Source organism: Tympanuchus pallidicinctus, unplaced genomic scaffold, assembly GCF_026119805.1.
Source record: "Tympanuchus pallidicinctus isolate F22 unplaced genomic scaffold, pur_lepc_1.0 scaffold3, whole genome shotgun sequence".
NCBI lineage: Eukaryota > Metazoa > Chordata > Aves > Galliformes > Phasianidae > Tympanuchus > Tympanuchus pallidicinctus.
The window spans coordinates 55764294-56341009 of record NW_026294747.1 but is presented as its reverse complement, the minus strand read 5'-3'; the positions used below and the strand labels follow the sequence as shown (position 1 = coordinate 56341009).

General features: G+C 45.2%; 3 protein-coding genes, 5 long non-coding RNA genes and 1 other non-coding gene across 9 annotated transcripts; 7 read left to right on the top strand and 2 right to left on the bottom strand.

Moving 5' to 3' along the window:
- Nucleotides 1-26949: 26949 nt before the first annotated feature.
- LOC128087290 (uncharacterized) lies at nt 26950-35310 on the top strand. Its single transcript, XR_008209768.1, has 3 exons — nt 26950-27529; nt 33196-33663; nt 34387-35310. It is a non-coding gene; the product is annotated as an uncharacterized LOC128087290 (long non-coding RNA).
- A 292-nt stretch (nt 35311-35602) lies between these two features.
- Nucleotides 35603-35674, bottom strand: TRNAH-GUG (transfer RNA histidin (anticodon GUG)). Its single transcript has one exon. It is a non-coding gene; the product is annotated as a tRNA-His (tRNA).
- A 108106-nt stretch (nt 35675-143780) lies between these two features.
- Nucleotides 143781-446879, top strand: MDGA2 (MAM domain containing glycosylphosphatidylinositol anchor 2). Its single transcript, XM_052692294.1, has 18 exons — nt 143781-143884; nt 143941-144227; nt 239439-239578; nt 264607-264781; nt 293575-293771; nt 297221-297353; nt 320372-320641; nt 339060-339389; nt 349644-349937; nt 388359-388628; nt 410214-410362; nt 423518-423695; nt 430191-430211; nt 435479-435634; nt 436700-436858; nt 443402-443532; nt 445467-445572; nt 445957-446879. The coding sequence occupies exons 1-18, from the start codon at nt 143781-143783 to the stop codon at nt 446043-446045; spliced, it is 3189 nt and encodes a 1062-aa protein (XP_052548254.1). The 3' UTR covers nt 446046-446879.
- On the top strand, nt 152278-162295 carry LOC128087292 (uncharacterized). Its single transcript, XR_008209771.1, has 3 exons — nt 152278-152336; nt 160170-160367; nt 161708-162295. It is a non-coding gene; the product is annotated as an uncharacterized LOC128087292 (long non-coding RNA).
- Nucleotides 314127-316271, top strand: LOC128087257 (inositol 1,4,5-trisphosphate receptor-interacting protein-like 1). The gene is made up of 2 exons (XM_052696705.1): nt 314127-314713; nt 315056-316271. The coding sequence occupies exons 1-2, from the start codon at nt 314258-314260 to the stop codon at nt 316253-316255; spliced, it is 1656 nt and encodes a 551-aa protein (XP_052552665.1). The 5' UTR covers nt 314127-314257; the 3' UTR covers nt 316256-316271.
- On the top strand, nt 367453-371163 carry LOC128087289 (uncharacterized). The gene is made up of 4 exons (XR_008209767.1): nt 367453-367553; nt 367669-368479; nt 369175-369251; nt 369925-371163. It is a non-coding gene; the product is annotated as an uncharacterized LOC128087289 (long non-coding RNA).
- A 12167-nt stretch (nt 446880-459046) lies between the features above and the next one.
- LOC128087283 (uncharacterized) lies at nt 459047-474772 on the top strand. The gene is made up of 5 exons (XR_008209762.1): nt 459047-459798; nt 468041-468289; nt 468693-468850; nt 472888-473074; nt 474143-474772. It is a non-coding gene; the product is annotated as an uncharacterized LOC128087283 (long non-coding RNA).
- A 16683-nt stretch (nt 474773-491455) lies between these two features.
- On the top strand, nt 491456-497539 carry LOC128087288 (uncharacterized). The gene is made up of 3 exons (XR_008209766.1): nt 491456-491619; nt 492320-492464; nt 496429-497539. It is a non-coding gene; the product is annotated as an uncharacterized LOC128087288 (long non-coding RNA).
- A 42908-nt stretch (nt 497540-540447) lies between these two features.
- LOC128087206 (inositol 1,4,5-trisphosphate receptor-interacting protein-like 1) lies at nt 540448-542617 on the bottom strand. The gene is made up of 2 exons (XM_052696616.1): nt 542116-542617; nt 540448-541773 (listed from the first exon to the last, which is right to left on the bottom strand). Exons 1-2 carry the CDS (start codon nt 542569-542571, stop codon nt 540574-540576), a joined length of 1656 nt encoding a protein of 551 aa, XP_052552576.1. The 5' UTR covers nt 542572-542617; the 3' UTR covers nt 540448-540573.
- Nucleotides 542618-576716: the final 34099 nt, after the last annotated feature.

The window sequence follows — 576716 nt, the reverse complement described above, 5'->3', positions numbered from 1 at the left end:
ATGCCAAAAATGCTCTGTGCATCTTCCTTCATCTGAGGTTCCTGTGTACTTTTGAAAAACTCTCCAGCTAAAGCAAACCTGCCTTGGTACATTGCCCAAATGGCTCCAGCCTGAGCAACTTGGTTCAAGGTTTCACGAAGAAGAAATGAAGGAGAATGGCCCAAATCTAAAGTGCTGAAGAAATGCCACAGTGTGAAAAGAAAGAAAAATTCATGGGTGAAAAAGGAGATGGAGAAGCAGTAGTAAGCACAATGCTGGAATTTTAGGTGTGGGAACTGAAACACCTAGATACTGAATCCTTCTTCCTTCAGCATTTCTGCAATGTCTACAGAGACAGAAATCAGTGGTCTTCCACTCAAGTTCATCTGAAACTCTGAGACTGCTTCCTGAGTGTGAGGAAAGGATTGAAAATCTGACTTCTCATGGCTCACAAAGACCTTATACCAGATCATTTATTGCTTCAGTGAGAGTTTCAACAGTTAGATTGCTTCCAGTAAGACAGCAAGGACATCAGCCACTCTGTTTTCCAGTGAATGAACTAACGACCCTGGGCTTTACCTCTGTCATATTGACAGAAGGCCTATTTGCTGGCTCCAGAGATTTACAGTTTGTTGTTTCTTTGGTGGAGAGGGAAAATAAGGGCTTAAATTAACATTTCGAAGAACCAGCCTCCCAGAAACTTTCTCGTATAGAATCTTTAGTGATCCAAAACATGCAAATAGCCTGGGCAAGCACAAAGCACTGAATATCCCTGAAGTGCATGGCTACCAGAAGCAATTCCAGTTCTGACCTATATTGACTGTGGCTGACTGTAGTGGCTTGAGGTTCCCATTCAGGCTCTTTTCCTATCTTGCATACCTAAGTACTGTTTTAGGATACTAACAGATATACTAATCGACATCTCCATTACATTTTTCATTTGGCTGCAGATAGCTCTTGATAGCGATCTTCTTGCTTTACATTACTCTTCTAAGTGTATTTGTGAGATATGTAAGCCATTGGCAATTCCAATCGATACATATGTCCAAGCATTTCTTATTTGGGGATAAGTGTTTGCCTACAAACCTTTTCTCCATTTCACCTATCCATTTTCTGCAGTTAGCTTGACATTCTGACCGGAATCCAACTCTAAATGGATTGCTTGTTGTATTCTTAATGGATTTCCTTTGGGTCATCAGTTATAGTGGATTGGGATTGCACTAGATGTGGATATGATTTGTATTGAATCTGAATTCTACACAAACAGTACAGTAAAATCGTATCACCAAAATAGATTTTAATTTAATTTACAGATGAAATTAGCTTCATTCAGTTTGTTGGGTTCTCCATCCTGCCTTGACCTTTTTGAACAAGTTAGAAGAAGAATGGGAAAAATGAAAGGTCAATATCACTTGAAAAGAGCTTACAAGATACAGGGGGCCTGGCAAAATTGTCAGCCTTTGCTACACATCTTTCTTCTTTCTAGGGGTTAGTGTTAGACTCTGGGCGTTGTACAGAAGTTAATTTGTGTTTATGGATAAAGATGAAGGCAAGAGCACATTCAGAAAATTTTGTGCCTTGGTGATTATATCTAACTATGCCAAGTACGGTGGAAAAGGAGGACATGGCTGTTGCAGTTGGAAACCAACCTCATGGGAAGCGACCTCCATGTAGGACTGTCCTGTCAGAGGCACTTGTCCACCACTGCCAGTCCTTGCTGACCAGTAACCAATCATCTTGGGCATGGTACAAAATAATAACAAAGCAAGTCTTTACCCTAAATAGCACAAGAATGACTACTACCTACTAGTATAACAGCCTCTTCATTATTAAGACTCACAAATCCTTTCCTACACACAAACTAACCGTGTTGGTGATAGCAACTAACCCTGTACTTTTGCATTTTGTAATATATCTCATAGGTTTTGAGCATGTTAACAGAGTCAAAATCGTGTTTCATGGCAGTTTTTGTTTTCCAAACAACACTTGGGAAAGATAAGATACTGTGATCGCTGTAGATTATGTATTTAGGCATTTGCTGCGGAGTGTGAAATCTCCAATTCTCTATTATTCTCGTGTGAGATAAGGCACAGATTTTGTACCTCTGTTAATTTCTTTTCTCTTACCGTAACTGCGCAAGAAGAGATAACCTTTATTCTGTTATCAGGTATCAGCTGCTATATCACTTAATTGCAATACTTTCAATTAACATATACTACAGTAAAAACAAAAGAAGGATCATACACACCTAGAAAAGTAAGTAGAATATTTCTAATAGCATGCAGCAAGGAGAAGAAGGATATAAATGGCAAGAATGCAATCCTTCCGTTAAGAAAAGGTCAACCTGACTATGATCTGTCAACCAATTTGTGGTTCACATCTACTGTCATAGAATCATTATGGTTGGAAAAGATCATTAAGATCATCTAGTCCAACTGCCAACCCATCACTGTCACACGCAGTAAACGACATCCCGTGTTTTAGAATGAAAATAATTCCAGAAAACATTATTTTGATCCTAGCTTAGCTACTTCTGTGACTGATTGCATGTAGCTATAGGTTAGGGCCAATAGAGGAGTCTGACATTGATTGTGGACATTATCTAAAGGAATGTTATGAAGCTTTGGAAAGCCTAATTCCAGGTCTATCAGGACTATCATGCTTACTAAAAAAACCCAAAAGTAATTGAGTATTCATCTTTGTAAAGAGAACATCTTATCAGATCTTCTACAGCACAAGGGTTAATGAGGCCTCATCCTGAGGGCAGGTGGAGTGAACCATGGTAGATGGGATGGGACAATAAGATGAATCATTTAAAGGGATTTGAAAACATGTGCTGGCCACGGCAAGAGTAAGCTGATTCCTCAGCAGTGAGCCTTGTCAGCAGGCTGGCCCAAGGCCAGTGGTTGGGGAAGATGTCACCAGAAGGAAGCTGACAGTACAGAAGGAAGCATTATTAGAACAGCAATGCTAAAACAGGAGCCTGTTGCATTTTCTTGTAGGGAGAAATCAAGTATATAGAATGGGACGTTATATAAAGAGGACTGAGGACTCAATGATCCCTGCTGGCCCCTTCCAACTCAGGATACTCAATGAATAATCCCAGCAGAGACCAGGGTTTGTATCATCAGATTGATACATAAATTTGTACCTGGGAACAGAAGAAATGCCGAGATGAAGCATGGAGCTCATCTATTAAACAAATACCCACACATCTGTGGATAAGAACAAGACAAGAGTGAAAAGAACAATTATATCTAGGTGCTGTGTTCCAAGAAAAGCCACGGTACCCATGCTTTTCTGAAACACAGGGACATGGTTGGTGGGCATGATGGGGGATGGGTTGGTAGTTGGACTAGACAACCCTAGCAGTTTTCTCCAACTTGCAAGATTGTATAGATTTTGTTAAAAAAGTCCATCATGCAGGATAAATGGCAGCTTTGGGGGCATACGGCATTTGTGCCAAGAGCACATCTTCCATGTTGGATTACAGATTACAGCATAAAAGAGAAAAATGCCTCCTTTGCAGACACAGTCAGCTGTAAAACACTGTGGTCCAAGAAGCTGAAGGATGGAAACTGGATGCCCTGTGACTGTATAAATGCATGGGAGGAGTGATGTTGTGAATGATGGGGTTACTAACTCAGATTGATTCATTGATGTCCACTGCAGAGATACCTTTGACTGCAATGGAAACCTGCACTGGGAGCCTTCTGAGATGCAAACATTTGGTAAAACCTTGTTTCCCAGGAGCGAATGTCAGCCTTTTTCCTACTTTGTCAGTTTCTGGTGCAGGCACATGTCCATGCTTGCACAGATTGTGTGGTAACATTCACACTGCCTCCCCTAACCAAAGCTCTCTGAAGCAGATATTGAGGTTCAGCAATATATTACCAACTACTGCCCCAGAAAGGTAAGAAAAGCTGGCACAAAAGACGCAACAACAGTTGCTCAATGACAAGATGGAGCAGCCCACACAGAGCATGGAGGGAGAAGCACAGATGGCAGAGGAAGGGCATGCAGGAGGCTGCAAGAATGCAGTTAGAAAGCAAATCTCGTTGAAGCATCTCAGTAAATAATTTGCTAAATAAAAGGATTATAAAAAAAAAACCACACACACACAACAAAACTGTTTAGTTATAGAATTCTGGATATCTTTTCCTGTTACTACCCTGAACACAGAACACAAAAACTGGGAGAGATTACAGCTGTGTCCTGCAGGCTAAGAATAAACAGGATTTAAAAATAAATCCTTATTATAATCTGAGAGATAGAGCCAACACTTCTGGAGGAAGAGCCAGGTGGAATAAAGAGTTTCTACATAAATCACATAAATCAGGGTCATTCACTGTTTGTGAAGGGAACAGACACTGCTTGGCTTCTGCCACAAGGTTTTACTGCTTGAGAGAAAGAAAACAATGGATGGACAGACAGACTGGCCAAGGTGCTCATGGCTATAAGAGCTGCATTCCCTGTGCTCTGCCTTCTTAGGTTGTTCTGCCTTTTGGGATTCAGCTTGCAGCATGTTATAAATGAAAAGAAGATGAAGAACAAACTCAAGAAAACATGATCAGGCTGATGAACTTTTCAGAAAGTCCTTGGACAGGATAATGCAAGACCAGATGCAGCCATATCTGCTCACTGGAAGAGGAACTGCCATAGAATATACTGAGTTGGAAGTGATCTGTAAGGATCATCAAGCCAACTCCTGAGCTGCCTAGAAGATCTCCAGCAAAATGTTTGGGGGTCAGAAAGTCTCTCTTCATCAAAATCCATTGCATGGAAATGTGTCGCATATCTAAAAGAAAAATAAATGTGGTTTGAAACAGAAATTGGAGAGGAAACAAAAAGTGTTTCTAAGAGTTGAGAAAAAAAATCAGCAAACTGTTAAACTGTTTTTGCAAAGGGAGCTCTTTGAACAGCCCTTCCAACACTGCCAGCAATTCTTCTACATTTGGAAGAAATTACAAAGGAAAACTGGAACGGAACAAGCAATACAAAAGATGCCAATTGACCTGAAGCACAACAGGAGAACGTGATGTTTTGATATACAACAAATAAGAAAGATTTTTTTTTTTCCCCCTCTGCTGATATTTGAATTATCTGGGAAATCTGGGCTCAACAGACATGCTTTCAACTAGTTTCTAGTTAAAAACAAGGACTCCAGTAATGGTACCAATTAAGCACCTATTGGTTTTAATGAGGTTAGACTTCTCTCTGTGTTTTCAAACACAATAATGGATGAGGTGGGTCTGTTCATTCAGATTTCTCCTCAGAAACATGTAGAAGACTGCAGAAAAGGATCAATATAAAACATTATTTTCTCATTAGCTGATTTATCCTATAGTGCAATAACAGCTATTGCACAAACCTTTTTTGTTATGAGAGTTTCTTCTTTCCTAGAAAAACATTTAACTAATCATAGAGATTTTAAAGTTATTATTTGTTGAAACTGAATGCACTTTGTCCATTTGAACATATAGTTCACAGCTGATAAATGAAACAGCAATAAAAACATACTTCTTAGAAGGAACATTTGGAAAACTGAAATATTTGACAAAAATCATGATGTTTTCATAAAGGAAGAAATTTCAGCTTTTAAAAAAAAAAAGTAATTTCCTCATTAGAAATCTTATTCTGAAGACCCAGAATTGCCTTCAGAATTGCTTTCCCTGGTTTAGAAGTAACTACCAAGCAGAAATGAAATATAATTTCATACAGTAAAAAAAAAAAAAAAAACACCAAAATCTCATTTCTCCTCCATTTTAAGCAAGCCATTAGTTATAATGCTGAATTCTTTCTTTGCTCACCTTCTGCTCCATCTCTTAAAGAGGGCTGAAAAAGTCTTGCCTCCCTGATTCCCTATAGCCCCAGAACAAGGCACACCAAAGTCAACATTGATCAGAGATGAAGTTGCTTGCTATGAACACCACAACTGCTGCACTGTGACCTTCAGAGAGAGGAGCTAAGATTTAGCAGCACCCCCTCTGTTTCCATTTAAAGATAGCAGTGGCCTAACATTAGTCTTGCTGGTGAAGGTTTAGTCCTGGTGAGGTTTTCAGGCAGTGAGTCTAACTTAGCTATGATGGGACACCTGGGTGACTCTTTCACCTGATTTACTCAGGTGGCAAAATTGAAGTAAGCAAATCCCATAGCCATCAGTCCATACATTGGTTTCCTCCCATAACTTCCAAAGTTTGTTGACTATTTCAGCTGAATCCATCAGAGAGAGAAACAGTTGAATACGCAGTGTTCCAACTGGCTGTAAATTGTAGTTGTAGCAAAGGAAAAGTATGCTGCCTTGAAAGGCAGGCTGCTGTGAGAGCATGAAAACAGGAGGGATGAGGGGAGGGGACAGGAGAAGAGGAGAGGGGAGGGGAGGCGAGGCCCACAACGATCATAAAATCCAAGTTCCTGACCGCTTCAGGGCTAACCAAAATTTGAAGGACATCATTGATGGGAATCGTCCAAATGCCTCCTGAATTCTGACAGCCATGGGACACCAACCACCTCTATTGGTTCCAGTGTCTGAACACTCTTACAGAGAAGAAATTTTTCCTAATGCCCATTCTGTGCCTCATGTGGTGCAGATTTGTGCTCAATCCTAACAGGCTTCTTAGACATAAGCATATCCAACTATGTTTTGGCAATGAGTGTTAAGTGCTGGCAAAAATTAAGGTCAAAAATCATCTATCTTGGAAAGACAACAAAACCTTCAATGGCCTTATTTGCAAGAGACCTACTACCACACCGCTAGTTTGCGTGCAAGGTCAGAATTTGTAAACCAGCTTGCTTAATTTATTGAAGTGGCAATGAAATGCCTAAAATGTATAGCCTAGCAGACAAGGTGAGGACAAAGGCACTTGTTAGGAAAACAAGATGAAAATTATCACCAAGGCTCTCTCTATGTCGTGATAGCACTCTATGTACATCTGCACTCCCCAAAATGTTTCAAATGCTCATTAGGGATTAAGGCAGGTGCAGCAACAAAACTTCTTGCACACCCAGATCTGTCCATACTCACCCAGATCTGTCCATATTCAGAGAAGATTCTTCTGCAGGAAGAAAGCCCTCATGTGAGAGCTTACTCTGCCAATAGGTTTGTCTATAAATACATGCCAGGTCAGCTGTATTGCACGCTAGACACTCGTATCTCCACCACATGGTGTGACGTTTTGTAATGCCTTTTCCTCCAGAAAGGCAGATAAAATCATAGAATCATAGATTCTTTAAGGTTGGAAAAAACCTCCAGGATGTCCAGCCCCAACCTCATCTGACCCCTACCATGCTCACTGACCATATCCCTCAGCATCACAGTTCTGGAACACCATCACCATCAGGACTCCATCACTTCCCTGGGCAGCCTTTGACAGTGCATTATCATTCATCCAGAGAAGCAATTTTTCCTAATTATGAAACTGAAGAGGGGTTAAGGACTCACAGATCTGATGTAATGATAGAGAAGGAGGTGATTCCCAGCCTTGACAAAAGCAGTGACAGTAAATGTCACAACTTGAGGCAGCCTACTATAGTTTGGCACGCTCTGCTCTGCTCACATCCAGAGAGCTGTGCCAGTGCACAGTAGTGGGTAACATGACCTGAGGGTCTTGCTACTAATGGAACAAGCTGCCCAGAGAAGCTGTGGCCCATCCTTGGAAGTGTTCAAGGCCAGGTTTGATGGAGCCCTGTGCAGCCTGATCATTTGGGAGGCAACCCTGCCCATGGTACAAGGGTTGGAGCTCGATAATCTTTAAAATCTCTTCCAACCTAAGCCATTCCATAATTGTATGATTCTCATATGCTGTAGATAGGTATTCTAGAGGCCATCCAACAATGGTGTTACCACCTTTTTTATACCTAGGATGGCAACTCCCTTAGGAGCTCTTAAAATCATGTTGGCTGCAGAGTCCTCCTGCTGGAAATCATAAACATAAGTCACTCTTGAAAGATTCACTGCTGAGTTTAAAACATAAATTGCTTAGAAGAACTCAAGTGAAAATGTACCTCGAGTGTGTTAACAAGACCTATGCAAAGGACTCCAGCTACTGCTCTGAACTGTTTAATAACAACCCTGCACAAGCCAAGACTTCCCTCTTGCCTGATGACATAAACAGAGAATTTTCTTCACAGATTGAATGCTAAGTATTTACCTTCCTAGGATAGTGAGTGCATAAATGAAAGGCACAGGGCAAAGTAGGTAGCACGGCGCTCAGCGGGGTTTGGTGTAAGCAGCTCGCTGTGATCAGCTGAGAGGGATAACAACCCACGCTTAACGTGCACACAGGAGTCCTGCTGAGCATAATGGGCAGATCCTGGTTGTCGCATTTGAAATGGGGTGGAAGAGGAAATGCAATGGTTATTATGGATCACATTTCAGACTCTTATGGGCAGAGACAGCTTTGTCTGTCACTCAGCTACTAACAGTAACTGCACCCAGATAGTGACTAGAAAACTAATTGATAAATCTGTGGGCTGAATTCATTCATTCTTGTGCTGGACTTCTATATTCTTGTTCTGAGATGATGAACAGCAAAATGCAGCAAATTTGACAGTCAGTGAGCATTCATGCTTATAACTCATTTAGAGCAGAGAGGAAAGGTGGGAAGGAACTTACTTTTAACCCCCCCACACATGGTTTTGTCTATCTGCTGCATTTGATAGAGTGGCTCTTCCCACCTGCTCAGTTACTCAGGCTGCCTCTGCAATTAAAAAGAGGTGGAGTATGGCAGGAAAAAGCTGCATCCTCCCATCCCGTGGTTGTGCTGTTGGCTGCAATCTACTCACCTCCCTGCAGAACACAGCTGTGGCAATGGAACTTGGGCCTTGTTACCCCTGCTCCTCTTTCCTAGAATCACAGAATGGAAGGGTCCTTAAAGACCATCCAGCCCTAACCCCTGCTGTGGGTTTGTTGCCCTCTTACCAGGTCAGGCCACCCAATGCAGCTTTAGAAATGGCTGGGGACTGGGTTTTGAGGTTGGGAGGAACTTCTTCCTTCAGGATCTAAAGACTTTGCACTGCTCTTGCATCAGCAGGAGGTCATTATTAAAACCAGTATTTACTACTTTGGAAGAACAATTGAGATTTTACTACATAGGTCCACTGGGTTCAGGACTGCACTGTGTACGTGGAAGAAGGTATGAGACCCATGAGGTTAACAAACAGGTGCTCTCAACGCTTGGCAGAGGGGGAGGTTGAGGTTCATGGGCTGAGCAAACTCTTGCACATAGGCTGCAGTCTGGATGGATGTTTAGGTGGTAAGAGCCCTTTTACCACTGATTAATCATTTCAGCTAAGTGGCATCCTATCATCAGCTAGAAGTGGAATGAGAGCTTGGGAGTTGTGCCAAAGCATCTTGGATATGCTTCAATTTTATTTTGCTTCTTCTTCTTCTTTTTTTTTAATTTTTTTTATTTTTTCTGAAGGATGTTTCTGAATTAATAATCTAGCAGGTTTTTTTTCTTCCTTCATCAGATGTCTAGAAAGTAAGAAGACATGTAGAATAGAAGGGAGTGCATGCATATAAAAGAACAGAAAGGAACAGGCTGATGGATTTTATTTGATAATTTCTCAAACAATTCTCTTTGCAAAGACCTTGTGCCATAATGCATATATTGATTAGTACTACCCCTGGCAAGGCCCAGGCTGGGGAGAATTATGAATAAATGAGGCATTGGGCTTGCCAAATTATTGTGTAAAATGTAAAATGAATTGCCACTGTTGTTTGCCTGTGTGTGGTGATTGGATGGCACTGTGGTTTTTGTATTAATCAGTGGCATCTCTCTGCATCCCTGCATTTTACTGCACTCCTTTGATGATGCAATTCCTTTTGTGGGGCAGCTATAGATGCAGACTCCCAAAGGGGAAATGTGTGCTAACATTTATCTCAGTGACCCATTTTCAGCAGCAAGGGGGTTGTCCCAATATTAAGCACCATTGGGACAACCAATAGCTCTCCCACAGTCTCTCAAAATCCCTGAAAATGTGCCCTGAAAAGTCCCCAAGAAACCAAAAAGGAACTGCATTTCACAAAGATCCCTCTTCAGGCTACCAACAAAAATATTTCAATAAAAACCACTTTGCTGTGAGTTGTTTCCTACAGAGAAGCAGGATCGTCTCCCAGAAGGATTTTTCTCTTGCAAAGCTTTTACCTAAGCACTCCCTTCACACAAGAACTTCATCTCAGAATTGAGACATGCCAGAAATATCCTTATATCATTTGTGAGATTTAAGAGAGTATTTGTTTAGTTCTTGCACCATCCCGTTATTCTGCATATAATAACCTACCAAATTATACAATAACATCTACGTTTAGGATATATGTGAGACATATTTTTCTTCTCTTTATCTGCTTTGCTTTTAGAAGCTATGTTATTTGTAAGAGTGAACATGAGCGTCTGCCCAGTCTACAGCTGAAAGCATCAGGGAGTGGCACAGGGCTTGGTGCTCAGGGTGCCTTTGGGTGCATGTTTCTGGCCAGTGCCTCTCAGCCCAGATTTCTCTTCCAAAGCCAGTAATGTGTTACAAGCCTTCCCCATCCCCCTCCTTCCTGCTCAAGGGAGACAAACCCCATCTACAAAAGTGGCAAGGCCATGATCATGGGATAAAAACAGGCTATCCGTGGCCTTGATATTGACCTTTATTGAAAGCACCTGACAAAACATCTCAAGAAGACTGCAGTAAGCAAAAGGAGGCCCAGCAATAAGACTTAATACTAAAACATCACTCTGGTCTACACCAGATCTCTGATTTCTATTGGTGAGGCACTGGCACAGGTTGCCCAAGGAGGCTGTGGATGCCCCATCCCTGCAGGCATTCAAGGCCAGGCTGGATGTGGCTCTGGGCAGCCTGGGCTGCTGGTTGGCGACCTGCACACAGCAGGGGTTGGAGCTGGATGAGCGCTGTGCTCCTTTGCAACCCAGGCCATTCTAGGATTCTATGAATTCAGATCCAAATTGCACTTTTTAAGGACTAGGTCATGTTGTACACACAGGATGTGCATTGAACATATGTCACAATTATCCTTTGCTGCAAAGAAATATAAGAAGAGAACTAACCTCAAAAGCATCCTTCTTTTTACTCCCAAAGTACAGTTATGTGACTGCTGTTGGGTAAATGTTAGCACCAGGCAGAGCTGTGATTACACAGTACACTCTGTGCTTCCTTATTCCGGGCTTTTGTGCTCAGAAACACTTCAAGGTCACCACGTTTACTGATAACTCAATCCTAATTAACTTCGCTGTAGAGGTAGCAATCTCAGGAATTTGCCGAGTAAAGAATACCCAAGATCAATGGCTTTGTGACACACAGAGTTGTCTACAAAAGAGTCAACTGAAAATGTGTTCAACAAACAGGGGCTTGTGCGTTACTGAGGTTTGAACAGGAGTCTTTAAAAAGGCAGAACATGAACTGCTTAAACCTGGGCTGACCTTGTCTCCCAAACCACTGCCTCTCCAGTGTTTTTCCTGTACTTTCACCTCTGCGTATTGCAGGAGTCAGCAAAATACGAAATACTTTCAGCTCCAAATAGCAGAATGGAAAGTTTGTGTCTTTTATTACTTTTTAATAATAACATTATTTGCAAGAAGGCCAAACTGGGGATAAAGGCATATTACGAATTAGGCTAGCACCATATAGATTCAGATTCCACAAGCCTTACCTATACAAAGAGAGACACAATCTCTAAATAGAATGTTTTATATTCTTCATTCACTGTGCTGGTAGTGGTATTTCAAAAACATTTTCAGCTGTCCTTGAAGCAAGTAGTTATGCTGTAGCCCAGGGATGTCCTGTCCTTTCCCATTCCATCTCAAGGGAATATTATCTTACCTAATAAATATTGTACATTATATGCATCAGATAAGAGATTAGGGTCATAGAAAAGGGTATGAAAGTATTCCCAAACACACAACTAAATGAACTGTATTCAGCTTGATCCTTGAGGTCATGTTCCAGAGGGAGCCTAGCAAGTTTTTCTTGTTGAAAATCTATAGAAATGGCAAATAGAGAAGTTCAGTGTGACGTAAATAGGCTTTGCAGCCACTGAGTCTTTTCAATATTACCTACTTCTGCACTGCCCATGCAAACTCTCCCAGTATGAACTGGATTCAAAGCACTACAGATATTTGGTCGCACCACATGGCGGAGGTGACAAATCATAAATTGTCAACTCACCTTACGTATCGATTTTGAAAAGCAAACAGTTATGTTGAAGGGTAGATAATGGCAGGACAAGGGGAAATGGTTTGAAGTTGGAGGAGGGAAGATTAAGGTTGGATGTCAGGGGAAGTTCTTTGCTATGAGAGTGGTGAGGTGCTGGAACAGCTGCCCAGAGAGGCTGTGATGCCCCGTCCATCCCTGGAGGTGTTGAAGGCCAGGTTGGATGGGGCCCTGGGCAGCCTGGGCTGCTGTGAAATGTGGAGGTTGGTGGCCCTGCATGGCACAGGGGGGTTGGAGTTTCATGATTCTTGGGGTTTGTTCCAACCCGGGCCGTTCTGTGATTCTGTGGTGAATATCTTATAAAGTGGCAAATGGCAAGGACTAGTCATAAAAAGACCTGGTGAAGGCATTTGCAGTATTACTGAAGTGGAAAATGAAATAAAAGTACCGTGAAGGCTGACATTTTAGGGAGGATTTGGATGCGCAGGCATGGTGAGAAAATTCTGTCTGCACTTTAGGGCTGAAGCTTGGACTTCACTTATTCAGAGGTATCTTGAGTAAGAGCCATGGCTTGGACAAAGGAGACTTTGGCTTTTTTTTTCTTCTTTTTTTTTTTTTTCTGTTTTTAATTTCTGCTGGTTCTTGCTGGCTTTTGGGTGATCTGTGGTATTTCTCCACTATCTACAGAAAGAGCCTCACAGATCTGTCAGATGGTGAAAATCTTAGGAGTTGAACTCCTCCCTAGGCTAACAGTGTAATTAATGAAAGAAGAAATTTTCAAGAGTGAGATAGATATCAGATTAGATTTTAGAGACATGCTAAGTGAGAGGAAGCCTTTGATTAATAGCAATGAGAAGTGACACATCCCTTTTGGCACAATTCATTCGATCCAGAGAGTTTCAACATTTGAGACAGACATTAAAGTCCTTGCAGCTCTGCATTACAGCAGCAGCAACAAGGGCTGGGAATGATCTTGCTAAGATCTTTGCATTTTCAAAGGTCTAAGGGCTTGATTTTGATCTTTGCATTAGGGCTGCATCATGAGCGAACTGCCAGTTTGTGATCTTTCACCAAGAGGAAACAGAATGAGACTTTCCACTCATCACTATGCTTATATTGCTGAGCATGACTCTTATGGTACGGGAGCACAACAGCAAACATGCAGACAGATCAGCACCAGGTGTGACTTGTCCAGGACCCTGACCTTCTTTGGAGGTGCTCAAGAGCCATTTAGATGTGGTACTGAGAGATATGGTTTAGTGGGGAAATATTGGTGGTAGGAGGATGGTTGGACTGGATGATCTTGGAGATCTTTTCCAACCTTGATAATTCTATGATTCTATGAGTCTATGATTCTACCTCTGTTTGCAGCACATTCTCCTGGTTCCAGCCCCTTTGGCAATGCTGACTTTTCTCTTTCCCTCCCTGCTTGCTGCTGATAACAGCCTTTGGCCGGAGCGTTTGCCCAGGCCGGGCCAGGACACGTGGAAGGACAGGAGATTTATCAGCCTGCATTAGGCAGGTGCATCCATCAGCAGATTTGCTGCTCTGCTTGCGAGCCCCGAGGAGCGACGCGATGTCCTGGTGCTGCTGACCGACTCCGTGGAGAAATTAATGGGAGCAACTCAGAGTTGTGTGCCCTCTCCCTAGGTCCAAGGGAAAAATGTAATTGCGAAAGGAAAGGCAAGATGAAGGAGAGGTATTGTCACCTCTAAGCCCAAACTGCAGTTTCTCTTAGAGCTGCAGGAGTTTCAGAGTGGAGAAAATCATGGGCGTTTCCAGACCCTCTAATGAAAATGCCACTCATCTAGAGGAAGATACCCAAAAAACCTAGCAATATCCCTGTTGAGATATACTACAGGACTGGAGTGTCTGTGCTGCAGATATTTTTAATCTGTCTCCCATCTGAAATACTTTATTGCATTTTTAGAGGCTCTTTTAAAAGCTGGGAAGGTAGTGCTGCTAGAGAGGCCTTTTATGTCTCAGGTTGTCTTATGCTAAGCAGTAATATATGTTTAGGTTGTTATTTTACCACGCGTTTTTACTGGGGGTGATGACAATTTCTGTGTTCTGCTAAATTGTCAACCAGCCTCCCGTAATGCTGAAGTGTTTGTAGTAAGAGGCTTAGCTAAACACTGCATAGCAGTGGAATTGCAAAGTATATTTTAAACGTTCTAGTGGAATGTTATTTCTTTTGTGCCAGACAGAGGTGCTTAGTTTGTCCTTGTACATTTTTTTTCCACTTTGCAAGCTGCCAAGTGGCAATATTCATGCAGGGACCTTTACTGTTCTTTTCTATTTGCTTTAAAATAAGGAGACCAAAGGCAGCTGCAGAGCCATTGGTGTTAAAAAACAAAACGTGGGGCAGAAGCACAACTCTGTGGGTAATGTTCACTTGCTCCATTTTGCTTCCTTCAGCACCAGAAGAATTAGTAAATTGCTTTTGAGAGTCATAGTTATGACCTTTGTGTCCTTATCAATTAAATAATTAATTGCTGCTGGATTGGTCTCTCAGTGCCAAAACTCCACTGCTCTCAAATACTCCAGAGTTGGTGACCCCATCACTGTTCCCTGGACATCAGTGGGGCACCCAGCTGAACATCAAGACCACAACAGGGAGTAGATGCCTGGAAGTAAACCCTGGGAAAGCATCAAGTGTTCATTGATTCTTGAAGGCTGTTTGGAAGCCCTCCTGAGAGCAGCCTGGGTTCTGGACTCGGGGCTTACAGAGAGAATTTCAGCTCTTTGAAATAGAGTCTTTTCCAGGTTTGGATTAAACCTGTTTAGCTTTACTGGGTTATGTTCATGTACACTGGCTAGCGATCAAATTAAAAACTTCTAATCACCAAATATCCCTAAAAAGACCTAATCTGGAGGAAAAAGCACATGCAAAGAATGTGAAGTTTCTCAGAATTTCACTCTGAAGAAATTGGTCTCTGCTGCACAGGATACTGAATTCTTTACCAGAAAGGGGAATGTTTGCTTAACAGCATTTGAAAAATCTCAGATTCTTTAGTGTTGTATTTGAGTTTGGAGATGGAAGATCCTAGAATGAAATTGCATATTTAGAGGCTCACAGAAATGCAGTTTCCATCAGGATTTTGCCATGTAAGGAGCTGAGCAATTATCCGAAGGCTTTTGATAACCAGGTTCAAGTCAGTCTTTAACATGTAAAGGAGATGTTTAAATTGCAGCAACAAGTGAAGCCCTGGCTCCATCTACCAAGGACTTTTTCCTGGATCTCAGTTTTGCAACTTGGATCCATCAACTACAGCTGAAATTACAGACATAATTATTGCTGTAATGCAATGTAATATAGCACTCTAATACAGTCAGTATCCAAGTTCTCTATTAGATGTGAATGAATAAGCAATGATAAATATGCTGTTGCATGATTATTAGGAACACTGAATATGAAGACACACTATCAAGATTTCACTTTACAGTGGGAGAATGGATATGATTCTCAAAGGAACAATTGTAACGAGGGAAATAAAGGTTTTAGAACTGTATAGAACTGATTTGTTGTGGCTATTTTGTTCCTTCTACTAAACTCTGCTCTTTTTTTTTTTGCAATTTCTTGTGGTTTTGTATACACAGACTGAAGTACGTTATTAACCGCTGGGCTGCCCAAGTAATTATGCTTATTTTTGGCACTATATTTCACTTTAATTAAGAACTGTTTGCATTTTCAGTGCATGCAGATGCCAAAAGTTTGCCTTTTTAATTAAAAGTAAAAAGCAAACTAAGCTGTTCTGTGAGGAATGTGAATGAAGCTCTAATGAACAGGGAAGTACGAAGAAGAAGTTCAGACCCAATGAACTTTAATGCCAATGGTGCAAAATGAAACTAATTATACAACAATTGATTGTTTGCCGTGTACAAGCAGCTACAACCCTATTTGCCAAAGAGACTGACAAGATAAACAAATCTCTCCTCTTGTTCATTGCAGCCACTGAAATTCTGTGTTTCAGTAAGGCACGTGGAAAGGATGCACCTTGGATAGTGATGGGAGAAGGGGGAATGGTTTTAAAGTGAGACAGGGGAGGTTTAGGGTGGATATAAGGAGGAAGTTTTTCATCCAGAGGGTGGTGAGGCACTGGCACAGGTTGCCCAAGGAGGCTGTGGATGCCCCATCCCTGCAGGCATTCAAGGCCAGGCTGGATGTGGCTCTGGGCAGCCTGGGCTGCTGGTTGGTGACCTGCACACAGCAGGGGTTGGAGCTGGATGAGCACTGTGCTCCTGTACAACCCAGGCCATTCTAGGATTCTCTAACTTTGGGCTGTAAATCAGTGGTGGAGAATTCACATGATCTTTTTTCAGAAGGGACAAATGGAATTACATGGGATATTCCCTAGGAGCAAACACTGGTCATGGCAGTCTCTATTGGGACTCGTCTATGTCTAAGTGGAGCTCTGAGTTTCCACTTGTATGTCTTGATGCATTGTTCAGTTAAATGTCTCTGAGTAATCAGAAGCTGTACAGGTTTTAGGGGTGCCTGTAACATTATGCTATCTTCCAGAAACGTTCTCCAAAATATCAGAACAGGGAAAAAAAGAGAAGTATTAATCTATCTTTATTCAATGCCACTTTGGGAAATGCTCTTGATATAAAGACAAACGCAAGGAGTGTAATCTTGAAGTATCCCAGGAATAACCTCAGCACAGGAACTGGACAATATTTCTTAAAGCACAGGATTGTGAGGACACCTTGAAAATGTCCTCATGAGTTGGTTCATTGTAATGACAGGAAGAGCTGAACCTCATCCTTCCTAATTCTTCCATATCTGCACTAGCTCTGGTAGATGACAAGAGGTAAAGTCCTTAAGTTGTGCCAGGTGAGGTGCAGGTTAGATATTAGGAAGTGTTTCTTCTCTGAAAGAGTATTCTGGCATTATGTTCCACTAAAGTAGTTTCCCCTCTGTTAATTAATTGTTATTAGTTATTATGAGTTCGTAACAAGCTTATGGAAAAAGACACTGTGGGTTAGAGCATTGGATCAAAGCAACACTTTACTGTACTTTCCTACTTAGAATAACATGCTTACAATGGAAGTAGGAATAGCAGAAAATTCAGCCTTCAGAGGCTGCACCCACAGAATTGTAGAAAACAGATTCAGAAGAGAAATGAGCAGATCATCCAGACCATCCTCCTACCCCAAAACAAGACCAGCCCATTGTAGACTGAGAGTTATTGCACTCAGTGACATTTCCAGCCTGCCTTATTATGTACATTCTCCATCTCCTCCACCACAAACTGTGCTTCCACCTGCTCGTGACTTTCATCTCAATTTATTATCTTAAAACCCATTTCCTACTTTCATTTCCAGGTTGCACCTACTGTTAAGTCATCACCCCTATGCAAGCTGACCTCCATCACAATGTACCTTTTTATAATGTCTCTACTGCCTGTGTTAAACAACAGAAGCCATGTGCAAATATCTAAGCATTTGCAAGTATTCAAATGACCAGGTATCTTCTGGGTCACTGAGCATGATAGAATCATAGAATACAGTTAGAAAATAGCTGTAAGATCATCTGGTCCAACCATCAACCCATCACCACCATGCCCACTACACCATATCCCTGCACATCTACATGTTTCTTAAAAACCTTCAGGGATGACAACTCTATATTCTGAATAGTATGATTGCTGGCAGAAAGTATAGTGAAGATGAATGATAGAAAATAATCTGTGAAACACAAATCCTGGAAAAATATGTAGTCTTAGACTACAAACTACTCTCCAGATGAGGTTAGAGACAGTAGCTTGGTCCTCCAGCTCTGCAAGCAAACAGGGATAGACAGGAGCTGCTTTGGTGTCTTAGGACCAGGAGGGATTTTATCTGAATTCAAGTTGTAGCTCAACAGCCCTTCTCTAAAGGGAATCAGGACAAGTGGTTGGAGAGGAAAACACAAAAAGTGTGAAAATTAGCAATGTAGTCATGTGTAAGTCAGTGGGGATACCCATGTGCCCCACACCTGCAAGAAGCTGCCATCTGTCAAGGCATGAAGCTGAGACACATGTGCCAAAGTCTGTAACCTTCCAAAATGCTATCCTCTAGTGGCTTCTCCTAAGGGGTGGTGGTAGGAGCCAGCTGTTCTGGTGGTCTAGCAAACGAAGAATTCATTTCTTTTTCAAAAAGATGTAGGAAGCATCATTAAAATGATGATTTCTTACAGTTCCCTGTTATACCTTGTTCTTACTGTTTACTGCTTACTCTTACCCCAAAAATGTTGCTCAGGACTTTGAGGATAAAGGTTTGGGTCCTTCCATTTTGCTGTTCTACCCATGCAGCACATGAGGATGACTAAAATGAAGTACTCTGGGGAAGAGGAACGGGGTGAAAGGAGGGATCTTGCAGTTAAACCTCCCTTTCTCTTCCAGACTCTGGAAAGCAAAAGAGGAGCTTTTCTGTGTGGCCCCCATAGTCTCCAGTAAGAAGAAAAGCCACCAGTGGAGCTTTGCATCTACTCTGGGCAGTGAATTCTTATGCATATATCTCACCTAGTTATATTTTCCAGCATTTTTAGATGGTTCAGCAGATTTCCAGATTTATCATCTTCATAACATTCTTATACTACTTTCCAAAGCTGTAGAAACCAATAGCAACATTTGATGGCCGTGAAATCATATTTATGGGATCCATTAAAAACACCGCACTGGTAGTTAAATCTGGAACCTGACATAAGTGATGAAAGAATATTGGAGAAGTCCCTGTGGAGTAGCATATGTGGGCTATGCTCGTAGCATCAGGAAGCATCTGTCACAAATTTCAGCTCTCCCATGCAGATCTAAGCTGACATTAGCATTGAGGATCCAAGGCACATCCAAGAAAGTGTGTGCAAAGATGGGCTTTTAAATGATGGTTGTATTCACACTGTACCAGCAGACTTTGACTTGAATATGATGTAGAAAACGTACTGTAGGTCAGAATATTCTTTCCAAGCCAAAAAAGAGTCTCTTTCCAATAGGTGATAGTGTTCTTTGGATCAGATCAAGAAGGAAGCACTGCAAGTATTGATCTGCAGTTAGCTGCAGCAGTCATTTTAAATATGGAGTAAGCACTTTTTTTGCTCCTAAAGCTTCTGTTTTAGTGATTCCTCAGCAAATCAAAACACCAACAGCACTAACACGAAAGCTTACTACCTTATTCTCTGCTTCCTAGGAGCTAAAGGCTCCCACAGAATGAATTTAAGCTTAGTGATCAGAAGCTTGCCCTACAGAATGTTGTTTTGTTGCCTCTTGGAGGTCATTCCTAGACCACTGCACTCAGAACATCTTGGAAAGCTGGATGGTGAACCAGCCCTTCAAAATCTCCGAGTCCACTTTCTGACCTGGGAATAATACAGAGGTATCTTTTTGTAGGAGAACGAAAACAAAACTTTTAACAAAAGTGCAAAGGAAGGAAACCTTCTGATGTCTGTCACAGAGGCTCACAGCAGGTCCCCTCCTGATGGGCTCATATTTCCCTGATGGTACAAAGCAAATGGCTCTATGACCTGATTCCTTTCAGCACTTCAGTGAGGGGCCACAGCAGGGAGAAGTTTCTGTTTTATTGTAATCACTGCTGTTATCCCCTTAATCTCTAGCTGGGACATTGCTGGCTTTCTAAGCTATCCAACCCTAGGCAACAATTTCCCAAGTTATTAGCTCTTAGCAAACATTTTACTTGCTTGCCCAGGGTAAAGTCAGAAAAGGTTTTTAAAGCATGTGCCAAGTGTTTTTAGTGGCACCAGATGCTGCACCCATGTAAGGCCATTCTGGACACCACTCGTCTTCACTCCTGGCCGCAGGATGCCAGCTCTGCCATGGTGTAAGCTGCAAGAGGATGCTGGACCTCAACCTCACTACTCTTTTGGCCTAATGGAAATGAGTAGCACCAATGGCTTTCATCCAGGCAGGAGAACTCCAAATCTCACCCTTCCCGAATTACACACTCAGCAAAGCCCACTCCCAGGAGTACCAGAGGTGGGTTTGTGCGCTACATAGTCCATGTGAAAGTCTGCGCATCAGTGACTAGGATGACTCAATCCTATGGTATGGGTTCTTCACTTACCCTGGACTGGACGCTTCCAGCTCTTCATAGAATCATAGAATTCAAGATCATCAAGTCCAACCGCAACCATCGCATCCACTTCTTCACTCAGAGGGCAGTGAGGCCCTGGCACAGGCTGACCAGACAAGTTGTGGATCCCTCCCATCCCTGAAGGTGTTTAAGGCCAGGCTTGATGGGTTCCTGGGCAATCTGATCTGGTGGGTGGCAGCCCTGCCCATGGCAGGGGGTTGGATCTAGATGATCTTTGAGGTCACTTCCAACTCTATTTCAACTCCAAGCCATTATATGATTCTATGACACTTCATTAACTCAAGGGGTGAGCTAATGGCAACCGCATCCTCTTCCTTCTAAATCTGTTTCTTACCAATGTTTTGTTTGAAGTGCGCATATTCTCTTTATATTTGTACAAACCTCCAGTACAAATCCTTCTAGAATGTATTCAAAGGCATTAGCAAGGGACTTAACATGAATCTGTTTGCTTACCTCTTATCTGTGTGTTTCTGATTCCTTTACACTGCTAATGTGCTTTTTAATTTATTTTGCTTGCTTTGTTTGGCTGCAGCTCATCTTTTTGTTCAGTGACAATTATGTTGGTTCCGAACTGCAATGCCTGCCTCGGCCTCAGCCAGATTCTGATGTTTTCCTCACCTCTTCTATTGTTAATCACTGATACTGTTGCACTGAATCAAGGTCTCAGACCTTTCTTGAGATGTTCTGACAACAAACGTCTGTTAATTCTGGCCTAAAAATCAGCTGGGGTGAGCCTCCCATCCACATGCTAAGGCTGGCGAGTCTGCAGCCTGGAATAAGCTTTATTATTGTACATCAGCCTCCAAGCTCCATCTGAGCACCAAGCTCATACATTTTATGATACTGTATATTGTCGCTACTAAAACCTCATTCTATCTTTGTAGTTACCTCATCCCACTATGGAATAATGTACAGTGCTAATGACATGGCAATGGTAATAAAATGGCCCTATGATGATTTAAAGCAAAAACAATCTCCCTCCACCCCAAAAGCCTTCTAACTGGTACTTACTTTTATGACGGATTGCTCATTCACTTATTAAACATTTATTGTTTCCTCAATAAAAGTAATCTTAGATGTATTCAATTATTAATATAAATAAGGCACAGAATTGGAAACAGAAGCAATCTCATTTTCTTTTCGGCATTAATCTTCTCTCTTATTCAACCATCACAAGAACAGAGGGAAAAAAAATCATTCAGACTGACTGGAAAACAAACACGAGAAAAGCGAAATTCTTATCTGTATCTGTGTCAGGGAATAAAGAATTAAAACTCTTTGGAAACGTGTGATATTTCCAAATGTGTGGTGGGATATTGTCAGCTTGGTGTGGCCCTTGAAACCTGAGGCTCTCACAACTGTTCTGCAAGGGCTGCACGGAGGGAATGCAGAACAGAACTGAGGTTGCTTTGTGATGTAGGTGTGTAAGTACACGCATGCACACACAGGAATGTATGCAGATGGCACCAAGCTGAGGGGTGAGGCTGATGTGACAGAAGGAATGGACGCCATCCAAAGGGACCTGGATAGCACTGAGAAGTGGACTCAGGTGAACCTAATGAGGTTCAATAAGTTCCAAGTGCAAGGTGCTGCCCTTGGGTCAGGATAAACCCAGATGTGTACAGACTGTGAAAAGAACTCTTGAGAGCAGCCTCCCGGAGAAGGACTGGGGGCTCTGGTGGATGATAGCCCAAAAAGCCAACCATACCCTTGGGCTGCATCCAAAGCAGCATAGCCAACAGGGTGAGGGAGGTGATCCTGCCCCTATGCTCTGTGCCGTGAGACCTCACCTGGAGCACTGAGTCCAGATGGGGAGTCCTCAGTGCAGGAGAGACGTGGAACTGTTGGAGTGCTTCCAGAGGAGGGCCACAAAAATGATCCCAGGGATGAAACACCTCCCCTACAAGGATAGACTGAGGGAGGTGGGGCAGCCAGGAGAAGAGAAGGCAGCGAGAATATAATTGTTTTACATTTAGGTAGAAAAAGCTATTTATTCATGATTTGGCCCCCGTATTCATCCCTCTATTTTGCAAAAATCTCTTACAGAGGAAAACACTTGGAGGATAGGAAGGGAAGGAGATCTTCAAGCTCTAGGATTTCTGAAGTACATAGAATGAGAGGAAACAATGCAATATGAGAAATAAATAGAAACAAATCATGGGCTGTTTGTTCTAGTAACCCCGTGCCAGAGGATGTGGTCACTGTATGCAACCACTGAATGAGATGAAAAAGTGTCCTGGCAAAGGAAGAAAGAGAAGGGATAAACATGGGAACCCAGGGATTTGTGCTGCTCTGGGTATCTCGTAGAAAATAATAATTATGAATGGCTAAACTTGTGAAAAAGCCCACAGATGTGTAGGGAACTGGAAGCTATTCATTTTGTTTTTATTTTATTTGTAAACCTATTTGGGATTTTACTGATATTCAGAGGATTGCTGAAAATTGTCAGGCTTTTCTTGCTATTTTTCAGCTGCTAACCATCAAATTCCTTTTCAGATTCTGATGTTGAAGCCATATTCACATCCATACTCATTTAGCATGAGCAAAAAGAGCCAAAACTTGTGTTTTATTTCACTAGCATTACATTATTTATGGAGTAAGATCTCTCTTACTTCAAAGTCAGACACCAGATCATTGGGATTTAACCATATATTTAACATTATGCATCATGAATAAACTCCTAAGTGAATTGCATTAGTGCACAGCCATGAAATACCAATACATGGTGCTGGTGAATGTGGACTTCATTCACTGCTGTGCATTAGAATGCAAGAACAATCAGCTCGTCAATAAATGTGTTCTGGCATCATTCTGAGATAAAACCTGCAGATTTTACTTCTTGCTGCTTAAAGATTTGCTCGATAAATACATCTATATTGAAACATATGCATTTGCGTGGCAGAAGTAATGACACTCAAAGCAATAAGGGCACTAAAGACCAGAAGAATTTTTCCATCTATTACCGGGGGATGTACAAAAGGATAGCAGCTCTCTGAAGTATAGTATGATATATTTTTGTTCCCCAAAGTAGCACAGCTCAGTGACACAAATCACAAAAGCAGCACCATGTGCCAACCTGTCCATCACCACTTGCCTTTAGGATGATGCCACCAGCAGCCCCAGCCGAGGCTGCCAGGCCCTGGGGCAGGTTGGCAGTCTGCAGGATATGCCTTCGTCCATGCCCACCACACAGGGGCTGAGCAGAAGCAGCAGCCATTGAACCTCAGAGCACACCAGCATTCAATAAGGACAGATCCAGAAGCAGCCAAACTGCTAAAACTGTATGTGCTCATGCTCGTCACGGAATCCTAAAATCATAGAATGGCCCAGGGTGGAAGAGACCTCAAGGATCACGAAGCTCCAACCCCCCTGTGCCATGCAGGGCCACCAACCTCCACATTGCACAGCAGCCCAGGCTGCCCAGGGCCCCATCCACCCTGGCCTTGAACACCTCCAGGGATGGACGGGGCATCACAGCCTCTCTGGGCAGCTGTTCCAGCACCTCACCACTCTCACAGCACACAACTTCCCCCTGACATCCAACCTCCATCTGCCCTCCCTCAACTCCAAACCATTTCCCCTTGTCCTGCTGCCATCTCCCCTTTCCAAGAGCTGACTCCCCTCCTGTCTGCAGGCTCCCTTTAGGCACTGCAGGCTGCACTGAGCTCACCCCGCAGCCTTCTTTTCTCCATGCTGAACAAGCCCAGCTCCCTCAGCCTGTCTTTGTAGTGGAGGTGCTGCAGCCCCCTGCTCATCTTTGTGGCTCCTCTGGACCCTCTCCAACAGCTCCCTGTCTTTCTTGTCCTGGGGCTCCAGACCTGCACACAGCACTGCAGATGGGGCCTCACAGTAGCACAGTAGAGGGGGACAATCACCTCCCCGTCCCTGCTGGCCACCCCTCTGCTGATGGAGCCCAGAATGCTCATTTATGCTATTAACAATCAAAAGATAACCAGCACCCAGTTGTGGCAATTTGCTGCTAGCAATCCCTTCCCAACCTGCAGCGCTTTACTCATTCCACACACAGTATCTCTGGATAGCCATTATAATTCTTATTTTGCTGCTATTTTATCAGTGCCAGCATATCATTTTATCGTATTTTTTGACAAGTCCACATGCAGGTGGAGATGCAAACAGGGAAAAAGAAAACTGAAGAAAAAAAAAAACAACAAAAAAGGAAAAGATAAAAATCTGTTGGAGTCAAATTGAGTTTTTATATTAGCACTGACTTCATCAGGTACATCATCTGTGAGCACTGGAGGAGGAAAAAAATCTGGTGGAATAAAGAATACAGCTGTAACTATGTATATGCATGGTTACTGCGTTCAGAATTTAGGGAAAGATCAGAAATTGAGAGCTGTTTTGAATGGGGAAAGTATGCTGCACATCACGGCTGTGGATGGTGGAAGGATTTACCACTGCATTGTGTACACAAAGGTTGCTCATTCCCTGCAAATTGTTTTGGTGTCACAAAGAATGTACTTAATCATCTTTGTAAGCTAAAGCGTATCTTGAATTTCCGAATAATATGTTCAGATGCAGAGATGGGCAAAAATAAATAGGTCATTAAAAAAAGTAATTAGTCATGAACAGCAATATTTGTGGCAGCATAAAATTATTATGAACAGATGGATTGCTCTGACTTTAGAGATACTGGACTTAGCAGCGGCAACCAGGAGAAGGATCATAATGCAGTACAGATTACATAAAAATCTGTTGTTGCTTTCCAGGTAACTAATTATCTAATTGCTTCCAAACAACAGAAGATTGTGCAGAGAAATGGGCTCCTCTCAAGAGAATTGAGCATCCGAGCAGGAGGAAGCATTTTGCATTAAGCAGAAAATTGTCCTTTTTGCACGGGCTCCACAAAAGTTACACATCGCCTGATTTCAGTTCACAACAGATCATTATATTATCTCCCATTATTATTCTTTGATTTTTTTTTTTTTTAATCATCGGTCATGGCCTTTGGGTTGAGTGTATTTTAAAATGATGGTGGAATTCTTCATAAAGACAGAAAGTCTCTCTTTATGTAATTGCCAGGATCAATTGGATGACCCTCTTATCAAACATGTCAGGACTCTTGTTAAGTCCGGACGCACAGCACATGCTGACTGGCTTTGAATGGCATTTCCTCTGGGGAGCATGTGCTCCATGGGGGTGCAATATTTTCACTGTGAAAAGCATGTGATAAAGATTTTCCTTTTGCTTTCTGTGCTAAGACATGCTGGTTTCCTTTCTTTGCACGAGTCGCGTATTTGTGGAGCTGTTTCTAACAGCTGATGGCTGGCTCACGCTGGGTTATGAAATGATTAAAGCAGCCCTGATTCTTTGGGCAGTGATCAACTTCAGCACAAAAGCACACAACTCATGGAGCTCGCCTTAAATTGCAGCTATAAAAATGATAAGACATTGGAATTGGTACTTTAAAGAATTCTTTGGAATGAAATACGAATCCATTCCAGTGAAATAGCAGGGCTGTTTGAAGATGATGTGGACCTGTGTATTTTTGTTAACGCCGTCATCAACTCTTTCAAGTCAGATGAGCAAGGCTTGAGAGACCAGTTCAGTATAATTGAATTTAAGGGAAGCCTACACGCTGATTACAGGCAGAGCAATAGAAGAGTAAAGCTACGGAGCATTTGTCTAATGGGTTTTCAAGGAATTGCTGGTGAAGCTCTTCTTCAAGGATGGCAGAAGACTGAAGGGAAAACGTATGTGCCCAGTATTGAGTGTTTGAGTGATGGCTCAGCATGAAGGATCAAAGCCCATTAAAACAGCTACAAAACTGTGGGAAATAACAGAGGAGTGTGAGGTGTTTCTTTATTATAGCTGTAGAAAAGTGTACTTGTTTCTGAGTGTAATTAGTTCAACAGATTACGTCGTAGCAGCAGAAGAATCAATGCCTGGATCTGGCCTTCGTTTAGGGAGAAAAACAGATAAGCTGCAGATAACCTTCCCACATATCAATATGGTTTTATTTATTTTCTTGAGTATGACAGTCTGCAGAGGCAAACACCCTTTTTAAAGTTAAAAATGATTCTAAAAGAGCAATCCAGTTTTACACTACTGGATAATGCTAAATTCGCAGTGACGAATATTGTACCCAATTTTTTATTTTTATTTTGAAAGACAGCTACATATTTTCAGAGCTCCTTTGTAATATTCTTCACTAAAAACCTCACAGATTATCTTCCGGATTTTCCTCTCTATGTTTTTATCTATAAATGAATAGAAAACATTTCTCAGCCATCAAATAAAAGGGTGTTTTACTGTGGTATGCTGAATATACATTTCAACCATTGAACCGTGCTCCTGTTGACTTAAGCACCAGGCAAGCTTCCAGTGGTTTGTGTGGCTGCCTGGACAGCAAGGGATGGTCAGTGTGTCCATCCGGGGGGGTGCATGGAGACTAACACCTTAGTTTAATTAAAACCCAAGCAAGTAATTTGGTCTGAGGTAATAGGGAGAAGTATACTTGGCTGGAGAGAGGCCCTGAGTGAACCCAGGGAGGAACTGAACTTCCAGCCCTGTGCTATTCTTTCCATGCAGAGGTCAGTGGGACATGGGCACAGGCTGCAATGCATGCTTTGTAGCATGATTTTGGCCTTCCCCATCAGTAGGGTCCTCACTTGCTTAATTGCCTACTTTGCATTAATAGGGAAGAAGTTTTCGTAAAGAACAGCAGTGCAAAGACAGAGACTGGGAAACCTTCGTGCTGCAGAGATGCAGAGAATGAACACAGCCCCATGGCCAGGGAACTTATTTGGTTTTGAGTTTCCTTCTGAGGAGCGAGAAAAGGTTAAGCAAGCAAACAAACAAACAACAGAATGCTTTTGCTGATATAAATTCTGATCCAGGGCTGCACCATAATTGTTATAATTTGCACAATGCAATCTGCTGTTTTGGATTGTTTTAGTAGAAGGACTTGGGAAGATGGCAGACCAGACATCCATCTAGACTACGGTTAATACAGAACAATGCACACTTCAGATGATTTATGGCTGGTAAGAGTACATGCAGTGGAAAGGAAGATGCTCTGCTTGCTCATTATATAAAATACTACACTTTTATCGTACATAAAATAGCTTTTAAAGGTAATGCCTGAGAATGGAGTAGCACACAGGACATCATGCTAAACCCATATTGTTCTTTATTATTCATTTTGCAGTTGTGGAAGGGAATCTCAACACAACACGCCAGAAAATGCATGTAGAAGGAAGATCAGAAGGTTGTCTGGTCCATTGCTGTCCCTCTCACCTGCAGGAGTATTGACTCCACCTATATCCTTCCTGACACATGCATGGTGGGTATTTTTCCTGGTAATCAGTGGTAGAAATTCTGCCACCTCCCCAGGCAACTCTTTAGGAATGATTTCCGTCCAGCCACTAGACTGCTTTTCTAATGTCTAGAAATATCCTGTCTAGCTGAAGAAGTGAGAAATTATACCCCTTTCTCCAACAATGTAAGCAGTCAACATACAACCTTGGATGGGATTTCCTTCAACATGTTTGTTTCTAAGAATAACAGCAGTTCTTACACGTATTTCAGCTCTAAATGAGCCATCCAGCTGATCTATCCGGAGCAGTCCTCATAGTTCCAGCATTGCCTTTGCTCCTTGAGGCTGCCAGTGGGAGAGGGAGGACTTCATCCCTCAGGTGAAGTCCCCTGGACAGAATATTAGCTTGCCCCCAAGGCTTGGGTCTCTGAGATGACCTTAAGGATCTTTTCCTCCTTTTACAGGGTAAAGCCTTTAGACCCACAGCGAATCCTCACTAGGTACTTCACAAACATCTTGATTTTAAGTGTATCAGGCATTCTCGTTGCTGGGGATGCTGATGAAGGTTTGTAAGTTTAATCAGCTGAAGGTCCGGCATGGATCCTGCAAGACTTGATGCCAACTCACATTTTTCCACCTGCCTTTGGGTTTATGGTACCTTGGTGGCTCTTTTGGTAACTGTCTCTCAGTGATTGCAGGCATCTTCCTGCAACAGAACTGAATCTTATCAGTATCTTCTTATCAGATTGAAGAATTTCAGCCATGCAATGTGACTTACTACTTTAATTCTCCCAACAAACCAAAGTTTTGCTGGTGCATTTGGGGAAAAAAAAAAAGACAGAAGACATTATAATTTCTTTATAATTGTTATCATCAGTAGCAACATGGGATAAATGCCCAGTATGCACAGTCACTTGGTTGGGTGGGTAGCATTTCCTCGGTAAAAAGCACTATCAAACTTCCCAAGAACTTCCTCAGTTCATTATCTGATCTCTTACTGCAACGATCCCAGCAGATGTCAAAATCAAATGTAAAGGGGCTTCACATCACCTTTTTAAAACTGAAAAGCATTTCCATAGATTTGAGAGTCCTTCAAACCCAATTATCGAATCAAAATGCAGTTGCAGCCACTCTCTAACATCTCTTCAGAAGTATAAAAACATCCATGTATAACTAATCACTCATCAGCTTGCACAGTAAACCCTTTCCCTTGCATGTGTTTTATAACAGCCTATAGGAATTAAAAGAGAAACGCGGCCCTTCGCATTCACCTACAGCCACAAAGAAGGCCATAATGTTCCTACAGCTGCACAAACAGCAGCCCCAGTGTGATGTGCCATGCAGGAAGCTCTCAGCAGATGAAGTCAAATGAGAGCTCATCTGAACTCCCACCACCAGCTACAGCTCCATCAGCTGGGGTGGATGTTAAGATAGGAATGCATACATCTTTAAGTAGGTGTGTGTATATTTATTTGTGTACGTGTGTGTGTGCGTGTATATAAATAGGTAGGTAGAATCACAGAATAAAACCACAGCATCATTCAAGTTGGAAAAGACATCCAAGACCGCCAAGCCCAACCCCAGCCCATCCCACCATGCCCACTGCCCACATCCCTCAGTGCCACATCTCCATGGCTCTGCAACACCTCCAGGGACGGTGACCCCACCACTGCCTGGACAGCTGTGTCAGTGCATCACTGCTCTTTATGAGAAGTTTTTCCTAAGATCCAACCTGTAGGTTACAGGATAATGTGAGGAGCAGCCATGACAGTACATACTAAGAAAGCTCATGGTTTTTTTTATGCGATATTCCCATCTCGAAGAGGCCAGACAGGTCCCACCTCACAGACTTGGAAACCTTGTTTAAAAGCTAGAACAAGCTGCAGCTAATAACATTTCTGAATAGCCTAGCTTCCCTGCTGTCAGTACAGCTCCATGGATTTACACTGTTGGATGCTGCCATGCCCTAAATGCTTACTCTAGGGAAAAGCCATAGCATATTTCACGTGTTTATTACTGTCATATATTACCACAAGCTGATTCACAGCTGGTGTGAATTGTCATCACTCCGTGAAGTTAACATCCAGGTCTTTTCATAAATGCAGAGACACAGCGTTATACATCACCTCTGTCCTCGTGTATGCATATTTATACGTGGCATGAAGGAATAAAGATTCGAGCCCCAAATGCTCAGCTGATATTACTTGGTGTGATTCCCTCAATGAAACTTTCTAATAAATTTCACCCTGCCACTGCTTTCCTTATGTTTCTATCCTAGAATTGATGGAAGTAAAAATACTGTGCTACATAAAGAGCCAGATGCTTGAAAAATCAGATACCAGTGATTATAGAATCCTGGAATCACAGAACGGCCCTGGTTGGAAGAGACCTCAAGGATCACGAAGCTCCAACCTCACACCACATGCAGGGCCACCAACCTCCACATTTCACAGCAGCCCAGGCTGCCCATGGCCCCATCCAACCTGGCCTTGAACACCTCCAGGGATGGACGGGGCATCACAGCCTCTCTGAGATCCTAAAAGTGTACTCTGGAATCATCCCCCAGGATTACAAGACACTTTAATTAATTTCTCAGCAAGCTCCTTTTTGGTTTATTCACTTATTTACGTTATTACATGTAAGTGTATCCTAACATATTAAAATCAAAATAAGAAAGCAATGACTTCTCTTATTCTTGCTTCTAATTGCTTGTGCCAGCAAATAATAATTTAGGCTTTTATGTACATTTCCAGGCAGCTTCCTTATGTGTTTCTTTTTCTTCCTTCACTTTGCCACAGTCTGATGGATTTTGCCATTTTGCATTTTTTTTTTTAATGTTTTTATGTTCCTGGACTACAACTACAGCAAAAAAATAAAGTTCCTATTAAAAACTATGCAACTTACTTTTGCTTACTGATTTAACCTACGTGAAAAATCAATAAGAATTTAATTCTGCACATAAAAATATTATTAGAGTTTTATAGGGTTTCTTTAAGGCCACGCTTAATTAATAATGCCAGAGTGTTTTTTTTTTTTTTTCCTGTTTCTTTGGTGGGTGTTTTTGGTCACCCAATAAAAACAGGAGAAAAAAGTTTTAATAAAGTAATTATTAGAAAAGCAAACTCTGTAAGATGGGATGGCTGTTTTGCAGTATAAGGTATTTTTTCCCATGGAAAGAAATAACATAAGGTTAATTGAGGAGGGAAAAGGAGCTGCTGGCAATGCACAGGCCTGGAAAGGTGAGGAAGAAAGAAACCAGAGTAAGAAGTGATTAAATTCAGTGCAAAGGACAGCATGCAAAATAGGCAGAAGCAAATGGTTACCAAAGACAACCTAAATGTTCAGAAACTGTGCTGAGAGGAGCTTCAATGAGGAGATGGTCAGAGTAAAAGCAGAAGAGATTTCTTTGGAAGTGGGTGGGCTTTATCTGGGGAGTTGTATTTCCCTGGAAAGAATGGTATTTTTCTAATGTCCCTAATTCATCTGGAAAGATATAACAGATCCTTGAATGGTTCCTCCTGGAAGGACATTTGCTGTCATGACAGAGCTGAGGAGAGAGGAACCGAAGGGATGGCCAGGACTGAGGGCATCCAGATCTGGCATGGAGGAACTGGAATAGTTGGTCACTTCCCTTTAGAGACAGACTGACCTGCAGGAAAAGGAGGGACAAAAAGAAAAAAAAAAGTTGTAACTTTCTCCAAAAAAACACAACTTTTAAGGGTTCTGAATCAATTACTGTGCTTTGAAAGGATGTAGGATTTGCATTGCTTCCAGGCTTTGCTGGATTTCATTCTCATTAACACCTACTCTGCCCTGGTCTAAGTCGAGTGATTTCAGCAGAAATTCTGCTGATCTTCATAAAAGTCTGGGCCTCTATGTATACTCACAGATTTTCTCCCAGAAAAGAGTTCTTTAGTCAACTTGCTGGAAAGGCCAGAAATGGAAAATCAAATTACTTTCTGCTCCAGGTAGCACAGCAGCTGATCTTGGGCTTACAGTTTCAAAATGCCCAAAAGATTACAACCATTACTCTGAGCACTTCTTCCAAGGAATGCTGGTTGAACTGAGACCAGACCTCATGGTAGGCTGTGATTATGTTGGATGAGCAGCTCTTTGTCAAGAGGAAAACAGAAGAAAGTAGTTTATGCTGGTTTTGTTTGTTTGTTTTTTTTGTGGTGAAGTTACGTGGGATTTTTTTTTCCCTGAAATAAATAGTGGTAGAGCCAACCTGCACCTGATTCCCCACCTGCCACTCCGTTTCAATCTAGGTGGCGAGATCAAATACCTTTGATCAACATCACCAAAGGTAACCATCCCCAAGGGTCAGCTTCTCAACCCACAGTCCCTTCATCCAAGGGAATGCATGGATGGATGTGTTTGGACCTTCTGTTGTTGATAAATAATTTTTTGATCTCCTAGTATTTTGGCTACTTGGAGCCTGAGGGCAACAGCATGACAAATGAACTCTTGGCACTTCTGCAGACCATACCAGGCCTGAATGCAACAGGATTATCTCATTTCAGTCTTTCTGACAGCTTATTTCAAGAGCACACTGAGCATGATTTTGGCATGTTAGATATAGACTCATAGGGCCCACATCCTTCTGAGAAGGATGAGACAGAATAGATTGGCCTTGGCAAGGCTTTTCCTTAATGTGCTGTTCCTCCAGGATCCAAACAAGCTCACGGAGAGCTGTTTGCTGTTTCAGCATCCACAGCATTGTATACCTGCACGTACACCAGGCAGCTTCTGGCACTTGTATGTGAGATTCCTGTAAATAGAGACCCATTACAATTTGACAACTTAATGAATGAGAAAGCCATTTTTCATTACACATCTCTGAATGAAAAATACCTCTCATTATCTGTGTAATGAAGGTAAATCAATGAGTGACTTTTCAATCCTCATGTTAATGGGAAACCCAATACCTTGCCTGAGCATTAGCTAAGATGAGTACTTTGCTGCAGCAACCAGAAGCTGAAACAAAGGTGGGGTGAAAATGAGTAGGCGAGTGGAAAGAGGGCATTCCCAGTTGCCTAGGAGGAATTTAAAATTGTGATTATCAGATTTTGAAACACAGTTGTATATACAGGCTAATCTTAAATGACAAATTGGTCAGTCGTGATCTAAAAATTAATGTAACCAATGTATAAATCTTCTTCCAGATCTTTTTTTTTAAAACTTATCATGCTGGAAGTAATGACTCCCAAAGTTTAGCTGGCAGAAACAGAAGTTCATCAGTCACTGTTTGAGCTTTTCCCGTGCTATTGGTATTAGCCTTCTTTGCCTCAGGAAAGCTATCAATGATGCTGTACTTGGATCTATGCAAATATCAGTTAAAGCCAGTATATGTCCTGAAGAAATGATAGTCCAAGCAGGCAAAGTACTGAAGAAGAAAGTAAGCCATGAAAAAACAGGAGACATAAAAGTAGCTGCAAAACCAAGCAGAGAGAGAGGTGTGTTCTCACTTTGCTTTAAGACAGGAGAAAGGAAATGTTGTTTGTATGGCTGAGGGAAGACCCAGGAGAGACACTGGAGATGGCTAGGAGGGTATGGGAAAGTGATGAAGCAATAGGAAGAAAGAGGATAGGGAAAAACAGATGAGATAGGGAGAATTTGAATACCAGTGGCTGAATGGAAAAACAAAACAAAACAAGGTGAATGTTGATCTTCCTGTTGTTATTTTTCTCCAGGAGAAGCCAGCTGCTCTGAGAAAGAAGCAAAGAGGAAAGTCCTAGGACGAAGGCAACTGTCCAGAAAGTGGTAATGAAAATGGGGACTGCAGCAACCTGAGGCAGCCTGGAGGCTCATAGAGGAAGACCCTGTGGGGTGAGGAAGAAATGCCTCAAAGAAGTCATCCTGGCCACCACCAGCAGAAATACTGCCTCAAGTTGAAACCTAAGACACAGGAAGATGCTACAGATATGAGGTCTATCCGATAACTGTGTCTCAATGGCAATCACTTTCCCAAGCTCCTTCCTTGCAAATCTGTGCTGGAAAGATCTTTTGTAAAACTTCTTTTTCTTCCTGGGCTATCAAATCTGGATCAGATCAGCAGGCATTAACATGGAGTGGCCTGCAGCTTACTCACCTGCACATCACGGTTCATTGGCTTCTGTGCTTCAGGAAGAAATCCCTTTGGCACTTTGTTGCAGTGCATGGTTTGTACAGCTGTGGGATGATTCAGCTTGCATTCAGCTGCAGTTGATCACAGAGCGGTTGCAGGCTGACACCAAACATTGCAGCCTGTTGGTTAGCTGCTCCAGGCAAAACAGTTCCACCAGCTGGAACTGCAGGAGTCAAAGAGGGGATTCTGAATAAGGGCTCTTGTGCTGAGCAAAGCTGGAAGAGTTCCTGAAGATTTCACTGTCTGGGGGAACTGGAATGGGAATCTCCCAGCTTTCAGAGAAGGATGGAGGGAAAAGAGAATCACAAAGTTACACTGCATGGAAGCAGTGAGATATTTCAGCAGCAAACAGCACTCACAGACAAGAAAGGATCCCTCTGTGAGAACATGCTGAGCAATAGCTATTCTGGGTTCTGCTGTGAGAAAAAAATATTCAGTGAAGAAATGAGGAAGGACGTTTGAGAAGACAGCATGCATTCTCTAGGCATAGTGCTATGCACACAGGTGGTACAAAATGCATGACAAGCTGGTGGGTGAAGCCATGGTGCTAAGAGATGGAGATTGTTGATGCTGGGAGCAGGGGCTGGGAAGGAGAGGGGAAGGGAATTATCCAGTCCTGTCCTCTCATCCCAAGCACTAGCAGCCCAGGAAGTGATTTGCTCTTTAAACTGAGTTTCTGATTTAGAGCTGACCTTTATATATATGAGGAGAGGATGCTGCTGTTGTCACTAACAAGAGCTATTTCTTTACTTTTCAGAATGGGCTGCTTCGGAAGTCTCATCCGTGGAGTCTGATCATGAGGAGCAACTCAGAAAGCCCCTGCAAACCACTGATGTGGGGGAAGTTGGAAATGAGAACAGCCATCAGCCATCAGACGAGGCTGTGACAGCCAAGCTTTGGGCTTTGTTTTCCCTCTCCAAGAAGCACAGTAACTTTCCAAGTGCTTTCCCAAGGCATGTGGAAACCCCCCCACACACCATGCACATCAGCACGGTTAGATCCACCCTGAGGTCAGAGAGCACCCTGAAGTTCAGGGCCATCCCACCAACCTCTGGGCTATCAGGAGACATCCATGTGTCCCCGCTCCTTGCACAGCTCTCTTGTGCACTGCAGACATTCCATGCCTGGTGTTGCAATCAGCAATTACCAAAACAGATCCTGCAAAGTCGACAGGGAGGTTGTTCATCTGCATGCATTAACTGAAGGGCAATCCAGTCTGCTTGGGAGTCAGATTTTCCCCAGCAAAGCTGTGTAAATATAACTCCGAAGCATTCATAGACGTGCTGGGAAGTTTCCTCTGAGCCAAACAATATTTTTAATTCGTTGATAGCATTTTAATTTTCTCATGATGAAGAACCTCTAAAGGCAACCGCATTGGAGAGGGAGAAAGGGTCAAGAGGCAATTAAGAAAGGAAGATCTTGCTTTTCACTGCTAGGAAAAACAGTTAATTAGATGAAACAAGCTAAAAAGAGAGAGAGAAGAGCTGAACTGTAATTTGGAAAATTTAAAAAGCTTTCTATCAAATAAATTGATTAGCACACTAATCATAATCAGGACTCTTGGATTAACAGTTAATTTGGGGAATCAATTAATAGCAGCATTTTTCAAATCATGGCTGCCTCTGGAGCACAGGGAATTCATTGCGGTGTGTTTTTAGAGATAACAGATGCTGGATTAGGGCTGCGCAGTGATTCTCTGACAGTGTAACAACTCTGTTGCACCCCACTTCCAGGACTGTATTTGGAGATATTTGTGTGTGTTGGCTGAGCTGTTGTAAGTCCTTTCTCAAATCGTTTACTTTGGAGCGCAAACTTTTCTCACAACTTTTTTGCTCCCTCTGCTCGGTTTGAGGGCTCCTGTAATAATCTCCTCCCCTCAGCAGCTGTGAAAGAACACATGCCAGAGTATGACAGAGTTAAATCAGAAGGGACCCACCACCCAAAATTCAAGCCACGTTTAGGGGGAGGGTTCCTGCCGTGACTCGGATTCGAACCGAGGTTGCTGCGGCCACAACGCAGAGTACTGACCACTATACGATCACGGCTGTGCTGTGCTTGGTGCCACTGCTGAGCACGGTTATACACACCAGGATTTGAAACTGCTGCTGTGCTGGCATTACCTTGTCGGAGTGCCCAGCTGCATGTCTTGTGTTCTGTTCCTCATGGGAGCTGAGATTCAGCAGCAGGCACAGATGGATCCAAGTTAAATCCCACTTTGCAACCTTTGCTTGAGTTTCCCAGCACAGCAGCTTTCATAACTTTCCTTCCAATACTTGAAGGGAGCATTTAAACAGGAGGGGGGATGGCTATTTATGAGGATGTATAGTAATAGGACAAGGGGGAATGGTTTTAAGCTGAAACAGGGGGAGGTTTAGGTTGGATATGAGGAGGAATTTTTTCCCCCAGAGGGTGGTGAGGCACTGGCACAGGTTGCCCAAGGAGGCTGTGGATGCCCCATCCCTGCAGGCATTCAAGGCCAGGCTGGATGTGGCTCTGGGCAGCCTGGGCTGCTGGTTGGCAACCTGCACACAGCAGGGGTTGGAACTGGATGAGCACTGTGCTCCTTTGCAACCCAGGCCATTCTAGGATTCCATAAGTCTTCAATCCTGAATGAGAAAAGCTGTTCGGAAGGCAGTTTCTCAAAGTACTGTCTCACAGCTCTCATTTTAGAGTTGTCTAGTTCAAATCTCTCCCTCCACCCGTGGTACAAAAGGAATTTTGCTGTGCAAGCTGTTCAGATTCACATGCTTTTCTTTCTAGTGATGAACAACCCCACTGGAGGGTCTCTTCCAGACTTAGGACCAAAAATATTACAGAAACTCACTGCAAAATGTTTGTTAAAGTAAAGATGATGGCTTCTCTAGTATCTGTGTAATTACGCTTTAAAAAAGCTCATTAAAATTTATTTTTCTGTCCAATTTTATAAACAATGAAAATATATGAAATACATGTCTCCTTTGAGTAGCCCATTCCTCTCTCCCCATCACAGAATGTCCATACTAACATTATCTGTAATAAAATCAGCACAATTAAATGAGAAATAGTAAGAAACTATTGCTTACAATACTCAAGAGAATAGAAGGAGTCATATACAGCATGTTCAGGAAAGGTAAGACATTTATACAAATACGCCTACTTTGAAAATTGTAGCTTATGAATGATGAAATTATTGGTAATAGGAGAGATATAATCTGAGTGCTAAGGTATGTTCAGGTCTCTAATTCCACTGGCATGATAGGAAGGGTGTGTGATAAGGAAGAGGCAGAAGCATGTAGAATGAAACCTTCCTGGAGAAAAGAAGGCTGCGAGGTGAGCTCAGTGCAGCCTGCAGTACCTAAAGGGAGCCTGCAGACAGGAGGGGAGTCAGCTCTTGGAAAGGGGAGATGGCAGCAGGACAAGGGGAAATGGTTTGGAGTTGAGGGAGGGCAGATGGAGGTTGGATGTCAGGGGGAAGTTGTGTGCTGTGAGAGTGGTGAGGTGCTGGAACAGCTGCCCAGAGAGGCTGTGATGCCCCGTCCATCCCTGGAGGTGTTGAAGGCCAGGTTGGATGGGGCCCTGGGCTGCTGTGAAATGTGGAGGTTGGTGGCCCTGCATTGGTGGGGGGTTGGAGCTTCGTGATCCTTGAGGTCCCTTCCAACCCGGGCCAGTCTGTGATTCTAGGATTATATGAAAGTTGCATGCAAATGTGCAGCTGGGTACAGATGGTAGGGCTACTCATAACCATTAGAAGTCCAACTTTTGAGAAGGACTGTCTAAACTTAGTGGTCTATCTCAGGATGGACAGAAATATTCACAAGGGCTCCAAAAGTAATGCCTCCTGTCATGGTATGTTAGTCCAAAGCTAGAGGTGGATGTTGGTGGAATGCAGGGGAGGTTAAACCTTCCCACCAATATTCCATGACATGTTGACAGGTGGTAGCAGAGGGGCAATCTGACAGAGTGAAATCTGACATCGAAGTGCAGAGGAAGCAAAGGTGTGGAACTGATTTACTTCATACAGAAAAAATTGTGGCCATTGGCATTCATTGATGCTTGCTGAATGCTTATGGAGACCAAAAAGTAGATTTGAGCATCCTGAGGTGGTGGGTAGTGCATTTCAGCAGTGGCAACAGTGATGTGAAAGACAAGCCTGACACTCAAGGTTAGGCTGGAGGGATCTCTGAGAAGCTGATGGAGCTGTGGGTGTTCTGGTTCACTGCAGGGGAGTTGGACTAGACTGGACCCTTAAAGGTTCCTTCCCACACAAATAATTCTGATTCTATAACTACATCAACACAATCATTTAATTTATTCTTAGATTAATTGTATTTTTGAGTCAAGGGCTTGCTGCATCAGGACTATAGGGATTCTGGATCCCATTCTGCTGTAAGAAAAAATGACACCTGAGTCACAGGGTCAATGATGGATTACTGTTTGCCTGTGCCAACATGCCAGGTTGTTTACTTAATCTGTGTACGATGGGAGATTCTTATCCCAATTATGTATCCACTGTTTGTCTTTAGATTTATCGTAACAGCTTGCTTAAACAAAGACAAACAAAACACTGTTACACTGTGATGTGTTGTTCTTGATAAACGATATAATGTTCCTAATTCAGAACTTGGATGCCAACTTTAAGTATGTTTTAATTCTGCTCTCCTAAGCTTTCTTTAGGCAGAAATTCTTCCCTCAGAGGCAGTGAGGCCCTGGCACTGCCCAGAGCTGTGGGTGCCCCATCCATCGAGGCTCTTGAAGCAATGGATGTGGTGCTGGGCAGCCTGAGCTGGGGGGCACCCAGCTCACAGCAGGGGATTGGAACTGGGTGATCTTTGAGGTCCCTTCCAACTGAAGCCTGGTTCTATGATTCACTGATTCTATGACTGCTGTGGCTGTGGATCTGCCATCATCCCACAGCCTGGTTTTCTGCAGGAGAGAATGAGCATCCCTCCAGATTTTCCATGAGCCCTAATAGCTTTGAGGTTAAATCAGAGTCACTTGATATCAGAAATTCTGTCTTGCTTTTAATCTATCGATCACCTTATCCCATAATTTTTTACTAAAAGGTGACCATCCAAGTAATCAAATTTATGTTCCTTATGTCTCCTTAGAATATGTATAGCGTCCATTAAAAAAAATAATAATCATCATCTTTCATTTTCTTTTCAGTTAAAAACACCTCTGTAACATTAGATATGTTTTCTTAAAATGTTGCAAAAAGGATTAAAGTCTGACTTCTCTGATGAGAATCAAGATGAAATTCTCTCATACTGTCTGTGCTTAAAAAGGGGCAGGAATTGATGGATACTTAGAAATAGAGACAACAGGAAGGAAGATGCCTCATGGAATCATAGAATCATAGAATCATAGAATGGCCTGGGTTGAAAAGGACCACAATGATCATCTAGTTTCAATCCCCCTGCTAAGTGCAGGGTCACCAACCACCAGACCAGGCTGCCCAGACCCACGCAGAATAAGTGTGAATTCTGCAGTGTAAAAACCTGCCTGCATTTCCAGGGATCCATGTGCTCAGTGGTGGAGTCTGATGAGGAACAGAAGGTGCTACATCCTCCCTACTGTGTCTCTCACTGTCCTTGGCTGGCCTCATGAACTGCTGTGGTTTAACAAAGCATCGTCACATCTCCAAGTTACCAGCAATGACACTAGAAGAAATTTGGTGTTGGCATTCAAGCTGGACCAAAGCTTTATATTATCCTGTCTTGCAGAATTTGGGGCCTTTCATCTCCAGGGCATCTTGTACTCTGAGATCTTTTTTTCTGCTGCCATTGATGTAGCAAATGAGGCCACAAACACCTGCTTATTATTAAGAGCAAGAACAGTGATGATGGCTATGGTTAAAAAAAAGTACACCTTTATCTTTCACAACTGCTACTGTCCAGCTGGCTGAGTCTCAACATTATTTTTGTAGTGGCAAATTACACAGTGACTTCCCCACTGCTTCTCCCAAATGTGTCTTTATGTAGGACTGAAACAAAAATGCACTATTAATTCATGTTAATATTCAACATTTATCCTTAGTTATATTGTTTGGGCTTGGTCTTTCCTTTTAAACTCCACTTTAGTATTGATTCAGTAAGGTACTTGGGATTGCTTTGTAACAGTGTGGATATGAATTGACTACACTCTTACATGTAAAATAAGTGGTGGAGCAAAACTAGGCTTTTGTTTCAGATTTGTGCAGCAATGTGTGATGTATTCAGCTGCCCTCACTTAAATATTATTTCTGAATTTTGCCCCGAGCTGAATTAATTCCCAAATAGAATATTTTTCAAAGTTTCCCGTGTCATGTCAGCAGCTCTTTAAATGCACATATTTTATATATGTGCATTAGTTTTGTGATTATGAAAAAGTGTTATTAAATATGTAATAAAATATTTACGCAGTATGACTTTAAAGCTAAGAATTTTAGATCACAAGAGATTACTCTAATTGAAATAGTCTGCATGTGAAGCTGGAGTCTAATTTAAGCTGCCTAGCCTACTCAAAACTTAAACGAGTAATATATGGGTGACACCTGATCTGCATTGCTCTTCAAATACCAGCAGTTGCAATATTATTAATTCTTTATTAAATTGAAAATCAAATAAGCCATTTCCATTCAGTGAACACTGCCATCTGCGTGACTTGGTTATTCATAGAGTTTATATGATGTGATTGGTAAATAAAGTGAGCACACACGCAAATGTGCATAAACACGCACATACATTCATATGTTGCATAACTTTTCTACTATCAAGGTCAAAATTTGGTGAGATGCTTAAACAACTGCTTAGAATAAGCCCTTGAATTCATGCCTAGCTTTAAGCAATAGGAGAAGAGGGAACGGCCTCATGTTGCACCGGGGGAGGATCAGGTTGGATATTAGGAAAGATTTATTTTCCAAAAGAGTGGTCAGGCACTGGCACAGGCTGCCCAAGAAGGTGGTTAAGTCACCATTCCTGGAGGTGTGCAAGAACCATTTAGATGTTGTGCTAAGGGACGTGGTTTAGTGGGGAAATATTGGTGGCAGGTGGATGGTTGGACTGGATGATCTTAGAGGTCTTTTCCAACCTTGGCAATTCTATGATTCTAAGTGCATTGACTGCACCCATTTATTTGTGTACATGCAGTTCAGACTGAACATACCACGTAGTGATTACTGGTGATCCACCAGCCAATGCTTTCAAAGAGAGAAAAAGCACAAAAACCAAAACAAAAATGCCCATTCACCTGGGAAGCTCAATTTCTGAATCTTAATTAAAACAACAGCAACAACAGCAATAACAACAACAACAAAAGTTGTGCCTATCCTGGCCTCAGGAGAGCTTTCCTGCTCACCCGGAAGGGACTGGCACTGGTCTTTGGACAGAGCTGGTCAGCATCATGAGTTTGGCCAGGGGAAAAAATGTTTTAAAGCTTTCAGAAGATTTGATGGATGAAGTTTTCTGTCCTTTTTGTTACAAATATGGGACCTTTTCATCCATTGACGTCAGTGAGATTAGACTCATCTCCGAAGAAGAGGCACTGATTTACAGTAGCCTAAAACGTCTCGGACACATCAGCTAAAGCCAAGCCACCACTAGGATCAAAAGCAGATTGTTGACTCTATCCCCTTCTCCCCACTTCCTCATCTCCAGTCACTTTATAGCCCTGCCTGCATCAAAATGGTGCCATCTGCTATTATTTAACCTGTAGCTGTGTGCTAACATGGATAACTGGAATGGGACTCACCTGTAAAAAAATGTGGACCCCTTCAAAAGCCGTGGGCATTTTCATCATCCAAAGGTGTGGTGAATTGCCTCCCCAGGGCAATTCTGTCACTTCTCTGAGCATGAGGAGAGCTGAGTGCAACTGCCATGGAGATATGCAGTGGTGGGCAAACAACCCTTCTCCAACTAACTGGGATATCTCTGCTTTAATCCACATTGAACAGTCCTGTTTCAACTTCTGAATAATATATTCTGACAGTAAAGCATAGTTGTCAGATGTTTTGGAATGAATATCTGCTCCAGCTGGCATCAAAAACTGTAAAGCAATGTAGCCTTTGAGCCAAAAAGGAAGGATAATGTTTTCAGGAAAAAGAATACAAGGATGAAGGTTCCATAAAGATGAGTTACAGTCTCTGGTGACACCTGAAACGAACGAGCAGAGTGATAACATTGTTAAAATGCGAGCACACAACACACAAAATCACTTGGATCTGAAACAGGGCTCTGCATTTCCATGGCAGAGCACAACGAACACAGCCCAGTGACAATGTTTCTATTAATACGAGAGGACTTCTAAGCAACAATCAGGGAGTTTTATCAGCTCGCTGTCAAAGCAAAAAGCAATTGGAATATGTGCTCCGAGGGCTCAAACCACATGGTTGATATTAGCTCATGCAAGGGCTCAGGTGGAATAGTTCTGTGCACCGAGAGGCATTTTGGAAACGTCTTTTGTAAAGTTTCCAGGCTTCTCGGTTCGTTTTGAATACAATACGTGGTGGCAGTTTTGGTGTAGGAATTATTAATAATGAAATCTTTCTCAGTTTTGATCACAGGAAGAATATTCCGCTTTTTGCTCAGTCACTTTCAAAAGTCTCTGAAATCCCAAATCATACCTAAACAGTTGACATTTGAGGAAAATCTTCAGATGAATCACCAAGGGGGGACCCAGAATCCAGTGATCTCACAATGTTATCCTGCAGGTACTGAATATAAGCCATGTAATCTGTCTCTTTGCTTCAAGGAGGAACCATCCTTAGCTGTTTTCTGACAGATACACAGCTAACTGGCGCCCCAAGACCTTCAGAGTATGTGAGGACATCCACCAGCCCACCCCATCACTCCATGACCCTTTACACCAGGAAGTATCTCTCAGCGCACAGCCCAAATCATCCTTGCAACGTCAGGAAACCATTTATTCTTGCTAAGATCTTTCAGGAAATAGAGAAGTCATAGAACCATAGAATATCCTGAGTTGGAAGGGACCCACAGGGACGACTAAGCACCACCCAAACCCTGTGTCAGAGTGATGTCCCAACACTCCCTGAGCTCCAGCACTCAGGGCTTTGCCCACCGCCCTCTGGGGCACAGCCTTGCCCTGATACCCAACCTGAGGTGAACACTCCATTTTCTCCACAGTTGTTCTTTTCAATCACGGAGATACACCAAATTTCAGTCAGATTGAGGCCAGGCTCAAGGAGCTTCAGCAACTCTGTGTGTTGGAGTAACATGTACATAAGTGTCACAGCTGTGCCTGGCACGTCTGTAAGTTGCCCTGCACCCTGTGCTGGTGCTGCCCCAGGACGTGGGGCAATGATTCATGAGATCAGAAGAAGTTAAAATACCAAACCAAATGCACTGGAAAGATAAAATCAAATCTGAGTATACTGGCAATGTTTCCTTTCTTTGGAACTCTTTTCATTCCATTCACCCCGTAGTAGAAGCAGCTCTATTTTCTAATAAATAACTCTTATTGACATCTTTGTACCTTCATTCTTTAGCAAATTTCTGAGATGAAATGTGTCAGATCCAGCATGTGGTTTAGTTACCAGACCCTGTTATCAATTTACTGTGCAGAGAAGCAAAGTAGAAATGCTTAATACTGCTGACACACATCTGCTTTTTAAGCAATGTGGGCTCATTTTCCAAAGTGGGAACTTGCTGTCTCTCAAAGATTCGAGGAACCAGTGATTTAGGTGGAAGCAATAAACATTCAGGAGTTTCCAAAGGTATTCTGTTCACTAAGTAAGTGTTTTAGAGGAAACATGAAAATTGCCCTTCTCAAAAGCCTTTTTTAGCACTTTTTTTTTTCCTTTGGAAGCTTTTTTTGCCAATATGCTTCATGAAATACAGAACTTTCACACTGATTAGGGTGCTATGTGTATCTGCATTATAGGAAAGCCTTACTAGAAGCACCTGCGTAAAGCAGAGCTTTTCCTGCTATTAACTCCAGCAGAAATGTTGCAGATTTTCTCCTGATTGCTGATTGATTTAAATGAGCAAAGTCTGAGCAAAGCTGTGAGAGGGCACAAAGTCCTTTCCTCCTGCCTTCAGGGGGGAGCTGTGAGCTGCTGGCCCTGCCTGAGGTGTGCTGAGCCAACTGCTTCCTCTCTCCTCCTTGCAAATAGCCACAGCAGAAATACAGGTGCATTTGAGAGCAGATGCTGAGCTCGTAGCTCCATAACTTTGCTTTCAAAGAATGGACCAGATTTTGATTTATTGCAGCTCTTTCTTTCAGCTGCAATGGCATTCCACCCCTCCTGGCTGTGTAGGGAAGATTATATTTAAAAAAATGCATTGATACGATGGTTCCTGCATGCTACCTAAAGTCAGCCAAGTGGTCTGGAGTCTTCCTTCCCACACTGAACTAACTTCTGTCCACAGGGAGAACACACTGCTCAATCATGGGACTGCCTATGCTGCACCAATGCCTGCCTAAGCAGAACCTGCTCTGCACTCTTGGGGATGGTTTCATTGTGCACCCATTAAATCCAGCCAAAGCAAAAAGATGTAGCTTCATCTGTTGCCAGAACTTCTATCCCCAGGTCTTGTCTTAGACACAGTCCCCTTTGTGGAAAAGCCCAACCACCTGAATAAGCAGGGTGCTGTTACAGATCGTTTCTTGAGTGCAGTGGCAGGAACTGGGGTTAAATACAGAGCCATTCCCAATAGCACTGCGTGTTGAACAAATAACTCAGCAGTCCAGTATTAGTAGACATCTCTGCAGAAGAGGGGTAGGAATTAATGTCACCTCCATTTGCTGACAGGTAATGAAGGCAGACAGAAAATAAGTGACTTGCTGGAGGTCACATGGGTGGCAAACTTATTGCATTTTGTTTTCCAGGCCAATGCCATACCAAAAGCTTGTTCTTTGACCGAGAACCTTGTTTTTCATCTTACCTGGTGTGAGGGCAGGATCAATCATAAGAAATCTCCGTTTTGTTCATGCTCCATCTAACAAAATTACAGTGACTTGGAAGATAGCAAGAAATAGGGTGGTGACAAGGGTATCAGATGAGTAAGTGCCACCAGTGGTGACAGAGACCCTGTGGGGAAGATCCTCTGTCACCTCCCTCCAGTTGCTCTCCAGGCACTTGAAAATGCTGAGCACAGATTTCACTCTTGTAAAGCTTTTGGAGATCACTGAGAAGAGAAATTTTGGTCTTTGCTCGAATATAAATATGAATTTCTAAATATAACCCCTACGGAGATTTTCATTCAGCATTTAGCAGTTAAATCAGGTTTTATGAAGCTCTCTTTTAAACTGGTAAATAAAAGAATTCATAACTATTTTTATAGGCTTAAAGAATATGGATCAGAGATGTGTGCATACCATATTAGCATGCTGTGGTATTCTTATCTTCTTGCTGTTTAAATATTTAGGCATTGTTTGCTTCTATACTTGCTGTAGGATATTGAATCATCTATTCCACAATAACTTTTATGTAGCAATATTCCTGAACCACAGAAGGCTTTCATCTAAATATATATATATATATATATATGCATTGATAACTAAGCTTCTTTTCATAAGTTATATTAAATCAAAGGCATTTTATGGTAGCATTAATGATTGTGCCTAGCCCAGATTAGGTGAGAATTATAGCAAATCCTGCTATTCATATTGTCAAATGTGAGAATTTACTCACCCTTCTTTATATCTCCCTCTCAAAAACAACGAAGGAACTTTCACTTCTATATACCTGGAGGTGCTTAAGGCCAGGCTGGATGGGGCCCTGGGCAGACTGAGCTGATGGGAGATGTCCCTGTCCATGGCAGGGATCAAAATCAGATGGGCTTTAAGGTCCCTTCCAACCCCAACCATCCTCTGATTCTATGATATTGTTTTATAAGTAAGCTAAAAACTACTTTGCAGCAGGTTTGTGATGGACCTAAGGGTCACCTCTGAAGACAGATGCCAGGGAGTCCCAGACTTTCTAACATGTCAATCTAAGATGCGTATAGAGGAAGGTCTCTGGTCTTCCTGTCAAGCTTGGTTGTTTTCATATCAGGGTATCTTAACTGCCCTTTTGCATGCTGATTCCTTTAGGGCTAGATTTCACATATTTCATTCAAAAAACCATTGCACTGTATTTCGTTTTCAAAGGGATGGCAGTCTGGGTCTGGGGGTCTGGGGGAAGGTTGTTTGTTGGAGGACTAGATATCCAAATAAATAATAATAATAACAACAATAGTAATTTTCAGTTAAAGCATGGTGTTTTATTATGTTCTCCTCATGGGATCTGGGACTGCAGTAATGCACAGTGCTAATAGCCTCAGAGGGAGCCTTCCATCATGCATGGCCTCTCACCTAGGAGATTCAGGCTCTGCACTAGAATGCAGTGTGTGGGCCACACATCCCAGCGTTCACATATTTGAGTCAAATTGCTTGATTCAAATAAATTCTGCATGCAGATGAAGGAGTCCCTCACTCAGGGCGAGAGCTAGGTGTTTGCTGTCATCCCAGAACAAGTCTTATACGCCAAGGTGATGATCCCTCAGTCCCAAAGTTTGATCCAGCGTTGTGTGCTCTTCATGGATGCCACAGGCCCATGGGGTTGAGGCTCCCTTGGGACAGCCCCTGAGGTGGCAGCAGATGGGGTGGTTCATCTTCCAGGTCCTTCATTTGGGTCCCTGTCCCCTGCCTTGGTGCTCCTGTGCTGCTCTGGGCCTGTGGTGATGGATCTGGTAAGCTGGTGGTGCAGCTGGACATGGTAGCAGTTGGTTGGGGTACCCCCACTATTTTTCTCTTCTCCTCAGGAAGTCCATAGATGAGCTTTTAATCACATAACCCGATAAAAAATATGTTCCTTCCTGCTTTTTTTTCTTTTTTTTCTTTTTTTTTGTGTGTGTGACTGGTTTCTTTTCTTTTTTTCTTTTTTCTTTTCTTTTTTTTAATACTGCCAGTTTGTTTGGCACCTAACTTACTGAACTCAAAGTAGCACTGAATAAATTACTGGGAAAGATGTACTCTGCCCCGAAGTGTTTATAGTGTAGGAAATCAGTGTCTGCTTTCTCTTTGTTAGCAGGCAGTGATGATAAAGTATTAAATTTGATGCACCAATTTGACCGCGGAAGGGCGAACTGGCAGAAGGTTGCAAGTGTGAGGTGGAGGGAGATGAAACCATTTTCAGGGAGATTTTTTTCCTTTGCTGCAGCACGCCTTGAGCAGCTCTGATCACAGAAGTAGTGCAGAATTGTCTCAGCTCAGCCCGGGGGGCTGCTACATGCGCCAGTCAAGCTTGTCTAATTAGACCCGTATATTACATTTCCATCCAGCAAACACTCCCCTGCTGCTGCAGTGCCGTCTGCAAGGCTGCTGCTCTTCCACTTGAATGCTCACCAGCCCTGTGCAGGCTGTGCTGTGGGATTCCCTCCAGCAGGAGGACAAAGGCAGGAAAGCAAGGCTGCTCACATCTCCATTGGCCACAGCAAGACGAGGACGTTATTTCAATGGCACCAGTGGGTTATGCAGGAGTGGAACAGACATATTTTGTCCTGGGCACTTGAAGTTTTCACTTTCATCTGGTTGAGGCAGAGTGAAAGGACTCCTTCAGGGAGGTCCCTCGAAGCAGTGAGTCACCAAGATCATAAATAAGTCGTATTGTATGCTTTCACTGATGGCGTCACTGAGAAGCTGCTCCAAAACTCTGCTGCTCTGGGGGCTACATACCTCCTCAGAACTGCAGCTGGAGTTTATTCATAGTCTATTCAAGCCATCAAGATGTCATATGTCTTGCTGTGATGCTGAACGTTGTTTGCTAACCAATGTCAACCTGAGACTCTTTAAAGGAAAACAGTGCTCCGTAAATGACTTCTCACCAGCAATCTCTGTTGGGGCATATCTCTGCAGATGCAGTAATTTCTACCTCTCCTTGCTCAGTCTTATTTGATTTCGTAGCTTGTCTGTCCACCTGTGTGTCTTCCTGAACAACACTTACACATGGCAAAAAACTCCCTGCCTCTTTCAGCTGCTCTGCCCTGAAAAACGAGCCCTGCCCACCAGGAAACAGTGGGTACTCTGGACCAGTGAGTCCTCAGTGAGCCACCAGGAGAATTACATCTACCAGAGCTCCAATGCCATGGTATTTTGAAAACATTAAGTACAGTGTGAAGAAAAACAAAAACAACCCTCAGCATTAGAGGCTTTGATTACTGTAAAAGGCAACAAAGTCCAAAGTGAGTGAGAGGTTTAAATGCCGTACCTGTTTCAAATAAAGAAAATTGATACGTAGTGAAGATCTTTAGAATGCCCATCTCATTCCATCGCCAGAGATGAGACTCAGTACTGCCTACCATTTGTTGTCCAGTGATCTTTCAACACAAAAGTGCTTTCTGGGTCAGTTTCAACTACTTTTCTTTCTTTTTCCCACCCATCCTCGATCCCCAGTGTTTGGAAATGGAGTTTTAAGACTTCCAACTGCCTAACCTGAATATATATTTCAACCTAGTTAAGAAAGTTAATCAGAAAGGAGAGTTTCCCCATTGTGGAAAATTTCCTGATCAGAAATGATCTTTGAGGTCTTTTTCAACCCAAGCCATTCTAAATCCAAATGAACGTCTATTTATTAATTCAGGCATGGAAATCTCCTCACTTTATGTACAAACACAAAGATGTTTTTATTTTAATCTCACTCCTGCAAATTAACATAGCCATGTAGTTTTCAAATTTAAAAACTCAAAGGATTAAACCCAATAGGCAAACATGGCTTGGAAATCATTTTGTGTCCCAAATATTAAGATTACTAAATGCAGATGAAAGAGGCAATTCCAGAAGAAATTTCTGTTCCTTTACAACTAAAGAAGATAAGCTTTAACTGTATGTGCATGCAAAAATGTAATATGATTTATTTTCCAACAGGCAAAACTACTGTATATTGCTCTAGGTCACAGAGCAATGTGACTGGAGTATAAATAAAACTCCAGGGGCTCACATGCAGATGATGGCTGTAATTATTGATTAATTCTGCTTTAGAAAGCCTGAAAACAAGTCCATCTTGGAATGGACCACATCATTATGCTTCTCTCATTGCGGGAAACTAAAATGACTCTCTCGTTAGAAGTGCCTGAGGTTTTCAGACTTACCAAAGGATAAATGTCATATCTGGCAGGGGAGGGGGAAAGGAAATTAATACCTTCAAATTTTTGGAAAGAATTTCAATAAAGATTAAACTGGGCTGTTGAAAAAAAATAGAAATCATAAGTAGATTTTCTTACCTGAACACAGATAGGAGGCTCTTGTGGTTTTTAGGGGGAAGCAGGCATTTTTTCCATGCCATCTTGTTAAAATGATTACTAGTTCATCCTAGTATACTAATAACATCCAGAAGCAAGTACCCAGCTGAGTTTAGCACAATGGAGACATTCAGCCTCAGCTGATCCCTGCCCCGTAGACTCTGCAGTACACAATCAAGATGAGATATGTGGTTTTATTAAGGTGCTTTTCACGCCAAATCTAACCATTTCACTATTGTGAAGACTGTCTTACAGGAGATCACATCACCTCCTTTGATGTCCAAGGAGGTGGTGGATGCCCCATCCCTGGTGACATTCAAGGGCAGGCTGGATGTGGCTCTGGGCAGCCTGGTCTGCTGGTTGGCAACCCTATGGTAGCCACTTGTTCCTACAGGCAAAAGACAGAACCTACTAAGGAAACACCTCTGTGTGCCTGTATTACTGTCAATAAAGTATTTTGGTCAGTTTGAAAACAAAAGAAAGCCCAAACTGGTCAGATGGCAGGATATTCCCTTGTAGAGATACAAGCTGCCATGCACAGTGGTGAAACCTGGTATCTGAATTGCACAGTAGTGCTTTCTTTATATAACAGTTTAAAAAATGCCCATAACTTCACTAACCAGTGACCTCACTGTGGATTCATCCAACTTGATAATTTTTATTACTTCTGCACTTACCTTGCTAGGAATATCTGAGCTAGCTGGGTCCATACAACTGTTTGTATTGATGTACCCTTAGATTTCCATCAAACATTTGGCACCTTCTGACCTCCAGATCAATAGAACAGTACAAGCAGCATGGCAGTTATTAGTGAAATGAAGCCTTTCTAGAAATCAGGAAGTTATTATCTCACTAATATCCCTAAGATTACATCTTGACCATGTTAATATTTGAATCAATAACCCCAGATCCTTACCAATAAAGATGGCAGATGACATTAATTAGGAGAGGTGTAAATTACCAATAGATTAGAGAACTAATGGGTAGCTCTTGCAAAGGTGGTTAAAAAAGGTAACTACATGCATTAAGCAACTGAACACAGCCTAATAGATACTCAGACATCGAGGAACAAAAAATGTATGCCATCCTTTCAGACTGCATATTTGTTGAATTTCTGTGGAGGAGTTGTTTTCTTCATTCCAATAGCCAGAAAATAAATAAGGCAGATTTAGATATGCAGCACAGCTTGCTTAAGCAGCAAGGTGATTAATCCTGGAACTATTTCATTTTGCATTCCCTTTCACTGTAAATTTCTAAAATAAGACTAAAGCCTTATGTGAGCAATACACTGCTTTTCAATTGGAAATAAAGCAAGACAGACCCACTGGCTTTATTCACAAAGCCAGAGAGTTGCAGCAATTTCTGTTATTCCTTCTAGGTGTAGACTGGTGTTAGTAACACAGAGACATATATCAGAGTGCTGTGAGATAAGAATCTATCTGCACTGGAAGGGTCCTCACACAGAAGAAACCATTTAAATGCCTAGATAGGCTCAGCAATAGTGCTGTATGTGTGTTTGCTTTCCTTGAACCTTCTCCCAATGACTGCCAGCACAGAATTTGATATAAACTCCCCAGGGAACATAAATTTTCCCTGTTGACATTATCCTAAATACAGTCAGCCTTGGAAAGGAAGTCTGTGCAAGCCAGAAAATCAGTGTGTTCTCCTGTTAGGCACAATACGGAAGAAATAAGAACCTGTTAGGATGCATGATACACTTAGAATAAGTTCATCATCTTGACCTTGTTTATTCTTTTATCTGCACACAGGTGACAGGATGAGGGGAAATGGCCCTAAGTTGCACCAGGGGAAATTTAGGTTGGATATCAGGACAAACTTCTTCACAGGAAGGGTTGTCAAGCACTGCAATGGGCTCCCCAGGGACGTGGTTGAGTCTCCATCCCCAAATGTGTTTAATAACCATTTGGATGTGGTGCTCAGGGCCATGGTTTAGTGGAGGGTTATTAGAGTTAGGGTAGGATGGTTAGGCTGTGGGTAGACTCGATGATTTTTAAGGTCTTTTCGAAACCGAGTAATTCTATGATTCTAAGAATATACAGAATACAAAGAAAACTCCCTAGAGAAAATTGAAGAGAAAACTTCTTATCTTTCAGCAATAACAATGCAAGCAGATCTTCAGATTTCTCTGTCCTTTCAGTAATACTCATACTTTTCCATCCCCATACACACTTTTCACATTGGTCCTTTCCTGAAATGGATCATTCTGATTTCTTTATCTTCCATGTTAGTAGTAGTTACTCAGAGAGACTTTTCTCTCCAGACTTCATGTTTCCTCCATTCCCATTACTGACTGCTCCAGAGATGCTGCCTTGGTGAAATGTTGTAAAAGAGAGAGGTTTGCACAGTCACTTAGATTGCTGCTAGGCAAGTTACTAAAAAGATTTTTAAAAATAAATGCAGAAGAATATGTGTGTAAATATTTTCAAATGTTTACAGCATGCTGCTTTACGTACAAGACCTCCAGACACAGAAAGCATGAATTGAACTTGGAAAGAGAGTGATGAGCTAAAAGCACAACTCAAAAGAGCAGAGTGATCGTAGTCTATCACTTTTCCCACAGAATGTGGCAAGAATAATCATTTTCCCCTGGGATGTGTTCTACAAGGAGGAAGCTGTAATGTCTCTACCTTTTTCATGATTGATAAACCGTGATCTTCAATGTGCCACTCATAAAAATAAATTTTTGAGAGGTAAAGAAAGCTGTAGCACAGGTTTGTTGCTCAGCCTTAACATATGAGCAAAAATAATTGACCCACTCTGCCAGTAGCAGGAGCAATGTGTTTCTAGTACTGAGCTGCTTCATTGCTTGGTCTCCCAGAGACTGGCTCTGTGCTCCCGCATTGCTGGCATGGCTGGCACACAAGGCAAGGATGCAGCCCCCCATCCAGCCATCTGTCAGCCTTCGTTTCTGCTTGGCCTCATCTTTGCAAGCAGATGCTGTGCTCATCTGGTCCCTATGTGATTGCAGTGCCCGCATGCTCCATACCTTGCATATGCCGTTGGCTGACATTTCCTCTCCAGCTCTTCACAGGACAGCAGTAGGATCATTATTTCTGTTCTTCTCCGAAGACACCCAGTGCAACAGATTGACTCATCAGCATGTAGCACAGCAATCTGAAGGGTGGCTTCCCCGGATCTGGATAAAAACCATGGGGACTGAGGAAATGTCACGCTTTTGCCTGTGTTTTAGAATGATGTGTGAGCATTTACAGACTGTAAATCCCTGTTTTGCTTAGCTCCAGTTGTTAATCTGATGGAAGGTATTAAGAACTATCCATCTCTTGAGACGGGTGCGTTACGATGAGGTTCAGTGGGCATGATGGTGATGGGTTGATGGTTGGACTAGATGATCTTAGTGGTCTTTTCCAAACATAATGATTCTATGGTGCATCTGCTCAGTGGTTGCCTGCTTGCTGCTGTTGGATGGTAACTGGTGGTGACTGCCAAGTGACCTGCCAACAGCCTCCTCCCTTTCTGCTGAATGAAGATCAGCAGAGCTACTGTCTCACCAAACATTGCTGGAGACAGCTCCAGAAATGTCTGTTTCTAAGCTCTGGGTCCTGTCACAGCTAGTACTTACTTTCACAAAAAGCAAATGACAAAGCAAGTCTTCAAGGTCAAGGCACAAGTGAATCCCTTCAGTGTGCTGGAGGTGGCACCACTGCTGCTTTCTGTATTCTTACAGCAGAGCCAGTTTCCAGGTGTGCTGTGGTACCAGGCTCCAGCACACTGCTATTATGCTTATCCTATTCACATCCACAGTGTTTCATCTCTTCTGCAGTTGAAGATCTTTTCTTGCATTATCAATGGCTTATTCTAATAATACCTGATGAGGGGTGCACAGAATGAACTGCTTTTCCTCTTTTTGTAGACATTCTTTTTGGCTATTATTAGCTATTATCATTCAGATACTTAGACATGTGCCTGGATCTACCTAGGGATATAAGGCTCTGAAGAAAATACCACTGAAGTCAAAAGGAAGCATTGTAGTACATCAGCATAAGCTTTGGAACACACATCTAGTCCCAACTTATTAATGTTGCTAATGACCTGTCTTTAACTTTTCCCAACTTTTCTTCTTTTTTGTTCCACTGTATGTTAAGATTGTAAGAAATACAGGACAAAAGTAGTATTTTTCTGCTCTTCGTAGAGGAAAAAAAGCAAAGCAGGACCATGATCACTAATAACAATCGTCATCATCTGTGATAGGAGTTTGCAAAGGTTGATTTCCTATATGACTGCCCCAGTCACACACAGTCATGGCTGTCCATGCTCTTGTATCCCCTGTGACAGTCATAATGACAGGAACAAGCAGCATGATGACAAGTCTGAAGCAGGTCAGTGCTGATCAGGTTGTTTAGATCTCCTTCTCCAGCTGCTTGTTCCTAGATAAAATATGTGAGACCAATTGGAATTGTAACAGAGATGCTTAAGGACTACAGATGTCCAATGCAATGCACAATACATGGAACTATGAAGGCTGCTCCAAAAGTAACACCTCCTATTTTATTATTCTGGTCCACAACAGTAGAGGCAGATGTTGGTGGGATAGCAGTAGAAGTTGAACCTTCCCAGCGTAATCCATGACATGTTGCCATGTGACAGATGGCAGCAGAGGGGCACTCTGACAGAAGGCTGTCTGAGTTTGCCCACCAACACTCACTGCAGCGATGCTGCTGACTCTGAGGAATCATAGAATCACCAAGGCTGGAAAAGACCTCCAAGACCATCTAGTCCAACCATCCACCTACCACGAATATTTCCCATGTCCCTTAGTACCACGTCTAAATGTTTCTTGAACACTTCCAGGGATGGTGATCCCAACACACCCTGAGCAGCCCATTCCAGCGCCTGAGCGCTCTTTCAGAGATCTTTCCTAATACCCAACCTAAAATTCCCCTGATGCAACTTGAGGCCATTCCCTCTAATCCTGTCACTACCAAAGAGTCATAGAGTAGCCCTATGCTCAGATCTGAAGCATGAACCTCACTCCTTATGTGGTTGGATGGTTTTTATTTCCTCATTTATCACTTAATGTCTCAAGAAGAATGCAATCACAGAGTGGCCACAGCTATTTGCGAATTCAAGCTGAATTCAGCAAACAGCTTCAGCCATGCAAAACATGAACATGAATCCTGGATGCAAGAATATAACTCAGTTTGTCACTGCTACGATTAAATATTTTCATTATCTTACAGTTTTTGTGCTATCATTTTGGCATAATTCATTACACAGCAGAAGAGTTCCTCCTTCATACCCCAGCAGCTAGAAATGTGAAAAAATCCATTCCTGCCAGATTTGAGTTTCTGTCTTCAAATTATTCCCACTTGTTTCTTGTAAGGAAACATGAAAAGGGGTTGTCTTACCCTAAGCAAGATGCATGAGCTTCTCCTGTTGCATTTGGAGTCTCATGCAAGCACATAGAGACAGGGAAGCTGAAGCAAAGAGAGTATTGCCTATGTTCACATTTGAGTGACAAAGATCTGGTCTCATCCCACCCACCAAGTGATACTCTTCTCTAAGTATGAAACCAGTACACATTGTAGACAACATTTCTTGCACTGAGGAGTGAGGTGGTTTCTGAAGACCACTTGTTTATCCTAGACTGCCCACAGTATTTACTGCAGAGGAGATTCAGCACATCCCTGGTGCTTCCCTGGCTTCTGAGAGGCTTTTCTGCCTGGTTAACCCATCCTTCATTCACGCTGGGGGTATAATGCCTTTACACCAGCCACTTGTTTCACATACAAGCCTTGTACGAATAGTAAAAGCCCCAAGAGACCCGTGGCATACACCCAGGCTGCTGGTTTAATTTTCACCTGCCAAGCAGGAGAATAGACAGGTAAATATTTGCACACAGAAAATTCTCTTGCACTGAACTGTTTCAGGAATTCAAAGCTCAGGAGAGGACCCACTGCCTGCAGAGTCAGTGTTCTTTAGCTCTTAATGGGGCATTAAATTGTAGCCAGCAATCGTCAGGAATCGATGTAAGAGGAAGACAGAGGGGCACAGAGAGCAGAGGTTGCAGACAGCCTTCTGCTGCAGTTACCTTCTGCTCGAGCACATCCATTCCTATTAAGGGTGCTCTACACATCTTTATGTCTTCAGGGTAGAAGGAAATCGCTTATAAATGTCTGATGGAAAGCTTCTCCTTCCCTTTGAACCAGAGGGTCAGAACAGAAAACATTAATGTGATTCAGATTAGTAATTAATCTCAACTTAACTTTAGAGGCATTGGGTTTGGAGTGGAAAATATTCCCCATGTGAAGGGTTCAGGCGGGGGTCATCAACTCTGTCTGGTATAAAGCCTTAAATGCACTGTGAATTTCTGCAAGATGGAGCTAGCAGTTCTCAGCCTGCCTTACCAATAATCTCTAGTCTTCCCAATTTCCAAGAACCACTACAGAAATCACTCCATGTGTGCTCATGCAGCTGGGATGCTCCTAGGATAGAGAGGGTTGGTTTTCTTCTTTAGAGCTCTGGAGTCAGGAGGCACATTATCACCTGAGCCTCTGCTTTTCACTGAATCATAGAAACATTCAGGTTCAAAAGACCTCCAAGATCCCCAGGTCCAACCCCAGCACACCCCCACCATAGCCACTAACCCTCTGTGCCCCATATCCACAGTTCTTGAACGCCTCCTGGGACAACGACTCCACCACCTTCTTGGTTCCAAAGCCTGACTGCTCTTCCAGAGAAAAACTTTTCTTAATATCCAAACTGATTCTCCCCTACTACTACTGAGGGACATTCCCTCTCATCCTATCTCTGTTGCCTGGTTTCAGAGGCCAACCCCTTCCTTTTGCCCCCATTTTTTTCAGGGAGCTACAGAGAGCCATGAGGTCTCCCCTGAGCCTCCTGCAGACTGACCCACCCCAGCTTCCTCAGCTGCTCTCCGTAAGAAAGATTCAGGATCCTGAGTTTTAAAGCAAAATTTCCTTTTTCCAAAGGGTTGAACCCTCAGCTAGCAGCAAGAGAGCTACAGGCATGCTGGACATGATGCAAGGTCACACTCCTAGAGCGACTGCATGCACAACACTTCTCAGCCTGCTCCACAAAGCAGGAGATCCTGCAGGTCAGAGCTTTTGTCCATTCAAGTGAACAGAAAGTTTTAAGTAAAACAAGAGACCAGCACCTCAGATAGCTTAAGAGAATTCACTGTATATGACAAAGGGCTGAATGTATTCCATCTGTGCTTTATATCACTATAAAAATGCATGTGAGATAAAGGAAGTGCCATCTTGGCTCTGTGCACAAGGGCTGCAGGGCACACCAGCCCATTTTTTCCCCTTAAATTCTCTCATTTTAGCAGCTCTTTGAGCCCAGGAGGAGTCTACGTGAAACTGATGAAGAAAAAAATTAAAACACTTGAAAATGCTATTTTGAGGTTTACAGAACTTGAATAAATGAGCAAATTAACTATTCAATTATCCATGGCATTTTGAGTATTTTATCATTCAGCTCACTCCTTCCTCTCTGCTACGACAGCATCCCCTGGAAGGAGCTGAGCCATCTATCAGAAGGATGCTGGAAGCTGTCCCCTCCAGCCTGTGTTACCCAGGCACTTCAAAGAGCAGCAGCTATATGAAGGTCACTCTTTGTTTGACTTGTCTTCACAGCTCTGTAGCTCAGGGTTGCTTTAATGTCTGTTTTACTACTTCCCAACATCTACTCTATTTTCTTTGTTTCTTTGTGATCTATAGGCTGGAAAGAAATAAGAACTCATCTTTGTTTGTATTAATGTTGAGTACAAGTAAGTGAGTTATGCCCAAGAGTTATTGTGTTATGGTTATGGTGAGCTACAAGTCTCCTCATGTTCAATTTTCAGAGCTGCTTTTACCTCTAAAGATCTCCTGATCCTCTATTAAACTGTATTCCTATCAAGGACTATTTTCTGAAGACTAATGTTACTGAAGTACCACTATCAAACACATGATGTGGGATTCATCTGATCAAAAGCAGATGCCTACATATATGCATATATGGTATCAAATACATATATATATATATATATATATACATATCACACCTTTTGATCTACGTTTCCCTTAGAATTGGTAGGCTGAGGAATCCCATCAGAAAAGGTTTTTCATTCCAATGCAGTCGCTGGAAGTGAAAGAGCACCTTCAATGTGCTTTCTCTCCACTAAGGGGAGAATTGAGGCTGACTGGCTCAAATTGGAGCTTCTGCACCAAATTATCTAAATGAAGTGACACAGATCCTACAGAAGGCAGCAAAAGGTTCTGGCCTGGTGGCATTTCTGTCCAGAGCTGCTGGCAGACAGTGGGCACCATGGCAGATCACACAGACAAAACACTGTGGCTCCAATAGGCGCAGAGCACAACCTCTAAAAAGAGGCTGACCCTCCAAAAACATTGTTGTATATGGTGAGATTTCCCCCAAATTGTTATCCAGTCATGTCTATTACCTGCTGAGTTCAAACAAACCACAGCTGAGGCTGTGAAATTGTTAATTGAATGAATTGAATTGTTATTATGAGCTGTTGCTCATAATACTATTTGAATACCATTGTGAAATTTACATGCCTTCCTATTAGCAGTATTCCGTCCTTAAGGAAAACGTATCACCTACAATTTCTTTCACAGGCCTGTGCTATTGTTCCCATTTAATATATGAGCAAACAAGGCTCAGAGAAGAGGCCACTTCCTAAGCAAATCCAAGGAGAAGACCCAGTTCCACCCAAGTTTTCTGTCACATTATGGAGCCTCACCTGAGGCTCAGTACCAACAGCAGTTATTTGCAGAGCACATAACAGTGGATTGGTACTTACCAACTTAGACAGGGCATAAGTAGAAATTTTAAAGATGCTTCTTGATGTTAATGGGATATTCCTATGCTTTATGGTTTTAGTTTGCTCTGATAATGAGCTGCCTGCAGTGCTTCTGAAGAAAGGTTGAGGGAACTGGGCTTGTTTAGCTTGAAGAAGAGAAGGCTCCAGGGAGACCTCATGGTGGCCTTCCAGTAGGGAAGTGGATAAACAGGAGGTGGAACAGCTGTTTGTGAGGGTGGATGGTGAGAGGACAAGGGGGAATGGTTTTAAAGTGAGACAGGGGAGGTTTGGGTTGGATATGAGGAGGAAGTTTTTCAGCCAAAGGGTGGTGAGGCACTGGCACAGGTTGCCCAAGGAGGCTGTGGATGCCCCATCCCTGCAGGCATTCAAGGCCAGGCTGGATGTGGCTCTGGGCAGCCTGGGCTGCTGGTTGGTGACCCTGCACACAGCAGGGGGTTGGAGCTGGATGAGCACTGTGCTCCTTTGCAACCCAGGCCATTCTATGGTTCTATAATTCTCTCTAAATTCTGTTTGATTGTGCAAGGACTGTTAGCTGAGGTACAATCTATGGAGCATTCTGATGGTGGAATCCAGCTAGATTTCAGTTTCTCCGTGGGTCACTTCTAGGAGACTCCCCAAACCCTTGCAGCCTGTGGCAGCCCAGAAGTGGGTGTGCAGGGAGATCAAGCTGGCTCTGTGATGGGTGCAGTGCCAGCATAGGGGTGGGTGACCTGGCACACTCCTCCCATATATATCGTCTGCAAAAGAAACAGACCCGGGTACAACACGTGCCAATCCACCAGCTGTCATGCTTCTTCTTCCTTGGCTCTGTTTAATTCCAGAAATGTAAAAAGCAAGCCCAGGTAGCCTGCTGTCCTTTTGAGTTCTAAATCTCCTTGGCTCCAGCTTGATCCTTGAGTTTTCCCAGAGCTGCTGGTGCTATCTTTAGCTTGAGCTGCGAGGCTGGTTGCAAAATGGCCTGTAATCATCATTGGGATCAAACCTCTCTTCCAGGCAGGCACACAGGGGATGCAAGGCAGCTCTCTGTCACTCTGAGTGAATCAGCTGCTGCAGGTATATGGAGAAAATACCTGAGGAATAGGCACTGCAGAAGCTCTATGGGAGCAGATAGCTCTACCAGTCATGTTTAAACCTCTGAGCTTTATTGAGCTGCATGAAGCTTTCCTGTGTTCAAAGTGAGCCCCAATGTCCTTGCTCCACTAACACTGACTCTAATTAGCTCATTCATTTTCCAAGTGTTTGCACAGGGGATGATTGAGGATTGAAGATAAGTAATTTTATGAATATTGCTATGAATAGTAAACGCTGCTCCTATTAGAATGGGTAGTTAATAAAACATTTTTATTTCTTATTTTATGCTCCTTCTCTGTTTTCAAAAAAAGCAATGAACAACAATTAGACAAACTAAAATTACTGTCAAAGTGGGAAAGCACTGTTCAATTTACCACCAAAAATGCTGCAGTAAATTAGTAATTGTATTACTGAGTCCGATTGTTCAAGTGAAAATAGGATCAAAACTATAAAACAACATTCCAATTCATTTTTTTTGGTAGCGTGATTTAACTACTGAAAACATGGGAAAGAGCTTTGAAATTTACCTGAAGACCTTTATTAGTTGAGCTGTTGTACTTACAGCAAAAGATGAGGACAAAAATGGATCAGCAAGTAATTAAAATTGCAGCAACATTGTTCACAATCAAAAGCAACTGTTGGGATTGTACAGAAGCCATGTGTATGGGAGGTAATCACCACTCTCAGATATCCTGAGATACACTCAATTCTCACCTCTTGTTTGTTTGCAAGTAATTTCACACCACGGACCTCAAACATTTAAGATTATCCTCATCTGCTGACAGAATTCTGTATTTAAAAGTGAGAATTACATATGTTATGAGCTCTTGAGATTTAAAACATTATAGTCTATAAAATGTGGCAAAAGGAGAGGACAAGAGAGGCAGACAGCAAGGCAGCTTTTGTATCTGAAAGACGCAGACAAAAATAATGTATTTAAATTGGTATTTTATTTCCTGAGAGCCAGTTCCAAAGATCGTTAGTGTGAAAATAGAAGATAATTGAGGATATCACTGGACTACAGCGATGAACACTAAATACTGACCTTAGAGCAGACATCATAAGATGTTAGCTCAGGGGAGCTGGTAAAGGGGGAGAGTTTTATTTCTAATGTCTGGGTCTTTAACTGCAGTGCACATTATCAAAGCATTCAGCTGAAGTACTCACGGGCAGTGGATAACCTCAGAAAAACTTTTGGTTGCAGCGTAGTTGCTAGTGAACAAGGCTTTACCTTGACTTCAGAGGGACGTGCTGATGGATGTTTAATGCTGAAGGGCACTCTGCCTTGGTGAGGAGCTGTTGGCATGCATAAGCAGACAGAATATCTGGGCAAGAGGCACAAGCATGGGTGTAATAGAGAACATTGAGCTGTTGGAACGAGTCCAGAGGAGGGCCACTAAGATGATCAGAGAGCTGGAGCACCTTTCCTGTGAAGAAAGATTGAGGGAACTGGGCTTGTTTAGCTTGGAGAAGAGAAGGCTCCAGGGAGACCTCATGGTGGCCTTCCAGTGCTTGAAGGGAGCATTTAAACAGCAGGGTGAGCAGATGTTTGTGAGGGTGGATGGTAATAGGATAAGGGGGAATGGTTTTAAAGTGAGACAGGGGAGGTTGAGGTTGGATATGAGGAGGAAGTTTTTCAGCCAGAGGGTGGTGAGGCACTGGCACAGGTTGCCCAAGGAGGCTGTGGATGCCCCATCCCTGCAGGCATTCAAGGCCAGGCTGGATGTGGCTCTGGGCAGCCTGGGCTGCTGGTTGGCGACCTGCACACAGCAGGGGGTTGGAACTGGATGAGCACTGTGCTCCTTTGCAACCCATTCTGTGATTCTATGATTCACGTTGATTAACATCTTCCTTGGTGACACGGTGGGTGAGGCTTTCACCTTGGTTGTTGCAGTTAGATTTATGCAGCTAATACCATAATGACGAAAGAACATGACAGCAACTGAGTCCTGTGATGTTTTCTCCTTTAGCACACCTGTTTAGGATTAGCACACCTGTCCCTTTTACAGCCTCTGCAGAGCAGATCCCACAGATGATGCCCTATGAGAGCACCTCTCTAAAACACACAACACCTAGAAAAGTTGCAGGAATCAGCTTGCAGGAATCTCAGTGCTCAGATTCCAGCAGTCTCCCTCCTACCTACTAATAAGCTCCGCTTTTTCCAAGGAAAAAAAGTCATTAGCTGGACGCTAATGCTTACTTCTCTCAGCAATGCTCTGGTGTCAGCATGTTATCACCCAGAGAGGAAGAAGGGAATGAGAAGTTTTGTTCCACAGTCAAAACTGCAAAGAAGAGGACTTCATCTGACTTAGAGCTCTGAGTGAAGCAAGCACCAAAGAAATCCCAGGCACTCTTAAATGCTGAGGTTTGGGTTGCTCCTGCTAGTGCTGTTTCTGGAAATGTAAATTATGTAGGAACCCTGCTGGCTGTCAAGAACTGCAAAGAAGAAGAAAAACACCCAGTTGTGATGTGTGTCAAACCTCAGCTTCGAGGGAAGGGTAAGCTATTATGTCTTCTAATGCTGTTAATTCTTCTCTATTCCTTAATCTTCTTCAAATGTACTTGGAGCCCAGCCAGTTCAGAGCACAAGTTGTAAATCACTGAAAATTATAGTATGTAACTCTAAGCATATTTCACCTGTCAGATTTAGAGTCTGTTTTTGGAAAGCTGGAGAAAAATTCTGAGGATTAACTTCTGCAGAAAGTCTCCTTTACCAAGTACACTGAAAAAATGCAAAGGGGCTCGTGTGAAGCGTTTGATGTAGATGCACAGGCACGCAGCAAAGGTCCCTTCAGCTGTCTGAGTCTTGGAGCTGTTGAGTGGCACTGAGAAGCAGATCAAAATGCAGATATGATGCACAAGAGGATCTCCTTCAGAAATCGAGATCTGCCTTGCTGGCATGGGTAAATTGCAGTTTTTCAAAGAGGCTTCCAGAGCTTTTCTTTTCCTTCTTGCTATCCTATAGGGACCTAACAAACTCTTTTTTTCTGACTTGAAATCAGGAGTTGCTTCAGCAGAGCTGCACTTACAAGCAGGGTTGAAAGGCTTGAGGTGCAGCCTGTTCTCACCTGCCAGGATTTCTGGAAAGCTCTGGAAAATGGTGCAGGAAAATATGAGCAAGATGTCCATAGAGTCACCAAGGCTGGAAAAGACCTCCAAAGATCATCCAGTCCAACTATGCACCTACCACCAATTGCTCCCCACTAAGCCATGTCTCCTGTACAGTGTCTAAACATTTCTTGCAGATCTAATTGTTTGTTATTCATCTCCTTTTTCATCTGCCCCTTAAATCTTTGTAAACTGCTGTTCTTAAAGCTGACTTTTTAATCTGAGTCCCCAGTTTTAGTTTTCTTTATTGACTCCAAATTGCTTTGGAAGATATTTTGATTATTGAGTTCCCTTTGGATCTGAGACTCCACCACAGGGCATCATTGCTTTCAGACTTCGATCTGGAGCTCTACTGTTTGGTCTCCAAGTCCCAAAGCACATCTCAGTGCATGGAGAAACACTTTCAGGACTCAGTCTTCAGTTGATAAATGCATTGGCAGAACTTGAGCAGATTCTGGCACAGTCCTAGTGAAAATTTCAAGGAATAAACACATCATTAATATCAAACTGCGCAGGTTTTGATGGGGAGAGGCGAATGAGAAAAAGCCTAATGCTAGAAGAATATCCAAGAGGAATACTAAAAACATTCTCCAGTGCTATCACCACTCCAAATGATATTACCAACTGTGAAACCCAAAGGAAATTACAGCACACACTGGAGATTAAGCAAGCCATCTCCCAGCTGATGGTGCTGTCTGCTCCACCACGCTCAGCTATCACTCATTAAGATGTGAAGTGTATATTTGTTGTATAGCAAAGGCAGCAGTATTCATAGAAGGCTCGCAGAGTGTGCAAACTGTCACTTTATGCATAGCTTCGTTGGTGAAAATGTCTCCTTGGATTACCTGCTTGGCTGCTCAGCCAGGCTACAAGAGCAGGAGGTAAGGTTTCCACCCAGAAATCTATAAGCCCTGGGTGGGGATGGACAAACAGCCTGCCTGACACCAGCAGCAAGCCCTAATTGCAATGCTGCTCTCCAAAGAGCCAAAATGGGAATGCTCTATATAGAAAAAAAAATCTTATTTGTGGCAACTCTGTGAAAATTGATGGCCTCTTTGTTGCAGCAGAGGCCCCAGTGCGCACGCATTGGTGATCACCTATTTGAGGGCATCTACAGGGGCTGAAGCACAGGCATAAGGCCATCAGTCTTTCCAGTGAAATGTCACTGCTGTGCAATATGTGTTTTGAGCTGAAAGGCCAAATTCTGAGAGTTGGAGGCTGTGGGTCTGTGGGATGCTTGGCAGTGCAGACACGGCTCCTGGATTCCTCTTGGAATTCCACCAGACTGGGTCCAGTTCTGCACGGCCTGTTAACACAAAGTAAGGAGCCACTTGAAGAAAGTGAGCAGCTGTCCTAAACGACCAAAGATGAATGACACCAAAGAGTTTAATCCCCAGACGCAGAAAGCACTGGGTTGGAAATTAACTGTTATTTCAAACTCCAGCAGGTTTATTATGAAATAGACATCTTGGCTGGAGAAGTGAAGATCGACTTCCAGGAAAATGTGTGGGTCCTCATTATAATTTCAGATTCTGTTTAACTACAGTGCTAATTACCATTTAAAGCCAAAGGCTTCTGTTCACATTTGAGAATCTTGCAAGCAGGATTTTAGAAGTCTTTCTGAATCACCTTTAAGTAGCTGGCAGTCATCATTGTCACATCAAAGTTTAATTTGCTCTGCGCCAGTACAAAGTCCTCACTACTTGGTTGGCAAGGCTGCTGGGGTTAATTACTCTCTACCAGAAAGAGAACACATTAAATGTAAATAGCCAACAGGTCCAACTAACTAATGAAAGAATTGTCTCTTGCATCACACACTGAGTTTTGCATTTCAGCTTAGTTTGTTTGAGAATAATGACGTCATTCTTTTTTTCTCTTCTTTAAATGCATTTACTGTCTGCAGAACAATTAAGATGTTTTGGTTTTTTTTTTTCCTAACTAAGCCCAAATTTGTATTCCAAAGTAATCCAAAGTAATAATGACCCTGTGAAGCATCTGCTGTAGCTGTCAGTAAGGAGCAGCATCTGCCCTCTCTCCATTGAGGTGCCAAGGCCATGTGGGGTGGGTTTTCCATGCTGGAGGATATGAGAAGCTCTGTTCACAGAGGAGGTGGGATGGTGAGCAGTGGGTCACTTGGTGGGTTTATGTCTCTCTTGTTTGTCTTCCTCATTGAGCGAGTAGGTAGCTGAAGAGTGAAACTTTATCAGCATCCCTGTAAACAAATGCAGTGCTCCAAAACACTGCTATCCCTGCCCTCCTGTTTTTCCTTAGGAACACTCTTATCTGATTTTAATACGTCCTTCAGCCTGCTTCTAGCACTGAGCTTCACGTGAAAAGCTCTGAGGGCATACTGAGAGCTACTCTATCCCCAGAGACATTCAGATCCTCATTTATTTGCTTGAAAAGCAGCACTCTCCTCTCTTGATTTTAATTTGCAGTTTTCATTCTGGCCTTTTAAAATTCAACACAGAGAAATGTGAAGAAATAAAAAAAAGAGCTAACATCTAGCATGGTCCTGCCTGAAATATTCTGACATAGAATCATAGAATCACCAAGGTTGGAAAAGACCATCCAAGATCATCCAGTCCAACTGTCCACCTATCAGCAACAGTTCTCAGTAAAACCATGTCCCTCAACACAAAATCCAAATGTTCCTTGAACACCTCCACAGTCAGTGACTCCACCAGCTCCCTGGGCAGCCCATTCATTCCAGTGCCTGGCTACTCTTTTGGAAAAGTAGTATTTCCTAATGGACAAAACCTCTCAAAACATGCAAAGAAAAGACCTAACTGTAGTTATTCTTCACAGCATTTCACTATGGTGTCAGAAGGACATCTCGAAGAGATCAATAACTTGAAAGGAAAAAGTATTGAGAATATTTAACGTCGCTGTTATGTTTGAATATGGTCATTTACACCTGAACACCAGTCCCCACTTCCCCACAAGTCCTGTAACTTGTATGAGCTGAAATGCCTACAAAATCTGTTCCTACAATATAGGCAACTCTTTTGGAGGATGACTACAATTTCTTTATTAAATACACTTTGTAGAAAAGACAGGGAAATCATATTCCATTCATTTACAAAGGATCTCTAAAAAATTAAAAATTGGCATCTCTGTATAACTGGAGAAATTTTAAATAATAGAGTAATCTGCTCTGAGGTGTAACCAAAAACTCTAGTTGATGCCTGTCTGTGGTCCATGAAACAGATATGTAATAGTCAGAATGGTGGACTAGGCAAAATATTAAAGGCTTTTAAGGAGGGCATCTATAATGTCCCTGCCCAATATTAGTGCACAAGGAAAATGCAAAAGCAGCAGGAATTCAAGGAAGGGGTTAATGATGTTTTTTTCTGGCTTGAAAAGAACAGGTTTGGTGAGCGAGGAGATGAAGAGAGATTGCTCGAAAGAAGACAATAACATGGGAATATCAGCATTTAGCAGAAAACAAATGGCCTGGAGAAGGCAGCTTGGGAAATTCTTACTATTTCTCTCTCAACACAAGGGCATAAAAATATTCAGAAGAATTAGAAGGAAAAAATGTTTTTATATGCAAAATAGTGATTTCCCTATAGAACTCACCACTTAAGTGAGTCAATGAAGTTAAGAAAATGGCAAAACTGAGAATTAGTGGCTAGGATGGATATTAGGAACATCCAGAGCGATTGCAATTAGTTGTAACAAAAATGCTGTGTAAAAGATCATAGAATCCTAGCATGGCCTGGGTTGCAAAGGAGCACAGTGCTCATCCAGTTCCAACCCTATGCTGTGTGCAGGTCACCAACCAGCAGCCCAGGCTGCCCAGAGCCACATCCAGCCTGGCCTTGAATGCCTGCAGGGATGGGGCATCCACAGCCTCCTTGGGCAACCTGTGCCAGTGCCTCACCACATTGGAAAAAGATGAAAATTCTTGTTCTGCCATTCAAAGCAATCCCTAGCTATAAGGCTAAAATCTCATTTGCAGAGCACGTTACTCCTCATCTGTTTATTTCAGACTCTAGCTTTTCCTCAGGGCATCTTTTACAAATTCATGCTGCTGAGCTGAGCGGGAGAGTCCCCTCCCTGCCCTCTGTTGGTGCAGCCCAGGATACAGTTGGTGTTCCAGGCTGCAAGCACACACTGCTGGCTCACATCCAGCTTCTCATCCACCAGAACCCCCTGGTCCTACTCAGCAGCTCAGCTCTCAGCGTTCTTCTCTTGGTCTGTACACATAGCTGGGATTGCCCTGACCCAAATGCAACATCTCACACTTGGCCTTCTTGACCATCATGAGGTTCACGTGGGTCAACCTCTCAAGCCTCTCGTGCTTTATATAAGCATTTTACAAGTCTGAGTTTTTTAAGCTTTGAAAATTCACCTGAGCATGAAAAGTACCTGAAAAACTAACTCAATGTATGAGTTATAGGGAACATTTACTTTTTCATTTATTTTCATGACTGAAGTAAAACTGCACCTTATATTTATATGTAATTTTTTGCTTATCCAAGCCTTATGAAACAAGAAGTTTGCAGTTCTGCAGTATGTGCTAAAGGTACAGTCCACAAATTCAAACCATAGCTGTATTTGGAGCTTCGTGGCCAGGTCAAAAATCCATTTTATTGTAGTCTCTGCATGTCCTCTTTAAGTTATACAAGAGGGTTCATTTCTATGCCAGAAAACAACCACAGTAAGATTAATCTCTCTCAGACAAGTCTGATTAGACTCATTTAGTGCCTTACCATTCCCATCAGCTGAGAACCAGCAACTTCAGCTTATCAATGTCTTGATATTTCTCACATTAAGTGAAAGGTGTTTCCTACAGTCTGGAAAAAACCATCACCACAACAGTTTTTAGGATTGTGAAAGATCTCAGCTCAAATGAGACCAAACGGGCAGCTGCCCCCCCCAGCAAAACCATGGCAGCCCTTGGGGTTTTCATTGGGCAGGACAGCCTTCTGGCCTTCTCTCACTACAAGCAGAACTTTTGCTATGTAGTAATTCCCTCCTTAGGGTGTGCAGAAAGGGTGTGTGAGTGTGTATATAATTTCTTTCTCTCTCCTAGGTGTGCAGTGCACAGCTTTATCATGTAATTTTCCCAGCACTGTTTTGAACGTTTCCAGATTTCTGCTATTAGTTTTCCTTCAGTTCTTGCTCCCAATTAACCTTTCATATTTCCTTTAATCCAGTAAGCTGCATTTGCCACCATTTACATTTTTTATCTTACTAATTGAGTTTTTTCATCTCCATCTTTTGATTTCAAATCTAATTATATTGTTATCGCTGGTGTAAAACCAGTAGGTTATTGATAACTTCTGTTCATTACCAAATTAAACTCTGCCTTATCACTGTTCATTGCATAGCACTCTGATGTGGAAATCAACCTTCGCTCAGCTCTTCAATCCTTTCCACTGTTTCCCAGGGCTTGATTTACTAAATATCTTGTGTTATATCATTCTGGCCAGCCTTCTTCAATAACAAAATCCAGCTGTCGCTTTGTCCAGGCTTTATTAAAAATATATGGCAAGCAGCCAGAGATTAGCCTATCACTGAAAGGTTCAAGTGCTCCTAAGCAGAGCTGCATATATACTATGAGTGAATAGACACATTTATCCGAGAGCCTTCAAATCTTAGAGTGAAAGCGAAATTCCTGTAGTGCTTGTGGCACAAACATCCCCCAAATGCATTCGTACAAATATTACCTTTTGTGTCAGATTAAGATATCCTTAGATTATCTTTTCCCGTGCTGCATGTTCTTGCCCCAGCTTGTGCTTTAGAAGAATTAACTGGATGCTAATTTGAGTCGCGTTTGGCAGAGATGACTCTTTAAAACCAAATAATTGTGGTTTTTCTTTTCCATAAGGCAAGGCTGGTCCAAGTTTTTAATATAAACAGTTAAGCTAGCATGAAGTGGTAAATATTACAGGTAAAAGAGAGCTCTTTCTGCTTCAAAAAAGAAAAACACAGCCATCAGCAGATACTTGAGGTTAGACACATCTCACTTGAGACACACCCCAGTATTTGTACCTTATTTATGTGATGTGAAGACTATGAGAACAGGAAATCTCACCCACACATGGTGGCTGTCAGTAGATCATCCCATCCAGCTGAGTTGATGCATGGTGACTGATATCTTCTTTCCCTTATACTCGTGGTTCAGTAAGGTTACACCTCTGGCTTGTTTCCCTCAAGTTACACAGGCCAGGTAATTATTTCACCTCACTGTGTAGTAATGTTTTTTCTCAAAGGCTGAAGAGTTGCCTTTTTTTGTGTTTCTGCTTGTTGCCTACCTGTTGCCTCTGCTTGTGGTCTTTTTGTGTTTCTGCTTGTTGGAGCCAACAAACCACTGTCCTCTGACGCCTGTAAATACCAGGCTTACCAGGCTTATAGACACCCTTATTCTCCAAGTAATAAGCTAAAATGAACTGAATTGAAGACTTTCCAGCTGGGGCAATTTCTAATCAGAACAATGTTGCAAAGGCTACATGAAATGACTTGACAAATCTTTCTTAGACAGTGATAGAATGCAACCCAGACTGCACGTATTTTTGCTGCAAGAGACAAAGCTTCTTGTTCAGACCAAGTGCAAATCGTGTATGGAAAGCACTCCAGCAGAAAGTGAGGGTCATCTCACTTCTACAGTACAAAGGGGAGGAATAGTACAAAATTTAGAGATATTCAATTACCGGTGGTAGAAGGCCATGGAAGGGCATAGAGAGCTCTGCGGGGCAGTATGATGTGGAATAAGAAATAAAGTTAGGTATCAGCTGCAGAGGAATGAAAATGAACTGGCCGTTCGCGTTAGAGAAGAAGAAAATGGCTAATGTGATGATCAGACAAAGAGATTAAGAGCAAAGAGGTCAACTGCCAGAAAATTATTTCCTGTAATTACTGGAGAAGATGGAACTGGAGCGGTCTCGTGACAGGAGGATGAAGCCAAGGTCTTTGTAATCACTCTGAGAAGAATATTTAGAAGACAAGATTGGCCAGTGTCAAATTTAGTGTAATTTTGCTGAAATCACTTGAGAAATTCAGGAGACGAATATAGTCCTGCCAATCCAGAATTACACAGAGGCTGAAATCCTTTGCAGGGTGATAGCTGTCTGGAAGCAGGCAGGAGCTTTACCAAACGCCATAGCCATTTACCCTGATCCATGATTAATGAGTTTTACAGATAATTTGTCTAGCATCTTCCCATAATGCTGTGACATCAGCAAATGCCATCCCTTCTGTAAGATCACAGAAAACCTTTATAACTCTTTTCCATGGACATCATAGTCTCTTTCCCAATGCTCCAGAGAAGAAAGTGGCAAATAATTATCTTTACTGAAGGCTTAACCATGTCTAAACAATCCAATATCCTGCTTTGCTCGTTCTCAGGCAGAGCACAGTTTTGGATCTCAAATGTTCCCTTTCTCTTTGGTCTTTGGCGATACTGCTCTGGGTCTAAGAATTATGCAAAGCTTTTTTGAGGGAGGTGTTAGGTGGGAGAATGGAGATGCTGAGGAATGAATTATACAACACAGTAAAAGCTAATGTGTTATCTCATCTTTGATAAAATGTAGTTTGGGTCCTCTGCTGGAATGAACATCACGGACTTGATTCTGTGACTTCAGGGGAGCTTTATCCACTTTCTCCTGCTTAGCTTCTGTTGCTAACAAGGACTAAGTCTTTTGCTACAGGGAGGCTTATTTTGGAAACAGTCAAGGTGTGTTGCTGTTTAAAGGAGTGCCATCATGCATAACTTTCACCTTCTTTAAATTCCATGTTGCTGCATTATAACACAAATAAATGCCTGAGTACACTTGTGGAATATTCTGTTTTCTTAAGATAATTCAGAGTTCATGTACCTATAAATGTAATGCAGTTGTACACGATTTGTTATTCTTTGTATTACACAGACAGCGGGATATGCAAGAGAATAGAACAGTGAGATTCAGTTGAGAAGGAGCTACAAAGATCATCTTGTCAAAGAGCCTGATCTCTTCAGGGCTAATCAAAGGTTACAGCATTAATGAGAGCATTGTCCAAATGTCTCTTGAACACTGCCAGGCATCAATCACCACTTCAGATGCATCAGCACCCATGACCAAGGGAAAGATCTGATCATACATCTGGGTGTTACAAAGATACTTGTCCCGCTGTATTATTATTTCCTGATAGTATTTTCTGTTTTGTGTCCATGTACCTCATTCAATTCTTCATGGTGTGAGTTACAGATCAACTCCTCTGTATTTGGCGTGCACGCACATATGGAAATTAATAGTATTGGCTTATGGGTTTCATGAACCCTCCCCTGTCTGCACCTTCTTCCTGGACACAGACTAAAACCTACGGATGCAAGCCATAGAATCACAGAATGACTTGGACTGAAAGGGACTTCTAGTTTTCTAACCCCTCTGCTGCAACCTGTGGGGTGCCAACCACTAAATCAGGCACCAGATCATGCTGCCCAGAACTCCACCCAGCCTGACCTTGGGCGCCTCTAGGGATGAGGCACCCACACATCTCTGGGCAGCAGTGCTGGGGCCTCACTTCTCTCTCAGTGAAAAATGTCCCCCCAAGTCAAATTGCAAGCCATGATAAAGATCCTGCATGATACATCACCTAGCATGGGGACGTCCTCAGAGGAGATCTGGCTCCTAGCTGTCCTGGGGACTCAGTTTTCCTTTACATTAAACTGAGACATCTGAGGATGCTGGGAAGTGCCACTGCTCTGCCATGGAGGCAAGACACAGCAGGACCCTGTACCTGAGCTGGAAGCAATGCTGCATCCTCCACTGCCATGGAGTGGATGTTCTCCATGGTTCTATGCTCCCTGAGGTGGGGTTTTTCCAAATTCTTTTTTTTTTTTTCTTTTTTTTGAGTTACCTACAGAAAAGCTTACATGGTACTTTTGGCTCCAAGTGAAGGAAAAAAAAATAAAAAAATCATTTGCTTTTCAGGCATGCCACATGGTGCCGAAAATTTACGATGCTATTGCAAATGAAAGTCAGACTTTGTGACAAATGAGTCATTATTAGCCTGTGAAAACAATCACTCAGTTTAGTTAGCTAAGGCATTATTAAGCTGAGAAGGACGTGGTGGGACATTCACAGGAGCAGACAAACGGCTCGACATCGCACCCACCTGTATTGTTTATGACGTGCACTGTGCTGGCTCTGGCAGGATGCCACACGGGCTGTGTTAATTTTAGCAGCAAGGACACCAAGGAATGCAGGCATTGTTAATAATGTATGCTGTTGGGGTCCTCTATTGTCTCCGAGTTTCTTGTCGCAGTCCTCTGTGTGTTCACTGTGAGACAAGAGACAGAGGAAGCCTGTTGAGAAAGAAAGAAAGTAACCCAAAGTACACAGCACTTCTCCTCTTAGAAAGGTGCAAGGCCAAATCCCACAGTTGTGTAAATGGAGATGGGCCTGCAGAAATCGATGCACTTTTTAAAGACAAGGAGCTTCCCTATCTCTGCGTTTGCCCATTGCCTGCAGGCATCCCAGTCTTATTTTAGAGATGCTGACTCGCACAGAGGTCGGGGAGGTGATGGACATTTCTGCCATGTGCCGTTAGAAACTGGAGCAAGGCTGAGCTCCCTGCTGCAGGTATCTGCAGTGCCTGTCAGCCTCTGCATCTTCCTGCTGCCAATTCACTGCTCCTGGTGAAAAGCAACCCCGTGCTCATGCCTATCTGCTCCCCCAGGCAGCATCTCCAGGGCTCCTTCCATGTCGATATGGAAGCAAGCACTGCCTTTTCTTGTGTGTTCTAAGTGTATCCCTTTTTTTGTTGTGTGTTTTCCCCTTTGCCCAAGTTCTGGGCGCTCTCAGTTGCAAGCTCTGCTTGAGGAGGACTCATCCCTCTTCATGTACCTGAATTTGTCTGCTACCACAAACAAGTGAAAATGGAGAAGGCATCAAGATGAATGTAGATCTTAATAGGAGAGATTTAGTTTTTAACGTACTTATTATGACTGATTAATTAAATGCCTCATAAATACAGGGAAGACAGCTGCAATTTCAGTTTCTGAGCAAAATATGTCCACCTACTGTAATAAATCCTTTCTAAAAGCTTTATGGCTCCTCTAGCCTTTCAATTTGCATTGCCTTTTTGTTACTGTCTCCAGCAATGAATCAATTGTCATGCCGTTTTCCAGCAAATGTTGTAACCCAGTCATTCACAAACTCCTTGCAAATCTACCTTCCTGCAAACTCCTATTTGTTAATGCAACAACCTTCAGAATCATCCATTTCAAGAATAGAAGAGTGGGATCAAATTTTTTGAGCATAATGACAATGTCAGTGTAGTTTATGAAACCATAACAATGTAAGGAATGACATCTGGTAAGCCCATCATGCATGTAATGTATGGTTAGCTTCAATGATTCTGCGGAGTTTTGCTCTCTCTGTAATGTATGGGTGGCAGTATGCCACTCAAAGGAAGGAGAATCACTCGGCTGCTGTGAATATAAAGTGCAGAATATACTATGCTTCAGCAGGCAGGCTTGTGGCACAGGAATGTTGATGCAGACGCCCTGTGGAAATGCTGCTGATAAATAGCATTAGGAGAAAAAACCTTTCACGTCCCTAAATGAAGGACTAATCTGGGAGAATGTTTTTGTGCTTCTACTGAGAAGTCTTGGTGGGTTCCACAAGGCTGGGTGATACTGTACGTGTGGGCAAATAAGATCTCCAGGCTTCGGTGCCAATCTTTCCCATGTGACCTGTGCCAATAGATTGTGGATGCCCCATCCCTGCAGGCATTCAAGGCCAGGCTGGATGTGGCTCTGGGCAGCCTGGTCTGCTGGTTGGCCACCCTGCACATAGCAGGAGGGTTGTAGATGATGATTTCAACCCAGGCCATTCTATGATTCTATTCTATGTCAACATCTCATCAGTGGTCATTACAAGCTTTCATTAGTACCACATATAGACACTTTCCATCATATGTTCTTATCCTGACTCCCCATCAAGAAAGGACAGTGCAGCTGGCAAAAAAAGGAAGGTGACCATGCTTCATTTTGGCAACCAAGGCTTTTTCAGCTATGACCAAACTGTGCTTCTGTCCATATGTAAAGTGGAAGGAAAACACTCTTTCAGATGTCAGTTCACTCTTCCTGTCTTAGTCTCTCCAACAGGGACCTTTGAGACCTGGCCTACAAACATGCCTATTTATGCACATAAAAATGCATGATTCTGCAACAACAGCAGCAAATACCACTGAAAGCAACATAGAGACTGAACACCATCGTGCATTTCCATTACTGTCCCATCCAGCTCCTAGGTCATTCTTATTTGGAGTCATTGCAGAGAAACTCTTTGCTAGGTTAGAACAGAAATCATAGAATCAGGGAATGGTTTGAGTTAGAAGAGACCCTAAAAAACCAACTGTTCCCACTCCTCTGCAATGCACAGGGACACCCACAGCTCCATCAGGTGCTCAGAACCCATCCCCTGACCTTGGGTGTGTGTAGGAATTGGACACCACCACCTCTCTGGGCACCCTGTGCCACTGCTTCAACCACCCTAAACATGAAAACCTTTTCTTTATATTCAGTCTTTTTCCTTATATTCAGACTCCTCTGTTTCCATACAACAGCTCATAGAGTTGATGCTGTTATTTGCACAACTCTTGGTTTGCTTGGTGTCATGCCCCTGCTCCAGGACTGAGGTGAGAGCTAAAGCATCAGCAGAAGGAAGACAAGGAATTGCATGTAGCCCTGGAGATGGCCTTTCCTGGCATGGAGAAAAAAGCTGTTAATTGTAGTGGGGCTAAAAAGTGGTGATTTCCAGATATATTTTTGAGGGAATGGTGTAAACTGGAAGTCAAATGTGACAGCTACTCTGCTGAGATATTCCTATTAATAAACTATAGTTAACATGAACATGATTTAGGTCTTCAGGCAAGGAATAAAGATATATTTTTAATACTAAGCATAGCAAACGCATATTCCCTCTTTCAACATAGCTCCTTTTTTTGAACCAAACACTATTGTTTGAGCCTCCCAGGATTACATGTTAAATCTACCATACCTGTGGAGTACTTCCAAGTGCAAAGCGTGGCCTGTTAGCAATGGTGACCTTCACATACACCAGGAGCACCTCCAAGTCTCCAGAATTTTAATGAAATTATTACTACTATTGTTGTTTTGTTAATGTTACCATGGGCTCATAACTACAGAATACAAATAGCTCTCACAAAAAGATGAATCCTTTCAGGCATACCCATAGCTGATTTTTATTTATTTACTTAGTTTTAATATATGATGGTGGGTAGCCAAACACAGTCTAGCTCTCCAAGGTCTCACTGGTAGGGAGAACTCATTAATGTCATTCAAATAAATTGGTGTGAAATATGATCATCCTGAGCAGTACATCTATTTACACTTGGAAATAAAAAATAATACAGTTAAGATATATGAGGCAACAATTAGGGAATATGTCTGCAGGTATTCAAGGAAATATCATTCAGCTTCTGCTGCAAAAAAAAAAAAAAAAAAAAGAGAAAAAAAAGAAGAAAAAAAAAAAGGAATATTTTACTGCCAGTGCATCTGTCTAATTGAATAATGAGGATACCAGTGCTCTTTTACAGGTACAGCAGCAGTGGAAATTTCAGCTAAATATAGAACTAATTCCCCTGAAGTAGACCTGGTTTTTAAGAGGTTTTTCATCTGCTCAATCCAGAAGCTTTCTTTCAGTTATTGCAAAGCTCTAGTGATGCCCAATGGGCTGTGCCAGTGGATCCCTACTCCATCAGGCTGCAAACCAACACCATGTTACTTCCAAAATGTGGTGCTTGAAAAAAGTGAAGCAGGAGACAATGCTGGTCAAGGTGAAGAACAGGGCATAGCTCAAGGCAAGGTAGATGACTCCATGCTCTCAGACAGATGTCTTCACATTCCATCTCTGAAGCCATCACTGGTACCCATAGGGGCCCCTTAGCCAACTGCATCCTTGAATGAGGGCCATACAGAGCAAGGGAAGAAAAAGAGAGGCAGTTCTGTGCTGTTGCAAGAGGCTGAGCACTGCTCCTGTCCCACCTTCAGGCTCTGCTTTAAAGCAGTTCTTCAGCAGGCACAAGGAACTTGAAGAGAGTAATTGGGAGGCTCCAGGTTTGCTGAGTCCTTCAGGCCCTACTGGAGGGCAATGGATTGACTTTTTATTCTCATTATTTCTGCTTCCTCATGAGCAATGAATCCCTTGAACTGCACAACTCTCCCTCTTCCCAATAAAGCTGGCTAAGACAAAAGGACGGGGATAGTTCAGCGTGTCCTTTTGGAAGGAAGTCCCCACCAGAGGCAGAGCTCAGGTGGTGGGAATGGAGCAGGAAAATCTTCTGCAGCAATGCTCTGGCTCTCTTCAGGGCTAAATGGCTTTGCTCTGCATGTGCCTACCATGCCGCTGGTGCAGGCTCTTATTCTGCTAATGCTATTGCCTAATTACACTGTAAAGTCCTATGGCAATCCTCTCAACATCAATACCCACTCGTGCAGTTTTACAGTACAGTGTACCGTGGGTCTATTGTGTTAAAATAAGAGCTTTTAGGTATTTTTATAATGCAATATAATAAAAAACATAATGCAATTTCCCTAGATTCTTGGAATCAGCTGAAGCACCATTGTCAGGGCTACATCTGGGGGATAAAAAGCAAGACTGCATTAGTAGGTTATGATTGCTACACGTGTCGCTGTCATATCAGTCATTTAGCAGTCACATCCTAATAAACTGCTGTGAAATTTGTCATTTCAAAGTCAGATTAATTCAGATTCATATAATAAAGCCATCACATCACACAGCTAAGTAATTATGTTAGAGTTTTGTCACTGGAATGAATGCCTGTGCACCCAAGTACCGAGGGTGACTTTTCTTTGGTGACTGTTTTCTTATTGATGAATTATCCAAACAGGTTGCTTAAAAACTTTCCTCTGCAAAGGTATTTTAATAAGAATCCACTAAGACAGAGAGAAGGGGGGAAAACATCGTATTTGAATAATATAACAGCAACTGGATTCTCCGTGCTGTTGTTTGGGAACCCGTGGATTCATGGCACTCATTACGGATCAAAGAACTTAATTCATCTGTATATCCTTGTTTGTGCACAGAAATACAGAATAAGTTGGAGAGTCAGCATATGTTAGAGTGAACAGCAATCTGTTATGGTGGTAATTTCACTGCTTGCTGTACCACCGAGGGCTGCATGATAACGTGGCTCATTGTAATGGATGTACTTGATTTTGTTCAACCAGTCACAGTAAAAAATATTTGGCTAATGTTTTCATTGCCTGCCATCTGTGTGGTCAGCAAGGTTGTCCAACAGCATCCAGAATGTCACCGCTCCAAATAAGTGCTTAATTGAAATGTAATCAGACTGATCTTTTCTATTAATTAAATACCAGCTGATTAATGCTAGGCATCTTGCTAGGAAACAACAGTGGCCCAGATTCGGCTGTGATGTTCCTGGTGAGGGCTGCTCCCTTCTCAGGAGTGGCTGCTGCAGGCAGAGCTGCACGGACAGGTATTTGTCCCCAAATTTTGTCTGAATGCTGCCAAGTTGGATATCAAGAAATGCCTTTACTGAGGGTGTGTGCACAGCCCAGGTCCACCCTTTTGGTTTCTGCACTGAGATCACTCCTCAGGCCCTGCTTTGCATTCACAGATGGGCATTTCCTTGAATCATAGAATCATTGAATGGTTTGGGTTGGAAGGAATCCACAAAGACCGTCCGGTCCCACTCCCTGCAATGCACAAGGACACCCACAGCTCCATCAGTGCTCACAGCCCATCCCCTGACCTTGGCTGTCGGCAGGGATGGGGCAGCACTGCCTCTCTGGGCACCCTGTGCAGTATGAAGTGTAAAAAGCTTATTCCTTATATCCAATCTAACTCACCCCTCTTTTAGTTTGAAATCATTTCCCCTTGTCCTGGCACAGCAGCCCCTATGCTAAAGAGTCTGTCCCCTTCCTTCTTACAGCCCTCTTTAGATACGGAAGGATACTTGAGATACTTAACATTGCTGCTGCTCACCCCATCCTCTCTCCAAACTTGTGGATCTCAGTGCTACATGCATTTTAAAGTTCTGCCCTTCTGCTCCAAGATGAGGGGACAACATGCTTTCCCTCTTCTATATTAACATATGCAGCACTCCAGGTGAGGTCATGCAGAACTGTTAATTATGCTCATTGATATTTTTCTATCCCAAATTAGATATAAGAAAGAAGTGTCTTATCAAAACAGCGCACTGTTGTTTAGATCTTTCTTCATGGTCTCTGGCTGTAGGGTTTCCTCTGTAGGCAGACACTGGTTCACTGTTTCTCAGCTCATTTTTCTCAGCATCTCAACAATTGAAAGCTTTGTCGTGTGTTTCAAATTGGTCTCACAGAGATGTGACGTCAGTCAAGTTAATGACCCAAATGTGAATTAATTTGACCAGTAGGTTTCTACTATATCTACTACAAAGCCCTTAATTAGTCCATGACAGCGCCATTCTGAGTTTTCCAATGTGTTTTTTCAGACCCCAAAGGATTGATCCATGGCTGCTGGAAGTCCTTTCCACACTCCCACTGAGAACATTGCTGTTCTATGTGAAGCAGGAGACAGCAGGGGAAAAGCAGGGTGGGTACCAAGTGTTCTTGTGCATGGAGTTGAGATGGGCCATCCAGACAGGGGACCCCAGCATACACCTGGCTTCTGCATTCTTTGGTACAGACCAAAGTATTGCCCCAGAATCACAGCTTCTGGCAGGACCATTTGAAAATGGTCTAAAGTCCCATTGCAGTCACATTTTATTTTATGAACCAGGGAGAAAAAGAAGAAAGAAAAAAAATAGTATTCATGAAATGGAAAGACAAAGAATTTTAATAAATAGCATCACTGGGGCAAAAGCAATCATGCTGCATGTTTTGTGATCACCTCCTGAAAAATGAGAGTGGAATGGAAAAGAGCCACGGTTCTGATTAGTGTCATTCCCAAAACATCTGAACATCAGGAAATGCACCAGTAACCAGCAGCAATATTCCCAGAGCTGCCCTAAGGTTGACATTGAAGAACAGGGTGCCAGGAAGGCACCATCAATCTAAGCAGTAATTTACATTTATCATGAAAAATAAACCCAGGAAGTAGATGGCAGCTCGCTATAATAATTTACCCAACTGATATAAACCTGAGGAATATATCTAGCAATTAAGTTTTTTCCAAGCAAAATGCTATGATCTCTATGAAAGGGAAGGATTTAAAAGGAGCATCAGGCTGTAGCAGTTGTACGGCTCTCTGAAACATTCTTTGCAAGGCTCAAACAGTATTTTTATCCAATATTTTCACTGCCAATAAAAATCAAGGAGTTACTTAAAAAACACCAGTGTGAGCAATTCCCTAACCTACCAGAATCCTGCAAAATCCAAATCCCAGTACTACTGACACACTGTGATATGGTAGATGTCAACTCTTTGAGAGGGTAGATAACAGCAGGAGAAGAGGAAGTGGTTTGAAGTTGAGGGAGGGCAGATTGAGGTTGGATGTCAGGGGGAAGTTGTGTGCTGTGAGAGTGGTGAGGTGCTGGAACAGCTGCCCAGAGAGGCTGTGATGCCCCGTCCATCCCTGGAGGTGTTCAAGGCCAGGTTGGATGGGGCTCTGGGCAGCCTGGGCTGCTATGAAATGGGGAGGTTGGTGGCCCTGCATGGCACAGGGGGGGTGGAGCTTTGTGATCCTTGAGGTCCCTTCCAACCCTGGCCATTCTGAGATTCTATGATATGTAAGGATATAAGGTATAATTGATAAATTGATTCATTTCTTCAAGGGTTTATGAAACAGCCTCCAGTAGGAAATGAATTTCAGTACAGTTCTCCAGATCCTACCTTCAACAAGGAGCAGGCAGTGCCCCTTGGAAATGCCTTCCTATTTTCCTGTGGATTTAATTCAGGAAAGTAATTTCAATCTGCACTTGGAGCCACTATAAATATTCCAGAAAATAGAATTATTTTTTCATTCTTTGATATTTTTTCCCCCAAGAATATTTAAACGTTTGAGGCTTTTAATTCCTATGTGAGGGTCCTCTTTTTGAAAAGCCCCCAGGGGAAACACAGACTAGAAGCAATGTTCCTCCTTCAGAGGAGGGTCCTCCTCTGAAGTAATGGAAAGGCACTTCCAGAAGTAACCACAGTTTGCCCTTCCAGCTTAAAGCAAACAGATTTAAGAAGCCTTATTCTGCAGGTGAGTCTTCATGCTCCAAGGTTGAGTTGGTCACTACCGAGTTGGCAGCCAGATACATCAGTGGTGTCTTGCTAGTAGGAATCCAGTGTTGCTTGAAGGGACTGAGGTCTGTGGAATCACTGGCACTGCTGAGACCTCTCCCCAGGTGCTAAGTAATGTGCAGAACCTTTAGTGACACATGACCAGCTGTCTCTGCCCTGTGCAAGCATCTCACTAAACATGCACTGAACAGACATGGTCTTCCTGGAGTCTTCTAAGGAGGGTGATGATGCACTGGCACAGGTTGCCCAAGGAGGCTGTGGATGCCCCATCCCTGCAGGCATCCAAGGCCAGGCTGGATGTGGCTCTGGGCAGCCTGGGCTGCTGGTTGGCGACCTGCACACAACAGGGGGTTGGAGCTGGATGAGCACTGTGCTCTTTTGCAACCCAGGCAATTCTATGATTCTATGATTCGATGAGTCCTGTTTTAGGACATTTGTGCCTGGACCAAAGCCATGTCCACTCCAGTATGCCCTTCATGACATGGTCACTAGTGAGCTTGCAGGGTAAGGGCAGAGCACAGTGAGCTTTCCAGCTCCCCAGACCCAGCAGGTCTCTGACTGCCTGTGCTGGAGGCCTTGTCCTGATCAGCACAAGGAAGGTGGGCATGGTTGGTTGGTGGTTGGACTAGATGATCCTAGAGGTCTTTCTGAACCTTAATGATTCTATGATTCCATGAAATACAACATCCACACATCTGCCAACACTTTTCCCACCCACTGATGCTTTCTTGCCTCCACCACATTCTTTGGCTGTTAAAACCTCAGTATATTATATCCTTAAGGCCAGTGCTTGGAGCCCCGTGGTCAACACCTCCCATCAAGGACCAGCTGCTTTATGAAAGTTGTCTGAAAGAAGGCAGGGAAACATCCTTCTGGATGTGCAGGCACTGGGTGAGGACAGACACTGTGGATGACTGAGCATATCATTAGCTGTCTGTAAGGAACATGGCTTTATGTCTATACCCTGATCTCAGAGAGTTACAGCAGAGCCAGGAGCTGAAACACATCTCCTAAATCTCAGCATTGTCCCTTTTCAGAAAGAAATCTTTGCTTTTACAATATTTAATAAAACAGCTTCTTTTATCACAGCATGTTTTGTAGGCCAGCTGTCTCTTCTGATCTTATTTCTCCATGTTTCTAATTAAGTTTCTGTGAATCCCACCAGATTTCAAAGGGAGCAATAAAGAACTGTTGTTTTTGTGATCTAGTTAATATCTGTAAATAACAGCCGTTGCCCAACTCCCACTATGAAGTAATAGGAAGAGGAAGAAACCATAAAACACTTTTTACTTAAAGGCAAGGAGTTATAAATGATCACCATGTCCATTGAAACCTGAGCAGCTTTCCTTAAGGCTATAACTTCCTCCTTTTTCAAAGGGACTCAGCAGATGTACCCATTTTATCAGTTCATAATCTTTTTTTTTTTTTTCTTTTATCTTTATGCTAGCTTTTGGGGTTGCCATTTTATTTATTTATTTGGCCTTTATGCTTGCTGAGCAGGTCTGCCTGCTGTTTATTGCAAGGTGGAAAAGCCCTGGAAATCTCTGCTGTGCCACTACCAGACAGAAGTGTCCAAAGGGGAAGGACTTCACCCTGAGCACGGTGCAGTCCATGGCACAAGGGAGTCACATCCTGCTCTGTGCAATGCCCCTGCTGGCCCTGTTTAGCCATACAGCACTCTCATGAGCAGCCTTAGTAAAAAATGGATTCCTTGCTACACAAATAATGCTTTCTCTAGAACCTAACTAAACCCACTGCTTTAGAGACAGTTCCCAAGAACTAAAGAAATACCTGAAAACACAGCCCACATAGTACTGGTTTTAGGAGTTATAAAATGTATATAAAACACAATAGCAAAAATGTGCAGGGAGAAGTTAATTCCATTAATTCCAGCTTTAAATGGCCTGTCAGCGTTGTGTAGCAGTCACAGAGCTCTTCCAAAAGCAGTCCAACTTTGCAAACTTATGCATAAAATGGACTTACAAAATGGAAATTTCCAAGGCACTATTTCTTCATTTTCCTATAGAATTTTCTCTGCTTTTATAGCACAGGTCACAGTTCAGAATAGGACCTTGAAGATCTGTGTGCTGATTCTGACACAGGAGCTCAGAGCCCTCCCAGCATGGCAGCTGGGTAAGGTGAATTTCCCCAGTCTTTGTCACGTATCAAAGAAAACGAAAAAGGGGCAAAATGCGTGCTAAAACACATTTCATCAATCCAGTTCAATAGAAAATGCTTTGAGCTCTTGATGAGATGAAATGGTTTTATGGTCAGGAAATGAACAATAACAGAATAATATCAGCTATTCCTTCTTTTCTTGCCTGGACACACCGAGAGCCATCTGTTGACTTTCCTGTTTGACAACAAATTGAAGCAGAACAACTAGCTATGGGAATTAGGCTTGTTACGTTGGACAGTAAAAAGCTTAAGCATGTTCTTCTTTAGTCTTGTGCAGAAGGGAGAGCATCTGAATCAATTTCACATGGTACCTTATCTTCCATTTACACAAAACCTCTTATTTATCACTATTCATTAACTTGTGGAGGCTGGGAGTGATCCTGCATGGCCAGCAAGGAGAGCGCTGTTGCTATGGATGGAAAATTCAGTTTTACTTTTCCTGAAGCTTCCTTAGAGTTGAGCCTGAAGATGAGATGAGACACCCTGAGGCACGCAGACACAAATGGCTATGGATGTTAGTGTTGTCACTTTGGGTCACGAGAACCATGTTAGGTCACTGCTGCAGAAAACATGCTGATTCTGAGAATCACTGAAAAAGAATAACCAGCCCGTGAAAATTAAGAGCACCTGATGTCTTAATCACTGTAAGAACAGTTTTATAAGGGAAGGGAGATGTTGTTTCTGGAGCCTGAACCAGAGCTATGTGCCAGCCAAGTGGTGCCTGGGCTGATTGCCTGCTGTTGACAGTCCTGGCCTTCATATTGACCACTGCCATAGAGCAGGTAGCAGATTGGTTGGTATGACATGGTTCTTCTACACATTCTTCTTAAATGCAGGTATTCAACATGATATGGGATCAAAACCATTAGCATCCACCCCAGCATAATTTAAAGCAAGACATGAACCTCCATCCAGCTCTGATTTCATGGCTCAAAGCGTCTGGTTTCCACTTCTGCACAGTGTATTATCTGAGAGATTTAAGGTCTAAATTTGAGAGCAAAAGATAATAAAAATCAGGGGAAAAGCAGCAGAAATGAAGAACACAATGCTGGGTAAAATGAAGAAGATCAGTATAGCTTAGGTTGTACCATTTTTGTGAGCCTTCCACAGGGAGGGTTAAGAGGCTGAGATATTACTCAAGTGTCACCATGAGGATTGGTCCTGTTGGTGCCTCGTGGTGGAACTAGGAGCAAGAATATTAAAGGAAGGAGGATTTAATGAAATACTGAGAAAGAAGTCCTAGTAGAAACAAAGGATCAAGCGTTGGTCACCAAATTTCTGTTAATGGAAGTATCTGGAATGTTGTTTGGGTCCTCAAACCCAACTGAGTGTATTTTCATTTCAGTTCTGCTACAGGTGTGTTATTCCAGGACAGGAGAACTGCTCTGCCAGCAGGAGAATTTCACCTCCTGGACCTTTATCCAGAATCAAATCAAATTAGTATGTGAGCCACTGATGTGAGACAAGATTAGCCAAAAAGCCACTGTGTTTGCAAACTCCCATTGCCTTTACTGACAGCTCTTCAGCTCTGCAGTTTTTATTTATAATCTACATGAAGGAACAGGGAAAGCAAACAGCTTGTTTGGAAATACAGGTGGTGATGGAAGTTTGTGCCTTTGCTTAAGCTGTATTATCCTTTATTTTAACTGTTAACTTTCTTTGAACAGCCTAATTAATTATGAAATCTGCATGCTTAGTCATTACAAGCAATTAAAACTCTTTGAAAAAAAAAAATGTTAACCTTCTAAATTTAATAGCGTGGGCAGACAGAAATTACTGGAAACCTGAGGTTTTGGGAAATCACCTACTAACCATATCAGGTCAGAGCTGTCCATTTTTGAGACACAAACAATCTTTCAATCTCCATTAGAATGACTCATGGAGCGGATGGCATTGCTGGGAAGATGCTTTCTCAGACAGCACTACAGGGGATGTGAGGGTTCCTGAAAATGAAGTTTTGGAAAGGATCAGAACTCAGTTTAGCAGCTGGCTCTCCACTCAGTTTATAGCTGGGTGTTCAAAGGGTAAGTAAAAGTTCAAGAGCTGCTACAACAGAGGTGAATGAGTCCACGCATGAAACTGATTTAAGCAGCAAAGTGTTAAAAGATGGTGGAGCTAGAAATGCCTGCTGGACTTCGGATGGAAATGGGAATTAGGCTTCAAAATGACAAATGCAGGAGATGAAGTTTAAACTGATCTATAAAACAGATTGTGCCTCTGTGTGTGTGTGTCTCTTCCTAAGTGCTTTTACAGTTCTAACTCCAGTTATTGTGAGCAGTGTATTAAAGCTATGATATAGGATTTGATAAACCAGTTATAGGCTCCCATTATCTCCTTGGGAGCTCTGAAGCTTCCACAAGGTTACTAATAATGATATGTTATTTCCAAGTAGTGAAAGGGCTGTTTACTCCACTTTTTAAAATTATTAATGGCATTTAAAGAAGCTAACAAGAAAATCTCTCTTATCAATTCTATTCATAATTCTTATTCTGCCTTATCTTCTGCTCAGAAATCATGATTTCTTCAGAGTGATATTTCAGAAACTTAAATAGGGTATATCTGGAAAGACCTTCCGCCTTTCCCATCTTCTCTCCCCATTCCCTTAGCAATGATGTTATCAGAAATGGCCAATGCTGTGTTGTTTTGCACAAGGAATTAGTGATGAGAGCTGATTAATGCTTACCCAGCAGATATTGAATCTGATTCAGATTTCAGAGCAATTTTACAGTGATGTTCCTCCAGTGAGATTGATGGACCCGTTTCTGATTTACCCTGAGGTCCATCCCTAAAATAGAAATGAACTGACTAATAGAAATATGGCCAGATTAAAAAACAGACAATGTGATTCATCAGCTACTTTCTCTCACGGGCAATGGTTTTGCAATTTCTCACTTTGTGTTCCATCTTGTCTCAGATTTCATTTGTGACCCTCTTCATCCGTAGTCTCTATACTGACCTCAGGACTTTGCTTCTTGGTGCATAAGTCAGACTGCATTTTCCCACTGCCTACTTTCATCTGGACTTCACAGAAAAGGTCTCATTTGGCAAAAAGTGTACAGCAAAAAAAAAAAAAAAACACACAACCAAACGTTAATAGATGTTGTGACTTTCAGTCCTTGTTACTGATGTCCAATTTTGTTATACAAATGTTTTCATTAGGACCTAATGAATGACAAAGGGATAGTGAAAGAATCCCAAACAGATCAATATTTTGGGAAGCTTGCATGATACTGAGCATGTCACCTTCACAATTAGATTAATAGCAGTGTATATATGAGCCTGCCAGCTAAATTTCCATGGCATTTTTCAGTGGGATAGTGATGGAAAATGATGAGGTATTGGCTTATCGCCAGGATGAGAGAGAATAGAAACGTGTCGTTGATGCAGATCAAGCACCTGGCTTAAATGTAGGGAATTCATATTGAAATTATTATTGGAAACAGAAACAGGACTTCATCCTGAAATGAAAAATGGAGCTGATAAAATGAGCATTATTAAATATATATATAAATATATATATATAAATATATATAATCACAGCATGGTTGGGATGGAAGAGACCTTACAGCTTCCACAGCACTATCCATGCTGCAGGCTGGGTGCCCCCCAGCTCAGCTACCCTGAGTACATCCATGGCCTTGGGCACCTCCAGGGATGGGGTACCCACAGCTCCAGGCAGTGCCAAGGACTCACTGCCTTCAGGGTGAAGAATTCCTTCCTAACATCTAATCTGAATCTCCCCTCTTTTTGTATAAAACAATTAGCCCTCGTTCTGTTGCTGTCATTGAAAAAGTGTTCCCAGTAGTGTGAAAGAGAAGGTTCTCCCATTTTGTCTATTGCTGGGTAACACTGCTAAAAACCCAGAAGATCCTCTCATAGTTTGGTGAGAATTGGTCAGGCAGGCTCTTCTCTTTGTAATGTCATGCAGCCTCCTTTGCTGTGTTTGGGCTAAGTTATGCTTTTAAGTATATTATCTAATTCTGTTAAATGAGGACATGAAAAATAAAGTATTCTTCGGCAGATTATGTGAAGATGCTGTAAGCATTTCTAGTTCTGTTCTGGCAAACATTTTTACACCTCAGAGGTGCATTTCATTACTATCTGATTTTTTTTATTCACCATTTATTTCTCTTTGAGTTGCAGTTGCACAAGTTAATACATTAAACCACAAACATGTCTTTGCACAGAGTATGAGCCTTTGTCTCACAAAGAGACATAAAGATTCTCCCTGAGGGGAGAATAAAGTGGATAGAAAATTCCTGAAAGCAGGAGAGTTGTCCTTGAGAGCAGCCCTGCAGAGAAAGACCTGGGGGTCCTGGTCCTGATGGATGAAAAGCTTAACATGAGCCAGCAGTGTGCCCTTGCAGCTCAGAAAGCAAATGGTGTCCTGGGCTCCATCAGCAGAGGGGTGGCCAGCAGGGACAGGAGGTGATTGTCCCCCTCTGCTCTGCTCTTGTGAGGCCCCATCTGCAGTGCTGTGTGCAGGTCTGGAGCCCCCAGTACAAGAAAGGCAGGGAGCTGTTGGAGAGGGTCCAGAGGAGCCACAGAGATGAGCAGGGGGCTGCAGCACCTCCCCTACAAAGACAGGCTGAGGGAGCTGGGCTTGTTCAGCATGGAGAAAAGAAGGCTGCGGGGTGAGCTCAGTGCAGCCTGCAGTGCCTAAAGGGAGCCTGCAGACAGGAGGGGAGTCAGCTCTTGGCAAGGGGAGATGATGGCAGGACAAGGGGAAATGGTTTGGAGTTGAGGCACCACTGCCTGTCTGGGCAACCAAGGTCAGTGCCATTGTATTGTAAGAAACTTCTTCCTCATACCCAATCTTACTCTCCCCTCTTTTAGTTCAAAACTATTTTCTCTTATACAATCAAAATTCCTGTTTTCCTTCCCCAGGTGAGGATTGTTTCAGCAGCTGGTTCAGATGCAGACGTTTCTTCTACGGAGAGCTACTGGTGGGTACAATGAGCCTTATCCTAATTGTCAGATCCGTAATAACCTTCCTGTGCACAGGTGGGCTCTGGTTTCCTTTGGTGAGGATGCTGGCAATCCATAGACCATTACTTGCTAGGTGCCACATCATTCTATGGAACATAAAAAGTGCAAAGTTAATCTTATTCTCCACTGGCACTCTACCTGCAGATGCTCCTAGTTGTAGGCTGCAGAGCAGTTATTTTAGAGAAGTTTATGTTCCTAACCCCTGAAATAATTTGCTCTTCAAAAAATTGGTCCTATATTTTGTTACGTGTGAATTTCTTTTTCAATAATGACAAGAGTCCCCAGCCGGTAGCTGAAAACTGCTCATTTGCAACCAGAAATATGTTTCAGGAAAAAGATGTATCTAATTTTGAAGAGTACTTCCAACACCCCATGACACCCCTGTGAAAATACAAAGGGCTTTAAAGTTCAGGAACACTGTAGGACCCAGAGGAGTTAATGACCTGAGGGTAAGCGCAAGTAAAGCCCTCTGTGTTGTTAATGCTGTGGGTTTGGGGTTTCTTTTTACTTAAGAACTTTAAGAGACATCTTTAAAGCTGCCACCAGTAACCTGCTGGCCTCCCGCTCCCTCAAACAACATTCACAACATTAATCAAGCCATTTCAATTCTTGCTGTGTGTGAGGCAGCTCGGCTTGCACCACTCTGGATCTGCAGGCCTTTCAAAACCCAGGTGTGAAAAACATTTTCTAAAAATAAAGCAAAATCTGGCACCAATCAACACTCCAAAATGTATCTTGGAAAATTACATTAGGGAGAAGCAGGACACTTTTTCCCATGCTGACCAAGAGTCCTACAACTGCAGAAACTGTTTTCCCAAGCCAGAATAGCCCTTGGGAATTGATTTTCAAGTCATTGCCTTCTTTGTTTTGTAGAGGTGTTGGTACATATGCTTTTGGGTGAATTTGAGCCCAGTTCCAAGAGGATTATTAGAAACTGTCTCCAACCATGGATGGGCCAAGAGACGATCCCTACCCAGGCAGACCCCTATAAGCAGGCAGACCCTGCTTATGCTGTCCTATGGCTATGCTTGAGTTTGATCTAGTGATACCATCCAAACTAGCTGCCAGTCTTATGTCTTTTTTTTAAGCCTCTGAATGCATTTAGTGTCTGCCTGTAAAGAACCCTCTGATGGCAGCTCTGTACAGACATTTCAATTTATCAATCTCCTTTCAGAGACCAGATGCCAAAAGCAGACCCACTGTTACAGTAATGGCCTCAGTAATGCTAGGCACAGAGTGGGTATTGTTTCCTGCATTCCTATTCCCCTACGCATGCACTTGAAGGCCATGAAGCCCCTTCTCCTTTCTCCCCCCTCACGCAGCATTATTTGGTTTTATATGAGCCTGTGGCCATTGAAGTGACAGCGCCTGGAGTGAGGAAGGAGGAAAAATCACCTGCAACCTTTCCCTTTAGCTATCTGCATTTCACTTCTTTATAATGCCATTTAATGACGGCAGACTTTCCCAGGAAATCCAGATCACTTTCTTACAGCAGTCTTTTCTCATCACTGTGTCACACTGAGAACTGTAGTTTCTCTGGAATGGGAAGGTTTCCACTACCCAATGGGAAAGCAAGAAGACAGTTATCTACACTGCTGAATCATAAAACATGTTCAATAGGATTTACAGGACTAATAGAAACGTATTTAAGTGGTCGCAACTCTTTTTAAAAAATAATTATTATTTCTGCATTTCTTACAGTTACTCACTGCTCGGTTTTCAGGGAGTTTATAGATTTGACTTCCACATCATTCAAATTATTCATTTTTGCCCTTTTCACCATCGCCTCGTAAAAATAAATTATGGGAATTAAAATCGGGAAGGCGATGGTTTAACTTAGCAAAACTGAAATAATCACTCAGGCTGATGGAAATTGGGATGTCCAAAAGGAAATGGGGAACAAAAAGTGCAAATGTCAGATGGTCGAGGGGAGGCTGTGGTGCTGGCTGGGTTGGCATAGGCCCAAATTTCCGCCCTCAACCCATCACTTTCTATGGCTGTCACTTCCCACTGGGACATGCTGCTGAACCATGCACCCCAAGCAAAGGTGAAGAATGACAGAATGATAGAATGGTAGAATGATAGAACAATAGAATCATAGAATGATAGAACAATAGAATCATAGAATCGTAGGATCACAGAATGGCCTGAGTTGCAAAGGAGCACAGTGCTCATCCAGTTCCAACCCCCTGCTATGTGCAGGGTCACCAACCAGCAGCCCAGGCTGTCCAGAGCCACATCCAGCCTGGCCTTGAATGCCTCACAGCCCAGGCAGATGCCATGGTGCCCCTTTGGGATGTCCAGCAGGAGCAGATCCTCTGTGGGTGCAAACCCAGGTGGCTGCAGAGGGCTCAGCCCAGCTCAGTATGTTCGTGCCTGGTTGCAAAGGACATTCACTTCCTTATCTTATTTGGCCTGTTTCTGAATTGAATTGAGTTGATTATTTGTGAAACAGAACCCATCGGTAATGGATGAGATTTATGCACTGCACATTTTGCTGCATGATAATAATAATGGCTTAAAAAATTAAAATTGACTTAGCTTGTGAAGGGCGTTGTGTTGTCACTGGGATACTTTTCCTTGCAAAACTTTGATGCTGAATGTGAAATCTCTTATTAGATGGAAATGTATGAGATGCTTTGGGCACCTCTTTGTCATCGCTGTTAGGAACGGAGGGCTGAACTCTGGGTGCTCAGACTTCAGGGCAGTTTGAAATGTGAAGTTCCTTTATTCACCGAGTCTTTCAAAATCAAAACTATGTTTGACAAAAAAATGCCAAGAAATATTACGTTGAGGGAAGAAGGAAGAGAGAAAATCTGGTTGCTAGAATGTGAAATACTGCATCATTAAGAGAAAAGCACAGTGTATCTCCCCTGCCATCTTTTAGGCCCCAATTCATCAGACAATTTCTCTTGAGTAAAGCGCATTCCAAACTTTATGCATGTGCTTACGTGCCTGGCTGACTACAGATGGACTTAATCATGTGTTTGCATGCTTTGCTCAGCAGGTTTCTTAATTAGAGAAGTTGTTTAAAAAAAAGTCCTATGGTGACGGCATTTCCATTCTTTCTTTAGGAAGCAATGTCTTCAAAACTAGTGATGTGCAATTGCATCTCAGCATGTTACAAAATATTAATTAAAGACACACTCATGCAAACAATCCCTCTTTACCAATGAGCCCGAGGGGAATGTAATCCGGGTACCAGCAAACCACTTGTTTATCTGAGCACAAGTTCTTTTGTAAAACATCTAAAAACCAATGGAGTGATCAGAGAACAAATGCCACAATCAATTAAATGGCCTATTGCCTTTTTCCTGTGGCACTTATTAATGCTAATTCTGTAAAGCATTCCTTGTATTTCTAGGTCAGATAGAAGGGAAAACATTCTTCAACTAAATTCATTTAATGGAGGAAAAAGATGATCAAATTGCTGTCCTGCATAAACTGAGTCTCATAAAATACTGAAAAACAGTCTGATCCTGAAACCTTTTTGCATCAGGTCTTTCTACAGCTTCCAAAGCTTGAAGCATCTGCTCAACTTTGGGCCTTCTGATGCTGCAGACTCAAAAACTGCCAACATGGCAGCTACAAAATCAGCGTGCACATGGGTGCTGGTGTGCCCATGACCTCGTGGTCCTGGGTGATTTGGGAGAATAGTTTTAAAGTGAGACAGGTGAGGTTTAGGTTGGATATGAGGAGCAAGTTTTTGAGCCAGAGGGTGGTGAGGCACTGGCACAGGTTGCCCAAGGAGGCTGTGGATGCCCCATCCCTGCAGGCATTCAAGGCCAGGCTGGATGTGGCTCTGGGCAGCCTGGGCTGCTGGTTGGCGACCTGCACACAGCAGGGGGTTGGAGCTGGATGAGCACTGTGCTCCTTTGCAATCCAGGCCATTCTGTGATTCTATGATTCTATGATTATTTCAGGTTTGCAAATGATTAAGGACGTATCACCTCAGGGCCCAATCCCAAGCAAGTACATGAATTCATTGTGCATAAGTATACAATATGCATATTATAGCTTTTTTTAACAGTGTGTGTTTAAGTGCTTCACAACTTGTTATCTAACAAGGCTATGTGTGTATGTGTGCATGTACATGCACATATTTTGGAGGCATCCAAACTCCAGTTATGGATGTACTGGATGTAACGGCTTTATTGACTCAAGCCTATGCTTAAATTAAAGGAATTTCTTTCAAATTACTCTCTAGATTAAACCTACAGACTGTCATCTTTCTTTGCTCTCGTTGCTACTGACAACCCTTCAGCTCCTTCTCTAAAGAGAAGAGAAAAGCTTGGTATGGCTGAGGGAGCACTGGGGCCCAACATCAGCCCACTTTGACAGATAGATGGCAAGCAGCAGGACGTTTGCTACAAAAGTGTGAAAGAAAACAACTAAAATCTGAAAACATGGGCAAAAAAAAAATCACAGGATTTTATTAAACATATATTTTTAGGACAGAAAGAGATTAGATTTGATTCAATAAATGAAAAAGTCTTCTGGTTTAGCTGAGCCTGCACAGATACCCAGGCAGAGCCCTTGTAAGAGCAGGCAAGAGGTAAGGAAAGAAAGAGAGAATACTTTTTAATCCTCCACTGGGCTTTTTTAAGATGAAATTCCTGAGAAAAAATGACTGCTAACCCATTATGTGCTGGCCATATTGAGCCATGGTCTGAAAAATATCTCAATTTCTCGATAGGTTGGCATTCTTGGCTCCTGCTTACTGCATGATGTGAACTGGGGGATATTGAACAATCAGCAAAAGGGAATATAGAGTAAACTACCTTGGAAAAAAATACTTTTTAGGGGGGGATTTTTTGTTTATATTTGCATTTCTTGAGTAATGCATGGAACTCACTGGCGTGAGGCTCAGCAAGTGAGTAGAGAGCATCAGTGGTTGGTAAAACTTAATAGGTGAAAGGCATGGAAGAGTAACATCTGCATTTACACTCACTAGGAGAGTCAAAACATTTTCAGTTTTATCCAAAGGAATGTTTTGGAAATTATCAAAACATTTCACCATTATTGAACATATTTTTGCTTTATCAAAATGAGGGAGATGAAATGATGATGCATTTCAGCTCCTTTTTTTTTCAGAAAGGAGCTGAAATGTTGTCAGAATTGATACGTTACCACAAAACATTTTTATCCCTGCTGAACAATATCTTGAGTTTAGCTACAAAAGTTCTCAAGCTAAAGGTTTGTCCACTTCTCCCTTGAGGTGCAAATGCAGCAGCCTTGCCCTCTCTGCACTCATGCATTGGGCTGTTCCTGTCAAAATGAAGGATCCAGAAGCAGAAGGAGAATGGGTGGATGTCCCTTTAGTACTACGAAGCACAGTCCAGGAGTACTCCATCTTCTTCTGTCCCCAGACAATGCAGGGGCACAAAAGCAGTGGGTTGCCTGGGTTAATGTCATCTCATCCAGACTAACCGATGTGGTAGTCAGATAGAATCATAGAATCATCAAGGTTGGAAAAGACCTTCAACATCATCCAGTCCAATTGCCCACCCACCAATATTTCCCATTTAACCATGTTCCTTAGTACAACACCTATACAGTTCTTCAACACCTCCTGGGACAATGACTCCCACCATCATGGTGATGTTGCCCTTGTTACCCACCCCACCCTGTGTGACACCAGAAAGAGCTGCAAGAGCAGGGGTTGACATTACCTCGAGCCCACAGCATACACAGCTCCATCCCACTGGGTTTCATTGCTGGAAGTCAAAGTGGATAATCCCAAACAATGCTTGCTTGCCTGAAAGGCATGACTCTCTTGATGTCTTCTGACAACCTATTTAATGACCCATTCACCATATTTTGATCTAACCTCAGTGGTTTCTTGCAGTAATAGATGGACTTGCAGCGTTATTTCTTCCCCGGAGGAGCCCCCAACAAAGCAGGCTGAGGTAAGGCACAGTGAGGGGCCCTGTGTTGCAGAAGTGCTGGGTCTTCCCATGGGTATGTGAAAGTGTTGGCATTGCTCTGAGGGCTACAGCCACAACCCAGACAGCCCTGTGGAGCCCAAACTGCTGCTCTTCTTGCTTCAGAAACCCCCAGGTTCCTTCCCAAAGGAAGCTCTTCAACACACGAGCAATGCTTCGAGGAGCAAAGTGAATTTCCTCCTCAAGGGGGAACTATTAAGCTGTCTGAGACAAAATCACCAAGCCAGGAACAGCTGTGTTCATCTCTGCCCAGGAGTCTCTTGGGGATGTTTCTCCACCAAAAAAAAAAAAAAAAAAAAAAAATGATGTTAAGAGATGCAGTAAGCTTAAAAAAAAAAAAAAAGACTGCAGCACGTCTTGCTCCGGAGATGTACACGTGAGGGATGCTCAGTGCTTCCCTCTGGGCTCCCTCCAGCACTGCAGCTGTGAGCACCCTCTCCTCCTGGATGTGTGCAGCACTCCACAACTCTTGTACACAGCAACACGAGTGAAAAGCATGCACAAAAGAGGAGTGGAATCTTGAAGCCCATTTGTCACATTCCCATTCCTAGCCCTTATTTTTGCTGATTTGCTTGGTGTCCCATTGCAGCATGATGCAATTATCTCCATTTTACATGAATGAGACCAAAGGAAACGGGGGAAAGCATATGTAGCAGAAAATAATAAGGCTTCTCCTTTGTTCCCCAAAAAAGCAAAGGTCTAGCATGATCCAATTGAAAAGCCTGCCCAATTTCTCTGATGTCAGGCAGAGAAACCCATCATCTGATGAATTTCTGTGCATGCCTGACCTGAATTCCATGTAAAAGTGCTGGATGCGCTTTCTTTTGAAGCTGCTCCCCCTAAAAAAAGGAAAGAAACAAACTCATTCATCAGTTTGCGTTCTCTTTTAAGGGTATGAATTAAAAAGATGCTTCCAGCCATTGAGAACGTCCTGCCTGCATAAGCAAGGAGCAACTGCACATCCCTCAGGACTGGGGAAAAAAAGAAAATCCCTTTTTTTGTGTGTCACTCTCAAGCCATCCACATTATCAGGCATACGCAGCTCTTCAAAAACTTCTGCAGAACTGGGACAGAAGTTAAGAATATTTTATTACTGCTTTTCTTTCTTTCTTTTTTTTTTTTTTTTTTTTGGCCAGCTGTTTTCCAGCATCCATCTGACCCCGAGTTTTTAAGAAGATTATCTCTGAAGCCTCAGTGGGTTGAGAAAGAAGAACCCATTGATTTATGTGCAATTTTATAGCCTGGAAATAGGGTTGGTACCATAGCTATCTAGATGCTTTGTTTTAAAAAAATAGGCTGTGTGTGCCCTGAAGTCAGGCTGATGTATTCAGTGAGAGATGCAAAGAAATTGTTGCCACCATTCTTTTGGGGGAAAGGAATGGAGAGCAAATAGGGTTTAATGGAGGGAGTTCAGCCCAAAGCCTTCCCTGATCTTCAGTGAAGTAACCCATGGAAGCTCTAAAGCATCTTTACAGGGTAAGAAACCAGAGCAGGCAGCAGCTCCGTCTCCCCATGACAAGAGCAAGACCAATCCAAGTTCTCAGCATGAACCAGGTGGAGCAGACACTTGAAAATGCATTTTCCCTATATTGGTGAACATGTCAGCTGCCAGGCTAACGTCTGCTCTCGCCTCACACCTGGAACTTGTCAAAACTCATCTGTTCCTGGAAAAGCCTCTGGTTTTGGCAGATGCTATCCCCTGAAAAAGCTGCTTTTGAAAACTCCCATTGAGCCCTATTTAAAATCCAGACCTGCTTGTGTGAGGGTTGAGCTCCACTGATAATGCATGGATTCAAATGGAAAAACACCAGGTTAACGTTCAAAGCTGTGTTTCTTTCTGTCTCACAAAGCACTTCTCCAGCTCACTTTTTACAGGTTCAAAGAGGACGAGAGCTCTATCATTTAGAAAAGGCCAGAAAAATCCAGGCCTCTTTTTCGCTTTGAGCGTTAATAACTATAAAATTTCTCCTCTAGCAATTACAGCACTACCGATGTCAATTAGTGCATGTCCATTGACTGAGACCTGTCTCATTATTTGCTGTTTCCAATAAAATGAGGAAGGATGTGCCAAAATGCTCAGCAGAATCCCAGTCCCTACAGCAGCAGCAAGTTAGCTCCTTGGAACCCAGGAGACATGACTCGTGTCGTGAATTACAGGAGTTACATTTTCTTCCTTTGGAAGAGGCTCTGGGTAGCCTGGCCTGGTGTTTGGTGATCCTGCTTGTGTCTGGGGGGGGTTTGAAACTAGATGATCTTTGATGTCCTTTTCAACCCAGGCCATTCTATGATTCGATCATTCCATGATCGTTAACAGCATTAAGCACTCAGAATATTGCCTGGCTCCAGAGACTTAAAATGAGTGCCCTGGAGAGACCCAGGTCTACCTGCACCCGAGGGGCTGCTTTGGCCAAGGAGCTGAACAAGGTGGAAGGGAGCAGCAAGAAGAGTGAGTGACCCAGAGATGGTCCTTAACCAGTGGTGCTCCAGAGACGGTGGAGAGGGAAGAGAGCGCGGGAGAGGAGGAGGGAGATGATGGCTCTGTTTGTCCTTTGAGTCTCAATATTGCAATCTGAGCTCATTATTTCACCAGTAAAACAGATGTCAAAGTGAGAACTTTACTGTGCCAAAGGTTTTGAGGCTAGAATCAAGAACTCAGAGACTCCGTACTGTGAACAAGCAAAGCCAAATACAAATATTTTTTCACTATGAATTTTTAACAAGAAACATAATTTAAATGCTTGTACAGATGATATCCACAGCTTTTTGGGGAGTTTTTTTTTTCTGTAACTTCTGATTAACCCATGCATGGGCCAAAACCAATGACATTTGTAGCACTGGTCTGCCTGGCAGCTCACTAGTTGTTTCATTTCTCCTTTTTTTCCCTCAGAAAAATGCCCTGCAGAGATCAGCATGAAATTTTATATTCAGTTATAAGAAGTCTATCAGGAAATCTCCAGGTTCAGAATTCAGAAGTTTTCTTTTTCCACAGAGCTGTGAAATGACACACTGAGTTGGTGTTTCGATAGAAAAGAAACCAATATAACCAGGCCAAAGTCACTCTTCCATAAAAAGTTCAGTAAAGTCCAAGAGGGACCTTCTGCTGATTCTTTCTGGAGTAATAGCCAATGCCTTTTCCACAACAAACCCAGTCTGATATTTGAAATTAAGGACAACTCCTGGTGCTGGCTTCAGGATATATGGTCAGAGCTTGATGTTTCTGCTTGGTTCTAGGTAGAGCCATTTACTCATATGATTATTTGGGTCACTGGATGGGACTGAGGAGTAGGATTCCTCAGAGAGACCCACCTGGCCCATGAGCTGCTGAAGATCCAGGTCCCCTTCCTGCCAAATGCAGTGTTGTGAAGAAAGGCCCTTGCAGCTCATGCTGTTGGAGTTAATGACTACACAAACATGGCAATGAAGGAATTTGTGCAGCTGACACTTGGTCATTTTCCCCATCCTTGTCTTGGGTACATGGCCCAGATCTGGGGAGACCTGCTTCCTTTTGTATCATTTAATTAAACGTACATTTTAAAAATAGTGTTTAAAAGCACTTTTTGCAGAGCCCAAAGTATCTTGCAAAACCAGGTCCCAACCTGGGACACCAATGCTGACACTGACACCTACCTGTCTGCAGCCCGAATCTACTCCAGTGCTTTGTGAGAGAGTGTCATCTTTCTTTTTTCAGTACTCGGTTTGCAGACTACCAAAATCTTTCACTACTTGGAGCACAGAGACATGGATGTTTGCTGCTATGTGGCAATCCCAGGCTCCTCTCGATGCTGTGGTGGTGGTGGGTTCCCTCCATGAGGAGCTGGGTGTCCCATCCCATCTCAGCAGTTGTTCCATAGAGATGGCACTGAGCCCAATAGCCCAGAAATTAGCACAAGTGGGAAGCAAAATCCCCTCATGAAGAGCACTCTTGATGTGTTAAGCAATATCCACTCCCTGTTTTGAATAACAATTTGATTATTCTTAACTGCTTTGAGAAGAGAAGAACGCTTCTAATCCTGTTTAACTCTCTTTGGCTTTTGAATTAGTTTCCTAAGCTTTTAGGATAATGAAAAGGCATTAATGTCATCTGGCACTACTTCCTTCTCTCGCTTACCACCCTGCAGCCCCCAGGCCTGGAGACCTGCAGTGCTGCTGAGCATCCTCCACGATGCTGCCAATATCACACCCTGTGAGCTGCCACTTCCATCAGTGCTGTGACCTTTGGTGGCTCACAACTACATCCAATGAGAACAAACAAAACAAATCAAACCATAACAAAGCAAACAAAAGAACAACAACAACAACAACAAAACACTGGAGTTTGGAAGATCTCCCGTTCAACAGTGTTTTTCCTATGATCTGCTATTCACAACTCTTTAGACCTGGTGAGCAGCCCTCATGTCTCTATTTTGCTGAAGCAGGGTGAGGAAGCATATGCATGTGCATGTATAGATGTGTGTGCACATGTGTATCATAGACTTGCAGAACAGTTTGAGTTGGAAGGGGCCTTCGAAGGCCATCTGGTCCTGCTCCCTGCAGTGCACAGGGACACCCACACTCCATCTGTGCTCACAGCCCATCCCCTGACCTTGGCTGTCTGCAGGGATGGGGCAGCACCACCTCTCTGGGCAGCCTGTGCAGTGCCTCACTGCCCTTATTGTAAAAACCTTCTTCGTTGTATCCAGTCTAACTCTTCCCTCTTTCACTTTGAAACCATGTCCCCTTTTCCTATCACAACAGCCCCTGCTGAAGAGTCTGTCCCCTTTCTTACAGCCCTTTTAGATACCCAAGGTCATACTCAGGTCTCCCCTGTTCTCTTCTCCAAGTTGCACAGCCCCAGCTCTCAGCCTGTCCTCACAGGTAGGTGTTCCATCCTGGAGATCATTTCTGTGGCCCCCTTCTTGAAGTGCTCCAACAGATCCACATCTCCTGAACTGAGAACTCCACATCTGGATGCAGCACTGCAGGTGACACACAGCATAGTGCAGAGGGGCAGAATCACCTCCCTCGATGGGTAGCAACTGTGCTTTCCATCTTCCCCAAGCAAAATTAAAAACCAGTTGAAATCGAACAGGATGTTTGAGCTTCCTTCTGGATGTTGTGGCAGGGTAAATAATTTATTTTGTCAGCAGGAGACACCATTGTGCCCCCAATCAATAAGGCTGACATAGGCAAACATCCCTTCTTATTAAATGCTCCTCATTGGTTGAATTTGAGTCACAACTCTATTTTACAAACACACATCATATGCATGGATACATTAACAGTCAATACCATTCCCCTGTTGTTTGTTAGGTAGATTGGGAGACACCGGGGAGTTTTAAATTTTATTCCCAGGCAGGGAGGGATTTTAATGTCATTACTCACACTGAGAAGTTCTCTGCTCTACAAATAGGCCATTGATTTTAATGGGGCAACTTGTAGTGCGAGGCGTGATTTAGTGTGATTAAGAGTATTATAATTTGATGACTTGTGTTCGTTACCATAATGGGATGTGCAGATAGTGACAGGATAACTGGTCATTGGCTTCCTACTGAGACAAAGGAAGTGTGTGTGACATGGAAAGTGGAATCTGTTCTCCAGCTCTGGGAGGTGAAACTCAAAAGGGGAGATAGTGAAGATGGCCTTTACTTGTACTACTATGCACTTATGAGTTAGCATTTGAAATTTCCAGATTTTTGGAAATTTCTCAACATTTTCCATATTGTTTTTTTTTTCCCTCCTGTAGGAAATTTCAACTAAAATGGGCCAAGCTCAGTGGAACCTTTCTCCTATGAAGAAAGGTTGAGGGAACTGGGCTTGTTTAGCTTGGAGAAGAGAAGGCTGTGGGGAGACCTCATGGTGGCCTTCCAGTGCTTGAAGGGAGTGGATAAACAGGAGGGGGAACGGCTGTTTGTGAGGGTGGATGGTGATGGGACAAGGGGAATGGTTTTAAAGTGAGACAGGGGAGGTTTGGGTTGGATATGAGGAGGAAGTTTTTCAGCCAGAGGGTGGTGAGGCACTGGCACAGGTTGCCCAAGGAGGCTGTGGATGCCCCATCCCTGCAGGCATTCAAGGCCAGGCTGGATGTGGCTCTGGGCAGCCTGGGCTGCTGGTTGGCGACCTGCACACAGCAGGAGGTTGGAACTGGATGAGCACTGTGCTTCTTTGCAACTCAGGCCATGCTGTGATTCTGTGCTCCCAGCTCAGCCATAACTCCCAGACACAATAAATCCACCCCAACGAGCAGATTCCCCATGAGCCTCTTGTCAATATGACAAGATATGAATTCAAGTTGTGTCATGGGAGGTTCAGGAAACATTTCTTCTCTGAAAGAGCAGTGATGCATTGGCATAGGCTGCCCAAGTATGTGGTGAGGTCACTGCCTCTGGAGAAGTTCAGTGGAGATGTGGCACTGAGGGACATGGGCAGTGGGCATGGTGGGGGTTTGGGCTTGGTGATCTGGGAAGTCTTTTCCAATCTCACTGATTCCATGTTTCTATCACCCACTATAGGGACCCTCTCCCTGATCCTCTTGCCTTATTTCTTGCCATTGTACTGATTTCAAGAGGAGCCACCACAGTTGCTCTTTTCAAGAGAGAGCTAAGACGGGTCATTTACTCCGCCTGTAGAAATGATAGGGAAAAAAATGGAACTTTTGGGGACTAATTAAATAGAGATTTTTAAATCAAAGGTTCTGAGTAGTATATAATAACTCATGTGGCTGTGAATATGACAAAAAAATATAAAAATCTGCTAGATAAAGCGTAAAATAGAAGGACTGGGAATATTTAGAATAGTTTAATGATGAATTAAGGAATTACCATTGTTCTTTCTGGGGATTTTAATTTGAAGCAAGGAACATTAAATGCCCCTGTTTCTTGCCTCATTTAATGCAGCTAAGGGTGGCCTCACTTGTTTTCTGGACGTGTTCCCTGCATACAACCTATCATGGTAATTGTATTCCCACATTTTTATTACATTCCCCCCTCCCCCCCCCCTCCAGGACAAAATAAATGGCTCCTTCTGAGAAATCAGGTGCTGTCCCTGCAAAGCTCCTGTTGCAGCATGGCTCTGAATGTATAATTGTGTATATATGTATATGCATCAGCTTATGATGTACATATACATCAGTTTATGGCCCACAGTTGAAGTAAGGTTGGACCAGTCTAGCATGTGAACCTCCCCTCTCTGGGCAGCAGGAGGATGGATTTGTAAAAGTATTGGGTGCTGCAGCAGCTTGGTTTCATGGTAGAATCCCAATGGCATTGCACCAGTGGGACAGCTTTTTGGCACCTGCAGGACCTGCTCTTTGCATGCTGACATGCATCCTGGCCCAGGAGTGGATATCATGTAAAGGATAAGGAGAAAATAGAGCCATTGCTATGCAGTCACTGATCAGCAGCATGATCTGCTAGTGTCCTTCATGCCTCCCCAGATCTGCTATCAGATTGGGAAGGTATTACTAATTTTACTGCTGGCCTGTGTTCCCTCAAACACCTCTTGATGGGCTTGGCTTCAATCTCAAATCCATAATGAAGTCTGGAGCTGAGCTAATTAAACAAGAGCTGTGGTTTCATTTCAAATCTGGCCGCAGGCTGTCCTTGGATGAACCTTGGTGAAGGCCCAGCTTCAAGACAGCACCCAAATACACATCCTGCAGATCCCACTGGGTGTGCACACACAGACCCCACAGGGAACAGTCACTGCAAGGGCCAGTTATTTATACATCAGCATTTTTCACGGATCAATGTTATTTACCCAGACAATGGATGCAGCCATTGGATGCAGGGGCACCTCCTGAGCATCTCCCCCAAACCACCATTTACACAATCAGAGCTGTTGCCAAGCTCTTGCAATGAACCCAACCCAAGCAGGCATTCGCATTGCAGTGCAGTTATAAAGAAACGCATAACTTTCATGCTTAGAGAAAGTTCTTGTGGGCTTTAGCAGTGTAAAGTGAAAAGCACCGTTCACTTAAGTGTGCCTGAGCACATTTAGAAAAGCAGATCCCTCTTTACAGCATTGTTTTAAAAGATGTTTCCATCTTTCTTGTGTAGATTGAGTTGATATCACAGCTTTTGTCCCCGGTGTAGGCAAACAAGCAGAAGACTCTTCTGTTGTTAAACATTAAAAGAGTACGAAGTACAAATCAGGTGATTAATAACTTGCATGCTTCCATCTGGCAAACCAAATTTCTGAGAATATTGGACAGCACATAATAAAATGATTATCCCATCCCTGATTGAATGTAGAGCTGAAGGACAGCAAAACCAGATGACTGGTGAACAGACATGTTGTGCTTGAGCTCAGACTTGGAACTTCTCTTGATCATTTTGTTGGCCTGCTTGTAAAGCTCCAAATCCTTCAGCAGTGCAAAACGTTGAAAGTGGGAACGGGTGGCTAGATGAACCCCAAAGCAAAACTGGAGGAGCCATCTACCAATTGTAGAATCATGGAACCTTAGAATGGTTTGGATTGGAAGGGACCTCAAGGAACATCAGGTTCCAACCTCCCTGCCCTGAGCAGGGTTGCCAACCCGTATATCCAGATGAGGCTGTCCAGAACCCATCCAACCTGGCCCTGAACATCTCCAAGGATGGGGCATCCACAGCTTCTCTGGACAAAGCCAATGATGAAATGCCCCCAGCTTTGTGCAATCTGTGAATGCACTGAAGGTGCAAAACACTCCATCATCATCCAGATGGCTAATGAAGATATTAAACAGGACTGAAAGCAGTCCTTGAATCCAATCCTCCTTAGAGGTAGGGGACAGCCATTTTGCAAACATGTTTGCTGAAATGCTGGAGAAACAGCAGAGTTCACATCCAAATTTGTTTTTTCTTTCATTTTGGAATAGAGCTGAAACATTTCTGAAGAATTCAAAGCAAACTGTGCCAGCCTCTGTGCGTACAAACATTCAGCCCTATGTATATTCAGTTTTGTCTGAGCTTTGACTGTTTTCTGAACGCTGAAAGCTGAGATGCCACCTACTGAGGGAATCCCAGGTTTCACCCCGCACTTCTGATCTGCAAAACCTCCAGACAGCTTTCTCATTCTTTTAGCATTGCAAACTAAAATGAGTCAAAGAGACATTTCAGAATGACTCTCTGTTAATCTGCTGCTCAGCATTCTGCCAAATGCTTCTTTCTGGTTAAGAAAAAAAGAAGTTTCTCATCACTGCAGGGCTGGGCAGGACAAGGGTCAGCAAGGAGCAAGGCAGCTCTGGGCATGGCACACGTGCAAACCCAGGTGTGACAACATGAAATCACCCATCCTGTGCTGTATCAGGTTTTCTTCCCCGGGTACCCAATGCTCTTAGTGCCTCTTATGATCACTGTACAACCAAGGATTTTCTTTGGGAAACACAGCACCTCGGGGCTGTTTGCTTCTTCTAAGAGGTGATGCACCTCTGAAGCAGTAACAGGTGCAGGGACATGGTGAATCCTGATTTACTAGTTCTCATTTTCTAAGCAATTGAGTCATTGATGTAATTTGGCAGCTGTTATCCCAGTTATGAGCAGGTTTAGCTGCCTGTAACCAACACACCCCTAGCAAGAGAGATCTAATGGCATTACAAGGCACTTACAGATGAATCTCTGAATGAGAAAAGGAGAAAACCAAATATTTTTGTTCTGCTTAACGAAAGATTATTCAGAAAGAGAAAAAAAATAAGATTTTAAGAAAATACTACTTCTCTTTTCCTCTCTCTGAAAATGAAATTTTTATTGCTTTTTGTGGTCAAGCCTAAGGCAGATTTTCCTATTTGAAAGCAAACTGCCATCAGCCTCCAGCAAAGACAAGCTGCAGTCTTTGGTTTCTTCTATCCAGCTATGATTTTTGCTTTCGTAAATATTTATTTCCCCAAACCAAGTAAGAAATCCGGTAGGATTCATTTGATTAACCATCCATTTTTGTACTTCAAAGGGAATTTGTAACCAGATACACGATGTTACAGGGGCTGAGATCATGCAGACTAGCGAGGCTGGTGGAGCTTCACCCCATGTCTCACCCTGCGTTGCCCTATGTGGTGCCTTTTTTGATCCTTACAGGGGTGAATCTCCTGTACCTTTGGGAATGTGAGTGACATTTCTGCTCCAAAGAGAAGAAAACTTCCTTAGGAGGGAGTTTTTCATCCAGAGGGTGGTGAGGCACTGGCACAGGTTGCCCAAGGAGGCTGTGGATGCCCCATCCCTGCAGGCATTCAAGGCCAGGCTGGATGTGGCTCTGGGCAGCCTGGGCTGCTGGTTGGTGACCTGCACACAGCAGGGGGTTGGAACTGGATGAGCACTGTGCTCCTGTGCAACCCAGGCCATCCTAGGATTCTATGGTTCTATGAAAGAAATCAATGAACGTGTGATTTCATTGGGGTGGATGAGGCTGTAGGCTTGGACCTTCGTCACCAGGTGCAGGCTGCACAAAGAGCACAGAGAGACCCTGATGTGCACCAGCCTTGTATCAGGCCCAGCACCACCACAGGGCAACCCAGCAGCCCAGGTGCACTCAGGTGAGTGCAGGATGGACAGATGCTCCCAGAATAACAAGAGCAGTGAGAGCCACCTCTGATAGTTAGAGGCCAAGTGGTGCCAAGAACAGCTGTTTCCTGCCCTGTTCTTGGCAGATTTGGGATAGCTCCTGCTTGTTGCAGCAGGTTTCCAAGAAGAGCCGATGAGGAGAAGCATCATCTGCCACGTAGTGCTGCTGGCACAGCAGGTGCCTGCCTGCAGCTGGGACTGACAGCACTCAGCCCAAGCAGGCTCACAGCACCGGGTTGCCACAAAGCTGCTCCTGTCCATGTGGCAGGTGGATGGCAGAGCACAGGGAGCTGCTGAAGCCCAGTGTCTTCTTTGTGCATCTTAGGGCCTTCTCTGTGACCTGCTGGAGGTGAGGCACAGCTAAATGGGGCTGAAATGCTCCATTTTGCTCTGTCAAAATCTTATCATAGAATGATAGAATGGCCTGGGTTGCAAAGGAGCACAATGCTCATCCAGTTCCAACCCCCTGCCATGTGCAGGGTTGCCAACCAGCAGACCAGGCTGTCCAGAGCCACATCCAGGCTGGCCTTGAATGCCTGCAGGGATGGGGCATCAAAATGGACAAAACCACTGACTGCATCTGCAGAGACTTTTCGTCATGAATGTAGTCAATAGGAGGATGGTAAAATTGATCCTAAAATAAACCTGGATTATCACACATGCTTGTTTTCTTTGATGAATGACCGCCAAACCCTTGATAATCCCATAACCACGCTTAGACTCACACAGCACTGCAAACAAAATGGGAAGTTTGGCATTTATTTGATTTCCTCCTTTAGAGTCTTCTCCAGAACCCATTAACAAATCAATGCAATCTCTCCTATCTTTTTTTCTTTTTTCCCTTCATGCACAGTTCATTGCATTTGCTAATCTAAGGCTGCTAACACTGAGTTAGTTTGAAACAGAGAGCAGCGTAATGACGCAGGTCATTCAGTCACCTGCAAACTCCTCTAAAGACCATCTCCAGGGACTCAGCTATGCTTGGCATGTGCTGATGAGAGCTGCAGGTCACTGAGCATCCCTGCCATCACGGGGCCAGCAGAGACGCTTAGTTAGCAATTAGAGCAGAGCACGTGCTGGAGGCCAGGAGCAAGGCTCCACACAGACCAAGCTGCCATCATGCAGTGTACCTGATCCCCTGCAGCTGCAAAACTCCAAGAGAAAAAACCTCACCAGGCTCATCTGTGGTGGCAGCCAGCTCACAAGGGTTACGAGTTCCAACCGCTCTGTTCCCCATCGCTGCACACTGGGCTGGAGCCTTGCACAAACACTTTGCCCAAAATAGGAACACAGATGATTGCTGTGAGATTCTTTGAAGGGAAGGAGAGTTACAGTAATTACATATTTTTGTTCGCAGCCTTTCAGCAGTTTCACTGTCATCATGGGAATTGCTTAACGGCACACAGACACTCTGTATGGAGGCATTGCCACCCTCTGACACCCCTGGAAGCTGTTACAGCAGCACTTGGGGCAGCACAGCTCCAGATGGGGACCAAGCATGGTTCTGCAGCATGGGAACATGAGGGACCACAGTTCTGAGGCCAGGAAACAGGGACAGGGTCTGGCTGTGCTCACATCCATTCAAGGTACCCTTTGCAGACCCTGGGACAGTGCTGTGCACTGTTGGAACAGGAAGATGGGCAGAAGGTCTGACCCCTGCATTGCTGTCATCAAAAGGGCAGGAGCCAGAGGCCCTTTTGGTCATCCACCTGCTTGTAATAGCATCAGTGATGCCTGGGAAGGCTTTTATCAAGTATGGAATCATAGAATGGCTTGGGTTGGAAGGGTCTTAAAAGGTTATCTAGCTCCAACCCCTGTTGTAGGCTGGGTCCCCCCCAGATGAACTTGCCCAGAGCCCATCCATGGCCTTAGGCACCTCCAAGGATGGGGTACCCACAAATCCGGGCAGTGCCAGAGCCTCATAGCCCTGGGCCATGCAGGGAAGCTGCTCCCATGGCACATAATGTAGGAGCATGGTACAGGACAGCTGACTGCTCCATGGAGACAGAGGGCTGTCCTGCTGTCTGAGGCTCCTATAAGGGAGGAACTGTTTCCACCTTTCCATTTTATGTCCTAAGCAGTTTTCTTTTTGGAAGCAAATATCTCAATCCATGCCTTTTTTTTGTCATGGGATTGAATTTGCAGTTTGATGGCAGCTATAGATCAATACATACTTTCCCTGAAAGCAGCAAGACATTACTTGTGGAAGGTAACGAGATTAGTTAAGAACTTAAATACCATTACATTCGGAATTGTGGCAAATCGTTTGTGCCGTGGTCTTTTGATTAGCCTTATTACTCAAATTGCTGCAGATCCATTGCTGAGTTCCCTTTGCATCTTCTATAAGCTGAGGGCTTCCTCCACTGATCCATCAGGACTGGCCTCCCTGTCACAATGAGCTGCAGTGAGCACTCCTCTTTGTGATGGCAGGAAAGCACAGAACCATAGAATCATCACGTTGGTTGGGTTGGGTTGGAAGGGACCTTAAAGTCCATCCAGTCCTGCCGTGGGCAGATTGGAGGCTCAGGGGAGACCTCATTGCTCTGTGCTACACCCTGAAAGGTGGTGGTAGTGAGGTGGGGGTCAGCTTCTTCTTCTAAGGTGAGAACAGAGCCCTGGGCAGCCTGATTGCTGGGGGGCATTCAGCCCACACCATGGTTGGGGCTGAAGGCATTGAAGGCCCTTCTACCCATCCATTCTGTGATTCAGTTTTATGATTCTGTGATTCTATATGCAAACGTTCCACAGTGCTTGGACAACAAGTTCATGCTAAAGCTTGCAACATCTTGAATTATGGAAAATAATCTGTGGGGAAGAAAAAAGAAAAAGCCAAACATTGACCAGTCAAATCCCCAGTCACTTTTTAAATCCATTTTTTGGATGTCTATGTAGTAACCTGCTTTTCCCACACCCCATTGGTAACATTTCCTGCTGGGTTCAGAGGGAACTGGAGCTGCACAGTGGCCTTAATATTCACCTCTTTAATGAGATGCCCAATTAGGCTGAACCACAGCCATTCATGCTGCCATTTATTGCAGAAATCCAAGGGAGTTAAGTGACTGACTCATTAGGATTTGAACATATAGATCCTTAGTGTTTGGTTCTTTTTTTTAATTGAAAACTCCAAATCTTTTCATTGTCCTGATGGAGCTGAGAGGATTAGACAGGGCTGAGCAGGAGGGCTGAGCACAGCATCTTGGGAGGCATGGCAGGGGCTATGCCATGGGCAGACATATGAGAAGTGTGAAGGTTTGGCAGGTTATGTGGTGGGGGGCACCCAGCCCACAGCAGGGGGTTGGAACTGGATGATCTTTAAAGTCCCTTCCATCCCATTCTGTCATTATATAACTCTATGAAACAAAGGAGCAAAGGAGCCTGGGTTGCACAGGAGCACAGTGCTCATCCAGCTCCAACCCCTGCAGTGTGCAGGTCGCCAACCAGCAGCCCAGGCTGCCCAGAGCCACATCCAGCCTGGCCTTGAATGCCTGCAGGGATGGGGCATCCACAGCCTCCTTGGGCAACCTGTGCCAGTGCCTCACCACCCTCTGGCTGAAAAACTTCCTCCTCATATCCAACCCAAACCTCCCCTGTCTCACTTTAAAACCATTCCCCTTGTCCCATCAACATCCACTCTCACAAACAGCCGTTCCCCTCCTGTTTATCCGCTCCCTTCAAGCACTGGAAGGCCACCATGAGGTCTCCCTGGAGCCTTCTCTTCTCCAAGCTAAACAAGCCCAGTTCCCTCAACCTTTCTTCATAGGAGAATATAAATATCTTGTATCTATAATCATTATAGCTACAGATTTTCCAACCTGAGCAATTCTAGGATTCTATGATTCTATGATCAGAGCAGTTTTGAGGAGGACCACCAGTGGGATTGTCTTGGTGTGTTGCTTTTGGGCACAAGGTACCAGATTTGCTTTGCAATTTGGATCTCTGTGTGATTGCTTCGGTATTCAGGTTTTTTCTCCACATTTTTCATTTTTTTATATATGTTTTTTTCATTCTGTTACAAAGATTAAAACTTCTAGGGTTGGTTGGTGTTGGTTGGTGTTGGTTTTTGTTGTTGTTGTGTTTTTTTTGTTTTTTTTTTTTTGCTTTTTAGGGTGTAAAGCAATGATGTTTTTTGGTAGGCTTACAGCTAGCTACTTCCAACACTGCAGGAGCCAAGGACACTTCTGGGGAACAGCAGCCACGCCGACGCCAGGTTCACTGCCAAGTCTCTGAGAGCAAACGCCAGCACAGAAGTGTGGTAGGAAGACCAACCAGAAACGTGGATTTAACTTCTGCCTTCCACCCAAAGCTAAAAACCTGCAAACTGAGTGCTAACTGCAGCATGTCATTATGGGTGTACGACACAGCATATGCAGGGCTGAGCTTTCCTGGGCTCTTTGTGAGCACCACCAATTCCATGTGGGGTTGGCTTCTGGAAGTGCGTTGAACAGAATTTATTTTCAGAGCTCATTTATTCGTGACTGCAAAATACCAATAATGTAAATTACAAAGCCTAAATCTCCCCATACACACGTTATTCCCGATAGAACAGACCATGGTGAGAGCATCTCACTGAGTTTTTCCCTCTCAGATGCTGTTACCCTCCCTCCTTACTCGGTAAATCATCTGTTGTTATCTTAAAGCACTTCCTGGGCTAAGAGTTATAATTTTTTATTGACTGAAGCACTGCTCACGGTTTTTAGGACAGTGATAAATAAATGCCTTCTGGATTGGCTCTAATTTATTGCAGAAAGTGTAAACCTCAAGACACCAACGAAATCTCAGTTCTGCGTGAAGATATTTATGTGTTTCAATATTGGTACTCAAATGCATTAATGTGGGCATGCAAAGGTTGCAGGGATGAGAATGGCTTCTATTCAATCACAACTAAAACTCTAATTTTGAAATGTAAAATATAATCAAATTCAGCTATTGTTACTTGAATGTAATTTGAAGTCCAGCAGTATTCATTCTTTGTCCAGAGAGGGGAATGGAGCTGGGAAGGCTCTGGAGCACATGTCTGATGGGGAGAGGCTAAGGGAGCTGGAGTGGGTCAGTCTGGAGAAGAGGAGGCTCAGGGGAGCTCTCATCACTCTCTAAAGCTCCCTACAGGAGGTGGGGGTGAGTAAGGGGTCGGCCTCTGCTCCTGAGTAACAGCCATAGGATGAGAGGTGATGGCCTCAAGAAGTGCCAGAGGGGGGGGGCTAGGTTGGATATGAGGAAAGATCTCAGAAAGGGTGTTGATGCATTGGGACAGGCTGCCCATGGTGTGGTGGAGTCACTGCCCCTGGAAGTGTTCAGATGTAGTGCTCAGGGACATGGTAAGTAGGCAGTACTGGTGGGAGATGGACGGTTGGGCTCAATGACCTTGGAGGTCTTTTCCAAACCTGGTGATTGTATGCCATTCTATCCTCACCATTCATGGTTGGCTCCACCATGGTGGGTACCAGGGTACCCAGACCCATACAATCCTGCATGGTTATGATGGTTATTGATGGCGTAACTCGAATAATCTAAATGTTTAAATACATAAGGTCTAAATTAAAGCATCGATTTAAGATAATCCAGAAAACTTATAACTACTCTATTTTTACTGATTAGACTCATTTAACAATCACTGAAAACCCTCTTCACTGTAGAACATAAAAGAGGTCCATTCTGGCATATATATGCAATGTTTCCAGCTCTCTTAGTACCACAGTTAAGCAAAATCAATGGTAGGAAAATTTATCATTTGCAAAGTGATTCGTACACGGGCAGTGTGGCTGCTGGAGAAGGTCTCTGTTGGTGGCAGTGAGTGACATGGCATTATTTTCCTGTCATCCTGTAAATATGATTTATCTCCAGGCAGGAGAGCAGATCTGAGTTCCGCCTTCCCAGGGTTTTCCAGAAGGCATCAGACAACATCAAGTCTTAGGGCTATTTAAGCAAATACCAGAGAAATAATTACTAGCAATTCCCTGGCAGCTTGCAGCAAGCATCCCGTGAAATTCTGCAGCAAAACAGCATTTGAAGCATTGAAAACATGACAAAAAGCACTATGTTTACAATGCCCCTTTTTATCTCTCTCATTTATATTTGAATGTAGTGAATAGCTGGATTTAAATAAGATTTCCAGTATCAAACTCATATCTGTTTAAGCTTATTTACTTGTCTGTTGGAGTGTCAACTTGCTGTACTGGTGGTTCTGCCTACTGCTGTCCCAGGGATAGGGGCAAAAACTGCTTCAGCCCTCCCCAAACCAGCTCACCAAACTGCACTAACAGCACCTCTGCAACAGACATCATGCTGTGTGGGTTTCCAAGGCCAGTCACAGAGCACACTTAATCCTCATGCACTCTGGAACAATCGAAATAACTGAGCAAACTCAGTTATTTGGGCAAAACTGCCTGTTTCCAAGTGGGCAGCAGTGTATATTTGCAAATGCCACTACGGTCTTGTTAAGAGTTACTAGTAATATGTAGGTACATAGGTCTCTGAAACCCACACATCTGCATTCCCATCCATTCCTGGAGGACCCACAATACATCCTAAAGATAAATTTCAGCCTGATACACTCCATATATTGGTCAGGCGCTGGCACAGGCTGCCCAAGGAGTGGTGGGGTCACCATCCCTGAAGGTGTACCAGAACTGTGGAGATGTGGATTCAGGAGCTCAGACCAAGCACACCTTGCTCTCCTCGGCCAATTTCAGGCTTCAGTGCAGCACATCCTAGTTTGCAAACCATAGTGAATTCACATCTGGGACACAGGCAGCAGCAAGGAGTAGACACCAATGAGAGCCCTCTGCAACAGCTCCTCTGCATGGATCAGCTGCTGTGGAGTGATGGGACCTGAGCATTTCACAGCACACAGTGCAGGGAGCACGGAGATGCTGTTGGAGCACCGTGATGTAACCCATGGCTCAAGCCAAATTCAAGTTTGGGTTAATGGGGTGTATGTGAAAGGAAGCCCTGATCATTGAGTTCTCCGTGGGAGAGCTGGCAGTTTTGAAACTCTTCTTTGTTCTGTTTGAAGTGTGAGACAACATTTTTGGCTGATCCCAAAATGCACCCAGGATAGGAAAAGTACAATCAAACATTCCCTTTATTTCTTGTAGCTTGGCTCCAAAATCCCAAGATAGCAACTGATTTCTAAAGTGCAGTGATGATCTGCTGCTTTCAAGCTGTAGTGGGGAGATTAAAGCATGGGAGCATCATTGCTGTCAGAGCAGCTTGACTTTATCAGCTGCCTAAGGAAAAACAAAGGGGCTGTCTCAGGGTTTAAGAAATACATATATTTCCTTTCATTATGAATTGTATCAGGGTTCACCAGGAGCATTTACAAAGCAAAAAGCCACTTTTGTATTTCTTTCATTCTGGAAAGCCAAACTCCAGCTGCGGCGGGGGTGAATGCAGGATGCATCACTAAATCACAGGACCGCAGCACAATTGGATGGGAAGGGACTGTGGGCTGGGTGTCCTCCCAGCTCAGGTTGCCCAGAGCCTCATCCATGGCCTTGGGCACCTCCAGGAATGGGGCATCTACAGCTCTGGGCATTGCCAGGGCCTCACTGTGCTCTGGGTGAAGAATTTCCTTGTTTCAGAAGAGCACGGAGCTCACTGCACTGTGGGAAGGGAGGGAGAGGGGCTGCCGTGGGATGCACAACAGAACTGACCTCTGTCAGCTGCAGTACAGCAGAAATGCATAATCTCCTTCTCAGAATAAAAATATCCCACATTATAATCTGCTTCATCCTTACTGTTTATCCTTAGGTTTCGGAGAGCAAAATGAAGCGAAGGAATTTTAAACATATAAACAAAATGATTCATGCACTGACCTGAGTTTAATCTGAAAAACGACTATTCTGGGCTGCAGACAGAATTAAAGGAAAGCACAAGGAACTGTTGGGCAGGAGGGTTGCAAAAGGTCATCTCTCAGATCCAGCTGCCAGCAGCACTGAGGGAAGTGTCCCAGCGGTGTGCACAGCCACTGCATAATCACATTCTGAGTACAGGTAAAGTCAAAAAGGAAGCAAATGTTGTAAAAGAAAATAGCAGCAACAAAACCAAAAGGAAAGTGGGCACACAAGATGAGCTATCGGCTGGGATAGCCGTTTTGGGATAATCCTCCCAGCAGTGGAAGCTGCACCATCTGCAGACATCTGCTCTATGGCCACCTTGTTCCCAGCAAGGAGCAGGAGCTGCTCCTTCTGATATTAAAGATCTGCTTGGTGTTTGAAACGCTCCTGAAAACACACCTAATGAAACCGAGCCCCAACCTTTCTTTGTCTGTTTGTGATCGCTTCACTAAGGCTAGAAAAGAAAGATAAAAGCCAGGCGTGCACATTTGCATGTGCAATTATGCCCTCTAATTTGCTGCTGTAATTATGATGAGAGCACATTAAAATCATGTAATTGCATGCATAATGGATAATTAGGCATGTGTGTGGATACAATCTGATAGCTTGCACATTTAACTGTGTCAGTAGTGTAAATATTTTGCACAGAAGTTTTTTTGGGCTTAGTTGTTGGGTTAGTGTAAGAGTCCTACATGGCACCGCGATGTAGGAGGCAGATGCTGTGTATATACTCCTCTACCAGCAAATGAAGGAACGTATTTTGCTACATTTCCACCCTGCAAAGGTCTGCCTTTGTGGAAGGAAGGCCAGTAATATTGTCTCTTCTTGGAAATAAGTTGAAGTCAGTTACGGTGGACCTGTTAATTCAATAGCAGGTAGCACAGGGTGATCTCTGACTGTTGCCATTGGCATTGCACTGAGATAAGTGCTGGCAAATACCACTGTTAAAAGTTTATTTACTGTCACGGAAAATGAACTGTAGAGCCTGTTTCTCCTGTTTCTTCCTTTTTTTTTTTTTTTTCTTTTCTAGAGGATTATTAAATCTGTATTATCTCTTGTTTATCTGTAATTAGGCCAAAGCAAAGTTTGCTCCGTTCATGTTCTTCTTGCGCCCATTTTTCAAAGTGTCACCTTAATCTTCTGTAATTATTGAGTACTTCACAGATCAAGTCAGTTTTGAAAACCATTAAAAATCCAATTAATAAAAAACTTGAAAATTCCTCTCTTGCTGAGGGACTGCCTCGAGCCCTAGCTTTGCTTTGCATGTGAAGTGTTTTTGCCTTTGACTTCATGCACTGCAAGGATCACTTGTTTATCGAATGGCTTGTCAGCTCCTGCTGCATAGCTGTGATACTAATTGGTTGCTTGAATTTCATGAGCTTTCTAAGCAAACACGTAGGATGTTCCAGTTCAGCCAAATTTGATAAACTTTTAGCTCAGGTCACATCTATCTGCTTCTATCTCTGGTAGTCCTGCTGTTGAACATGGTCTCCAACAGCCAAGTGTGCCTGCCTTAGTCCCTCCTGTGTTCACGGAAAAGTGTGGTCCTGGTGCAATTCATCTTCCCACTTCTGCTCCCTCATGGCCGGGTGGCATCTCTCTATCGTAGAATTATAGAATCATAGAATCATAAAGGTTGGAAAAGATCATCTGGTCCCAGCACCATGCCCACTAAACCACATCCCTCAGTGCCACATCTCCACGGTTCTGGAACACCTCCAGGGATGATGACTCCTCCACTCCCCAGGCAGCCCACACCAGTGAGTGTCTGCTCTCTGGTAGAAGAAATTGCTCCTAATATCCAACTTGAGCCTCCCTTGGTGCAACTTCAGGTGATGGCCTCAAAACTGAACACAGTACTCGAGGCACAAATTCAGAGCCCCTATCTCACAGTGCTAAGCAAAGTGCTTGCTGCCCAGCACAGCTGCAGTGTTCACGACCTGAGAGCTACTGCTTCCCCACCTTTCCAATCTGCCCAAGAGCAGCAAGCTCACCTGCTCCTCTCTCAGCCCTCCATTCAACCTTTGCTCCCTTCTTGTCCACCATCTCAAAGCCCAAAAATTCATTGTCGTTACCACGGTAGGAACTCTTGCCCTTGCTCTGGCCAAATATGAGTCCCATCGCCAGTTCACTTCCACAGGGCCATAAACAGCAGTGTTTGATGAGCAAAATAGCAGATGGAGCTAGGAGGGGCTCTGTCACACCAGCCAGCACAGCTCCCACTGCCCAGATGACAAGGAATTTCCAGGGCACATTTGTCTTGTCTCTGCAATGCCTCTTCAGTCTGACCCTGCTCAGAGAAGAGTACACATGCCTTTTCTCTTCTTGGAAGGCAACTCCACTCTGATGCACTTAGTGGACATCATGGGGAGCTTCTTCACAGACAGAAAGAGCAACCAGAGCAGGCTGAAATGCCTTTAGTCATCAGAGTAAGGCAGTGCAGAGTAAGGCAGTGCATGGCTTGGGGAAGTCTTAGACTCTTCTGCAGATAGGTTGAGAGCAAAGCCAGTTAGCCTTTAAAAAATGACTTCCATAACATGAGCCCACTCATTAGCTTTGTCATTATCATTAACAGAAAAGGTCACAGCACTTTTGTTACGATGGGCTGAGTAGAGGTGGCAGAGTCACTGTCCCTGGAGGTGTACAGAACTGTGGAGATGTGGTACTGAGGGACACAGCCAGTGGGTAACAGTGGAATGGGCTGGGGTCAGAATCATAGAATCACAGAATCCTTACAGTTGGAAGGGTCAAGCTGGAAGATGGAGGGTTGGGCGTGGGGATATTGGAAGTCTTTTCCAACCTGAATGATTCTATGGTTCTATGATCCCTACTCACTGCCCATGAGCTCCCAGGGACTGGAGCAGTTGGCCATGGCACACCGAGGCATGGAACAACAGCCTGTTGCAATTCTCTAATCAAACTTTGCAGAATGCAAAGATTTCAAAGGAAATCAAAAATATGAACCCAAACAGAATACAGTGAAAAGACAGAATGATGAAGTTTGGGGAAAAAGCTGTTTAATTACTTGATATTACTATGATTTTATAATGCAATCTATAGCAAGTAATTTTTTTCATTACACTTCTCATCATTGCTTTAAATAATCTACTTTACAGAACAATGAGATTAATTAATCCCTTTAATTCATTAATTTCTGGAAGACCCTAATGAATTTTCAGCTAGGCTCTATGTCTTCCTCATCCTGTGTGCCAGTGAAAGGACTGGGAATATGGGAACATTTCCTGATGGGGAAATGATGTCCCCTCTTTCCTGACTACAGATGGCTCTTCCACGATGAAAGACAGCTCTGCTATCACTAATGGGCCAATCTGGGTGTGCTTCTTTGTGGTGCTTGGATCCAAAGAGAATGACTGAATGAGCTGTAGCAGAACCAGGAGCGCTGGCCCTTAGGGATGTAATGGGCTGATGTGGGGAAATGTGGCAGGAGAAGCTCCAAGCCTCTGGCTGCTGCTTTGCAGCTTTCGTGGAGGGTCTGCTGCTTTTTGGAGAGATGTGCCTCAAACAGTTTCCCATAGCAGTCATCAGTTCCCTTTCAGATAATGCAACAGTTGGTCTAGGTCCTGGCACCTTGCAGTTTTCTTCTGATGCTTCCTCACTCTCCAGCCACATTGGAATGAGACACATGCAGAGGTGGCACATCAGTGCACCATCTGAAGGGCAGCTGTTATTGCACAGAAATATTCCAAAGGAGTCTATATTTACACAGCAGAGGGAATGGAAAACAGAGCTTCCATGCAGAATTTGCTGGACTTAACATGCTTGTTTCACCAAAACTTTCATTACTGGTGCAGAATTAAGGAATCTTTTCAGAAGTTTTAGCAAAAGGGTTTCCTTTCTCATGCACCATGACTGGTGTTATGTTACATACAAGATTTGCATTTCCCTGCTCAGATTTGCACCTCTGATGCTGCAGTTCTTTGCCTGCACTGTAGGAGCAGCAGTTGACTCCAGCTATGACATTTTGGACATCTGCAGAGGCAACACTTCTCCTTGGCTGGCCACAATGGCACGAGCCCTTACAGTCAGCCCTGCAGCCAGCATCAGGTGGAGGAAAGCAAATTAGAGGGAAGGGAGAAGTGAAAACCTTTCCAGGGAAATACCTAGGCCTCCTGAGTTGAATTACCACTTTACCTGGCATTAGACAATTTCAGTTTGTCAGGAACCACGAAGTTAACAATGGTGAATTGATCTCTCGGAGGATTAGCTTAATCCCACTGTGATAATCAATATAATAAGCACTTATTAGCTTTCAATTCAAGCTGATGCTTCTCTTTAGAAGAGCACAGAGACCTTAAGGAGCCTGCTGAGTCCCTTTGCTGGCAGCAGATGCTAAGAGAGGGGGGAGGAGGAGAGTAGGGCAGGATGAGGAGGAAGGCACACCAGGAGCATCCAGAAGGACTCTTTCTGCTCTGCAAACTGACTCAGCCACAGAAAAGGGCTTTATCAGGGGAACCCCCCAAAAGCAGGACAGAAACAGTGCATTTCCAGAAGAAAAACTGTTCAAAGCTTGCTTCCTGTGTTAGCACAGATGATATTGTGCTGGATCAAGTCCATGTGCTTTATGTCATAGCAGAGTCACCAAGCTGGCAGGTGCTCAGAGGCCATCCACTGGTTAAGATCTTTTACTCACATCCCATTTTCTCCTTCATAGCTATCCCCAGGGCATTAATCCTGAAGTGGTGGATAAACTTGCCACTGATGGCCCTACCCAAAGAGGCACTGGGAGGCTGTCAGGGAAGATTTCTTTCCCTATTTTTGGCATTCAGCAATATCAACCCAAATTTGCTTCTGGACTACACATCATTGTTAGGTTGCAGAAGGTTTATAACTGGGTTTGGGCAGATGGGTTCAGAAAAAAGCATCTTCCTTCTCTCCCTATTATCTTCCCCCAGTCTAAAAACCTATGTAATTTCAAAGATGTCATTTCTTGGTGCAAAATGGTCAAGTTTTGGAATATGGAACTAGAAATACCTTTACACCAAGAAAGAAGAGAAATGAATGAATGCAAACTTAAACTGTTCCTGACAACTTGGCCTTGAAAGTCACATAACGTACTCTTGGAGCAGTCTCTTAATCACAAAAAGCCATCAAGTGGTTCAGATGTAGGTCCTTTCATAGATGCAGCCTTCCATAAGAGTCCTCATTTCCAGGTCTTCCCTGTCCCATGCTTTATACCAGAAAGATGCACACAGGCCTTCAAAGCAAAGCTTGAGACCCGACACTCATTCCAGCGAACCAATTAATTTAATGAGCTCTCGTCTTCTTCTCACCTTACTTATTAATTTCAGTGAAACAAATTGCTTCTTTCAGAGATTTGTGAGAATGTAAATAAAGCATTGCTGTAGACTGTTTACGCCTGTCTTGCCTTTTGAAATGCACCAGTCCGGTGATATGTTGATTTTCCTTGCTAGGCTCGTTCCTCATCTGGGGAGTTAATTGAATTGCCATTTTATCTGATTTCATCCTTCCCGGAAAGCGTGTCTTGCACCGCTACAATTTTCATGGCTTCATTACAACTTACATGTTTATGAGCATGGAAAGTATTAGCAACTCCTTTTTATGGCCCCCCTCTTTAGACCACGTCAAGGAGTGTAAGTTCTCTGCAGCAGAGCGATGCTATCAGTAACTGCCAGCACCTGGAGTGCTTCCCCTCCCTACTGTCCCAACTGTTTGTTGTATTGTAACTTAAGCAAGCTGGGAAACTCAACAGACAGTTTACATCTTACATCATCTCCTTGTAGATCACCGAGCTGAGAATTGTCTCAGGGCACCAAGGTGAAGCAAATAGCAAATACTAACAGCACCCAGCCTACTGCTGGATTGTGACTCTGTTGAAGCAGGACTGCTCTTTCCCTGCATGCTGTTCAAAGTCATGCTCAGTACACCAGTGTCTTTGGCCAGTCACATACTGCTCTGTTTTGTGATTACAAGGAAGTGAAAGGGAAAAGAGAGTTGAACCTAAGCAGGGCTTCTCACTGGGCATCAAATGGTCAGGTGGAACCCAACTGTGCTGCAGCCTGAGCCATTTGGGAAGGATGAAAGCTGGAAGGCAGAGCACAGGGGTTGGACCCTGAGCCTTACTTGGGGTAATTTTTGAGGATATACGTGGGTTGACTTCAGGGATGGCATTCATCATGAACCTCCTGCGTGTCCTTCTTAATGAAATCCACCTCTGGATGCGTAAATTATCCTCCCAGTGTGGCCAAAGAGGGATTGAACCAACAACCAACACGCTTGTGTTCAACCTGTTTGCATTTCATTTAGTACACTCCTTTTTGAATTGTTTGTATTTCGCTTGTATCTAAATCATTTTAATTTCACTTAGAAATAGGTGTTTGTGTGAATAAGGTTCACTGCAATGAAATAAGGCATTCGGTTCACTCCTGCTTTGTTGTCTCGTATACCAAAATAACCTTCTTGTCCTGTGACACTCTCTTCCATATTTAATGGCCACAGGTATGAAAGGTCAAGATTTACCCAGTACTCAACAGGAGAAGGATGCACATGCCTCAAAGGAGCACTGTAAGGTTTGCCAACACTACAGAGCAGCTTGGATATTTTGTCTGCTAATGTAACAGCATTAGAGAGGCTCTTTAATAGGACCATGGGAGTGCTATCCATAAGCAGTTCTCAATTAACAGCAATGCCCAGCACACGGTCAACGGGTGGTGCCGAGATCTGCAACCGCAGTGTTTTCTCCCAGGCAGACATTGATTTGATTGCTTAGCAGATGATGCAAAATTAGCATAAGCTTTTTGAATCTCTCTCCTAGACATTCGTTCAGGGCAGAGGGAGCCTTTACAGCCTCAGCTCTTGGGCTGGCGTAACGCAGCCCCTACCCAGGCTTATGGTGATGCCTCTGGTGCAAGGGCTTTGCAAAACCCCACTGCAGAACCCCCTGCTGTCACAGGGATTTGTTGATTTTTAAGGTCAGTAGAGGCAGTTGCGATCAGAGAGCCTTGCCTGTTATCTACATCAACCACATCTTCTGCCATGTGCTTGCACTGCTCAAACCCCAACCTGTGGTTCAGCAGTAAGAGGGGCACCTGAACTCCAAGGGAAAACTGTAAAACTTCAGAATTTACCTTGATTCTAGGAAAACTCTTTCAAGAGCTGATTTCCTCTTCGAGAAGAAAAAGTAAAAAGAACATCATCTGTGCCCTGTTTCTAGTCTGCATTTCTCTGTCAGCCTTTGATTGGTGTTTTTACCCCTTCCGTTTTCTGTAGAATTTAAGACACAATAGCCTTCCAACTCAGGAATCTCCAGACTGTGTTCAAACCAACCCCTCACCTTCCTTTTGTTAAGCTGAGCAGATGGAGCTGCAAAGGACTGGACTCTCCCTGCAAGGCTGCTTGCAACGAGGGTTTAGAACATGATTATTTTGATGCTTTCTGTAACGAAGTGGCTCATTTGGGACTGAGGGTGGGCAGGAGGCGTACAGAGGGTCTGAAGTGGCACCTTTCCAGCACAGCCCTAATTTCTGCAGTGAAAGACTAGGCATGCTGCCAGCATTGGGATCATTGTCTGCTTAAGGAAAATAACATTAATGGAGGAGGTGTTCACAGCAGGAATGATATGATTACTCAACTGCTGTTAATGAGGGCTGAGGAGCAAACAGCAGCCACAGACTGGATGCAAACGTTGCTGCTTGCTGAAGCTGAGACAGGGAGCTCTGAGATCACATTCAAATGGCTCACAGAGAGTTTCCTCTGCAGCATGAAGACCCCAGAGACAGAAAGCTTTAGGATTCTGCTGAAAGACCACGTGCTTCAGCCTCACCAGAAGCAAAGTGAAGATGATCAATATCTTTAGCTGTCTTCTGACACAAAGGACACACAGCATGCCAGTCTGGAGACTCAGCTGTGCTTGAGGTCTGCTTTTTCTGTGCTGTTCCCAGCCACTGAGCACATCAGAGATGGGCTTCACACTCACAGCAAGGGCAGATGGTGCTGCCACCAATGCTGATTTTCTAGGTGTTATCCCAGAGTTCTCAGTCATGAAAGACTTGTGCTAAAGCAGCTATATTTCCAGAAACAAAAGAAGGCCCAAAGAGGCTTTGGTTGCTCCATTGCTGGAAGTGTTCAAGACCAGGTTGGATGGGGCCCTGGGCAGCCTGGTCTGGTGTTAAATGTGGAGGTTGACAGACCTGCCTGTGGCAGGGAGGTTGGAGCTTCATGATGCTTGAGGTCCCTTCCAACTCTCTTCCAAGCGATTCTATGATTCTATGAAAGAGGAATAATCCAACAACCTGTCTGTAATTCTGCAGTTCATCTAACAAACACCTCAGTACGAAGTTTGATTTGGAAGGACAAAAATTGTAAGGAAATGCTTTCAATTAGCGTTACTTAATCTGAAATCAATACATTTCTTACATGAAATAGAATTAAAGACTACTGTATAGTCGTCTGATTTCATTCCTGGGTAATAAAAATTGATCCACTCTTCTTGAAAATGAAGGAAAAAGAAACAACACAGTTGCATGTGTTCAGTAACACTCGTGCAAATACTTTGCATTAAATAGCCCCAAATAGCAATTAGTAGCAATTAATTCTATTAAAACACTTGGTGTTCTAAGAGATTGAATAAGATACTCTAATATACATTAACAGGCAGCTCTTGTCCTGAGGATTTTACTTTAATGAAGAAGATGAGGGAAAACCTGAAATGACTTCAACCAACCCGCCAGACAGAGAAACTGAAGTATGGACTTTGTGCATGGCTACGTTCCTTTAGGGAATAAAACACACACCCAGACCCACAGCACTTTCCAAACACAAACCAAACACAGATGCAGAAGATGCAGCAATTAAGATTCTTGTTCTTTCACAGAATCATAGGATCCTTAGAGTTGGAAGGGACCTCTGAGGGCCATCAAGTTCAACTTCCCTGCAACGACCAGGGACACCACAGTTCCATCAGGTTATCCAGGGCCTGATGCAGCCTTGCCTTGAAAGTCTCCAGGGATGGGTCATCCAGTACATCACTGGGCATCCTGTTCCAGTTCCTTAACCACCCTCACTGTAAAAGACTGTTTCCTTATATCCAACCTAAATCTACCCTCCTTGAGCTTGAAGCCATTTCCCCTTGTTCCGTCACCAGGATTTGTCCCCTTCTTTCCTGTAACTCCCCTGTAGATATCAGCTCACCTCACAGACTTCTCCAGGCTGCACAGCCCCAGTTCTCAGCCTGCCCTTGTAGGAGAGGTGTTCCATTCCATGGATCATTTTTGTGGCTCTCCTCTGGACATGCTCCATCAGGTCCATGCCTCCCTGGTACTGTGCTCTGTTCAGGCTATGCAAACGTAGCATATGGGAAAAGCTTGTGGCAGGCTCAGCACATAAGTGAGCTAACTAATTAACAACCTGATGAGGAAGGGAGATAACCAGTGCAGAAACATCCAATAAATAGGAGGAAGAATGACTATGAGAAGCATCCCTTGGTGCTACCAGTGGCCCAGGAGGGTAGCAGAGCCTAGAAGATGAAGCCAGCACCGTCCACCCGGAGCCACCAGCTCTGGATGTGCTGTGCTGAGAGCAGAGCACGCAGCTCTGTTAGGACATGTCCCTTCAGTCCCTGCCATGGAGAACTTACAACCTCCAGCAGAAAGTAACATAAATATACCAGATCGATTTCCTTGAACTAACATAAATCTATGGAGTCAGCAAAGCCTCGCTGATTTACTTCCCATGAGGAAATGGCCAATAAAGATGATGTTTAATCACCGTCTCTCTCTCCTTCCCAAAGACACAGGAATCATTCTCAGCTGCCCTCCCACAGTGACCACCAGCCTGGATTTGCCACAGCAATTTTCAGGAGCCCAGATGCAAGAGAGAGAAACGATGCCATTGCCCACATCATGACAATCTGCCCCACAGGGCACCTTCCCTCAGACCCACATGACCCTGCACTTTGGCTCCAGCCTCTCACCTGTGCTCATAGCTCTTCCTTTTCTGAGCTGAGGTGAGCAAGATGCTGGGCCTCTGTGGTGCTCAGAGCCCTGAGTGCCTCCATCCTCTGCTGGAACTCTGTTGGCATGAGGAGACTCTCGATAGAATCCTAGAATGACCTGGGTTGCACAGGAGCACAGTGCTCATCCAGCTCCAACCCCTGCTGTGTGCAGGTCACCAACCAGCAGCCCAGGCTGCCCAGAGCCACATCCAGCCTGGCCTTGAATGCCTGCAGGGATGGGGCATCCACAGCCTCCTTGGGCAACCCGTGCCAGTGCCTCACCACGCTCTGGCTGAAAAACTTCCTCCTCATATCCAACCTAGATAGATGTATGGAAAGGAAAAAGAGCATCCTGAGATACCACTGAACTCTTACTCCACATTTTATCTCCTTTTTCTTTTTTTGTATCAAATCCAAAAGCAATCTTCTCTTTCATACAAAAATCATCTGCTTTCTCGCCTTCCTAGGGGTTTGGTGTAACACTCTGACTCTGTAGTTTCCATGTGCACATTGTTGATTTCACCCTGTTGAACACATGTTATTAAACTAAGATAATTAACCCAAAATAAGACACTGTTGAAAAAAAAAAAAAAAAGCTGTTCAGAGGATGCTGCCAAGTGCAGGAACAGATTACAGTTGTTTGGAAAATGTGGACAAGTTTTGAACAATTTTCTTTTTACAGAAGGACAATGCAAAAGCATTCAGTTTAAAGGGGCTCTGCCAACTTAACCTTCCCTGAAGGAGAGATAAGATGAGTCCCTTTAACAGCTCTCCAGGGGCTGTACCTTCTTATGTCTCTGAACACAGAGGGGTTCAGCCATGAGTCAGCACTGTCAGCTCACTTTCTGTAACACTTCCATGAAGTAAGGCACTTCCATTAGCGTGATGGACTCTGTTTTCAAATGAAGTCAACACCACATGCTAAGCCATCACACTGACCAGCCATGTGACTAAATACAGAGCTGCAACTCACCCATATTTCACTCTGCATAGCTATTGCTCCTTGGTACCTGATAGAGAGGCAATGGCTCTTCTGGGCTGTGTGAAAATGCCTTTGGGAAGAGATACAAGAGCTAAAAACTGCCTTGACTACACTGCAGTCTTACCTGGAGTAAAGTCAAGAGCACATCCATTATATTAATAGTAAAGACAAGTTCTTCATCATCTGCTTGTAGCATGTTACTCACAGCACCAATTGGAAATTGGCAAAACCAGTTCCCAGAACACAAGCCTTAACACAGTAAAGGGAAATAACAATAACACAAAAATAAATTGCTACAGTTACAGCTGTTTTATTTCTCTCATATTGGTAAAAATTTAATATCCCACTAGAGCTATTTAGTTGCTTGTTTTAAAGTTAACTTTGTCCTTTAGGAAAGAAACTGGGAGGAAACTGAGTATATCTATCCAATATCAGAGAAACATAAATCTTCCCTACTTAAGTAGATGGTCAATGGCCCCTGCTCTCCTGCAGCCAGCATGGAGGCCTGAAGAGCTTTACTCATCTCACACACTCCATTTAAATGAAGCAAAAAAAAAATGACTCCTATGGGAAAATGATCCTACATACAGTGCTGTTGTTCAGTTACAAACCAAGAATCAGACACAGGATGCCACTGTTCCTCCTGCAGGACAAAGGGCTCCTAGTTGTGGTGAAACAGAGCTGTCCTCCTGAGCACCCCAGGTCCCCATCTTCAAGATGCACATCCCCAGGGAAACAGGTCAGCTGCTGCTTTGGCTAGATGTCCAACTAATCCAGCATCCTGTCCCTAATGGTCATCAAATTGGTTGTCCCAGAAGGCATAAAATACAAGGATATGTGTTATCCTTGCCTGGGTACTCCATTCTCCAGCCCCTTGCAATGAGGAATTTAGTGCTAGTGGTGGCAATGGTGATGAGGAGATGGTTGGACTAGATGATCTTGTAGGTCATTTCCAACCTTGTGATTCTATGATTCTGTGAGGAAATATCTAGAGACTCATTGAATTTCTGCTCCATAAACACAGGTGTGTAATCTCCTTCTGCTGCAAACATGGCAGAAACAAACTGTGCCTTCTGCTTCAAAAAAAAGGTTCTGAGAGCTTAGATGGCCCAATGGGAAAGAACAGAACAAAGACTGGGGCTCCAGTGTTGGCTATGGGAAGCCTTTCTCTCCCTTTCTCACCTTTGCTCATCTTGTGTGTGGTGACAGTGAGCACTCAGGCTCGGCAGTCTCCTGCCAAGGATTTGCCCTTGGATCATCTCTGTCCTGTATTTGCAGGCTTGTGCACCTTGGGGCTCCTTCTTTCCACCTTCCCCCCACCTAGTTTGCCCATTCCCAAAAGCTGTGTGAAGGAAATAAGGCCATGCTAGGTCCTGCTCCTTAAGGAAGGGAGATATTAATTGTGGAAACATCTGATAGGTGGGAGGAAGAATGGATACGAGAGGTGTCCCTTGCTCCCACTGGTGGCCCAGGAGGGGCAGAGCAAAAGGAAAGACCACGTTCCGCAAAGATGGAAGGATGCCACTGATGGCACACAGCCCAGACAGTGGCCACTGGGAGCCCAGGGAGATGGGCACTGATTAGCACTGGTGTCACACTGCAAAAGATCCATGAAGCCATTACTGGCATTAGGTGCAATTTTGGTGCCTACACTGAAAAACTCGCTGGTGTTGTGAGTTGCGATGCCCTGGGAGTGCATCAGACCTGGAAAAGCTGCTTGTAATGAGGCTCGAAATGGGTGCATTTAGAAAAGGCCCTGAGGTGACTTGCTCATCATTTACAAGTATCTGTATGAGAGACATTTTCTGATGAGAGAGGGTTCTGACATCCAACAGGAAAAGGAATAATGAAGGACAATACGTAGCACCTGATCCTGGAGACATTCAGACTTGAGATGCGGTGACATTTTTAACAAGATGAGTAGTTAGCCACTCAAACAACATATCGAAGCCAATAGTGACTCTGACACCACTTAAAGGCCCTGGATTAAGGCTGAAAATGACTGTGGGAGCTTTGACATCAGCAGAAGCTATGGGCTCCATGTGGGCGTTTTGGGCACGAGGCTCCTCCAGAGGAGGGAGGTCAGAGGTTTGTTGTTTTCATAACCCACATCACAAGCCAGCACAGTTCAAACAGTTACAAGCAGTGACTCCTGTGATCCCTCAAATGACATATTTTCAGCGATTTTAAGCAGCAGGGAGGAGGTTTTACATAATGCAATAAATATTTTATTCGCTTTGACATTATATTAATTGCTATAACCTGTGATGTGCCTAAGGGCCTTGAGTTTTGGAGAAAAAACCAAAAACCCTCAGTTGGGAGTTTCAGCTCTCTAACAATATCCAAGATCAGGGCAATAGTTCTGCTGAGAAGTTCAGCTTCCCATTAGATGTCACTGCATTGGCAGATTTCATAGATGTAGTGCCCACCTGGCTGCATTCAAGGCTTGAGATGCTTTGTCCTTCAACCCGTGCTGCCTTTGGGTTATCACTGCAATTCCCTAATAAAAATAACTAGCATTGATTTGCATCACGTAAAGACCTGGCTCCTATTTTCACTTTGCTTCTCTACAAGTACAAACTGCAGTGCTACTTAGAATCAACATTTTACACTCACTGATGTGTAGCAGGCACATACCATTAAAAGAGTTTTACCGGGTAGGATTATCCATCACTTTAAATAGGTCATGCATACACTTAGCATATGTTACATTAATTCTCTTACACACAGCCAATCACACCGGCTAATTGAAAATTTCTGTAGTCACCACCAAAGGAAGTCCTTTCTCTGGTGATTAATAAGCAGGGAGTCTGGGAAAAGAGGAGCTTGAAAGAGGATCAGGCTTGGTGCAAAGTTCCAGAGTAGTTGCATCCTGCAATGGACCCCCCCATGGCTGGAATCATTTATATTTCATAGAATCACAGGATGGCCTGGGTTGCAAAGGAGCACAATGCCCATTCAGCTCCAACCCCCTGCTGTGTGCAGGTCACCAACCAGCAGCCCAGGCTGCCCAGAGCCACATCCAGCCTGGCCTTGAATGCCTGCAGGGATGGGGCATCCACAGCCTCCTTGGGCAACCTGTGCCAGTGCCTCACCACCCTCTGGCTGAAAAACTCCCTCCTCATATCCAACCTAAACCTCCCCTGTCTCACTTTAAAACCATTCCCCCTTGTCCTCTCACTATCCAAAAAAAAAAAAAAAAAAAAAAAAACAAAGAAAAAAAAGGTGCCATTAGCTCCATCTTCACCCTCCATGTCACCACTCTGGGCTGTGCAGGTGGCATCCAGCCCAGCACCAGCGGAACCAGCAATTAAACTGCAGCTTCAGACCACGAGTTTCCCTTTAACAGCCACAAACCTGCATGAAATGAAGCTAATAAACAAGTTAGCAGAGCATCTCCCAGAAAGGGAAATCCCACTTTTCATTTAAATCATGCTCATTTCAAGGAAATTCCCCCAAGACGCCCCTGGCAGTGAGGAAGTGCTCCCACCCTCAGGTCTCCAAGCATCCCCCCAGCACACAGCACTTGTAGCAGTGGGACTGGTTTCCTCTGCAATGAGATGCTGCTTTGCATTTCCATTGCCAGCCGCTCTCTGTGAAGCATGCCTTGTTTCAGCAATAATGTCATTTGGATATTAATTCACCCAGAACCTATCAAGTGTCTCTCTTCATTAGCTGAGTACATTGTCCATGGCAAGGCTTTAATTACTGAAGCCAGAATTGCCCCTTGCTGTGTTGTTTTCATTTCCTTGGGCCATGCAAGGTAGCGCCCAGCTTGCTTTGGGCTTGGGTGGCTCCTGTTAATTTCAAGGGGAGCTTTGCCTGTGTTGGTACAAGGAGATAGCAGAGAGGGGTGGAATGTCTCAGCTGGAGGATCTGAAAGAGAAGAATGGTAGACATTTATGGCAGCTCTTGCATACCTCCTTTTGGGGGATTTGAACAGCTCAACACTGCCCACTACAACAGACCAACACAATAGTTTTGGCATACTACCCAGGGAAATATCCCCTCCATTACTGATAAATTTTGTGTACTTCCCTGGCAGGCACACAGCTCCCAGTGCCCCAAACCAATTGCAAACTTGGTTCCGAATGCAGAAAGACCCAAAGTGCCCCATCTACTGATGTGCACACCCAGACAAAGGGCCTCACCTGGGCTTTGTGTCTCCATCGCACTGGTGGTTTTTGCATTCCCACACAAAGCATGCTGCTGCAAGGGGCATTCCTCCTTTGCAAGAGCTCAGCACTATCTGCAGCAAAGCAAATACCTCAAAATGTCATTTGAATTCAAATCCATGCCAGATCCTCCTTCATCATTGAGGCATCTCCTCCCACTGGCTCTGCCATAGCTCCAGCTCTTTGCTGGGATGCTGCTCTCCTTCACACTCACAAAACTGGTGAAGCTATGTGACTGTGGATGCAACATGCCACATGCTAACACCCCTCAGCTTCCCTTGGGGAGCACAGCAGCACCCTGGGCACTCTGCTGGAGCCCTCCCTGGATACCAATGCCATGGGATCCACAACCCAACCAACCTCCCTTTTCCAGCAGCTCTATGCCAGCTCTGCTTCATGCTCCATCCAAAGGCTTAGAGCTTGCTCATGTCCTGCTCATATTGCTCAGAGACTTTTGGATGCTGACTGGGACATCGGAGCAACGCTGAGACTGGCTGGGTGCACCTTCCCATTCACAGAGCACACAACCCATCTCCATTGCAGCACCTGGCTGATAAAGAGGCAGGGAGGCCAAGCTGAAGCTGGAGGAACATTGCGATGGATGCTCTTGAAGGAACCCAAGGACTGGGCACGGTACCAGCAGGGAGCATCACTCCCCCCAGAGAATGATGAAAAGCCTCCCACGTTGTGTCACACAGCTCCTTTTCCAACAATTGCTCTATCCAAGCCGAGCCACTCTGGGCTGAGCAAAGCTGTTAATTTCTGCTGCTTTCAAGCAGTGCAGATGTAAAGCTATAAAATAGTAACTGCAATATGGCAAGTCTGCAGTGGTAAGAATTAAAGCTCCTTAGCCTTTCCCCTCTAAGGGGATTGTTTAACAAAGACAGTCCCACTCACCACTTTACTCCGACTTTCTACTAAAGGGTACCAGTAGACCAGAAAATTATTTTAGATTTCAAAGGAGCTTCATTTCAGAAAGGTGCCTGAGTTTTCTCATCCATAACCACGGAGAGGGAAGGTTTCTGAATGGCAATAGCAATCTGTTGCTGCATTCGTTTCCAGAGAGATATAATACAGTGAAAGACATCCTCCTGACAAGCCTTGCTGAGGAATAGCACGCTGAAAGCATTCAAGGCAACCGGGGAAGAAATGTGAGCCAATACTTCAACCAGGTTCCTAAATCATGGCATTTTGGCAGCAGCATCAGCGACACAGAAATGAAGAGGAAAACACAGAGACCTGAAATCGGTGGCAGCTTTAAGTCACTGTCAATGATTTAAATAGCCCTTTCCATGGCTGCTCATGCACGTTGGTATTGTGGAACTTCACAGATTGTAATGGGTTATTACGCATGGTTGCATCGCTGCCCATTCCTCAGTGAGGGGAGGAATGAGCAGAGGGACACAGGCTCCAAAGCATGCAGGAGCCAAGTTCTCACTCTTCCAGCCATGAGTGTCTTGTCTTCGAGCTCCTGAAATGGTGCTAGCTAAGAAGCTCTCACCTTAGAAAGCTTGGCCTTGCAAGGCAGCTCCTCAGCAAAGTCCTGGTTGGATTCAGCTGCTCACAGTTCAGGAATTTTGTGGCTTTGATGCCTATTTAATCTCATTATAATGAACATCACTTTTATTATTTAACCTCCTTGTATTCCGCAGTAGATTTAAGGTTGCAAAGCGTAATTCATCAGTCCTGCAGGAGTGTAGTATGCTTGAATGCTGTTATAAATGGTGGTAGAAAGGCCATGTTTTGGCACAGCCCCTCTAATTTATTTAGGTACTTACATGGCCTTCATCTCCATAGTTACCTGAGTGCTATCATTAATGAATTCATCAACGTTAATGTGCTTTGTGCTTTTACCCTGGGAGGGGAAGAAATACTGTCCCAGGTTTGTAGAGAGGAAGGAGGCATTGGGCAGTAGGACAAATCCAGGGTCACAGGGGAACCTCTGCAAGAAGCAAAGTAAGATGTGAGGAGCCCTGGGGTGACAGACACCCTGAACAAATGTGTTTCATTTCCTCTTTCAAGGACTCGTGACAAACACATCTGATAGACACAACCAATGGTAGTTTTCTGCCCTGGGATGACTATTGCACCAAGAACTTCACCCTTGCACTGCAGCTTTTATGAATGAACTGTCACCATGGCATTTCCAATGCAGTAAATAACATATTTTCATGATATCACCCTGCAGCATCTGTACCTTCACAGCTGACAATTTTAACTATTGCAATGTACACTTCTGCAGGAACCTCTCCCTGACCAGGCACTGAGCACAGCATCAGAGCACAGTCTGTTTAATTGTACAGTGGCAAAATGCACAGGTCAACCCAGCAGGGCAATGCCCCAGCACATCCAGACACCACCAGCTTCTACAGTATTTCACATCACGTTCACCTGTGGACATTGGTTAACAGAGAGACCTTAAAACCCACATGGTGCCAACCTCTGCCATAGGCAAGGATATCTCCCATCACTTCCAGCTGTCCAGGGCCCCATCCGTGGCCTCAGGCATTTCCAGGGATGGGTACCCACAGCTCTGGGCAGTGCCAGGGCCTCACCACCCTCTCACAGAAGAATTTCTTCCTTTGTCCATCTCCTTAACTGGCCAGCACTATATGTATTAATCACCAGCTGCTCAACCTTCAGTAATAATTTCCTGTGGGAAACAAAGTCAAATGCTTTACTTCAATCAGATAGCCTGGATCTGCGGCATCTTCCTTATCTCAGAAACTGTTTTCATATGAAAAAAAAGATAGAAAATGTCTCCTCTGTAATCTACCAGTGATAAAACCATCATGAAATTTATCCTGCCTACCTTTAGCTTCTGCATCTTAATTACTCTTTCCTTCAGGAAACATCTGAAGATGGAGCAGAATATTGAATTCAAACCACCAAGGCTGGAGTTGCCCAGACCCCCACGTACAGTTTTTCACAGCATATGTCTTCTGCCAGTAAACCAAAGCACTGACACTCAAGCTCTCAGTTCCTTGGCTAGCACTGCTATTGATACTGATACACTGATATTTAATTTTTATTTTCTGTTTTTTTTTTTCTTTTCTTTTTTTTTTTTTCTTTTTTGGCATTGCTGAAGGTAGAGAGGATAGTCCCTCCACTTGCTCTCACATAGCCACTGGAGGTTGCCTTGCCATTTGTGTTTTGCAGTTTTCACTGCAGCATTTTCATTTCCAGTAAGTAGATGGAGGGCTCAGTCCCCTGGCCATCCTTCTCCCTGCTGAAAACAAGCAGATTCATCCAACCTATGGCCTCTTCTCAGTTATGCCTACTATTCACTCTACTTAGTCCTTTTAGCACGGACAATCGAATAACTTGCTGCAACTGACAGTTGGCCTTTCCGATTTTTCTTCTCTAGTGTCTGACCTTCATTTGTCCTTCCACCCATCCCTTTCTCTATTTCCTGGGGAATCTCCACTCAACTTCAGTATCTTCCCTGAAGTTCTGGCTTTCCCCACTGAAGCTTGCAGTAATTCTTGCCTCTTCCACATCCCCAAGAGTGAGCACTTCTCTTGCTCCCCCCAAGCTTCTATGTTTAGCCATCACTGGGGCTAACACAGAGCTAACAGAATCTGCTTAACGTGGCAGAAAGAGCAAGGAAAACACTGACTGTGCAGAGAAAATAAGGCAGGCAAAAAATTGCCAGCTACTGCGTGGGACTAATCTGCATGCAGTATTGATGATGTTATGTAAAGAAAGAATTAGAGAGTGCAGCAAAAAAAAAGTTACAAGGAAGAATGAAGACATTGCAGACCTCCCCTGTTCACAATTAGGTTCGTTTTCCTTACACTGGAGACGAACAGCAAGGAGCATAATAAGTCTGTGCAAACTAATGAGCAGTCCACAGAAAGCAGTGCTGGGAGCCCTCCTTTCCCTGTCCTGGATGCAGGATGAGAAATGAACAGGTAGGAAAGGCTATAGCAACGCAAGAACTTAAGACAGAATTAAGCTGTCTAATTAATGGTTGATAAGTGTTATAGAAACTAGCAGAATTAACAGGATTTGAGAAAGGACTGCAAGCTGACATAAATATTATGACAGCTGAGAACAATTAAGTCATATTCATGAACGTCTATAGGCGTTTCTGTGTGCATAGGTGCACCTTGTGTAAATACATGTGTTTGTATGCATACACAGATACATGCAACTCTGCTTTTGTTGACCAAAATATACGAATAGATATATGCATATGAATCCATACAGAAATGGTGCATCAAGGGGATAGATTTGAATATTCATGAATGACCTTGGGCTAGCACAGAACTGCTCTCTGGTTGGCATTTAGATTCTCTTCTTCACCAGATGCTCAAATTGAAGGAGAGACAAATGCAAGCTGCAAAATGAACCTCAAACAGGGGCTGCTCATGCTTGTTGGCTGCTGTTACAACACTGGACTCTCCTACTCATTGGATTCAATGAAGTTGGATTTGATGATCCTTATTGTCTCTTCCCACTGGGGATATTCTATGATCCTATGATTTCAAAAGCACAAACGACCTCAAAAAGCAATTGACTTTCTATCCAGAGCCCATCGAGGGGTGTGAAAGCTTATCAGCCAGGCCTTGGACTGCTGTGCAGGAAGGTTTGGTTTCTTTGTGCAGGTAACCACAGCTACCTGCAAGGGAATGATGGCTGGGCACATCAAAGGAACGAAACATCTGGCTTTCACCAAATACCACAATGCTGCAGACTTGCCATCATGGGGATGAAGCGTTATTTCCATTCTCTCTTCCTCTTCCATAAGAAAAGATGTGACCTTTAGGAGTAGTAATGCCCAAATATTTGGTTTTTCATGCACAAATTCAGAGGTACTGCCAGAGGTACTGCCAGACCTGCAGTTTCCCAGCTGTGAATGTGAGGGCTTTCAGCATATCGGGTATTTGCCTCAGACACCAGCCCTGCAATGAATTTCTCTGCTTTACAAATGCTAGACAAGCTCACTCCAGGGCCATATTGTGGAGATAGGACAGCTTGAATCACAGAATCACTCAGGTTTGAAAAGACCTCTAAGAACCCCACGCCCAACCTCACCCCACCATTCCCACTGTCCACATCCCTCAGTGCCACATCTCCATGGCTCTTGTCACCTCCAGGCATGCTGATCCCACCACTCCTGGGCAGCTGTGCCACTGCATCACTCTTCCAGAAGAATTTTTTTCCTAATATTCAGCCTGAATCTCTTCTGCTGCAACCTGAGGCCATCACCTCTGGTCCTTTGGGCACAGTGGTGAAACTCCCAGGAACTCTGTTCCTATTGAAGGGGCTTATCGGTACATATAGGACAGAAAAGGCCTAAGAAAAATGATCACACTTGAATTAGGACTTTAAAAAATGGGACTGAAAGGCAAGGGAAAGCAACAGCTGTTGCACGATCAGGGTCTCATCTGAAGGCCCAGGGGCACCGTGAAGCTTTCTCAGAACTCACCAACCTACTGGTGGGTGAGTTACGCATTATAATCATTACAATGGGGTTCATCCTAATTAATAAATATTAACTCTGGTTGAACCATATTCCCCAGAGATGATTTCATGCCTCAAGATAAATATCAACTTGGTTTATGAGCATACTATCCATAGCAATTCAGAAAGCTGCTTGTTTTCATAATTTGAAATTAAATTCAGTAAAATCTCCTCAAATGATGACATTTGGGCCCCATTTCTGAGCCAACCTCTGGTTTCACACTGACATCTATGCTTGCGTGCTTCAGGTTGCTGTAAAGCTGTGACTGGAAAGGCTGGGTTGGTTCCGTTGGATTTGTGGACTGTTTTCTAACACTTAACTGTATTTTAATCCTGGATGCAGTCATGTAGATTGCCTGAGGCCAATCAAAGGTGCACCCTTTTGTAAACTGTTTAATGTTCTGAGCTTTCTTTCTCCCTGTTGGGAAAAAGGAGCACAAGAACCTCTTATCATATTTGTATAATTAAAGCAAAAATGAAAATCTCAGCCACAAGTGGGAATTCACGAGAGCAGAATGCAGTCAAATACAATTATTTATCAGCCCTAGCCTGAGAATAGCTTTTATGAACATCCTTTATTATCCTTTCAATCAAAAGCAGACAAGACAAAACAATCCTATGGCTAAGTCATTCTGTCCTTCAATACCTCTCTCACTGCTTTATCCTCACATGTATTTTCACTAACATGTTGTAATCAGTTTCCTGGACATCATTAGCTTTTTTGTTTGGTTGGTTTCCTTTCAAGAGTTTGGTCTTGGCTGTGAATAATGGCACTCAGCCTTTGCTCCACTCACAAAGCTGAAACCGTGGGAGCTTCTTTTCCACCCTGTTGGATGCTGATGGTGAAATGGTGTTGACTAATCAGATATGGACTGCATCTTCCAATTCTGAGTATTGCTGCGTACAGAAAACCATCCTCCCCTTGCAGTCTTTCAGTACCAAAAGGGAGCCTACAAACAGGAGGGGAATCAACTCTTTGAAAGGGTAGATAACAACAGGACAAGGGGAAATGGTCTGAAGTTGAGGGAGGGGAGACGGAGGTTGGATGTCAGGGGGAAGTTGTGTGCTGTGAGAGTGGTGAGGTGCTGGAACAGCTGCCCAGAGAGGCTGTGATGCCCCGTCCGTCCCTGGAGGTGTTCAAGGCCAGGTTGGATGGGGCCCTGGGCAGCCTGGGCTGCTGTGAAATGGGGAGGTTGGTGGCCCTGCATTGGTGGGGGGTTGGAGCTTCGTGATCCTTGGGGTCCCTTCCAACCCAGGCCATTCTATGATTCTGTGATTCTCATTGCCTTTTTTCTGCATTAAGGAAAACCTCACAAACAGTGGAGTGCACACGTAGCCCATTACAAGCTCTTCCCTTTGTCTCTTTGCAATAGACATTTGATATTTGGGTCTCAGTGGAAGATACTGCGGCACAACATTGCTGTACCATGCACTGGAGACCTGCACTACATTCAGTAAGAGAGAAATGGAGAAATTTGAATTAATTACTATGAGAGCCAAGCTAGACTCGTTTGAAGTGACTCTTGCTGGCACTAAATGTGGTACCTGAGCTAATCTGCTTTGCTGCTGATGACAAATTTCAAAAAATCTGCTAGTCTAAAGGAGTAAGGAAGCATTTGTTGGAGGAGGTAATGTTTCAAGCTTAAAAATGGGCTCGTACTGAAGACTTGTGTGTGTTTTCTACCTGTACCAGTCAAGCCAATTAAAAATGTTACCTCTCTGTGCAGGCTGCCTCACTAATGTGTGCGAAGTCTGAGAGAGAACTCAAGATGTTCTGAAACGACAGTGAAGGTTGAATAATGAAATGAGGGTTGCAAGCTATGAGCTCTTTTCCTCTGAAAGTTGGCCAAAATCCTAAATTAATCCCTTTCATCCCAGCAACTGGTTTGAAACTCCTAGTTTCAAACTGAAAACAGTCAAAACCAACTCCTGAAGAATGGAGAGTTGACCCAACTGAAATCTGATCTACAGTGCATATCGTTAAAAGTTCCAGTAATCCTCATATAATTATCGTATGGTTGACTTTCTTCTTTCTATTCCCACGCGTACACTTCAATAGAAAAACATTCTTTATTTTTCTGTTTTATGAATAATACAGAAAAATATAAATAATAGATGTGTTATTAAGAAAATGGCCAAATATGTATTCCCCTCAAAATGCACGAGTTTGAACAGAATGTCAAACAGATGACTGGATGAATATTTGATATTTTAATTTATTGGGCAATTTCTTACAAAGAATAGCTGAAATCTCCATTAGATTTCATATTTCTTGTCCTGCCACACATCTGCCCCCAATTTATGCCACGTTCCTTCCACTTCTATGAAGCTGCCTCTCAAGAAAGATCAGTGGCTGCAAGAACTATCAAAATCTGCTTTTAAACCATGCTGTGACTGTCTGCCATGGGCCATCCCTCAGCATACACCAGAACATTTGGGATGCTCCAGCTTGCCCCAGGACTTGATGTCTCTTCTTGCTGGAGGGTAAAGACAGGTATGTTTTGCATTGTGCTGTCACAGATCTGACACCAAATCATAGAATCATATTATAGCATGCTAGAATGGCCTGGGTTGTACAGGAGCACAATGCTCATCCAGCTCCAACCCCCTGCTGTGTGCAGGTTGCCAACCAGCAGCCCAGGCTGCCCAGAGCCACATCCAGCCTGGCCTTGAATGCCTGCAGGGATGGGGCATCCACAGCCTCCTTGGGCAACCTGTGCCAGTGCCTCACCACCTCCTGGCTGAAAAACTTCCTCCTAATAACTGGTCTTTGCCTTGCCTTTGTCTTGCTAAACCTGGACACTTGGCTTTCCTCTTCTGAGGTGCTGTCATTGTCTTTTTTCTTCACTTCATAATTTCTTCAAAGTCAAAGACAAGCTATCAGTGCTCCCATCCTGGGAGCTCCAGCAAGGGTCCAGCATAGCCCCAGGTCACACAGCTTCAGTCTCATCCATAGAAAGCCAAGCTTTCATGCAGGCTGAAGCCTACCACTCCCCAAGATGTGGCCACTGCAGACAACAGGGCAAGATCTCAGCACTGGTAGGAGCCTGGCAGAGCCCTGGTCCCACTTCTCACCCTGCTCAGCTGCAGCTAATGGGGCTCGTGTTCTACAGGATAGCGACGCAACCTGTGCTGCATGCTGCTGCATGAACAAAAGGCTCAGATTAACTTCAAATTCCCCCTTTGGTCCTGCACCTGCATACCCAAGGACCTGGCAGAAAGCAGAACAAGCCCTGGGAACCCCACAGCAATGATTAAAGACACAAGGGAAACATGCATGTGGGCAGAAATTAAATGGGCAAATACTCTTGGGCTACCTGCAATGTTATTTAATTTCTCCATCATATTTAGAATAGTGCTCATTTTTCTCTCAGCCATAACATTCTGACCTATCAACAAAATGAATTTGACTTGAACAGAAGACAAGCAGCAGCCACCAGGCTTTGTGCAAAGGATGTTTCCACATTCTCATTGCTGCCTTTCTGCTCTTCCCATTGGAGAAGCAGTAGAACAGGTCAGAGGAAACGACAAAACCCCTCCAGATGGGAACAGCTTCACATCCCTTCCACCTGAGATGAAGGGAAGTCGGTTTGTTGTTCAGCCCAGAGCCACTAATGTGGCTCTACTTCCATTTTCCAGCCCACCTTACTAACCAATTTGCATAAATGAAAAGGAAAGTATAGAAAATAACAGAAAGGGATGAAAAGTCTGACTCAGCTGAAACAGAAAGGGAAAAGCATCTCTTCAAAGAATACAAAGGAGTCATTTTTGTCTGGAATTTACCTGCAAAACTCATTGCCTTACGCTATTATTGAGGTGAATGGCCTTTTACTGTTAAAAATTACTAGACAGGTATGTGAAGTACCTAATAAACTGCATGTAAATTAAAGGATATATTTTTCAGAAACTTATTGCACATTAGGCAATAATCACAAGCCTTTTAAAAGCAAGGAGCCATCTCTATTAATTTCTCCTAGACTCAGCCCCTAAAAGCAACAAACGCCATTCTATTTGAAATCCCTCTCATTAGCCTGAATGAGGAAAAATAATTAGAGTTTTGAAGCATCTGACCTAAGTTCCTGGCTCACAAGAGCTGGATGGGAGCTGTGCATCACACAGACCCACGTGCTATCTCCTGTGCATACAGGAAAATTCCTCTAGACACAGGTATGCTGTGCTTTCCTAAACACACTGGCCACCAAAGCACAGCAGCTGCCTTTGCTGTGTTTTAGGAGATGTACCATAGCCCAAAGCAGGTATTTCCAAGAAGCTCAGCCCCAGTCTTGGTCCAGCTGGGTATGTTGTTCCCATTTCTCCAGGTTGGTGGCCATATTGACCGTTGCCATATTAACCTTTGCACAAACCCTACAACTGCAGACACCGCACACTGAAACCCCTTGTCCTCATTTCCAACCTGGTTTGGTATGCCCTCATCCTGGAGGTGTTCCAGATCAGGATGGGGCTGTGAGCAACCTGCTCTAGAGGGAGGTGTCCCTGACCATAGCTGGGGGTTGGAACTGGATGGTCTTAAAGGTCCCTTCCAACCTAAACCTAATTCCAAGATGAAGAGGTTGAACCCTGAACACATCACTTGATGGCCCATAAAGTGTTTGTGGCACTTAGGGGGAGATTGAGGCACGATAAGCATGGTGAAGCCTTTCTCAGCTCATCAGAGAGTAACTTCCCAGAAAGGCATTATGTCCATTTATTACCATTTAAAAGACGTTAATAGCTCTTTTTATTGAGTGGGGATGCAAGCAAGCTCATTTCAAGAAGCAGAGAATGAGAAGGCATCTTGGTTCTCGCATGATGTGCTTTAAGATGAGAAATCATCTTTCCCCCTGCATTTGTACAGCCTTGAGCACACAGGAGCACTAGTTCAGAAAGAGCTCCTGCTTAGGAGTGAACATGACCTCTTGCTCTCCATCTCTGCCAGCCATCCTCAGCTGGCATAAACATACAGCTGGGAAATAAAGCTATTTAAAGTCAGTGCATCTCCTAGTCTTTTTTTCTTCTCCTTTCAAGCTTGTCATACTAATTTCTAGCCTTGCATGCCCACCCCTTGCCAGCCATGAATCTTTGCTTAAAATGAATGCATTTCCAAGCAGACTTGCTCAGGAGAGACTCTGACAGAGGCAAAGCCATGTTTGCTACAAAGAGGAGATTTCTGAGGCAAGAAAGCACATTGTGCAACTGCTGAAAGTCTGTTTTTCCGGGGCTCTTCAAGCAAATCAAGGCAGGCTCTGGAGTTCAGTTTGAGTAAAACAAACAAAAACCACAAGAAGACAGAGGTTCCAGAAGGGTAGGTAATCAGAGACACACAAAGCGAGGTCCACAGCAGGAATACTTTAAACAAATCAATATAACCCTTTAAGAGGAGGTCTTGGTTTGATTGCTGTTCATTTCAATGAATAGCAATTACTGGGCCGGAGATCTGTGAAGTATCTCCTGTTATTACCCTGCTGCCTGATGGGAGCTATCATTTAAAGAGGATGATAACCAAGTTGGGTATCCACACTTCTGAGAAATACTTTTTCCCCCCTTTAAGAATGCTCCATTTGGTATGAGACATTTCAATGGGCTTGTTTAGGTCTGGTGAGAGTGGAGGGCATCCACAACGCTTTTGCTGCTTGAAGAGGTTGGAGAAGCATCAGAGCACAAAAAAAGACAATGTTTTTCTGTCATAGATCCCACAGAAGAAGGCTGGAGGCACTCAACCCAGAGACCACACTAAACCTGCTATCCCTGGGACTGGGCAATACTGCAGTTTTGTATTGCTAGCTTACATGGTGGCTGTTCCAGAACTATGTTACAAGGAGACTGCTGGAGTGGTTTGGCTGCCAGATTGCAGCACAGCACCCATGCTTCCAGGCACAGCTCCAGGCTGAAGCTTCACGTCCAGAAACAAGTGCTGAGTATGGTACGTGGCCATTGTGGTACCTCCAGTACAGAGTCATAGAATAGCTCATGTTTTTAGGAACCTTAAAGATCACCTAGTTCCAACTGCTCTGCCATGGGCAGGGCTGCCAACCACTTGATCAGCCTTCCCAAGGCCTTGTTGAAACTCATTAGGTTCACATGGGCCCATTTTTCGAGTCTGTCCTAGCCCTCCTGGTTGGCATCCCTTTCTTCTGTCATACCAGCTGCACCACTCAGCTGGGTGTCATCAGCAAACTTGCTCAGGGTGCAGTCAGTCTCACTGTCTGTGTCACTGATAAAGATGCTGAAGATCACTGGTGTCAAGATGGACCCCTGGGGGACACTGCTCATCACCAGCCTTCACCCAGACACTGAGCTGTTGTCCTCTGGCTATGACCAGCCAACTAACTATGGAGATAGTGAAAAACGTAGAGCACCTGCCAATTCTGTAGCCCACCCTTCCACCACGAGCAACTTAACGTTCTTCTGAAGACTGTTTATGAGGGTGGATAGTGATGGGAGAAGGGGGAATGGTTTTAAACTGAGACAGGGGAGGTTTAGGTTGGATATGAGGAGGAAGTTTTTCATCCAGAGAGTGGTGAGGCACTGGAACAGGTTGCCCAAGGAGGCTGTGGATGCCCCATCCCTGCAGGCATTCAAGGCCAGGCTGGATGTGGCTCTGGGCAGCCTGGGCTGCTGGTTGGTGACCTGCACACAGCAGGGGTTGGAACTGGATGAGCACTGTGCTCCTTTGCAACCCAGGCCATGCTGTGATTTTATGAAGAAAAGCATGAAGAAGCAAATTCCACGTGGCATTGCCCAGGTGGGACTGTACTCAACCACACACACCTAAACAGGCTCTTGCCAGCAATACTAGACTGTGTGGGAGCTGCTTACAGGTGTAAGTGATAAAGCACTGATTTGCACCAGCTGGCCCCCTCAGTCAACAATCCTCCAAACTCTAATGCAGTCACAGGGTGCTCACCCTGCTGAAATTGTATTAACGCTTCCAGCAGATACCTCTGAGCTCCTTGGCCCTGGCCACTAATCACCAGTGATGCTCACAGTGCAATAGACCAGCAAAAAATTAATTTGCTCATTTCTTGGCTCCTGGAAAGTGTAAGACTCACAGAACCCTATAGCACCTTCCTGGAAGGTTTCATCCCAGGAAGGGACAGAGGAAATCTGCATGCATCTTGGGGACAGGGCCAGCATCCCATCAGCACACCGAAGAGCTGCCAAATAAAATAGAAGTGTATTATTTTTGATCCTTAGCCACAGCAGGTTAAGCTCTGCAGAGGGTTTCTGCACAGAGGGCAGCCTTCCTCCCTCGGCCCATGGCCAGCAGAGTGCACTCCAAGACATCCTGAGCTCATACAAACCTCTCCCACTGCTGAAACCCATCCTGCATTTAATATGTAGTGGCTGTAGACAGGAGCAACTGAAATTTAATTGTTTCTCTCTGCATTATGAAGAAGAATAGTGACGCTCCAATGGGATTGTATTTTATTCAGGGAAATAAACTCGTCCTGATTGTGCTACTTTAAATAATTCCCAGGATTCATTTTCATAGTGCAACAGGGGCAGCTTCACCAGCAGGAGTGTTGTGCATTAATATTTCCCTTTAACTTAGCAAGAATTCGCTTCTTTTTCCTGCTGATAATGCACAAGACACTCGTTATTTTGTGAATGTCAGCCTTATTGGAGTTATCTTTGTGCACCGCTTGTTTGCAAAACAGCCAGCCTACAGGAAGGATTGCCTTTTCCCTATGTTGTTTGCTATTGACAGGATGTCCAACTCCCTCCGTCGCCTATAATTTGAAGCTTATGGTCACAATGCAGCCAATACAGTGAGCAGCCCCATTTGTCGCCGGTTAATTAAATGTGACCCACTTCTTTCATCCTGCCCTTCCCTTCCACTCCGGGGAATTGCTGTTCACATGCCAGTCAGTGTTAGCGCAGCAGGGCAGAATATTATTTTGATTATTTGATACAATAGTGCTGCATTTTGCAGCCAAAACTGTGTGTGTGCTTAGGCACAAACAAGAACACGCTCGTCTTGCCATTGCAACAATACTGCTGTTGTAGGAAGACCAAAGCAGACAGCGTTGTATGTCTGAGTGTAGCAGGTTTACATACACCCAGCCAGTCCATCCTGTAGGCATGGGGCATCAGGGCAGTGGGTAGGACAGCTGTGTTTATAGGGATCTAAGAGGACCTCCTCCTTTCCTCCTGAGCCAGGAGATGGGGACCTCGAGGTGGTCACGGCTCGCATAGATTAACTAAAAGCAAGCAGCAGTACAGCAGCAGCAACTTGTGTGCATCCCTACTTCTGCTCCTACCAAACATAAATGTTCCTTATGGCCACCCCAGCTGGGGGCACTTCCAGCCCTGTTTCTGGCAGAGCTGCTGCTGGTTCCATCCCTATGGCTGCTCCTCCCTGCTGGCGAATCAGATGAGAGAGGGCTGAGACACACAGCATCTCACAGGCCAGCTTCTGTTTCTCTGCCCTGCAGGAGTCTGAAGAAGAACCAGTGGACATGTGCAGGCTTTGTTTCAGCTGCTCACAATACTTCTTTCCACTGTGTGGCTGGTGCCCACTGCAGAGCATAGCCATGCCCTCTGCCAGCCTCACTCCAGTGCACTGCTGGGGTTCCAAATTTAAGGCAAGGGCTGCTTGCAGGGCTCCCTTCACTTAGCACAGGTAGTTGTGAGCATGGGATCTTCCTGCAGAGGGAAAAAAAAGACCTCAGGGTGGTGTGAAACACAGTGCATGGAGCATGGAGCAGAGACAAACCTGGTCACTAGAGGTAGACTTTGACATAGATTTTACTGGGCAGTGGTCCATGCCCAGGTAAGGCTGAAGAAGGCTGCACGACACTGTCCATGAAGCCACCTCTCTGGATCCAGAGCAATAACCCAGAATGCAACTTTTAGCCATGGAGCATAACCCATGCCAAGAAGCATCATCATCCTGGGGTGCAAAGGCACCAAAAGCAACAGGGTTTGAACTGAGGGAAAGGGAAATATATTGAGGAGAGCAAGCCCAAGGCAGACAGTAACATTTAATTTGGCCTTGGAGAGGTGTATCTCCCACTATAGGCTCAGATCGTCTCACCCATGTAAATTCTTCAATGCCAGGAGGATTCTTCTCAATTCACACCAGTCCTGGAGAGCAGACTTAGCCTGAAATTAGGTAGTTTGCTGTAATTTATAATAGTTCTGAGACTTAAACTGCACCACTGAAGATAACAGGTGTGTCTAAAGGGTCCGTCATGCTTAGTTATTTATCTAATAACTCCATCCCTTGGAGGTTTGGCCCTAAACATTGTTAAATGAGCCTGTTTCAATTTTCAAAACAAAACCCATCTTAGCAAGAGAATGTGAGCAGCCCCATGGCAGAAACCTGTGGAGTATATATGGGGCTCCGCTGTTGGAAGCATTACATTCCCAGATCTTTTGTTATTCAGGTAGCCTAATTCAGCTTAATTTACTTTGTTTTATTTTATTTACCACACTTCATCCTGCAGCAGAAGGGCCTACAACATGCTGTGACCAAAATGCCTGCAAAAGGCCAGCAGAGCTCTGGGTGCACACAGAGGGGCTGTGCATTGAGGATGATGGGGTCAGCACCCAAAGAGAGCCTTGTTTTGGGGTTAAAAGTGACAGGTGAGCCTTTCTGGGGATAAATGAAAGCTGTAAGGGATTTGAAGGCCAGCTTTCTTCTCCAAAAGAACAGTGATGCTGTGGCACTGGTGGAGTCACTGACCCTGGAGGTGTTCCAAAGTCATAGGGATGTGGCACTGAGGGATGTGGGCAGTGGGCATGGTGGGGTGGCTTGACTTGATGGTCTTGGAAGCCTTTTCCAACCTTAGCGATTCTACGATCCTATGATTCCACCTCTCCCTGCAGACCTTTGCAAAAGCAGTAACATTTAAATGTTCTGAAATCAATCAGGTACTTCTAAAAAAGCCACGCCAGACGTGGCACTATTCAGGGAATATCATTTGGGCACTTAACCCGCAGTGATTTAAGTGCCTGTTTAATTTCAACCCGAGTGATTTCCATGAATTTCAGCCGCAGTGCTTTTGTGGGAAGGTTTAGTGGTGCCTTGGCCTCTGCAGCACTGCAGCCCCAACTTCCAAGAACGAGTGCCAACTGCATGCTAACACAATGCTGAGCCCCTTCTCATGGCTGTTCTATGGGATACAGCAACCATTTAATGGTTTCAATCCTCTGGACCCAATAATATGTGTCTGGGTTGCAACAATCTTGAAGTTAACTGTGTCAGGTCCAGAAACTCCTTTTGGAGTTACTGATTTTCAACCTGCAACGCTGACCAGAAGGTACATAAGGAGGTTTTTTGCAGCATCACAGAATGGCCAGGGTTGGAAGGGACCTCAAAGATGAAGCTCCAACCCCCCTGCCACATGCAGGGCCACCAATCTTTCCATTTAATACTAGACCAGGCTGCCTAGGGCCCCATCCAACCTGGCCTTGAACACTTCCAGGGGTGGGGCATCCTTACGTCCACCTCCTGAGAAGTGTCCCCAGCAGGACAGGACCTGCCACAGATGGCTGAAGAAAAAGCACAGCATCTCCACAGGGTCAAAATGGCTTCTTGAGGAGGCCCATATGTGACACTGTAGGTCTGCTGGCTGTGGGATTAAGGAGACTGAATGGGGGGGGGGCAGAGCCTTGGGTGTGTGTTTGACCTGGGTTGGGTTGACCAAAGCCCAGAAAATGTGGCAAAGCTGTCACATCAGGGTCAGTTCTGAAGGTGCATAGCATCACAGAGAGGGCTGGAGGTTGGCTTCAGGCAGAGCAAAGACAAAAGGCAACAGACAACTGAATGTAATCCACAATCCACTGAAGGCTGTGCTGCCACCTGTGGAGATCTACTGAGGCGGATGCCCCCAAATTCTCCTTGCAAGTGAAAGATGGGCAAAGAGGGGCACTTTTCATCCTCCAGCAGCGCCTGTGCTTTGGGATAGTCAGATCTACCACCCCAGAGGGAAGTACCAGCCTGTCTCCTCTCACCCCAGATGCCTCAGTGCTGAGTGAGCCACAACCTGGAAATCCTTCGCCTCTGGACACAGGGCTCCATCACACCCAGAAGTCTTTTTGCACATGGAGCAGGAGAAAATCTACACTGTACTGTCACATCCTATGGTCAAGTAAGAAGCTCGTTGGTGAGGCTCTGCTGTTTTCTCCAGTACATGTCTATAGCAGGGAAGCATGCTGGCCTGCACATACACCAAGTGCCCTAGGTATGGGCACAGCTGGAGGCACCACCATGCATTTGCCAGTCTTACTAACAAAGCAACAGCCAAATGGATTTTAGTGTGTGTCTAAATACCAGGTTGGATCTCTGCAAGCCTTCCCAGCCTTCAGCCAGAATAGAAAACATCCGTGAATCCCCAAGGTTTTCTATTGGGAGAAGAAATGGTTGGACACAGAATCATTTCTCTAGATGCTGAGAGAGTGGTGAGGTGTTGGAACAGCCCAGAGAGGCTGTGATGCCCCATCCATCCCTGGAGGTGTTCAAGGCCAGGTTGGATGGGGCCCTGGGCAGCCTGGGCAGCTATGAAATGTGGAAGTTGGTGGTCCTGCATGCAGCAGGGGGGTCGGAACTTGATGATCCTCTGGGTCCCTTCCAACTCAAGCCATTCTATGGTTCCATTCCATGATTCTATGTCCAAGCCCTGTTAGCACAGTCCCACCTCATGCCAGAGGGGTCATAAGAAATCCTGCCACTGCTCTAGAGCACATCACTTGGTCCTGGCCTTGAGCGCTAATCCTTAATTGATGCAGGCAGGGGAGGAAACTGAATGCAACCGTACATGACCAGACTGCCACACTTCAAGACAGCAGGCCAAACCCTGCTCTGCACCTCACTGCTGTGCTAATGTGATGGGGCAGATCCTGAGCCTCCTCGCCCGCATTAAGTATGAACTGCATCAAGGCGCCCATGGTTTTAGTGCAGTCAAAGGAACCAAAACAGAAGGAACGCGGACACGGCCGGCTACTTCCCAACGAGCCCTCGGTGGTAAACGGGGGCGAGACCCTTCACTAGCACAGCCCGGAGCTCTACCCGGTGCCGATGGGGGGTGCTGGGGAGCCGCGGCGTGCCGCCCCCAGCCCCGCAACCCGCCCCGCAGCGAAGCGCGCGGTCAGAGCGAGCGCAGCGCGCCCCGCACCGTCGGTCCCGCGCAGCACCGGCGCGCAGCGTGGTCCGCGGGGGCACCGTACGGCACCGCACCGCTCCGCGCATCCTAAGGCTGAACGCACAGCCCCGCGCATCCCATCTCCGGGCGCGGCGCGGCGCTCCGGCTCGGCACCGCCCGCTTCCCTGCGCACCCGGCGGCGGTGGCGGAGCCGCGGGGACCCGGGAGGCGGCGGCGGAGGAGGAGGAGGAGGCGGAGGAAGGCGCGCGGCAGCCAGCCACGCAGCTTTGACGTCGCCGGGCTGCGGCTCCCCGGCTCCGGCAGCCGGCACGTATAGCAGCACAACGTGACGGCACACGGCCGCCCTCGCTTCGCGCTCGCGCAACCACCGCGCGGCAGAAGGACCCCCGCCGCCCCCGCCATGGGCCCGGCCGCCGCTCCGCAGGCGCGCTGAGCGCCGAGGGCTGCCCGCTGCGCGCCCGGCCGGCCCCCAGCTCCGCGGCCCCACCTCCGCGGCCCCGCGCCCACCCCCGGACGCCCCCTCCTCCGCGCCGCGCGGGGGGCCCCGCGCATCATGCGGGGGCCGCGGCGCTGCGATGGCATCTGATGGCCGCGGGGCGCGGGAGGCTGCGGCGGCCCCGGGAGGCTCTCGGCGGCCCCGGGAGGCGGCGGCGGCGGCGGCCGGAGCCCTGAGGGGGCTGTGAGCGGGGCTCGGCCCGCGCCGCTCCGCACCGCTCCGCGCCGCCCGCTGCGCAGGGAGGAGGAGGAGGAAGAGAAGGCGGAGGAGGAGGAAGAGGAGGAGGAGGAAGAGCGGAGCGGTGCCCGCCGCCTGCCCCCAGCCGCCCTGCCTGCGCGGGCGTGCGCGGCTTGGCCGCAGCGGAGCGCGGGGCTCCGGAGGGCTTCGCGCTGCCTCTCTCCCCTCCCCGCGGCCCCCCACCGCCGGGCTGGATATGTGGATGCTCACGTGAAGATGGATGTAGCGATCGGGCTGCTGGGGCTGCTGACGGTTCTGCTGGAGGGCAGCTCCGGGCAAGGGGTGTACGGTGAGTGCGGGGCGAGTCGTGACCTTGTCGCGCCTGTGGCCGGGGATGGACGCGGGGTTGGGGGGGGTCGGGAGGTGCGGTGATCCCCGCGCGGCCGCCGAGCGCCGCGGGAGCCGGCGGAGGCAGCACCGTTGCCATGAGACGCTGACACCGCGCGGGCACGGCGGGATGCGGGCCGTGGGATGCGGGCTGGGAGGCGGGGGGGGAGCACCGCCGCGTGCCTGGCCCCGACGCACTTGTTAACAGCACGGCTTCGGGCCGCCCGCGGTCGCGCAGCGAGGGGTGGGGGAGAAAAGCGCAAACTTCGCCGCGCTCCGCCGGGGGCGCGCGGTGCTCGCGGCCGAGCGGGGCGGAGGAGGGGAGCGCTCCTCTGGAACCGCCATCCTCCCCCCTCAGCTCCGGGCAGTGACTTGCAAATCGCGGGGATGCGCGTCCCCTGCCCCGCTCCCATCACCGCGGGGTGCGGAGAGCTCCGCCGGTTCACCCCGCGCCGGGCGGTGCGTGGAACCGCGGGTTCGCTCGTTCCTCCGCGCTGTCCTCCTTCCCCCCCCTCTCTCCCTCCCTCCCAACCTTCCCTCGGGTCGGGCTGGCCCCGTTTTGGCGGATCGCCGGTGGAAGCCGGAGGCGGGGAACACGGGGGAGGGAAGGGAGGGGGTCGGTCGCCGCCCGTTGCGCGGCCCCCGGCCCGGCGGCGGGGTTATGTAAGCGGCGGCCGCGCGGAGCTGCTGCGAGCTGAGCTCCGGCGATGGGTGTCGGGTGTACTCGGTGAATTCAGCCCGAGCTCCTGGCTCGCCACCCCCGGGTCGAAGATGTACTTTTTGTACCCGCTCCCCTTTCCTCTCCTATTTCTTGATTATTATTTTTTTTTTTGGACTGATTTTCTGTATCACCGAAAATATCGGAGGCTTCGTGCCGGCGCCAACGTGCGGCTCTCGGCGGCGGAGCGCCGGGTTCTGCCCTCCCGGCGCACAGCGCGGAGCTTTGGGTGCGATGGAACGGCACCGTTTCTGCGGATAGGAGAGAGCTTCGGGCACAGCTCGGGCTGCGGGAAAGGCAGCTCCTGCCCCAGGCTGAGCGCATCCGTGTGTATGCAAAGTGACGGGCGGGTTTATCACAGGACTTTGGTTTGGCCGCGATGCCTTTCTGTACAACGTAACGCCGTCTTGGGGTTGGGTGAGTGAGGGGGGAGCGTTGTGAGCTCAGCCGTGTGTGGCTGCGCTGCGTTGGAAACCCATTTTGTGTGAATTCGTGCCTCTCTGTTGACTCTCCCGAGGTCTGTCTGCAACGGGCAGAGCTTTGCCAAAAGCTGCCAGATCCGGGGCACGGCCAGCACCTCTGAAATCCCACTGTGGTGCACGCATTTTGGTATCGGGTATTTGGGAGTCGGTGCTCCGAGTTCGATTTGCAAGGCGAGCCCTGGCCCGGGACGGGGAACCCATGTGTGTGTGTCCATAGCAGCACTGTGGGTGCACTTTGGTATTTAACTGCAAACCAACGCTCTGCGTTTCCATCCCCGGTTTGTACGAAAAATAGAATGAAGATCCCCTGATGTCTGGCTGTGCGTCTGCCCCTAAACTTTCCTCTGTTGCTTCTGAATAGCAAAGCTGCGCTTAGGAAGTTGGCTGCTTTTACAGCAGGGAATGGAGCTGGGGACAGATTTCGGAGCGATGGGGCCAGGGGATGCGGGCAGAGCAGAGCTGGTGCCCCCAGGCAGGATGGCCAGCTCCCTGCTCTGCTCTGCCCAGCTTGTATTCTGCAAAATAATCTTTAGAGGAACCCAAGTGCTGCGTGCAGTTCTCCTCCAGTGTAAATTATGCATGACTTGCACGGTTAATAAAGCAGAAAACGTAAGTATTCAGAACATGATGGTTATCCTCCCGACAAACTTAGAGTTACAAGAGAAAGAATAGCTCATTGAGAAGGCCGAGGTGTGTGTGTGTGTGTGGAGCATTTCTAAGTAGATAAATGGCATCGCATCAAGGCTGTGGGAGTTTGTGAGACTGGGGTCAGATCTCCAGGTGCCAACCTGCCCTGGATCAGGCACACGATGTCCCTGGGGTCCCCACGCACTGCCACCACTCCTGAAATCATGGAATCATAGAATGGCCTGGGTTGAAAAGGATCACAGTGCTCATCTAGTTTCAACCCTCTGCCATGTGCAGGGTTGCCAACCACCAGACCAGGCTGCACAGAGCCACATGTGGGCAATACCCTTCCCTGTAACAGCCCACAGGTGAGAGGTTCTGCCCATCCCATCCCATCCCATCCCATCCCATCCCATCCCATCCCATCCCATCCCATCCCATCCCATCCAATCCCTGCAGGTGTGGATACCATGAGGGCAACTGTCAGTGCTTCCTCATCTCAAGTGCCACCAGGAGCCACAGTGTTGGGCTGCTTAAGAGCTCCCGGGGCTCTGAGCCAGCTTGGGGCGTGGGATGAACGCACACAGCATCAGATGTGGCTGCAGGAGCGAGCTGGCTTCTCATTGCTGGTGCCTGCATGCATGGGTATTTATCATGTTAAATGTCAGAGAGATCGTCCTGCTTCCTTGTGCTGGCTTGGAAATGTTACTGAGGAGAGCTGGCTGTTGGAAAGGAGCAGCTTTGGGAAATGGGGAAACCAAAACCCAGCAGTGCACCTTCCAGCCTGGTGGATACAGCTCTGCAATGTTCCTAGGATGGCAGTGGGGTCACTGTGTGCCAGTTGGGATCTTCCAGCTGCTCTGTAATGCAGCCACGTGGGACACCCCGCTCCCCATCCAGAGGGGATTCGTAACTGCCAGCTTTGGGCTGGCAGTGTTGGCGTGCCACTGCCCTTCCCTTTCCCTGCTGCTTGCCTGGTCCAACAAGTGGATTAGAAGGATGAAAGAAAGGGAAAAAAAAGAAAAGGAAAAAAAAAACAAATCCAAACCCAACACTTAAACTAAGAGCGTTTTCCATGTTACAAAGGGAAGGGTCAGCAGCCCCAGATGCGTGGGGATGGAGGGCATTTCCATGGCAGTGAATGCGGGCGTTGTGTGGGCTGGGCCAGCCCCGCACAGTGCTGGGATTGTGCACGGGCAGCGCTGCAGCCCCAGGAACAGGGCAGGAATTATACGGTGCTGCAGGGACCGGCGCTGCCCTGCAGCTGTGTGCCTGCTCCAGGAGCTTCTGCACGAGCCCACTGCTCCAGGACAGCTTTAACTCTTTAACTGAGTACCAGAGGTGTGTCCTTCTGCCTGTGTGCTGCAGGTGTTCATGCAGGGATTTGGATTTGCAGCAGGCTGAGCAGCACAGCAGCTCTGGCAGCAAAAGCGCAGGGCATGGAGGTATGGAGGTATGGAGGTGGCCATCGTTTCTGCTAACAGGTGTTGGGAGCGGTGCTATGCTTGCAGATAAGGGACTGGGCAGCATCCTGCAGCATGGGGATGTGATTTAGGGCACGGGGAGGTAATAAACTGGGGCTAAGAGAAATAGAATCATAGAATCACAGAGTGGCTTGAGTTGGAAAGGGCCTTTAAAGGCCATCTGGTCCCAATCCCTGCAATGCATAAGGACACCCACAGCTCCATCCATGCTCAGAGCCCATCCCCTGACTGTATGTGCAGAAACCAACACCTCTCTGGGCAACCTGTGCCAGTCCTCTAAAAGATGGGAGAGTGAAAACTCTCTGTAGTAGAAGTGTGATAAGCAATGGAGATTAAACCACACCAGGCTTGACTCCAGCCCTGCAGAACTGATGGAGACCCTTCCATTGGGATGGCACATCTCTGCCATCGGGCATGTGGTGGCTCCCAGCGATCCCCCAGCACGCAGTGAGCTCTCCATGCTGCTTCTCACCCGCCAGGCAGCAGCTGATGCTCTTGGCAGAGGTGGTGAAATCGCCGCCTTTGAGTCCCTGTGAGGGAGATTTGGAGGAAATCGGGTGGCAAGGAAACAGTCTTTGAACAAATAAAACAAAAGCTCTCCTGGCTCGGAAGAGCAAAATCCAGTTTAATTAGAATCAGTCAGATGAAGTGCTGGGGAGGAAGGAAGCAGATGAATGATTAAAGCTCGGCGCTGTGTTGCTCAGTCTCTTCAGCATTTTGGGTACCTGATTTGGAGAAGGAATGGTCTGCTCTCTGCATGCATTGCAGTGCCAGCTTCTATAGGCACGCAGACATATGCACGCTCCTGTAGGGCTCCATTTCTTCTGCAGCACATCTCTTCCCCTGGAGCAGCACCTATGCATTCCCATCTTTTCTTAAACCTGGCAAAGACTCTTTTGGGGGAAAAACAGTTTTCTGAGGGTGGCTGTTCAAGGCAGGGCAGTTCCCTTGGTCTCTGATGGGAATTCAGCATTTGCAGTGCTGCTCCTCGCTCCAAGCCATGCTGTGTCCCCACGAGTTGAGAACCCCCAATTTGCCTTTCCACCATCCTTCTTCATGTTATGTCTGTGTTGTTGCAGAAGCTCAGCAGGAGATGTGCTGGATGTATGACATCTTTAACATACAAATGTTTCTTCTTCCATTAGAATAAGTGGGATTGGTGGGAGCAGCGTGGCTGGTGGGAGGTCAGTATGAAACCCACTATCTTGCCTGGCCCCAAGCTTTGGGAACCAGTTAATCTATTTTTAATATATCAAAGCAACGACTGGAGTAATATATGTTACTTAGGAAATGGTGTGGACTTTAATTATGTTATTACTACATTACATGATTAAAACACTGTGTACCCTTCAGAGTACAGTGCATGAAATATGCTGGTGGATGGCTCAGTGTAGGAAGGGAGGGCTGGAAGGTCTGGGTATGTTGGTAACACCTCTGTATCCCAGTCCTGCTGGCAGCAAAGGGGCAGAGCTGTCTGGGGCGCCCTGCAGGGGGGCTGCAGAGGTGTTGAGGATGAGAGCTGCCCTTCTCTGTTCTGCTGGAAAGTAGAAGGATTATTAAACATGAGTCAAGGCAGGATTGCTAGGCAAGGAAACAGGAGCTGGATTTCAGCACACGCTTCTCTCTGTAGCTGTGAGCTGTACACATATGTGCCTGCAGTGCTCTCCAAAGAGCCGTGGTAAAGAACTTCTCACCCTTCCAAGGTCCCTTGGCTCTGCCTGGCACCTGCACCGCAGCGTGTCCCTGGGTTGGAGACACAGCCAGCTGCAGTGTTGTGAGATGGAATAAAATCACCCATCAGATATGAGCATATGCCCCATCCCTGGAGGCATTCAAGGCCAGGCTGGATGTGGCTCTGGGCAGCCTGGGCTGCTGGTTGGCGACCCTGCACATAGCAGGGGGTTGAAACTGGATGAGCATTGTGCTCCTTTGCAACCCAGGCCATTCTAGGATTCTGTGGTGATTCTATGAGCATGAGACTCCTGGCCTCTGGGCTGCCTGTCTCTGGCCTGCTATGAGGTCACATCCCATAGTGTGGGGGGTCACAGGTGCCATGAACACCTGAGCATCCCATGGACTCTGAGGGGTGTTTCTATAACCAGGTTCACTGGTGGCAGCTTTACTGCACTGTGTGGATTTCATCTTTGGATGTTTTTGTCACTTGGGCAGAGACTTTTGTCACCTGTTCAGGTTGGATATTAAGAAACTTTTTTCCTCAGAAAGATTGGTGGGGAACTGGCACAGCTGTCCAGGGAGTGGTGGAGTCCTTGAAGGTGTTCCAGAACTATGGAGATGTGGCACTGAGGGACGTGGTCAGTGGACATGGTGTGGTGAGCTGGTGTTGGGCTTGGGGATCTTGGAGGACATCTTGCAAGTATGCATGACCAGCCCCACCTGGCAAGCCAGAAATGTAGGGATTTTAACATCTCAGCCACGTCCCACACAATGAGAGAGGTGGTCTGGGGCCAGCACTGTCATCCCTAGGGCTGGATTGGTGAAGGCAGAAGCCATGGGTCACAGAATCACAGAATTGTAGGGGTTGGAAGGGACCTCTAGAGATCATCGAGACCAACCCCCCTGCTAAAGCAGGTTCCCTAAACCAGGTTGCTTGATGCACCAGCCCTAGAGCCTTCAGACCTTGGGATGCAGCCAGAAAAGCTCTCTCACTGGTTTGAAAGTAAACCTGCTGAGACTTGTATTCATAGATCATAGGGCCATAAAATCATTAAAGTTGGAAAAGGCCACTAAAATCATCGAGTCCAACTGTTGACCATCATGCCCACTAAGCCATGTCCCTAATTCCTTCCAGTCATTTCATGGGCTTATGACAAGAACTCATCCCCACTGATTTAGCACGTATGCTGCCATGCTTGGTTCAGACCTGGAAATGGATGGAAGCTGTATCCACCCCACTCATGTGGGGACAATGCATTCCCAATGGTTTCCTTGCATACACACAGCAGCTCTGGCCGTTAGCACCTGGATCAAAACTCCCATTTCCCATCTCATTTCTCAAACTGGAGTTAAACCTTTTTGGTGTGGTTCTTGCTTTATGAATATTTAAGCCTAGGGAAGTGGAATGCTGAACTTGAAAGCATTTTTCCCCGCTGCAGAGATGACATGACATAAAAAGATGTTAGTGGAGCTATAATGGGTTGCAGCCCTTCACAAGCAGTCTGGGAGGAAGGTTTTAGAAATGCTGCTGATTTTAGGTCCCTCTTCTTTGTGCTGTTGCTTAAGAAACTGCTTCTACTCTGTTTTGTTATGGGCAATGCCTGCGCAGGTGTTAGGCAGCTCTGTTCCATAGAGCAGAGAAGACTGTAACCCTGCTGGGACGGGGACCAATGTGTGGTTGCCACCTTTGTTACAAGGATTAAGATTATATGTTTGCTGAGCACAATTGTGATGATTTGGCAATTGAAGTCATTCATTTCAGTTGCTTAATCTATTGCACGCTGGTTTGCCCAAACTCCTTGAAAACTGATCCTAGAATCATTCAGGTTGGAAAAGCCCTCTGAGATTCCCAGCCTTACCCAGCCCACCCCACCATGCCCACTGCTCACATCCCTCAGTACCACATCTCCATGGTTCTGGAGCACCTCCAGGGATGGTGACTCCTTTCTATTGTCAGTTTCAGCCATGCAACAACAGCTCTTTGCGGCTGGAAAAGGGGGAGCGAGGGAAGAAGAGGAGAGGCTGGTAGTGGCAGTTCCCTCCTGAGCCCCCACCACATCCCCCTCCATCACACCACCACCTCCATCACGTCCTGCTCATCATTACTGCTCAGGAACTGTGAATTAGCAACTAAGCAAGCTCATCCAAATGGAAGGAAGTAAAGATACTGGATGCTGCGTCTGGCTGCCCACCTGATTAACGGCTGTTTTTCTGAAGGTGGACTAACTCTGCTCTCCTGCTTGTTGGATTGCTTTTTTTTCCCCCTTTTTTTTTTGTTCTGCATTGTACTGATGGAATATAAAGCAATAAGGCAGTCTTGGCAGCATGGCAGTGCAAGGGTCAGACCAACAAGAGAGCTGCCACAGCAGCTGTTTTAGCAAAGGTTTTATCCTCATATGGTGGGGCAGAGTCCTCCCTGTGTGCACACCTGGTGCAGACCCTCCAGGTGCAGGGATGGGAGGACTCCACAATGTGGTGCAGCTGATACCATCCCCAACACCCAGCTGACATTTTCAGCTTGTTATTTTAGTTGCTAACCTGGGCTGTTTCCCACTCCCCAGTTTTCTCCCCTCTCCCCCATATCAGTGCCAAACAGCACAGTACCTATTAGCAAAACTTTGTAAATCAGCCACTTCCCTGCTGCTTCCCCCCCTGGAAGCAGCACCTCTCTTTCCACTCTGCACTCAAACAAGGCTACCAGTACAAAGTCAGTCATGGAGCTACTTCCAAGGGGCATTGAGCAGGCTGCCCAGAGAGGCTGTGGATGCCCCGTCCATCCCTGGAGGTGTTCAAGGCCAGGTTGGATGGGGCCCTGGGCAGCCTGGGCTGCTATGAAATGTGGAGGTTGGTGGTCCTGCATGTGGCAGGGAGGTTGGAGTTTTGTGATCCTTGAGCTCCCTTCCAACCCAGGCCATTCTGTGATTCTAGAGGTGTTCAATGGCATGTCTGCAGCCCCACAGCTGTAATTAATTGAGATCACTATTTAAAGCAGGGCCAGGCTAGCATCTGGCTTTTGCTCCCATTGGGCTGTGAGCAGGCTTGGAGCAAGCTGGTGAAGCTGGAGCGTTCAGGTTGCTCTTCTAAACGTGAGTTTTTCTTTCATTGAAATACTTCTTTTGCCTGTAGAGGGAGGTGGTAGGTGTGTTGGGAAGCCAATACTTTCTTAGCTGTGCTGCATAAACGGATTAAAGCGTGGTTGTGGAGGTGGCTGTGCTGTGTTGCTCGGTTCCCCTGTTGTCTCACGGGATGGGCTTTGCGGTGGGTTGTAGGGATGCTCGGTGCCTCTGGGCCTGGTTTGACTGAATCCATCAAGGAGAAATGAGGTGATACTTTAGGAGAGGGCTCTCTGGGGTGTGCCTGGGCTCAGCTCGCTGGGGGCAAAGAGAGGTACATGTGTTCTGCATCTTCAGGAGCTGTGGGAGCTATCCCAGGTGAGCACGGTGTTTCGACGAAGTGGAAAAGTGTTGGAGCTTGTTGTGGTTTGTGTTGTTTTGGTTTTTTTTCTTTCTTTGAACCTACATGCATGTTTTCATGTAAAGCAGAAAGGAGTTTTAAAACAGGCGTTTCCAACTAAATAAAAACTAAACTGTCTCACTTAGAGGGTGTCAAAACACTGAAATGTTTTCTGGTTGTTCAGTAATGCTGTCAGGAGATTGTGGGATGTGTCGGACTTCTGATTTGGCTCTTCTTAGTGCAGAGGGGAGGAAGAAGTTTTTCACTTGAATTTATATAATGGCAAACCATGCCTGGTGTGCTGTGTCTGTGTCTTAGGTCACAGAGTCATAGGATTTGGAAGGGATCATCTGTTTCGCCCTTGCCCACGTAGGCTTCCTGCAGTAGATCTCAATGGTCAATGAGTTGATCTCCAACCATTCAAAAAATGTGTCTTTTTCAGTAATTTGTTGTTTCCTAATGTGTGGTACGTATGCCACTGGTTCCTGCTGTACTGATGTATGAGGGGATGATTCTAAATAAGTCTTTTTTCTTTAACTGAGGCTGCTTTTGCAGGTAGAGGTGAGGTCTGATGACAGCAGCTGGGTTTTGTGTAGCCCACAGTGTCCTGTTGCGTTGCAACCCCAATTACTTGATGAGCTAATCCACAGTAAGAGTTAGTAGAGTTGGTGGATGAGCAAATGTTGGCAGTCTCCCTTCGTGGTTGGAAGCTGTGCCAGCAGAAAACAGGGCTGAAATATTAACATGTACAAATGATGACTTCCCACGTTCTTGGGGTGGGACTTGACTCCTGTTGGTGGATTGAGACCTTCTGTAGGTGCTGTGTCTGCTCTTGGCCAAGCATGTGGTTCCTATGCACACCAGAGATCTGCTTGGTCGGCAGGCAGGTCCAAGAGCCTCTCACTTGCAAGCCATGAGTGCTCTCCTTGCTGTGGTGGGCAGAAGCTCTCACATTTTAATAAGTTTAATTAATGCCTATGTTTTGCCTTATAGGAAAGCTTAACTTTACCTCAGGCACCTGAACAAAAAGAGACTTTTTTCTGCTGAGATTAAATATTCTCATAAAGAGAACATTTTGCTGCCCACGGCTACTCCATGCTCAAACAAGTTGAGTCCTCAAACTTCAGGGGCTTTTCAAATGGAAAACCAATACCCTGCAACTAAGCTCTATTTTTACCAAAAGGACCTTCCTTCCATCTGGTGCTTGATGGAAGCCCCCACCAGAGCCCTCTCCTTGATGCAGGAGATGACTCAGATGATACCCAGTGATTTCTAGGTATTTTTGCTTTAAGGGTTATAATATGCTGTAAAAGTGATGCACAAAGGCTGAGCATTAGAAACGAACCTTTTCAACTAAGTAATAGGAATATGTGCTGGGCTGAGCCAGGAGGTTAAGTGCAGACTTATACACCAACCTGGGTTGTTGCACAGGTGGGGCAGACTCAGTGTTTGCATGGCAGAATAGGTTTCCTTTAGGGAGATGCTTGCAATTACAACCTCTGCAGCTTTTGTGCTTGGTGCAAAAAACTCCCTCTATGCAGCAAAGCCCTTGTTGCTGGGATTGGGGAGGATGTGTGGTGTTCTCCCAGGGTTCAGAGCTGTGTGGCCATCTGCTACTCCTTGGGGTGCTGTAAAAGTCTGTCTGTTCTCACATCTGCATGGGGTTCAACCAACCAAGCTGGGGGAATCTTAGTAAAATGCTTTGCTGTGGAGTGGCTGTTTGTGGCCAGAGCCTGCATGCAGCAAGCCCTGGTGGCTCACATCCCGTGGGAGACCTGGGTCGTTCCCAGTGTTACTGACCCTGGGTGAAGGCAGCTGGGTGAAGCAGATCTGGGCAGTGCAGATGTGCCATGAGCAGCTCCTTGCAGGGCTGATGGAAGCTGCTGGTTGGAAATGCTTCTCTGACCATAAAGTCTCTCCATGACGAGGCAGTGGGTGAGGAGGACTTCCTATCTTCATGATTTCATTGTGGCAGCCATTTCTCCACCCAGTGCATTCACATCATGATGTCTCACTGCTCTGTGGTCTTCAACTGGTCTCTAATGGTGACTGTCCCTTGTGTGTGCCATTGCTTGGTTGCAGTGTACTTTGAGCAGAGCTAACCTTTCTCCTCTGCCCCTGTTTCTGATATGGGGTGGAAGCACAGGGAGGCAGTTGGGGGTGAGGTAATGCAGTTTGCTTCTTCAGATGATGGCACCTATGGGTAATGTCATGTGGGTCTGATGTGCAGTGCATTGAGCTGATGGTCACGTTATTATGTGGGGCTTTGCCTTCATGTCCTAAGGCAAGCCAACAGCTTTGCATTAAGGAATCCTGTTTTGATGAAAACCCACCAGGTGTTCTGCTTGCACCTTTGCTTTCTTGGCTGAGATTGTCTTTATTTCATACACCTGTAATGCCTCAGCAGTTCTGCTCTTGCAGGAATGAATCTGTGCTTCTTTCTTCCTTGCAAATGGCAAATGTATATGTTGGAAATACAGCACTTGCTTGCTTGTTCTGCAGATATCAGCTTATAAAGCATTACATAGAAGGAGCCAGTGCTTTATTTAATTTTCTTCTGAGCAGTGTTAGCTGATGACAGTCCTCTTGGGCATAGCGTTTGTGCAGCTGTCTCTGACCTAGGAGTCCTGAAGGTAGAGCTGGACCTTCTGCCTTCCAGAAATGGGTGTTGGATGTTCCCTGTGCAAATTCTCCATGCAATTCTGTGAAAATCAGGTTCCCATAAGAACGTGTGCCTGGCTCGGTCCTGCTGAAAGCATACAGTTGTGCTGCAATGAGCACATGAGATGCAGTAGCTGTTGAGGATGATCTTGTGGGGTTCTCACAGGCAATGTGTTAAGGTCTTAAACTTGCAGCCTTGGCTCCATGGTTTTTGTTAGCTCTTCTGTCTGCTTCCTGTTTTGGCCATATCTTTCTCAAAGCCCATTGATGATGAACTATGTGGGGTCCCAGCCTGTCAAACCAATCTCTGCAGCCTGGAGTTGGCCTTTTGCTGTACCACCAGCGCAGCACACAGCTGGGATGCTGAGGGCTGTCTTTTGGGGTTAGAGAAGTTTTGACTAGTATGAGATCACTCGTAGAAGAACAAAACCAAATGCAGAACTGAGATGGCTTCAGCATTGTTTTGTATCAATTAAAACTTCCAGTTTACAGCTGCTCATAGCAGGAAATGTATTTTACAGCTTGAATGTGCAGCAGTGTCATTAACTCCCTAATTGCAAGGCTGTGTTTATCACTCATTAAAATGTTAATAAAAATTACCTAAAGCACTGGGCCTTAAAACAAAACTCCGAAGCTGTGTAATGGGGCAGATTGCATAGTCTCTTGCTTGTGCCTGGACCTTGGTGTGGGTCTTCTGGTGGGTGCTCCCAAAGGGTCTGTGCAGGAGGAGGTGAGAGAGGTGTTTCAGTGTCTGGAAAGAATCATAGAATCATTAAGGTTGAAAAAGACAGGGGGATCATCTAGTCTGACCGTCAGAAGGTGGTTTACCACTCTGCAAGCCATACTGAGGATGTGCTGCCAAGATCTCTGGGGCTATGTAGGATGGGAAGAGCAGGGGAGAGATGGATGTGGAGGTGTGAGCCAAGAAAGCAGTGAGCTTTAACGGTGGGCAGAGAACAGAGCTGTGTTGGTCTTTAAAAGACAAATGTTCTTGGTCTGTAAAGCCCTGAGGGTGGGAGTGTGCTGTTCGTGCATCACCTGTCGCAGTGGGATTGCTTCTGGCAGGGTTTCCAAGCCTTCACTGCGATGTAAATAATAATAATTAGAGTGTCCTTATGGAACAGTCATGGCTGCGTTTGGATTGGGGGGAGGGGAAGAAACAAAAGCAGCGTTCATTAGTGTGGGAAGCAGTAGAAGATGATTCAGCCTTGGTAATGCAGGTGAGTTGACACCAACAGCCCTGTGCCTCGTGGAGTCCTGTGTAGGGTGAGCTGTGACCCATTTGCAGCCTCCTCAGGGTGCCTTCCAGAAGGTCCAGAGGAGCATTTCCCACTGGTTATCAGTTAAAAAGAAAAACCAACAAAGGAGGTGGAAGGCTGAAAGATGTGTGGGGCTCTGAAAGGCTTATCAGCTTATGGTTTTCAATAGGGAGGTGAAAATGAAGATTACAGAAGTGGGAATCAAAGGGAGGATGGCGTTGGCTTTCTGGATGGTCCTGGAGCATCTCCTGGAGGCATCAAAGAAATACAGAGCAAACCTGCAAACCTTCATCAGGGCGAGGTGGGAAGTGAGCAAGCAGTCTGAATATCTGGCTCAGATGAGTGGTTAGTGCTAAGTGTGTGCTCTAATTAGCTTATCGATAAAGACTTTCTCATGCTATTCCAAGGAAAAATTGGTATTGACATGTGCCAATGCAGTAATTCAACAGAATCCATTGTCCTTTGCATTGCTGAAGTCCTTTCAAGCTTCTCGTTCTGAGCAGCTCTGTGGAAATGCTGTATGTGAGCAGGGCAATCCTGTGCCTTAGCAGTGCAATAATGTAATAAATCAGTACAGTATGGTCAGGGCATTATGTGGGATAAGGAGAGTAGCCCAGTAACAGCAGCACTAAGCTTGCAGATATTGAAAGAGTTATGAAATGATGAAACCCAAATAAACTGAAATGTAAAGCTGTCCTGTTGCACGCTTCCAGTTACTGCTTGTGTGCTTGTCAGGAGAGAATATGTATCTCTTTCCTTATCCTTGCAATAGCTGCAGTTAACACAGGTCTGGGGGAATCAGTTCAGAAAATAACCACTTTCTGGGTTTGATGCGTTGAATTTCAGTTGAATTCTCAAGTTCATTTCCCTGCTTTGGGCTGAGCCTGGTTGCTGTGCATGCCAGCTCTTCTGTGAGCACTCCAATGCTGTTGCCTTGTGTTTGTTCCCATTGGGAAAGGGGAGCCCAGCCTTGTGGGATGCATCCAGGCTTCCATCTCTGTGGCCCCATAACATCTCCAGGAACAGTGACTCCAACTCCCAGGTGGCAGCAGGTGTGGGACCCCCAGAGCATCTCCTTGGGGAGCACACAGGGAGGCACAGCCCAGTGCTGGTGTTGGGATGAGAAGCAGCACTCTGTGTTTAGAACATATGTAGATTAGCGGTGATTAGTGCGGTGTCCTGTGACAACTGGATTTAGGAATGCTGTGTGCTCCTTGCTGCTGCTCTCACAGAATCATAGGATGGTCTGGGTTGCAAAGGACTACAACGCTGATCCAGCTCCAACCCCCTGCTGTGTGCAGGTTGCCAACCAGCAGCCCAGGCTGCCCGGAGCCACATCCAGCCTGGCCTTGAATGCCTGCAGGGATGGGGCATCCACAGCCTCCTTGGGCAACCTGTGCCAGTGCCTCACCACCCTCTGAGTATCACCACCATCTAGTGGCTTCCTCCAAGGCTGTGACCCAATGTGCTCTGTGCCCTCCTGCCCCCAGCCCTCTGAGCTGCACAGGTATGTGCAGACATGGCTGGCTCAGTTATTGCAGCGATAGCTCTTAAACCAACCACTTACATCTGTCCATCACCATTTTGGGAGGCATGAGGCTGTGGGAGCAGCCTACTGAATGCCTCAAGCTGCAGCAGTTTTGCAACAGTTCTTGTTAGACCTGATACCAAAAAAACTGTGCTGCTTCTGCTGAAACTCAGTCTGCTCTTAAATTAACCCCACCTGGATGAAGGGATGGCCAGCAGGCTCCTCTTGGCTCACAGTATTTTTAGAAGCTCGATTATACTTCAGCAAGAGATGCTACGTTTTGTATAAAAGCTCTTAAAATGTCAGAAGGACTTTTAATGCAGGGGGAAAAAGAGTATTTGCAGATACTTCATTATAAAGAATGTTGCCAGCAATCCCCATGCTTTGATACTGCCAGTGAGAGTTTTTCATAGCCCAACCATGTTTTCTGTCCTGTCAACTAAGTTGGGTTCTCCTGGCTGTCTCTATCTTGGGTGTTCTTCAGAGATCTGATGTGCAGTGTGTGTTCACCGAGTTCTGGCTGAGCTGAGGAGATCTAAATGATGGTAGCTGTGGAAATGCAGGTGGGAGCATCCCAAAACGGGTCCCCTACCTTAATCCTCCACACAGTGTTTCATGTAGTGACACCCTGAGTTGTTTCCTTAGCTGGGAAACAATGCAATGTGTGCAGTGCTCAACCCAGCTGGGGATGTATCAGATTCTCCCCATGTAAATACCCAGTGCAGTGAAATAAAGCAGCCAGCCCTGAGGGAAGCTGGAGATGTTAATTCTGCCTTCCCAGCACTGACTTGTGGATTCTTTACCAAAGGAGTGGTGAGGTGCTGGAACAGCTGCCCAGAGAGGCTGTGGATGCCCCGTCCATCCCTGGAGGTGTTCAAGGCCAGGTTGGATGGGGCCCTGGGCAGCCTGGACTGCTGTGAAATGTGGAGGTTGGTGGCCCTGCATTGGTGGGAGATTGGAGCTTCATGATCCTTGAGGTCCCTTCTAACCCAAGGCATTTGTGATTCTACTGCTAGTGAAAGGAGGGAAAGGTTTTTGCATGTTGGAGGAGTTTTAAGCATAGTTCTGATTGAAGGGATATGGCCAAGTGCCCTTGTTAACAGAAACAAGGATATTCACCTGTTTTTGGAGGGCACGGTAAGCTCTGCATGGATGAGGATTATTACTAATTAGGACTGTTGCTGAGAAGAGCCTCAGGCTATGGAGGAGATGATCCTGGTGCTTTATCCCTGTGGTACAGAGGCGTTTGGATGGGGTGTGGGTGTCTGATCAGTGCAGAGCTTTCCTGTGGTGATGGCAGAGGTCTCCCAGGAGCAATGTGTGAACAGCAGTGCTTCAGCTTTGCAGTCCGTGGCTCCAATGCCAAATATGTCCTGTTCATGCTTTCATCTGGGTCACCCAGAAACTCACCTTTAGTAAGCCTGGGCTGTGCATACAGCTCACACCTGCCCTAGAGGAATGCAGGGCCACCTGAGCAATGACCTTTGGAGGGCAGATTTGGTTGCTGGCTTGTAGGTGCATTGAGCAGCGCAGCAGATGCCAAGTGGTCAAATGCACAGAAGCCACTGCAGTTAGAACCATCCACACTGTCTGTGCTACTTGTGCTCCTGCTCCTTTGGTGAGAGCTATGTGTCACATAGGCTGTGTGTTTTCTGAATCAGCCCAGTGCATTTAAATGCCCTGACAGCCAACAACACAGGAACTTGTACAGCCAGCATGGGTGTGAATGTCTGTGTGGCTGCAGGGCTGGCACCTGACCCTGTTTGTCCATCACTGAGAGTTGAAGGTGCCTGGCTACCACCTCTTGTCCCCTCACATCAAAGCCCCTCAGGGTTCTGCAAGGTGTTGCCCACTCCCACCTTGCTCACTGACCGTGTTTCTCAGTGCCACATCCCCATGGTTGCTGAGTGCCTCCAGGGACCTTGAAAACCTGCTGTGGACCTTTGCTTCCTGCAGAGCCATTTTCAGAGCCCAGGAGCTCCTGTTCCTGTGTGTCCTGTGTGTGTTTAGTTTTTCAGATGAATCCCAGCAGGTACAACTGATAGCAGTGTTATGGAAAGTGCTTCCAGAGGTGCAGCACAAGTCCTTGAAGACTCGGAGCAGGAAGAACTGTGCAACGTGCTGCTGCGTGGGGCCCTTTGTGTGTAGATCCTCTTATTTGCTAATGGGATTTAGATTCAGACTTCCATCTCGCCAACCTGAACACTTGCCTGAAGGTAAAGCAGCCTTTTATACCTTTCAGAAGCAGCACATTAAATTAAGTGGCAAGCAGGTGGAGGCTTTACATGCTGCGCTGTCTGTACCATCAGGGCAGAGCACTGTGTGCATGGTGTGTAGCCCTGCAGCAGCAGCAGGCTCTCCTGGAAAGGCTTCATTTAATCCAGTGACCCTGGAAAACATGTTTTGTTCACTTGCAGCCTTCAGATTGGGGCTTTGACAGCCTACTCCTGCTCCTTCAGGAGCTGAGGTGGGAGGAAAGCCATGCGTCTGTTGCAGAGTAATGGTATTGCTGGGAGGGGTGCTGCTGTCCTGCATGGTTTGCTTTGCTAGGTGGATGAATGGAAAACTTCTCCAGTCTAAAATGCTGGCTAACAAATGACTGTTCATGGGATTATGATGCTTTGCAGAAGATGCGACTGAGATGGGAGGTTTAGGTTGGATGTTAGGAGGAATATCCACCAACCAGAGGGTGGTGAGGCACCGGCACAGGTTGCCCAAGGAGGCTGTGGATGCCCCATCCCTGCAGGCATTCAAGGCCAGGCTGGATGTGGCTCTGGGCAGCCTGGGCTGCTGGTTGGCGACCTGCACACAGCAGGGGATTGGAACTGGATGAGCACTGTGCTCCTTTGCAACCCAGGCCATCCTATAATTCATTCCATGATTCATTAAGAAGGTTGAGTCCCTGCTTTGTGCTGAAGGATGGGCTCTCCTTCAGAGATAGCTGTGTGGGGCAGCACCCACTGGTAGAGCACAGCCCTCCCTGCTGGTCCAGCACTGCCAGCAGTTTTATGCCTTGTCTCTTATCTTCTGCTTTTGGGGTCTGGAGAACTTTGCTGTGCTCTTAGGGTGCCATCAGGCACTGCTTCATTACTAAATGTGCTGTGGAAGAAGGGAGACCTACGTCACTGTGTTTTGTTCACAGAATCACAGAATAGCCAGGGTTGGAAAGGACCTCAAGGGTCACGAAGCTCCAACCCTTTTGCTGCAGGCAGGGCCACCAACCTGCACATTTAATATCACACCAGGCTGCCCAAGGCCCCATCCCCAGCCTTGCCTTGAACACCTCCAGGATTGGAGGTATTTTTCCCCCTATGTTTCTTGCTGCAGTCAGTAGGTCTTGTTGAATTGGCTATGACACGCTCCTTTATCACAGGGAAATAGCTTTCATTCTGTGTGAATTGAATAAAAATGCAAGGAATGACATCATGCTTCTTAAACAAATGGCAATGGGGAAAGTTGCACAAGTTCAGCGCGTTGGCTTTTTATAGCACGTGAATGGGATCTCGCTCACTAGAGCTGCTGTGAGCAGAAGGTTTCTTATCCGTACACATTTCAGGTAAATCAGTTCCGAGAAGTCCTTTCTCAAGTCTCCAGGGAGAGACAGCAAGGAGAGAAGTCAAATTGAAGATTATTTTAAGGCACATTGTTTCTCAGCATGGAGTGCAGCACTGTGAAACTCGGAAGACTGAACATTAAAATTCCCATCCTGTTACATAAGTGCTAAATAAAGAACATAAGACTTTACAGGAAAATGGTTCAGATCACCAGTTGGTTGGAGCTCTGCAGACCCCTGGCCTTCCACATGCAGCCTTATGTGTACCTGATCCATGCTGGGAAGTTGGTTCTGGTCTCTGAAAGCAGGACCAGATGCCCTCACCTATGGGTGATGTCTAAATCTGTTACTATATGGTGCTACCATCTTGAGGTTGGGCTGGGAGGATGGCTGAGCATTAGTGTGGCTGCTGTTTTAGCAACTCTCCCAGCACTGTACAGAGAAGTGCTGAGGTCAGCAGGCTCCCAATTGCTTTCTATGCTTGTTGGTTACAAAGAGCAACACTGGACTTGTGCTGGGGGTGCCATCTGTGCAATGGGCACATTCTGTGACTTAACTGAAGGGCATGACTGTGAGAACCATGACTATTCAAGGCCAGGTTGGATGGGGCCCTGGGCAGCCTGGGCTGCTATGAAATGTGGAGGTTGGTGGCCCTGCATGTGGTGGGGGGTTGGAGCTTCGTGATCCTTGAGGTCCCTTCCAACCCAAACCATTCTGTGATTCTGTGTGTGTGAGAATGGCTTCCCTTGGTCAGACCCCATGTCCAGCATCACCCCTTTGTGGGAGCTCACAGCAGGTGGCAGGGCATGAGAGCTGCCCTGGGAACAGTGCTTTCATCTGCCACCTCTGGAGGGTCTCCTGGAATTGATGTTGCAACCAGAGCAGTGCATTTTCAGTCTCTTCAATGAGTCTTTTCTCCTTCGATCTCATGCACTGCTTTTGAAACTCGTTCTATTTTGGGTCTAAAATATTCTCTGAGAGCGAGCAGTAGGGTTTCATTGCATGGCATGGAATAGCAGCCATATGACTTCATTGCTGCCTCCTAGTCCTTGTGTGTTCTGGAAAGCAGTGCAAGCTCTCTCAACCAGTTGTAGGGTTTATTTGTTTTGGTGTTGTTTTTTTTTTTGCACTCTTTGGGTTTTGAATGATCACAAAGATTCTTTTGCCTTTCCAATTAGTTGCTACAGTTTTTTCAAATGAAGAGATGGATGGAGGCTCCCACCTGCTCCCAGGCTTGGTGTCTGTGCATGTCCCACCTATCAAACACAAGTTCCAGAGTTATTTGCCAAGTGCTTTGAAGCCTAGGCAGAAAAAAAAAAAAAAAAAGAGTAGTTATAGCTGCTGATAACGTGTAGGGATTTATTGAAGGACGAGCAGTATTTCTCTGTTCTCCCCAAGACCCTGTCAGCTCCATTCGAGAGGCTCGCCATGGTGGCACAGATAGCATCTGAGCTTTCAGTTGCTTTTAAAGGAAATTTATGGTTCTCCTGATAGCACAGAAGAGCTCAACAATGTGACTCTCATGGGTCTGAGAAGCAATAGCTTTAAATTTCCTGTTAAAACTCTTGATGTACTGCTGCTTCCTGTGGGTTGAATGTTGTCCTGGAAGTGTGGTGTGTCGTGTGACCCCAAACCTGTCAGCTTGGGTTTGATGGAAGTGGTGAGAGCATGAGGTCAAGGGAAATAACTGGAGGTGGAAATTGGAAATTGAAATGATTGCAGGAGTGAAGAGCCCAATCAGAGGAGTGCAGAAGCAGGCATAGCAGAGACCCTGCTCAGGCAGAGGGGTTGCTGGAGCCTTTCTTGGAGGTAAATGGTGTTTGGAAAGGGTGGCATGTATGAGGAACCACGAGGAAGCTTCTGAGGACAGTGGGAGAGAAAACTCAGTGTAAGAAGATCATGGAACCATGGAATGGTTTGGGTTGGAAGGGACCTTTAAGCCCATCCAATTCCAACCCCCTTCTAAAGACAGGGACACCTCTCTGAGCAGGTTGCTCACAGCCCCATCCTGCCTGGCTGTGAATGCTTCCAGGTAGGGACATCCACTGCTTTCTCTGGGCAGCCTGTTCCAGAGTCAAAATGGCTTGCACAAGAGCATTCATTACCCCAGGTCAGGTGCTCAGATCCTTCCTAACAGCATTTGGACCCCACAGCTGTTTCTGTTTTCAAGTCTTCATCCCCACCTAGATTAGGTGTGCCCAGCAGTGCTGCTGGCATGGAGCAGGGTGGATAACAACCCACCTGCACAGAGATGCAGACCAAGGGAGGGCCCCTGCTGGTGCACTTGTGCCAGCTGTCAGCTATGCAGTGCTGCAACAGAGAACCCCAATTTAGCTGTGGCTGGGCCCGTGAGGCTCAGTATGGTTTTGCTTTAGAGGCCTTAGGAAGAAAATGCAGTTTCAGGCTTCTGCATGTTTTTTGACGTGGAAATGATTACACAGTAGGAGCTATGAATGCTCTGGCAGCTTTGCCTCGCTTCTCTAATGCTAGTGCCAAAGAGCAATTGATATGAAAAGTAATTATGACATTAAATGACCAGTGACAGAACTTGTTTTCCCACCCTCAAGCTTCTGTGGTTTTCCAGAGCTGCTCTTTGGAATATGACAATGTAGTCGAGCTCTGATGCCAGTTTTCCAGCACGCTGTCTCCACTTTTAAAATCCCTTCCATCTCTTTCAGAAGGGTGCTGGTTTGCCTCCTGGCATGCACAGTAAGTGGAGACGTACTGATGATCGTGTAGGAGATTATTTACTTGAAATAGAAGTGTTGACATCTGCTTCAGAAAATACCAAATGTTTGACCACATAAACTCATTAAACCCTCCCCCTTGAGTGTAATGGCAATGCTTTAATTGCACATCTTGCCTGATGTCCTGAGCTTGCAAGCAAGGATCGCTAATTATTCTGCAGTTGTCTTTGAAGATGGATGCCACAATAATGAGCTGTTACCAACAGGTTCCCGTTGGTTGGTTTGAGTCTTGCACTGCTGGAAATTGAAACAAATGCTCTGTGCATTGATGGGGTGTTGGTGGTTGCAACAGCACTGAACTGGGATTGCCATGGTGCTGCTTTATGGTGGTCATCTCAAAGGCGCCAGCTGAGACTGAGGCCCCAGCTGGTCCACCAACTGGTGGCTAAGGGCAGCTCTCATTTTATGTATTGATGTAGTTTATATACTAAAAGACAGGATGAGGGGAAATGGTTTTAAATTGGAAGAGGGTAGAATAGGTATTAGGAAGAAATTCTTTACTATAAAGCTGGTGATATGCTGGAACAGGTGGAACTAGATGACCTTAAAGGTCCCTTCCAACCCAAACTGTGCCCTGATTCTATGACATAGTTTATAAACCTAGAGGAATCCCTGGAGGTGTTCAAGGCTAGGTTGGATGCAGCCCTGGGCTGCTATGAAATGTAGAGATTGGTGGCCCTGCATGCAGTAGGGGGGTTGGAGCTTCGTGATCCTCAAAGTCCCTTCAATCCCAAGCCATTCTGTCAATTGCAGGTGAAAGGTAAGAATTCAAGAGACTTTGTTGGTTTGGAGCTGGGGGTCAGAGCAGAGTTGAGCTCTCATTTTGGTTTATTCTACACAAATAACTTATTCACATAAAAATTGCTCTTGAATGTAGCTGCAGCTGAGGAACGGGAGAGGAATCCAGAGTAGTGCAAATGCTCCCTTCTGTTGATATCTTATTAAAAATGCTTTTGTTGTGTCAATATCTTTATTTGATTTTCTCATATTTAATGAAGGGATTAAAGCAGAGCACAACAACATGAATATTTCTGGGTCTGAGCAGAATGATCTGAAGTTGTGATGTTTCAGCCAAACTGGGAATCAGTGGTGACAACAAATAGTGCTTCAGCTCAGCCCCAAACAAAACCAGTACTTGCCTACCTCTAGAACTGGATCAGAGAAACCCACTTCCCTTATCATTGCTTGAGCACATATCCCTCCTCTTTGCAGATTGGGGGCTTCAGTACCTGAAAGAAATAAACCAAAAATAAATGATTACCCTTTGTTCTGGTGGCTTGGTTATGATAATAGAGGTAAATACCAGGGATTGGCAATGCCTTGCAGGATCTTAATGCAGGCAGCACTTAATTCATGGTCAGTGAAGGCTGCAGCTGCTGGGGTTGTTTTCATGTGATCAACCCAGTGTTCTGTGGGAGCATCCCTGCAGTGTGGTGGTACCTGGGTGTATGTGCCCCTCTATCCCCTGCTGCCTCAGCCAGCTGTGCAGCATGAGGCTGAGGAGCTGGAAGTAGGGCTGTTTGTGCAACCCTGAAGCAGTCCCTCTGATCTGTAGCACTTCAGTTAAATAAGCAGAGATTTTCTCAAGATCCCACTCTTTGCAACAGAGCGGGGATATTGCTGAGTATGTTGTCTTCATTCTATTTTCTCCCTTATTCATTTAAACTTAAGCAGGATGCTGGAGGTGCTTGTTCCAGGCTGTGTGTTCCATCATGTCCTTAATAAATGTCATAATAAATGGTGACCCAGGAGAGGCAGAACCCGCAGGATGTTCCTTACTGCCCAGATGCTGCAGGACCATGATGCTGCTCTGAACTAATCTCTGCAGCCCTCACCACTGTAGGATCCGGCTGCTCATTCATAAAACAAGCAAAAAGCAGAAACCCAGCAACCTCTGGCTGACTGCAGTGTGTTGGGATGGTGATTTGGTGCCCTAAAACAGTGCTTGAGGCTCCTGTAGCTGTTCCCTTCTCTTGTGTTGGCTTGGCAGAGCCCAGTGATGGGAATGCTTGCTTAACATTCAGTGTGCAATTAGCAGTTGGAGTCCTTGCACGTAGAGATACTGGGATTTCAAGGTTTCTGTTTTATTTTTGGCTGTGATAACAGTTGCTAAATATTATCCCTTCCTCTTATACTTCTGTGAGACTGAGTTCTCAGTATACATGGCAAACCACGCATGCAGCAAAAGGCTTTTTTGTCACTTGCACAGGGCACAGACCTGCTATATAAGCCAACAGTGGTCTGTACACAAATGTGTGCTTTGGTGGTTGCAGTCTGAGCAAGAATTGTTGGTCTGATGTCTGAGTGAGCGGATGCTCCTATGTCCCCTGAGGTTATCTGTCTGCACATCCACAGCCACTCCCTGTAATCTCATCTAATCTCTGCGTGTACAGAATGCTTGGAATTGAAATGATTGCCCTGCCTGCCACCAAGTTGGGATTTCCTCTGGAGATGAAAATTAATTTGTATGGGTTTTTATGGTTTTGCAGTTGATGCTGGCTCCAGCCCATGACATCAGTGCCAGAAATGCATTTTAAAGCTCAGAAATCAGCTTTCCAGAATCTTTCTTCCAGGCAGGTTTTGGACATGAAATGCCATCAGAAGTGGTTTCATTGCACAGTGTGGTCCAGCACAGTGACACTGATGGTTCCCTGAGAAGCTGGGAGCCCGTCTTGCTTTTGCCAAAGCAGGGCTGATTGTAGTTGTTGTGTTGTCTCACCACTCCTGTTCATGCTGACCGTGTTGGATTAATAAGTAGGCTCCATAATTCTAAATGCAGGGATAACATTGTTTTGCCCCTCTATCCATGTGAATGCACTGAACCCGCAGACTTGTTTGCTAGTCCAGATGTTGCTTCTGGCTGGGATTAGTAGAAGCTCACAGTCATAGAATAACCCAGAAACCCCAAAATGATGCCTGAGCTGTAACTCAGGCACAAGCAGGAGGCTGCTTCCTCATCATCCTTGGGCTAACTGCCACACAGCTGATGTGCTAGTGCACTGAGTGCTGGCAGGGTCTGGGAGGCTGCAGGAGCCCATCACTGTAGATGACCAATGCAATGTGCAGCTTTCCAGGTGTGTCTGAGAGTTGGGGATAGCTCATTCCTGCAGAGTGCAGCAGTAGTGCACTGGAAGCTTAAAAGTACGGAGAAAGTTGTTAAGCTTGTCCTTAGCAAGACTGGAGTTTCATGTGTTGCTGTCATTTTTGAAAGCAGCAGACCACGTTTCTTCTAGGAAAAGAATTGAAATTGGGGCAAGGAGCAGCTGATGGAAATGACTTGCTTGGATGCGTGTCGTTGGAATCATGTATTGAAGCGGGTAATTGTGAAACAAAAGAAATGAAGAAACAAAACAGCAGGGAAACCAAAACCCTCTGTTCATTAAAAGCTGTTTTGCACATGTCCGTGCACCCATGCCTTTATACAGCTGTTACAGAGAAGCTGGGCAGTGAAACAGTGTGAAAATGGAGGTGCAAACAAAGCATGCATCATACGCACCTATCTTTGCAAACTTACCACATCACTTATTACATATTTGCATACACTTAAATATCAAGGCTTCAAGATGCTCTATGAGGTCTCCATAACGCTTGTTTATCTCCTGCCTATTTTAAATATGGATTTGCATAGCTGAGTGTTGCGATTTAAATTGCAAATGGCAGATGCAGAAGCAAAACCTGAGCTTGGTGAGTATACAGTGTACATCTCAACAGCACCAGCTGAGTCATGGTCCTGCTGTGTTGCATTGCACTCTCGTTGCCTGCAGCTCCTCAGCCTGCCACCCGTGATGGCCTTCTGCATGCTGTCCTTTGCCCGACTGCTTTCTGGTCCTATGCTGTGCTTCTGGCCGTTGCTCATGCACAGGGAGCGTGCTGAAAAGTGAAGGTTACTCTCCTGAGATTCCATCTCCTGAAATTTATGAAGTAGTGAAGCTGAATTAGACATGAGCCATAAAACTCTGGCATGGGATGGATGGATTAGCTCCAGTGTAAACTAAGGCTGGTTTAGTTAAATCAGCCATCTGCCCGTGCTGAATTTATGCACCGATGTGGCGTGCTGCTGTGCGGTGGCTCAGCCCTGTGGGTCTGAGAAGTCTGCAGGGAGAGCATCTTTCTCCAAGTAAAGCCTTATATGCGTTTTTGGGAACTTTTTTCCATCACAGCCATATTCATTCTCTCAGTGTGCTGAGCGTGATGTGACCATAGGCTGCCTGGTTGCATCTCCTTGGTGGTGGCATTGCTGCAGCCTGTGGTACAGCTGGCGTTGGTTCAGCCAGCAGCTGTGTGCAAGGAGGGATGAGTTGGTTGTTGGGGTCATTGGGAGCCCTGTGGCTCCTCTACATGGCTTGAGTGAGCCTGGCCATGTGCAGGAGGAGGGAGCATCATGGAAGGAGTATTTGTGTTTGTGCAGGAGAAGAGGAGTAGAGGAAACTCAGTGTGACCTGAATTACAGCAGCAGGGCTGCTCTGGTTGTCCACCCTCCTCCCACTCTGACCCGTTGTCCACTCTCCTCCCACTCTGACCCGTTGTCCACCCTCCTCCCACTCTGACCCGTTGTCCACTCTCCTCCCACTCTGACCCGTTGTCCACCCTCCTCCCACTCTGACCCGTTGGCTGTGCATTGCATTGAATGCTCATTTGCACTGGCAGAGGATGGGCTGGAGAGAAGCTGCATGCCTTGAGCAAGAGGTGCAACTTTGGGTAGAGTTGAGCCATCAGAAATGCCATGGTTATGGTTATTATTCTAGGTGAAGTTTGTTCTGTCCTTTGGGAGGAGCATCAGGATGCTTTTAAAGCCCACAGGTGGCTGAGCTTTTTGATCACAAGCAAATATACTGATGGCAAGCTGAACCTGTCTCCCTCTGCATGCAGTAGCCCCAAAATGCAGTGGCTGATCTCTTCAGGCCTTTTACCAGCACTCTGACAACCACAGATGGGAGATGCAGATGCCTTTGGTCATCTCTAAATGTGGAATTGCAACTGGAAGCATCTGTGGTAGGCGTTCATTCTCCTGGTTAGCAGCAGGCAGCTGTAGAAGCAGGTGTTCCTTTGGGCAGAGGGTCATAAAGATTTGTGTTTCTTGTTCAGGTCATATACATATATATGTAGGATATAAATATATATATATTCATGGTGTTAACTGTTCCGTGCCTTTGCCATTTGCAGCTTATGTAATTGCTGTAAAAATGTTTTTCTGTGCTGTAGAGTTTGCAAACCTTCGATTGCATCTTCTAATAATTCAGGCTGAGAGCTTTGCACTTCTCTCTGGTTTGAAATGATAATAACCATGCTTCTACCCAAATATGCTTTGTGTAATGAAGTTAGTGAAGTAGATATTTTACATTTGAAAGTACTATTTTGTACTGGAGGCGAAGGAACAAGAATTAAACTGCTTCATCTTTTCTTTATCTGTCCTTGACTTGTCCTCTCTGGTGTTACAGAAAAACATTGTCAGTTCCACTGTGTGAAGATTGTTTTCAGGGAAATAAACGTTTCGGTGACAGCATTATGTTCCCATTTGATACACCTCTCAGTTTGTAAACTGCTGAAGGAAGAAATGGGCGGGCTTTGCTTGGCTGTGGAAATGAAACGAACAAAAAAAAGACTGCTCCTAATGGAATGGGTTGTTAGGAGGCTGAGGACGGCTCTCTGCTTCAGTCCGGCACTAAAACCACAATGATTTGCGGCTGCAGCATTGGTATAAGCAGAACAAGGCTTTGTTGAATGCTCAGCCCAGCACGTCGGCACTTCCAAGTGTGAAATGCAGACCCAGAGGGCTTTTCACACCTCATGTCTTGGTCAGCCTGTAACTTCACTGACACTGTTAGCTGACAATACTTTACTATGACAATTCTTTACTTTACTGACAGTTCTTTGCTGTGAGAGTGGTGAGGTGCTGGAACAGCTGCCCAGAGAGGCTGTGATGCCCCGTCCATCCCTGGAGGTGTTCAAGGCCAGGTTGGATGGGGCCCTGGGCAGCCTGGGATGCTGTGAAATGTGGAGGTTGGTGGCCCTGCCTGTGGCAGGGGGTTGGAGCTTCGTGATCCTTGAGGTCCCTTCCAACCCAAACCATTCTGTCATTCTGTAATAAAAAGATATCTAGCATGGTGACGAAATCCTTGTGTGTCCCTTCCAGCTCAGGATGTTCTGTGACTTTGTTCTATTATCCAGATCAGCACCTTCCCCATGCTCAAGTGAGACCTGCTGCCTGTAAGTCTTCCATCTGGGATTCTATCACAGTGAAGAGCTCTGTGGGCAGCTGAAAAAACAGAGATTCGACACAATTGGCAGGCAACCTTCTCCAGCTGGAGATGCTGCCACCCAGCTGGTGAAGGGATGCCTCTGAAGGTCACCTCTCCAATGGGATATTCCACTGGAGACCCTATTTGGAGTCCCTTCTCCCTGTTTTTGGTGCCTAGATGAGGAATGTGGGTGTTCACACTTGGAGCAGTGCTTCATGAGCCACTGAGGATCTAAGTGGAAGTGAAGTGCAGGCTGTGTGTCATCATCTGCTTTGCTGCAGCCTGGAAGATCAGCTCTGTCCTGTGGACTGATGGTGATTCACAAATCCAGTGGGTCACTTCTGGTAGTTTGGCTGTGTTTTGGTCTGTTGGATCGTTCTATTCTTTCTCCTCCAAATCTTCCTGTTGCTTTGTTTGACTTGAGCTGGCAGCCAAACTGTTCATCCTTGGCAGGTGAAAGGGATACCTCAGTATTTGAAGGAGCGGCGCCTGGGTTTTAATCTCTTCATGTTCTGTTGAGCAAAGTCACTAAAAGATTAATGGATGTCTGAGAAACGAACTGGGATTTGCTGCTTTTCAACAAGAGGATCAAACAAATGCCAGAGGGCTGATGGAATGAACATGTGGGCTTTGTGTCATTGTGGGGTTGCTTCTTCAGAACCCCCTGTTCTTTGCTAAAGCAGCAGGATGATGTAGCACAACTTGATTCCCTTGAACAGCAAATCAGTGAATGATCCAGGCTTTTATTTGGGTTTAGCTTTTAGTTTGGTGGTGCTCATCAATCATGATTTACAAGGGCATGTGTGTAGCAAAGATGTTGTCCTAAGTCTTGCGGATGCCCTAGTCCTGATCTGCTTGAGCAAATAATGCTGGGCTTGTTGATGAAGTCAGCTTTGGCTCTGAGTGGGTACACAGTGTGCTGTGAAACTGTTTGCTATTATTGCATTTTGCAATAAATTTAATCCAAAGAGTTATTTTTAATTATGTCCCGAGTATCCCTTTTAGCTAATATGTGTTTGATTGCATCCAGGTAGCACTACTGAGGTGAGAGCTAATGCTGTTGTATGTACCCCCTGGCAGCTGACAGGGGACACAGAGTACTTGGAAGTGCTGTTCCCATTGACTGGTTGCTTCCTGAGCTTGTATGCAGTGATGTGTTTTTTATGCCTGTGTGTGAGGATGGAGGATAATGTAAGAACACAAATTTGGGAGGAAGTTTTTCATCCAGAGGGTGGTGAGGCACTGGCACAGGTTGCCCAAGGAGGCTGTGGATGCCCCATCCCTGCAGGCATTCAAGGCCAGGCTGGATGTGGCTCTGGGCAGCCTGGTGACCTGCACACAGCAGGGGGTTGGAACTGGATGAGCATTGTGGTGCTTTGCAACCCAGGCCATCCTATGATTCTAGGATTCAGTGACAAATTGCTGTACGTGAAGAGCAAATGTTGCTGTTTGGGTGCATTCCTTATGCCTTAAGTACCACGTAACTGCTTATGGGCTTTATCCTCAGGGGCGCTGCCCCGAGTGTGGGGAATCCATTTCATTGAGGTGTTGGGCAGCAGGAGGGGAAGGGGAGCTGCTCTGGGTTAGTTAGAACCACAGAGAAGCTGTGTGCAGTTTTCATTCCTCTTGGGAGGAATTCTATTCTCATCTGTGTTGCTGAACTGAATCTGCAAGAGGCAATTGGTATCTGATGTTTGGTATCATGTTGTACCTGTGAAGAAGAAATGTTTTGTCTTTAGTAGAGCTTGTGCAACTGCACGCTGCTGCACCATGGCAGTCATTCCTCCACAGCATGATGGGGAGGTTTTTGGCTACTTTAATGTTTTAACCTTTTTTCATTAGCTTTATTTCTACCTTGTAATACTGTGTTTTAAGCACAAGAATCAGTTTTCTCTCCTCTTTTTCATTGTTTAAATCTCTTGTGTGCTGCTGTGGACATCTCGTAAAGATGTGTTCTGCAGGTAACCTTTGGTAGGTTTAATAGCACTGCAAGCAGATCAGCCTGTAATGAGTTGGAGTCCTGAACAAAGGATGCTTTGGGTTTATATGTAGGGCTTTAACAGTGGGGGCTGCTTCTTTGCAAGGGAGCTCAGTGCTTGACATGAGCAAACGTGCTGGTTTTAAAGGCCAGCCTGTATTTCTGGGTGCAGGAGCTGAGGCTTGGGTCTGTCTGACATCTGAAGTGCTGTCTTACACTGGGAAAGGTGAAGTATTTCAGGAATGGCACGCAGCCAGCATGGTGATAAATATAGCAGTATTGTGGTGCTGCAGCACCTTCCGTTTGCGTATCTCAAAATGTTTTAGAGAAGAAAATCAGTCACTTCTCCCAGTTTGCAGGAGGAGAAATTGAGGTGGAGGTGTGCCCAGGGCTAACAGCAGGTCAGAGCTAGGATGGGGCTGGGACCGAGCTGGCTTTGCTCCTAGCCAAGGTCATTCTCTCTGAAGGACATAAAAGTGGGTTAGACCTCAGTCTGGCATAGACATCTTACCTGAATTAGGAGCTGCAGCTTCTTGGGAAGCTGGTCTACTTTTATTCTTAAAAAAATTTAAAAATTTTACTAATTTTTCCTTTATAAATCATTTTTTCTTTATTTTGGGACTTTTTTTTTTTTTAGCCTGGTTGGGGTTGATGCAACGAACTCTTTCATTGCTTTCCTGCAGAAAGAACATGCTGAACTTGATGTTGTATTGCTAGAGATAGCATGAGAGGGAATGGCCTCAAGTTGTGCTGGGGAGATTCAGATTGGTTATTAGGAAAAATTTATTCTCTGAAAGAGTGTTCAGGCACTGGAATGGGCTGCCCATGGAGTGGTGGAGTCACCATCCCTGGAGATGTGCAAGAATCATTTAATGTGGTACTGAGGGACGTGGTTTAGTGGGGAAATATTGGTGGTAGGTGGATGGTTGGACTGGATGAGCTTGGAGGTCTTTTCCAACCTTGGTGATTCTATGATGGCTTAACCACAAAGGCCCATCTGACACATCTAAGTTTGGAGTTAAAGCATACGTTAGGATTTTTATGTTTAAAAAAACCATGGCAACATTACTTTGTGAAATAGGGCGAATGGAAGAACTGCCATGGAAAAAATGCATTTTTAGAGTGCTTAACTAATGGCAAATTTTAATGCATAATCTTAGCTTGTCACAAATCCATTGCATGCTGAAACCATGACAGCCCCCTCTGCTGTGAGGAGTCCTTTGGCCAGGTCTGAACACATCTGTTTCCTCTTGCATGTCCCCACAGCAAGACCAGTGCTAAGAGACTTCTTTTCATATTCAACCTCATAACTCAGTTTGTGTTATGTTAATTTGATCATTCAGAGCTATTTAAACTCACTGTTTTCTGTCTTGCTTATGACCATGATTTGGTCATTAATCTGGCCTGTCGAGTTAGCTTGGAACTGTGCTTGCTTAGTATGTGTTGGCTTGTTCATCCTTTCCTAAATCAAGACTATTAAAAGGAAACAGAACAGGCTATTCTGTCCAAGTAGAGTATGGGTTAAAACCTCAAGGACTGGGGCAGCTTCAGCTAAGGATCAGCAAGTTGTTGAGCTGCTTCCCAACCGGTGTCTGCAGGGCTCCCAGTGTCACTTTGTGATGAGCTCAGGGTCCCTTTGGTGGCCGAGCAGATTGAACAGGAGCCAGCTCTGAGCTAGAAGCAGTTCAGTGGGGTGAGAGTAGATCCTGGCTGAAGAGGAGCCAGCTGCATCCATGGGCTTTGCAGGTGGTGCCCTGCTTGTACTGTGGTGAGCCATGGGTCTGGGAGATGTGCTGCATGAAAGGTCCTAAGAAATCTTGTATTACTTTTTCCAATAAAGCTCTGAATGTTTCAAGAAGAAAAAAAAAGGCCAGTAGTTAAACAGCATCTGTATTGTCTGTACAGCACTCTGCAGCTGTCCCTGGACACAATGCACAGGGAGCACTTGCTGGAAGTATAGTTGGATCCAGTTGTGAGAAATTCCTGTAATGTTGATGAATTAAGACTTTAAATTTCTTGCAAGGACCATGTGTAGCAATGGATGTTGTGAGCTGTAAATGGATATGTTATCTACAGAGCAGGCTGTGTGCTTGGTGCAGAAAGGTGGTTGGATGATTTTATGACTGTCATTCTCTGTAATTTTCTACTTGGTTATTAGCATGAGTGAAACACATTTGTTCTGCTTGCTGATCTTTTTTATTACATCTCCACAAACATACCCTACAAAATTAGCAAGGAGTCCAGCCTGGTTATTTTTAGTTCCATTTCTGGCACAATTGGTCAAGGAAAATGAGGAGCATTTCTCAAGAAACTTCCATGGAAGCAGTGAGCAGCTCCTGGAGGAACCTGAACAAGGGGAAGTGGTTTGAAGTCGAGGGAGGGCAGATTGAGGTTGGATGTCAGGGGGAAGTTGTGTGCTGTGAGAGTGGTGAGGTGCTGGAACAGCTGCCCAGAGAGGCTGTGATGCCCCGTCCATCCCTGGAGGTGTTCAAGGCCAGGTTGGATGGGGCCCTGGGCAGCCTGGGCTGCTATGAAATGGGGAGGTTGGTGGCCCTGCATGGCACAGGGGGGTTGGAGCTTCGTGATCCTTGGGGTCCCTTCCAACCCGGGCCGTTCTGTCATTGTGTGAAGGGTGGTGTTCCAGCAGTTGCTGGATGCTGAACATTTCAGAATCATCAACTGGGGGCAATAAGTACCCAACTCCCATTGAACTGAAGAAGTAGTTTTAGACCCTTCTGCTTTAAAACCGTAAACCTGGTTTGGTGTAAGTGGCAGCTAGCACATTGCTGAATAGAATCAGAGGAACAGAGAGCCACCACCTCCAATAGTCAGAGGATGTGTGGTTATTCTTGTGTCTGCTAAAACGTCCCCTTGCAAGAGATATTTTGCGGGAAAATGGTGTGGATGAAATATAGGAAAGTGGTTTAATTGCAGCAGTACCTCGGAGTTGATAGAATAAAGTCTGCCCCAAATAACTGTAGCTCTCCCCTGGGCTTCTCCATTACATTTCCTTTGCTGTCTTGAGGCGCTTTTTCTGCTTCTCTTGTGCTTTGGGATTATATACAGGGCTTAAAAAAGCCCCACAAAATGAATGCCTGCATCTTTACCTTCAAACAATTTCACCCATCACTATCCTCTGAGGGATGTTTCCATGTCATAATTTCCTTATGCATCTGCCAGGTGGTTTCTTTACTTGACTTCTCTCAGTTTTGATGACTGTTTGACTCCCACATCCCAGTCACATTCTGTTATCTGTAAAATGCAGCTGCAGGCATGCTTTCAATGGCATGCTTTTTTATATATATAGCTATTATTATATAAACATAGGCACACACATACAGCCACCCTTTCTAGACTGTTCTCACGATGTACTCTAAGTCCTGTTCCGAATGAATTGCAATGGAGCTTTGATGTTTCCTTGGTCTGACAAGTAGTCAGCAGGCTCGCACTAGGGAAATATCTGTTGTTTGAAGATTATCTGTTGATATCTGAGCAGTGCTGATAGATCATGAGTGCTTTGGTTGTGAACGTGCTCTGCTCTGGTTCCTCGTGATGATTTTTCCCTTATGGTGAATGACATCAGGATCCTTTTTCTGACCAAAGTGGAGAAGAGGATATGGTGTCAGCTATATAGAACTTGAGAAAGGAACTTTTTGGAGCACCTAGCATTTTATTTCACTTGGACTAAACTGGGATGGCAGGAGAGACACTGAGGTTTTTCTGTCAGGGAGTTTGAATTGTGTCCTGTTTGGGTGTGGGCTACCCTGGGCTTACCTGCTGTACAGTAATATCACTGCAGAGGATGTGTCACAACACAGATGCCAACAGTGCACCTTTTATGTGTCATACAGATACCAGGCATGGAAATTTAACATCAATAATACAAGTTCTTAAATGTGAACTGGTAACCTCTGGATGTAGATGTGCTGGATGCTCGCAGAAATAGCATGTAGCAAATGAGGTGCTAATATAGAATCCTTAGAGTTGGAGGGAACTTTGAAAATGTATCTAGCCCAACTCCCTGAAGTGAGCAGGGATGCCCACAGCTCCATCAGGTGCTCAGAACCCCTGCCTGTATTGGCACTGGGGGTTGCTCTGACCCAAGTGCATGACCTTGTGTTTGGGTTTGTTGAACCTAATGAGGTTCTCCTGGACCCACTACTCAGCCTGCCTGGGTCCCTCAGGCTTGTCTGCTACACCACACAACTCGGTGATGTTGACAAACTTGCTGAGGCTGCATTCGACCCCACTGTCAATGTCATTGATGAAGATATTAAAGAATATTGGTCCCAGCTCTGACCCTTGATTAGACCACTCGTCACTGATCTCCATCCAGACACTGAGCCATTGACTACCACTCTCTGGACTCGATCCTGCAGCCAGTTCTTTGTCCATTGAGCAGCCCACCCATCAAATCCACATCCAGTTTGGAGAGAAGGGTGTTGTGGGGTGCTGTGACAGATGCTGTAGTTATGCTGGTCAGAACTGTGGGTGAGGCTGCGGTGGTCCCATATCCTTCAGGGTGGGTGAGGAATGTGCAGCTCTGATATTTCCTCCAGATGCAATCCCTGAAGGAGTCTGTCCTCACTGTATGAGTGCACCAGTATCTGCAAGGCAGTAACCATCAGCTGGGGCTGAAGCTGTTCTGTACTGTGTTCTGAGTTGGTTATGGTGCACCTGCAGCAAGGCTGCTGGTGAGCAAGGGAGACTTTGGCGATTCAAATGAAGGAAAGCACTTCCACTCACAGCTCTTTTAGAGCTGTTTTCTTCACTAAATGCCTTCTACTTAAGACAGCCTGGGACTCATTCATCCCTGATTATGTTCCCGAGTTACCCTTAAATAGCTCCACTTTAGTCATCCTAAATGTAAGTTAACCGTTAGCATTTTTCATTGGCATTGCTGGGAGAATGATTGCCCTTTCAAGTTTTGAGTTAAAAATCTGCATACGTGCTCAGCGTGGGCCGAGGGAAATCAGAGCATGTTTGAAAAGTGTGATGAAACTCATTTCACTTCTTGATTTCTTTGACCAGCTTGAAGGTGGTGCATTCCTTTGCATTTGGTGAGACGGTGCGTTATGTGAATCTCCTCTATCAGTGACAGACATCAGTGGTTTCAGCTGTCGCTTTTTGAGGGACCCACTGAGCTGTGGACTTGAATAGGCATCCTCAGTTGAAACACTGTCAAAAAACAGGCTGCCATATGGATGGAGGCAGGTTTGCTGGGTCCACAAAGCTACGCAACTCTTCCAAAGCTGACTTTGTCCATTTGGTTCTTGAAAGGTAGAAATCACTTCAATAAGTAAAGCTGTTGGTTGAATTGATGTTTCTAGATCGTTTTGTGTCAGTATTGGCTGTACATGGCCACATGTGATGTCCTTCTCCTGTACCAGTTAGCAAGATCTGTGCTTACTGGGGTCCATTGCCAAGACTGTTACTGCTGGGGGGGACAGTCACCAAAACGGGGCATAGGAACACTCCCTGTCCCACATGAAGACAATCTGAGCTTGTTTGAAGCCAGTGAGCTGAGAGGTAGATGAGTGCAGGTAATGTCTGCATCATGTGGGACATCAGGCCTGGAAATAATGAGCAAGCCCTTATCTGGGGCTGCAGGGGGATGGCAGCAGGGAAGGATGGTGGTAGCTTTCAGAGGATGACAGTGGATGTCTTTTGCTGTGTCTGCATTCAGTTGTCTTGTGGTGTGGTTACGTCTCTCTCTCGTGCTCCCCATAATGGTGTAGGCTTTAATAAGGAAGATAGGATTTATGTTTTCGTGAATGCTGCTTTGTTTTTGATCCTCTTCATCTTCAGGTCACATTGTAGGGTGCTATTTTGATGTGTTCTTGATGCTCTCTCCTGGTGCTGTCCCCGTGCCTGGGGCTCTTGTCTTTCCTAGGCTGAGCTCCATGTCCCCCTTCACCTTGCAATGATGCTGTGTGAAATCAGATCAGAGTCTGGCTCCAGCTCAGCGTTTACACCTGTAATCCTAGGGGTGTCAGGAGGCTGAAATAGAGTATTTCAATCAATGATACGCTTTGAATTATTTAAACATTCATCCTGAACTCCTCAGCTGATTTTAGAAAATAGCTCTGAAAAAAGAAACCTGTTTTTAATGGATTGTTCCGTTCTGACATTTCCTAATGGAAACATTTTGACTTTGCCACTCTGGAATGAGATTTTACTTCAGAACCTGCCTCTGTTTAGATACTGAAAAAGAAGAAAACCCAGTGAGTTTGCAAGTAAAGCTGCTTCTTTTGCAGCCCGTTTTTCCCCCCCTTCAGAACTTCCATAGCTTTTTCACTTTGCATTGACGATTCTCCCTCCAAGCTTTTCTTCGTGCTCCTCTTGCTGCTATGCTGTATGCACTGCTGTGATTTTAGAAGGCTGCACTTCACTCGGGGGCTTCGCAAGCCCGTGAGGTTGGTGTGGCTCTGAGATTTGTTGCTTCTCCGTGTTGAGAGCATGAGGATGTATCCCCACCCCCTCCTCGCACCGAGATTTGGCGGAGGAGCGGTGACAACAGCAATTGGGGTCAGGGTTGTCACTTTGACAAAAGTGCTACTGAGTGCTGGAGAGAAAACACTTGATATGCCTCGCTCCCCTCTCAGCTCTTCTGATGGATGCCCAAAGTAAAATCTGTTGGTTTTGTTTTTTATTTATTTATTTATTTATTTTTGGAGGGGTGTGCTTTTTGTCATCGGGGAAGAATGTCTTGTGGAGATAGAAGACAAGAAATAAGGTCAGTTGTGGTTGAATGGGGATGCTTCTGATATAAAATGTTAGAGGAGGCCTTTTTGGGAGGAGCAGTGTTGAAAGTGAGAGGGGCCTATAAACGGGAGTGGGTAGGACTTTTTATGAGGGTGGATAGTGATAGGACCAGGGGAATGGTTTGAAACTGAGACAGGGGAGGTTTGGGTTGGATATGAGGAGGAAGTTTTTCAGCCAGAGGGTGGTGAGGCACTGGCACAGGTTGCCCAAGGAGGCTGTGGATGCCTCATCCCTGCAGGTATTCAAGGCCAGGCTGGATGTGGCTCTGGGCAGCCTGGGCTGCTGGTTGGTGACCTGCACACAGCAGGGGGTTGGAACTGGGTGAGCACTGTGCTCCTTTGCAACCCAGGCCATGCTGTGATTCTGTCAAAGTATTGATGACATGGGCTTCACTGAGCTGTACCACAATGTGGCTGTATAATTAGAAAAAAAAATGGGGAATATGGAGGGCTTTAGGCAATGCTTGGGCTGAGAGCTGGGAGTGCAGGGTGAATCACTACTTGTTGGCTGCCTCAAATGCTAAGGCAAAAAGAGCTGTGCAAGCCTTCCAAAGTGGGCAAAAGGCAAGAAATCCAGAAGTAACTGTGGTTTTCTGCTCAGCCTCTGCCTCCAGTTAGTGAGAGAGATGTGCTTGGATGCTGGGTGCCACGTGATGCTGAGCAGGAGACTGAAGGACAGAAGAGCATCTTTGAACCTGAGCTGCCTTGTTTTTGTCAGATGCAGTTAAAGCCTTAACAAGGATTTAACAGGTTTTTTTATTTAATTTCCTTTTCTCGCTGGAGACAGCTATCAGTCTGTGTGACAGCAGCCCTTCTGCTGGGGCCCAGCTGGATGCGAAGCAGCTGCAAATCACCAAAAATTGCAGATGCCAAAGGGATTTATTGTATGTTGCTTTGTACACGTAGCGTGAATAAGTCAATATTAATAAACAGTGGGACTCCCTGATAGCCAAGGAAACTGCTGCTCTTGTGCACCCCACTCTGCAATGTGTGTGTACTGATGCCCTAAAATAAAAGGCAGGGCTGGAGCTGATGGGAAGGCTGTGGTATACCTTGCCTGGCTCAGCAATTTTCTGTATCATTAGCTTTAATTTTATTTTACTTTCTTTTTTTTTTTTTTTTTTTTTTTTTTCTTCTCCACACTGGAGTGTAGGGAAGGGATGCTCAGAGCTCTTCCTTGAGTTAACATAGCTCTGAGCATCCATGGACTTCAAAAACTGACCTCACTGTGGGGTGTCAGAGGAAAAATCAAGTACTTTCCAAAGACAGAAATCTCTGCTTGTGAAATGGCTTAGAAATCTGTTGTCTTGGCATTGGGTTCTTGTTCAGTCTAACACGGATTCCTAGCATTTCATTTTCCACACTCTAGCAGTGGAAGGGTCTACTCTGAACACTAAGGACCATTAAATATCTGCTGATGTGTGCCCATGCTCACTGATGGCTGACCTTCATGGCTAGGAAGTGATGTGGGGAGAGATAGGTTGCCTGTAACTTGGGGACAGAATTGCTCTGGGGACCAATTCACATAGGAGTGAAGAACTTAAAGCTTTAATTTGAGATCAAGATTGCAACTTGTAAATACAGTGTCCAGCAGTGATGTTGTGCTGAGTCTGTGCAGGGAAGAGCAAGGAAGCTGATGGAAAGACCAGAAAAGGAGACTTGGTTTGAATGAACTTCAGTCCTGAGGAAAGAAAGCTAAGGAGAGACATCATTGCTTGTTTACAGCTACCTGAAAGGATGTTGCATTTCTTTTTTCAAGAGACTGAATGCAAAGGATTGGTCTCACATGGTGATGAGGAGGTTTGGATTGCACACGAGGAAGAATTTCTTGGTGGAGAATGTGATGAAACATTGGGATTGGGCTGCCCAGGGAAGTGATTGAGTCCCCATCCATGGAGGTACTGGAGATGTATGGATGTGACACAAGAGGATATGGTTAGTGGTGGGATTCGGGAAGTCAGGCTGATGGCTGAACTTGATGTCAAAGTTGTGTTTCAGCCTAATTGAGTCAAGGACTCTATGATGGGAGCAGGAGGGTTGTGGCCTGTGCTGGCAGGACCAGCTATGGAGAACATGGACCAGCAGATGGATCCCAACCTTGTGCTGAACAAGGGAATCTTCAGCTAACTGAAATTCCACGCTCTTTGACCCTAGAAAATCAAACCAATTCATTCTGATATCTTTTCAAAGCACAGGCAAATTCTTCCTTATACCTGTCTGATACAAATCCCTTACACTTAATGAGGAGTAATTTTTTTTAACTGAAAAATTTCCCACGAGGAATTTTCGGTATGAGGCTCAAAACAAATTACTCATAACTTCAGACTACTTTCGGCACATAGCACAAGGAAGTTAATAGCATGGCAATTAGAAGTGAAATTTTGTTTCTGTTTCAAAGGGGAACACATTAATTTTTCATGGCAGAATGAGTTCTTATTTATAAAGAAGAAGAGAGTTCCCAGGAACAACAATAAAACAGTTTCATTGTGGGGCTGTTCTTAACATCTCATTTTGCCTGGAACTGTTTTTACCACAGGTTTCTCTTTTGCTGAGAAAATCAGAGCAGCACATTACTGTGTCTCTGCTTTTTGCACATGACAGTGGATTGAAGCAAGCCCCAGCTGTCTTGGTAGCTCTTTGCAGCAGCAGGTGATGAAGCTTGCTAGCAAAGGTCATCTTCTCTCTTGCTGCTTTCTCCTTTGCTCTCACAGGCTGTTTGTTTTTTCCTTTTAAATCTTCCTGTTTTTCACACATGTGACAATTCCTCTCTTGCTTAGCAAGAGGAGGCCTTGCATGTTGCATTTACCATGTTAAATCTCTGCATTTGCTCCAGGGTCCCACAGTGCTTTGTTTGAACACAGGAGATGCTTTTATATCCCAGAGATGGTTCTGAGATCCAGGTGGGAATACCTTGCTGCATTTTTTGGCTGTGTTTTTGTTGGTGGAGTCACAGCTGAGGCAGTTCTGTGTGGGGTTGTGGCCAGTTTGAGACTGAGCCAGGAAGGATGTCCAAGAACAAGGCTTGCTCCAGAATACTTGGGGATGTAAAGTTATCCAGCTACTTTGTTCCAGTGATTAGCAATTCAGTCTTGTACTGCCCTGATGCTGGGTCAGCCAGGACCGAACTGAGCAGTTCAATGCATGTTCTCCATTATTTATAATATGTGACAACTTGTTTTCTTGTAATCTCAGATGAAATTCTGCTTCATTGCATTGGACTTCTCATCATGCTAAATCACATCCATTTAATTTTAAAGACATCTTTATTGGTTTATTGATAATGCCTTTCTTCTGGTCTTTGTGAAAAAGATGAGCCTTCAGAATGTGGCCTGCTAGAAACCTCTTCGGTTTGTGAACCATTTTTGTGTTAATTTAAAAAAAACCCTTTAAACACTTCCTCCAATACATAAAAACACAAGATGCAGTTGTAGGAATGTGCTGTGGGCCAGGATGGTAGCGCTGAGGATTGGTGTGCAGGAGTGACAGGCAGAAGTTCTGCCTTTCTGCAGCGTTAGTGTTTGGCTTCAAGTATGGCAGTGCTTGTTTCACCAAGAAGCCCTTGAACTGTTAACTATTCCGCAGAGAGGAACATTCATTTACTCTGTCCTGAGACTTTAAGTGTGCTTTTTGGAACGTGAGGTCTGTTCACAGAATGGCTTGGGTTGGAAGGGACCTCAAGGATCATGAAGCTGCAACCCCCAGGGCCACCAACCTCCACATTTCATAGCAGCCCAGGCTGCCCAGGGCCCCATCCAACCTGGCCTTGAACACCTCCAGAGATGGACGGGGCATCACAGCCTCTCTGGGCAGCTGTTCCAGCATGCTTCTTTGAAAGCTTTTTCCTGAGATCACAAGTGCCAGGATTAGCACTGTACAAGCTGGCTGGAGCTCCCTTGTGTGGTTGTTGCAGACTCTCGGCGAGATGCTTTGGGCAGTGGGGACTCAGGAATGGGCAGGCTCATTGTAGAAGGGTCCTGGGGGCTTGTTTGTGCTGAATTTATGACCCTTGCAGTGTATCACAGGGTGTCAAGGGCCTGCAGTGGTACGTGCACCTACCCTACGTTTGTGTTGACCCCAGTGAATCACAGAATCATGGAATGTCCTAGGTTGCAAAGGAGCACAGTGCTCATCCAGCTCCAACCCCCTGCTATGTGCAGGGTCTCCAACCAGCAGCCCAGGCTGCCCAGAGTCACATCCATGCTGGCCTTGAATGCCTCCACGGATGGGGCATCCAACCATCTTAATGAATTTAGAGGCTTTCATGGTACTGTGCACTATTTAGCATAGAAAAATGGAAATGCCTGTTTGTTACCACTTGGCAATTTTGTTAGTAATACTTGACTATTTAAACTTGTGCATCCGAAACAGACTGCTTCAGTTCTGCGCTGGTGTCGTTCTGGGCTTGCACATTAAGTGTATTCTTTAGTAAGATGCCAAAAGCTTATTTTCCTGTGCTTGATCTTTTTAGATTAAAATAATGGCATTATTTCTGCACTCAAAGACCATTGATTAGCTAAATTACCTTAAAGTGATGACAAGTAGGTGACACCAGCCTGATTGCCTACATTAGTCATGAGTCTTTCACAAGGCTTTTGCCAACCCACCGCTTAATTCTATCCAAATCGATGTTTTGTAAACAAACACAGCGGAAATGAGTTTGAAATAGTGGAGTTTGGTTAACATACCTAAAATAAGGTTGTTCCAAGAAGACTCTGAAATAGTCTCCTGTAAATGCTAAAGGATTGTTTTCAACCTAGGTGTACAATGTTAGACAGTGGCAGATGGGGCCTATATTAAGGCACAGTCTCGCTGTTGTCTGGCTCAGAGGTGGTGAGGCAGTTGGCCTGCTCTCCACGTGTCCATCTGTCGTCTTGCCATCCCACGCAAAAACCTTTTGAACCCAAAGACCAGTTGTAACCAAGAGAAAAAGTTATTTCAAGGTCAATAAGGACTTCTGGTACAATCCATTGTTGTATCGAGAGCAGCCATGGCAGCAGCCAGATGATGGATGTGCTGCTGTCCCAGAGATGCAGTGGCATCGGTGGCCTCAAGTCTGGCAAGCCTGGGGTCACCTAGAGAGCATGGCTTTGGTAGCTTTGCTGCTTTCCAAGCACCTTTTCATAGTTTCATTCACCTCGTGGTTTGGAGAAGTGTAACAGGTCCTGGTGGTCTGCTCCAGTTGTGTTTTTTGTGCTCTTTCTGGGAGAGAAAGGAGTACTCTAGTATTACATCAACAAGTAAATGTTGGGTGTCAGCATCTGCAGTGTGCTGCTGGCTTATCTTCCTGGCAAGCATGGAGTCCTGGAGGCTGCTGGTCTTGTGGATGGGAGCAAAATAATACTGGAAAGCTCTGTTAAACCTGAGAGTTTCTCTACTGACATCACACAGGGCAGATGACTGTCCCCTGATATGCTATATATCTTAAAACAAACAAAATTGATTTTTTTTCCAGGGGGTCTTGAGTCTTTGAGACTCTGTGAAGCTCCTTGAGATGCAGTACTGCACTGTGTGAGCATGCAGTGCATCTGGAGCATCATAGCCTGCACAGGACAGACAGCTGCTGGCCTGGTGGTATAGAAGACTCTGTAGCACCTATGATGTGACCACACGTGATCAATTGCTGTTGCAAACTGCAAAATGTCTCCCAACTTTCTTAGTAGGAAAACAGAGTCTTTCATGACTATTCATGCATCTGTGGGAACACTAATTTCTACTGACTGCTTAATGTCTTTTTTTTGTACACTTGGATCAACTTTTTCTAATAGACTGCCTGGATCCTCCCCCAACCCCTCTCTCTTAAGGGGAGTGGTATCATGTAATGCACAAGTGACAGGCAGATTCAAACTGTCCTTTTAAGACTACAGGAAACCTTAATTAAATGGTTGGTTGTCATGAAATACTCTGTAGGGATGTGAATTAACTTTGGCCATGAGCAGGATGCTGTAGAGCTTAAATATTATCTGTTAAATCATAGAATCACCAGGGTTGGAAAAGACCTCCAAGATGATCCAGTCCAACCATCCACTTATCACCAGTACCTCCCTATGAAACCATGACTCTCAGTACCACCTCTAAACATTTCACAGAATCACACAGAATCACAGAATTGTAGGGGTTGGAAGGGACCTCCAGAGATCATTGAGTCCAACCCCCTGCCAAAGCAGGTTCCCTACAACAGGTCACACAGGTAGGCATCCAGGCAGGTCTTGAACATCTCCAGAGATGGTGACACTACCAACTTTCTGCACAAAATCTGTGTCCAGATAGGCCCTACACCAGTATAAGATGTGAGATTAGCAGATATTAACAGCAAAAAATGAAGCACCAGATGCTCCATCATGTGGCCATCTACTGCTGGCAAAGATGTTAAAGGAGAAAGGCAGAGGTTCCCATCCTAGGGCTTTGCCTTCTCCAGCTTCCAGGAGTCAATAATTTGTTTAGACAATTGCTAGTTACCAGTGATGGATGTTGTACAATGGAGACTGATGTGCAAGAGGAATACTTTTGGAAAGGTTTTGCCATGTTCTTCAGGCTGTGATCAACCTCACATCCCAGTTTAGGGGTCCTGGTGATGAGCAGTGCCCAGAGTCTGGCCAGAAGTGCCTCTGTGTGAACCATAATTTGCTGAATCACTGCAAGATAAAAATGCAATAAGTATTAGAAGACCAAAGAACCTTCCTCTGTGTGGTAGCAGTCATTGCACCAAAATGAGGTAATTGCAGAAATGACTGTTTGAATTCCAATAGCTGAGGCACAGGGCAGTCCCCTCTGCCCTCTGAAAATGCAGCATGTCACCAAGTGCTCCTGGTCCTGAGAAAATGCCAGGACAATTCTAGCTGCTGGTACAGCTTGAATTACTCTGGGAAAGTGCATCTCAGGAGGCATCCAGGGTGGCCTTGAGTTGGTTTAATTAGCCTCTCAGTGAAGAGCTAAAGATTTTATCTGTTTCTTTTAATAACCTAAAAAAAAAACAACAAAAAACCAACCAGCAGGTAGTAAATTTTTGTACTGCTTTCTTATGTGTTTCAGCAGGATTTAGATTCCAGCCCCTGCTGACTCTGGTGAAGGCCAGCCATTGCCTTTCCCCTTCCTTAACATTTCACTCTGCTCTCTGGAGGTGCCTGGGGGCATGTGTGGGGCCCTGGGCAGCCTGAGCTGATGGGAGCACCCAGTTTATAGTAGGGATGGGGTTGGGGAGCTGGGAAATCAGTTCTAACTCGACTACGCTGTGATCCCAAGTTTCAGCAGCTCAGGTTCCTAAGTGGATGCGTGCCATGGGTGCAGCATCCTTCAGCTAGATCTCCCTAGGAAGGGGGAAAGCATTGACAGAAGCCAAAGAGGTGAGATGTGGCATCATTTGACTGAAGCAGCAGTGGCATTTCCTGCAGGTTTGTGTGCTGGACAAGCACCAGAGACAGCCCTTTGTAAGTGCCTGATTCAGCAGGGATTTCCAGCAGTCTGTCTGCTGTCCCACTGACTGCTCACCTCTTGGCAGCCAGACCTGTGTTCGTGCCTGCAGAACCTAGCGTAGTCTTGAAGGCCTGTTTTAAACTTGTTATGCTTACTAAAGAGTTACTGCTTAGCAGAGGAATATCTTTGTGACATCTCTGTGCTTTTCCTTGTTGGCCCTCCCTGTATGGTTGACTACGGAAAGAAAGATCTCTACCATTGTTCCTTCCACACATCTGTTCTGCTGCCATTCAGTAAAGCCACTATGCCAAGGATGTCTCTTGTGTAGGAAGGTGATAACAAGCTGAAATGCAGCACAGGGTAAGCTGCAGGCATCTGCTTTGCATTTCCAACCTGTGGAAGGTGTAAGGGTGTGGAGCAGCTCTGGAAAAGGCAAGTAAGGGAATTGCTGGAGTGGGAATTTTGTACCCAGCACCTCTGCTTTGATGTCCAGGAAAAAGGTTGTAGGTTGAATTGATCAGTCCTCTGCAAATAACTCCTTTCTTTCAACTCTGAAAGAGAGCCGAGTGTTTGGGGTGAGATGATTCTTGCAGAGCGCCCTTTAGGTGAAGCCTTTCAGTGCTACCTGGTTGAAATTTAATGGGGGAAGTAATGGGCCACCTAAGCTTTTGTTCTCACTGCTGTCACCCCGCTGCCTTGTTTGCTGTGGATTTGCTGCAGGACTAGAAGGGAAGACTAGCAGTCTTCTCTTCAAAGCTATGGCAGAAAACTGCTGCTGGGTTTCTGTCTCCTTTGAGTGTGGTTTACAGATTTCAGGGGGCATGAGAGAACATGCAGTTACATGTGGGTGTTCCTGGTTAGGCTGCAAAAGCAGCACATGTGTCCTGGGTCGGTCCCTTGTGGATGCTGAGTGCTCTGCTGAGTGGAGGACCCAGCTGGAGCTATGCCAGGTCATGGCCAGGGATGAGATCCTGCATACTGCTTGCTTCTGGGAAGGCAGGAACTGAAATAAGAGCTAAGAAATAATGCTGTCTCGGTACACATGCTTTTTTTTTTTTTTTTGTATTGCTGTTGTGATCAACATCTGTGTTGATAGAATCATAGAGTCATTAAGGTTGAAAAACTGCTTAAGATCCCCAGCTCACTCTCACTGTGCCCACTGCCTGTGTCCCTCAGTGCCACATCTCTGTGGTTCTTGAGCATCTCCAGGGGCAGATATCCCCCTGCTACCCGGCAGCTGTGTCAGTGCAGCACTGTTGTTTTGGAGAACAAATGTTTCCTGATATCCAACCTGACCCTCCCCTGGTGCAACTTGAGGCCATGACCTCTTGTCTTAGCAGCAAAGCTTTGTGTTCTATGTGTCTGAAAGTGCTCTGGAAGCCCAACAGGGTCCAGTGGGGCTAGGGACATCTCTGCATGGCTGTTCTGATGGCAACCTCTTCTCCAGAGTCTCTTCTGCAGAGGCTGCTTCTGTACTTTCCCTCTTCAGAAGCACTGTAGGTGCCCTTAACCAGTGGTTTATCTCAGCACGGAAGCTGCAGGCACAGGGGTGGATCTGCATATTCTCTACGAGGGCTCCACCCCCAGTGGCTCGCTTTTGGTTGACGTAATGGTGGGATTGATTGTAAGGAAAAAATAGTTGGAATGACTTAACAGGCTATAAATTGAGTGGAAGGCTGCAAATCATTCTGCAGCGTGCAGCCATCTCTTCAGCAAGCATCCTGCCTGCAGCTTCAGCTTTTCAAAAGCTGCATTTGGAGCTGGCAGCCTGAAATGGGTGAATTCCTCATCCTTCGTGGCAGGTAGCTGTGTGCTGCTGCTGGCCCTGCTGTGTCATCACAGGTGGGATGCTTCAGTTTGGCCCATTGCAATCAAGTGCAAACTCAATGACATGGAAAGGTGGAATCTGATGTTCAGACATCTCTTTTCTTGCATCCTGAAAAAGGGTGTAATAATCTCGAATGTGCTCTCTCAGTAAATGTAGATTAGTTCATTATTTTTAGCCCCTTGAGACCTTCAAAGTTGATCTGTGGCTGACACAGTTTCTATTTTAACACAATTATTAAATTAAAGCAGCCGCTGCTAGTTGTGAGTTAAAGGAGCTGGATGTCAGGGTTAATAGTTAGTCCCAAAGTTTATTAACCAAACAGCCAGTTGTGACTGCATCAAAACAAATACTAATTATGCATGGAGATGCTGCTGCTTGACCTTTGTGATCTGCTTCTTGAAAATGATTGATTTTGGAGGTATATTATACGTACAGCAATTTGCTCCATAAAGCTTGGAACCCTCTATTTCCACTGAAAATTGCTTCTTTGCTGGAGCAATCTTACAAAGCCTGGATTTATCATAGGGGTGTCAGATGTATTTGCAAAAAAAAAAAAAAAAAAAAAAAAATTAGTTACCTTAGCAACTGCAATGCTTCAGCAATTGGAGCCACAACATTTCTGCAGGGGGAGCTGGCACAACAGAGAGCACCCTCTGAAAGCTCAGTGCTATGTTTTGTCTTTGGGAGTGGTGAGGAGAGCGTGGGGTTGGCCTGAGGTGCAGCATGAAACTGGGCAGGGTGCTGGGATGCTGCTGCCGGCACAGCCAGAACACACTGAGCATCTTCCTGGTGCAGAGGGCTTCAGGAGAGCAGTAGCAATTAGGGAGACTGGAATAAAAGAAATTGATAATATCATGAAGATTTGAAAAGCTGCCTAAGGTACCCACCATGTGCATGGACCTCAGTGCCACATCTGCAGTTCTTGAAAGCATCCCATGCAAGGATGGTCGCTCCACCACCTCCCTGTTTCAATGCATTGCTCCTCTTTCTGAGAAGGAACGTTTCCTAATGTACTGTGAAGAAAGGGTTGGAAAAGCTCGAGCTTTCACATCCCTGCTTTGTTCCAGCATGGCACCAGTTGGGGGGTCATGGCACAGGTCCTCCCATCCGGTGCTTGGGGCACCGGATTGCTTGCTGTGCCAGCAAGGCACCAGTCTGCAGCATGCACTGTGTGCAGTGTCTGAGGTGCTGCTATTTTTAGAGCTCCCCAAACTATGAAAACCAGCTCTGCTCAAGCACAGGCGCTTCTGCAGTTGGTATTATTGGTGTGGGGTTATTATCCACCTCTGTAGCAATCGCCAAGAAAATACTGCCTGACAAAATTGCTGGCTTTGAAAGGCAACGATGCCATATCCACTGTGTGAGCAGGAGCATGCTACAGCTTCTGTGCAGAGTTAAGGTCTCTATTTTGCATGTTGAGGCTGTCAGCTTGCTTTGCTGCTTACTGTGCTGGAACCTGCATTCGCTATTTGCAGGTGTTCCTGGGACCTGAAGGTTTTTGCAAAGCACAGCCAGAGGCTGCTTCCCTCAGGACAGAGCATATCCCTAAGGATTTACATTGCAGCAATTTCTCCTGGTTCTGTTCTGATTGCAAGGCTTACTTAAGCTCTTCTGTGTTATTTTTGGGTTCCAGTTCCCTCTCTTAAAGGAGCTTTTGCATCTCTTATTGGTTTTTGCCTTTGACTGTCCGGACTGATATCTGAACTCTTTGCTCTCTGCTTTCTATTCAGGATGTGGTTGTTAATTAAAGATACCGTCTGCTATCTGAGCAGGCAAAATGTTCTTCTCCCATGCAGTGGTGCTCCCAGCCCTGCCAGGTCCCCGCAGGACAGGGCAGGAGCGATGCCTGCTGCAGAAGTGCTCTCTGTATCACCCTTTGGTTGCAGCTGCCCGTTGCCTGCAAAAGTGGTATTGGGAAAATCCACCCCCTAATGAGCATTTAGAACTCCATCAGTAATCCCAATCCATTCTCGTTCTCTCCAGCAGAACGGAACCCTGCTTTGCTGTGCTGTTTGCTCTGCTGCTTGCTGCCCTGGAGCTGGACCAGGGCACATCCAGCAGCTGCACTTCTCTTTCCTGTTACCAGCAGCGTTTTCCTATTGTTCTGCACAGTCTGTTGAGGGCAAACACCCCAAATAAGATTATCATAGAATGATTAAAGTAGGAAAAGACGACTAAGATCACTAAGTACAACATCAACCCATCACCACCATGCCCACTGAGCTGTGTCCCACTGTGGAGTATCCTCCCCTCAGTCCTTATGTCCTTTGCTGAGTGTTCTCCCCTCTTGGATTAATGAGCTGTAAGTGGCATAAACCATGTTTTCTTCCTGCTTAGCTTAACATCAGTTAAAGTAATGGTAGTAGCCCTGTGGTTTTGCTATCTTGTAATGTATATAAAGCATTATGCTTGTGCTGGGCTTTTTGCTTCTAATAGATAGATGTGGAGAACAGAAAACTTGCCTCTAGTAAATAAAGCAAGCATTTACAATTGAAACTTTAGACCAAATGCGAAAGGATGGGAGAGTTTGCTCATGAGATAAAAGAAATAAAGTACGTGGAGAAAGATTAAATGCAGGTACCCTAAGTAACAGTGCAGAAGCTATGGATAGCAAAACAAATTTTCTGCACAAAGAGCAATTCTTGTTCTTGCTTCTCGCAATAAGAGCTGACATTACTGATGTTTGAGGGCATGAGATGTGCCTCAGCTAGACATGAGCACATTGAAGAGTGCTCTGCCTTAGAAATGGACCAAATTCTTGTGGTCTGCTTAGGTTCTGAAGGAATTTGAGAAGCTTGACCAGAGAGGACAGTTCTGCTGTTTCCTTTGAGGATGCTGAGACAAGACCCATCAAGCTAGAAGGTTCCTGCCAGCACAGCTAATAATGCTCTGGTTCTTAAGAACTTGGTTATCCCTGAGGACTGCAGTTGTCTTGGCATGCTGCTTGTTGGCATTATATCTTCAGATGCTCCAGGAGATAAGCCAGAAAACAGGAAATCTTCAGTGGAAGATAAATGAGATTGCACTGAAATTTAAGTAAAAAGAGTTTTGGCAATAGATGTGAGTGAATCCCTCAATGTAATGCGCTGCACTCAGGTTTAGAAGTCAAATTATTCTGGAAACATAGGAATATAAAATTTACATGCAAGCTTAAAATAAATAAATCATAAAGCATCCAATAAGTGTCAGGACTAAGATGCGGGGGGGGGCAGGAAGGGGGAATACATTTGTTAACAACTTCATTGTGGGTAATGCTAGGTAAACAGATAATAGATTTTAGTAAGTGATGCTAAGATCTTCAAGGAACAAACAGCTTGAGCTGCGGGGCAAGAAATTTAAACAGATCCAGAAAAACCCAGTGCTGTAAAGATGGAATATTGAACTCCACCCATGAGACCTTCTTCTATCTCTGAAAATCACACAGGGTATCTAGATACAGATAAACAGAGAGCAAGTGTTCCTGACCAGCCACCCACTGCTGTACCTCAGCACATGTACATTATCTGATACAGCTCTGCATCAAAGAAAGGAAGCAAGGAGCCCATGGAGATGCAGGTGCAACTATAAGAAACAGCAGCAGAAGAAAAAAAATATATATATCTAGATGCAGACAAATTAGTTTATTCTTTTTCCCCAGAGAATAATTGGACATGGCTCTGCAGAAGATACAGGAAGTTACTTCTTTAAAAGATGATGAAAAGCCAGGCTTGATGCTAACACTGCTGTTTCGTACTTAGTGACCTGCTCTGTGATTGCAGCTTACTCAGGACTGTTGGAATCATGTAATTACAGCAGCATACCAGGAAAGATCTCCCTGACCTGCAGAAGGGATTGCCTGCTCACTTGCTGCCTGTTCCTTTAGAAAACAGTTTATAAGGTCGGAAGGAAGATGTGAGCTGCTGCTCCATAACAAGCAAGACTTGTTAAGGCATTCAGAACCAGAGCATGGGATGTGAATTAAATTGAAGGAAGTTGGAATCTCAGTGCCCTATGTTGGCCCCTTTGTGCCATACTTGTGGCATCAGAAATCACAGAGACACGTGACTGGGGAAACACCATTTAGTCCAGAGAGACTGAATTGGGACCTTTGTGCCTTGTAGGCGATCAGTGCCACCTGGACAAAGGGGAAGAGCTAGATGTTGTTCTTCTGCTGAGCATACTTTATTTTTCCTTTATGTTGCTCTTATTGCAATAGTTAGGTCCTTTTATTCTCTTTAGCAGCTAGCAGATCTCCCTTGAGTCCTGTCTTGTATTCGGGTGAGATTTCCAGCACCTTCAGTTGTGTGTTTGTCCAGGTATGAAGGGTAAAGCCTCGACAATAAGATTAGATTGCAGAGAACACATTGTGTAGTTTCACAGTGCTGACGCGGGGAGCTCAGCATTTATGTGGATACTTGAGAACTTGGGAAGTGAGTGATCAGTTGGGGTTTCATTTACTGATTGGTTATTCTGTATTGTGTTAATTGGGGAAGAGTAAATAACAGCACTGCTAAGCAAATGTTCTGTCAAAGTCGCTTGTCCTTCTAGACAGAGGATCAACTGAAGCTGCACTGGCAGTGGGTTTCGCCGTTAGTGTTGTGGAAGCGATCAGTTAAGTGATCAGGAGTTTGCTCAAAAATGAGGGAAGCAGCATTCTGTCACGTGGGGAGTGGTAAAAAGATACAGGGAGGTTTTTGATGAGAGTGGCAAAGGTGTGGGATCTCCTCCTTTGGGATTTCCAAACTCACCTGGGTGCAGCTCTGGGGGTCCTGGTTGGGGCAGAGGTGGGAGCAGAGGAACGCAGAGATCCCTGCCAACCCCATCGTCTGTGGGTCAGTCAGAAGTCATGAGATCCATGTTACTCACAGAATGACAGAATGGCCTGGGTTGGAAGGGACCTCAAGGATCACGAAGCTCCAACCCCCCACCAATGCAGGGCCACCAACCTCCACATTTCACAGCAGCCCAGGCTGCCCAGGGCCCCATCCAACCTGGCCTTGAACACCTCCAGGGATGGACGGGGCATCACAGCCTCTCTGGGGAGCTGTTCCAGCACCTCACCACTCTCACAGCACACAACTTCCCCCTGACATCCAACCTCAGTCTCCCCTCCCTCAACTTCAAACCATTTCCCCTTGTCCTGCTGTTATCTCCCTTTTCCAAGAGTTGATTCCCCTCCTGTTTGTAGGCTCCCTTTAGGTACTGCAGGCTGCAATGAGGTCACCCCGCAGCCTTTGGGATCCAAGTTGCCGTGGAATAACAGTCAAAGTGATCGTTGTTCACGGAAAGAAGAGGACAGCAAATGGGAATGTGAGAACTGGAGATATGCAAGTTGTGTAGGTCAAAGTAAGCAGTTTTACCTCAAGTCCTGAAAGCTGAAAGATCACTTCTCGGTCTTGAGATAATTAGGAATAACTTAAATGTGATTACGTTGAACCAAGTGAGAATTTCCCTTTGTTTCACACAAGGCATAACAAAATTAAGTCTCCTGTCTGTATCACATCCTCTCAACATACAAGCAGCCTGTTCATCTGCTCTTTCCCTTCTATTTATCATGCACCTTCCTGTTGCAGGATCGAGAAATAGAATTTCTTTCCCATCTCTGCTGCTCCCATCTGTTTGCTTGCTGTTAGAGCCACCTACAAGGAACCACCCTGACTCTGAAAGCTTTTCCTCTCGCTTTCCTGACTCACCTCCTCCTCCCTTCGGTGTTATTTTGCTGAAGCATCAGGCTTGTATCTTAATGGAAACTGAAGAATACTCATAGTTTTATAGTTTTGCAATGCCATTAAGTCATATGACGAAGGCAAAGGAATTCATAATAAAAACACCAAGGGAGAAAAATCTGTCAGCAGCATTTCTTAAACTGCTTTCCTTGGTGTCATGCTGTTATCTATTATTTATGTAGCTCCAGAGCTGTGCCTGGCACTTTTGAGCACAAATGAAAAGACAGGTTAGATCTTACACAAAATAGGCAGGGAGAATGCAGATAGGCAGCAGGATATACAGGGGAAAAACAAGGCGCTGTTTTTCCTGAAGCAAGAGAAGGGAAATGTAGGCACACTTTGAGACTTTTTGCTTTTAAGTAAGACTTGTCAGAAGATCGTTATTTAAGGCTTTGATTCGGTCTGTAGGCCTTTAGGTTAGGATTTGTGTGGTGAGAGATGAGGGATTTGTGAATTAGCCTCTGACCATTAGGCACGGAAGGATGCGTCTGATGTCTGCAAGTATATCACTGTCAATATATGAGAGCATATTGAAGAGCAATTCATGCAATGGGGCAGCATTGGCATGCATACAGATTGGCCATACAGGCCACGGGTAGGTTTGTGCCAAGACCTTCTGAGGTGCTGCCCCATGACCTCAGCCATGGGCTCTGGGAAGATACCCCAGTGGGTTTAATTGGGCCAGGAAGCTGCAGTATTGCCTAGTTGCTGTGTGGCTTAGCTTCGGCCATGTGTCTTGGTTTTGAGTTTCACTACTTCCTTCTTGAGCATGCCACCAGGGAGCAAGGGATGGAGATGGATGCTTGGGGAAACAACCACTGCAGATACGATCGTGTTCATAGAATCAGAATGGCCTGGGTTGAGAGGGACCACAGTGATCATCTTGTTTCAACCCCCCTGCTATTTGCAGGGTTTGGTTCAAGTTCAAAACCTCTTCCTTTCTCAAAGATATGTCCCAGAGAATGTAACCTTCATCGATTCAGTATTAGATCAATTAAAGAAACATTAAAAACCAAGGTAAAGAAACCACCGATGAAGCTGACAAAGTTTCTTCAATACAGAGAGCCCTGCAGATCAATGCTGTGTTCATTTTGTGAAACCATTTTGTGCAGTCTCTTAGATGCGCTGTCGCTTCTTAATGGCGTCCAGAGGAAAACAAATGCTCTTTGCTTAAGGTGCTGTGCGTAATGGTGTGAGTTTGCAAGCAGATAGCACAACTACCTGGTGTCACAAAGCAGAGGTGTGGTAAATGCTAGTTCCTGTGTCCTTGGGAGATAGTACCTGCCACTGTATGGCTCACAGCTCAAGGACTTGGGGTGGGTGGGAAGCAAGCAGCAGAGGTGGCTCATTCCCCTCTGTCCTGCATCTGTGGCCGATGCCAAAGCCTGCAGCATCTTATGATGTTTTTACTGATTTAACACTTCATCTTTCCAAAGTTATAAAAAAAAAAAAAAAAAAAGAAAGAAAGAAAAGAAATCCAGTCTGCCCTTGTCTTTGAAATAACTTTTCTCCTCTCTTCATTAATCAGGAAAGCTGTTACAGCTCTTGACAGCACTCTGGAGCAAAACAAAAAGGCCTAATTCACTAATAGGACCTAATGCATAGCTAAATTCTGCAGTGAGTCAGTCTATTTATCAAGACAATTCAACGTGAAAATTAGTCATCTAGAAAGATTTGGTTGGCATATGTGGAGTGGGCATATTTTCCTGGAAAAGGGGCACAAGTACTGTGAGAGCTTTGATGAGAACTGAAACCTCACACTTCTTGATGTGAGGAACTGATCTGAAAGTCAGGTTATTCTTCAGCTCTACCAGTTGAGGAGCTTAAGGTGCTAAGTGTCCACTTTAGCTACTGGAAGGCTGCAGTGAGGTCGCCCTGCAGCTTTATGATGATTAAATCCACATCCTGTGGGAAGAATAAGGCATTTGCAGAGCCTGGGCAGTTGCTGAAGCTCTCTTTGCAGTGTAACATCCCTTCATTAAGCCATATTCTGGAAGGTTTCAGTATCATTGATGGTTTCTAAAACAAACAAACATGGCTTTGCAAAAGGAATGACACAGGAAAATAGAAGCTCTATCTTCCACTATTGGAGATTGTCCTCTTTGGGTAATGCCTGTTATTCCCATGTGCCTATTGCACTACACGTTCAGTGGTCTTGTGTGGTGAGGCCCTGGCATTGCCCAGAGCTGTGGGTACCCCATTCCTGGATGTGCTTGAGGCTGTGGATGGGCCCTGGGCTGCTGGGGGGCACCCAGCCACAGCAGGAGCTGTGAGGTCCCTTCCAAACCAGCCATGCTGTGGTTCTATGATTTTCCATCCCTAACTGCACAGCTTGGCTAAGTCCAAGTGGTTCCCCTGAAACAACGCTGGACCAATGCGGCGTGTGCTCCAGACCAATTGCTTGACTGCTTTATAATGGCTCAGGTGGTTGAGTTTGCCTGATGGATCCCGTTACAACATCTGAGTTTTGATAGCATGTAGCTGAGTGACATTTTCGACTCTTCAGGCTTCAATTTTGCCTTTAAAGAGTCCTCCAAGGACTCAAGTTTAGAGTAATGTTTCAGCTAATATGTTTCAGCCATTCAATAAAACAAGAGAGAGGAAAATGATTTCATTTTCTTTATCTTCAAAGATATTTTCCTGAGACAGCTCTTCTACCCTCAGACTTCAGAGCGGTACCTTGGTGGTTAATGGAAGCACATGAGGAACATGCTTGTCTTGTACAAGATGCTCATATTCAACCACGGTACAAGTGTCTGAAAATCTCAGTGTGTGATCAGTGGAGACTTATGAGAGCTTTTTCTCATTCAAAACCAAAGAGAACAAGTGTTGTAAGAGCCGTGCTGAGCCCACTGGGGATGAAGAGCAGGGTGGGAGAACCTGAGAGGAAGCCAAGAGAGGGATGGAAGATGAGGACTGGTAGATGAGGCACGGCCCTCTCTAATTGCTGAGAGTGCTGTGTTTGTAGCCCTACACAGAGGCCTTTGTGGTTCTGAGGACGTTTGGAGCAAGGTTCCTGTTATATCTATTAATTGGGTACTGCAAAACGTGGCTTTCTTCCTGGACTTGGGCCCAAAGGAGATGCGCAGATGGGATTTTCAGAAGCACTTAGTTGTCTAATCTTTATTGATTTCAGTGGAAAATCGGTTACTTGGATGCATCTAGATAAGCATCTGTGCCTTTATATGCCTTTAAAAGTTCAGCTTTAGTCTATCACAATGAGACTATCTCAGGAAAACAGAGGGGTTATATATAACCTCTGTGTAAAGTGTGGGCATGGAGTGGCAGCACCAGCTAGGGCACAAGTGCACGAAGGAAATATGGAGAAAGGTGCACTAAGTTCTCAATCTCTGAATGAGGGCATGCTTGTGGAAGAGCAGCACGTGGGCATGTGATTGGGGATTCTTGTCATAGTCATCCCCAGCAACAGGGAGAGCCTAGTTCTTGCATAATGCTCAATGTGTAATGCTCATAACGTGCTCATTTTGGATTTTGTCTTAAAATAGGTAGCGTTATTTTTGCCCGCTTCTGTAGGATGCGTCTGAGAAATGAATGACCAAAACCCAGGTACAAATTCAGGCTGAGAGTAAACAAACCTTGGGATAGCATTGTGAAAAGGAAGGAAGACAACATGTTAGTGTTAATGAGCTCAGAAGAGGAGGCGTGCCGTGATGGATCAGCTCAGAGGTGGCAGCTCCCCCTGAACAACACTTGGTTGTGTTCAGGCTTGGACCGTGCTGATCCTGTTCAGATGATTTATCCATCTGGATGTTGGTCAATACAGAATACAGGGTGCAGACTGAGGAGCTGACACAGTCGGAGCTGTAACACATCAACTGCTCCTCGAGGTTGTTGGGATTACTGCAGTTGGTGTGTTGTCTGCTCCAGCACTTTTTCTTAGTAGTTTACATCCTGGTGATGTCCCTCATGAAGAGCGAGGGCTGTTCGGTGCTAGATGCTGCATGTGGAGGTGATACTGGATGTGGAGGTGATGCTGGTATCCTGGAGGCCTGATGGGATGTAGGAGAGATGAATAAAGCATGGGGCAACAGGACCACAGGCTGGAACAGCAGAGGGCTCTGTATGCAGTTTGCCTGTGTGGTGCCCACACTGCCTATATCAAATTTGCTTAATTACACATTCCAGATACTTTTCTACTTTTCTTTTAATTACTGTTTCTACCAAGGCTTCAAGTACCTACACCTAAGACTAATTACATAGCAGCCCATTAACTAACACTCCTGCACTTTAAAACACTGTGAAAACTGCAATATAGCTGCTGCTTACCTGCAGGAACATTCGCTTGTTAATTAACGTATCTGGAAGACCTTTACAGATCTGTTTGTTCCTCCTCTCCCCTCTCTCTCATAGTTGTTTTTTCTCATTTCTCATTTGCACGGTTTTCTCTCTTGCAGTGGTAATTGATGATCTGAGCAGTGTTTTGATGACCTCAGGGCAGGATGAGTGTGGTGCTGCCTTGAAGCACAGAGCAATTGTGCAGGCGCAGAGTGCTGCACCTTGCTGCCTTAGGCTGGACGTTGCCCACAGCTAATAAGAAGAAAATAAGTCAGAACAAAAGAAAACCTGTTGAGCACTGTGCTTTTCTCTTGCAGAGCGAGCCTTTCAGCCTCATTCCCTGCCCATACCTGATGCCTTCTTATTGTTACACACCTGACTGTCACCTTCACAAGCTGCATGCAGTTGTGTACATTCCAGGTGCGCTCAGCAGGTCAACCTGTGATTTAATTTGAAGAAGGCATGAAGCTTGGATAAGTTTTGTTAATACAAAAATGCAATCATAGCTTTTAAGGAAACCCGCTCAAAAATCAATGTGATTGACGTCCCTTTCAGTTTTAATTAAGCCCAATCTTGACTCATGATAACACACCAACCCATTTCACTGCCTGTTGCAGACACAGGCTGTTAGCCAAGAGCTTCCTATGGCTGCTGGGATATCTGATAAAGACTCAGCCAGCATTATCGAGAGGAGTTGAGTCAGGACTTTGGTTCCACAAGTTTGGTGTTTATTTTCCCATCCAAGGATGTGCAGCTGCCCACAGAGAATATGCTGACAGTCTTTGTCTCCTCGGGCCATAGCTGGAAACTGGGGTTAAACCACTTTCTTCTTGCAAAGCAATCAGCTGAACAGAATAAACTGTCCTGGAGTAATTGCCAGTGCGTGTGGAGTCAGCGTTGCAGGTGCATACAAACAGGGACGCAGTTCCTCTTAGTGCTGAGGTTGAATGCACGCTTTCAGGGAAAATAGAGCAGAAGGAGCAATTCCGTTATTAATCACGTGCTGTTGTGAACTTATACAAGATGCATTTCCAAGAGTCTTGGACAATCTGACACCAAACTCCAGAGGAGTGCTTGGTGAGACATCAGTCTGCGTTTACTCAAGATGCAGTGAGGGCTGTGGGTGCCCGCCTGGTGTCCTGTTGTGCTTAGCATTGAAATGCTGTGTAGGACAGAAGTCTTGTGCTCAGAGGGAGAAGGAACTTTGTGCTGTAAAATACAGCAGTGTTGCAGGTTTATACAAATGCTTGGGATGCCTGTGCTTATACTGCTCAGCCTAGCTGGATTTGGATAGGTCTCAGGGAGAAATATATGCAACAGTTCTTATGGCTTCTTTGTCTTTTATTGCAAAACGCATACAGGCCATTTCATTAGAAGTTAGTTTTCAATTTAAGGCAAATGTATTTATCTACAGTAAATAGTTATAATACTTGTCATGCCGCAGATATAATTGTTTGCACTTAACCCAGTAAGAAAACTGCTGTAATTGGAGAAGCGTGCCTGTTTGCTCTTATTTAGATTTATTTTAAATGGCAAAAAAGGGTTTTGGAAGAAAAAACGCAGAATAATTGCTGAAGGGAAAGAATTCTAAATGAAACAGCCATTAAAGTAGGTCAGTTCTTAAATGTAGCAACTTGTGGATATGTGTACTTAGAGGAACTGTCTGGGTACCTGCGTGCCTTGGCATTTTGGTGCAAGATGGTGCAGAGCTGGGGTTGTGAGTGTGAAGGATGGGGATGAAGGGAAGGCTGGATGATGAACGAGTCCCTGTTAGGGAAGAAGACAGGTAAATTCTCAAAGCAGTGACAGATGCCATTATTTTAGGAGTGACAGCATGAAAGCGCAGCTGAGTGTGAATTCCTGCAAGACCTGAGGGATGGCTGGGGTGACACGGCATCTCTGTTGGAAGCTGTGTGTGATGTCAGTCTGCAGGCTGTTATCCCCGTAGCAGTGCAGTCGCTGTCAGATGTTGTTGTCTATCGCTCGTTACCATGACGTGTCTTTGGGAAAGAAAAGAAATAATTAAAACATGACCTACACCACTCAGGTTGTATTAACAGAGGTGTTGCACTCGGGGGGATCTGAAGAATGGATAAGTTACTCTAGAAAGCAGGCTGCTAGGTGAGCTGCTGTGTATGCCTCCATTCCCTGAGTTCTGTGAACCAGAACTGTGAGAGACATGGACATGAAGGAAGGACTGGTGCTTCAGAGCTCTGTGAAGGTAGCAGCCCAGGTCTGTCTGGCTGAGTGCTCATGTTTTGCTAGCAGACTGAGTCAGCACGAAGGTCACAGACACCAAGGCAAATAAGTGCCTTTGTCTTTACATACGTTTAAAGCAATGAGATAGTAAGTGAAATAATACAGCAAGAATGAAACAGAACAAGGCAGTGCACCTAACTGTTACTTCACACATTGGAACAGGCTGCCCAAGGAGGCTGTGGATGCCCCATCCCTGCAGGCATTCAAGGCCAGGCTGGATGTGGCTCTGGGCAGCCTGGGCTGCTGGTTGGCGACCTGCACACAGCAGGGGGTTGGAAGTGGATGAGCACTGTGCTCCTGTGCAACCCTGGCCATTCTAGGATCCCATGTTTCATGAGGTTAGCAGTAGTGATTAAGGTACTTTACCATCATCCAGACCCGCAGTTGTTTGAAGCTCAGTTTGCAGTGAGGATTTTCCCTGGCAATTGGGAGGTTCTGCACAGTGTGTCCACTCCTAGGTAAGGTCTCCAACTTCACTACGAGAGGATCCAGCTTTTATGTTGTTGAATAAACAAGTTTATGTGACTGTTAGGCAGAGGCATCTTGGCCAGGGCTCAAGGAGGAATTGAGGGCATTTGTGTACTCGTGGGCCTTGACACTATGCTTCTGAACAAGGGCAGGTTAACACATTCTCATAACGCTTTTTCTAAGCTGCATCTCTTGCTAATGAGACATTTTGCCCAGGATAAATGTTTCACTGACTGGATACTGATGATATGTAACGTTTGGTTGTGAGTTTCATCTAGAGGTCAACTTTGGTTCGAAGCCAACTGTTCAGGCATCAGCGCTTCAGCTTGGTGGCAGGGGATGCACTGTCATAGAGTGTGGGCAAAGAGTGGTGGGAAGTGTGATCAGAGCCCCAAAAATGCAGCACTGAGAGGAGGGTATGGAGAGAAGCTCTCAGAGCTGACCTGCTGACACCAGTTAGGTTTGAGAGACACCTATAGGCGCTGGGCACGTGTGCATCCTTCTGTCTGTCAGCACTTGGCTGCAAATGATGAAGGCAGGATCATGCCTTGATGTATGCAGTGCTGTCAGCTTTTTGGTTGGAAGTTCATTCTGCAGCACAGTTGCCCAGGTGCTTGTGAAATCTCTGTATTTGCTGTTTGCTCAGTAAAAATAGCAGTGTCTTTCTTTTGCTCGTATCTAAATTAGATACTACTTTGGAGAAAACAGCACTTTAATGGTTAGTGTCAGTAATATTCAGTGTGAATCCTCCTCTGCTGCTTCCTTACAGGAATGAGAGAGCATTGCTTTATTAGAGACTGAAATCTCAAGCTTGCATTGCCGTTTCTCCATAAAGTGTGCTTTTATCTTTTGAAGTCTAGCTGCTCAGTGACACGGAGAGGAAGGGCTGCAGCCCTGTGCTGGCTCTTGTGACACCTGGGGAGTGAGAGCTGCAGAGAGGTTTTGGCATTCAGGGCTGAGGTCTGGAGGTGACACTATCATTTATATTCTCGTCCTCTGATAAGTGAACACAGCTTTCGTCTTGCATGGCAAGCACTGGAGGGAGAGCTGAAACCATCTCTTTGTTATTCATAGCAGGGTTGGAGCTTTCTCTGCTTATTTAAGTCACTTGTCTTTCTGTGGAGCAAGCTAATGCATGTGCTAATGTAGAAATATGCTGAAGCTCCTAACAGCATAAAGAAGGACACACTCAATGAAAAGCTTATCAGTCATTATTAAAGTTCACTAATGCAGGAAATGGTGCAATTATCACAGATACCTCTGGTTATCCTGCAACCCCCCCCCACTGGCAGCCTTCCTGAAGGGAGGTTTGGATGGGAACTATCTGCTGTGATGGATGGGATGTGGACAGCTGGCTAAGAGATGTATATTTACATGCAGGGGCTGCTCCTGCTGCTGTCAGCATGCAGCTTGGGTGCCTGGGGAGCGTTGGGGCTGCATGGCCTGCAGTTACACCTGCAGGCTAAACTGGTGGAAGGTTGGGCCCAGTCTTCTCTGTTGACCGACCTTCCAACAGCTTGGCCCTAATCTTCCCTGTAGCCTAAACTGCTGGAAGGTTGGGACATCCTTCCTGGTTATGTCCCTAAGTGCTATTATCTCTTTTGTTTTGGTGTCTGTGATCAAATAGCCCACATATATTTGTATCTGATTTCAGTAAGTAGTAGTAAGCACAGTGAGTCCTAGCTTCTACCTGTAGGTTCATGGTGTTTGCTCACTGCTTTTTGGACTCTGGTACCTACTGTACAGCCTGCAGAGGTGGAGGCTGCTGTTTGTTCCCTCAGCTCTATGCAGGTGCTGCTGGGTGCAGGCACAGCATTGCTTGGGCTGGATGTACTCCCCAGTTCCTTTGGGTCAGCTAATCTCACAGAGATGATAACCCTATCTCTTTATAGAAGATTTCTGTATGCGTGCATCGACTTTCATCTTTCTGTGCTCATGCATCACAACTGAAATACTACTAACTCCCTGTTTTCTTGCTTTGTTTCTGCACTAGTACTGACCAGTCATAATTCTGTCACTTAGGTAACTTGGTGCAGCCCTAAATCTTGTGGATAACTTCCTACTACTGACTTAAAATATTACTAATGAAATCTTCCATCTCATTTTCCAGCTCGAATGCACCGAGCCTGCTTGCACTGGGAAATCCTTAAGCTCTCCTGTTCTCCAGGGAAGGGATGCTGTGGTACTGTTTGTAGATGTAAAGGCAAACCCTATCCCTGCTATATGTCCTCAGCTTAAATTGGTTTAGAAAACCTGTCTGGGTTCCCACTGCTCAGTGTGTGACTATGTTCTTTTATCCAATTCTTCCCGTGGAAAAGTGTGAAGTTCTGCTGATAAGAAATGAAACCAGTGCAACAGTGCAGGAGGATGAGTATGCTATTTTTAATGAGAACTGGCTTATTCCTGGGAGGAAAGGGTTTACCTGACTGGAGGCAAACACAAGTCAGACTGCATTTCTAGAGCTTCCTGTTCAAATCAGGACATGAAAACCTGACCTCGGAGAGGTACATCTGTACCTCCCGGTTACCTGCTGCTAATGCACATCTCAGAGTCCATTACATTCCAAATAGCATCTCCTGGCATTAGCTTTAATCTCTGATGTAGGGTAGATTTACTTTTGTTTGTACATTGTATACAGCCTCCAACCTGTTTCTCTACTCGAATGAGCCCCTAAATTAGTCTCATTCTCTTTTCCCTGAGAGTGGGATCTTAAAGTTAGGAGATGAGCTGAAGAGGCTGAGAAAAACATTGGATATTTTGCCTCCTGTGTCATTAGCTGGCCTTAGCAACAGGCTTGTAATCACCTGCTTTTTTCTACACCAGCAAGTAGCTGTAACCCTGCTGCTTCCCAAAGTGGCATCTGTTGACATCTGTGACGAAGCCACTGAAGCAGTGTGTGTGCTGCCAAAAACATCACGAGTGTGCAGCAGGGTGGTGTGCTGGCTGGCGGGCTGCAGGGTTGCAGCCCACGGCTGCTAGCTCAGGGTTTGCTTAGCAAACCAGAAAGTAGTGCAGATATTTCTCCTAAAACACCAATTGCTCCCTACTGTGCCGTTCCTTTGCTCTCAGCAGTTTCCAGGCTGCTGCTTCTCTTTGACATCACCATTCCAAACACTCTCGGGGCTCCTGCTTTATTTGCAGTAGAGGTCATTTTGGCTTAAGTTGCCTGGAGGTTTTAAGGGCATGCTAATAGAGTCTCATGGGGGGTGGTCTAATTTCACATACTACTTTGCTTATTGAAGCTCTGTTAAAAAGAATATAAGCTATCTCGTCTGCCTATGGAGATAAAAACAAATGGGAAGGTCCACAGCAGCCTTGGTGTTCCCACTTCTATTGTAGAGGTTTTTCTCGTAGTGAAAAGTCTGCAGTCTATCATTTATTGCTTTGAGAATGTGCTGAGAGGGCTAACTTAGGAACAGCACAGTTTACAAATGAGTTTACACGCCTGCACACTTGTGAGTTTGCTGGCTGCAAAGGACTGAAGGCAGTTCCCATGCTGGAACACGTCTGGGCTATTTGTGCATGGCTGTCAAAAAGGTGGCGCAAAGGTTTTGTATTTTTAGAGGTTTATATGTTGTCTTTAATTCTGAGTAAGATGAGTTGGAATTTAAGGCTTCTTTGCTTAAGACATTCAGAGGACCTGAAGGTTGCGGTGAGTGAATGTGGAATAGTATTTGCAGCATCTGTGAAGTGTCTGGAGCTAAGGACAGGTCCTGAGTTCCCCAGTAAAGCTGAAAGTGGTTGTTTGTATGGTATGACTCTATCTTCCAGGCAGAATTTGCAATCCTTGCAAATCCCCCCTCCCCCATGCTCCTTTTTTCCTCTGAAGTGGGATGAAAATGAGGACAGTAATTTTCAGAGAAGCCCTGACTAAAGTCAGTGGGAGCTGTATGAGATGCGTGGGCTCTGCACCTCTCATCTGTCTCATCTGACTTCTCACTCTGCCACTCTCACCCTTTTGCAGGTTTAGAACGCTTGATGAGGTCAGGATTGGTTGTAGGATTGCAAAGAACAACATGGGCAGAGCACTGCAGCTTTGTCCAAAGGCTCTTAAACCTGTACCCAGCGGCAGTTCTTGTGAAGGACGGATGCTGGAGCAGATACACCAGGCTGCCTGCTCTCCAGGGCTGATACATGTCACCTCTCCCAGAGTTCCCAGTCTGTTCTTGTGCCAAAGCCTGTGAATCCCTAGGGAACAGATCCACAGCCCTCTGAGAGCTGTACTTTGCCATCCTCCACCTACGTTATGTGGGACATGACCGAGATGGCACGGACCCCAGCTGGAAAAGGCAATTAGCAGGAGAAAAATGTCAGTCAGTTTAAGTGTGAAGGTGTAGAACAGATGGAGCAACTCCTGAGTGATGGATGAGTTCCTTGCCTTTCACCTTACCATAGCCCATAGCAAGGCAGTCTCACTGCTGTTTATTTGCCCACTTTCTATGGCTGATTTATGTTTTTGAGGACATCACAATGAATGTAGTGACTACGGATTGTGCCTTTTGTTGGGAGCATTGTCATTGCCTGGTTTTGAGCTACTTGCTAGTCACCTTAGGCCCTAGGGTAGGAAAGCAAGCAAGAACAAATGTCTCAGCCACATGTGGGTGGCATTTCAACATACGTGTAAATTGAGTCTGAACTGAACTGCATGAGACAGAATGCATTTTGAAGGCAGCAGTGGGATAAGTGAATCTTAAGAATAAAAATGAGAGGAAAAAAAATCTCAGGCATATGGTACTTGAATGATGGCTTACAGCTAAAGGAAGGTTTCCAGGAAACCAGAGATGGTTCTGTTCTGTCACTGAGAACTTTCTGAGAAAGTGTTTCTGTACTGGAAAATATCGCTTGGTGAATTTGGTTTCTTGTTTTACTGTGGGACTTCTCAGGTCTTTTAATGAAAGCAGGACTTTTACTGTGAGAGTGGTGAGGTGCTGGAACAGCTGCCCAGAGAGGCTGTGATGCCCCGTCCATCCCTGGAGGTGTTCAAGACCAGGTTGGATGGGGCCCTGGGCAGCCTGGGCTGCTGTGAAATGTGGAGGTTGGTGGCCCTGCATGGCACAGGGAGGTTGGAGCTTCGTGATCCTTGAGGTCCCAGAAACTGTTAGAAACTGTCCAGACCCAGCCTGTAGCAAGGTGCTGTAGCTAGCTTGCTTTTTGGAGCTGGAAGGTGGACAAGATGACCTTCAGAGATGCTTCCAGCCTCACCCTTACGTGGCTCAGCGGCTTATACGCACTGCAGCAGAAAGGAAAGGGAAGGACTAGAGCTGTGTAGTCTCCTTCGTTTCCATCTACCTTCTTGGCCTCCTTCCATCCTGCTACATCACTGCCACCCAAGCTGGGAAGCACTTTCATTACATGCTGGAAGGGGTCCCACTGAGAGACGCTATTGGAGTAATTGACACAAAGAAGATACCAGCATAAAGAAACAAAGCATGTGCCCATGCCAAGTGGGTTGCCAAGGCTGCATGAACACAAGAAAAAAATTGAGTGGCTTTATCCAATTTTTCTTTTAGTGGTACAATATAAATTAGGAGACAAAAATAAGCAATTAAATGTAGATGAAAACACATACTGCATGCCAGCAAGCACAATACTATGTTAGGAAAAAATACTGTGTGAATTCAAGCCCCTTGGAAAGTGTGAAGCTGTTAGATTTTTGGGTAGCTGATCATTTGCTTTGCCTTGTAAGAAGAGAACAGGATGAGAGGCAGCCAAGTTACAGCTCTCACACTTTCACCACCACTCTAAAATCGTCAGGATGAGTGGCTGTGGGTCCGTGGTGTTCCTGTGGAGCTCTGCACTCACATTGAGGTCTTTTCCTGGAGCAGAGGACCAAAGCCTTTCAGTTTAGGGCACAGTGGTGTTAACACTGATTGCTGCAGCTCCCTGCTTCCGAGGGCAGGTTGAAAGCATGCCCTGAAAGTCCCAAATATTTTATGATCTTTCTGCTGCTCTCAATGTAACTCCCACACAATTGCAGGTGTAACACCACCCTGCTTTGGAGTAGGATGTAAACCAATTAAAGGCAGCTGGCAGTCTGTGCCAGATAGAACAGCCCTTTAAGATCCAGCAGAAGAAAACTCCAGCACTGTCTTGAATCTTGTGTTAGTTCAATCTCCTTTCATCGTCATCTGCTCACCTTCCTTTGCTAAGCACAGCGAAAGTAAATCTCAGTTTGCAGAGTTCTACTCAATGGTAATTTCTGGTTTTTTGAGTCAAGCTTTGAGCCCTAAAGCTTCTGTTTTCCTGCTTGGCAGAACCGACTCTTCTGCAGGCATTTCCATTTGGAAGCAATGCTAACAGTTGGCTGCAGTGTGCCCAGCCATAAAGGAATTATTTGGCATTGCGGAAGAAGCCAAGATGTAAGGAAGAAAGAGGAATGGAACACAATAAACAAACATGTTAACTTTGTGCTGCTTCATGGTCGTGTACACTGATTCACAGAGAAATGACTCAAAATAGATTGGGTTTTTCTGGTTTTTTTTTTTTTTTTGGTTCTTTTTTTTTTGGTTGGTTGGTTTTTCTTTTTTGAAAAAGCACTTGAAAGAAGTTTCTAAAGAGGAAGTTACTGCAGAAAACTCATTGCTGAGAACTTATGGACAATCTTCTGATGGTGGAGCCAGGCTGCCACATTTGCAAAGGCAGCTTTGGGTGGGGGGAAGGGCAATAGGAGCACCCTAGGCTTCACCCTGCAGCCATGTGCATCCATCTCACAGCAGCTGCTGCATGCAAAAATTGAGGAGGAAGTTTTTCCCCTAGAGGGTGGTGAGGCACTGGCACAGGTTGCCCAAGGAGGCTGTGGATGCCCCATCCCTGCAGGCATTCAAGGCCAGGCTGGATGTGGCTCTGGGCAGCCTGGGCTGCTGGTTGGCGACCTGCACACAGCAGGGGGTTGGAGCTGGATGAGCACTGTGCTCCTGTGCAACCCAGGCCATTCTAGGATTTAGAGGTCCCCTTCCTAACCCTATGATTCTCTTTGCTGTGTCTTGTGAACCCCCAGCAAAAGTGCAGAGCTCTGCCCAGAGTTTGCACCAAATCTTCTAATGCAGGCTGAGCTGTGCACACAAGCAGGCTCCTCCTGGGCCTGGGTCTGCTTTCTGCAGCCTGCCCTGGTGAATGCTTCAGGAGAAGAGAGCCCTGATGAGTGCAGGGTGGTTTCTAGCAATGATTGTACCTCTCTGAGCCATTTGACCTTTCTGCAGCTCTAAGCACAAGGGCAGAGAAAGCCTGAGACACAGAGCAGGAATAAACAGATCCCTGGCACTTGTCTTTGTGTTTGGAGATGTGAGGGGTGGCAGAGGGGGCAGTGACTTCTGCTAGCTGGAGGGAGTTGCTTCTGTTCTGCTGGCAGGGCGCAGCTGCTTTCAAGCCTTTTTTGTTCATTTCCTTCCCCTTCCTTCCCCTTCCTTCCCCTTCCTTCCCCTTCCTTCCCCTTCCTTCCCCTTCCTTCCCCTTCCTTTCCCTTCCTTCCCCTTCCTTCCCCTTCCTTCCCCTTCCTTCCCCTTCCTTCCCCTTCCTTCCCCTTCCTTCCCCTTCCTTCCCCTTCCTTCCCCTTCCTTCCCCTTCCTTCCCCTTCCTTCCCCTTCCTTCCCCTTCCTTCCCCTTCCTTCCCCTTCCTTCCCTTTCCTTCCCTTTCCTTCCCCTTCCTTCCCCTTCCTTCCCCTTCCTTCCCCTTCCTTCCCTTTCCTTCCCCTTCCTTCCCCTTCCTTCCCCTTCCTTCTGTCTGTCCTTCCTAAGGATGGGGATGGTTTGACTTACTGAATGAGAATCCTGTAGACCAGCACAAAGGTAGGTTTGTTCTCCATAGTTGGATTCCTCTACAGTTCTTATCTCCTCTCCCAAAGAGTGTGCTATAAATTTTGGGGGGTTATATCAGAAATATCAACATGAGTAAATAAGCCCATCAATCATGAGTCCTTATGAGCTTCTAAAAGCAGATGGCTTTATGACATCTCCAGGTGTGCCTGCTCATCTCAGATACTCAGGGGCTGCCCACCCCATGTCAGTTTTAATGAAAATTGGGGTGACTCTGTCCCAGAACATGTTCTGGGGGAACTCATAATGCTGTGCAAAACCCAGCATTGGGGCCAGTGCCACATGGAAATGTGCTACAGCATGGAGAAGTTTTGGTCATTTTATGTGCTGCAAAATTAGAAGTCTTTAGAAAAGAGCATCCATAAATAAAGGTTATGTAAGCTTCAATGGCATTCCCTTCCTTGCTTACCTTTGGCTTTATTCAGCATCTGTGGTGCTGCTGGGTTTTTATATGTCCATGTGAATTTAAGTCAGGGCTGAACTTTACAAAACGTAATAATGGCCAAATGTTTAAAGTCACATGTGTGAAGTGCACAATTACTCACGGCTCGAGTGAAATAATTAAAAATCTTTTCTGAAATGTGGGAGAGCTCCACATGGTACAGTGACTTTCCAAACAGCTGTTAATTGAGCCTTCATTTTATTCCTTAATTATTTCTCTTCTCATTTCTTTTCTACCAATGTAGAAAAGCGATGTGGCTCTGGGCAGCCTGATCTGCTGGTTGGAGACCCTGCACACAGCATGGGGTTGGAACTGAATGAGTGTTGTGCTCCTTTTGTATGATTCTATGAAATGCTATTAGATACAATGCTTAGTTGTTTGAAATGAATTAATGTCTTTACAGAGACCTGTGTTTTAGATGTCTGAAAGGGTGATTTGAGTGGTAAAATCTCTGCTGACCTCAGTTAGGCCCGTGCTATCCGTCCACTCAAACACCTCAAGAGGAAACCAGGACCTGTTTTTCATACGCGCTTCTCCTCACCCGAGACGTTTGAAGTGAAATAAGTTGTGAGATGAGTGCCCTGCAGCCCCTTTGGGTGTCACGGTGCATTAGTCCTCCTGGAAACCATACCTGCAGAGCAGGGCTAAAAATAGGGGTGGGTGCATGCTGCCTTCCGTGACTCCTCCAGGAGATGAGCGTGGAAAATCGGTGCTGACTTCTCCTCGTTGCTGTGTGTTATTCGCACAGGTCTGAGCCGTTTTAGTTCTGTTTATCCAAAATTGAAAAGACACAGGGGAAAAAGAAAAAAAATCGGAGGGGGAAGTTGTGTTTGGAGAATTGCATGGTGAAGGGGAGCGAGGACGTGGAAGGAAATTCAGGCATGCTGCTGAGGCGGTGGAGTTTGTACCTTATTCAGGGTTAGGAGGAGGTGCAGAAACAAAAGGCAAATCACAAGCAGACGTCTCTGCTCGATTTAGCAGAAAAAGTATCCCTTAAAATGTAAAATCAGATATTTGGCAGTGGGTCGGTAGCTGATGGGAAGCTGAGCATTGCGAGAAGCTGACTGTTGCATCATAATACTGTTCCTGTGGTTTGTTCCTTCTCTCTCCATCTATTTATCTGAAGTCCCACATTTTCTGGAAATAAGCAACTTGTGCTTAGTGTTGAAGTGTGCTCAAAGAACCCTCATCACCGAGTGGTAACAGTGGTCCTGGGCTGTGTCTCACACTCCCGCTGAAGACGAACCGTGCTGCTGATGAGTTGGTTCCAAAGGCTTCCAGTCACTGTTACCTTAGCGAGTGATGTCCAGGAGGTAACTTCTTCACAGAGGTTTCCAGCTGCTGACCATGCACCCAGTCTGTGTTTCCCTTTTGGAGTTCTCCACTTGCTGAATCCTAGAATGGCCTGGGTTGCAAAGGAGCACAGTGCTCATCCAGCTCCAACCCCTTGCTGTGTGCAGGTCGCCAACCAGCAGCCCAGGCTGCCCAGAGCCACATCCAGCCTGGCCTTGAATGCCTGCAGGGATGGGGCATCCACAGCCTCCTTGGGCAGCCTGTGCCACTGCCTCACCACCCTCTGGGTGAGAAACTTCCTCCTAACATCCAACCTAAACCTCCTCTGTCTCACTTTAAAACCATTCCCCTTGTCCTATTATTCGCCCAGGCTGCAACTGAATGCTAGTGCTGGGGGCAGCAGGAGCTGTAGCCTTTTCTTCTTTGTGAGGAGCGGGTGTAGGCAGTGCCTGTGCAGGGAATTGTTACTCTGGGAGTGCTTCCATGTAAGAGGAGAGAGTTTCTCAATTTCACAGAAATGAGAAAGCAATCTTTTTTCTTTCTGTTTGTTTGTTTGAAGCCACTAAATTATCAAATGATAGCTAATGATGCTGTTCAGGACATGTGAGTACTGAGACAAACCTAACGGTGATGGCTGTCATGACAGCAAGCAGCAGAGGTGCTGGGAAGCCCCTGGAGCTGCCCATGAGCGACTGCACCAACCAGAGCAGGATGGAGTAGGGACAGCCTGGAGATTCGTCACCTTCTGAGGGCAGATGAGGAGCCAAACTGCAGCACTGTTTAATCATTAAGGCAGGGGTAGCATCCCCAAAACTGGCTGTGGTGAGGGGGGTAGCCAGGAATGCCTTGCTCCAGTGAGCAAAGATTGATTGCAGGAAGCCTCTTGCAATTCACTGTTCACAGGCACGTAGAACATTTAATTAGCACAGAATTGAGCCTCTTCTTGTATCAGCATGTCCTCTGTCGTGCACATCTGGACGGTCTGCACAGCTCTGGTGTGGTTTTGTAGGATTTAAGGAACAGGGATATTCTAGGTTTGCAGAGGAGAGGTTATGAAATGCAGCGTGACTGCTTGTTGTTCTCTCTTGTGGCAGTCTGTGCCCCTCTCCTGTGCAGGAGTGCTAACCTTGGTGCTTTAGAAGCTGAAAACAAACTGTGAAATAAATTAATTTTTCCTCTTGAAGCCCAAGTCTCGAAGACCATCTAAAATAGGAGGATAGTAATTTTCTGCAATTAATCTACCGAGGAAGAGCATTAACAGTTGAAATGTCTGAATGACTTGTTTACCCTTCAGTTTCTCATGGATGTTGAGTAGAAAAGATGGTCTTTTGGACGCTTGGGAGAAAATCATTTTCTGGTGCTGATAATTTAATCCAGAGATTAAATTTGACCCACTTCTCCCTATGTTATGTTTTTACCCCCAGGTATTTATCATCTAAAGCCCTTCCTCTATTGTACTGTGCATTAAATCCTTAGAGGATTATTTGCAATTACATGACAGATGCATGGGATGGAAGAGCTGAAAATCTGTGTATACATCCATTTTTTTTACCTGCTGAAGAATTTTGCCTTTCTCAAATTAACAGATTTGATGACGAAAGCAGGTTCTTCCTTCTGCTGACACACTAAACAGGTGAATGTTTATGGTAATGCAACTGATGTGACGTTCTACACATGGCATACAGTGACACTAGCCATGGGTTCAGTGTTAAAACTGCTCTGTACACCTTCCTCTGCCTCCAGCCATCAGGATATTTTCAGGCACAGGCAACTGCTAGACTTGAATTCATAGGCAGCACGCTCTTTACAAGATGTGTGCAGCCTCTAAGTCCTGTATGTGTTATGGAAAATGCATAGGAAATGTTTAACAGATCTTAATGGGAGAGTAAAAGAAAGGAGTCTGACCTGAATCTTAGCTAGGAAGTACTTGGAAGTAATTGGAAGCAATGGGAAGAAAACTGTAAGAAATGTTTTCCTGGTATGTTACTACTGCCCTAGTATCAGGAGTTTAATAAAGAAATTAGCTTACCTATAAGGCAGTGTTTAATACCTCATCCCTCAGGAAACCATGTCAGTAATAACTTGCACAGAATCATTAAAACTGGGGAAGTCCCCTCAGACCATCTGGTCCAACTGCCAATCCATCACCACCACATATCATACATGCATGGTTTCTCCATAGAGGAATAAGTTGTACTGCAACAAGTTATTGAAGAAAATGATTCAGCTTAAGGAACCAACAGTCCCTGGTATTTATGGTATCAATCCAACTCCTCCTCTCTGGAGAAGTGGGCAATGCCTGAGGCTCTGCTGTGAAGGTCCAAAGGTCTGAGCCTGGCCTGCAGGTTTCATTGAAAATGCATGGTTTGAAATACCGTTTTCTGATGGTGCATAACTATTGAAAGCAGTGTGGGCTCATGGCTGTGAGTGAGTCTATAAATACTTGCGCATCATTTATACGTAAAATAGAGCATGAACTCGTATCTGTGCACAAGTACAAAAATATCTCCGGTTCTGAGCCACTGGTTGCAGAACCACTGCTTTCTTAGCTCTTCCGAGTGGGCAGATAAGATTCTGAAGAGGTTTTTAGTCTCAGTGGAATGCCTCTGAGCTCCAAAAAGCAATACCTGCAGCTCGGAGCGCCAGCAGAGCATGCATATGGGCAGCTTTCTCCCTACTGCATGCAACCAATGGTGTTGTGACCAGAAAGGGGCAATTTTTCAAATTTTTTCTTTTTAGTTCAGTTTATTTCTTTATTTTTCTTCCCTTCTGTGTCTCATGTGGAATATATTGCTTTATCCTTAGGTGCACAAGCTGTTCTGGCACTACCAAGCCAACCAGAGCAATGGCTCTGGCTTCTCTCTCAGTCTGTCTGAATCCATATGAACATCCCACATCCCAACTTACCCTCCAGCATCACAAAGTATGTCACCACCTTCCTCTTCCTTGTTCATCAGAAGAGCAGCCTACGAGCACGGCTCTCTGCTGCATCAGCAAAGAGCTTGGCTAAGGCATTGCTGACAACAGGGGGTGGAAGCAGGGCACAGTGGTTTTAACCTAGAAATTAATAAACCAGGAAAAATTTATCTCAAGATGAGTTTTCAAATACTGACATATTTTCAGACGAAAAAAAAATCAAAAATAAAAACAAAAACAAGCTCTTCCTGCTGCAAGGCCATGAGTATGGACAAGGTGGAGATGAACGCCTTTGCATAATGTTGCACAGAGCGAAAGTAGTTCATAAATCCATTGGTTTGCAACAGCAACCAATAATGACTCTATTTCCTTTAAAAAAAACATTTTCTCAGTTTGCTTTCATTCTACAAATATTTCTTACGAAACACTAGGAGTAATTTATTCACAAAATCCTGTGTTTCTTGGAAAATACTGATTTTGGAAGATGAAATCAAAGTTTGTACATGTAGGTCCAGTGTGAGCTTCACTGTGCAACTGTATTGGTTAGGAGCACTATCCACAGCACTTTCTTGGCCACAGAGAAGCAGTCCTGTCACGCAGACCTAATTTCCTTGTTATGCAGGGTTGTAAGTTTAACTGGCAAGCTAAATTCACTGAGACGCCGAACTCAGATTATTAGAAGTCATTTGACCTAGAACTAAATATCACTCTAATTAAAACTGATCCCTGCAGCCTATCAGAATCTGACATACTAAAAGGCTTAAGGACTGGCAGCTCTCACAAGCCTTACTGCTTTATGGAGAGTGGTTACTGATAGGAAATATGCTCATTGCATCATGGTTGGGTTGGAAGGGACCTTGCTGCCCCCAACCCCTGCTGTGGGCTGGGTGCCCACCAGCTCAGGCTGCCCAGGGCCGCCCATGGCCTCAAGAACCTCCAGGGATGGGGCACACACAGCTCTGGGCAGCGCCAGGACCTCATCTCCCTCAGAGGAAAGAATTTCCCCATCGCATCTAATCTAAATCTACACTCTTTTTGTTTAAAATCATCCCCCCTTGTCCCATCACTATCAGACCATGTAAAAAGTCACTCTACCTCCTGTTCATAAGCTCTCCTGAAGTATTGGAAAGCCACAGTGAGGTCTTTCCGAAGCCTTCTCTTCTCTAGGATGAACAACCCAAACACAGTGACAGAGGCTGTGTGTAAGTGACTGAGTTCACCATCCCATGTCTGTACCTACACTGAACTTCCAAGGCAACGTTGCAGCACTATGAAAGGAGTGAGATGATGATGGCCTGGTGCTTTGACGGTGAGACCTGCACCAGTCTGACTGCTGCCACGTGGCTTTGGTTGTTTGTATATTAAATGGGTATTTGATGAAGTCATGGAAGTTATTGGTTGAGCATAGCAAATGGTCTGTATATGCAAGATTTAGAGATTCGAAGTGTGTCAGTGGTCTGTATCCTGAATACAGCCGTGTAGGGTGGGCTAGGGGTGACCCAGTCACCCATGGAGGCTGCTGGTGTAGGAGCTGGCTCTTTGGCCATGCTCAGTAAGTGCTATCATTGTTCTGCCTGTGCTGAGTGGTTAAAACTGGCCAAAGTGCAAAAGATGCTGTGATAGGCAGATTAGAAAGTTCTAGTGGAGAAAATGGAAGTCTCCAGATTCATTGGTCTAGAAACAAATGTGCTGACTAGGCTTTGTTTTATGTAATTGCAGCGTGCCACAAACCTGACTTTGGAGTACAGTGAAGTTCTTTTCTAAGACCTCAAGAAAATTAAATGAGAAGCTATATGTTTACCCTAACATTTTCATTTTTAGTTGTCTGTGATTTCTTTTCACTTCAACTAACGTTGATATAGCATACGTTTAAGTACAGGCTTACTATATACTCGGCCTGGATGTGGGACTTCACAAACAGGCATCTCATTACATACAGGGCAGTTGTTTTTCCACAGTTTCTGACAGCAGCACATAGTGACTTTTCATTTTCTTCTAGCAAAAGGCAAATATATTAGTAAAGGAGCACTTGGTATTCATTCAAGGTATGACATACAAGAGTTGTTCTACACGAGAGGAATTTCTTCAGAGCCAGCAGAAGAGATGGACGGAATCGGTATTGAAGGTGTCCTTGGTGGAGGCTGCCCTTCCTTTGCTGGCTGTGGGGTCTCAGTGGAACCAGTGCAGCCCTCGTGTCCATGAGGCACAGAAGCGTCCCCTGAGCCTGCTTTCACCTTGCCGTCATCAGTCCCTCGCTGTGGATTGCTGAAGCGGTGGTTGGGCTACTCAGAGGAACAGGGCCCTCCTTGTTAAGCTATTTCTCGTGGATGGTTGGAAACAGTCCTGCCTTTATTCCTTTGCTGGATTTTTCCCACTGCGTCACACGTTTTCATGGCTCCAGCCCAAGGCCTTTCTTAATGCGTGGAGATGGGTGAGCAGCTGCCTCTCCAGCCAACATCAATGAGCTCCTCAGGAGGTAGCGCAGATAATTTGCTCATTGTGGCCTCGGAAAAGTGAAGCCTTTCCTTCCTTCCTTCCTCTGCAGCAGCACCTGTTATTCCCTGCTGTGGGCAGGCCTCGGTAGAGCCCCAAAAGGTCCAGCACCAGGTGGGGAAGGGAACGTTACGCCATGTTTGCCACCTCCCCTTGGTGCTGAGTGGGCGAACCCACGGTGCGACCGTGAGCTGTGCAGCTCAGCGTCGGATCCAAGGGCTGGGCCAGCAGCACTTCAGAGGCAGATCCAGACAGTGCAGAGTGCCAACTTTGTGTCCAGACAGAGCCAGGATGGCTGCTTTGGTGGGACAGGGGACCTCTTGAGCTCCCTTCCCTCCTAAGCCTCTCTGGTTTGGCTGTGCAGTACAGAGCTGTGTTAGAACTGCATCCATGCAATAAGATAAGGTATAGAATGATTTTTTTTTTACTCTGGGTGAAACTGAAGGTTATTTCTGTCACAAGTTTGTCTTGCGCAGTGGTTAATCACTGGAGTATTAAGGGTTATCTTTCAAATTTATTATATATATATATACACACGCACACTTATTTTTCTATATATTTATATAGAAAATCTTACAGATTTGCAATAAACCTAACGCTCATTTCGTGTAACAGTTTCTTGCAGGACATTCTGACACAGACTGCCAATTTTAGGTAGTTTTATAACAGCGACATGTCAGATAGTATTCTCATATTTGTCAGCAGTTACTGGAGTGCAGGGTATATCTTGGGCCAGGCCTTTTAATCCTCATTTTCTCCTTTTTTATCTCCTCTGATGTAATCTGCAGTGGTGTCTGTAAAATAAATGGATTATCATTAACATTTATATAAGGGGGAGGGAGGATCTAAGGCTTTTTTTGGTGCATCCAGAGCAGAAGGGGCAGGAAGTGTGATCCCTTGCAGCCGCTGTTGTATTGGGTTAGGGCAAAGGCAGGGTCCTCTTCAGAGGCTGTTTCAGTTCATGAGAGGTGGAAAATGTTTGCTTCCACCAAGGTCTTCAGTCTAGACCTCAGTGCATTAAAATGGTTTGGGGGGAAAAGGGTGGGGAATGCATAAATGCTGCTCTACAGGATTGGTCACCCACTTTGGGTGTACATGGAGAAGCTGTCAGCATGACGTGTCCTGCAGGAAGAGCCCCAGACTCTGGAATTGCTTTGAAAGATAAAATAATAACAGAAAAATCAGAGCCATTGCTTAATTAAATCAGACATATTCCCGTTGACTTCAAGCCTCAAATGCTTAATGAATTCTTGTTTCCTCTAAATAATCTCATATGGAAAAAGCAAAGCCAAACCATCTCTGATAAAGCTCAGATATTTTAAGTACCTGTGCAGATACTGGGGGAGCTGTTTAAAAATAATCAAAATACCCAGCTTTTCAGTCATGTTTAATTTAAACATGTTTCAGCTTGAGAAATGTTCTTAGGCTAAGCTGATGCTCTAGAAGTTGCTCAGTTGTTAATAATTGCTTCTTGCTATTTGAAACGGGCTGAGATGGATAATCCCATTAGCAGTGGCACCTTTCTGGAGCAAGTGCCATTTAAATGGGAGCAGTGCCCCCTTCTGAGGCTGCTGGCAGAGCAACGTGGAATGTCCAGAGAGAAGCAATGCGAGGTTTTCTTCTAAATGCGTGCTGACAGTTGTCCCTCTCAGGCTGAGTAGTAAATGGAGGTTGGATCCCAGTGGGCTGGAAGTCAGCGCTGCCGGGCTCTGCTGTGAGCAGAGCTTTTCTGTGTGTACAGCCGGGTGGGAGCTGGCACACTGCTGACCTGCTGGCTAATGCTAGAGCTTGGCTGAGGCAGAATCGTGATGTTCAGCATTGCATTATTACATTTTTGTATCCATTGGATCTATTTGTTGTAAATAATGAAGTATTAGATTAAAAGCGGGCGCTACAATCTCAAATCTTAGATGATGTACCTCTCTAGTAAAGGTAAGATTGACTTACACGGGTGTGTAACTACAAGACAGCATCGAGCTACTGAGAGCAGGCTGCAAGCCAATGGAATTACTCCTGATTTACTCTGAGAGAACCCAGCTCAGTAATTCTTAAAGATAAATTAATTGTATGCATTGTGTTTAAGCATACAAGCAAACATCCTGGTGATTAATTTGAATTTATGCTTCAGTAATATATTCAGAGCGTTCTCATCTTTTCTCATGACAGATCACCAGGATGAATTATCTCTGAGCTTTATGTATGTGCGCAGATAAATTTTGTTTGGATTATGACAAGAAGTGGGATTAAACTCTGTTAAGTAATTGCACAGCGGGGTCCAGGTTTGGTATGGGAGTGAAAATTTCCTCCAGGATAAGTAAGTAAGAGCTGCGCTACACTTTGGAAATGAAAGTTTTATGTATGAGGGAGCAAAAAAAAATGACATCTTATAAAAGTCAAAACAGTGTTTCTCTTCTATGCTGCCAACTGAATGTAATCAGCCATCTTAGATGTTTGCTTTTCTTTTTCTTTTTTTTCCTTTTATTCCTTTACTTCTTTAAAGAGATGTAAATTTTGCTGCTGAAAAAGAATTACCTTTGGAAGGGCGACAAAATACATTTCAGCTTGCCGTGATGGATAATAAGACCATTAGAGCAACAACAGCAAATCTGATTTAGGGTAACCTGGAGGCAAGCTGGGAGAGACTCCAAAGGTGTGAGAGCCAAGCTGATGGAGTCAGTGCCATGCAGGGAGCGAGAGAGGGCTGGCAGTGCTGGCAGAGCTCACTGTGCTGGTGGGAGCACAAGGAGCCTGGGAAGCTGCTCTGAACTCTGTGCTATGGGCAACAATTTATAACTAAGGGGGACAGTGTTTGTTCTGAGCTACCAAATCTATCGTCTTGGTATTCCAAGCAGTTAATTGAGTTCCTAAATGGGCTGAACTTCAGGCTTGTAGAAGTTACTTATTGCTGTTACTCTCCTATCTGTTGTGCCCGTTCCCATTATTTCCCTTGGGATGATATTCCTGGGTCTTCTGTGATGAATGGAGAACTTCCCATTTTGCATCGTAAGCTGACTTCTAGCCAATTGATGTAGTTTACTCTTAGAAAACGGGATTCCTTTCAGTGTTCATCTCTTGTATTCATAGGCAGAAATCCCATCTGTGGTCAACTCTTGTTTTGCTGGCTCATCAAGTTGCAGCTCTTTTCTTGATCATCCTTGATGCGTATTTAGTACCTAAATTATAACCCTCAGTTTGGTCATTCTAAGTTGTTTATCTTGAAGGATAAAGGCAAGCTCAAGAACACGTTGACCTCTGGTGGTATTTGCTACAAACACTGCAGACTTCTACGTAGCTCAGTCATTACATTGATAAAGGGACGTGGAAAATTCACAGCAATTGGATTATAATCCCTCTCTCCATCACTGTATCGCAACGTCTGTGTTAGTTTAAGGATTGTTGAATCCAAGCACTGAAGTAATTGAACCAAAGTGAAATGTGTTTCAGGGTTCTTGTGGAAGCAGAATAAGGTGTTACTGATTGGGCATGGCGGTCTGAGTTCTGTATGATGTCTTCCTTTGTGAGATAGAGTGGTGGTGAATCAAATAGCCATGCATGTGATGATATTTCAAAGCACTTAGCACTTCAGTCTTTGTCAGAGTAGGTTGGTGCAGAGCAAATACTGAGATATGTCAGTAATTCTGCATGGTTTGATGGCATCTCCCCACACCTCCCCCCATGTCAGTTTCTACAGCACCTGTATCAGTGTGGAGCTGTATAGGGAATTCGTAATATTATTCAACCTAAGTTTATTAGATGAGCTTATGCTACTTCTGTTATTTCATGAACAAGAAGTTAATGATTTTTCCAGAAAAAGAAGCTTCCATTTTTCTAAGTCAATATATTTTTAGTTGCTTAAAAAGAAGTTTCTTTGTTTTAGGGAAATCATTATCTGTAGCTTTGGATTTTTTGCTTCCCTTTTTATTTATTTATTTTGTGGGGTAAACTTTGTGTTGGGGGGAAGGTGCTCATCTGAGGGAATAAATTTTGCAGCCACTTTGATGGTTGGCTTCCCTTACAAAGGGCTTAGCAAAGTATCATTCCTGCGTGTAGCAAGAGATGAACGTAGGGACTTCAGGGAACAGGGGTGGTTGGAAACTTGGTGCCTCCACTTTCTGTTCGTGGTTATCTTCTGAGAAAATAAATTAAGAAAGATGAGTTAGATTTGTGTTCCTCAACCTCATTTGAGGTTTCTTGTCTAATAAGCTCCAGCTGAGCTCTCACAGATGTCACATTTTGTCACGGTGGCAGGTGATTGGACTATGGAGCACACTTCATTTGTGACAGCTTCAATAGAACAGACTGAAGGCTCCATTCATAAATCTTACACTCTTTCATACACAGCTGATTGCTTCTCCTCCTTGAGTCCCCTGGACTTTCTGGATGCAAGTCACAGCAGATGCAATACAAGCCCTGGTTTCTGTAGAGTTATAGAATCATAGAATGGCCTGGGTTGCAAAGGAGCACAATGCTCATTTAGTTTCAACCCCCCTGCTATGTGCAGGGTCCAACCAGCAGCCCAGGCTGCCCAGAGCCACATCCAGCCTGGCCTTGAATGCCTGCAGGGATGGAGCATCCACATCTGGAGCAACTGAAGTTGTCTGGTGGAACCTCTCTGGATGTAACAGTGAGGTTTGAGTGCTGCGTCCCCAGTGGAAGATGCTCATGGGGGACAGAGGCTGTGGAGCTGCTGGAGGTGTTCTGAGTACCCACTGTGTCTCCCGTGCTTCTAATGATGCTGAGAGAGGGTTATCAGCATGTTGTCTGACAGCTGATAGAGCCGGGTGAATAACTCTTCCAGTTAACTTTGTAATAACCAGCTCATTCACGAGGCCTGGTCTAAAGCCTATTGAAGTTAATGAGAGCTGTTCTGCTCGCTCTTCTTTTTCTGATTGCTAATTGTATGTAAACAGCTTTCGGTCATCTTGAGTTTGTTTATTTAGAATTATCTGCAGATTAATTTTGGTAATTCAAGCATGCAGGGCGTTCAGCATTGAAAGCAGACAATTTCATTCGCTCAAATTTGCAGCTTGCACCTGTGTTCTGCTCCCAAATCCTGACTGACTGGAGCAGCTGTGAGCATCATTGTTCACCTGGTGTTCATGGCAATGCTCATGGGAAACCTTGACCCACACTGCTGAGGGTGATTAAAGCTTATTCCTGTCCATGTATCTCTTGGTAATGGCTGGCTGTGGGCGCTTAAGCAGTGAGTGTGCAGAGCAATTGTAGGCTTTGTATTCAAAACAAGCTGCAACATTACCAACCACTAACAATTATCCTACAGTATCAGGCAATGAGCATTGTGGAGCAGAGAGTGAGGCTCCTGGTCCTTGTAATGTGAGTGAGGAGCAGGCAATCTAGTTCAAGGCTTTTTTTCTTTTAACTTAGTAAAGAATTTAAATATTTATTGATATGCATGTCTACGTGATTGTAGCATTATTCTGATATCAAACCATGCTTTTGGCTTCCCGTTTTCAAGTTCAAAGTGATGTGGAGCAAGCAAGCAACGCTGAGGATTCTGTTTTATCCTATTCAAGTAAGTATTTTGTGGGCCATAGGCATTTGAAGACAGGCAGGCACTCAAATATTGATGCCATGTTGCTGGGAGGTGTGACTGATCTGAAAGAGTGCTCTGCTGATGTGCAGTGACAAGGGAAGCTCTGCCACTGACTTTGTAGTCAAGGCTGGTGGCCATTGTAGGTAACAGCCATTTGGCAGCTCTTGGTGGGCACAGGGAGTTGCACTCCTGTAAATTTGTTTAGCACATCTTCGGACAGCAATGGGCTGAAGTTACACAGCTCTGAGGGGTTTTGTGTCATCTGGCTTCAGCTCATACTGGAAAATTTGGGCAAAAAACCTTCCAGATTGATCTTGCTGATGCAAATGTGTGTATCCTTGTGCATCATCTTATAAAATATGTATTTGCTATTGACACTTCTATGATTCAGGGTTTTGGAGCTGTGTCTTTAAGAAGTTCAGTAGATTTCAGCAGTGACTTTTTAAGCATTTAGGTATCTGAGCTGAGGGGAAGACAGGTTCCGGATATGCAGAATTGTTTCCTAAGTAAGTCTTGTAGATTGCCAGAAGAGAAGCCTACAGCACATAATGTTCAGGTGCAGTTAAAGTGGCTGAAATCACAGAGTCACAGAATGACCCAGGTTGGAAGGGACCTCAAGGATCACGAAGCTCCAACCCCCCTGTGCCATGCAGGGCCACCAACCTCCACATTTCACAGCAGCCCAGGCTGCCCAGGGCCCCATCCAATCTGGCCTTCAACACCTCCAGGGATGGACGGGGCATCACAGCCTCTCTGGGCAGCTGTTCCAGCACCTCACTGCTCTCATAGCACAGAACTTAAATGTTGCTGAGAGACACAGTAGCACATGCATGGATGACTGCAGCAGAGTGAGAGTGGAAAATATGGTCAACCAGAGAGCAAGCACTGCAGGGCAGCATGGCAGGGTGAGAGGTGAAAGGATGAAACGTGGCTGAAATGTTGTGAGAAAGGGAACAGGCTCAAATGGTTATGATATTTTAACAAAAACAGAAAGTACAGATTTCTGCTGACAATACGTCTAAGCAGAAACACTGATCTGAGTATCATTCAGGGCTGGATGTGGCATTGGGCAGCCTGGTCTGGTGGTTGGCGATCCTGCCCATGACAAGGGGTTGAAACTTGATGGTCATTATGATCCATTTCAACCCAGGCCATTCTATGATTCTGTGATCTCAAGGATTCTCTGTATTAACACCTAATACTTATGTACTGGAGGGGTCTATGTTTGTGTCTTACATCATGTGTTTAAATTGTTCTTTGGCCTCAGTAAACCAAGAGAGCTAAAAAAGAGGAAAGGCAGGAGTGGGAGCAGATCACAAGCTAGGATCAGGTTGACACTGTGTTGGCACGTTTGTTAAGCAGGAGACCTGAATTGTGCCTTGAAGATCTGTGTCTTGCTTGGGTTGAAGTCATGAGGCATGTTCCCAGCAGAGCAGGGTACAGCTCTGCAAGATGCTGTAATGCTTGAAAGAATAGAAAAAATACAGATGAAAAATTCAAAGTCTGAGAAGATGCGACTTTTCTCTGTTGTGAAGATCTGATCCTATGCTGGAAGGATGGAAAGCCTCTCTTATTGCTACTGAGCTTCTTCTAAAGTCCACTACTGTCTTGGCACATGGATAAGCATGCTGATGGAGCCAGGACAAGATGCTGAATGTGCTGCTCGGTGGGTAGCTGTCTGTGCTACCAGCAAGACTGCCCTGTTACGGAAGGGCATTTCTGAACTGTGCTGGGACAGCATGCCTGCCAGCCCCAAGTGCTGGTGCATTAATGGTTCAATGGATGATGATTGCTCTTTTGAGAGCTTTCTGAATGGCATCGTTACGGCAAATGCCAGGCAGGATTCCTTTCTGGGAAGAAACAGAGGCAAACACATGCTGGGATCACACTTGATCACCATATTCAGTTGTTTACCGTTGCTGGAAAATCTGTGCTGCCTTATAACATAGAGAGCTGTGGACAAGTTGCCCCAGGTCAGAGTCCATGGAAGGGCAATTGCTCCAGAGAGATGCAGAGTGGGACCGACGTGAGTTGTCTGGATGTCCAGGCTGGCAGTTTCAGCTGTTCTTTGTTGTCTGAGCTGCCTTGGTATTGCTTGTTTGAGCTGGGAAATCTCTCTTATATAACAGTATTATGCTATGCAGGAAGTTTCTGCCTCAGAAATGCATCTTTCTGGATTTGAGTTGCTTTTCTAAACAGCAGATGTCAGTCTGGACAACATTTTTTTTTTTAATTTATTTTCAGAATAACCTCATTTTGTTTACCTTAATTGATTGTGTGAACTTCAGATAAACTTGAAGCATAGTTATGGCCCCGCAGTTGCTTCATACAGCTCAAAAGTTGCCACCTCTTTTCTTTCCTTCTCCTTCCTTTGGCCTGAATAGCATCACTAAGCCTTCATTTGTATAATGTTCAGCCTAAATCAACCTGTGAGGTCCTAGGGAAGGAGCAGAAGGGGGTAAGACTGAATTTCCTATTCATGTGAAATGAGAACTTAGTGCAGTTGTGTAGTAGTGTGCAGTGCAGTGTAGTTGTGTGGTGAATGGGAACTTTCTCTTTATGTCCATAGTGTACACGTCCGAGGCTGTATTTTCTTCCTGTTTATGTCAGTTTTACTTCATTGACATTTATTTCAGTTGTAAATTATGAAAGAGCAAGTCCTCTATTACTGGGTAATATAAAATACAGGCAGTTGTATTGTCTGACCCTAACAGTAATTCTGAACTGTTGCTCCATCCCCTGCTCTGAGCGTTTGTATGTACAAATAAAATAAAATGATCAGGAGTCATTTTTCCTTTTTCAAAAAGAGAAAAAAATCAAACAGACAACACAAAGCATAGGAATCTCGATATTTTGGCATTAATGTTGGTAGAAAATTTTGCTAAATGGGAAATCACCATATCTGAGCCCAGTCGGTGTGTGCATGTCAGGCAGTGCAGACAGGGCAGGCTTGCTTTGTGCTTCCCTGCTGCTTCATTTCCATTCTGGGTTCCATTGATGTAGAACCATCTGTTGAGAGCTGTGGTCTCAGAGCTGCACTATCCTGAGGTTTGGTTCTGCCAAGTTCATAGACTCATAGGATCGCTGATGTTAGAAAAGAGCTCTAAGATGACATCCAACCCCAACCCAGTTCTTTGCTATGAGAGTGGTGAGGTGCTGGAACAGCTGCCCAGAGAGGCTGTGATGCCCCGTCCATCCCTGGAGGTGTTGAAGGCCAGGTTGGATGGGGCCCTGGGCAGCCTGGGCTGCTGTGAAATGTGGAGGTTGGTGGCCCTGCATGGCACAGGGAGGTTGGAGCTTCGTGATCCTTGAGGTCCCTTCCAGCCCAAGTCAATTCTATGATTCTGTGATTCTGTGAACCTCTCCCCACCATGCCCACTGACCATGTCCCTCAAAGTTCTAGCAGAAGAAAAGGGAAATGTCTGTTGCTTTCAGTGTTTCCATGGATCTCGAGCCAAGGCATTCAGACAAGGAGGAATCATTTCTTACTGACATATATACAGTGTGTGGGAATGGGTATGTATTTGGTTTCTTGAGGATCCCTTGGTTTTATGAGGAATAAAATAGTCACCAATGGTGACACATGAAGGAAAGCAATAGTGGAGAGGAGATATAGGAAGAAGAATGCATTGTGCCCTCCTTGGATCTTGTTTGGGTGCATTTTGCTTTTCTGATTCTCTTACTCTGTGATTGGAGTGCATGTGTTGTGGAGGTGTCCAGCTGTGTCACAGCAGGATCTCCTACCCTGCTTGAACCTTCCTGCCCTCTAAACAGGCCCTGCCAAAGGCTCTCACCTCTCTCCTGTTGCCGAAATTACTCCAGGGAGACGACAGAGGCCTTTACCATAGGTGTTGTTCCTGGGTTTGTTATCAACGCAACCAAAGGTATTTTAGTTCTTAAGGTCTCAGTTCCCAAAGGTGGGATCTGAAAGCCCCCAGATTCATGCAGCAGGGTTCCTTACCCACAACTCACCCCAGCCCTTACATCTTCAGAGCCCCATGGCATCACTTCTAAAGGAAAAAAAAACCAGAACCCCATGCATGGAGCAACCTATCCTGGGATGCTGCAGCAGGGTCCTTGTGCTGGTGATGACCTGGGGACTGGGGCACCCCCACAGTGCCATTTCCACATTGGGCAGTTGCAGCCTCGTTTGATGTATTATTTCTCACCCAGTTTAGTATCACTTGATCAAAGTCTTCAACCTTTCTGTGCCTTTCCATCCATCTGTGGAGGTTTGGTGCTCATGTGTTGGGAGGTGTTGATCCTTTCAGATCATGTATGCTTAGTATTAAGAATGCTTTTGAAATCAACTATAATTTAAGATATAAAACTGAAACACGTTCATGACTTATGAGAGACTAGGTAATGAGGAGGACATCAGGTTGCCGTGTGTATGTATATTTTAAGTTAGAAGAATGCATGCAGTCATTATCTTCATTACAAACATTTTAAAGCGTATGTGGATACTTCCATTACTGAGAACTGCTATCTTTAGCTTTTCCAATTAATTTCAGATTCTGGGAGTCCATATAATCTGACAGTTTGCTGTGCTGAGAAATGTATTAAGGACGGCTTGTGATATACTAATTAGGACTGCATCTAAAGAGCCAATCATCTAATAGTTTTGAAGGAATCCACTTATACTTTTTTTCCCATTTTCATCTCTTATTTCTTAAGCATTTTGTTTTCTGAGATTACAGCAACAGTCTAAGGCCAGGACTGTCAGCTGCTGTAAATCAAAGTACTCCAAGGGATGGTGCATCAGTGCTGCTGAATGCCTTCAGCTGAGGATACAGCACCCAAAGCCCTCATCAGTTCATCTGCTGTGACTTCATCCTTCTCCCATGATGTTTTGCCACCTCCTGTTCATTGGAGTCACTTCTGCCACCAGAAGCTGGCTGCTTTGACTGGCAAAACGTGAAAAAAAGAAAACATTTTAACCAACATTTGTTCACATTAAAATACGCTTTGTGATAGATAGAAGAAAGGAAATAAGGTTGAAAATACTTTGCGTATAGCCAGAATCTATTTCCTTTGGCAAGTTTCACATGGAAATGCCAATTCTTATTTTATTCTGGAAATTGTTTTATGCTAAGATCCTCACTGGTATCAGGCTGTAATGGGATGCCTTCTATATTTTAATGGACACAGAATGGGCCTGGCTAGAGGTCTGGAAAGGTCGTCAGACTTTCCCTGCAGCTGTGGCAGTGCCGCTGTTCTCAGCTGGATTCTCTGCCTTGCTGTTATCTCCAGCTTCTGTCTGCACAGGAATCCCAGCAAGGAGGTGCTGCTGATATTTTCAATTTCAATTCTGATTAAACATTTTGATGGAATTCCAGAAGGGAAGAAAACGCCTCAGTCAGCCAACAAAATAGAAGGTTAATCAGTGCTTTGGATTTCAAAATGAATTCAGAAAATTTCCTTTGATGAAGAAGAATCTAAAAAGCTTTTTGCTTTTCTCTGCTAGCACTGTTTGATGTGCTTTTCAGTAATGATTTGCTCAGAGGAGGAGGAGGAATGGGGGTCTGCAGGCAGCCAGCCAGCCCAGTGGACCTATCTCCATCCTCAGCTCCATCCTCAGCTCCATCCTCAGCTCCATCCTCAGCTCCATCCTCAGCTCCATCCTCAGCTCCATCCTCAGCTCCATCCTCAGCTCCATCCTCAGCTCCATCCTCTTCATTGGGAACAGCTGAAATCCCGTCCTCAGAATCCCCAAGTTCTGCATCTCAGTTTCACTTCTCGCTTTCTGCTTCTAAACTTGTCACAGAGCAAATGCTAGGAAGATTTTTAAAGCAGAATAAACGCGGCTGCACGCTGACTGGCTGAGCATATGGAGCAGATATCTTTTTCTCTTAAGAAACCTGCGCCCGGGAGGCACGGATAAGTTACTCGGCTTCACCCTTTACAGGATCTGTCATTCTGCTTGGGCTGCATCTATCGGACATCTGGTGCTGCGAGTAGACAACCTCATGAAAGGAATTAAAAAACGTCCTGTTTTTTTCATAGGAATTGCAGTGGGGATGGGAGCAGGCTGCTCGCAGGATTTGCAGATTAACTCTGGGCTGATGGCTGACGCTGGCTTGCTGTGCTCATGAAGAACAATGGCTGTGCCTCATCCTGCTTAGCAGAGCTCAGCTAGAAGAGTTTGTAAACTTTTTTTGCTTTTCTTCTAAAGAGCAGGAATGAGCGAAGCCATGAATTGGGATTTTGCTGCAGGGTAGGTGTTTGAGTTTGTCACGATGCTTTGGTAAATAGGAGTTGAAAAGTAAGTCTTGCTACTAATTCTAAGATTTCTTTATTCTTCAGATGCCTATTGCAAATAATCCAAGCTTTCTTGAGCCAGGCTCTTTAGGCGTAGTGTCTCCTGCAGCAGCACCAGGTTGGATTTCTGCCACCTATATAAACAACGCATATTTTAGCATCTAAAAGAGCTTTTGCTGTCAATGCTGGGGGAAAATCTTGTTCTTCAGTCTTGTAATGCTGAGTAGGTATCATGCGCTTTGACACAGCATTGGCAACTACTCAGTCAGACCATCAAAGTATGAGAGCTTGTGGCTCTCTTATTGTCCTCCACATTATAAAATGTTCAAACCAGAGCAGGAAAAATGAATGCAACAAACAACCAAAACCCTTTCCATTTTGAAATGATTATTTTTGAGCATCTTACAATCACAGGATCACAGCGTGGTTGGGTTGGAAAGAACAATCCTCCCAGTCCCCCAGCTGTGGGCTGGATGCCCATCAGCTCAGGCTGCCCAGGGCCCTGTTCATGGCTTTGGGCATCTCTGGGGATGGGGCACCCACATCTCTGACCATCTTAGTGGTCCTCCTCTGGATGGTTCCAAGAGCTCTCTGTCTTTCTTGTTCTGGAGGCTCCAGACCTGGATGCAGTACTGCAGAAGGGGCCTCACAAGAGCTGGGTGGATGGGGTACAAAGAAGTTGGTGTGACTGGCTGGCATATGCTCTGGGGAGGAAACCTCTGCAGTAATGGGCTTGCAGTAGAATATAAGGTTGAAAAAACCTGAGAGATTACGTTTGAGTGTGTTAGATGCAGGAAGGGCATACATCCAGTGTGGAGGAAGGTATTACTGGTGGTTGTGGGTGCCCCATCCCTGCAGGCATTCAAGGCCAGGCTGGATGTGGCTCTGGGCAGCCTGGGCTGCTGGTTGGTGACCTGCACACAGCAGGGGGTTGGAGCTGGGTGAGCACTGTGCTCCTTTGCAACCCAGGCCATTCTGTGATTCTATGATTATTAACAACATAGAGGCTGCAAGGAAATGTTCATCTCTTCCCTTATCTGCCTGCTTCTATTCTTATAGCCTCAGCCCTGATGCTGTCCTTATTGAACCAAGCACGCGGTGACTAAAATAAGCCAAGTTCTCCTGCCTGATAACATTTTGCTTGCGTGTGTGGCTGGGGGGCTCTCAGCTGATGGCAGCTCCCTGCAAGCTGGCTGTCGTGGGGATTGGTCATGGCTGTGCCAGTGCTGCTGCTGAACTGCAGGGTTCTGTAGCACTCTGAGAAGCTTAGCGCTGGTGATTAATTTCGGCTGGGAGAAATGAGATACATTTCCCACTCTGAACTGCTTTAACAGGCTTACGCAAATTTTGCACGAAAGGAGCAGCTCCATAATGGAACTTAATGGCTAATTGCACTCTGTTAATAAAATTGGAGATGTCATCAGCCGCTGAAAAAGGACTGGTAAATCATATAAACAATAATACACAGCCTAATGTTGTGTGAGTACCAAGGTGGGAGTCTAATAATTTTCTTCATTAATTTTTATTGATCTGTTGATCGTTCATTGACATTTATTGAAATAAATCAAACTGTTGACACCGAAATACTGACTAAATTCTGAGGACAAATTACATGTTCAGTGGCACATTAGTCAGGAGCTATTAGTTGGGTTTTGCAAGGGAAGGAGATCTTAGGGGAGGTGATCTCTGGTTCTGCTGCTCTGCCTTTAAATCCACATCCCAGTCAGTGTTAGGCCAGCTTACACCGGCACAGCCCATGGTTTCCAAAGGGAAAGAGAGCAAGATGCACTCGTGCTGCTGCTTATCTGGGCTGATGGCATCGTGCTTTGGCTGAAATTTGGAGATGTGTTAATTTATGCTGTGAAGAACCAGGATTTTCCCCAGGCTGCCTGGAAGGGCTTCTGAGCAGTCACAGCGAAGCGATGGAAATGGCTGCTGCCAACTTTGAAATGGTGTGTGTGGTTGTTACTGAATGGTGGATGGGAACACTGAATTCCCCATTCCTCCTTGGGAAAACTGCCTCCCTCTCCCAGTGAAGATGAAAGAGTAGGTCAGTCTACAATGACGAATGATGCTTTGTTCCTCCAGGCTAACTCTTGCTGATGCTTACAGCCCCTTGGGGACAGCCTGCTCCTGGGCAGGCAGTCTGGCATCTGCTCCTGCTGCTCTGTGGATGTGAATGAGGTCATAGGCCCCCAAAAAACCAAAGGCATACAGGCAGTTCATAATGTGAACCAGGGGCCGTTAAGCTCCATGTATGCAGCTTTCCTGAAAGTCATTATCATTATAACAATGATTTTTGCTTAGTATAAAGTTATACTGAAGTTATCATGAGAAGACTTCTTATATCTCATCCAAATCTTCTTCTTTTAGTTTAAAACTATGGGATGACTGGGCTTAGTCAGAAGAACCCAGCAACTCCCAGCACAAATAAACCAAAAGCTTAGCATTTAATTCAGACATTTCATTGAAACAAGTCAGTTCTCTGCAGCTTGGGGTGTGCAGGCTCCCTCCCATCCAGCGTGCCAAGGACTGAGGGAAAACTCCTGGAATACAGGATGTAATGGGAAGATGAGTCATTTTCTTGGCACTACTGCCACCTGTGTTTTTTATTCTTTAAGCTACGTTTTTCTTTTCCTACTGAAGCTAAAAGGAGTGACACAAGTTTTGATAGTGCCTGGAATGTATAAAATGTGGTGTAATGATTTTCTTGCTTTATATAATGGAACATATTCCAGTCGTTCAGTGGTTATGGTTACTCCCACATCCAACATTTCAAAACAAAGATGTGAAAACTAGGTGTGAGACATTGAAGTATGGGAAACACAATTTTAATTCAAGAAATCATATTTTCCTCCTAAAAGGAGGTTTGTTTCCTTGGTACTTGCTGATCACTGGCACAGATTTGTGCTATCTCACAAGAAATGCAAACTGTTATTTAAAAAGCTGTTTATTCTTGCTTAACACCATAGAGAAGCCTTTTTTTTCATTCATGTAAGGTTGCGTATTTTGAAATTCCTCTTTAATGTTAAACTGTCTGTCTGCAGTCAGTGACAGCCTTGCTGAGCTGCATTGCAATTAGGGAAACCTTAATCCTGAGTGCAGAGCTGAGCTGAACCAGAACTGTCCTTTTTGGGACAGTGTGATCACTGCTCTTGGCAGTCACGTAGATTCGGTGGTACCTTCAGTGGGACATCTTCATAAGCTGTATTTCTATTCCTTTTGCCTAGTTTGATGGAATATCACACACCACACCTGGCTTTCAGATGAGAAGTCTATTCTCCCACAGCTGGCTCAGGGAGCCAATAGCTCCTCTACAGCACAGTCCTGCTTTTAAGCTGTCCTGTGTCCGTTTGAACACTTCCACCCTGAAGGCCGTGACCCAAATGCTGGAGCACAGATTTTCTTTGTGCCCAGTCGTTCAGGCAATGTTCTTCCATGGGTTGCTGGCCAGGATGGGGCTGCCTCCAGAGAAGCCAGGACTTATAGCTTTTCCACCAACCTCATCCTGGGGTCCAGGTAGATCTATGGAGGAGCCAGAGAATTTTGGTTTGCTAAATCCTAGCATTAAGTGAAAGTACAAACCCAGGGAAAAGCCACTTTAAAGTTCTTGTTGGATGCAAGCCCCAACTGTGTTCTGCGTGGTTGCGCTCCATCGGTTCATCAGTGAGCGCCCTATTACAGATGTGCCATGTTATGGACCTTGACGTGGCTTTGAGCAATATATTGTTATGTGTGGCACTAAGATTAATAGGTCTGGGCATCTCTGTGCCCCAGAGTGCCTGGATCTCGCTTCACTTGCTGCTCTGCTTGGCTGCGGAGGGGATGGGAGGTGGAGGCCAGTTTGTGCCAGGAAGAGATGATGCTTTTCGAGCAGGATGGGAAGAGAGCATGGACCAGGGGAAAGAGGCCCAGAGGGGACCTGCTCAGAGCATTTTTGGTTCTGGGCAAGGTCTAGAATGGGTGTCCAACCTTTTGGATTTCCTGGGCCTCATGGAGTAGGGAGGAATTGTCTTGAGTTGCATATAAAACATATACTTAATGTATATGAATAACAAAACTTTGATTTTTTAAAATAATTTTAATTATAACATTAAAAAGAAAAACAAACAAATACCCATGAGATCAACCAAAGCATAAAACTATGGATTGAATGCATGCAGGACTTTAGAGCCTGCCCAGGTCTCCAGTCTCTGATCTCAGTCCCCTCAACCTCCAAGGAGATCTGTGATGGTCACAACCTCAGTTTAATGGAACTCGAGGTTTCCTAGACTGTCCCATGCCATTTTGTGACCTGTGGTTGGTTTCTGCAGCATTATATATGTGTGCAGTTTCTTTAGGATTGAATCTACCTTTGCGGTGCTCTTTGTCACCAACTGTGCTTCCATAGTTTTCTTTGTTAAAAATACATTTCTGAAAGGCGTTTTGTCAAAGTGTGCAAATAGAGGTAATGGTTAAGAATTCAGGATTCATTTTTAATGAGTGATTTTTCATACTTTTGATTTTCGTGTTTGTATGCTGTTCAAGTTGGGAAAAGTCAACATATTGTCTTTCCTGAGTCTGTGGTAATAACCGAGATATGTTTACTGCTGAACTCTAACACTGCTGAAACAAGTCTGGCAATATCATCTGCATTGTGATTCCAGGAACAACAAAGTGTTGCTTCAATTAAGCCTGTCAATTGTAGATCACTTCTTTTGGAAGCTTCATAGAAGCCACTGCTTGAAATCTGTTGCAGACTGCTCAAGGAGCAATTAGGGAGGAAGATGCAGTGTAGAAAGATTCCCCTATACACTTGTCTTCCCAATTATCCCAGCTCTGTGTGAGCATAGGAAGATGCCATAAGGACGTGTCCACCGGATGTGTTGAGACATTGTGACAGCATCCTTCTCTAAACTGCTGGAATAAGAGACTGGGAAATCAATTGTGGGGGGCTGCAATGTGAACACAGAAAGAGTCAAATGTGATGCAGTAAGACATGACTGCTGGGATAAGTTTTAATTGCCCATTTAAAGATGTCAAGAAGAAGTAAGAAGTAGGAAACAGCACATCAGAGGAATCAAGTCTTTGAAAGTGTAGATAACAGCAGGACAAGGGGAAATGGTTTGAAGTTGAGGGAGGGCAGATTGAGGTTGGATGTCAGGGGGAAGTTGTGTGCTGTGAGAGTGGTGAGGTGCTGGAACAGCTGCCCAGAGAGGCTGTGATGCCCCGTCCATCCCTGGAGGTGTTGAAGGCCAGGTTGGATGGGGCCCTGGGCAGCCTGGGCTGCTGTGAAATGGGGAGGTTGGTGGCCCTGCCTGTGGTGGAGCTTCATGATCCTTGAGGTCCCTTCCAACCCGAGCCACTCTGTGATTCTCTGAGTTCTTTGCCCTTGTAGATACACCTGCTTGTGAGCCACAGCGGTTGACTGTATAGCTTCATGCTCTCATGGAGTGGCAGCAGTGATAACATTGAAGTGCAGTTTCTCTGATGGTTCAGTGGAGGTAGAAAGAGACAAAGTTGCTGCTGGAAATGTGTGTACATGGTGAAAATGGTTTCCTTCTCTGCTGTTCTAGGACAGCCTACCAAAATCCTGAACATAAATGTTTTGAGTCCCATAAGCGCTGAGCAAGCAGTAGTTGTTGAATGCTTTGAGCTAGTCCATTGGTTGTTTTAGGGACTATGTTCTCCTGTCAGTTTCATAGAAAGCTCTTAATACGAGTTGGTTTGGTGAGGTTTTTTTCTGTTTTTTGTTTGTTTGTTTGTTTGTTTGTTTTTGCACAGAATGGTGCAAAGATTGTAGTTTATATTGTGTATTGTATTTGTGCTCCTGTAGTAAACCCAAGGTCAAAGCAGCACCTGTGAGACTGGAAATCTGCTGTGGGGCTGCTGCCAGGCAAGGAGAAAGTGCTGCAGTTCTTCTCGAATGCAATTCTCTCTGGTTGCAGTTATTTGCTGGTGAGATTCACTCACACAGAGCTTTGGTTGCAGTCTTGTTGGAGAGCAATGCTCAACTCTGAGCAGTGTCAGAACTCAAATTCATTAATCAGTTGCTTTTAATTATTTACTTCAGTCTGAGCCATGAGAAGAACTTAGTGATTTGTGGACCTTGCAGGATTACTTAAAACGTGATTAAAAATGATGTATGTGAAATAGGAAACCCATAATGATTATGTTAGAAGTGTGTATTTATTATGAGTAACATGCTTTACCTCCTGCAGGAAAACATTTCTCCCAATCCCACGGCAGGATCCGTGCAGGCACATCCTTACGTGTATATGAAGAACTTTCTGGAAAACTGGGTGTGCTCCAGACTTTGGACACTACATGGTCACTGTGTGTGCATAGGGCTGCGATGTCCTCCTGCACAGCCAGGCGCCCTTAAAAGCACTGGGACCAGCACTGTGCCCTTGCATTAGAGCGTTAGCTGCCTTCCCAATGCAAGGCATCAGCCCTGGCTGTGCCCACGTGTAATTCTGTTATCCTCCCATTTGTTTCATTTGTTTCAGCGGTGCTTTTCATTGTGAGCTCCTCTGTGTAAAACCAATCAGCAAGAGTGAAATCCCCAGTGAGTTTTGTGCAATTCTGCAGTGTAATAAGGAGAGGAAATAATCTTTTCTCTCTTTTTTTTCTTAAGAACGTGAAGGTCTAAAGTAACTGTGTACGTGTTTGCAACTCTCAAAAATGAGTTTTCCCGTACTCCTATCAGCTCTTAATTCTGCTAATTGCATATGAAGTGTCCGGGGATCTCGGTGGTATTACTGTGATGAATGCACTGCCCTGGCACAACAGCTCTCATCACTACAGAGCTTGGAGTGTTTTACTGTGGGTAACGTGGGGTTGGACACCAGCTGGAGGTTAGCTGATAAATGTATTATTAGGCCAGTTTATTTCTGTTTTTAGAAAGCGTAGTACTCTTGGTGGGGAGTGAGGATGGGAAATGTTACACAAGGACATTTCATTATATAAATATTGAGAGTCTCAATTAACATCTTCATTTTCGGGTCCCATGTGGAACAAAAGCCAGGCATCCAGTGCAGGGAGCCTTTGCTTTTTCTGTTTTCGTAGCTTTATGACTGTACGTTACCTTCAGCAGCCTTAGCAGACAAGTGATAGCAGGGAGAGTTCTGTAGTGTATAAAGATCTATCAGCATGAAATACTTCTTACCTGCTCTCACTCTACATGCCCAGTAGCATAAATAACCCTCGTTCCGTTGTTGAGCTGTCCATGGCTGTCCTTGCCTCCCAGTCTCACAAGAGAAGGATGAAGAGCATTTTTTTCCTTGCATTGATTGGACTGTTTTTGCCACGTTGCTTAATGCTTGCCTGTATCTCTGTGGCTTAAACTGCATTTCCAGAGCTCAGGAAGCCTTCTTGATCGATAGCACCAACATGAGGAGCCACCGTGCCAATTAAATCACACTGCCGCTTCCCAACGCTGCTGTCACAGGCTGACCTAATTTTGGCACTACAAAGCTTATCAGTAGAGTATCTATTGAGTTATAGGAACTGTAATGCTGCTTCTAGGAACAGGCAGATTTCTTACCCCCTTACAACTCGTTACGCTGTCTGTTTATTGTCCTTCCTGCTGGGCAAGTATTAAAAAGTTACGATCTATGACATATGGTCTGTGTCTGTTGGTATCTGTTTCTGAAACAGTAGGTATGTTCTGGATGAGAAAAAGGCCATTGTAATTCTCCAGACATGAAGACCCCCGATTCTTTTGAAGATTTCTTTCTTATTTGAAATGTTTTGGATTAATAGTAGCAGAGTCAATCATAGCATCAGAGAACGGATTGGGTTGGAAGGGACGTTAAAGATCACATCGTTCCAACCCTCTGCCCTGAGCAAGATTGCCATGCACTGCACCAGACACCAGATCCAATAATAATGTGTTGCATGCCGTGAGCAGATATGGCCTGTTGTGTTGCTGATGCAGTTTGAGGCCACCCAGTGACCAAGCTTTGGGTTGAGGAAAGACAAGGGCAAACTCTTGCAAAGGTTGCATGCTGGTTGTTTACAGAGAGTGGTGAGGTGCTGGAACAGCTGCCCAGAGAGGCTGTCCATCCTTGGAGGTGTTCAAGGCCAGGTTGGATAGGGCCCTGGGCAGCCTGGGCTGCTATGAAATGTGGAGGTTGGTGGCCCTGCCTGTGGCAGGGGAGGTTGGAGGCTCAGGGTCCTTGAGGTCCCTTCCAACCCAAGCCATTCTGTGATTCTGTGACTCTGAGTTTGTTTACTTTTTTGGGTGGCCAGCTTACTTAGAAAAACTCTTCTCGACTTTGGCACTTGTTCAGAAAACAAATGTTATACTGCAGGTTTGATGGAGAGTGGCTGTGCTCACATTCATCATGGCATCTGCTCTGCCCTTTGTGTCTTTATTAAATGCATCTGGATACCTGCATCCATATTTGCACAAATGTGCGCAAGAACTTTACAGTGAGGTGACGGAGCGCTGGAACAGGCTGCCCAGGGAGGTGGTGGAGTCTCCTTCTTTGGAGATGTTCAAGTCTTGCCTGGATGCCCACCTGTGCAACCTGCTGTAGGGAACCTGCTTTGGCAGGGGGGTTGGTCTCAATGATTTCTAGAGGTCCCTTCCAACCCCTACAATTCTGTTATTCTGTGATTCTGTGTTTCAACTTTGGGCATTTCTAATTTTGCCTTCACAGAAATTTTATGACACCTTTTTCACCCCCGGATCTTTGGGATCTGTGCCATCTGGGGAGCTTGTGGCAAGTTGAAGCCTTTTTGCTTGTGTAGACTTGTGTGTGTACAGGAGAGGGGAGATGAATTGAAATTGCTGGAAAAGAGCAGCCAACAACGGGGACTTATCTTACATCAACACATAATGAGACACAGAGAAAGGTCAGCTTGGCACCATTCTTCATAGGAAAGGACTCTCTTGGTGTATTTGCATCACGGGGAGGTTTGTTGTTGGTTTTGTTGTCACAGCTCTGTCTGATCTCACACTGAGCTTTGTGTGCACTGCGCCTGCGTGATGCCAGGACGGCAGGTGATGGATTCCTGCATGTGGTATTTACTGGGCATAATCACAAGACAAATACTTCTGAAGTGCCACAAACAAAATAAATGCCAAGGATGTATTACTTCCATGCCTTGTCTGCCATTAAATCCTTGGAGGCATATTTCAGGAGTAGCTGTAATGAATATTCCTGGTGAAGAGAAGGAGGTGACATTTTGTAATTACACAATGTCTTCTGAACCATAGGACATTAAAATTAAAGGAGGAAGAATATTTTTAATTTTCCTGCATTCGTTTTAGTCTTTCTTAAAGCAGTATATACTTATACTAATACAGAAGGAGTTGTTTTTTCTTTTCTGTGTTGCCATTTCAAACGTAACAGATGTGGAGCCATGGCACAGACACTAAATCAAAGGATGCTTCAAGCGTAATTTGAAATAATATGAATACAATATGAATTAAAATGTCATATTAATATAATATGAATGTAAAAGGCAGCAGGATGTCAGTGTAATGTTGCTGACTCTCCTGATTTTATCTGGTCTCCTCATCTGTGCTGAACTGCTTCTGCATGTCAGCAGTTTATGCTTTGTGTTGTGGGAGATGGTACCCAGCCGTGGGGTGGAGCTCATCGTACCATGGCTGTGTGTGGCAGAACAAGGAATAGATGCCTGTGATCCTTGAGGTCCCTTGCAATCTGGGCCATTCTGTGATCCTCTGACATTTCTGGCATGGCAGAGGGACAGTGAAGAGCAGCCCAGTGGTTTAGAGGTCTTATTTGTTTCCTCTAAGGAGCAAACAGGGTCTCCATCCCTACAGAGAGCAGCTCTGCAGGGCTGTGGGGAGGGCAGAAGGCAGTTCTGAACAAGAGGAAGGCAAAGCGGACCAAGCAGGCATGCTTGTCTGGCTGCAGCCTGGTGGGGAAGCTTTTTGCAATGCCGTTGGGTTTGAGCAGTGCTAGCAAGCTGTTCTGTGCTGCTCTCTGGTCCCTCCTGGAGCCAGTTGCCTCGTGCCGTCAGGCTCGGGGCACACTGTGATGTGGGAAGCATCTATTGCTTGCAAAAGCTCTTCCTCCCACGCCGGTCTCTGCAGGGAGGACAGGTTTCTGAAATGCTTGCTGAAGGGATTAACCTAAGCCGAGCACATTGAGAAATGATCTAAATATAGTAGACTGAGATGGATGGGAGCAGTGCATGGTAGTGAGGAGTATCAGGCTTAGCCATTGCAGCCTGACATAATTATTCTCCTCCTGCTCCTGTACCTGACCCGGCACTGTCCTGCTCAGGTCCTTTCCTTGAACCTCATTTTCTACAGCCTTCACAGAACGAGGGCCAGAATTGAAATTAAGGGCAGTGTTTGTATGAGATCCAGGCGCTGTGCAGCAGGTGGTGCCTAAAGCTGCATGCAGAGCTGCAGGAACACTGTCTGTAGGTGGGCTGAGGAAAAGGCAATGAGCAGCGGTGTAGAAGCATGCAGGTTCTATGGTGGGAGCACAATCAAGTCCTTCTGGGCTCTATTTTTCTTCCACTTTCTGGCTTTCTCGATCATTTAAGGCTTCAGTTAGGACTAAAGCATTTGTCCACCATTGGAGCAGCACGCTGATGAGCAGAGAGGGCAAACTGCTGGGTGTTTGAGCCCCACCAGAATTACCATTTATCTCTTCAGCTTTTGTTATTTCATTTGGCAGCGGGGTTATAACTGGAGCTCCGCTTTCTTCTCCTATTGATTCACTGTCTGAAAATTTTAATAGTTGTGAATTTCATGCTGCAGAAATAAAGATACAGCCGGGAACATCCACGGGAGAATTGCTAAAACAGAGCTGTAATTTGTACATTTGGTATCAGGAACAACGTTGCTGTTTTCCTACATGTACAATGTGTAGAACATGGTCACATCCTGCAGCTCGGACTGAATTTACAACAAAATTAAGGTGAGGGTTTGTTCAGCTCCAAGCCCTGATCCGTTTGACAGCAACAGGATTTCGGTATTAATGTTGAGAAGGAGCAGCATCACCCCCGCCGTTTCTCCTGCTTAATTTTAATGGTTTAATTAAGGCACCTCATTTGCATAATGCACGCGATAATAAGTTTAGAAAGATATATAATGACGAGAACAATAAGAGAGAGCTCATTTAGAAATGGAGCCCAAAATAACCAGAAAGCAGAGGAGCTCGTGAAGGCTGTACCCTGGGGACCGCGAGATGGGGCCGAGCACCGCGGGCCATTTTTTGGCACCCGATGTGGGTTTGCTGCTGGGGAGGGCAGGGATGGCCAGGTGCTGTGCTCACTGCTCTCTGTTTGCACCTTGCAGCCCCCCCCACCGTGCGTATCGTGCACTCAGGCCTGGCGTGCAACATCGAGGAGGAGCGCTACTCGGAGAGGGTCTACACCATCCGTGAGGGTGAGACGCTGGAGCTGACCTGCCTGGTCACCGGCCATCCCCGACCACAGGTGAGCCCCCACCCAACTCTTTGGGACAGCTTCATCTGCTGCTCTGCTGCAGGGGGTTAGAGGTTGATGCGTCAGGATCCGTTGGAGGATTCGTCAGGGCTTTTGTGGGTTCGGTGCTGCAGTGCCGCAGAAGGAGCATCATCGGCACAAAAAATGATGGGTTTTGAGTGAATGGTTATCTGGGAATGTTGTGGTGTGATGTGGGGCTGCAGAGGTTGGCAGAAGGAAATACAAGTGTAGGTAGGGAGTGCTGAGTGGTGCGCATCAGCTGAGCCGATGAAATGGGCTGAGCTGGGGGGGGGGCCTCACTGAGCTCCCATATCCTGGCCATGAGCATGGCATGAACCATGGCATTGAGATCCTGCAGGAAACTGAGGTTAAACTGAAGGAAACTATCCTTTTCCAGGCCTGGCTCTATTATTTTAGAGCATTTATTCAAAGATAATCTGGTCGGTCTGTGCTGGAGCTGCCTGGTATCCCCATCACCATCCCTCCTCCATGTGCACCTTGTGAAGTTATTTTACATGGAATCACGGGATCATTCAGGTTGGAAAACATTTCTTTTCCAGAAGATCTCAACCCCACCCCACCATGCCCACTGCCCACATCCCTCAGTGCCACATCTCCACGGCTCAGGAACACCTCCAGGGATGATGATCCCACCAATGCTGGGCAGTCTGGGCAGTGCCTGACTGCTCTTTTGCAGAAGAAATGTTTCCTGATATTCAACCTGAACCTCCCCTGGTGGATGGAACCTGAGACCATCACCTCTACACTTACCCATGTATGCAACTGATTCACATTCTTTGTTTTCTTCCTTAAGAGCTTTTGGTTCTTTTCTGTCTCCCTTCAGAACCACTCTATGACAGACTTTCATGCAAATACTGAAATATCTGAACTACTGCAGATGAAAATGGCTCTTTCCAGGAGCGAGGTGTAGAGCAATGGGCAGGGTAGGATCTGTCCCAAGCTCAGGGAGGGAGGGCTGTGGCCACCTCTCTGAAACTAATTAATGTTCCACTGCCTGCTGCTTTTCTTGCATTCCTTCAACCCCCCCAGCCTTTCCTTATCCAGCCTTATTTCACATCTTTTTTAGATGCAAAGCAACTGCTTTTGGATGGAAATAAATAGCACCTTCATGTGCAAGCAGGAAAGAATAAGGATAAGTTGATACTTAAGCATGTTCCCTGGGAGAATGTTCCCAACCCACCTCCTCCAACAGGGCTGACATGTGCTTGGTGCAAAGCTGCAGGAATCAAAGAGCCTTCCCCCTCCAAGAGGCAGCAATGCAAGAGCACACTATTATCTGCCTGCAAATGCTTTGGGCTAGCCATGAATGGTGCTGTCTTAAGCAGTCACAAAGCTTATGATGCTGCCGAATCAAAAAGAAAAAAAAAAGCCACTGTACAACCTAAGCTTCTTATCAAGAGAGCGACCACATGGCTTCCTTTTTCCCTTCTCAAAAAACCTCCGTTCTCATTCTGAGATTCAGGATAGAAAATTGATTTCTCTTCGTTTTACCTGTTTATAGATTTTCTTTGTCATACGGCACCTCCGTCTGCACCCTTGCACTCACTTTCGTGCTACAGCTCTCAAAGATTTGCCATACTTTATGTTCAGATTAATTGCCTGAGGGGTGGGGATAGCTGGTGGCCTCAGATGGGTGATTCTGCAGCAGAACACAGGAGGCTTGGCAGGGCTACATTTGAACGTTTGCCTTTTTATCCCCTTCCTATTAAATTTCCATTCAGTTTTTACAGCCCTCTTTCCCACCCCAAAGATGACGCTGAGACTTTTTGTTGCTGTTGTTAGTTTTTTTGCATTGCTGTGTTTAAACTTCAGCATGCCTTGTCTATGGGAGCTGCAGACCCCTGGATTCCATTCCCTTGGACTCTGTGCCCATAAAATCTGCCTTCTCTTAAGCAAGGCTGTGATGAATCTCAGCAGTGTTCTTTTGTCAGTGGGACTATTGGGGAAAAGCAGGCATCGAGCTCAGACAGGAGATCGAGATGGATGTAAAATCAGCAAGCTGTGGCTTGCTGTTAGCAATTGCCATAAAACTTCTCTTACCAGTCAATAATTACTCCTGGGTGTTTTAAATACAAGCAGGGTGTTTTAAATACAGCACAAGGTGTTTTTTCATACTGCTGGTTGGATGCATCCTGCCTGGTCCTTTAGGGGAGCTCTGCCTTCCACCCACATTCTAAGGTAATTCACTGCATGAATATTTTCGTGATTATTGCACAGAAGGAGGCTGTGGATGCCCCATCCCTGCAGGCATTCAAGGCCAGGCTGGATGTGGCTCTGGGCAGCCTGGGCTGCTGGTTGGCGACCTGCACACAGCAGGGGGTTGGAGCTGGATGAGCTCTGTGCTCCTTTGCAACCCAGGCCATGCTGTGATTGTACAATTTTAGATGGTTCCTACAAGCAGCAGATGTAAGGTTGCTGCACAGGATCAGTGCAAGAGGAAACACAGCAAGTCAGGTGCAGCTTGTGGAGGTGCTGAGGTGGACAGTGTGCTGCTGGGAGGATGGTCAACATTCATGAGAGGTGGTGGGATAAGGACTGTGAGGACTTCTCGTCTGAAATCAGGTTCTGTTCCTGATATGCAAGCTGAGTTTGTAATTGAGCATCTTAAAATCCAGGGGTTTGGAGCGACAGTTAATTACACCTGCAAAAGAAAAGACTTTAAAATCATGCACGCTGCTTAACAAACACTTTTTTTTCTTGTTATTGGGGCCAATTAGCTGCACTCACCTGCTTTCCTGATCCTTAGCTCACAGTAGGTCTCCCCAGCTGTGGAGAGGCAGATTAGAAGCCAAGTAGCTAATGGTAGAGGATAGAAAAAGGAAAGTAGTGGAGGAAAATATGTAAAGTTTCTTGCTGTGGGTCCCCTTGAGATCGCAGCCAGGCAGGCAGGTGTCAGAGCTGGCAACTGGCTGGAGAGGGTGCTGGCACTGCTGGCCGGATCATGTCAAGGCACTGAGCTTGGGGAGGTCAGCAGGAGCCAGCCTGACTGCAGAGTCATCAGGTCTTCTTCTCTGATGTTTGTCTGCTTGTTGCCTTCCTCTTGGGCTGAAAGGAGCATGATGATGATGTGTGAGCTTCAGACCACTGCTGTTAGCTGCTGTAACACTTGGGGTCTTCAGAGGCTTTGTGTTCTGCCATCCCCAGGGCTGACCATCCTTCTCAATGCCCCCATGGATCATCCCCAAGGGCAGCAGACCTTGATGATGCTGTGTTCCAGCCTCCTGCACACTGTTGCATTACTGTTACTGGCACATTGTCTGCCTAGTTTTCCTTTCCATCATATTGCACTTCCTTCTGGATACATCAAGAGAGAAAAAGGCAGCGAGAAAGTGCTGCTCATGGGTCACTCTTGAAAGGATGTACCAAAGCTGGGACCCTGGGAGAAGAAATAGTTTTGTTCTCCCTCATGTCAGTACTCCTGTGTGCTTTACCAAAGTGCACATTTATTCCTTTTTGTCTTTCCAGGTGTTGCCTTTAACTTCTTGATCAACTGATGTATCTCTGTCACAGACATGCGTGTGCCTCAGTCTGTGATCTGCTCTGAGTCGTGTTGCAGTGATGCTGCTTTGTAGGGGCCTCTCCTTGGAAAATACATTTTTGGCTTTATTCTGTTTTCCCATCTGCAGAGCTCTGTGTACAGGTACTTAAAGGCAGGCAGAGAGATGGAAACATGCATTCGGTGCAGTGGTGGCACCTGCAAAGTGGAAGTGGTTTTGAAACTGTGTAAAAATTTTTTGTGGTCTAATCAATATCAATAAGTCCACTGGAGGAAATAAGAAAAGCTGCAGCCAGTGCTGCAAAGGGAGAGAGTTGGAAATGCTTGTACACAGTGCTTCCCCAAAACATAGCTTGGCTCCTAATTGTGCAGAAGGCTCGGAGCACCTCAGCACAACAGCTGTGCACTGACTGTGTAGCACTGGAGCTATTACTGCTATTCATGATTTGCAGGATTCTTATACATGGCACTCATCACTTGATCTATTAAATGCGCCATTAGTTGCCATAGAAACTAATTTTTCTTGATGAAGTTTTTTAAAATGCCAAAATATCACGCTCAGGTGAGGCTAACGGTGGGTGGGCAGATGCAGCCATTACTCATAAATTATCATTTTCCAGATGTTGCCCAATGGTGAGCATGGTTTTTTTTTCTTTTTTTAATGAACAGAATTCATCATTTCCCTTCCTGTCTGGGAATGGGAGCACGGCAGATGATGCTGCTGTGTGTCTGTGTGTCTTCCTAGGTGTGGCCCTAGGATGCCAGCGCTGTGTCCATCTGCTCTCCTAGTGGCATCTAAGGCAGCATGGAGGTGGCTGAGACCTGTGGTATGGGTACCTTACTTGCTGCTTTATGCAGCTGGTAGGTGACAGAGCAGGGGCTGCCTGCATTGCCCATTGCCTGCTAAAGGCTGAGACAGAGGCTGTGTTGGCAGACCTTCGCTTACATCAGGGTTATTTTGGCACTCATTGTCATTGATTCTTTTCCACATATTTTAGGTCTGTGTGCTGTCAAACCTTGGCTTACATCATCCTGTCACCTTCTGTGAAGCAAAATGTGCTGTGTGGAGCCCATCGGTGTGGCCCGGTGTCCTCCAGTGGGTGGCAGGCCCCCATGGCTGTTCCCTTGCCTTGCACCTAGGTTGGGTGGGAATGTTACGTCTGCTCTGCTGGGGTTGAGTTTCTTAATGAGTGATGCCCTACATGATCTCATGGCCACAAGTGTTTCTGCCTGTTCTGACCTACCGTCTGCCTGCATCCACTGATGTAGTCCTGCCACAAAAGGGAAGGTAAGCTTAGAAATGGGTAGAAACCACTCATGGCTTTGGGATAAATTCAGCCTAGCACCTTGTGTGCAACACATAGTATGGTCCTTCAAGACAGGTATGCATGCTCTACCCCCAAAGAGCTGTGGGAGTCTGCCTGTTCTGGGTTGTAACATGTGCTAGTATGCACTGAAGATTCCTTCTGCAGAATCCAGTCAGAATCTCCCTCTCACATTCTTCTCCTGCCATTTCTGGGCAGCACTCCCAGCCTATGCCTCTTAATTTCCATTAAGTCACAGGGCTAAGCTATGTGTTTACTCCTGGTTGCTTGCAAAGAGGCTTCCCATGCTCATGGTGTGCAGGGGTGCAGCTCCTTTGAGGTGTGGGACAGCAGCTGGGTATGAGCCAGCACTGCACTCTGGAGCTTAAAGAGCTGTCTGTGCCCTGGCGTGCACCAGGCCCATTAGTGCCAGTGGGAAGAGCAGGGATTGCTTGCCTTTGGGTGATGCTGTGTGTGGCCGGGAACAGAAATGGTCCCTGGTAGGGGATGTACTCATGTACCATGTTTGAGGCCCCAGAGATCGAGCCATGTCTGGACTGGCTGGACTTGCAGGACTGACCAGTTTTGCATCTGTATTGTTGCAGCCATTTTCCATGTGTGATGTGGCAGGGTTTTTATTGCAGATTTGTACTGCAGGAGAAAAAGAAAAAAAAATCTTTAATTGTCATCTGATACTGAACAGTACAGTGGGGCTTGAATGAGTAAAGCACTGAAGGAAGCAATAGAGAAGTTGGGAAACCAGATGTATTACAAGGGTGGCAGTGGGAGACACCTTGGGTACCTCATGTTGGCCTTCATTCATTTTCCTTTCCATAGGAAGTGTGCAGTGAAACTAATGGCTTGGCCAAGGAGAGAGAAATGGCATCCTGCTTGCACGGTGCACCTTCCCTTGTGATGTGGTGCAGAATGGCTTTGGAGATGTGGGAAGCAATGAAGTAGCACAGATCAACAATTAGAGGGAAGGATCAATGGCTGGAACAGAGGGGTGGGTAAAGGGCTAGCTCAGCTGCTCTTACAGACCAGAGATATAGTGCTGAAGGAGATGAGACTGCCATCCAGTGCCCTGCAGTCCAAGATGGGGCCCAGCTCAGCAGCCTGTGCGATTTAGCACTTAGAAGCAACATTGCAGAAGCAAAAGTTCTAAAAAACAAATGGATATGAGGGTCTCGTTTGCATGTACGAGGAATCATTTTTCCCTCTTAATTGAATGTTAGGAATAAGCCAAGTTTTTACAACTGTCTTGTTTTTATTCCTTCCTCCAAAGGCTGAATATTTTCCTTGCAGATCACGCATTGCTCCTTGCATCCCAAAACGAAAAGAACCCAAAGCTTTTCAGTTGGTCCCAGCATCTCTGCAGAGTGGGTCACTGCACTTCTTTACACAAAGCAGTGCTGTCAGCTGCGGTCAGAGCGTGTTGTGCATTCAGTTTAGTGATGCGCTCAGATGCATGAGCATCTCTGTCCCAGGAAGCCTGCTACAACTCCAAAGGTGTCCTTCTTGCTTGTCCTCCAGTGTAGCCCCTCTAGGGGGATGCTGTGATTTCTGTCCCCAGTGTTTATTTCTCTTGTCAGGGCAGGGAAATGCTGTAGTGCGTAGTGAATGCATGTGCAGTGCTTTGCAGAGGTGTGAATTCAGGTGCAATACTTGAGGAAGAAAATGTCAAATTGACTGCTCATAGCATCAGCGGCAAAAATGGCATGTAAATTTTAATCATGTTTCTTTTAGTGCTGAAGAATGATAGAAATACTTGCCCTTCACCAAGAAATGTGAGCTTTATCGAGTCAAACATTTACAAAGGGGCTCTCAGCATAAAAAGCAGGCTAATTTAGTCATGAGTCAGGCTGGATTTTGTCAGGTGTTCACTGAACATTTGTAAAATCTTTCTGTGAACTGAGGAGTGTCGCATGAAATCATCATCCATTTCCCTAACAAGAGTACAATTACTGTAATAACGATATGCAGAGGGCAATAGGAAAGCAGCTGTTCCACGGCAAATAGCCCCCTCCCCATAAATTACTTTATTTGGCTACATCAGCAGTTAATAAGAATGCCTTCCAATTAAAGCAGAAGATGTAGCATCCAGTTTGCTTCAAAGGAGCCTTTTATGTTTCACTTGCAGCTGATCAAAGCCAACTCCACGTGGGTTGTTGTTTTTTTTTTCTTGTTTGTTTGTTCTGAAACGCCGCTCTTTACGTTGTAATGGACGGAGTGCCAGAGCATGTTAATTCTTCCTTTGCACTCTAATCGGGTAAAGGTAAGGTTGTGCACCAAGTATTTAATATGGCACGTGCTTTAAATAACGAAGGTGCTCTGTGATGCACTGCAGTGCTGTGCTGGCTGCTCTGTGGGAGGCTCTTTGCTGGAGCTGGAAGCACTGCATGGTGCATCTGCTGCCTGTCAGTGTGCAGCGTTCTCCCCATCTACAAGGGGAAGTTCAAGAGTTGCCTTTGCTTGCTTCTAAACCTCGTTTGCTGATATTTGGATGTTGTCTCAGTGGCAGATCTTAGAAAGGCTCAGCTGTGAGAGGAAAGTCTTGAAGATGACAATGTTGAAGTAAGGGCAGGCAGTAAGTGAGAAAGGAAGGAGCTTACCTAGCCATTCCTTTAACTGTGGTTTTATTAGGAAGGTTTAGCCTTCCTAATAAGCAACCTGAGAGAAAACTCAACCCATTGCAAACAATACTTCACCCCCAATATGTCTTCATAGAATAACTTACGTTGGAAGGGACCTTAAAGATCACAGAGTCTTAGAATGGCCTGGGTTGCAAAGGAGCACAATGCTCATCCAGCTCCAACCCCCTGCTGTGTGCAGGTTACCAACCAGCAGCCCAGGCTGCCCAGAGCCACATCCAGCCTGGCCTTGAATGCCTGCAGGGATGGGGCATCCACAGCCTCCTTGGGCAACCTGTGCCACTGCCTCACCACCCTCTGGCTGAAAAACTTCCTCCTCATATCAACTTAAATCTCCCCTGTCTCACTTTAAAACCATTCCCCCTTGTCCTATCACCATCCATCCTCACAAACAGCCGTTCCCCCTCCTGTTTATATGCTCCCTTGATGTACTGGAAGGCCACAGTACTTGAAGGGAGCATTCCAACTCCCTGCCATGGGCTGGCTGCCTAGGATCCCATCCAACCTGACATTGTACACCCCCAAGGGTGGAGCATCCACAGCTTCTTTGTGCAGCCTGTTGTAGTGCCTCACCACTCTGAAACGTTTTCTAGTATTTGCTGACTCCTGCTAGTGCCTATAGATGGGGAATTGTACAGAAACAGAATTGGCTGGAGTTGTCTTAGTTGTGTGAGCTGTGCCTCCTCTCCACCGCATCCTGGAGTGCAAGATATTTTGGGGCAGTTGTAACAAGAAAGACGTGCAGCATTCTTTATGCTCAGTGTGCTCCTTGTTTATTTTATTCTGAATAATATAGGCATTTGTATCTTGCTGTTTCTCCTGGTTCTAGGAGATGTGCACTGCAGGGCAGTGCTGACTCAAGTGATGGCTGATGACTGTATGCATTGTGGTACATGGATTAAACACAGTCCTGTGAACAGCAAAAAATATGCACCTTGCTTTCCATTCTGATAAAGGATTTTGAGAACAAGCTTCAAGATTGTTGAAAAAAATCACCAATTTTTTGTGTGCTTGCAACTGTGTTTTCAATGAGCCTGCATGCATTCGCTGTGAATTTTCACATGGAATGCATAGAGCTGCAATCAGACATTCAACTCAGAAGTTTGGTCCTGACTCTTTACCAGACTTTTCTAAGACCTCTCTTAACAGAGTAAGATATCCCTTGCTTCACAATCACACCTCATTCACGTCATTGCTTCTTGGCAGTATGTATATTTGCAAAGAGATATTGTCAAGGATGAAGCACAAGAGGTTTCATCGAAAATCGTTGATGGGCACAATGAGAACTCAGTAAGAAGTGCAGCCAGTGCCATTGAACCAGACTGCTGCATCAGTTTCACAAAAATGAGGTCACGTATCCCACTGGTTTTTATATTTTTGTTGCTCTCTTTTTATGTTTTAATGAAATATTTACATATATATAGAATTGTTATGTACGTACATTAGCTGCATTATATTATATATGCAGCCCAAGACAATTTTTCTTCACTCCAGTGCAACCCAGGCAAGCCCAAAGGTTGGACCCCTATGCTTTAAATCAAGATATATCCATCAGGGCAAGTGAAAGATAGTCACACAAAATCCAGTCACCCTCTCAGATGAGAATATTGAGCTTGCAGCTGCTAAAGTGCCAGCAATCACTGAAATGAGGCTGTCAGAGAATCATGCAGAGTTGGAAATGATATCCAGGTGGGTGATTTTTACCGTACCAGCTTCACACTGACCCTTGTGGAAGCTTAAAAGCTGCCAAAAATCCTCTACAGGAAGTTTCTGAAGAACACAGTGCATGAATCTCCCACCATCAGAACAAGACTGAAATTCTTTAGCTTCCTGAAATGTGGATGTTTCTCCTCTGGATGGATCTCCTCATTCTTCTCCCCTTCCCTTGGATCTTCCCCCCTGACAGGATATCTGTTCGTAGAATCACAGAATGACCAGGGTTGGAAAGGACCTCCAAGATCATCCAGTCAACATACCACTTATTGTCAGTTTTTGTTTTCCTTGTTCTAAATGTGTCTTAACCCAAGGTGGAAGTTGGGCTGATAGGATGAACCACTGGCTCAGGAGAGCTGCAGAAGTGGCTGTTTTTCCATGGCCGTTGAGTGGAGTAGCTTCATTGTCAAAGGTGAGATGGGTGGTTTTGTAAGGAGGTGTGTTTTTGAGAGGTCTTGCTCATTGCAAAGCAGAGAAAGAATCTGATGAATAAAGAGAGAATTTAGTAACCCAAGGAGTCCCGCAGAGCACGCAGATCTGCTGTGGCTGAAGCAGAAGCAAGTTCTGTGGTTTATGAGTGGATAATTCCTAAGGAAATACTTGAAAATGATTTTTTCTGGAGCAGAAGGGAGGAGTCATTCCCATTTCTTTGGGTATTGTATAAGATGTGCTCTGAATCTGAGGATAAAACCAGTGAGCTTCTGGTATCTTCTCCCATAGCAGCAGGAAGTGTTTGTAGATGGACACGGTTAGTTTTGCTGCTGTATCATTTCCAGTAACTAAATCTCTTAGATCCCAAAGTCCAGACGTGTAGTAATTCCTTTGGGAAGGAGTGGGATGACTCCAAGTTTGATGCTGGTGCCTCCTCTGCTTTACTCCACCATTTGGCCCCAGAGCTGATGCCCTCCCAGGGGGGGATTTATTTAAGCCCAGTGTGTGTTTTCATGACTGGTTCCCTGACTGAGCACAGGAGGCATACTTGTTCCTCAGAGCCTTTTTCTTAAATCCCACCAAATTCAGGGGGAAGAATCATAGAATCATAGAATCATAGAATCACCAAGGTTGGAAAAGACCTAAAAGATCACCCAGTCCAACCGTTCACCTATTCCCAATGGCTCCCACTAAACCATGTCCCTCAACACAACATCCAGCCTTTCCTTGAACACCCCCAGGGTCGATGACTCCACCACCTCCCTGGGCATCCATTCCAGTGCCTGACCACCCTTTCTGAAAAGTAATACTTCCTAATGTCCAGCCTGAATCTCCCCTGCCGTAGCTTGAAAAGAAGACTCAAAGCACAGGGAGCTGAGATCTTCTGCATAGCACGTGATAGTAATGGCTGATGGTCAGACTTGATGATCTTGGAGGTTTTTTCTAACCTCAGTGATTCTATGATAAGTTAGCCAGGACCAGAGATGCCATCCCATCATTTCCTAGCTCCTGCAGCTGCAAGTCTTTAGATTTCTCTCCTGACACTTTTGATCACCCTCAGGTTGCAGCACATTGACTCACCAACCAACTTCCTTGCTGCAGACCACAGAATCCCCTTGCATCACAGAATCACAGATTAACAGAATGGCCACGGTTGGAAGGGACCTCAAGGATCATAGAGCTCCAACCCCCTGCCAAATGCAGGGCCACCAACCTCCACGTTTCATAGCAGCCCAGGCTGCCCAGGGCCCCATCCAACCTGCTCATGATCGGTATTTGGATTCCCACAAAGTGGGCTGATTGGGGTTATGTTGATCCATAGCAACAGAAGTGGTTTTTTTTTTTACTCCCCTGAATTATTGACTTGTGTGTGTGTGAATGGCTCACGGATAGAACAGGAGCAAATTGGGTTGTTCCTGGTGTGACCATTACGTTACCACTCTGTGATCTCTCTGTGCTGCTTCATTCTCTGTGCACCTACCTGGCTGTTCTGGTAGATCATCTGGAGGGTGCTCTGTAACCGAGGCTTGCTCCCACTCTGTTATCAGAGTGTTTTTAGGCTTGTTTTCCCTCCTGGAGACTCCCTAGGCAGCTTAGGCACGTGCAGTCTTTGCTGTTTTGCTTCGTTTTGTTTTTTTAATAGATTGCTCTGTATGTTAGCAAAGGAAAGAAATCTGAATCTGAAGAGGAGAAGCTGATCTGTAAATAAGTGGAACTGTTTAATCTACATGTAAATGTTTGCCTTTTCAGCCAAAAGCGATTGAAAAGAAGACTCAGCTGTCTGTCCCAGCTCATTTGGTATGCGCTATTACTGTACTCCATAAAAAGTGGCAGCCAGTGGGGAAAAAAAATCAGCTCAAAATGTCATCGATCTGCTAAGCGTGACTGTAGGGGTTGCCTAAGGGATGAGAGCTTGGAAATTCCTTTATGGGATGCAGAAGTGTTTCTGTGTGCTTGCCTGGGAGACAACGTCTGTGTGTTTTGTTCTGTGTTGTCGTCTTCTGTGTGGGCTGCAGTTGTTTTGCATAGCAATAAGTTCATAATTAGACACCAAAAAAAGTATGACTCCAATTATTCTTGATAGCGGTTTCATTAGAGAGGAACTCCGCTGTGCTGTGTGACTGCTCCTTCATTTTGAGTGGTGTGGCTACCTCTGCTTACAAAGGTACAGCCCTGCTGTAGTCCTGGTGGGTCCTTGTGAGCAGTTACTGCATCGTTACAGGCTGATTCCTTTCCTGCACATTTTTGGGATCCAGGAGACAAAAATAACAAGCGAGAATCTTTTTCTCCCTGTACGTCTATCAATCAAAATGATAAAGATATTTATGACTTGCACATTTTAATGGTGTAATTAGATATAATTACATGTTCAAATGATTACACATATGAACACTAATTACATAATTGAAGACAATTATGCTAAATAGGTAAATACATAATTAACTAAACATCTCTGGTAAAATCGAGGAAATTTGTACGCCATCCAAAGGAAGGAAAATCACAATAAACAGTAAGTAGTAACCCTGTGGGTCTGACAGTAGAAATGGAGAGAGATGCCCAGAGCCTCAATAGTATCCCCAGAGCAGAAGAGCCTTTGGGTGCAGATCACAGAATCATAGAATGGCCTGGGTTCAAAGGAGCACAGTTCTCATCCAGCTCCAACCCCCTGCTGTGTGCAGGTCACCAACCAGCAGCCCAGGCTGCCCAGAGCCACATCCAGCCTGGCCTTGAATGCCTGCAGGGATGGGGCATCCACAGCCTCCTTGGGCAACCTGTGCCAGTGCCTCACCGCCCTCTGGGTGGAAAAACTTCCTCCTCATATCCAACCCAAACCTCCCCTGTCTCAGTTTAAAACCATTCCCCTTGTCCTATCACCATCCACCCCTGTAGATCATTACCGTGTGCTGGGCAGTGCCAAATAAATGACTGCAGTGACTGTCAACTTCACAAGTTTTAAACATTTGCTGATTAATTTATGTCTTTCCTTTGGAAATCTCTGCTCACTCTTGTTTGATAATAGGATGTTTACCACAGCCTTTGCTCTACATTCTGCTCCCATAGCCCTGTCCTTTATTTTTCATTGCGTGCTGAACCAGGTTCTTTTTCTTAATTAATTTCTGTTTGCTGTTCTCTTGATTTGTGGCAGCTGTTCCCTGCTCCCTTTCCTTGGCACTTGGGGGGAGTCATATAAAGGTATGCCAAGAAAGCTCAACAAGACATGAATGATGCTATTGGTGATTATTGAATTTCTGATCCATTTTCTTCTTCTTGTGTTCTAATTTGAAAATAAGCTCTAGTCTCAAAGTTGGGAAGACTCAAACACGTGCTGCATTTGTTTTCCTTTTGCAAATATTGTGCTTTTTACGACTTTTGTGAGGGTGGATGGTGATAGGACAAGGGGGAATGGTTTTAAAGTGAGACAGGGGAGGTTTGGGTTGGATATGAGGAGGAAGTTTTTCAGCCAGAGGGTGGTGAGGCACTGGCACAGGTTGCCCAAGGAGGCTGTGGATGCCCCATCCCTGCAGGCATTCAAGGCCAGGCTGGATGTGGCTCTGGGCAGCCTGGGCTGCTGGTTGGTGACCTGCACACAGCAGGGGGTTGGAGCTGGATGATCTTTGAGGTCCTTTGCAACCCAAGCCATTCTGTGAATCTGTGGTTCTTTTTGAATCAGTTTGCATCCTTGGCCTTCCTTTCATCATGGCAATAATTTGTTACTGTTAGCCATGCAGCAAGGTTATATTTTGGATGTGGATTTTTTTTTTTTTTTTTTTTAATGTTAATAGAAATAATACCAGTGTTTGATGATTTCAGTTGTTCCCTCTGATTTCTAATGAGAAGTAGTGGGGTTGGTGCAGTCCGTGGTTTTTGCTTAGCAGCTGTTGATCTTTTTGGGTTTTAGCTCTGCTGATAGGATGTCGTACTGAGTTGCAGCTTCAAGATTACTTCTGGATTCTCTTTTCTGTTTTCTACCCACCTCCCCAGTTCTGCCACCTTTCAAGCAAAAATTGATGTCGTTTCCATCCATTGCCATCATAGCTAAATAGGGTAAATGTCAGGATCACACTCTTCTTTTTAGCTCTGTCAGTTTAGAAGGTGCACCTCAGCATGCATGGAAGAATACAGCTCAGTTGATGCTAATGGATTCCAGAGATTGTGCATTGATTCAGGAGGTGGTCTGGGAATGAAGGGGGTGTTTGCCTCATGCTTTGCAGGACGCCATGCAGGGAGAGCTCAGGAGTTGCTGGTAGTGTCCAGTGAGGATGTGAAGGCAGTGCCCAGTGGTCACCAGAGCTCAGTATTTGGAAGGGATTTTCCTCTGCGTGCAGCAGGGCTGCTTATCAGCAGTGCTCGAAATAAAGCACGATTCTCCCGGATTACACCTTATGAAGTTTTTAAAATGGGAACTAGTTTAAATAAACAGACTGATATTGCATCGCAGGAAATCGATAAGCCTGGTGCTATTTGCAGAAGACAATGCAGTGGAAAAAGAGCCATTTAAACCCGGCGGTTTGCGATGCTCGGTTAAGTGGATTTAATGTGCTCGAGCAGAGGTGTGCCAGCTCAGCGTGGCGATGCCCAGTGCGGGTGGTGGCGCTTTGGCCCTGCAGCCCCACACTGTGCAGGTCTCCAATCTCATAGCATTCGCCATCTGCACTGAAATAGCTTTCCCTTGTGATCCTATTTTAGCTACGCCATGCTGGCGTCAGCCGCTGCTGCTTTTGTTTTCTTATTTACAGACGTATTTATTTGTGACGCTTGTCAGTCAGTTGGGAGGCTGCACATCTGCTCAGAAACATCCTCACAGAACGGCCTGGGTTGTAAAGGAGCACAATGCTCATCTAGTTTCAACCCCCCTGCTATGTGCAGGGTCGCCAACCGGCAACCCAGGCTGTCCAGAGCCACATCCAGCTTGGCCTTGAAGCATCCAGCATGGCCTTCCTGCTTTCCAGTGCAGGCAGCAGTCAGGGTTTGTGTTAGGAAAGATGAGAAGAGGGATGTTTCCTTCTGTCTTCCTCAGTTTAAGTGTCTGGGTGTGCTCTGGCCCTCTTGAGCACTTGGCTGCTCCCAGGGGTCTTGCAGAGAAAGGAAACGGGCAGAGCGCAGCAGCAGAAGCTCTGCTGCCTTAAGGAATGCTAAAATAGGAAAAAAATAAAAGCATCAGTTTTACACTGCCTACATTTCAGGATGCCTTTGTCACTTTGAAATGCAGTTTTATTATGAAAACTGACTTTAAAGTTAAAAAAAAATGCTGTTTAGCAGAGAGCTTTTCCTTTCTCTGTTTAGACTCGAGTCTTCTGAGTTTAACAACAGAAGCATGTTTTTATGCCTTTCTGCTCTCAAGGGAAACAAGCAGCTCTGGGAACAGAGGAGCTGATGGCTTTTGGCTTCCTACTTCTTGTGCTCTGGTTGCGCTGCTGCTCCCCAGAGTTCTGTCCTGCACATCCCTGTCCCCAGGCTGGAAGGAGATATGGCCTCTGGACACCAGGAGTGTGGGATCTGTCAATGCCTTTGTCAGCCCTGGGGGAAGTCAGACACTGGGCTTCAAAAGGTTCTGCAGCCATTTAGTGTTTGGATCTCCTTGCTTAAAAAATGGGGCTAAAATAGCTGTTTAGGGTAAGGGGAGATCTTGATGTCTTGGAATCATGTGAGGATGGGGTGTGGGTTCCAGCAGGCAGCAGTTGTGCAGGGGAACAGGGCAATGGAAACCCAGCAAAGGGAAGGTGGCTGCTTTGGGGCCATGAAGGTGGTTCCTGCAGTGGAGGACACAGAGTTTGTATCCATGGGTCTGTGCTGACCCCCAGTGCTCCTGGAGAGGTCTTTGGCACTGCTGACTGTGATTTAAGGAAGCACTGAGGATGAAGGATCCTTTGTATAAGCATCTTAGGTTGGAGTGGCTGGGGGAAGCCGTGCGTAATCTGTTCTGTCATTGCCTTTCTTTGCCCTCTTCTGTTGAAAAATGATCTTCTATCAACTGCTAATCCCTTGTTCTAAAAGTGTTACTGCTCTACCTCTTCAGTCAGTATTCCAAAGTTGCTGAGCTTATATGCCACGTTTCTATGACTTTAATGAGCATGGTGGCTTTCTCTGTACCATTCTGCAGTGGTTTGTATAACCATCAGAATGGGACCGTTGCCTTAGATTTTATTCCATCTGATTAATTTCTGTTTGCTACCACCAGAAAACCTCTCAGTGTTTTGATCCAACAGCTCAGAGTAGCGATGGAGCTGGCAAGGAGCATGTGGCTAGCTGTGGTTCCAGCTTCATCCTCAGTCCTTACAGTCACAGCTTCTAAGTCAGGATGGGGCCTTCCCAGCAGCTCATCTGTGCAGATCCTCACTGTGAACACTTTCCAGTGGCCACCAGATTCTCAGCTTTCTCATCACAGCATCGCTGCTGTAACTCATGTGACTTTGGTTATACAAAAGTCTCCTTGCAATGGTGAAAATTTAAAAAAGTGTCTTGTATTTATTTGCCTTCAAACCATTTAAGAACTATAGTGAATGCATTTCCATGCATTTTAAGTTATGAGGATGTATTTATGACTCCAGTGTTTTAACATAGTATATACCAGCATTGGAAGGCCAGCATAAAAATTAGTAACTGAGAATTCAAACGGTGCTGTGCCTCCGTCATTCTGCCCTTAGATCATGTTCTTTATCATGAGGGTGAAGTTGTATTTCATTTTGAAGCAAGTTAATGCTTCTGAATGCAAATCCTAAGAGAATAATAAAAACCATATCGTTCACAGGTCTTCGGATCATTTCACAAAGCTCACTGAATAATTTATTTGATGGTCAGTGAATAATTTCCCATCAGGAATGCCTAACTGTGCAAGGCATTGTATGTCTTGCAACTGTTGACATTGTTGAAGTTATATTGACATGGGTGGAAGTAGGGCTCCGTGAAATTAATGGAACTCAGTCCTTTTCAGTTGATGCTGAGAAGTTCAGCTGCTATACGAGATGGAAAAAGACTCCATCCTTCAGAGAAATATTGATAGTAAAATGTATATTGATTAATCAGTAGGAAAGCACAATTTTTTTGAAGCAGTGAAGCTTCTTAAAGTCATAAGGAAAATCATTATAGTCAAAGGAGGATAAACTACTGCAATTAATTATTTAGCGGGTTACAAAAAGATGTTTTGAGAAGATATCTATGGATGTTTCCCCAGACACCCCCTTTTGATAAAGAAAACCAGGCTGTTACAGGATCCTGCTTATCTTAACGCAAGACGTTGCTTTGCTTATCTAACAGAATCGTTTTTGCAATTGAAAGCAAGTTGTTTTACCAGCCTAGAATCATAGAGTCATAGAATCACCAAGGTTGGAGAAGACCTCTAAGATCATCTAGTTCAACTGTTCACCTACCAGCAATATTGCCCACTAAACCAAGTCCCTCAGTACTACATCTGAATGTTTCTTGGACACCTCCAGGGACAGTGACCCACCACCTCCCTGGGCAGCCCATTCTATTGCCTGACCACCCTTTGGGAGAATAAATTTTTCCTAATAACCAACCTGAGCCTCCCCTGGGGCAACTATTCACCCCACAGTTGTAATGATTTGCTCATTAATTTCTTCCTACATTGTTCAGTTCACTTAAAATTTCTTCATTTGTGTGTAGTCCACCTTTAGATTTTCAACCTTCAAATGAAAGAAACCCTTCCTCCTTCCTCTGAAAAATGGAAGAAATTCTTCATGTTGGTGTTCAGGCAGTTTAGCCATGTGTGATGCCTAACTTGTTCTTTTATGGCAGTGTGTGTTTGCCAGCTTAGACCCAAACTACTTCAAAATAACAAAGTCAGCTTTTCTGCCTTGCAAGCTGCAGTTGTGTTAAACATGTAGTTCTCTTTGAAAAAAGCTCTTTAGAGAAAGCATGTGCTTCCCTCATCTTACTCCTCTGTGCAGGTGGGGATGCGCAGCCCCCTGCCATAACCCTTCTCCATCATTTCCTGGGTGCTGAGTTGTGCTCTGGTGGAGCTCTGCAAATGCCTTCTCAGCATTTATAGGAAATAAATCAATGTGTTCTCTGAGGGGAAACGTACAGCAAATGTAACAGGAGAATTGTCTGGAGGACAACTTGTGTTTGCTGATGGCTTTGGGTTTTGTTGCCTGGCCATTCTATTCCTCCACATCTGGGTGTTATTAACATTACCCTCCTGGTAATGTTAATAGGGATTTAAAAACGAATTTGGGCTGCTTAAAAGGTGTATTAACCCATTGTTAATTATACTGTGTCTATAATGAGTGATGATTATACATCAGATCTGTCTTCAGACCTAGCAGTGGCATTCCATCCACCATTTTCTCCAGTGTCACCTCAGGGTCAGTTGGTGCCCTGCTGTCACACAGTGAGTTGCTTGGCAAGGGGATGGGAAGAGGTGATGCCTCAAGGAGTGCTGTAAACATTTCTCAGTGCTACGAGGAGTTGGAGTTGCTGTGCTGTGGGGAGGAGCTGCATTTTGCTCAGCATATCTGTGAGATTTGTGCATGCAGAAGGTCAGTTCATACGGAAATCCTGGCTTGTGCTGCTGGGGCTTGGCTAGCTGTTGGGTGACTTGGCTTTAGGTTGAGAATGGAAACATCTGTCTTGCAGTAGCACAGAAGTTTCAGAAATGAAGGGATAGGTAGCTCAGGTCTATATCAGATGCTAATGTCTTCAGTTATTCTTCCTGCCCCATTGGTTTATTTTCCCTGCTTTTCCTTGTGTTATACCAGTCGAACTGGAAAGCAAATTGTGAGGTCTGTGGCACTGAATCAGAACCGATCACGTGCTGCGTGTTAACACTTGCTGTCTTTGATCAGTTTTAGATAAGTAAAAAACCTGTGCTTTTCTACATCGACCCACTGAAGCATTAGTTTGTGTGTAAATGTGAGCACCTGAGTTGTCCCATGAAAGCCAGTGGCACTGGCCACCTGCCTGTTTTCTGTGGACATTGCTCAGCCTTGTCTCTGTGTTGCTGTGAAGTTAGAGCAGGGCTGGTACTTGATGTTCAGGGTGGCACCTCAGCTGCTGCAGACCTGAAATAGATTTGGAAGTGGAAGAGTCTCCCATTCTGCATTTGGTTTCTCACTGTCAGCAGCTTAGTAGCCCTGTTGAAGATGGAGGATTATCATTTTTGGCAGTAAGAAGGACTTGCTTGGGATTGGCTGCTATGCCAGTCTTGATATTTCACACAACAAATTGTGTGCAATCAACACCACTTTTACTAGAAGCTGTTTTTATTCGATACAGCAGTATTTCAGACCTTGCTGTATCAAATAAATAGGAGGAGAATCTCGTATACCACTGCAGCATCCCGATAGCCCAAAGCAATATCTAGTCCAATAAATGTGGACGTTTTGTACCCTCTGTGCCACTGGGCATGCTGCATCCTGTGGCCCTGCTTTACTATAAAAGCCATCGAAACTCAACACCTTCTGCCTTTTTTAATCCATACATGTAACTAATCCTGTAACTTAGAGACGTGAATGTTCTCCTTTACATATGGTGGGGCTGAACTGGTGAACGCCTGGAAGAATTGCTGGAGTCAATGTGAGCTTGCAAAGTAAGCACAGTGCAGAGTTGTGCTGGCCAGTGGGGTTCAGATCAGTGCTGCAAGGCCCCGTAGAAGGGAGGGACACAGATGGGTGCTGCTGGTGGGGATCTCCATGCCAAGAACACTGACTATCTCTGTGCAGAAGCCTGAGGGTTGGACAGCCCAGAAATACTGTCTCTTCCACTCGATGTTGATGTAAACACATAAAGCACAAAATGGAGATGTTTGTGCACAATAACCAGAAATCACTACAGCCCATTGTTTAAGACATAGGGTAGAAGAGAGGGGAAAAAAAAAAAACCTCCTTAAATGTTTCAAAACATTCCTGCTTATGAAGAATCAGGAGGTGGAAGAAATATATTTGGAAATCAGAGATTCCCAGGTTCTACATTTGTTTGCTCACTGATGGCAGCTTTCCATCCCCATCCAAAATAGTGCAGCTCTTAGGAGTTGGGCTCAGTGATCACTGTGAGCCCCATCACACTTCAGTATTTTGCACCGTGTCTTCTGTGCTTATCATGAAGGTGAGTGCTTTTGCTTTTGGTAGCTGCTGCGCCAGTCATTGCTTTCACGAGAATAAAACTAATCTGGAAGAAACACAAATACAAGGGACTTTTTTTCCTCTTCTTTGGTCATACTTTAAGATGGATTTTTCTGAAGGTTCGTGTCTTTATGCATAAAGAAATGTAGCACATCCCAGTGAAGTTGTGCAAAGAGCTCTGTCACACCTGCTGACATGCAAAGGAAGACTTTAATCTCAGGTGGGGATTTGGGGATTTTAGCAGTGGTCAGGAGAGACTCCACATCCTTGTTTCCTTAGCCATATCAGAGGGCAGCAGCTCAATTGGTGGCAGTGAGATGCCATACGATCCCAGCCCAGCATGAGGTGTATCTATTTTAAGGCATGTATTTAGTGTGTTAGATATCAGTGCTGCAGTGCACAAAACAGACTGTCAGAACTTTGTTTTCTATCAGCTGTTTCCAAGGGAAGAATGAAAATATCCTGTGCTAATTCTATTGAAAATATTGAGTGGTGACACCGCCACTCCCAGGTCACCCTGTGCCAGTGCTGGACCTCTCCTTCAGAAAATCATAGACTCACAGAATGGCCTGGGTTGCAAAGGAGCACAGTGCTCATCCAGCTCCAACCCTCTGCTGTGTGCAGGTCGCCAACCAGCAGCCCAGGCTGCCCAGAGCCACATCCAGCCTGGCCTTGAATGCCTGCAGGGATGGGGCATCCACAGCCTCCTTGGGCAACCTGTGCCAGTGCCTCACCACCCTCTGGCTGAAAAACTTCCTCCTCATATCCAACCCAAACCTCCCCGTCTCACTTTAAAACCATTCCCCTTGTCCTATCACCATCCACCCTTGTACTGTCCATCCTACCTGGTGGAATATTTTGAGAAAGATGTTTCCTTGGAGCTGATGCTCCCCTCTCAGCTCCTGTCTCCAGCTGATGAAAGCACTGACCCAAAGCAGATTGCAACCCAAACCCTAAATCCACGCATTTTTCAGAAAATCCATTGACGGCATGGTTTGTTTTTATTGTTGATTTGGTTTGGTTTTTGTAGAAGTAAGAATTCAGATTATATGATTTTAAAGATATTTTAAAGTTTGCTGATATTTACTATTTTAATACATAGAATCATAGAATCACCAAGGTTGGAAAAGACCTTCAAGACCATCCAGTCCAACCGTTCACCTATTCCCAATAGCTCCCACTAAACCATGTCCCTCAACACAACATCCAGCCTTTCCTTGAACACCCCCAGGCTCGGTGACTCCACCACCTCCCTGGGCATCCATTCCAGTGCCTGACCACCCTTTCTGAAAAGTAATTCTTCCTCATGTCCAGCCTGAATCTCCCCTGCCGTAGCTTGAAGCCATTCCCCCTGGTCCTATCACTGATGACACGAGAGAAGAGGCCGACCCCCAGCTCACTACAACCTCCCTTCAGGAAAATATATAGACAGTAATACAATCTTTGGCAGATGTTATTGAAAACTTAAATATTTTTTTTTATCTGCTGCTTTGTCTGGGCAGGATTAGTTGGTAGAATCTGAGTTATAAAAAAGTAAAGTCCGCAGTTGCAGGAATGCTGCCTGAGGGCACTGAAGCTGTAGAGTGAAATATGGTTGTGCGTACCAGGGCATCCACTTCAGCCAATCCAGTGCTGCCAAAGGTGTTGATGATTCAGGGAACAGTCATGCATCCACAAATCAGAGGAAGATGTAGGAATATAGAATCACAGAATCGCCAAGGTTGGAAGAGACCTCCAAGGTCATCCAGTCCAACCATCCACCTACCACCAGTATTTCCCCACTAAACCACATCCTTCAGTACCACATCTAAATGTTTCTTGAACACCTCCAGGGATGGTGACTCCACCACTCCCTGGGCAGCCCATCCCAGGGAATTACCACTCTTTTGGAGAATAAGTTTTTCCTAACATCAGTCTGAATCTCCCTTGGTGCAACGTGAGGCCACTCCTTCTCGTCCTATTGCTAGTTGTGAGGGAGAAGAGGCTGACCATAAGTAGGTACAACCATTTAAGTCATGCTATGGCCAGATGGGTTAGAACGTAGTCATTCATAAAGACTGAATTATTGTGAATGAATTGTTCATAAGTTGTCTTTGACATACACATGTTTTATAAGAAGAAGAGGAAAGTGTGATTTGTTAACTAAAGACCAGAATTATGGCAGAGCAGTGATGGTGTGTGGGTGACATATCCCAATATGCAGTGGTAACTGAGTGCTTTGGAAACTGTGTCCTCAGAAGCAAGTGAGCGCGTATCTGTGTGATGGATTAACATCTGTTAGTTCAGTTTGTGCATGCTATGATGTGCAGGTGTAGCTCTGTAATTAAAAAAGTTTGTGTTATGACTAGAGATGGCTCTGACCTCTTGATGAAACAGAATTTATTTCCTTCCTGCATTATGCACGCTGTGTGGATAGCACGCAGGGTGTGCTGCGTTACTTCTGCTTTAGAAACAGGGTTCTAAGCAGGAAAGAAGGTAATGCACAGCCAAACCTGACAGCTGTATCTGATAGGTACATCTGGTTGAAGGGTTGCTTTGTGCCAAGTAATGGGGAAAAATGCAGTACCTGAACTACGTGCATACTCAATCTGCTTTAAAGATATTTCAAAATAGATTATTTATTATAATTTTATGTATATATATATTTATATAATATTTATTTATTTAGAATCCCCTGCAGTAGAGAAGCAGAGATGCTTGTTTGGGTTTTGAGGCCAATACCTGCCATGGTGTCCTATGAACCCATGGTCCCCATTTTCCCACCCCCTCCCCACCCTGAAAGCAGCATGATGTTGGTTGTGTGACAGCAATGATGTTGGTTGTGTGACAGCAATGATGTTGGTTGTGTGACAGCAATGATGTTGGTTGTGTGACAGCAGTGATGTTGGTTGTGTGACAGCAGTGATGCTGGTTGTGCGACAGCAATGATGCTGGTTGTGTGACAGCAATGATGTTGGTTGTGTGACAGCAGTGATGTTGGTTGTGTGACAGCAGTGATGTTGGTTGTGCGACAGCAATGCCATGAAGGTCGTTGTGTTAAGCATTGAGGAGAGCTTGCATACCCAAGGATGGATTAAGAGGTAACCCCAACAGCTTGCAGTGAGTGAAGCCGTGGAGGACCTCGATGAAAAAAGCTGTTGAGGCTCAGACATCTGGCATTCTGATGCCCAGTTTCTTGATTAATGCATTCACATCGTGTCTCAGAATCACCATTCTTCTGAGTTCATTCAATGAACTACAGTGCAGTATTGATCAGAGTGTTTTCTTGTGTATGTTGAGTTAAAGCTAAGGTAAATAATGACCTGAAGTGAAATCAGACCACTGACATTGCTGAATATCTTTTAAGAGATGATCAACTACTCCTTTCATTCTTCAGGAGTCTCCACACACACTACAAAATTATTTACTTAGTTGAAATCATGCCTCTTGCCCCTGAAGCATATATATATATCTTCATGTTTAAAGCTGTCTGTGTCTGTTTACAGCCAAACACATTCTTGTTGAAACACTTCATAACAAGGAGAAGATTGGTACATCCAGATTAAGGCTCAGGGTTGGAAGGCGTTTGCAATTATAAAAGGCAAAAGTGGCATCTTCCATAGAAATGCTACTGTAATTTTTGATATAAATTACATAGAATTATCTATAGAATTATCTATAGAATTATCTATTAATTTGTAATTTTTGATATAAATTACATGGAATTATCTAGATGCTGTTAATACCTTCAACACATTATTTAGATTACATGTTCTTTACTAGGAGAGGCTGTATTTCATCACTTGAAACACTTTGAGTGAGAGGAATAGGAAGAAGAGCAAAATCTTGCCATCACCTTTTTTCCATCTAAAAATCAAACACAACTGTTTTGATAGTTACGATTACACAGAGGGAAATAAAACATACGAGAGTCTCAGTAAGTATCTTAAATACTATTTTGAGATGGTTTGTAAGCATTTGAAATATATATATGATGAAATTGTGTTCTGCAGCATGTGAACACTGTGTGTTCCAAAATTATCCTGCAGCACATTTATATGGATGATTTAAAAGCCTGAGAGCCAAGAGTTTATAATAGAAGTACAGACAGATTGAGGCTGGTAAATATAGCAGCACTAATAGTGTCTGAATGTTGTAGATGTGGAGTTTGGCATATTTGCTTTATTCCAAAGCAGCAAACCCATGCAAGAGTTATACAGGTCACCTGGCAAGAGGGCAAAGCCACTCAGCCTTATGATTTTAACAAGCCAGAAAGAGGTGAAAAATGTTATGAAATATTTCTTACTGTGATTTCAGCCTCCGAAGCCGCACCTGCACTTGTTTCAAGGGGAATAGAATTGATGTAAGCTGCAACCTTCATGAATTTAGGGACATGGTTAGTGGGTATGGTGGGGATGGTTTGATGGTTTGGCTTGATGATCTTTGAGATCTTTTCTAACCTTATTGATTCTGTGATTCAGTTGCTTTTCCTTATGACTGGTGACCCTGGCTTTTCTTCTATTCTAGCTTCCTAAAAGAAAGTTCCTTCTGCAGTGGTAGGATGATGATTGTCTGAGCCTCAGAGGGCAAAGGAGGAGGAATAACTCAGTTCCAAGGACTTTCTCCTTGCTGGCTTGTTTGCTGGTTAACTTTACAAGTAACTGATGCCTAATTTTCATGGAGGGTTTGCATTCCTGTTGGGTATTAAATGCAAAAGCCTTTTGCAGTGACCGCTGGTCAGCCCACATTGCTGCTGGGAGCAATGGATTCCCACATCAGATGGTGGTGCAGTTTCTTCATGGCACATTTTGTCTCTTGCCACTTTCTGGAATGGCTGAGGTTTGCTTTATTCAGTGGGCTATATGGGTTTTATTGAGTCAGCACCATGGGAGCTTTGTTTCCTTGCTGGACTCCTGACCCTGGCAGCTGTTGGGTGCTATGGGCAGTTTGATGACTTTGAAATTGAGCAGTTCACTTCACAAAGTCTGCACATTGGGAAAATAATTGCTAGAGTAAAATGCGAAAGGCATTTAAAAAAACAAAGAAGGAATAGGTGCTTAACATCAGATTTGGTGGTAGCTGTTCTGAAAGTACTTCCCAGCGTGCCCTCGCCTTTGATGAAAGCGATTTCAGAAAGCATGGTTTGCATTCACAGCACGTGCTCCCGCTGAGATGTCTGTTAACGGGGAGTTCTTCTGCAGCCATTTCAGCTCTGTGTCACCAGCGGGGGCTTGGAGTTATCCCCCACATCTCTGCCACGCTCCTGGCTCTCCAGCCGCAGGTGAGATCTCCAACCTGCAGCTTCAAGTAACGGTCTTTTTCTTTTTTTTTGATGCTTGCTCAGATCAGGTGGACCAAAACAGCGGGAAGTGCATCTGACAGATTTCAAGACTCGAGCGTCTTCAATGAAACGCTGCGGATAGCCAACATCCAGCGCCACCAGGGAGGCCGCTATTACTGCAAGGCCGAGAACGGCCTGGGCTCACCGGCCATCAAGTCCATACGAGTGGACGTGTACTGTAAGTAATGGCGGGGAGGTTCTCCCTGCGCTCTCCTAGAGAGAAGGGGCTGATTTGCAGGGCTTCTTAACATACTGTCAACCCCACAGCCACCACGAAACCACGGGAGTTCAGGGCACGTTGTACAGCTTTGGGAGTAGTTATGCTCAGAAGTCCTGTGGCTGCTCTGGCTGAGGTCAGGTGGGGCTGCTCTTCTATGGACATATCTTAAAAACAATAATTAAAAACAACAAAAAAAAGTTCATAATAAAAATCCATCTCAGCCTGGTTTGTCAGCAGCACGCTTACGTAGTACGCAGCCCTTAATTTAGTGCGTTTTGACTGTTGTTCCTGTCACAAGTGATGAAAGGGGAAATGCAGGTGATTTTGTCTTATTTTGCTTTAATTGCTGCTCAGATCGGTGGGTTTGTGATTTCGGTGGCAATCTCTTCACGTTCCCATGAAACTGTTTTAAAAGCTACCCTTGAAATGCTGGGCGGTGAAAATGGTGAAAGTATGGAGATTGTGGTGCCGTTGGTCACCTGGGCTGGCAGGAAAAGAGGAGACAAGTGAAAGCATGAAGGATGTATCCAATGTGCGTGCACAAAAGGGGATAAAACTGAAAAAAAATCCCAATCTGACTTGTACATACGGCAGGATCGGGTGAGGCAATGAAGCTCGTTTGTAATCGGGTAGTTTATCACTCTAGGTTTAATGACAAACTCTGTGTTTGACTCTATAAATTATGTGATTGGGTTCAGCTGTTGGAAAGAGATCGGAGTGCTCCACACAGCTGTAGTGCACACTTCAGGTTAAGGGGAACAGTCAAAAATCTCTTTGAAGTACTTCAAGGATGGAAAATCTTCGCAATACACATTTGGAGACTCTTCTGATGCAAGCAGTGTCATGCAAACAAGTGTGTTTACATGCACATAAATAGTTAAACTGAGCCCTTCAAAAACAAGCCTGTCTTGTGACTTTATAAGCACTGAGCTTTTGTTTCCCCAAAAGTACCCTCTGTCTGTCAGTTGAACCTCAAGATATTTGCTACTTCAGGGACCCAAGAGCTGGGGATTTCTGTGCTTCCCTTATGGGATGGTGGAATTCCCTCCTGGAGGATTTTCTTGCCTCGCAGAAGATTTCAGGATGTTGCCAATGAGTGCACTTACCTTCATGATATGCTTAACTAGCCATAACTTATAACCAGTGCCAAAATTCTACCTCCTTTATAAACAATAATTGAATTAGTAAGTAATTGTTCATTAATTTGTTGAAGTCCAATGAGTAGACAACACAGTGCTTGCTGTGAGGTTGGCTTATTTAAGCGAGCTTTTCTGGATGGCATTGAAGCAAGTCTCTTTTGCCCCAGCACCCACTTGTTAGATTCTCCTTAATTGTTCGTGTCAGGTGTGGCTGTGAAACTGCTGCTGGCAGGATGTGTTGTCTGGAGGTTGTGATGCTGTGTGGTCTGAGCAGGGAGAGTTATGAAAGGTTGCTTTGACGTGCTGTTTCTTTTTCAACTTGGAGAGTGAGTTCCTTCTGGCAGACAGCCTGTTCCTCCCATCATGCTTTATTTAGCTATTTGCCTGTGTTCTTGAATTTGTTGTCTGGGATTCGTTACGGTTTTATTTTATTTACTTATTTATTTAACATCACATGCTGCTTCTCAATACACCTCTCATACAGATGTATTTCTGGAACGTGACAAACTTCAGGTTCCAGCTGTGATTAAATCCCAGGTGATTGCCCATCATAGGCAGGCAGATATTTCACTGGGTATTGTCATCTGCTATTGGTCAAATACGTGTGGGCAGACTGGTGTGCAAAGCTCGATACCAGTGCAGATTGGATCTAGCTGTGAACAAGATAGGACTGAAAAGACTGTGCCCCACAGAGGTCAGGCAGGTTGAAGCTCATAGGACACAGAAGCACTGCAGTAAAAAATGTTTTTAATTTTGTGATGAAGCCCCCAAATTGGTTTAAGTAAACAATTAGAATATATATATTTCTGAAAAAAAATGCATCACTGAAATATTACCATAGAATCATAGAATGGCCTGGGTTGAAAAGGACCACAATGCTCAACCAGTTTCAACCCCCCTGCTATGCACAGGGTCACCAAACACCAGACCAGGCTGCCCAGAGCCACATCCAGCCTGGATACATTACTTCAGAAGCATCTTGGCTTGTAAAGCTGAAGCAGGAAAATGATATTAGCATTGTGTTCCACATTGGTTTTGGATCCAAGAATGCTTTTGAAGAGCTGATTTAAGTCTTCAGCCTCAAATGTAAAGTTTGAAATGACACTGTGTTTGCATAGCCTGAAAAAGAGAAAAAAAATCCAAACCAGAAAATCTTTGCCTCCTCATTCATCTCCATTACCATCTTGCTGGCTGCATGAGAGATGTTAACATCAACACTTGGAAGGAAAATAGCACTCTCTGATAATTTCCTGTTCTTCATTTTCCACTTAGCTGTGGTGTTTGGCAGCACTTGGAACCTTGATCGAGCTGCTTGTGGAAGGGGTGGCAAAGCCTGGCCTGGGTCTGTGTGTATTGAGTGGAGGGTTGCTTGATTTTTTGGACTCCTTGCAAATGCTTTGCTGTTTGTGCCATCAGAATTCTGCCAGGTGCTGCACACAGATCTGCAAATGCCAGGTGGTTTATCCACTAGGAGAGCCTCTTATCTGATCCGTTTCCCATGATCTCAGATGGCTCTGACCAAATCTGAGCGCTGGGGCAGCTGTGCATGGATGGAACTGCAGGTGGAAAGTGTGGCTGTGGGAGACCTCATTGCCCTAAAGGGAGTGCATAAACATGGGGAGAACAGCTTTCTTCATGGGCAGGTGGTGATAAACAGGGGGGAGGATGGCTTTAAACTAAAAAAGGGGGAGATTTAGGTTAGAATTTAGAAGGAAATCCTTTAGTTGGTTTTGCCATCATTCTGATTTACTGCTTTTAAATAACTCTCTAGCTATTGCTCTGAATTAAATGCTGCTTGAGGACACACTATTTTTTTTGCTAAGTAGTTAAAAACAAGAAACAAAACCCCCAGACATTTGCTAACTACACTCTCAGGTAAGGAACACAGCTAAGGAGTTGAAATAAACATGTGCAATCATTCAGAAAGTGGCCAGAGGTAAAAGCTGGACCGAAGGGAAACAGCTGCTCTGTGGAGGATGAGGAGCTGATGCTGTTTATGGCCTGGCAGGTAACTGAGTGCCCCCATGGGCTAAGTTTACTTGGTTCACATCTGACATGCTGGCTAGATTACTGAATCTTGGAGCTCCAGGAAAATCTCTCGGTTGCAGCATTGCCATCAAGGTGCACTTGGTTGTCATGCTGCTTTTAGTGATGTACGGAGGAGAGGAGGGAATTCTCTGGGTGCTTCTGCAAGTGGTTATGTTGGAATTGTACCTACTTTATTTACAGCTATCAAGGATAACACTAAACAAGGCCATGACCCCTTTCTTTAACATATACAGATCTAAGTCAAACCTTCAGAAATACCTGTCCTGTTTGGTCTGGTGTCAGAATGCTTGGATATTTAACAGTGGATGAAATACAATGATCCGGTGCTGCCAAAGTTCTTGTTCCATTTGTGGCTGTCCTTGGAAAGGGAGAGGAGTCAGGGTCTGGTCCTGGGCAGGAACGAAGCATCCTTTGAACACTTTGATAGGACAAGGGGGAATGGTTTTAAACTGAGACAGGGGAGGTTTAGGTTGGATATGAGGAGGAAGTTTTTCAGCCAGAGGGTGGTGAGGCACTGGCACAGGTTGCCCAAGGAGGCTGTGGATGCCCCATCCCTGCAGGCATTCAAGGCCAGGCTGGATGTGGCTCTGGGCAGCCTGGGCTGCTGGTTGGTGACCTGCACACAGCAGGGGTTGGAGCTGGATGAGCGCTGTGCTCCTTTGCAACCCAGGCCATGCTGTGATTCTCAGCCCATCACCTCCCTGGGTTTCTTTGCTCACTTTTTCTATGAAGATGGCTGTGCTGTCTTTGGTTGAAGATCCCCTTCTCTCACCTCAGGATGAAACAAGGGCACTCGGTCCCCTCTGCATCCCACCCTCGGGAGGAGGTTGCCTTCTGTTCAGCCACCAGGAGGAGAACTGCCACATGCATCCGAGCTGTGCTCACCCTGCTGTTGAACTCTCTCTTCTTCCTCTGGCAGCATCCCTTTAAAGTACATCATATCTTTCTGCTTTGAAGAAAAAGCTTTTGTACTTGACTCCTAGGAAATATTTTGCTTGAGTTTTGGAGGACACTTTCCCCTTTCCTAAGGAGGGAAGCTTACTGTATAAATTAAGTCGTTTGGTTTAAAGAAGCAGAGGGCTGTAAGGGCTTGTTCCTGAAGGACAATTTACCAAGCTTTCAACAAACAAACAAAAAAGTGCTAATTGTTTCATTGAAAATAACTTTTTAATCCCCTTTGCATCATGGATCCTTTTGGATGCCAGGCCAGGCTACACAGTGAAACAAATCAGAGTGAATTTTTACTGGTTAAAACATTTCTGAAATGAATTTGAAGTCAGGATGAAAAACGCTTTTCAGACAGATTTAGAGCACAGATAAGTTAAGATTACGTTGTGTGGTATCTAAGAACTATACCTTGTGTAGCTTGTTGGGAAAGTTGTGTAATTCTAGGATTAAGAAGCTGAGCTGAGGCTTTAGGGGGAACAACCCTTTCTTTTGTTCAGAGATCCTCATAAATCTTGGCTTGCAGCTCTATTTCCAGAGCCCGCCCCTTTACACAAGATTAGTTAGATCCACCTTAGGCTATTCTGTTTACATGAAGCATTCCATTAACTTCACCCTTCTGACTCTGTGTGCATTGGGTTTTGGTGCAGCCTGGTGCAGTTTCCCCTGTAATGGAAGCTGCCCTGCACTGATCCCAGCCCTCTGTGCAACGTCAGTGCAGAGACAGAATGGAGCAGCTTGTGAAGCTTCGACCTGCTCCTAAGTATGTGTTTATGTCTATGTTTATGCTCAGTGTGCTTAAAATATATGGGAGTACCATCTCGGGTTTGCCCAGCTCATCCCCTTCCAGGTTTTAATCTCTCATGTCACTCTTTTATGGTTTACTCAGATGCTGTGTGCTTCCCTGATGGTTCTCAGGGTGCTTTAGCTGTCCATCGTCTCCACTGCTCTGAAGGAGTTTTTATGGTAAACAGCAGCCCTAGGGACCATAACCTGGAAATTGAAGGCTGTTGTCAGCAAGGCCTGAGGATGCCTAGGGTTATCTCCTAATCCTCTGAAGGCAATGGGAAAGGGATGAAATGCTTTCATCCTGGCTTTGGACCCAACTCCAGACCCATGTTGGATGCCCTTCTTGAAAGGGATTTTAGTCTGAAAAGTGCTCTTTGCAGAGGTGACCTCAGCAGTAGTTGTCTCAGAGCGGTGATCTGCCTGGCAGAGCAACTCCAACAGCTGTATCTGTCCTCATGGCTCCGTGCTCAGCAGTGGAACCTCTGTGCTCTGAGATGTGGGATTGCCTGAAACTTGGCGCTTGGTGTTGACAGATTATTTCAACAAACAGAGAGCATCACAGCTTTCCTGACTTGAGGATGACACAGGATGCTGCTGATAAGATGTGTCAAATGGCAAAGATATCAAACTGCTAATCTTCAGCCTTCGAGTGTGGCTGCTAGTGGCATGTGCAATCACGAATCTGCCAGAGAAGTGTTGTTCAGAGGCAGCACTGGGTCTGCAATTCAGAGATCCTGCTGCTGATTTCCATCTCAGCCAGGGAGAAGGTGTGGAAGGGAAATACTGAGCATTGTGCAGGGAAATACAGTTACAGTGCTCTTTGTATGAATGTTTATGAATGTTAATGGCAGTCACAGAATCCTAGAATGGCCTGGGTTGCAAAGGAGCACAGTGCTCATCCAGCTCCAACCCCTGCTGTGTGCAGGTCACCAACCAGCAGCCCAGGCTGCCCAGAGCCACATCCAGCCTGGCCTTGAATGCCTGCAGGGATGGGGCATCCACAGCCTCCTTGGGCAACCTGTGCCAGTGCCTCACCACCCTCTGGCTGAAAAACTTCCTCCTCATATCCAACCTAAACCTCCCCTGTCTCACTTTAAAACCATTCCCCCTTGTCCTCCTCTGGACCCGCTCCAAGAGCTCCACGTCCTTCCTGTACTGGGGGCTCCAGACCTGCATGCAGCACTGCAGATGGGGCCTCACAAGAGCTGAGTAGAGGGGGACATTCACCTCCCTGTCCCTGCTGGCCATTCACTTGGTCCCCATGTGCAGCAGTCCAAGCTCACCTCTATGGTTAGAATGCAGAATCAAACATGATGTCAATCACATTTAGATTCCAAAAGTTTTACTGTTGGGCCACTGTAAATATGATGTGTGTCATGCTCCAGCAGGACACTGCCATAGTGTTACAGATGTGCTGCTGGGAAGGCATTGCTTTGCTTTGTCTCTTCCTTAATGGCACGTAGACAGGCACACATGAGCCTCTATGATCTGCTTACTTACGTAGGGCAGAATAGACATTGAAGTCCAGTTTATTCTTGTGAGGTTGTCTGCAGTGTCGGGGGGTCAGAGGAGTGGGTGTGATGAAGGTAACCAAGATGATGGGGGTCACGAGGAACTAAGGAAGATGCAGGGCTGAGAGCAGGGAAGGTGTTGAGCTGGCACTGCCATTGCCCCTTGGTGTGCTGTCCTCCTCTCCCTTCCCAGATCACCACCCTGAGAAGGCAGAGGAACTGTATTTAAGTTAGATGAGATGAGGAGGAGGCGATGCTTTCTGCCAGAGTGCTATTTTTGCTCTGGATGAGATAATGATGTGCTCTTGTTGAATTATAAGGAGGCTGCCCTGTGATTCCCTCTTGCTGCGCCAGTGGTGTGTGTCTTAAGTCCACTTGGCACCAGGGAGGAGAGAACCTGGGGAAACAGATGTGGAAAAACATTCAGCAGTGAGCTGACAGTAATTCTGCTGAAGCTGAGAGTGCATCAGTTTGCAGGGAGGATTTGTTGTGAAGGACAGTCTGTGGCATACAACATCATCCGTGGTAAAAGAGAAGATAGTGCTTTCTGGTGACTCTTGATGTCCTTAGATAATTGCCATGTTTGTCTTTCAGCATCACACGTTCTCCACTTTCCATTGCATGAACTTGTTAAAAAAGTTGCTTTCAAAACCTTGAGCCTCTCTGCTTTCTCCATCCTGGATAAACTCCAGATTTTAGATAACAGCCACCGTCAGCACCAGTTCTTTGGCTTCACGTGTCATTGTTGCTGCTAGAATGCTTTGAATTTCCATTCAGAGGGTGGTGAGGCACTGGCACAGGTTGCCCAAGGAGGCTGTGGATGCCCCATCCCTGCAGGCATTCAAGGCCAGGCTGGATGTGGCTCTGGGCAGCCTGGGCTGCTGGTTGGCGACCTGCACACAGCAGGGGGTTGGAGCTGGATGAGAACTGTGCTCCTTTGCAACCCAGGCCATGCTGTGATTCTTTGAAATATGCAGAATTGTGCTTGTAATGCACAGCAAACTCCCAAAGGCCAGAGATCATGTCTCCTGCAAAATAACAGTCATGCGTGCAACTCTCAGAGACTTTGTAAAGCATGTGCAGTTGTCTCGGGAGTTTTGAGAGCTTTAAAATGTGGCTGCTGTGGTCTGTGAGTGGCTGTGATTAGGTTGTCAGGCCTATCGTGGGTGCTAGCAGAGAGAGATCACCCTGCCAGCCAAAGTCCTGTCCAGCTGCAGAGCTGTGCCCGTGCTCCAGGATCTATAGGTTCCCAATTAGTTTTCATTTGGGACTCTTCTGGAAGAGCTGATACTGGCCGTGGATGTGGTTCAGCTGTGAAGATGTTCCCTGTGTGCTTGGTGCTACCATGGGCAGATTGATCTCATGCACGCTCTCAGGGCTCTGTGCTCCCTGTGCTGGATTAGTGCAAGCAGCTGGCTGCAGCTGTGCATGCACACCTGGGGCTCCTGTCAGGGTTTGCAACCACAGAATCAGAACTGTAGGAATTAGGAGGGACCTCTGGAGATGTGGTCCAGCCTCCTGCTAAAGCAATTCCCTGAGCAGCTGCACACAACACAGGCAGGCATATTTGGATCTTTCCAGGGATGAGATTCCCCCACCTCTCTGGGTTCAGTGCCAGGGCTCTGCCACCTTCACAGCACAGAAGTTCTTCTTCACGTCCACGCAGAACTCTCTGGGCTCCAGTCTGTATCCCGTGCCCCTTGTCCCGGTGCTGTGCACCACTGAACAGAGCCCAGCCCCAGCCATTTGACTCCACTCCTTTTGGATATTTGTAAGCACTGAGCACTGCTCAGATCCCCTCAGCCTTCTGTTCTCCAGGTGCACAGCCATGGGGCTCTCAGCCTGTCCCCATGGGGAGCTGCTCCAGGCCACTGCCATCTCCAAACCCTCCTTGGGCTCTCTGCAGCAGTTCCCCATCTGCCTGGAGCTGAGGAGCCCCATGTTAGGCACAGCACTCCAGATGTGCCTCCCTGGGGCAGAGCAGAGGGCAGGAGCATCTCCCTGCACTGCTGGCCATGTTCTCTGCAGTGCCCTTCAGGATTCCATTGGCATTCTTGACCACCAGAGCACATTGCTGTTCATGGTCACCCTGCTGGCCACCAGAACACCCAGATCCTTCTCTGCAGAGCTCTTTTCCAGCACCTCAGCCCCAACCTGTACCGATGCCTGCAGTTATTCCTCCCCAGGTGCAGGACTGTGCTCTTGTCCTTGATGAACCATCAAGGTTCCTCTCTGCTCAGCTCTCAGCCTGCTCAGGGGGAATTTACCAGCTTGGGCTTAGGTTGCACCTTGGCCCCATGCAGCTGTGAAGCACCTTTCCTGTACTCTTCTCTGCAGATGTTTATATCAGACTCCTTACCATGGCAATTTGAATTAAAAGCGGGGAATGAAAATATACTTCAACTGCTTCATTAGTTTCTGTGTCACCTCTCTGGCTTGTGTTTGCTTTGTTCTGGCTGCGATGAATGATATGTTCCTATTGCAACGACACTTTTAATGTCCATCTCTGTTATCTAGCAATATTCATTGTTATCTTATTTGATCTTCCTTTCTGGCCTTTCGTTTATTAGAAGCCTAAATCCTCACGTACATGACAGGATGAAAGACCAGAAATAACCAGTGCACGTTTTAAAAGAAAATAAAAAGTGGAAAATTAATATAAACCAAAAGCATAAGTAGCAGCATATCAAGAAAGCAGATGTATTAATCTTTCATCACTTCTTTTTTTATGGTACAATAAAGAAGACACTTTGAGACGAGATATTGTACAGACCTCTGCTCTGGGACTTACCTTGAAACAGATGGAGGTGGGGTAGAGTTCTTTTCACTGTCATCACTTTGGCCACTACGTGTGCCTGTATTTTCCCCTTGAAGAACCCTCCTGTCCCTCTCAATTTGGCAGATGAGATGAGATCCTCCCAATAGTTGGCTGGAGCATGGAGCAGAGTGATGGGGTCGTCATCCCTGCAGCTGTCTGAGAACTGTTTAGATGTGGTACTGAAGGACGTGGTTTAGTGGGGAAATACTGATGGGAGGTGGGCAGTGGGACTGGATGATCTTGGAGGTCTTTTCCAACCTTGGTGATTCTGTGATTCTGTGGTTTAAAAAGGTTAAGCAAAACACAGCACAGTGTGCATGGACAGTATTGACCACAGCGGTCCACGGCAGCAGCACGGAAGGACATAACTGTGTATTGTGGCAAGGCAGCTGTGCCATAAAATATTAATGCAAATGTGAGCACTTACAGTAACTTCAATACCTTTTGCACCCCCAGCTGTCACACGATTCAGACTGCATTAAATAGCTTTGCGGTGGCTGTTCAGTGTTATCAGTGCCTCACTAGCTTCCGTGCATTTGTATTTTCTTACTGTGAAAAGCTTTGTGCGAGCAAAAGAAAAGAAGAAAGCCTGATGTTGTTCATGCTGATGAAAGGTTGTATTTAATGCTTGTAAAACGCCGACAAAACACTGGCACGTTCAGAATTGAGCTACAATGATAACATGCTTTGCGCGCTTCACAGTTCTGCAGGATTCCTGGTTCGTGGTACACTTTGATCAAACTTTTCCTGGTGAGCATCCCTAGATGGTCATTATGGTCCTTTTCAACCCAGGCCATTCTATGATTCTGTGGGTTAATTCGGCTCAGGAAGGTGCCCCGGGGAGCTGCTGGGGCTGGAGCAGCTTCAACTGCACCACACGGTAGAAGAGGAGTGAGCCTTGGGTTCTCCTTTGCAAAGACAATGCTGTTTCAAGCCTTGTTGTTTTGGAATACCTCTGGTAGGCTGCAGGGAAGGGAAGTGCTGGTTGGCTTTTTCTTTGGCTGCCCAACAGCTGGCTGCTGCCCTGGCACTGTGAATTTGGGGGTGTCTGAGTGGGGTCCCAGAGAGGAAATGAGGGAGATGTTTGTCCTGTGAATCATAGAATGGCTTGGATTGCAAAGGAGCACAGTGCTCATCCAGTTCCAACCCCCTGCTATGTGCAGGGTCGCCAACCAGCAGCCCAGGCTGCCCAGAGCCACATCCAGCCTGGCCTTGGATGTCTTTCACCCTTCCTGAGTTGCTGCTTGTTTTCTACAAGTGCTTTCCTTCGGGGCCTTGATAGAAAGCTGTAAGAAGACCTGGTTATCCAGAATGAGGCATCATTCAGGTTAGTCTGCATGTTGCATTTTGCAACGTTTGCACATCTTATCTTTCCTATTTCAAATAGGCAGTTGAAAACAAAGGCTTCAAATGCGGTAGGTTGAAATGGAGATTTCTCATTGGATGCTAACGTGGATGCTGCCTGGATGCTTCCCAGGGCTGGAATTTGTTGTGAACACCTCACGCTGGCACAGCAGGCTTGTGCAGTTTGTACACACTGCTTGCATTTGATGTCTCATTGCCCCTTTCTGCTCTTTCTGATCTCACCGAGGCCAGTGTGTCTGTGTGCTGCTCTGCAGGGAAGACAGAGCTTATTAGAAGGGTTGGAGAGAAAATGGGCACAGGAGGAGAGGAGCCTTCCCCCATTTTCTGAGCTGGGACAGTGGATGAATAATACAGCTCAAGAACAGAGGCATCCATCAGTCTCCTGCTTGCTGCCCTTGCCTGGTTTGTAAGAGCAAGGGAATCAAAGGAGCAGGAGCCAGGAGTCAGAAGCAGCAGCAATGTGGCAGTCAGTGTCTGCATCCCATGTCAATAAAAGAAGACAGAGTTTTTGTGGGTGTTGAGGCAATGCAGAGCAAGCAAGAGCAGTGCTCACATCTGCTGCACTTGGCTGCACCTGGGGGATGAGCTGCATTTTTGCAGGCTGAGGGCTGAGTTTTGCACAGCCGAATTTCCCTCTTCCCTTGTTTGAAAAGCATCCTAAATGCTGCTGCTATTTTAAGGCTTGGCAGCCTGCTGATGGCTGACCTGAAGTGATGTTGGTTTGCTTAATAGCTCGGGATTTTTATGCAGTAGGTGTTGGGACTGCAGAGTCCCTAATAGCATATTTTAGAGTTTCTGATGGATTTTTAAATAGCCTTCCAGCATTAAGGCAGGCGTTCCTGTAATCTGCATTTTGCAGTAACACAGGAGCCTGGTTACCTCCTGATCTGCAGGATATCTACTCATGCCTCTTCCTTTTCACTCTCCCCTGTTTTCTGCCTTCATTACTCCATTGAGCTCCACTGCAGCCTGCACTGACAGTGACCCCTGTCAAAGTAACTGGTTTTAGAAGAAACATCTTTAATTAACCCTCTCCTGGACATAAAGTGGAATGAGGGTAGGGAGCAGCTGTATGTAAGCATATGTCCCAGGTTTTAAGTACTTTGTCGTTTGCCTACAGGATACAGGGGGCATGGTTTTTCTTCTCTAACTATTTTCAGTTTCCACAGTCATGTATTGGGTTGGTTACTGGAGTACCACGGGTAGAAAATTCTGTTCCATGTGAATTTCCAGGAAAAAAGATTCCTTTTGTTAGAAGTGTCCACACTGCATTTACCTGAGATTGTGCCATACTCTGCTGCATGCCCTAATGCTATAGATGGGAAGTGGGAGCGACCCAGGACTTCTAATGGGAAATAGGTTCATGGGTAGTAAGAGCATTTGTCCGAATTTAATGTGCTCTGTTTTATCTCACTCCATTGTGCCGGAGGCACTTCTCATTAAACTGCTAGTAATTAGGAAAAAGCTGAAGCTTTGCATAACAGCCAGTCTCAAATGACCTCCCATTGCCTCTTGTGGTGGCCTGGATACTGCCTCCCACCCTTGCAGTACTGTCTTTCTCTGAGTTTCCATGCTGTAAAGCCATCTTTTGCCTTTTTTTTTTTGCTGGTCTGTAGGTGCATTGATGGGGCTGTGGCTGTGCCACGCTGTTCCACAAAGCAGCAGTGTTGCAGGAGGTGGGGTGATGTCCCTGCTGCAGGGGGGAAGCAAGGAGGAACCTGTGGGAAAGGGCAGAGGAGTGACGGGGAGAGCAGGAAAGGTTTCTGATGCAGCTGTGAAATAATTCATGAGGATTGCTCAGAGTGAAGGAGAGAAGAATGAGGAGCAGGGCAAGCGCATTTAGTCTTCAGATGGGCATCTAAGAAAGGGGAGGTTTTTTCCTAAAAGCTCCGCTGGGGATTGGACTGGCAGTGATGGGCTTAAATCGCAGAGAGATCTAGGCTGGAAAGCAGGAAAAGCTGTGTGGTGGCAGAGATGGGCAGAAATGGATACGGGGCAGCTGGCGGTGAGGAGCATCTCTTGCAGGTTGCTCCCTGGAGGAACATCTGGTAGAACTTGTGGTGCCCTGGCTGCAGGAGAGGGGTGCCATGCTGGGGAGCTGTTTTCTGGTCCTTTTGCCCCAAGGTTCTGCTGCCGGCGTCAGTCCTGAGCAGAACTATGATGTGGTTTCCTTAGGTGACCTTCACAGTGCGAGGTGACGCATCTCTGCAGGCAGGAGAAGCTCAGCAAGTCCAGTTGAACACCCAGAGCTTCATTAAGGCATTGCCCACCATATTGCATTGTGTTGAGTATTGTGCTTCTAAAGAATGTATCTCAAAAGAGTTGTGAATAGGCTGTTAGTGTTCTTCATTTCTGTCAGTGAAGTAGTTGCTTTTCAAAGCAGAAACCAGAGCGGGGTCAGTGTTTGTGTTTGTATAAATGCACCAACACTGAGAGGATTCTGTGCATGTTATTGAAGCTTGGACTTGAGTTCCCATCATACAATGCTGGTTATGTTCTTGCCAGACTGGGGAGATGTACTCGTAGAATCATCACAGAATCCTAGAATGGCCTGGGTTGCAAAGGAGCACAATGCTCAGCAGATCACCAACCAGCAGCCCAGGCTGCCCAGAGCCACATCCAGCCTGGCCTTGAATGCCTGCAGGGATGGGGCATCCACAGCCTCCTTGGGCAACCTGTGCCACTGCCTCACCACCCTCTGGCTCCAAAACTTCCTCCTCATATCCAACCTAAACCTCCCCTGTCTCACTTTAAAACCATTCCCCTTGTCCTATCACCATCCACCCTCACAAACAGCCGTTCCCCTCCTGTTTATCTGCTCCCTTCAAGCACTGGAAGGCCACCATGAGGTCTCCCATCAGCCTTCCCTTCTCCAAGCTAAACAAGCCCAGTTCCTTCAACCTTTCCTCATGGGTGTGAAATAAGTTACACCAGAATTGGGCCCTCTGTGTCTGAACCAGCCCAACTCCAGTGCCGGCTGCAAGGCTCTGAGTGGCACTGGCTGATTTTAAATGGAACAGATGAAGATGAAATGTGTTAAAAGGCGCCGACAGAGGGCTGATTTTCCAGCTGTTTGATTGTTTTCCTCTGGCATTATCTGCAAAGCAATTACACGTGAATAAAACAGCTTCTTGAGATGTTTTCGAGGAAATATTGACCACTAACATTTTAATTAAGGGACATTGAAGCGGAAACATTTGAATCAACGATACGGACAGTAGCAAAGCAGGCTGAGTTTCAGAAAGGGTAACGCATCCAGGCTGTACCCTTGGCTGAACTGAAGTGTCAGTATAAGCTAGCGTCATGCATTCATTTTATCTCCCTTTTGTCTTAAAACTAATAAAAATTTGAAGAACAATTGTAAAATAAGCTTAGGCCAGCTGCTGAGCACTGCCCTCCTCTCCTCTGGTGCAGGAGCTGGTGGCTGCACTGAAGAGTTCAATGGGACAATCCTCGATCTGGAGGATGTGGATGTTACTGGCCAGGAGTTGTCCTGTGTCTGTTATCCCCCTGAATTCTGCTGCACACTGCATGCACCAGGCTGAGCCTCGGAGAGTTTGTTGGCACTGCTTTTTCTGCAACAGTAATTTGCCCCCCAAAAGAAATATGCAATTTCCACAAAGCCTTTGGGAAGTTTTCTTCCAAATGTGTTTTTCTAAACTATATTTGGATGCTGTGTTGATGGGGAAAATGAATACCCACATGCCTTCAATCTTGCGTCCAAAAAGGCTGGCTGAGGCTTAAGCCCGTGCCCCCCATCCCTCTGTGGATCAATGGATATCTGGTATTTTCTGGCACGCACAGTCATGCAGATCTGGAGGAGGAGCATCGTAGGCTGCTGTCAACAGTGCTCAGCACCAAGTGTTAGATAGCTGATGTGTTGCTTTTGGTGCTGTCCCCTGGCAGGGCTTACAGGAGGTGGCATTGGCAGTGCTGGTGCTGAGAGAACCATCCCAGAAGGGCTGCCTATGGTGAGCCCTTCCCTGAGCTGCCTCTTGGACTTCAGATGGGAAGCACAAGGACCAGGGGTCTGACTTGGGTTTAGGCTCTGCAAGCCAAGGAGAGTCCAAGGGAAGTCTTGGATCAAATATTTGGGCCTTCTTAATTCAGTGAAACAGGATGCTCTTCTAAGGTATGGTAGCATTTAACTTCTTGGGTCACAGAAGAACTTTTGGAATTTACCCACGATAAACATGCATATTTGTAAAACAAGTCTTAAAGAGAGTTTGGGATGCTGCTGTTCACGTGCTGTGTGTTTCATTTCCATTAATAGGGTCGGGAGGGCAAGCAGTTCTCTTGGGAGTGCAACTGCAGTGATCATTGGGCGGGATACACATCTCATGTGCATGTCCTGATTTCATGTCCAAATTCCTTTTAGCATCAGATGGAAGGCTCAGGCACTTTACAAGTGCAAGGAATGCATCCTCATGCCAGAAGGAAGCGTGGTGTGGAGCATCACACTCACCTGCCATGCCCAGCTGTTGTTCCCAGCCCATGCCCACCTGCAAGCACTGCCTCAGAAAACTCTGCATCGCCTCCTGAAACGTAAAGGCAGGTGCAGAGGATGCCATCCTTGCTTTTTTAGTAAGTCTATGCTAGCTCTTAATACCTAACAATTAGACCCCTGGGTGTAAGAAGAGGAGTAATTCACAGCACTTATGCTTGTGCGGAGTATTTAGAAGCAAAACAGCTGTTTGTGAGCAATCTGCACAGTGCTGCTACGTGGCATGGCTCGTGTCCTCCGGAGGGTTTAGTCAAGCAGTGTCACTACAGCATCACTGCTGTGACATCAGAGATGAGCCCTCCCCTGAGGCAGCTCCATGTGCTCCCTCAGGCTCTGTTTCTGTCACTGCACCGCTCGCTTACTGAAATCTTTGCTTAAAGTAGGGCTTGGGAGACACTGAGAGCAGCACTGACATGGCGACATGTCAAGGAAATCACTTCCTAAAAGGGGGGGGAGTGGGGCTGTCAGAATACTGCCCCTTTTGAATACGGAAATCACAAAATACATCCTGATAATTCTGCAGCGGGTACCATCTGGAATTCAGGCTCCATCCCGCCATGCCTCTCCCCTGCAGTGTGTGCTGTTGTCCACATTATCTACTTCCTTACTCCAGCACACCACTCATTGCAGGATGGCAAATGTGGCAGCGTTAATGACCTACTTGACGCTGCCCTTGGTGTGTTGATCACAGAAGGGCTTGGAGGCCAATCAGGAGCGTTCAACCACACCTAATTCACATCTGCTAGTGATACGGGTGATTTGGTGATGACCTGATTTCTACAAGTACAGTCATTATTTTCTGGGCTAGTCCGTCATTGAATTTAGCTTTTTAAATGAGCCATTATGCATTAGGTACGGGCAGCGCAGATGATAACAGAAGCAGAAAGTGATGATGTGTTGAGGGTTAATCAGTTCACTGGGATCTTCTGGAACCAAGCAGCGACCTTCCTTACTGCTTTTCTACGGGGATGGGGAAACAGGCAAAATACAGAAGGCTTCTTAAAATAACTTCCCTTCTTTGGGAGACTGGTCTAGAATATTAAAGATGCTACACTATGAGTATTGTACGGGAAACATCAGCTTTGTTTGCATGATCACTTGTTCTCTGTCTTTGCTTGAAAGATTAAAAAAAAAAAGGAACGTTATTTGCATTTTATCAACATTTCTTATTTTGTTAAATGGCATATATGAAAAATACTAGCCACATGCTTGTGCTGTAATTGTATTTATTTCCATAACTTAATTAAGGAGGAACTGAGTGCAAGCAAAGTCACCTTGAGGAACGTCGATACTAGTCAAAAGCACTCTGTTTTCATAGGGCTGCTTTTGTAACACTGGTTATAGAGATCTTGAAAGTAAACTCTGGAGCCGTTCAGCTGGCTGTGCATGTGAATTAACCCAGTATTAAAAGGCCTCCAGTGGTAGCTCTGAGTGCTGCCTGTTGAGCAATTTTTCCCTTTTAATAGATGGAAATTACAGACCACTTGATTAATTCCATCATTAGGTGATCCGTTACTCAAAAAGCGTGAGTGCATTTTTCTTGATTTTCAAGGCTCTCTTGCAGATGGTGCCCTAAAAAGCTGGGCACCCTGGGAAGCTGTGCCAGCTGTGGGCAGGGGGTTGAACAAGGTGACCACCAGAGCTGCCTTCAGCCTCAGCTGTTAGTGCTGCCCTGGTGCTAAGCGTGTGCTGCCATCTCATACTTTAAACCAGACTAAATTGTAGATGGAAAAGAATGTGAGTTACCTTCAGAGGTTTAAAATGATGCCACGTGATGCAAAGATCTTGTTGCTGCTTTTATGCTGCATCAAAAAGATTTCCCAGGTCTTTATCTTCACCATTTACTCTGATCTCTTCGATTTCCTTGAATGGGAGGAAAACGAAATGGCAGAGAAGAACAATGAAATCCAGCCCCAGCTCTCAACCTGTGAATTGTCAAAAAAAAAAAAAAAAAAAAAAGTTAATCACAGGAGATCAAAGAGGTTATATATAACCTCCTATCTCACATGTCTTGCATACAGTAACATCAGCTGATCATCTATTAAGCAACTGATGGACTGGATTCCCTCATTTTTTGCACAGCATCAGAGGGAATCTGTCTTGCAACCTGCAGTGTTGGTGAAATCCTGATGTAAACTCTTCAGAGAGAGAAGGTCTGTCTTGGGTCAGTCACGGAGGTGATAGGAACTGGCATTGCATCTTTCCATCTTCCCCACTATGTAACTGTGCAGTGTGTCTGTTGTCTGCACTGGCTCTTCGTCTTGTAAGTGGAATAGGTGGAAAAAAGAAGTGAAATGCATGTGTCCCTCCCATCCTGGACCTGCAGATACTGGGCATTCAGATGAAAATTTGTCATTGATTGGAGAGTAAATAGAGGGAGGTCGATAAACTCTGCTCTTGAACCTCTTCTGTTTACCATACTTCCCTGTCGGGCCCTCTGAGAGCCACCACATGAAGCAGAGGCTCCTTCCTGTAAGCCTGGCTAATACACAAGCAAGGCAAAGAAGAGCTGAGGTTGCTGCAGCCGGCGTCGTATCCCTGCTAGGGAGATGGCACAGAGAAAGATAAATGAGGGCAACACGTCTGTCAAGGTAACAAGAGGCTGGTTGTGCAGATCTCAACATTAAAGTGAGCTCTTGCCATGTGAAAAATGTTGGTGAGTGTGTTCAAAGGCAGGAGTCAGATTCTGTTCATCGGACTCATCAATTCAAACCCTATGGTTGTGTTGATTTGCCTGTTTCTGGCCTGGCCTGGCACTCAGGAGCTCCTGGCCTGTGCATGGGCTGACCAGACTGTCCCAGCCATTGCTACAGATGGGGAGATTTATCCAGAAGCATTCAGCAACACAGCTGTCTTCACAGAACCGTGGAATCACAGCACGGTTGAGTTTGGGAAAGGAGGAAAGTAAGTGTTAATTACGGGGCTGGTAGAGCACTGATAGTTCTGCGTACAGAGTCTGATGTCAGATGGTGTTGTTAGCAATGATAATATCTGAAAGGAGAGCATTAAAAACAGATCTCTTTTTTCTTCTACTTTGGTGGAATCATTTGTCAACTGCAAGACCATTCCCTTTGGTTTCTCAAGGCTCGCAGGGAAAAACTCATTTTCCAAAGGATCTTTGATTAATATTGACTAACTCCATGTTAACAGCCCAGTATAGCTGGAGCTGCTCATGTCTTAGTGTGGACTTATCCCATTTTCCCCCTTTCATTGAGCTGTAAATGTGTTTTGAAAGGATTATCGTTTTTGGGAAACTGTTCAGTAAACAGTTCTCGTTGTTGTGAACTAAGAAAGAATGGTTAAACTTCAAATTTATCAACTTATGACCAGTCTAGCAGTCAGATATATCAGAATAAGGGCCTGATGGGAATCTAAGTTTTTCCTCAGTTTGATTCTCCATGTTCTGATCTGCTTTGCTTTAAACGTGTCCATTATTTCTACTGGGCACTAACTGTTTCATGGCAGTTTCGTAGTGAGGAACCACCTGATATTTTATTCTCCCTGTGAACCTGTAGAATAATAGGATAAAGGGCCAGAAGGTATGCAGAGAGCAACTGAGGAGCTCTAAAGTGAGCTTCTCTTGGACCAGGGTGAGTTGAGAATGGTGCCCCTGAAAAACCCTACCAAAAGCTCGTGGATAATTGGTCGTGTTTGGATTGATTTAGCTCAGCTGCTCCAATTGATGCACATTGCACCACTGCAACCTTCCAACTTGTTTCCCTTCTCTCATGCTCCAGGGAAATGAACCTCAGTGTAAGGGACGGACCCTTCCATCACAGATGAAATGTTTTCATTTGTAGTCATTCTGCTTCTCATCATGGGACTTGGCAGTAAATACGAGTCTCTTTTTGCATCTGGGGTTTGCAGTCTTAAAACATCACCTGAGCACGGCATGCTTGTTATCCAGAATTGCGAGCTGTTCCTTTTGTGTCTGCTTGTTCCTTCCAATGTGAAGGGTATCAGAAGGCAAAAACCAGGAAGCAGTAAGAACAGACATTCAAAATGATCCAGTAATTTTATTAAAATTGCAGCAATTTCAGTGAAACCAAGTCTAGCATGAAGGAAATGCAGGACGGAGCCTTTGGCTCCACAAAGAGTCTCAAACTCTCATATTAATGTTTTCTATTAGTCTGATTATATCTCAGCGTGTCCCTGATACCTTTTTTTGCTCTGCAGAAAATAGCAAATTTATCACGGGCTGTTTATTTATGTTTCTGTAAGCACGGGGCCAGTGCATGTTTGCTACAGAAATTCAGATAAACCTCACCAAATAAAAAGGTTATGGTGGCTCAGTGGCAGGTCAAAAGCTTTATGTGAGCCTTTAGCAGAGACCCGAGCACTAGCATGGATGTGCAGCCACCTCGAAGGGGAAGCAACACACTACAGTCACAAAACATCAGACCATTGGGGCTTGGGGTGGCCAGCAGGGACAGGAGGTGATTGTCCCCCTCTGCTCTGCTCTTGTGAGGCCCCATCTGCAGTGCTGTGTGCAGGTCTGGAGCCTCCAGTACAGGAAAGACAGGGAGCTGTTGGAGAGGGTCCAGAGGAGCCACAAAGATGAGCAGGGGGCTGCAGCACCTCCACTACAAAGACAGGCTGAGGGAGCTGGGCTTGTTCAGCATGGAGAAAATGCAGTACCTAAAGGGAGCCTGCAGACAGGAGGGGAGTCAGCTCTTGGAAAGTGGAGATGACAGCAGGACAAGGGGAAATGGTTTGGAGTTGGGGGAGGAAGATGGAGGTTGGATGTCAGGGGGAAGTTGTGTGCTGTGAGAGTGGTGAGGTGCTGGAACAGCTGCCCAGAGAGGCTGTGATGCCCCGTCCATCCCTGGAGGTGTTGAAGGCCAGGTTGGATGGGGCCCTGGGCAGCCTGGGCTGCTGTGAAATGTGGAGGTTGGTGGCCCTGCATGGCACAGGGGGGTTGGAGCTTTGTGATCCTTGAGGTCTCTTCCAACCCGGGCCATTCTGTGATTCTGTGATTCATTGGGAATTGCCAGTGTTGGAGCCTGGAAGTATCTGGGGGCTCTTGGGCCCTGCTTTTAATAATGGAGTTTCTCAGGAAGCATTAATGACTGATGCTTACAAGGGGTGTGGAAGGCAGTGGAGCTGGTTTGGGATAAGAGCGTTGTTTTGCCATTAGTAAATGTGAGCTGGAGGTGGGAATGGGGCTTGGGAGACACTGCACCGACTGAAGGATGCAAATCTCACACCATGGAGAGCCCCTCAACCAGGGATGGTGCTGGGTGACTGTTTTTCAGTGAGGTTAAATGCATGCATGCGTGCATACAGTCGTGCCGGTTACTGGCGAGTGTTGTCATGGGAATAATAAATTTTCCTTCTGTTGCAGTACCACAGCTATTCAGTTAGGGCACGCGTTAACACAGAGCACTGACAGCTCTCATTAAGGAAGGGATAATTGATAGGAGGCAAATGGAAAAGAGTGAATCCTGGGAGCAGTGCAGGTTAGGTGGGAGCAGGAGTGGCTGCATTGCAATGCCTGCAGACCTCTTACAGTAAACACACCATTAAGGCTACTAATGCACACTGACAGCCTTGCTCGTGAAAATTAAGAAGTGGAGATTAAATAATCATGCGTGCAGGAATGGAAATGCAAAATTTATATTAGGATCAGCCGAGGAAGATTTATATTTTCATGTTGAGCTCATTTTGGTGATGTTTAATTAGCCCTGAATGGCTGCTGAAGAAATACCTTGCAGAATTTGTTCCATATAATAATCCTGGCATCGGTATTTTTGAATCACAGGAAAAAAAGTCTTACAGTTAATTAGAGTATTAATTCCCTAGCATTACCTGGGCTGCGTATGCAGATTTTGTTTTATTTTCATCCTTGGAAAGATCTAGCGAGCGCTGTAAGGTTATTTGAATGCCTTTTACGCTATTCCTTTTCTAAATTAAAACTGTCTCTAACACATGGTAATAGCTGTAGTTAGATCAGTCTGAGATAAGTACGTGTCAGATGAGGTTTGAGATAATTGATGCTGTAAATATCCCCAGAGTGGAAAGATAGACCACGTTAATGGCTTGAACATTCAGTCTGTTTGCAGGAATCCGATCGGAGACTTAATAGAAATAGGCCGAGATTTTACAAAGCGCTGAGTTGATGGCTTACAACGTCTTTCACATTTACTGTTGCTATCTGGAAGCACTCCCCCTCTGCCAGCTCTATGTCTGGAAACTTCCCTGATGTGTGGGCATCTTTGTAAGCTCCTCTAGAAGGTGAGGTTTTGGTGCTGCTCTAGAGAAGCCCTGTATGGTTTGCTGCATTACGGGCTCCTTTGCTTTGTTTTCTTTATCTAAGTGGCAAGAGCTGTGCAGGAAGGCTCACAAATAGGAGTCAGCTTGTGCAGGGTGAGTTGCAGAAGGAAAGTAGGCAGTAGGGAAATGGTTTGAAGTTGAGGGAGGGCAGATTGAGGTTGGATGTCAGGGGGAAGTTGTGTGCTGTGAGAGTGGTGAGGTGCTGGAACAGCTGCCCAGAGAGGCTGTGATGCCCCGTCCATCCCTGGAGGTGTTCAAGGCCAGGTTGGATGGGGCCCTGGGCAGCCTGGGCTGCTGTGAAATGGGGAGGTTGGTGGCCCTGCATTGGTGGGGGGTTGGAGCTTCGTGATCCTTGAGGACCCTTCCAACCCTGGGCAATCTATGATTCTGTGATTCTGTGTGCAGGGGGGATGTTTCTCAGCTGGCTCAAGCCTTGCTCTAGTACTGGCTTCTCCCCACGCAAATGCACTGGTATCATACAACATGGCAGAGGTTCAGTGTCTCTGGGATCTCCATCCCCCCTTGAAAATTTGCTGAGAGACTCAAGAAAGCTCAGAAGGTATTGGGGAATGGGGGTGTGGCAGATGAGCAGTCAAGTGCAATTAACTAAGGAAACAAATCTTAGCCCCTCTTTGGGATTCAGCTGCATTTCCTTGCTGTAAAAATTTGTTGGTATTAATGTTTGATGATGATGCAAAATTAACTGCATCATCAGGATGGAGAGAAGCAAGATGTGGACTAGCTGATTTCCCAAGTCTCTTGCAAGGTGAGTGGGATTTAAGCATGCACTCCCATTACAAACTGGCCTTCAAGTCAGTATAAAGACTCTGCTTGCCTGGGATGGGGTGCAAGATGGGGGATTCCTTTCCCTCTTCCCCTCTGCTATGCCTTTGCTGATAATACCTTCCTGTATCTTCTTTTTTATCCATTCGCTCCCCACTGTATTTACGCCAGTCTCGTTTCCTTTTTTATTTCTCTTCTAAAGCTTGTGCTTTGTATGCACTTGTATGCATTGTATGGATAAGAAATAGTGTCATCTTTAAGAGTAGAGGTTGCAAGAATGTATGCAGAGCACTGGTAAGATTCTGTACTGACATTTTGGATGATAAAGAGTTTCGTGGTAGAAAATGAAGAGAAATATACAGCAGGGAAAAGAATAGAGTGCTATTATATAGGACTTTATATATTATATATAAAGCATATTATATAAACATATATAAGAATGTAGCTCTGCTATATAGCTATGAGCCATCAGATATTTATATTTGTTGGCATAGCAAAATGTTTGCATGCTCTTGGACTTGGACTTCTTGTCTCTTGGACTGAAGTGTCCATCTCCCGTACGTGTGCAGCTGCACCTTAGTTCAGAAAAGGAAGATAAATCTCTGGCAAGTGAAAACCCTGCGGCAGAATTGTTCCTTAGGGCTGCTTTCATAACTGCCCTCCTGTTCTCTGCCTGTCCTTGCAGAGTGGCTTTCACTCTTATTTCTCACAAGCCTTGTATGTGGATATAGCCATCAGCATCCTTGGGCTTCCTTCTGTTTACAGCTATTGCTGCATGCTGTATATCTTACCAGGAGCCAAAAGAGCTCTTTTGTCCCCGCTGTTTTCCCACCAAGAGATGCTTGCATCCTATAATGAAATTACAGTTCACTCTTGATTCTGATAAATGCATTTGTCTCTTTGTATCTTTTCCTGCAAGTAAAGTCATAAGTACTTTCTCCAGTACATAGGTACTTTTCCATTGCTTTTCTGTTTGCCCTTTTATTTCTGAATGTTTCCATAGCAGTGGCTGACACCCCATTAGGATCCTGTACTCAGGTCACCAGTTCTATGTACAGAAGAAAATTGTGTTACTCCATCTTACTGCCAGCAGTGAGCCCGGCCGTGTCTCAGCACAGTGCTGAGCGCGTGCCCTTAGCGGGTAGGATTCCTCTCTCAGACCATGCAGGGGGCATTTTTAGCACTGTTAGCCTCCAGGATGGCTCCATGATGTGATGCCTCATCCCTGCAGGCATTCAAGGCCAGGCTGGATGTGGCTCTGGGCAGCCTGGGCTGCTGGTTGATGACCCTGCACACAGCAGGGGGTTGGAACTGGATGAGCACTGTGCTCCTTTACAATGCAGGCCATCCTGTGACTCTATGATTTGCAAAATCCACCAGCCTTTGCTTTGTGTTCACACATGCACATCTAAGTTCAGTACTGTAAGGGTTGCCATTTTCTGCTGTTTGTGCTATGAATGCAAACCCCTCAGTGCTGATGTATCTGCTGTCTCGGGGATCCAGTGCTAATTTACTCTCATGCATAATGAACGTGGACTGCATTTGTGGTCCTTGGATAAACAAAACTGCTGCTACCTTCCTTCAGGGCTGTACAGCAGTGACATTAGCACACACTGCTGGGAGCACTTCATCCAGCGGGTGCAGTTTGCACGTTTCATCAAGGTACACTTATAATCTCATCAGGAGACTAAAACATTTTCTCTATAAGACTACATCACATATTTTTCTTTTCTCTGACTCTTTGCTGATAGATTCCAGCCCTCAGCAGAGCAAAGCAAGCAGAAGGGTCTGTATAGGGACTGATGTCTGTTTGTGGATGTTAGCACCCCTCCAGCCTTCTAGCACATGTCTGATCCTTGCAAAATGCTATTGGAGGTCTCTATAAGCTCATCAGGGATCTGCCAAGGTCACAGTGCTGGTCTTGTTGGAGCTCACAAGGAGGCCTGGCCGCCTTAGGGGCTCTGCCCTTGTAAATGATGTGTACTTTCTGGGGTTCTGTCTGTGCTGCACATGTAGGGCAGCACTGCATATGCATTACAAATCTCTTACAAGGCGCTGTGGAAGGACAAAAAAAGAGTTAACTCGTGTGGGGCTGCAAGAATCTTGGCTCCCCTGTTCCTGGCCTCCAGCCAGCTTGTTTGGAGCACTGCTACCTGCTAATGGATGGCAGACAGGATAGTTTGTTATCCTTCCTGCAGGTATGCAGGAATACACATTTGTTGGATTTTTATCCATTTTCTGAATCAAGTGCAACTGCTTTCTATCATATCGTACCACGAACACCTAAAACCTGCCTACGTATTGATAGCTTAGGTTAGGCCAAGAAGGCTAAAGTGAGGAAAACTGTGGGAAGAACCTTGTGTTTTGCAATGTAAGAATGAAGTTAGGCAGGCTGAATGCATGCATCACTGCTGCCTCCTCTGTGGGTGTCTTGATGAGGCAGTTTCAATCCGTCTACCAGATGCGTGGTTTATTTATTATTACCCTGACTTCCAAACATCGCTTGCTTTGAGCATCTGAAGACAAAGGCAGCTAATTAACAAATGAAATCAGCAAGCTGTGCAGTCCCAGCAGCTGGAAAAACACGATATAGCAAATGCAGACCGTGGTCCCACTTTCACAGTGCCCACATGAAACTCCCTGGAGCTCAGCTGAGGGATGCAGCACGCCGTCCGTGTTCCCTGCCCACAGCCAGTGGGCTCTCCAGTGCTTTGCCATTCAGCATACAGAGGATATTCATGCTATATGCCATTCTTCTGTACACCTCCTACACCGACATCCCCAACCACAGCGCTGCAATTCCCAACCTGTTTAGATCAGACCCATTTGGAACAGTTCATGCTGGGATTGCTTGAGAACGCTGGGATGTATGAAGGGAATTTTTCCAATGCGGTGTTGAACATGCCTGTGCCATCTGGGCTTCACAAAGTGTTTGGTTCAATTCAAAGATTAAAGACTGAAAAATTGAACCTAATGATGGCATAAACCTCTGTGGAAAACATACTTCTGTAATTATTTTCGTTTTAATTATAGACTTCAACTACATAGCAACACTCATGACTTCATTTTAATACGGAGACTGATTATTCTGTTAGTTCTTCATAATTTGATCAACCTGGAAATGAAACTTTTAGAATTTTATTATTTTTTTTTTCCTCATCAAGCACGTCAGAAATGCATCTTGTTGAGATGGTTAATGGTGTGCAATAGCTGAAATCAATGGCTTCCTCCCAGGGCTGAGAGGCTGGGAGCCTTGGCCATTCACATTGCTGCTGTGGAAGAACAGTCTCCCACAGATACTTAAACATATGCACCAAGCTTTAAATGTCCTTTTTTTTTTTTTGTCTTTTCTTTTTGGTCTATTTTAAAGTTTAAATATTAGTGACGATTCAATTAAACATCAAAACTGGAGTTCAGGAGATGTCTGATAAGTGGGCATTAGTGCCATACTGATCAGGTGGCTTTAAAATAGCCCAGAGGTTATCAATTTGGCACTGGCCTGCCTCCACTGTAATAGCTCTGCAGAATACCTTGGCAGTATTATAAGAAATGTATTTTGTATTATGTCTGCAGCTCTCACACTGTCTGAGCAAAATGCAGTCTTATATAACAAGGCAGCAAAAATGAAACATTTGTCTAACCCTGCACCGCAGCAGGGCAGGCAGTTGTTTGGTGAAATCTGACAACAATTGCAAGCATTATTTTGTCTCCTATTAGTGCTTCTTCTTTTGCTGCGATGCAGGTGTTGAGATCTTCCCAACTGCTGATGGAAAAATCAGCAGTGCCAATTTTGTATTCATTAACCATTACGAAATGCTTTGGCAGAAGCTTTGCTGCATTTCTGTTCCCAACTTAGATTTCTTTGAGGTTTCTTTAACTCTTATCAGAATCCATCCCACATCAGGGCTATGTGGACAGAGGGCACGTGCTTCTCTCTGTTGCAGAGGAAAGCTGGTTGTTGCTGGGGTTAGAGCACACCCAGCACAGACCCACTGCTAGAGGGCAGGCAGCACGAGCAAGGGATGGCATCACTCTCAGTATCACAGAGTAAAGCTAATCCAACCAAGTGTTCTAATCACAGCACGTCAAGCTTTGAACACCTACAAGGACAGGTATCCCACAGTCTCTCTAGGACCCTGGCCAGGCATTAGTTTGATCTCATGAGGAATTTCTCACCTTCAGCCAGGAATAATTTCTCTGGGTGCTGCACATACCTGTTGGTTCATGACTTTTTCCCTCTGTAATGCTAGGAAGAGTTGACCTTTATCTTCTCTACAGAAGACTGTAGTCAGTCAGAGAAAGACGTTGGGTCACTCTTCCACACTTTCTCCCCCAGGCTGGCCAAACGAGCCCCTCCAGTCCCCAGCTGTATGTATGTCCCCTGCTTCAGCCTTCTGTTTCTTGGTGCCTTCTGTGCTCGCTCCAGCACATCCATGCCTTCCTCTTTGAGGAATGGAGACAGTGCTGGCATGGAGCTCAGGATGTCTCAGAGGTGTGGATGGAGGGGAGATCCTGTATGTGCCCTGTATGTGCTGCACTCCTGCTGCTGCAGGCTGGGATGTGACCAGCCTTCATAGATGTAGGGTTGAGCATTCAGCTTTTCCACCAAGACTTCCAGGCCTCTCATGCAAGCAGTTCCATGTCCAGCCAGCCTCATCCTGCCATGGCTTGGGCATTACGCCCATAGGCTTCACATTTATTGTTGATCTTTAAGGTCCCTTCCAACCTCAGCACTTCTGTGATTCGTCTCTAGCCCCGTGTTCAGGCTTTAAGCCATGCAGTGTGTGTAGGCCTGAGCAACTTCCTCAGAATGACTTTTTAGTCTGGATCATGGCCCAGGGCTTGGATCTCTGCAGGTGTATGGGCTACAAACTGAAGCAGTCTAATTTTCTTCCTTTTATTTCCTATTGCGTGAGTAGAAGATGGCGTTTCTGCAATCCCATCCCTTTTCAAATGCTGCTGTGATTTAAAATAACCTTTAAAACAAAAATGAGATCTCATTAGAAAATGCCATCCTAATCTGGAATAACAGATTCACAATTTGTTTCTGTGATATTCACAAAAATGTTTTGTAGAGTAGGGAGAAGATAACATTTGCTTAAAATTCATACACCATTGCAAAGTATTATTGCTTGAATTATTCCAAATTTTGGAACATGTTTTGTTTATAATTGATCGAGACATTCAAGCTTTTTTCTTGTTGCACAAATGCAAGTATAAGCTTCTACAGAATAAGTGCAGTCTGTTTTTCAGTATGGTGATCTATCAGATTGTTAATGAAGGGCTTCACTTATTAATCTTTTGTTTCTCTAAATTTCTACACTAACAAAAATGGAAATGTTTTAAGAACTGCTATGCTGAGGTCCATCCATCTTGCAGAGTCCTGTGTGGTGGCATCCAGCTGGCACCTGGGGGAGCAAAATGCAAGTGATGCTTCCACCAAAGCACCCAACCCAGTGCTGAAGGCTGGACGTGGCTCTGGGCAGCCTGGTCTGCTGGTTGGCGACCCTGCACACAGCAGAGGGGTTGAAACTAGATGAGCATTGAGGTCCTTTTCAACCCAGGCCATATGATTCTAGGAAGAGGAACAGAGGTGTGGGTGCCTTTGGACACAGCGCCATTCCCTTTGGCGCTGCTGGCTGGGATGAGGTTTGAGCTCAGGGTTCTGTGTGTTGCTGATTCATGGCCTGGGGTGTGATGCATTCTATTTGGATAGGCACTCATGTGTAGTAAGCCTTTGCGATGATACGTGCCATATTTGTGTGCAGACAAACAGGATCAGTGTGGATCTAATGGGGCCAATTGCTCCCACACCCTGTGGTGTATGTGCTGTAACAACTGGGCACAACCCACGTTGGCTGCCAGCTTGTTGGGCAGCAAAGTTCTTCCCTAAAGCTCAATGCAGAACTGCTGACCGCGTTGCTTGGAGGTTGAATGCTTTTATCTAGGAATGAGTAGCAGCAGCCGTTGCTGTCCTTGCTGGTAATGAACTACAGCAAACCCCCACAGACAGGGGTCTACTTGTTCCTGGTGGAATAAAGCCCACATGTAATTCATTAGGTGTATTTACATTCCAATGGCTATCTCTATTTCTTCTGAATTTAAAATGAACAAACTCTGTTCTGGGGAATTAATTTTCTCTGCCATGATGTGGTGGGAGTAATTATATGATATCTGTATTTTAATCAAGAGAAGTGTGTTGTAAAGCCTGAATGAATTTACCTGCTTGAAGTTTAATGCGTACGACCAAAATAAGGAAATATGCATTAAACTGCTGTATTAAATTGCTGCTTTAAAGGAAAATGGATGCATGAGCATGATCAGCATTCTACTGGATCCTGCCATTAGGATGCAAATGAATCTGACTATTTATTACCAAAGCTTGATAAACTATTTTGTCGAAGAAATGCTTAAATTGAAATCATATGTATGAAATAAGCAGTGAAGATGAAAACCAAGTGAAACCTAAATATTAGTGGAAACATATCAGAAATGATGGATGCTACCATTGTATCGTGTCTATTTTGCAGGCTGCAGCAATGACTTGACCTCGGTTCTCTGTTCTGCCTTTCCAGATCTGGATGACCCGATAGTGACAGTCCACCAGAGCATCGGTGAAGCAAAAGAGCAGTTTTACTATGAGAGGACTGTGTTCCTCAGGTGCGTGGCCAACTCCAACCCGCCCGTCCGCTACAGCTGGAGACGTGGCCAGGAGGTGCTGCTGCAGGGCTCTGATAAGGGAGTTGAGATCTACGAGCCCTTCTTCACACAGGTAGGAGCCGTGGGGCTGCGCTCCGTCTCTCCTTGCACAGAGGCTTTGAGGCTGGACGTGCGGCACTTCTGTCCGCACATCCCTGCTGGTGGGTGCAGCCTGGCACCTTCACCCTGAGTTGATTCACAGCTTGCTCATGGAAAAGATATTTTTTAGTTGTTGATAAGGAAATGAGGAGGCAGGAGGCTGCAGGAAGACGCACAGGGAGTGAGATCTGCAGGAGTCCCTAAGTCATTTTGCTTGGGCTTGCAAGCCCAGTCCTCTGATTTGACTGCTATTTCCTATTCATACATTCTGTTGTGAAGGTGCAGCCTCTAAAGCATTTCAGTAGGCTAAACTCTGTGGTAACACCCAGTTTTTGGATTCTTAAATTATTCTTATTATTCTACCTTTCTCTGCTTTGAATACAAGTTATTTTGTTCCAGACTTGCACTCTTGAAGGATGATGTGGCAAAAATGGCAAGCAGTGTTTTTTGTACATCTTCCTACCATCGCTTAGGGCCACGAAAGCAGACAGGGCCAACAAAAGGGTCTGTCAAGTTACATCAGCTTAATTTATTGTTAGCACACTTACACAGTCTCAAAATAAAAAGGTGGCACATCCCAGTGTCTGGGGAGAATTGTGTGCAGTGGTGCTTGCAAAAAAAAAAAAAGCAACGCCAAAAAACAATGTTATTTTGTAAAGTCTCAAGCAACAACGAGTAAAGACAAGTGAAAACTGCCCATTAATTTGGTCTTCAGAACAGAAAGCATGCTGCAAATTTCATAAATAATTTTCAGCTAATGATTTGAAAGCACCTTCATTTTTATTTCCTATTATGCTTGACAGCTTTATATTGCTACCATGGCTTGGTATTCTACTGAGAAATGCGTAGCCTGGAACCTTGCAGAGATGAGAATTAGATTACGCAGTCAAGTTATTGGTCTCCTAAAAGTGATGAAATTATTTTTAATTTAATGCATGCAGGTTCAGTTGAGCAAATGTTTCTTGTTTCTTTGGACTCAAGTGTGTAAATGAGTGTATTTTTATGATTTAATTAAAAAGTGAGAGTGTCTTTTGAGGGGTTCCTTTTTGCCTTATATCTCAGTATGGAAATGCCAGCGAATACCTTTCCTATCATCATGCAAGAAAGGATCAAATGAAATGTGTCACATTGAATTAGATTCAAAAAAGATTGTCAGGTTAGTGGAGGCATTCACTCTAGAACTTCTGTCTGGGATGAAGTAATGAATAAATCACATGGTTGTGTTGATAGTCCAAAGCTTATCCACAATGTTTTTATATTTATTGGAGGTCTAGTAGGATTAGTGTGCCTCGTCTGTATGCCTACAAGATTTGATATATGTTTACAAAGGGAAAGGATGCAATTAAAGGTTTAAAGGTCATAAATGTCCACCACACGTCTCTGCATAATTGGTTCTGCATATGATGAAGTAACAACCAGTAAGGGCTGGTTGGAAGAGGGGTGCTTTATGAGAGTGGTGAGGTGCTGGAACAGCTGCCCAGAGAGGCTGTGATGCCCCGTCCATCCCTGGAGGTGTTGAAGGCCAGGTTGGATGGGGCCCTGGGTAGCCTGGGCTGCTGTGAAATGTAGAGGTTGGTGGCCCTGCATGGCACAGGGGGGTTGGAGCTTCGTGATCCTTGAGGTCCCTTCCAACCCAGGCCATTCCGTGATTCTGTGAGGTGGAGGAGATTTAACTGCAGAGTTCTGAAAGACGTGAACTGGAGGTGGCATTTGTTTGTTGATAGCTCTGAAGCTGGGTTATCAATCTGAAAATCCAAGGAGATGTAAATGAAAGCAAAGGGTAACAATTCAATTTTTGGAAACATAGTACCCAAAAAGGGCATTTTATATCTAATGGATTCCTTACTGTATGAAATCATAAGAGACCCTTTGAAAACAGGGCAAATAAGAGGGAATTCTTGAACTTTAAGCAGCGATTTTGTGATGAGTCAGGTAATGTCAACTACTTCTTTCAGCTGCCATGGGAAAAAAAGCCAACCCAAATGCAAAAAAAGCCAACGTGTGTATTTTCATCTGTGGCAGTGCTGAAATACGGAACTTTTCAAAATGGAAATCTTGATGCAGATTTGTTTCCAAAGAGTTTGCATCCTCCTCGTTGCACATTGTAATTTCACAGCCTCAGAACAAGATTGAATTTGCTGTATTTACAATAATTATGCAATTAGACATAATTAGACTAATTATACAAACCAGTGGAGAAAATATATATATTTTTACCAATCTCTACAATCAAGGGACATGATCCAGAATACCATCGTGAGTTCAACCCACCAGTTCAACTTGGAATCTGCAGCTAAGGACTGAGCTGCTGCTCTTTGGGTCCAATCCAGAACTTAATCACTTGGGTAATGTTGTTCCCACTGCCCTGGATCAGGCCCTTCTCTAGTCCAGATAAACCCCTTCTCAAAGCAGGACCTTTATCCTCAGGATCAGCCATTCCAGGCTTGGATCGTGCAAAGACTGAATCAGTGTGAGCCTGATTTTCATCACATCGTTTTTGTGTGACTGATTGTACATACAAAGCACTTCAGTTCCCATGCTCCAAACACTGACTGAGCTTGATTTAATTACTCTTTCCCAGCCTCTTTTCTTTTCTTGCTATCTGTATCTTCTCCTCTACTGTTTGGTTTTTGTTTTTATGATTTCTTTACATTCGTTTCACACACTACAGCTACACAAAGTACATTTTCCCCTAGATATACCCAGGCAGGTGATGCACATGATGTTACTAAAAACACTGAAGATGCTTCCCAAGGCATATGGAAATCAAAAGTTGTAGCAGCTTGAGCAAGACACAGGACAATGGGCATTTTTCAGTTTGCTTTTGGCTGGTCTGTGAGCTGTGGGTCACTGTTGGCCTCCCGGGGTGCTCTGCCATTCCCAACCTTGATGCTTCTTGGAATAAACAGAGGCAAAGACTTGGAAGTGGGCAGCAGAAGGAGGAGATGGCAGTGGAAATCTTGTAGAAAACCGCAGTTTTCACTCGTCTGTGTCAGAAGGAACTCCTTCATTCGCATCCCACTCAGGCCCCTGGATTGTCGCTTCCATCGTTTTAACTGGCTAAAAATAAAACCCATCAGGAGCTCATTTTCAAAGGAAAGCCAGCAAGATTTCTGTAGCTTTTTTCATCAAGCAGATTGTACCTTGCGATACGATATCCAGAATAATTCTGTGACTTCTAAGGCTGCCAACACAATTTCCCCCTCTCCTTTTTTTCTCACTTTCAATATATGTAAGGTGGGCTACGGTGTCAGGCTGTGCCAGTCATTGTTTTTTTTCTGCTATTTAAAAAGATAAGTTCTAAGCAATTCTGAAGTAGCTTATAGAAAAACAAAAGCAAGGTCTAAAATAATCATTAAAATAAGAAGTCCTCCTGGCTCCCCCTCCACAGGTTTTTCCTAACGCTCTTTCTTGCTCACGCAGGGGGAAACGAAGATCCTGAAGCTGAAGAACCTCCGACCTCAGGACTACGCCAACTACAGCTGCATCGCCTCAGTGAGGAATGTCTGCAGCATCCCTGATAAGATGGTGTCCTTCCGACTCTCCAACAAAACAGGTGGGCCTCCAGCAGCTCATTTGATGTCTGTTGGGCTGCACAGCGTTCTTCTCCCACTTAACATACAGAATGTTAGGATTGTTCAGCTTGGGAAAGACCAGTAAGATCACCAACCCATCCCACCATGGCCCTCAGTGCCACGAGGGTTGTTAGGGTAGTATGGTTGGATGTGATGATCTCTGAGGTCTTTCCCAACCTGAGCAATTCTATGATTCTATGTGTGTGCAACCAAACGGTGCTAGGAATTATTTAGGAGCACGTTGTACAGGCAATTGTTTTCCCTCTTCTCACCAAAGGTAGGATTTGAAGAAGAGTTGATCCTTGAGGTCCCTCCCAACCCAAGCCATTCTATTATTCTATTATTTTATTATTTCTATCAGTGTTTATCACTTTCTAGGCTTTATAACACAATTCACATTTTCCTCCCATGTCGGAGAGTTTCATTGCTATGAACAGACTTGATTTTAAAGAAAGTATTGCAGTGAGGTAGAAGGAAAGCACAACTCAGCCAGGGCTGGACACAGAGGAGAAGATTCCCTTCCAGTCCTCCAAACACTTTCAAATACTTCACTCAACACTTTGCTGGAAACTAGTTATTTTAAATCAACAAAGTATTTTAGGAAAAGAATCAGCCTTTTTGTATTCTTACATCAATTTAAATGATTGATTTATATATTGATGCACTTGCGATGTTCTCATGATGAATTAAATGTCAATTTCTTACTTAGAAAAGAAAAAATAAGCTTTTTTTTTCAGAGTTTCATTGCTTCAAAAGGAAATATGCAAAAAAAAGTCAGGTCACAGTGCTCTGCAGCAGACATTTATCCATCTTTGGCCAAGCTCTGTCCATGTTGTGGTGTTTCTTGTGCCTTTGCTCTTTTCTTTGGACTTGTCCCTGTGCAGATACCACTGGTGCATTTTGCCCTTAATTTTTACTGCTGTGCCTCCTGATCTCAGGGTGTGCAAGCATGCTGATGTGTGCTGGTTTTCAAGAGGGTGGAAATCATAGGTTGTGATTCCCTTACGGGTTCCATGTCCAGGATCAACAGCTGATGTGTCTTACAGGGCTTATGGTTAAAGAGCAAAGTCCTTGGCATAGGGTTATAGAAGTGTTTTCCAGAGAAGTGTTCTGCAGGAAACACTACATTTGAAGGCTTCATATTATTGGAGTTTTGCCTTAAAAGTGTATGCCTTGGAGCACTAAAAACAGGTAGCAAATGAACAAAATAGCTGAAGCATTAACATGTCAAGGCCAGGCTGGAATGGGGTGTGAGCAACCTGCTCTGGAGGGAGGTGTCCTTGTCTGTAGCAGGCAGTTGGAACTAAATGGTCTTAAAGATCCCTTCCAACCCAAAGCATTCTCTGATTCTATGCTGAGTGTGTCTAAGATGAGGTATGAATTTTATGCGAGCCAGCACATTTCACATTATTTCTGCCCTCCTGGCTTCATTTCAAGGAGCTGCCTTCAGCTTTTTCAGAATTTCTGATTGGTAGGCAGGGACTTTGAAACTATGGGATGTCTCATTTCGTTTCACAGCACACTGCTGAGCAAACGGCCAGCACTGGAGCTGCTGCAGGTAGTAGGGCAGTTACAGTCAGCCCCAGAGGTATCCATCAAAATGTATTGGAAGCACTTGTTTTATTCTTTTACTGATTTTGCCAGGGGAAAAAAAAATGAATCAAAATGTGACATTTGGCTTTCTTTTACATTAAAACAAAACCCAGAAGTTTGTTTATGCTGTGGTAATGAGAAAATTGAAATAGTGTGATTATTCTGATCTAAGCATAGCTGATCATGATCTAATGCTGCAACGAGAATGAATTATTTCCATCTTACTAATGTTTTGTTTTTTGGGGGAGAAAGGTGCCCTCTCCAGGAGGTTGTGTTGGTACATTAACAGGAACAGCTCTTTTAGAATAGCTGCTGAGGTAAACAATATACCTGGAAATATATAAATATATACCTGGAAACGTATAAAGATTCACACTATCTCATGAAGAACCTGGTGATAGTAGTCATCAAGGGCAAGATTAAGTAGGTATAGTAATTGCTACAGTAATTTAAGGAATGTGACTGATGTGTTGATGACTCTGGGACGAAACTTTTCTCATTTAATGTGACATCTGGTAAAGCTATTTGGTAGAACTTCACCTGGTGTAACTTCATGGAAATTACATAAATCATCAATGCAGGGGAATCCAGGATAAATCCACCTGGATGGAAATCAGAACCTGACCTTGATGTGTTTTAAAAGAGCAATCCCAGCCTGTCTGCCTGCTTTTAATTTAAGGCTGAATGCCCATTACTGCTGTGTCAGTCTATGGAGACAATAGAGAGACAAACAGAAGTGTCTATGAGGTTTGCAGACACGCATAATGTTTCTGGTATGTGAAGTGCCTAGAAGTGAATTTAAGTTTTTTTCTGCTAATTATGTGTAAAACTGGTGGCAATTTGGTTGTTCTGCATTTCTCAGGTCTATAAGCAGAACTGGTGGGAGAGCTTTGGTTGAACTTTACTTGGCAGTTACTGCTGAGAGATGACCAAGGAGAACAGCCAAGCCCTACAGCAGCTGTGGGTTCCCCCCTTGATCCAGTTGTGGTTTGTCTGCCTGGCTTCAGGCTTTTACCACCTGAGACAGGACTGTGTGGCTCGCCAGGCTCCCTTTGATGGACTGTCCTGAGGGTGATGTTGGGAATACTTTTCCTTGCCACAGATGTGCACACCAGTTTGGGCAGCTCAGAGCCATGAGCTGTCTCAGCAGCCATATGGGCTCTATGAGGGTTTGTGGACCATCTGCATGGCATGCTTATGCTCAGCAGGATGCTAGCATGCTGCCAGGAGCATCTGTCACCCATGGCAAGCAGTGGTAGGAACTGGTGCTCAGCAGGTGTGAAACCAAACCAGTGCAGCAATTGCTGTATCCCCTGGAACCAATAGTGCTCTGTGGCATCTTGCTGCACTGCCCACAGAGCTTCACAGGCCCTGAGGTCTCCACAATGACAGTTGGGTCACCTGTTAAACCTTCTGCTAGATCATCTCCTGTTACTCTAAGAGAGTACAGTGTCAGAGATGCATCACCAGTTTTTCCCTGTTTCTTGGATGCACTCAGGTCTCCCACCTTCCCCTGTTACAGAATCACAGAATCACAGAATCACAAGGTTGGAAATGACATGAAAGATCATGTAGTCCAACCACCCTCCCATTCCTATTTGAGCCACAGGGTCTTTCATACCTCTGCATCCTGGTGCATGCACAGGAATAAAGAGACTAATTTGAGGAGCACCAGGCCTGTCTCTAGGTGAGCAGATTGGGCTTCTGCTCAGTGTGGCCTGACACCTTTCTGTTCTCTGTGCTCACTCCATCGTGCTCATTATTTGATCGTGTATCATGGCATCACCAGAACAATCAATTACAACGATAAAACCAATCGCAAGGAAACTTCCTGCCTAGTTTGTGAACAATTAGGGAAATAATTAAGCTGATGCCATGAGATGAACATGTATTTATCAGTATACTTTGGACAAGATGTAAGTTTAAAGTGTTGTACTGTCCTTACAGCCAGACTGGTGACGTGTGGCTGACTGGAGGAAACTGTCTTTGTGCTTGAAGGGGCAGCAGGATGTCGTACAGGTGGCCATTTATTTGAATCATCCCTCAGATTAGGTACACTCACACCACTTTCGTTCAACCACAGTGTCTTCATTACATTGGTTCTGCACGAGTATGTGAAGCCTTAGACCTACCATCATCTATGTCTGTAGTTACTTCGGGAGCTGGACTGCATTGGCATTGCTTTCCAGACATGCGTATTTCTTTGTTCCAGTGCAGACTAATTTAAAATACAAAAATAAAGATTCTGTAATGAGAGAAACTGAGATCATCTCAGAAGCATGTGACTGTGCATATGCTGAAGCCAAATATGACAATTAGCATTACTATTGTACAGCAACATGTACAGAGGCACATGTCAAGCGTAGACCCAGTTTGTACCTGAAGACAGCCATTACTCTGCAAATGTAGTACCTAAATGAGAAATCTGAACGGAAGCAGAAGCACTGTGAAATGTTTCACCTGCTGTCAGATTGCTCTTGAGTGGCAGGAGCAGAAATAGAAGTCAGGATGTGAAGAAGAACAGCAAAGGGACTAATTTTGCAACTCTCATTTGTTTTTAGTAGACTAAGTCCCTTTAAAATCAGCACACAGAAGTTAATTTGGGGAAGTTAATGCAAGCGGGAGTTGTAATAAAACAAATGCAGCTGCTTTGCAAGAAAATCAAGGGGTAATTCTGACAAGGAGGAGGAACCCTAACAATTTTCTCAGTATATGTGCTTGAATCCGGGCTGTTGGAAGAGGAGCAGCTGCAAGTGGGTGTCAGTGAGTCACGACCTCCATACTTTCTGTCTACGCTGCCAGATTTTGTTGTATCTCCATGTACACGCTGTTCCCAGGAAGAGAAGCTGGTTGCTCAGATTCTGGCTCCTACTCTACCCTTTGGGTTTTTCTTGAGGGTGCTACTGCCCCATCTCTTTTCTTGAGGCCCTGGAGAATCATTGCATGGCATTCACACGTTCTCCCCATTCAAGTTTTTCACCCTCTTAAAGCTCTTGATGTATTTGTGTTCCTCAGCCTGGTGGCATTTTCCCTCCAAGCAGTCCTCACAGCTGGATGCAGCTGAAGCAGACAAGACTGCACTAGCAGCAAATGCTTCTGGGGTGGGGGAAGCACACCATACAAGTTCTTTCTTCTCATAGGAATGGCTCCTATCTGCTCTTACTTACAAGTGTCTTGGAAGCACTCCTTTGTCTGCCTTTTCTTCCCCTTGCCTTTTGTTTGGATAAAACCTGGCCCTGATCTCCATACAGTCCTTACAGCCAGACTGGTGACGTGTGGCTGACTGGAGGAAAACTGTCTTTGTGCTTGAAGGGGCAGCAGGATGTCCAACAGGTGGCCATTTATTTGAGTCATCCCTCAGACATCAAAATCAGAAAAAGTGCTGCTCAACATCTTTCCTAATGACAAAAACAACGGGAACGGGTGCATTTGGGGCCAAATTTGGGAAGGCAGGCAGCAGCCTCATGAGGGAAATGCCTTCCCATTGGGAGAAACAGGCCCAAGGCGTGAGGACATGGGGCCCAACTGGGTAGAAAGCAGCTCTGCAGGAAGAGAGCTGGGAACCTGGCAAGCAAGTTGAACACGAGCCAGCAATGGGCTTTGCCAAAAAGGCGCACAGCAGGCTGGGCTGTGAGTCGGGCCCACTGCCAACAGGCCAGGAATGGGATCCGTCCCTTCTGTTCTGCTCTCCTGAGGCTGCATCTGGACTGCCTGGTCCATTTTAGGGCTCCCTGACACAAGAAAGACATGGAACAAGTCCAGTGGATGCCACAAATCAGTCTGGGGCTTGAGAATATCACGCACAGGGGGACGCTGGAGTTTGTTTGGCTTTGGGAAGATGCTAAAAATTTGCCCCTGTAAGGCCCACGTGACCTGAAGCAATGGCCACTGCTTGAAGCTGACATTGGGCCAGAGGCCTCCAGAGATCCCTCCAGAGATCCCTCCAGAGATCCCTCCTGATGGAAATGATCGATGGTTCTCCGAGTGGAACAAGCACGCTGAAAGGAAGAACGGTCCTGGGGAAGTTGTGCTTTGAATTCGGTATTATCTTCTCTCCCCAGGACGTGTCTGTGTATGTAGGAACTGATGAGATCCCGAGGACCTGCCCCCTTAGCCTGGGCTCTGCAGGGTCAGGAGGAAATGTGAAGTCGCCCAGCAGGAGTGAGCACAACCTCCTGTAGAAATACAGGACTCATATTATTCCAAGCTCTAATTATGCTCTGTATCAAGCATGAATTATTGACAGATGATATTAAAATCTGTCTGCAGCTTGCGTGTGACTCAGTGTTTAATATTTAGAGCAGGGAAAGGTGACTTCAAATACAACTTATGCTGAATCTCACATCTTGATGATCAAATGTCTATAGTAAATATGAATGGATCCTTTAAAAGCTTGACTATTTCCAAGTGTCAGAGACAAAGCGTGATGCTTACCCATCAAACCAAGCATCTTCCTTTTTGAAAGGTTTATTTCAAACATCATTAGGATTCAAAAAGAGTTGAAATAAGTAGGCAGCTTGCAGTATTTAAATTCTGGGCTTCCTTTTATGTTTCTTCTAATATGATTGTGTAAAAGCAAATAAAGCAGTCTTTGTCTACAAAGCATTTTCAGTGGCATTGATTTATTTGAAAATGTGTATTAGTTTGAATTAGCCAGTTAAGGCTGCTTAGTGCAGGTGATATCATTAATGCATAATATTAGAGTTGGTTTCTGGCAGCTGTTAACACAGAAATAATTTCAAACAGTAACTTTTTACCAGGAAAGATGAGTATTTCGATGTGTGATTTTTCATCTTTGTGACATAGTTCATTCTTATTGCACTCTGTCTGGGATGTCATGGGAATGGAACTGAGACAGGCTTGGTTCTAATCTCTTCTTTAAACAGCAGTCTGTTTCTCTTCATTCAGACAACACATCTTTAAGAGAATTATCTGACTTCAAGAATTATTCCTCTCGGTGTCCTCTGGCATTCTAAAGAACGTGGCAGCGATCCACGGTCCTGCACTACCAAGGCCTCAAGTGCTCTGATAAGTGAGATAGCCAGCTGTACTCAGAGCTGAGTACTAAAGGTAGATGAGATTAGTGCTACAGTAAGAAGGAATAATACAACATAAGGCTTGTAAGGACAAGAAGTCACATAGTCTCATTTTTCATGGCAGAATGCACTGGATCCAAACCATGATCTGGCCCCATGCTTATCTGTCCCAACTTCTGACAGTGTGATCTGATGGCCCACCCAAGTCTTCCTGTCTGTAACTAGAGCCTTTCTGGGCTCTGGTCCTATCCACTGTGATGTGGAGAAGATACTATCCTTTATCTTTGCAGCAGTGTTCTGTGTGTTGAAGGTGTTTTTCTTGTCCCATCACTTCTGTTGAATAGTGAACCTAGATCCTTAATTTTTTCCCCCATGAATCACATCCTGTGTACCTCACACGGTTCCCTTTGGTCTCTGTGCACCTCCTTGGAGGATTTCAATGCTTCAGGGCGTGCTGAGTACTGTGCTGCATGTTAGCAAATGCATACTGCTGATTTTTGCTTGGGTTCAGACTGCCATCTACCATAACCCGGAGGGTCCTTTGTCTCCATCTCCTCATTAGCCAGTCATTTGTAATCCACTAATTGTGTGAGTGACGGTCACTGCTGAAAGGGAGGATTTGTCTTGCCTAACATGCTGAAAGCTTTGCTATCTGTAGTGCACTGTTGTTCAGGGAGCGCTGTTCTCAGTGGAGAGAGGCATCTCCAAAGAGCAGTTTATGCCATCTATTTTCAGAGAGCAGGAATTGGGCTTTGGGGACGCTTACATCTCATCAAGATCCGTGACCTCGGATTGCACGCCTGACTTTCCGGTGGTTGAAATTAGCAGAGATGAATTTAAGCCTACATTGCTTAAAGGTAGGCTTGCATCTAAATATAGTGAAGAAGGGGACAGTTGCACGAGTGAGTTAAGCTGATTTAACACTGCTCTGCTTCTAACGGGAGAATCCTGCCTTCCCTTCATACCCTCCTGATAAAATGTCCACAGAATGAATAGTTCATACAGTGTGGGAGCTGTGAGCTATTGTAGTTGGCTCCCGAGCGTAACCACCGAGGAAGTGCTCTGAATAGCAAACGGATCCGCCTCCCTTCCTCCCAATGCAGCTATCAATGCCACATCTGTGCGTGAACAGCAGCACGAGCAGAGCTCGAGTCATCAAAGTGCTGCTGCTGCGGGATGAAAGGCAGCCAGGCACATGGCATAAAGAAGATGAGTCATCAAAGCAGCGTCCCCATTGGCTGAAAAACAGAGGATTTTCCAAAAAGATAAAAGTTGGAGGAGGAAAAATAAAGCTATTTAGGATGGAGGGAGAGAGCAGGGTTACCTGCTGCTTGCCCAGGCCGATGCTCTGAGCTGGCTGCTGTGCACAGGTCTGGGTGAGCAGTGGTGTTACACAGCACAAAGGCTGTGTGGAAAATGGACCTGGCTAAAGATAATCTCATTCTTTGCTCTGTTTCTCTCCCGTAACACTCCTTCCTGCTTCCCCTGAAACTTCGTCGTTTTCTGTTCTTGATGGTATGTCTGCAATTGGACGTACCAAGGCAAAAGAATGGATACCTGAAATAATTGGGATTTAACCCCCCTTTGGCTTCATTTTCTCTTCTTTTGCAAGTGCTAGAAATGTAAGGGGAATGATAAAATGGGAAAAGTAGCAAATAACACCCTTCTGCAGAGAGCTCAGACTTAAGGATCTCTGCCTATTGATTTTTCCCCTTGGCTTTGCTGGAGATCACACTGCCAAACCAACAGGGAACCTGCCCAGGAAGCCTTGCCTCTTCCCAGCAGCCTGCAGCGAAGTTTGTACCTCCTGAGTGGCTACATGAGCTGCTGGCACACAGAAGTGGGTGCCTGCTTGACTGTTTTGCCCACTGGAGTATCTTATTTTGGCTGCTTCAGTATACACTGGCACTTGCTGCCCTGGAGATTTCTCTCTTTGGGGAGACCAGCTATCGGGCTGTCAGACAGCAGTCAGAAGATTACAGCTCTGTCAGCAGCAGCAGGGAGGATAAAAGCAGAGAGGATGGGGGCATAAAAGTGGTTCGGGTTGTTTTTTCTGAGAGAGTACTGATGAAAGGAAAGAACCTCCTCCACTGCAGCGGGCTGTGACAAGTGTGGTCAATAGCAGGTTTCTTTTTACCCAATAATTTAAAATCTGGACCTCAGCTGGGAGTTGTAATCTATTCGTTTTTTGAACTGTGCTGGGTAAGTAAGTGCTGAAATGATGCTCCTAGCCCTGCAGGGACCTCAAATGTTGTCTCTTTTTACTCTGACTCTGAATGAGACTGTTCATAATGTGCGTAGTTAGGAGTATATGCATTGTATTCCTGCAGGAAATCATCCCAGTAAATCAAATGGATGCGTGCTCGCACACACACATATGTATATATATGAGAAAGTGTAATCCAATTATGCTCTATTACTTCAGTTCTACATATGAAGTAATTCACAAAACTGGAGGAAATTGTCTTTTCACTTTTATTCATCATAGAAGAATCAGTTGTCAAGGATATGACTTTTGCTCTGCTTTGATATGTCTATTAAAGCGTTAGATTTCTCTTGCCTTTCCAGTAATCCCTAAAGCCAGTTGTGACATTTTCTCAATTCTGCATACCCACCCTAAATGCATATATTTGTCCTGTAATTATAACACGCTTCAGAATCAGATTTTTTTTCTGTATCCTACATCACTTTCAAATATCAGTCTCTTCCTGGTGCACTACCAGCCTCAGATACCCATCCCAGACAGCAGGAAGACTGCTGCTTTCACATCCACTGAACATCAGTGTTGGACCTTTGATCAGGAGATGTTCCCATTCTCTCTGCCAGTGACTCCAAGGCAGCTCTGTTTGAATGGGAACCATTCTGTTGTAGAGCCAGGTTGTCATGCTGGAGGCTCTTGGTACACTGGTGCTGTTAAGCATGTATTTTAGGGTGCTGATGATCACTTAATGACTTTGTGCTGGATCTGGCAAGCTTATGCTCCAGTCATTAATCAGCTTGTTGTATGCTGCTATTGGTGAGGACAGGTATACGTTGTAAACTCATTTTATAGTTAATCTCCGTCTGTATGCCAACAGCGTCTAACCCATCTTGTGTGCACATGTTAATACTGAAAACAGACTGGTTCCATTCTGATTTCTCCGTGGTGCCTGGATGTGCCTGCATTCTGCCCTGCTGCACTCAGCACTGCACTGTCACAGCTCCACCAGGACCTCGCAGCCAGGCTCTGCAGCCCTCTGGAACACACTGGTGCAGGAGTGATACTTGCAAGCAAAAACCTCTGAACTGAGGTCCCTTTAAAAAGGATGCAGCTGCAGTCTGAATGGGAGCCCTGCCGGCTTCCCTCTCCATGAGTAGGGCCTTGTTTGGTTCAGGGCAGGGCTCGCAGCGGCTCTGCAGCTCCCTTTGTGCCCCGGCAACCCAACCAGGGCTCCAAAATGTGGGGCTGGCACACAGAAACCCCTGCTGCTAAAGGGCAGCAAAAGATGCAGAGCTCTTTTGAAAATGGAAGCTGTTCTCATTACAGTGTCCAAATAGGATGTTTGGAAAGCTTGTTCCACACGCTCACCCATGGAAATGTTTACCAAAGCTTGCTATTTTTTCTAACAAAGTTTATTTTTCCCATCAGAGAGCTGAAGGTTTCCACTGGGCAGGTTGCCTGGCTGAGCTCACGGGTGCTGAGAGGAAGGCGCCTGGGTGAGGATGCTTTGCTGGTCCAACCTGCATGGCCCTGTGCTGGTCTTGTTTAATAATGAAATCAAGATTGATTCCTTAGGAGGAAGGTTTTCACTCAGAAGGTGGTGAGGCACTGGCACAGGTTGCCCAAGGAGGCTGTGGATGCCCCATCCCTGCAGGCGTTCAAGGCCAGGCTGGATGTGGCTCTGGGCAGCCTGGGCTGCTGGTTGGCGACCTGCACACAGCAGGGGGTTGGAGCTGCATAAGCATTGTGCTCCTGTGCAACCCAGGCCATGCTGTGATTCTGTGATTCTATGATTGGGGCCATAAGTCGTTGGCTTAGTGTCACTGCAGTATGCTTCTTTTCAGGTGACCTCAGCTGAGACCATGTGAACACTGTTTGGTGAGGATGTGAGGGTCTTCATGAGCCTCAAAATGCTCAGTTTACCTCTGCTTTGTCCATTAAAAAGTGAGAGGCACAGTGTCAGGAGTGGCTCCTGCTTTGTTTCAGGAAAGCAGGCTGGGCTGTAAAGCAGAAGGGAGCTTGGCTTACACGGTGCTTGCTGTCATGGGTGGTGTGGGTGCCACTGAGTGAAACCACTTGGAAGTCAGAGGCTGATCCAGCACACACAGTGCCTTGCAGACTTCTGCAATGAATACACGGTGACATATGCAGTATTTTGCTGAAAAAGTGATGGCTTTTTCAATAGTGTCATTTTCGTATGAGTCAGATCTTCTGGAGAGGTCTTTATCTCCTCTTCCTTCTGACTCAGTTACATGATTTCCTGCTCTTAACCAAATACTGCAGCTCAGGCTGGGGCTGCCCCATGGGTGTCCTGTTTGGGGTCCAATCCTGGTAGATGCTTTACGAATGCAGATGATGCATAAACTCCTGCGTAGTCCTTTAGGCAAGAACCAGCAGGAGACCTTTCAAAAGGGTATAAAAGCAGCACAGTGGACAGATATGTATTACTCTGTCCACCTGTTTGACAAATATATATATATTGTTTTATACCCTGAAGCACGGGTTTTAATAGTCCTTCAATAATATTTTGATATAATCATCAACTACTATAATTGCTCTGGATCATCTTGTCATCTTTATAAATGTCTGTTCCATTTTTTCATTATGTTGGACCAAAAATATAGTGTGGCAATGCATTACACAGGTCTGTTTTGTGCTATATGTGTGCTTAGCCCTGGAAGTTTACCAGTAAATAAGAGACATGAAAAATCCACTTTAGAGAGAGGATTAGGCCAAAATTTCAGTTTCCTGAAGTTAAAGTGATCTGAGAGGTATTATGGAACTCTGGGATCGGTGGGAGGTTGGCACAGGTATGTTGTTACAAATGGCACTTTCTGCCCTTTAATGTCCATGGGCTCCTGAAGGATTTGTAAATCCTTGTCCTAAAGGTGGATGAGGCTTGCACATCTCCTGCCACCTGAATATTACTTGTGCAGATGGTACATATCTCTGGGCTCTGTCTGCAGTCATCCCCCCAGGACAGAGCAATCGAACATGGAGGTGGACTTGCCAGGGTATAGCTGAAGGTAGGTGGCAGATAAGATGAATTGCCTTCTGGCAATTTGAAACCAGAACAAGGAGAGATTTCATATGATAGTGAGCTCCACTTCCTCATATCAAACCCGAGCTGGTGCTAAGCCTTCTAACAGTTATGGACCATTTAGAAGAGAGAGTCCAATTCAGTGTTTTCTGTCCATGCTGTTACCTGGAGGTTTTTTGCTCTCATTACTCCTTTCTGTGCTAATCTTTGGGATGCTGCATTGCTGCAGCATCACTGAGGAGCAGTTAGAGAATCATAGAATCATCATCATAGAAACACAGAATGGCCTGGGTTGCAAAGGAGCACAATGCTCATCCAGTTCCAACCCCCTGCTATGTGCAGCCAACCAGCAGACCAGGCTGCCCAGAGCCACATCCAGCCTGTACTGCAGTACTGCAGATGGGGCCACACAAGCTGAGTAGAGAGGGACAATCACCCCCCTCTCCCTGCTGGCCTTCCTTTTTTTAATGCAGAGGTATTCCTGTGCTTAGCATTTCTGAATGGACCCAGCAAAGAAGACTGCAGAAGGTCTATGTGTTGATAATTAGCCCAAGTTAATTACCTGGTCTCCCAGCATGTGACTAAACTCATGTTTTAGCCTTGTTCTTTGCCATGTTCTGATGTGGCACACAAGCAACTGCCAGTTGAGTCCCACCTTTCCTGTCTTTGGCTGAAGAGGGGAAATTAGCATGCACTGAGAGTGCATTGAGAGCAGAGATGTGCTCTCACAAATGCCCATGTGTTGGGCTGGCAGCAACCAGCACAGAGGGATGGATTCCAGGGCAGGTCTGACAACTGCTCATCTCCAGGCCAGAGTTCAGCAGCACACATGTGACATTCAGTCAGAGCAAATCCCATCACTGGTGGCACCACAAAGCTGAAAGAAAGAGGCTTTGTGTTATAGGAGCATTGCCATGTGGTGCTGATTGCATATAGGGTTTCAAGCAAGGAAATACCAAAATAGTAAGTCAGAGCTCCCATAGTTTTATACTGTGTTCACAACAGATATTTGACCCCTTATTTGCTACGTTGAGCTTCGTTTGCTGGAAACCTTCATCTCTCTTCTAAATGATTTTTCTGTGGTTTGAATCAGGCTTTTAATGGGAGTCAGTGACTGCGCTGCTGGATTTTTGTTTGTGTTTACCTGTTTGTGTGTGGGATAGGTTGTAGTTAAGTGAAATGCATGGTGTAAGCAAAGAGAGATTGCTGTATGCAAACCATAATTTTCATGTACTTACTGTTTGGAGTGCTGATGAAAGGGATGTAGCACAGCATTTTTATCACGTCAGCTGCTCTCTCTGTCTCACTACCTGAAAGGTGGCAAAGGGCCCCTTTCATCTGGAGGATTATGAAGCCATTATGGTAAACAGCAGCACCTGCTTGGGTTGACATTGTTGGAGCTTTCATCTTTTCTTGGAAGTTTTGAAGCATTCTTTGTGGTTCTCTTGTTCCCTGCTTCGTGACTTGATGTTTAGTGAGAGCAGGGAAGAGCAGCTTCTTGTTGGAGTTGTTCAGCAAAAGTCATTAATGCAGGTGGGGAGGGGCCAGCTGAGTGCTTCCATAGCCATCCCCAAGATTGGGGATGTCCCTACGGGTCTGGAGCTCAGTTCTGGCTGCATAGAGGGTGCCTGGATCCCTGCTTCTGCTGCTTTCACCCAAACAAATGCACCTTAAGAATGAAATGCAACATGCCGCTTGGTTTCATACCTCTAATCCCAGAACAGGACTCCATCCACAAGTTGATGAAATTGACATCGGGGGTCTTAGCAAAGGGTCACTGACACAGTCAATAGGCAGTGCTGCCAGTTTCTGCCTGCACTTCTAGCCAAGCACCCAGCCTTGCCACCATCACACTGGCTTCCTGAGCTCAGTCATTTACACTGGGAAGTGCCTCCAGGGCCTGGAGCGTGCAGGAATGGAGCAGGAGGCTGTACGTGTTGTTCTGTGCTCTTAGGGGTTTCCCTGGCTGGGACATTGCATGTTCTCTGCTTGCCCTCTGAATGCAGTCGGATCCTGGTGGGCGAGTGCCAAAGAAAACTCCTAGTTTGTAGCCGAGTCTCATACTTGCCTTCATGATATTCTTTTAATATTGAAATAAGATTCGTATATAAAGCAGAGCACATAAAAATATATCTCTAGTAATGGTGACAGTGAAATGTCATTTTTGGATGGAGCGTTTTTATTTCCTTTCATTTTCAGTCTCACCTTTTTTAGTTTTCTATCCTCAGATTTTGCCCAGAATTTCCAACCGATGGAAATATAAGCCCATGTTTATTTAGCACTGCTGCTTTTTCTGTCCTAGCAATATGGATTTAGACATTGGCTCATCCTTTATGTAGTTTAGAGAATGCCTTCAAGAAAAGTCCTAATCCAGCAAAGGTGGATTCCTCAAAAAAAAAAGTATATCTCAGATCGCAAGAATAAAGGAGAAAAGGATCTTTGCTGTGTTCTGCCTCTTCCAAGCATGCAAAATTTTTCAGAGGGTAGTGACTTTAGCACTTGGTCTTGTTGAACCCCATCCCATTGGCCTCAGCCCATCGACTGGCCTGTCCTTGTCCCTCTGTAGGACTTCCCTACCCTCAAGCAGGTCAACACTTCCTAACAACTTGCTGTCATCGAGGTGTACTGAATAGATGCATAATGCAAGGAGCTTCGACTGGACTGCCTACAGAGGAACCTGCATCAGTGATTCTCTGAGCAGCAACAGCAATGCCTCACATGTGGAAGCTGACCAAATCGCAGAACAGGAACAGGATACGAATTGGTTGAGGAGCTGCTTCCTGGACATTTCCAGCACTCCGTTTTGGCAAAGGCCTTTGCTAAGCACAGTGACCTGAGATAAACGTAGAGTCAAGTTTAGCATGCCTGAGAGGTGGATCTGGAGAGCAGGAGGTCAGAAGTGCTCCAGTATTATCATGATGACTGGCTTCCCAGTTGCCTCCCTTGTTGTTGCACTGCGTGGCTCTGAAAAGCACCAGCCTGGAGCTCTGGCTGCAGGGCCCTGCCAAATGCAGGAAATCATCGGGCAACCAGGGACTGGTGAAATTCGGAAATCTGAATGCTAAGGAAGCGTCCAGGAAAGAATAAGTACTGCTTCACTGGGTCACACAGCTTCTGTCAGTTATTAATATTTATTAATATCCTTTCTTAGGATGTTACCGGAAACAGAGAAGCAGAGAGAGTGTCTTCTCTGGAGTCATTCAAAACCCTCCTGGAGTACCTTTATTACACATCCTATGCTAGGGAATCTGCTGTAGCAAGGGGTTTGGTCTAGGGGATGTCCTGAGGTACAAATGACTTCTAGCCCTGACGATCCAGGATCTCCCCTGCCTTCGGGGAGGTGACTCTGGCCTTACGTTGCTGTAGTCTTTACACCCATGGCCGGGAGCCTTGTGCTGCACGCAGCAAGGTATGCAGGTGAAGCACAGTTCTTCTGACAGCTGCCATCATTCAGCACTGGTGAGGCCGCACCTCGAGTACTGTGTTCAGTTTTGGGCTCCTCACTACAGGAAAGATGTTGAGGTCCTGGAGTGCGTGCAGAGAAGGGCAACAAAACTGGTGAGGGGTCTGGAGGACAAGGCTTATGAGGAGCAGCTGAGGGAGCTGGGATTGTTTAATGTGGAGGAGGCTCAGGGGAGACCTCACTGCACTCTACAACCTCCTGAAGGGAGGCTGTGCTGAAGAGGGGTTTGGCCTCTTCTCCCAGGCAACGAGCAGGACACGGGGCAATGGCCACAAGTTGTATCAGAGGAGGTTTAGATTAGACATAAGGAAGAACTATTTCTCTCAGAGAGTGGTCAGGCACTGCAATGGCTGCCCAGAGAGGTGGTGGAGTCGCCGTCCCTGGCAGTGTTCAAGAGGCGTCTGGATGACGTGCTGCGTCATATGGTTTAGTGCTGGTGGTGGCAGTGGTGATGAGGAGATGGTTGGACTAGATGATCTGGTAGGTCGTTTCCAACCCTGTGATTCTATGACTCTATGATCATGCTCCCATCCTACAGGGCCATCTCCTTAGCTGCCAGAGCACTCAGTGCCTACGGGGCTGCCTTGGTTCAGCGCTCACAAGCTCCCAGCCCAGCCTTTCTCTGTTAGCCTTCGAGAAATATTCCTGCTTCGTGCACATGTGATTCTGTAACATGGAGCAGACGCTGCTCAGTGGGCAGTGGCATATCTTCTCTACAGCAACACCTCACCCAAAGGAGCCAGAGGCTGCTGCACACAGGGGCATCCTAATATTCATTGTCAGAGCCCTTCTAGCAGCCCGGCTCGAGCCAGCCAGCCTTTGGCTCAGAGCACCTTCAGACCACTGGAGGCTGAGGGAGCAGTCAGCAAAGGGCCGCGTAACGTCAGGTGCGGAGATCTTGACACGACTGTCACCAGCCTTCAGCTTTGCTCCCTCTGTGGCATATCAGCACTAAGATGAGTTTTCTGCATAGTTTGAAAATTCTTACGTTTCCTGAGGAGTCACAGGACTCCAAATGAATTTCAAGGGACTGTGTATTTGGAACATAACCAGGGGTGTCACATGAGGAGCACAGCATCCATGCAACGTGTCACCCGATTTTCTTTTTGAGAAAGGCCTGGGGGGCTCCTGCTGCTCTGTACAGGGTATCCCCATGAGCCATGGCTGTGGCCGCCCAGGGCAGCTGAGGGAGAAGGGCCAAAGGGTGGGGTCGGGCTGCCCGTTTGTGACATCAGCTGGAATGCATAGCATCACAATGCAGGGGATGGCTTTAGGGCCGCTGTCAGGCAGCACGGCTGCAGTTTGACCTGGGCCATTGGTGAGTGCAGCAGCAGGGGAAGGTCGGGCTGGATGAGGGAAGTGGTGCAAACGCCGGCCCCTGTGGAAGTGCCACGGGCAGTGCTTGGAACCGTCCCTGCCAGCCCTGGCCTCGCTCCCTGCTGCCACCCAGCTCCCTCGTACCCACTGCTCCTCCCCGAGCACAGGGCCATGCAGCTGCTGGCCCCGCTCCTTCCCAGTCCCACTGAACCCCTCTCTCCCATCTCTTGCAGATCATGGCTTTGGTGCTTATTCTCGCCTTGTTGGTGAGGGCTCTTAGTGACAATGCGGTCATGCTCGAGGGCGTGCAGCAGCAGGAGGTCAATCTGCGAGAGCAGATGACACAACTGCAGCACGAGACAGAGCAAAGGATTGTGGAGCAGAGAAGGGTGGACATACCAGATCTGCTCTTTACTCAGCTGAATTACGGGAGGATCTGGTTCTGTATGGGACTGTTTTTCCTGCTCTTTTGGAACATGTGGCAGTCCGGAACAATGAACCAGCACAATGACAGCAGCAGTAAAGAGGACAGCTTCAGCAGCCAGGAGGAGGCAGCGGGGGCAGAGCAAAAGGAAGAGAAACAGGAGAAACAGGTGGAACAGGTGGAAAAGGTGGAAAAGGTGGAACAGGAGAAAAAGGTGGAGCAGAAGGAAAAGCTGGAGCAGGAGGAAAAGTTGAAACAGAAGGAAAAGGTGGAACAGGAGAAAAAGGTGGAGCAGAAGGAAAAGCTGGAGCAGGAGAAAAAGGTGAAACAGAAGGAAAAGGTGGAACAGGAGAAAAAGGTGGAGCAGAAGGAAAAGCTGAAGCAGGAGAAAAAGGTGAAACACGAGGAAAAGGTGGAACAGGAGAAAAAGGTGGAGCAGAAGGAAAAGCTGAAGCAGGAGAAAAAGGTGAAACACGAGGAAAAGGTGGAACAGGAGAAAAAGGTGGAGCAGAAGGAAAAGCTGAAGCAGGAGAAAAAGGTGAAACACGAGGAAAAGGTGGAACAGGAGAAAAAGGTGGAGCAGAAGGAAAAGCTGGAGCAGGAGGAAAAGGTGAAACAGGAGGAAATGGTGGAACAGGAGGAACAGGAACAACAGGACGAGGTGGACTTCTACAGAATACCCTGGACCAGATTTATTGCAGAGCGTGCTCTTCTAAAGGCACAAGGAAGGCCGTCCAGATGCCAGCTGGTGGAGGAGCTGATGAGCGACCTCCTGCTGGCCTGCAGATTTGTCTGGTCAAACAGTTTCTATCCAACCCTGCGGTCTGCCATCGGGGTGGGCAGCGCCTTTGAAGGCTGGAGTCCCCGGGAGGAGGACACTGTGTACCGCCTGCTCGTGCCTGTGGAGGCCCCCCGCGGGCACATCTTCCACCTGGAGCTGCATGATGAAGAGGATGAGCTGGCAAGCAACCCCCGCATCCGCGTGGAACTGAAGTGCATGTGCGAGAGGGAGCAGCAGCTGGGGGACGTGCTGTGCTTCCTCCACCACCCTGTGGAAGACCTGGTCCAAAATCAGGACCCCAGCCTCCTACAGACCCTCTGCACTGACGTCTTCCTGGATGTGGAGAAACTTGTCACCTGGTTCAGGGTACAGGTGGCAACAGTCTGGAACACCACCCTTCAGGCAGATGCCTACAACCTAAAGGTGCTGCCCTCCAGACGCTCCTGTAAGCTCCAGCTGACAAACAACTCCAGCGGGGAAAAAATCCTGGTTGAGCTGCTGTTCGGGGTGCAGCAAGCCAACTCGGACATCTTCCTGAGCAGCCAGAACACAGAGGCCATCTTTACGCCCAGCACCATATGGCCGCAGAGCTGTGCTGTGGCGGAAGTGAAGTACTTCCAGTACTTGCTCAAGAAGGCTGGAGAGAACAGCGTCATCCAGAGGTGCCTGAGGTTCTTATCCCATACCATGGTGGGCATGGGCTTTTCCAACTATGTGCTCAAGACCCTTGTCTTCCACCTCGTGAACATCATCCCTTTGGGGAACTGGCAAAAGAGGAATTTCCTCAGTCGGCTGGAGAATATCCTGCAGTACCTGCACTTCTGCCTGAAGTACAAACGCCTGGTCCACTTCTTCATTGGCAATAAGATGATGCCTGACGAGGTTATCCTGCCGCACAGCTTCCGGACAGCCACCCCGCTCAACCTCTTCCAGCACCTGGAGGACGACCCGGACGCCGAGTCCAGGGCACTGCGTGACTTCAGGGTGCTGAAAGATCGCTTCCTCAGACTGCTGCTGTTTGGACGCTGAGAGAGTTCTTTGTCTGAACTCTGCTCTCTTTTTGGCTCTAAGCTCACATGCTGTGAGCAATAAGACTGGCCTGTCTAGGAGGCCAGTGGTGGGTGTTGCCATGTGGCAGTCAGCACCAGTTTGTGGACAGTTTACATTTGAAAGGATTTCTTTGGAGAGAGTTTCCTGGTGGAAGATCTGGCCTGTGACCAAATGACTCCAGCTTGGTACAGGAGATCTGGGGATAGTACCACTGTATCCTGTGAAGGCAAGATGCAAGTGGGCACTTCCCTGCTCCCTCTTACCTGCTGGCAAGGCCCAGAAGATGGGAACAAAAGGAATTCTTGCTATGGTCCACAAAACAAGAAGCTGTCATTCCAACGACAGCTGACTCAACCTCTTTGGACTTGACTTCTAAGTTTGTACTGTCATCGGAAAAAGTTGTTGCTGTGGTCGTCGTCATCATCCGAACAGCAACCTCCGACGGCCCAACTCTACTGAGGATCAACATCTGAGCTACGAGTTACGCTGGAGACCCAGTGGTGACTCAGTCTCTTGCCATCTACAGAGACTCCTTGCTTTTATTTCCAATCTCTTTTCCATCACCCGACCTACCTTTCCATCTCCCTAGGCAACCAGGATTCGCAATAAACTGGTCGGGCCAACATTTGACCTGTTGTGTCTTAATTTCGCCGTCGTGTGCACAGATATTAAAAGAACCTCCTAAATCTCCCTCCTATAATTTGGAGCAAGACAGCCTTCGTGTGCAGAGCTCTGCTTGCCGGGAGCACCGCACACGGCAGCCGTTCCCTGCTACCACACCGTGAGGAGCCGGACCCCGTGCAGCTGAAGAGGTGTCTGCACAGAGCTTCTAACAGAGACTCCTGTTACAGCTGGGCAGGGACCGCCCGGCCTCTCCGAGAGCCGCGTCCCTTTTGTTCCGGGAGCTTTGGCCTCTGCACAAAAGCCAAGAAATGCCTTGCTCAACTCAGAGCTGTGTTTGAGTGTGACCTGTGCAAGGAGGGACTGCAGCGTCAGCCGCACAGTGCCGTGGTGAGACGGCTTCAGAATACTGCCATGACGGGAGAGTCCACCGTCCCCTGGGCAGTGAGATCTGTGCTCGGTCACCCTCAGTTTCAGAGGATGCTCTGTGATGTTCAACCAGCCTCGTGTGTCCTTTTAGGGAGGCCGAATGCCATTCTGTTTTGTCAGAACCTCTATCAGCTGGGGCAGGCATGTAAGTTCAGAGGAAAATCACAGAATTAATCAGAAAAAAAGCTTTCATGCTTGGTTCCTCCCTTCCCACTCTTGGGAATGGAAGCCCTTGACGCCTTCCCTGCCCTGGCAGTTACGCTGACTGTTACAACGGCCCTCCCGGCCCCGCGCTCTCTGCCTCAGCGCTGCCTCTCCTCAGAGGGGAGGGGAGGGCACCTGGGGCCTCCTCTCCCTCCTGCCTTTGGACTCGGCAGTTGTGGCCGCAGTTTGGCCCGTCAGGGAAAGGGCCGGCAGCCAGCGCAGGGAGACGGGGAGCCAGAAAGCTTAGGATCCCAGAATCACTCAGGCTGGAAAGAGAATTGCGATCCCCGCGCGCAACCGCTCCACACCATGCCCACTGCCCACCTCCCTCAGTGCCACATCTCCAAGGCTCTGCAACACCTCCAGGCAGGTGACCCCACCGCTCCTGGGCAGCTGTGCCTGTGCTAACTGCTCCTTCTGACGAGGTCTTTCCTAACATCGACCCTGAACTTCCCCTGGCCCTACTCAGGGACACCCCTCTCATCCTGTGGCTGTTACCCAGGAGCAGACGCCGATCCCTCCCTCGCCCCCAGCTCCTGTCAGGGAGCTGTAGAGAGCAGCGAGGGCTCCCCTGAGCCTCCTCTTCTCCACGCTGACCCACCCAGCTCCCTCAGCCCTGTGCTCCAGAGCTCTCCCAGCTCCATTCCCCTCCCTGCACACGTTCCAGTGCCTCAATGTCCAGCTGGCGGTGAGGGGCAGCACTGAACGCAGCGCTCGAGGTGCAGCCTCACAGTGCTGAGTGCAGAGGGACGTTGCCCTTCTGCTGCTGACCGCACTGCTGCTGACAGAAGCCAGGAATGCCGCTGACTTTCCTGGCCACCTGAGCACACTGTTGGCTCGTGTTCAGCGGCTGTTGCCCACCACCCTCCCCAGGACTTTTTTCCTCAACGCAGCTCCCAGCCACTCGGCCCCAATCTGCGGTACGTCTTGGGGTTGGTGTGAGCAAAGCTCACGACCCGACCCTTTATTCTGCTGGATTATTGGAAGCTCTGCTTTTGTACCGGACTGTTCTTCTTGCTCTTTTGGAACATGTGGCAGTCCCAAAAAATGAACCAGAATTCTATGATTCCATGATTCTACGAACCAGCACGATGATAGCAGCAGTGAGGAGGACAGTTCTAGCAGCAGGGAGGAGGAGGTAAGGGGCAAGCATGAGGAAGAGAACAGGAGGAACTTGTAGAACAGGTGGAACAGGACGAACAGGAGAACAAAAACTGTCACCTTCCATCTTGTGGAAGACCTGGCCAGGGAAGTGATTGTTCCCCTCTTGTGAAGCCCCATCTGCAGCACTGCATCCAGGCCTGGTGCCACCAGTACAGGAAGGATGTGGAGCTCTTGGAGCGGGTCCAGAGGAGGGCACTGAGATGGTCAGAGGGCTGGAGCACCTCTGCTACGAGGAAAGGTTGAGGGAACTGGGCTTATTTAGTTTGGACAAAAGAAGGCTCCGGGGAGACCTCATGGTGGCCTTATGTCACGGGATTATTATTAATAAAAGTCCGTGAGGGGGCACTGGACCAGGAAAGAAGAGGGAAAAAAAAAAAAGGTACCGGTTTGCCGATACCCGGCCGGCCCCGGGCCACGTGCGCTGCGGGAGAGGGGAAAGGGCAGAGAGCTGGCCGATGGTTTTAACAAAGAGAAAACACAACGGCAACGATCTGAGATGCAAGGGTAATGTACTGAATTTAACTAAATCAAACAAAACGAGAGAGACAAGAGTATATAAAAAATGAGAGTCAAACCGCGATAGTGCGAGGGAAAGCACGCGGCGAGCTGAGACGGCTGAGCCGGGCAGCACGGAGAGAGGCAGCCGCTCCGGGTCCTGTCCGCAGCTCCAGCCTCTGCCGGCGAGGTCCTCCGGGGATGCCGCCCCTCCCCTCCCATCAGGTTACTCAAAGAGTCCACAACAGTAAAGGGAACCAGAACATTAACTCGTTAACTCCCGCTGGTCAGAACATGATGTTCTGATGTGGAAGACTGACAACAAAAAATCATGGAAGTGCAACACTTGCCAGTATTTCAATGGAACATATAGACAGGAGGGGGAACGGCTGTTTATGAGGGTCGATAGTGATAGGACAAGGGGGAACTGAGACAGGGAAGGTTTAGGTTGGATGTTAGGAGGACATTTTTCACCAGAGGGTGGTGAGTCAGTGGAACAGGTTGCCCAAGGAGGCTGTGGATGCTCCATCCCTGGATGGGGATTCAAGGCCAGGCTGGATGTGGCTCTGGGCAACCTGGGCAGCTGGTTGGCGACCTGCACATGGCAGGGGGTTGGAACTGGATGAGTATTGTGCTCCTTTGCAATCCAGGTCATTCTATGATTCTTTGATTCTATGATGTTGTTCCCACAGAGGTGGCTCATCCTGACTCAGCAGACACAGCTCAAACTAGAGATTCCTCTCTGTTTTCAGCCAAGTCCCAGGATGTTCATCAGGAGGTGGGAGGATTAAGAGGGCTGGTTTTCAGCAGGGAGGATCTCACTGGAAGAGAGCAACACGTTTTCTGTGCCAAAAGAAATTCTTCCTAATGCTTTTCTTCCAAGGCTGAAAATCCTGTGTGCTGGCACATGTCCCATACAACATGCATTCCTTCCCAAGCACAGTGACAGGGTTGTTCTTAACAAAAAGCCCCACCTGCGGTTTGACAGTCAGGGAAGGGAGATGCCTACACAGCGGGGAGCAGGGCAGGGTGAGGAGCATAGGCACAGAAGCAGGAAGATGGGGAACCAGCCCTCCCACAGGGTTTGCTAAGAGATCAGTGGATCTGACTGTGCTTGGCAGGACTGAGTGACAGCACAGACATCACCCCGCTACACCTTCCTCTTCCCCTTGTGTCTTGCAGCATCCCCTTCTATTAAACTCCTGGTGGATGACCCGATAGTGGTGAACCCTGGAGAAGCGGTCACCCTGGTTTGTGTGACGACAGGAGGGGAGCCAGCCCCCAGCCTGACGTGGGTGAGGTCTGCCGGCGGCCTGCCTGAGAAGACGGTCCTCAATGGCGGAACACTGACCATACCCGCCATCGCGTCAGAGGATGCTGGCACCTACAGCTGCGTCGCCAATAACAACGTTGGAAATCCTGCAAAAAAATCCACCAACATCATCGTCAGAGGTAAGCTGAGCTGGGAAACCAGCAGCCTTTACTTTGGACTTTAAATTGAACCGTAATCTGGCAGGACAGCTGTGTGCACAAAGAGGTGTCCTACCTTTCACAACACATTTCTGGTCATTTCTAATGATGCGTGAGATTAATTGGTGCTGACTTAAGATAGCCAGTGGCTCTTGTGGTAGGTCCAAAGACAGTAGTTGGACCAAGGGTGCAGCGGAGCCCCTTTGCACCACAAAGATGCAGCAGTTCTCCTACTCAAACCAGAGATGAACGCTTGCCAAAGGCCACAATGCGCATTGCGTGTGATGGGAAGACTTGGCCATCCTCTGCACACCCCCTTTCAGCAGTGCCTTCCAGGCAAGAGCCACGGCAGAGTATCTCTCCTAGTGGCCATGAGATCCAGGAGGTGTCATTTCCTACTTCACCCTTTTCTTCCTCCTCATCATCTGAGTGTGATACAGAAATGAAGGCTGTTGTGCACGCTGTGAGTCTGCTGCCGTCAGAGACTGCTCCCTGGGTAGGAGCTTTAGATTAGTATCTATGCTTTAATTATGCAAAATAGTAGGATAAATGTCTGTCTTAGATAAAAGGAAGAGAGGAGTGCTTGCAGAGCAATTACTGAGAGGTGGAAAGAAACTCTCCCCACTTGTTTATTGCTTTCTGGATAACCCCAGGGATGTGGCCAGTTGGTTTGAAGGAAGAGTTCACTTGGCTGGTGGGCATCACCTGAGTGGATTAATGTACCTGCAGCAAGCAGTTCATCTGAAACTAATTTTCTATAATCTATGAATGCTACTGAAACACGTTATGGGAACGTTAAATAATGCCATGTGATTAATCATACTTAGGAGAAACTGCTATATAAGGAGCCAGTGGTGTGAGTATTTTATGAGAGCCATAACCCCTGTTCTCTTCGTGTTGCCCAACATATTACACTCTTCAGCAGGATGGTGAATTGGAAGCTATTTCTGTTCAGGGGGTCAGGGAGAGAGCGTCGCATCAGCCTCGGTCTGCAGGAGTTTATCAGGAGAGGCCCACAGATTTATTTGTAATACGGTATTTCCATTTGAAGTTTTTGACATTTGGCTTAGGGGGTTTGTTGTCAAGAGGCCAAAGCAGTGTTGTTTCAAGAACGCAGCATCGACATTAATTTGCTGTGATTTACAACGGTGATGAGGTTGGGAAGGGAAGGTGGGAGTGAAGCACTCGCTCGGAATAAGCAAAGGGAGAGGAAAGGCTTTGTGTGAAAAGAAATCTGAGCATTTTAATTGACCCAGCAGACAGCACCGGGGAGCCCAGAGGAGAAACCAAGTCCCTAACTCCCTGCAGATACAAATTTCATGAATCATAGCATAATAATGATATGCCCTCACATTTTTATTTATAGAAGCCCATGCCTATGAGATGCCGAGGAGCTGCAAAATGTTGAACAAAATATCATTAAAACATTTGAGGAAGGTTTTTTTCTTCTTCTCTGCTGTACGGATGTTAAATCTGAGAAGGAGGCAGCACCAGGAACACTCCCCCATCCAGTCCTGCAGTGCAGCATCCCAGAACACTGCTGCTAGGATTTTCCCATTCGCTTTTATTTCTGATTAAGGAAAGGACTGTCTTTAAAAAAAAAACCTCTTTTTTATTCTGGTCTTATATGTATTAAAAGGAACATTGAGAAAAGTAGCAAAATACGAGAGGAATTTGTATCCAAGGCTGGATTTTGTTCCTCAGCACTTTCCCTGCAGCTCATTGCTGCTCTCTCTTTCATCTCTTTTTTTTGTTGTTGTTTATCAGAATTTTCACACCGCAGCTGAGGAGAAAGGAGTATTAACTTGACATGGCAACTGAGCCTTGCAGGAGAAGCATTTGATAATTGGAGTTTGCAGCTTCTCTCAGGTTGGACTGCTGAGCCTGGGAATAGACAGTAATCCCCCAATCTTACGTAGATAGAAATGTAAAGATGTAAAAAGTGCCATCAGGGCTTGGATTAAATTTGTTCCTGTTAAAATTCACTAACTTTCGCCATGCTTTTATCTGAACATTTCTTTTTTGTGTGTGTGCTTCATCCCATTGATGCCAGCTTATCTTCAGGAAGCTTTTGGCATTTTCCTGTCTTTGTAACTGCCCAAATTCATAAATGCCCATCACACCTTTCTTTGAATCCATTGTGAATGATGCCACATGACTGCCACACAATTAAAAAAAAGCAACCTAAAATCAGAGAGAGTCTTTCAAAAAGAAAGAATAAGTACCTGAATGTCCAGGGTGTAAGAAATTGGCTCCTGGGACTGCTGTGAGGTGCACAAGCAGCAGAGGGGTAGCAGATGCCACTAATGATTTTGGTGCACTGCTTTCTGTCAGCTCCCAGGACGGACCTGCAGCCTTCCAATGTTCATGTGCATTTAGGTGTGTTCTGTTTTTTTTGCTAGCACTCATTTTCCTGCCCTCCCAATGAGCATGGCATGGAAGATTTTTCTAAACTGGATGGACCAAAGCTGGCATTGCAACAAAGAACCCATTTAGTCATAACCATCTTTGGGTGCTGTTTTTTCTCTCTTTTGCCCTGTATGCTTTAAGCAGGAGAGAAGTAAAAGATTGAGAGAACAATGCTTTTCCAGCTGGCACAGATGCCTCTATAACAAGGCCACGTGCCATTTAACTGGTGGAGCCACCATTTAGTGGGAAATGCAGTGAAATGCAGCTTTTATGAAGAACGTCATTATCAGTTTAGCTCTACCCAAAATTATTGCAAAATGCCTCACTGCACCAAAGAAATTGTCATCTGTCAAGGTGTCTGGGATAAAGCAGAGATAGAGGGAGTGCTATCTCATTTCAGCAGAGCTGGCTGCTCACCAATTCTAATGATGAAAGTTTCTTTTTGAGTATTTTCTTTAGATTAGTGAGTTCTTTAAATGATTGCAAGGCTGCCAGCGTTTGAGTGTTGTTGGGTGTTCTCATCAGTGGCATCTCCACTTCCTGCTCTCAGGCTGATGAGCAGAGTAGCTTCCCTTAATGTATTTCTAGACAAAGCCATTCGAAAGCGGAGGAAGCTCTAAGGGAATCTTGATTCCTCTCATTTGATTAAGACTTGAAGTTTTTCTCCTTCTCTTTTTAAAAAATAAAAAGCCTCAGATAGCAAATCACATGCCACCCCCTCTGGACAAACAGAGCTCCCATCGACCTTCCAGTCTGATGTACAGATCTGTTGCTCCTCCTGCTTGGGTGATGTTCTGTTCTTCTGACTTTTCCCCTCCAATGCTATTTTTCTGACGTAGGAGAAGTCATTCATGATGAAGGCCAGGGAGATGGAAGTCTGATGTACTTCTTTCAGAGCACTTTCCAACCCTAAATACCCGTGTTGGATCACTTTCATCATGAATTTGTCACGATGTACCTTTGTTGGTTGCAATTCAAAGTAAATTACGGTTAGTCTTCTTAATGCACGTTTTTTAAGTCAGCCATTGGTGTTTCACCACCCTTGGACCAGCACACATGGTGACATGGCTACTTCCTGATGTCCCTCACGTGCATGGCGCTGCAGAAAGGCTTCACCTTATTGTCAGGAGCTCAGCAGTTCAAGGCCTTGTTTCTGATATGGCCCCACACTCAGTTCCTCCCCGTGCTCAGGCATGGCATCTTGGACATCTGGCTTCTCCTGTGTCCCAGGAAGCATTTCTGGCCTGAGAGTTTCTTGGACTTTGCTCTTGGAGGTATTTCACTCCTTAAGATCCTTCCATGTTTGTCTGGAGAAGGTACCACAAGGTATTAGAGTAGTGAAAAACTAATATTGACCTTGTCAACTTCAAGATACTGCATAGGAACATCATCGTCACAGTGCCATTCTGTCTTTGGGTGACAACTGGGTGACAGTTTGGGTGTCAAAAGAGAAAAGGATCAAAGTAGTTATATGGTGTATAACCTGGTGTGGGGAACCTGCTTTGGCAGGGGGGTTGGACTCGATGATCTCTGGAGGTCCCTTCCAACCCCTACAATTCTGTGATTCTGTGATATGCCTGTGCCTTCTAGAAAATCAAGACGTCTTCGTCATGACACAAACTGGTACTCAAATTATGAGAACATGGAAATAAAAATATTCCCAAAATGCAGTGAAGAAGAAAATGACAAAAGAATCTCTCTGTAGATACCAGGATGTCACTGAAGAAGAAGGGATTTGGTAACAAGGAGTGTAGAATGGCTCTTCCATCCAATAAGAGAGCAGAACTGCTGGGTCGCATCTTAAAAAAACATCTGTGCATCACAATGGGAAAGTGGTAGAGCAACGTTTTACAGGTCATCAAACATGAAGCAATGATATTGTTGGGAAGGATGTCAACATACACGAGCTCAATTTTTTTGCCTCTTCAGCAAGTTCTCCCTTTACCTTCTTTAAACAGATTCCATTGTCTCTTTCATTGCAACTGCTGCATTATTTTAGTGCCAGTTGACTCTGAGTGTGTGACTTTTCCTTTCTTTGAAGTGGAAACATAATGTCTAGAGTTAATTTTTCAAAGGGGTGGGATTCCCTGCCAGTTTAAATATAAAATAATAATTTTAAATAACCTGTGCTCTACATTAGCACAAAAGCTTTTGCTGAACAAAAAGCACTCTGGAGAAATGCAATTTAAGGCTGAGATTGCTGGAAGTACCTATCCCATTATGCCTTTAAAAACTATACATGAACTATGTAATAGTGATTGCTAAAAGGAAAGTGGAAAGGAAAAAAAAAAAGACCAAGATTGAGAAATAAATTATATTTCTGTTACTTTTGTGTTAGATTAAAAATAAAAATAAAAAAAAATATTGAAATCTGGTATTTCTGATGTGCACTCTTGCACTCCTGGCTTCCCTCCTGCTTGCCCACTGTGGCTCTATTTATCCTTATAGCTTCTCTGGAATTTCCCTTGTTGGCTTAGAGTGACTGCATGACCTAAAGTCTACAGTGATGTCTCTGTGTACATCAGCATCTTTGCTGTCAGTCCTGAGAGACCCTCCAGTGTTGTTAATAATGGAAATGTGAGTAGGGCTGGTGGTCAAGTGCCAGTATAGAGCTGTGGCTCACAGATAGGTGCAAGAGGTGAGATTTGGCTTCTGGGAGTGCATTGGAGAGTCAGTGCCCATGGCAGCTGTTGGGTGCTGGCCAGCAGAGGAGTGCTGTGTCCATCTGATGTGCTTGATCCTTAGCTGGTATTGATAGGAGAGGGTAGGGGAGAGGAGGGGAGGCGAGAGGAGGGGATGGCTTGCTTGAGGGCTGATTAAAAGAAGAGTAATTTATTGGTGCCAAGATTTGAAATTCATATTCAAGAATATGAGCCCTCCTGGATCATAGAATCCAGACACCTTTATCCCAAACATCCATCTTGCCTTATTTTGTCTCTTGCATCATTCTTTGTCATTAACATGACTAGCTCCAATTTCAGTAACTTTCTTCCAGTGCCCTCTCAACCTCCCCCCATATCTCACTGCTCAGACACTAAAATCTTCTCTCATTGTCAGCACAGGAGTGCCTGAGGTGTGTTTGCCATCCCTTGAAAGCTTTGCCACGGATTGACAGCAGGGAATGGTGGGCTGAGATGGATGAAGGGCTGTGCTTTACCTCCACTGTGTCACTACAGGGCCTGGATGCCTCCACCCCATCAGGGCCTGGGACTGTGCCACTGTATGGTGGTTTTGTCATTTTGTTTCATTTTATTTGGTCTTTTTTTCCCCCACCACCTTAAACAATTTGCTTAATGCTGCATACTACCAGCCAGCAGTCACCAGCTTGCTTAGTTTCTCTTGTGCCTTGATGGACACGTTTAAACCACATTGTCCTTCTTGAGTTTTAAATGGACCTTGCAGAGCTGCTTGCAGAAGGGTTGAGGAGAGCCCGCTATGGTGAGCAAAGATATAAGGAATAGCCCTTGTGCTGGTGCTCCTCCACATATTCCTCCCAGCTTGCCAACAGGATCCAGCAATACAGGCATTTCACTGAGGCTTGGATTGAGACAAGATTCTTCCTGGAAAAGCTGATCTCGTGGCACAGTCAGCACATTGCTACAGTCATAAGTTCCCGGTGTGCTATCTTAAAGTTTACAGCTCTGAGAATGAATGTGTGAAAAAGTCGAGCTTCGGAGTTTAATAAGTCCATTTATTTTTATTAGCTGCCATAGTACTCTCAGGCATGTGTGCTCTCCCAGGCTGGGCAGAGCTGTGGATGAGTTCATAAAATGGTTCCATATAAAAATGGAGATGGTTTATTGATTCTTCTCCCATTTCATTAGGACTTCTCAGAGCCTTTGTGTACAAAAATCTTATTTTCAAATAAGTTTGCTCTTCCACGAGCCTGACACACTCCACATGTCTGTGAAGGCCTTGAGGTGATACTCATTGGGTCTCTCTCCATCTGACCATTGCTGTGTGGTTACTTCACATATTGACGTTATTTCTACAATAGAGGGCAAGGGAAAAAAAGTTATCTTCACTCAGGCATGGCTAGCAATACTAGCAATATGAACTACTGATACATGGCCATTTTTTGGCACCAGAGCGGTGCTGTAGTTTAATATTGTATTGTCATAGAATGGCCTGAGTTGAAAAGGACCACAATGATCATCTGGTTTCGCTTCCTGCTATGTGCAGGGTCATCAACCAGCAGCCCAGGCTGCCCAGAGCCACATCCAACCTGGCCTTGAATGCCTGCAGGGATGGGGCATCCACAGCCTCCTTGGGCAACCTGTGCCAGCACCTCACCACTCTTATAGCAAAGAACTTCCCCCTGACATCCAACCTCCATCTGCCCTCCCTCAACTTCAAACCATTTCCCCTTGTCCTGCTGTCATCTCCCCTTTCCAAGAGCTGACTCCCCTCCTGTCTGCAGGCTCCCTTTAGGTACTGCAGGCTGCACTGAGCTCACCCCGCAGCCTTTTCTCTTTTCTCCAGGATGAACAAGCCCAGCTCCCTCAGCCTATCTTCATACGGGAGGTGCTCCAGCCCTCTGATCATCTTTGTGGCTCTCGTCTGGACCCTCTCAAACAAGAGGAGCTGTGGGCAATCCAGTGGTGGAAACTTTGGGAAGCACAATTTGCTATGGCTGCACAGGAAAGGTGCTGAGCGCTGATCTCCAAGTGTGCTGTGGGCAAAGAGAAGGGTGAAGATTCACAATGTTTTGCTTTTTGGCATTCAGGAAGGCTCAGCAAGGCTTTTTTCTTTCTTTCTTTTTTTTTGACAGCTTTGGCACAAGAACTGAACTTTATGAAGGCATTGGCCCTGGAAAACACCCAGCTGTAATGTTTGGAGGGTTTATAATTTGTTTGGCAAGTGTGCAGCCCACTGGGGATTGTGTCAGCTTGTCTGAGCTGTTTAATTTATATGCCAGTTCTTGTCTGGCTTGCGAGGAGTCCTGTGGCATTCCCATGTGCTGTGAGCTGGGCAGTCAGTGGCTGGGGATGGCCTTGGTTATGGGGCTGCTGCTCAACTAGCTGCAGTGGCAGTGGCTTTCTCATCATGGGAGTGCTTTGGCTTTGTCTCCCTTGCTTCTTCTTGGGGTTTCAAAGCTGGTTGAATGGCAGTTTCTCAGCAGTGCTTGGAAATCTCCAAGCTTTGAGCTCACCTCTGGCCATGCTTTGAGCAGGAGCTGGGTGGAAGACCTCAGGACTTGCCTCCTCACCTGTAGGCCTGTATGGCTTTTCTCCTCTGATGAGGCTCATTTTTCTTAGATATTTCCTTCTAAAAGCAGTTAAAAGAGAATCCATGCTGTGTTCCACATACTTTGATCTTGGCTTCCTCATTTAAAGGATCATACACTGATTAACATCAGGCCTTAATGGCCTCAAGATGTACCAGGGGAGGTTCAGCTCAGATGTCAGGAAAAATTCCTTCTCTGAAAGAGCAGTCAGGCTCTGGAAAGGGCTGCCTGGAGAGTGGTTGGACCACCGCCCCTGGAGATGTGCAAGAACCATTTAGATGTGGTACTAAGGGATGTGGTTTAGTGGGAAATATTGGTGGTAAGTGGACGGTTGGACTGGTTGGAGGTTTTTTCCAACCTTGATGATTCTATGATTCCAGCTGGTAAGTTGAAATCTCCTTCGTTACAGAGAGGTATGCATCTCCTCTCCCTTCAGGAAGGAAAGGCAGTAAAAGAAATTGAGCTAGTCAACATGACCACAGGTAAAAACAGACATGTGTGACGTGGCATCTCCAAAATAATCTGTCCTTTCCTTTTAAAAACTAAAAGCATTTATAAAAATAGAGACAAAACCTGAGATTTCTCCACAGTATTTGCATTTAAATTGGAAATGTGAATGCATCTGGTTTTGTAAGTGACAAATAATTACTTGATATTAAAAAGTTTGGAGATGCTCTAGAAGATGCTTGACAACTTAATTGTTCTGATAACTACTGAACGTTAACGTTTTAAAAACTCTTTAAGCCAAGACCATGTTGACAGAGACAAAATGAGCCTCTGTTGGTAAAATGCTGAGAATTTCTGTTGTGTTTTTTTAATCAAGACTCCAGTTTTCCATAGTATAGGAAGGTGAGTATAGAGAACATTTAGGCAGCATAATTTTGTCCGGAAGATCTTGCAGATCTTCCAAAATATCCTATATAAGAAATCTGAATTTTGAGAAGAGAGGTCAACACTGGTGCACGCTCTGTAAGAGCTCTTTTAGTGCTGTTTTTTAATGTTCTCCTTATGAGCCAAGCAAGATGCACCCTGCCTGCACACTCAGCAGGAGTGGTTTCACCTGGAGAGAGCTCTCCTGTGTGAAACCATGGAACAGCATTCCTTGCTGCTAATGCAGGAGCCTGGCTCTGTGCAGTGCTAATGCCTGATTTGATTTGATATTAGGCTGACTTTTTAAAATTCAGAGTGAAATGCTCAGATCTCTGTTCAGAATAAGAAAGTTTCCGTGTCTCAGCAATGAACCGGGCAGTAGCAGAGCTGTGCAGACGAACCCTGAGAGTAAGACAGCTTTCCCTGCTAGAGGAAAAATAAGCCAGCAGCATGATGCTGACCTTGGCAGACCTGATGGTCCCCCATTGGCCAAGAATGAATATGAATAATGGAGTACAAAACACACACAACTGCTGTGGAGGCAAGCTGGCAAGGCTTTGAGCATGTTGCTGCTAAAAATGCTGCAGGCTGCTACTCCAGAGAAGATGCTGAGGGATCTGGCCCATCCCCTTTCTTTCCACCCAGTTCAGTTCATCTGTAAGAGAAAAAGGTGAAGCCCATGGCTGGATGCAAGGTGATGAATCTTCAAATGTCAAGGTCCTGTGAAATGGCAAAAGATAAAGCACATGTTCATAGATCTCTACTTTCTTGGGCAGTAGGAGGGGTAGGTGTTAGTATTTGGTTTGGTTTCAAGAATGACCAGGGAGGGTGATGGTTCTTCCTGAAGGTCGTTTAAGTGAGGAGGGATCTTGAAGCTTTTGCAAGGCCAGGCCACGTCTGCCATGGCTTATTGAACCCCCTGGAGACAGAGGGGCTCTTCAGTTTCCCGGAAGGATGGTGTGAGAGATGGTTCAGAGACAGGAAGCAAAGGGTGGGGGGAAGAGGTGGCTTTGATTTTAAAACAAAGCAACAACACAAAAGAGTGTGATTACAGTGACTGAGTGGTGGAGAAGCACAAGAAATCAAAGGTGAAAAGTGAAAAGAGGAAATAGGAATGGCGGAAATCTTGGCGTATCCAGAGGGAAGAGCTCCGGTATGGCACCCAAAGCTGCTCCTTGAGCTCACAGAATCATGGAATCACAGCATGGCCTGGGTTGCAAAGGAGCACAGTGCTCATCCAGCTCCAACCCCCTGCTGTGTGCAGGTCACCAACCAGCAGCCCAGGCTGCCCAGAGCCACATCCAGCCTGGCCTTGAATGCCTGCAGGGATGGGGCATCCACAGCCTCCTTGGGCAACCTGTGCCAGTGCCTCACCACCCTCTGGGGGAAAAACTTCCTCCTCATATCCAACCCAAACCTCCCCTGTCTCACTTTAATACCATTCTCCTTGTCCTATCACCATCCACCCTTGTAAATAGATGTACCCCCTCCTGTTTATCCGCTCCCTTCAAGCACTGGCAGGGCACAGTGAGGTTTCCCTGCAGCCTTCTCTTCTCCAAGCTAAACAAGCCCAGTTCATGAAGCGCTCAGTGCACAGTGACAATGAGGAACTACATTTGGGCCTGTGAACTGCTTTTTTTCTTTTCTCAACCCACTATATTTGGTTACCAGCACATATCTGAGTATTTAACCACTCATATAGAGCCATCAATTGTTCATTACTGCCACCTTGCCCATTTGTTACAGCTCAGGCTTTTAAAATTTTAGGTTGTGGGGTCTCCTTGGAAGCTGCCTGGATTTGGGGCTTTGTTTCATCTCTGGGTGTCCAGATGGACCCAACAGTGCCTCCAGACACCGACATCCTGGGATCTTTCCTTTTTTTCACAGACCAAAGAAGCTAACTCCCATTTTTTGTTTTCAGAATAGTGGCTTTTTAACCACGTTATACAATTCTTCATTACGTAACTCAAAAATTTGGACTTAAATATTTGTCTGCTTCTGTTATTGCTCCAAATCCATTAATCTTATTCTCTTTGCTTTTTGGAAAATTGACTTCTTAAAGCACCAGCTGGACACCAAAGTGTTGTCCAACAAGCTTACAGTTTCAATAACCAAAGCCTGCCAGTAAAGGTTCCAGTTCTTTATTGTCCAAAACTCATATTCTGCTCCAAAAGCAGACACACCAACACTGTGAGGTCCATTTCAGCAAACCAGATCTTTCAGCCCCTGGCCCAGCTGCTTGCTCAAAGCCATCCTTGCAGCATGGCACGAAGCACGTGCTCAGGTTAAGTCTTAGGTTTGTTTGGGCTTGGGGCTACACTGGGACAGTGCTTTGCTCCAGGTGTAGGTGTGGCTGTGATGATCACAGCAGAATACCGTGGTCTTCAAGATGATTCAGTTTGCAAATGTCATCTCCTATTTGTTATTGAGATTTGTTGTATGGAGCTCCATCCCAGCACGGTGCTGATTATGATAGATGATGGTCATTCATCAGAAAGAAGTGGCAATGATTATTCATGAGACACTTCAGAATAGGCTCCTCCACCTCCAGAACTGATGTGCAGACTGTACTGATGCCGCAAATCAGATAAACTTTCATTATGGAGAGCTGATATCTGCAAACTTGGTAATATGGAATGTGCTTTTTTCCCTAGAATATTCTGGTATCTTAGCATTAGGCTTCAAGACCACAATTCCGAATGCTTTCCTTTCTATGTTTTGAGGCAGACTTGAGATTGCTTTAAAAAATGATGTTTGAGCAGAAAAGCAACACAACAAATTCATGTTTTTGGCACAAAGTAATTTGTGCACAAAGTAATTTGAAAATACACGTTAATGTGACAGAAGGAAGTTCAGCAGATTACATTGTGATATTCACCAATGAGAAGCAGCTTTTGGACAGTTGTTGAACTGTCTCTGCTCAGCTTAGCTATTTTAAAATACAGCTGAAGGCAACAGCATGCTGTAGAATGCTGAAGAACCTGCAGCCACGCTGCCCTCAGCCAGAATAGCAGAAGGACTTTGTGCTTCTTCAGAGATTACACAAGCATCTGTCTTTTACTTCTATTGATTTGGTGGAGGTAGACTTGTTAATGAAGAAGGAACATCAGAGAAGGATTTCCATTCCTCTGTGGGAATGACTTTCTAGTTAGTAGAAGTCCATTTATGCTGGGCATTCCCCTTAGAAAAAGACTTACAGACTGCACTGTGGTTTCCAAGGGCAGACCTGGAGAAGTTTTAAATTGATAGCAGTGAATTTACTGCAGTACATTGCTGCATGCCTTTAACATGCCTTAACAGTGAGTCGAGTTCTTCTGTTTTTCCTTATTTCCTGATGGTGGGATGCTTACACATTCATGAAGATCATGTGTTTACTGTTAAATCCATTAATCCGGATCAGGATGCTCAGGCTGGAAAAGACCTTGAAGATCATCGAGTCCAACCACAACCTAACCATACTACCCTAACTAACAGCCCTCTGCTAAATCGTGTCCCCGATGCTTACACCATGTTTATGAAATGCATTAGTTTTGAAAGCTGAACCATTGTAGTTAGCCAACTACTGTATCAGTGTCTGAAATTGTGTATGGAAAGGCCATTGCCATGAAGTCAGTGCACGTGAGCTGTGTCTGACACTGCCACAGCTGCAATCAAAATCAAACTGAGTTTCTATTTGAGAGGAAGGGAGTTGAGTTTTTATTTTCCTCTACAAAATCTGGGAACCAGCAGGGACTAAAAATATAAGCACCAGCGTGCAATGAGAGCAGTTGGCTTCTCAGGGTGCCTTGACAGATTTGGAAAAAGGTTTAAGTTTACCAATGCGCTTCAGAAGTCTTTTAGGGACTATCTAAAATCTTTGTCATAAGGTTGTGAATCTTTTGAATTGCGTGTGAAAGCAGGATTGCTTTTCCCATCTATCGGGCTCTAAGGAGACGAGGAGCCCAGTGTGATTGAAGCAAGAGCTGATGATAAGGGTTGGCTTTCTTTACCTGCTGTCTGCCTCACGTCTTTTTTTCAAGGACCAATGAATCATCCCAGTAATCATCCTTTGGTACAAAGATCGCAGCAGTAGCTTGGAGAGATACAGCTCAGCCTTTTAAAGCAAACAGCCAGTGTCTGGATTAAGAGACCGGAGTTTCGGGAGAATGAAGCTGGGCTGGCAGCTCACTTTCCAAACAAGTTGTTCCCATGGTGCTCTTTGTGTTTTCTTAACCTTTGCTGGGAAGAAGAAGCCAAGGCAAACGACTTAACCCAGTACACACAGGAGCCTTGGAAGTGAGCACCATTCCCAATGGTGAACTTTGGATCAGATAGCTAGCCTTAAAAATAAAGTCAAGAATATTTCCAAGTAGCACAAACACTTTTCTGTCACATGAGAGGGAAATGTAGAAGAGTCAGTAACATCTGAGCATCAGGAAAGGACGACTGCATTGCCTGACCCAAGGATGCAGGTGAAATGCAGAACCCGCTGCAAAAGCATCTGGATCTGGAGATGAAGGTAGTGGCATTTAACAATGAGCTGGATCTGGAGATGAAGGTAGTGGCATTTAACAAAATGCAGGTTCTGGGTGCTCAGAAACAAGAGGCATACTGAGCTCAGTAAGCATCCAGAATGCGCCCATGGTGCTCCAGGACACACGCAGGTCCTCACGTTTACTTGGTACATTATCAGATGACATACCCTTCTTGTTCACTGGGAAGAATTCAGAGCAGAACTGCTTGCCAGCCTAAAGAAAACACGAAGGGGAACAATGAAAATTAGTCGAAGCTGTTTCTGATCAGCGCGTCGAGATTGAAGCTCATGTGGAACCCAACTGCTCAGTCAAGGTAAAAATCAGTAATTTTCACAGTACTGCTCAGTGCTGCTCCAGCCGCAGGCTGCACACAGCCACACACATCAGCAAACACAAAGCTGAGCGCTCTCCAGCGCCCCGTGCCAGCTTAGGAAGCAGTCAGTGGCCAATAACTATTATGTCAAAGCCTGCAAACAGTGCAGCAGCTAATGAATTCAATTACGGTGTTTGATGCTGTTCATATATCATGAAATGTGCGTTTCTGAGATACGAACATTTTGATGGATTAAAGGAGCATCTTGGGTTGATCCGAGTGGGGGTGGGAGGATATGACTTAACCTGATGAATGCAAATCAGCCTTCGTTTAGATACTGAAATGCGTTCTATTACTTTGAAATGTAATTAATGAGGGAGAGCAGACATTGAAGAGTTTGTGGATGGAAATTGTTTCATCTTTTTTTATTTGATCACATCTTTGGGGCCGCTTTGAGAAAGACTGGCACTTTCTTGGGCATGTTCTGAGTCTCAAAGTACAGTTACAGACTTATCTGCACATTGGCTAATATTTTCCAGCCCTGTGAGCTGATTATGTCCTGAAATCTCTGCTGGGATGCAGCTGTGGTTAGCTGCAGCACCACCTCTCACATTTTGCCCGGTGACCCTGTATCTCTTGTTCACTGTGTCTCACCCCATCTTTGTGATGGAAGACTTTCAGCAGTGCTTCAAAAATAACCAACAGCGCAGTGAAAAAACAGAATCAGAATCCACTGTTTGTTCTAACACACCTGACATCGATAGGCAAATGCCTGCCAGTTGTGGTCCAAGAACCTACATATGAGGAAAGTCCAAACTGCTGCTTTATGGGAATTGACTACAAGTGCGAACAGCTGTGCAGAATCCATACCTGCTGGATTTGTACCAGCCTCAGCCCAGGTGATCCCAAGAAGTCTGAATAGAGCACAGCACATGAGTGAGGTCTGAAGTCTTCTTGGAAGGCATGTTCATCTTCTTTTTCAGCCAGAGGGTGGTGAGGCACTGGCACAGGTTGCCCAAGGAGGCTGTGGATGCCCCATCCCTGCAGGCATTCAAGGCCAGGCTGGATGTGGCTCTGGGCAGCCTGGGCTGCTGGTTGGCGACCTGCACACAGCAGGGGATTGGACCTGGATGAGCGCTGTGCTCCTGTGCAACCCAGGCCATTCTGTGACTCCATGATCTTGTGCAGATCTGAGACTCTACACACTGCAGCTTTGTATTCTCAAGACTGCTGGAGCCGGTGACTCTGGAGAGGTCTGCTGACCCCATGTCCTTTGTCCAAAGGCAACCCTGCGTGCTCTGGGTCTGAGTCTAGCTTGATGGGACCCTTCATTGCTATGACAACTTCTCATTCAAGGGCCTGAGCTGGGTCACCTCAGCCCCTTCTGTCTCTGCCAGCCAAGAGTACCCTACGCTCTGACTCACACAGCCCTCTTCTCCATAAGTGTGACTGAGAGTGGTTCATCTATTCAGTTTTTCTGACACTTTAAGTCAGGAAGCTTCCAGTATTTGAAGTGGAGTCTCATCAGCCTGGAGCAGGATATCTATGTTCAATTTCCCCTTCCTAAAAAAGAGCTCTAGAGATGGCGATGGAGATGGAGAGGGTTGGAGAAGCATGTCTGCCCCATGCTCCTCCTGCCCTCCAGCTCCATGTGAGTACAGCTGTCAGAGGCTGTGGGCACCTGGTGTTAGTTTCCCAAGGATGCCTTCCAGATACAGATGGTGATTTTCACTCACTTTGATGCCACATTAGAAGCTCCCAGGAACACAGGTTAATGGTGTTTATTCTGTCACTGTGTTTATTCTGGTGGTGATGGAGAGCAGTGATTTCTGGATGTAGGTTGTTAATGATGCTGCTTAACTTGATAAAGGTACTACATTGTAAGGTCAAATTTTCTGCTGATTTTGATGGCCAAAGACAGTGCTGATGGCTGTGCAGGTTGTGAAGCCTTGGACCGTGGGATTAGAGAAACAGGACATTGACTTAAGCTACAGACTGTAGTTAAACAGCTGTTGGATGTTTTATGTGAAGAGTTCATGGCTGTCAGTGATGGATGTAGGGTGTCTGTTGACACTGCTTCTGAGATTGTTCCTTCACTTCAGAATTTCTCAAAGTTCCCTTCGCTTTATCTGTGCAGTACAATGAGACATGACAATCATAGAATCACAGCATCATAAAATGGCCTGGGTTGCAAAGGACTATAATGCTCATCTAGTTCCAACCCTCTGCTATGTGGAAGGTCACCAACCAGCAGCCCAGGCTGCCCAGAGCCACATCCAGCCTGGCCGTGAATGCCTGCAGGGATGGGGCATCCACAGCCTCCTTGGGCAACCTGTGCCAGTGCCTCACCACCCTCTGAATTCCCTGTATTTAGACGTACAGAAAAATATTCAGATTAGGTGTACACTCCTTGGCACTTAGAGTTAATGAAGGATGGGCAAGCGTTAATATGACTTTTCTATCAGACTTTGTTATTCCTTTATAGCAAGGAGAAGCTGCTGTAATTAGTGCATGAGCAGTCAAAGCTAACAAGAAAAAAGAAAATCAGAAATAAAAATAGTTGATTGAAGTTATTAGCAAATATTTTTGGTCGAAATGTGCTGCTCATCATGCCTATTATGAGTTTGTTGTTTCTTTTTCCCCGTCTGCAAATTATGTGCATAATATATTTGCTGATTTTTTGTTGATGCAAGCGTTCTTTGTTCTTCTGTTTTCAAACAAAAAAGTTCACTTTGCGTTCCCAACTTATTTACTCTGATAGTTCCTAACTGTCATACAATGTATGGTTCAGACTCTGGAATCAAAGCGTGTGTTAATTCTGCTTCCTAGGGAACTGGCTGCAGCTTTTAAAAGGGAATGATAGATGCTGAATGGGGGCCATTTTCAAACTCCACAAATTCTTAAAAACTTATCAACCACTTGGATTTTTTAATGTGTGGTTACCTTTCAGTGACAGCACCCTGCGTGCCATAGCTGAGCAGCACAGCGAACACCAAGTCTTCATTTGCTGGTTAAGAGGACTGGCATCCCCAGCAGGAAGGGTTTCTCATTCCATGTGCAAGGAGATGCCCACAGGTCAACAGATTTTATGCTTCTTTCCTGCATTGGATAAAGTAGAAAAAAGAAAACCAACCAACAACTAATTAATTAAATGTTAATTATCCTCAGAGTCATGGAAGTGCAAGTTCAGCAAAGCATTTGTAAGCTCCAAAGAGTTGTTTTGTTCAAGGAGCTACTGAGCTAACAAAACTGAGTCTGAATGGGCATTTTCACCACTTGCAGAGATGTGACAGTCCAACCCGTTGGGCTCTCTGCCCATCCTTGGTGCCTCATTTAAGTCTTTGTATTTGATGTTGTTATGCTTACTGTATGCAGGAAGTGCAAACCCTGGGTTACCCAAAGTATGGAATGCAGACACAGGAATTTCCAACTCACAGCCTTGGCCATTTGTAACAGCATCACACTTCATGGGCTGTATGTGTGTAAATACAGGAGGCTAGGCAGGAGAGTGCTGCTAATACATCCTGTTCTCAGATGCTTCTCACTCAGGTGCTCTTCATGGAGTGGGAGGGCAGAGAGAGCAGGAGACAACCCAGGGCAGCCTGGAAAACATTTCACTTCACCAGGAAGCCAGCACAAAGAAGAGAAATGTCAGATAGGCTGTCTTCCAGTGCTTGCTGTCTTCCAGTGCTTGTCTTCAACCTCACTGTTTGCTTGTAACTGGTATTTTCTAGCTGGTGTTCTCCTTGCAAGGGATTCTAGGTGGAGATAGGATATATAAATGCACCTATATGCATATGTACTTAGGCAGACATATATAGAGGGATGGGGATCTTGAGATTGTATAAGTGGTATTTTGTATTCGGTACGTGAAAATACATTTGTATTTGAAGAACTTAATGGCTGATTCTGAATCACTTGTCCAAAAATAACTATTGAACCAAGACTGTTTTATAGCAACCAATTTGCTGCCGTAAATGGTTGCAGTTCTGGATTGCTTCATGCTCATTAAAAGAGTGACAAGAAAATTTAAATTAGTGACTTGCAATGTTATTTTGCTCTCGTACAGTAGGCTGATCAGAAAACATGAGTTACAGATGCTTGTCTTTCCAGGAAGATGGTGAGGAATGGTGATCCTCAGGTTGGCAGGAAGCCCTCCTGAGCGCTAAGCCTGCCCCTGGGGTGGCCACCAACTTACCTGCTCTACAGTTCCCATCTGAAGTGGTCAGACTGCCTTGTGTCTGCCTTACTGGGGGCTAGAGAATTAATTAAATGTCTACTGCTAGCTTGAATCACCTCAAATGTAAACAGACATCCCTGGGATCCTTGCTGTGGAAATGCAACCATCGTACTCACAGTGAGCTCTCTCACAGGGTTATATCTCAGAAGAGCAACTGTTAGCTAGGGCCTGATAATGATGTCCTTTCAGCCCTGCTGCCTACAGGAGGTGGCAGCAGGCAGCCTGCCTCTGGGCTGTGCAGGATTGGGAGAAGCCTCCACGCTGCCTCAGGGAAGAGCAGAGCTGTAAACCAGGGCAGTCTGTAGCCCTGGGCACGTCTCATCTCTTCCCATTGAACCAGCTGGCACAAAACTGTTTTGCATGTCCATGTTTGTTTCCAGGTAGCTCGCTGGTGACACTACTGGTTCTGTTAGTGATGTCAGATTGATGTCTCTGTTTTCTCTTCTCTCAGTGCTCCGATAGCACGGGACTGAGGAAGGGATTGTAAGGACCTCCAGAAACAGATAACAAAAATGTATGAATTATTTTGGTTACTCTTCAGCTGTCAGCAGCTTTGCATAATTTAGACACTACGAATCCCTATTTTTCATTTTGGAAGTAACCAATCTTTTATCAGTGAATGCTCTCTGATGGTATTTGAATAAGATCTTATCTTACAAAGATGTGCCAAGTGTTTGTGTGGGAAGTTCCAGTGACTTCCCAACCACAATATGACAGAGAAAAGGAAGAATGAACCAAAGTTTTCATAAAGTCTGAAGATGCAAAATTGGTGCTTTGTTAGACTAAACAGTTGTTGTTGTTTTTTTTTTCTTTTTTACATATTTCAGCCTTAAAAAAAGGACGTTTCTGGATCACTCCTGATCCATATCACAAAGATGACAACATCCAGATTGGGCGAGAGGTGAAAATCTCCTGCCAGGTGGAAGCTGTCCCTTCGGAGGAGCTCACGTTCAGCTGGTTTAAAAATGGGCGGCCCTTGCGAAGCTCTGAAAGGATGGTCATCACACAGACCGACCCCGACGTGTCGCCTGGCACCACCAACCTGGACATCATTGACTTGAAATTCACAGACTTTGGGACGTACACGTGTGTCGCGTCTCTGAAAGGAGGTGGCATATCGGACATCAGCATTGATGTCAACATCTCCAGCAGCACAGGTAAGGAGGCTTTCTCTGGTTTCAGTTTTGCATCTGTTGTAGCCAGCTCACAGCTCTCCTCGACTCTTGGGAAAAAGAGGTGAATACGCAGAGTGCTTCTCAACATTGGGATATCCAAGCAGGATATAAATCGTGAGCTGAGTTGCTTTGATTAAAAGAGTAAGTGGCACGTGATGCTCTCTTCCAAGAGCACACGAGGGTCTCATTTATTCAGATATGCCTGCTTTTATTGTCAGGAAAGTTATTGCTTCTGAAAAAGGATTTCGGCCTTTATTTTGGACTTACAGGCTGTCTGGAGTCATCAAAAAATAGCTGGTAGGAAATGACACAGAAAAGTAGGCGGGTGGTTTTGTTAACCAGACTGAACCCATCCAGCTGCTGTCAATAAACAGCGAGTCCCAAGAACAGCGGAAGGAGCTCTCTTTTTTCTTAAGGATTATACACTGCTTGTTGGTGGATCATGAGATTCCCAACAGGGAAAAAGTTTGAGATGCCTATTATGCATATTTCCAGATCAGTGACTGAAATGTCTCTCTTTTGGATGAGCTAAAACCTTGGCTATTACCTTGACTGATAATAAATGCCTTGTTGTGGTTGTGGAGTAGGACCGTGTAACACAACATTAATTCTCAGCTTTTCTTTATCTCTTTGCTAATAGCTTGCTTATAACCAACACGTTTCTCAGGCTTTTTCCCCCAGTAGTGGAGTTTAATACCTGAGGTAGCCCATGTTAATATCATAAACTGGAGAGCATTCTGAATGCAGGACTTTTTCCTCCTGAAAAATCAGCTAAAGCCAAAAATAAGGGTTGGCAGTTGATTTCTACAGAAATAAAACAGCAAACAGAAACAAAGCAATGAACACTTCTGTTTTCAGAACACTATTTAATGTTAGAACACGGAGACAAAGAGTGTCAGAATTACAACTGCTCTCCTTGTTGTCTTTTATGTGAAGCTCTGCAGTGCTTCCATCAGACTGTGCATGTCATTGACTGGGGTAAGGCATGCAGTGCACGCTGTTTAGACATGAGACAACAAAGAACAATTGAAAACTATTTTTGTAGCATGGAAAGAAAATGTTTAACAGACATCTTCTGACCCTTTTACCGAAAACATTCAAGAAATTGCTTTCTACTTTTTCAGAGAGATTAATTGCACTCTGTTGCATCAGATACATCCATATTTCTACTATTTAACTCTTCTAATATTGTTTTTGTTCCACAATACATATCATGTCTAAACAATCTCACAACTGTCATGATAAATTATTGCTTAGGCTGTAATCTTGAACCTGCCGTCCATCCTCAGTAAGACAGTGGTGCCAATAGGAGAATGGTTTTGCTTGCTGATGTTGCATTTCAGCAAAGAGCTGAAAGAACTGGAGCATGCAGGGCTTCCTTGGGACCAGTGCAGTTCTGTGTTGGCAAACTGTCCTGGTTTGGTCCTGAGCAGAGAGCTCAGGAGACCTCATTTCCTTGGTTCCTCCCAAGTTGACCTGTAGGTTACAAGTGTGTTGCACATGTTTTATCAGTGACATGGCAGAGAGATGAATATGGAGGTGTTTTGACCTGTAATGAACAAAGGGAACAAATAAACAAAATGAACTCAGGTAACTCCGTGAGTCTGGATAGGAGATTTCTAAGGGAGCTGACCAAGGCCAATTCAGGGCCACTTTATCGTCTCTGAAAGTTCACAGTGACCTAACGATGAAGACTGGAAACATGCAGACTTCAGCCTTTCTTCTAAAAAGGCAAGGAGATGGGGCTGCCCAGCCCCACTTCAGTCCCTGTGACGGTCAGGAAGCAAATTGTGCCTGGTCCAACCTGGCTGCCTGCTGGGATGGAAACCTGGGTGTGGGCAAGGGAAGGGAGGGGAAGCTGTCAGCCTTGGCTTCAGCAAAATCTTGACAGCAGATTTTGTAGCTTCTTCGTAGATAACTGGAGTCTAGTTTGCAGAGGTAGGATGAACTATAACTCATGTTGTAAAAATGAGATGCAAGGAATTGTGGTCACTGATGCAAAGCCAAATTTTGCATCTGTGTAAGTGAACAGGCAGTCAGTGCTGATGCAGTTCACCTCTGCAGTATTTCCACCCTGAAACATAACACATGCATATATATAAACCTTGCAAGACGGGAGGAAAAAAACACACATTCCATTTAGTTTTGTTCTTGTTTTGAACATCTTGTTTCTTTTTATGAAACTGTCCAACTATCATGTAGAAGTATTTATTATTCCTGCTTGCTAAATCCTGAAATGATCTTTTTTGTGCACTTGTAATTAACTTCACAATGACTGTGCTGGAGTAGTGCAGGGACACTATTAATGCACATCTCTCTAACAGGTTAAGAACTGAGTTGCAAACAGAGGATTGTTGTAGAGTAAGTGCCAAGTTTGCATGATGGGAATTGGAGCTTGATGATGGTTGAGGTCCCTTCCAACCCAAGCCATTCTGTGATTCTATGATGTTTGCAAATTTTGTTGCCTGCTTGCTAGGGTGAAGCAGACAGTGATGTCTGTGCAATCGTGCATTTCCACCTGGCAGAAGTGCCCACTGTATTATCTGTACTCACTGGGGATTCGTTGGATGGATTGGAAGCACCCGGTAGATGGCTGTACCTGTAACCCCATCAGAGCTCCCACCAGGGGTGGTGGATTATGTCAGCCCTTACAGACACTGCCCTGCAATACTCAGGAAGATCAGAGCTGGGAAAAAAGTCTTGCTCTTGGAATCGACCTCGTTCAGCATCTCTAAATTCTGCGTATTTGTGTGATTTCATTACCTGATTAAGTGGAAGCTGAAATAGTTTCAGCGCACATTTGAAGGTCGTTACTGATTCATCAAGAATCATTAGTGCCGTGGTAATTGTGAACATAAGGCCTGAGCGCCAACGTGTTTTTTTCCAAATGCCAGAACTGGTGTTGGAGGCACCACGTTGTGCTGGGTGCTGCTTCGCGGGCTCTGGGATTGCTCCCTGTTCCTGCAGGGAACATTTATTGGCATGACCACCTGGGTGGTGCACACTCAACACAGCTCAGCTCCTCCTGGAGCACAGCAGGCTCCTCATGGAACCACAAAGTCGGGCAGGGGAAGCTGCATCTTCCCAAAGGAGGCAGGGGATGGCTGGGTCTCCAGTGGCAGCAGGCTGGGCAGGGACACCCAGGCATGGTGTGCCAGCCTGCTGGCATGCTCAGTGTCACGCTCCAGCAGGAATGTTTTTTCCCTTGACGTTTTGTACTTTCAGCAGGAAAGGCGTGTGAGTACCTTGTCTAAATGGACCTGAAATAATCCCCTTGCAGCCTCCCCACTACATCTCTATAAGTAGGTCACTGAATTGTGGAAATAGAGACTCAAAGCTTGCGTCTTTGTCCTCTAAAAGCCCTGCCAGCCATAAAACCAACCCTGGGCAAATGCTGAGTGACAAGATGGCTTTTCTGTGTGTGTGTGTTGAGGGGGATCTGAAGGCAAGAGAAGTGAATACAGCAAAAAAAAAAAAAAAAAAAAAAAAAAAAACCCAACCAGAAAAATGGGCTCAAGGTAACCCAGAAAGAGGTGGATCAGAGAAGTGTGTTTGTCTTTCTTCATGATCGTTTTCTCTGCTTAAATATCATATTCAGAGAAGGAAAAATAAGGCTTTAGGTCACATCTGTTCTGCTGTGCTCAGTGTGGGTTCTTACTCTGTCCCTAAAATCAGTGTCAGTACTGCAGGAGACGTAACATCTGTCACTTCTGGCTTTTTCTCTTCTCATCTTCCCCCTGGAGGCCGCATTGTGCACTGAAATGTGTGGTGCTTTCAAGGGGGTTATTTTAACTGCTCTCTCTGGATGCACTGCCCTGAATTGCTGTCAGAAGGGCTGGGTGAAGTGGCTGATGCTCCGGGCGGCAGGTAGTGGTGACCTTTCTTTAACTAAGAGAGCTCTTTCTACTGTTTCAGCCCAGAGTGGGTACAATTAGATACTCTACATGGTAAGTAAGTCATCTCAATTCTGCATGCCTGGGTGAACCTGAAGCTGTGTTGAGTGTGCAGCACCTAGGCAGTCATGCCAATAAATTGATTTGCATGAGTGTTTCCAGAGACAGGCAAAGTAATTCCTGAAGAACTACTGTATGTGATGAGAGACCGTGGCCTCAAGCTGCGCCAGGAGAGGTTCAGGCTGGGTGTTAGGAAGCATTTCTTCTGTGAAAGAGTGATCAGGCACTGGCACAGCTGCCCATGGAGTGCCCATCCCTGGAGGTGTTTCAGAGCCATGGAGATGTGGCACTGAGGTCTGTGGGCAGTGGGCATGGTGGGCTGGGGTTGGGCTTGGGGATCTTGGAGGTCTTTTCTGATCTGAATGCTTCTGTGAGGCCACATGTCTACCCTGCAGTGTGACGGGAGGGTTTCCCTGTTAAAGTAATTAGTTATTAAATAGTGAATTAATTAAATGCCCAGACATGTATTATAACATGTGGCCTCAATCTATTTGTGAAGTGTGTGTCCTCTGGTCACCTTTCTCCTCCTTTGATGATACATAAAAGAGAACTTCATTGTACTTCTAAATGTTTATTATAATCACAGCACAGCCTTTTAGCATAATGAAAAAATGCTTTCTGTGAGATAATTAGTGATCTAATAAAAATGTTTGTAAACCTTAAGCACTGTCCAGAGTGATCGTTCACGGGCAGCCCTGAGACACTTCAGGGGTACTACCAGAAAACAGACAGACTATTCACAATTGCAGCAAATTGATGATTTTTTTTTGTGGGCCATTATCTTCAGAGTTTATCTTTGAAGGGAATAGGTGAACAGGAGGGACAGATAAATGCCATATTTTGTTAAAAAGCTTTTCTTTTATAGCTCTATTTTAGAGCACTTAATGTGCACAGATTTTTCTTCTTAATTTTATCGCTGGGAACCGCGGTCCCTTCCCGTCGCACCGCTTGCAGCAGGGCTGCCCGTGTGCTCCTGCAGCCTGCCTGCCTCTCTTGGCATCTCCATGCTTTCAGCCCTCCTAGGACTGCATCCTCTGCGCTGTGCTCATCCCCTGAGGTCCAGCAGCCCAAGCACACGCTCCCTCTTCAGCAGCATGCAGGGTTGAATCTCTTTGCTCTTCTCTGGAGGGCTGCGGTGTTCGGCTTGGCAACTTGCTTTGCATATGGCACGTGGAGCTCCTCAGCATGGCTCCTTTGAGGTTGCTGAGAGCTAATTTGGCTAATTTGCTGCTGGCTCTGTATGTCCTGGGTTTAAAATGTGCCTCTTCAGAGTCTGACTGCAGACTAAGGTGGCATTTTAAGGCAGTAGGAACGTGGTGAGCTGAGTGTTGATTCTGGAATTACTTTGCTGTCTGAACAGATCTTCTGCACAAGCGCTCGCATGAGATCAGTGGTTGCTGCTCTTGTCTTCACTTTGGGCTGATGCTCAAGGAAACGTGGCCTGTGGGGACAGCACACAGTCAGAGAAAGTGATTTCACTCAAATCAAGGCACGATTTCCTCACTCAATTTGTCTTCCAGAGGAGGAACTCGGTAGATCCTCTTTCCTGGTGATGAAAGCCCATGGGAAAGTTGAAAGAAGTTCCCTGTCCTGGGCTGCTTGCCCTGCCATCTCTGCAAAACCTTTCAGCAGTTCTTCCTGGTTTTCACACTTTTTAAAGAAATGCACTTTAAAGGCAGACTGAACAGTTTTATTCCCTGTCTACAGAGATGTCTTGAGGACCTGAATAACCGTCCCTTGCTGCCTTGCACAGGCTAAATGATCTCATTCTAGTGCATCTTGTACTCCAGGTTGGCTTCCGATTCTAAAGTTCAGTCTGCCCTTCTTACCCATCTTGCAACTCCCACCACAGTCACATAATGAACGAATCAGGAACAGGGACTGAAATAGTTGTGTCTTGCTGAGGATTATGAGGATTAGAGATTCAGACCTTCACATTTATAAATATTAGAGAAGTGGGATAGGCAAATAATCTCACTTATGCCTCCTAGCCAGTCCAGTGTACATTCTTCAGTCTTGGCTGTCCAGGATGATTAAAATGTAAATTACTGCAAATTCAAATTACTCAAAACAATGTGATAATCTCTTTTCAGTTTATTTCTGAGCCATCTCCATACTTTTTCCAGTATTTCTTGATATGCAGTTCAAACATGCTTTGCTTTCCTTTATCCTGCAATTACAAGCTATTACCATTAGATCATTTCAGTTAGTCAGGTCACCCTAACTCACAACTCCTATAGCCACCACCTCCCTATCACTGCTTAGGCTGGCAGTCATGGCTTCAGGGTGTCCTTCGGAGGCACCGAGCCCAAAACTGACAGTCACCTCCACATCTATTCTCTGTGCCCCCTGTAATCCCCAATGAAACACTCAGTGAGGACCTGTTCTCCTTCAAGCTTGCCTTTGGGCCAACAGTTCTAAGGCCTTCTCATGTTGCTTGTCTTCTGCCCAGTCAAATGATTTCTGTGTGAGCAGGTTCTTGCATTTGCCCTCCCTTTTTTGTGCAATCACAGGGCAGTTAATTAAGCTCTCTGAAGGTTTGAAGTAGGTACAGTAAGTCAACTACCATCCCTGGAGGTGTTCAAGGCTAGGTTGGATGGGGCTCTGGGCAGCCTGCTCTAGTATTAGATATAGAGATTGGTGGCCCTGTATGTAGCAGGGGGGTTGGAGCTTCATGATCCTTGAGGTCTCTTCCAACCCAAGCCATTCTGTGATTATATGATTCTATTATTCTAGGACTCATCAAGATTTCCAAGATCTAGACTAGACTACGACTAGTTTATGTTTACACAGAATACTCAGTGCATAAACATAATAAAGCATATACATGTTGACTTTGAGCAATCTATTTTGGTTCCATACGCCGTCTCCTGTAGAGAAAAATACAGTGATGCCTTCTGCCATCTGACCTTTGGTGAGTTGGTGGCTTTTGGAGGCAAAGGCTGCCTGAGACAGTTTTGTTTAAAAGCCAGGAGTGGACATAAATCAGCAGTAGCTCTCAGATCTGCCAGTTCCAAAGGATAACAATATGTGTTTTTAAACTAGGTGCTTCTTCAGTGTAACTAACACTTTTGTTTCTTGAGTGATAAGACTCTGCTTTGGGAAACGGGTTTAAGCACTAAGAGTATTCCCTTATTTTTCAAGCCAATTGTAGCGTAAATAAGGTGATGCTTGTTGTTTCAGGTATAGCGTATAGCCAATTTATTATTCTTCACAAGCAGGAACAGAATTGACCTTTATTTGCAGCAGACTCTAGCTGGTGCTGCAGGAGACGTGCAGATGCCTTAGCAGAGGGCTGAGTCCCTTCCAGACTCTGCTTGTGCCACAGCAGCACCTGCCGGGAGACGAAGGCTGGCACAGCTGGTGGCACCTGGCAAGCAGATGGCACCCAACACAGCTGGCAGCTCCTGGCACAACTGGTTGCAGCTGCAGAGCTGGTGGCACCTGGCACAGCTGGTAACATCTGGCACAGCGGGGGGCACTCTGCTCAATCGTGCTCCCCCGGGAGCACCTCTACCTGCACGCAGGCCCTTGCTCACACGACCTTCCTCTTGCACCTTTGCTCCCATGCCTTGCTGGCTCAGCTGCCTCCCCCCTGCTCTTCAGTCCTATGTTGTTGATAGGGAACAAAATGTCAAATGATTATTTTCTCCTCAAGCCTGTTTTTTTGTGTGTTTGTTCATTTTTGGTTTTGTTTTTTAATTCTCCCTTCCTTCTGTCTGTGGGTATTGCATTGACTTAAGTTTCTATGAAGGCTTTTCCTTACCTGTAATGCTTGTGGAAACAAATCCCGTGTCATCATGCTTCCTGTGCATGTCAGTTGGCAGGCCAGAACCGTGCACCATTGCAGCGTTTGGACTGCTGATAATTCAAGCCAAATTTGACAGCAGAATTAAGATACAAGAGCTAATTAAGTAGCTGCAAGTTTGTGAAAATATACAGATGGATCTGGTGACGAAAAATATACCAAACCCCTTCATGACTGAAGATTCAAGAAGCACATCAACATGCCAAACAATGACTTGGAGATACAGCCCTGGGGGGAAGAGGGCAGCCACAGAGCTCATCCACAGGCACTGTCAGCCACAGTCACAAAGCAGAGCTGCAATCACGTTCCAGGCAGCTCTACCCCTGCCCTGGACACTTTGGATGATTCTTCACTCATTATTCCTCCATTTTCTGTCCTACTAAACTGGCTTTTCTTGACTCACAAGTTTTACCTTTGTTCTGATTCTCTCCCAGTTCCACAAAGGGAACAGTGAGTAGAGAGCAGTGCGTTTGGAGCTGCCTGCTGGGATAAAACCCTACACCAAAATCACAGTGCAGTACAGCGGCAGTTTGTTGCCTTCCTGTTCTTCCCAAAGAACTAAAATGGAGCAAACAAAGCATGGAAGGTTTCCACTCAACTCATATGCCTTCCCCAGCTGATAGAGGTTCTGGTGAAATAAGATGGCATTCGGCCTCCCTAAAAGGACACACGAGACTGGTTGAACATCACAGAGCATCCTCTGAAATTGAGGGTGACCAAGCACAGATCTCACTGCCCAGGGGACGGTGGACTCTCCCGTCATGGCAGTATTCTGAAGCCGTCTCACCACGGCACTGTGCGGCTGACGCTGCAGTCCCTCCTTGCACAGGTCACACTCAAACACAGCTCTGAGTTGAGCAAGGCATTTCTTGGCTTTTGTGCAGAGGCCAAAGCTCCCGGAACAAAAGGGACGCGGCTCTCGGAGAGGCCGGGCGGTCCCTGCCCAGCTGTAACAGGAGTCTCTGTTAGAAGCTCTGTGCAGACACCTCTTCAGCTGCACGGGGTCCGGCTGCTCACGGTGTGGTAGCAGGGAACGGCTGCCGTGTGCGGTGCTCCCAGCAAGCAGAGCTCTGTGTGTGAAGGCCCCTCTCAGCGTCCAAACAGCAGCAGTCTGTAGGGGCAGAAATGAAATTATTCGAGCTGTATTTTGTCAGCGCTGGCATTCAGATGTTGTTGTCCAGGGCAGGTCTGTAAGTGACTGGTGTTGAACAAGGTGCTCTGTAACTCTTCATTTCTGAGCGGAAGGCCTGCAAGTGCAGCCAACATTTAATAAGGCACAAAGGGAAACTGGGTTTTTAAATCAAGCTTTTCATATCTTCAGCCCCATCCTAACACATTCAGAGCCAAAGGCGAGGTATGTGATCTGGAGTGACCTCAGAGATGATTCTTTTATTTGCCTCGTGCTAAGAAAGAAGTAGGAAATTGGATAGAAATCTGATAAAGTTATGAGGAGATGGTGACGCTAATTGGAGGTAGCAAAACTGCTTTCATCAGGCCTGTAGGGCTTGCAGCAGTTTGTAATTATCAAATGCAGCCACCACAGCAGAGGGGCTGCCTCCACCAGGAGGATGGCCATGGGTGCTCAGTGGCTGCATGGCACATGAACTCTGCTGGCTTTGCAAGTGGTGACACACGATTTTCTGATCAAAGACCCTGCAGTGTCTCTGCTGAGATAAGCATTGCTAGGAGTCAGATTCAATGATCCTTAAGGGTGTCTCCCTGCTCAGGTTGGTCTGTGATTGTAATGCAGTTAGTAGCAATTGGGGATTGGACTCAGTCACCTCTTGAGGTTCCTTCCATCCCCTTTGGTTGTGTGATTCTGCAATTAGGTGGTCTTGCACTTGCAAGGCTGCAGAGAGCAGGAGGGATAAGCACAGCCGTGCCAATTATTCCGGCCCACAGAGTTACCTTCATTCTGTTGGCTGCAGTTCTTCACCTATTCCTTCTATAGGAAGGCAGAGATATCTGAAGAAGTGCAGCTTCAATGAGCCTCCTGGGCTATGTACGCACCGACTGTGTTTTACTTCCAGTTCTGAGTCGCTTTCTGATTGGCCTGATCCTTCCTCTGCGTGGCCTTTGAGATGGATAAAATCAGCAGCTAGTCTGTTGTGAAAGAAAAAAAAAAAGGTTTTAGTTGCAAATACCCATACAGAGGAAAGCTGTGATTCATGGTGATAAAGGGCTAGCTGCAAGAGTTGGTCCCAGTGTGCTGATAGACACCAGTATGGCATTTGGCACATTGGGTGTCTGCAGGGTGATTAGCAACTTCCTTGTCTGGGGCTGTTAAATCTTATTTTTAACTCAAGCAGCTGAGCCTTTTGCCCTGTAAATAAAGTAGTGTCTCACAGACTCCTGATACATGCAATCAATACGCATTGCTCTATATTTCTTGATATATAATTAGAACCATATAAGCAAGAAGGCTACTTAATGTTTCTGTGATGCTAATTGTCAAACTCTCCTTCTCCTTTGAAGTCCCACCCAATCTGACTGTTCCTCAAGAAAAGTCCCCCCTGGTCACACGGGAAGGAGACACGATCGAGCTGCAGTGCCAGGTGACGGGGAAGCCCAAGCCCATCATCCTGTGGTCCCGCGCCGACAAGGAGGTGGCGATGCCAGATGGCACGATGCAGATGGAGAGCTACGATGGCATCCTGAGGATAGTGAACGTGTCCCGGGAGATGACAGGCACCTACAGGTGCCAGACCAGCCAGTACAACGGGTTCAATGTGAAGCCCAGAGAAGCTTTGGTGCAGCTCATCGTACAGTGTGAGTAGATCCTTAGTTTCTTTTCTTGCGGTTTTGCTGAGAAAAAGAAGTTGATTTCTCCCTTAAATAAGCAGCAGTGAGAGTCTTAACAGTCGTTACATTTTAGATTCTGTGTTGTTTGGCTCTGCAGCTCCTTGAATTCATAGTTTCAACGTAAATACAGAAATAAAAATGGTATGGAAGTCCCATCTGTGCTTTAAAAAGATGTGCAGGGCCATGATCATTTTCCCAATGCTTAGCTCTAAATTTCTTGACACAGAAACAAGCATATGAGGTAGGAGGGTGTATTTCTATAAATACAGATCTGATACTGATCTCATTTGTTCAGAATGTAAAACAAGAATGAAAAAATGAGAGCAAGAGCTGCTCCTTCTCAGCTGATCTGCGTGCAGGTCTGTATGGCCTCTTCTGACAATGGAAGTGAACTATCATGTGAGAATCAATAATTTCTCGTCAGGCAAAGATCTTTGCAAAGCAGCAAATATATTTATTATTGCAGTAATGGGCATAGTACCCCCTTATGGCAGGGAGAAGTGGCACAGCTTATCACTGAGTTCCTCTCCATTGAATACCCTCTGTCCAATATGGGTGATCTCTCCTGTCGCTCCTTGGTTAAGTATATCAAGCTCACAGTCTTCCCAGTATGTTTGCTAAAACATTTTTCTATATCAGTTTATCCCCCATCTGTTGTTCTTTCATTTTTCAATGGAGAACAAGTGAACAGTGCATACTAGGCCTTCCATGTTTTTCATGGGGGACAGGAAGACAATGCATGCTGGACTCTCCCTCCCTATTGCCTTGCCCTGGTCTAGGTACTCTGACAACCAAGCTACTTGGCAAACTTACTCTACCTTGTACTAAGCTATGCCCCAATGATTCTTTATGAACAACCCCTGCAGCCATTTTAAAAGAAAGTTTAGCAAAATTCAATTCCTTAGCATTAGAACTGTTGTACTACAAAAACACAATCTACTTCTCACAGTCAGCATCAGGAATGGGAGGGAAAACACAAGGGGAGATCAGTAAATTTGGCAACACTTAGTGTTTATTACTGGAAAGTGGAAAGTCTGGTTTGACGATGCTTGTGGGGAACAAGGAGGTGTTCTTTATGGCTGCATGTCTGATAAAGATATTTACTTCCATTTGTTGAATTGTTGTGTTTGTGTTCACCTGCTTATAAAGTGACTTGTGCAGCCTGCACCTGTTCCAGTTTCAGATACCCAAGTGTAAGGGCACATTCCCTTTTTAACAGCCCAGCTGACCTCATTTGAGACCTTCAGTGATGAGACAGGCAATGTTCGTAGTGATTACTAAGAGTCAACTAATCTGATTTTTTCAAGGTTTGTGTTGTAGCAAATCATTCCTGCCCTTGATGACATGTTGTGGTATCTGCTGTGCTTCCATCAGCGCTGCTTCCTGGTACGGTAGCACAGCTTTTTCTTGCTGTGTGCTTCTGTCCCTGTCTGCAGAGAGCAGAGCCTGCAGCAGTTGGTGGACTTCCCCAGAGCCATGGTGGGTTCATTAAGTTTTGTTCATCACCTCAGCTGCACTGATGTGTCTCCCTGCCTTGAGGTGTCAGGGAATGGGGTGGATCTTAAATACCCCACGACGAGCTCTGTCTTTCCCTTCTGAGAATAAAAGCACTGCAGGGAGGGTTGTGCCCTAACCGTGGCACTACTATAGCAAATGCCTTGTAGAAGGGAGGACTGGCTCCTGTATTCACAGGCTGGGCCAGCCTCCAGCCACTATGCCTTAATCCAGAGCTGTGGCAGCACTAGGGAGCCCTTGGTGGCACAATAATTTTTACTCTTATCATTATTACTGAGATGGTTTTTCTCATGATTGCTTTTGCAGTTATTATCACCAGGGCTGCTGCTGATGACATGCAGTTTCTCTTTCTGATCTCCTGAAACAAGCGGTCATTATATCTGTTTGATTCTAGCCACATAAAAAAGCTGATTAACAGAAAGTAAACAGAATGAAAAGGTGGAATGAATAAGACATATGAAGGAGCAGAGGATAGGATATGAAGACTGTACTGTGAATGGATGTGTCCCCAGGGCACAGGTGGTTCGAGGGTGACAGAGATGGCAGTGCCATGCCCTGCATCCCCACGGCATGGATGGTGTGTTAGAATAGCAGTCACTGCTGGGGGAATGCAGGGAGCAGCAGCACAGAACCAGTGGGGCTTCTCAGTGGCTGGAGTTTATCAGGCGTGTGCCTGGGGCTGGGTGTGCTATATTCAAGCTATCACAGCTTTGCTGGGACATTTCTGTGCCATTCATTGCAAACATTAAAAACACAAGAACAGATCATTCACTACAGCTGTACTTTAAAGAAAATCAGACCTGTAAAAATTTGCTGTGATTCTCACCAGCCCACTGTTCCTGAAAGGATGGGCTGGGAGAGCTCAGGAGGACAGCAGCAGGGTTGCTGATAGAACTGAGACTGAGGTTCCTTAAAGAGCAACAGCGATGGCTGAGAAAGATAATAATGTGCACGAGTTTCAAATAGCTTGGATAGCTTCCATCATTGCCATTCAGTTTATATCCTCTTTTTGTCAGTGTGTCCTCTTTTCAATTTATCTGTGCAGAGTTCAGCTCTGAAGGTAAAGCTGCTCTAGCATTCCCAGCTGGGACAAGCTGGCTGCACTGCCCCAATGCCACCCTTTGCCTCTCCCATGAGACACCAAGACTTTCTTCTCTCAGTCCCTAGGAGCACTGTGAGTCCTGAGAAGCCCTGTTTCATGTGTCCTCAGCTAAAAAAATTTCCAGCTTTGCTTTTTTTTCTCCTTTTGTTTTTACTTGGAATCCTCAGAAGCTCAATTCAGTGGGGAAAATTGAAGAACAAGTATTCAGAAGCACTCTTGACATGGCTCTGTATAACACGTGTGCCATGTTTTGCTTTGGAAGACTTGATGTCATGGAATCACAGACTATCTCAGGTTGGAAGGGACCTATAAGGATGTAGGAGTCCAACTCCTTGCTCCACACAGGATCACCCAAAAATCAAACCATAAAGACCATTTCAAGTCATGGAAATTCACGGACAGTCTTCTGTTAATCCAGTTATTTATCCTGGTCTCTGCTCCAGTGCCTGTAAGCAAGTGCTATGATTTGCTGCAGCAGGGAGGCAGTCATGCATTTCACATGAGAGGAAGGGATGGGTGACTGTGGGTTGGGGGAATGTTGCACTGAGCCAGTCCTTGGTGGACCCATGGGAGGACTCCTGCTGGCTTCCAACAGCATCCATTACCTGGTGTGTGCAGTGCTTGCATTGCTGTTATTTTACTGTATTTTATGGAGGAGAAAGCTCTTTCTTATGTATTTTTAGCACCACATTCGGTGCAGCAATTCATGTATTCTGATGGAGATGAGAAAGACAACTTGAAAACGGTTGTAATGAACAGGAATAGAGCAGAAGAATTTTCCTTAATCTGTCGTGATTTAGATTCCCACGTACTTTATTCAGATCCCAGTGAGTGACAATTTGGAGCTGAATGGACAAAGCAGATGCTCTGTAATGCTTTGATTATTTTTCTTGTGGGAGGAAAGTGTGTGTCCACATTGACTTCAGTGTTGTTTCCGCATCCAGGGTAGCATTTATTCAATTGTCATTAAAATCAGTTCTTTTCACTAATTTTGTAGTATTTATTTTATACCCTCCTATGGGTTACAAAAGGGAAAGATATTTATTGAAGCACTTGTTTATGTATTAGCTCACTGCTTTTGGTTTGTGTATGGTGCGTGGGTATGTGATATGTCTGTGGAACACTGCAGCTGCATGCAGCCCCGTTCTCAAGAAGAGTTTCTGCTGTGGGAGGACCTTCTGTCTCACCACAGTGCTGTGCTACTCTGTGCTGTTCCAGAGGGCAAATCTTTCAGCATTCCTCAATTCAAATTTCAGGACTGTTGCTAAGAATTAACACAAAGGTAAAGACGTTTTCTTAATTTGACCGACTCTCAGTTTGTCCTTCCACTTTCAGAGGGCAGTTTTACTTTTTTTACTCTTTTTTGCTCCTCTCTCTTTCCTTACCTTCCCTTCATCCCCACACTCGGTAGCATTGGCTTCCCAGACTGTGATGTCTAGAAAGAATAGCTGCTTTCTCTGCTTTTCCACAGTTTGGCTTCAAGTCATGCTTAAAACATCAGCTGTGTCCCATTTCCCCTCAAATTTTAATACTTGTATTAGAGAAAAGTAAAAGCATCATGAGAAACAAGAAGTGAAGGAAGACTCAGCACCCTGGGTCCCGGTCTGTTGGACAAGGTGTTGATGTAGGCAGTGCTCAGGGTGCTTCGCAGCACGCTTCAGTAGCCATGCGCTCTTTGTCACAAAGTGGTTGTTAAATGGTGAAATACAGACAAGAAGATACTCATTTTGAGGGCTAATGGAATAGACTCGTGAGAGGAATGTAATTGAGAATCTGAACGATCCAGCTGTAAGGTACCAGTGTGTCCTGCGTGGCTTTGGGGGGTGAAACACCTGCAGGAGGCAGCAGTCTGTCCCAAAGAAAGAGTCTGGGATGGTTGTCCTTTGTCCCAACTCCTCTGCCTATGAAATAGAGATAAGGTTTTCCTACCCTAGAGGTATTAGAGATGAGATGTTGAGGATGCTGCAATAAAGAAAGCATCTGATTTGATCAGTAAATCTTGTCTCCTTTGGTTATTACAATATGTTACGCTATTGGTTATTGGTGTTTTTGCCATCCTATGCTGCTTTCTCTTGGGTATGTTGGCACTGACCTCAAGCTGTAAGGTTTACTGATTTTGATCTTCAGTGTTTGATAGATTTGGAGAGTCCTGCTGGTGTTTCTCTGAGAGATTGGTTAGGAACTAGTGATAGAATGAGAGGTAATGGCCATAAGTTGTTCATGTTGAATATTAGGAAACATTTCTTTTCCAAAAGAGCCGTGATGTAGTGGCCCAGCTGCCCGTGAGGTGGTGGAGTGCCAGTCCCTGGAGGTGTCCAAGAGCCATGGAGATGTGGCACTGAGGGACATGGGCAGCAGACATGGTGGGGTGGGCTGGGGTTGGGCTTGGGGGCCTTAGAGATCTTTTCCAACCTGAACGATTCTGTGAGTGAGGCTGTAATGTAAAGTGCTTGTGCCAATTTCCTGTTGCTCTTCTGCATCTTCCTGCCACGTTTAGGCAGGTTTAAATGATGCGAGTGTATGATGGACTGGGCTACCCATGCTAAATGAATCCTGCCAAGCAGCAGTGCCAGCACCTAACTAAGGCATCTCCCAGGTATGGTTTGGTGCTGTGGGACTGGGAGTGCACAGCAGTGCCAGGAGCTGCTTCAGGTGGAAAAGCCCTTGGAGCATCAAGGGCTGTATGGGAGGGCTGCTCTCAACACATGCTCTTGAAGGAAGCTGCTCCCAGGAGAAGAGAGCTGAGGAACTCGAGCAGCAAGTGCTGCCCACAGCACTGACACCCGTCTGGTGTGCAAATGTTGGTAAATAAAATAAACAAACACCCACTGGGTGCTGTGCAGTCGTAATTTAAATGCACCATTTCTGCTGCTGGAAGAGAAGGCTCTGGAAATAAAAATGCCATCGAGTACAATATAATCAAATGTTTACATCGTGTACCTTATCAAGTGATGATAGCGGGAAGGACACAATCATTTGTCACAGTGGACACTGCTGCACCTTGGGCTCGTGTTTCATATATTGCAGTTCTGCTTTGGCGCTGTATAAAATATTGTTTGTAACATAAACTGTTTTCCAAATGCATTGGTCTCCAAGTACTTTTAAAGGCTCTTAAAACATCAAACATATTTCATGGTAACCTGGCTGGCAGGGCACTCAGCCACGCTGTGGTGCTCTGAAATTTCCTTTCCATGTGGGTTCTGGTCTGTGTATGTCAGTCCTACTCAGTAATAGATTGTAAACAACGAGTGAAATCGTGCTGAACGGGAATGTCCTTCAGGGATTAAATCTGAACTGGAACAGAGCTAATTAGCAAGAAATATGAGGCTGAATTATGATCTCAGGTGCATCATTCCAAAGCTGGAGTGAATCAGTGGGGCATAAATCAGTTGCTCTGGTTTTACATCAGCAGGAGACCGCTCAGAATGGGGTTCTCCTTGCTGTGACTGTAGATGTCATTTGCAGGTGAAGATGGGAAACACAATAATCTTTTGTGCTTTAGGATCAATTTGGCAGCTCAAAATTTGCCATATCTGTGACTGTCTAAATACATGCCTGGTGAAATATGTATATGTAAATGTATCTTAATAGAGAAAAAAATATATATATATATATAATAATGAAGTGTTCTCCATCCTACACTGAACTAGAAAGAACAAACTGAAATCTCATGGAGAGAAATAGAGAGTTAGGAAAGGAATGACAAGAAGCTAAAGACTGCTGTCTCAGGAGGCCTATGGCTCTGAGTCGTGGTGCTTTTCAGCTTTTCAACTTCAGGTGAAACCCACTGGATTTTTAAATCAGCCTAAAGATTTTTAACTATGGTAATGTATTATAAAAGGGTTTGTCTGGGAAACTTGTAGGGAGAAGAGCAGCTGAATGGGGAGAATGTCTTTATTTTTAGTTATCTATTGAGTCCTGTGTTTATGCATGTCAAAATGATAAAGGAAATCTGAATCTTACGTTTCAGATAGATGCTATTAACATTCTTTTTTTTTTTTCTTATGTAATAAGTGTTCAATATAGTAGGAGAAGCTGATTAATATTCAGAGCAACTTCCATGTAATCCAATACATCCCCAGACTGTTTGGTTTATTACTTTCAGATGTACCTCCTTTGTAGGTCACTGGCTTGTCACCGTTCTCCATAGGTGGGGTTTGGTTTTGATGGAGAGAGATCATGCAAAAGGAGAGCTACAATTGGACTTCACTACTTATATATTTCTGTGCATTTTGAATTTTGTTTTCAAGTGTGGGAATTAATAATTGACCTAAACAACTTCAAAACTTCAAAATACACGTTGCTGCCATTTGCCTTTATCACATTAGCTTGCTCTCTGAAGTGTCTGTCTCCATCCTGGCACCCTGTGCTGGAGGAGCTCAGTCCCTGGGCTGCAGGCTTTCATCAGAGATGCTCTCAGAGAATCACAGAACAGCCCGAGTTGGAAGGGACTCAATGATCACGAAGCTCCAACCCCCCACCAATGCAGGGCCACCAACCTCCACATTTCACAGCAGCCCAGGCTGCCAGGGCCCCATCCAACCTGGCCTTCAACACCTCCAGGGATGGACGGGGCATCACAGCCTCTCTGGGCAGCACAGTGCCTGTCTGAGCCTCAGGATTCCCTCACCTGCAGTGACAAATGTCCAGGCACTGCTTGTCTCTCTTGTGGAGCTTTTCATAGAATCATGGAATGGCCTGGATTGAAAAGGACAACAGTGATCATCTAGTTTCAACTCCCCTGCTATTTGCAGGGTTGCCAACCACCAGTCCAGGCTCTGGTCTCTTGTTTCTCCATGCAGGTTTAGATAGAGAGCCATTTCAGCATAGCACGTGAGCAATTAGGGCTTTGTACGTAATTTATCTGAATGTGGCAAGGGAAGGAAAGTGTATGGAAATAATGGATGGTTTGATCAGCAAAGTAAAATACTGGGAGCTTTTTGACATTTCACAAGGTCAAAGGCAATGCATGTCTGGTGACCTGGAGTGATAATGAACATGCAGAAACTGGCAATGTGAAAATTGTAATTGCAGATGAGATCACGTGATTTTTTTCTTATTTGATCTTAAAGCTGTAGTCGCTCAGAGAACCTCCTGAGATGTATCTTTTCTTCTTAGGAATCCCAAAGGGAAGAATAGCAGCAAATAGCCCAGAATCTACTGCAGGTCTGGGACGCTCAGCTATCCCACAGCTGTCTCATATGCAGAGCTTCTTTGGGTGAAGGTGAAGAGCTTTGGGGTCAAAGCAGTGCTCCTTCCCACTGCACAGTGCAGCTACAGCGCTGCCCTCACCGCTCCGGTTTGTAGGGTGTTGCTTGCACAGTTCCTATGAGGACACATAGAATGGAAGCTCCCTTCCCAGCTGTGCAGCAGGGCAGGTGCTGCCTAAGCAGGCCGTGTGCTCAAGGAGGCAGGTGGTGGTTCTTCAGCTTGCAGGCAGGCAGCTGGTTCCTGCTGCAGGCACTCACCATGTGGAGACCTGAGCATAGGCAACAGGAGGGGGAAGAGCTGGCCAGGTCTGGTTTGAAGAAGCTCTTTTGTAATATGATGAAAGAGAGACCGTCTCCACAATTAATATATCAAGTGTTTGATTACGTGATTGTCTCCTTTGCTGAGTAAATAACTCCATCTTAGCTTTTGAGTGTTTTTGAATTTAACAATCTCATGAAGCAAAATCTTTTAAGGCAGTCTATCAGAGAATGATTACTGCTTTCTCTGTGTTCTCTTCTAGCAGATTTTTTTAATTATTATTATTCAGTCATTTTGTCCACTGCTGCTAAGTTGAACTTTTGCAAATCATTTTGCCTGTGGAGAAAAAAATGGTGTCAGCAGGCACATTCCTTTCACTCAACAGCAGGAACAAAATTAGACCTCGATTGTGCTGGTACATAATCAGGGTTTTTTTCTGATGGAATCAGTCCAAGAGATGCTGGACTCATTACAGCAGACACCAAGATGCCGTGAAAGCCAACAGGCTCTTTGTTGCTCTGGGACAGTGATGCTTTTTCAAAGAGCCTTCTTTCTTTAGGTCATTCCCATCAGGCTTTGGAAAAACCTACGTTGACCATTTTGCATGAGACCTTCCCTCTTCTCCTCTCATCAAAAAAAATCCAACACATATTATGAATCAGATCAGGAGGGGGTACGACTGTTTACAAGGGTGGATGGTGATAGGACAAGGGGGAATGGTTTTAAACTGAGACAGGGGAGGTTTAGGTTGGATGTTAGGAGGAAGTTTTTCAGCCAGAGGGTGGTGAGGCACTGGCACAGGTTGCCCAAGGAGGCTGTGGATGCCCCATCCCTGCAGGCATTCAAGGCCAGGCTGGATGTGGCTCTGGGCAGCCTGCGCTGCTGGTTGGTGACCTGCACACAGCAGGGGGTTGGAGCTGGATGAGCACTGTGCTCCTGTGCAACCCAGGCCATGCTGTGATTCTGTGAAATCGCTGAGAATAATGAGAGTTCTGCCAAACGATATGGGACCTCTAGGCTGGGCATCTTTATCAACACTGTAGGCCTTACCCTCATGCTTCCCTGCTTCACTGCCTTCCCGGGAAGCCCCACTCTGCTCAGTGCAGGCAGGTTTCACTTGCACCAAAAGGCAGCCATGCACACACTGCTCTGAGCTCAATTTGTCCCTGTGGGGCCCGCAGCCACCTGCTCTGGGGGCTGGCAGCATTAGAAAGCTGCTCAAGATGAGGAAAGTTTATGGCAGAAAATTCCCGGTAACGGGATTTCTCATGCTCCCCTTCTCATATTCAGAAGCTTTCCACATAATGAAAGGGAAATTTCACACCTTTCATTTGTTATTGAGCTGGTAACGTCTGGCGAATAAACAAAACGGAGGCATATCGTCCCTATTTTTAGAGGAGTTATTATTTCTGGGTAGTCTAGGACCTCGAGAACATACTCAGACCATTCACAATTGATACATATTTCACACTTTTCCAGTTTCTTTGTAGTTTGTCCGTCCATTAATAGAGTTTCTTATCAATAAAGCCATTTTGATACTCCCCTGTTTTAATTGACTGTTTCTCTCAAGGTGAGGCAGCTTATTCAGATTTATTTCATCACTCATACACATTATTGGTACAGTTTCTCCTCTTTACTCCGTGACAATGAATGCACTGTGCCCGTCCTCATTTCTCCGTTTGCAGCAGGATGCAAACACAGAGCAGGGGCACAAGGAATGCTGCCCATAGCTGAAGTGATGGACAGGACTGAAGCCTGCAGCGAGGGATGGGTGGTTGTTGTTTTGGAGGACCTGGTCAGTACTGCAAAGGTCAGCAAGTGCAGTTTCTTCTCTGAGCTGTATTGGAACAGATTCCTGTTCAGCTGTAATCCGGTGCAAAGCCGAGGTGTTATTTTGCAGATCACCTTCCCACCCTTCAGTTCTCCATGCTGTCTTTGTCCAGCTCTTTTTCCTTGTCTCAGCATCCAGCCTGGATAGAGCCAGATGCAAATCTCCTGCAACATGGCCTCCACGTCTGGTCATGAACCATTGATGAGGACTCAGTGAACATGTGATGAGTTTTACAGTCACCCTGCGCTCGTGTTTCCCCACTATGAGTGGCATTTCTCTGGCTGGTGTGTGGCGTGTTAACAGCATCAGATGCCAAGCTTTGGCCAAGATGCCGGACGTCAGCAGCTTCTCCCCAGCAACGCATCTTTTACACTCTCAAAGAAAGTAATTAGATTATTTTTGACGTGATTTGCTGTTGACAAATCCCTAATGACAGTTATTCATCTTGGTGTTATCTTGCAGGCACTCATGAATTAGCAGACTGCTTGTTGCAAAGCCTCTCTGGGAAATTAAGCTGTCTGGGCCATACCTTTCCAGCTCCTCCTCCCATCCCCTGTTCTCAAGGCACAGATTGGATTTTCATTGCACAGCTTTCTTGTACCTGATTCCCCACCACTTTTCTCTGATGTTTCAGTGGCTCTTTCAGGCTCAAGCTTATTCAGGCCCCTCCAATATGAACATATGTATATTCTTCTAAGCTCAGTTATTCCTACTGGTGTGAATTACTTTTGACATCTGAGGGAGGGTCAGGTCTTCTGGTCAATTATGGATTATGGTGCACCAAAGGCATTAAAAAGTTTGTCTCTTATGCACAGAATATTATTCATTTGACAAATTGGTTGAGTCGTAAACCCCGAGCAAAATATATGATCTCTCTAATTAACTAAAAAGGAAGTGTTGGGTGTTATGTAGTACCACCAGGAAAGTGAGAATCACCAAAAAATCGAATTCAGGTGTGCTTTTGTTGCCCCAGTCTATGCCTGTTTATGAGGGTGGATGGTGATAGAACAAGGGAAATGGCTTTAAACTGAGACAGGGGAGGTTTAGGTTGGATATGAGGAGGAAGTTTTTCAGCCAGAGGGTGGTGAGGCACTGGCACAGGTTGCCCAAGGAGGCTGTGGATGCCCCATCCCTGCAGGCATTCAAGGCCAGGCTGGATGTGGCTCTGGGCAGCCTGGGCTGCTGGTTGGCGACCTGCACGCAGCAGGGGGATAACAAGTAGTAACAAATCAGTTTCAGCTTCTCTTTGCTCCACTTCTTGCCATCAGGACATGGTGTTTAGAAGATGGAGAGTCTGTATAAAGACTGCTGGCCCTCTCATGTGCAGTGCTCCTCTTGTATACACTAGTAATTGGTGAACCTTATGGAGCTTTGAGTCTAAGACCTTTGCATTGCTCATACTCACCTTTTCTCTTTGACACGCTCCATGTAACCCAGAGGAATTTTATTCTGGATCAAAACAAGGGTGTGTAGACAGCATGTAGACATCAAGACTGTGGAGGCACCAACTGAAATAGGAACATTCGTGTCCTAAGATCCAGAGAAATGAATGAGAAACATCTTCCCTGCTTATGGAGTTGGTGCCATGTGAGACAGTCACACAGAACATATCCAGCCACACTTTGCTAATCTTCTATTCACGCTCTTTCCCAGAAGTTCAGACAGCTTTGTTTCTGAAAATTGGTAATTAGCAGCTTGTTCCTTTTCACCATATTATCGAGGATGATTGCCACAACCCATCTCAAAACTTCGTGGTCGTTGGGATATCACTTAGTGTGGGGCTGATGCTTCTTAATGCCTCCTTGAAAAGAAATTTTGATAGTTGCATTTTTTTCCCTTTTGCTGAAGGAGGAAATTAGCAGTTTATGGCTACTGTAAGGACCTTCTTGATTTTCTTTTCAAATCAAGAAGGGTTTCACAGAAGAAAAAAATATTATCTCTGTCTGATATGTAATCAGTTTCTGTCAGATTGGAATTCAACAGTGTATACTTGCTGATTACATCTAACTCAAAAATGTGCCCTGCTCCCAGTCATCTCAGGTCTTTGTATGCCAATGCATGTATGCTCTTGTAGCACATCTTGTGGATGCCCCTGTATGTGACCCTGCACGTAGCAGGAGAGTTGAAACTAGATGAGCATTGTGGTCCTTTTCAACCCAGGCCATTCTAGAATCCTATTCTATGACTTCACTTGTGAATGCCACATATGCAATCTAATTTCTTCTTTCTCATTACAAAAAATTAATATACATGCTTATCACAGAATCACAGAATGGCCCGGGTTGGAAGGGACCTCAAGGATCACGAAGCTCCAACCCCCCTGTGCCATGCAGGGCCACCAACCTCCACATTTAATACCAGCCCAGGCTGCCCAGGGCCCCATCCAACCTGGCCTTCAACACCTCCAGGGATGGACGGGGCATCACAGCCTCTCTGGGCAGCTGTTCCAGCACCTCACCACTCTCACAGCACACAACTTCCCCTGACATCCAACCTCCATCTGCCCTCCCTCAACTCCAAACCATTTCCCCTTGTCCTGCTGCCATCTCCCCTTTCCAAGAGCTGACTCCCCTCCTGTCTGCAGGCTCCCTTTAGGCACTGCAGGCTGCACTGAGCTCACCCCGCAGCCTTCTCTTCTCCATGCTGAACAAGCCCAGCTCCCTCAGCCTGTCTTTGTAGTGGAGGTGCTGCAGCCCCCTGCTCATCTTTGTGGCTCCTCTGGACCCTCTCCAACAGCTCCCTGTCTTTCTTGTACTGGGGGCTCCAGACCTGCACACAGCACTGCAGATGGGGCCTCACAAGAGCAGAGCAGAGGGGGACAATCACCTCCTGTCCCTGCTGGCAACCCTTCTGCTGATGGAGACCAGGATACCATTTATGTATTTTTATATGTACTTTCTTTTGTGCCTGGTTACTGTATATCTCTGTGTGCTCGCTTTTCTCTCTGTACAAAAAAATTTTCTGTGGTCAGTAATTTTAGCTAATTATTGCTAGCAGCAGAACACCAAGAAGCACAGGCGCATGTACTGTATTACCATAAATGGCTGCACAGAATACAGAGACCTGTTTCCCCATTTCAAAACCAGTGCAGAAGCCACTTAAAGATTAGAGAATCTATGCGGAAAAGAGGAGAGGAAAACACAAGACAGCAGGTCATTAGTGTAGCAGAAATGCTAAGTCATGGCTTGAAGCAGTGATTTGAGCACCTGGTTGAAGGCAGGACCAACCCAGGGGAGCTCAGGTGCATGCACTGCACTTCCCAGCCCTCATTTAAGGGTTGGCACTAGAGATCTCTTCATGTCTGAGGCCTTCTGAAGGTAAGCTGCTTCTTTCTTTTGTTTCTGTGTGCATGGTTGTTGTATTTGAGTAAATCCTCATTTGCTGCAGCCTAGGACCCTGCTACTCTGCTGTCATTGCTGTGTTTTCCACTGCATTACAATTAGTTCTGCTGCTTCTACAATGATTTACTTCATTAGGAGGTTATTATTAGGCTGAAGTCAAATTCTCAAGGGGTGTGGAGCAGTTTGGCCTTTCCACTGTAAGCAAATGAACTGAGTCCATGCTGGTGGTGGTGGGCCTCTGTGATTCTATGGTGTCCAGAAGCATGTCAGTAGTTATGGGATGGGTGAGGTCAGGAAGAATATGAAAATAGAAATTACCAGAAATAACTTGTGAAACCGTACTTCAGGTGTTGGATTTTGCTTGGATCAGGACTCAAGTTGTCTGTGTTTCTTTCTTAACTGTTTTATGTTGTTTCAGGTCATGCAGTAAAGTTTTCTTTCTCTTTGAGTCACAGGCAGGAATGGAGGAGGCTTTTACAGTGTTAATAATTAGGTGAAATAAATACAGTCCAGGCCAGAACAAGAAACCAAGTTTGTGCAAAAAGTACCAGGTCTCAAAGGAACAGGACTAGCTTAAGTGACAAAGTGAAAGAAACGGTAGGGCTAACTGCAGCTTGATGAATACTGATGGTGTATGGAATTAGTGGGAAACAATACAGTAGTGTGAATTTTGAGCTAAGGGGGATGTGCTGTGTCCATTTTTTGCTCTACAAAACTGTGCTTCATGTCGCAGAAGCAGCGTGTTTGGGTACATCTAGCAAGCACCTGACGTGACTGGCTCAGAAGCAGCAACGGTGTTTGAGAGAGAAGTGTTGCTCTGAAGAGAGGAGTTCCTCAAAGGCAGAGCAGGGGGCAGCCGTGCTTAATGTCTCGGTGATGGGCTGGCACAAAAGATGGGTGTGATTTGGTGGATGCTGCTCGTGCTGTTCACTGTGAGCTGTGCGCCACAGGGCGCTTGCAGGTACTCAGTGAATCTGTCCTGTGGTTGCCAGAGACAATTCACCTGCACTGCTCGTGCACTTTGTCCAGGCTTTTGCTTCTCATTTTCGAAAGTAAACTCAATCAAAGCCCACCAGCAGACAAATGCCAAATGTGCATCGTTCTGCTTTAGCAGAAGTCTGCCTGGGAGGTATTGCTCATATAGAGGAAAATAGAGTTATACAGAAAAGACCTCAGTGATTTTAGAGATGGAAGAAGGTTTTTTTTAGGTTAAAATGAAGCTACTGTGCTTGGAGAAGAAGGCAGATGTATTGCTTATGGCGATTGGTTGTGTCTGGAATGGATATAGGGAGGGGTCTGCCAGGCTGCAGTAGGTAATAGAGATACCACCAATGTATTGCTGGCACAGAAAGCTGAATGGAAAGATAATTATTTCTCTAAACCTTCTTGTAAGACAGCGTGGAGACCTCATCTGTGCATTTGAGTGCGTGTTGGTGATGATTGGACTTGAAAAAGAACACAGGTAAAGTAGGACTTGATGGTGCATGACAAGATGAAAACTTATGAGGAAATACCAAGAGATGCAATTGCTTTCTGGAAGTAGATACTGGGGCTGTCATAGAGGAGGAAAAAGCTCTGAAAAATAATGTCATGCAAGAATATGTAGATGTCTACATATTAATTGTAAATGCATGTAGATTTTTAGTGATGATGGCATCAAGATTTATCAGAAGGCTTATGCTTACTGGACTGATAGCTGGTCAGCAGGTCTGTCATACAGGGTATTCTTGTGTTCCTGGGTGCAGTGCCTGAGAAGCACGTGAAATTCTCATTAATTGGACTAGTTGTTACAATCAGAAAGGGCTACTGGAGTTGTGTGCGTAGCTTTCTACAGAAATGATCAGAAATAGCAAATGCCTGGTTCCTCTGGTTTCTGCAGTTGTGCATCGCACTTGTGTTGTGTAAAATGCATTTAAAATAAATTATAGGATCATAGAATATCTCATGCTGGAAGGGACCCACGAGGATCATCAAATCCAACCCCTGGCCCCACACAGCACCACCAAACCCAATGTCAGAGCAGTGCCCAGCGCTCCCTGAGCTCCAGCACTGGCGGCTGTGCCCACTGCCCTGCAGCTGTGCCATGCCCACTGCCTTCTGGGGCACAGCCTTGTCCTCACCCCCCCTGCCCTCCCCTGACACAGCTCCATGTGTTCCCTTGGACCCTGTTGCTGTCACAGAGAGCTGTCCCCTAGATGGTTAACTGTCACTAAAGGAAATTGTGTTAAATGGGGCTTTTCCTATGCGTTGTCTTGAAATGTTTTTCAGTAATTCCCAGGACAACCCCCATAATTTTGCCAATCACCAAAGCTGGCAGGCTTGTAATTACCAGCATCTTTTGGTTTGCCCTCGTTAATTGGAACAGCCTTTTGCCAGAGGTTGACTGGGACCTTTCCAGATTCCCAAATCTATGGAAAATTAATTGAGAGAGGTCTCATGGTGCTATCAGGCAGCTCTTTGAGCATCATGGAATTAATCCCATCAGATCCTATATATATTTATGAGCATCTTGCTGGAGCAGCAAAAGCTGCTGGTCCCTTCCTAGGACCCTGTCACACTTATGATCCCAGTCATAGAGAATCAAGCACTGGACTGACCTGGTAGGTTTCTGTAAATATTGTTCAAATCATTTAAACGTAATGAAGACGTTTGATTAAAAGTCAGTTCTCATCTTACGATCAAGAAAAGGGGAAACCACAGAGCGTTCAGGAAGGACATTGCACTGGGTACCTGCACATTTGTCACAGTGATGAGGCAGAATAAACCCAGAACACCCCTAACTATGCTGAGCTCCAGACTACATCGAACACAAGCCGTGGTGCAGCTCAGAAAGGAAATGGAAATAGAGAAAAACATGTTTCTTCAATAACCTTGAAAATTCAATTTTGGAGATAAAAAAGAGCTTGATAAAATTGGGTGAAAGGCTAGACGAACTACAACAGTAGAAGAAACAGCTGGAAGAAAGGAAATAGAAATATATAGGTTTACTGAAAACAAAAAGGCAATTATGTGTTAACATCAGCAAAAAAAAAATCTTGGAAGAAATAACATAAAATGTTATGGAACCCTAGGGGAGGAAGGAAACAATTAAGTGTTGGACTTTACTCCTTCTGTATAAAACTGCTGGACACAAAAACAAATCTGGCTGTCCAAAACACAACCTCAGGAACACTTTTGCATTTGTTTGTTTATCTGTGCATTTGTTCACCTGTTCACAATGGAATCGGAATACAAATTCTGGCCCAAGCTTTACAAGTGGAGCCCATTTCATTCAGTAAGCTCTGTCTTATTAGCAGTCTTCCTGATCAGGATTAAATTACTTGCAGCAATCGTGCCTGGGAAAATACAAATGAACTATTATGGATAGTTCTCATGCTGTTGTGTTAGTGCAGATCTTTTGGGGAAGAGAAGGCTCCAGGGAGACCTCATGGTGGCCTTCCAATACTTGAAGGGAGAGTATAAACAGGAGGGGGAATGGCTGTTTGTGAGGGTGGATAGTGATAGGACAAGGGGGAATGGCTTTAAACTGAGACAGGGGAGGTTGAGGTTGGATATGAGGAGGAAGTTTTTCAGCCAGAGGGTGGTGAGGCACTGGCACAGGTTGCCCAAGGAGGCTGTGGATGCCCCATCCCTGCAGGCATTCAAGGCCAGGCTGGATGTGGCTCTGGGCAGCCTGGGCTGCTGGTTGGTGACCTGCACACAGCAGGGGTTGGAGCTGGATGAGCACTGTGCTCCTGTGCAACCCAGGCCATTTCTATTATCTGCTTATGCTGGTTGTGTTTCAGGACACATGGCTGCTTTACCACTGGCTGTTTGAGCTCAGAGTCACTTGGCCTTGCTGAGATCACAGAATCACCAAGGTTGGAAAAGACCTTCAAGATCATCCAGTCCACTCATGCACCCATCACCAATAGTTCTCACTAAACCACGTCCCTCAACACAAAATCCAAACGTTCCTTGAACACCTCCAGAGTTGGTGACTCCACCACCTCCCTGGGCAGCCCATTCCAGTGCCTGACCACTCTTTCAGGGAAGCAGTATTTCCTAACATCCAGCCTGAATCTCCTCTGGTGCAGCTTGAAGCCATTCCCTCTAGTCCTGAGATGTGAGGTGCAGTGTGCTCACTGATCTACAGGATCTCTTGCACATGTTCCCCTTGTGGGATTTGTTTGGGGACATAAGGCAGAGAGGGCTCAGCCCTTCTGCTGCATCTCATTTTAATACAGGGGTTGGGGTATTCATGTTCTGCCCTTGCAGCACTGCAGCCACCAGGTCCTTCGAGTCATCCCTGTGGAAGAAGTGCAAGGTGGAGATGTGCTGGGCAGGTACTGGAGGAGGAGGATGTGTGACTCATAAGCAAGCTGTGCTCTTATTTGGGTTGGGGTGGTGTTTGTGTTATTGTTTCTTCTGGGCATCTGATCTGTGCCTATCTCTTCACAGCTCAGCATCCCTGAGATCTGAAGGTGGGTGGAAGGAGGAATCTCCTTTCTTCTTGGGTCACGCTTGCTGGCTAGGCTGGAGACAGCTCCTGCAAACCTCAGCTCTGTGCAAGGGCATTTGTTATCAGAGACAGCAACAAAATAGATGAACCCAAAGGGGCTCCCTTGTCTCATGCAGGAGGGAAGACAGAGCCACTGTGAGACTGACTGCTGCTAACAGCTCCGCATCGTGCAGGCTGCGGCAAAGGGTTTTGCAGGACAAATGTGCAGAATTGTTGCAAGTCTATGAATCAGTCTTTGGATCAGAGATACAGTGGGTGCTGATACAGATCTTAGCCCACAGAATTTATTCTGCTTGGTTTCTTTCAGATGCAGGACAGACCTTGCAGAACCCAAGCAACTTGCATATGAGGGGATGCAGGTCCACTGAGTCCATTGGGAGAGCAGGGGCTGCACACACCAGCTGTGGTGGCACTTTGCTGCCCACCATCACTGGTAGCTCATGGCTGGGATTGCTCCCTCCACTGCCTGGACTCTCAGGCTATGTTTCTTACTTGGAAATAGTTTGTTCCCCTTTGGATGCCTGGGGTGAATGATGGGAGGGAGCACTTCAGGAGTTTTGTTGTTGTATTGCTTCTTTCTCTGGTGTCTCTATGTTCCAAAATTTGTCCACAGGTCAAAAGCAACGACTCAAATCCAGCAAATGGCTCTTTGTTGGGCAGACCTGTTGCATACACCGCTCAGGGCTGACTTATTTTCCTCTTGGTGGTAGTGATCTTTAACGGATACTGCAATTTTTAGGACTGTCCAGGGTATGTATTGTGGCGGCATTTGCTTTGTTTTATTTTTAGAGAGCCTCACATTTCATTAGAGAGGGCAGCAGAAGCATTTTCTGCGGTGCATGTTGTGTTTTGTTTCTCAATTGAATTATGGCACGTTCGAAATCACAAGCGGAGCTGTCATAGCCCCCAGCTCGTTAGATGATCTAATGTGATGTTTTCAGCGGGCTATCTTATCAAAGCTGAGGCTGTCTGTGAATTAAAGTGTCACGGAAGCTTTAGAAAGTGATTTCTGTGCTGGCTTTGTTTTACTTTATTATGTTGTTGTGGTTGGTTGGTTTGTTTTTTTGAGAGCGTTCCAGAAAGACCCATGCCAAGCCATGGGCTAATGGCAGTGACTGATACCTGTAAGTCCACATTTTGCTCGATTTAGAGAGCATTTGATCTTGTGCTGAAGTCCTTGTTGCTGGGACACATCTCCTGGGTGCTGTTTATTCACGTAGATAGGTGTGTGTTTATACAAGCAAGAGGAGCAGCTCCTAGGTTGGTATCTAAACCCAGCAGCCTGCTGAGCCTATAGGCTTCACTACCCAGTGCACACAGCTGGGCAGTGCCTGAGCCAAAGTTGGAGTTTTGATAAGATTCTTTCTAAACAAAGAGAGCTGTTCAAACTCCATTTACCAGAGATGGAAAGCAACTTACTGACATCTTCTTAACCTAATTTTCAGAAATAGATGCCTGCATTTCTCTCTGACTCAATGTGTGGGTATTAAAACATTCTTAAAGCATTTCGGGAGGGGGAGAGGTAAGGTGGTTGTTTTATTTGTTTCTTTCCATTATAATCTTTAAAATATTAAAAGGCCACTGTTCTCTATCGTTTTTCATTCTGACATAGAGCAAAGACTGGCCTCAAAGCTCGGCATTTTCTTGGATGGGAGCTGTTGTCTTCTGGGCAGGCCCATTAATTAGGTGCTATCTCCAAGTTACAGCAGCCTTCACTGCAGCCTCTCAGAAAGCCAGCTAAGTGGCGTCACAAAGTTTTCTTTGTCCTTAAGAAAATGCAATTACATTAAGAAATTGCTTTGAGGAGTTAAACAGCAGTGAAATCTCGAGGTGATGATTTCTTCCCTTTCTGTAAATGCCACGGTGGTAAGAATTAATTAGCGGGGGACATTCCAGGAGTTATGGAGATAATTGAACTATTCCATGCGAACCTAATCTAACCTTGGGGAGGGGAGCTGGGGCAGGACGTTGATGAGGCTGAATCTGCTTTGTGTCACCATAGATGAATGGACTAAGAAGCTGCAATTGGGAAGCGGAGGTTTGGGAGAGCAGCAGAGATAGAAGCTGGGCTGTGTGTAGAGCAGGAGCTGTAGCTCTGCTCTGTCTGGCTGAGCTTGGACTTGAATGTTTGTTTTTAGGCTGGGAAATGCCTTCAGCCTCTCTTGTCCCTTCTGCTTTTTTTTTTTTTCTTTCAGCATATCAATATTCTGGGCTGCCAGTAAGCTTTTGTTTTTGGTGTTCAGCTGCCAAAGCTGCAGAGCACTGGGGTGGAGACCAGCGCATGGACTGTTCTGATGGAGTCACCCTGCAGTGTACAGGATAGGTCATTAAATCACAATCAGAAGCATCTGCTGGGCTGATTTGGCTCTTGTTACGTGAGACACCCTCAGTTGCTCCTGTCCAGGGTCCTCCATCATTTCCCAGTGCTCTGCCATCTCCATCAGCCTCTCCTATTTGCAGGACCCTGTTATAATGGGGATGCTCCAGGACCTCCATAATATCCTGCATGTCCCCATTGCATGATGCCAGAGCACCATTGGCAGCAATCACCCAGGTGTTACTGAGTGAAGGGTTTGGATGGGGTCAGCAGAGACGTAATTGCATCTGGAAAAATAAAAATTGAAAGTATCAATATTTCCCTGAGGCTGGAAGTAGAAATGAGTCCTGAATTTTCAGTGAAGGCACCAAACAACTTTGCCTCAGCTAAAAAAAAAAAACAAAAAAAAAAAAAAAAAACCCAGTAAAATTAAGAAACTGAAATTTGGACTAAATCAGCATGCCTGTGGGAGGAAGTGGTTTTTCTCTCTCATCTTATAAAACCATGTCAGAGGCCTTCATTTGCAATGCCATTTTCTCTCCTATCCAAGGTTTTCTGCCTGTTGCGTATCTCCAAGTACAATTAATACAGCAGATGGCATCTGGGTACTTTGGCAGGTGTGAAGGAGGCCTTGTCTTCTTCTGAAGTGTTTCACTATATAAATAAGCTCTGTGTAACTGCTGAGACCCAGGTATGGTACATCTTGGGCAGCATCCTGAATATCAGGCTAGAATTAGTCTGTAGCAGGGACTCATTGAATACAAAGTGAAGTGGCATAAAGGGAAGAGGTTGAGAGCATTGGCACGCAGCACGTGCCATGGTTAGCACAGCCTGCGTGCTCGTAGCATGGCAGGAGGTGAAGGGATCATCATGAAACAGGAGAGTCCAAACGTACTTGAGTATTTGCTGAGGTTATTTAGCCATGTGAATGATTTGTCTCTCTCCCTAATTCACATGATGATTTTGGTGTGTTTTTGGTAACGCATGCATGTGATGAAAGGCAAGTCGTTGGAGTTTTCATCCATTTGAAACATCCCAGGTAGAAATTACTATTTGAAACTGTGAAAGCTGTAAATAGAAAGTTGAGGAGATAGGAATGGTATTGTTGCAAGTGAGATATCATAGAATCACAGCATGGCCTGGGTTGCAAAGGAGCACAGTGCTCATCCAGCTCCAACCCCTGCTGTGTGCAGGTCACCAACCAGCAGCCCAGGCTGCCCAGAGCCACATCCAGCCTGGTCTTGAATGCCTGCAGGGATGGGGCATCCACAGCCTCCTTGGCCAACCTGTGCCAGTGCCTCACCACCCTCTGGGGGAAAAACTTCCTCCTCATATCCAACCCAAACCTCCCCTGTCTCACTTTAAAACCATTCCCGTCGTCCTATCACCATCCACCCTCACAAGCAGCCATTCCCCCTCCTGTTTATCTGCTCCCTTCAAGTACTGCAAGGCCACCATGAGGTCTCCCCGGAGCCTCCTCTTCTCCAAGCTGAACAAGCCTCAGCCTTTCCTCATAGGAGAGGTGCTCCAGCCCTCTGACCATCTTAGTGGCCCTTCTCTGGATTTCTACCAGTATGAAGGGTCCAGGGTGCCACCAGGCCAATTTTCAAGGAGTTTTGTTAACCAGAGCTGGCGAGTGATTCATTTGCTGTGTCCTAACATATGCTGCTGCAGTTAAATATCTTCAGTGCTCAGCAGTGCAATTCCTGCTCAGAGCAGGCTGAAGCTTCTTTCCCATGAGCTATAGGCACCAAACCTGTTATTTCTTCACTTCCAATTTGTGTGCCGCCATCCGAGATTTACAAAACATAGGGCAAGTGATTCAGATTAGATGCACCCAAGACTGGTTGCTGTGTTGCAGAGAGCATCTTCTGCTCCTGTGTTCTTCATCAGCCCTGAAGAATGTTCTGAGGGAGAGGCAGCTGTCTTGATTGAGAACAGGCTTTCTTTAGCAAACAAGCTCTGCTCTAATAAATTCCCTTTTGGAGCCCATTCTGCAGGGCTGTCTATGAGCTGTTCTCTTCTGGCACCAGTGTTTCACCTGCTTATTTTCTTACGTATTCTTTTTAGCTTGCTAGAATTTGTCTTAGCAGCCTGCAAGGCAATGTGCCCTGCAGTTCAGAGCCTGTTCCCTCTTGTTTTTCATGGCTTTAACAGTGTCCAAGGCTGAGCCAGCTGCAGAATTTAAGTCCCTGACCTCTGCATTTCAAGTGGTGACCTTGGCTGTGTAATGGCCAGTTGGGTCAGCTTCAGTGCAGCTGTGGTTTGTATTATGCCTCAGCCCCTGCAGGAGATGGAGGCCCCAAGGTACCAATGTGCAGTGGCTGAGTGCTGGGACATTTGCCCATGGGTTGGTCCGAAGGCTCCAGGGATGGAGGCAGCCAGGATGTAGAAATAAATGAATTTGTATTCTTACTGGTAATTCTTTGCTACAGATCAACCGCACAAAACCCTGTTTGATTATATAGTGACCTTGCTCACAAGAGAAATAAAATACACGGATGGAAAAACTGATACCTGTTTCAGGCCAAATAAAGGTTGTTGCAAACGTTGTCCAGAGCAGCAGTAAAATTTTTTCTCTGGGTTATTTTAAGTCCATACACTTGTTTTATGTTCACATTCCTATATTTTCTGCTCTCCCCAGTACATCTATTTACCTCTCCCATCCAGATGAAAAATCCTTTTTATTGCAAAACATTGTGCAGAAATCTCCCCCGGGTGTTCCTGGATGTACTCTGCTCCTCACTTGCTGTGTCTGCTCTCTGCCTCTTCTCCTTATGTATTTTTCACATTGTGCTTTGTATCTGAGGCAGCAGCAGCAGCCTCTGTGCTTCTTGGGGAAACTCCAGCCCTGATGATGTGGGATGGCAGTGCTGGACAGGCAGCAGCATCACCAGGGAGTTCGTGCTCCCACGCTCCATGGGGATGGAGGTGACCCTGGGGGAGCTGAGCTGCCTCAGTGTGGATGTGCCTGGTGGTGTGGCTGTAGCCATGGGAACACCGCATCCGCAGCTGGCTGGCTTTGGTGGGCTCTGGCTCTCATGCCTCAAGCTGGGAAAACTGCAGAGAGCTCCAGGAGCAGCTGGAGGGATGTGGCACGGTGTTTAAAATGCACAGCTGAATCATTCAGTCAGGGTTCCTGTGCACTGCTGCCCTCAGTGTCACCGATTGTGTCAGTGACTTATGTCAGTAATTCGGTCTGATGCTAAGGAAAAGTGAATCCATTGTTTCCTTTCTGTAGTAAGCATATATTTGTTTCTACTAGTCCTCCTGTTAAAGTCTGTCTTCCACCTACCTTGAATTTGCCCACATCCATATCTATTCTGTTTCTTTCCACTTCTCCTTCCTTCCCTGTGTATTTGAGCACCCTTACAGGATGTGGCACTTTGACACTGAGGACATGTTTCTCAAGTGCAATCCAGTCACTTCTTTATCTTGGCTTTGAGAAGCTGTCTTTCTCCTTCTGGTAGGCTGCTTCCTTGATCAGATTGTTTTCTGACTTTCCACTTTTCCAACAGCCTTCTAAACGCATAGGCAGCAGCAGTGTGTGCCAGCTCAGTTCTACGCTCACCTCTTTCCCACTCTGGGAGCTCACAGTGAGCTGCTGGTGTGTGACAATATCTCCATTTCCTCAATGTGATCTGTGCTTTTCAGAGACAAATAGTGCTGGTAAAGCTGCTGCTGCTGGCCCAGATGAGCCATGACTGCTGGTGCCATCCCTTGTTGGTGCACATGTGCCCACCAGCTGTGTGGGTTCTGACTGCAGTGGTATGCAGGGTTAGGCTACACATCTAACAAGGAATCTCTGCTTTCTACCTGCCTTGCCATAGGAGACTTGAATTGCTCATCCTTTTTAATTTAGTCAAGAAAATAAAATGCATGAATTGGATGTACTGTGCATGTCGCTTTTTGAGTAGTTAATTTCTGAAAGCAGGTAGATGATCTTCTAATGAAACGGTTTTCTTTTAGTCACGTGAGCAACTGAATTATGATTATGAAGACAAGTTTGCTGCCAGAAATCTTTAAATTGAGCTGAGGTGTCTTCTGAAAAAGTCCGTGTCTTCCAACCCAGAACTGAGTTACAGGCTTCACACCAAAATGCTGGAGTTCACTTCTGAAGTCATGAAGATGCGTGGCAGCTTCTTCTAATTGCCAGTTCAGTTGAGTGAGCCATGGGATTTAAGCATCTCCAGTTATTCTGTAGACTCAAGGGGTCTTAATGTATTCTATGCCTTTGATACATGGCCAGGCCCATGCCTTGTAGGTCTCACACCTTCTCACACAGGTGACTTGGATCCAGCTTTACGAATGGAGCATCACCTCTGCCTGAGCCTCACCAGGAAGTTAACACGCGCTCTGTTCTTGGGTGTAGGTGCCTCTATATCATTCATTTCCTCTTTGTCAATATTAAGTGATGTGTTCGTGATTAACTTCAGCTCAGGCATTATTGCATCGTCATTAATCATGCCTACATCTGTCATAGAAGTCATTAGAAAGACCCCATCGCAGCTATTTTTGTACCTCGTTTAATTTGCATGCAGGTATTGCATTTTAATTCTTGTAATGTGTCTTCACAATGATAAAAGCTTGTGCATCATTCACTGAGGAGGATCTGTTAGCCAAAGCACAAATAAAAATCCTACAGCTGCCTTGGGGTTTCTGTGGGAACTGGATTGTAATGCCTCCATGGATGTCTGACATTAAAAGGGTTCGCTTTGCAGGCAGAATTACTGCCCTGGACGATTCTAATTTGTTGGATGTTAAACAGAAAGGGTTGATTCTGGCTGCTATGTGACACAAATTACCAGCAAATTGCTCTGTAAGTTTTCATTATGAAGTACATGCTGCTTGTTGTGAAGGATTTGCTGCTTTAGTCCCAAACTTTTGTTTGTATGCTGGTGCTTGAAGGACAATGGCAGAACTTCGCCTTTGTGACTTTAAGGAGAAGTTATTTAGTTGTCTTACTTGACCTTTCAAATCTCTTCCTTTTATCCAAGAGCCAAGCGTGAGGCCCTTTCCAGAAGGCATTTGTTGAGATGCATTCAGATCTTGTATTAAAGCTGCATAGTGTTCCCAGTAAACACAAAGCAGAGGTACATTCGTGGAGCTTTTCCTCAGCTGTTTGAAGCACTGCAGCATTACTGGCTTTAACAGAGCAATATCAGTGCTTCAGTGTAGCTCCTGTGAGGGCGAGTTCTGAAATGTGATGATAATTCCAACGGGAAGAGTTTATATTCATGGGTTGTTAAGGCTGGAAGAAAAAAAAAAACCTTCATCACCATCTGCATAAAAGTTCACTTGACAAATCTTGTTTTAAAAACTATTCCACTGTGCGCCATCAAGTGAACCTGTGGCTGGTGAGCTGCACGGAAATGTGGAGGCTTTGCTCACTGTGCCAACCCCAGCGAGCTGCAGCCATCCTTCTGATAACTGAATGCAGAATCACTTGGGTACCTCTCAGAGGCAGCTTTGTATTCTGGGGGCTTATCCAATGTGCAGGAGTCATTTTTCCTGCTCCACGGCCTGTTCCAGAGCCAGCATCACTTCTCTGCTCCAAGCTGTTGGGGGTATTTAATCACAGAATCACCAAGGTTGGAAAAGACTTCCAGGATCATCCTATCCAACCGTAAATAGAACAGAAATAACCCAGTGCTACACTGTCCCTTGCCTGGATTTGTTTCCTTGCACAGCATCCATGTGCTGTGTCAGCCCAGAGTCCAATTCTCTCACTGCAACAGAAGCTTCCCTAGGCTCCTCTCCACCACTGGCATCCTACACAGAGTCATGCTGTTGGCATCAGCTGGAGTTGGCTGCTCCTTGCCCAAAATTCGATCCTTCAGAGTATGTAGGCAGCCAGGCCAAGGGCTGCTGAGCAAGCTGCAGGCTTGCAGCAGGACTGCTGCTTTGCCATACCAAGGGTTTTTGGAGAGTAACGTTTCTTGCTTTGCACTACCAGCTTTCTCTTTCTCTACCAAAGGCAGTCTGTTCTGTTAGTAGAATGGCTTTTCATTTTTACTTTCCTTTTCCTTATATCATGAAGCAGTGTTTTCTGCACCAAGAGGAATTCGTTCTGTGGCTCTCTGAGTGAAATAGCAAGAACTAAGTGCACAAGCAGAAACTCCCTTAGATGTTGCTTTGAAAGCAGTATTTTTGGCTAAGTTGTCTTTAGTGCAGACTGACGATCCCGCTGTGGGTGTTGCAGTGAGTTATCTTCTTTTTGGAAAGCATAAACTTCTTGTGCTCTGCTAATGAGGAGAGCATGTCTTGGCACATTGTAGTCTTGCCTCATCAGTGCATCTTGCAGAGCCTCTGGCTCTGCAGCCTCCCCTTCCTGTCTCCTAGAAGTTGATCAGGATTCTTCCAGTCTATGGGATGCAGTGGTCCTTCACATGTGGCCTCTTCCCAGTGATGGTTACTGGCCACAAATGTGGATGGACATTTGGGCTTGACGATTTTAGTGGTCTTTTCTAATGTTAGTAATTCTATGATTTCTGGTCTCTAGCTAATTTATTATATGTAGCAGATAATCGCATTTCCTTCCTCTCCCTTCATTTACTAGTACGAAGGTGAAGTGGTGACATCCATGCATCTTCTATGCCAAAGCATGACCCGGCAGGAAGTGACTTTTTGTGGATGCCCCATCCCTGCAGGCATTCAAGGCCAGGCTGGATGTGGCTCTGGGCAGCCTGGGCTGCTGGTTGGCGACCTGCACACAGCAGGGGGTTGGAGCTGGATGAGCGCTGTGCTCCTGTGCAACCCAGGCCATGCTGTGATTCTATGACTTTTTGTCTGTTGTTGATATTCCTGGCAGAGAGCAGAGTGGGGAGAAATGTGCTCATGGGCAGGAGTTCTGTTACAACGAAGGAACCATGAACTGCTCTGCTGTAAGGCTGATGCAGGGGCAGGGAGGGAGTTGGACTGAAAATCAACAGCAAATAAGCAAACAGGGCAGGAAATGAAGAGAGGCTCTGAGGCTGGTACTGAAATAATAACAGTTCCAGTGTTTAATCAGGTAGTTATGTTTCCATTTTCTGTAAAGTCACATGCAATCTCAAGTTTCTCCCCAGCTGAGGAGTTTGTGTTCGCTGATTACACATCCAGGAGTCCATGAAGAGATTTGAGCAGGGAAACAATATAGTTTTAGCAGCAGGGAAGGGGATTTTATCAAAGACAGTTTGGGTAGGATTGGTCTGGTGGAATGAGATGTGACAAGACCACACCGAAATGCCACAGAGCTGTTCTGATTGGGTTCCTTTCTGGTCTTGGGTTGGTCTCAATCTCATTCCTTCCAGTACTTGAAGGGAGTGTACTTACAGGAGGGGGTACGACTTTTACAGGGGTGGATGGTGACAGGACAAGAGGGAATGGTTTGAAACTGAGACAGGGGAGGTTTAGGTTGGATATGAGGAGGAAGTTTCTCACCCAGAGGGTGGTGAGGCACTGGCACAGGTTGCCCAAGGAGGCTGTGGACAGGAGGCACACAGCAGGGGTTGGAGCTGGATGAGCATTGTGATCCTTTGCAACCCAGGCCATGCTGTGATTCTGTGACCTTCTGTAACCTAACATAGCAGAGGCGCACATAGGAGAGGCAAGTAGAGGAGCTGCCAAGGAAATTGTGGAGCCTGTGCCTTTTAGTGAGGGTGTGGGACCCTTGGTAGGTGCTTCCTTCGTGCAGCCTCAGACAGTGAAAAAGGTTGCCGTGCCATTCTTCAAGATTTATTTTTTCAGACATATTACCATTTTTATTTCCTAAGATATAAGGAATAGCAGCATAGCCCATAAAAGATCATCGGCAGAGTCGATTCTGTTAAAGGTTGTGCATTATAACAGCTCCTGGGCTTTTTAAAGAAACTCATCATTATTCAGCATTCCCGTTCTCGCTAGAGCTAGTCAATTAAAGCAAAGAAAAAAAAAGGAAAAAAATGATGTGCAGATATGTGGGCAGATTAATGTTGCAGCTTAACTCCTGAGTTATTTCTTGTTTGTTTACTCATTTGAATATTTTTCACTTGCAAAAGTTCCACGTGTTTTAGCACAAATATTGGATCTTGTAGAGCTGTCATGCAATACTTGCTGCTTGCTCTGAAAATGTATTGTGCTGTCAAGGAGCCAAACCAGGACAGAGGCATCGGCCGGAGAATCCCAGCAACTGCCTGCAACCAGCAGATGCAATTTGAACTGCAAAACCAGATCTATCAGATTCCTGTGAGTGATGAGGGCTTCCACAGATGTAAATCATGCAAGCCATTCACTAACATGCACTGCTGCATCTAGTGCAATAAGAAAAAAAAAAAAGATAAAGTCTGCACCAAAACGTGCCAAATCCATCTGTCTTTGTGGTCCCTTCGTACCCAAAGTCATTCTGTGATACTGTGAGAATGGTGCTGAATGGTAACATGGCTTTGACTCCTACCTCTGTTACAAGCCAGTGGAAGACCTCAGCCCTCTGCTGGATTTTCTGCCCTGTCTCATCCTATCCCCAGGCACAGAGTGGGTTTTCAGCCTCCTGGCTCTCTAGAGCAGTGTAACAAATGCTGCTCCCACGTTTACCAAGCTTTGCTAGCGTTCCTCCCCCTGTGGTGGAGTGCCATTAACACAATTCCTTTCCATCCAGCATCTCCTTGGCATTTGCTTTGGGCTCCCTGATGCCTCAGGGGAGTCGTGGCTCACCAAAACCCACAGATCAGCTGTGCTGTGCATCCCCGAGATGCATCCCCACACCTCTGGCTGGAAGACAAGCCAAGCATGGGCAATCTGAGCACTCCGTTTCCTTGCTGATTTTACCTTGTTACATAGGGTAACATAGCATGTCAGGCAGGATTCTTGTGACACGGTGGTATCAGTGCAGCTTCTCACCAGGCTCAGTTTTACTATGCTGAAAGGAGTACAGAACAGTGTCTGCATGTGCTTTGTGCCTCCCATCACCTCTGCAGCAGTCACCGAATGCCAGCTCAGTGTGCATCATCTGCTGTCTGCTGTCAGGTGTCCTGGAGCAGAAAAACTGCAGATATTTTGCTGTGAGGACCTGTTAGACCTTCCAAACTCAGTGTTCAAGCACTTACTGCTTTTTTTTCTAAAGAAAATTGCTGTTGTTTTTAACTAAAATCAGCTAAAAACTGTTTAAAAACTGATGAGCTCTAACTTTCTTTAAGGAAAGTCAATTTTCCATTCAGATACATGTTTTTGTTGACTGTTGCCAAATGAAACTGCTGTGTAACATTCATCTTACAACAGAAAAAGAAGGCTGGTGATACATGCACCAGCTCATTTCTCCGCAAGGAGGGCAGTTCAAGAGTTTCCCCAGCAGGTTTGATTGGTCTGACCATTTTTCCATGGGTAGAGCTGATGAATGTAGCAGTATAACCTGAAATAAACAGGTGCAGTTTACTCATCCTGCCCCAAATTGTTGGCAGTGGGGGAGGAACCTGGGCATTGGCTCCGTGTGTGCAGCATTTCAGCTCCTTGTTTTGTTTCCTTATGCATTTGTTAACTTTTGTCCAAGTTTGAATGTTGATGGTTTTCTTATTTTAAAATGTACCTATTTTCTGATATTACAGATAGAATCATAGAGTCTTTAAGGCTGGAAAAGACCTGTATGATCACCCAGGACAGCCTTCATCCCACCCCGTCCATGCCCACTGACCATGTCCTTATTCAGATGTTCTGGTAAAGTAAGCAGAGAATCACAGAATGGAATCATAGAATCATTTTGAGGGACTGTTAATGGTCATTGGTCCAAATCCTTGCAGGGGAATAATAATGCTGAAGTCATTCTGCCACAGACAGTGGTTGTTCCTTTTTCTTGTCCATTTTGCTTTCAAATAAATATTGATGTTTTAGGGTAGTCTGACAGCAAGGAAAGGATTTCTGAAAGCAACTTCAAACAGGTTTCTGGGACGGAAACAGAAGTTCAGCAAGAGTCCTGGGCAGATCCTTAGCTGGCATCGGAAGCTGGAGGTGCTTCCTATGGAAGGAATGTCTTTCTAGGGAGCTATTTTGATACAGCAACTGCAATAGGTGTGGATTCTTAAAGTGCCATTAGGTTAAGGGTTGGGTTTGGTTTTTTTTCAGATGCCAGTGGTGTGCTGTAAAGAACTGATAAAGATACAAGGGAGGTGGGTTTGTTTTTTTGTTTTTTTTTTCTGGAGGTTTGCTGGTGTAGGAAAGGTGCTGCCTGTTCTAATTAGCCCTGATTATCAGAAATGTGATTTGGAAAGACACCTCATTAGCACTGTTCTGCATGACTGCAGCAGTCCCAAGGTAAAAATACCTTGCCTTGCCGGGACAGAGGAGTCCTCTTTGTTTAGTCTGGAAGTTTGGGTTGTGGCAGCTGCTGATGGTGAGTGCAGTGCATTGCCAATTGGGCTTTGCTGAGCAACCATTCTCGGTGCCAGCACACACCAGGGGCTGTGCTGGGTGCAGTCCTGCGCCCTGTTCCCAAAGCAGAGCTGCTTCTGCCCCTTGGCAGCAGTCTCAGAGCTTGTCCCTTGGGCCACATGGCTTGGAAAACTTAGGTGGTGCCACATCTGGAAAGCAAATTTCTGTGCAAATGGTGCCTCCCTCAGCATGCCATGGGTCAGTGCCTGTGCGCAGAGCTGGTTGCTGAATGCACAGCTCCAGGTTTTGCAGTCCTGCTTCCATTTATGTAGGAGTGCAAATGATTATTTTTTGTTTCTATTTCCAGACATAACAGTTTCATTTCACTGGAAGAAATCCATTACCTGAGGTTGTAATATCCATCTCCTAGCTTTGGCTAGAAAACTACCATTGCCTTTTTCACTGGGATTGCAGCCATTGTGTACCTGCGTGCCCTACAGCTCTCTGACCATCCAGCCTGCCCTTCTCAGTGTCTGTGCCATCAGGTTTCACTCCATCACATCCACATCGAACTCCGTAGCTAAATAAATCCACAGTGTTGACTATAGAAAATATTCCAGAAATATCTTAATTCTGATCCAATTCATCCCAGTGTTCTGTCTGATTAATGGGCAGACTGCAGTCTGGCAGACCCGCGCTGTGAGAAGTTTTCCATTGCATCAATGAAGTGTTTTCATTTTTCACCCATCTCATCAGCATTTTTAGGATCTCATCTTTACAAAATACAGCCCACACTTCATTTCTTCATTTATCTGGGTATATGTGCACTTGCTTCCTGCAGGCCTGTGTGGAAACAAAGGGAATATTATGGCAAATAATCTCAATTCTGCTCCGCACTGGTTTGCTTTAAACTCCAAGGCTATTTGGTGTTTATAGGTATTATCTTTTGTTTTTTTCCAACTGGGTTCATATTTGATTTGTATCTACCCAGAAAAATACAGCGTTAGTTTAGCTTATAAAAGTTACACACTGGGTTCGAGTTGTTCCATTATTCAGCTGCTTCTGGAAGTTGTTGGAGGCATTTTCATGGAAATGATGCCCTGCCTGTTTAAAGGGATAACAACAGCTGTAAATCACTTACGAGCTATAAAGGCTGAATAATTTACCTGTCTAGTCTTGCAGAGTGCTTCCACCATTCTCATATCTGAGAGCATTTTTGCATGCTACCAAGGAAAGACTGAGATGTCTGAAGGCTGGAAAGGACACGAGTGCATTGGCTTGTGTGGGCTTTGCAGGACCCGTGGCAAAGATAGTGCTGCAAGGCTCCTAACGGAGCTGGTGCTGCTTCTTCCCGTGCTTCCTGTTAAACCAGCCTTGGGATTTGGTGGCTTCTCCACTGGGGGATTTGGTGGCTTCTCCATTGGGGATTTGGTGGCTTCTCCATTGGGGGATTTGGTGGCTTCTTCATTGGGGGATTTGGTGGTTTCTCTATTGGGGGGCTTGCTGGCTTCTCCACTGGGGATTTGGTGGCTTCTCCATTGGGGGATTTGGTGGCTTCTCCACTGGGGGATTTGGTGGTTTCTCCAATGGGGGATTTGGTGGTTTCTCCATTGGGGGATTTGGTGGCTTCTCCCTTGGGGATTTGGTGGCTTCTCCCTTGGGGATTTGGTGGCTTCTCCATTGGGGATTTGGTGGCTTCTCCATTGGGGGATTTGGTGGCTTCTCCATTGGGGGATTTGGTGGCTTCTCCATTGGGGATTTGATGGCTTCTCCATTGGGGGATTTGGTGGCTTCTCCATTGGGGATTTGGTGGCTTCTCCATTGGGGATTTGATGGCTTCTCCATTGGGGGATTTGGTGGCTTCTCCATTGGGGGATTTGGTGGCTTCTCCATTGGGGGGCTTGCTGGCTTCTCCATTGGGAAAAGCCCTGCAGGCAGAGCAGCCCTCCAGCCAATCTTTTTGATGCATGCCCTGCCATCAGGGAGTTCAGGGGACAGTTTTAGCAGAGCTGTGTCAAGAGCAACTTGGTGGTCCCAGCTGAGTACATACACCTACACAAACCTCTTAGAAGGGAGCTCTGCTGGAGCAGGTTTGCTCTCGTGCCCTTGCCACCAAGACCGACTGCTTCTCCGTGGTGGTCATGAGACTGAGTTGAATTTATTTTTCGGTATTGTTTTGTTTTCTACCGTGTTAAATAAAACCAAGTTGGGACCTGGAAAGCTTAAAGCACCATTTCATTTCAGCTTTCAATTGCATATGAAAATAATCCTCGGAACAGCTAGAGGCTCCCATAAAGAACAGCTGGAGGATGGAGAGATGTGGGAATAACGGCTGCGGGGGGGGGGAGGTGGAAATTGTGTAAGGCTGTGCCAGCATCGCAATGAGCCCTGCAGTGCAGATGAATAGAGCGATCTTTCCCCAGCATGTCTGCATCCAGCCACGTGCTGGAGGCTGTGGCTCGGCCCTGCTGGCTCTGCTCCTGTGCTGACTCCGCTCGTGCCTCTGCCCTCCAGTGCTGAGCGTGGCAGCGGGTTGCCCAAAGGGCTGCAGTGCTCAGGTGCAGTGTTTGAAGGAATAGTTCTTGCTACTCGTCCTAAAGCTCCAGTGCTGTGCTGGGGCTCTTTCTTTGTGTTGGCTCCTAACGCTGCCGTTCAGTTGGAGCACTAACGAACCCTGAGCTGTTTGCGGAGAAATGCCCACAATGGCTCCAGGATCTCCTTCCTGAGCCTCCGTTAGATTGAACTTCATTAAAAACTTTTTTCCTGTGTGAACGATGGGCTTCCCATTACATGTCTGCTATTACCAATTTACTCCACGTGGCACTGTTCTCCTGAGCAGGCTTTCTTTGGAAAGCATCCCTTTTTTGAGTAGGTGTGATTCCAACTCGCACGCTTAACAAAACAGAGCATCAGATGAGTTTGCAGTGCCTTCCAGCCTGCAGAGCCTGCAGGAGCACAGCTCTGCCCTGGAGGTCTGCAGAGCTGTAAATCTAACATGAGTGTGCAGACTTCCTCTATGCTTAGCTTCAGAATAAATGCTATTGGAGAAAGGTGAAAGCCTTGCAACCATCTGGCTAGCCATTATCTGTGATGTACCAGCTCTCTTTGTCTATATAAGCAGGTTTCAGTTAGCAGACTTCCATGTGTCTTGTGTTGATATATTTGCACACATGTATTAGTGATTTTTTTTTTTTTTGTAAAAGCAGTAAAACCCCATTGCCAACAGCACAGTGTGTAGCATCTACTTTGTAATCTGTAAAATACTTGCTGATGTGGCCTGGAAGACAGAACTCTGCCTCTGTTGGAAGTCAAAAAAATGCCACAGACTTTTCCTGAGAGTAATCTTCAGAGCCTGGGAGTAATATGTCAAAACACAAGCAGAGATAGAGACAAAATGGCAATAAATAAAAAGAGATTGACTGCTTAGCTCAGCTGTCCTTACTGTGCAGGATGCATATGCCATCAATAACTTAAGAGAAGAAGGAAGGAAAAGGGCTGCATTTTTAGGCCACAGCGATTCTCATTTTGTGTCGCACATCCCTCAGGGAGTAAAGTAGATGACAGTATGTTTCAATCAGAAACTGGAAATGGCACTTCCTTAAATTGTCTCAGCTCTGCAGGCGTTTCAGTCTCTGCCCTGGCTGGGCTGCCTGGCAATGTAGGACATGGGCCAGGTGGAGTCCGAGCTGAACCGTTCATCTTCATCACCATGATGTCCCCGCTCATTGCAGGGGAGTTGGGCTAGATGGCCTTCACAGGTCCCTTCCAGCTCCTGTGACTCTATCAGCATGTGCTGGCTGGTATTTATCCGCTATATGAGAAGCAGAATGGTATGTTTGCCCCTGAACAAATCCTGCTGCGTACACCGCAGCTCAGTGCACACTGTGAAGGGCAGCTGTCCAGTTAAAGGCAAACCAGCATCCCTTGTGCCACGTCTCTTGATAGCTGGGGAGCCTCCGTTTTCCATTTTGTAATCCTTAAGACTTGAAACTACTTAGGCTAAAAAATTCATTAAACTTTAATATAAAGCCCGTTTTAACTTCAGACTGTTTGCTTCCCAAAGATAATTGTTTGAGAAAATGAAGTGTGCTCCCCATGCAGCTTTTCTGTATATTTTTCACAAACTAATACTGGAATTATGAAAGATAGGGATAAGTACAGCAAAGTAAATTAAATAAAAATGCTGAAGCCTTGGGGAAGAGCTAATGCAAATGAATTGAACAACATACAAGCTCCAAACAGCGACAGAATAAGTTTCCTTCTGAGCATTGTTATTGCTGGGAGATGCCCAGGACACTTCCACCTTTGCTAGCTGCAAACTCACCGTCTTATAAAACCAGAAAAACCATAAATATAAACTATTAGCACAGGCTACTGTCATATATAGTAGTTTTTACCATTCCTTTTCTTTTCCATTAAAGTTATTACCTGTAAAAATGTACCTCTGAAATGAATAAACAAAGTTAATTTTCTTTTTCTGTCACTGGGTGTCATCTGTTCTGGAATAGATGGAGAGTCTGGATTTTAAAGACTGTTTTGACCTTAAAGGCAGGGGAAACTTTATTTAAAAGCTTTTTATAAGGGTAAAGTATCTTATGAGTAAATAAACCAGGAGAAAGAGAGGGAGAGAGCTGAATGCCAATATGATGAAAGTCATTAGAGCAGAGCTGCCACAGACAGGTGAACAGAATAACTGTTCGTTGAATAAGGTGCATCCAGTGGCCTAAGAAGCAAAAGGAGATGGCTTATGAAGAGTTGTGGGCAAATCTCGAATGTTTAAATGTGAAACAAGTTCCAAAAGCAAAAGGAGAAAATGATGGCCAAATTATCCATTAAAATGTACTTCACACATCACACGCACGCAGTTCCTGCCTCCAGCTCTCCAGTGCCTTCTGTGAGCTTCTCTCTGTCCCCACCAAGCTCAACTGGGGATGCTGAGGCAGGAGGAGGTCTTTGATCAGAGACTGTGACCAAAGAATGGAGAGAGAAGAATTTGGAGAAGGCTCCGGGGAGGCCTCATGGTGGCCTTCCAATACTTGAAGGGAGCGGATAAACAGGAGGGGAATGGCTGTTTGTGAGGGTGGATGGTGATAGGACAAGGGGAATGGTTTTAAAGTGAGACAGGGGAGGTTTGGGTTGGATATGAGGAGGAAGTTTTTCCCCCAGAGGGTGGTGAGGCACTGGCACAGGTTGCCCAAGGAGGCTGTGGATGCCCCATCCCTGCAGGCATTCAAGGCCAGGCTGGATGTGGCTCTGGGCAGCCTGGGCTGCTGGTTGGTGACCTGCACACAGCAGGGGTTGGAGCTGGATGAGCACTGTGCTCCTTTGCAACCCAGGCCATGCTAAGATTCTTCCACCACCTTTATGCTACATGTTTTTTTATAGCCTAATTTGTGTCTGGCTTGAAGTTGATGAAAATTGTGCCTATTTTGATGAGAATACCATGGTGTTGGCTATGAGTATAAAGTTAATAGGTCTGAAGGGATGATGGGTTTTGAAATCAGTATCATTAGTGCTAATTGGGAAGAAAACTTGAAGAACAGAATTCTCCATGAGGAGAAATGGCTGGGCAATTGTAAATATTAGCAAATTTGAATAGCAATCTCTCTGAGATCTGTAATATATCAAGATTTAAAAGATATCTGAAAGATATCTGGGAAAATTATAAGGCAGATCAGTTAGAGGAAAATACAAGGAAAGCTGTGAAAGGCAGATGAGGCTTGAGTAGCCGAATAGCTCTCCTTTACTAGGTAGTTGAGAACTGTCACATCTTCTGCTTCTAAAGTAGCTCTTATCTTTAAGCCAACAATTGCCTGCAAAGCTACTTCTGTGGGAGACTATTAGTGAAGCTGGATAAGGTGCAGGAGTTGTATAGTGAGAACAGATGAAGATACTGTTGGGTCGTGCTGAAATGGCAGGTATCAGGCTGGAGAGAGAGAGTAATGGCATTTCTGACAAACTGATTTTCTTTCGTATTCTTCATTCTGTACCTGGACACAAAGAATAGTCACTCTCCGATGAAATTTTCTGATGACACAAAATTGGGGGATATTATCAATGGAAAGAAAGCTTGCAGTACTGAAGATTTGCAGTTTGTGGTCTTCTGTATGCTGCTGTCTATATCTGTAATGCAGCCCATGTACCAGGTAAGCTTCTGGAGGTGGTGGAGTCTCCTTCTCTGGAGATGTTCAAGACCTGCCTGGATGCCGACCTGTGCGACCTGCTGTAGGGAACCTGCTTTGGCAGGGGGTTGGACTCGATGATCTCTGGAGGTCTCTTCCAACCCCTACAATTCTGTGATTCTGTGATACTTAATGTAAAAAGAAGAAGTGTCAGGTCAGGCTGGCGTTGATGAGATTGTGAATTGGTGGTTTCCACATCACTGTCTTCTTCATTGATCTGTGGAGTCTGAATTGGGGTAGTTGCCATCAGAGAGGTTAATCTGCCACTTCTTCACCACATGCCACTTCTTCACATCATGCAACCCTGTGTGCTGGCTGATGTTACCACTTCTGCCTCTCTGCTTGCTGTGCTCCCAAATCTTGGTAGTCCCCCCACACTCATTCCATATGCAGCTTTAGATGATGTCACAAGATCAGTGATGATTGCTGTGATGAGCTGCAAACATGGTAGTTGGAGGCCACAACCTGTAAGCAATGCTGTCTGAAATGGCAGTCTCCAAAGTTCAGCTTTATTTCTGTATTTATCTGGATGTCTTCTGTAAGCAAGAGTCGATGAGCAGCAGTACACGTACGAGTGCGGTTTCTCAATTACATGAGCTGAGAGAATCTGTTTACAGCTTCCATTAAGCAGAGAATTAAATATCAAGAGGCTGAAGGTTATTGGTATCTCTGGTGGAGATACCAATCAACAAAAAACCTGAGGACATGATGCTCTTGGAGAGATAACCATAAGAGAGCTCTTTCTGGAGGGAGCACAGCATGGACTACGTGCAAACCATTCTCATGGGGAATTTTAGATGTTATGCTTCTAAGACCTTTTAACATGGATGCAAAGATCCCATGTACTTTACTGGCCTGGGAAGCTTTGAGGTTTTCTTGTTTCTAAAGGGCTGGAAGTAGGCTGTGTTTTTGAAAGAGGCTGAATGTTTTGTCAGTGTTTGGCATCCGGTTGCAAACATGAGCACAATTCTTGTGTGTGTTACGTTTCTAAATAGTTGTGCCAACATCAGTCTGTGCAGATTGCTCTTTTGCAGTGATTAAGTTACCCAAAGGTAAATGAGAATGAAGTTAGGCTTTTGCATACACTGCATGTTGTCCATATTTGTGTATTTTCCTGGAATCTGAAGTCTGAAAATCTGAATTATTTAAAGTGCAGTTTAATTCAAGTCATGAGAAGTTGACCCATTCAATGCTTACTGCAATACCAAACCTACTACCTGAGTAGATAAATAATATGATTATATGGCTTTGCTGGAGCCTATGGGCAGCTGCTGGGGTACTGAGCTTCTCCATGGACCCAGTGACAAAGTTGGATCTGTCACTGAGCACAGATCTGCTGCCTGGGACCCCACACCACGGTTGTTACCTTGTGTGTTTTGTCTCCACCATGTGAAGGCTTCTCCCTTGTTTTCTACCTCTTCCTCATGTAGCTTGGTAGAGTTTGGGGCTCCTCTGTGAGGCAGAAGGCTGAGCCTCCTGGGCTCCACATCTCTGTCCCAAAGGAAGCAACTGAGCCTGGGGGCTGGCTTTGGTTTCTCTTTAGGTATTCTGTAGAAAGCGCCAATAAACAGAATGCGTTGACTTGGAGGAATTTTCTCATCCAGAGGGTGGTGAGGCACTGGCACAGGTTGCCCAAGGAGGCTGTGGATGCCCCATCCCTGCAGGCATTCAAGGCCAGGCTGGATGTGGCTCTGGGCAGCCTGGGCTGCTGGTTGGCGACCTGCACACAGCAGGGGGTTGGAGCTGGATGAGCACTGTGCTCCTTTGCAACCCAGGCCATTCTGTGACACAGCCCCTGCTTTCTCCCCTGCAGACCCCCCGACCGTGGAGCCGACCTTCCTGGAGATCCGGCAGGGCCAAGGCCGGAGCATCACCATGAGCTGCCGGGTGCTGCGGGCCTACCCGACACGGGTGCTGACCTACGAGTGGCGGCTGGGCAGCAAGCTGCTGCGCACAGGCCAGTTTGACCTGCAGGACTCCACCGAGTACACCGTCAGCAGCCTCTCCCGTGACAGCTATGGCGTCTACAACTGCAACATCATCAATGAAGCGGGAGCCGGCCGCTGCAGCTTCCTGGTCACAGGTAGGCCTGGCGGCATCTCGGAGCGCGGGGATGTGACGGATGCTGCGGCTTCGGGTGTCGTCGGGTGATGCTGCTGCTGCCTCATGTGGAGTATTGGCCAAGATATGTCTTTCAAAGCAGGTTTATGGCGTAAAGGTTTGGGTTGCGGGGAGGCTGATGGCAAAACAGGAGATTCAGCTTCGTTCAGTGGCTTAAGGATAAAGTTTTTTACGTGCAAAATGCAAATGTCCTTCCTCCACTCACAGCTGTCCGTATTCTTTTGAAAGAGTCATTGAGAAAGCCATCAGGTAGCAAATTTCTTCCTTTCGAAGTTTGCAATAAGGCTTGAATTTCCTCTTCTCTGTTGGTATGCTCAGCAAGCTCAGAAACCAGGACATGGAGACTGCTGTCTCGAGCAACTGCAAGCGGTCTATGTACAGTGTTGTGGAAATGTGTTCCTTTTCTCAAGAGGCAAAAGGTATTAAGGTCACCTAATACACAAGATCACAGACTCAGGGCAGATGTGCAACCCCAGCCATGATTTTACCGTGCCCTGGATTTAGACATACTTTATATGTCATTTATCTTCAGCTTCCCCTATTGGATCTAAATGTTTAATAGGGATTTTAGAGACACAAGTCTTGGTTCTTCTGTAAGATGTTAGCTGATAGGAGTTGTCAACTCAGCTGCCTAATCCTGCAAGCACCCCTGCATGCTGCAGACGCTGTGCCCAGGCTGAGTTCAGCATTAGGTTCTCCATCCCTCTGTGCTTCTTCAGACTTAGTCTAACAACTCAGGAGGAAATGAAGCATCTCTGTGAAGTGACCCAACTCTTCCCAAGGTCTGAGGTGGACCACAGACTCCTTGTTCACTGCCAGGCAGTGCCCTGCATGGGCCCTCTCTGGTGATCAGAATGGACAGCCCTGGACTCCCTAAGGGTGCCAGAGCAGTAGTCTTGTTGCAGCTTAAAATGCTTCCTGTTAGCTTCTTGGAAGGAGCAGTAGGAGAAGAAACCAGTAAACGATGACTTCAGAACATGCAACGTAGAGCTCTCCTAGAAGAACTGATATCCATCTCAGCTAGGATTTTATTCATGTTTACTGACCTTGTTCCAGCTACAACCAGATCAAAGCACAGCTCCAAGCCTTGTCCTTGTGTAGGAAAGTGGTTATTATTATCAATTTCACTGCTAACAGCAGAGAGAGCATGGGTGTAACCAATGTCCCACAGAGCTGTTCAGCTCCTTGGCCCTGTAGTCTCTCCAAATGCTCTCTGGGACCTTGCACTGCTCATGTCCTGGATGTCAGTGTAGAACCTCTGTATACATCCATCATTTTTTGATTCAGCTCCCCACTATTTTTTTAAAACCCATATTGGTTTTATTGCAAAAAAATACTTACGAGCCTGATGGATCCTTTTTTTATCCTTTGGATGTAGTTGGTTGGCATCATGTTGGCAGGGATTCCACTGGGGCCAGCAGCACGCAGCACAACCATGGTGGGAATGCAGCGAGTTCCCAATGACTGCTGGCTCTACCTCCTCCTAAATGTAATGAAGCCTTTGGCTGAATGATCATTCCGAGTCGACACAGAGAGCTGCTTTCACAGCTGCTGACTTCACCAGCTCTTTGGAGTTTTATCCAGAAGGTGACTCTGAAAAAAACCAGAGAAAAAGCCTTTTTCCTCAAATGCGTAAATGCAGTTCAATTTACTCTTCATCACTCTTTGGACCCAAAACTGTAGAAACCTATTCTGAGGCAATTATTTTGCCAAGATTGGGGCAATCTGAGTGGCTTTCTGTGATTTATTACCATGCCAAAGCAAAGCACATAACTGAAAATTAGTACTAAAATGGTTTTATGATGCACTCTGTCTCGCATCCCTCTGTGCGCCTTGCTCATTTTTAGTCCATCCCATTATGCGAATTTATACTGTATGGCTGCATTAAAGATGCTGAGAGTAACCCTTCAGGTTATGACTTTGTGTTTTCCTCAGTCCTTTCAGGTGAAAACCCACATGCTCATATTTAGTAAATTTATTTGCTGACACGTGGAGTTGCTGACACTGCTCCTAGAAAACAGCAGCAAATGTATTCTGCTCCCAAGTCCCATGAGGACAGATGAAATTAAAGCACTGGGAAGTGTAGCAGCACTGGAGCGAGTGTAGAAGAAAAATGATGAAATGGTAAAAAGGAAGCTGTGATTACAGGAAAAAAAATAGCTCACTTCCTTGACACACACACACTGAAAAAAAAGCAACAAATAAATAACCCATGGCAGGAGCCTGGCTTTGGGTTGCGACCATAGGAGTTGTCATAGCCCATTTTCAGTTGGTTTTATTTCCAGGGTTTCATGTCGGAGCAGAATGCTGCAATGCTTATGTTGCAAGGGCTGCAGAGAGGCATTGGTATGCTAAGAGAAGGCTTTTCAGTACTGAACTGAAAATGCCTGCGTGAAAAGATTTATGCTGGCCCTAGAATTCGCAAAACCCGTTTTTATTGCACTTGGGTTCTGTGCCAAATTTGAGAAGGTGAAAGTGAAATAAATCACATGTGCAAAAGAGGGTTGATTTATATCAGACGGGCCAACCTGAGGCAGATTTAACCTGCTACTGTCTTAAAAATAAATGAGAACATACAAGCAAAATTGTGGGAAAGCAAGGATGAGTTCACACTGCTCCCAGCTTCACAATCTATGTATTTTATTCAGTGGTTGATGGCGCACATAATGCCCAAAGAGAGACGGAAAGAACATTTCAGACAGCGGTGATTAAAACCCTGCCAAGAGTGGAAGCAAACTGAAAAGAAAAGAAAAAAAAGGCTCAGATGCAGAAAATGTCATGAATGGCAGTGTCTATTCATAGGGCTTCATGTGTGTGGAGGAGGGACTGCGTGCAGGGCAGAGGCAGCGCATGCTGGGCATCACTGCGGGCACAGGAGCTGCATCCATGGGGAGAGGAGTGTGGGAAGAGGCACGTTTGGGGATTTGTTCTGTGATATGATTCCATGATTTAAAGCTGTATGCATTCTTTCCACCCATCTGATCAGAGCAGAACTGAAGTCTTGGTCGCACTGCTGCCTGCCTCAGGCTGAGCTGTGTACAAAAGCTGATGTCCAAAGAGTGACATCTAAGGGAACAACGTGTTGTTACGTCCACGCTGAATTCTTGCAGCTGTTGAGCTTCAGCTCGGTGTGTTCGAAAGGGCCAGGAAGGCATCATGGCATCAGGCATGACACTGCCCTCAGGTTGCAGCACGAGATCTGTCTGTTGTCTGTAGCTGGGATTGATGGTGCTGTGTATGGGTGGTGTGATGCTATTCAAAAGAATAATCGTAATGCTGGGCAGCAGTGACAGCACACTGGTGGTGATACTTCTATCAACTGATTTTTGCACAGGGAAGCCCCACAGACTCATGTTTGGAAGGATTGTTTCGGATACTTGTTTTGCGTCGTCGTTTTGGTGACTATTGTTTGTTTGTTTCTTTTCTCCTTAAAGTGTCACATTAATTAATGAGACAGTCATTAATCATTCACTTATCCAGTCTTCTGACAGAGTCTCAGTGCTTCTGGATTGAGTCTGATGTCAATCCATAGTCACCACCGTAGGGTTGACCATAGTTCTACCATAGGGAAGAACTGTTGGCTGCCAGCACGTGATCCCTCTGGTCTGTGCAGCATCAAGTTGAGTTGACAACAGCACTCAACTTTTGCAAACATTGTACCACAAACATCATCCGCAGATGGCAGGCACTGGAAATTGCAGGAATTTGGGTTATTTTCCATGGCCCTGTTAGCTGCATTAAGCAGTTCTACGGTGTAAAGTTTTATGGCTTCATTCATTCATGGAATGGACTGCCCAGGGAGGTGGTGGAGTCACCGACCCTGGGGGTGTTCAAGGAAAGGCTGGATGTTGTGTTGAGGGACATGGTTTAGTGGGAGCTATTGGGAATAGGTGAACGGTTGGACTGGATGAGCTTTTAGGTCTTTTCCAACCTTGGTGATTCTATGATTCTATGATTCTATGATCCTTTCTTGTTCAGAAGAGCCTCTGCACTGAGCTAAGGGACAGCAGTGTCTGTTGTTTGTAGCTTCCCATATTTCTGTATAAATTCTAATGTTTTAGGAGACCAGCCTGTCTCACCTGCAACACCAGCTGCAGAAATATCAGAAAGTATGGTTTTGCTCCACTTGAGGCACGTGCCGTCCTTTTTATCCTCACTTGTAAACAAAAAACGTGGACAGAACAAAAGCAAATGCATGGAACCCGTTGCTCCCCATCAGCACCACCGTGCTGCCATTCCACCCCACCGTGCCGCCACCTTTGCCAAACCAACCCCTTCACCTCCAGAACATGCACATGGGGAGTGATAATTGGATGCAACACTCTACTTCTTTCTCTGGAGAGCCCCCTGATGCTCACAGTGAGCCTTGCGAGGCTGAGTCCTGTGATGGAGCCGTGTTCCCCACAAATGACAAATGAAAACTGGAAGAACGTTCTTCCGTTTTCTTTTTCTAATCTAACACTGCTCAGTATTTTTTTCATCTTAGCAACACTAACAGCTACTTGGATAAAAACTGTGCTTTCCATTGGTGGTGTCCCTTTGATTTTAAAAAATGATGGTAGGATGATAAGTGATGCTCACAGGCATGTTAGTGGGATAGCTGATGGTCTCTAGGAAGCTTGGGAAAGGCACTATGCTGGAAATAGAGACGTGTTCTTATGTTAGAACAAGTATTCACCTTGGTAGGTACCCTTCCCATTCTCTTATAGTCATTTCTCTCACTGAGAATTGAGAGCTTACATTTGCTTTATTCTTTAAAATATTTATCTTTTCTTTAACATGGGACACCGTTCCTCCAGCCCGTTCAGTGCTGTTACTTTTGGCAGCATGTAACCCTGGTGTGACTGCAGTCTGAAGGAGACCAATCCAGTTTGGTGAATACAGAATTTGTCATATAGACTCAGCAGCAGAGAGTCTGAGGGCTTGTTGTTTTTCTGAATCTGAATCTCTGTTTATGCTCTCTGCTGCTCTAATCCTGCAGTATTTCCCTAATGCCTTCTTGTATCAGTCCTCTGCATCCCCTCTGCTCGAGGAAATCCCTGCATGGGAACATAGGAGCCCTGCAGCAGTGTGTGAGTGCCTGTTTGCAAGCTGCCATTAATTTTTAATCTAACGATGCTCCCATTAGTGTTGTTACTTCTGTTTGTTTGTTTCCAGTTTTTTGTTTGTTTCTTTGTTTCTAAGTTTGTTTTTTTGTCGTGCCCTCTCCCTGCTGCAGCACAGGGCATCTTTGCGGAGACAGCGCAGTGCTCTCCAGCCATCATCAGCAGCTGCACTTCAGCCCTTTTTTCACCCTTAGAGCATTTGTTCTGCTCTTCATAGCCTCTTCCAGCTTACACTGAGTGCAGCTCTTGAGAGACACAGAGTGGGGAGGATGGGAGGGTTGTGGGAACTCAGCCTCAGCCCCCACCTCACTGCCTGCCATGCAGCCCAGCCCGGCTCCAGAGCGGGGAAAACAAGTCATGTGGGGTCAGAGATGTCCAGATGAATGCATCAGCAGCACACTCAGAAATTCTTTTATGACAGCACACCTAGGCTGTCAGGTCTGCGGATGGTCCTGTCCTTCCTGTACTCCCTTGCTGTTCTGTGCTCCACCTGCTCCCTACCCCAAAGTTTTGTGCTATTAGTCTGTTAGACAAATTACTTACTTTACTAATTCATTATCACTTTGTAGATGTTAATTTGAAGAAGACAATTTAGTAAAATCACAGAATCACAGCATGGCCTGGGTTGCACAGGAGCACAGTGCTCATCCAGCTCCAACCCCCTGCTGTGTGCAGGTCACCAACCAGCAGCCCAGGCTGCCCAGAGCCACATCCAGCCTGGCCTTGAATGCCTGCAGGGATGGGGCATCCACAGCCTCCTTGGGCAACCTGTGCCAGTGCCTCACCACCCTCTGGGTGAAAAACTTCTCCTAATATCTAACCTGCATTTCATATCACCTTGGAGCTTGCACATGTTGCCTGGGGGCATCTCTGAAAACAAAGCTCTCCTTGGGCTCCTGTCCCCCAGCATGCTCAGGTTGGATTCCTCCTGGCTGAGGAACATGGGGCACCACCCTACTTACTGCTTTTAGACACTTCATCTGCCTTGAGATTAGCCGTGACATTTCCCAAACCACACAGATACTTCTGCAGGTTTGGCCCTGGGTCTCTCAGCGACGTGTTCCCGTCTGTCAGGAGGCACTCAGATACTTTGCTTTAATGGGCAATTTTCTGATGGTTATCCTTTAGAAATCTGCCAGAGTGCAGGGCTGAGGCTGAGGTCTGATTCCCTTTGCTCTTTATCTTCTCTTCGGCGGTGTTATTGAAAGCCTTGGACTGAATTTTCACCTCCTCGCTGCTGATTTACAGCCCGAACAAAGATGCTATCGTGGTGATGTCTGTTTCTGAAAATTGCTTTTAAACCACGCAGAAGTAGAGAACATCGCTTTTTTTCCTTTTTCCTTTTTTTTCCTTTTCTTAACATTTCAATGCCAGCAAGACAGCTGTCTCATTTTCCTGGTTGTCAGCAGAGCCCATTGCCTTCAGAGGGAGCACCAGGAGCGTGCTGCTGGTACAGTGGGACTCATAGGAGATAACGCTGGGCTGGAGATACCCACAGGCTGTTCTGCCCTGGGCACATAGATGAGCACCTTGTGTAGGGACCAAAAGGTCTTTGTGATGGAGTGAGGAAGAGATGGGAGCCTTCAGAGATGAAGTCAAAAGAGTTTAAACCCGGTAACACAGAATATGTTTTTTGAGTCAATCTAATCCAACATCCAAGGGCTTCTTTAGTGCAGGAAAACACCGAGGCTTTTTTCCCCACCTGCAGGATCCGTGTCTGCACTCATCTAAATAGTTCATGTGTCTCCAGAAATTAGGCCCCTTCGTATCTTTTGACACCTGATTACACTTTTTCCTTCGATCAGTTTTGAGAGCAGTACGAATACACGTGTGCTCCAGGCACAGGAACGCACTTCCTGGAGTGGCTCAACTTGTTAATTCAGCCTGAATTGTGCCAAAGGGTAAAAAGCAGCTGAATAAAATAGAGACCAGATAGATCTGGTCAGCAGGCTGACTGTTTCCCTGCAGGGGTGGCATGGCCATGGCTGTGACTCCTGCTGCAGGAAGCAAACCAGTGATAGACAAAAGTTAAGCACTCCAATACAAAGGAGAAAATAAAACCACCCTCATCCTAGCTTTTGTTTAAGAGCAAAAGCTGGGGAATCATCGGTTTTTGTTTGATGCCAATCAGAACTTGTTTTCCATTTTCCATTAAAGTTGTAATCAGCAATGAGATATTCACTTAATCTTTATAATTATGTGCACCTCTCTTACATAAACCTGTTTCCTTGTTGCATCTTTTCCTGTGCTTTGGCTCCTGTTGGTGTCCTTTCAGTGGTGTCCTGGTGGGTCCTGGCCCATCTCATTACAGAATTGGGCCAAAAAGGAAACAAAGCTGTTCAAAAGACCCAAGCTGAGCTTTCCTCCTTGTCATCACCAGAAGAAAAAAAAAAGTGATGGTAGAGATACAGTATAAGTTTCTTCCCCCAGTCTAAGAAAACTGTCATGTAAAGCCATTCCATACCTCTGACAGATTGTGATCAACTGATGTAAGATATTGTCACCATAGAGCAGAACTTTGTTGGCACTGAGAAGGTACTGATAAAACACCCACAAACCTGAGCTTCTCTCCATGCAAACAAGTTGCAAGGGCAAGCATTGCTACTGGGGCTATTTTCTGTCCAAATAGAAGTCTTTTATGTCTCTTCCTAAACTTTCAGGCTATCTTTCACTATTAGAAATGGAGAATTATTTTTAAAATATGTATAAGATTATAGAATTATGTATGCATTTCTTACACAGCAGAATTGGCTAAATGAGCAGTGCTGGTGCTTAAAACATTGCCAAAAATCATTAAACAGCTTCAAAGCCTAAGCAGTTCAAACCCAGTTTTACACTGTGGAAACAGGAAGGGCTCAGAGCGACATAGGTTGAGGTGGTGCTGCCCCATCCCTGCACACAGCTGAGGTCAGGGGATGGGCTCTGAGCACTGGTGGAGCTGTGGGTGTCCCTGTGCATTGCAGGGAGTGGGACCAGAGGGCATTTAAGGGTCCCTTCTGACTCAGACCATTCCCACAGCATCATACAAGGGTTGGAGCTGTGATCTCAGCAATGTACTCCTGCCCACCACCTGGGGCACAGCACTGGGGCATTAACCACCTTCTTTTGGAGCTCTGATGCTTGAGCACAGTGCATCCTGGGACCAGGTACAGGCTTTCCTTCATTCCCAGGCATGAGCCATGGGTTTAGCTGAATAGAACCCGTATCTGAGGATCCGTGCTGGAGGGCTGGCTGTTTCATCCAGAGGGTGGTGAGGCACTGGCACAGGTTGCCCAAGGAGGCTGTGGATGCCCCATCCCTGCAGGCATTCAAGGCCAGGCTGGATGTGGCTCTGGGCAGCCTGGGCTGCTGGTTGGCGACCTGCACACAGCAGGGGGTTGGAGCTGGATGAGCACTGTGCTCCTTTGCAACCCAGGCCATTCTGTGATTCCATGATTCCCTCGATGTCTAACTTCATCTCCATTCCTTTAGTTTTAAAGCTAAAACTGTCCCCCCACGTTCTGTCACTTTCATTTCCCACTTTGCGCTTTTGTGGAGCAGAATCAATGATTTTGTAATGTATTTCTGCTTTATGAGCACAATTTCCATTTGTGAGACTTCTTCCATGTGCACAGAAATTATCTTGTGCTAATTGGCTACTAAGATGGCTGTGCTATAATTCCAAACAATTTAATCAGTGCTGCGTCTGATTTCTGATTTCTGGGACTGCATTGGAACTCAGAGGGGCTGAAGCACCTGAGCTGTGCTGCACTGCATCCATCACTCAGTGCTGCCAAATCTCAGCCAGTGATTTAGCCATGGCATTAAAACAGACTCATTTAGGTCTGAAGGGGCATTAATAGTGTAATTACCTATTAAGGTGAGGGGCTGCCCTGGGTGCACATCCTCACAGCCACATTTTTCTTTCGGAGGTGGCAAACATGGCTCCAGCTGCTCTTTTAGACTGGTCCTTTGTAGAAGGAATTCAGACATTAGAGTCCAAAACCACGTCTGGAGCTAACTTAATCCACCTCATACAACTCTGCTTTGCTTTCCCAGTGTCAGATGGATCTGCCGTGGTTGTATCACTGGGATCAGCAGTAACAGCTAGCTGAGAGAGGAATGTTTGGTAGCTGATGCCAGATCACATATGCAAGCCGTTGCACTATTTGTATTTTCTTCCTTTTTTGCTTCCACTGTGTGTGGACTTGTTCACGACTGCTATTATACAGAGGATTTTTCCTGCATGCAAATGGCCCATAATTTGCCAGGACTGCTTACAGGAAAGCTTTACATGCCTGGATAGAGCAGAGATATGCAGGGCAGCAATGTGGAAGGTCAGAGGTACATATTCCAGCAGCACAGAAGCAGGGAGCAGCTTCCATCCCCTTAGGCAAACATCAGTTTTCCCTTTTCTCAGCACAGAGCCGTATCACAGGCAGGATCCTTCCAGCTGGGTGGAAAGGCTCTGAGGTTCAGTGGGCAAACACGAGGCTGAGGTCAGGGCAGGACCAGCTGAGCTCCATCAGCTGTTATGTGTCAGCAGAGTGAGTGGATTGGCTTACTGCTAAATTAATTTATTCCTTTGTGAAGACATCTGTACAAACTACCTCTAAATCCTCACTGTCTGCAGCACTGTTTCTCTAAGGAAGATTTGATTACAAGCTGACTATAAGTTATTAGCTTTCCAGTAAGTCTAAATGAATGTTACAGGCTATAAACTCACTATATAAGTTATAATCTTTCATGTAAAGCCTAATGATGGTTGCAGTAACATTTATATCTTTCTCAAGGATGGGAGAGAATTTCTTCCTGTGCCACTGGCTGCAATAGTCTTGTATTCCAGTTCCACATCTCACTCTAACAGTCAGAAACTTAATTTCTGTTCCTATCCAGTCTGCATTTTCCAGCAATGTCTGTTCTCCTGCTTAGGAACAGCCATGGGTGGCCGGGAGCTTCAGGAGACAGCTGAAGACCATATGTCACTGTATATTCTCATCTGTGTGGTCTTGAAATTCCTCCTGAAGCATCACTACCATTTAAGAAAATTATTTCTCATTCGTCAGCTGGGCACAGCAGGTATTTGACTTTAATTAAAGACTGTGGAGACCATGGAGAGGATAAGTGCTCCTGAGCCCAGAGTGCCTCCTGAAAGCATCCAGCAGGAAAGGCAATCTCCACAGCACACAGACGTTTGGTGCTGTGCTTCCCACTGGTGTGGGACGTGCACCAGAAGGAGCTGAGCCAACAGCTGTCTGCTTGACAACTTGGAGTATTTATTTCTGGCAGGGAATCAGTGTAGCCCGCACTGCCCAGTGTGACCAAAGGTGTCCAGGTGGGCATCTCAGCCATGCCTTTCCTGTCAACAAGAAAGAGGAGAAAGATGAAGTTAATTGATTACAGCTTAAGGCCAAAGCGTCTCATTTGAAGAGTGCAGGAATGAGTTAGGAAAAAATTCCCCTCCAAAGAGCAGTGATGCAGTGGCACAGGCTGCCCAGGGCAGCCACTGACCCTGGAGGTGTTCAAGGTGGTGGAGATGTGGCACTGAAGGACGTGGGCAGTGGGCATGCTGGGGTGGGCTGGGGTTGGGCTTGGGGATCTCGGAGGTCTTTTCCAACCTTAACAATTCTGTGATTCTGTCTGAGATTTTCACAGTGATGCGGATCGATTTATTTTTGAACCTTGGGAAAATAGTAGAAAACAGAGTGAGTCAGCCAGGAAGGGCAAGGATGGGGGATGTGGCTGTGCCAGGCACCAGTGGGAAACCTCTGCTGGCACGTGCTGCTTGGGTTTAGCTGTGTTCCTGGGGGCTGTGTCCTGAAGGCTGCGGAAGGAGCCAGCCGGGAGCCTGACCTGCTTCATGCTGCGCTGTGCAGTGAAGCTGATATGAGCAAACCAAAGAATCCCCAGCGCTGACCACAGGATGCTTTGTGCAGCAGCTATAATGCAGTAGAATGGAGCAGCATTTGCATTGGAGAGCCCTGACTGCACTGACAAGCATGTTTGCTTGTGCGGTGTGAGGGCATGGCATTGGCTCCGGGGTGATCAGAGCAGCCACAGGTGCTTGTATTTACCAGGAACTGGGGAGGTAAGAAAGAGATAAAGGGAATATGAATGTTTAACTCTGCATACCAAGAGGGGAGAGCTTACAGAGGCCTATAAAGCTACTGCAGAAGCCTGGCCCAGTGACAGAAGTGGAGCAGGAGCCAGTGGGCTTGGCCAAGGAGCAGCCATGGGACCCAGCGGCACGGGATGCCTGGGGATGCTTGGAGGATGTTTGTGGCACCAGCACCAATGCAGAGTGGCTGTGGGGTGATGCTGTGGCTACGGGATGGTGCCGGTCCAGCAGCAGCCTCGTGCTCATGAATTGCTCTGCACGAAGCCACACAGAATGCCTTCCACAAATGCTCCTCCCATAACTCAGTGTTGCTCTCTGATCCCGAGCTGTGGTTTTCATCAGGTTCTGTCAGCACTTCCCTACCCACCCTATTTGCTTTCTGTGCGTGCAGTGACATGTTGCTGTTTGCAGTTTCCCACCAGCATCCTGCTGTCCATGTCACCATGTCCCTTCCCATACTGCTCCTTCCTTTATCGGGTCTTTAGCACTTACTGGCAAGTGACACCGTTTCCCCTTCCATGCCAGCAATTTCCGGTGGATTTCTGCAGAGCTCACATTGGTGACAGAAAAATTGCAGCCTGTACCACAAACAGAGGCTTTGCTTTGCTTTGTGTGCCCTCTGGGGCACAGCCTTTGCCTGACCCCCTTGACCCACTGCTGACAAATTCCCATCTCAATATCCATCTGGGTCTGACAGCTGGAGCTGCAGGGACAGTCTGTGGTGCTGAGACTCTCAGGCTCTGTATCTGTCTCCAAGCATTACCCATCCTAGAAGTTGCTCTTCAGGAGGGCCATGTCTGTGGTCTTCACCTGTCCTCTAGTTTTCTCCTGCCAGTATCTTAGAGATGTTGCACAGATAAAACCCACAGTGTAGTGCTGTACTTGGAAAGGTTTAAGGTTTTGCAGTTTGTCTCAGATGAAAAATATTGCCAACAAGAAAGTGGTGTGAGGGGTGATGATGATTGCAAGCAGGAATGAGGGCATCTGTAGCTGCATTGCGGGAGAAAGGAATAAGCCAAGCCTTTCATTTTTAGCTTCAGTTTCAGACTGTAGTTTCATGAGAGACAGATTGCCATGGATGAGAGCAGTGTGAGCAGCTCTCATGGCTTTGGTACAAAGCGGGTCGCACACGAGATCCAGAAGGCAGGAGACGGCTGCAGATGGAGCCTACATGTGGTGTAGCAGAGCAGAGCAGCACACAGGATGGGGCTGTGCAGCAGGGTGAGCCGTGGGAGGGAGGACAGTCGTAATGTGAGAGCTGTTCTGAAAGCTGGGGAGGAGCAGTGTGGATTTCAGGCTTTGGCACCTGAGCTGGAGGAGTTTCCGAACGGACCAAGGCTGTTGGAAAATGATTTTATGCTTCTAAGAGCAGTTTTGGTAACTGAGAGATACTTTTCCAAATGATGAAACGCACTCCTATGCCATGCATCCCAAACTGCTTGTGCGTCCAGCAGCGGTGGGATGAGGCAGAAGTCCAGAATGGGTCGAGGATACCACAGAGCCATAGAACCACAGAATGGTTTGAGTTGGAAGGGACTCTTAAAGACCCTCTGGTCCAACCACCCCGCAGTGTGCAGGGATACCCACAGCTCCATCAGTGCTCAGAGCCCATCCCCTGAGCGTGGGTGTCTGCAGGGATGAGGCACCACCGCCTCTCTGGGCAGCCTGTGCAGTGCCTCACTAATGGATGTTCACTTTCAGACATGCAAATAGGGAACAAAGCATCTCCGCTTTCTTATTGAAAATCCTTCATAAAATATATATCCTGCAATAAAACAGAGCACAGTAATGGGCAGCATTTTTCATAAACTTTGTGTCTCCCAGTATTTTACACCGTTAAATATATTGCTTTGTTTAGGATTTATCCTCTTCATGCATTTTAAAGATAGAAAGGTCTGGAGCTGGGTTTGCCAGAAGGGGTAGCGTTTGTAAATCTCTGATTTTATCTTTCCTTCAACATTTATGGCTGCTGTTACAGAGTGCGAGACGCCCCGATCATTGCTTACGCCGAACTCCTTGTCATGTTAAGTTAAAGTGCATATGTGCTACCAATATGGATCTGAGACAGCGAAGATGCTGCCTTTGCAAACATCCTGACGCCGAGCGAATTAGCAGAAATAGATCTGAAGATAGGGGGAACATAAACAGACAACGCAGGGAAATGGATCCTTCAGTGCTGTGTCTGCATGTCTACCAAAGCTGTCACTTCCTGGTGCTTTGCCTGCACGGTTACTCCTGTTTGTTTCTGCATGACAAGCAGCATCAACACTCACCCGGCACTCGCAGGCTCCATCTGGGTACGCAGTCAGCTGCTATAATTAGGGAGAGAACGGCGTTGTTCATTTTATTGGCGTTGCTGGAAATCAGTGGGTTGTGTTTGCACTCATTAGCGTTCAGATTTGCAATGCATGTTCTCCCTTTCTTATGTTCTGTTGGAACGCGTGCAATGGCAGCTGAAGTAAAACAATTATTTTGGAGATTATTTCATTTTTCTGAAGGATAAATGACTGAGTGAGGTGAAACGAAAAGTTCCTGGTCAAGGTGACAGCCCAGGAGCCATACGAGTGACTTCATCAGTTCCCTTCTGCTCAGGAGAGCACTTTGGCTTTTGCTGAGATCTCAAGAGATGCAGAGAGGACGCACAAATCAGCAGCAGGCCATCTAAGGGGCTTTCTTTTTTGCTTGTTTGTTTTCTATGAATCAGTTCCCTGCTGCCTTTCATGCTATTTTTGGCCATGTGCTAGCAAGGAGTCGGTAGCTAATATTTTAGATGTAGTGCCTGGAGGAGCTGGGATGCTGTGTGCAGCAAGCAGCACATTGGATGCAGGGGGCTCCAAGCGAGGGCTGCTGCAGCAGAAGGGCTTTGCATTCATTCTGCAGCACTGGGACTGGTGACACAAGTGATGCTTTCCCCTCCCCCTGGCTCACTCTTGGATTTATTACGAAATAAGCTGTGACTGAAACTATGTGTGTACCTTGATGAGTGTTATCCTTCAGAAAATAATGATGTTTCAACAATGTCTGCAACAACAGCTGCTTTAATACTGGTGAGCTGCTGACATCTCATTCACACATCAGTATAACGTTCATGTCTGCTAATGGTTTGGTCAGCATGTAGTAGTGCAGCTGTTGCAAACTGATTGAACAGATGATGGTAATTTAGAAACATGGATAAATGCATCAGCGCAGCTCTATCCTGGGTGCACCCAGCACAAAATGCAACTTGTCACCAGCAAAAAAAACCATAAAATATTGTTTAATGGATATACTTTCCTTTGGGCTGTCACCACTTTGCTATCTGCTGAACAGATTCTTCCTCACTGGAGAAACTGTACAAAAGCCTGCCCACTGCTAGCACATGGGTATGCCTGCCAAGAGCAGAGCAGTGCTGGCGTATCCATGTCACTACCTATTCCTGAGCCCATCCCAAAGTGCGTAGCATTTGAGAGCACTCTCAGTGAGATTTCACATGACAGCAAGTTGTTAGGAAGTGTGGTTGTACGAAAACCCTACAAAAAGCCCACAGCACAGCTCTGAGGCCATGTGGTGCTGGGCGTAAAGGTGGCCTCTGTGTTCTGGCTGCTCAGGAAGATGTCCGAGTTGCCTTGCTGCACCCCGAACAGCAGCTCAACCAGGATTTTTTCCCCGCTGGAGGTGTTTGTCAGCTGGAGCTTACAGGAGCGTCTGGAGGGCAGCACCTTTAGATTGTAGGCATCTGCCTGAAGGGTGGTGTTCCAGATTGTTGCCACCTGTACCCTGAACCAGGTGACAAGTTTCTCCACATCCAGGTAGATGTCAGTGCAGAGGGTCTGTAGGAGGCTGGGGTCCTGATTTTCGACCAGGTCTTCCACAGGGTGGTGGAGGAAGCACAGCACGTCCCCCAACTGCTGCTCCCTCTCGCACATGCACTTCAGTTCCACGCGGACACGGGGGTTCCTTGCCAGCTCGTCCTCTTCATCATACAGCTCCAGGTGGAAGATGTGCCCGCGGGGGGCCTCCACAGGCACGAGCAGGCGGTACACAGTGTCCTCCTCCCGGGGACTCCAGCCTTCAAAGGCGCTGCCCACCCCGATGGCAGACCGCAGGATTGGATAGAAACTGTTTGACCAGACAAATCTGCAGGCCAGCAGGAGGTCGCTCATCAGCTCCTCCAACAGCTGGCATCTGGAGACTCTTCCTTGTGCCTTTACAGGGTCATGCTGTGCAATATATCTGGCCAATACTGAATCATAGAAGTCTTCCTCCTCCTGTTCGTCCTGTTCCACCATTTCTACCTGTTCCTCCTGTTCCTCTTCCTCGTGCTTGCCCCTTACCTCCTCCTCCTTGCTGCTAGAGCTGTCCTCCTCACTGCTGCTATCATCGTGCTGGTTCATAGAATCATGGAATCATAGAATTCTGGTTCATTTTTTGGGACTGCCACATGTTCCAAAAGAGCAAGAAGAACAGTCCGGTACAAAAGCAGAGCTTCCAATAATCCAGCAGAATAAAGGGTCGGGTCGTGCGCTTTGCTCACACCAACCCCAAGACGTACCGCAGATTGGGGCCGAGTGGCTGGGAGCTGCGTTGAGGAAAAAAGTCCTGGGGGGGTGGTGGGCAACAGCCGCTGAACACGAGCCAACAGTGTGCTCAGGTGGCCAGGAAAGTCAGCGGCATTCCTGGCTTCTGTCAGCAGCAGTGCGGTCAGCAGCAGAAGGGCAACGTCCCTCTGCACTCAGCACTGTGAGGCTGCACCTCGAGCGCTGCGTTCAGTGCTGAGCCTCTCACTGCCAGCTGGACATTGAGGCACTGGAACGTGTGCAGGGAGGGGAATGGAGCTGGGAGAGCTCTGGAGCACACGGCTGAGGGAGCTGGGTGGGTCAGCGTGGAGAAGAGGAGGCTCAGGGGAGCCCTCGCTGCTCTCTACAGCTCCCTGACAGGAGCTGGGGGCGAGGGAGGGATCGGCGTCTGCTCCTGGGTAACAGCCACAGGATGAGAGGGGTGTCCCTGAGTAGGGCCAGGGGAAGTTCAGGGTCGATGTTAGGAAAGACCTCGTCAGAAGGAGCAGTTAGCACAGGCACAGCTGCCCAGGAGCGGTGGGGTCACCTGCCTGGAGGTGTTGCAGAGCCTTGGAGATGTGGCACTGAGGGAGGCGGGCAGTGGGCATGGTGTGGAGCGGTTGCGCGCGGGGATCGCAATTCTCTTTCCAGCCTGAGTGATTCTGGGATCCTAAGCTTTCTGGCTCCCCGTCTCCCTGCGCTGGCTGCCGGCCCTTTCCCTGACGGGCCAAACTGCGGCCACAACTGCCGAGTCCAAAGGCAGGAGGGAGAGGAGGCCCCAGGTGCCCTCCCCTCCCCTCTGAGGAGAGGCAGCGCTGAGGCAGAGAGCGCGGGGCCGGGAGGGCCGTTGTAACAGTCAGCGTAACTGCCAGGGCAGGGAAGGCGTCAAGGGCTTCCATTCCCAAGAGTGGGAAGGGAGGAACCAAGCATGGCTCTGGAAACAAGGCCGTGTCACCTGGGAAGAGTACAGGGATGCCGTCCGGGCTTGCAGAAGTGCGATCAGGAAAGCCAAGGCACGGGCAGAACTGAACTTGGCGAGGGACGTGAAAAACAACAGGAAGAAGTTCTACAGGTACATTGGCCACAAGAAATGTGCCAAAGCGAGTGTGTCTCCTTTGGTAAATGTAAAAGGAGAACTCGCTTCAATGGACAGTGAGAAGGCTGAGGTACCGAATGAGTTCTTTGCCTCAGTCTTCACTGGTGGACAAGATTCCAGAACTTCTCACGTTCCTGAGCCCTGTATCCCTAAACCTCTAGGTGGGGACCGGGGTGACAAATCCCCCCTGCTATGAGGACAGAGCAGGTCTGAGACCGCCTCATGAGACTGAATGTGTGTAAGTCTATGGGGCAGGATGGCATCCCATGGTTCTGAACGAGCTGGCTGAGGTGGTTGCCAAGCTGCTCTCCATTTTTGAAAAGTCATGGCTGTCAGGTGAGGTCCCGGATGACTGAAGGAAGGGTCACATCACTCCCATTTACAAGAAAGGGAGCAAGGAGGACCCCAGGAACTACAGGCCAGTGAGTCTCACCTCTGTGCCTGGGAAGATCGTGGAACAGATCATCCTGGATGACGTGCTCGACCACATGAGGGATGGACGTGTGATCCGTGACAGTCAGCATGGCTTCATCAGAGGAGGGTCATGCTTGACCAATCTGGTGGCCTTCTATGATGGAGTGACAGCATTGGTGGATAAGGGAAAGGCGACTGATGTCATTTACCTGGACTTGAGCAAGGCCTTTGACATGGTCCCCCACCTCATCCTCATCTCCAAATTGGAGGGATGTGGATTTGATGGGTGGACCTCTCAATGGATAAGAAACTGGTTGAAAGGCTGCAGAAAGAGGGTGGTCATCAATGGCTCTCTGTCAGGTGGAGGCTGGTAATGAGTGGCGTCCCCCAGGGGTCTGTCTTGGGACCGGTGCTCTTCAACATCTTTATCAATGACATCGATGTAGGAATCGAGTGCACCCTCAGCAAGTTTGCTGATGACACCCAGCTGAGCGGTGTGGTCGACATGGTTGAAGGAAGGGATGCCATGCAGAGGGACCTCGAGAGGCTAGAAAGGTGGGCCCGGGTGAACCTGATGGGGTTCAACACAGCAAAGTGCAAGGTTTGGCACTTGGGCCGGAGGAATTCCAGGCATCTGTACAGGCTGGAAGGAGCGGTCCTTGAGAGCAGCCCTGAGGAGAAGGGCCTGAGGGTCCTGATGGATGAAAAACTTAATATGAGCCAACAGTGTTGCGGCTCAGAGGGCAAATGGTATCCTGGGGTCCATCAAAAGAGGGGTGGCCATCAGGGACAGGGAGGTGATTGTCCCCCTCTACTCTGCTCTTGTGAGGCCCCATCTGGAATACTGCGTCCAAGTGTGGAGCCTGCAGTACAAAAAAGACAGGGAGCTGTTGGAGAGGGTCCAGAGGAGGGCCACTAGGATGATCAGGGGACTGGAGCACCTTCCCTATGAGGACAGGCTGAGGGAGCTGGGCTTGTTCAGCCTGGAGAAAAGAAGGCTGTGGGGTGACCTCATTGCAGCCTTTCAATACCTAAAGGGAGCCTGCAGAGGGGAGGGGAATCGACTTTTTGAAAGGGTTGATATGTGTAGGATGAGGGGAAATGGTTTTAAGTTGAGGGAGGGGAGATTTAGGTTGGACATCAGGGGAAAATTCTTTACCCAGAGAGTGGTGAGGTGCTGGAACAGCTGCCCAGAGAGGCTGTGGATGCCCCGTCCATCCCTGGAGGTGTTCAAGGCCAGGTTGGATGTGGCCCTGGGCAGCCTGGTTTAGCATTAAACGTGGAGGTTGATGGCCCTGTACGTGGCAGGTGGGTTGGAGATTCATGATCCTTGAGGTCCCTTCCAACTTCTGTGATTCTGTGGCTGAGGTCATGGATGGGCCCTGGGCAGCCTGAGCTTGGTGGGCCCCCACAGCAGGGGTGGGGCTGGGGGAGCTTTATGGTCCCTTCCAACTCAACCATGCTGTGATTCAACAAATTCTGGTGGTTTATTTATCGCAGATTTGTGCGTTTTACCCTTCATCATCTATTTCCATAATGAGGGAGCATCCTCTCTGGAAATGGAGCAGTGGGATGGTGGCGGGTGTTAGTGACATGCTAGCTCTTCTACAGCCTGGCAGACTGTCCGCGTGTCTCATAGCTCTTGCACCATCAAAGGAAATGTCTGAGTTCAGCCTACTTTAAAACTACCCAGTTTTTATGTATTTCTGAAGTGTGCAAGTTAAGGACTTAATATTGTGTTGTTATCTTCTCAGCATCTTCAGTAGCACCAGAAATCTCTTCTGTTAGGAGGGTTTTAGAATAATGCAACTCTTCATGAGCCCTCATTATTTCTCAAAAGGTGACTGTGTTGTTCAAGTGCCTGTATTGTGACAAGCATCTAATTATGGATCCTTTTTGTAGACCCCCAGAGATGCCATTATGTCCACCTGCAGTAAAAGGGAGAAGATTATCATTTGCATTCAGCATGAGCTTCTTTCCATTGTTTGCACCGCACATAAATAAGGAAAACAAATCGACCGCTGATCCTCTTTCCATTCTTACATTTCATTTCTGAAAGTTTTGCTTTGCTTCTTTTCCTCTGAGTATTGCTTGCTACTTCAGCACTAACCTGTTTTCTCTTACCTAATTCAATGTGTGGCATCATTGGGCAGTATGGCCAACCTAACTTGACTCAACAGGTTTCTCATCCCGTGGAAACAAAAGCAAGGCTGGAGGGGATGGCACGGCCAAAGGTAAAAGCTTACTCACTAACTGCAAGATATTCGCCATCTTTTTCCTTTCTCTTCTTTCCTCTTTTTTTTTTTTTTTTTACTTAATTCCCCTTTTCTCAAATCTTTCTGATGACTGAAGTTCTCCTCTAGGGCTCCCCATCCATCTCTATAAATACCTTGTGCATTTTGGCGCACACTCCTGATATTGGAGTTAAAGGATGAGAGTGGTGATTGCCTACCCCTCTGCTAGGTCAACATGAGCAGGCAAATCCCAACTTCCCATCAGCCCACCATAGGTCTTTCATTGCATTTCGTGGTTACTTCCACTGGCAAAGGACAGAGGTATGAGCTTTGTGGAAGGACTTCACTCTACTTGTTGTATCAATGCTCCATCTCTTTTAGACCTTCATGGGAAGATAACATCAGCAAATGTTTTGGTTTCTCCTGTTTGGTTTTTGCATAATTCAGGTGACAGTATGCAGCATTTTGCACTGCAGTGCCTGATTTGTGTTTGCAACATTCTGCACCCAGCAGTGTCATTCTCAACGTACAGAAATTTCACAGAAAGCAGAGAGATGGGTGCAGGGCAAGGATGGACCTGTGCCGTGACTGACAGTCATTGTTGGCCTCTTGTTTTTTCCTATTGCATCTGTCAGAAACTTGTGGCTAGCAATGCTTGCTACAAATCCAGCTGTTAAAACATGTTTCAAGTCAATCCAGATATTTTTATTATTTTTTTTTTTTTAAACTGTGACAAAGTGAAGGAACACTGTGGTGTTGGTATGGTGAGCTAACGAAAGATCAATGAAAAGTGACTTAAAAATAGAAAGCCAAGATGTGTCTTTTTGGCTTATATTTGCTCATTCAATTCTGAAACACGTAGTTCCTAAGGACAAATCCACAGAGATTTTGGAGGTATGCTGCAATTGTTTTCTAAGGCAGCACTGTTCCCCCAAGGATACTGGGGCAGCTCTGATTGCAGGTGACCCATCTGTATCACATCTTCTGGTAGTCTTTCAGGAACTCAACTTCTGAGCCTGCACAGGCAGGGCTGGGGTACACAGGATGCTCTAGGATGGTGCACAAAGATGATACGTGTGTATTTTGGATATTTGAGAGCTCCTCTGTCACATCTGCCCCTCTCTTTAGAGGTTCAGCTACCCCACTACATGCCTATGGATGAGCAACCATGTTAGGCACTTGGTGTCATTTTTGCCATTACACACAAATCACTCTTGGTGGGACACTTCTGAGGCCACAAAGGTAATTCACTTTCGTGTAATTTACCCTGTAACAAAGTGTCACTAGTCTTCACGGGTTTAAATTAAAGGAAACTCAAATCTAATGATTTAAGTAATGTTTTGTCATGTTTGGGACCATCACACCTACGTTTTTCACATTTAGGAAGAAAGAAGGCTGTAACACCATTCTGGTGAATAGCTCATGGCCCAGGATGCACTGAAATGGCATTTCCCCTCTGTATCTCCTGTGCAAGATTGGTGTGTTCAGCTAAATACCATACACAGTGCTGTAAATCTACACATCTGCAGTCCTACAAAAGACAGCTTCTGTGCACTTTTGCTTGGGAAATAGGAAAGGAGAAGATGCAGTGAAGGCAGCAGTCACTGGAAATATCCATTGTGTGTACAGATGTCATTCCATATTATTTGTGCCAGGTACAGCAGCTGTTGCTGAGCCTTTCCCTGCTCAGTGCAGTGCAGCTTGTTTTGATATCTCTATTCGAGTCAGCTGGGCATGAGGAATGAGCGCCGAGATCCGTTGCATCGCTCCAGTTTGGCCCTGTCAGGAGCTCAGGGAATTTTTCCCCTTCCCTGCCCACACCTGGGCCCAGGATGGCTTTGAGCAGTGAGTCAGTGACAAACTGTTGCCTTGAATCCCTTGAAAAAGGATAGAGGCAGTTAATCCTAAAATGTGCCTCTGGAAGAAGACGCAGAGAAGATGCATAACAGAATGACAGTGAGCTGGGGGCGGTCGCAGGCTGGGTAGCAGCAACACTTGGCTCCACAACCGCCTTTCTGACCATCCTGCTGTCCTTGTTTTCCCTTTTTTGTTGCTGTCTCCTGCAGGCAAGGCCTACGCCCCGGAGTTCTACTATGACACTTACAACCCACTGTGGCAGAACCGGCCCCGCGTGTACTCCTACAGCCTGCAGTGGACCCAGATGAACCCCAACGCCGTGGACCGCATCCTCGCCTACCGCCTGGGGATTAGGCAGGTGAGGGGAGAAGCTCCTTCATGCAGGAGCTGCCTGTTGGTTTGCTGACCTCTGCCAGGGCTGCCAGGCCTTATTTGTTCTTTTTTATTTGTGTTATTTTACTTTATTTCACTCTGTGTTGTTTGTTTTCCTCCCTCTTTCCTTGTTCTGTGAATTGGAGTGGTCTCTCCTCCTTCCAGAAGGTTTGCTGTCATCTTGCAGGTGTGGTCCTCTGCTGTGTGCAGATCCTGGAAGCTAATTTGCACATTTCCAGTGTGAAACAGAGATTAAAAGAGCTGCTCCTCAGAGAGTTTGCAGAGGCTGCAGCTCGAAACACATTAGAAAGACTACATAAAAGAAGTTTTCAATGAAATTAAACTCTTTATGTATCTATATATCTTTTATATGATCTTCTGTGTAAACAGGTAACTATAGGAGCAGTTGTAGCTTTCCTTCAGAAACATTTAGTTACCCTTGAGAACAGAGCCATCTTCCCTAACTGCACTGAAGTTGAGCTTGTATGGGTCTTTGGAGATTCACCAAGAACTTATCAATGGGGCTTGGCTCTCTTGCAGAGGAATTGATAGCCATCACCATTCATTCACCCCTTTGCAATTTTAAAAATATCATCTGTCTTCTTTTGATGTGATCATTACAAAGCCTGAGTTTTAAAAGCCAATTAGAGAACCAATTTGTGCATTGCTTAAATTGATTAAATGAGAACACCTCTCTTTACTCCACTTCATGGGGTAAAATTAATGTTAGTTTGCTTTTGCACTCTCCACCAGCTAAATCAATACCAAAAAAATCACAAGTATGTCTTCTGAAGGCAGAAAATGTTTGTGCCACACCATTTGCCTGTGGTTCTGTTCAGAATATGTCCCTGCCAAATGTTGCAGATGTGCAAAGACTGATATTGCCAGCTTGATTTTTGACAGTCCTGGGCATTCTCGAGGGAAAAATGCCTGGTTTGGAAATGATGCTTCTTGGTGTGAGCTCCTCCTTGGCTACCATGGTCACCTCTGGGTCATATTGGACTTACTGGCTGCCAACTTTGGGCCCTGAACTCCTGCTCTGAGCCTGGACCTGCTGCCATGAAATTAAGATGTTCCACTGCCAACATGGGAGAATATACCTGATGCTGTTTGGGGCTTGTTTTTCACTCTGCTGTTGAGCTGGCCTTCCTTAAATTGTATCTGAATTGGTGGCACAAGGAGGTGTTTGGTTATTCAATGGCTGAAATAAGAGTCTGTGCAGGGAGGCTGGAAATCAGGGTTCAAGACCAATTCCTGAAGGCAAAGAGTGCACAGTGGAGGGAAGGAGGTATTTTGTTGTCTCAGTGAAAATCAGTGACTTTTATTAAATGTTTGTGTCATTTGGAACCAATCACTTCTGTTCCTCCCAGTACCCAAGAGAAATTATTAAATTTAAGAAAAGAATTTGCTGAAGCAAAATAATATGTAATGAAATTAGTGGCATTAGGTGTTTCTCCTGCTTTTTTTTTTTCCCCCATTCCATTTTAACTTACTTTTAATTATCAATTCTGTGTGCTTAAAATTAGTAGTGACTTTACTGTAATTACCTCAAGAACCCTTCCATTGGGTCAATCAAAACAAGTTTTATTACTCTGTCTGAAGTCACATTTAAAATGAGAGTGATTTAGAATCTAGCAAGCCACCCGGACACACTCACCCATCACTGCAGTAATTCCCCTGAATCATGGGCAATAATTAACATCCTTCCTTCCCTTTGCACTTTCTATTACTCGTTGCTAGCACACTGCCCTCTGAAATGATGGTGTTTGGATCGTTTACTTAGCAGTGTTTTTTTATAATATGTTGCAAAACAGTGCTAGGTGGATTGGGTCGGTGTTCTGGTGGCTGCTTGTGGTTAGAAGTACAGCATTATCTTTGATTGGTAAACTGGTTTTGCATTCAGACTGCTGAGACCTGAGCTCCCATACCTGTTCCTCTTTACCCAGCCTGTATATTGCTGCTTAGCTGAAGGAAGAATAAAAGGCAGTAGGTTGGGAATACATGTGGGATTTTGTAGGGCCTGGGACTGGATGCACGTTACAGAGCTGTACAGCTACCTGGTCACTGGCCACAGGTGCGTGAGGACTGTCTGGCTATAAAAGTTCTTTGCTATGAGAGGAATTATTGGTAATAGGTGAACGGTTGGACTGGATGATCTTTTAGGTCTTTTCCAACCTTGGTGATTCTATGATTCTGTAAGAGTGGTGAGGTGCTGGAACAGCTGCCCAGAGAGGCTGTGATGCCCCGTCCATCCCTGGAGGTGTTCAAGGCCAGGTTGGATGGGGCCCTGGGCAGCCTGGGCTGCTGTGAGATGCGGAGGTTGGTGGCCCTGCGTGTGGCGGGGAGTTGGAGCTTTGTGATCCTTAAGGGCCCTTCCAGCCTGGGCCATTCTATAAAAGCACACAAGCAGCAGGTCTTAGATGCACTCACCAAGTACCTCTGCGGCCATTGGATTGGAGCCCCAGGAGTTGTTAGTGACCAGCTCCTTGCTGGTGTTCAAGGAGGAGCAGAAGAGGTGTGCACACTGCTTGGTGGCTGTGCTTGGTCAGTGCCCTCAGCACCAAGGAACACCAGCACCAAGGGGCCACTGTTTCAGCGCTGCGTCACCTGGAAATGAAGACAGGGGCTGTGCTTCTTAAGCAGTGGTGCTAAGCACAGAATGAAGGCAAAAGGGTGCTGTTACGGGAAGAGACAATCAGAGGAGAGAGAAGGGTCATTTTTCTGCCTACAGAGCGAAAATAGGAACAGATGAATGGAAAGAACGTATATACTAAAACAACATACTTAGAATGAAAGCCACTTAGGAGGAATGTATGTATGTTAGCACACTCTGGGCTCCACCTGACGGGTAATCAATTTGCAGACCTTCACTCTATCAAGATCGTGGTGCTGTCATCACACAAGTCAGCCTACTGCAAAGAGAAAGGCGTTTTGAGGCATGGTGTTTCCTTTTGTTATGCTACAGAAAATTTACAGTAGCTGTACATCAGTATGTATATGAAAATGTGATTCAGAGCTGTTCAAATGTATGTACTCAAATCTGTGGCAATTAATTTTAGGGGAGGAAGTGGGAGAGCTGAAAAGGCGAATTGAAATGTATATTGGAATATTTCTAGTGTTGTTTTCATGAAATACTTGAAATATTCTTCTCCAGAAGAAATGAGGAAATAAGCTGTCCTGAAGTTTTCTTCGCAGCCCTTGTTTCATTTAGGAAGTCCAAGCAAGGCATTTTTATATTTTATCTTTTATATTTTATATTTTAATATTATATCTGGTATATTTAATATATTTTTATATTATATTAATATATTATCTTTTGGCTTAATCTTAATGAAATGAGGCACAGGATACTGTCCTGCCCATCTGTCTGCCTGTCCTGCAGGCACTTCCAGTGGGGTCTGAGTACAGCTCTTCATGTTGGGCCACATCAGTGGGGAATGGAGGTGTAGCAAACGAGGAGGTGCAATTATGGAAAATATTGAAAGGCATTACATTAATTAAAAACAAAGGAAAAAAAAAGCCTTGTACAAGGGGCAGATTGTATGAATCCTCTGACTTTGTAGGAAGCTTAGTGGATACCTTGTGTTCTTGGCCAACCTCTCATCCTTCTCTTCAGGATGACTCGAGCATACCCATACTGTCCCCCCTGTAATTACAACCTGAAAAAGCCAGAGGTCTCCATGGCCAAGTCTCCTTCCTGACCTTGGCCAGACAGTTCCTAAAATCCTGCATGGGAAGGAGGAGATCACCATGCTCCTGTGTTTGGAGGGGTGACAGTAACGCAGTCAGTGGCACATTGGCCAGAGCATGGCTGTTGCACTCCATTCTCACTTGCTCTTTCTTAGCAGAATCATCTGCAATATGAATTGATTACTGCTAAGAATGCGGCGTATCAGTCCAACTTTAGGAAGGATGCAGAAGAGAATGGAGTGAATTGAAGAGCAATTTAGCAAGAGAAATTACTCAAGCTAGAGGAATTTATTTTTGTAGATAACTCAGTTTGTTTTCAACTACATTTAAACACTTGTGGTAGGGCTGAGGCTCCCTTTGCTGCTGTGCTCCTGCACACAGCCCAGCACAGCTCTGAGCGGTGCAGAAGGAACTCGGGGGGTTGAGTGGCATGGAAGTTGTTGACTAAGGTGTGGGCCTTTCAAAGCCTCTGTCTGTAAATGGCACCAATGGTTTTCTTGTTAGTTTTGACTTCATATAATGAAAATATTAATATTGAAAATATCAGAGGATTTCAGACAGCCCCAAGGACATTGACCTCGCACTCCCTGGACAGTATGTGCCAGTGCATCACCGCTCCTTTGGAGAAGAAATGTTTCCTAATATCCAACCTGAACATCCCCTGGCACAACTTGGGCCATTACCTCTTATCCTGGGAGCAGAGGCAGACCTCCACCTCACCACCACCTCCTGTCAGGGAGCTGTAGAGAGCAATGAGGTCTCCCCTGAGCCTCCTCATCTCCAGATTGACCCACTCCTGCTCCCTCAGCTGCTCATTAGGTGTTCTAGTCTTTCTCTCCCACATCTAAGACCATTTCCAAGGACAGAGAAGCTGTGTTCTTCCTGTGTCCGTAGGGCACATCTCAACAGTCCATGTTTCATCAAATAGACTTCATGCCATGAACTTATTGGCAATTTTTCTGTGAGATGAGTTTAGGAAGCAAACATAGATAAGGGACAGGAATACACCCTGCTTGTAGAGCTTGCTCTGAGAAAGGTGTTTTCACCTCTGCGTATTTAGGGCAGCATTGCAATTTACTCTTAGAGGTGCTTCCCCAGATCTGCATCAGCAGCCTGAGACCTGGATGTCCCATGTCACCACCAGCAGTGGTGCAAATGGAAGTGCTCTTACATGGCCAAGAAAGCTGAGTGTCCTTCAACATTTCCTTCTGCACTGCAATGAGCAATTCTGGTGATGTGAGAAGAATGTCTGCCTGCTGACAGGCTGCAAAGGGCAATCAGGTTGCATATATGACCACACATAAAGACAGCATATTGCAGTTAAACCTGTTTGAGGTCTGTCTATATTTTCCCCAGCACTGTTAATGAGCACATTTAAAAAATGAGCACCACAGAGCTCAAAATGAGATTAATTTCCAATTTCCCAGTCATCAAAACTGAGACTTCACCCCATCAGGTTCTGCTGGTACAGAAGTGGCCCCAGCATGGAACTCAAACCCATTGGCTGTGATATATTGCTTCTAATTGCTTGCTAATGGACTGCCCAGGGAGGTGGTGGAGTCACCGACCCTGGGGGTGTTCAAGGAAAGGCTGGATGTTGTGTTGAGGAACATGGTTTAGTGGGAGCCATTGGGAATAGGTGAACGGTTGGACTGGATGAGCTTTTAGGTCTTTTCCAACCTTGATGATTCTATGATTCTCTTGGTACAACCGAGGCCGGGAAGGATTTCTTTATTTATAAAAGCCCTGTGTAAATTTCATTTGCAATTTGGAGAAAAGAGATGTTAAAAGACATTTCTGAAAAACGGTGATTAAATGGGCAATTCTTTAGACTGTGCTTGCCCCTAGATGAGTAGTGAAATCACTGCATGTTAGCTGTGTTTATACCAAGTGCATGCTCCAAGAATGTGCATTACAGAAATTAAAGCTGCTGGGATGAGCAATCAGTCCCTGAAGACAACTGCTTCTTCCCTTCTTATGCTGCTGGAGAATCCTTTTTTCGTCTGAAACATACATATGTTTAACTTGAAAACAAGCTGTATTGCCATTCCATAAGCAAATCAGCGCCCTACTGCAGTGCATCTGTGTTTTGGAGCTGATTTAAAACATCAAAGTTCCATTTTGTGAACTTCATTAAAAATCTAGAGACTATTTCCTTTCCTCTCATGCAGTGATTGTCTTAAGTATTTAAGAGATGCTTTGTTGAAACACTCACATCTGACAGTTGAGCTGTTATTTTTTGCCAAAAAAAAAACAACAAACTTGCTTAAAAACTCAAGCAATATCAGCATGTTCACTTTCCTCAGAAATGCACGTTGGCAGCATGCACTTATCTCCTTGCATTATTACTCCTTGATCTATTTGTGCAGAGGCTCACGTAGGTTGCTTAAAATGCAGTCTTGGTTTTCCAATTCATTTACCCAGACAACAAAGCTCGTTCTCTGCGTTCACTATACAGCAAAGCTCCAGCACAGGTTGAATTTCTCGTCCCAATTGCAGCTTCATTCATTGATTTGTTACTGTGTAGTTGTTTTCACTAAAAGAAAAGGAAAAAAAAGTCATAAATACCTTTTGGAAATCACAAGAAATGGATTAGTTCAGTAGTGACAGGAGCTCCCTGCATGCTGTTCCGGGTCTGCTCATTGCAGGTTGTAGCATTGAGTGAGCTCAGCTCAGGCTCTGCACTGACAGAGGCACTTTTTCTTTTGGGATACTTTCCTGATCATGGGAGTGTCCTTGTTGTGATGAAGGTGTAAAGTGTTTAATATAAACTTAGATTGATGCCACTTTGTTGCCCTGATGAAAACAGTGGGTTATCTCCTGCAGATGAAGCTCCTGTTTGATATGCAGAGCCACGTCCGTGTTCAACAAACATGCTGACCCACAGCAGTGCTTTGCATGTAACTCACAGCGCTGTTTTGCATGCAGATCCACATCAGTGCTTTGCATGATGATCTGCATCAGTGCTCTGCATGCACACCCAAAGCAGTGCCCAGCTCACTGTGCCCTAAACATTGCTGAGTGGGCAGCAGCTTTCTAGCATATGAACCTCAGGTTTGCTATGTCGTTGAAATACCATCCTTAAACCATCCTTACCAAGGTTTAATAATGAACCTACCTTTTGTGAATGCATAATGAAATAGAGATTAAAAATTGAAAGCTTTGTTTAGGAGATGTCTGGCAGTAGTGAAGGAGCAGGGAAGCCTGTGCAACTGGGGCAAGGAACAGGGCAGCTCTTGTTTAATCCTGAAGAGCTGTGTGAATTCATCTGGGACTTACCAGTTCTGAAGTCTTAACATGGATTCTACTGATTTACATCACATTTTAGTCTTTAAGAGAAAGATAAATTTGAATGCAATCATGAATGCATCACATTCAGGGTTATAACTGATCTGAGCCCAAACAGTAGAGAAGTCCACGTTGTGACCTTTCGCTGAGAGCAAAATGATGCAGCCTGCTCCCAATCTACAGGTGCTTCAGCTCTTTTCATTAAACTGTGAAATTCTGCCTTTACTCAGAAGGCACAGAGGATAGATCCTGTACATGAGAGAGATGCAGTGCATTTACTGGCATCCCCAGGAGAGTCCTTAATGTGTGCAGTCATGTAACACTGCCATTCTGAAACAGTAGGGAAAACAATAGCCCAGGCAAACAGTTGGTATTAATTTCTCTTCATCGAATAGAGATGGGATGGGGTGGGGTGGGGTGGGGTGGGATGGGATGTGGTGGAGTGGAGTGGAATGGAATGGAATGGAGTGGAATGGAGTGGAATGGAAGTGGAATGGAAGTGGAAAAAGGAGAAAGGGAGGGGAAGGGAAGGGAAGGGAAGGGAAGGGAAGGGAAGGGAAGGGAAGGGAAGGGAAGGGAAGGGAAGGGAAGGGAAGGGAAGGGAAGGGAAGGGAAGGGAAGGGAAGGGAAGGGAAGGGAAGGGAAGGGAAGGGAAGGGAAGGGAAGGGAAGGGAAGGGAAGGGAAGGGAAAAGTTGCTTCTTGGCTTCATTTTCTCTGCACTGGACAACCCAATGTTGGCATGCCTTCTAGCCCTGTTACCAGCTTTGTTGCTTTATACACCATCAGAACACATGAGATTTACTGCACTGCTCAGCTGAGCTTTGATCCTCCCCATGGCTGGAGCAGAACCACTCATCTGCATGGAAGGGTGACACTGGAGTGCTGTGGTCTGAGAGTAAACCATTTCTAGTCCTGCAGCATCAGTGGAGAATACAGCCAATGTTGGGTGCAGCCCATGAGGCCCTTTTGTCACTGTGACTGGATGCATGAAGGAATTTCCATTTCTCAGTCACTGTTGCACACAGCCCATCATTTGTAACTGTCCCACTCAGCACTTGAACCAAAGCATGAGTGCAACCTTGGGTGTCATTCACCATGGTGACTGCGTGGTTTTTCGGTCACCCTCCAGTTGCTTCTGAAAGTGCTGAGGACTGCCAAGACATTGTCTGCACACAAGGAGCATTTTTGCATCTCATTAATAGCTCTCAGGAGAATATTCTGACATTCATGTGTTTCAGCTTTGGATTTGGCTTTGGAATTAGTGACAAACCTGGTGTTTGTATCTCAAGGCACGCCATGCTGTCTCTGGTCAGCCTTCAGAGGCAGCCATTGCCCTGGTAGTTGCTTCCATTAAACACAGACTTCAGTAACAGGGTAAATCTGAAGGTCATGGAATAAATCAGCAGTCATAGAGCCATGTTATTGTGTCATGTTAGGAGCAGAGAAAAATTCAGTTTTGTGCTAAAAGTCCAGGAAGCCCTACATATTGAATTTCCTGTATGTTTTGTATGTTTTCAAAGTGCATCCAAACTAACTGTGAAAACCACTCAGTTTGTACACAGCAGAGAGTATAATCTGCCTGGAACAAGCATTATGTGCTTGGAAAGGGGGATTCAGTTGAAGGCTGCATTAACACTGGCTGCAAAATGGAGTGTATAATTTTGTGTCCGTGCCCTAGCAAGTTCCTATATCAATCCATGTACTGGTACAGATTTGTTTTGTCATAAAGAAAGTGAATAGAGATAAATTTTATCGCCTTTCTTGTCAAAGAAGGGTGTGCCTATTGCAAATACAGAGTTTTCTCTTTGTCCCTGCATGTAAGGTTATCAAAAGCAAAGAAATGCTGAGAAAGACCTTCCAGGGATGAATAGCCTACATTGCAGGTTATGTAGCCAGTGGACTGAAGTGTCCTAATTCAAATTTTAAAAGACTTTTTCATTATCATTCATTTGTATGGAAAAAAAAATACATTAAAACAGAAGGCAGTGTAGTTAACACGTTTCATAGCTATTTGTGCTGTGTTTTGCTTTTCCTCTGATGAAACAACATCTCCCATTTCCCAGGTTAACTTGTCTTTGAAACTTCAAATGTGGTAGTAATTAAAGAGAACTTAATTGTCGTTTTATGTAGCTTCCAGATCTCTTGTGCCATCTCTCCTTAAATTGTTCCCATTTGTTTCCCCTGCAAATATGAGCCTATAGTTTTGGATCATGGACAGCTGTTTCTGGCATCCTGACCACTCATCCATCAGTTTTGTTGCCCATAAAAGCGTTCTGCATCTTTGGACGCCGAGTTCCTATTTAATGGCAACTTAGAGACTGCTAGCTGCTTAAAAGAAGGAAAAGGAGGGTGATAATTTTCCATATCCCACATAAAACCAATTACACAACGCTGCTAACACCAACAAATGGCAAGTGGTATATAGAGTGGGAATGGAAGGTCATGTAAAGAAGGCTTATTTCTGGTAGATTTTTGTGGGGTAGCAGATAGGTCCATGGCACTGAGACCCAGTGGTGCTGCCCTTGCTTTGTCCTGTGTGCAGGGAGCAGGGAGCAGGCACAGGTTGAGTGCAAAAACAAATGCAGAGCCTTGATGCTTCCAGCGATTGTGTGTGAAACTATGAAAGAAGAGATGTCATCAATAGCAATATTACATGATGCAGCGTGCAAAATAAACTGATGATGAGCATGGCAGAGCATGCATTGCAGCTGGCCTTGTTATTTTTGCCTGAATTATAGGTATTTGTCACTGCAAGTCTTTTCAGGGCCGTAACTAACCTTTGAAATGAAGCTGACACAGTTGCCACCTACCTGATAAGGCTTGTGTTGAAAATGAGAGAGCTCTGATCACGTTGCTGGGTAAACTTATTAGAGGGGAGCAACCACTGCAGTTGTGAGCAGCAAAGAGGTGGGCATTGCACAGACGTGCTCCCTCTGCACTGTGCAGATAGGAGAAAGATTTGCCCATGGCCCAAGTATTTCCCCATGCTGTTTTATAGATGTAACTGCTAAAGAATACTCATTTTTTTTCTTAAGGAAAATCAATTGTCATCGTGGTTATAAATTGTAAAGACTTTGAAGACTGCCACGTTGTTGTTTTTTTTTATAGGAGTATGCAGTAGATTAATATACATGGCATTCTATTGTCATTAATTAAAGAGATTCTTGTCTGACTTTTTGAGTCAATGAAGAAATTTACAGCTGCATTCTATTGTCATTAATTAAAGAGATTCTTGTCTGACTTTTTGAGTCAATGAAGAAATTTACAGCTGGAATCAATAGGCCAAGTACAATGGACTACAAATGTGTTTATTTTTTATAAGCATAATTGTGCGTATGGGCAATCAATATTTAATCATCCCATTGGATTAATTTCTCAGGAAATCTATGTGTTCGGGTCTCGTTGCTCACATCATGTTGGCTGATTTTGCAACAGGAGATAGGGAATAAATGTGCTTTCACTGACAGCTCAGAGGAGATGGTTTCAGCCTGCTGTGATAAAATGCTGTCACACTTCTACTTTTTTCCCTTTCTGTGATGCCAGGGAAAGGCATTTTGCTTTTCTGTTAGTGTTAGGGAACAAGGATCTGCAGGTATTCAAAGGTAATGGAGAGAAGTGAAGAGTCCCTATGAAGCCCCCTGTGCTCCGGATTGACTGAGTGTGGGTATGCTCTGCTGAATTAATTACAGGTTGGTAATAAATGCTCTTTCCACCAAACCCTGGTTCTCCCTAAATTTAAAGCTCCAGACACACACATTGGCACAAGGGCTGAAGCTTTACAGTGACGTTTTCTTCTGCATTCTCCCTTTGAAGCATGAATCCTGAATTTGGAGATGCTCAAAGCCAGGCTGGCTGGGACCCTGGATAGAAAATCTGTGTTTCCCTAGCTGGTTGCATAGCTCTCCAGTTCCGTATTGATAGGTCCTTAGTGTCTCAAAGGAAAAGGAGCTCTGCTTCATGTGGGTACTAGCTGCTCACATTGGCAAGCTAATGAGCTCCATGCTCATTTTCAGCAGTGTTGGATGTTAATATTTCATGACTGCCCAGCCCTGGGTACCACTGCTCTTTGCCTTGGGACTTGGGAAGGGGCTGCAGCCCTCCTGGCAGCTCCCTCTGCCCAGAGAAGGGCAGGCTGTGAGTTGAGCATTGTGGTGTACCAGTATACTTCATCTGTTCAGCAGCTAAGCTGAAAAATCAGGCATGGGGAAGTTTCATGCCAAACCCATAGAGACAGTTTTGAGATGTTTGTGGATTGTTTTTTTATGGTTTCCATGGTAAAAATAAGAATTAGAACAGAGCTGGTGTTGATTGCAAAGCTAAAAAATGTGTGTTGCTTCCTGTGGAGAAACACCAATATCCAGGACTAGCTTCAGGTGCATAATACCAAAATGAAAAATGAAACAGTATTTCTTTCAGAATGAGTAAAATATTGTAGTTGCTTCATCTGCTTTTGTGGGTCATCGAAGAAAAGGGTGATAATCCAAAGCAGCAGCTGAATGTGAGGACGCTCATGACTACTTATAGTAATCAAAAATGTAAACGTGCATGATTAATTATGAAAAGCATTTGCTGAAGTAAGTGTTCCAGTTTTTCTTTATCTGAAGGCTGGGTGCAATGGGAGCATGTTTTTAGTAGTTCTCCACAAGGACCCAGAAATACCTTTGTGCAACAGCTGGCCAGCTTGAGGCAGCTGCAAGAAGGCAGCGTGAGCTCATGCAACCTGTAGCACAATGTTCCTAGTGCAGTATTCACAAATGCAATTGGCAGCCAACCTGCTGGCATGAAAACTGTATGCTGTGGGAAAACCACTGAGCACATAAACAGGAGGGGGAATGGCTGTTTATGAGGGTGGACAGTGATAGGAAAAGGGGGAATGGCTTTAAACTGAGACAGGGAGGTTTAGGTTGGATATGAGGAGGAAGTTCTTCAGCCAGAGGGTGGTGAGGCACTGGCACAGGTTGCCCAAGGAGGCTGTGGATGCCCCATCCCTGCAGGCATTCAAGGCCAGGCTGGATGTGGCTCTGGGCAGCCTGGGCTGCTGGTTGGTGACCTGCACACAGCAGGGGGTTGGAACTGGATGAGCACTGTGCTCCTGTGCAACCCAGGCCATGCTAGGATTCCGTGATTTAGTGCAGTATTTTATTGATTTCAGTGGATGACTTTTTATTTTGCATCAGCAAATTGAAGAATAAAACATTCTCTGCTTTCAATAACCATGAAGCTCTGCATGGAATAACTGAGAATTTTGGTGCACTCACAACTCTGGTGTGCTTAGTGGAACATCTCGTTTTAGTAGTACTGCACCTGTACTGTTATGTTGGGAAGCATGGTAAATATTTAATGATTTTTCCTTTGTTTCCTGGAGATAGAGTCTTTAATAAGCCCAAGTACCTACAAGTAATATTGCAATGCCAAGTCACTGTGCTGCCCAAAATATATATAATTTCTGTTAGTCCATAAGCAATCAGACTTTGTAGGGACAGTGTGGCACTCTCTACTCATGATGCCTCCTTCTTAATTGGATTTTTTTTTGTTTTCTTGGTAAAGCATATATATAACAGAAACTATAGATTTGGATGTTGAAAACACTACAGTCTATAAAGCACTAAAATCTATGCTTTGTTGTTTTGTTTTGTTTTTTTCTCTTAATAAAACATCCTCTTGTTTGCTCCTATTGACTTTCATTGTTCTCTGAAATCCATCCATCTTGGAAACTACAAGGACTGCTGTTAATTGTACACTAAGGCCATTAAGAGCCAGCCTATTTCTTTCTCACTCATCAACAAAAGTGCTTGGAGACCAAACTGCATCTCAGTTCTCCAGTATGCTCTCATTAGCTCCAAATGACATCCTAAATGACAGCTGTGAAACCTCACTGCCTGCAAGAGGGAGAGGTTGGGCACCTGTAGGGAGGAAAATAATGGAGGGAAGAAGGCTGCTGGATGTGGGGAGCCAATTTACCTGGGTTGTTAGATATGAGGGGATAGCATGGGCTCTAAGACAGGATGGTCAGCCTCCAGGAGGTGATAAAATAAACTGAAATCAAACTTTTTTTAAGGGAACTCATGGCCCAACACAGGTTTGTATGTGCTCCCCTTCACTCCTGAGGTGAAGACAGTATCTGCCCCAAAAGCTCTGACATTTTCATTCTTTTTCTTTTAGGCTGGACAGCAGCGTTGGTGGGAACAAGAAATTACAGTGAATGGAAATATTCAAAAGGGAGAATTAATTACCTACAATCTAACTGAGCTGATCAAGCCAGAGGCGTACGAAGTCCGTCTGACACCCATCACCAGATTTGGAGAAGGAGACTCCACTATTCGGGTCATCAAGTATAGTGGTAAGACCTTCAAGTACAAAGAAATGCGTTGTGGCACCTTCTGCACAATTGGGTCTGCTGTATGGGTTACAGTTGTTTTATGTTGCATGATGTGAACTGACTGCCAGTCCAGCAGTGAGCTGCCCAGACCCCAAACCAGAGCAGTTTCTGTGTTATAAGGGTAAAAATACAATGAATTAATGTTATCTGCATGAATTAATCTTCATAAATCAGTGTTATCTTTGTTTCCAAGAGTTAATTCTTACCTTGAATTCTTGTTTGGGAAGTTTTCTTCAAAACTCGCTGCCCTCCCAAGTAATATTATGGAGGTGTTAAATCAGTATTTTGTTGTCATCATTTTTTTTTTGTCAGAATCAGGATGCTTTGAGAAGTTTCTGTTTAATTATGAGTGATCAAAATAACCCTGACTATTCCTAATCCTATGCAAATGAGAAAGAATGATTCTATATATTGCTCCAAAAGTTTGCCATGACAAGGATTTGTCCACTTGACCAGAAAAGAGAAAGTATTTCTACAACCTTCCATTCAGTCTCACAGCATTACCAAGAATTAATCCCTAGAGCTCTGAAAAGAACTCAAAATACCTTCCTGAGGGTATTAATGTAAAGAATAACTGAGTTAACTTTTTTTATTTCTTCTTTGCTGCAGTGTAGTGGTGTTTGTCCTCTGGCAGGTCTCAGGAAGCTGACTCAGTTCTCAGCTGTGGTTCACAACCACACCAAGTTTGAGCCCTTAATGAAACATCATATAATTTGCATTTCTTGCCCCAAGTTGCCCCAAGCTGCCAAGGAAAACATTCCAGTGCAACATTAAAAGATATATTTGGACTACAGCAAATGTCTTCTGCTAGAATCTGCCATTAGCACAGAGGTGAATGGCATCCCATTTCAAACATGCCGATTGGACACCAAGTGTAATCCAGCTGCCCAGGAGAGATGGAGCCACCATTTTGTGCCCCAGCTGGAAGGATGCTCCTGCAGGGGTGCTCAGTGCCATCACTCAGGTGTCAACAAGCACAGTTTAAGAAATGGTGAGCCAGGTGTTAATCAATAGGGTAAACCCAGAGTGACTTTGAAGTGGGGTTCCAGAATCGCTGAGGTTTTGTGTGCTTCAGATACACATTTTATCTCAACATTTGTCCAAGCGCTGTAGTGTCAGCTAGCTATTACCAGGCTAATTTTAAGTGTGTTATAACTCCAGCTATAAAATAATGATACTGCATACGTTATTATGGTGCAAATCCAATAGTTATAATCTGAAATGCTAGAATCTTAGAAAAGCAGCTAATGGGCTAGCAGCATGCACAGCAGCAGACCAGAATTGAAGTAGAAGTAATAACAAACATTATCCAGAAAATAAGACATCGTGCGAATGTTTCTTAAATGGAGAAGATAATTTTTAATAGATTTCTCCCCATTACATTTGTTGAGACCTTAAGCACACTCACACAGACACAAATAGCCCATCCACAGTTGGGTCTTCATATTTTGAATATAGTTTCATCCTATATGTGTGTGCAGTTTTGATCGATACCCTGCGGGCACACTGGACTTCAGCCACATCACTCCACACTTCTCACCCCACGGCTTCAGAAATACTTTTTTGGGGACTTACAGCAGTTGAATACCTTGCAGTATCACTGAGTTGTTGGGATTGGAGGTGCTGCTGGAGGTCATCTCATCCAAGCTACTCAGAGCAGGCTGCCCAGGGCCACATGCAGTTGGGTCTCCAAGGATGGAGACTCCACAACCTCTCTGGGCACCCTGTCCCAGTGTTTGCCACCTTTATTAGTATTGACGAGCATTTTTCTCTATAACTCTCTCTATAACTATCTGAAGAGAGGTTGTAGTGAGCTGGGGGTCAGCCTCTTCTCTCATGTAACTGGTGACAGGACTGGAGGGAATGGCTTCAAGCTGTGCCAGGGGAGATTTAAGCTGGACGTTAGGAAATACTGCTTTTCAGAAAGAGTGGTCAGGCACTGGAATGGGCTGCCCAGGGAGGTGGTGGAGTCACCGACCCTGGAGGTGTTCAAGGAACGTCTGGATTTTGTGCTGAGGGACGTGGTTTAGTGAGAACTATTGGTGATGGGTGGATGGTTGGACTGGATGGACTTGTAGGTCTTTTCCAACCTTGGTGATTCTGTGATTCTGATGTTTAAAATTTGTGCTTTTGTTTGTATTGCTGGTAAGGATTCCCACTGAAAACGTGTTTTTCCATATTGTAAGCAGATTAAAAATATTTCACCCCATTTTAAAGAAATGCAGCCAGCATGAAAAGCAGATCAGATGCATGATAATTAGAGTTGCTAAAAATGTAGGTAGCAGTGTCTTTTGCCTTTAGTGAATACATTCCCCTTGACCCTTGAGCTTCAGCTTGGTGCAAGTAGGGAACAGACAGACCATGGCCTGTAGGAGTTATTTTGGCAGCTTGAAGTTGTCATTTGTAGCATGACAACCTTGGGTTGGTGCTGCCCAAAAATGATTCTTCAGAGCTAGTCTTAAAGTGTGTGAGAATCAACTTGACATTCCTAGCGCATGGGTTGTGCTTGCTGCCTTTCCAGAGAGGAGGAGGTTTCTCCACATTTCTCTCAGTGGATGGCTCACCATTTAGACATGCCCATATCTCTCTGTGACTTTAGGGGCACTCTTAGATGAGGTGTCTAATTTACCAGTCATTGAAGTTAGGTCAGGTTACTCCTGCCTGTGCAGTCATTTTTGTTGAGTTGTGCTGCAGAGCACATTGCATTTTAACTTAAAATCCACAACTGGAGTTTAATGGGAAAAATGCTCATATATAAATAATAGCTTCCAGTGGGCTAGCCTGCTGGTAGCCATCTGAATGTCCAAAATGACAAGGCTACTACAATACTATCAAAGCAGCTCTTTACAGTACGCCCTGCCATCCCAAGCTGGAGCCGTGCATGCAAGACAAAACCTCCTTGCTATCCAAGCCCACAGATCAAAACCTCACACATGGTGGAAGCATTTCATAGGGAAATTCCTTGCCTGCCATGAGTTATTTTCTCCTCCACTCACAGAAGGAGTGGGAGAAAAGGACAGTCATCACAGTAGGAGTGACATTGTAATTACAGCCAAACATCACTTGACAAATTCTTTGGTAGGTGCATATGTTACTCTGCTAGTGATCACAGTCTGGCAAGTAAATACTAACAGGGCAGTTTGAGTAGCACTAATAAGTGTTTTGAAGGCTGGTACAAAACAGATAAGTCTTTTAGTAACAGGTTCAGTGTAATCTCCATCACTTTACATAAATCTGTGTCAGCCTCCGTGATGCAAACAAGCAATAACATCCTCCAGCTATTCCAATTAGCACTATTTCAGATATGGACTTATGGTTAAATATTTCTAACCAGTGGTAAACAAGCAAGTTAATTTCATTTTTGTGAATGAAGCCCAAACCCTAGCATTGTATCTATTGTATGTAGAATCAGCCCTCTGTGACATGGCAGGTAGATGAGGCTGCCAATCACTTAATGGCCCTGCCTGTGGATTCTTATACAGGTTAGGAACTTCCCAGATCCTGTATGGAAGAAGTGTATGTAATTGTTCCATTTGTTATTATTACTATTATATTTCTGGGCCCCACAAGAAAAAAAAAGATATCAAATGAAGCATAAATTACAGGATTTATAAGTATACACAGATGTAAGTATGAGACTGTTTTATAAGTAGTATGCAGAGTTACCATTATGGGAACAAGAAAGCCTTGCATAGAGAATCAATATCTACAATGAAGACTGCTTTCCACTATGCAAACCAAGTGCTTTTAAAGGTTTGGACTCCTGATCCCTCTTTAAAGCTTTTAGATTCTGGTTGTAATTACTGTAAGTAGACAGCAGTTTCCAGTAGTAGAAAACAGAGCAGCTGAATACCCAGCATACTTACCTCTAGATTGATGTTTCTCGGTCGGTTTGCAGCTTTGGGGAGCAATGTCTCAGTGCCTGTACAAGTTCCTGAACAAGTGTCTGTATCGGGGAGGATCTCTGGGAGACATCACTGTATAAATGCAGTTACAAGGGCAGGGACTGACAACAAACATTCTGCCCACATTTTTCTGCCATCACCTGCACTTACACAGATCACTGAAAAGTGAAGTTGTCCGACAAGTTGAAATTCCACTGGGCTTTATTCCCTGCATGCTGGAGAAAAGGCAGAGAGATTAAGGGATGATCCACCTCAGCTCTACCCGAGCTCACATCCTTCCTGATGCTTGATTCTCCTCCTGAGATTCCCTAGCATTAAGCCAGGCCAGCAGAGCAGAGCAGTGAGAACCTCATAGGCACAAAGCCTTTCCAGAGGTTCCCAGCTCAGCCTTAGGAATTGCTCCACCAGTCATCCATTGGTTTATCTTCATGGCTAATTGAATGAGCTGCCCTCACATTGTGCACACAGCAGCCTCACCTTTCAGCAGTGAGACCTGGAGCTGTCACACTTCATCACATGGCAGCTTAGTGCACCACTTAGGAGAGTGAGCTTTCTGGGTTGCTTTATTTTCAATTTTATTCTATTTTTCTAGTTTATTTTGTTAGATAAGTACAGCCTAACTTCTTCAACTTGCTTTTCTGATTTTGTCCATCAGTTTGAACTGCTTGGCAAGAAGCCTTTTTTGCTTTGCTGTGTGAACAATCTGAGTAGCATGACTCAAGGTTATGCACTGATAATAGTTTCCATAAAAGCCTGCTTAGTTACAAAGCAAGCATCACTAAACGTAGTTTCCAGCAATTTCAGCTAATTCCAAGTTCAGTCACTCAAGAAGCTCGCAGAATGAATGTTTCTTGGAGAAAGAAAGGTAATTTGTTGGTAAAAGCTATGAGGTTGTCTCATATAATGTAATGACTAAGTTTCTTAAAATTGCACAGGGGCAAGTCACTGTTCATTTGTTTCAGCAAAGAAAGATCAGATGGCAGAGTCACTAAATCAGACCTGTTTTAAAAACTTCAGGTCGAGGTTAGAGCTAAGTGGAAACTGTGGCTGAGGTCAGAAACCAGGAGTTCATGTCTCTGAACATAGCTTGGGAACGGCAGCGAGACATGGAGCAACACTTAGGTGGAAATCAGGGGTTACCAGAAGGACACAGCATCTGCATACAGTTCTAATGGTGGGCTCAGCATCCTTCTGTTTCTCACATGTGTAAGGGCTTCTAGAAGGGCTCTGTTTCCTAAGTCTCCCATCCTCACATATGCTCTTCTACAAATAGCACAGAAATGAAGACTTTCGTTTCTCCCTCAGACCAAATTTCCAATGTTTAGCATTGTTCAGGTCAGTCTGGGTGTAAACTTGGGTAACCCATCCCATGGCTAAGATATCTGTAAGCATGACAAAGGTTTGACTTTCATCCTGTTCCATCCTCTGGCTGATAGGTGAACCTCAGTATTAAAGAATTAGAAATTTAGAGCTTTTTGTGATTTTGCTGAGGTTCTGTTAAACAAGAACCTGTGCCAAGGATGCCCAGCACCAGTCATCATACTCTGTCACAAAGGGCATTGCACAGACCCAGAGAAGAGACAGAAATAATATTTTTCAGCAAAGTAATCTCAAAACCTCTTGGCAATGGTGGAAATTTGGTTTTGATGCCTCCCAAAAGGAGGAGTGGTCATCAACTGTCCCTGCCATGGGGCAGGGAATGAGCAGAGGTGGATGCATAGGGGAGGGCAGAACTGCTTTGTAGCTTCTCCATCTCCAGGAACACAGCCTTGGAAATGGATATGGGTGCTGCAGTGCTGGCAGCCCTGGGGAGAGCACGCCTCACCTTTCTTTGTCTTCTAGAATGGCTTTAAAACGTTTCCCCCTAGAAGAGGATTTATGCAGCAGGCTTGCAGATTTTGTTGGTTTTTGGGTTTTTTTTTTGCTTGATTGTGTCTCTTGGCCTAATGGGATCAAACCTCTCCAACTCGCTGTGCTTTTGTTTCCTGCTGCTTAAAAAGAAAAATTGTGATTTCTGGGAAGAATGCAAGTGCTATCCATTCACAAACTGAAGAATAATAGAAGAATAGTTTGTTACATTAAATATCCATGAACATTTGATAAGACCAACAATTGAGTAAAGCATAATGCAGAACCTCTGCTTCGGATGAATACATCCTTCCTGTGTCTTTTGTTGGATTCCTGCACGAAGGCATCACCCTGAAGTTTTGCTGTGCAGCTGTCCTCTTCTGTACAGTGTCTGTGCCAATAATCTAGCTTTGGTGCTTAACTACAGCATCTCATTCCCCAGGCTGCATGTGCTAATGATGGAGCACGTGTAATGAATGGAAGAGGCTTTTCTCATGGAAGCCATTGCCTTTGGCTTGTCAGGAAGCTGCAAAACTTGCTCAGAAAGGACAGCATCAGTTTTGATGACTGTGTTAATGTGGGACCCATAATCAGGGTCCTCAGGAAGGGGAAGAATGATCAGTGGGCAATTTAGGATCATCTATGTGTTGGTTTCATTAAGTTTTTCCCATAGTGCTAATTTTATTTTTGCTCTCTCTTTCAGCTCCAGTAAATCCACACCTACGTAAGTATTTCTTTATCTTTTATTCATATGAAGAGCTGTCCTTGCACCTGTTGTCCTTTGTGCTTAAAAAGTGACTGACAGTTATTCCACTTTCAGTCGCCGTGCCCCTTAGTTTTGTGTGCAAGCTGAGCCTGATGGTGTCATTCTTCTTGTTCTGCAAGGTGCCAGAGCAACAGGTGATGGAAGAAGGACGTATTGTAGCTCCAGCCCATCTTTGTTGTTAGGGTAGTATGGTCAGGTTGTGGTTGGACTTGATCTTTAAGGTCTTTTCCAACCTGAGCAATTCTATGATTCTGTGACTGAGAAGGATCTGTGTCTGAGCCTTAGCAGACAATGTAAACATCTCAGAGGAAAAGTTCATTTAGAGCATTTTCCAAAGTAATTTCTCCTTGCGTGAGAACTACATGTGCATCTCTTGAAGTACATCTACACGAGCATGGATTGTGCCAGGTGACTTCCAGAGGTCCCTTCCTACCTTACCCTTCTGCAATTGTCATTTTGTGATTCCACGATTCTGAGTGAGTTACTGCAATCCTTCCAGCTGCAGTCAGCACCTCATAGAATCATGGAATTGCTCTGACTGTGTCCTGCCTGATGTGTGGTGCTCAGTAGCACCTGAACGTCTCCTGGTACAACTGTTTCCCATTCAAATCACCCACGGGCACCAAACCTTTGCCAGTACAGCAGACAGGAGACTGGGCTGGAGCTAGGAAAAACAGCTCCATTCTAATGCTAACATCCTACTTCATCCCCCATCTGTCTACTTCACGATTGATTTCCACTCAGTAGCAAGGGCATATTTTGTGGGACATACTCTGATGTTATTCTTGCTTTAATCACATATGCAGAAATGCTCCTGTAAATGGAGTGGGGCTCTTCCATTACTGCTGCCCTGGTGCAGCCATAGGCAGGCAGAGAAGCAGCAGCAGGCTGTGCAAGCAGCCTCTATCTGTCTCTCAGATGATGGCCAAACTTTTCTGTAAATTTTAAACTTATTTGCTGAAGGTCTTGTGAGATGCATTAATAATTAATCAGGGCTCAGTTTAAAGCTCGTGGGAGCTGAAGGATCCAATCTCATTGACTTAAGTGAGCAGTAGATGAGGCCCTTGCTAATTAATGTATTAAACATATACTCTCTGATGTTAAGAAAAAAAAAAGCATTGCACTCCCATGTGCTTCCCACTATAATCTTTTATGATTTTAAGATCTGAAATTGTCTCATTTTCAGAATGTCTCTATTGTACAGTTCAAAGCAGCAGCTCTGCCAGGCACGTGGCTCAGTGCAGGTGGCACCCGAATCACCCTTCAGGTCAAAACCCTGCTGGCTCCAGGGAGGGAGACTTCTGGCAACCTGCCCACCATTTCTGTCCTCTGCTTCTGACTCTGTCTAGCTGTGCACCTCTGCTAATGGGAGAGTTTGCCCACTGGGAGCTATAGGGCACCCGGTGACATTTCTTTCAGACGACCAAAGAGGTGGTTAAATCTTGAAGGCTTGCTTTTTTCCCCAGTGACTTCTTGAGTGAAACCCTTTGAGGAGAGAAATCTGCTGGGAAAGAGAAGCTCTGGCTCCCACAGCAAATTCAATCTCATCTTTATTCTAGCTTTCTACAATCTCATTTTATGTCACTGAAAATGCAGGATGAATGGTGATGTTGTATGTTATATAACACCAACCAGTTTCTGACTCTTTCTAAACCTGTTGGGCTGAATTCTAACTTTATTTACACCACCGTGAATGAAGAGTAAGTGTTCTATTCAACTGGGGAAAATATCTAGAAACTGAAGGCACACCTTCCTGCTCAAATTCTGGAATAATCACATGGCAGAGAACATTCATTCTCATGAGATTTCTGCAGTAGATAAGGAAGTAGCATCAAATGACTGGAAAAGTGAGATTTTGCCTTAGAGCTACTTTCGTGTGTGTGTGTGTGTGACACATAAATAAGCTGTTTAATGGAACCAGTTTATAGTAGACCAAACTACTATATACTGTAGACCAGTACCTAAAGGGAGCCTATAAACAGGAGGCAAGCCAACTCTTTGAAAGGGTAGATAACAACAGGACAAGGGGAAATGGTTTTGAGTTGAAGGAGGGAAGATCAAGGTTGGATGTCTCACACTATGAGAGGTGAGGTGCTGGAACAGCTGCCCAGAGAGGCTGTGATGCCCCGTCCATCCCTGGAGGTGTTCAAGGCCATGTTGGATGGGGCCCTGGGCAGCCTGGGCTGCTGTGAAATGGGGAGGTTGGTGGCCCTGCATTTGGCATGGGGGTTGGAGCTTCGTGATCCTTGAGGTCCCTTCCAACTGAAGCCATTCTGTGATTCTGTGATTTTGTGATTCTGTGATTCTATGAACATTTAAGAATTTCGTATCGGTGAGTGCAATTAGGTGTTACACTTAAATAATGGAAGACATAAGATGTGAAAAAGTCATTCAACTTGAATTTTATGGAAAAAGAATTCATATTAGAATGAAAAGCCTTGCACTTTGAGTGCATATTTTGCCATGATTGGCAATAAATTTATTTAATAACTTGCATTAAGGGTTTGGACCAACAATTCACCTCTGCCCTTAATGATGTTTGGGACCATTTTTGGTACCCACAGCTCCATCAGTTCTCAGTCCCCATCCCCAGACCTTGCCTGTCTGCAGGGTAGGGGCACCACCACCCCTCTGGGCAGTCTGTGCAGTGCCTCACTGCCCTTAGAGTGAAAAACTCCTTATTTCCAGTCTTACTCTCCCCTCTTTTAGTTTGAAGCCATTTCCCCTTGTCCTGACAGAAGAGACACTGCTGAAGAGTCTGTCTCCTCCTAGAGACAGTCTCCAATTCCTGCACAGGGGAAGTATAGAGCTAATCCCAGGGAACTACTTCCCATTTGTATTCATCTGTTATTTTTCACAAGGTGTTTAGTGCCAAGAATATTTAGCACTAACCTTTTCCAGTGCATTCCAAATGGCAGGGTTCCACGTGAAACTGGTATTTTCATATTAGATAAATGGCAAACTTTTACTTGCCTTTCTTCATCTAGCCTGAATGCATTAATTTGTTTCACTTGAAGAAAAGGCTGATGTGGATTTTGTTCTGCTGATGTGGTGGAATTTCTTAACGAAGCTCTGAGGGCACACTGTGACACGGAAATGCAGCTTTTAAGCAACCGGAGGGGCAGTGGTAGGAACCACTGAATAGCTGGGAATGCTTTGTCTTAAATCACTTTGCTGGATCTGATAGGCAGAATTTTACTCCTTTCACCACTGTTTGGCCTTTTCATTTTGTCTCACTGTGTAGAAGCAGCACCTTGCATGCTATAGGAAAGGTGTGTATAAGTAGAGGCCCAATGTAGTGTCAAACAAGCAACACACGTCAGAGTGCTTCCTTGGTGTCATTGCTCATTCAAGACTTTTGTTAGGACCTTTGTGTTCTCCTCCTGCTCTTGGGGACAACGATGAAGGTGTTGGTCTGCACCCATTCTCCCTGGAAGGACTTTGGATGGAGTTCACAGCCCAGGTGGTGTTCTTTCATGTGCCCATCTCTCGAGCAGAACTGCTGTCAGGCCAGTGTTTGTATTTCTCCTCCGTCGTGCTTATGGAGGTGCTCCTGTGCCGAACGGTTTTGCGCATCCCCTCTTCATCATTCCAAATTCAGCATTCAAAAAGCACTACCTCCAGAATCAAACTGAAGTCCTGAAGTGGGCTCCTCATTGCCTTGATGCCTTTCAGCCACGTTTCTGAGTTAATTCTCCTGGAGGATCTAATAAAGGCAGTAAATTGATCAAGAAATCAAGCCTGAGGTGCTCGTGGGCATGGAGGCTTCTGTGGACTGGGTTTTTGTGGCAACCTGGTGTTTGGAGCAATGCTTCGTGCTGACTGCTATGCAGCAGGAAGTTTTGTTGCTCAGCATGAGCAGAGGCAGAGTGAGGAAGGCTTGGAAAGCATTCCTAATGCACCTGGTGGATTGGGAGGAATTGTCAAGCCTGTTTTTTCAGTTTGCAGCATTATATGATTTTAAATAAGCTTCAGAGCAGCATCCTTGCTTAGCAGTACATATCCAAGCTAAGCTCCAGGTCCTTCTGTCTTTACTGATTTGCAGTGAAGCTCCAGTGGCTGAAGTGGATTTATAGTTTACTGAAGCCCCAAACCTGCAAACATTTATACACCTTCTGAATTTAACACAGATGAATGGTGCCTGGTGTTAGAGTTTCTCCTAACAATGAATATAAATTGCACCCCTATAACGAATGCTGTAGCTTACACAGTATGCAGACAGCTGCATTCTCCCAGGAGAAGAGAGATTTGCTTGTTTTCTCAGATAAATCAATTGACTTTGCTGGAAGAGTAAACTCAGCAGGAACTGCTCGTGTGTATAAAATTAAGCTTTTGCACATTTTACCACAAGAGGCCTCATTCTGTTCTGAGATGAAAACTGAACCTTGAAGTTCTCGTTTGTTTGGTTCCTAAATGCCTGATTATAGGACTTCCCCAACCCATCGTAACCCGGAGGTGGGATCATTGGGATGGTGTCTGACAGACCTGCTTCACAAAAGAGAGGATCCCAGTAATCCTGATTGGGGATCATCATGTCTACTCTAAATATTTCCTCTTATTCTAGCCATTCTTTGTTTTCCCAATCCTATTGACAACTAAGAGGAATTTAACAGACACCACATTGCAGACCACATTTTCCTGTTGAAGAGGTGCTGTACCCTTCTCCTAAACGTTCTTATCCCTAAACCAAATAACCTACTGCTTCCTGTTTTTCCCACACCGTTCATGTTTTATAGACAATGCTATCCATTCTTCTCAGCCCTTTAGAAATCGTAGCTGGGTCAGTAGAGACAGTGTCTCTAAGGGCTGTTACTTGTAGGTGAATAGGTGAGAAGGATCTAGACAAGATTGAAGATAATTAATTTCAAGTAGCATTAACACAGGATGATGACGGTGCCTTTTTTCATCAGGGTCACTTAAAAGAGAACACACAGTCAACAGTAGGGAATGATGTAAAATAAATGTATATCTATTTCCAGTGCTGCTAATGAGCACCAACCTACAGTGTGTTTGAAAACAGTTTGGATGTGGTGCTCAGGGACATGATTTAGCCGAGGCTTGTTAGTTAGGGTCGTTTGGTTAGATTGGACTCGATGATCTTTAAGGTCTTCTCCAACCTGAGCAATTCTGTGATTCTGATTCTAATACATCTGTTCTCATGGACAGGTAAGCAGGCATTGAGTGCTATCAGGCACTAAATCTCCTCTCATTTGCTGCGTTGGCAGGAGAGTTCCACTGTGGTTTTGAGGATGGTAACATTTGCCTTTTCACTCAAGACGATACGGACAACTTTGACTGGACAAAGCAAAGCACTGCCACTAGAGACACAAAATACACTCCCAACACAGGGCCAAACGCAGACCGGACTGGCTCCAAGGAAGGTAAGCTCCAGGGTGCGCCCGTTCCTCCTGCACTGGGAGCTCTGCAGCTGCTCTGGGGTCAGGGATCTCCATCCAGTTGTGTCCTTCCAAATCACACCAAGATAAGCATGCCTCAGGGACCTCAGAAGGAAACTGCCAGAGCTGAGACATGCAGCCAGTCCCTATCAGAGCCCGCTAACAGCACCATTAACCACCTTGTATTATTTCTATTGCGCCATTTCCAACCGATAACTTCCACGTTACAGCCTGGTGGGGAAACATTCTAGCATGTCTTGAACTGTTCTGTTTTATGTCATTTAAATTCTAACTTGGACTCTCAGACTATCACAGTGAGGTCTTTTTGCCCCGTTTTTACTTTGGGTGTTGCTAAAACATGTAATTTTCAATCTACTACTCCTGTTAACAGAAGTGTGCCGTCTTGACTGCGGTATTTATTTTCATTTGAAAAGTCAGACATATTGTGCTGAATTTATCAAGTACTGCAGTAACTTGAGCTATTTTATTGTGTGCCCCATGCCCTCTATTACCAAGAGGGAAAAAATCATACTGCATCATATTTGCTTGGTTGGATTAAGTAAATACGCCGTTGTTGGTGCGCTTCAGAATAAATGAATATTTTCTTCTTGTGAGCCGTTGAACTGGGATTGACATGGGCAGTTTAAAACGTTCATTGGAAGCTTTCCATCAAGTTTTTCTTTTTTTTTACCTTATTTTAAAAATTCTCCCCTCTCAATTGTTTATAGGAACAAATTGCAACCTTCAGTCTGAAGTCTGAACCCCATCATAAAGATTTTTTTCTTTTCTTGAGCATATACAATGTTATATCAATATGAAGTTGTTTATGAGTACTGACCTGCAAGCCCTGATTTTACTCCTGCTAGAAAACATCTTTGAATCAGCTGTGGAAAATATATGGGCTCAGTGCACAACAAATACGACCCTGAAACCGTGGTGTTCTCAGATGTGAATGTGAAAAATTAACCAAGATAGCCCAATATCTTCCTGTTGGTGTATTGTGTTGGCTTTTTAAGACCACAACATAACAATTTTCACTTGTCTTCCTAGGTTTCTACATGTACATTGAGACGTCACGCCCCAGGCTGGAAGGGGAGAAGGCCCGACTCGTCAGTCCTGTTTTCAGCGTTGCTCCGAAAAATCCCTATGGAGCTACGAACACAGCCTACTGTTTTAGCTTCTACTACCACATGTATGGACAGCACATAGGTAGGAGAGAGCCGAGGACCTTGTATTTTCACTTTGGGAGAGATAGCAGGAGAAATGCCCAGATTTATGGAAGGGAAACACAGGATCAGTTCCAAAACCAGCTACAACCAAGGCTGGCAAGAGAGGCACCTGAAAGCATTCTTTTGGTCTTAAAACTTTTCCCCACAATCAGTATGCCAGCACGAATCCTCCAAGGGTTGACGAGAGCATGTTGTGTACACATGGGGTTTTGAGCAGGGGCTCTTGAAAGTGTGAAGATTTGCAAAGGCTTTGCCTGGTTTTGAGTGTTTTTTGCCTGGTCACGGTGTGTTGAATCTCTCCTTGCAAGTTAAGAGATGAAGCAATTAGCAGCACAGCCCTTGTGCTATGCAGCAGTACATGGGTCCTAAAGGAAAGCCTTGAACAATTCACTCAAAAGCTGTGGAAGCAGATCTCTCCAAGGTGAATCTTTAGGTCTATTTTTAGTCATAGCTCTTTCAAGATACAGGTTTAATTACTTTGCACGGTGTTAAAGAAAAAAAGAAGAAGAAAAAAAAAAGTGTGGGAAAATGTAAAAGTATAAGCCTGAGCCAATTTTTCTAAATCCTGTAAATCCCTGTGGGTTCTTGGTGCTTACCAGTGCATTGGGAGGCTTTCCAGTGCCACGCTGCCCTGACTCGGTGTATTTTATAGATATTTTCAAGGGCAAGAACATCCTCGTAGTGCATTCTGGTGGTTGCTTTGGGTAACATTCAGCTGCCTGCAGGCAGAGCTCAGGTTATAAATAGAGCAGACAGCTCGCTCCGTTCTGTTAGCTGTCTGCACTGCTGAGCACTCAACACAGCCCCTGGTGTAAATTCTGCTCACTCCGTGTTGCAGGAGGAACTGGAGCCATGCCATGCTGAGTGAAACAAGTGCAGAGTGCTCCTTGAGCCTGCTTCTGCTATAGGACAGTGAAGAGCAGAGTTATGACCATTAAGGGTCGAAGAGTTCTTCTGGAACTTCTTAAAGTTAGGATAAATATAAGAAAAACAGCCATTGAGGTTGACATCTGCCCACGAAAAAGTGACCCCTAATTTTTGCAGTTTTGGTCTTTCTCCTGGGCTGCCCTTCTGCCCTTCTCTATTTTGGCTGAAATTGTTCTTTTCTGTGTCATTTCTTGAGCTGACACATAGAGTGCTGCCTGACAAAGGAGCTGACCCACAGATGAAGGTGGTGACAATGACAGTTAGTGATCGGGTGTACGACTGTCCAGGTTTGGTTTTTTATGGTGATGTGGACACTTGGATGTCAAAAAACAAAATCCCTCAATGTCACTTCTCTAATGTTAAAAAAATATAGATGACATCATTTTAGCTACTGTGGTCCTGTGGTCTAGTTTTGAAAGCAGAGAGGCTGTGATGCCCCGTCCATCCCTGGAGGTGTTCAAGGCCAGGTTGGATGGGGCCCTGGGCAGCCTGGGCTGCTGTGAAATGGGGAGGTTGGTGGCCCTGCATTGGTGGGGGGTTGGAGCTTCGTGATCCTTGAGGTCCCTTCCAACCCAAGCCATTCTATGATTCTGTGAACAATTTTATACAAAATTGTTCTGTCTCCAAAGACAGAAAGATGATAGATTAATAGTGTCAGCCATGTGTTTGAATGCAGGCACCATTACTAAATTCAACATTATCATATTCTGACAAAATGTTAGAAAGCACATGAGAACACAAAAAGCATCCAAGAAATGAATTACGAGATCAGCAAATGTATATCATCTGATCCCCCAGGTGTGAACTTCATCACCTGTATTGCTCACATGACGATAGTAAAAAAGGGAAGAGAAAAACCTCAGGAGTAGTGATGTTCTAAGACTTAATGATTTATGCACATGGTTATGTTAGGAATGGTTGCATTGGTGAGGTCACCATTTGAATGATTTTTGGAAGGTCTGTGGTCTTAGAAATTGCTTCATTTTTAGGAAAGGAGTTACTATATTTAGGTAATTATTATATTTAGGGATTGTTATATTTAGGGTTTATTATATTTAGTGGAGGCTTGATAGAGTTGGGGTAGTTTGGTTAGGCTGCAGTTGGACTTCATGATCTTTAAGGTCTTTTCCAACCTGAGCAATTCTAGGATTCTGTGATTCTGTGATTCTATTACAGCACAATGCTTTGCCCAGGCAAGTCAGTCCTAAACAGCATTTTGGATGACATATGCTCCACAACCTTCATTTAGAAGATATATTTTCCATTGCAGCACATTGTTTAGTTTCTCTTTTCATATCTATGCTTCTGAAAGTTACGTAGCTAAAGTTATCTTTATTATGACAAAAGTTTGGCCTATGGGTGAATCTAATCATATTTTGAACAGCTATTTTAAAGCTGAAATTTCATGCAAGCAGTTTAGTTTTCTGAGCTCACCTTCAGTCTTGTGCTCACCTTCTGACCACGGCAATAATTTCTGCCCAAGGCAGAATGCCAGTGGGCACATATAGAAATGCAAGGAATTCATCAGATTGGCAAGAATTTTCATTTCACAGTGAAGGTGTTCAAACATGGGCACAGATTGACCAGCGGTGTCTCTGTCCTTGGAGACAACCAAAACCCAATTGGTCACTGTCCTGGGCAACCTAATGCTCTGCAACAAATTCCAGAGGTGCCTCCTACCTCAAAATTCTGTGATTCTCTGTGAATTATTTAATTGATAGATAATTTTTTTCTTTTTTTTTTTTGAGAAGATTGCCGTTTTGTTAAGGATGAACACCGTGTAGATATGTCTAAATCTTCTTACTACACCAAATGGACTGTTTTACCATGAAGCTTTGACCCTTTGCTGCTGTTCTGGAATTTGCAGCCAGTATATACATAGAAGGCTCCTCTGACCCCTACGCAGGGATAAGCACTGCCCATCAGGGCTTCAGTATGCACTGGCAGGGTGGGAGCTGCCAACTGAGACCTCACACATGATCTCTGTGCTGAGGGCTCTCTCTTTCCAATGACCTTCAGCTGCCACTTCTTGACTGGTTCTCCCTGGAAGCTGGAGTGTCTTGCAAGAGAATGGGTCTTAAACAAGTTCCAGCCTGTTCCTCCCTTGTACCTGTGGACCACCACTCAGAGAAGATACAAAGCTGTTAACTCTTGATTTTTTTGTCCATGTTATCATAGCGTTGTTCAGCAGACTTCAGAGCTGCATGTCTGCTTTTCTATTGGGCTTTATTTTCCCTAATTATCCATAGGCTTTCCAAAGAGGCTTTCCAATTAGGCTTATTACTCCCCTGTTTCCAAAACAGTCTCTGCACATCAAAACGTGTCTGCATTTCCACCAGAGGTGCGAATGATCCCTAATTTAAAAAAATGGAGGATCATCCTAGATGCTCTTTCACTGGTGCTGGGATGCAGGCGTGGGGGAAAAGAGGCATCATCCACTGTTCTTACACGAATGACCTCGGTGACATCAATTTGAAAACATGGCTGTTGCGCTGTGCTGTAAAAAGCAGCCATCCAGTTTATCCTGCCCGGCATCCGTGCCTGCTGCTCAGGTCTTGGTGTCTCTGGAGAAGAGCCTGAAAATGTCGGTAGCGATAAGGAGTGGTGCTTGGGAGCCTCTGCAGAGAGCAGAGCGCAGATCCGAGATTAGCACTGAAGCTGTGGCACGGCTCTGGCGAGATAAGCAGAGGCCTACATCCCATGCCAGGTGGTTCGATTCGGGAGGATGAAGTGTGCTCTGCCTGAAATAGATGGTTGGAGTTCAATTCCCAGTGGGTCTCACGGCCGGCTCTGAGGCTGCTGGCTGCCAAGGAAAGTGCCCATGCTGTTCTCCACATACTTCAAAGGGAGAAGGTGCATTACCTTCAACAGAAAGGAAATAGAAGATCCCATTACTTGATTTGCAGCAAACAATGAGCTGTTGTTGGGGGATAAGAGAATGAAGAGTCGCTGTCCTTATTATATCTGTGTATTGAGAGAGAATGAGGTTGTAGCTCCATTATAGCTGTCACTGTTTTTTTAAGCCATCAGTGTTTCTGATTTTTCCATCCGCACCTCGATGTGGAGCACTGCTAATTGGCTTTGTGAGAGCAGCCATTTTTCTTATCATTAGAGCCACTGGGAGCTGCCCAGGTCTTGGCTGCTGAGCTGTGTGCCCTGCAGATCCCAGCCCTCTCAGTGGGATGATGCCAAGAAATGGATGTCCTTCATTCTCACCTTCTGCTCCTGGACACAGTTTGGGTCTCTGACTCCCATCTATCTGGAGCTCTGAATGTCTGTATCTATGGGCAGAGTCTTGCTGGGCACACCTCAGTGAGAATGACACAGCCAACTTGTTCTCCCCACAGCACTTGCAAAGGCAGAACACTTTCCTAACCCTTCTTGGAAGAACATATTGCATTTCAAAGCTAGGCACTTGTTGCACATCACATTTTGGACAGGTTTGTGGCCATGAGAGACAGGGACAGAAGAGAAGGCAATGGGGAAAGCTGAGAGCGGCCATTCAGTATCTAATGGGGCTGTAAGAAATAAAGGGACAGAGTCTTTAGCAGGGGCTTTTGTGACAGGATAACAGTTTCCAACTAAAAGAGGGGAGAGTTAGATTGGAGATAAGAAGTTTTTTGCAGTAAGGGCAGTGAAGCACTGGCAGTTCTCCCAGAGAGGCAGTGCTGCCCCATCCCTGCAGTCAGCCAAGGTCAGGGGATGGGCTGTGAGCACTGATGGAGCTGTGGGTGTCCCCGTGCACTGCAGGGAGTGGGACCTGATGGCTCGTAAGGGTCCCTTCCAACTCAAACCATTCTGTGATCCTATGATCTGGTACAGGAATGGTTATTTTATGTTTGAAGTAAGGCTGCGATCACCTGCTATTAATTTCAAGAAATTCCATGACACAGGGAAGCTGGGAGTGATACAACCAACCTTAAATCTCTGTAACCTCAGCAGTGATGGATTTACATGCTTTTCTTACCTAAATTATTTAGTGATTCCACACAGCCCTGCAGCATGGCAGCCTGTGCAAATGGGTGAAATAATTACCAGCTCTCCTTCCCTTCTTTAATATTGGCATTGCTTTTAGTCTTCACGAGAAGTAACTTTCTGTGTAGTGCTGTTACTTCAAGTAGTGCTGTCTGAAGTCCTGCCTCTTCTCCTGCCTTGAACCCAGCACAGTAGTTAAAAACAGAATGGTTTGAATTGGAAGGGGCCCTAAGAGGTTGTCTGGTCCTGCTCCCTGCAACGAACAGGAACACCCACAGCTCCACCAGGTGCTCAGGTTTTTTGAGGAGAGAATGGGAGAACCAAACATTTCTCTTCTGCACGTGGCAGGATGAGGTCTTTTTGGTGTACCCATAGCAGGCAGAGATGGACTATCACTGCTACAATCCATTCCTCCTTTGTGCAGCTTGTTCACCTTCCATGAATTTGGAAATAAATGCTGCAGGAGGGACCAGCAGCACCACCTCCCAGCTCCTTCCCAGGAGATGGGCACCCTGCTGAAGCAGCGTGATGAGAATACTCACCGCTCCATTCCCCTTTTAGCTCATGCTTTTCAAGGCACTGAGTTTTGCTATTGCTCGAAATAAGAAGTTTTTATTAGCAGGAGCTGAGTCACTCTGCAGCTGCCTCAGATCTGAGAGGTCTCCTTGCAAATGTGATTTGTGCCAGCCTCCCAGATGCCACTCCTGACTCTCTGAGAAACATGGTTTTGTGTGAACCTGGCTGTCTGAGCATTCTTGAAGGCAGATGCAGTGATTCCCATAGCAGAGACACTGCCCCACACATCTGCAGTCAGAAAGGTGAGCGAGAAGAACAATACCTCCAAACAGTGATTTGCTGAACTCTGCTCAATGAAGACAGTGCTGCCTCGTGGTGCTCATGGACAGCCTGGTTTTTGCTCACAGCCCATCAGAGAAGGGGGAGCACTGTGCAGAAGGGAGCTGAGTGCTGGGATCTGATACTTGCTGCAAAGAACATTTGTCCTGGAACCAGAACCTTCATGGCCAGTGGTGGGGAGACACCAGAGTTGAGGTTTGAGGGGTTTTTTTCCTGAGGATTTACTGAGGTTCAAATGAGGACTGTCTTGTCCTTGCAAAATGCTTCTCACCAGGATTAAAGGCATCTTACCTACCTCAGATGCATTTGTATTAGTAAACCGTGTCCAGAGTAAAGAAGTTGGATATTTGGGTAAGGTGGCTGGAGATGCCTCCTTTGCACTAATGCACAAAAAACTCCTTACTCCTTTCCCCACCAAAAGCCACATGTACTTTCAGAGCTGCTGGGAGCAAGGGACATGGCTCCCTGCCTCAGGACCCAGCTTGCTGCTGAGCCACCATCCACTGAGAGTTCACTTCAGGGAGCTTCCACACAGGGGAGCACAGTTCTCCCAAGTGTAAAAGTTTTTCAGTATGGGATAAGAAACCCTCATATACACCTCCACTGTGTTGCAGAGATGTGGTCCAGATGTGCAGCACAGGAGTGCATTGTCCCAGCACTCCCACTGGTCCAGCACCCAGCCCCAGCACAGCCTGGCCAGCTCAGGCCCTTACTCTCCCAGCTTGGTTCTCAGCTCACCAGCTCACTTCCTTACCCTCTCTTCCAGGAAGCTTGAATGTTTACCTGCGACTGAAAGGCCAGACCGCGATAGAGAACCCCTTGTGGTCTTCAAGTGGAAATAAGGGCCAGCATTGGAACCAAGCCCGTGTCAATATCAACCCCCCGACTTCATTCCAGGTAAGGGACGGCGCTGGGCTGCACGTGCTTTGCGGTGCCCGAGCAGCACCAGGCGCTGCAGATGGAGGCATCAGGTCTGGGGCACGCATTCACTGACCCTTGTTTCTGACACAGGATTTCACAGCATCATTTCAGCCCTGAAAGCTGCTTTATGGACAGGTAATTGCTTTCCTTGCTGCAAATAGGTGAGCACTACAGAGCTTAATCATGCACACATCAGTGGCAGAACAGCAGCTATTTCCTCTGAGAGGAAAAGCCTTTCAGTTCTTAGACAATGCTGTTAGCTGGTATAATATATGTATATATCTATATAATTTTAGACTACCAACTGGAATATGAAATTATTTCCTATGAAAAAACGTTTAGGGTCTATAGTGTAAAGTCTTTGTTAGATGTCTCAGAGAACACTTGGGTTTTCCATGAAGAAAAAAAAGGATCCATCTTTGCAGCGGTGCTGCTCAGAGCTCTGGCAATCTGTTTGCTTCTTTCACCACACGCTGTGTCAGGCTTCAGACATTTCAGTTCTGGTTTGACAGTGAGATGCTGATAACTTCTTAAAGCAGCTCTTGTTTATGCCATGAGCTGTTTCTAAATGCAACAGGTCCAAAACATCAGCTGCTGGTTCCTGGGATCCCTGGGGCCCCCTAAAGAGACCATTTCTTTGGGAAGAGTCATTGAGCATGAACCAAAATGGCCATCCTGAACATGTGGGTTGGGTTCACTGCATGGGTAGATGCCAATCCCAACCTTTTGTCTTATCCCCATGTGTGAGAGGCAGTGATGGAACAGAAGTGCTTTAGCATAGACAGTCACAGAAGCATTGTGTGGGAAAAAATGAAAGGAGAATTAGTGGAGAGGGATGTGCAAAGGGCAGCATGATGTGCTTGAGATGAACAGAGAGGGATGGAACTGGGCAAAAAGACTGCAGGGAAGAAGAACAAGGGTGTTGAAATGCACGACTGGGAAGCTGGCTTGAGAGACCCCTCAAAGACCTTCTCGTTCCAACCCCTCTGCCACAGGTAGGGCTGCCAACCTCTAAATCAAGCACCAGATAAGGTGGCCCAGTGCCCCATTTACACCCATCCAACCTGGTCCTTGGGTGATGCTCGTGCCTTCTGTGGTTTGTAAGGGTGTCTTCCACTGCTCTCAGTATTCACTCATTGTTTAGTGAAGGTTATTCATTTCACATGAGAAGCTTTGAACTATAGTGATGAGCAAAGAAATGTTGGAAGCTGCTAGAATAGGCTTGGACTTGTGTGCTGCTGAAATCAGTGGATAAAGAGAGAGTGCCCCAGACACCTCCCTAACGCAGCAAGCTCATTATGAGGTGTAATTTAAGCATTTTGCTCCAGATGGTGTTAATAATTTTTGTCAAATTGGCTCTACCTCCAAGAGTTAATTTCTCCATTAGTCCCACAGCACGCCCTTATAAGATTCATTGGATGTGATGCAAATATTGTCACAGATTAAAGGTTAGAAACTTTTCATCTAAGCGAGCCAAAAATATTTCAAAGATCTGAGTTGGGGGGAGCAATAAAGGAGGAGAGAGATAGCTGTGCAAATGGTGCTGCTTGGGAGATGTATCCCTTGCATAATTCCTTCATCTCATTAGAAGGGCTTTGAAGTTTGCTAGGGAATATATTTCTTGCTACACAGAATGAGTCCACTTCTCTGCAGAGCTAATTAGGCAGCAGTGAGGCAGGACAGCACCGTGTTGCACTGGGAGAGGAAAACAGATAACTTGGTTTCTTCTGTACAACAGTAGTGCCCAGCTGATAAGCAGCTTTATAGTAGATAATGGCTACAAGGTGCTCGTGCTGCATTCCGCCCCATAGGAAGTGCTTGCATGGTATTCCAGGCCCCTCAGGAAACTTTACTGCTGTGTGCTTCCCATTTGCAATCCTATGAACTGCTGTTCCTTTTATTTTTTGCAGCTTATATTTGAAGGGATCCGGGGCCCAGGCATCGAAGGAGACATTGCTATTGATGATGTATCAATTGTGGAAGGAGAGTGTATGAAATCCGACCAGCCGGCCAACAGTAAGTGGCTTTTCTATGCACTGGGGAGAGCAAATTGCTTCTGGTGCTGTAAAATTGAGGTATCTGCTGAAATGGGCGTTCTGTGAGAGAACAGAGCATTGTGTGGTTAAGTCAGAGAGGCTGCAGGAGAAGAGTTTTGCTTTCTGGCAAACAGCAGATGCTGGCAGCAGTGGGTTCCCTCAGGGCAGCAGCCTTTACACCCAACCCTCCCCAGTGATCCAGGAGGGACAGATGGATGAAGCAACGTGAAAAATTGTTTGGGGAGTCAAAACAGTGTGAAACTTATAGTTAAACTATCACAGTTGGACCTCTTTTCATCCCTCCATCCCCATGTTTGCGTTACGACACAGAGCTTTAATTCTACCTTTCTCCCCCTTTTTGTAGATTTACGATCAGGTGCTGTTGGGACATTAGAGCATATACGACTTATCCCAGTTACCATCCTCATGTTTGTCTTAAGTCATCAGAGGTGACCTTATCCTGGCAGAGGCTACAAAAGATTCACCAGGCACTGGCATGAAGAAAGAGTCTTTGTAAAATGGACATTTAAAAACAAACTACCAAAGATTCCTCCACTGACTGACTCAAATAAATACATAAATAAATTAAAAAAAAAAAAAAAAAGAAAAACAAACAAACAAACAAAAAAAAAACAATTAAAAAGCACTGGGGACATAAAAGGCATCATGGGAGTGTAACTCACTATGAACCACACGTGAGAACGAGATCTGGCCTAAGTGAGGAAGAGACCTTCAGGTGCTTTTGTGGTCAATAACGAATACAGCATCATCTGGTTGAACTCTCGGAACAGAGCGATAGAAACCCTTGTCAAAGCACAAAGTCATGGCTGGTTTTGTTTCAAATGAATAGTTTGCTTGTTACCATGGAAACCTAATGGCCTGCCAAAAAAAAAAAAAAAAGAGGAGAGGAGGGAGAGGAAATAATAAAATTAAAACAGAGAGAGCAACACCTCACTGTAAACAGGGTATGTGAAGAGCTGGCATTCATTTTCCCTTCGAGGAGGTTTTTAGTGTAGAGTTAAAAACATGTAGGCCCTTTTGCCTTTGGCTGTCACCTCCCCTAGAGAGTAACCCCGAATCAGAGCTGTTTGAAGACATTTCTGTTTCATTTCTCACGGCTATGCTCGATAACTGTATGCTGTCTCCTTTTGCATGCATTACGATCCAGGATGTGCCACCTGGGCTTACATATGACACAGGCTTATCGGAGCTTGCTTGCGGCCACTCGAACACCCCTCTCCCCTCCCCAACTGAGTCATCTGTTCTAACGAAGTGAAGAAACCAAACCACCATCTTTTATAAATTGCCATGGAAACCAAGTGCCTTCAATGAAACAAGCCTGATTTAAAAGTATATGTAGAATAATAATAATTTCAACACAGAAGCTTGCACTGCTAAAATGTGGTTTGTGCAAACTATTTTCTAAACAAACTACGGAGCCCGGGTGTGCAGACTGCAGGCGAAGGAAGCGAAGTCGCTCCTGGAGGTGGATGGACCTGAGCTGCTGCGTAAGCCCTCTCGGACGAGCTATCTGTTGTTTAACCTTCCAGACAGCCATGGCCTTTCAGCTTATTACCCATTAGAAAATAGCTTCCGTTGGTCCTGGAAATGGGAGCAGCGCTTTTTATTTGTTCCTTTCAGGTGATCAGGTGGGTCAACCAGAGGAAGAGGTGGTGGAGATGCACTTAGGGGTGCAGCGCTGCGCTCTGCAGGCACAGCTGGGCACGGGGCTGCTGCTGCTGCTGCTGCAGGGAAATCAGAGTTCCACTTGTGCAACAAAACACACGTGGGTTTGGAGCTGCCCCAAAAGCCAGCTGGTTTTCCACTGCATTGTAAATTTCCCTGACAGTTGGTTATGACAATTTGAAGACCTTTTTCCTTAAATTATCTCAGCTTTTAACTTCATTTAAAAAAAGAAAAAAAAAAAAAAAAAAAAAAAAAAAAAAAGACTTTTGTCTAAAGAGGAGTATTATTATTATAATTATTATTATTATTACTTGTTCTCTCAACACCCTAGGATTAAAAAAAAACCTGATATGCAAGAAATTGGAGTACCAACAAATGAAAACAAACCAACAGCATCATATTTGCAAACATGAGTATAAAAAGCACAACGAGATGCAGTACAACAATGACAAGGCTTGATTTTTTTTTTCTTTTTTTTTTTTTTTTCCTTTTTTTTTTTTCCTTTTTTTTTTTATTCTGTAGAGAAATGTTTGTGCAAATTCAGTAATTCAACTGAAGAGATAATTTTACAGCTATGTTCAATAAAGCCTCTTTCCAGGTAAGGTATGCCACGTGGTGCGTGTGTTTGTTGGGCGCTGTGCACGGGGTGCTGCTGGGCTGATGCAGATGCTGTCTGCAGATGGAGGCACGGCCCTTGGAGCTGGCCAAGGATGCTGCTGGTGCTGCTTTGGAGGTGCTTTGTGGTGTCCGATGCCCGGGCTGCAGCAAAAAAAGCTGCTTGGATGACAGCAAGAGCCCAGAGCTTGGATGGACTGTGGGGTTTGTTAATAAAAGGAAATTTCCCACTGGAAGCATTGGATTTTAATTGTGGACCAGAGATCCGAGTCGGGTGCGGCAAGATCCTGACCAGAGCTTTGCTTAGGAGGTTGGTGTGCCTCAGGATTTGGGGTCTGTGGAAATGGGACCTTCACAGGCATCTGCCTGAAAGCCAAAGGACCACAGTGAGTGCAAGGGACCCCGCAGGGCACTGCTGGGGCCACTGTGCTCACAGCCATGGCTCCAGAGCCCTGCCCAGAGGAACAGCAGGCTGCAGCGTGTTCCCTGTTGCATTTCCTATTCCACCCTTGCCCGTCATTAGAGCAGGTCTGATGCAGCGGGGAATATAGAAATAGCAGCCAGCTGTCAGTCATTCTGACGTAAGGTGGGAACCATTCCATTCCCTTGAAAATGCTGTTCCTCACATTAATTCTTTCAAAACTGGACTCAACATCCATAGATTCGGACACCCGTTGGTCAGCTCAGGCCAGGATAAGTGACCCCAAAGCAGCCACTGCTGCAGGTTGCTGAACTGGAGGTCGTGCATTTGTGGGGACCACAGGCTAAGACTGAAAGCTGAAATCCCCATTCCCTCCTCGTATTTCTCGTCTTCTTTCCTTGCTGGAAGACAGGGATGAATATTCAATGAAAGCTTTGGCCAGAGACCAAAGTTGTCTTTGTCGGGGCAGGATGAGCTGAGGAGCAGGTGGTTTTGTGGAAGGGAACTTGCTTGCCCTGCCTATTTCAGTTCTGTTCTGCTTACATGGGTGCAAAAGCAGGTGCTAAGGTGTTTTTTCTCTTTCAGACATTGATTTAGTTTAGTGTTGTCTTCCTTTACGTCCCTAACCTAAGGAACTGAAAAGGCAGTGGGATTTTATCTTGGGCTACAAGCAAGTAGATAAAATATATGCATATATAGATATATATTTCATTTTGGTGTGAAAATGAATGAAGTATTTGTAAAAAAATTGGGTGACAACCAGACAGAGAGCTGCTGTTCATTTCTTGGATTACATCCAGTAACATTCCTGACTTGTTTTTAAATGGTTCCTCAATGCACAATTGTGCAAAAGTGGACTTAGAGCAGGACAGAAGCTGGCTGCTGGCATCAGCCTGGCTTTTTAGGGAGCCAGCTCAGAACCAGCTGGGTGTTCCCATGGCAGAGGTAAACTGACCCCACAATGAAGTTTGCAGTGAATTTTATTCTTCTCAGGATGGTCAGGGAGATCGAGGAGCATTCCCCTTTCGTAGCAAAGGAGTGCTAATTCTTTTTGTTCACAGAGCATGCAGTTTGAATGGGAAATCCCACATGCAATTGCTGAGGACTCTGATCTCACTGTACAACCAGCCACTGCTTCCCCAGCCAGCTCCAGCCAGGCAATGGGATAAAAGAGCAGGGGGATAAAAGAGCAGAGACCTGAAGGGGGCAAACACATCACAAAACACATTAGAAATGCACCACTAAGACGAAGACAAGGAGCAGCTCCTGGAGAGCCTGTCAAAGTGCTGATGCCTTGCGTGACAAAAAAGCATTTGCTCGTGGATATTGCAGAGGATAGGTTCTTTACCCTGAGCTTACATTGTATCAGCCAGTTTTTGGAAATGAAGGTCTTAAGTGTATGCTGCTGTCAGGCCCACGTAAATCCTTGGAAATGTGAAATTTCTTGCCAAACTCAGAAGCTATGGAAGAGTGCTGACCTCCAGGGATGCCAACGCAGTTCCCTCCCTGACACCGAGTGCTTAAATCTCCACTGCATTCACCAATGTAAATGGCACTGTTTAGTGTGAGCACCTCTCGAGGCAATCAGAGGCCCCAAACTGCAGAACAGAGCTGAGGAGTGACAGCATCAGCTCCTTGATCAAATTTGGTTTCTTTTTCACTGCCTTCAGGGTCAGTGACATCCCTTGCAGTGAGCCGCGTAGTCAGAGCGATGGGATTCTCTTCACTCCCATTGGAAGAGGTTCTGCTGCTTCATTTTTGGAGGGTTTACTCACTGGTATTATTTTTTCATGTATCTGAGGATGGTTTAAATGCTCTTCTCGCCTAAAAAGAGCTGCTGTCCATTGGAAGAATTGCTGTATATGGGTGTTTGATAACAAAGGTAGTCCCATATTATAAGCACCTTTGCCTGTATATGCCAGTAAAAAGGTTAGAGGCCATCAGGATTACTTCTTACATTTTCCTATAAAAACCTATGCAAGAAACTCATTATATTTATGATTTTTTTTTAATTATTGTTATTATTATTATTTTGTAAGCAGCTCCACAGGAGCATGCTCTGTCATTTATGGCTGCACGACTGTAATGGAAGCATCAGTCCCAGCAGAGAGGAGTTAAACTTGCAGGCACTGCCCATTGCATTCCTTTGTGCCAAGAAACTCCCTGCCCCGCAGCTCATGCACTCATTCAGTTGAGGGACATTTGGTCTTTAGAAGTCTGGGGACATCTTCTGCCTGAGCTCTGCCCCCTGCACCTCCCTGTAATTCCCACAGGAACACATCCCAGCACACATGGACAGGGCTTGGAGTGGGGAAGGACGTGTGGGGCACTCCTCATAGGTCTTAAAACCAATTAAAAGGCAGAAGGGGAACGATTCATGTGTGTTTTGCCTTCTGTAAGGCTGCTCGTAAGGCTGTTGCAAAGCCTCGCCAGCATGGAGGTGTTCACAGCCACTTTGGTGTCACTTGTTCTGTGCCAGCACGTGTCTGGTGTTAAACTCCTCCTGCCTTGGGCTCCCAGACCACTTTCAGATCCCCTTTTGGCTGTTTTTGGACAAGCTACAGTGCTGGTTTCTCTTGTTTAGAAAAGATATGTAGTAATAACCAGGAGCTATCATTGACCTGAATACAAGACACTTGGGGTAGTACATCCTATGTGACGTACTGAAATATGACAGATCACCATTGTATCTGTCAGATTGTGGAGTCTGTATGCTGAGTTTTATATTATGGGAAGGATGCTGTTGTTTTTTTTTCCCTGAACCCAACCTCTACAGCCTGTGTAGGTGGCACCCAACTTACATGGGTGTAAGTTGGACTTTCTGGACTGAGGCTTCAGTGGTGACACAAAGGTTTTGCTTTCATGAAATAGCATCTTACACACCCTTATCAGGCTGTGATATAATGGGACTACTCAGGTGAGAGTAAACTGATCGAGTCATCAGAGACAGAAGGATGCATGCGTGGGGGGATACTTTGATCCTCTCAGCCACAAGCATACAAGTTCAGCAGTGAGCTCCTGAGCCTGAGAGCAACCCAAGAGCATTAATCACAAAATCAGTGTTGGGCGCCCGACAAGTGCTGGTGCATCAACAGGAAGGTCGTATTTGTGTTCCTCTATAGATGTGTCCATGCATCCTGGCAGCCACCCCTAACAGAGTCTCTCCTAGCTGGCTCTCTGTGACATGGTCACGTTTACCCCTGTTGAGCACAGCCTTATCAGAGCCAACCGAGGACCTATGACAGGTGAATTACAGCCTATTTCCTCCTCATTTATATTCTCCATATGTTGTTGTTTTTGTTTTTTGTTTTGATTGAGAAACAGACTTGAATGTTGGCAAGTGCTTGGACAAATGAATATTAATGCAGCTTTGCTCACGGTTAAGGTCAGAGCCAACAAGTGGAGAAATGCTGCTGCTGATGCTTTGGGACCCAGGATCTTTGCATGCCACAAGCCTTCACCTTCTGCAGGCTGGAGGTTTGCACTCCTCCACCCGTGAGGAAGAAACAGAAACCCCACAACAACCATGACTGTAAAACATTGGGTGGTTTGTGACAGATATGACCACAAAAGGAATTGAGGAAACACACATTTCTGTGAGTAGGAATTAGCAGCCTCAGCACCTTCTCAGGAAAGATCAGATGTGCTTCTGCTTGCACATTACCAACTGCAAGGGGTTGAAATCTGTGTGTTTGTTTGTGTAAATAGTATATAAATAACTGTAATTGTATGTATTTAATGTATATATAATGATTATTACATTTTAACTATCTCAAGTATTGTATATAGCCAAACTTGGTCTCTTATTTTACTAGAACGCCCACTGTAGATTTATTTTTTGTCATTGTTGTTAATGTATCTGGTTAAATTACAAACTGGTCTTACTTTTACCTCAAAGGATATATGTTCTTTATGTACATTTTATAAAGAAAAAGAAAGAAATCACTCCATACGTTTGGTTACCTCTTCAATTGCCAGCAGTATTTTCTGTCTTTGCCTTTCTGGTCGTGTGCTGCCTTTGCTCCTTCCCCCCAGCCCCATTCCATGGAGGGCAGATGGGAGGGACTGGGTTTGGGGGCAGTGCTTTGTGCTCAATGTGTCCCTGCCTTCCTGAAAGAGGGCTGTCCCCAGCTCATTCCCCCACCCCCTACTTTGCAGTGAAAGGCTTTGAAGAGATCATAAAAAAGACAAACCATCCTCTTCACTACTGGGGCCTTTCTTGCTTGGTGCCAGCAGTCACAAGGTTTTGTCCAGATGTGCAGTTGAGGGTTGAGTTCATTTCTTTGACTTTCAGTGATATCCATATGCAATCTCTGGGAAACCAAACAAGAGTAACCTGCATGGAGACGTGTGTGGGGGTTGTGCCAGACCACTCTGCTCAGAGCTGAACCACTGTAGGAGAACTCCTCCCAGAGCTGACCGTGTGCTATAGATGTGGATACAGAGGTATAGATGTGGATGGTGCATGTGGGGACTCCATGACTAGAAGCAGTATCCCTGCCTTTGTGTAATTGTGTGGCGTGGCACCGCATCCCACCGCAGTGCGATGAACCCACACGTGTTGAGCTCATTGGCATTGCAGCACAATTTGGAGGATGCCAGTGTGGACCTCTGCAATCACAGGGCTGATGTCCTACTTCCGTTCCTTGTTCACCTTTTATAGTGAGGCTGCAGATGAGCGCTAGGAGCTATCAAAAGCTTGCAAAGTGCAATTAGACACTCTTTTAATCAAGAGTTTTCCAGTGAATTGTAAGGGGAAGAACCAGAAGAGCTATTGAGGAGAGCCTTCACCTACAGTTCCTTCTGCAGCTTTGTTGTGTTGTTTTACATCTCTTCGGCATTGAAAGCCTATTTTTACTGTAGGTGAAATGAATAGGTGAAATTCCTGCACAACCCACCAAAAGGAAAGCAATCTTTGTTTCTTTTTGCGTTATGAAAATGCTGGTATTTCTTTGGCCTTTCCAGGTGCACTGCTTGCCTCCATCATTTCTCTGTCACCTTCGTGACTGCACATGTTCACATTAATCCAGAAGATAAAATGCAGAGTGACCAGACAAGTCTTGCTCTCCAGTGGCCTCCACCACATGTGGTGACAGCAACAGCGATGATCACAGAGTCAAAAGAGGCCACGCTGGTCTCTTACTGTTCATCCTACAGGTCTCACTCTCCCACAGGACCTCATGGCCTGGAACTCTTCTACATGCCCTCATCCAGTCTCAGGATATTCTTGCTGTCCATGTTCCACTTGGTTCCACTTGGATGTATTTGCAGGGGTTAACATACTCCTGCACTGGATGTAGCCCTTTCACAATCCCCATTATTTGTTCCAGAACACAGTACTTCTCTCACATTCCTTAGCCAGGAAGTCAAAATTAATCATAACTGACTGAGGCTTAAATAGCCCCCAACACCCCATAATTGCCATCATGGGCCCAGCTGCACACAGCATGGGGCTTCCCAGGGCAAGCCCCATTCCCTGCTGGATGGAACACAAATGAACACTGATGTAGAGCTAATGCAGGAGAGATTGACCACTTGAAAGAAAAGAAAGCATTTGATTTGATTAAATGAAAAATAAAAATCAAGAGCTCTTTTTAATTAAAGAGACTTATTTAACAGGATAACTGTCTGAAAGTGCAGTCTGACGTTTTCTCTTTGATTCAGAGTAGGGAACAGCTGGGACATCTCCCCTTCGTCTGGTGGGCAGTGTGAGTCTCAGGGTATTTGCATGATATGGGTATAATGAGGACACCTGATAGGAGCTCTGGATGAGGAGCTGACATTACTGCTACCAGGAGCAGCACCATTATAGTAGCCATGCTCTATGGGGCAGGGGAGCCATCAGGGGGCGAGGCAGCTGCTGGCTGCGTTAGGTTTGACTCTGGACTACAAACCCTTTATCACTTGACAAAATGAAGGAAAATGGGAAGGGGCTGTGATTTTTACCTGCCACTGAGTCATAGAATCATACAGTCATTCAGGCTGGAAAAGGCCTCCAAGATCCCCAAGCCCAACCCCAGCCCACCCCACCATGCCCACTGCCCACGTCCTTCAGTGCCACATCTCCACAGTTCTGGGACATCCCCAGGGACATCCATAGGCATCTGTGCCACTGCCTGATCTAATGGCCAGCAATCCCACCCACAGCAGGAGGATTGGAGATGGAGGATCTCTGAGATGCCTTCCAACCCAAGCCATTCAGTGAACATGTCAGGGTCTGAGTGTTAGTGCTCATGATGCTGATCCATCACGATGGAAACAATCCATCAGAAGGCTGCAGTCTTTCATGATGTCTTTGGTACATCAGTAGGGGGAAGATTTGCTAATGCCTCCTGTCAAAGGAGACCTGACCCAGAAAGCATGGAAACCAATGGCTGGGTTCACATGTGCACGAATAATGGATCAGCTCACACCAGTCTGAGGAAATTCAGACCAGTTCGGGGGGAGTTGGACCTAGAAGACCTTCAGAGGTGCCTTCCAACCCACAAACAATTCTATGACTCTGTGACTTTATGAGGTCAGCTTTACCCATACAAAACAAATAGAGATGTGCCCAGTTTAGGATCCATGGATTCAGTGTCTATCTAAAAGGCGGTCCATGTTCCTGCTCAGGCTCACGGGGCGTAAGACAAGAAAGAAAAGGGGAGAACATGAAGAAACAGTTTATTAACTTGCGGTAGCTCTTTCCTATTTAAATTAAACTAATACGAGTAATTGATCCTACAATCTTAGTATTCATCAAGAAATTAAGATGTTATTGGAGAACAAAGACACCGTTGTCTGACTGAGCACACAGGTGGCTGCCATAGCTGAATGATGTACTCTACAACAGAGAAGCTTGTTGCTATATTTCACAGGACATCCAGCAGCTCCCGAGCTCCTATGGGGTCAGCACTGCCTCTGGCTGTTGTGAAATCAAATGTTTTCTGTGCTTTGTCCTGCATTGGTGCTGTCAGTGTCTGCGAAGAGCCTGGCGACTTTTTGTGTTTGGTTTTCTGAGTGGAACTGCTGTTACTGTCACCTATTTGTATTCAGTTATAGTTTTTCTGCTGGGGACACAGAGGGAAAAAAACAAGAAAAATGGAAAAGAGAATATATTCCAGAAGTTCTTATGTTTGTTCTTTTTTTTTTTTCCTAAGTTACAAGAAGTGGATTAAATTTATTTTCAGTGTAAGAGGAAAAGTGCACGACAGCAGTGGGACTGGCTTTCTTGCTTCCTTCACAAGAGTTCTTGGGAAGCAAACCAGAGCTTGCAAAAATCTCTGCCTACTGCTCTTTTACACCGTCCCAGAAACATGGATGCTGCTGGACCACCTTCAGCACCTTCCCACAGCATGGGCCCACAGCAGCTGGATATGGCAGGGGCTGACATCTGCAACCATTGCCATCCACCCACACAGCCTTCGTGGGGAAGAGGGGAAGGAGGAGAGCCTGCCTTGCCCCGAGCATGCTGCCAGCACACCAGGACTGTGATGGCAATCAATCCTTGTGCCTTGTGGCTTCAGGCAATTGCCTGCAGGTGCCAGGAAGGAATTGACCTCTAGGCAGAGCTGCTCACACTTGTTCAAGTGATGTTTTCTTGCTTTCACTCAAGGCAGTAGAGACTCATGACAACTGGAGATAGGATTAGGAGGAAGTTTCTCACCCAGAGGGTGGTGAGGCACTGGCACAGGTTGCCCAAGGAGGCTGTGGATGCCCCATCCCTGCAGGCATTCAAGGCCAGGCTGGATGTGGCTCTGGGCAGCCTGGGCTGCTGGTTGGTGACCTGCACACAGCAGGGGGTTGGAGCTGGATGAGCGCTGTGCTCCTTTGCAACCCAGGCTATTCTATGATTCTATAGCCAAAAGGGTGACTGTGCATCCTGCTGGAGGTTGGGTGGTTCTTGCTTGCATGCACATGAGAAGCTGGCACAGCTGCAGCTCATGCCAGAGGTTTTAACCGGGTGGAACTAATAGAGATTCTTTCAGCATCTCCTGCCTTCCTTCTTCATCCATCCCATTCCCTGCCCAGGCGTCTATAGCATGTCGGTCTCCTGTGGCACAGAATGACCTGCCCTCTGCTAAAGAATGAAATATTTCCATTTATTCACTGCCAGGAGAGTGAATGTTGGGGCTTTTGATGCAGCTTAATGGTCTGTGGCATTCAGGTTACGATCTAGGTGATCTAAGAATTTAATCAGCACTTAAAAGCATATGAATATTTTCTTCATGGAGACACTAGCAGAGATGTAGTTCTCCAAAGGAGCAATCAGGCAGGATTTTACATTTGTTATGTGGCTAAAGGCAAAAACCATATCAGGAAGCACGTGCTCCCTTACTGACAGCAGCCTGTCTTCTGCAGACACGGGAAATGAGGACTTGCTTATGACTTCCCTGTGTATCTAATGCAAATCTCACATATCCATCACTGTGCTCTGGGAATGGGCAGATACAGGGGACAGCTGTTTGCAGAGCAGGTGGCAAGATACGTCTTTGTAGATAACAGAACTGATGTCATCTTGCATGGAAGATTTTGTGCTGCTGTCATCTACTGGTCTCATCACAGCGTGGTCTGAGCTGCACTCTTCATGAAGTGGCTGACAGCAGTATTGGCCCCAGCCCCACACTGCACTCCTCCCCTTCTTCCCACTCTCTCCCTGTAAGACCACCGTTTCTCTCCCATTGCTCCCAGCATTGCTCCCATTGCCCCTCTCCCCACTGGTCAGACTTATTAATTGAATCAAATTCTCCCTTTGCTGATGTGCAGACCATATTTTCCAGCTTTGCCATCACTAATGAAAACCTCCTTGTATCTGGGATGTATATGATATGCCCAGCTGACGTGTGAAATATTTTTCTTCTATTATATGGATTTTTTTTTTAAAATTCAAGATGAAAAATTAATTGAACAGCAGATCCTCCTGCTTCTACAGTTGCTGTAAGTATTGAAATTCAATTTCATTACTAAAAAGTACATGTTCCATTTCACTTTTTAAATGTCATATTTATTTTTCTAATGAACTTTAATTTTAGTCCCTTAAGGAACATGATTGTACTGAGAGTCAGACCAAGTCCTGCATTTCCCTTTGAATTTCAGACATTAGTGAGAATGTATTAGACTTATTGGTTCTTTTGATTAAGCTCAAAGGAGACAAGACACCATAACTAACTGCCTCTGGAAACTGTACTGTTTTGGTGTATGACATCCAGTTTTGTGGGCTCAGCTCCTTGTATCGCCCTATTGTTCAGGCTTCTCTTCATCTTGGTTCCTTTAATCATGTCACTGCTGACTATTCCAGATTTGAACCATCTCCTGCATCTTGCTACACCCAGCTCCGCTTTGAACCAGCTTTAAAAATACAACTGTTCTCAGTTTTGCCAAGTGAATCAATCCCTGGAACTGACAGTGTTTGTAAAACTCACGTTCCTCAGTCTTTGGGACGTGGGAGCTTAAGGTTATATCTGCCTGTCAGCCCCTGTCAGAGGTATCATAACCACTGCCTTTTCCAAAGACATCACCAGATACACTCTAGGCCATCCACCATTTTCTTGGCTTTCCTTTTCCATACATTCAGGACTAGCAGTCACCTTCACTTTTTTTTGTGGGCTTTTTTCCCTATCTTTAAGCTCTGTGTTACTGTGTGATCCTTTTCATAAAGGCAAAAATTACTTAAAATTCTTCCTTGTTACTTAGAAATTCATGCAACTGGATTAGAATTGAGAGCTGAGAACTGGGAGCTGAGATTTTCACGTCCCACATAAGAAACAGTGAGATCAGTTCTCAATGGAAATCACACCTGGCTCCAACCCCACAGCCAGTGCGAGTTGCAGTTCCTCGTGGGAGATGCAGCTTAACAGGGGAAATGGAAGCATTCCAAATGCTCCAGTGAGCAGAATTCCTGGAATGCCATTCTGGATTTCATTTGTTCCTCAGCATCAAACTGAAAATTCATGTATTCTCTTCCCCTTTGGAACACCAATCAGTCAAAGACCTAAAAAAAAACCCAAAAACCCAGACCAGTGGGTTTGATTGAGAGAAGTCAGTATCCCCTCCACCACCACGGTGCCCTTTGCTGAGCTGGAGGTGTAATAAAGGATGCTGGGAACTGGGAGAGGAAGAGGTGCTCGTTCCACTTACAGGTAAAATATGGTATTTCCAGCAAAGCAAAGCAGTGCAGCACAGAATGCATCGACTTCGTCAGTGCACAAACAGACCATGACTTATCTCCTACCGCTGCTCCGGGATTGTTAGGAAATGCGGTGTCAACACAAGATGGATGAAGAGGTGCATGATGCGTGAGGCCAGAGATGTAATTACTGCGGGCTGCTGAGCACTGATTAACAGCAGTCTGGAAAACTGTGTCCAGTTTAGGACATTGCAATCTGGATATCTTATAGGACACTGCCAAGAATGAAAAGGATTTTGATCAAGTTGGCCTTTCTCCATAGGAAAGAAGTGAGAACTGGCTTTGTCTTGCCTGGAGGAGAGAATACAGAAGATGTGATAAGATTTTGATGTAAGGAGGTTTCCCCAGACCTTGTTGTGAACCACAGATGAGAAAGGTGATCTCAGTAATTGTGATCCTTTGTCCCCAGAGAACAGAGGTTAGCTCGTCCTTCCCATGAGCCTGAGTTTCTCTCCAGACTGATGGCTTAGCATCTGGCAGCAGGGCTAAGGCAAGCACTAGAGGGTTGCATACCATGAAACCATTCCTAGCTGTGATGATAAAATCCACAGGATACCGCCTCTATGGAGGAGCAGATGAGACCTAACACAGTCCAGATTCAGTTTGCCACGCACCAGTACAAGAGCTGCTGTGCAGGCTGTGCAAGGTGAGCCACCCCAGGGGGATGGTTAGCTGGTGAGGTGTGGGACAAAGGGTTTCAGAACCATGAGACGTCATTAGGAGCCCTTTACAAGATGGGAAGTCATGAGAGCGTTGTTGGGAAATGCTGGTAAATAGTGGAGTCATTCCTTGGGCTGTACCAGTGTCTGTTGGTTATAATGAAGTCTGTCTGGGTATGTCTTGCTTGTATGACAAATTCTCTGAGATTCAAATAAAGAGCAGCAGGAGGAATTCCCAAGGCCAGTAAGCCACTCAAGGACACAAGTGAGCATAGCAGCTCACAGAAGGCATCCCAGTACTTGTGCTGTTCTAAAGGCATTGGGAAGCAGCCAGCAGCTGCACAGCAGCTATTTGCAGAACTTGAAGATCTGCTCTTTCTTTTGTTCCTCCATAGTTTGTCCTCTTTCCTAGAAACCTGGCTCACACACCCCAGACTCTGAGAAGCCACTCTTGGGCAACCATTTCCTTCAGCTGACACTGATTGCATTCAGCTGTTCCAAATCTGGTCTGAAATCACCTGGCCTTAATTTAAGTAGCAAACAAAGGCAGCCCTCCTTATAGGTGTGCTGCAGTTTCATTGGGGGTTGAGTTCCATGAAGAAGAAGCGTACTGAGTGTTGTGCCTTAACAAAAGCAGCATGCATCCTACAAAGAAATAAGGTAAGCAGAAATTCAAAGCAATCTGATTTGGTTAACTGGTGTATCAGAGGTCAAATTACTTTGGGGTCTGCCTTTTAATTTGTGCTTAATTAAGATATGCCTTCCAGAAGGGCATTTAGTTTTAAAAGTTTTAAGAGCTTAGTAACAAACATCTTTCTTGGCAGTTGATCTTTGGAGTTAATGACTGTAACCATTAAAATATTCTGACTTATTATGGTTCTATTTTGTTATGTTCAGAAAGAGAAAATATATTTTCTGTTTCATTAAAAAGCTTGGTACTGTTTTATAGTCTCACTTACTGTACCTGAGTCTCTTCCATATTGAGATGTATTTATTTATTGGATGAACTATGTAAACCACAATGCTTAAATCTACCACTTTAAGGCAGCTTTGGTATAATGAGGAATTCTTCTAATCTCCAAGCCAGCAAACAATTTGGTGATGAAACACTGAGGAATAAGTAAAGAAGGTTGTTATAGCTTTGTGTGCTGCTTCCCAGCAAGGCAGGTTGTTTATCCACCTCTATCTCCTTGCAGATGGAGCCAATGCAGTTCTACCTGTCTATGTTATGAATGTGAGGGATGTAAATAATTCAGAATTCCGTATTTAGGAAAATAATCTGAGGTGGTTTCCATTGCCCTATTCCTGAGCTCTGTGAGTAGAAGCTATGTCTGTAATCAGGGACAGCTATCTTGGCTGTATCCCAGCTTTGTGCTGTTGCTCGTTTAAGTTCCTCAGGCACCTGACCCCACATAATTACTGCTCCTCCAATGAGAAGCTATACATATATATAAGTTTGTGAGCCTTGGATTGTTTTTGCTTTCCTTTCACACCATGCTGTGCATGTGGGCTCCATCTGTGGCACAAACAATTTTGACAGAGTAACTCACTGGACTGAAAGCATTTAAACGTGTCCCTTCTATCCGTTTGAATGACAGGGCCAGTTCTCCAGAAGACAGAGAGCTGCTTGTTCCCTTGCACAGTGCTGGAATTGTGGTAGAGGTGCTTTGAATAGCCTGCAGCATGTGTCAACAAAGTTCATGGCCATCGCTTGCAAGTCTGCAAGTGCTCAGTGTGTGTGCCCGTATCTTTTGCTTTTCTTATGAACCATTGGGTGGCACAGCTGATTATTGCACAGATGTTTCCTCCTCAATAAATTACCTACTTCTAGGTTTCCCGGTGGATTGCTTAAGAATAGAAGATATCTGATTTTATTTATCCAAGGTGAAGTTGACCTAAAATAGAATTGAGCTTGGTGAGTAGCCTAGCGCTCTGCAAATTTGGAAAGGTGGTAACTTCTTTATCTCCTTCTGGCTAAATTGTAGGTGTAGACTGAGTTAACCTGATTTATTTTGTTAAATCAAACTAACACCTAGGTGAAGTTATAAAACCGGTGCCTGGGAGAATAGTCTGCCCAAGTCAGGATGTCTCACTGTTCAAATATATTTAAAAGTAATCCATGTTTCTTTGAGAAGCCCAGTTGGAGAATTAAAAAGCATGGATGGTGTGAAGAAAAAGATCAGTTGGTGCAGTGTTCTGACTGGAAGAGGTCAAGTCATCTTTCTTTGTAATTTCCAATTATGTGACTTTATGCACTGTTTTCCTACTTGTTTTCAGTATGGGTTGGATCAGGAAATTGGATGTGTCATTTATAAGTAACTACTTTAAATTGCTCTGGATTGAAATCAAGTCATTATGGTCAGTCTTCCTGGCAAGCTGGATTAATGCTTTTGAAGTATTTACATATTTTGTAATGTCTCCTAAGAACAGCTTACTAGGAAACCACAGCTCTCATCCTGTCCTGCCTATTGAATTGCCTCTCTGCTATTAAATGATGCACGTGTGACTGGGTGTAGATGCAGTCCCTCCTTATAGCTATGTTGAACATAGATCAAAAACGCTCAAATTGTTCTTTGTTGGCATCCTTTATAAAGCAGGGTGCGTGGTTACATCTGCTGGGCCTAAGGGGGTTTTGTGGAAGTGCAGCAATCCCTCCTGCAAAGAAATTATGGAGTGTGATGTGTACTTGAGGAATCTTTTCCTCTGTGTATTTTTAAGATGAAGCGACTCAATGTGGAAGGTGTGAAATTAATGTTAAATGAGTGAGAACTGTGTGAAATCCCCGAGTGATGTGCTTTGAGGTAGTTGTGTTCCTCAATACCCACTCGTAGTGCAACGTGGTGCTTTCCTGTACTGAAATAACGCCGTCCTGGGATTGTTTGCTACATCCCTGGGACAGCAGATTCAGGCAGCATGGCTCAGAGGCAGAGCTCTATTCATGGAAACCATTCTGTCCATGAATTAGGTTCACTGGGTGTAAAAGTTTGTTTTTATGCTGAAGCTTTAAGATGCTGCCGTGTGAAAAACCTTCAGGCTTAGCTCTGCACTGCTGCAGACCTGAAGTAATGTCATGTTGGTGACTGAAGCTCCATTTCCAATCCACTGTTCAGTGCAAGAGCAGACTCACATCTGCATCTCTTCTTCTGCTTTTTGTGGTTTTCTTTTCCTTTTAAAGAGCCAGCTGGAGAATTCATATTGTAATAATGGGTATAAATTGTTTCCCTTGTAATGTATTTAATAATCTGCAGCTAAGGAGCAGGAAAAGGAGTGAGTTGAAGTGATGGCCAAAACTAAAGGTATTCAGCAGCCCATGGAAATTAAGTAGTGAGATAAAGGCTGCCCAGAGACATGGTGGTTCCCCTTTCCTGCCCACATCCAAGGTCAGGGGATGGGCTGTGAGCACTGATGGAGCTGTGGGTGCCCCCATGCGCTGCAGGGAGTGGGACCTGATGGCTTGTAAGGGTACTTTCAACTCAAACCAGCCTATGAACTTGTCTACCCCATTACTGAAGAAGTCTATTCCAATACCATCTGCTGCGCAGAGGCCTGCATGTTATCACTGAGAAAAGACCACGGCCCTCACTTGTAGGATCGTTTGGACTCTATCTATTGGTAGTGACTGGTGTCTTCCACCAGTGGGAAGAAGGATCTAACCTATCTGACTTCCTGATTCTGGAATGTTCATTCTGATATTGGAATGTTTCATGTGTTGTTCCCGTTGTCCAGGACAGCTGAGTTCTTGTGATGGTAACATGAGATACTGCTCTGTGCTCCAGTATAATGCCTCATTAAAATCAGTACACCATTAATATCAATGTGCCTTTGAGGGATGTGGATCTATGATCACCTGGGAAGTTGTTAGAAGATACAGTGAGCTGAAAATAACGTGGGTCAAGAATTAGGTGACTAGATGATCTTGTAGGTCCTTTCCAACCTTGTTAATCTATGATTCTATGAGTAATTCTAGAAATAAATTAAAAACAAAATAATGAAGCTAAGAACTAGCTTCATGTGTGTACCTTTATACTGGCTGTGAACTAAACAGATTTTAATTTCTTGGTTGTCACAGCTGCTTTACCCTTCTCAGCAGCCAGAGACTTTCAGAGTTGAACTGAGGGTCAAGGAACTGCAGTGTTCTGTGAGAAGGAGTAGCATATGGACAGTAAATCTGTCCTATGGTGTTGTCACACATAGCCTAAGGAAGACCATCCTCTCTTATTGCTGGTGAGCCTTCAGGAGAGAACCTTCAGGAAGAACTGGCGTCTGTGGTGGCTGTGCTGGTTTGGCCAGCATCACTTTCAATATAGCCTCGGTTCAAATGCAGAAGCAGGAGTGATGCTTTGACCTGCTTGGTCTCTACAGTCTTGTCCTCTTGGTGGTAAAGCAACTGGTGCCCTGTGGAAACAGCAGTGAGACACAGATATTCAGAGGCAGCAGTTCTGCTTTGACTGCAGAAGGGAGAAAGTTAAGAGCGAGGGGAAAATATGAATTCTCATCACCTAATAGATTTTGTGGAAAGAAAAAGCCTCCCTCAACAGCAGATCCTCAAACCTAAAACCACAAGAACTGCTTTACAAGACCACAATAAAGGTTTTCTTGGGCCTAACATCTTGTACCCAACAGCATCAGTAGGAAATAAAGAAAGAAATGAAAACAGCAATCACACGTACTCCTACTGCCTTACAGCAGTCCCTGGAGAGCTGCCACGAAGAAGCTTTGAGTCAGGTATCTGTGTGCACTGCAGCTCTCAATGCACTTTCATACGTTTATGCTATTGCCTTTTGAGCCCGTGTCACTATTAGCATCTACAAGGAATGGATTTTGCAGTTTACAGACGCGGTGTGCAAGGAAGATTTCCTTTTGTCAGGCAGGAGACACTCTGTTTTGACAGACGTGGTGGCAGCAGTTATTCCCTGCAGAGTGTCTTCAGGACATCCTTGATTATACAGGCTTTTGTCACGCCCTTCCTTCCAGACTGAGTTTAGGCTATTTAATTTATCCTCATGCAAAAGACACCCTGAATCTTCTTTGTTACTTTCTTTATGCATTCTTTACTCCTGTTTTGCCATGGAAGTTGATGATAGCAGGCCTGAAATGAAGGTATATATGTGTCTGTGTGGGTGCAGGTAAAGAAGGTGATGCCAAAATGGGCTCTGCTTGAATGGAAACCACAGGAAGACCAGACCAATCTGTATGGTGACTCTAGGGGCTGGTAGAGGCTGTGGGTTAAACATCCCCAAAAGATTATCCCTTCCATGACCTAACCAGAGGTGACTGCATATCAGGGCACACTGCTGGCTCACGGCCCACCTGTCATCAACCAAAATGAGAATCATTAACATAGAATCACAGAATAGTCTGGGTTGGAAAGGACCACAGTGATCATCTAGTTTCAACCACCCTGCTATGTGCAGGGTCACGGTGGGTGCAAACCTGTTCATTTCTCACAGTTTTAGGGAAGGCAGTACAGACTAGTAACAAAATGTAATTAGAGAACACCAAATACCAGCTCTCTCCAACAGTTTATTTCTGTTAATAGTTTCTGTTCCACATCTGGATGCTCTTGGTATCTATGAGAGCTCTTGCTATCTGAGCGCATTGTATACCTGCTATTCCATAGGGTTGATGTCCATATAGTTAGTAATGCGTATATTTATTATGAACCTGCAACATAACTCAAGGAAATGTAATATAAAACAATATAGTCTCCAGTAACATAAGCCTGCATTTTTGGAAGAGACTGTGGAACACAAAAATAGGAAGCATGGAGTACTTGGGCATCTTACGTCTGTTGATGTCAGTCTTCACTTTTTTGTTCCCAACACCACATTTCCAAAGGCAGGTACTGTCTCATGATGCAGGAAGGATCTTCAATAGGTAGCAAAGGATCTTCCTTCACTACTGCTTACTGAGACTTGAAGACCCAACTGGATCGAGCCCTTGTGCCCAGTAGTGCCCAGATCTCCATGACATTCCTAACAGAACAATGTTTTCAGCTTCTGTGGATGCTGGCAGATCTTCCTATGCTTTTCCATGCCTGAGTTCCCTAGTGTATATGGATGTGAGGAACTTCATCCTTGTTGTTGTAGTGGTTAGTGATGAGAATACATAGGAAATGTGGCAGAAGCCTGTGCCCAACCTGCTGTCGTGGGGCTCACTTGCACAGAGCCTGGATTGCTGAAGTGCAGTGGGACTCTTCATGCCAATAGGGTAAAATCATGCTGAGCAGATGTCTCTTGGTGCTGCTGCCAAGCGTCCACTGACTGATGAGGAGATTGGAGCTTGGAGCAACCTCATCTGGTGAGAAGGGCCCCTGCACATGGCTGAGGGTTGGGACTGGGTTGGCTTTAAGGCCCATGTCAACTCAGTCCATTCTATGATTCTGCCATTCTCCTGCACATCTCTACTAGTGGGTTTTGAAGTCTTCAGTGCCACAGAGTTTGTTTCTTCCTCCTGTTTGGCCCTGACTGGTCATATACTTATTAAAAACCATATGTCCTTGTTGCAAATGGCACCTACATAAGTGTGTGTTAATAACTAAAACATTTTCTCTGTGCAGTTGCTTTTAAGAACTGCCCTCAGCCAGGACTTGCCCCAAAAGGAAAGCAACCAGAAAAACCACCTTCATCTGAAAATGCAGCTCCATCAGCCCCCCAGTTCTGATGTCCTTGGTTCTTTTGCTGGCAGTGACAGCACTTGCTGAGCAGGAACATGCAAGGAGAAGTTTGGTGTGCGTTTGAGCATTGACTTTGTTTCCTACGCTCACTATGGATTTCAGTGTTCTTTCTATAGCTGGCAGGATTTCACAAGCCTCACAACTTTTGTCTTGAAGATTCTGCTTAGATCTCTTCTTTCTTCTTACAACCCAAGATCTTGTTCCTTCCAACCGTATTCATGTGTATATACTTAGCTTTTTTTTTTTCCACAGAGTCCCTTCTTACAATGAATTTCTTAGAATACCTGTGCATTGTGCAAGTAAAGATTTTCATTGCACAGGACAACGTGTTTTTCAGTCTGCACAAGTCTTGGTTAAGTAATCATGAACAAAGGAGCCACACTGAAAACTGAAGTTTTGCCTCCACACCCAAACTGGTGGTCGCCTACACTGTGCTGTTGTAAGGGATGAGACAGCTCCACCACGGAGTCTGAGCGATGTTTCAATATTTGGATTTCCATTCTTGCCTTGCTGAGTTGTTTCCCAAGCAAAGCAGCAGTTCCAAACAAAAACATTCATAATCTATTGCACAGAGTTAGCATGCAAATAGTATCTTTTCCTTTTCTTCAAATTCATTCAACATTTTTATTTTGAATTGACTCTTTTTTTTTTTTTTTTTTTTTTTTTAGCAGACTTATATATAATTCACAAACAATTTCTATTTTTTACATTCCTTAAGCTGGTTTGATTACTTCTTTCTTATCGTTGATTCCTTCCTCACTTTTTCTGGCAAAAGTGCTGCTAGTTGCCATGGTAACATCTGCTTTCTACTTTGTTTTGGGTTTTTTTTTTGTTTTTTTTTTTTTGTTTTTTTTTTTTTTATACCAGTCATTCCTCCTCTCTCCTGGAAGAAATATTCCATTTGCAGACCTCCTCCTTGCTCGCACCAACTCCAGCTGCCTCTTTGCACTAAGCAGGGGTTGTAAGACATGTCCAAAGACAACCTACACAAAGTGTTTCCCAGGCCTTCTCCAAACTTTGTAAGACCAATGGATGCCTTTCACTGTGTGCAGGTACCAGTGGCTTCTTACAACAGCTGCCTGATGTGCACCTGGTGCCACAGGGCTGGGTGGGAGATGGGATGGACCATTCCCAATTCCCATATACCCTCCATTCCAGCACCCTTCCTCATCTCCATTCCAGCACCCTTCCTCATCTCCATTCCAGCACCCTTCCTCATCTCCATTCCAGCACCCTTCCTCATCTCCATTCCAGCACCCTTCCTCATCTCTGTGCCTTTGCCCAGCTCTCAGCTATCATCCCATCTTCCAAAAGATAAGAGGGGAAAAATATTGACTAATACCCCTATTGTCAGACATAGCAGCTTTCTACATGGCATAAGACAACATTTGGGTTGCTGATCGCAATCTCCCATATGCTCTCTGCATGTGCTGCACCAATGACTTTCTGCTTGGGCTGTGATGGACTGTGAATGGCACTGGCCACATCATAAGGTCACATCCGAAAGAGAAGCAGTAGGACAGAAGTGAAGGTGCTGTTTATGTAACTTCTGCTGAAACATGCTTTAAACCCAAATAAATGACAACAGCAAAGTGACTGAAAGGAGCACAGCCAGGATTATAATTTTATATTTTTTTTTAATGTATAATTCTGTGATAGTCTAATAACATAATGCACCTCGTATTGGCTTGGATTCACTATTGTTTATCATCAGCTTTTTAATCCTTGGTTTGATAAACAGGCTGTCCCAAAAGTGTCTGGGACACAGAGCAGCATCCCAGGGTGAAGGCAGGGCTGTTCCCTGCTGGTGTCCAGGAACAAAGCATCCCCCACGGGACCACCAGGAGGGCTGGAGAAGGGGAAGGTCCCATCTATGCTGGCATCTGTAGTTAGTTCAACTGTTTTCCTGGCTCTCCTGGTGCAGTAGGAAAAATGGCCAGCCTGGGAGTCCCCGTCGCAGCTACAGTTGGGAGGAGGAAGTTGTGATCCTTGCTGTTCCCCAGTGGATTTCAGGTTGGACATTAAGAAAATTGTCTTCTCAGAAAGAGCAGCGAAGCAGTGGCACAGCTGCCCAGGGGGTGGTGGGTCACTGTCGCTGGAGGTGTTCCAGAACTGTGGAGATGTGGTACTGAGGGATGAGGGCATGGTGGGGTGGGATGGGGTTGGCCTTGGCATCTTGGATAGCTTTTCCAACCTGAATGATTCTATGGTTCTTTTGTTTCATAGGCCAACATGTGCAGAAGTCAGCAGGCAGCCCAGCTTCACCTCAGTACCTATTTCTGTTCTTACTTGAAATGACTGGTTCCCTGCAGAGGAATTACTGCCACTGCCCATCTGCTGCAGGGGAAAAATCTTTATGGCTCACCTAGCTTAAACCAAATCAGTGCTCAAGTGGTTTACTGACTTATTAACAACACTTAATTAACTGGCAACCGATGAACTGCACATTCAAGATCAATATCAGCAATGCTACAGGTAAGCCAGAGTGCAAGGAGTTTGCAAAATGGTGATTAAAATACAAATTTCTCAACACATACGATCTGACCAAGTTTTAATTGTACACACAGTGTGTGTATGAGTGCAACCCAAGCATGGCATCCAAAGGGAAGGCTGCTCTGCCTGATCTTAGAAGGGTTGTGGTTGCATCAGAGCTGCCTCTGGTTCCATCAAAGCAGCTTTTTGCTATTTCTACTACCAGGTCTCTTCCCAGTGTTGTAAATGTTCATTCTTTTTGAGCTTCTTGGAAAGTCTCCTTGTGATCATCCATCCACTGTTTAATCCAGGTGATGGTTTCCCACGTTGCCCAAATTTGAGACTGTTTGTCCCACAGCCACTTGATTGATACTCACATTCCTGTCTTACCTGTTGCTGTTATCAGGTCATCTGCTTTCTTCACATTGCCATGCTGTCTTCAAAGGGCACATGGATATCCAGCCCTCTTGAAGCCTTCTCTGCAAGGCCTTCATACCCACAAGGAAAGATGAAGGAGAAGAGCTGTGTCCTGGTGCTTGCTTCTGTAACAACCACTCAGATGAGGTAAGCACAGGCATTCGCACTTGCAGTGTTTCGCATCTTAGACGTTGTGTTGAGGGACGTGGTTTAGTGAGAACTACTGGTGATTGGTGGATTGGTTGGACTGGATGATCGTGGAGGTCCTTTCCAAATGATTCTGTGACCAGAGTGTTCAAAGATTGGTGTCTGCTGTGGCGAATGTCCATGAAGTCACAGCAGTGGACATCCATTGGGATCTCTACCAATCTACTACTTGGTGTTTTATAGGTGGCACCAGCTGAGATGTACCTGGTGAATGGAGCTCTGTGGAGTATAGCCAGGCTAACTTGTTCTCTATTTACTACTGCTGCAAAACTCTTACTAGACTTGGCAGAGAAATCCTGGCCTCAATTAAAAAACAAAGGAAACTGCTAATGGGAGGACCACAAACCATGACATTTCCAGGAGTCTGTGGTCGCAGCCCATAGGAGAAAATGGCAAATTTAGTGCATTTTCTCCCATACTGCAGATTCTTGACACAAAATGCTACACCAAATAATCACGCATCGCCTTTGTGTGCATTTCCATCTGCATTAGCAGGTCACAGCATTAAAATATGCAGCTGTTCACTAGGAAGCAGATAACCTGCAGCATGACCTTGCCATTTGCTGCTTTAGGGGAGCAAGTGGAGGGCCACATTCTTCTGTACTGTGTGCTGTACTTTAACACACATAAATAATGCATCTTCAAAAGAAAAAGCTGTTAACAAACAGTAGGACCCACAGTCAGTGCATAACATTTTCCCTCTCATTTTCCTTCCAAACTGAAAAAGACAGGGAAGGTGGAATGAATTTGCTCTGGTGTTAATTACCTGAAGCATTCTGTATCATAGGTTTTGCAAATATTTGTGCAATACTAACTCCATAGATGTAATTTATACTAAACTCCATAGTAGCTAACCATCTCAGACCAGTTGAATGAGCAAAGACTCTGCTTTCTCTCCTTTCTGACTTCATTATTTGGGCTTATTTTCCTTGCTAAAGCAACACCTGTTGGCACAAGTCCTGCAGTGAGAATGTCAGCCCTATTGTGGATAGTTCTTTTATTATTATTCTTACCACTGGTAGCACTTCAGCAGCCCTGCCTCCAGCCTCTAACAGTGGATAACTCATCCCAATGAGTTGTTGGCACCCCATCCTAACGCACAGCTCTGGCTGCTTCTTCCTCCTGTCCTACATTGCCATGTGCCAATTTGGTGGCTATAAGGTACACTCAGCTTCTGAAGATCACTTCCTCAATAAATAGGACTGTTTACTTGTTTTTCTACCAGGTGGGCCATAGCACCCAGATAGCCATCATATAGAACTAGTATGTGTAAAATGCTACTTGTTCTAAATATGAGTCTCTTGAAAAGTAACCATGTAATATTTAGTGTTTACAAAGGCACTATCTGGAAGTATTTTTGAGAAAGCAGTTTATTTTGGAACAGAAGTCTGGCAACTATTGTGCAGTTTTGCTTTTTCTGATGTAATTAATGTATTTTAATGCGAGTTCCTAAAGAAGCAGTTCAACTCAGGGAGCAGCCCCTGAACTCTTCTGTGTTATTCTTACTATACTGTCAAATTTCTATCCAGCTTCAAACCAACATGACAGTGGGGTATGAGCATCAGGTGTGTTTCTATCCTCACATCCCCCACCTTGTATTGGCAGTGTGGGTTGCTGTGACTCAGGTACAAGCCCTTGCACTTGGATTTATTGAGCTGCATGAGGTTCTCCTGAACCTACTGCTCAGTCTGTCCAGGGCCTTCATGCAGGGCCCCAATTGCCTCTTAAGGCTCATGAATAATTCCTGAAAGCTGTGGTGTTGGCTGGGCCAAGCTATGCTTTTAGGGAAGTGATTTGGTGATGTGGTGCAGGAGTGGGATATAGGAGAGGTAGCTCCCAGCTCCTGCCTGGGTACCATGGGAGTACATTGCCCCTGAGCACCAGTGTGTGGTTTCTTGTAGTCAGATTAGTTGCTTGTACTTCACAGTAGTTATGGGAGTTTTAATTTGTATTCCAGGGTGCGCAGAGAGAAACAGTATTTAGTGCTGAAAAGTCCCATCCACAATGCACTTATTCCTTTTTGCAGCAATTTCCTTTCTTTTACACTTTGTTTTGCTTTGGAGGCTTTGAGACAAACTCTGCAGAAGTAGAGGTAAAAATGTTTCCCCATAAACTCCTTCAGATTGGCAGTTATTTCTCTTTCCTTCATTTAATTTCATTTCTTCAACCTCTTGTACTTACAAGTTAGCATTTATCCATGCCCACGTAATTTAAGTCTGTATTCTGGCTGTGGATCAGCAGGTAGGTAGATGTGCCTCATTTCTTTCCAACTAATGGGAAACAAATGAATAGCTGCATATTAGGAATAACATACAGTGCACTCGTCCCACAGCATACCTGTCACAACAAGAACTGGACTTCAGAGAAAGCTGGCACTGGCAAAATCCCACAACATCACATAATGCAGCAAGCAAAAGGCTGAGCTGCTGGATGCTGCTGCAAAGCAAGGTGTAACAGAGCACTGCAAAGGATGGGGGAATGTATGATTAACGGATCTCAAAAACCTGGAACTGACTTTATGATCAAATAGCACAGACTATTTCCATGGGCTTGGGCAGCTTACTTTAGAGTCGATAGGAGATGATTTTACAGGGGAGGGAGGGAAATGAGCAATCTATCACATGGAAAAAATACAAACCTGCTGAAAATTGCTCTGAGAGAGATTGTGGTTATGTTGGAATTTACTATGAGTTATATACATCCTGGGAGGGATGAGTTGGAACCTCCAACCCACACCTTAATGTCCTTCTGGAATAGCCCTGCTGGGCGCTGGGACCAGGGGCTGGGTTGGAACAAATCTCCTGTAAACAGCAAGAGGATTGATGCTGGAGGTAAAGGATGTGTGGCTGGGTACAGGGTAGAGCTGCTTAAGCTATCAGGGGAAATAGTGAAGCATACAGATGATTATAATACTAATAGATATGCATTTAGGTTGTTTTCATGTTAAAATTAGGCAGTGCTTAGTGTTACAAAAGGCTGTTCCCAAACGCTCTAATTACAACTTAATGTAGGACCCGAAGGGGAGAGCTGGAGTCAACCAACCCAGCCTGTGCTACAAAAGAAGGGCAGGGGTCAGGTACAGCAGCCTACAGGTCAGTGATGGAAGGATTCTGACACCCATCAGTGGTGATTGTAAGTCCTCACTATAGTCTTCCCCCAAGCAGCGATTGAGAAGGTGGGGAAGTGTGCCTGGAAGTGAGAGGTTGTGCTCCAGTTTGTAATGGGAGGGCTGTACAGCTTCTTGTTGCCTCTGGGTGCTAGCTGCTGTGCCCTGGCACGAGAGATGTGACAACTGCCAGTCTTAAAGCCCCTTATTCTGTTCCCCTTGTTCTGATCTCTTTTCTTGACTGACAAGTTCCCAAATCTTAAACATGCCCTTAACTTCACACAAACACTCATAGATGGCTATTTCTGCCCCAGAACCATCACCTGGCTCTCTAGGTTTCATCTTCCTTTTGAAGAATGCAGTGTGATGCTCTGGCTGTATACAGCCAGGGAGCACAGAGGTGCTGGGCTCACTGCTGTGTCTGTATGGTGGAAAGCATGCAAATGTGCAGACTTAATGCACAGAGGAAAGCATCCAGTGTTTTAGGTGAGGATATGTGCTCAGGAGGGATGGGTCTCCCCAGCTTCCGCTGCAGCTCCTTTCACATCCTCTCCTGCAAAGCATGTGCCTCAGCATTCTTGTACCTTGGAGCTGTGTGCTCCAATTTTGTCTCCACAGAATGCCCTTTTCAGAAGGGACACTTTGAAACTGGGCATCAAGGCATCACTTCATACATTGCCACGCTATTTACAGCTGAAGCTTGGAGAGGTAAGTAGCACAAACCCAGAAGAAGGTGGATTTGTTTCTGTAACAAGTAGTTGCTCAAGCAAAATGACTTTCTTTGAGGCCCTGTGTCTTTTTGCATGGCTTTTCACATTTCACTGCCAATATTTTGGATGGAACCAAGGGTTAATGTCTTAAAACTGGGCAGTTTCCAGAGAAGGCGAGTTCTCCCTGCTACTATGGAAAGAATCCTAGGGAAAAGACCTATGGAGAAGGGAGCTGAGAGATGAGCTGTTCCCGATGAGTGCCACGCGCCATCACCGATGCTTTAGAAGGAAGCACGGCCTGTCTTAAGCCCTCCTCTGAGCCAACAAGAAAATCAAGTATTTTTAAAGGTAAGCTACAGAATCTGATGGTTTTTTTGTGTGTTCAGTGCAAAATGGGGCGTTTGAAGTGAAATTGAAATTTTGCATAATTTTTTTTTTTTTTTAAAGCAATGTAACATAGAACATTCAGGAGTGTCTTACAAGAAATCCCTTGGTTAAAGTTGTAATGCCAGCTCAAAATACATGGTCTATGCTGTAATTGCTCTCGAAATATCTGCTAATCTTGCAGCACAACAACTGTGCTATTCTTCTCTGCACGTTACAAGGAAATAATGCTGACATTTTGCCACATGCCCTGATGGCATTCAGCTCCTGTGGGACTGGGCTGAACAGAAAGACTCAGTGCTTGTCTTGCATCGTTCAATTTTTATTATGCTCTTCAGCATTTCTGATTGGCATTAACAGCTTGACACTGTTAGGAGAGAGAGGAGCTTTTCATTGCCTGTAATTATCAGACAGTAGATTTGATGCTGGATGAATCAATATTTCCATTTCAAGCAAACGCTCCCGTTTGTAGTCTTTAATTCCAAGAAATATGATGTATATTCAGAGAAGGCATCATTAAATAAAAGCAGTGGTAATGGCCTGCCTCTCTTTAAAAAAAAAAAGTTGACCCTGCACATAAATTTTCCCTCAAGGAATCCATTAGTCCTTTTTATGTTAGTTAGCACAGTTGGTAGTAACGATTCAGAGAGTAAATGAACTAATAGCTTTCTGCACGATCTGCAGCAGCAGACCTGAGATGGGAAGAGCTCATATAAAAACCGGTATGCTCCATTTGCTGTCAAATGCAACTTTGACTTTTACAAGGCCTTCGTTTTGGGGCACATAGATCTTTGGGTTCCTGAGGTGAGGGCTGTGCCTTCGTTGCCATGCGGATGCTGTATGCAGCGCTCCATGGAGGAGATGCAACCACCCACCTCTGCTTTGTCCCTTTGGCAGCAGCTCTGCCCATGATATGCAGTCCATGCAAGCTCAGCCACATCTCTGTTAACCAGACAGAACTCTTCTGTGTGAGCACTCCAGCAGATATCATGGGGAGCCCTGGTGCAATCGCTACATCCACATCTTTATCAGGCAGCTCCTTCAAGATGAAGATCTTGTCAACAGCTGAAAGAAGTCATCAAAGTAGCGGCCTTGAGGAGATAAACTACTGCAGGAGCCATCAGTTCATCAGTGCAGCTCTTCTTGTTGCCTGACAGTCACAGTGCAGTTGTCACTGCTCTGCCCATTCTGCTCCCTGTTCTTTGTAACCTGCTTCAGGAGTGGAGATTACAGAGCCCCTTCATTATTGCCTTTACCAGGTGCTCAACCCAAGCAGAGATATCTGCTATAATAGCTATTTAAGATATGTGAGTCTCCTGACTCCATCACTCCAGGATGGTATTTGGGTATAGTATGAAATGCATTACGTGGCTGGCTGAATTCAGAAATTAATGGTTTTGTAAGAAAGAATAGCATTATTGATCTTCTTGAATTTAAAGAGGGAGAGAATCTGGAATCCAAAAGATATTTTTATGTCATAAATACCTATAAGGATAGGGAAGAAAACGAGGGCCAGCTCTGTGGCTATCTGCATAAAAACTGGAATTTTGGCTCTAGATGTAGCACAATCTTTAAATAGGCATCTCCATGTCTCCTGGAGGACTCAGAGACATGGTCAGAAGCTTGTAAGCATTGAGACATCGATGCCTCTCTCTCTCTTGTTTCCTGGGCCCACTTAACTTAATGATTCACTAGAACCTAGGTTGCCCAAGGAGGCTGTGGATGCCCCATCCCTGCAGGCATTCAAGGCCAGGCTGGATGTGGCTCTGGGCAGCCTGGGCTGCTGGTTGGCGACCTGCACACAGCAGGGGGTTGGAACTGGATGAGCAATGTCATCCTTTGTAACCTGGGCCATTCTATGATTTTATTTTTTTTTTTTTAATGATATGATTCTATGATTTTGCAGTGGACATCAAAGACAACAGATTTTAGCCTTGGAAAGGTCAGAAACAACAGCCACAAAACAGCAAAAAAGAACAGAAAAAGAAGAGAGAAGGGAAACAAGGACCCAGTGAGTTTTCTCTTCCCACAAATACAAGCCAGTGAAATTATATCCAAGATTATAAGGTTTCCCCTTTGAACGCTCTGAACAAGTAATGCTCAAGATTTGGAGTGAAAAACCTGGAAAGAGCAAATTAGATATTCACCTGCAGTGAACCTGCTGTACATGTTAGGCGATAGGGGTAGCTGAATACTTTTGTATGTTACTGGACAAGTGGTCAAGTGGTGCAGTCACCATCTCTGGAGGTGTTCCAGGGCCATGGAGATGTGGCATTGAGGGACAGGGGCAGTGGGCACAGTAGGGAGGGGTTGGGCTTGGGGATTTTGGAGGTAATTTCCAACCTGTGTGATTCTATGAAAGGGAAATGTAGTGTGAGCACCAGGGGAAGCACGGTGTCCATTAGACCATGGAAGGTCTCAAAGGAGCTGCTGTGTAGAAGTAGGATGGATTTGCAATACTGACTTTCTTTCTCAACAAGAAAATAGTCACTGAATATTACTATGGAAGAGGAAATGACACCAAAGTGTCAGAAATTTGTAATAAATTGCTATCTGATTGGATTTACTGAAGCCAAAAATGTAACCAAGCTTAAAAACAAACATACAAAAAAATCCACTTGTTTGGAGCCATTGCATTCTCCGATGCACAGACTTTTATTATTTCCTTTCTTTGAGCAGTCCTTGGTCATTACTCATTTCAGAGGTGTTCACACTGCCCATTCATAAGGTCTTGCCAGGCTCTTTGATGCTATCTGCTGTGCTGGAAGCATCCACTGCCTCCTCAGTCTCCAGCTAAAGAGAACGTTAGGAAAGAGAAAATGCTAGTACCAGCTGGGGAACCTTTAACACAGGAGTTACTGGGCAGAGGGTGGAGGGGGGGGTGGGGGGTAATGCTGTGAGCTTGCCCTGACCAAAACCCACTGAGATAAAGATTTTTAAAGACAGTGTCTGTACTGATGGATAATTTCTTAGTAATCTTTGTATATTTCTGTGTATGTGAAGAGATGTATTCACTTCTTTGTCAGATGTGCCTTTACTTGCTGTCCTGTGTCTGACCAAAGTCATAGAATCACAGAATGGCCTGGGTTGCAAAGGAGCACAGTGCTCATCCAGCTGCAACCCCCTGCTGTGTGCAGGTCACCAACCAGCAGCCCAGGCTGCCCAGAGCCACATCCAGCCTGGCCTTGAATGCCTGCAGGGATGGGGCATCCACAGCCTCCTAGGGCAACCTGTGCCAGTGCCTCACCACCCTCTGGCTGAAAAAATTCCTCCTCATATCCAACCTAAACCTCCCCTTGAGCTGATGGTTCAACAGCTGCCATGAAGATCTGAGATGATCACTGACTGATTTGGGATGGGGACGCATGAGGATCTGAATGGTTCTTGGAAGTTGTTAAACTTAGGCTTGAACTTGATGTCGTTGTGGTTAAGGTGGAGAGGAATCCTGCAGTCCTGCTGCACCTATGCAGAAAAGTGGGAGTGTGAATGAGGACCGTGGGGAAAGGGCCACTGAGAGCAGAGACCAGTGAGGATGCAACAGGAAAAAGGTTTGTACTGGATTCATATTTACTGGGGTGGGTGAAAAACAATCATAGAAAAAAAACAAGATGTGCAGCATTCAGATCTGATGCACATCTGATGTATCTAAGAGCAGGTTCTCTACCCATTGCTTTCCTGTATGACAGGTTAGGTCTGGAGCCTTAGCTAATGTCTCACAACCTACTGAGTGCATCTTTTCTGCCACTGTTTCTAAATAACACTGCATGAGGTTGTGTGATGGGCTGCAGCGTTGTGCATCCTTGGTTGGCTCTCAGCTCACAGGGAATCTCTCTGTTAAGGATCTCAGTGATTTTTCCAAGCTAACATTCCTCTCAGTATGTCCTTTATCCTCCCAGCAGGTCCATGTGCTGGTGGAGACCACGCAAAGCAACTCCTTTTTAATCCTAATAGGGCTCTCCTCCCATCTGGCAGATACAATTCTGAAAAGATTTAGTAAGTGCGAGCTCTAATGATTTGTAATATACTGTAACACTGCCAAGTTAATACTTTGGCACCTTTCTATGAATGCAATCCCCTGTTCCTTTCCTACCTGCAGCGCCACGGCCACCAGAAGTCAGTGGGCTCACAGAGGTGTTCTGAAGGACCTTCTGCAGTACCTTTTGTTTGCATTGTGTTGTGCGTGAGCTTAAATCACGGTCAGTGTTAGTAGCTCAAGGCCTCAGAGACTGCTAATTTTACACGTTTTGATGCTGTTTTACAGTAACTCTTCTAAAACCATGCACTGTCTGTATGCAGCACGGCACACGTGGGAACTGTCCTAATTCCCAGCAGGCAGCAAAATACTCTTTTCACCCTCAAAGGGCAAGCACAGGAACTGCAGTCATGCTTTCTTCTTGGATAGCAGTCTCACGTTTTGAAGCCCTACCACTTTTTACTGTAGTCTGCCTTGCTGCATCTGATGTTGGGATCTCTGTCTCCAGTCCTGCAGGTGACAACCCGCCAGGAGCTGGGTGCTGTGAGGATGGGATGTCCCAATGCACCCACAGCCTTACAACCATTTCTGGGTGTCTTCAGGATGCTCTTAAGGAGAGGTTGCTCAGAGTAAGGTGAGGGAAGGTGACAGAGAATACTCCGTGCTCCTATGGTGCATTGCTTTTGAGGAATGAATAAGTGCACTTCTCACAGACCAGCATGTCTAATTGCTCCCTGGAAGATTTGGATGTCACAGCCTAGCTCACCTGCAAAGTGTGCTGGTTTACAAAACCAGTATAAATACCCCAAAGGCAGCACCAGGAGCACTGCTGCGGTGCAGTGAATTAGCATTATTCCTGTGTGCAGCACTCTAACGTCCAGAATGTACTTTCCCTTTGGATTCAAAGTGATATTTTTCTATTTTCTTTCTTTATACAGCAGGTTCAGCCTCCACCAGTGTTCATGCTGAGCGCTGCCTCTCCCCTCCTTAACCATCTCTTTGCTTTCCAGAAGCTCACTGATCACTGCTCTCTTTGCTCTCCACGTGGGCTCCAACTGCTGTGCCCTGAAGGCTACTTGGGCTGGGATCCTTTCTCAAATCCATAGGACAGCAGCAGCCTTCTCCAGAAGTGCCTGTTTCCATAACCCTTCTGATCTCCTGCTACTTTCTGTTCCTCTCTCCATCACAGCGCTGACAAATGCATTGTTTGTACCCGTTTCTTTTCATTCCCTTGATGTTTGTATAGTGATATGTGTTCTTCCTCACTGCAGTCCCCAGCGTGGATTGCTGATAGGAAAAAAAAAAATTGTGTTTTTCTTGTCTCTGCTGCAAACCGTGCCCTTGAGCTGAAAAGATGAAACCAGTGGTGGAGTGTTTAGTGCTGTGTGAACTACCAGCAGCGGGGCAAAGACAACTTTCTTGCTTTTGTTTGGATGTGAGCAGGAAATTTTCTACACAGAGGCAGTGAGGACCCTGGAGGTAGCTGAGTTCATAGGTGGGCCCAGGGCACCCTGAGCCAGGGGCACCAGGGGCTGTGAGGTCCCTTCTCACCCATCCACACTGTGGTTCTGTGATGCTGTGGTTTGTCTCTACAGCAGGAGCTGCTCCTGTTGTTTTGGGGAGCAGGAGGTCTCACAGCCCCAATGACCAGAGCCATACTTTGTGCATGGCACACCATGGCAGCTTTGCATATTGCTGTGCCATCTGCATGTCGCTGCTGCTCTGACATGAAGCTGAGCAAACTGCTTTGGCTTTGTGCACCTGGTGGCCTTCCTGCCAACGCAGTGCTTGCTCCTCACCATAAATGCAAATGGGTTCCTCTGAGTGGAGCTAAGCAAGTGCTGGGGCATGCTAACCTCACAACCGGTCGGTTCTGCTGGAGGAAAGAGCACAGCCAAATGCTGGGGGAAAGTGCTCATATTTAAAGCTACTCACATCAGAAATTCTCCCGTTCAAGATGAAACAGACGTAAATTGGCCTAGTGATTTCATAGTAGCAAATCGTAACAATAAAAAAATCATTAAAATCTTATTGGATATGTCTAGGGCCACCAGTGGGCGATTGCCTGTCTTATTAACCACATTAATATCCTTTATGAAACAAATTTCAATTTCAGCCATGGCAATTCCTGCGCAGCATACAAAAAAGATGATTAAACACGAAAAACAAAGTGTGGCTTTTCAGCTGCCACTCGGCTGCATTTCCTCCTGGGACTGCAATGGAACCAGTGCTGGACTGGATGATCCCAACAAACCTGGAGCAGCACGGCCTCAGCTACTAGCAGGTTTAATAGAACTGCCCTGTTCCCATGTCTCATCCAAAATACAGCCCCTGTTTGTACTTCAAAATAGATCTTTGTAACTGTGACATAATGCTGCACTGGGGAGATGTTTCCTGGTAGTGGAAATGCAGCGAGGAGAAAATACGAATATATTTGTAGCTGGTTAATTTTTTTTTTTCCTAAAGTGTAGAGAACAGAGTTCAAATAATTTTCAATCACAGCCTCTTAATTTCTCCTTCTTGACCTTCTTGTTCTGTTTGTTATCCAGTTTTATTGTTTCTTCCCTCTGCTTGCTGGGTTGCTGCAGAAGTCTGGTTCATCCTGCACAGTGTATTCATCATGTTGGTTCGGGTCATTAATCTCTGCTTTTCCTTCAAAAGATAATACATGTTTAATGGCTCTGTAATGTAATAGGCAGTAAGGCAGAGTATTTGACACAAGTCTGAAGGGCGCTAGAATAATGCGCTTCCAAATTTATTTAGATATCTGTATTTCCTCTGAAAGATTTTCAATGGTCCTTCAATGATCTAATGGGCTTGTATAGTCTGTGGTTGTTTTGAGAATAGAATTAAATCCACCCTCCTTAGGTAAAAAGTCAATAGCTGATGGAGAGGAATGAGAAAATATATTTTTGTCATCATATTCCCTACTTATTTACTGCAGGACTTCCTATGATTTCCTCAGTGCACTTGTGCTGCAGCTCTGCTCCAGGCTGGGATGGTCGGGTTCCCTTGCATCCACCTGATGTAGTGGCATCTCAAAGGCTGTGGGCAGGTGAGATGGGCACTGGAAGCATGGGGGGCACAGGGGAAGCTGGGGCACAATTCACAGTCTGTACCCATACGCTGAATATTACACGTGCACTGTAATGCTGCAGTGCAAGAGCTCTGCTCTGAGCATGGATTGGAGCCCAGCAGCTTGGGTTATCCCAAGAAGGATGGCAAAGACCAACTTCAAGGCAGGGAAAAAGATACAAACGGGGATGTTGGACCCCCAACATCCCCGTTGGATGTTGGATGTTCCAACCCAATGGTGGGTTGGAAGGGGGAAGCTGTGGTCCCTCCTGCTGTTTGCTGGCAGATTTCAGATTGGATATTAAAGAATTCTGAAAGAGCGGTGATGCAGTGGCACATCTGCCTAGAGAGTGGGAGGGTCAACATCCCTGGAAGTGTTCAGGAACCATGGAGATGTGGCACTGAAGGACATGGGCAGTGGGCATGGTGGGGTGGGCTGGGGGTCTTGGAGGTCTTTTCCAACCTCAATGATTGTATGATTCTATGATTGCCACACTCAGAGCACACCACCGGTCAGCGGGGACATCTGTCATTACTCAGGGAGGTGCTGGAGGGCACACTATGAGCACCAAGACTCAGATTGCTCTGGACGTAGAAAGCTGTGCCAAAACCTACTTAAATTTCCCCTCAGTAAACGATTCAGGCTGCACGCGGGGCTAATAGCCAATATACAGCTATTATTAAACTTTCATGTTATTTTGAAGGTACACAGCATTTCGTTTTGTTGCAGTTTTAATTTAAATTAAGGTCCATAATTGGATAGTGCAGAACAGCCTTCTGTTTCAGGAACATGATAGCAGTGAATCTGTCTCCTCTCATAGAGCAGAGGCTTGCTCTTATCTGCACTGAAAAAGAGAAAGCAAAAAAAGAAATGATAGTTATTGTGAAATAGGTTGTGTGGTTTAAAAAAATGTTTTCTGCTTCCTCAGGTGTCCCATGCTCCCAGGAGAGTGGTATCAGGGGACAGCAGTGTCCATGTCAAATGTACAGAGCTGAGGGGCAAAGGGTAATTAAAAACATCATGAAAGTAATTTGGTCACTGATTAGTAAGTCCCGGGCATCTTAAGGAGCAAATACCACCATGGTTTTTTCCCTTCAGGAATCCAATGCTAACGGGACAACAGCTCATCTACACCAAGCCCAGACTGCTCTCAATTTGAAAAAAGCCTGTAGCCAAATCTGCTGCAGTTTTAGAACACGACCGCTATTAATGTCACTGTCCAAACAGTTTGTAGCTTAGGGAAAAGAGAAAACTGCAGTACCAGTTCATTTGTGGGAAGATCAGAGCAGCAGCACCATGGCCATGTCTACGTGCCTTGGAGGGATCTGCTGTGCTGTACAACCAGTGCGTTTCCTCTACTGATATACAGAGCTTATATGCACGTACCGGTATGCCTCACTGTCACAAAGATTGTAAAAGGAATGGGGCATCTAATGCCCCAGTGGCACAGCTGGGCAGGAATGGTGGGATCACCATTCCTGGAGGTATTTCAGAACCATGGGGATGTAGCAATGAGGGATGCGGGCAGTGGGCATGGTGGGCTGGGCTGCAGCTGGGCTTGGGGATCTTGGAGAGCTCTTCCAACCTGAGTGAGTCTGTGATTCTATGATCTCTTATAGAAGGACAGCCTGGAGAAGGCTGGGGAGGATCCCATCCACGTGTATGAATACCTGATGGGGGCAATAAGATGGAGCCAGGCTCTTCTCAGTGTTGCCCCAAGGGGCAGGAGGCAATAGACAAAGATGAAAATAAGACAAAAGAGAACAAAAATTCTTATAACAAACAAACCAGCAAAATCAATCAGGTAATTCCATTTAAATATAAGAAAACCCTTTTTTGAACTGAAACCACGTTTGAGCATGGGAGCAATTGCACATTGAGGCGGTGGATTCTCTGTCCCTGGAGATGGCCAATGCCAGGCTGGAAGCACTGGACAACCAGTTCCAACCAGCCCTGCTCTGTTTGGACCAAACATTCTCCAGAGCTGCCTCCAGACTCAATGCATTTATGTTTCTGTAATGATTCTATAAACTTTGTTTTTCCAAAAACGATAGTGGGTTTATCCTGCACAACTTTTAAATCTGGTAGCTTGTTACATTTTGTAGCTTCATTTTGGTCCATGGGAAGCATATTCCTGTGGATGAAAGAGATGCAGGGTTTATTAATCTGTCCATTTTACATTAGCTATCTGGGCAAAATGATAGGCATTTCTTATTTGAAACTTGTTATAGAGAAACATATGGTCACGTACATGAAGTGAGAATAATTTCAAGTCTGAAATTCCATCTAGACGCTGACATGAATACCCAATAGCAACAAAGGAAATTTGAAAGCAGTTTAGACTAAGCCTGGGGTATAATAATCTGCAAATGAAATGCAAATTCCTCTCAGCAGGAGTGCAATATGCTGTTGTCTCAACAGGGGTACTATTTACTGTTGCTTTGGAAACGTGCAGGAGGGAAGCATGGGCCATTGCTTTGACAGAGGGTAAAGGCAGCTCGTACCTTTCTTCTGCTTGACTTCCAAACCTGGCTTTTGGAGGTGGGTTGTTCACCCTAATACTAAGATGAGTTGTGCAATAATTAATTGCAATTACATTCATATAAAGTCCTGTGGAGACCTCTGCCCACTTCTGGCCCTTCATCTCACACATCAGAACTGCCATCCTGATTCCCAAGTTAAAGCAATCTTAGAGATATCCTCATTGAGGAGCGATGCTTAAACACTCCCACATTCCTCAGAGCTGAACTATCAGTGTAGGTTTGACATCCCTCTATTGCTGCTGGATTGCTGGTAAGTGGCCTGATGGCTCTTTCATCCACAAACATTCCTCCCTTCAGCTGCTGGTACACAGCGCTGTGCCCGGAAACCTTTCCCACCTCCATCTTTATGACCACCTAGAAGGATCGTGTAACTAGAACTGCAGTCTGCAGCTGATAGCAATAGAAAAGGAAATTAGTATCCTGCGTTTAATTAATATTTGCACTGAGAGAATTGTTAAAATCTAGCCAGCTGTTACCATCCCCTTTCATTACTTTAAATGTTGATAACATTTGTCTCATGTACCAAAAATACTTCAGCAACCAAAGCTCATGAAGACCGATGGTGGAAAGTGAAAAGGATTGCATTTATCACAATGCAATCGAAGCTGCAAGTGCAGTAAGTGTGGATGGGTGTGAGTTCTACTGCACCATAGAACAGAATCAACACCTGTGCTCAGCGCTTCAATAATCTCAGAAAGAAATTGGCTCCCACATTGAGGGAAACCAAGCTCATTTCTGAAGTGACATTAATTGTCATTTCTTATCTGATCAGGCAGAAAAGTCGAAAGAATAGTAACAACAAAAGGCTGTAGGGAGATACGCTGTCTTAAGCATGTGGAGGATCTTCCAGAATTAATTTCAATTTAATTTAATTTCTTTAATGAATCTGGCTGCTAGAATGGAAATAGAGCTCAGTTTTCTACATTTTCTTTCTGAATCTCTTAGGTACTGTAAAAACATGACATTTTTCATTGTGCAGTGCTTTGCATGGCAGAGATTTTAGAATAAATAAGTGCATTATGCCATCCAGTGTCATTAAGTGTCATAAATCATCAGGATTGCTGTTTGAGAAGTAGAAGTAGGTAATATTCCATAAAGTTAATTTATAAAAAAGGCTATGAACTCTATTATTGCCTGCTGAATTACTCCATTGACACCAAATATTTTGTGTGTAAGATTAAAAAAAAGAAAAGAAAAAAAAAAAAAGAAAAAGACAACTACAAACTCGAAGTTGTAACAGCATGGCAAAGTTCATCATCGTGTGCTTGAATAGCATACTTGAGAACTTACTTCCTTTGATGCTAAATAGCACCTGTTTGCATGTCTAACGTTCACTGTTCCTATTGCAGGTTGGCAGGTCCCTTAGCTGAGGCGACCACCCCCTCCATTCTGTGGTTCTATGGGCCCAGGCTCACAATGCAGCGGAGCAGAGAGAGTTGGTGTGCTGACAGGTGCGTGCTCCCATTCGTTGGTCATCCCAAGAGCTCACCCACAGGCAGCGGGATGCTGTGCAGCCCCTCTCTTATGATCATTTATTCATATCCACAGTGCCTGCTCTACTACAGCCAGACAGCAGCAGTATGTACAGCCACTGAAAGCTCACAATGAAGTAAGAAACTAACAAGTGACATGAGAAAGCAGGTAGCTTAAGTTAGTATTCATAACAGAGAGACTTTAGGCAACGCGGACGTTTCCTTCTTAGAACAACCCAATTGCATTTAATAGGCAATAATTTCTGTTTTGTGGTACATTACTTATCACTTCTATCAGGGTAATCACACAGGGTAATCCTGCTCCCACCTTAGAGCAATATGGCTATTGAAACGTATCTGTCTCCTTAATATCATCATGTCTATAAATACAAACAACAATCTTCCCAAAAGCAGATAATCCCCACCAATGTAACAACAAGACATTTTTCCAACTGCTTCACTGAATTATCATAGTACAAGAATGCTATAGCTATTGGAAAACAAATCTTCAAAGGACCTCAGGAGCGAGGTCAGTTTTTCCATCTCCCTGCTCTGAGACACGGCTAAAAGCTTCTAAGGATGTTTTCATCAAGCACAAGGTAGTATGGTGACATCGTGGTTGGACTTGATGATCTCCTTAAGGTCTTTTCCAATCTGAGTGATTCTATGATTCTGTGATAAAGAAATGCTTTAGTACCACCACTAAAAATGATTTCACAGCCACACATTAGAACGTCTCAGATAGTTTCATTGTCCACACAATGAGAAAAATATTTAAGAACACTAAATCCAGGACAGTCCTTTGCAAGGCACATTTCCTATGCCTGCTGATAACCAGTCTCCAGTGTGTGAGTTGAAGACCCATCAGTAGTCATTCGTTCAAGGGAATATCAGGTGTGAGTATGTAAAAAGAGCTGTTAGAGCCAAAGCAGCAATTCCTTTTCTCCAATTACTCTTTTGATAACACAAAATGTGTTGGCTTGACACTATGAGAAAAACACACTGGATGTTATGTCATCTCACCTTCACCTAGCACTTTTAAATAGATTGCTAAACAATGCTTCACTGTCCTTCTCTGCAGAGGTTATGCTGGTAAGTCTACAGCTCTGTCTCCTTATCTGTTGTCTTTTCAAAGAGAGGTTGTGTATTTCTTCTTTTCTGTACTTTGGGGACCTCACCTTCCCTATCTGAGTTTTCCACAGTAGACATTAATGGCTCAGAAGTTGGTGTGTTTAATTCCTTAAGCACTCAGATGGGTTTCACTAGGTCTTGATGGGTTGAATAAATACAACCAAGATAAATGTTGTTGCACCAATCCTGAACGGTGTAGTTTGCTACATTCCTGCTACAGGAACAACTTATTAGTATTCGTATTTTTTCCTATGAAGACTGAGAAGAAGAAAAAAAAAAAAAAAAAAAGCTCTTTTAAAAATTCAAGGTTTCATGGTTTTTTCTTCTTGCTTGCGAAATAACAAAACTACATTTTTCTGTCTTTATTCTTAGTGTTTTACTGCTACTTTTTCTTGTGTTTCTTCCAGCTATAACTAGTTTTGATCCTTATTCTTCCCATTTCTTCACCTTTCGTTTTTCTTCCATTGCCTTCTCCTTGCCCTGGGGGTGAGAGTTGGTGAATGACTGCTTGCACAACCACACATTTTCCAGGCTTCCTACAGCGGCAGAGAAGTCAGAGCCAGGAGCGTGGCCATGGTCCCATCTGTCTTTAGGAGTGCAGAAGTTGTAAGTACAGCTCTGACTCTTAATGGAGGTGGTGGGATCACCGTCCCTGGAGGTGTTCAAGGTGGTGGTGATGTGGCAGTGGGCACGGCAGGGTGGGCTGGGTTGGGCTTGGGGATCTTAGACAGTTTTTTCAAGATGAATAACTGCATGGTTCCACATCTCACTCAGCACTGGGCATCCGTTTCCACTGTTCCCACAGGGGGCAGCTATATATTGCATAGGGGATAGCTAGTGCAGGATTGACCTTCACATGGGAGCAGGCTCCTTCTGAACAGGGATTTGGGTGTAGTAATTATGTTTTTCCTGGGCACCGAAATCAAATTCCTTGCTGATACCCTCTTTGCCCAATTTGACAAGAAACTGTCATTTGACTGGCAAATTAAATAGAGACTTTTGTTTCATTTTCTCCATGTCCTCAGGACATTTTACTTAGTAAGATTGTGTAAATCCTCAAAATGAAAAGGATTTTGTACAATGTTCTTAGCATTTGTTTTTCTCTCTTTCCCTCTTTTCTATCTTGGATTAATTAATTAAAATAAATAACTTCATTATACCAATCGAATAGAAAACATATCCTTAGGATATCATTTCTCCATTCCATATATTCATAGAATTTGGCCTCAGAACCTCACTTGGCTCATCCCAACTGAATTCTAGAGGCAGATGCTTTTCAACTAGCACAGATCTGGCTACCAGCACCGTTCAACACACGTTTTTATTTGAATGTGAAAAAATTCTCCAGCCAAATGTACTTGAAATTCATACAAAGGCCTCATAGTCACCAAAGTTCCACTACATAAGTTAACTTAAGTAATACTCTTTCCATTGCCAGATTTTAAAATTCACACCTCCTAAGACTTAGGAGGGAGTTGTCATGTCTCTTGTATTAAAACTGTAAGACATTAATATATAATTTAACCAAGAATTTGACTGTTCTTGAGTAGTTCCAGTAATATCAGCAGTGACATTTTTTGCATAAATCTTCTCTACATTTTAACGCTCAGGAGAAGTTGGAGGAGTTATTATGTATAATACACCTTGTTTTGTATGTTTGAGCAGTCAAAGGATGAATCTGATTCATACCCTGGAGGCATTCATCTATTAAAATGCCAACGTAATGGATCTGAAAGCTTTGGCAGTGAGAAGAATAGGAAAATTTTCCTTTTTTTTTGAGCATGTAAGATTGTCCTTTCCTGAATATGATGGATCATCCAGAACAGAAATTGGGAATTGATACCTAAGATTTGGCTTTGTTACAGTTAAGTGAAATTTATCATGCTCTGCAGCAGGAGAAATTATTGTATTTTTTCTTGCAGTGCATTTAAGGCACCTGATAATTTAAGAAAGAAAATACGAATTCTCCTGGAACACGGAGACAAAAAGCTTCCCCTGTAGGCAACCGATTACTGTGGTTTTCTCCAAGTTAAAAGAAGGCTTAAATATTGATGGTATTGAATTTATGGACTTCTGTAGAGAAAAAAAAATATGCTCCTATAATCTTTAGACAGCTTTTCATATAGTTTACATTTAATTTTTGTCTGTAACAAATTCATTTTTTCTCTGTTTTATGTGAACTTGGAGCATCAGTCTGGCTGATAAGTGAAGATGGCACTGATCTATCACATTTCTGTAATGGCAAGTGGACCATTCTTACTACAGACAGAGATGCCTTCCATTTCAGAGGAAAAAAAAAAGCGTAGGTAATACGCATCTCCAACTCTCGGAGGGATATTTTGCTGTGAATAACAACTTCACACAGAGCTGTACGTGGATAAATACAGGAAGTTTTCAAATATTCATTCCTTGAAAATGAATGAAAGCTGCCCAGCATTTTCTCCTTAACACTCTCCTTCCTTTTCACTCTTCTTCCACTGCATGTCCTTAATTTTTCAATTCTATTATGTAGGTCGTCTGTAGACCACAGTCCTTTCGGGCACACACGTGCCCTGCCATGGAGAATTTCTCTTGCTCTGACCCTTATTATCCTCCCTTTCAGTTTTCCTGCTCCAGATACAACTTATGTCTAAGGAGCAGACTTCATAATGCTCCTCGCAACCTGTGTCAGTGCTCAGTCACCCAGATTTTCACCACCCATCGATGACTTTTCCATCCCAAAGATGGGCATGGCTATTTAGAATTCAGAAAGAATGCTAAAAGCAATCTGGGAAATAAAGCATGGAGATATAGAAAGAATTTAGAGAAGCCACAGTTGACAATCAACATCCTAGCACAGATCTTGATCTGAAAAGAATATAATAGTCTAATAAAACCCCTCCCTTGTCACATTTCAGTATTCAAGTTCTTCAGACCTCAAACACAGTGGCCCAAAGTTGATGTCATTCTTTCTGAAACACGTAGCGATGGAGGTGATAATTATAATGGAAAAATGAAATTTCATTTAACTTGTAGTAGCAACAGTAGAGATTGAGGGCCAGGGAGAAGCAGTGGGTACATAGTGATAGATCCAACCTTGGCATTGGCTCAGCCAACATATCTGAGTACTTCCCAGGAAGACTTTGGTTACATGGCGAGGTGACCCAAGCAGTTGCTCTTCTTCAACAGGAACCAATGAAAACATTTGGTAAAAACGTCCATATAATAAGAACAGCGAGGCCACAAATCCACAAAAAGTAATTGCTAAGAGATGTCGATCTATGAAAACTGACAATTCCCATAACTGATCATCCCCTCCTCGTTTATCCTCAGTCCTGTAATTTTTTTGCTCTAAAATGCCTGCAGTTATCTGTTCTGCCCCACTGATACACAGACTGCCACTAAAGTAGCAGATATTCAGTCAGAGCATGTGAGATGTCACTGCTTTCATGTTTCAGAAGTACTGTGTAATTCAAGGAGTTGAGAGAATGTGATTTTACAAAGGACTACTTAAGAAAATTCATGATTATTTAAAACTCAACTTTAATGCATTGTTCTATTTTCTTTTTACCCTTCAGATAACTTCAATCTTTATACTGTAATATAATTTGGTGCTGGGGAATGGAATGAGTAAAGATACAAGTTATTTAGTCATTCAGATCTGCTAAATGAGAAATAATGGCTTCAAACAAGGAAGGGACATTATTAACTGCTCATAACATATGCTCTTACAGATTATTATCATTCCAGCAACCTTTCCATTAATTCCTTTTCCTGACTATCTGGACCGAAAGCGATGTCTGATTTTTACCAAATTCATCAAAGTGCTCCTGGAGTCATCATTTCTCATTTACAGTGCGAGTGCTCCGTTCAGCCAGCACATCTGTCATGGCTGACACCAGGCGATGAAATCTTACGGCTCTCCATAAGGCGTCTAAAAGCAAGGAGAACGGCGCACCGCGTGATGCTCGAGGAGCTACAAGTCTATAAAAGAGCATTAACTCTTGTGCTGTCACTCTCACAGAGGCAGTGCAGACCTCAGCAGTGTTGCATTGCCTGTGGGCTCACGTGTTTGCAGTGATACCTGGGATGTGTGTGACAGGACGGACATCACGGAGTCTGGATCATCTCCAGACCTCTTCCAGAGCTTGGAGAGGTCTTGGGCATGATGAGCCCTGCTGATCTCACATGGGGAATATTTAGGGAATGGAGGAGATGATCAAGGACACACACACAGCATAAAATCCTGGAGGTGCAATAAAAGTGATGCAGGGCAATCTGACCTTACAGCAGTAGTAAGGGAATGAAAGCAGATAACCAATAAATGAAGCCAAATGGAGCAAGGAGGAAGCGATGTCCAGTAGGCAAAGTTAGCATTTCTTAAAAATCAAACATAAGGCTTTTGCTAGAGGTAGACCAGTGCCTAACGCAGACATATCCTGCAGGTATCTCTTTGCTGTTGTAGGTGGAATTAGAGTTTTATCTTTGGCAGCAAGACAGATGTGATCTGCTAGAATCAAACACCTCAGCTGAAAGGCTGTGAGTATCCCCAAGGCTTGCAAAGCGCTGCTGTACTTCGTTGGCAACTTGGGTTAATACACCACAGTTAACTGTTTTCTTCTGTTGTCCTTAGACACGAAAAGCAGGAGAGATAAGCCAAAGGAAAAGAGTGCAGACAGTATGGTTAATAATGTGGAAGTCGTTTTCTGAGACTCGCAATAACAAAGAATTTAGGCATATTTAGACAAAGCAGCCTAGTTTCACGAGTGGCAGCTTTGGTTGCATTTTGTCTGCGTGTGTTAGTGAAAACCAGTGCATGAACACAGCAGTAGTGGGTGGTTCAAAGGAGACCATACCCTGCTTTGGTGCCTGCATGAACCATTTCTGTCGTGGAGCCACGAATACCCTTTCTTTTCCCTCACAAAAAGCAAAAAATAAAGAAAAAGAAAAATCGCCAGTACTTAGAAAACCCCCTCAGAATGCAGGGAATGCGTTTAACAAATGCTATACCAAATAGGTGTCTGAGAAAGTTCTTAAGAGAGTTGAAGAGGAGCTTTTAGTGATGTGATGGCACTGAGATTTTCTTCAGGGAGCACAAAAAAACCAAAGGCACATGCCCACCAATCTCCTCAGCTTCTGTATATTAAATCCATGCAGCAATGCTCAATAAACAGATTGGTCAGCAGAGGGTTAATGCTTTCAAAGTCCTTATTACAAGCTAACGCTCACATGCTTCAGACATTCCAGCATCCTTCCTTGTCTATTTCTAATTTCCTAATAAAACTGCTGACGTGAAAAGCTGATTTTGGAACAACTTTCAGTGGGGCTCAGCAAAATTGTTTTAATGACTAGCTTCTGCTTGCATGTGTGCTGGAGTGAGTGCATGAGGCTGGAGACATGCAAGCACATGGATCAGCAGGATTTGCACAGCACATCACTAAAACAGGAATTAGTGGGATTTAAATATATATGCACCTTTTAAAACTTTTTTTTTTTTTTTTATCTCAAAAGGACAAAAAATATCCTGATAATCCAGTAAGAAGGTGGCTTCAATAGAGGTGCTTAAAAGGAATTCTGAGATCCCCAACTACAAGAAATGTGTTATTTCATTTATACATTGTGAGCTTCCTCATTTTTTTCTTAGCCCTCCTAAGGCTGGGCTCCAAAGCTGTTGTCATTCCTTGTCACTTCTCCTTACCTATATTAGAATTTGAACAAACAAACAGCTGGCATATAGAAAACAGATGGAAAATTCTTGCTGTTTCATGTTGCTGCCTGAAGGCACCCAAATTTCTCCATCCAGCACATCAATGACCAGAGCACCCCATAAATAAAGGACAAAGCAGAAACGAGAGGAGAAGAAGCATTGATAAAAGGCAGAATCCAAGTCCCTTTTAGCGTCTCAATTCATCACACGTCAACAGGTAGTAGAAGAGGGCAGGAAGAGAGTCCTATTATAGAATCACAGAGACATAGAATGGCTTGGGTTGGAAGGGACCTCAAGGATCATCAAGTTCCAACCCCCTGCCACAGGCAAGGCTGCCAACCACCAGATCAAGTGATAGATCAGCTTGCACAGGGCCACCCCCAGCTTGGCCTTAGACACCTCCAGGGATGGGTGTATGTTAATGTGTTATTAAGAGAGCAAAAGAGATAAAGCTCCTATCCTGCCCTGGGCCACAGCTAACATTTGTCCTTGTTTCTGTGGCTTGTTGTTTCAGGGACACTGCAGCAGCCCCAGTCATGCACCAGCACATGGCAAGATGAGGTTGGCAGCGAGGTCAGCCATGCTGTCAAGGCTGCTCAGCCTCTGTGCAGATGGCCAGGAGCAACAGGTTTGTGCTCAATCTCACTATCCTTCACTGCAGCAAGACTCCTCCAGCACCTGATTTCATCTGCTTGATCAGCACCACAGCATCTGCTCCCACTAACTGACTGAGGTGGGGCTGTATGGGTACAACTGCCAATAACTTCTTGTGTTTGACCCCCAAGTTTTATTTCCATTAGGTTGCACTTGCTCTCTACATGGTGCCATCTTTGCCTGGTAAAACTAAAGAGCAGTAAATTGCACTTTAAAGAACTATTGAATAGACTTAAAAACAAACAAACAAACCAAAAAACCCAACTGCACAATTTCATTAAGGAGATGGAAATGATGTAGCGTACTGAAGCCTATACAAAAAGCAAAAAAATAAGGTGTAGAAATCTTTGTGTCAATCAAACACTGACAGCTTATGTATTTCCATGAAAATACAAGCATAATTCAGCCAGAAAAAGTAAATGGTCGCAATATTCTCACTTTGTGTTTTAAATACCTCATGCAATCAGGAATCAACCTCACAGATTGATTTAGCTAGCTGATTACATATAAAATATGCTTTAAAAAATTCCAATTCTACTGTGTCTTTCACCTCTGATTCCAACAGCTGTCTATTTTCCTTCAAAAGAAAAAACGTTTTACAAACAACTAGGAAGACCAAATTATCATTTTAAGAAGCAGAACAACAACAAAACCATAACGTTTCTCTCTTTCAGGATGGAAAGCATCACGCACTCAAACTTCACACTCTTTTTACACTACACTACAAGATGGGAACTGAGGTCACAGAAATTGCAGGTTGTCTCACCTCAGTGCAAGGGAATGAAAAAGCAATAATCACACAATGGACAAAATCAAAAGGTATGAAGAACAAGAGGAGATCCTATGGGTAGACAAACATCAAAGCCAAGCATAAAACACTATGTTGAGTATGTAAGTAGTTAAGAAACAGCAAACTGGTCCTTAGCTGCTGAAATGTGAAAATGCACATTTAATAACACAGGACATATTGAGATGTATAATGCTTTTTTCCTAGTTCAACCTAATAAAAATTCCCATAAAACTACTGGCACATATCCTGAAACAAGGCATTGATCGAGAATTCAGAGATGGCAAGGATGTCATCGGGACACAGGGTGGAACTGTCAGATCATGCCATGCAGAGACCATCTGTCTCTGTGACACTGTAGTGTGCTCTGTGCATGGGTGAGAGGCACCGATGCCTTCTACTGCGATTGAGCAAGGCTCCAAACCATGACTTTCATGATAGCTTTAAAGCAAGATGGAGGAAGATGGCATGGGGAGAATACTGTACAACAAGTGGAGGAAAAAAACCTGGCAAAACATACATTGGTTATCAGAGGGTGACACGTCAAACGTGACAAAATAGATTCCACCGTGATTTTATCTGGGGGCAGAGAAGAAAACACAAGCATCAACACCACTTCAGTTTATCTGTGGAGCATTCACTTCTACTGTAAAAACGGTTCCTACCAGTGGCCCTTTTCACATTCCAGGAGGTCACCAACCAGCAGCCCAGGCTGCCCAGAGCCACATCCAGCCTGGCCTTGAATGCCTGCAGGGATGGGGCATCCACAGCCTCCTTGGGCAACCTGTGCCAGTGCCTCACCACCCTCTGGCTGAAAAACCTCCTCCTAAAATAGGTGGGGATGGAATTGTGCCTGATGACTCTTCTTTTAACAAGAAAAAAAGGTAAAAATATGATTATTCCAGAATAGGTTGATCTTGTCACCCTTTCCAGATCCTGTTAATATAGATACATAATAGATGTGATCAATTCCAGCTTTGACCAAAAGGAAAGTAGCTGCAAATGCTGGCCAAAGGAGTAGCTTTGGTTTTATTTTAAGAAGCTGAATGCTTCCAGACACCAGCAGAAATTGTTAAACTACTTGTCTCATCAACATCACCAGGAATGAAAGGAAACAACAGCGAATTATGACTATCACCTAAGGTATTCACAAATAGCAGAAAATGAATAAAACAATCTCGTGGCTTGCAATGCCCCTGCACTCCATATGCATCAGAAACGTGTCTGACTAAAGCAGGAATAACTAAAGTGCCACCAATTTAAGAATGAAGGGAAAAAAAGAATTCTCCTGAATGATCTTCAATTTTCTGGTTATTTTTAGGGCATGTCATGGGACAATGAAAATACCAGAATATTTGGTCCAAATGCTTACTTTTCAAATTCGAGGGGAGAGGAAAAGAGAGGAGAAAAGTAAAACAGAAAAAGTATTTCTGGGAGGGGATCAAAGTTGGTTTGATTTTGTAGAACTGAAATAGACCAATTCATTCATTTTATATTTCTATAAACAGGAACAAACCCTCAATCTATATTTTTAGGAAAATCATTATAGCAGTCAGTGTGGAATATTTATGGAATTGGTTTCTGAACAACTGATAATGCTGGCAACCATTCTAGTAGTGCTTTAAGTAAAATGTGCATTCAAATAATGCAAGCAAAAAAGATCAAAAAGGTGATCATTTCCTTGCTATATTACAAAAGGCAGCATTTTACTCTTTTTATTGCAGAAGCACTTGCAAATTACTGAGTATGAAACAGTTGTACGAAGCTTTTTACAAGCACACACTGCAACATAATACGATATCACATGAATTTAATGGATGTTTATTAAAAACAGCACCAGCACTTAGTTCTTCTTATCCTTAGCTGAATGGTTTTTTCTCATAGATTATGCCATCTCTTAGAAAAGCTACAAAAAAAATGCATGGTGACAATTCTTTGAAGACACCTGCATGTTTGTTCACAAAAAGCCTTAAATGTGCAACTTGATAGAAAAAGAAAAAAGAAAAATGATTTCATATTCCTAAAGTTTTCTATCTAGATAACAGGGGATGGCTTCCCTTTATAACAGCATTTGGAAAAAAAAATGACTATTATCGTCAGGTTACGCTGTGCTCCCAAGCACTGTGCATCAGTGATAAGAAGCTGCTTCAGTTTTACCAACACACAGCAGTTTGCTACCTTGGACAATCACTGGAACTACTTTATTCACGCCCTAATTAAGCCCTATTTTTGAAAAGAATTATTGATATTGTAAACAATCATCAAAAAACTTTAAACACAGTCACTACCATTAGCTATGCACAGTTGCCAGCAATGAACAAGAGCCTGTATGCTGTCCTTGTCAGAATCTGCCCAAGTAGAGAATTATGGTGAAATTTTACTCTTCCTGTGCTTCACCCTTCAAAACAGTTCTTGTACATAATGCCAAAGAGTGGTGAAATGAGTCTCTCTGGTAAGAGAGGGCTTATGAAAGCCTAGTAGAGAGGCGTGATCAGACTTCATAGAGTCATTAAGATTAGAAAAGATCTCTAAGATCATCTAGTCCAATGGTTCACCTACCACCAATACCACCCACTGACCACGTACCTCAGTGCCACATTTCCATGGTTCTTGAGCACATCAGAGGACAGTGACTCCACCACTCCCTGGGCAGCCTATGCCAAAACCTCACCACTGTTTCAGAGAATAAATTTTTCCTAACATCCAACCTTCAGAGTTGAATGTCTGATTGCAGCTCTATACATTCAATTTGGAAATTTACAGCTAATGTATTTAGGTTGACTGAGTGCACTGCTGGTTGGTTGGTGCTGAGGGCTGTGGCAGACTGCTGGCTCCTGCAATGGTGTGGGGCAGGGGATGCCCATAGGGTGAGCTGAGCTGGGCCAACCTGCAGGTTGGACATGCCTGCCTCACCTCACAGGGCGAGGTGAAAGAACTTGGTCAAAACCTTGCACTTACTTCAAAAAAATATCAATGCAAATCAAAACAAAATCTGTTGTCTGATCACTGCTGGAAGAAGATAATGTGCAGAGCCAAGAGCACCAAGCATCAAATGGCTTGGGTTGAAAGACACCTTAAAGATTATCCAGTTCTAACCCCATGCTGCAGGCTGGGAAGTCCCCCATCAGCTCTAGCTGCCCTGGCCTTGGGTACCTCCAGCAGTGGGGCACCCAAAGCTCTGGGCATCCTGTGCCAAGTGGTGAGGCACGTTCATATTTAAGTCTACTCAGACTTAAGTCTACAGACCCTTATTCTTGTGACATTGCCAAACGGTTTTATAGCATCCACAGCATCCTCAGAACTGTGTAATGTGTGAAGAAATTCTGCTTCTCATTTGTCTTGAGCAGAGCATCTGCTGGTTTCACAGAGCTTTTCACAGTGAGTTTGGTCCAAGCTAGTAAAGAAGCACTCCACAGCACATATTCCTGATGCAGCATTGCCCTGAGAGATGCTGTGCCAATGCATCCATGCCTCCTGCCTGTGCCGTCTTCAGGTTCCTTCTAAACACAGATTTCCCCTTCACCTTTTGGCAGGAGCCATTCTAGCTGACGTTTCCCTACTTCACCTCCACCCCTCTGCATGATTCCCCAGCAGAACAATGTTTGCAGCTTTTCATGTCATTGCTGGCTTTGTCTGTTGTCACCCTGGTGGGCAGGGAAGTGACTGAACCTGCAAGCCCCAGCCCTCCCTGACATGCCTGGGCACAAAGAAAACAGGAGCTTTAAACAAATCAAATCCAGCGCCCTGCTGTCATCAGACAAGGGGACACAGGGTTCATCCATTCTCATCACTGCATTCGTGACACACAGGTAGCTCTCCTCTATTTTCTTTCAATCCCTTAGAAATGGAATACAAAGCAAAACACAGACTCTCCACTGCGTGTACTATTCTGTTATAAATCAGACGGAGAAAAGTCTTTCCCTCCAGCTATGCAAGCTGCAAGGATGTCTAGAACAGAGGGAGGATGATTTTTATCACTTCTATCTTTTGCATCAGGTGGCTACACTGCATACCTGTGGCCTCGATCCTCCATGGGAACCAGAGCTTGGCCTGCTTTGGATGGACAGTCTCCTCATTGAGTGCTTGTCCAGCTTACGTGAACCCTCTCTACTTAAAGGAAGATAAATATTTCCAAGAGGAAAAATAAATGGCCCAACACGTATTCCAAATGACAACAAAAAAATCCACAAAAAGAAGATTTTGTGTATGCATGTTTTGATCACTGCAGATTTTTCATTTACTGCAGATCGAACCAACATCTCCAAATGCAGCTGCGGGCTATTTATTGGCTGAAGACAGTTGTTTCATAGCACATTTTCAGTTTCAGAAATTTGGAATTTTCTGGTTGAAAGTACCAGGCTGAATAACAATGGGTTTTCTGCAATCTCAGCAGGCATTACGAGGATTTGGGATCTCCAGATCACGTTGGTAGCTATCCAGGCCTATAATCTACTCATGCTGCTGCTAAAACTGAAAAACCAGAGCTTTCAGCAAACTGTGTTCCCTTTCTCTAAGAAACTGGGAAGGAACCTTCAGTGTGAATGAAAAAAAAAAAGCCTCCAAAAAACCCCAAAGATCACAAGATCTACCTCTGAGAGTTTCTGAGCTGTTTTCTGTCCTTCTACATACGGCTGTATGAGTAAACCTGGCTTTGGAACTTAAATGAATCTTTAGACATTTCTTTTCAAAGTTTGCACTTCTCCAAATTCGGTTTTAAATGATTCAGTCTTAAAATAACCATGAAAACTAAGACTATCAACATTTAAGTGGTTCTCCTTGGAATAGCCAGGAGCTCTCCTCTGCAGAGTTGCTATAAAAAGCTGCTAGAATTGTAAGAGCAACATAAAGCCAAGGTTCCTGGATGTTAAGTTTTGCAATATTTTCTCTAATAAAATATTGAAGGAAAAGATCTAAGTTGTTGAAAAGAGTTTCTATCAGATTTTAATGGAAATAGATACTTGAGTTTAACATCATCAGTTCTTTACAGCACCTGTTCCTATGTGATAGGAAAACACATGATTGCTGCATCTGGCTGGGTCAAAACCAGATATGTGGACAGACTGGGAGGACTCCCTGAGAGCAGCCCTATGGAAGGATGGGGGTCCTGGTGGACCAAAGGTGCTCTGCTTTCATGAGACCCCACCTGCAGTGCCATATCCAGGCCTGGGCCCCAGCACAGAGAGAATCACAGAATGGCCAGGGTTGGAAGGGACCTCAAGGATCATGAATCTCCAACTCCCCTGCCACATGCGGAGGGACATGAGGCTGTTGGAGTGATTCCAGAGGTGGGCATGAGGGTGCTCAGAGGTTGGAGCACCTCTCCTATGGACACAGGCTGAGAGCTGGGGGTGTTCAGCCTGGAGAGGAGAGAAGCTCCAGGGAGACTTCACCATGGTGTTCAGTACTTAAGGGGAGATGATAGAAGGAGAGTGACCTTTCACACAAGCAGACAGAGATAGGACAATGGGGAATGGCTTTAAACTAAAAGAAACAAAATTTAGGTTAGACATGATGAAGAAATTATTTCCTGAGGCCCTGGCACTGCTGCCCAGGTGCCCCATCCCTGGCAGCTCAATGCATTTGTAGCAGGCAAAGCCTAAAAGTCTCAGCCCTACAACAGATGTGTGACCAGAAGAATTATTTTCAGCTTTTCACCAAAATAACATAATTCTGCCTGGCTTTGCTTTTTCTATCTACGCATCTTCGAAATTGATCATCATCACTATGGGCAGGTTGTTGCATTACAGGTAACAGAAGCACAAAGAAACTAGAAACAGAGTGCAAGGGCTTGCTTATCACCCATCAGGCACCAACCAACTGTGCTATGTACCATCATACTTCCCTACGAGAGGTTCCACTATATTTATGGACTATGCACTTATTGCCCATTGAAAAATATCTTTCTCCATTGGTTATCTAACACTGTGGATAACAGCACCATCACAGAAATTCAGGACAGCAGATGATGGACTCCACGCTATTGAGAAGACAATGCCATCCTCATGCCTCCCTGAGTTATGTATACACTTACCAGGTCATATATATTTACGTGGATATGCTCAGATGTGGAAGCCTGCACATAAATTCAGCTGCTACAGTCATCATCTGCACAGTGGTGGTAATTATTCAAAAGGCACGTAGGCCTGGAGCACTCAGGTATGCTTTGTGCTGCACTTCCTTCGCATGTAAAAGACACTCTTGCTTTTCAGTCTGGTGGCACCATATAAATCACCGACAGACAAACGATACGTGCTGGAGAGGGGACAATGCATCATCAGGAAGTTTCAGGTGTCTGCAGTCCCCGCAATTTATGGTGGATGACTTTGGAAAACACAGCTCTGCTGCTGGCAGTGGATTTTACACTGTTGTGTCACCCCAGCAGCATGCATTGATGGCTCCGTGTTCTGGGCTTGGGTTTGAAACAGACAGAAGCTGCCCTGATCCCAAGCAATCCCCTAAATGCACACTATGTGCTTTGCTCTGCACTTGCTAAAGCTGCAGGCTGCCCAGCAAGCTGTGTGATCCACTGAGTACCCAACGTGGGCAGGGTTTGTCCCTCCACTCCCACTGGTTCTCATACACTTAAGCTCACTGCCAACCTCCACCAGCCCGAACCCCAGGGCTCTACTCAAGTTGACCCCCAGAGCCCAGCCTCTTGCTCACTGCTGTCAGTGGCTGCTAAGGACTTCACAAGACTTTGCTAAACAACTTTACAAGACAAGTGAATTCTCCATTCCACTGGTTTCCCATTCCTCTTCCACTCCACCCATGTTCATTCAGGTGAGCACAGACTCAGATGAGCCCCAGCAGCCTGTGCTAAGTGGAAGAACAAACTCAGACCCAACAGGTCCCTTCTAGCTTTGTACATCAGAACTAAGGCTGGGGGCCTTTGAAACTCTTCTGCTTTTACCCATCACAGCTCCTTTTCTGCTTATTCCTGCTGGTACCATGCTCTCAAGCATTTGTCAACAAGATGCTAATCTGTAATTCAATTAAATCACTTTGATTTTCTTTCTGAATGGACAGGGCGGTAAAAGTCCGTGAGGTATCTGAGACTGGACTAAAACGTAAAGTAGCTTAATCAAATCTTTTCTTTTAATTAGAATAATTGTTTTTCCTGCACTTGCTGAATTTATAAGGATTTTCAGCCTATGGGGGAGTAAATCAAATTTAGAGGTATGTAATTCGCATTGTGTTTTTATTGGACTTTGAGTCATAACTTATTTGTAATCTTAATTAGAAACGCAGCTCCTCTAAACAAGCTAAATGTGGCATGTTTAACACACTGCAGGGCTAGCTGCAAACTGTGGTGCTCAGCAAGCAGAGCTGTGATTCATGGCAACCCAAATAGAAGCCATCATCCCCATCGTGTAATCCTGATGCACTGAGACCCCTCTGAAACAGTCAGCCCTAATAGTGCCAACGAATGAAAGAAAAAGGGCTGGAGTGAACACTCTAAGCACTAGATCTTATAGGAGAGAGTATTTAGCAACCTAGCCTACAGGGAGGTATCCCTGTAAATAGCAGAGGGTTGGAACTAGGTGGTCTAAAAGGCTCCTTCCAACCCAAACCATTCTATGATTCTATGATTTAGCAATTTATTGGGTCGTCTACAAAATTAACAACATACTAAAGAAGTTCTGCTTTTTGTTTTGGGCTCCCATTCCTTATGGGAGGGCACAAAAACCTCAAATTTCCTTTTCAACATGATAAAGAAAACCAGTTTGGAAATTTAAATTTTCTCTGGTAATTCATTATGGGTGCTTAGTTTTCTTCCCAGCTCTTACCATATCCCAGAGAACATAACACAGTGTGTAGCAAGAGTCAAGAATATTGAATCTACTCCCTGTTGAACTCAGTGCAGCTTTTGGACAATTGCAACAATCACAGAATGGCCCAGGTTAGAAGGGACCTCAAGGATCATGAAACTCCAATACAAACAAAGCTAATCCTTTGGCCAGCATTTACAGCTACTTTCCTTTTGGTCAAAACTGGAATCAATCACATCCATTATGTATCTATATTAACAGGATCTGGAACAGGCAGCAAGATCAACCTATTCTAGAATAATCATTTTTAGAATGAATAAACCTTTTTTTTCTTGTTAACAAGAAGAGTCATCAGGCACATTTCCATCCTCACTTACTTTAGGAGGGAGTTTTTCAGCCAGAGGGTGGTGAGGCATTGGCACAGGTTGCCCAAGGAGGCTGTGGATGCCCCATCCCTGCAGGCATTCAAGGCCAGGCTGGATGTGGCTCTGGGCAGCCTGGGCTGCTGGTTGGTGACCTGCACACAGCAGGGGGTTGGAGCTGGATGAGCACTGTGCTCCTTTGCAACCCAGGCAACCCTAGGAGTCTATGATTCTCAACTAACAGACACACCACAGGTCAGAGAGAGGAACTCATAGCGATGCACAATGACGAACATAACACCACCAGCTCTGCTATGTGAGCACTGCTGCTCTGAGCACCCTAGGGAAAAACCTTTGGGCTCAGGTGAGGGAGGAGGAAGCTGATTGCAGGCCATCAATAGCACTGTGCCAGTGGGACTGCTGGATGCTGCCAACATGAAGTCTCTCGCTGCCCGTGACCTTATAGCGATGGGGAAAAAATTAAATAAGAATGTGTTGTGATGTTTCAAGCTGAACACACAGCATAGCAGAGAAGTCTATTTTAGGATACAAATAAGATAAAGAATTTAAGGAAAAGGATCAGAAGAAGCAAATAGCTGTCAAAATAACATGTGCCACATTTCTGTACTACAGAAGCACAATGGCTGAAGATCACAGTGAATACATCCACAAAGGGCTGTTGCAGAAGTGTTGCTAAGCAGCATCACAGTCTGTATCCCTCAAGTGGCATTTGGAATCAGGATCATCTCTACAAATTGCAGGAGAGCTTCCTCCCTTCCCACCTTGCCAGCTCATTTTCATTCAGGGTGCTGGAGGCTGCAAACTTACAGCTTCCTCCTAAGCTGAGCCTTTGAGCAAAGCGTTCCCCAGACTTGTCAGTGTGCTAAAGCACATCTGAAGTATCAGCAGAGGTTACACATCATCCAGCACAATGCTCACATCTGATGTGAGCTGATGGCCTATTCATGGACAGCACATCCTCTGGTCAGATTATCCCAGCAGGTACTCATTAAAGAGAGAATGTGGGAAACAGCAAGTAGGAAAAAAAAAAAAGACATAGTTGTGCTACTGTATTCCATACAAGTTATTTTAATTTGGAACTGAATTTGCATGAGAAGGGTGTGAATACCTGAGAGACTGTAATGGTGCTTATAGGAGTTTGGCAGAAGAGCTTCCAGGCAGAGCTGGAAATTAATGCTTTAATAGACTTAGAAGCAACACACAAAATACGCACATCTGACCTGTGGTATCTGTGCACAGACACACATAGACAGGAGAGTGTTTTTTTCATCTGGTAGAAAAATCTTTGAATGTTCTGCTGCAGTGAAGCAGGTGACAAAGGAAAGGAACAATAGCATTCCAAACTGCAAGAAGATCAGACTGAGAAGATTGACCAGGAGTCTGCAGCTAATGGAGCTGTAGTTACCCTACAAACCAAGCCCTGGAAAAGCATTCCCACAGCTCTAACCACTGCTTTAGGCCCACGCAGAGCCACCCCAGCATCAGAGCACACTGAAGTCATTATCACAGAATGGTTTGAGTTGGAAGGGACCTCTAAAGACCATTAGGACCAAAGCCCCACACTTTGAGACACCCACAGCTCCATCAGTGCTCAGAGCCCATCCTCTGACCTTGGGTGTCTGTAGGGATGGATAGCACCACCCCTCTGGGAGACCGTGCAGTGTCTCACTGCCCTTAATGTAAAATATATGTATATCCTTCAGCCTAAACCTCCCCTCTTTAAGTTTGAAATCATTTCTCCTTGTTCTACCACAACAGCCCCAGCTGAAGAGCCTTTCTTATAGCACTCCTTTAGATACTACACAACAGCATATTTATAGACATTCTAACTTGCATTTTTTGGTCTTCACAGGATTGCATAGAAATGGTTTATAAAATTTAATTCAATTCATTAAGTACTACAGCTTCACTACTGCAGGTTCTCTCGCACCTGCAATGGAGCATCACTGGGCTCAGCTAGGGAAAGCACAGCATAAAAGAGTAATATTTTGCATGTGTTTTATCTCTTTATGGGCATGAGGTCCATCTGCTCTAGGTGCTCTGAGGATAACTTGGAGACAAGAAAATTCACCTTCAAACATAACCAGTATGCAGCAGTGAGACTGCAGCTGATTCACTGCCAGCACACCACAAAAGCAAGTATTTCAAGTCGTTTTTCCTTTCTAAGAGATATATTCTATATTACTATATTATGGGACCAAGGATGATTTCATATTGAGTGCAGGAATTACAGGGAAATCATCCAGATAGTGGATTCCCCCTCCTTGCTTCTTTCATAGAAACACACCAAGACAGATAGTGACGAACAAGCAAGCCAGATCAACCCTGCATAGGCTGAATGAATGCTGGAAGCCCACAGCCTCATTAAAGGGACCATCCCTAGGGCAGCTGCCTGTACCCTGATCACAGCATGGAGATCGCAGCATGGAAGATGGGCTATGAGTGATCCCTCCCACCCCAAGCCATCCTCCCTGCTGTCAGCAAGAAGCAGTTGAAGTTCCTCCCAAAGCAGCATATTTAACATGCTCTCAAGAACCTCCCCCCTGTGAGCATGCCTAATCTGCTCTGAAAACATCTCTATTCTGGGCCACTTGCTTTGACCATGAAGTTGTAATTTCATTATTTACTGCACATTTTCCCATTCTCAGGAGCCACTTTCAGCTGAACTCAGCATGGCAACAGAGCTGGGTGTCAGCAGAGAACTTCAGCCTGGGAGCATCACTGCTTCCCTCCACCCTCAGTGGGTTTTGCTCTGTTTGCCATTTAGCACATCAGAGATTTTTGTGCTTATGGGTGCAAGTCTGGGCCCAGGACACAGGTACAAGGTAGAAGTATTTTTGCTCCTAAGCGCTCTCTCTTCATTCTTGCTATAAAAAGGATTACAAGGATGTTATCTGGAATAGGATGTATGTAATTCACATGGCATATGGATGACAGGGAGATGGAGAAGGGCTTCAGGCAGTCCCCAGTGCATTGGCATAAGGCACCAGCCTGCCCTCACTCACTGCCTGGGGTGCCAGAATTAAGGCAGCAATTGCCCAAAGGTCCTCGTGGGCAGCGAGCTGGAATAAGGCGATTACCACTGCCTGCTGCCGAGGCTCTGGGGTCAGCTGGGAAGGGAGGGAGCCTGGAAGGAGCACAGCCCCAAGCTGTGGGGTTACAGCTGCCAAAAGGCGCTCTGCAATGGCACGGCCTCCAGCAGGACCTGGGCACCCAGCCACACGCAGCCAGGAGAGCCCTCTTCCAGCAGCAGCAATGAATTTCAGCCTGAAATCCATGCAAGCCTGAAATGTGAGAGCCTGTCTGTCAGTCTGCTGCTACAGATTAAACCTCTATCTTTTAAATGAGCGCTGTTTAAGGCACAGAGATGAAATGGCACTAACAGCACAACATTTCCTGGCTGCTTTTCATGACAAAAATCTAGGTCAAGCTTATTTCAAAAGTAGCTTTCCAAGCGAGAAGTATCAGACATAGAACATTTGCCTGAAAATAGCTAATATAAAATAGGCACAAAAGTGTCGGATAAGCACGGGGTGCAAAAACATTGTTCCTTCTCTTAGTAATGTCACAGCAGCTTCCCAGCACATAAAAACTAGCTGTAATCACACATTTTCCTTTACTTCTCTCTATCACACTGATGGCCAATTTATCCACAGTAGCGTATTTACCGGCCTGTTTACCAAATTGCAATTCTTCTCTAGAGCTGCTGCTACATTGCCTCAGAGCGCAATAGGATTTAATTGAAGCAGCGTGAGAGAGCTGATGAATGGGAGGCTTGCATCGAGGGGACCAGGGCTGGGGCAGAATTACAATGGAGGAATTAAAAACCACACCACCTCTTCTATGCAGGAAGCAGAGATGATTCAGGATCATCTCCCAGACATGCAGACCAAGGCTTCTTACTACGAAGTACCAATAGTTTCCAAAGTCAGCAGAATTTAATTTGGTTTGGGATAGGTTGTGTGCGTCCACCCATGATGCACACAGCATGTATAAAAGACATAATAAGTAGGTAATACCAAGACTTCATGTAAATTATGGAAGATGGGCTATGTAAGGCCTTTTTTGTCTTGCATTGCAATTCTTCCCCTCAACTCCAAGGATATCCATGCCACAGCTCTGTCTGGAGATCAAGCTCTTTACTCCACATGCAACATGCTCCCCAGCACCTTGCTAACAAAGGGACACAACCACTTTTCAAGACCAAAGAAACAAGCATTGCTTTCGACATCTTTACTCTTCATCATTACAAAGAAATCCTCTTTGGTTTAAAGGAGGTGTGCAGTATTTCCGATGGCCATCCGTGCTCATCTTTGACACATGGACCATTCAGAACCCCTTTGTAGAGATGTACAGGGAAAAAAAAAAAGGAGTATTCAGATGCTGCCTATCACAGATGCTCCCCTTCAGGCCTTGCTGTTTCACCAGGGACCAGGTTTCAGAGCAAACCAGATGAGCCTGAAGGCATCCCCACTCAGTAGGGTTCTTGGGAAGACCACAGATGAGTTGTGACTGTAGACAAGGCTATTAGGTCCTCTGCCATGGAAATGGACAGCACATAATCACATTCTTTTAATTAATCTCTTCTTGAATTCCCCCTACAATCTACACATTGCCTGGTAACTACCACTACAGCAAATATTACAATGAAATCCCAACAAATGCATACTCAGCTTCTGCTGCCTATAAAATTATGTACTCAGGAGAAGGCACTGGATTTTGCTGACATGAGATGTGCCTGGCAGGCACCAGTCACACTCACCTCACTTTGCACCTGCCTTCCTGTCTGACTACACCTTCCTGCTCATCCTAAAGCCACATAGAGTCATCAGTGTGGTTTATTGGCCACGTAAGGAACAACCACTGCACAAGTGATTCAAATGGAAATTCCATTATTTCTTCCTAGTGAAGCTCCTATATAGGAATCTATGCTTTAATCCCATAGGAACGCATACATCATACAGAGCATGAGTTAATTCTTCATCACCATCCAGACAACACTGAAAGAGGTTAGCTCTGCTAACCTAAGGAGCCAGACAGGTACACATCAACCTCATTGAAGCACTCCCTTCTTAGAGACCTTCCACCCTGGGCTGATTTGAACATACACTGGCATAAGCTCCTGTCAGAAGCAAAGACGGGTTTTTAAGAGTCCAATCTTTGCTTCAATCTCACTGAAGAAATAGTTATGATCAATAAAAGGCAATATTCTTATTCATCCCTAGTCTGAAAATGTACACTTAAAAACCACTTGGAGTGTAGATCCAAAGCCAGTTAAAGCTAAAGATAGGTTGAAACATGGAAACTAATGGTAAGGAATCTGAATGTCTTCTCACTGTCTGCACAGTAATAACTTTTATTACTACTGAGGCATTTTGCTGTTTCTGTGAACAAAACTTCCTTTAAGGATGCACATTATTCTATCACCCACATCTGAGAAGCCTGTTCTAGATGCACTTATTCTTATCAGATGAGCAGCAATCCTACATTATGCAACCATTCCAACTTACTGCATTTATCACTTCTCATTTTGGATTTCCCTGTCTAAAACACTTACATGGACGTGTAGCACAATTATTTATCCTGGAGCATGTAGCAGAGAAAAAGCTCATCTATTTATCTATATGTTATTACATACAATAGTATATATATGTATTTTCACAGCTGAAGCATCGTTTCGTAGAGGAAAACTGGCTATTTTATTTAATTTCTTTTCTCAGCAGTTACCAAAAATTTAAAATGACAAAACAATTTATAGCACAATAGACCCATTATTATGCTTCTGTAATAACTCCTGGCAGTGGGTAGATCATGGAAAGCTGTGCTTTGGAGGAGATTTTGGTTTTTTTTTTATAATGGCGTCAGAACATCAGAAGTTATTTTACATTTTGCCCACTGTGCTGCCTCAAAATACACTGGAAGTATCTGCGGATTGAATCAGAAGTCTCCCAGGTGAGCCAGAAAATGCTAATTAAAATTCAATAGTTTTTTCATTACCTTCACAAATGCAAATAATGTAACTATAAACACTTGCAAATAAGCATTATTGATCCTTCTGAATCAAAGCAGTTGCAGTTCAAATGGGACTCTTTGGTTCCCTCCCTACAGCTTACAGACTGACTGCCCTCAGCTCTGGCAGCCTGGAGGTGTCCAAGTCAGGCAGCTGTCTATGCCTCAGAAACCTCACCAGCCTGAGCAGATGCAAAAGCACAGAACTTCAGCTTTCTTCCATTTTACTATTTGGATTTCAAAAGGGATGCACTCCAGCATGCAGCACAATAAGAGAGCTGAGCAGCATGGGCAAGTTGCTGCATTGCTCAGGAATTTTATAGACTCATAGAATGGCCTGGGTTGCAAAGGAGCACAATGCTCGTCCAATTTCAACCCCCTGCTACGTGCAGGGTCACCAACCACCAGACCAGGCTGCCCAGAGCCACATCCAGCCTTCAGAACGGCCTGGTTTCAAACAGACTACAGGCACAGAGACTGAAGGTTTTCCAATAAACGGAAAGACAATTTTTCTCTTTCTTCTTATTTCATGCAATTACAAGTTGGACCAGTCAGTTGAAACAAGGTACAAAGAGTACTTATTCCCATTTGTTAGCTTGTTTATCTCCAAGTGGAAAAGGAATAATAAAAATCAACATATCTCCATGAATTACTTCCATTTCCATTACCCCATAAGGGGAAAACAACCTACAGCAGACTTAAAGTAAGCACATTTAGCCACTTTTGCCCTGCCCACAGCTGAGGTTGCAAATGTTTTGTATTTACTCTTAAGCCACTCAACCTGGGGAGCTCTGGAGCACATCATCTCACTCTGGAGCATGGCTGTGAGTACAGCAGTACTGCACAACTTCCACCTAGCATTAAGTATTGCTCTTTTAGGCACAAAGGATGACTTCAGAAAGACAGACGCTGATGTATGGTGACAAGGACTGGGGGAGGCTGAGAAGAAACCAAAGGAGGTTCCAGGGCACGCCTGGAAAAAGCTGTGGGCTGTAGCACAAGTGCAGGCTCACAGATAGCAGCTGTATATCTAGAAAGTTCCTTGTATTTCAAAACATTTCACTCCTACCTGGGTTCTGATGTCCTTCCTGGTGGAGAAGCACAGGTAGGTACCCAAACTCACAATGGCTTTGAAGCAGGGCTGCATCCCAAGCAGCAGCAGGTACTTCATAGATCAGGCTGAGCTGCAGGGACAGGGAGACATCACTGTTGGTACAGATGAGACACACCCAGGGCTGACCACCTGGTTTTGGGCAGTAAATCTGATAGTAAATAACAGCAAGACTGGTTGGGCAAGCCACCTGGAAGAGATTGCCAACACCTGGAAAGGAGGGGGATAACAAACAGGGCTTGGGAGAGATTGACCTTTCCACCATCTTCCACAGGATTAACTTCATTTGGGTGTACTTGTCAGAGATAGGTAAAAGTCAGAAGTGACCATGGAGAACCACTGCTCACTGAGGTGGAGCTGTTAATGGGGTTGGGAGAGCCGTCTTTGCCTTGCTGCAGCTGGAGAGGAGCTGCTGTGGGTCAGTAGAGGCACTTGTTTGTTCCAAAGGTGGCTTTTTAAACACATGATATAGGGGCATGGATAGAAACTAAAGAGTGGGGGAATTCCAATCTTTTTCTAGCAGCAGGAGAATTCTCTGCAAGACTCCAGGGGGTAAAAAAAAATCACAGAAGGAAAGAAAATAGTTCCGTGAAATGTCTGACAATGTAGATACAATGCATAAAGAGCTCTAAATCATGAAAACGTTTATAGAAAACACCTGACATATATTGCTGCCTTGAATTAATTTGTTTTAATTGCTTGGAGAATTCCTAGCAGACACAAGGAGGATTTAACAGCACTGTGCTGGGTAGGAGATCATAGAATGGCCTGGGTTGCACAGGAGCACAGTGCTCATCCAGCTCCAACCCCTGCTGTGTGCAGGTCGCCAACCAGCAGCCCAGGCTGCCCAGAGCCACATCCAGCCTGGCCTTGAATGCCTGCAGGGATGGGGCATCCACAGCCTCCTTGGGCAACCTGTTCCAGTGTGTCACAATGTCAATGAATCTAAAATATGTTTCTGCTCTGATTTGTTTTTTTGGATGAAGTTCTAGGCTTCCAGAAATGCTTTTGTTTTTTAAATGAAAAAGTGTTCTGTCACTCTAAATCACTTTTCTATGTGTTTTCAACTTGAAAACAGCAAGTGGATGTGAACAAGTCCAAGCCTATTTCTATTTCGTAGCAATTCCCACATGTACAAGTTTTGCAAGTGACCATTCAGGAAAACATGCTGGTATGAAGGAGAGACCTGTGGGGAAAAACCAGACAGCTTTGGGTGAGCACAGAGCCTTTATTTGAGATTAAAACTCAAATTAAAAAGATTAAAAGAGATGGGACAAAGAGATCCAGCCATGAGGGGACATGACTGAGGGTATCCTTATTTTTAATGACTGTTGGGGTATGCAAAGAAAGATTTGAAACCCTAAGCTCTTTTCCACCAAACTTGGAGTGCATTGACAGCATAATGGCAACTCCTCCTGCTTTATGAACAAAAAAACAGATTGATGGATTGTAGACACGTTCACAGCTCAGTAACAGCCGAAACATTTTCAGAATCACAGATTTGGACAGGAAGGGCTCCGTTTCCCCTGGAAGCTCCTTGCAAGCCCATGGTTGGTTTGCAGCACCGTGGAGAGATTTGCCACTTGCAGAGGACTGCACTGCCTGGGCTGAATGCAGAAAGCTGTAGGATCCTAGGCTAACTTCACAGTTTGCTATGGCAAGTGTCTTAACAAAATGAATGTCTGCTCCAGCCATCCTCAAAGGCAAGGAATAAACAGAAGCACAAAGACAGCGCTCAAGTAAAGCAAGAAGTTATAATTCTTGACTGACCATCTGAAAAAAAAAAGGAAGAAAGGAAGAAAAAAAAGCTGCTGCCTTCCAAAGATACTGAGCTCAAAGCATACAGAAAGAAAATGAGACTTCTGCAAAGACATAATAGGAGATTTTCAGCTTGGTGCTGAACAAGAGGTCAGGGCCCAAAGCTCTGCACTGCCCTGCAGCACAGCTGTGTGCCGAGGCACTCAGGGATGCTTGGAGCCCAGCTGGGGAGCTGGACTAGAAGTGAAGTCAATAACAAAGAGAAGCAATTCAAATGAGCTAGGCTTTGGGCTGTACGTGAGGGAAGCAGAACAAAGTGGCTCCACGAGAGATGGATTGCTCAGAAAAGCGACTTCAAGGCTCTGTATGCTCTTGTAATAAACTAGCACAGCAAGAAACAATAAACATAATGAACAAAATCAAACAGGACTGAAATTAGGACTGCTTCATTCCTCCCAGCAACCTGCAAAATGCCACAAGCTGGCACTAAGGGTGCTCCATGCAGAGCATCTGACCAGGGGCTGAGCTGCTTTCTCAGCGTGCCTGAGCTGTGACACATGAGAGCAGAGGGTTCGAGTCGCTGCCTCTCACTACTGAGCCCCAAAAGCACCACTTGTGGCTTTGCAGGCTTCTCATTTGCTGCTGGTCGCCTCAGAATCCTTTATTCTTAGAAGAAAGGCTTTCTGCCTGAATTGCTTACTCTACAATCAAAGCACGTGCCGAATGTATTCCTCTCCCTTTCCTCCACAGATTTATTGGACTGCGTTTCTTCTTGATTTGAAAGTTCATTTTTCATGGCAGGTGCAGCACGTGCAAGCCAGCCCTGTCAGTTTGCAGCCAGAGGCTCGGGGGGGCTGATGATGGGCTTTGCAACCAGCCCCATTGGATGCTTGGCCTGCACAGGGGGCATGAGAGCACCGCAGGGTTTCAGCCCTGTAGCTACAGGATCCTGGGCAAGGCTCTGCAAAGCCATCCGGTGAGCTAACTGTAGGCTGTGGTTGGTAAAAATTTGCCCTTCTGCCCTGGCAGTGTCCATTATCAAATTTCCATGAGTTCCTTGCATGAAGTCACTCCACTGGTTCCAGAAGTAGCCAGAGCATGGGGGCAGGAAATGGAGTTGTAATGTAAATGCAGAGGGTGGTTGAAAACCAGTCTGTCTAGCATGCAATTTAGAGAAAATGAGACTGGATTTGCAGCTTATAGGAAGAAAAAGGAAATGTGTGAGTTTGCTCGTACTGGTCCATAGAAACAACTCCATGCATATAAACCTGCACAGCTGAATAAACTTCAGCTATATGGGACATTCTGGGACATGCCTTGCTTTTGTCCCAGGGCAGGGCACAAGGAAGCTCAGCCAAGGAGCTCACTCCTTGTGTGGCTCCTTAAGTGCGGAGTGACAACCAGGAGCTCTTTGCTGCAGCTGCCAAGGTTAGAAATGGATTTTGTTTGCACACAAACCCTCCAGCTCTCTTGCAGACATTCAAGCCTGTCACTTGCTGGGAGATGTACTGCTGTGCTGGGTCAGAATCCAGAGGAGTTCCTTCTGCTCAATTTGCTGGAAATAAGGAATAAATAGGGGGTTTTTTTAGTTATTTCAAAATATTATGGGAATGCACTGAAATTAACAGGAATGTATTTGTTTCCATCCTTTCCCTTCCCTTCCAAGAAACTGCACTGTAACATAAATACAAAACATTAGGAGTATAGGAAAGAACACACTGCTTCAGAGCAGGAGCTCATGTAGTGCCATCTCCCATTGCAGACAGAGGTCAAAAGAGAAACCTAAGGAAGAGATCAACTGCTGCCATTCTCCAGGTCACCCACCCCACTTCTAAGAGCTGCGGGGTGGGCAGGGACTTCCTCCTTTCTATGCATTTGTCCAGCTTCCCTTTCCAAACTGACAATGAATTTGAGTTGCTGCAAACAAAACATGATGCATGAATCCTTGTGTGGTGCTGTGTTTCCAGGGGGATATGGCCAAAGGTTGGGGATGTGTACCCTTGGGATTACCCTATGCTGCTCTGGTGATGTCCTACATTGCACAAAATTATGTCAGATGAGAGTGAGGAGTGGCAGTGAGCAGCTCTGCAGATGGAACCTGAAATTCTACTGCTGAGTGTAAAATAGAGTGAATTTGTACTTACAAAGCAGAACAAAAAAACAGTGGTCCATTTGTGGATCATTTTTCTTATTGGGTGAAACACTGATTCCAGAAACCAGAGGTAAAACTGCAGACAGCAGATTGGTCAGAATTTGATCTGTAACCGCTTATTAGATTATTTTTAACCTCTGTTTTCCATTCATTTAATAAACTCTTCTCAAATGGACAGCTCAAATTGATTACTTACGTTAGCCACAATACACACTAACTTCAATGAGCAATTGGATTTGGGCTTCTCTGCCACATTTTTTTCCCCTGTGTCACAGTGACTCATATTAAGATAGGAAATAGTGTGGGCAAGCTGACAGAGACGCATTTAATTTCCTACACTACACATAGTGTAAAGCAAAGCAAACTTACACAGTGTTGGCATTTTCAAGCTGAATGTCCCAGTACTGTCTACCAAGATGTTCTCTTTGTCTTGGTTTAGGGCAGACTGACTCAGTGAATTGTAATTGCAGCTCACTGCATACATTTCTGGAGGTCACCTGGATGGAAAGCAGAGTGCTGGCTGCAGGGCTGCTGGGGTGCACAGGCGCAGTGTCATGAGCACAGCGTCACGTGCAGAGCATCTGAAAGGAGTTAATCTTGATGGGTGTTCATTTAGTGCATCAAGTGTACAGCTTGGCCTCTCTCACACTTAAGAGTCTTGTTTTGGAGCTCCCTGTACATTTTTTCTGAGTATAACGATGCATTCGAAGGACGAAGGATGCGGTGATGGAAATGGTGCAGTGTGTGTTCACACAACCAACGTTAAAATCCTGCATTTGGCTCTTTTACCCCAACATTGGATTGTTTTTCCATGCAGCCTCCCAGGTTGTAATGAGGGTCAGGAAGAACAGCACAAGCCCCTTCTCTGTGCTCTTCAAAGATGCAAAAGTGCGAAAGTTGTTTGGGTTTTGTTGGGCCCCCTGTGTTGGCATGGAAAAGTGTCTTTTTTTTCCCCGCAGGAAATCTGTTAACTAGCATAAAGAGAAGTCATTATAATGAGCTTTTCTTTAGACCTTGTTCTGATTGTTTAAGACTGAGGAAAATTCCCTTGCACATTATTTGCCTTTACTCCCTTGCAGCTAATACTGTACTTAACAAAGCTGATACATAAACTACTTTGAATGGCTTTTCAGCAGTTAACACTGAGAACAACTTAATTAAGCATGGTGAATTCAAATGACCTTGTGGATCTTGTAATGCCTTCTGGAAGGCTATTGCCATCCTGCAGCAGCCACGTGTTCTCGATGCTCCTTTTTCTTTCACCTTTAATAGCCATGAATATAATTTAATATAGAGTAGCTATGTAATAATCTAAGTGTAGGCTGTGACTTGTTCAGTGCAGTGAGGTGATTATGCCTTGGACTGTAAGACTTTTTTTATGTAAATTTATGATTTAATTAAGAGATGTGGAAGGAAGAGAGAACAAAAACCCAGCAAAATGGCAAACAAGATATGCATATCCACCCCTCCAAGCAAAGATTATCTGTGTGCATGTCCTGGCACAGACATACCTTAGCAGTCTGTGGTCCGGCAACCAAAACTAGCACTGAAGATCTGAAAAACCACACTCTGGAGAAGAAAAAAAAAGAGGCTGAGGGATGTGTGGTCTCAGAGGGAGAAAGCTCCCAGCATACCTGGGACGCTCACACCACAGTGATGTGCCTTAGGACCAAGGTTTTCCACCTGGGTCATCCCTGGCCAGTGGGTGGCTAGAGAAAGAAAGATTTCCTGACGTTATCTCAGAGATCACAAATGAAGAAGTGATTTCTGATTTTGTTAGATTCCTTTGCAGTGAGTTTAACCATGGGGAAAAAAGAAGTGATTGTATAGAGGCAGTCTATATTAATGAGTGGTCTTTGATCTCCAGAACAACTCTGCTTTTGGGAAGGGGAGAGCTCTTCCTGATCCCTTGGCATCCTTTTCCAATTCCCTGCATCTTAAGCACTGAATAGAACTGAACCCAGGACTGACGGCTGGGGGAGTTCCTTTGAAACATCCTCTGAGTTTGACAGCAAGACACTGATAAATCATAGAGTCACAGAATGGCCTGGATTGAAAAGGACCACACTGGTCATTTAGTTCCAATTCCCTGCTATCTGCAGGGTTGCCAACCAGCAGCCCAGGCTGCCCAGAGCCACATCCAGCCTGGCCGTGAATCCACAGCCTCCTAAATACTCAGACCAGCTCTGTGCTTACCATACAGCAGTATCCTATAACCCTCCTTTTTTAGTTTCTGAAAACACCATGTAAAGGCAGCATCAGACGCTTCACAAAACACTTCTCAGTCCCAGAGCAAAACCATAACATGGACGTCTGCAAAGGACAGGATGGTCTTTTGACATCCATGTGGAAGGCACACAGGGGTTCTCATGCAGAGCTTGCCCCAAGACCCTGCAATGCTGACTGCAGGTCGTGGGTACCAAAGCACAGGGGATGTTGGAGTGTCACCGTTGTTTTCTCAGTTACATCTGTTTGGAAGAAGGATGAACACACAGGCTTACATTGCTGCTTAGAGCACTTTCTTCTCCATGTATCCAATGTGCTGATTCCTGCTCCAGAAGCTGCTACAACTCATTTGAATTCACTTCTTTTCTGCAGTGTATTTCCTACCTGTGGTACGCGTGCAGAAATGATGACTAAGCTAAGGATTCAGCATATATCATTGCAGTTAAAAAGTCAAGGGAAAAAAAAAAGAAAGTCATTTGAAATCCCAGGCTGATGTGCCTTTGGACAGGACCAAATCTGAAATGCTGTATTTTAGTGTGTAAAATTGCTCCAGAATATAAATCTTGACAAAGCAATTAGTTGTGTTTCCAGTACGAAATGCAGTTTGCAGCACACTGAAATTCCGACAAGCTCCATCTGCTTAAGCTGTGCTTACTTATAATCTAATTACACAAGGTATCCATGCCTGAGTCATTAACAGCGTTATGAATAATGTGATTCATTAGCAGTGGCCTACATGTGCTGTTTGTTTCTTTTTGTCCCTGAGATATATATCAGTTACTTACAAAGATTTATATTTTGACAGCCTCCATCTGGGTTATTCTAATACAATTTTCCAGGACATATTTGTTCTATTTCAGTGAGTAAGGCATGCTGCAATCTTTCTCTGAGGTATGGGAACAGCTTTATAAGTGCTTAGACAGATGTGCAGTTCCACAGTGTAAGTAGAGTTGCATTTTCTCCAAATAAAACGGCCTTTTTACAACCCCAAGCGATGTTCTGCTGTGTTCTTGTTGGTAGGGTTTCAGTCAATATTTTGACTTTTTTTTTTTCCCCTGACTTAGGATGGTAGCTTTGCAGATAAGCAGCAATAGAACTGAGTAAATAAATTGCTTTTTTTTTTTTTTTAATAGGCAGTATTGAAAAATAGGAAAAAAAAAAATCCATAAAAAGAATTTAAAGCAAAATGTTTGGATAAAACCAGTAAACAAATTCAATGTTTTCAAGAAAAAATGTACATAGTTCAAAGCATTTCATCTCCTGGTAGCATTCTGGTTCTATGGTAGGCGTTTCTTTTTGGAGTTACTTCTTCAAATAATGTAAAAGCAATCACATTAAGGGCTTTTATAGGAGTAGGGCAGCACTGAATATGGGTGTGGGACAACTGCTAATTAAAATCCAGTTATGATGCTGAGGTCTGTTCTCACACAGATGTAACTTACAACATTCAGAATTTTGTATATGCCAAACTTCATCCAAGAAAATGGTTGTAGTCATTGGTAATAAGGAAACAGATGTTTCCCAGCAAGCACTGCTATGTATTTGCACCACATTCTGCTCTTACCAAACCATTTATGTTGGCTGTAGTCAAGGGCGGGATGCTGTGGCTGGTGAAGCAGTGGTCTGAACTGAATCAGACAAGGAGAGTTTTACATACATAACCAGATTCTCCTATCTACTGCTATTTAGAATCTGGATAATGAACAAACAATGCATTTTCCAGTGTTCTGACTGAATCATTGTATGCAGAGTACAACCCACACCAGGCAGAAACGGGCAGTGGCATTCCCTTCCTCTCTTCATGATACTGTGAATGCAGAATATATATTTTATCCAGATATGTGGTACACATTGAACAAGCTGTTGCAGCCTACAATTCTATTATCTTGAAAGCCAATGCTGTTCAATACAGAAGAGTCCCCATGACATCAACTAGCTGATGGCACACAAAGGAACGAGTTGCACAGATTTGGGTTTTTGGTCTAGCCCTCTCTTCAGGGTGGAACGAAGACCAGAAATATTACTTGACAAAGAAGGTGCCAGAGGTGAAGATGGAGAGTTCTTTCTTGCATATAGAACCCCTTTCTGTTCCTGCAGCTGGTGAAGAGGGAGACCCTTAGGGCACCTTAAATTCAACTTTCAGCTGATTAGATGTAGTGTATTTTACTCATCATGAGAACAGTTTTTCAAGAATGGTGGTCCAAAGAGATAAAACAGCTGGTAGCTGATACACTTACGGTCTCTGCTACTAACATGCTCCATACTCTTCACTCAAGCCACTTTATGTAGGCACAGAAGAACACAGGAATAGCCCCATAAATTGTCCCTGAAGTTCCCTGTTTAGAGAAGAGCTATTAGAACTGCAAAAACAGAGTGAGTCTCCCAGTCCTCATCAGTCTACAGTCTCAAGCAATTTCATGCCTATTAATCTCTGGATGTACTTACTAACTTCCAAGGGGATGTCCCAGGCTGTAGAGTCCATCTGGGATCACTGCAAGAGGTGATGCTGCTGCTCAATGGCTTCAGATGGAATTTTTTCCTTTACTACAAAATCCTACACATTAGAATTGTTGTGGAGTTAAGGAGTAACAAATCAGGTCTGAATTGTCACAAATCATCTATTTAATATGTAAATGTAACACTGTTTCTCAGTAACATTTAGGCAGTTTTATGGCTAGTGCTTGAAATAGGAGGGCCCTATGGAGGAAAAAGAGCCAATACCTGAGCTTTCTGGGAGCTCAGATGGATGGCAGTGATGTGAACCCACACCTCTCAATTACTCTAAGTCAAGTGTCTTGGCCGATCAGATGGTTTTGGTACATTCACCTAATGAACACAACATCTGCACAGATATTCTTCCAAGATTTTTCCTCAGTACGTGCTTTGAGAAGCAATGGAGAGAATGCAATAAATATGGTAACTAGCAGGTGATGAAGAATCCGTTGAAAATAAATTCAATACAACGATGGAGACTAAATGAATGTCTTAGTACATATATAAATCTTCTGCTCTTTATTAAGTCCTGCAAAGATTTATTAAATTTTGTATGGCTTAAGAAATACAAAAGAACTGTAATAAAAAAAAAAGAGAGGGGAGATTGCATATAATTCACATTTTAATAATGGTCAAATGGGTTGATTATATCTTTTCTGATAAGATGGATATTACAGAATATTATACAAACTAATATTTGTGGAAAATTTATGCAACTCATGGATGTTCAGGTTGTTCAACCTTAGGTTATAAAAGTAAATCATTTCAGAGTTTCAAATGTCTTTGGCATCAAGGTTTCTACTTAAGAGCATATGATTTCAGCATTATTTTTATCAGAATCTCTTGCTTTATGTGGAACATAAATTTAATTTATATGAATGAATTGTTATGAGCAGAATAAAGTTTTTATTTCTTCCCATGCAGTGTAAGCATAACTCTGCCATTTTTATACCCAGAGTGTTATCTCAAGGTTGAGACCAGTTGTGAGCAATCAGCATCTGATCAGGGATACGTGCAGTGAGGGCTTCTGCCTAAGCAAGAGAAGGTGAGGTTGACTGCATGACCCCCTAAGAGAGGCTGAGGCAGAACACAGAACCTCTTCCAAGTCACTAGAGTCACAAAAAATAAGCCTGAATGGCAAACAAACAAACAAACAAAAACAGAACAGGAAGGAAAAATGGCTACCTAGCAATAACTTATCAGATTGGATGAGAGCATTTATCAATCTGATGGTTGCGTTTCCCAGTTGTTTTATCAGGAAATTTTCTAGTAACAAGAAAGTTGACAGGATGACTGTGGGACCTCTAGACAAGCAAGGGGAAATCAACTGATCAGTTGAAAGCAGGACGATGAAGTAGCTGGAAAGTGAAGTTATAGTGTTTGGAATAGAGTTTCCATTGAAAACACAACACAAAATTTCTTTATCCAAGGACGCTTGACAAGGGAGCTTAGACCGAAGACTCTGAGGAATCTCTGACAAAGACTTAAATTCAAGAGCAGCAAAGCCACAGGAGAAAGAATGCTGAGGGTTCTGAAAGAAATAAATTATAACATAAAGGGGATAATTGGAAACAAAGACACATCTCTTTGCATTGGTGAAGCATGATACACAAGAGGACTACAATGCAAAGTTCTTTAAAGAAATAACATGAAATATGTTACGGATATTAGCATATGACACAAATATCACTGAATTAATATTGCAGAATTATCTCTGTCCAGCACTGATAACTCTACACACAGTGGTTGTTTCAACATCTGAGAAAACCCATAGAGTTATAGAATCTATTGAGTTGGAAGGGTTGACCCAAGTGCAACGCCTTGAACTTGGATTTGTTGAACCTGAAGAGGTCCTGCTGGGGCCTCTGCTTGTGCCTCTTTAGATCTTTCTGGACAGCATCTTGTTTTTTTCCCTGCAAGATCTGAACATCATTTATGTTCCTTTCCTTCTCAGAAAAATGTGAGAACCACAACATCTCAAAGGTCACCACTTCTCTGCAATACTGAAGATTTTTTCAAATAAGATTTCTAGATCTGAGTATATTTTAGTATGTGTTTGGCAACCTGTGTAAATAAACAATAAAATGCATCATGTAGTATCTGTGTAAGTGCTGAACAGCACTTGTAATGTACATCACATATGGAGAAACTGAACAGTTGATTTCATAACCCCTTGAAAAATTTATTCTTTTTTTTTGTCATAAAAATAGATTTTGAAGATGAGCGTCCAGAAAACACATCACACACAAAAGTAGAATAATAATAATAATATCAGGAGGACAGCTTCTCTGTACGGATGCAAGATTTGGTACCACTTGAGAGAAAACAAACTGAGTTAATGAAATCAACATGTGAAGCAATGGAAGAGTTGGACTTATTTTCCCTGAATTTACCAGCAAAGATGATAGCTGCAAAAGATTGCACACTCACAAACGGAGATGAGGATGAAGCCCCATTAGTTACTTGGCTGGGTGGAATAATTCAGGAAAGAAAAAACAAACCTTGCATTAGTACCTACTAAAGCTTATGGGAGTAGCCAAGAAAAACACTTGTGTGAAAGTGATTTGGCTTACTGCAAAATCTGCTGGAGCATTTATGGAATAATGAAGATGGCAGTGATGTCAGGAGCCTGATGGACAGTTTGCACTGGTACTGACAAAAAGCCTGGAGCTGGCTGGTCTGCAGCCTCCTTGGCTGCAGCAGAGGCAGTGGGCAGGCAGAGGTCGTGCATCCACCCTGGCCACCCATCCAGGACACATGCTGGTGCTGCTCTGGATTTCTTCCTGTGATAGAATGAACTGTGCTTACTTGTTAGTAAATTCACGTACCACTTATAAGCAGCAGAACTAATAGTGATGGAAGAGTTTGTGTGACACCTGTGCTCTTATTATTAATGCCAACTGCTAATGAAATGCAGAGAAGACATAACACCATTGTACTGTTAGTGCTTATGATCCCATATGAGCCTCAGAAGCCTCTTTTGCTCCATTGTTCTTCCATGTTTTGGCATAATTTACTTTTACAGTTGTCAATATTAATGTTTTTCTGGCCTCTACCCTCCTCCACAGACATTATCTGAGGTCTGCCATGACAGCCAAATGTATTAGCTACATGGATTATCCTGCCTTCTTGATTAAAATCTGATGATTGAAAGTCTTTACCCTGATAGATCTGGACTGCGTTGTTATTTTCTCCCTTCCCTATGGAAGGAAGGAAGCTTGCTAAATGCACAACAGCTTTCCATGCCTTGTCTGACAGCTGAATATCAGCCAGCTCCTGGGGCTCAGCCACTGCTAAGCTTTGGCTGCCACTGCTGAAATGCTTCCTGCCCATCCCAGCACTGCACTGTGCTGACATGCACTACTGCCAGCAGAACCAGGACAGCTGGTTTTAATAATTGGTTCAGCAAAACAAAATAAAATAAATCAACCATCATTTTCCACTGGAGGGACGGAAAACCAGCAATAGCATCATAGCACACCCAACCCATCATTCCTCTGGTGGAAGAGGAAGACGTCTAGAAATCATAGAATCATTCAGGTTGAAAAAGACTTCTAAGATCCCCAAGCCCAACCCCAGGCCACCCCACCATGCCCACTGCCCACATCCCTCAGTGCCTCATCTCCATGGTTCTTGGACACCTCCAAGGATGTTGACCCTCCCTACTCCATGGGCAGTCTGTGCCAGTGCATCACCACTCTTTCTGAAAAGAAATGTTTCCTAATAACCAACCTGCACCTCTCGTGGGAAACCAAGCTTCATTCCAGCACTGTCCCGTCCTGGATGCTGAAAACAGGATTAACATCTAAGAAGCAGATCTGATCCACTCCAGGAGCTGTACTCGCCACAGCCCATAAACATGTGGCAGCTTCACTACGTGGTCAGCCACTGATAGAGGTTCATTATATCCTGTAAAGACAAAATAGAAATCTGGCCATAATGAAACTCTTCTACTAAGATGAGAAGCTATTTTAGCCTCAGGCTTCTACTTGGCTACTTTTTAGTTCATTAAAAAAATATAATAAAATTCATCAGTATTAAGTATTTAAAAATCAAATGTGGAAAGAAAAATATTTTTGCTCATCGTCATTTTCAGGTTTATATTTTTCTTCACAAGCTTTTGGAAACTGATGCTGTTTAAATGTTATTCTTGGAATGAAATTTCATCCTTTAAAATGAATCTCTGATGAGCAGCTATTTTTCTCTGAGGCAAGCAGCAACCTCATGAAGATTCATCCTGGCCTGGTGCATGGAAACACTGCAGGGCCCAGGTGGAGTTTTCCAACTGTAATGCTGACAATTTTCTCATTTCTTATCTGTCAAATATATATTTTTTTCTTTTCCTATTGTTATTCTTGCTGATTGCAAAGAAGGCATTAAAAATCATTGCAGTCAGCGCTCTTTTCTCCTTATTAATTCATTAGTACCACAACCTGTGTTTGTGATCTCAAAATTGCTCCCATGGTGACAAATAAGTAACGTCACAAAAAGTGGATTGTAAAATTACTGCATGGACAGGGCAGGAACACAAATGGAATAGCTTCTGTTTGCCCACAAGTATCCTAATAAATAGTAATGAAGGCAAAAGAAACCTAGGCAGCTCTAGAGGTGCCTTGCATAATGTATTGTTTCTAAGTTCCAAATGTGGCAATGCTTCCTTTTCATGTGGGGAAAAAGGTGCTATGCAACACGAGCCTTAATTCTGAAGCAAAAATATTGTCATAGAATCACAGAATGGCCTGGGTTGAAAAGGACCTCAAATATCATCTAGTTTCAACCCCACTGCTATGTGTGGGGTCTCCAATATTACTGAGAGGCAGCAAAATGCAAGGGTTTCCATCTTGGCCTGTATCCTGTGTGTCTTATTTGTGGGTACACAACCCACAGCCATTATTTTCTGGGGTGGTGAACCTCAGGAAGTCACTACATAGCAGACAACACACAGTGGACCCATACAGACAGAAGCTCTGCTTTGTACTCTGCATCCCATAGCCTCGAGGTGCAATTGTGTTCCTCCTACACTTCCCCTCTGGAGCCCCCTAAGCACAAATGGGTCGCAGTCCTCTCAAGCAGTTCCAACATCTGCTATGGGGGACCTACCCTGCATTGCAGATTCAAGTTCTTCTACACCACCGAAATGGAAACCACAAGGTGAGATGAAGCTAATTAAGAGACATTGATTTGCTCTAAAAATCCTGTGGATGAAAAAAATAAAATTTTAAATGAAAATTGATTTTATGGTGGTTTTTTAGCAGTTAAAGAAGAGGATTTTTTAAATAGCTTTATGAGTACATAGGCTAAGGCACTTTTTTAGGACTGAAAAAAAAAAAAGATGAACTGTAGCTCTTTTTCAGCACTGCATTTCCCCCAGTTCCCATCATTCAAAACTCACTTCTCTCAAGTCTGCAGCATGTTAGAGTGGCCATTATACACATACCTGTATGCCACTTCAAAAAAATCCCAAATTAGCATGTTTCTCTATGGTAAGGCTTGAATATTACAAGCTACTTTTGCAATAACTTTCCCAGCTGCCAGGAGGATTTGCTCCCAACCACGTGGTCTGAAGAGGAACATCTCCTTCCTAAGTAAAGATGGGGGACTCAATTCTTTGCTATTAATGTTAGACTTGTTCAAGGATTCAGCTCAGTTCCCTCGATCTCCAAAAGGGCTGTTAGAAAAACAGCTCTAAAGCCAAAGGGTGGAACTCTGCAGAGGTTTTGTACAAAGAAGTGTGACTGAGTGGGCACAGGAAAATGAGCTTCTGAGGGCCAAGGCAACTCCTGCAGATGGCACTTCTTAAATAGGAGCCAGCAAAGAAAAGCCATACACATCTGCTTGAAGAACTGGATGATGCAAATTCATTGGTACTGAGGAAAGATGGTGATGAGTTTCTCTTGGCAGAAAAAAAAGTAACCAACAGTGTTCTGCATGGAGAAATCACTTGAGGGTTGTTTTCATTGCTGTTTCTTTCAACTGTCCTCACATTTTTATTTTCCTCCCTATGTATTAATATTGTATTCCAGCAATTAATTTTGCAGCATTCACTTTGTAGCCTTGAGAAATCAGCAGCTATTGATCTGCAAACTGCTGACTGCTGATATCCTACCTTGCGGTTTTTGCTTTCCCCCAGCTGTTTGTAACCAGATGGTGTCCATGTGTTGGCAGTGGGTCTTCTGCTGCTGCTCCACCAAAGCTGGCAAAGGCACAGGCTGGAGAGACGTGAGAAATTTCAAGGTGGATGTAATGCCAAAGTGACAGTAATGGAACAGCTTAGCATTTGGACATAGTTATATCCCTAGGCTTCAGCATCAAACCCTTGCAACATGTTATGTGCTTGATTATCTTGTATATATTCCTGTATCATTAATTCTAGTCATAGAATCCTAGAATCCTAGAATGGCCTGGGTTGCAAAGGAGCACAGTGCTCATCCAGCTCCAACCCCCTGCTGTGTGCAGGTCGCCAACCAGCAGCCCAGGCTGCCCAAAGCCACATCCAGCCTGGCCTTGAATGCCTGCAGGGATGGGGCATCCACAGCCTCCTTGGGCAACCTGTGCCAGTGCCTCACCACCCTCTGGCTGAAAAACTTCCTCCTAATACCCAACCTAAACCTCCCCTGTCTCAGTTTAAAACCATTCTCCCTTGTCCTAAGGGGATATTATACTCATGAAGACCATGTAAAAACTGCAATATGATGGTTCTGCACTATCAGCCTCTCTGCAAAACCTGATGCCCACAACACACACATCCATAACACACTGAGGCAGTCTGTGATTCATGCATGATAACTTCATCCCTTCTCCACTGTTGTCAATCAGCTGGTGTAGAATTTCATGGTAGCCAATTTGTGACCTGAAAAGTAGCAATTTTTCCTCCGAAGTCATGTTGCCCCCCTGAGCTGTGCCTCAGGCCATTGGGACTGGCTTCAGGTTCCCTCCCTCTCCCCCAGCCCTAGGACAAATACTGATCTTTCTTACCCCATGATATCATCGTGCCACCAATATAATACATTTGTGCTTTAGATCAGAAGAGGAAGAGCTCCTGCTAGGCTTTGTCCCACTGTAGATCCCTCATTCATTCAGCATGCGGGAGAGGACTGGCTCTGTCTAAAATAACAAAGGTAAATTTTAAGAATAAGACTCCCAGTTCATCCAGGATACTGTCAAAAACCTCCTTAAAAATACCATCACAGGTGGTCTCCTCTGTAGTTCAATGCTTAGCTTAGCTTGACTTTTCCACTCATCCTGTGCTCGTTCCCAAGGACAAGTTATGCATTCCATCTCCAGGACCTCCCACACTTGAGGACCAGCTCTGCCCTCCTTCCGTGCTGCAGTAATTACTGCCTCCCTTGAAGGAGGGGTCGCACATTAATTTCTCTAAGGAGAATGCCAGTAATTTTTTTAGGCAGTTTTATTTCCTCAGTAATTTTAAGTTCATCAGCTCACTGTTGTGCCTTGACCTAGCAGAAAGCTCTCATTAGTCTGCCTTGCTCCTCTTCTCTCCCTCATCTTGGGACAAGATGGCTGGCATTGTCTTTGTAAAAGACAGGCTTGGAATGCTAATTTCCAAAGAAGGAGATTCTTAAATATTCATTTTGCAGTCTCAGTAACTGTGACTTTCTAAAAGATCTACATGTTGAAACAAAGATTTTTCCCTATGTGTAATTGTTTGACACCTGAAGAGCAGCTTGGGACCAACCTCTCAGTCAAGGTAGTGCCTTGCCAGCAACACTCTTCAGTTTTGGATGGGAGCATATATCCAAGTTAATGGTGAAGCAGTTCTGTACCTTTTAAACTGGTAGTTGTTACAGCATTTTTGCTCTAAGGATAGTCTCAGCTGCTGGCCAACTGTCAATAAAGACAGATCTTTGAATTGCTCTTCCTTTAATGAATATATCATGCTTCAATCTGTCACCCAGTAACTATGCTGCAACATTTTTATGGTGTACTAAGTCTAGAGATATCTACTTTTTCCATGGTAAGAATAAATAAATAAAAATAAAGGAGAAATCAGAAATAAACATAGTTGTTAAATGCTGGCATGGACATAAAAGAAACCTCTTCTTCTCACTACCATTTGTTCTATAAGCAAGGCATTCCATAATACCAATCAGAATTACACTAGGCACAGAGCTGAAGAGCAAACTTGTGGGCTAAAGAGAACCTTGTGACTTTGGGCAGCTCACCAGCTGGTGCTGGTTCTTAATATATGCAAATTAACTGAATCCTTCATTGTCCAGGTTTTGTTCGTTATGTGGTTCCTGAATGCTTTAACAGCGCCTCTGACTGTAGGAAAGAAATGATCAGCTGTTCTTCCATCAGATGCAACAAATTAGGTTAAAGCAAAAACAACCAAACTATTCAGGAATATAAAAAAAGGCAGTTAGCACAGAGAACTCATTAAATTTCTCACTTTCTATTATGACACGCATCCCTGTCTTTATATCAGATTATTCAGAGCGTTTATGATAGCAGCATTATTGACTCTAGATGATCACCGTGTACTCACAGAGATGATAAAACAAAATGCTTCAGAAAAAGGCAAAAAGAAATGCAGGATTCATCCATAATGTTGTAATCATAACTATATCAGCATTTTGTCTTCAACATCATTTGGAAGATGGAACTGAGAACTGAGTCCATGAGAGAAAGCTCCATCTAATGGCTAAATCATGACCACTGTCAGAGAGGTGTTTGGTAACCAATACGACTTTGTTTTGTTCATCCATTTCTTTCATTCAGGTCGTTTCTGAAATATCAGCTCTTGTAGAAGAAATAGAAACAGGCAAAATCAAAACTTGGAAATGCTTGTTAATACTTCTGCATGAAACATCTTTAAGACTCAGCACAGCTTTGGCTTGCATTTTGGGAATCTGGGGGAAGTGCTGCTTGTCTCTGACACCCTTTGAAAACGGTGGCACTGAGCAGTGCAGCTCCTTGAAGCTGTGAACAGAAGTCCCTGCCTCTGTTACAGCCCCAGTGCCTTTCTTCGAGCCTCCCCACAGAGCCAGCCTGAAGCTGCTGCCTGCAAGCAGCATGGGGAAGAGGCTAAGAGAGGCACCCTGGCACTTTGTTTTATTCTTTTAAATCAGGAGAGAATTAGACTGCAAAGAAAAGCAAACACAGCTCTGCCTAATCTCGATGCTTTTGTAAATCTATGGGCTTTTGCCAAGCCCCCTAGGATTCCCATTTGCTGTGGCAGCTAGAAGCCTAACGTCTTCGAGGAACAGGGTTTAAATTTCCTGTCCATTGGCAATGGTTGTGTTTACCTCCACCACTTTCCGCCAAAATTTTTTGCTTCCTAAGCTGCCAAGTCTTCAGAATGAGAGTCCCACTCAGTGGATGTGGTCTGCACTGATCATAAGTCTCTATGAAACAACTGAAAAACGGCTGTGACACATCTCATCCTAAGGAATACATCTAAGACAGGTGGAAAGACTGTTTTTCTGCAGAAGCATCTTTCTTGTTCTGGTGGAACAACCTGGAAACTACACTTCTTAAAGTCTAGCAATATGTATCCCACTATTTGCTCTCAAAAAAATCAGCATGGATTAATAACTCCACCTTGGCCTCCCTGGAACTGCAGAGAGTTCAACCTCAATCTCCTTTTGAGGAAATAGGATGTGGGTGCAGTCCTAGTTATAACTGGGACACGTTGTGCAGATGCACAGTCCCACCAGCACTACACAAAGCCTTGTAGGTAAGGAAGTAAACGTGTTGCCCCTTCTGATTATAGATGATGGTAACTGAGATGTGGTTTTGGGTACCCAAAGAAGCTACTGCACAGTGCTGAAAGTCACCATGGGGAGCACCCGGTGGAAAGCAGGGACACAGATGTGTGACAAGAACCTATGGATTCATTTGCAGATCTCAGGCAGAGAGCTGAATCAATCCCTGTGGTGTCCTGGGGCCCTTTGTCAGGAAGCCTTGCTGAGCACTGCAGTTCTACAGGCTGCACGATTCGGTCCCAGTACCCCCAGTGCCCCTTCCAGAGCCAATGACGACACTGAGACAGCAGCTGTAGATGGCATTCTGTACTGGCTTTACACAAGTGGTAGTACAAAACCACACACCTATCATTTATGTGTCACGTGAGACATACGGCGCAGTATTTCAGCACACAGCACCTGCCCAGTACAGGTGTATTTATAGCAAAAACGTTGTGCCGGCACTGAAGTGCTTTCAAGCTCAGTACTTATGACAGAAGCTGAGAGAAAAGAAGAATTATTACACCCATTATTCCCTTTTAGAATTGAAGACTAAATAGACCAAATAACATGCCAGGCGCTCAGCAATAAGGCTCAAATCCTTCTGTCATTTACAGGCCCCAAATGGGAGGCTGCCAGATCCTCCTTTGAAACCAGTCCATTTGCAGCCCGAGATTTGCTGTTTATTCCAAGCACACTTTTTGCCCAATATTTCTTTCTCTGCGATGCTGGAAAGCAGACCTCAGAAAGTGCCCCGTCAGCACATGGGTAATGAAGGGCATGTCTTTTGCTGACTCCTGTTAGCAGGGTCCCTGGGTGCCATTTCGGTTACAGGCAGTTCAGTGAGCAGGCATGCTTTGCTTTTTTCCTTTTGATTTGGTTTCTTTTTTTTACCCTTTTTGCAATGTTTCATAGGCCAAAGCACCTGATTAATTCAGCACTGTCCGCATAGCTCTCAGGCAGCTGTATGATTAGCCTCTCAATGCATTTTAAGCTGTAACGTGCTGAACTGCTGTGGTATTCCATAATTTTTTTTATTACCATGAGAGGCAAGTACCCATTTAATAAGGATGGTCTCCATTAATCCTATGATCTCACAATGCTCCAACATTTCCTTCAATAAGAAAAAACAAACAAACAAACACACACACCTTTACACCTTGGAATAATCAAACTGTTTCTGCCTTCCCCAACCTTTATGCAGAGGAGTGACTTGGTTTATCTCACACATCACAGCCCCACTCCTCTTACTGTGCATCAGCTACAGATACTTCAGTCAGTCAAGAGGAGCAGGAGGTTGAGCTACTAAACAGGGTGAAAGACAAGTAGTGACCCATCAGCACATGTTTACGAATGGAGATGCTCCTTCATGTCAGTGGCCCACTAAGGCAGAAGAAGGAACCAACAAAGTAGACAGCAAGAGCACAGCCATGCCAATGTGCTCCATAAAGACCCACCTTAATGAGAGGAGACAGAGGGGAGGCAGTTAATATCAGTACACCATTTAACCTCCAAAACATTGCTGTGGGAGCACTGAAGTCTGCAAGCTGGACCTCTCTGGATGGCTTTGAACAATGCCTTAGGATTGGGCTTAGTTGTGGGTCAGATCTCAGACAAAATACTGGCCACATCTGCAGCTCAGTGCAATGCAGTGATGTGAATCCCTCATGTTTTCAGGCTAAAAGAAAAGCACATGACAAAGAACATGCGAATTCTCAGAAGTTCTGAAAAGCAATACACTCCAAATCCCATACAGGATGCAAGAAATCTTGACAGAGCTGACAACTTCCCTGAAAACTAGTTTTGGGCTGCAGCATCTCCTGCAAGAGAGGTGTTTGCTGAGAGGCTGTTAGGAAGGATGGGAAAAAACCACAACTTACTACAAAGATTTCAAATGAGGATGAATGTGTTTATCAGTGGTCAGTGATGAACCTTTGATGTTCTTTGGAGGAGCAGAGATCTCATGAATAAAACATAATCACCGTGCAGGGCTCTGATCTGGAATCTTCATTAATATGATGCATTTTGCATTTGCATCAAGGCATGACAAACCTGCTTATTCCAAAACAGAAAATTAATTTTGCATCTAGTTTCCAGGGCTACTCTGTTCACAGCCTCCCTCATACCAAAACCATTTGATTAGAGTAAGCAAAGTGATTCAAGAAAGATATAAAGTATTCATAAAGTGCATGTAGAAAAACAAGGAGTAAAGATATGAAGATATGACAGATTTCATATCTGGGAGATGTCCTGCTTCAGATTTTATAAAGGCTTATATATTATTTGTAACTTGTTAGTGTTGCTAGACACAAGTCACACTTGCATTGTGCTGGGCTCTGCACACACACAAGTGAAGGTGGAGATGATTTGAGTAGCTCATACTATAAACAGGTAAACAGTGCAAATACAAAAGAAATGTAAATCCATGTAAGGTTCCGAAATCCAGCTGCAAACATCATCCAGATACAGTCTTTCATCAGTCAGTTCCTTGGTTTTGAGCCTGTTTTTCCTGATCTTTTCTGGAGACCTGGATATCGTGCTGGTGGCACACTGATCGGAAGCAGCACTGCCACTCAGCATAGATTGTCTGATCATCACTACTACATTTTTAGTTTTTGTTTTAGACATCTTAATGAAAACAGCTTCTAAATTCCAGAGTTGTATTTACAAACTGGCCAGGCAGAGGGTCGTGTTTTGAATAAGCTCTCATTCATTTTTGCTTTGCTGTTGTCCAGCTTTCACTCTCCTCTTGCAGTTTTTTTGTCTCTAAAGAACGCTTAAGCAGCCCTCTGGCTGCAACCCAGGAGCAGCAGAAGAGCTGAGCACTTCAGTGACTCCTCTTTGGCCACTGACTTGAATCTTCATGGGATGCAATACTCTCAAGTGCTTGACCTTGAGAGTCATTAAGAGGTTCAAAGTGCACATCTTCAGTACACAGCTTCAGTATCCCTGAAGGGTAAACTGTGCACACACCACATGTCTGCAGAGGCTTTCCAGCTCCTTTCCAGAAACAATCTAAATTTGCCCTTTAGATTTTTTTCATGCAGCTACAGCTAACTTGGCCATGTTCTCACATCACGTGGGTTATGACTGTGCCTGAGTGTCCCAGGCTGGTCTGGTGGTTGGTGACTGCACATAGCAGGAGGGCTGAAACTAGATGATCATTGGGGTCCTTTGCAACCCAGGCCATTCTATGATTCTATGATTCTATATTAATGCTCCTGTAATTTAGGAAAGCTGATCCAAGAGACTGAATGAAAAGAATTGGCCTAAGGTCTCCTTGAATATCTGTAATAGTTTTCTCAAGGTTGCACATGTGAAAAATGTGGGGTTCTTTTATTCTTTTTGTTTGTTTGTTTTAATTGGGAAATATCTTTCATAAGTAGGAGCAGTGGGAAAGATTTATTGATTTTTGCAGATATGAAAGGGAAGGAAAGTGACAGAAATGTGGTAGGGTGGAATTAAAGCAGATGTAGGAGGAAGACTGAGGACATGTTGCTCTGTTATTCATTCGCTTTTTACAAGTGTTTTATCTGTTCTTTCCATGCATAATAAGTGAAGAGCTCAGAAGGAGAAGAGCATGCTGGGATGCAAGACACAAGCACATCCATCATGGAATTAAAATTATCTGAAAAGAAAAGAAAATCCTAGAATCCTAGAATGGCCTGGGTTGCAAAGGAGCACAATGCTCATCCAGCTCCAACTCCCTGCTGTGTGCAGGTCGCCAACCAGCAGCCCAGGCTGCCCAGAGCCACATCCAGCCTGGCCTCGAATGCCTGCAGGGATGGGGCATCCACAGCCTCCTTGGGCAACCTGTGCCAGTGCCTCACCACCCTCTGGATGAAAAACACATGATGTCTTTATGTCTTTTTAATTTTAAATCTCTTACAAGGAATTTGAGACAAGTTCAAGTCAAAAAATAATCCTAAATTTCCCCGTTTCTTAGAGGGCTACTAAGACATATATTTTAGCCCTTCAGAAAAGGACTGTGCTCTTTCTGATAAAAAGATATTTTAAAATAGTTGACACTTCCGTTTTCCTTGGGAAATTCCCCCAAAACTTCTGTTTGAGCAGTTTGAATCTCATATTCCCCCAAACAATATTTACAATACGGTGATTTCTTTGCGCTTAAAGAAGTACTCTTGATTTTTTCTGATTGATTCTGATCCTGCTTTACATCTCATAATGTTAGAAATTGGTCTTTATTATTGGTAATTCCCCTGACAGTGTTGAGTTGACTCTTATTGCTGCTAACAGCCCAATGTGTAACATGTTAATGGTCCATGGCTTTGCCTTAGGAAGGCTGACTAACGAACCAGCTGTTTATGACTGGTAATGATTGATTTGTCAGTGATTATATTGCTTAATTCAACAGCGTCATGAATCAAAGATGACACATCTTCCTTTTCAGGCTGTCACTTAGGCTTTAGTGCTCTTCACAGTAATGGGTGTTGAAGGGTGTTTATAGTGATGGCCTTTCTCCACATTGCCTTCCTAAAGCACTGCCATAAACTATTTTTTAGCGTATGTGGCTATGGAAGATACACAGCTGATGGCTGAATTGCTTAGAGAAGGAGAAAGCCCCACATATTAACCTCACCATGATAGCCAGCTTGGATGTGGTGTTACTCATTCTTGGAGTTCAGCCATAGAGTCAGGTCTAACATGATGCCACATGTCAGCTGAGTCAGAATAGCTGCCCATATGTGTGTGCATTTAGCCTGCAACAAAAGCATTAATTCAGTCTCACTCAGGATGCAGAAAAGTAAGCTCAAACAGGTCAAGTGACTGCATGGTGAAAGGCACATCCTTGAGCAGCTCCTGAAGCTCAGCCACTGTGCATTGATACACCCAGCCTCAATAATTCAATCAGGATCCTTGGAAGCCACTTATGTCAAAAGTGCTTTACACAGATTTGGCAAGAATTTTGTGTCCACTGAAGAGGTATAAATTGTAGGTTTAAACAGTTTCACTGTCTTCATGATCATTACATGTTCACATAGTTGTAAAGAGATCCCAGTGTTGCATCAGATCTCAGAGCCAAGACAAGTGCTGTAGTAGCCTACTCTTTGAAAGGGTGGATAATAGCAGGACAAAGGGAAATGGTTTTAAGATGAAGGAGGAGAGATTGAGGTTGGATGTCAGGGGGAAGTTCTTTGCTGTGAGAGTGGTGAGGTGCTGGAACAGCTGCCCAGAGAGGCTGTGATGCCACATCCATCCCTGGAGGTGTTCAAGGCCAGGTTGGATGGGGCCCTGGGCAGCCTGGGCTGCTGTGAAATGGGGAGGTTGGTGGCCCTGCATGTGGCTGAGGGTTTGGAGCTTCGTGATCCTTGAGGTCCCTTCCAACCCGGGCCATTCTGTGATTCTGTGAGCCTGTGTATTAACCAGTGAAAGCCACTTGTCCAAAATGCCCATTTCAAAACTGTATGTTCACCATGCACACACACTTTCCCAGCAGCATAGGGTGACCCAGTTGCCCAGATCAGGTGAGAACACTAATACAGCCCCTCCTAATGCTTCTCTGCAGACAGAGAAAAGGAGAGGTAGTGGGGATAGCCCTACCCAAGAGATGCAGCTGTGGCACTTCTCCTGCAGCTCTTAATGACGTATGGAGACAGCACTGCAGGACATCCTCACCACCTGTCTGGTAGTGCAGACAGCCAGGAGCCTTCTGGAGGGCAATGCACAAGGGCGAAAGAAGGGGGCAGGCATGGCATTGGAAAACTTCACTTTGCTGCTTTCCAAGGGCTTTGCCTTCTGGACAGCGTTACCCAAATCTCAGAACATCAATGTCATCAATTTTTCTCCACATAACTGTAGGCAAAGTGAAACAGCTTATTCACATCTCTCACACACAGAAAAAAATCCCCTTTCTTTCCAATGCAGGTATATGAAAGATACTGCCATCTATATCCAATCAAAATTTGAATTTGAAAATGTCTTTGCTAAGATCTACAAAAACCTTCTTTTCCAGTAATGTACAAGCTGAGATATACAGCTGGAATTTCTGTTCACCAAAATAGAGACCATAACATTACCATTTCAGTAAGACAGATTCAGTGATTTCTTTTCTCTGCTGTCTCCAGACATATAATTGCATGATGATTAATAGTACAGTAAAAAAGACACATTCTTCATTCCTAGGGTAGCATAACCACTAGTACTTCAAAAGCACAAAAATGACAGAAAAACGACAGAAAATAAAAATGCATCAGCTGTTATTACTTAACAGACCAATTTAACTGAAATGTTCACAAATTAGTCTGGATAGATCCGCTCTGTAGACGGTCTGTCTGTGAAATAAACTGATTTCTAATATTTTTTTCTAAAATTCTGTTGTGCCTGCTTCACAAACCTCCTGATTTGGTGCCACATCATACAATACTTGCAAGAAAAAGTGAGTTTACAACACAGTCCTTTAGCAGTGATGGTCAGGTTGACCGTGGGTTGGTAGAATCCAAATCTGTTTGATAACACAAACATGTTTTTGAGGACATTTGTTGACACAACCATGGAAATCTACTTTCTGTATCAATACTCATGTGGAAGTGAACTATTATATTTCCCTGCCTTTATTTTGTTCCTTTTTCAGCAACACATGCCTTAGAAAACAAAGATGCACATTTAGAAACCTCAGAGGCATCTGATGAATTCAAGCTTCTTTACAACCCATCTTGCAAGTAAATATAACTGTAAAGAACCCAAAAACTCACTATTTCTTACACCTGAAGACGTGTCAGTCATTCTGGTGAACATAGCCCTTTGTCTTAAAGAAGGAGCCAGCTTACTGTTCTGTATACATATATATACTTATGTATATTACTTTTCAAAATATGCAATAATAGCAGAAATGCTGGGGATGAATTGATATGAACTAATGAAATGGTGTGGTCAAGCTACAGATCAGGGGATTTTTTTTCCTGTCTGCTATTAAGATTGCCTAAATTCAGAGAATTTCAAGCTGCTTTATAAAACTCATTAGAATTGTGGATGGAAGCAAGTACCTTATTTACAGCTGTGCACTTTGGATTGATACATAGGAGGATTTGGACAGGGAGAGTGTTCAGGTGCTTCTTTAATGAGCTGTAAGCAAGCACGCACAATGCCCAGGCTGAGTATGCCAGGAGAAAAATGATAGCAGACGTGTGCAGTGGCAAAGTCCCATCTTGTTTTCTGCTCCACTATCAACTTCATTTACTTTACAGTGACATTGCCTGGAGCAACTTTTAAAATTCTCCTCTGCTCTCCCCTCACCCAAACTTAAACTTCTGCAGTGCTGCAGCTCAGCTCAGTTTGGCACTGAAGTGAATAACTCAGCCTGGGAGCTACAGCAATACCTAAAGAAAAAGGGGTTTTTTGAGGCCAGCCCCCCTTTCATCAAAGTTAGTTTCCTCACCTGGATTACTTTGAATTACTTACGGGGACATTTGTACCAACTTCAGTCTGATGTAGCAGGAAGATCCTCTGTCCCATGTAAGCCATAGCTTCAGAGAAGCCCACCCAACTTGCCCACCATAAGTCCCACCTATCGCTCGAAGCTTGAAAGGCAGAGGAGGAAGGCAGCAATGTGCTGAAAATCAACAGAGGGAGGCTGTGCACGAGCAGGAGTGAAAGGAGTGAGAAAACAAAATGTAGTGTGCTGGAGACATGAAGCAGAGGGACCAGCAAAGGGAGACTGAAAGCTGGGGAGGCAGAGAGAGAAGAGTGAGGCAGAAAATCAGCAGGAAGGTAACCTAGGGAGAGCGTAACCAGGAGCAGAGCAGATCTGTTCTGGCTGCAAGAGCAAATTGTGGCATGAAAATAGACCAGGCGAAAACATACAGCAAATCCAAAGAAAAGGAATGAGGAAAGCCTAAAGGATTTGCCCTGCCCTTATTTCAAAGGATGATAAGCCAAAAGGATGAAATCCAGATCATGTGGCCATGGTACATTGGATCCATGATACATTTCTGTTCTAGTCAGGGTCCTGTGAGCACTAGTATGCCTTAACCTGCCTCAGCTTTAGCCTCTACTACCCATGGTCCAGGAGTCCATTTCAGCCCTGCCTGAGATGTGCTGGAGGGGGTCCAGGTTCTCCAGTTAAACCAGAGCCATTGCTGTTCCCATGCTTTTGCACAATACTGCTCCAGACCCTAGCCTGCAGATTCACTTGATGTTGGTCCTGCCCCATCTCCACAAAGCTGACTGATGGTCTGAACTCTTGGTTAACCTTCCCTTGTTACCTTGTCTTTTCCCAAAGGTCACTGGACTCTCAGGAGGAGCTGTCACCATTCCACTCAGGTGCTGTGGGAAAGGACCCTGCACCCTGCTGGTTGTACCATGCCCGGTTCCTCCTCCTTTAGTGAGCAGCCAGCTTACACTGCTCCCTTACACTGGTGTACGAAGGGTTTGGGAGCCACTCACCTCACCCCATTTGGTTTTGGGGTATGAAACAGCAAGCAAATCTGTTTCACTGCTCTTTTCCTTCCTCTCTTATAGCTAACAGAACCAATAAGCTATAAACCTGGACTCAAGAAAACAGTAGAAAATGGAATATAAAACCACATCTCCTTGAGTTAAGCGCCATAACCAGCCCTTAAAAATATCCAGTAGTGGACACATACTCCTAACTCTAACCCTACCACCCATCTTGGATCTACAAACCATTGAGTGTCTTAAAGCATCTGACCACAAGTCTCTTCAATCTTCCAGCTACATTTCCTCTAATTGGCAGTTCAAAATTCTCTAAAAGATGTCTCCTAGCTAAATTAGTCAATGTGCATGCCTGGCCTGTGCTCAGAAATCTCATTCCAAGCTATGGCTTTGTGTGAGCAGCTCTGTAGAGCTGGTTTCTGTTAAGTTGAAGTAGCTTAGATGGAAACTCTCCTCTGCATCTCAATAAGCAACACAAAATGATGACACTAAAATAAAATTTGAAGCTAATATTTTCACCTTCTTCTCCAGCAGAACCTGCACAAAGTCTGCAACATAGAAACCCTAAATCTGAGAAGTCCAAGGAAGTTGGGCAAGCTCTGTTCAAGCCCCTACAGAGTCTGAATGAGGAACCAAACTAATCTGGGAAGTGATTAATCATTGCCTATAGGTACAAAACGTGCACTTACGAACTAAATGAGCTCTCTCTCTGAAAACACAGCTTCTCCATTGCTGAGATTGACACCATGACTTTTGAACATCAATTCACACACTTAAAATTCATTGGCTTCTGCTGTGAAATGAGAGAGATAAAACATAGCCTTTGATTTTCAGGCTGTTTTCCTATTTTCTCTGATCCCTGGAGCCCTCTGTCTTTTTCTAAAGTTTTTGCTGTTGTTGTTTTTCTTTAATTACCATTTTTCAAAAACTCATGCTTTACTTATAGAAGACCAAAAAAAAAAGGAACAATATGGCATGAAGGGGTCACAGAGAGAAATGCGCTCCATCCTCATCAGCAGGGGTACCACTCCTTTCTTTCTTCTACTTCATAAAAACAGGTCTTTCATCTCTTTCACCACAGCCACCGAACTGACACTTGTGAAATGTCAGAGGAAGTGGTATGGGTTTTGGCCAAACCCTATCGAGTTTGATCTCCAGAAATAACTTATTTGTGTTACTGGAGATATCATCATCCAGGAAATGCAAGAGCAAAGGCATAGGTGAAGAGAAATGATCAGCACAGTGGTTCCAGCCTGGAGGAGGCTTCCTATCCCCAAACCAAAGAAATCTTTCTTCTTAACTGCACACAGCCCAGTAAAGGACACACACCTGTTAGTATCCTTTGGCTCTGTCCAAGCAGCAGAGGTACTCAAAAAGTAGCACAACATCAATTTGTGAAAACTCAATAAACATGCAAAAGTTCAGAATTAGCTTGCATCCACTCACACAGTTCCTCACTTATCCTTATGAAGTCCGATATCAATTTTCCAGCTGCTGGTAAAACACGTTGTGAGTTTGCATTCTGAACCAGTGGCATCCAAAGCAATCTAGTGACCATCATCTGCAGCTGGAGGAGACCTGAGATCACGAAGCTGGGATGTGCCAGGCTCCAGGTTCATCACCACCGTGTCAGCCCATATGCTCACACAAATAACGTTTGCTGTTAGTCTAAAGTCTTCATCTTCACCAGGAGCAGGCCTGGGGGAGTTCAGATCCTAGATAGTGAGTTGAAAATCTATAGGAATGCCTGAAAATTCTGTGGATGTTTACTCATTGTCAACGTGGAGAGGTGTAAAATCTGAGAGTAGGCTTAGAGAGCTTGCACAAAAGTACAGTATTTGGCTATTAAAATACAAATTAGTTAAATCCCAAGTAAAAAGGGATAAGACCAGGAGCACTAGAATTAGATCTAATCAGCAGTATCTAATTAAAACTTATATGTAATGCTCCAATGAGCATTAGTAAAGATTTGAATTCACTCTGGCACTCCTGAGCTTTCATCAGTGCAACCTTTTGCATACGCAGAGATGCATATGCATATATAAATTTACTGGATGTGCTCCATGCACTCAGTAAAGAACACAGGGACATTAAATAATTCTGACCAACTGTATTAGGCCTGACAAACAGAGCCTTTGGTTTTGTGTTTTTCTATGTAAATAAATCAACACAGAGGGAAAAATGGATTGGATGCATGGTTAATGTGATACTCAGGGAGGAATTCTGGTGTGACAAGCTGTGGAACTGGGACACTTGGAGGATGGCTGTACGGTGGGGGCAGCAATAAACAGAATTCACGATGATACTTTGAGCTTCTGCATGCTGGAGGTACCACAGGTGTCTCCAAACCCTGGCTTCCCGTCTTGCAATTAGTTTTATATTGCTTTGTGTTTTCAGAGCTATGCTTCATGTTTGTAACAAAAATCCCATTGTGTTTTATCACTTAAATTCATTAACTCAACCAGGGGGCTGTTATGTCACTTAGCTGCTGTGAGGCAGCTGGAAATGGCACTCAGCACACAGCCAGGGCAGGGGGCAGAGGGGACCAGCAAGAACTGTGCTCAGAACATGGGAGCTAAATTCTCTGAAACCAGGGCCATGGCATACCAACCACAGCACCCAAAGTCAGGGGATGCTTCTCATTTGATCTCTTTGATTCTCCATTTTTATGTCTGTAAAGCAGAGAGAAAATGTCTGCTTTCCAGCCTTGGAACGTATTCAAAAAGCACATCTACAAAGCACTTTGATCCTGTAGCAAGATACTGAATTCTTCCACTCCCAAGAAATTCTGACCCACCGTGGCACCCTCAAGAGCTGCAACACATCAAGAGCCAGGTATGAATTCTGCACAGCAGATGGTCATTGAAGCCATGGACAGTGTAAGCAGCATGCAGTAGAGCAGAGGAGGGATGCTGAGTAACCACTGCTACCTCTGCATCCTTCATACAGAAAAGATACGGTGTTCTTAAATGCCACCTAACAGTTTCTATGAGCACAAGCCTCTGGGCTGCTGCAGAGAGAGTTAGAGCCGTTAGCTCACATCTTTACAGAACCCTGACACAGAACACAGAGGAGTCCCAAGTCGCATTGATTTTACCAAGCGACTTGAAACAACAATTAACCTTTCTAACTGTGCGTCTTCCTTTAAAATGCATCTCTGTTGCTTTTCGAAGTTTGCTTTTAAAAATTAATGAATCGATGCAATTTTACAGTTATTGACCAATTTAAAATGTCAAGGTTGTAGCAGGAGGGAAGGCTAAAGAGATGCAAATCCTGTTATGCAAGCTCATGGGCACTGTTTGGCTGGACACTGAGAACTCCGTTCTCAGCTTTGGTTCTTGTCTTTTATCTCCTTTAATTTTCTCCTGCGAACTTAGTAGATGTCATATGCATTTATAACACCTTGGAAAACATCCTGGCCTTATTTAGAAATGTGTGTGCATACGTGCATTTCCAGTCATGGAAACAAAAACTGTCACACATGGCATTTATTATTTAAGTAAGGGCTGAGCACTTAGCTTTCATCCAGGGATATGAGCACAGCTATTTAGGGCTGAACTCTACAAGCCCTCAGAAAACTCAGAGTCCTACCAGGATTCAGCCTGTACCCAGATCTCCATCTTGGGCCAACTTTTTATTCCCCAGCCACATGCTAGCAGTGTACGAGAATTTTCCTGCCCTTTTCCTTTCAGCTTCTAGAATATAAGAGGCACTTCACAGAGAAAGATAAAGCAATAAAGATATCTCAGTGAAAGAGAAAAGGCTGTTGTTTTGTTTTTTTTTTTCCCCTTAACAAGCTGTAGTCTGTATACTGGAGGCCATTTGCTGAGGCTGCCAAACAGCTGATGCAATTATCTGCTGATTAACATGGCACAACAAGTCAGCTTGGGTTTTAACCATTTAGACAGAACGGCACATCCAAAATACCTAGATGACTTAAGGTTAGAAGCATCTATCCATGTAGATTTCATGCCAGCAAATAGCCTTGTTTAAGATTTCAGATTAGCTAAATTAGCTAAATTGCGATTCACATCAGTGGCGATTTGCTTAATTGAAAGTACAAAGGACAGACTGAAATTCTCAGTGTAAGTTCAGAGCTTTCAGCTTGGTGAGGCACTGTGAGGCTGCACCTCGAGCGCTGTGTTCAGTGCTGAGCCTCTCACTGCCAGACGGACATTGAGGCGCTGGTGTGCAGGGAGGGGAATGGAGCTGGGAGGGCTCTGGAGCACAGGGCTGAGGGAGCTGGGTGGGTCAGCGTGGAGAAGAGGAGGCTCAGGGGAGCCCTCGCTGCTCTCTACAGCTCCCTGACAGGAGCTGGGGGCGAGGGAGGGATCGGCGTCTGCTCCTGGGTAACAGCCACAGGATGAGAGGGGTGTCCCTGAGTAGGGCCAGGGGAAGTTCAGGGTCGATGTTAGGAAAGACCTCGTCAGAAGGAGCAGTTAGCACAGGCACAGCTGCCCAGGAGCGGTGGGGTCACCTGCCTGGAGGTGTTGCAGAGCCTTGGAGATGTGGCACTGAGGGAGGTGGGCAGTGGGCATGGTGTGGAGCGGTTGCGCGCGGGGATCGCAATTCTCTTTCCAGCCTGAGTGATTCTGGGATCCTAAGCTTTCTGGCTCCCCGTCTCCCTGCGCTGGCTGCCGGCCCTTTCCCTGACGGGCCAAACTGCGGCCACAACTGCCGAGTCCAAAGGCAGGAGGGAGAGGAGGCCCCAGGTGCCCTCCCCTCCCCTCTGAGGAGAGGCAGCGCTGAGGCAGAGAGCGCGGGGCCGGGAGGGCCGTTGTAACAGTCAGCGTAACTGCCAGGGCAGGGAAGGCGTCAAGGGCTTCCATTCCCAAGAGTGGGAAGGGAGGAACCAAGCATGAAAGCTTTTTTTCTGATTAATTCTGTGATTTTCCTCTGAACTTACATGCCTGCCCCAGCTGATAGAGGTTCTGACAAAACAGAATGGCATTCGGCCTCCCTAAAAGGACACACGAGGCTGGTTGAACATCACAGAGCATCCTCTGAAACTGAGGGTGACCGAGCACAGATCTCACTGCCCAGGGGACGGTGGACTCTCCCGTCATGGCAGTATTCTGAAGCCGTCTCACCACGGCACTGTGCGGCTGACGCTGCAGACCCTCCTTGCACAGGTCACACTCAAACACAGCTCTGAGTTGAGCAAGGCATTTCTTGGCTTTTGTGCAGAGGCCAAAGCTCCCGGAACAAAAGGGACGCGGCTCTCGGAGAGGCCGGGCGGTCCCTGCCCAGCTGTAACAGGAGTCTCTGTTAGAAGCTCTGTGCAGACACCTCTTCAGCTGCACGGGGTCCGGCTGCTCACGGTGTGGTAGCAGGGAATGGCTGCCGTGTGCGGTGCTCCCGGCAAGCAGAGCTCTGCACACGAAGGCTGTCTTGCTCCAAATTATAGGAGGGAGATTTAGGAGGTTCTTTTAATATCTGTGCACACGACGGCGAAATTAAGACACAACAGGTCAAATGTTGGCCCGACCAGTTTATTGTGAATCCTGGTTGCCTAGGGAGATGGAAAGGTAGGTCGGGTGATGGAAAAGAGATTGGAAATAAAAGCAAGGAGTCTCTGTAGATGGCAAGAGACTGAGTCACCACTGGGTCTCCAGCGTAACTCGTAGCTCAGATGTTGATCCTCAGTAGAGTTGGGCCGTCGGAGGTTGTTGTTCGGATGATGACGACGACCACAGCAACGACTTTTTCCGATGACAGTACAAACTTAGAAGTCAAGTCCAAAGAGGTTGAGTCAGCTGTCGTTGGAATGACAGCTTCTTGTTTTGTGGACCATAGCAAGAATTCCTTTTGTTCCCATCTTCTGGGCCTTGCCAGCAGGTAAGAGGGAGCAGGGAAGTGCCCACTTGCATCTTGCCTTCACAGGATACAGTGGTACTATCCCCAGATCTCCTGTACCAAGCTGGAGTCATTTGGTCACAGGCCAGATCTTCCACCAGGAAACTCTCTCCAAAGAAATCCTTTCAAATGTAAACTGTCCACAAACTGGTGCTGACTGCCACATGGCAACACCCACCACTGGCCTCCTAGACAGGCCAGAGTCTTATTGCTCACAGCATGTGAGCTTAGAGCCAAAAAGAGAGAAGAGTTCAGACAAAGAACTCTCTCAGCGTCCAAACAGCAGCAGTCTGAGGAAGCGATCTTTCAGCACCCTGAAGTCACGCAGTGCCCTGGACTCGGCGTCCGGGTCGTCCTCCAGGTGCTGGAAGAGGTTGAGTGGGGTGGCTGTCCGGAAGCTGTGCGGCAGGATAACCTCGTCAGGCATCATCTTATTGCCAATGAAGAAGTGGACCAGGCGTTTGTACTTCAGGCAGAAGTGCAGGTACTGCAGGATATTCTCCAGCCGACTGAGGAAATTCCTCTTTTGCCAGTTCCCCAAAGGGATGATGTTCACGAGGTGGAAGACAAGGGTCTTGAGCACATAGTTGGAAAAGCCCATGCCCACCATGGTGTGGGATAAGAACCTCAGGCACCTCTGGATGACGCTGTTCTCTCCAGCCTTCTTGAGCAAGTACTGGAAGTACTTCACTTCCGCCACAGCACAGCTCTGCGGCCATATGGTGCTGGGCGTAAAGATGGCCTCTGTGTTCTGGCTGCTCAGGAAGATGTCCGAGTTGGCTTGCTGCACCCCGAACAGCAGCTCAACCAGGATTTTTTCCCCGCTGGAGGTGTTTGTCAGCTGGAGCTTACAGGAGCGTCTGGAGGGCAGCACCTTTAGGTTGTAGGCATCTGCCTGAAGGGTGGTATTCCAGATTGTTGCCACCTGTACCCTGAACCAGGTGACAAGTTTCTCCACATCCAGGTAGACGTCAGTGCAGAGGGTCTGTAGGAGGCTGGGGTCCTGATTTTGGACCAGGTCTTCCACAGGGTGGTGGAGGAAGCACAGCACGTCCCCCAGCTGCTGCTCCCTCTCGCACATGCACTTCAGTTCCACGCGGATGCGGGGGTTGCTTGCCAGCTCATCCTCTTCATCATGCAGCTCCAGGTGGAAGATGTGCCCGCGGGGGGCCTCCACAGGCACGAGCAGGCGGTACACAGTGTCCTCCTCCCGGGGACTCCAGCCTTCAAAGGCGCTGCCCACCCCAATGGCAGACCGCAGGATTGGATAGAAACTGTTTGACCAGACAAATCTGCAGGCCAGCAGGAGGTCGCTCATCAGCTCCTCCACCAGCTGGCATCTGGACGGCCTTCCTTGTGCCTTTAGAAGAGCACGCTCTGCAATAAATCTGGTCCAGGGTATTCTGTAGAAGTCCACCTCGTCCTGTTGTTCCTGTTCCTCCTGTTCCACCATTTCCTCCTGTTTCACCTTTTCCTCCTGCTCCAGCTTTTCCTTCTGCTCCACCTTTTTCTCCTGTTCCACCTTTTCCTCGTGTTTCACCTTTTTCTCCTGCTTCAGCTTTTCCTTCTGCTCCACCTTTTTCTCCTGTTCCACCTTTTCCTCGTGTTTCACCTTTTTCTCCTGCTTCAGCTTTTCCTTCTGCTCCACCTTTTTCTCCTGTTCCACCTTTTCCTCGTGTTTCACCTTTTTCTCCTGCTTCAGCTTTTCCTTCTGCTCCACCTTTTTCTCCTGTTCCACCTTTTCCTCGTGTTTCACCTTTTTCTCCTGCTTCAGCTTTTCCTTCTGCTCCACCTTTTTCTCCTGTTCCACCTTTTCCTCCTGTTTCACCTTTTTCTCCTGCTCCAGCTTTTCCTTCTGCTCCACCTTTTTCTCCTGTTCCACCTTTTCCACCTTTTCCACCTGTTCCACCTGTTTCTCCTGTTTCTCTTCCTTTTGCTCTGCCCCCGCTGCCTCCTCCTGGCTGCTGAAGCTGTCCTCTTTACTGCTGCTGTCATCATGCTGGTTCATTGTTCCGGACTGCCACATGTTCCAAAAGAGCAGGAAAAACAGTCCCATACAGAACCAGATCCTCCCGTAATTCAGCTGAGTAAAGAGCAGATCTGGTATGTCCACCCTTCTCTGCTCCACAATCCTTTGCTCTGTCTCGTGCTGCAGTTGTGTCATCTGCTCTCGCAGATTGACCTCCTGCTGCTGCACGCCCTCGAGCATGACCGCATTGTCACTAAGAGCCCTCACCAACAAGGCGAGAATAAGCACCAAAGCCATGATCTGCAAGAGATGGGAGAGAGGGGTTCAGTGGGACTGGGAAGGAGCGGGGCCAGCAGCTGCATGGCCCTGTGCTCGGGGAGGAGCAGTGGGTACGAGGGAGCTGGGTGGCAGCAGGGAGCGAGGCCAGGACTGGCAGGGACGGTTCCAAGCACTGCCCGTGGCACTTCCACAGGGGCCGGCGTTTGCACCACTTCCCTCATCCAGCCCGACCTTCCCCTGCTGCTGCACTCACCAATGGCCCAGGTCAAACTGCAGCCGTGCTGCCTGACAGCGGCCCTAAAGCCATCCCCTGCATTGTGATGCTATGCATTCCAGCTGATGTCACAAACGGGCAGCCCGACCCCACCCTTTGGCCCTTCTCCCTCAGCTGCCCTGGGCGGCCACAGCCATGGCTCATGGGGATACCCTGTACAGAGCAGCAGGAGCCCCCCAGGCCTTTCTCAAAAAGAAAATCGGGTGACACGTTGCATGGATGCTGTGCTCCTCATGTGACACCCCTGGTTATGTTCCAAATACACAGTCCCTTGAAATTCATTTGGAGTCCTGTGACTCCTCAGGAAACGTAAGAATTTTCAAACTATGCAGAAAACTCATCTTAGTGCTGATATGCCACAGAGGGAGCAAAGCTGAAGGCTGGTGACAGTCGTGTCAAGATCTCCGCACCTGACGTCACGCGGCCCTTTGCTGACTGCTCCCTCAGCCTCCAGTGGTCTGAAGGTGCTCTGAGCCAAAGGCTGGCTGGCTCGAGCCGGGCTGCTAGAAGGGCTCTGACAATGAATATTAGGATGCCCCTATGTGCAGCAGCCTCTGGCTCCTTTGGGTGAGGTGTTGCTGTAGAGAAGATATGCCACTGCCCACTGAGCAGCGTCTGCTCCATGTTACAGAATCACATGTGCACGAAGCAGGAATATTTCTCGAAGGCTAACAGAGAAAGGCTGGGCTGGGAGCCTGTGAGCGCTGAACCAAGGCAGCCCCGTAGGCACTGAGTGCTCTGGCAGCTAAGGAGATGGCCCTGTAGGATGGGAGCATGATCATAGAATCCTAGAATCACAAGGTTGGAAACGACCTAGCAGATCATCTAGTCCAACCATCTCCTCATCACCACTGCCACCACCAGCACTAAACCATATGACGCAGCACGTCATCCAGACGCCTCTTGAACACTGCCAGGGACGGCGACTCCACCACCTCTCTGAGCAGCCATTCCAGAGCCTGACCACTCTCTGAGAGAAATAGTTCTTCCTTATGTCTAATCTAAACCTCCTCTGATACAACTTGTGGCCATTGCCCCGTGTCCTGCTCGTTGCCTGGGAGAAGAGGCCAAACCCCTCAGCCATGGAACGTGTGCAGTGAGGGGAATGGAGCTGGGAGGGCTCTGGAGACACGGCTGAGGGAGCTGGGTGGGTCAGCGTGGAGAAGAGGAGGCTCAGGGGAGCCCTCGCTGCTCTCTACAGCTCCCTGACAGGAGCTGGAGGCTAGGAGGGGTCAGCATCTGCTTCCATGTAACTAGTGATAGGATAGGAGGTGATGCTCTCAAGTAGTGCCAGAGGAGAGTCAAGTTGGATATTGAGAAACGTTTCTTCTCGGAATGAGCTCTCAGGCATTGGAATAGGCTGCCCAGAGGGGTGATAGAGTCTCTGGAGGTGTTTGAGAATTGTGTAGATGTGGCATTGAGGGACGTGGTCAGTAGGCGTGGTGGGGATGGGCTGGCCCTTGGACTTGATGATCATGGAGGTCTTTTCCAATCTTTCGTTGTGCTGGCTACTGGGTTTAGCTGGCAAGAAAAAGCGTTTGGGGAGAAGCACCCAAACCCTTTTTCCTGTTGTAAATAGCAGTATCATAGAATCATAGAATGGCCAGGGTTGGAAGGGACCTGAAGATCATGAAGCTCCAACCCCCCACCAATACAGGGCCACCAACCTTCACATTTCACAGCAGCCCAGGCTGCCCAGGGCCCCATCCAACCTGGCCTTGAACACCTCCAGGGATGGACGGGGCATCACAGCCTCTCTGGGCAGCTGTTCCAGCACCTCACCACTCTCACAGCACACAACTTCCCCCTGACATCCAACCTCCATCTGCCGTCCCTCAACTTCAAACCATTTCCCCTTAATATCCACATTCAGGAATCACCACTACAAATGCCTCTATTTTTTTAAATGAAGCTAAGAATCAGCATCCAGTCAAATTACTAAGCTGAGAGGGCATCCCCAGTGCTCAAACATCTTTCAGAGACCGAGCAAGCCCCACACACAAGATGTGGAGTGAACTTTTTAAATTCCAAAGACGTAACCCATTGCCACATTCCGGGGGTCTTTTCCAGGAGACCAAGAAGATAAATCCCTAAGAGATGAGCAGGCAAAATTAACTCCCATCTTGAAGGCATGAGATAGTTAGCTTACTTCAAATTAAATTTCCTCGCATGCACTACTGTTATTTTAATCGAAACTTAACTATGTATTTTTCTATGGGCCCACTGGCATGCCCCAGAAGTGAGGAGAGCTGCCTGAGGCAGCAGCAGGCATTGGTTGGAGGCACTGGGCTTCTTCCTGGCAGCTCCCCAACTTTCTGCAGGACACAAAGGACACGGCCTCCACACACGGCCCTGGGGCTCCTAAGGAAGCAGATGGCTGCCTTATAGTATAAGCAAATGGAAATCTTCACTATAGAAAAAAAAAGCATGCATCTTAACAGGCGAACGTAGCTTATAATTAGCTCACACTAAGCAGTGATGAAGTAAGAATCTTCAAGAAAAAGGAAGACTGAATTTTAAATGACTTAAGGTGATAGCAGTTATCTCTGCATTTACTTGTCCTATAGATTAGTTTGCTGACTACTTTTTTTTTTTTTTTTTCCTGGAGGGCCTTTTAATTATGCATAAAAATCTCATCAAATACAGATGAAGAAGGTCAGAACAATTAGTATAAAACAAACACTTCAGCATAATGCACCATAATGATTATTTTTGCAACAATCAGTTAGCAAGCTCCAAGAACGTTTGATGCATTTTAAGCTAAGTCATTAACAGATTTTCCAAAACTTACAATCACAGCAGCACTTCAGCAGATCAGCCAGCCATGCTCCCCATACAAGGCAGGATTTCTGCAGCTGCCCCTGGGACACCGAACCTGAATCACACACTGAAAGAGCTGCAGCCTAGTAGAAGTCAGATTCAAAGATACATTCAAAGATATACATGGATAAAGCAGATTGGTACTATTATACACATGGAGTGTACTGCTGCTGTTATTCTGCAATCTTTAGGAGCCAATCTCAAGTCCAGAAACTTCACATTTCCATTCACTGTTTAAATACAGCTGGTCACATAAATGTTGCTTTGCAAGGAGCATTTCCCATCCTGGAGGCAGGTATGTCCATCTGCGTGGCAATGCAGCACACACCAAAGTATCAATAGGGCAGTTAAATAGTTAACAGTAAGAAGCAGTAACAGGAAGCAGGACTGACGAAGAGATAAAACCTTACATTTCAAGCTTTACCTAAGTCCTAACTCCACCAGCTTTCTGCTCAGCACTTCTGGGACAGGAACTCTCAGTTTGTGCTAATGAGAAGTCATGTTCCTATAAGGTTTGGCAGGCTGTAAGCTGTCAGGTTCTAGTATACTTTGAAGCAACAGCAACTACTCCCTGACTGTCTGCTGTGCTCACTAGCACAGTGAATGCAGCAGCAGCTCCTTGTGCCTTTCCAAAGATGCACCATCATTCTCTATGTGTTTCATGAGGCTTTGCATTTGATCACTCCCTACAACTCTCTGAAAGGAGGTTGCAGCAAGGTGGCAGGCCTGCTCCAAGGTAACAGTGATAGGGCAATAGGGAATGGCCTCAAATTGCACAAGGGGAGGGTCAGATTAGATATTAGGAAATATTTATTCTCCAAAGGAGTGGTCAGGCACTGGAACAACTGCCCAGGGAGTGGTGGGGTCAGTGGAGGTGTTCCTGAACAGTGGGGTTGTGGCACTAAGGGATGTGGGCAGTGGGCACGGTGGGGTGGGGTTGGGCTTTAGGATCTTGGAGCTGTTTTCCAACCCGAATGTTTCTATGGTTCTGTGATGCCTGTGTGTTACAGGGGAAGCTCCTTGCCCTCGGGGAGCTCTCAGCAGTTCAGTGGTGACCACAGTCTGTCAGTGCCTGGATGTTTGAAGTCTTCTGCATGGCTCACACAAATGGTGTACACTGGGGGTCTGCTGCTCACCAGTGCTGTGAGCTCAGAGTGCACAAAGAGCCACCGAACATCTGAGGAAAAATAAGGAAACTGATCAGGAAGATGACAGCCCCTTTGTATGATGGCTTGCACTCCCCACTCACCCACCAGGAGCACAAGACATATTTGAGAGAGTTTTGGTATCTGAGAATAACAACGGGAAATGCCTCTGTGATTAAAAGAAAACGGGTATGTGGTGATGCTAACACAATGTACATTATTAGTGCTACAAGAATGACCTTTTCTTACAGCAATACTGAGAGAGATTGTGCCCACAGGGTTTACTCTAAAGCATACTGGAGTTAATGGGACTTTTAGCTGTAAGGGATTGCATTAGGCCTACACAAACAGGGCTGTGCTTTGAAAAGGGAGGAGGACCACAGAGGGAGCGACGGAGGAGGGAGGATGAGTGTGGGTGCTTGCAGGACACAGCAGTGTACCTGCATGCACTGGGATGTGCATAGTCACGCCATAGCAGGCACCAGAAGATCTGCTCCTTCTTGTCTGCTCTGGGAAACAGCTAAGGCAATGGCTAGAATAGCCCTTGGAAAGCTGCAATTAGCGTTGGCCATGTGTTTGTACCAGTTGCCTGTTTATTAATTGATTCTTATGACTTTTTTTAATTCATAGCATCTTGGAACAGCTGGGAGTTAATTTCTTATTGATTTAAGCTACATTAATAGCAAGTCACCACAGGAAATGTAAATAATTTTTCAGATGGATGCTGTAAATCCCCTCAAGTCCATTGTTTAATTTTGGAAATGAACTTACGTTCTTGCTTATTACTGCCTCATTAGCCTTTACCTTGATTTTCATTATCTGCAGACAAACCAAGACAGTGCAGTGACAGTTCTCTTAAATGAAAAGAACAAAGCAGCTTTCTGTGCCTCTGCAGAACACTCCAGAGGCAACCAGCCATGAATCCCTCCTGCTGCCTGTGCCTTCTCCTAGGGCTCTGGTTCCCAGTTGCTTTCACCATCGTTTCCTCTCTTCCTTGGGAACTTCCTTGGCTGCTTTTCCTTTCTTCGCTACTCATCTCATCTTATTAAGTTTTCACTTCAACCTCCGGAGCTGCCAGTGTGTTCCCCTATTCATTTCTAGGTGGGCACCCTTAGCCTTCTCCTCCCAGTCACATTCTTCACCCTGGTGCTGTTGTTCCTGAAAGACTGGATTGTTTCCTTCTGTGTTCCCCATATTTCCTCCTGAATTCCACCTCTGTCAGGCTGCTGCCTCTCACCTCCACATCTCCTTGTCGATGAGCTGTAGCCATTCACATGTAAAATCTTCTATTGCTACCCACTCAAAGAAAATGAGCAGCCTTCCACGTGGAAGACCTCTGTCTTTTTCCCAACCCAATGCAGCACAGTGAGAACCTAGGGATCTACAGCTGAATCTTCATTCCCGCAACCATGCAAGGCATCAAAGGCAGGTAAATATATCCCTAAGGATTGTGCAAATATGCCAGACCCCAAAAGAAGCCTTAGGAAGTACCTCTCTTCTCATAAGCACAGCATACTCCTACTCTCAGAAATGCAACTGTAACACTCATGATTTCTGATTTGCATTTCTTGCAGTACAGAGTCAGCAATAAATAATTTAGGACCTTCTTTTATACTTCCTACAGTCAAGAAAGCTCCTATGAAACAGTGGGAACCAGCCTGGAGGGTGACACCATAGTTCACAAACCAGATAACCTGTATAGAGACCAAGTTGTTCCCTATGTGTGTACAGGCTGTGTGTTTCATAAATGGTCTTTCCCGTGGCTCTGATTTCTTTTTGACCCAGCACTGACCCCTAAACTTCATCAGGTGGAAATTCAGACCACTATGTCACCTGCATGGATGACTTGACATGATGAGCCATGTAACGAGCGGATTTTTATTAATACAAATAGTACTTAGAGCACAGCCTGTCAGCTATGCAGATAGAGAATGATTCTGACTTCTCAGAGAACCCTTTTGTTTTTTTTCCCTAAAACATTTCCTGGCAGTAAATCTCACACAGCCAGCATCTGGCAGCTAGGAAAAATAAGTTGTTTTTCAAGGGGTTTACTGGAGTTTCTCTGTCTTCATTATGCTTATCTGAAACAGTCTGATTTTATAAATACGCGTCCATGGAAATGGCAAGAGATTCAAGATGCTGATGATACAAGAAAGGAAAGAACAATACTTTTTCCCTGGAGATTCAGTCTCAGATTTTACATCTCAAGAATTGAAACTTCTGTCCCTTCCTATTCTCCCTTCTGCCTTCTCCCTTTCTCCCCCTTCCTGAGTAGAAAAGAATTTCTTGCATGAGGACAAGCTGAATGCAACCATGCAAAAGAGTAAAACAAAATATACCAATCCTCTGCCCCCTGACTTGGCTTATAATATGACAAATCCTATGTGAAAATCAGACTTGTCTACCTGAGTCAAGAGAGTGTCATACTCCTTCCCTTACTGGTGCTATATAGCTGTCAGCTATACCAAGATGAGGTATGGAGGTACCCAGGCCCCTCCAGCTGCTCATTTACACCAGGTGTGGCACACAAGCATCTCTTCTTTGACAAAAATACCTTTACATTTCTAGAATCCTCAACTCCTTGCAGTCCTCTTCAGTCTATTTGTTAAGTGGCTTTCTGAAAAGGAACTGTGTGTTCATGCAGTATCTTACATAGGTTCTACTCAAAAACATTAGCTCATGTTGCCTACTTATTATATTAGCAATATAGCAAGGCTAACAAATGCAGCATACTCTTTCTGTAAATATGTTGTTTTACAAATCACCCACTAAAATGGATGCTATTTTCTCTACCAAGAGCTGTCACACAAGTTCTCCACTGCCTGTCCAGCCAGCCACATGCTCATATGTCCTTTAAGAATAAATGCATCATTTACTTGCACCTCACTCTGCTTTTCCCCCTAACATATATGCACACACACACCTATATATATATATATATATATTATTTTTTTGCTTGGATCATGTGGATAACTTAGATAAGGAGGGACTTCAGTATACCCAGTATCTCAAATAAAACGTGAGCCTTCTTTATCAAATCTGTATGTTTTTTTTAATATAACTTGTTAACTACAGATGAACATCCCTTGTCTCCAAATCTGAGTATCAGTATTGCCCATCAAGCTTACAGTCTGAACAATATGCCTCTTCCTCCACAATAACAAAGATTATGTACTCACATAAAATTAAATCAAGAAAGAAACTCGGCACTAGTATACCTTTTATATGGAGAGCCATTGCCAATGACTGTACTGTATATGCAAACATTGTGTTTGTCCAGAACATGGGTTTTATAGTCAAGCTTGCTGGAATAATGCTTATATCATGTTCTTTTCTTATGTACTTGGCATGGGTTCTGTCCCCACATTTCTTTTCAGCCATCTCATTGCATTATTACTTTTGAAACACATTAGCAAGAATGTTGAAAGGAAAGGTGAGCAAAGGACACTGTCAGCTACTGAACTGTGCAATAAGGAAGTGATCAATCCAGATTTGGTCCATTTAATTTTCAGTCAACATAATGAGTGCATTTGTTTTGCTGTTCTTTTAAGCTTTGTTGTCAAGGATACAGCGATATTCTCTACATCAGAAGATGAATTTGGTATGAAGAACTACTTTTCATTGGCATTTACTCAATCAAACTTGACATGGAGGCAGCATCTGTCCAATAATTTTTTACTTAAAGTAAAGTCATTAGTTATGATATCCAGCTCAACAACAGAAAACATAAATCTTTCTGAAAGCCAGCTGAAGTGGCATTGAATTCTTATTTTTCTTGTGAGATATGTCAGAAGGATGGACTCTACAGTGGTCATGCACTGATATATTCTCTTATGACAGAGGTGAATGGTTCAAACATGGTTTAGACAACAAGGGAGAGAATTAATGTGACAATCTCTATGGATAGGACCACCACAACTGTGGCTACAGAAGGATATAGCAAACAGGTGGGAAGGTTGCATGCAGCCCACATGCAGCATCTCTGTCATGCAGGCTGGGTATTTCAATCCAAACGCTCCTGTTCCATCAGCAGCACCCTATAATGAGATACATTACATGCTGCATCTTCCCAAATTGATGCATGTTATTGCTTCTGCTTAGAAAACAAACAATCCCATCTACGAGCCCAATACACTAAACATACATATATTAGCTAAGCACACAGCAGAACTATAATCTTTCCATCATTCACTGATGGCTTGTTTGAAAATGAAAACATTAGCTGTTCACTCCTTGCTCTCCTTCGAAACTCAGATGGTGATCTAAGATGATGCCTGACTGCACACAGGCAGCTTGGGCAGCATTTAACCCTCCTGCTGCAATGGGAGATGGCACAGAGAAGTGATACAGACCCAAGATCTCTTTTTTTCTTGCCACAACAAGGTTTGAGAGGCAGTCTCTTTCCACACCAGGAATGACTGAGATCTTTTCATTCTCAAGTGGTTCAGTAAAGCACCAACAGTAAAATGTATCAAAAATCTATCTTGGTAGCCAAACCTGATTGTTTTTTTCAATAGACTTATCAAAGCAGATTCAAGGAATCTGTATTATATCTGGAGTGGAGTGGCAGATACTGTCTCAGAGAAATTCTAACTTGAAAACTAATTAAATAGGCTTAGATAGAAGCTCTTTCATGTGGGCTGGAAATTAATTGAAAGGCAGCATGCAAAAGGTAATGATGAATATTAATGTGTTGAATTGGTGGCCATATCTAGTAGGGTGAGATCTTTATCACCGTGGGCAGGGAAATATTACAGAAAGAAGTTAAAACCCACATGATTTCAATTAAGAAAAAAATCAGGTTAATACACATGGCTTGGAAGGAAACACGCTGAACAGAAATGTGAACTTTTTGAGTGAAAAGAGCTATATTTACCATCAGCAGCCAGGACACAGCAGCCAGTATCTTGCAGTTAGAATGCCAGCTGCCTCTTGGGGTCTATTCTTCACAGGTGTTGGTATGGAGCCCACACAGATGAAGACAGAGCTCCTGAGAAGGGCTGGAGCAAGCTCCTGTGCAGCCCATGGGTGCAGTGCCCCCCCTGTAACCACATAAATGCCTGACAAACCTTCAGTCAGCAGATGGGGATGCAACACACTGTTGGGGGTCGGAGATGTCACTGCTTGTCCTCATGTGACTTTTCTTTCAGTGTGATGCACCTGGTTTTTCAAAAGGAAAAACGATTAATGCACATGCAAACATATGTACTTTGTGACAGTTAATATACAGCTCAAGGTTTCTTTCTTTGTTATTTAGGTCCTTATTGTCACATACACTGTGTAAATTTCCTTTGAATGAATGACAGGTCATTCATAAATTATGGTAAGAAGTGAAGTTCCATTTTACTATTCTGCATTAGAAACCCTCAGGTCAGTGCACACGAGTGAGAAACGTTCATCCCTCAGAGATAACTATGTAAAACACTTGAAATCAAAGCCTGGAGGATCCGGAGATTACACACATTTTCAATTTTCTATAAAGTAGACGATGATAAACTTTCATAGCTTTCACCATAAATGTATTTGGCTTTTTTATGAGTAACCTCAGGTCTGCATTCAGCAGCCCAAAACTTTAGTATCTGTCATGGTATGGAGCATACCATGGTGTCCAGGAAGTGCTGACCACAGAAAGGAGGACCCAAGGAGCACAAAATGCAATCCCATCCAGAAATCTTCTAGATCAGCCAAGGAAGAAGTGCTAGGCTTAGGCATACAGATGAGGTCAGACAGTTGATGGAAGATTTTAATATTCCAGCTCTGCCTGAAAACAGGAATGCCATTTCTCAGAAAAAATGGGAAGGGAAGGGAAGGGAAGGGAAGGGAAGGGAAGGGAAGGGAAGGGAAGGGAAGGGAAGGGAAGGGAAGGGAAGGGAAGGGAAGGGAAGGGAAGGGAAGGGAAGGGAAGGGAAGGGAAGGGAAGGGAAGGGAAGGGAAGGGAAGGGAAGGGAAGGGAAGGGAAGGGAAGGGAAGGGAAGGGAAGGGAAGGGAAGGGAAGGGAAGGGAAGGGAAGGGAAGGGAAGGGAAGGGAAGGGAAGGGAAGGGAAGGGAAGGGAAGGGAAGGGAAGGGAAGGGAAGGGAAGGGAAGGGAAGGGAAGGGAAGGGAAGGGAAGGGAAGGGAAGGGAAGGGAAGGGAAGGGAAGGGAAGGGAAGGGAAGGGAAGGGAAGGGAAGGGAAGGGAAGGGAAGGGAAGGGAAGGGAAGGGGATTGCCATTTCTCTTTCTCTGAGCTTAAAGAGTACTTAGATCTTCTGGAACTCCTTATCCAGCATGGACAAAGTCCTCAGCCATGAAGTGGAAACCCAGCTGCACATTCTCTGAATCTGCAGAAAACCAACCCTGAAGGTAGTGAGGGACAAGTGTGAGCCTTTTGCCCAGCTCAATAACCACAGCCCATGTGGCCTCATTGCAGAGAGTTTTTCAGTGGATTGTGCACTTGAAAACCTGGCATTTCGCACAGCTCCATTTGCTAAGTACCCACATAATGGTATTCCAGCCTGCTTTGGCACACCTCTGGCATTTAATGTCTTCAAATATTGACAGATGGATTGTTGTCTCCTGTTACTCAGTGAAAGCTGGGAGCATAATGCTAAGCTGATTAAAAGAAACGGGATCACCAGCCAAATCTATTTCTTCTTCACTTCTTAATGTGGAAGCACCTTCTCATTGTATTTTTGTAGAAGATCTGGCTCCTGAACTAGCAGCACAAACGCTGCCTGGAAAAGGAGTATTTCACTCTCCTCATCCTGCTGTGCAAAAAGAGCAGATTTTTGTCTCACCTTGCAAAAGAAAGAGTCAATTTTGTTCTTACATTGGGAAAAAAAAAAATGAATAATAGACAAACCTGCTGCTTAAAAGCAAAACATTTCAGTGCCTCAGGGTACAAACTTACAGCAAACCATGTTGTCCAAACCAGTCCCTCTGCCCTGGCTGCCTATTGATCTGAACAAACCAAAGGGAAACGTTGGCACAGAGAACCAAAGCGGTTCTTTGAATGTTGCCCAGTTGGGGACAGCAGCCTTGGTGATACTGTGCTTTGCTCACTGGGCCAGATCAAGAGCCCAGGAGGACACTTCTGGATTTTTAGAAACCTTTGTTTTTATGCCTCAGGAAATGCTGGTTGGTGGTGGGATGTGAGCCCAAAAGTGCCACTGAAGTGCCACAGTAAGCAAACACACTTCTGGCCTCCTGGTGGCTTGGAGTTCCACCATGGTGGCCCTACAGCTCCCTCATGGTGGTCTACAGCTCCTCACAGGGAGCAGTGACAGCTCTCTGTGACAGCAACAGGGCCTGAGGGAAGACATGGAGCTGTGTCAGGGGAGAGCAGGGGGGGGTGAGGACAAGGCTGTGCCCCAGAAGGCAGTGGGCATGGCACAGTAGGGTTAGGGTTAGGTTAGGTTAGGGTTAGGGTTAGGGTTAGGGTTAGGGTTAGGGTTAGGTTAGGGTTAGGGTTAGGTTAGGGTTAGGGTTAGGGCAGTGGGCACAGCCGCCAGTGCTGGAGCTCAGGGAGCGCTGGGCACTGCTCTGACATTGGGTTTGGGTGGTGCTGTGTGGGGCCAGGGATTGGTCTCGATGATCCTTGTGAGTCCCTTCCAAACTTGGGATATTCCCTGATTCCATTTGCAATGCAAATGCATCTTAAACTAGAACTTTACATCTGTTGATCCCTGTGATGCTTATTATGCTCATTATTAGGAACTGAGGTTGGCAAGTGCTGGTGTCCAACCTCACCTTAACCCTGCAAGCGGCTGCAGACCAATGAACACAACCTTCATGTTGGCACAGACATCAAAACATCCCTAACTGCCCACAAGGTCATTCAGCTGCTAATTGACCTAATAAAAATTATCAAATGGACATTTCCACTTTTTTAAAAAACTGGAAGCTTACAGAGTGCAGGTAAATGAAGACAGAAAACAAGTCAAGGGAAACCAAAATTAACATCAGTCTTCTAAGAAGATACTGGCATGAATATGTACGAGACATTACATGTTTGACTGATGAATGACCTGTAACTCACCAGAAGTAACAGCTCACACTGAGTAATGGAGGTTCCTCTTTCAAGATGAAGCATCAGTCACTTAAATGCCTCCCACATCGCACTGCAAAAAAAAAGCAAACACCTGTGATTACTGACTTAGCTACTGTTTTCTTCACTAGAATTTATAAAAAATCATTCCCAATTTAAGTATAGTGTCCTGATAGTTAAAATAAATACTACAAAGCCCATTTCCTTGCATCTTTGGCTTTGCTGACATCACTCCATCAACATTTTGGCAGTTATCTGTCCAAAGGGTCTCATTCCTCATTGACAAGGACAGAGATCGAAACAAAGAAGGTTTCCAGGTGTGAGGAGAGCTGAAGAATGGGCCTTAGCCAATGGAACTCAAGTACTCTCACCCTGAGCTTCTGTGACACTGCTACAACCTACCTAAAGCTCCAAGTGATACAGCTTTGGTGACTCAGATGGTCTGGATGCTCATGGACACGAAGATGAACGAAGAATGGAACTTCATGCTCTTCATTAGGCCAAATCCACACTTGTTTTTTCAGATCAAGAAGTACATAGGAATTTTGTCCACATAAAAACTTCATGAAATGTGCCACATTTTTGGTGTTTGCTCTGGAAAGTGATGATTTTATTACTAAATAATTCAAGTTTTGGCGATTTGTCTATCCTTCTCTTTGCCCATTCACTTCAAACAAAGAAATCTATCATCGTGTCCATCTACCATCCACCATTACCAGTGGCCAAAGAAGGTTTCACACTGCTCGTGGGCTGTCAGAGCAGGAGGAAAACAGGCAGGGGCATCTCCTGCCTTCGCCATGCTCAGTGCTTCTGGGCTCTCAGCTGGAGAACCGTGGGTTTAGGGATGATTTTATGGACATAGCAGCTGGCCAGCGCATAGAGTGGGATGGAGAGAAAGGAAGGCTTGGAGCAGGAAGGTTTGGAGCCATCTGAGCCACCATGGACATATGCCAGCAGCTCCAGGGTCTCCTCCGCATGCAGACACAACACAGAGGCAGAGCCATAATGATTTTACACCCAGCCTTCTCATATACTCCCAAATTCTTCCCCTCTGAACCATTAGGCTAAAAGATAAAAAAGGCACAGTGTCGCAGCTACCATGCGTTAAGTAAAATTGACTTTGTAAAGGTAATTTTGCTAAGCAATTCACCAAAAATTGAGGAAAATGTCATTTGAGCGCAGCTAGTCTACTCAAGTTTGCAAAGCAGCACTGGAAAACCAAGCTCATGATGGTTTATGCTGCATTGTACTGCATTTGCTATTTGATGGTCTGGTAACACTTTAATAGTCTTGAATGAGCATTTAATTTAGATTTAATAGGGCAGCTTCTCTGTTGTAATTAAATATCAATTGATTGTTAAAAGAGCACTTACCAGATTTAATATATAAGAGATAAACCTGGTTTGCTGTATAATTAACTCAGAACACAAAAATAAAAGTGCAATTAGATTTCTAGAACACAGAACTTGTAAAAAAAGTTTAGCAAGCTGGTGGACATGAGAGGAATTAAACAAAAATGATGTTAAATATTATGTTTAATAAGGATACTAACATCTATTAATTACCATGGTTGACTATTGATGGGTTTGACCTTTGATGAAGAGATTCCTTTGAGATGGAAATCGAACAATGAAAGTGACTGTTCCCACTAGGCATGCATGGTACCAAGAGACAGTTTTCTTCAAACAGGTATAGAAAAAATGTCATGCATCTGATGCAATTTTAATGGCCTTTGCAGCACAGTTAGTGTTTGTCTTATCTTTAAAAATTCAACCTTTTAAATATTCAGCTTCACCATAATTTACAAACAGGTACTTAATTGCTACTCCATACCCCACATCTCTGCTTTAGCTATTACTCCTGGAGATTTATTTGATGGGGTTATTCTTTTAGAAATGGAACAATGGGAAGAGTCAGGCAGAGTGATGTTTCTATTAGCCACAAAGAGCTGTCCATGTGCAGAGCATTAACCCTACATCAGAACCTGTCCCATCCAGCCTGCTACAAGAAAACATAAACATAAATGATGAAACATCGAAGGAGCAATCTCAAGGCATGCTTCTGTGGCCAGCTGTGCTCTGAAATGCCACTCCATTCGTGAAGCCCCTCGCTATTAAATTGTTTTCTCCCTAGCAGACATCATGAAACTCCTTTCACAACCTTGCTGCCCACACATCCTGCCTTCCTGCACCATGCAGCACACCACAAACAACACAGAAAAACACAAAACTTTTGTACCCTCCAGCCTGCTGCCTTCTGAGTGCCCTCAAACATTTTGCTTCCGCTTAAGTTCATGGAGATAGAGTTTATTTCAACAAATGCGATTTCAAATGATGCAGCTGTGATCCCATTTCAAGATGCCAGACCTTGTTGGTGTGCAACACAGCACCTGTTTGCTCACCACCTCTGGTGGCTGCAGAGGAACAGGAACAAGGGGTACCTGGAACCTCCACCAGCTTCTTCATTCAACACAGTTTGGCTGCATTGAAAACCATTCCTTCCTCCCTTCCTCCCTTCCTCCTTTCTTTCTTTCTTTCTTTCTTTCTTCCTTTCTTCCTTTCTTCCTTTCTTCCTTCCTTTCTTCCTTTCTTCTTTTCTTCCTTTCTTCCTTTCTCTCTTTCTCTCTTTCTCTCTTTCTCTTTTTCTCTCTTTCTCTCTTTCTTTCTTTCTTTCTTTCTTTCTTTCTTTCTTTCTTTCTTTCTTTCTTTCTTTCGTTCTTTCGTTCGTTCTTTCGTTCTTTCTTTCGTTCTTTCTTTCGTTCTTTCTTTCGTTCTTTCTTTCTTTCCTTCTTTCTTTACTTCTTTCCTTCTTTCCTTCTTTCCTTCTCTTTCCTTCTTTCTTTCCTTCTTTCTTTCCTTCTTTCCTTCTTTCCTTCTTTCCTTCTTTCTTTCCTGCTTTCTTCCTTCCTTCCTCTCCTCTCCTCTCCTCTCCTCTCCTCTCCTCTCCTCTCCTCTCCTCTCCTCTCCTCTCCTCTCCTCTCCTCTCCTCTCCTCTCCTCTCCTCTCCTCTCCTCTCCTCTCCTCTCCTCTCCTCTCCTCTCCTCTCCTCTTCTCTCCTCTCCTCTCCTCTCCTCTCCTCTCCTCTCCTCTCCTCTCCTCTCCTCTCCTCTCCTCTCCTCTCCTCTCTTCTCCTCTCCTCTCCTCTCCTCTCCTCTCCTCTCCTCTCCTCTCTTCTCCTCTCCTCTCCTCTCCTCTCCTCTCCTCTCCTCTCCTCTCCTCTCCTCTCCTCTCCTCTCCTCTCCTCTCCTTTCCATTTTTTTTTTACTATCCCATTTTCCTTGAAATTGCCTATCAAAACCATCCCAGGTATTTGACAAAAAAAAAGTATAACCAAGATTAATTGTTTAGTCAACTCTTTCCTAAAAATGCCCAAGAAGGATGTGCTTTATAGAATCATAGCATCATAGACTCATAGAATGGCTTGGGTTGAGGGACCTCAAGGATCACAAAGCTCCAAAACCCCGCTGCAGGCAAGACCACCAACCTCCCCATTTCACAGCAGCCCAGGCTGCCCAGGGCCCCATCCAACCTGGCCTTCAACACCTCCAGGGATGGACGGGGCATCACAGCCTCTCTGGGCAGCTGTTCCAGCACCTCACCACTCTCATAGCAAAGAACTTCCCCCTGACATCCAACCTCAATCTCCCCTCCTTCAACTTAAAACCATTTCCCTTTGTCCTGCTCCTATCTAAACCTATCAAAGAGTTGAATGCTATTGAAATAGAATTGCTATTAACTTAGAATTGCTAGTAGCAGGAGAGTCTTTTAGGGTGCCAGTACATCGGGCAAAGGATGGCAGAAATAGGAAGAAAGCAGGTGTCTGCTCAGGGCTGTGTGATGGGCAGCCAGACTCACCTCAGGCTGGCAGCCTGCTTGAAAAGGCAGCAAGCAGGGAGCCGGGAAGCAAAAATTACTGCCTAAAAGATGATGGCACATTTCAGAACATGGTGAAAATAGTGGATCAAATTCACTGCTGCAATCAGAAGCTCTTGGTCTTCCACACCCTTGCTTTCCCAATGAAGGAGGTGATTTTTGGGTGTTCGGAGCTTCCAAAGCCTGAGACAAGTGCTAAAGCATTACAGTATCTGGGCCATGATTGGAGCCTTGCACAGGAGCTCTATGCTGAGCCTCTGAGATCTACCCCAATACAAATAGGCAGAAAATCTTCATTAAGGGCAAAACCATCCAACAATATTCTCAAAACAGATAAAGAATGGAGAAAACTCCCTCTCAATAGCTAGTGAGAAAAACCTGATCACTCAGTCCTGAAATTCTACTAACTGATGTGAGGGACAGCTGCTGTCATAGGTGACCTGCTCTGCTCACCTGGACAAGCTTTTTGTCCTCAGCCACTTCTATCTTTAAATGCACAATGCAAAACTGCAATGAAGCAAAGCTCTCCATTGGCATTACTTTTAGTATAACAGCAAGAATCCTGCTTGGATACTTTATATTTTAGGTCTAATTTCCCTCCAAAATGCCAGTAGAAAATGAGTGCCCATCTTCTGTAACTCACAGGGCAAGAAATGCAGTTTACCAATATGTAGATGTTACTTTCACACAGTTCAAAACCAGCAAAGCTTAAAGGCTTTGCAGCTGGGCACCGAGCTGATCCAGCTCCCCAGAGAGTGAATGCAAAATCTCCCCTTGGCTTTTACAGGCATTAGAGCAGACCCCTCCACTGACTTTACAATCTACAAAGGGAAAATAATTGGGATTTCCAGAAAATTGGCTCAGCGTTATTTTAACACTACAAATGTTTCTGCTTGGAAGCCGAACAAATGGCGTGTTTTTCTCCCAGTCCAATGATAAAACAATTCCCATCATAAATAAATTGTTAAAATGCTTTTTGGAGAAGGTCCCAAATCTGAAATATGCATTTGCTAGGGATAGCTCTGAAGTGACTTTCTCATTTCAGAACACCTCATTTCCACCCAAGTGGTAATTGCTGATATGGTTACTTTCTAAGAGGCAGTATCTCTCTTTTTTCTTTCTTCCTGCCCAAAGCAATCCCACTCCTGTCTTACAGCTATTTTCCCTCAGGACCCCTTTTATTATAGCGAGGAAGTAATTAAACATTTCTAGCATTAGCACAACAGCAAGGATATCGATCAAGAATACAGCATCAAAAACTTCTAAAGCTATGGTTGCTCTTGTGACTTTGCTGAGCTCCTTCTCCTCAGCAGCCAGCTATGGGCAGAGGCAGTGCCACAGCCTTGTGCCCCAGAGCAGGGCGAGCTGCAGCACCAGTCCTTCCTCCTGAGAATGGAGCAGCTGGATGGCCATCTGAAATGACAGTGAGAGCGGACTGATGGAAGACTTATTTCTCAGAATGTATGCAAGTATGAAAGCAGTGTGCCTTCAAAGTGGAGTGGATGCATTCTAGTTTCATTTCTTTGTTTTTCTTTTTTTTTTTTTTTTCATAGAATCATAGCATGGCCTGGGTTGCACAGGAGCACAGAGCTCATCCAGCTCCAACCCCCTGCTGTGTGCAGGTCGCCAACCAGCAGCCCAGGCTGCCCAGAGCCACATCCAGCCTGGCCTTGAATGCCTGCAGGGATGGGGCATCCACAGCCTCCTTGGGCAACCTGTGCCAGTGCCTCACCACCCTCTGGCTCAAAAACTTCCTCCTCATATCCAACCTAAACCTCCCCTGTCTCACTTTAAAACCATTCCCCTTGTCCTATCACCATCCACCCTCACAAACAGCCGTTCTCCCTCCTGTTTATACGCTCCCTTCAAGCACTGGAAGGCCACCATGAGGTCTCCCTGGAGCCTTCTCTTCTCCAAGCTAAACAAGCCCAGTTCCCTCAGCCTTCTCTCATATATATATAACACATCCTTGCTGAAGCATTACCTCAAACTGGTGGCATTTTCCCTCCCTAAATGAAGTTCTGAAGCACACACATACAGCACATCAGTGCCAGGCGAAGCAGCTGGGATGCTGCTGCTGCTGTGCATTTCCTCCCTCATCTCCACTCCATGCAAAGCCCCAGAAAGCTGTGCAGGTGGGGACCATGCTTGCCCTGCCAGGGACTCTCCGCTAACAAGTGCCTTCATTAGCATTCACTTTTCATCAGCAGAAACCAAGCTCCCTTTATTTCTATCTCTTGCAGGAAGAACAAACAAAAGCTTTATTATTCTCTGCATTGTCTGCAGAAGTCAGACAACTCTTTGGCTTCGATGAAGATCAAATATTAATGCCGTACTCCAAGTAGGATTTTTGAAGCTATCAGCAGCTCACGTTGTTGAAAACAGTGGCAAGAAAAAAGTCTTCTCAGAAAAGTCCTTTAAAGTGTGCGACGCTCGCAGATGAAAAACAGTGGGTTGTTGAATGCAATTTTTGAAGAAATTGAGTGAAGCTCCGGTAGGTCAGGCAGAATTCCATGCCCAATAACAGGCATGGAAGGCAGTGAAGCAGGGATTCATTTTCAGATAGGGAACTTCAGAAATGAGCAGGGAGGGGAGGTGGCAGAGTGCTTGCCCATGGGGCAATGCTGGCTGCAGGGCTCGGCTCACGGCCACAGCATCACAGTGAATAACAGCCTGGGCCGGAGCAGAGCTGCCTGCTGGCACTGCCCACGCTGACTGATCCTGTAGGAATTGCCCCCAGTGGAAGAATATCGCTTATTTCAGTGAGCAGGAGGAGGTGGAGATGTCTGTTTACCTGAATTAAGAATAATAATAGTAATAATAAAAAATTCTAGCTGGTTTTTTTTACTGATGTGAAGTTTTCAGCACATCGGGAGCATCCTGAGCAGCCTGGTCTGGTGATGGACAACGCTTCACATAGCAGGGGGTTGAAACTAGATGAGCACTGTGGTCCTTTTCAACCCAGGCCATTCTATGATTCTAGGATCTGCAGAGTGGGAGGTGTGACAAACACACAGCCTGCTCAGAAGACACGAGTTTCCCTGCAGAATTGGAATAATAAAGACTTTATATGAAAACTGTTTGGAAAACAGTGTTATAAGTTAGAAAAATGTATCCTCAAACCTTTCAACAAGGGACCATAAACAAATCGTGCATTCCCTCTGAGAGCTACACCTCTAGATGTATTTAGTTCCCAAAGACCACTTTCATTAGGTTGGCTGCTAATTAAGGACTTTTTTCACTCTGCTGATCTACAAACGGATTTCTCACTCCCACTGCCTTCACTGTGCATCACAAAGAAACCAGAATGTATTCTTTCAAAGTCCTTCAGAATCCCTTACAGTTCTGCAACATCCGAGATCACAGAGAAATAAAGCAGGAACAGAGTCAGAGTGAATGTAAATATGAAGAGACTGTGCTTCATCTTCCTCCTCAGTGAGGCTTTGGAGAGCAGAGCCATGGACATACTGCTCTCAGTCGTCAGATCCCTGCAACTGCACACACCTGCATGGCAATTACCTGCATGCTGCACTGCATCACAGCACTCACGCTGACGAGGGAGGCAGATTGGACTCATTCTAGTTGCTCTCCTGTTGTCTCCAAAAAGTTGCCATAAAAACATGATGAAATGTATGTTGGTAAGGAGCAGCTTAGGGACATTGGATGGCTTTAACCCTTTATCAGCCACACTTGCACAAAACTCTGCCGTGCTTTTATGAACAGGTAATCTGCACTTGATACTCCACTGATTTATTCTGTTCCAATGATAGTTGGTGCAGTGGAACCACAGCTATGGCAAACTGAGGAGTAAATCAAATGCCTGCTTTTCATTTAAAAGCAACACTGCTGCCTTTGGGATGACTCAGATGCACTTCTTCACTATCAGCTCTCTGTATTTGGGCTTAGCCTTTTCCAGCCCATGTGGTATTACACAAGCTTTGAAATGCTCAATGTGCTTTTGCAGCATGGGATCTTTCATTGTGCCATGGCTCTTGGCATGGACACTGGAGCACCCAGTCATCCCCAGGCTGATGGAAATGCTAAGGGGAATCAGACTGAAAAAGCCCAGAATCACAGCATGGCCTGGGTTGCAAAGGAGCACAGTGCTGATCCAGTTCCAACCCCCTGCTGTGTGCAGGTCGCCTACCAGCAGCCCAGGCTGCCCAGAGCCACATCCAGCCTGGCCTTGAATGCCTGCAGGGATGGGGCATCCAGGATAGGACAGGAGCTGTCTCAGCCTCTGAGCACTGACAGAGCAGGCATATTCTCAGTAAGAGAAACTTAGTGAAATTAAGGGTCCCAGTGAGAAAGGAATACCACTTGTGGAGAATATATGTATTTCACAGAGTGATTCTTAAAACCCTGCTTTATCCCAGTGAGATGTCACTAACGTAATAGAGGCACCAAAGATATTCTGTTCCCTGCACCCGATGTGCCGCCGCTGACATCCTTGTCTGGCAGCTGTCCTTCAAAATAACAAACAAGTCTGTTTCCAGATGGACACACAGAGTGCACAGCCCTCGTCCCATCTCAGAGAGCTGACCAGTCACAGCCCTGCCTGCAGCATCTCCAGAACTGCCCATTTCTAATACATGCCCCATGCTGAGGGCACCTTCCTGGGGGCTTCACTCACCATAGAAAGACCCCAGGTGAGGTGTGCCTGTTAAGGCTGTTCCAGAGGATGAGCTCCCAAAGATGAGAAATGCAAATGGCAATCTGGGTGCCCTGAATGAGCTGTGGCACTGGGATGGGAGCTGCAGGGGTTTTGTCTGAGCCTTCCTGCTATGGAAAAGCTGGATCTGCACAGCTCTGTTTCCAAATGAACGATGACCAACCCGCACTTCCTCCCATTATCCTTGTGCCACTCTCTGAGGCACATTCCCTTCAAATCTGCAGGCTTTAAAACAACTCTCCATCCCTCTGCTAGTGCAACAACTCATCTCCTCCCAGAAAAACAGAACCAAATATATAGATATAAAGGGAGAGAGAAGCAGAAGGAACAGGAAAAAGACCAACCACAGATGCAGCCCAACAGCCGTATCAAACACATTCCTGTCTGCCGACTCCTCCATCATCCTGGTGCTACCATTAAGACAAAAATCTGGCCCTTAGCAGCATGGATGAGTGCTCCAATGACCTTTAGATGACATTAATTTGTCGTGGCTTCTTAAAGTAGATTTCAATTATCGCGGATTTTTAATACCATTGGGGAAAACACAAAAGCCTGTCAGCATTGGCTGATCTGAAATGTGATGTAATTATCATCCAGCCTTAGTAAAGGATTTTAAATTAAAGACAACTTGGTCTGTAAATACTTTGTGTCTAGATTATTGTTCTCTTTTTCTAATGGCTTTTGGCACAGGCCTTGTCAGTGGTTTATTGTACAACCCTTTGGCTGTGACAGTGTCTTCTATGAATAAATCATACACTTCACTAAGCACCAGGCAATGGCAAAATGCAACAGCAGATGAAATAAGCAATAAAGAACCATTACAGCTGCCTGTTCTCCTCTACAGGTTTACATCACCATCTGATTTAATTTCCTATTTGTAAAAGCACAGCTCGCTACAATGCCATTATGAAATAAAATCGTAAAATGTTCACACGGGTACAAATGAAAAGTGAGGCACCTGCTCAGTTATGAGGTATTTACTCCCTCAGCAATGTTGCTTAGCATCTTACTGGTGTGCTTGGGCCAGAAGGACACTGGAGGATTTAAGGAGAATGAAATCCCTTGGGCACATTACTGCTACAGCTGCAACGCGCCAGACCTGCATGCATCCTGCAGCTAAGACCTTCTACAACCTGCAGCTGGCAATGGGGGCATGAAGCAGGAAACATTTCCTTTCTGTTCTGGCTGCAAGGTACCACTGAGTGTCACTAGCTCTGGGGCTGGACACACCATGATGACCCCATGGCTGCAGAAAGCCCCAGCCAGCTGGAGCTCCATGCTCTCCCAGCTTGTGGCACTGAGGATCACGGAATCATAGAATGGCTTGGGTTGGAAGGGGCCTCAAATTTCCAACCCCATTGCTGAGGGTAGCTGACACCCACTAAATCAAGCACCCAATCAGGCTGCCAAGGGCCTCACCCAGCCTGGCCTTGACCACTTCCAGGGATGACACATGCACAACCTCTCTACTGATGGATGAGAAGAGCAACGTCAGGATAATTCATCCCTATTTCTTCATCCACTGCCTCTACCACTATCCTTCCAGACTACTCCTTTCCTAACATGTCAGCCCATGCAAGAGGTCATGCAGGTAACACTGAAGGCAAAGCCTCAAGAGATGTTACTGTGCAGAAGAAAAACACCCTCTGCCAGTGGTCATAGCTGTTCTGCAGTCTTATTGTGGAAACATGGTGCTTTGCAGAATTGATTTGGCTCTCCAGACATTTCTCTATTTCTCTTCCTAACCATCCTTCATCAACGCAAGTGGCCATAACTGTCTGGGCATTTTTGCTGACTGCATTTGTTTCAGAATGGCTCTGAGCAGATGTGTGCTTATGGTGTGCCTCAGCCTGACACCATCGTAAGTGCACGATATTTTACCAAGCAAAGATGCAACTGAAAACTTCATTCATTTACTGAGATAGAACTCTGCATGCCTCTCCAGTGTGAAAATACCAGCCATGACATTTAGTTGTGTTCTTAAGGGAAAACACTGGGGACTACCATGAGAAAATGGCTCCCAAACCCAAGCTGGGATCACTGCTCCCATGCTTCTTTTCCGCCCCACAATGAAGAAGAGCATCCCCAAGGGAGCCGTGGATGCTACATCTGGCTTTGCTAAGAAGATTGTGGATCTCATCAGGTTACTCAATGCAGACAAGCCTCAGCTCTGTGCATCAGCCTCGTGCAGCCCACTGCACTCCTGGGTGGCATTTCCATGCCCATGCTGTCAGCTGTGGGATTTGCAGGGAAGGCATCACCCGGGTGCTGGGGTCAGCTGCCAGGAGTCCCTTCCAGCAAAGCTCTGGGATGGTATCTTTTCTTCACACACACAACACATCATGGCCTGGACAGGAGACATGTGTTTCTGCTGCCACTTAGTGCCTAGCACTGCAGGGGACAGCTGGCTGCTAACACCACTCCCTTGCTTTCACTGGAACCCTCTTGGTGGGATGACTATGTACAGTTTCCAAAGAGATTCTGGACATAATTTCCATGTAAACTCTATGTAATGGTAAACTACATCTCTAACATTTGTCCAGGTGGGTATTTTCAGTTTACAGTTAACGTACAAGCACTGACCTTTCGAAATGATTTTTATCTAGCAAAGCTGAGATAGGGACAAGCAAATGGAAAGCTTGTCTCTACGTATTGATTTACATTTACCACCAGCTTCTGTTAAGCTCCTGGAAATCCCAAGACCTTCAACTGCTGTAAAATGGGGCATTTGCACCAATGTCCCCTTCGGTGCAGCCCTGCCAGCCCTGCTCTTTGCTCACTGAGACGTTTACCTTATGCAAATGCTTAATAAAAAGTCTTTTGCCTCTTTTATACTAAACACTTAGGTCATTGAATCAGAATCATAGAATCATAAGGTTGAAAAAGATGCATCGGATCACCTCATCCAACCCCAACCCATCACTGATATCCAATGTGAACCTCCTCTGACTTAAGACAAGCAGCATCCACACAACAGAAGTGTCCTGGCCCTTCCTGCAGCTAATGCAGCTGTACTCAAGTGCCCTTTCACTTGACCCACGCTTTGTGCTTTTGTCCTTCTGCTTTTTCCTCTATGTCTGTAGTGCTCTCCTATGCCCTTTTCTTCAGAGCTCTAATTTACTTCTCACTTTCTGCACCATCCCTTTTTGCTCAGTCAATGAAAGAGCTCTTGGTTTAGCCACTCTGGGCTCTCACTGTCCTTCTTATTGCTCCTCTGCATTGGGATGGATTGCATAAGTGCCCTTCATAGCATTTCTTAAACAACTGCCAACTTTTGTGAACTCTTTCTTCCTTTGGTCTTGTTCCCCAAAGGATCTCACCAGCCAGTTCATTTGATTGGACTTTGTCCTATTGAAGGTCCTTGCTTTCGTTGTTGGTTTTAAAAGGTTTTAGGGTTTTTTTTTTCCATTTTCTGCACTTTTTCTTCATCTGTGGCCTTCCAAAGGATCTCAACTTCCATATTTCCTGGCCACGCTCACAAGTTACCTTCCACTGTCATGCCCTCAGTCAGCTCGTCCTGCTGCTCAGCATCAGAACTGGAAGCTCCCATTTCCTTATCCATCTTAGGTGACTGAACATCAGCTCTAACACCTATCCCAGAGGGCTCACAGCTAATTCACTAATAGCACAGGATAGCACAGGAGCATCGGCCCATGGCCAGCCTGCTGGTTGCTTGGAACCACAGCTCAGGGCAGCTTTCAGAATTGCTCAGCACCTCCTCTTCCATGGCCACTTCTGAAAAGTTGAGAAGTGTTTCAAGGTTTAATTTCTTTCCAGAGCTATAAACAAAACTCCATTCTCCAAAAAGCATCCTCCAACTGCTATAGCTCAGATCACGCTGCAAACAGGCAGCTGTAACTGGGCTAATTGCTCACCTCTTGGAGACAGCCTTTAAATTATTTCAAACTTAGGACAAAATGCAATGGCTCTTATCTGTTGTAAAACAACCACAAATGAAAGAATAAAAACTTACAACAAACCTCAGTGCATTTCTACTCCTGGTGCTAGAACACAAAAGCAAGTTAGTGGCTCTCTGTTTGTAGAAGATTGTGTCTTTTGTAGCATGCTAATAAATTTTTAAGAGCATCTCATGTAACTACGAAAGACCAAACATGGAAAGTGCATTTGGCAGAAGCCTATGAATGTCAGCAAGATGCTAAGGATGATAAAATCAGGCACCTTTTTAGTGCCTGCCGTTAACTCCAAGAGCTTTATGTTCCATAAGAGGTCAGGTATATTGGAAGAAATGTTTGGTTTCCATCTCAATAACAATTATAACATTAAATCCCCTTTTAGATGCTGGAATCTAAGGAGCAAAGGGAGTCTTTACTTGCAGAATAGCATCTCTTGCTTTAAGTGGCAAAAACCAGAAACCCATGTCTGCTTTAAAGAATAGAATTTATCGTTCCATCAAATTTATCGTCCCATAATTACTGATAAAGAAACACTTGTATGGGAAGTCCTCAGAGCCACGGCTTTACAGCTCTATAATGAGCACATACAGGGATCTCAGCCAGGATGAGAACTTTCTTCCTTCATTTTTATGTGCAGTTTTAATTTGAAGCTTCAGCTGTATCTGCAGACTCCTCTTTGCTTTGTGCTGCTTCCAAATCTGCCTTTCTCCTGCCTTCCTCTCCATTCATGCTCCATTCCCTGCCCCCCCAAGCATGCCTGTCCCCAAGCCCAGCTCCGTCCCCATCCCACTTCACAGCGGGGTGGTTGCCTCTAGAGCATGGAGTCACACTCCCATTCAGCAGCCATCCTGGCCCTCAGCATATGCTTACACATGGTCCTGCCCTTATAAATGGGGACCTTTGCCTCCACAGCTGTCTCCCATCTCCCTAACCCTGCTACCTCAGAGCCCTCATTCGTATTGCAAACACTCTTACTTCTCTGCTCCCCTTTCCACCAACACACTGAGCTGTGCCAGCTGCAGTGCTTCCCAGAAGAGTCAGTGGGAGCAGACTAGCTGCATCCTTAGGGCACCTAACAACCTGCAAAACCTGGCCCACAGTTGCTTTATGCTTGTATTTCCCAAGGGAAGCCCTTTATATTGTGTTTTTTCACCTTTGAGGTTTTTAACCAACTGAAAGCTCTACAACATCCATAGGAGCCCTATGTGCACCCAGGCACTCAACATGCACCTCTGCACCTCGTGCAGCTCCTACCTTCCTGTCACCCTACAGCCCCAACCTGTTCCCACCAAGGCCAAATGTTTCCTAGGGAGTTTAAGAAGCCAATAAGCTAGCTTTATCACCACCATTTAGTGGCTTTGTGCTCTCTCTCTGGACACGTTTCTTGCCATCAGTAAGATGGAAGTGACCAGATTGGAAGCACACACTGATTCATAAATCCTGCTCAGCAGTGCTAGAGCCACTGAATGCACAAAGTCTGATGTGGGAACTGCTTTTCTTATCATGGGGAGAAAAGAGCTGGTTTAAGGTCTGCAAAATGTCTTGGGCTTCACCCATTTTGTCTGAGATGGCAGAGGCAATACAGGGCCATCACTTTCTGTCTGTATTATCCAGCAACCTCTGCAGTTACAACTGTCCCAGAGCTGGAAGGGATGAACTTCACCTACAGTATCTGTCAGCTCTTTATCACTCTGCCTGAATACAGCTCTGCTGCAGGAAGCCTTCCCTGTAATCCAGACCTATAGTCCAAAACCATCTTTTGAAATGGGTTCTGTATCATTTGGTCGTGCACTTTACTCTGGATTTTCACAAATTCCCATTAGCAAACACTCAAGACACTAAGTTTGCTTGACTAAATAGATGTTTGGCACTGCAAACCCACCTGTGCACGCTGCATGGCTATTTTACCTCCCTCTGCATCCTGTCAGTTAATGCACTGGACCACGATGTTCCCAGGAAATGTCTGCTAGCTGGGAACTCTCAGAAAGCACAGAGGTTGGAAAAGCTTTTCCCATCTCCCATTCAAGAAGTAGCTGCAAGGTTGGTTATTCAAAACTCCCCAAGCACAGTGCACAAGGTGTGAGCAAAATTAACAGAAACGTCACGCACTCCAATTAATTCAAACTTACATGAGCAATAAATGCATCATTTGCATTATTACTAACATACAATTTAAGAGGCATGTTTGGATATGAATCTAACATGATAGCTTTAGTATATTAATTAGATAATTGCTAAACATACTAATTGATTTTTAATTAGAGAGAGTGAAGCTTGCAGCGAAGCCAAGACTGGCAGACTTCTCTGTCATTAGAGAACAAAAGGAACTTCATCAGCGCTTCTGCATCCCCAGACTCAGACGTGCTCTGTTTTTCTGTACCTTCTTCTCCAATCTCTTACAAACACCTCACCATTTCCCTATCCAAAGATCCTCAGTTAAAGAAGTTTAAAAAGCCACCCCAGGAGAAAGATGCTTCAGCAGTTTAAGTCTTATGTCTGTAAACATTAAGTGCAGGACCTGAAAGAGCCACCTCAGGGATTTGCAGCTAGGAAATAAGATTTCAGTTTCCTTTTTGACTTAGGCTTAGGCAGCACAACAGGTCCTGTGCATGAGCACACAGCTGGCCACCAAAGAGCCCAAGGTGCCAGTTGTCAGGGGAGCTCACAGCAAATCCCTGTCTTTGGGCAGTGGCAATAAGTACACTGCTATGGAGCCAAATGTGGGCTGAAGAACCTTCTCCCCATCTTGCAGAACAGTTTTCAGGAGGGTCAGCTTTATAGGACTTAGAGTGCACAAGACCAAGGCCCTGGTGCATAAAGTTCTCTCCTGGCTGTGCTGATATCTACACAAGAAACATGCTGATTTAAAAGCATCTCCAGGCTCTGCCTTTTGCGATGTGCTGTGTGCATTCTACCATCAGATGTCACATCATTTTCACCTGCACTTGCTCTGCAGATCCCTGAAATCAGGGCATGAGGACAGTTTTAGAAACAAACGCAGCTTCTGACCTGCCAGTTTTTAGCAAGGATGGTGAACCAGAAAGAGACGAAGTACATCTGTTCCACCTCCCTTCTTCTGTAACCCATGCCTGTCCAAAGCTGTGCTATACTATAGGAAATGGAAAATTGCTCTCATTTCTTTCTTACAAACAAAAGAGCCTGCCCAGAGAGTACTACATCTTCAATGCAAAGCCCCTGGGACTGGCCAGCAGGCAGGAGAGCCCACAGCACTGTTGGGATCATGGCTTTGAGGGCCCTTGAGCTCAGCTCCATCTCTGGTGAGATGAGTCTGGCTCTGCCTCACCCACGGGAGCCATCAGAGAAAAGAGCTGGTTGCATCTTCCTCTGTTTCTGGCTAACAAAAGCCACCTGCTTTGTTAGTCCCCACCACCAGTCTCCATCTGCACTGGACGTCCCGGCTGCTCTGCTTGCCTGGTCATCTCCATGATGTTTGTGACAGTGACAGGAGACACGTGCACAGGGATGCATAAGGAACAGAGGAAGAGAGAGCGTGGGCAGAGGAAAGGGGAGAGAATTTCTTTTGGCTTGTGGAAATTCAGGGAAAAAAAACAACATAAGGAATCTCATACTAAATACTGAGACAGCTGCACAGTTCTCCATCGTGTCCAAGTCCACACAGTGATACAGTACCTCCGCACTAAAATGTTCTCTTCAAGATAAATCTGCAGCAGGAGCATCATTGGATCAGGATAGTCCTCCCCACAGAGGGTAGAAGCCACCAGACCAGCACCCACCACCCCAAATGGAGCTTTGTTCAGTTTCTTTATAACTCCAGGCAGGACTCTGCCTCCACCCTGCTTAGCCTGTGGATGAGATCTGGGATCTGCCCTTGGTCAGGGGGATGACTGATGCACACACTGGAGACCTGAAATCCATTTTAATGAAACTCTCAGAATCCAGCACTGAGGTGTATTTTTCTTGTTCTTTCGTAAAATAACTTATTTCCAACAAAATTACTCTCACTGAGCCTTGGAGGGGCATGCAGGGGAAATGCCAGGGATCATTTCACGTTATCCCCAGCCCTCCCTCTGGCTCCCAGACCCCTTCAAACCCCTCCCTAGGCTAGTCAGCTCCTTTCAGCAACATGGATGAGCTGGTGCCCACACTCACCATCAGGTGCTTCCAATCAGCCACCAAAATGAGCCTCAGACAAAGTGTTTCACCCGACAGCCTCAGAAAGGAAGAGAATGTGAGTGCATCTTGGGCTCCATTCTGCCCACGTTTTGCCACAGGGGCTGCAGGCTCCCTCCCCTTGGAAAGACAGCTTTTGTCATAGCCTGGAGTAATGACTAACATCCCAGACATCAACGGCCAGGAAAGTAACACAGTTCCAATGTTCCTCTGCAGGTGAAACACTGACTGAACACCTAACCCCCAAATTTCTGGCTGACCTCCCAGGCCCTGCTGAGATTCCTGTTATTCCTTGCTGCATTCTCACTCCAACCTATCTGCACCTGTATTTTTTTGGCCATTGATGCTCCATCATGCCACTGTCCAGTCACTTGTCTCACCCTCCTGGGTCATAACTGAGCATTTGTATTTATGAAACTACAGAGCTCTTATGAAAACAAGCCCTTAACAGTGAATGAAGCCAACTAAATCTGCAGAGACTGAAACACTTCACTTCATCTCAAGCTATGGGATGGAGCAACAGAGAGCAGGACAGAAAATGATGCTCCAGCCTGCTCCTCAGAGCAGCTTGTACCCTGGAGACTCATTACACAGCTGTTCAGCAAAAAACACCCCATATTTCAGCCTCACCTCTCCACCTCCCTTGTAAACACCATTTACTAAAAGCTTGCGCTTTGCTCCATTCCTCCAAACACTGCATGTGTCATAACAGCCTCTTCCTCATCTTTTTGGCTACGCTTCCATTCTAAGCCTCTCCATTCACCCCAGTACAGCTCAGCACCTTGAGACCCAGTCAGAGAATCACAAAATTACCAACGTTGAAAAAGACCTCCAAGGTCATCCAGTCCAACCACCCACCTACCACCAGTATTTCCCACTAACCCACGTCCCTCAGTACCACATCTAAATGGTGCTGGAGCACCTCCAGGCACAAATCCCAGGAGTTGGCAGAGCTTCCCAGTGTAGATGCAAACACGGCGCTGCCCAGGCTTTGTTACAGGGGGAAGGAGCTGCTGCAGAGGGCTTCCACAAAAGTACTCTTATTTGCAACAGGAGGGAAATCCTTTTCCCTTCTCTTATGGCAAACACCCATCACCCATTGTATATAGAAATGGAGTTTTAACACAGTGTTGTCTTCGTTTGAGTTTCATTCTGTTTGTCTTTTTCCAGCTTTCTTTTTCCTTTCCTTTAAGACTGTTGTACTGATTTTTGGAGCTTTTGTGGTGACAAGACCTGACAGAGTGAGGGCCAGCACACACCTTGGAGGGGAGCAGCACCCCAGAGAATTGCCAGGACAGCCACCAAAAAAAGTGGGGAAAAGCACTTTCAAGTATTTTATGTGAAATTCTGTCCCAGTAAATCCAATGGAAGCTTTCTGCACTGGCTTCAACGAGCACAGAATTTTGCTTTCAGGCTTTAGAAGCCAACATGTGGATGGCTAATGCCTGTGCACCACACACGAGGCTTTATAAAGCAGCAATACTGCTTTACTGATGAATGAACTGCAGATGAATTTACCACGACAAGGTCTGAGGCTGCTGGTGCTCAGAAGTGCCACCACTGGTCACACTGCTGCCAATGCCAAGAGGGTGAATCGGGCTGTGAATCTGCACTGACAGCACTGTTTGGAAATGAGACAATTCAGCACGCTGAGACACACTGAGGGGAAAACTGCAAAAGTACGTTTATGTATTCTCAGCAACTCAAAGGAAACCATCCATACGTATCACAATGACTGATCACAGCAGCACAGAGCCACCCCCATCCCTGGAGGTGTTCAAGGCCAGGTTGGATGGGGCCCTGGGCAGCCTGGGCTGCTGTGAAATGCGGAGGTTGGTGGCCCTGTCTGTGGCAGGGGTTTGGAGCTTCGTGGTCCTTGAGGTCCCTTCCAACCCAGGCCATTCTGTGATTCTGATTCTGTGACACAGGATGCAGCACAGAGTGGCAAGGAGTGGGGCTGTTCATCACAGATTCATCTCCACGTTAGTTTGCTAATTTAAAAGAGGCTGGAACCTGAGCCTACAGCACCTTGCTTGCATCCCCTTCTACGGCTGCTGGTGCCCTAGGAGCTCAGTGCATCATTCCCACAGCAGGGCTGGGGTCCTGCAGCAAGTCTGTAAGGGATAGGTGCTGGGACAGGCACTGTCTGGGTCTGAGCTTAGTGGCTTCTGCCTGTCCCCCAGCTCTCTGCAGGCAGGCTGTCTGCAAATCCATACCTGCATCTTAAAAACATGCAAGGTGATAACAGCTCACAGTCTGTGACAGACTGCTGTTGACACCTCAGGAGGACACTCAAAGAAATAAGTAAGGCTACTGTAAATTCAGCAAACTCCAGTTCTGCAGTCTTTCCAGTGGCTTTGCCAACTGCATTTTTTTAAATCCAACAACCTTATACTTTTCGTGCCAAGTTAGAGAGTGTTTTCATTAGCAAGGAAAAAGGTGATATCAGGTAGAATCATAGAATGGCCTGGGTTGCAAAGGAGCACAATGATCACTCAGTTCCAACCCCCTGCTATGTGCAGGGTCTCCAACCAGCAGCCCAGGCTGCCCAGAGCCACATCCAGCCTGGCCTTGAATGCCTGCAGGGATGGGGCATCCACAGCCTCCTTGGGCAACCTGTGCCAGTGCCTCACAACCCCCTTTGTGAAAATCAAATCAAAATGCTTCAGAGATCCACCAGCTGCTTGCTCTCAGCACACACCAGGCACCAGCAGTGCTGTGCACCTTCTCACAGCTCCAGGACACACCACATGTGTCTCCCACCTGCGCTTCTCAACTAATTGGCTGCTTGGCCAGAGCCACTTCACTAACCCCAGGCTGCCAAGATCCTGCCAAGAAATCAGTATGCAAGAGCTGAAGCTAGGCACGTGGGGCATCTGCATGCAGGGTGCTTTGTCGCGAGGAGCCCACGTGCTGAGGATCTCTGAGGAGTAACAGACACAGGTATGCCAAGCAGCACAGCCTCAGCAGGTGCGACAACATGTGGTGGGGTCAGATGGCACTCCGTGTCAGATGGCACACCATTGCAGATGTCACACTACGGCTGCCTCTGGCCTCTCAGCGGAGGAGAAACTGCAGAAATAAGCAATCTGAAGCAGAAGCTGCACCTTTACAGCCACAGGTCTGAGCTCTGAGTGACAACAGAGCGCTGGTGTGTGGATGTAATGGCACACTGCCACGCAGCCTGGCTCTGACACAAGCCTGCAGTGCCTGCAAAGAACTCATGCAGGATGTCTCAGACTGTCTCCTGAGGGAGAGGGATTTCCATCTGCTTTTTAGAAAACAGAACCACAAGAAACTTCAGAATTGTAATTTTCTTTCAGCGACAGCATGTGGACTCCATTATGCAGCTTCTAGAGGGACTGCTGACAGTTCTGGGTGGATGCTGGCAGATGGATGTATTGTTTCTTCCCTATTTTCCAAGCACACAACTTTCAACCACTAGTATTATGGCACGCTAGGTGCAGAGGAGATGGGAAATAAGATTAATGACACAACACCATACAAATGGCTGAAGTGGGGCAGCCAGAAGGCCCTCCTTGCCCCAGATTGCTTCAGGCAGAGGACAGCAGCAGGTAGGCAGCAGGAAGGCGACCCTCAACATGCTCCAAGCCAGAGGCTATGCCTGCATCATTTAATTAACAGCCAATAAAACCTGACAAGTGAGATATGCCACTGACCAGTGGTAGAAGACAGACAAAAGCACATATAGTACATAAAACAGTGACCGGAGACAGAGCCCAGCATTCCCGGATGAACTTAAAGAAGTGAGGGAAGAAATCATTTTCTCTCAATATTCTTGGCAGTGGTGGAGCTGAGAATTCAATACTGACTATTGGGCTCATCCTCTCATTTCTAAAAGGGAGCTGAAAAATAGGAGTGGAGAAGAACTAAAGAAATTACTCAAAGACTGGGAAAAATGCCATGTGCTGAGAGCTCGATTGGAGAGGAAATGTGATTACACAGGATAAGCACCTCTGTGGGGAGAAAAATGACTGCTACAGCAAGGCTCCCCGCCATCCAGAGGGAGGCAGAACAGGCAAATTAAAATGGGAAACCAGCCTGGACGATTTAGTAGAGCACAATCTTAGCAATGGGCTCATGCTTCCTTGCAGGGCTCTGTGCAGGGCTGGTGCTGCAGGCAGCAGAGGGTGTGCAGTGCAAAGGACTGTGCAGTGAGAGCTGAGCTTTGCCTGCACTGATTTATCCCAGCGAGAAGAAATGGTGCTGCTGGGAGCTGAACTCAGCCACCTCCACATGGAATTACACCCTGATCTTCATCTCCTGTCCCACACGGCCCATGACTTCAGAGCTGCAAGAGCTAGATAGGAAGAGTGACAGCTACGCCATGAAAGTTGTTTCATTTCTTAGACCCTCTCTGCTTACAGCACTGACCCAGCAGCCCATCCATGGAAGGGAAAGTGTCACTAATTAACACCATGGCCACAGGAGCGAGCTGGGGGGCCCAGCCCAGCAGTAACACAGCTCCCTGCACTTGGAGCTGCTCGGGGGCTCTCGCTGATGGTCACAAATCATCCATGTTTTTCCTTCTGCATCACTGACATCAATGCTAAAACCCTATGGAATGTGTTCAGACTCATTTCAGCTGCAGCCCCTGGACTCGCATGGGCGATGTGTCCCACGGTCACAGCAGGCAGGGGACAGGAGAAGCCCACAATAAGCAGCAGCACCCATCTGACTTCCCACTCAACACTTCTGCCTCTTCTCTGCTTCTATCTTACACACAGGGGTTATGTGTACAAATGTGTGCCATATATTGTGGAAACAGCAGCATTAACCCTGCGCAGCATCACGCTGTTCAAATTGCTAGCGGTCCAAATTGTCTTAAGCAAACCATGCTTCTGGGCTATCACAGGTTCATTTTACACTCACCATTCATTTCTGACCAGTTAGAAATGAATTCTCCTGTGCCAATCAACTGTGGTGAGCACCTTTCCTACTTATTTTTAGTACTTTCTTTCCTCACACACCTGCATTTCTGCTCCTAAAAACCTCAAGGTGAGAACTCAGGACAAGCATCCCTGCCTGAAGCTCACTGGCTCCCCTGGCTCATCCCACAACAGCTCCTCCTGTCCCAGCACCAAACTGCCATCCCCAAGGTGACTCCTGCACTGAACTTTCAGTGGCACTCAGCAGTTGACTCCATGCAGGTGGGTAAGGGCCCTGAACAAATGTGAGCTGACTGCTAATTCTGCACACACGCACCTACACAGCTTTGCACAGACAGTTTTCAATAGGCAAATAGCTCCATTAGGCTTTTTTTTCCCC

Excerpts from the sequence above, each read along its gene's own strand:
- LOC128087257 (XM_052696705.1), top strand. The coding sequence starts at position 314,258 with ATGGCTTTGGTGCTTATTCTCGCCTTGTTGGTGAGGGCTCTTAGTGAC. Across the intron at positions 314,714-315,055 it reads AGTTGAAACAGAAGGAAAAG|GTGAAACAGGAGGAAATGGT; the intron begins GTGGAACAGGAG and ends CAGGAGGAAAAG.
- LOC128087206 (XM_052696616.1), bottom strand. The coding sequence starts at position 542,571 with ATGGCTTTGGTGCTTATTCTCGCCTTGTTGGTGAGGGCTCTTAGTGAC. Across the intron at positions 541,774-542,115 it reads AGGTGAAACAGGAGGAAAAG|GTGAAACAGGAGGAAATGGT; the intron begins GTGGAACAGGAG and ends CAGGAGGAAAAG.
- MDGA2 (XM_052692294.1), top strand. The coding sequence starts at position 143,781 with ATGGCATCTGATGGCCGCGGGGCGCGGGAGGCTGCGGCGGCCCCGGGA. Across the intron at positions 320,642-339,059 it reads CACCAACATCATCGTCAGAG|CCTTAAAAAAAGGACGTTTC; the intron begins GTAAGCTGAGCT and ends TACATATTTCAG. Across the intron at positions 423,696-430,190 it reads TCGGGTCATCAAGTATAGTG|CTCCAGTAAATCCACACCTA; the intron begins GTAAGACCTTCA and ends TCTCTCTTTCAG.